The sequence below is a fragment of the Myxine glutinosa genome, chromosome 8, assembly GCF_964187855.1.
Source record: "Myxine glutinosa chromosome 8, kmMyxGlut1.1, whole genome shotgun sequence".
Taxonomy (NCBI): domain Eukaryota; kingdom Metazoa; phylum Chordata; class Myxini; order Myxiniformes; family Myxinidae; genus Myxine; species Myxine glutinosa.
In genome coordinates, this window is record NC_136268.1 from 75904920 (window position 1) to 76364919 (window position 460000).

General features: G+C 44.3%; 4 protein-coding genes across 5 annotated transcripts in view; all 4 read right to left on the reverse strand.

Annotated features, from left to right (window-relative positions):
- Positions 1 to 104574: 104574 nt before the first annotated feature.
- On the reverse strand, positions 104575 to 333821 carry LOC137432600 (phosphatidylinositol 3,4,5-trisphosphate-dependent Rac exchanger 2 protein). Of its 2 annotated transcripts, none has more exons than XM_068124662.2 (40): positions 333400 to 333821; positions 301357 to 301428; positions 297572 to 297694; positions 292798 to 292902; positions 292435 to 292536; positions 286302 to 286463; positions 263350 to 263483; positions 263096 to 263244; positions 262851 to 263000; positions 260164 to 260308; positions 258543 to 258643; positions 255884 to 255987; positions 254445 to 254494; positions 252478 to 252553; positions 249993 to 250065; positions 249368 to 249525; positions 248762 to 248854; positions 248424 to 248572; positions 242438 to 242523; positions 214085 to 214221; positions 206647 to 206824; positions 195143 to 195393; positions 188103 to 188264; positions 186783 to 187005; positions 184935 to 185148; positions 184382 to 184618; positions 179694 to 179788; positions 174208 to 174290; positions 172802 to 172892; positions 170548 to 170661; positions 168107 to 168148; positions 167177 to 167394; positions 164441 to 164543; positions 150797 to 150940; positions 140000 to 140114; positions 131496 to 131562; positions 130484 to 130704; positions 127231 to 127333; positions 110044 to 110111; positions 104575 to 105634 (listed from the first exon to the last, which is right to left on the reverse strand). In XM_068124662.2, the coding sequence occupies exons 1-40, from the start codon at positions 333541 to 333543 to the stop codon at positions 105595 to 105597; spliced, it is 5082 nt and encodes a 1693-aa protein (XP_067980763.2). In that variant the 5' UTR covers positions 333544 to 333821; the 3' UTR covers positions 104575 to 105594. The 2 variants fall into 2 exon arrangements, with proteins under 2 accessions (XP_067980763.2, XP_067980762.2); XM_068124661.2 differs by having other exon boundaries at positions 130484 to 130707.
- Positions 333822 to 339066: 5245 nt separating this feature from the next.
- LOC137432599 (uncharacterized) lies at positions 339067 to 380008 on the reverse strand. The gene is made up of 5 exons (XM_068124660.2): positions 379977 to 380008; positions 359828 to 359955; positions 347650 to 347761; positions 345156 to 345285; positions 339067 to 342134 (listed from the first exon to the last, which is right to left on the reverse strand). Exons 2-5 carry the CDS (start codon positions 359948 to 359950, stop codon positions 342086 to 342088), a joined length of 414 nt encoding a protein of 137 aa, XP_067980761.1. The 5' UTR covers positions 359951 to 359955; positions 379977 to 380008; the 3' UTR covers positions 339067 to 342085.
- Positions 380009 to 415146: 35138 nt separating this feature from the next.
- LOC144893382 (neuron navigator 2-like) lies at positions 415147 to 424068 on the reverse strand. Its single transcript, XM_078783967.1, has 7 exons — positions 424005 to 424068; positions 418533 to 418701; positions 418055 to 418290; positions 417521 to 417675; positions 417283 to 417351; positions 415614 to 415810; positions 415147 to 415166 (listed from the first exon to the last, which is right to left on the reverse strand). The coding sequence occupies exons 2-7, from the start codon at positions 418690 to 418692 to the stop codon at positions 415147 to 415149; spliced, it is 837 nt and encodes a 278-aa protein (XP_078640093.1). The 5' UTR covers positions 418693 to 418701; positions 424005 to 424068.
- A 1202-nt stretch (positions 424069 to 425270) lies between these two features.
- Positions 425271 to 460000, reverse strand: part of LOC137433141 (neuron navigator 2-like) — a 121508-nt gene continuing 86778 nt past the window's right edge. The window contains exons 13-17 of the mRNA XM_078783968.1: positions 458946 to 459029; positions 447168 to 447273; positions 442975 to 443126; positions 427820 to 427840; positions 425271 to 425411 (exon numbers count right to left, since the gene is read on the reverse strand). Of these exons, the coding sequence (XP_078640094.1) occupies positions 425271 to 425411; positions 427820 to 427840; positions 442975 to 443126; positions 447168 to 447273; positions 458946 to 459029 (504 nt within the window). The remainder of the gene's footprint in view (positions 425412 to 427819; positions 427841 to 442974; positions 443127 to 447167; positions 447274 to 458945; positions 459030 to 460000) is intronic.

Genomic DNA, 460000 nt, shown 5'->3' on the forward strand with positions numbered 1-460000 from the left:
AATGGTGCTCTCGCGCACGAGGTTACGGGCGCGCAAAATGGCGCCTCGCACATGGCCACGGCGACTGCGCCCGCGACCGTAGCAGCGCCACCGGTGGATTTGAACCTTTTTTTTTATACAAATGAAGGCCCTTATGGACAAGAATAATGAAGAAATGGAAAACAGAATGATGGGGGCCCTTATGGGACATATGGGAGACCAAATTGGAGGTTTGAAAAACAGTATGGGGGCAATGAGGGACGAATTGGGGGGCAAAATGGGGGTAATGGGGGGCAAAATGGGAGAAATGGGGGAACGGCTAGAAGCTAAATTTGAGGGGTTAGACAATAATCTTAAGGGATTAGACAAGAAATTTGAGGGATTAGACAATGGGATAGAAGGGGTGAAACATGGGTTAACGGGGGTGGAAAATAGAATGGCTGCCCAGGAGAATCAGTTAGAGGGGGTGAAAAACGGGTTAATGGGGTTAGAAAATAGGATGGAAGACAAATTGCGGGAAATAGGGGAGCAATCCGCCCGGGAAATCAAACAGATGGGGAACCAGATAGAGGAGGTGAAAATCGGGTTAGAAAGTAAACTGGATGCTCAGAGGGATGAATTGGGACAGATGAGGGTGGCATCTACAAAAGAGATGGAGGAGATGAAAGAGGAGATACGACGAGGTGTAAGTGAGGAGGTTTCGGGGCTACGCGAGGAGGTAAAGCGAGGTGAGAAGCGTATGGAGAAAGAGGTGAGGAATAATACGGCTAGGTTACAGGGGGGCATAGAGGGTCTGACGAAGGGAGTAGAACAGCTGACAGTGGGACAAAAGGAACTAGTGGACCAAGTGGAAAAGAACACGGCAATAATCGGGGGGTTAAAAGCGACACAAAAAGACATTAAGAACGAATTGATAGCGACACAGAAGGAATGTCAGATGGTACATGAGGGGTTGACGAAGAAGTTGGAGGAGGTGACAGAAGTAATGGAGACGAAGGACCGAGAGGTGAGGACGCACATAGAAACGGTTAAAGTGGCGTTAGAGGAAGAGATAGAGGGGGCGCACAGGGAGATGAAGGAGGTAAAGGAAAAATTAGAGGAGGTGGAAGAAGGGGTGAGTGAAATTAAGAAGAGACGAAGGGAAACTAAAAAGGAAATAAAGGAGGAGGTGATGGAATTGGTACAAGGTCTGTGCTCGAATCATGATGTGCCGCTCACTAACCAAATCAAGAGTTTGCAGGTGGCAGAGGAGGTGCGGAGACGAGGTGTCAAGGTGAGTGGCGATATATTCGGAAATGTACATGATGTGAGGGGAGCTTCAGTCGGCTTGGGGGTTGATGTGGACCCGGGTGTTCGTGAGAGGCCATTGGTGAAGTGTGCGACAGGTCTGGTGTGCGAAAAAAGAGGTGTGCGAGAATGTCCGACCATGGGGTGTGTGAGGAAAAAGTGCGCGCCGACCAGTGAGTGTGCTGTCGAGAGTGAGTCGGTAGTAGCGCGTGTGTGAGTGGGCACATGGAAGCGCGGTGTGGTGAGTGTTACAAAGGATGTAACGGAAGCATGTACACCTGTGGTGAGGGTTACGGAGGAAGTAACGAGAGAGTGTGCGCAAGAGGATGTGCGAGAAAGGTGTGTAACGGACAGGTGCATGGGGAAAGAGTGCGCTGTCAAGAGTGAGGGAGAATGCACACCTGTGGTGAGTGTTACAGAGGGTGTAACGGAAGAGTGTGCGCGAGAAAGGTGTGTAACGGACAGGTGCATGAGGAAAGAGTGCGCTGTCAAGGGTGGTGGTGAAAGTAGTGAGAGTGACACGGAGCGTGAGTTGGTTGTGACAGGTGAGCGAGGATGTACACCTGGAATGGAAGGAAGCACACCTGGAATGGTAGAGCGTGTGTGGGAATGCACACTGGAATTGGTCGTGAGGCACGTGGTTGGGTGTGCGAGTGAGAGCACACCTGTGATAGTCACAGAGGAGGTGACCGAGAAGGGGGCGCGAAGAGGTGTGTTGGTGAGGTGTGCGAGCGACGAGTGTGTGCAAAGGTGTTCGGTGGTCAGGTGTGTGACCAAGTCTGTGAGTGGAATGAGTGTACCTGGGTGTGTAAGAGAAGGTGCAATGACCAAGAGCAGGGAAACGGCTGGATGTATGAGCAAGAAAGGGGTAGCGTATGCGTGTAAGCATGCAGGTGAGGCATCGACGGTAACCGGGTTAGCGGTTAGAGCGACTTATAGCCGAATCGGGCCCTCGGTGCGTGCCGGGCTTCGCGTGCCGCAAGAACCAGCGGGGATCCGAGCCACGGCGGGTTCGAAAGGACCGCCGTACGCGATCCACGCTGGGCCGCGTTTCGAACGGCCGCGTCCGTGCTCCACTAGGCGGAGCGGGCCCTCGGTGCGTGCCGGGCTTCGCGTGCCGCGAGAACCAGCGGGGATCCGAGCCACGGCGGGTTCGAAAGGACCGCCGTACGCGATCCACGCTGGGCCTCGCTTGGAACGGCCGCGTCCGTGCTCCACTAGGCGGAGCGGGCAGCCCGATAGGAAGGGTCGTCATGGCGACCACTTTTTATTGAGACGTTCCGGCAGGTCGAGATCGGGCAATTGGATGGCTCCGCGCCGAGGTGGTGCGTGGGATCTCGGCACGGGTAAGCCCCCGTCCCTGCACCGAGTGCCGGACGCATCCAGCCGCCGGCACCAAAGAACCCGCATTCATTGCTCAGCTGTACGAAGCCGAGCTTTAAAAGGGAATTGGCGCACCGAGAGGATCTAATAAGTAGACGGGTGATGAGGTTAGTGTTCTGGACCCGAAATTAGGAAAACGAAAGTTGATGATTGGCAAAGGATTGGCAAAGTGATTGGTAATGGTACGGTGATTGGCAGATGATTGGCAAAATTTTTGATTTGTTGAATTTGGTGAGCAAAATTGATAGTAGGACCTCCCCGATGTGGTGGGATTGGCAATCCACCATCCCTCACAGCGGGGGGGCAAAGGAGCACTAGCTTATGGGGTTTATGGCAGTGAAAACTAGCCCGGGTGGGTTAGGATATTGTGTGTAGGGACCTAGAAGATGACATTAGGTAACGTTAAGGTTTAGTTAGTGACTGATACCTGTAGTGGGGACGCAGGTAGTTTAGTGTGGATGATAATGACGTGGGAGCGCAATAGTTTAAAGGGACGACTGGGAAGCGCAAGTTTCAGAGGGGAGTAGTTAGATGAGATGATGCCGTGTGTTTGAGGATTGAACAGGTGAGATTGCACAGGTGTGCAACTGGACAGGTGTGTGGAGCAGTGTATGAGTGAGTGAAGGTAATTGTGTATTGTGCTGACCAAATGGTCCAGGAAGAGGAGGAGGGTGCAGGTGGCACCAGGTGTGAGTGCACAGGTGTGCAACAACAGGTATGGAGAATGGTTGTGTGGAATAAATGGTAGTGTGGAATATCTGGAGTATTGGAATGGATGGTTGTGGAGTGAGTATGGTGGAAGTTGTGGAGTGGAGTGGATGGTGCGAAGGTGTGAATGGGGGAAGAGTGGACCCCCATCACGAATACCTGGGGCGGGTAGTGTAAGTGTTAGGTAGAGGGTACAGGTAAATTGTGGTTGGATATTGGCATCTGTGGTGCGAGGTGAAAGAATGGTATTTAGATGGGTGCATTAGTGTTGTGGAAATGGCTGGGCGTGTAGCCTGTTAGTGTGTGTAGTTGGTTTGGGCACTCCACCACTGTGAGGATGTCGGCCAGGTGAGGCCGCAGGTGGGCTCTGGGAGCCGGTAGTTGTGGATGGGGCCCGAGGATCCGGAGGACGGACCCGGGTAGCCCAGTGCCAGAGGGCACCAAGGGGTGACAGAGCCAGGAGGGGCCTTCCCCAGTGTGGAAGTGTAATTCAGTGTAACTTATTAATTGGCACTGGTAACTTATTGGTTGACCTAGTAACAAAGCAGATGCATTTTACATGCAAACTCTGTGGGGGACGGGTTTGTAAATGAGTTAGGAATGTGCACGAACATGATGGTCTCTTGAAACACCTGGTCACAGCCCCAGGCTGGAGCACCCCCCTATTGTTTGATAAATGGAACTCACAGCAGGGGGGGCTAGCTGGCGCCAGGAAGGCGACCGGTGACGTCGGCGGAGAGGAGATTACGAGTTCAGCGGACAGAGGATTAAGTCGAGTTGGTCCATATAAGCGGGAGCTGCGGCTGGAGTCGAGAGTACTTGCTACGTGAAGCGCTGACCGAACGGGAGTGTCGGATGGAGAGAAGGACCAGCGAAAAGAGTTAACCTGATCCATTATATTATGCGGTATCATTTTGGTAATTGGATGAAGTGAATACAGTTTAATAAACGAGACCTTTTGTAACCTGTGTCCGGTCTTTGGAGTCCTGTGAGTCCCCCAGTAAATTCCCTGACAATCTTGGAGGCACCGCTGGGATCAATTGTACAAGCAAGTCTTCTTTAAAAGGTGAGTGTGTCTTGACTTGTCCAATATGATTTACGAACTTGGAAGTTATGGGTACATACATGGGGGAGCAGGTGATCTGGGGCTTCTTTGCGCACCGATGCCGCGATATAGGTGGCGTGAGCCATCACGAATGGGAATTCGATAAACGACTGTAGCAATTTATTCGTTTTTTTTCTAAATGATTTCTGTAAATACGTATTTTTGCGCTGGTTATTAAAGGGCCTTACTGTGACCTGGAAGCAAGTGTGCACCTTGCGACCGCTTGCTTCCAGGACGTGTAAGGCCGGTACACTCGTTTACCCACCAGCACACGGATAAAGTACTACTTTTTTTTTTGCACTTGTTCGAAGCACTTGACTTGATCGGCGCTTGGCGAGCGACAGGGAACCGGGAAACGGAATTATACTTATATATATATATATTTCCAATATGGTACACCGGCCACAACGATTTTAGCGATTATCCGAGTTTTTTTTAAACGATTTCTGTAAATACGTATTTTTCCTGCGCTGTGTAATTCTTCTGACACGCGCCACGAAGAAACGCACCACTGATGTGCATGAAGCGACTTGTTTGCCGGTTCGGTATGGTCCTTCCGTACACGTGTACAATCGTGTACACCCGTTTTAAATAAATAATTTTTTTCAGTTTTCCCGCCATGCCTATAAATTCATGACAGACAACCCCCCTCATGCCGGTCCAGAATTATGATGAAAGATGGCGATTGAGAAAAAAAATTGCATCAAATTTTGTCCAGGTCCATCAAGAAGCCTTTGAGACATGCTTCACGGTTGAATAAAAAACCACCGTTTAGAGTACTTCTTTTTTTTTGTTCAAAGCACTCGACTTGGAGCCAGCGACTTGCTCGGCGGGGGATATAATTTTAGATATATATATAGTACGGGCATGCCCTAGTGAGAGATAATTACAGGAAATGGTGTTTGTGAGTAACAACCACCCTCTGGTCGAGGCTCATAGAAGGGGTGATGCTTACTGATTCGGCACGCTCACAAAATATGGGATTTTAAATGGCAGAGATGCCACGAAAGATCAGGAAGGGAAGGAATGGAAAATTTGTCAAGGTTTGAAATTAATCGGACAAGGGGGTCCCAAGGTATGGTCACCGTACTCGCAGGTCGTTCGTTTTGGCTTTGCGAATGGACCGAACCATTGCATGTAAATAGGAGGGTGGTTCTGTGGTCGTTCGTTTTGGCTTTGCGAATGGACCGAACCATTGCATGTAAATAGGAGGGTGGTTCTGTGGTCGTTCGTTTTGGCTTTGCGAATGGACCAAACCATTCCATGCAAATAGGAGGGTGGTTCTGTGGTCGTTACTGCCACGTGGTTTCAAAGTTTTGTTGTTGGAACTTGTTGTTGGAACTTGCTGTTGGAACTTGTTGTTGGAACTTGTTGGAACTTGTTGTTGGAACTTGTTGTTGGAACTTGTTGGAACTTGCTGTTGGAACTTGTTGTTGGAACTTGTTGTTGGAACTTGTTGTTGGAACTTGCTGTTGGAACTTGTTGTTGGAACTTGTTGGAACTTGTTGTTGGAACTTGTTGTTGGAACTTGTTGTTGGAACTTGTTGTTGGAACTTGTTGTTGGAACTTGCTGTTGGAACTTGTTGTTGGAACTTGTTGGAACTTGCTGTTGGAACTTGTTGTTGGAACTTGTTGTTGGAACTTGCTGTTGGAACTTGTTGTTGGAACTTGTTGGAACTTGCTGTTGGAACTTGCTGTTGGAACTTGTTGGAACTTGTTGTTGGAACTTGCTGTTGGAACTTGTTGGAACTTGTTGTTGGAACTTGTTGTTGGAACTTGCTGTTGGCACTTGTTGGAACTTGTTGGAACTTGTTGTTGGAACTTGTTGTTGGAACTTGCTGTTGGCACTTGTTGGAACTTGTTGGAACTTGTTGTTGGAACTTGCTGTTGGAACTTGCTGTTGGAACTTGTTGTTGGAACTTGTTGTTGGAACTTGTTGTTGGAACTTGCTGTTGGAACTTGTTGTTGGAACTTGTTGGAACTTGTTGTTGGAACTTGTTGTTGGAACTTGTTGTTGGAACTTGTTGTTGGAACTTGTTGTTGGAACTTGCTGTTGGAACTTGTTGTTGGAACTTGTTGGAACTTGCTGTTGGAACTTGTTGTTGGAACTTGTTGTTGGAACTTGCTGTTGGAACTTGTTGTTGGAACTTGTTGGAACTTGCTGTTGGAACTTGTTGTTGGAACTTGTTGTTGGAACTTGTTGTTGGAACTTGCTGTTGGAACTTGTTGTTGGAACTTGTTGGAACTTGTTGTTGGAACTTGTTGTTGGAACTTGCTGTTGGAACTTGCTGTTGGAACTTGTTGGAACTTGTTGTTGGAACTTGCTGTTGGAACTTGCTGTTGGAACTTGTTGGAACTTGTTGTTGGAACTTGCTGTTGGAACTTGTTGGAACTTGTTGTTGGAACTTGTTGTTGGAACTTGCTGTTGGCACTTGTTGTTGGAACTTGTTGTTGGAACTTGTTGTTGGAACTTGCTGTTGGAACTTGTTGTTGGAACTTGTTGGAACTTGTTGTTGGAACTTGTTGTTGGAACTTGTTGTTGGAACTTGCTGTTGGAACTTGTTGTTGGAACTTGTTGGAACTTGCTGTTGGAACTTGTTGTTGGAACTTGTTGTTGGAACTTGTTGTTGGAACTTGCTGTTGGAACTTGTTGTTGGAACTTGTTGGAACTTGTTGTTGGAACTTGCTGTTGGAACTTGCTGTTGGAACTTGTTGGAACTTGTTGTTGGAACTTGCTATTGGAACTTGTTGGAACTTGCTGTTGGAACTTGCTGTTGGAACTTGTTGGAACTTGTTGGAACTTGCTGTTGGAACTTGTTGGAACTTGTTGTTGGAACTTGCTGTTGGAACTTGTTGGAACTTGTTGTTGGAACTTGTTGTTGGAACTTGCTGTTGGCACTTGTTGGAACTTGTTGGAACTTGTTGTTGGAACTTGTTGTTGGAACTTGCTGTTGGCACTTGTTGGAACTTGTTGGAACTTGTTGTTGGAACTTGCTGTTGGAACTTGCTGTTGGAACTTGCTGTTGGAACTTGTTGTTGGAACTTGTTGTTGGAACTTGCTGTTGGAACTTGTTGTTGGAACTTGTTGGAACTTGTTGTTGGAACTTGTTGTTGGAACTTGTTGTTGGAACTTGTTGTTGGAACTTGCTGTTGGAACTTGTTGTTGGAACTTGTTGGAACTTGCTGTTGGAACTTGTTGTTGGAACTTGTTGTTGGAACTTGCTGTTGGAACTTGTTGTTGGAACTTGTTGGAACTTGCTGTTGGAACTTGTTGTTGGAACTTGTTGTTGGAACTTGCTGTTGGAACTTGTTGTTGGAACTTGTTGGAACTTGTTGTTGGAACTTGTTGTTGGAACTTGCTGTTGGAACTTGCTGTTGGAACTTGTTGGAACTTGTTGTTGGAACTTGCTGTTGGAACTTGTTGGAACTTGTTGTTGGAACTTGTTGTTGGAACTTGCTGTTGGCACTTGTTGGAACTTGTTGTTGGAACTTGTTGTTGGAACTTGCTGTTGGCACTTGTTGGAACTTGTTGGAACTTGCTGTTGGAACTTGCTGTTGGAACTTGTTGGAACTTGTTGTTGGAACTTGCTGTTGGAACTTGTTGGAACTTGTTGTTGGAACTTGTTGTTGGAACTTGCTGTTGGCACTTGTTGGAACTTGTTGGAACTTGTTGTTGGAACTTGCTGTTGGAACTTGCTGTTGGAACTTGTTGGAACTTGTTGTTGGAACTTGCTGTTGGAACTTGTTGGAACTTGTTGTTGGAACTTGTTGTTGGAACTTGCTGTTGGCACTTGTTGGAACTTGTTGGAACTTGTTGTTGGAACTTGCTGTTGGAACTTGCTGTTGGAACTTGTTGGAACTTGTTGTTGGAACTTGCTGTTGGAACTTGTTGGAACTTGTTGTTGGAACTTGTTGTTGGAACTTGCTGTTGGCACTTGTTGGAACTTGTTGGAACTTGTTGTTGGAACTTGTTGTTGGAACTTGCTGTTGGAACTTGCTGTTGGAACTTGTTGGAACTTGTTGTTGGAACTTGCTGTTGGAACTTGTTGGAACTTGTTGTTGGAACTTGCTGTTGGCACTTGTTGGAACTTGTTGGAACTTGTTGTTGGAACTTGTTGTTGGAACTTGCTGTTGGCACTTGTTGGAACTTGTTGGAACTTGTTGTTGGAACTTGTTGTTGGAACTTGCTGTTGGAACTTGCTGTTGGAACTTGTTGTTGGAACTTGCTGTTGGAACTTGTTGTTGGAACTTGTTGGAACTTGTTGTTGGAACTTGCTGTTGGAACTTGCTGTTGGAACTTGTTGGAACTTGTTGTTGGAACTTGCTGTTGGAACTTGTTGTTGGAACTTGTTGTTGGAACTTGTTGTTGGAACCCGTACTTATTTAATTAATTACATTTCTTATTACATTACAGTAATTACATTACAGTAATTACCTGAGGTAATTACAGTAATTACAGTTCCGGTAATTACAGTAATTACAGTAATCATTACAGTAATTGCAGTAATCTTATTACAGTAATTACATTACATTAACTCAGGCACCTTTTGAGTAAGGAAGCTGATATTTGGACATGACACTGACCGAGTGATATGGCTGTCAAGGAAAAATTTGATTTATTGATTAATCATTTAATAAATTAACTCGTTGATTTATAAATGACTTATTTAATTAAAATTCCTGAGAGATACATCTTCGGATGAAATACTTGCAGATTGGTTATGCTATGAGCCAATTGATTAAGGAAAATATTTTGTGATGGCCATATTGGCAATTTCGTGGCCATATTCGTGGCAACTCAGTTAGTGCCACTGCACCTTTAAAATGCATCCCTGCGTTCATTTTTCGATCGATTGAGTTGAAATTTTGAACAATCGGATCTGGACTGTCGTTGTTAACGACTCTAGCACGCACTCGTCCAATCAGGATGGAGCGGTATGGTCCCCGGATCATCACTGCCCGCAGTTTTAATTAATTTTACTTTTCTCTTGGTCATATAATTTTGAAGACATGCGTGTCATGATAGAGGAAATGTTTGTTCTGTTGAACGGAATAAATGTTGTTTATTTGTGTGGGAGTGTATTTTTGTGTATTTCTTGTGTATTTTGGATATATTTTCACGACTAATTCCAGTTAACATCCTGCAAAATTTGCTCGTTTGCTGGCCGAGTCGAAATTGCGTTGAGTTTCTATGGCATGCGCCATTAAAAGCGCTGTGTAATGGTTGAGCTCCTTTTATTTCGGTTTGGTCATGCGGATGAGCAAACAAAGTGACAAATGCTGCGGCTGGAGCAGTAGAAGCGATGTTTTTTTTAATGGAAACGATGTAATGAGTAATTAAAAGTGGGAGGGGGCAACACCACGCATACCTCTTTTAAGGTGTGTATAAACCCTGGAATATTTCAGCAATCAATACAATGCTGAAACTATGTAAGTTAAGTTAATGAGTAATTTACTGAGTAATTTAATGAGTAATTTAATGAGTAATTTAATGAGTAATTTAACGAATAAGTTAATGAGTAATTTAATGAGTAATTTAATGAGTAATTTAACGAATAATTTAATGAGTAATTTAATGAGTAATTTAATGAGTAATTTAATAAGTAATTTAATAAGTAATTTAATGAGGAATTAAAAGTGGGAGGGGGCAACACCACGCATACCTCTTTTAAGGTGTGTATAAACCCTGGAATAAACGTGGGAGGGGGCAACACCACGCATACCTCTTTTAAGGTATGTATAAACCCTGGAATATTTCAGCAATCAATACGATGCTGAAATGATGTAATTTACTGTGTAAGAGGGTCGACCTTGGGTTTGTTTGGGTTTGTTGTTTATTTTGTGGATGTGTATTTTTTGTGTATTTTGGATATATTTTCACGACTAATTCCAGTTAACATCCTGCAAAATTTGCTCGTTTCTGGCTGAGTCGAAATTGCGTTGAGTTTCTATGGCATGCGCCATTAAAAGCGTTGTGTAATGGTTGAGCTCCCTTTATTTCGTTTTGGTCATGCGGATGAGCAAACAAAATGACGAATGCTGCGGCTGGAGCAGTGGAAGCGATTTTTGAATTGTTCAATGATTATTCGATATTGTTATGACTTATTGTCAATAGGTATACTGAGTGGCCATGAGGTAGCCTGTTGCTATGTACAGTTTTATTCTATTGTTGATTATACCACATAATTGTGGTGATAAAGGAAATGTTCGTTTTAAATAGATGATTATGATATGACCATGACTATAAAATCATGATGATTATTATGAATGATATCATAGGGTTCAAATGCAGAATGATTGCATGAACTTGGGAAAGAACTTTCAAGCCCTATGGGATAAATTGGGTGTTACAAGCAATGGAGCTTCAAAATTTAGCATGATTGAAGGAATTTTACAGTCTTATTTCAGTAGTTTTACGAAATTTAAATTGCCAAGAGATTTTGGGTACTATTAAAGAAAAAAAATGATGAGATATTTTTTCCAATGAACTTTAATATCTGCCATCCATTTTGGCTGTCTCACGAATGAAGGATGAGTTGCCTTTAGTGGTTGCAAAGAAAATTTGTGGAGACCAGGCAAAATGGGGAAATATGTCAGATATGACCCTAGGACAGGACGGTGATTCATCAATTGACATGAGGTACGAACCAGAGGTGACGACCGATGAGTCGATCTCAGTCAATGGATGGACCTGTCCTGACATCATTGGGGAAAGGGCTTATGCAAGGAGTCATTCAAAATGTTTAATTTGATTTATTGATGAATATTGATGAATTAATTGAAATTGAATAATTGATTGAATTGTTAATTGATTGAATCTAATTGATTGAATTTAATTGCATAAATTGAACTGAATAAATTGAATTGAATATATTGATTGTTTGATTGATGAAAATGCGGTCTCAAGAAAGAAGCTTTGATATCTTTGCGAGATATTATCAATGTGGAGACAACCTGGGAAAATTGAGCAAGGTGGTGAGTTTATATACAGATATATATGTGCGGTTACCATTGTGTGATTTCCCCGTCAAACAGAGCGGACACCTGAGGATTCACCCACTTCATACTGACCCTCCGGCTCATCTGCAAATACTGATCTGTGAGATTGGATTGTGCAAAAGCCACAGCTGAGGGAGATTCTCTGGAAATCACCGTGCGAACAGGTGGAGAGATCCTTCCTGGAGGTACGAGTGAAGCTTTAGAGGAACCTGGAACAAGCTACAACACATCCAACGCTACTTTGATAAAAGGCAGAATGGGAAATGAAGCCTGCAAGAACACACAAGGACAACCAGAGATTCCACAAAAAGGTACTTGTACACATCATATGTACGACCGTTATGGTGCCGAAGCTATAAGGCAGGTCGAGAATTGGTATTTGTGGACAAAGGGACATGATGAGGAGTTTCCAAGAGATGGTACATTTGAGCGAAGTCGATTGGAAAGATTGGAACAAAGATTGAAAGCCAGGAAGAGACAGAATCTAACGGTAGACTGGCTTGCATTCCATCTTTGGGATGGTGAATCCAGACAACGGGAACAGCAAGAACGGATAACGGAACTAGAACTTAAAATAAAAAGGATACAGGATACAGTGGAGGAGACAAATGCACAACTGCCCTCGAAATTAGGAATGAAAGTCACAGTTGTCCCATCTGATTTCCAGTTGTCTCCCCAAAAAGGACGGTACAGAGAATTTTTTCGTGTTTCAGGAGATAACGAGAGATTGCAGTGGCAACTCAGGGATGTAGAGATGCAGCCCAGCAATACAAGTGCACAGGCGCACAGATCAGACAACGACAGAAACAGGTGTTTCGAGTGTGGAAAGATGGGACATTGGAGAAGAAGATGTCCGTATGTCAACAGGAAGACAAGGTCATGGGGCAAACCAAGATCAAGCGTACCAGTGCTTACCGGTACCTCAGACAATGATTAGGCCTTCATTGCTGCAAATCCCAAATGATGATTGGCCTCAACAGATTCGATTACTGGACAAACATGAACAACTGTCAATGATTCTTGTGTCTGAAAAGTTTTCAGAGCAAGAATGATTCATTTTTCTTTTTGCTTGTTAACAAATTAATAATTAATTGATCAAATGCCAAAATTGGATCTTCTATTTTGGGCACAGCAATTTTAAATTTACAAAGTTTGGAACAATTGCGTTGCAATTGTTGGCAAACCAAGTAACAAGAGTCACATGATGATCAGGTGGGAATTTCGGACTATTGTTCCGCACGATTGATAGGTCAATGGTCGACTGACATGCAAATGGGTGTGTAGTCAAAATTTGGATAGATTATTGTGAAGGCAGAAAGGGTAATTTCAATTTGACATCATAAGGGTTTTCTAAGAATGGACTTTTGGTTTATTTGTCTATAAGCATTTTGAATTTGATTGACAAATTTTATGAAATTGAAATAAAATTGACACCCATCTGATCTGTAAATAATGGTTCCAACGCAAACAAATATGCATAATGCATGTGTGTGTGTGTTTTTGTGTATCAATCTTACAAGATTGTTGACACCGACAGTGTGCCTGTCTGGAAATGGATAGTTATATGTGGATGGGATTGGGATATGTGGATGGGATTGAATATCCAGAGAATCCGTAAAATAAAATAGAAATATAATTTGATTATGAACATTATCTCTTTTGTCAAGGGAAATGGAATATAAAAAAATTTGATGTGCTGGGTTATGAGCAGCCATTAATTAATAGTAAAATTGTGAGTAATTTTGGGATTCCATTTTTGATAGAATGTATATGAGAATAACATCTATTTATGGATATGAGCTTCATAAAAGGAAATGAGGAAGTACAAAATCATCCAAATTTGGGAGAGGTCTTACACTGACTTCCCAGAATACTCTGCTCATGGATTTTATATATATAAACTTGAATTTTATCAGCATATAAATTGTGCTGTATGTATGGATGTGTTTTAGGCATAGATGATATGGGAAAAGAGGAAAGAAAATTTTGCTGGTTTGAACTATTGTGGGTTTTTCAGTTCTGGAGTTTAAACAAAGTCACTGGTTAACAGATGAGAAAGGATAGTAAATAAATTATTCTCTGCTGGGCAAATTAAGTACGATATTACTAAGACTTATGAGAGCTATTGTTCCGCCTTACAGCAGTGGAAAATTATTGGAAAAAATTAGATCCAACATAATGAATCTATAAAAGAATGTGATAGGGATAATATCCTCAATTTGTACTAATTATTTGATTGTGGGTAAAGGAATTAAGTCATCGTAGTGGATTGTTAACAGCAGCCTGAAAATGTCCTGAGAGTGTGCATCCATGTAATCAGAAATCCCAGATTTGTTTTTACAAACAACATTTTGGTAGAGGTCTTGTGTGGAACACTTCCTTGGTAGATAAAAACGGTACTGCATGCTGGCAGCCACTTTTGCGGCCAGTTAGGCCAAACAAATTGAGAGGAAATTGTAGTTAAATACGTAAGTTACACATGGCTATTTGTAAAAAAGGAAATTTGTTGAGATGGGAAACATTTTTTCGAAGGTTTATTAAGGTGTTATAATATGACATGTGGCAAGGCAAACTATTGGATGGGAAAATTAGATCTGGCTATAGAATAAATTTATTGACCCCTTGAAGTTAATCCTTCGAATCATTGTTTCACTGGCATTTTTGTTCAAATTGGAAATAGTTTGGTAGAGCTTTGGTTAAAACCTTTGGTTGCGGTATCTTGGAACGAATTGATAAACCATAGGAGATTGATAAGAATAGAAACAAATATGGACCCAAAATAGAAAGTTGGATTCATGCCTCTCATTGCAAGCAAGCACATGGGGCTAAGGTGGACGATCCCACAGAAAATGAGGCTGCACCTAGCAGCCCAGCAGAACATTCAGTGGTAGAAAAATGATAGTCATGATTTACAGTCATTTGAATTACATTTTAACACCCCTTGCATTGATAAACATTACATTTTCAACATGTGATATTCCTACTTGGAATAGTGACATTTATTTGCCTACATGACATACAATTACCTGCTGATATTAATACAGCATGAGTGAAAAAATGTATCACAACTACACTCATGACCAGGGGATTGAGTTCAACCCCGGGAGATAGGGGGATCAGGGTAAGACAAATAATCTGATTATGTTACATATTAAGGGATTTTCTTTATTTACCTTTTAGGAAGCTTGTTAGTTTGGTATATAATGTTAAATGTCATCGACATATAACTATGTCATAGATATGAATATATACAAGGAGTAGCAGACTTGTTTGTTGGTTTAGTAGTTATATTGGCAATTGTTTTAGTGGTGGCTTGCTTGAAAGCCTTAGTGACGGTGTGTTTGAATAAGGTAACCAACAACACGATGATAACACATGAAGTGACAAATGAGGAAAGAAATGTGGAACCAGAAAAGGAAGACTTTTATGGCGACATAAACAGTAGAATTAAGATAATGGCATAACGACAATGTTATGAGTTGTGTCAATTACAATATCAATGAACTCATATCACCACGAGTGACACACTGTTAGGAAAAAGAGGGAAAAGAAAAAGTGGAGAGGAATTATGGTAATAATACATTATGCTTAATTTGTTGGTTTGGGAAAATTGTTGTTGGGAATTAGGTATTCCCGTTTGTGATTGTAATCATATACAATGCTATTCTTAGTTTAGTAATAAAATACATACCTGATTGAATATTATTTGTGTGACGCATATAAATGAATATAACTTTTTGAGTTAAGGAAAAACAACAAATTGTTGAATGTGAAACTGTCGGAAGATATACATGATTATGCTGATTTCATGGTAAGATGTACCCTATCTGATTCAGTGTGTGCGGAAAGCAGATTCAGATATGACTGAGCATAAGGATAAGACGAGATCACATTTTGGAGGGATTGCTAACGGAATTGGGAAGAAGAAAGAAAGAAAATTTGTGGCTAAAAAATGAAGTTAATCGTGGCATACACCCTCTTTCTCAAAGAATGATGAAGACATTCTCCCGTGTAACTTGGAGATGAATGCTTACCTTCACCAAGGAAATTTATGTGACCATTTGCCTGGATCACACTGCAACATATGAAAGAAAGGCGATCACTTACTCTTGTTCGAAGACTTCGAACATTCACCACATCAGAAGTTGCAGGACAACGACATTTTACCTGCAACCTCTGTGAAATGCGGGGACATATGTTATTACTTCACCAACGTCCGGGGAACCAGCATGGAGCTGTAAAAAACGGCTGTGCCCTTGTCACAACAGCTGTGCACGATTCTGCTGGATTGCTCCTGGTAAGGACCATGAATGACCTGAACACCATGGTCCCAACATCATTGTGGATGCATCCGGCATCCCTGTTCCACATCTTGCTGGCCAATCAATGTCACACCAATACTTGCTGCCCACTCACAATAAGGGAGGAGGCAAGTCGACTACAACTGGGTGAAGGCCTTGTTCAGGAATTACTATGGTTTACAGCAAAAAGTGGCAAGAATGCTACAAGGAGAGCAGGGTCAGTCTATGACTCCGCAATGTTACCACAACAGCGAAATCCTACACGAAGTAGTGCAGGTGTTCATAAAGACAGAAGAAAATGTTTCATACCTGAATTCAAACACAAGTGATCAGCCCTTCCTTTCAAACAAAGTCAACATTTGTGTGGAGGCAAACGTTTTTGCCAGATGGTGCAGATGCTTTACAAAACTTGAAAATGAAGTGAAATTGTTGTATCTTGGTGATGGTGAAGTGTTGTTTTGAAAATATATTTGTGATGCAAATGCAATAGATTGAACAATATGGAAGGAGTCAATGACCAACGAAATGTTTTGTGATTCTTGCAGGATGACGGTGTATGCCTAAGGGAATTTGATTACCAAAGTTATGATTATTTACTTATACTTGTAATGATGTTTACTTGTAGTGATTGATTGTTTACTTATATTGATGTTTAGATTAATGGTTAATATAAACAAAAACAAAAAGATGAGGGAATTGTGGAAGTGTAATTCAGTGTAACTTATTAATTGGCACTGGTAACTTATTGGTTGACCTAGTAACAAAGCAGATGCATTTTACATGCAAACTCTGTGGGGGACGGGTTTGTAAATGAGTTAGGAATGTGCACGAACATGATGGTCTCTTGAAACACCTGGTCACAGCCCCAGGCTGGAGCACCCCCCTATTGTTTGATAAATGGAACTCACAGCAGGGGGGGCTAGCTGGCGCCAGGAAGGCGACCGGTGACGTCGGCGGAGAGGAGATTACGAGTTCAGCGGACAGAGGATTAAGTCGAGTTGGTCCATATAAGCGGGAGCTGCGGCTGGAGTCGAGAGTACTTGCTACGTGAAGCGCTGACCGAACGGGAGTGTCGGATGGAGAGAAGGACCAGCGAAAAGAGTTAACCTGATCCATTATATTATGCGGTATCATTTTGGTAATTGGATGAAGTGAATACAGTTTAATAAACGAGACCTTTTGTAACCTGTGTCCGGTCTTTGGAGTCCTGTGAGTCCCCCAGTAAATTCCCTGACACCAGTTAGATAGGTTAGGGTGAGGAGCTAGGTAAGCTCGGGTGGCAACTGCAGTGGTGGAGGTGTGCAGGTGGGTAGACCTGCTGGGAGAGCTACACGTCACAGCCCAGAAATTGTGCAAGGGCACCGGGAGATGAATCGGGGGAGTGAGACCCCAAATTGAGAAGCACCACAGTTTGGTCAATGGGAATTTGGTTTTTAGAACCCAAAGTGTAAGTTGGCCAATGGATTGGCAGGGAGAGACCCCGGGTAGTGTAAAGTGTGTTAATGTCATTTAGAGGATAGTTAGGATTAGGAAGTCTCCTCGCACCATCTGCATCCACTCACCTGAGGTGACAGGTACTCCACACCATGCCATGTTTTGATTATTTTTTACTGTGCAAATGTTTGGAATGTGAGACACATCATGACGTGGGTGTGACATTGTGCTTGATGTTCCATCTCTTCCTCCTTATGAGGATTGATGATGAATTGGGTGATGGCAAATTTTGGTTAGAGGGATTGTGGTGACGAATTTGGTATAGAGGAAATATGGGGAGACGTGACAGTAGCGACGGATTGGTAATGTGTAGATTTTGTACATATGGGGTAAGGGCAAGGGTAGTGTAGGTGACAGGGGGGTGACGTACGGTAGGGACGAGCTTTCTCACTTCGCTCTCCGTACGCATTTCGCCTTGCATTGCCTTATTGATGTGTACCCTTGTGACCTTACCCCTCGCTCATTTGTCTCTTTTGTCTCCCACATGACCTGTGCGCCATTGGGCGCCGAGGGGAGCGTGCGTGAGTCGGCCATTGTGCGCCCGGCACTCTCAGAACCAGCTGTCTGCATCGATGCACCACATTATGGACCACATGTCTGTGGCCGAGCACCACTTATGGACCCCATGGGTTGGGGCATGGCCCCTCTGCTGGAACCGGCCATGAGGGCCCGAAATCTTGCTGGCGGACCTTGGCCACAGGGCACCGATGCCCCACAGGTGAACCACACGTAGTCGGCCCTGTGGGCCATAAATAAAGAAAATAAAATGGACACGTTGGGCACACTTTATTGCAAATAGGCCGCCAGTAAGAAAATGAGAGAGAATGACAACAACTGGAAGACATAATAATAGCCAGCAGAGGGAGCCGAAGAGCAAGAGATCACCTGCAGGGTTAGGGGTTGTTGGTTTTATTTTCTTGAACAATGGTGACTGCACCGATTGGTGCTTGGGTGTGTATTGGTGCGTTTTTGGGTGCTTTAATGGTGCATTGATGCAGAGCAGACTGTCTCCCCCCCAGAAAGAACAATTACAGGTCCTGGGTTAGTCTTGTAAATAAAAGCAGAGTCATTGTAAATAATGCTCCCCACCGTCAATGTATAGTTTGAAGACCATTCCGCAATTCAGTTAACTGTGGGCGTAGGTCTGTTAGGCAGGGTGCAATGGAGCAGCGGGACACATTTATTTCTGTTTTAAAAACTGTCGCACTCAGGGTCAGGTTAAAAGTAGAGGGAACTACACCTACGTGTCACACTAAGTAAAAGTTGTAGGCCCAGGACGTGCCTAAGAGGAGGAGGGTGCAGTGTTGCGGATATGAGGACTGTATTTTTTTTTGATTGTGTGCTTTATTATTATTATTATTGTTATTCTGTGCCTCCTGCCTCCGGAGCTGTGTAAAGGTCAAAGGGCGTCCCATAATTAGTCCACAAGCATACACGTCAGCCAATCATAGAATACCCCTGTTCGATAGTTAGATCTTATTCTGTGTTTTAGGGTAAGGCTGTGTCTCCCATTAATAGAAGTACTCCATTGCACCAAGTGAAAGAGATAGATTCCCTTCATTCCCATTCCCAAAACCTCCATTCCCCCTTTTCGTCGATTGGAAACTACCTCCGCTCCAATTGCCGCCATTGACCACGAGGCAGGGTTGGGGAAGAAAGGCGGGTCCCCACCTCGTCATAGAGGGGAGGAGTGAGTCAGCCCCACTCAACCAACCACGAACAAGGGGTTGGACTTGGAGAGGGTGTGGAAAGAAACATCGAGGAGGTTCGCGAAGGTTGAGGGGTGGGGCCTATATAACCCAAGGCAGGGCGTTCCCAAAACAGACGGGAGATGAACCATTACAGGGCAGAGAAGGGAGATGAGCTTTGACGACAGAGAGACGAGAAGAAGTCCAGGGTTGAACTGCAGCTCGAGCCACCGAAACTGCACTCACTGCAGCTCGAGCCACCGAAACTGCACTTGCTGCAGCTCGAGCCACTGAAACTGCATTTGCTGCAGCTGGAGCCACCGAAACTGCAGCCACAGCAGCGTGAGGCCCGGACGGCAGTTTGGAGCAGGGCCGCGAAGGAGCGGCGGCTGCCCATGAGTCGATCAGCTGCAGAACTAGTTGGACCTCCCTATCCCGCCAGCCATCCACCAGCCACCCACCTGCCATCCCTATCATCATTCCCCGTGCAAGTGTGCTCGTAGTCTGTCTTTTGTCTTGTCCCTGGGTAGTAACAATAAGTCTGTATAAGCTAGTATTTTCACTGTGTCACCTGCGTCTCATGTGCTTGTAAATAAACGTGACTGCTGTCTTTTTGCTTATGTGTGTGAATAGTAAATAAATTTAGTAGTATTTCCAAACCTTTCTTTGCCTTCGTTTTCCTCTTTGCATTCGGTCGCTTTAGAGTTTTCCCGATTGAATAGCGGTGGCGCGATCCGGCCAAAGTTTGGGGCAAATCGGGTATTAGTCGGGGAATAACTGTTCGGTCGTGGTAATACCAACCGCTCGGTAAATAACATCTTTAACCGCGTCCGTAACAATTGGAGTCAGGAGTTGGGATTCGAACCTGGGACTAAATTTATTTAGCCCAAATTTCGGACACCAATTGTGTTATTAACGTAACAATATATATATATATATATATATATATATATATATATATATATATATATATATATATATATTGTTGCGGATCTCAAACGTCGGCCGCCCCCTTATCAAGGTGGGATTAATCCCCTTGTCTTTTTACTGGCTGACGCGATCCGGGGCTATCACGTTCCTTCTGGTCGGTGTTAAATAGGGTTGTAAGCCGAATTCTTATTACCTAAGTACTAACACCGGCCGTGAAGCAAGGAAGTAACCCCACCTGAACCACAGTTTCAGTGGACATGCCGAGCGACAGCGAGCCGCGATTCGGGCCGTTAACGGGGAACTAACCCGATTGGAGCGGTTCCTAATCGTGCCACGCTTACCCAATGGAGAAATCACTACGACGGTCGAATTAAGAGGAAACAGGAAGAACAAGGAATTTATTACACACTTTGTACAATGGAGAGGAAGAAGAAGAAGAAGAAGCAATGTACAGTGAAGAGGAAGAAGCAGATACACAGGGCAGCTTTATACAGTCTTATACTTATCCCCTGGACTCGGGCCCATTCACACTCAGTCACACTCTCCGACTCACTCACACGGGGTTTGTAGATGGTCAGGCGATGGTCCCAAGGATCTCGTTCCCAGCTCACTCCAGTCCCCGACTTGTTCCGTGAAGACCATGGTAGATGGCAGGCAAGCTCTCCGCGTGGTGATGGCGTGAAGCGGACGACTATATCGGGGAAAGGTAGGCTGGCTAACGGTTACGTTGTGGCTCACGGCTGTGTATGTAATAGAAGGACCGGCGCTTGATGTGTGCTCCCCGCAAGCCCATAGCCAAATTCCCACCGAGCCCTTGCAATCGATCAGGATAGCGCGTCTCTCCCAATAGTTCACAATGGCGCTTTCCCCAGCGAGTCCTTGTAACCAACAATGCAATGCGCTCCAACCAAGACCTCAAGTCCTTTGCCACTGCCGTATGCACGCGAGTCCTTGTAACCAACAATGCAATGCACTCCAACCAAGTCCTCAAGTCCTTTGCCACTGCCGTATGCACGCGAGTCCTTCGGAAGGGCTTTGTGCTCGCGCTTATATAGCGCCACTTCAGCCAACCCTCTCGAAACTCCAGCCACGCCCTTACCACGCCCTATCAGGCCATCTCACCCAAGCCCTGGTTGGTTGTTGGGGTCTTACCGGCTCCGCCCTTGATGTCTGCTTGACATGGCCACACACCCGACCTCGCACTCCGCCCCATTTTCGGGCCTTACCTCGTGGTATTTGGGCTGGTTCGAGTGAAAGCCCAAGGGCAGCGAACGCTACTGGCAAGCAAGGTGCAACAAACTGCGAGCATCCTAATGCGAGGGGCAATGGGGTGCAGACTGGATGGTGTGCAATGGAGTTGATTGGAGGGAGGGCTGCAGAATGAACGGGGCCTACTCTTATTTGTTTTACACAACGCAGATGATAACGATTGAAAATGGCCTTATCTCACATATACTAAGAAATAACTAACGTTCTAAGGTGACCTACGTGTTGCATGTGGCCTAACTATGGGGGCAGAAACTTTAACCTTTATTAATCAAATACAGACTTGGCATTTAATATGGAATATTTTTTTTTCTTGACTTGGGTTTACTTTCTGAACTCAGTATATCAATCTGGTGAGTTTCTTTTACGCTTTGGTGATTTCTTTGTTAAAAGAACCATGTCACTGATTGTCTTTCGCAGCAAGAAGTCAATAACAGGATAATATCACAGGTGGTGTGACAAAATGTAAGGACAGGTACATTTGACGATTGGCTTCACAATCGTGTATATAAGGGTTGTTGCGTTCTGTATTATTGGAAAAGAACTGCTGCACATCTACAAAAGTTATTGCCGCTTCCTCTGGAGATGGTCCGTCAACTCGACAATGCTGTTTGTCATGGAGTGGTGGCTTTACGAAATTCTGGCATGAAACAGCGTGCTATTGCTCGGCAGTATGCATCACTCAAGGTCAGGTATCAAAGATCCTGAAACGAAATGCTCAGAGGGGTGTCCCTACTCCAATACCGAGGCCAGGACGTCCCCGCAGAACCACAAGGAGAGATGATCGCCAGCTGCACCGGTTAGTCTGCAATGGCCGTACCAAGTCAGCTAAGCGGCTTCGGGCTGGGTGGCAGCAACTGACAAATGTGCCTGTATCCAGAAGGCTAGTCAACCAACGACTGGTTCAAGCAGGCTATCGTGCCAGGCATCGCCTGAGAAAGCCACGCCTGACCAGACAACACCGCCAGTGTCGATTGCAGTGGGCCAGAGAGCACCGTCAATGGCAGCCAGGACACTGGAATCACATGACCTTCAGTGACGAGTCTAGATTTCTGGTCTATCGTCAAGGTGGCCGCAACCGAGTGTGCAGACAAGTGCATGAAGCCTACAACGAAGATCGTATTGTGCCAAGAGTCCAAGCTGGAGGTGGTGGGGTGACCGTTTGGGCTGCTTTTCATGCAGGGGACAAAACTGACCTGGTTGTTCTGAATGGAAACCGGAACCAGTTCAAGTACAGGGCCATTCTGGAAGAAATATTGCTTCCATTTGCTCGTGCAGCCTTTCGAGGAAACTTTGTCTTCCAAGATGACAATGCATGGCCTCATCGTGCTCGCATGATCCAACATTTTCTTGCTGACCGTGGTGTCGAGCATATGGAGTGGCCTGCCATGTCCCCGGATATGAATCCAATAGAGAACTTGTGGGCCGAATTAACGCGTCAAATCGACAACTTGGACCAGCAGCCGACCTCTGTGCGTGAATTGCAGCAGGCTATTTTCACTGCATGGCAAGCGATTCCTGTCCAAACCTTGGCAAATCTCGTGAAGAGCATGCCTCGATGTGTACGTGCTCTCCTGAATGCTCGTGGGGGTTACATGAAGTACTGAACTGTAATTTTACTGTCCGTAATCCCAGTCATAATTTAACTTTTGTTTTTGTTGAGAAAAAATTTGGCTAATGTGCAAAATAAAGAGATACTTCTGGAAAACGTACAGAAGTTTAACACAGTACTGTCCATGAATTGAGTTCGATATCAGTTTACATCACTTTCAAGGATCAATTTATTTACTTCAAAATGTCAAATGTGGTTTTTGTTTCTTTTAAAGGTCACGTTAACAAAATCTAGAATAATTTCAACATAATTCCAATGAACTTTTGGTTCGAAGTCATCTTGAAAAGTAAGTTCACCCCCACAAAAAAAATATTCCATATGAAATGCCAAGTCTGTATGTACACTTTCAGAACCGCAACAATATATATATATATATATATATATATATATATATATATATATATATATATATATATATATATATATATATATATATATATATATATATATATATATATATATATATAGTTACAGATCGCGGTTTAAGATGTTAGTTACCGAGCGGTTTGGTATTGCCGCGACCTAACAGGATCCCTGACTCACCCGATTCACCCAGGACTTTGGCCGGATCGCACCACAGCTAGTCAATAGGGAAAAGACACAGGCGACACGGATGTGAAGAAGAAGAAGCAGAAGACAAAAAGGTTGGAAATACCACTAAATTTATTCCTACTATTTACATGCTCAAAGTAACCAAGGAGAAGGAAAGATAATAAAATAATATACAGAAGGATTAGAGACACAGTGCAATTATTAACTTATACAGCTTAATTAACCCAGGACAGAACAAACAAAAGACACTGACTCACGCGGGGAATTTGCAGGAATGGCAGGATGTGGATGGCTGGAGGGAGAGGGAGGTCCAAGGGGGTCCCGCAGCGCAACCGGCGCGTTTAGCAGCCGCCGTTCAGGCCAGGCCCCACGCTGCTGTTTTGGCTGCTGTTTACGTCGCGTGCTTTGCCAGGCCTTGTCCCACTCGTCTGGTCCAAACCCTCAACTCTTTCTTGTTTCTCTCACTCCTCACCACCGACTCCTCACCGCAACCAACTGACCACTGACCCTCCTCTGGCAACCGACTCAGACCAACTCCTTGCGACCAACTCAAAGTGCATCTCTGACCAACTCACTGTGACCACTTCCGTTTGCGCCTTTTATAGCGCCTCCAGCGATTACGCCGCCGGCGTTTTGGACACGCCCATCGGGGTGCTCACCTCGGCCCTGGTTGGTCGCGCGACCCTCGGGCTCCGCCCTGGATGACGACGGGCGGGCGCGCCCCTCCTCCCCTCTGACGAGGTGGAGACACGCCTTTCTTCTCCGACTCAAAGCACATGGTCAATGGCGGTTATTGGAGGGGAGGTGATTGGGAATCGAGGGCTCAGCAGTGACGAGAGGGGATGTAATATGGAAATGGAGGTTTTGGGGATGGGAAGGAAAGGGAGATTTTGGGGATGGGAAGGAAAGGGGATCTATTCTCTTTCACTGGTGCAATGGAGTATTTCAATTAATGGAAGACACAGCCTTACACTAATACACATAATAAAGATATAACTGTCAAAAAAGATATATCGTGTCCTGCATGTATGTTTTATGGACTAACTACGGGAACGCCCTTTGACCTTTATACAACCACAAACGGAGGGAGGAGGGGTGATATTTTACAACAACCTTTTACAACAACATTTTACCACAACAATAAAATTAAAAAAACATTCTCATATCCACAACACTGCACCCTCCTCCCCTTAGGCACGTCCCGGGCCTACAACTTTTACCTTAGTGTGGCACGTAGGTGTAGTTCCCTCTACTTTTAACCTGACCCTGAGTGCGACAGTTTTAAAACATAAATAAATGTGTCCCGCTGCTCCATTGCACCCTGCCTAACAGACTTACGCCCACAGTTAACCGAATTGCGGAATGGTCTTCAAACTACACACTGACGGTGGGAAGCATTATTTACACTTGACGCTACTTTTATTTACAAAACTAACCCAGGACCTGTAATTGTTCTTTCTGGGGGGGAGACAGTCTGCTCTGCATCAATGCACCATTAAAGCACCCAAAAACGCACCAAAGCACCCTCAAGCACCAATCGGTGCAGTCATCACTGTTCAACAATGTTCAATAAAAATAAAATCAACAACCCCTAACCCTGCAGGTGGTCTCTTGCTCTTCGGCTCCCTCTGCTGGTTATTATTATTTCTTCCAGTTGTCATTCTTTTGCTTTGCTTACTGGCGGCCTATTTGCAATAAAGTGTGCCCAATGTGTCCTTTTTATTTTCTTTATTTATGGCCCACAGGGCCGACTACGTGTGGTTCACCTGTGGGGCATCGGTGCCCTGTGGCCAAGGTCCGCCAGCAAGATTTCGGGCCCTCATGGCCGGTTCCAGCAGAGGGGCCATGCCCCAACCCATGGGGTCCATAAGTGGTGCTCGGCCACAGGCATGTGGTCCATAATGTGGTGCATCGATGCAGACAGCTGGTTCTGGGAATTTCGGGCGCACAATGGCCGACCCACGCACGCTCCCCTCGGCGCCCAACGGCGCACAGGTCATGTGGGAGACAAAAGAAAGACAATTGAGCGAGGGGTAAGGTCACAAGGGTACACATCAATAAGGCAATGCAAGGCGAAATGTGTACGGAGGGCGAAGTGAGAAAGCTCGTCCCTACCGTACGTCACCCCCCTGTCACCTACACTACCCTTGCCCTTACCCCATATGTACAAAAATCTACACATTTACAAATTCGTCACTACTGTCACGTCTTCCCCATATTTCCCCTATACCAAATTCGTCTCTACAATCCCCCTACTTCAAAATTTGCCATCACCAATTCATCATCAATCCTCATAAGGAGGGAGAGATGGAATTACGCACAATGTCACACCCACGTCATGATGCGTCTCACAATCCAAACATTTGCATCATAAAAAATAATCAAAACATGGCATGGTGTGGAGTACCTGTCACCTCAGGTGAGTGGATGCAGATGGCGCGAGGAGATCCTTCATCCTAACTATCCTCTAAATGATTTTAACACACTTTACACTACCCGGGGTCTTCCCCTGCCAATCCATTGGCCAACTTACACTATGGGTTCTAAAAACCAATTCCCATTGACCAAACTGTGGTGCTTCTCAATTTGGGGTCTCACTCCCCCGATTCATCTCCCGGTGCCTCGCACAATTTCTGGGCTGTGACGTGTCGCTCTCCCAGCAGGTCTACCCACCTGCACACCTCCACCACTGTAGTTGCCACCCGAGCTTACCTAGCTCCTCACCCTAACCTAACTAACTGGGGCAGGCCCTCTCCTGGCTCCGCCACCCCACGGTGCCCTCTGGCACCGGGCCACCCGGGTCCGTCCTCCGGATCCTCGGGCCCCATCCACAACAACTACTACCGGCTCCCAGAGCCCACCTGCGGCCCCACCTGGCCGACATCCTTACAGTGGTGGAGCACCCAACCAACTACACACACCAACAGGCTACACGCCCAGCCATCTCCACAACACTAATGCACCCATCCAAATACCATTCTGTCACCCGCACCACAGATGCCAATATCCAACCACAATTTACCTATTCCCTCTACCTAACACTTACACTACCCGCCCCGGGTATTCGTGATGGGGTCCACTCTTCCCCCATCCACACCTTCGCACCATCCACTCCACTCCACAATTTCCACCATACTCACTCCACGACCATCCATTCCAATACTCCATACCATTTATTCCATACACCTGTCCTTCATTCACCTGTCGTTGCACACCTGTGCAATCCTACCTGGTGCCACCTGCACCCTCCTCCTCTTCCTGGACCATTTGGTCAACACAACACGCAATCACCACTACTCCCTCATACACTGCTCCACACACCTGTTCAGTTGCACACCTGTGCAATCACACCTGTTCAATTCTCACCTGTTCAATCTTCACACACACGGCATCATCTCAGCTAACTACTCCCTTCTGAAACTTGCGCTTCCCAGTCGTCCCTTTAAACTATTGCGCTCCCACGTCATTATTATCCACACTAATCTACCTGCGTCCCCACTACAGGTATCAGTCACTAACTAACCTTAACGTTACCTAATGTCAATCTCTTCTAGATCCCTATCATTATCCAAGCCCTCCCTGGCTCGGTTGTCATAGCCACCCCATAAACTATTGCGCATTTGCCCCCACTTGTGAGGGATGGTGGATTTGCCATCCCACCACATCGGGGGTCTCTCTCTATAAATTTTGCTCGTCCAAATTCCAACCAATTCAAAAATTTTCCATTTACTGCCAATTCTACCCATACCGTCATCAAATTTTGCTTTTTTCTAATTTCGGGGCCAAAACACTATCCTCATCACCCGTCTACTTATTACATCCTCTCGGTGCGCCAATTCACGTCTACAGCCCGGCTTCGTACAGCCGAGCAATGAACGCGGATTCTTTTGTGCCGGCGGCTGGATGCGTCCCGCATTCGGGGCAGGGGCGGGGGCTTACCCGGGCCGAGATCCCACGCACCACCTCGGCGTGGAGCCATCCAATGTCCCGATCTCGACCTGCCGGCACGTCTTAACAAAACGTGGTCGCCATGACGACCCTTCCTATCCAGTTGCCCGCTCCGCCTAGTGGAGCACGGACGCGGCCGTTCAAAGCGAGGCCCGGCACGCACCGAGGGCCCGATTCGGCTAAAAGTCGACCTAACCGCTGCTCCGTTTAACGTCGATGCTTCACCTGCATGCTTACACTCCGCAGCCCGTTCCTTGCTCACACATCCAGCCGTCTCCATGCTCCTCGTACCTTTCCTTACACACCTCGGTACACTCATTCCACTCCCAGCCTTGGTCACACACCTGACCACCGAACACTTTGGCACACATTCGTTGGTCGCACACCTCACCAACACACCTCTTCGCGCCCCCTCCTCGGTCACTTCCTCTGTGACAATCACAGGTGTGCTCTCATTCGCACACCCAACCACGTGCCTCACTACCAACTCCAGCGTGCATTCCCACTCACGCTCTACCATTCCAGGTGTGCATTCTTCCATTCCAGGTGTACATCCTCGCTCCCCTGCCACAACCAACTCACGCTCCGTGTCACTCTCACTACTCTCACCTCCACTCTCGGTCGCGCACTCACCCTTACTCTCGACAGCGCACTCTTTCCTCATGCACCTGTCCGTTACACACCTTTCTCGCGCATCCTCTCGCGCACACTCTTTCGTTACATCCTCCGTAACACTTACCACACCGCGCTTCCTTGTACCCTCTCGCACACGTGCTACGACTGACTCACTCTTGACGGCACACTCACTCCTCGGCGTGCACTTTTTCCTCACACACCCCATGGTCGGACATTCTCGCACACCTCTTTCTTCGCACACCAGACCTGTCGCACACTTCACCAACGGCCTCTCACGAACACCCGGATCCAAACCAATCCCCAAGCCGACTGAAGCTTTCCTCACATCATATACATTGCCACTCACCTCCGTACCTCGTCTCCGCACCTCCTTTGCCACCTGCAAACTCTTTATTTGGTTAGTGAGCATCACATCATGAGTTGAGCACCGACCTTGCACATATTCCATCACCTCCTCCTGGATTTCTCTTTTAGTTTCTGTTCGTCCCTTCTTAATTTCACTCACCTCTTCTTCCACTTCCTCTAATTTTTGTTTAACCTTTTTTATTTATCGGTGCGTCTCCTCAAGTTCGTCCTCTAAGGCTACCGTGACCGTCTCTATGTGCATCCTCACCTGCCGGTCCTTTGTCTCCATTATCTCTGTCACCTCGTCCACCCTCATTGTCAGTTCCTCCCGTACCATCTGACATTGCCTCTGCGTCGCTATTAATTCGTTTTTAATTTATTTTTGTGTCGCCTTTAACCCTCCTAGTACCGCAGTGTTCTTTTGAACCTGCTCCACTAGTTCTTTTTGTCCCTCCGTCAGCTGTTCCACCTCCTCCGTCAGATCTTCTATTCCCCCTTGTAACTTTGCCGTATTATTCCTCACTTCTTTCTCCATACGCTTCTCACCTCGCTTTACCTCCTCGCGTAGCCCTGAAACCTCCTCACCCACACCTCGTCGTATCTCCTCCTTCATCTCCCCCATCTCTTTTGTAGATGCCACCCTCATCTGTCCCAATTCATCCCTCTGAGCATCCAGTTTACTTTCTAACCCGATTTGCACCTCCTCTATCTGGTTTCCCATTTGTTTAATTTCTCGGGCGGATTGCTCCCCTATCTCCCGCAATTTGCCTTCCATCCTATTTTCTAACCCCATTAACCCATTTTTCACCTCTTTTATCCCATTGTCTAACCCCTCAAATTTCGTGTCTAATCCCTCACCGGTACCCCTCGCTTCGTCCCTCATTACCCCCATTTGGCCCTCCAATCGCTCACCCAATCGCTCACTATCAGCCCTCATTTGCTCACTATCAGCCCTCATTTGCTCACTCTGAGCATCCATCCGATTCCCCATTTGTCCCATTCGCTCACCCTGAGCATCCATTTTTGCTTCTAGCCCCATATTTGCCATTAGTATGGTTGCATTAATCTGCGCCATGAGGTCCCGCACATCAATTCCCGCTATTTGCGCAGCGGGCGCGGCTACCCCGCGCTCGTGCGAGCCGCCACTTTGTGCGTCTGATACCACGTGCGCGAGAGCGCCATTTTGTGCACCTGATACCCCCTCAACCACACCTTCTTTACTCTCCTCCACCCTTTCCTCCACATACATTTCCCCGAGGTCCTGGGTCGATTCTACCCCGTCTATCTCTCCCACCGGCATCCCGTCGCCTTGACCAGCCATGGCGCGATTTCAAAATTCGGGTTTTGTAAAACAAAACAAATTTCGGCCGCTCCAAATTTTGACCAAATTTTTTCCTAGATGTTTTAAAAATTTGGTTCGGGCCCCGAATTCCACTCCCAGACACCAATTGTTACAGATCGCGGTTTAAGATGTTAGTTACCGAGCGGTTTGGTATTGCCGCGACCTAACAGGATCCCTGACTCACCCGATTCACCCAGGACTTTGGCCGGATCGCACCACAGCTAGTCAATAGGGAAAAGACAAAGGCGACACGGATGTGAAGAAGAAGAAGCAGAAGACAAAAAGGTTGGAAATACCACTAAATTTATTCCTACTATTTACATGCTCAAAGTAACCAAGGAGAAGGAAAGATAATAAAATAATATACAGAAGGATTAGAGACACAGTGCAATTATTAACTTATACAGCTTAATTAACCCAGGACAGAACAAACAAAAGACACTGACTCACGCGGGGAATTTGCAGGAATGGCAGGATGTGGATGGCTGGAGGGAGAGGGAGGTCCAAGGGGGTCCCGCAGCGCAACCGGCGCGTTTAGCAGCCGCCGTTCAGGCCAGGCCCCACGCTGCTGTTTTGGCTGCTGTTTACGTCGCGTGCTTTGCCAGGCCTTGTCCCACTCGTCTGGTCCAAACCCTCAACTCTTTCTTGTTTCTCTCACTCCTCACCACCGACTCCTCACTGCAACCAACTGACCACTGACCCTCCTCTGGCAACCGACTCAGACCAACTCAGACCAACTCCTTGCGACCAACTCAAAGTGCATCTCCGACCAACTCACTGTGACCACTTCCGTTTGCGCCTTTTATAGCGCCTCCAGCGATTACGCCGCCGGCGTTTTGGACACGCCCATCGGGGTGCTCACCTCGGCCCTGGTTGTTCGCGCGACCCTCGGGCTCCGCCCTGGATGACGACGGGCGGGCGCGCCCCTCCTCCCCTCTGACGAGGTGGAGACACGCCTTTCTTCTCCGACTCAAAGCACATGGTCAATGGCGGTTATTGGAGGGGAGGTGATTGGGAATCGAGGGCTCAGCAGTGACGAGAGGGGATGTAATATGGAAATGGAGGTTTTGGGGATGGGAAGGAAAGGGAGATTTTGGGGATGGGAAGGAAAGGGGATCTATTCTCTTTCACTGGTGCAATGGAGTATTTCAATTAATGGAAGACACAGCCTTACACTAATACACATAATAAGGATATAACTGTCAAAAAAGATATATCGTGTCCTGCATGTATGTTTTATGGACTAACTACGGGAACGCCCTTTGACCTTTATACAACCACAAACGGAGGGAGGAGGGGTGATATTTTACAACAACCTTTTACAACAACATTTTACCACAACAATAAAATTAAAAAAACATTCTCATATCCACAACAATATATATATATGTATCTATCTATCTATATATATATATATATATATATATATATATATATATTGTTGCGGTTTTGAGTTTGTACAGTGAGTTTAATGAAGGTTAAAATTTCCCCCTCATAGTTAGTTACAAAAGCAACATGTAGCCTCACGATAGTATAGTTATTTCTTAGTATTTGTGAGCTTAGTCCATTTCCATTGTTAGTTCTGCATTGAGTGGAGTCAGGAGAATAGGCCCTACTTCTACTGACTTTCCAGCTTCCCTAAGCCTCATGCCCCTTTGCGCTAACTTTGGTTCATTTTTGGCGAATTAACACGAGGCAGGCTAGGAGGGTCGGGGCGGAGCCGAAGGCGGAGCGGCAGAAGCGCTGACCGTAAGCACAAGCCGCCAATCAGGGCTCAGAGGTGGTGGCGGCGGCGTTGCATCACAGGGTGTGGTAAGAAGGTTCGAGAGGGTGCCAGAACGTTCGGGGGCGTAGCTATATAACCCGCTGCACAAAGCCCCCGAGAAGGACTAGCACGAGAGGACTCACTGATGAGAGAAGAACTAGCACAGAGGGACTTGCACCAAGGGACTCGTTGAACAGGACTGCTGCTTGAAAGGACCCTCGCTGATGAACAAAGGACTTGCCCAGGGGAGAACTCACGCACACTAACCAACTTAGAGGATCGAGGAAGAGGAGTTGTGAGCGTCAGAGAACTGTGAAAGATACGCGGGCGAAGCCAGACGCGCATGAACCGAAATACGTGCTTTTATAAGTGACGCTTGGTTGAGTTTGAGACTTTTTTTTTTTGTATACTGAATCGAGGCTCGTGAAAGAGCTAAAATGGCTGATCTATAGGAGGCTGATCCATATACGGTGCATTAAGCCGTGCGAGTGAGAACGGCTGTGTAATCGCCAGCCGCGCTGAAAGTCCTGCATTTGCCGTTCCACCTCATCATCTGCCTTTGTTTGGGAGACATGCTATGAGGTTCCTTCCATCGCCTGCTGCCATCTTCGCGGGACGTGCTGGGACCGTGGAGAGCTGGACGGGGCCATCCCTGGACGACCACGTCGACGCGTTTGGCTGAACATCAACCCATCTGCAATTCCCTGTGTGAGTGTGACCGGCCCAAGTCCGGGGGATAAGATAAGATTGACTAAGTGCTGCTCTGTGTCTCTGCGTCCCTAATCATTGTACATACATGTGGGAATAATTAAACCTGTGTTCTTCCTTTCTTCCATTCGATCGTTCCTGTGGTTTCTTCATTGGCTAAGCGTGGTACGAATAGAACCGCACGAATCGGGTTCCACTAACTAAGACTGCAAGGACCACGTGGTACTCAATCTGCTCGGTGTACTCAAACCACACGTGGCTCGTGCGACGCTTGCTTCCTCGCTTCCGTGGCGGCGCAGGTATTTAGGTACATGCGAGACTTGGTCCCGAAACCCTACCTTGCGTTTGCCAGGAAGGGACGTCTCAAGTCTCGGTTCCGTCAAGCCCAGAAAGAACAAGGGGATTAACCCCCCCTTGGTAAGGGGAAGAAGGGCGGCGAACAACCGTAACAATTGGTGTCAGGAGTGGGATTGGACCTGGAGTGCGCTTCACGCACTTGAAATTGCGAGTGGACGAAATTTAGTTTTTAAAACCAAATTTTAAATTCGTACCATGGCTAGTTAAGATGGTCAAATGCTGGTGGGGGTAGAAGATGAGGTAGATGAGGAGGAATTAATGATCCAGGACCCATGGGAAGAATTAGTAGAAGAGGAGGAAGCAGAAGAAGGGCCGGTAGCAGGGGTAGAAAATGGCGGTGCCTCGCACATGGCGGCGAGGGCCGAGCCCGCAGTGCCAACGGTTTCGGACATGCAATTCTTCATGGCGCAATTCATGGCAGAAATAAAAGAAATGGGGGACACAACCTGGGAAATGAAAGAAATGATGGGCGCCCAAAAGAATGACATAAATAAAATACATGGGAAAATGGACATCCAAGAGAAAAAGATGGATACCCAGAGTGACAAATCCACCCGGGAAAGGAAAGAATTGGGGGACAAATCCACCCGGGAATTGGAAGAGGTGAAAAAGAGGCTGGAAAACAAAATGGACACCCATAGAAACGAACTGGAAAAAATGAGGGTGGCGTCAAAGAAAGAAATAAAAGAAATGGGGAAGGACTTAAGGCGCACGCTGAGCGAAGAGGTCGCATTGGGACGCAATGAGGTAACGTGGTGTGAGGAACGTGTGGAGAGCTTGGTAGAGCAGAGCGCGGCTAAATTGACAGAGGGAATATAAATCGCGACTCGGGGTGTAAAAGAGCCGACGGCCGCCGAATTGGACAAGGAAATTTTATGCGCGCCAGTGGTCGTCGAAGAAATGATTATAGTTGAAATTGGGGCCGAAGAGACGGCAGAGTTAGAAAATGAATCACGGGAGAAGGAAATGGACTGCAATCAAAGTCTGTGTTTGCACAGTGATGTCGGGCTTGCTAACCCCAATAAAAGTTTGCAGGTGCTGTTGCCGGAGAAGAAGGTCCCCAAGGTGAGTATGAGTGTGTTTGGCGGGAAAAGGGTTTTGGCGCGCTTGGAATCGAGACGAAACCGGGCGGTCGTGGAAGGTCCAGTGTGCGGTGTGCGAGGGCGACTGGTACGCGTGTGCAAGAAAAGTGTGCACCGGAGCACGAGTGTGTAACAGGAGAGTGTGTTACAGAGTGTGTGATGGCCGAGGAGAGTGAGAGAGAATGCACACCGGAATGTGTGTGGGAAGAGTGTGTCGGAGGAGAGTGTGTTACAGGAGAGTGTGCGAAGGAGTGCACACCAGAGCGTGTTATTGGGTGTGTACCAGGAGAGTGCACACCCGTGGACGTTACGGAGTATGTAACGAGAGAGTGTGTAACAGAAAAGTGTGCGGTAAAAGTGTGTGTGGAGGAAAAGTGTGTAATGAAGTGTGTGAGGGGTGTGAGTGTGCCTGGGTGGTGTGCACCTGAGTGTGTAAGAGAAGAGTGTGCACAGGAGAGAGCTGTAACAGAATGCATGGAGTGAATGGGAGGCACAGGGATGCCTATGTGTGGGAGTGAGGGGTGGGTCTTGTGTGGTCAGAACGCGGCTCGAGCATCGACACAGAACGGGGTAGCATCTAGCACGATGGATAGCCGACGTGAGCCCTCGGTGAGTTGTGTGCTGCGGGGACCGCAGGGATCGATGCCGCGGCGGTTTCACAAGGACCGCCATGCACGATTCGTGCCTGGCCCCGCCCTGTATGGTTGGTGCCGCGCCGTGGCAGGAAAGGTGATCGGCGAGGTTCCAGGAGAGGTAGGAAAGTGCAGAGCCGCGTCCCCTGGCAGGTGCGGTGCTCCGACCGTGGGCGGTTGGGCCATCGTGCGTGGGACCGTGAGGCCCCGCGCAGAGATGGGGCCCTGAACCTTGGCCTTTCCATGCCTCCTCCCCTGGATCGAAAATGCCGGAGGGACCCAACCTACAGTAGACCAACCACCCGCACGGATCGCTCGGCCTCTCGAGATCGAGCCGCAATGGCGATGTATTTCCACATGAAGAGGCTCCAGTGTAGTGGACGAATAGCAATAGTGTTGGGGAATGGTACCCTGCGTGGAGGAATGGTAGTTTGACCATTCCTCACACCGGGCTCATGAGCATTAGATTAGGGGGATGGCAGTGTTAGGCACATGGAGGTACCAGCAATGGTTACCTCCATGGGGCACCGAAGCTAGCCGAGGGCGGGCCAGGATAATTGTTAGGGAATTAGATGACGGTAGAGGACATGAGATTTAAGTAGTGACTTTTGTACTGTAGAGGGGACGTAGAGAGATTAGCTGGATGATAATGACGAGGGAGTGCTTAGTGTAATGGGATGACGGGTAAGCACGAGTATTAGGGGAAAAGCAGTTAGTTAGATGATGCTGTGTGTGTGAGGAAATGTATTGAGACAAATGGAGTTGTGTTGGAGTGTATGGTCAGGTAGAGGGCTCAGGTAAATTGTTTGGATATTGACACCTGTGGTGCAGGTAGTGGCAAGTAGAGCTTTGGTTGGGTGCATGAGTCAGTGAAATGGCTGGGCGTGTGGCTTAATTGGTGAGTATGGTTATTGGGGCACTCCGTCACTGGTAGTTTGTCGGCCAGGTGAGGCCGCAGGTAGGCTCTGGGAGCCAGTTAGGATAGTTGTGAGTTGTTCAGTGGGCCCCGAGGATCCAAGGGAAGGTCCCGGGTAGCCCAATGCCAAGGAGGGCATCAGGGGGTAAAGAGCCAGGAGGGGCCTTCCCCAGTTTAGGTAGTCGCAGGAGCAGGTAAGCTCGGGTGGCGACTTCTGTGGCGGAGGTGTGCAGGTAGGTAGACCTGCTAGTGGAGCCACACGACCCAGCCCCAAAATTGTGCAAGGGCACAGTGTGAAAAATTGGGGAGTGAGACCCAAATTTGTAGGGCACCGCAGTGTGGGCAATGGGGATTCGGTTTTTCGAACCACATAGTTTAAAGAGGCAAATTGGCAGGGTATGACCCCAGGTAGTTTAAATGCGTTAATGTCAGTAGAGTAGTTAGGATGAGAGAAATTCCCTTCACGCCATCCACATCCATTCACCGAGGATGACGAAGCTCCACGCCAAGACCAAGTGCAATGTTTGAGTGTAAGACGCATCATGACGTAATGGGACATTGTGTTTGTTCCATTCCTTCCTTCCTGGGAGGGATTGGGAGAGGAATTTGGTTTAGAGGGGGATATGGGAGACAAGACGTAGAGACGAGTTTGAATTTGTAAATACAAGGAAGGGCTAGGGTAATGTAAGCTGACGTTGGGGGGTACGGACGGTTAGGGACGAGCTTGCTCTGCTCGCTCTTCCGCGCCCCTCATGCTGCATTACCTTGTATTGCTGTGTACCTTTGTGCCCTTTCCGCTTTGCTGGTCATGCTTTGTCTCTCCCCCCACCCCAGGACCATTTTGGAGGTGGAACTGTGCAGCACCATCGACTGTGCAGCATCCCTGCTGTACTTTGCTACATCTGTGCAGCTGAACTGCGTGGCACTTTGCTGCCGTATCCTTTTCATTTGTTGTGACTTTGCTGCACCTGTGCAGCACATTGCTGCCACAAGACTTTGCTGCACATGTTGCACTTATGGACCACAGGTTTTGTGGCCTTGCACCTCACCTGTGTAGCACTTTGCTGCAAACTCACCTTGCATCTTCGGACCACTTGTTTTGAGTGGCATCAATGTCACACAGTCGGACCACATAGGGTTGGCCCTGCTGGCAGAATAAAAGGAACACACTTGTTGTGCTTTTTTTTTTAATTGTGTGCTCGGGCCGAGAAGAATTGTAAGTTTATTTAGCCCCGAAGAGCAGGAATGGCCTGTATGCTGGTCAGGGGGCTTGCCGGTTTGATATGCGCACACAGAAGATACAAGATGCAAGACACCAGCAGCAAATGAAATGTGAATTTTTGAGTGTTTTTGTGCTTTGCTGTGCTTTCTCTCCCCTCCAATCTTCTTTCCAAAAAGGACAGGTCCTGGGTCATAGAACTGTAAATAAGAGTAGGGTTTTGTGCTTGTATATAAAATGCTGCCCACTTGCTTTATGTTTAGTTTGAAAACAATTCCGCAATTCGGTTAATTGTGGGCGTGATTCTGTTAGTTAGCTACTCAACGCAGTAGGTGGGACATATTTAGTGTTTTAAAACTGTCACATAGACGGGTTAGAGTAAATGTTAGGGGGAACCACATCTATATGTCACATGTAAGTAAAAGTTAGTCCCAGATCTTTCTCAAAACAGGTCGTTCCAGTTTTTGTAGGTTCGACTCGGGGACGAGTCTGACGAGGGAGAGGGGTAGTGTTGTGGTTTTGAGTTTGTACAGTGAGTTTAATAAAGGTTAAAATTTCCCCCTCATAGTTAGTCACACAAGCAACATGTAGCCTCGCGATAGTATAGTTATTTCTTAGTATTTGTGAGCTCAGTCCATTTCCATTGTTAGTTCTGCGTTGAATAGAGTCAGGAGAATAGGCCCTACTTCTACCGACTTTCCAGCTTCCCTAAGCCTCATGCCCCTTTGCGCTAACTTTGGTTCATTTTGGGCGAATTAACACGAGGCAGGCTAGGAGGGTCGGGGCGGAGCCGAAGGCGGAGCGGCAGAAGCGCTGACGGTAAGCACGAGCCGCCAATCAGGGCTAAGAGGTGGTGGCGGTGGCGTTGCGTCGCAGGGCGTGGTAAGAAGGTTCGAGAGGGTGCCAGAAGGTTCGGGGGCGTAGCTATATTACTTAGGCAGTTAAGACCGAAAAATAGGGCGCATCGTTCATTTTTTCAGGAAAGCACCAAATTTGGCACAGATGTAGTATGGACCTATACAATTGTTTTCCTGAGGGGCGCCCAAAAATTCCGAACCCCTGGTGGCCGCCATATTGAATTTCAACATGACCGCCCTCTGTGACCTAATTCCCTCAATAACTTCTATACTATGAGCGATAACACCACAGTTCCAGTGTCTTACCTCATGTTTTCATGGTCTCTGAATCCATTGGGATCAATTGCATAAAGATTGGCATCCATCATCTTTAATTTCAAGATGGCCGCCATGGTGTTTCCATTTTCCTTGAATCTCTCATAGTATTTTAGGTAAAATTTCAATTCCAAGTGATACACATTGTTTTATTGGTCTCTGATAACAATGGAATGGTATTAATTAATCAAAGTTACACACAGTTGCAGTTTTAACTTAAAATATTGTGGGCACATGAAAGGTGGAGGCTCTCGCACAGACGCGTAGTACTACGAGCACTGTCCATTGCAGTCACACAGTGATGTGCAGGGCAGATTTGCCATGGAGCATTTACAGTTGCCTTTACAGGCCGACTTACAATGGCAGCTTGTAAGCTCTGAACTTGCCTCCTGTATCAGTGGTATTGTGGTCCAAATTGGTGTCCAAGAAGTCCCTGTTTTCATCCAGCCCCAATCAGCTGGTGATGGAAGTTCTGGGTAGGGCACAAGTGCCTGACTCCATACGTGTCCAACCTGAAAACATGCACGTTTTAGGTGTTGTTCGAAGGCGTCTGCTGTTGGGGGAATGTGATCAATTGTTCTTGCCTTCTTCGTGAACAAGTGTCGGCGCATGTCATTCACTGTCTTTATCTCGGTAGTCCGGTCATAGAGGATGGCAACATATCTTTGTATGCTCTGTAGTTCCATAGTAATAGCGTCCACAGATGGCCTATAAGCGAGAGCATGAAAGGTCTGCGTGATGCTGGGGTATGCCTCCCAAGCCTTCCAGGCTGTCTTTTTCCCAATTTGGGCAAAAAATGACACTGTGTCCCAGCCAGTGAAGGCATGAAATAATGGCAAAGACTCGGACTTCCTGCGGCCAAGGCCAGTGGCAATTTTATGGATGGCAAGGTGGCGGGAGCTTTTACCAGTGCCAATGGCAATCCAGAGTTCCTCCACACCGTGTGACTGGTAGGTAAAGTAGTGTGCTATTGCCAAGACCACAATATCAGAATCTACAGTTCGAATCAATACCCATTTCTCCCCTTTTTCACGGCATCCATGACATTTTTTGGGATTTTTTAAATTTTCTGAATTTTTGGGTGCCCCTCAGGAAAACAATTGTATAGGTCCATACTACATCTGTGCCAAATTTGCCGCTTTCCTGAAAAAATGAACGATGCTTCCTCTTAACTGCCTAACTATATAACCCACTGCACTAAGCCCCCGGGAAGGACTAGCGCTAGAGGACTTGATGACGAGAGAAGGACTAGCATGGAGGGACTTGCACCAAGGGACTCGTTGAACAAGACTGCTGCCTGAAAGGACCCTCGCTGATGAACAAAGGACTTGCCCAGGGTAGAAATCGCGCGCACTAACGCACTTAGAGGATCGAGGAAGAGGAGTTGTGAGCGTCAGAGAACTGTGAAGGATATGCGGGCGAAGCCAGACGCGCATGAACCAAAATATGCGCTTTTATAAGTGATGCTCGGTTGAGTTTGAGGCCGATCCATATATGGTGCATTAAGCTGCGCGAGTGAGAACGGCTGTGTAATCGCCAGCCACGCTGAAAGTCCCGCATTTGCCGTTCCACCTCATCATCTGCCTTTGTTTGGGAGACACGCTACGAGGTTCCTTCCATCGCCTGCTGCCATCTTCGTGGGACGTGCTGGGACCGTGGAGAGCCGGATGGGGCCAACCATGTTGACGCGTTTGGCTGAACATCAACCCATCTGCAATTCCCTGTGTGAGAGTGGCGGGCCCAAGTCCGGGGGATAAGATAAGATTGACGAAGTGCTGCTCTGAGTCTCTTCGTCCCCGATCATTGTACATACGTGTGGGAATAATTAAACCTGTGTTCTTCCTTTCTTCCATTCGATCAGTCCTGTGGTTTCTTCATTGGCTAAGCGTGGTACGAATAGAACCGCTCGAATCGGGTTCCACTAACTAAGACTGCACGGACCACGTGGTACTCAATCCGCTCGGCATACTCAAACCACACATGGCTCGTACGAGGCTTGCTTCCTCGCTTCCATGGTGGCGCAGGTGTTTAGGTACGTGCAAGACTTGGTCCCGAAACCCGCTGCGTTTGCCAGGAAGGGACGTCTCAAGTCTCGGTTTCGTCAAGCCCAGAAAGAACAAGGGGATTAACCCCCCCTTGGTAAGGGGAAGAAGGGTGGCGAAGAACCGTAACAATATATATATATATGTATATGTATATGTATGTATATATATATATATATATATATATATATATATATATATATATATATATATATATATATATATATATATATATATATATATATTGTTGCGGAGATGAGGACTGTATATTTTTTGATTGTGTGCTGTACTATTATTATTATTGTTTATTCTGCGCCCCCCTACCTCCGGAGCTGTGTAAAGGTGAAAGGGCATCCCATAATTAGTCCACAAGCATACACATCAGCCAAATAATAGAATACCCCTGTTGATAGTTATCTCTTATTCTGTGTTTTAGGGTAAGGCTGTGTCTCCCATTAATTGAAGTACTCCATTGCACCAGTGAAAGAGAATAGATCCCCTTTCCTTCCCATCCCCAAAATCTCCCTTTCCTTCCCATCCCCAAAATCTCCCTTTCCTTCCCATCCCCAAAATCTCCCTTTCCTTCCCATCCCCAAAATCTCCATTCCCTTTTACATCCCCTCTCGTGATTGCCAACCCTCGATTACCATATTACATCCCCTCTCGTCATTGCTGAGCCCTCGATTCTCAATAACCTCCCCTCCAATAACCGCCATTGACCACGAGGCTCGAGTCGGGGAAGAAAGGCGTGTCTCCACCTCGTCATAGAGGGGAGGAGGGGCGTACCCGCCCGTCGTCATCGAGGGCGGAGCCCGAGGGTCGCGCGACCAACCAGGGCCGAGGTGAGCACCCCGATGGGCGTGTCCAAAACGCCGGCGGCGTAATCGCTGGAGGCGCTATAAAAGGCGCGAACGGAAGTGAGTGAAGGGTTGGTCTGAATTGGTTGAGAGTCGGTCGTCAAGTGGAGAGTGGTGAAGAGTCAGTCAGTAGAGGTGGTGGTCAAGTGGTTGCGTTGGTTGCGGTGAGGAGTCGGTGATAAAGAGTGAGGGACCAAGAAAGAGTTGAGGGGTTGGACCAACGAGTCAGACAAGTCCTGGGAACGGGGGGCGGAGGCCGCAGCAGCAAGAACACCAACAGCCAAAGGGGGCCTGAACGGCGGTTTGGAGCAGGACTGTAAAGGAACGGCGGCTGCTAAACGCGCCGGTTGAGCTGCAGGACCCCCTTGGACCTTTCCTCTCCCTCCAGCCACCCACCTCCTGCCTTTCCACCCTTCTTGTATACGTGAGTTTGTTTTGTTTGTTCTGTCCCTGGGTATTTAATTAAGTCTGTAGGTAAGCTAAAATTTGCACTGTGTCACCTGCGTCTTGTGTTGTAAATAAAACTTGATTGTTCCTTTTTGCTTGTGTGTGTAAATAATAAACCCCATTACTCGTCTGTACGTCTTCTCGTTTTATTCCTTTTCCTCTTGCATTGCGTCGTTTTTGTCTTTTCCCTCATTGAGCAGCTGCGGTGCGATACGGCCAAAGTTCTGGGTGAATCGGGTGAGTCAGGGATCCTGTAACGGTCGTGGCAATACCAAACCGCTCGGTAACTAACATCTTAAACCGCGATCGGTAACAATTGGTGTCTGGGAGTGGGATTCGAGGCCCGAACCAAATTTTTAAAACGAATAGAGAAAAAAAATTTTGGTCAAAATTACGAGCTGCCGAAATTTGTTTTTTTTTAAAGAAAAACCCGAATTTTGAAATCGCGCCATGGCTGGTCAAGGCGACGGGATGCCGCTGGGAGAGATAGAGGGTTAGGAGTAACCCAGGATCAAATGGAGAGCAATGAGGAGGCGGTTGAGGGAGTATCAGGCGCGCAAAATGGCGTCCTCGCGCACGTGGGTGTAGCGGCACCAAATTTTGCCACGCCCGTGACCGTGGCAGCACCGCCGATGGATTGGGGCCTTTTTATGATCCAAATGAAGGTCCTTATGGATGCTCAGAGTGAGCAAATTAAGGCTCAGGGTGAGCGAATGGGGGTAATGGGAAACCAAATGGGGGCAATGAGGGACGAAGCGAGGGGTACCGGTGAGGGATTAGACAAGAAATTTGAGGGGTTAGACAATGGGATAAAAGAGGTGAAAAATGGGTTAATGGGGTTAGAAAATAGGATGGAAGGCAAATTGCGGGAGATAGGGGAGCAATCCGCCCGAGAAATTAAACAAATGGGAGAGCAGATAGAGGAGGTAAAAATCGGGGTAGAAACCAAACTGGATGCTCAGAGGGATGAATTGGGACAGATGAGGGCGGCATCTACAAAAGAAAGGGAGGAGATGAAGGAGGAGATACGACGAGGTGTGGGTGAGGAGGTTTCGGGGCTACGCGAGGAGGTAAAGCGAGGTGAGAAGCGTATGGAGAAAGAAGTGAGGAATAATACGGCTAAGTTACAAGGGGGAATAGAAGATCTGACGGAGGAGGTGGAACAGCTGACGGAGGGACAAAAAGAACTAGTGGAGCAGGTTCAAAAGAACACTGCGGTACTAGGAGGGTTAAAGGCGACACAAAAAGAAATTAAAAACGAATTAATAGCGACACAGAGGCAATGTCAGATGGTACGTGAGGAACTGACAATGAGGGTGGACGAGGTGACAGAGGTAATGGAGACAAAGGACCGGCAGGTGAGGATGCACATAGAGACGGTCACGGTAGCCTTAGAGGACGAACTTGAGGAGACGCACCGAGAAATAAAAGAGGTTAAACAAAAATTAGAGGAAGTGGAAGAAGAGGTGAGTGAAATTAAGAAGAGACGGAGGGAAACTAAAAGAGAAATCCAGGAGGAGGTGATGGAATATGTGCAAGGTCGGTGCTCAACTCATGATGTGATGCTCACTAACCAAATAAAGAGTTTGCAGGTGGCAAAGGAGGTGCGGAGACGAGGTACGGAGGTGAGTGGCAATGTATATGATGTGAGGAAAGCTTCAGTCGGCTTGGGGATTGGTTTGGATCCGGGTGTTCGTGAGAGGCCGTTGGTGAAGTGTGCGACAGGTCTGGTGTGCGAAAAAAGAGGTGTGCGAGAATGTCCGACCATGGGGTGTGTGAGGAAAAAGTGCACGCCAAGGAGGGAGTGTGCCGTCAAGAGTGAGTTGGTCGAAGCGCGTGTGCGAGGGGGTACATGGAAGCGCGGTGTGGTGAGTGTTACGGAGGAAGTAACGAGAGAATGCACGCCTGTGGTCAGTGTTACAGAGGGTGTAACGAAAGAGTGTGCGCGAGAAAGGTGTGTAACAGACGGGTGCATGAGGAAAGAGTGTGCTGTCGAGAGTAAGGGTGAGTGCGCGACCGAGAGTGGAGGTGAGAGTAGTGAGAGTGACACAGAGCGTGAGTTGGTTGTGGCAGGTGAGCGAGGATGTACACCTGGAATGGAAGGATGCACACCTGGAATGGTAGAGCGTGAGTGGGAATGCACGCTGGAATTGGTAGTGAGGCACGTGGTTGGGTGTGCGGGTGAGAGCACACCTGTGATTGTCACAAAGGAGGTGACCGAGAAAGGGGCGCGAAGAGGTGTGTTGGTGAGGTGTGCGACCAACGAATGTGTGCCAAAGTGTTCGGTGGTCAGGTGTGTGACCAAGGCTGGGAGTGGAATGAGTGTACCTGGGTGTGTAAGAGAAGGTACGACGAGGAGCATGGAAACAGCTGGAGGTATGAGCAAGAAAGGGGTAGCGTATGCATGTAAGCATCCAGGTGAGGCATCGATGGTAACCAGGTTAGAAGTTAGAACGACTTATAGCCGAATCGGGCCCTCGGTGCGCGTCGGGCAGCTTCGCGTGCCGCGAGGACCAGCGGGGATCCGAACCACGGCGGTTTCGAAAGAACCGCCGTACGCGATCCACGCTGTGCCTCGCTTGGAACGGCCGCGTCCGGGCTCCACTAGCCGGGGCGGGCAGCCCGATAGGAAGGGTCGTCATGGCGACCACTTTCTATTGAGACGTGCCGGCAGGTCGAGATCGGGACATTGGATGGCTCCACGCCGAGGTGGTGCGTGGGATCTCGGCACGGGTAAGCCCCCGTCCCTGCACCGAATGCGGGACGTATCCAGCCGCTGGCACAAAAGAACCCGCATTCATTGCTCGGCTGTACGAAGCCGGGCTGTGGAAGTGAATTGGCGCACCGAGAGGACATAATAAGTAGACGGGTGATGAGGATAGTGATTTGGACCCAAAAATTAGAAAAAAGCAAAATTTGATGATTGGTACAGTGATTGGCAGATGATTGGCAGAATTTTTGATTGGTTGGATTTAGGTGTGCGAAATTGATAGTAGGACCTCCCCAATGTGGTGGGATGGCAAATCCACCATCCCTCACAGAGTGGGGCAAATGCGCTATAGTTTATGGGGTGATGGCAGTGAAAACTAGCCCGGGTGGGTTAGGTTGTATTGTTAGGGATCTAGCAAAGATGACATTAGGTGACGTTAAGGTTAGTTAGTGACAAGGATACCTGTAGTGGGGACGCAGGTAGATTAGCGTGGATGATTAATGACGTGGGAGCGCAATAGTTTAAAGGGACGACTGGGAAGCGCAAGTTTCAGAGGGGGGTAGTTAGCTGAGATGATGCCGTGTGTGTGAGGATTGAACAGGTGAGAATTGAACAGGTGTGATTGCACAGGTGTGCAACTGAACAGGTGTGTGGAGCAGTGTATGAGTGAGTGATGGGGATGTGTGTTGTGTTGACCAACTGGTCCAGGAAGAGGAGGAGGGTGCAGGTGGCACCAGGTGAGATTGCACAGGTGTGCAACGACAGGTGAATGGAGGACAGGTGTATGGAATAAATGATAGTGTGGAATAAATGGAGTATTGGAATGGATGGTCGTGGAGTGAGTATGGTGGAAATTGTGGAGTGGAGTGGATGGTGCGAAGGTATGAATGGGGGAAGAGTGGACCCCCATCACGGATACCCGGGGCGGGTAGTGTAAGTGTTAGGTAGAGGGTACAGGTAAATTGTGGTTGGATATTGGCATCTGTGGTGCGGGTGAAAGAATGGTCTTTGGATGGGTGCATTAGTGTCGTGGAAATGGCTGGGCGTGTAGCCTGTTAGTGTGTGTAGTTGGTTGGGCGCTCCACCACTGTGAGGATGTCGGCCAGGTGAGGCCGCAGGTGGGCTCTGGGAGCCGGTAGTAGTTGTTGTGGATGGGGCCCGAGGATCCGGAGGACGGACCCGGGTAGCCCAGTGCCAGAGGGCACCGAGTGGGGTGACAGAGCCAGGAGGGGCTGTCCCCAGTTAGTTAGGTTAGGGTGAGGAGCTAGGTAAGCTCGGGTGGCAACTGCAGTGGTGGAGGTGTGCAGGTGGGTAGACCTGCTGGGAGAGCTACACGTCGCAGCCCAGAAATTGTGCGAGGGCACCGGAGATGAATCGGGGGAGTGAGACCCCAAATTGAGAAGCACCACAGTTTGGGCAATGGGAATTGGTTCTTAGAACCCATAGTGTAAGTGGCCAATGGATTGGCAGGGAAAGACCCCGGGTAGTGTAAAGTGTGTTAAAATCATTTAGAGGATAGTTAGGATGAAGGATCTCCTCGCACCATCTGCATCCACTCACCTGAGGTGACAGGTACTCCACACCATGCCAGGTTGTTTGATTATTTTTTACTGTGCAAATGTTTGGATTGTGAGACGCATCATGACGTGGGTGTGACATTGTGCTTTGATGTTCCATCTCTGCCTCCTTATGAGGATTGAGGATGAATTTGGTGATGGCAAATTTTGAAGTAGAGGGATTGTGGAGACGAATTTGGTATAGGGGAAATATGGGGAAGACGTGACAGTAGTGACGAATTTGTAAATGTGTAGATTTTGTACATATGGGGTAAGGGCAAGGGTAGGGTAGGTGACAGGGGGGTGCCGTACGGTAGGGACGAGCTTTCTCACTTCGCCCTCCGTACGCATTTCGCCTTGCATTGCCTTATTGATGTGTACCCTTGTGACCTTACCCCTCGCTCAATTGTCTTTCCCCTTTTGTCTCCCACATGACCTGTGCGCCATTGGGTGCCGAGGGGAGCGTGCGTGGGTCGGCCATTGTGCGCCCGAGATTCCCAGAACCAGCTGTCTGCATCGATGCACCACATTATGGACCACAGGTCTGTGGCCAAGCACCACTTATGAACCCCATGGGTTGGGGCATGGCCCCTCTGCTGGAACCGGCCATGAGGGCCCGAAATCTTGCTGGCGGACCTTGGCCACAGGGCACCGATGCCCCACAGGTGAACCACACATAGTCGGCCCTGTGGGCCATAAATAAAGAAAAATAAAAAGGACACATTGGGCACACTTTATTGCAAATAGGCCGCCAGTAAGAAAATGAAAATGACAACATCTGGAAGAACAAATAATAATCACCAGCAGAGGGAGCCGAAGAGCAAGAGATCACCTGCAGGGTTAGGGGTTGTTGATTTTATTTTTATGGAACACTGATAAACATTGATGAACTATGGTGACTGCACCGATTGGTGCTTGGGTGTGTATTGGTGCGTTTTTGGGTGCTTTAATGGTGCGTCGATGCAGAGCAGACTGTCTCCCCCCCCAGAAAGAACAATTACAGGTCCTGGGTTAGTTTTGTAAATAAAAATAGCGTCATTGTAAATAATGCTTCCCACCGTCAGTGTATAGTTTGAAGACCATTCCGCAATTCGGTTAACTGTGGGCGTAAGTCTGTTAGGCAGGGTGCAATGGAGCAGCGGGACACATTTATTTATGTTTTAAAACTGTCGCACTCAGGGTCAGGTTAAAAGTAGAGGGAACTACACCTACGTGTCACACTAAAAGTAAAAGTTGTAGGCCTGGGACGTGCCTAAGAGGAGGAGGGTGCAGTGTTACGGAGATGAGGACTGTATATTTTTTGATTGTGTGCTGTACTATTATTATTATTGTTTATTCTGCGCCCCCCTACCTCCGGAGCTGTGTAAAGGTGAAAGGGCATCCCATAATTAGTCCACAAGCATACACATCAGCCAAATAATAGAATACCCCTGTTGATAGTTATCTCTTATTCTGTGTTTTAGGGTAAGGCTGTGTCTCCCATTAATTGAAGTACTCCATTGCACCAGTGAAAGAGAATAGATCCCCTTTCCTTCCCATCCCCAAAATCTCCCTTTCCTTCCCATCCCCAAAATCTCCCTTTCCTTCCCATCCCCAAAATCTCCCTTTCCTTCCCATCCCCAAAATCTCCATTCCCTTTTACATCCCCTCTCGTGATTGCCAACCCTCGATTACCATATTACATCCCCTCTCGTCATTGCTGAGCCCTCGATTCGCAATAACCTCCCCTCCAATAACCGCCATTGACCACGAGGCTCGAGTCGGGGAAGAAAGGCGTGTCTCCACCTCGTCATAGAGGGGAGGAGGGGCGTACCCACCCGTCGTCATCGAGGGCGGAGCCCGAGGGTCGCGCGACCAACCAGGGCCGAGGTGAGCACCCCGATGGGCGTGTCCAAAACGCCGGCGGCGCAATCGCTGGAGGCGCTATAAAAGGCGCGAACGGAAGTGAGTGAAGGGTTGGTCTGAGTTGGTTGAGAGTCGGTCGTCAAGTGGAGAGTGGTGACGAGTCAGTCAGTAGAGGTGGTGGTCAAGTGGTTGCGTTGGTTGCGGTGAGGAGTCGGTGATAAAGAGTGAGGGACCAAGAAAGAGTTGAGGGGTTGGACCAACGAGTCAGACAAGTCCTGGGAACGGGGGGCGGAGGCCGCAGCAGCAAGAACACCAACAGCCAAAGGGGGCCTGAACGGCGGTTTGGAGCAGGACCGTAAAGGAACGGCGGCTGCTAAACGCGCCGGTTGAGCTGCAGGACCCCCTTGGACCTTTCCTCTCCCTCCAGCCATCCACCTCCTGCCTTTCCACCCTTCTTGTATACGTGAGTTTGTTTTGTTTGTTCTGTCCCTGGGTATTTAATTAAGTCTGTAGGTAAGCTAAAATTTGCACTGTGTCACCTGCGTCTTGTGTTGTAAATAAAACTTGATTGTTCCTTTTTGCTTGTGTGTGTAAATAATAAACCCCATTACTCGTCTGTACGTCTTCTCGTTTTATTCCTTTTCCTCTTGCATTGCGTCGTTTTTGTCTTTTCCCTCATTGAGCAGCTGCGGTGCGATACGGCCAAAGTTCTGGGTGAATCGGGTGAGTCAGGGATCCTGTAACGGTCGCGGCAATACCAAACCGCTCGGTAACTAACATCTTAAACCGCGATCGGTAACAATATATATATATATATATATATATATATATACATATATATATATATATATATATATATATATATATATATATATATATATATATATATATATATATATATATATATATATATATACAATATATATATATTTATATATATATATATATATATATATATATATATATATATATATATATATATATATATACATATATACTAGCTTGGCTCGGCCCGCTACGCTCGCCTCACCACACGTCGTTACAGAGGAAAAGGGTTATTTTAGCTGAGGATTAATGACTGTACCTGAATTAGTGTGTTGTCATGATTTATACCAATCATAATACAAACAATTATTTTGCACAAATGTATTCGTAGTGTTTGTGATATTACATTTTAATAAGCAATTTTGCTTGAAGATTTTGATTTAAAAAAAACAACAATTAAACAAAAATCCCCTCAGCACATACTACATAGGGGAGGGGTAGGTGCAGACTGGAAGTTTTGGCCGATTACACCACACTACCACGTAATTTCAAACACCTCACCCCCACATAATTTAAAACACCTCATCACCAACTAATTCAAAACTCCTCACCACCACATAATTAAAAACACCTCACCATCACGTAATTCCAAACACCTCACCACCAAGTAATTCAAAACACCTCACCATCACGTAATTTAAAACACCTCAGCACCACGTGATTTAAAAACACCTCACCATCACGTAATTCAAAACACCTCACCATCACGTAATTCAAAACACCTCACCACCAAGCAATTCCAAACACCTCACCATCACGTAATTCAAAACACCTCACCACCACGTGATTTAAAAACACACCACCACGTGATTTAAAAACACCTCACCACCACGTCATTTAAAAACACCTCACCACCACATAATTCAAAACACCCCACCACCACGTGATTCAAAACCACCACCACGTTATTAAAAACATTTCACAACCACGGAAACAAAAGTTTCAGGGAGTAGTTCAGTGACAACAGACACTGCCCAGATGTGTCGATATATAGATAAATGACTGTCGCTGAGTGTTTTGTCATGGTTTACACCAATCATAATTCAAGCAATCATAATGCACAAATGTATTTGTAATATACGTGATATTGCATTTTATAAACAGTTGAAGTTGAAAACTTAAATTGAAAAAAAAAAAATTGTTCCCAAAAAAAATCCAAAAAAAACATTGGAATTTTTTTTTTAATAAAATACCCTTAGGACATACCGACGGGAGAGATAGGTGCATACCAGAAGTTTGGTACGATTTCACAAAAGTATGCGGGAGTAGTTCAGTGACATGACATGACAAGACAGACACTGCACAGATATATATATATATACAGTCATGCGACTTCATACCATCAGTGGGGAACTGCCAGTAAGGTGTCCCATAAAGCTACTGCAGCACCTTACTGGGAGCGATAAGCACCGCCTGCCACACGGTAACATTATCTCTGGTATGCCCCTCACTATATGGAGTCGACCTGGATGCGGTTAGTCGACCTAACCCTAATTACCCTGCGCTCGCGAAGTGAAGAGCGGGGTTAAGCATTTGAGTGCGTACGTGTGCCGTGTCTGCATTTTTAAAATTCATTTTATCGGCAACCGTTGGTCCAATTGACACGAAATTTTACCATAGGAGCACCTCCGCCTGTATACATTTTTTATTCATAATTATGACGTCATAGGTCACGTGGTACGGACGCCATCTTGGAAAAACGTTACGCCTCTATATCTCCCAATCCGCTCAAAACTCAAACCGCTCTGGGCCGGTGCTTCTGCCTCACACCTAGCTCGGCTTCACGCTGTTGAAACCAAAGCTTTCAGAGTCATTGGAATCTCCTGCGATGAAGCTAACTCCGAGGGCCTTTCACTCACTCACCGCAAGTAGGTTGGTGGTCTTCCTGTCTTCCACCGACTCCTCTCCGGCCTTGCTCCCCCAGCTCTCTCTGTGCTCTGTCCCCCCAATATTCCTTCAGGTCGCACAAGATCTGCCTGCAACCCTCTTATTGTTAAACTGCCAAAATCTCGGCTCTCTGCTCACCTTCACTCTTTCATTCCCCTTTTCTCCCGCCTCTGGAACAAACTCCCCCACTCCCTTCAATCCCACTCCTCCCTCCAGGTCTTTAAAACAGCTGTTCACCACCATCTCTTATCTTCCCCCATCCAAAACCTTGATCTTTTCTACCCCCGCTAATTCACCCCAGATACACTTTTTTTGAAATTCCGACTTCTTTCCTGGAAGTCCTTGCAGTGTCATATGTTTTATACCTCTCCCACCTCCCCCAAGCCTTCTCCCTCCCACATTTCTCCCGATGTCCCTGCTCTCAAATGTTGTGTTTGTGCTTCCCCCTCTCTCCCCATCTTGTCTACCGCTCCCCTTATTTTTTGTGTTTTATGTGTCGGTTTGACTTTTTATGTGATTAATGTTAGCTCTATCAGGAGCCGCGATGTTGTATACAAAATAAAAAAAATGAAAAAAAAAATGGAAAAAATGGAAACATGGCTCATTGTCAAGTACTCCCCATGGGGAATAAACTATGTTGATGATGATGTCATCTGTGCCTTAATTATGACGTCATAATTCGACAAGTACAACGCTTAATCTGTTCAGTATTTTTTAAAAAATTCCTCTGCAACTGTTAGTCCGATTGGCACGAAATTTTCAGAATATGAGCGGCTCCTCCTGTGGAATTTAAAAAATGATAATTATGATGTCATAGGTCACATTGTACAGGCGACATCTTGGAAAAATCGAAAAAAAGTTGCACCTCTATATCTCCGAAACCGCTCCATGGAAACGAAATTGAAACATGGCTCATTGTGAAGTACTCCGCTTGGGGAATAAGATATGTTAATGATGATGTCATCGGTGCCTTAATTATGATGTCATAATTCGACAAGTACAACGCTTGATTCGATCAGTGTGAATTTTGTTCTCTGCAATTCTTGGTCCGATTGACACAAAATTTTCACCATAGGAGGGTCTCCTCATGTAGAATATTTTAATGATTATTATGACGTCATAGGTCACGTGGTACAGGCGCCATCTTGGAAAAACTTCGCACCTCTATATCTCTGAAACCACTCCATAGAGAAAATTGAGACCTGCCTCATTGTCACCTACTCCGGATGGGGAATAAGATATGTTAATGATGATGTCATCTGTGCCTTCATGATGACATCATAATTCGACAAATACAACACTTATCCATGCAATCATTGTTAATTTCTTTTCAGCAACTGTTGGTCTGATGGACACGAAATTTTTACCATAGGAGCGACTCCTTCAGAATATTTTAATGATAATGATGACGTCATAGGTCATGTGTTACAGGCGCCATCTTGGAAAAACCGAAAAAGGTTGCACCTCTATATCTCCAAAACCGCTCTATGGAAAAAATTGAAACGTGGCTCAGTGTAAATAACTCCGTATGGGGAACAGGTGTTGTTAATGATGATGTCATTTGTGCCATAATCATGACGTCATAATTTGACAGGGACAACACTTAGTCTGATCAGTTTGAAATTTATTGAGCATGATCTATGCAACAATTATATTCGAGAATATCAATTTATGATGTCATCGCTCACATGGTCTGGCAGCCATGTTGGATCCCCAAAAAAAGAAACGTTCAAAAACAGAAGAGTTGGGTCACACCAAGTTGACTGTGCAGGGTAAGTATTCTGTGAATACCATCTAGTTAGTATCTGTAATTTGGTGCTCCAACCTAATGAGCGAGCGTCATGACGTCATCGCCACGCATGTCAGCATTGCATGCCAAGCGCCGAAGGAGCCATCTAGCAGTGCGTCATTAATGGATTTTAAATTCAGATACTGTCACAAGTGTATGCAAAACTCACAGTTACCGTAACAATATATATATATATATATATATATATATATATATATATATATACATAATTATATACATGTATATATATATATAATATATATATATATATATATATATATATATATATATATATAGATATATAGATACACTGTATATATATATACATTATATTGAAGCGCGGTGCTACGCGCACTACTTGTTTAGCAAGGAGGAAGCGGACAACGCGGTAAGTTCAAAGAGTCTTTGTTACAAGAGCTCCACTGTAGCACTGGAGCGCTCCGGGCTGCGCGCCCGGTGTATATCCCGCGGCCACGCCTACCCCTCGGGCGTGGCCGCCGCCCACTTGGTGCGCGGAATGATGCCATCACGCCAGTGAGCTTTCGTGTCCGTCACACGCGCCACCCCAGAATTCCCGCGCACCTGGAGGGCCAGTTTGCGGGGCAAACGGATCACCCGGCCAAAGCGCCCTCTGGCGACTGGCGGCGTCCGGGGTGCAGGGATGCCAGCTGGGATGCCTCCGGCTGCACCCGGGATGGGTGCCGGACTGGGGGGCGGCGTGCCGGCGGGGCTGGGTGGTGCCAGGGGTCCGCCCGCAGGGGGGCGGCCTCAACGTGGGGGCCAAGCCACCGGCGGTGGGTGGTCCACGTCGAGGTGGGCCGGCTTGAGGCGATCCACTGAGACGCGGTCGGGAGTACCGCCGATGTCCAAGGTGAAATGTTTCACCCCGGTCTCCAGCACGTGGAAAGGCCCATCGTACGGGGGCCGCAGTGGTGTCCGGTGGGCGTCGTGCTGGACAAAGACGTACTCCGCGGTGCGAAGCTCTGGGGCGACGTGCGTAGGTGGGTGCCCGTGGTGCGCCATCGGCACAGGGGCGAACCTCCGGGCGGTCTCCTGAAGCGCGGAGCACTCCTGCGCCACGGACCATGGTGCCGTGGGGTCGGGGAGGAACTCGCCCGGCACCCGCAGCAGTTGTCTGAAGACCCACTCCGCCGCGGATGCGCGCAGGTCGTCCTTGGGCGCCGTCCGGAGGCCCAGCAGGACGCAGGGGAGCCTGTCGACCCAGCCGCCGTCACGGAGGGTGGCCCGGAGCGCGGCCTTCAATGAGCGGTGGAACCGCTCACGCAGGCCGTTGGCCTGGGGGTGGTAGGCCGTGGTTCGGTGCAGCTGGACCCCGAGCCCCCGCGCGACCGCCCCCCAGAGCTCCGAGGTCAACTGGGGGCCGCGGTCGGACGAGATGTCCGAGGGGGCGCCGAACCGTGCGACCCAGGTGGCGATGAACGCCTGCGCGACGTCCGCCGCCGTCGTCGCCGCCAAAGGCACGGCCTCCCGCCACCGGGTGGTGCGGTCCACCATGCCCGCGACATGGGTGAAACCCCGCGAGGGGGGCAGAGGTCCCACCAGGTCCACGTGAACGTGGTCGAACCTACGTTCCGGCACCATAAACGGGGCCAATGGGGCCTGGGTGTTTCGGTGCACCTTCGCGCGCTGGCACGTGAGGCACGTCCTGGTCCAGCCACGGACGGCCTTCCGGAGGCCATGCCAGACAAACTTGTCGGCGACCAACCTCTGGGAAGCCTTCGTGCCTGGGTGGGACAGGCCGTGGATGGCGTCAAAAACCTGGCGCTGCCAGCCCGCGGGCACGATGGGGCAAGGCCGCCCGAGGGAGACGTCACACAAGAGGGCCGTGCCCGCGCCGTCGAACGGCACCTCGGTGACATGGAGGCCCGTGACGGTGGTCCGCAAGGCCTGGACGCCGGGGTCGGCGGCCTGGTCCGCCGCCATCTGGGCATAGTTGATGCCAAGGTGGACTGCGTGGGCGACGGACCGGGAAAGGCAATCCGCCACCGGGTTGTCCTTCCCCGCGACGTGCCGGATGTCCGTCGTATATTCGGACACGGCCGAGAGGTGACGCTGCTGCCGGGCCGACCACGGCTCAGCGACCTTGCCCATTGTGAAGACCAGTGGCTTGTTGTCGACGAAGGCCGTGAATGCGAGGCCCTCGAGCAGATGGCAGAAGTGCCTGACCGCCAGGTGAAGCCCGAGCAACTCGCGGTTGAAGGTACTATAACGGCGTTCGGGGGGGCGAAGCTGCCGGCTGAAGAACGCCAGCGGTTGCCAGGCACCACGCACCCATTGCTCGTGCACCGCGCCCCCCGCGTAGTCTGAGGCGTCAGTGGTGAGGGCGATCGGTGCATCGGGCGCCGGATGCGCGAGCATGGTGGCGTTAGCCAAGGCGAGCTTCGCACCCGCGAATGCCGCGTCCATCTGCTCGGTCCAGGTAACGTCACCTTTGCCCGGCTTCCCTCGGAGGGCCTCATGCAAGGGGCGCAGGAGCTGGGCGATGCGGGGCAGGAACCGATGGTAAAAGTTTACCATGCCCAGGAACTCCTGGAGCCCCTTGATCATGCGGGGGCGCGGAAACCCCTTCACCGCCTCCACCTTGGCCGGTAGGGGGATGGCCCCGTGCCTGGTGACGTGGTGCCCCAAAAAGTCGATGTCGGCGACGCCGAATCGGCACTTGACGGGGTTCACGATGAGGCCATGCTGGCCCAGGCATTCGAAAAGCGTGCGGAGATGGTGAAGATGCTCTTCGCGGGACACGCTGGCGACGAGGATGTCGTCCAGGTAGACGTACACAAAATCCAAGTCGCGCAAGATGCTGTCCATTAGTCGCTGGAACGCCTGAGCCGCATTCTTCAAACCGAAGGGCATCCAAAGAAATTCGAAAAGTCTGAATGGCGTGATGACCGCCGTCTTCGGGATGTCCTCCGGCCTGACGGGGACCTGATGGTAGCCGCGTATGAGGTCCACTGTGATGCCTCGAAGTCGGAACTGGGCTTCTGTCTGCAGGAACCAAACTTCAGCTTGAGCCTCCCAGAACTTGGGGAGTTTGATTGTGACCGCGTTGGTTGCCATTGCTGTGGCGGGTTGGGTGGTCAGCGACGGCTGACCAGAACGTCGGAGGGTCACCAATCAAGCGCAGTGCTACGCGCGCTACTTGTTTAGCAAGGAGGAAGCGGACAATGCGGTAAGTTCAAAGAGTCTTTATTACAAGAGCTCCACTGTAGCACTGGAGCGCTCCGGGCTGCGCGCCCGGTGTATATCCCGCGGCCACGCCTACCCCTCGGGCGTGGCCGCCGCCCACTTGGTGTGCGGAATGATGCCATCACGCCAGTGAGCTTTTGTGTCCGCCACAATATACTGTATATTGTTACGTTTGTGGGAATGTCAATCGTTTAGGAGTGTCGGTTAGGGTGTATTTCGTAGAAATGCCAGTTCAGCTGTGGATCCACAAATATAACCTTTTTTATTTGTTTTTCCTTTTTCTTTACGTTTAAAAAATATGTTTTGTTTTGCACCAAAGAACAATTACAAACTTAGTTGTTTGTTCCACGTATCGTTCTTCAAAATGTGCCCAGGGTTTCTGGACCACCCTGTATATGTGTGTGTGTGTGTATATATTGTTACAGACGTGGCTTGGATGTTATTTACCGAGCGGTTTTATGGTATGACCACGTCTGCACAAGTTACCCGATTGTGCCCGAACGTTGACTAGTCGCGCGATGCTGGCTCAATAAGAAAAAGAAGACACCCGGCTGGATTACAATAACACAATACGACACCAATGTTTCAATTCTCAAGACCTCCGGAGGAGATTATATTCGTACGGAAAGGTCAGATTACAGGGGCTAGAGGTATAATCACAGAAAGACAGGCACTTAGACACACTCTTATATTAACCCCGGACAGACGACAGACAAACGGGACAACGGCTGACTCACACGGGGGTTGATGACAGGAAAGCGGGTATCGATGGCTCCAGGTCCTCCTGGGCTCGGGGCAGGGTACAGTACGGTCCGGTCCGGTCCAAAGATGCGGGGAGGTATCGTCGCGCTGGGGGTGGCGGTGGCTTCTCTCTCCAAGCTGAGGCGCATCTGTCGTCACGTCCGGCGCGGGGCCGCGTATATCCGGCGGGGAGTGACACGCCCTCGGCTCGTTAGCTCCGCCCCAGATGGAATCGGCACGTTGCTTCTCATTGGGTGCGTGGGGGGGTTACTGGCTCCGCCCCTGACGAGGAGCTGACAGCCAGCCCCTTCGGGGTAACGCCGTGGAGCGCATGGTCATGGCGGGTAACCGAGCCGGTGTGAGGACACACACTCCCCGCCCCTCTGTTGTTGTAGTCGTAGTTGTAGTTGTAATTGTTGTTGTAGTTGTTGTTATTGTTGTTGTTTGGGGAAGAAGATGGGAGGAGGTATGGGAAAGGTCCTAAACTCACTACTGATGCCATATAATCACATTCTGGTGCAACGAAGAGTCATAATTAATGGAGACGAGGCCTTAACTGACATAGAATAAGAATAGCTAGGAAGATGTCCGAAAGTTGTCTACGTGTGGTGCGGTGGACCTGGGCACGACATTTAATGGGGGAATAAGGGGAAGGTCGGCTCTACTGATTGTTATTTACATGCAATGGGACTAGGGAATGGGGGATTGGGGAAAGTTGGGGAGTATTGGAGAAAATAGGGGAATATTTACAAGCGGATATGGAGGCCAAATTCCATATTCGCAACATTGCACCCTTCTCTACCCTCGGGGCGTCCCGACCCGATAAATTTTTACCTACTTTAGTGTGGCACGCAATGTAGTTCCCTCTACTATTAACTCTACCCTGAGTGCGACAGTTTTACAGATATTCACAAATGAGTAAATATGTCCCCCTGCGACGTTGCACCCTTCTCCTCACAGAAACACACCCACAGGATAACCGAATCCGGAAAGAATTCGCAAACTACACATACAGCCGGTAGGGAGCATTATTTACACGACTACGCTGCTATTTACACTACGATCCAGGACCTGTTTTTTTTTTTTTGGAGGAACACATGCAGATGTTATGCATAGAGAGAGCGCGCTTGCCAGCATCGATACACCAACCCACGAGTGCTCTGTGGCCAACGGCCTTTAATAACGTGCAGAGCACCCCGTCCCAGCATCAAAAGCACCACCCCACCGCCAATCGGTGCAGTCACCATTGTTCATTGGAATAAAAATAAATTCGACAACCCCTAACCCTGCAGGTGTCTCTTGCTCTTCGTGTGGCCTTCAGTGGTGTTAATTAACAGTGGTTCACCTTTATGGCATAGGTGCCACGTTGACCCATAGGTCCATCCCCGGGTGGTGCTTGGCCGCAAACGAACTGCGGTCCATTGTGGGTGGCCACAAACATTGCGGTCCATATGGTGTATCGATCCCGGCAGCAAACAGCGAAAGTGCAGGCCCACAACTGCGCAGCCAGCACCTCTCTCTCCTCTCTCTCTACCCCAAAGCCAGATCCTCGGAGGTGGGAGACAAAAGAAGCAGACAAGTGAGTAAGGTGGTAAGGGCGCAAAAGTGCACGCAATGTAAGGTGATGCACACTGGGGGCACATGGGAACCAGGTGAGACAGGTACGTTCCTATCGTACGCCCCCCCCCCCACCAGGTAACCTACATGGCCCCTCCCTTACCCCTTACTGCATCCACAAAACACAACACTACCCATAAACATCTACTTTACAAATCAACAAACATCCCTACTGTCTTCCCCGTTCCTCCCATAAACCAAATTCGTCTTCTCTCCCTCCTAACCAATCAAATTTGCCATTTTCAACTCTCATCAAAATTTGCCATTTTCAACTCAACATCAAAATTTGCCATTACCAATTCATCATCAGTCCCTCCTAGGGAGGGAGAGATGGAATCACCCCAATGTCTCATCCACGTCGTGATGCGTCTCACAAATCCACAGCAATCTCATTTCCTGCTACAAAGAACAAAGAAAACACAGGTGTGGAGTCATCATCATCACCACAGGTAAGTGGCTGCGTATGGTGCGACAGGTTCATCAATCCTATCTATCTCCTAAATGACTTTAACAACTTTACACTACCCGGGGTCTTTCTCCGGCCAAACCATTGGCCCTCTTACACTATGGGTTCTAAAAACCAATTCCCATTGGCCAAACTGTGGTGCTCTTCAATTTGGGGTCTCACTCCCCCGATTCATCTCCCGGTGCCCTCGCACAATTTCTGGGCTGTGGCGTGTACCTCTCCCAGTGGGCCTACCCACCTGCACACCTCCACCACTGCAGTTGCCTCCGAGCTTACCTAGCTCCTCACCCTAACCTAACTAACTGGGGCAGGCCCTCTGACGCTCTCCCCACTCGGTGCCCTCTCTGGCACTGGGCTACCCGGGTCCGTCCTCCGGATCCTCGGGCCCCATCCACAACTCTACCGGCTCCCAGAGCCCACCTGCGGCCTCACCTGGCCGACATCCTCACAGTGGTGGAGTGCCCAACCAACTACACACACTAACAGGCTACACGCCCAGCCATTTCCACAACACTAATGCACCCATCCACAATACCATTCTGCAACCGCACCACAAATGCCAATATCCAACCACAATTTACCTGCACCCTCTACCTAACACTTACACTACCCGCCCCGGGTACTCGTGAAAGGGGTCCACTCTTCCCCCATCCACACCTTCGCACCATGCACACCACTCCGTACCACTCACTCCAACTCTCTCCACACACCTGTACCTGCACACCTGTGTTCTCACACCTGGTGCCACCTGCACCCTTCTCTCCCCAAGCGCATTCGCGCTGATCCACACACTCACTACTCATACACTGCTCCACACACCTGTCCAGTTGCACACCTGTGCAATCACACCTGTTCCATCCTCACACACACACGGCATCATCTCATCTAACTACTCCCTTCTGAAACTTGCGCTTCCCAGTCGTCCCTTTAAACTATTGCGCTCCCTCGTCATTATCATCCATACTAATCTACCTGCGTCCCCACTACAGGTATCAGTCACTAACTAATCTTAACGTCACCTAATGTCATCTTCTAGGGCCCTACACACAATATCCTAACCCACCCGGGCTAGTTTTCACTGCCATACACCCCATAAGCTATTGCTCCTTTGCCCCCATATGGGAAAGGGTGGCAGATTTGCCATCCCACCCCATCGGGGGTCTCTCACTACCAATTTTGCACATCAAATTGCAACAAATTAAAAATTTGCCAATCACTACCCATCATCTGCCAATCACTACTGCCAATCCCTTGCCAATCATCAAATTTTGTTTTTCTCTAATTTTGGGTCCAATACACTAACCTCATCACCCAGTCGACTCACTACTGCCTCTCGGTGCGCCAATTCCTGTCCAAAGCCCGGCTTCGTAAAGCCAAGCAATGGATGCTGGTTGTTTTGTGCCAGCGGCTGGATGCGTCCGGCACTCGGTGCAGGGACGGGGGCTTACCCGGGCCGAGATCCCACGCACCCCCTCGGCGTGGAGCCATCCAATGTCCCGATCTCGACCTGCCGGCACGTCTCCACAAAACGTGGTCGCCATGACGACCCTTCCTATCCAGCTGCCCGCTCCACCTAGTGGAGCCTGGACGCGGCCGTTCAAAGCGAGGCCCGGCACGCACCGAGGGCCCGCTTCGGCTATAAGTCGTTCTCAACTCTACCCCATCTAACGTCGATGCTTCACCTGGACGCTTACACCCCGCAGCCCGTTCCTTGCTCACACATCCAGCCGTTTCCATGCCCCTCGTACCTTTCCTTACACACCTCGGTACACCCATTCCACTCACAGCCTTGGTCACACACCTGACCACCGAACACTTTGGCACACATTCGTTGCTCGCACACCTCACCAATACACCGCTTCGCGCCCCCTCCTCTGTCACCTCCTCTGTGACAATCACAGGTGTGCCCTCATTCGCACACCCAACCACGTGCCTCACCACCAACTCCAGCGTGCATTCCCACTCACGCTCTACCATTCCAGGTGTGCATCCTTCCATCCCAGGTGTACATCCTCGCTCACCTGTCACAACTAACTCACGCTCCATGTCACTCTCACTACTTTCACCTCCATTCCTGACAGCGCACTCACCCTTACTCTTGACAGCGCACTCTTTCCCCATGCACCTGTCCGTTACACACCTTTCTCGCGCACACTCTCCCGTTACACCCTCTGTAACACTCACCACAGGTGTGCATTCTTCCTTGCCTTTGACAGCGCACTCTTTCCCCATGCACCTGTCCGTCACACACCTTTCTCGCGTACACTCTCCCGTTACACCCTCTGTAACACTCACCACAGGTGTGCATTCTTCCTTGCCTTTGACAGCGCACTCTTTCCCCATGCACCTGTCCGTCACACACCTTTCTCGCGCACTCTCTTGCGTTACACCCTCTGTAACACTCACCACACCGCGCTTCCATGTGCCCCCTCGCACACGCGCTACGACCGACTCATTCTCGCCAGCACCCTCACTCCTTGGCACACACTTTTTCCTCACACACCCCAGAGTCGGACTTTCTCGCACACCTCCTCTTTCGCACACCAGACCTGTCGCACACTTCACCAACGGCCTCTCACGAACACCCGGGTCTATCTCGACCCCCAAGCTTCTTAAATCCCCTGGCGCATCATACGCACGACCATATTGGTCACCACTTACACCGGGTCCTCTTCCTCTTCGCTTCTCCTCCATCACCTGCGAATCCCTCATCCGGTTAATGAGCACATCATCACGATCCAAACACAGACTTTGGACCAATTCTTTTATCTCCTCTTTTATCTCTTTCTTATCCCCTCTCCGTCGCTTCTTAATTTCGCTCATCCCTTCTTCCACTTCTTCTAATTTGTGCTTCACCTCTTTTATTCCCCGGTACGTCTCCTCAAGCTCATCCTCTAAGGCTACCTTGACCGTTTCCAGGTGCGTCCTCACCTGCCGGTCCTTCGTCTCCATTACCTCTATCACCTCGTCCAACCTCGTTGTCAGTCCCTCACGTACCATCTGACATTCCCTCTTTGTCGCTATTAAGTCGTTTTTTATGTCGTTTTGTGTCGCTTTTAACCCTCCTAATACCGCAGTGTTCCTTTGAACCTGCTCCACTAACTCCGTTTGTCCCACCGTCAGCTGCTCCACCTCCTGCGTCAGGTCCTCTATGCCCCCTTGTAACTTTACAGTCCCCTTTCTCACCTCTTTCTCCATGCGCTCCTTACAGTGCCTCACCTCCTCGCGCACTCCTCCGACCTCCTCACCCACTCCTCTTCTGATCTCCTCTCCCATCACTTGCATCTCCTGCCCAGATGCCACCCTCATCTGCTCCATTTCCTCCCTGTGAGCATCCAGTTTGGTTTCTACCCCCATTCTGACCCCCTCTATCTGCTGCTCCATTTGTTTAACTTCCCTTTCCGCTTGGTCCCTCATGTCCCTCAATTTGCCTTCCATACTGTTTTCTAACCCCTCTAACCCATTTTTCACTCCCTCTATCTGATTCTCCTGGGCAGCCATTCTATTTTCTACCCCCATTAACCCATTTTTCACTTCTTTTATCCCGTTGTCTAACCCCTCAAAATTTTTGTCTACCTTCTCACCAGTACCCCTCGCTTCGTCCCTCATTACCCCCATTTGGTTTCCCATTACCCCCATTTGGCCCTCCATTCGCCCACTATCAACCCTCATTTGCTCACTCTGAGCATCCATCCGGTTCCCCAATTGGTTACTCTGCAGTTTGAGGGACGCCTGCATTTGCGCCATAAATTGCTCCATGAGGACCTGCATCTGGGCCATCCCTCCCACTTGTGCAGCGGGTGCGGCCGCCGTAGCTATGTGCGAGGCGCCATTTCGCGCGTCTGCTACCCCCGCTGTTTCGCTCTCCTCATGTCCCTCATGTCCCTCAATTTGGTCCTGGACCGACCCTGCTTCACTCTCCCCTACCGGACCCCAGCCGTCTTGATCCGCCATAGCGCGACTTTCAAAATTCGGGTTTTGTAAAACAAAGCAAATTTCGGCCGCTCCAAATTTTGACCAAATTTTTTTTTTTCCTCTATTCGTTTTTTTTTTTTTTCAAAATTTGGTCGGGCCTCGAATCCCACTCCTGACACCAATTGTTACAGACGTGGCTTGGATGTTATTTACCGAGCGGTTTTATGGTATGACCACGTCTGCACAAGTTACCCGATTGTGCCCGAACGTTGACTAGTCGCGCGATGCTGGCTCAATAAGAAAAAGAAGACACCCGGCTGGATTACAATAACACAATACGACACCAATGTTTCAATTCTCAAGACCTCCGGAGGAGATTATATTCGTACGGAAAGGTCAGATTACAGGGGCTAGAGGTATAATCACAGAAAGACAGGCACTTAGACACACTCTTATATTAACCCCGGACAGACGACAGACAAACGGGACAACGGCTGACTCACACGGGGGTTGATGACAGGAAAGCGGGTATCGATGGCTCCAGGTCCTCCTGGGCTCGGGGCAGGGTACAGTACGGTCCGGTCCGGTCCAAAGATGCGGGGAGGTATCGTCGCGCTGGGGGTGGCGGTGGCTTCTCTCTCCAAGCTGAGGCGCATCTGTCGTCACGTCCGGCGCGGGGCCGCGTATATCCGGCGGGGAGTGACACGCCCTCGGCTCGTTAGCTCCGCCCCAGATGGAATCGGCACGTTGCTTCTCATTGGGTGCGTGGGGGGGTTACTGGCTCCGCCCCTGACGAGGAGCTGACAGCCAGCCCCTTCGGGGTAACGCCGTGGAGCGCATGGTCATGGCGGGTAACCGAGCCGGTGTGAGGACGCACACTCCCCGCCCCTCTGTTGTTGTAGTCGTAGTTGTAGTTGTAATTGTTGTTGTAGTTGTTGTTATTGTTGTTGTTTGGGGAAGAAGATGGGAGGAGGTATGGGAAAGGTCCTAAACTCACTACTGATGCCATATAATCACATTCTGGTGCAACGAAGAGTCATAATTAATGGAGACGAGGCCTTAACTGACATAGAATAAGAATAGCTAGGAAGATGTCCGAAAGTTGTCTACGTGTGGTGCGGTGGACCTGGGCACGACATTTAATGGGGGAATAAGGGGAAGGTCGGCTCTACTGATTGTTATTTACATGCAATGGGACTAGGGAATGGGGGATTGGGGAAAGTTGGGGAGTATTGGAGAAAATAGGGGAATGTTTACAAGCGGATATGGAGGCCAAATTCCATATTCGCAACAATATATATATATATACTAGCTGAAAGCACCCGGCGTTGCCCGGGTTATTTTTGAATGAATTTACTACTATAGTTCAGCTTTTACTCGCGGCCGTAGACGATTGACTACTATAATTCAGCTCAGCTTTTAATTGCGAAATGGGCCCGTCCCGGCCGAAGCGGCCTCGCCACTCAGACTATAACATTCCCGGGGCCCGTCTCGACATTTTTTGTATTTGAGGTTTCCTCCTATCTTTCACCGTTCAGGCGATTAGCTTGCGCAGACAAACAAACAAAAACTTTCTTTTATTATATATATATATATACAGTATATATACAACAAAGATGTGAAAGGAAGGGGGGGCATGTAAGGGGAAAGAGCTGAATGTCGGAAAAGTAAATGAGCACATGGTGTTGGAATTAAAGTTTGGCTTCATCTGGATGGCTGGCCCCCATGGGAGTGACTAACTCTAAGGATATTCCCAAGTTGCTATAATCTCTTGCAGTTCCAATCAGTGGAGTTTGAAATGCAAAGTGCCTTTTTTATTATTTTTACTACGATATGCCAAATGGGTTACAGACCTTGCACCAAGACAGAAAGTGAACGCATGAACGTACTCTTCGTACATCCTTACGTAAGTGGATTAAATGCAGCTCGAGTGAAAACTCAGGAAGAAAGAGAAGTTTGCAATCCATAATCAAAGTGCTATGCTGACATCAGTTTATAAAATCTGTACCAAGGAATAAAACATTGAGATGCTTCAATTAAAATATTGGCTTTAGAAATGTTTTAACAAGGTAATAAGGTACTTGTAAGGAACTATCAAACATGCAATTTGGAAAGAAAACAAACTTGAAGAAACACTTTAGAAATATGTGGGAAACGGATGTCAGAAAGGATTGCAAGTCTTGTGATTTGGTTGGGATTGGTGGGGATGGAGAGGGTAAGTTGAAGGGGAGGAGGAGCAGGAAGGGGAGGGATGAACTGAAGCTAAGACTTCCTACAGCTGTAACTTGCATTTCAAGCACCAGATTTTGTTCATTGCTCTTCTCCTCCATTATTCCTTCAACCTCCCCTCACACCTAACTCATTCCATCCACTCTCCATTTTCATGTTTTGCATCAAATAAAAATCCTCGTTATTTTTACCATTGAGGAACAATCATCAGGTTCAAGAGTGGAGGACTCGAGTCAGCAATGAGTGTTTGGGTCAGACTGGAGTTGACTTCTTAGTGACTTAAGATTGAAATTATTGGGACTATATAATTCCCGATAATTAAGTACTTTTATAATTGCTTATAATATAAAATTGCTAATAATATATAATATATTTTCATTATAATTAAATACAATAATAATTGGGACGATATAAGTCCCAATAATTAAATACTTTTGGAAGTGCGAATAATATAAAATTGCTAATATATAATATAAAAATAATTCTTAATAATTTAATACTTATAAAATTAAATACAATAATAATTGGGACGATATAAGTCCCAATAATTAAATACTTTTGGAAGTGCGAATAATATAAAATTGTTAATAATATAAAAATAATTCTTAATAATTAAATACTTATAAAATTAAATACAATAATAATTGGGACTATATAAGCCCCGATAATTAAATACTTTTGGAATTGCTAATAAAAAAAAGACTTTTATAATAATTAAATACTTATATAATTAAATACAATAATAGTTGGGACTACACAAATTCCAATAATTAAATACTTTTATAATTGCTAAAAATATAAAATTCCTAATAAAATAAAAAATACTTTTTAATAATTAAATACTTATATAATTAAATACAATAATTGGGACTATACAAGTCCCAATTATTAAATACTTTTATCATTGATAATAATGTAAAAAATACCTTTATAATAATTAAATACTTATATAATTAAATACAATAATAATTGGGACTAAATAAGTCCCGATAATTAAATACTATTGGAATTGATAATAATATAAAATTGCTAATAATATAAAAGATACTTTTATAATAATTAAATACTTGTATAATTAAATACAATAATAATTGGGACTATAGAAGTCCCGATAATTATAATTAAATACTTTTCATAATAATAAAATAATTATATAATTCAAAACAATAATATAATTGGGACGATATACAGTAAGTCCCAATGATTTTAATTATTGGGACCTGTCGACTATAAGCCTATGAGGGAGAAAGTCCATAAGAAGTCATGGTTCTTGATGAATTCTGGCCCCGGTGAAAAGGCAAATTATTGCATCGTGAATGTTGAAGTATCACTATGCACTACTGATACACCAAATTGATCTTGTGATTGCGTTTTCATCGCCATTGTTTTCTCACATGTTTAGTATCGCTCATGGAGCTTTACACGTGGATTTTAATCAAGCGAGAAGAAATGTTGAAGTTTCTACACAGCAGAAAACAAGTAGCATTTCATGGACATCACTGTTATCTGCAGGACTAACCTTGCATGCCTGCAAAGAGCCTGGTAACCTGACCTGCTCAGCTATGCTGCACTGGAAGAAAGAAAATGAACTTTTTCTAATGAAAAAAAAAAATGAACATGAAAAATGAACAAAAAAAACAAACAAACAAAAAACTTATGCTCGACCTATAATATGTTCAAGCATGAATTTTCTTTACAACCTTTTCCAAATTTTGTCAGAAATCAAATACACACTTGACAGCTTCAGAGGTGAGCTTTTCACCTTGAATCATGCTCCCCCTTTTTGCCAACTAAGGCATACTTTTCCTAGTATATTCCCAGTTCTGCTTTTCCATGGGCTTTAGAAGCTTTGCCCACTGTCTGTGTCCTTTCAAATTTTCCCAGTTTTTATTGTCATCGCAACAACACATCTGAAGATAAATGTACTGATCACGAGATGGCCAGCTTATTGTATTTCAGAAATAATGGTCGACTTCACTTTCCGACACATGGCCTCCTAACTGCCAGGATGATGGTTTATAGTCAGATTTTATTTCCTTGGAAATGAGTTGTCGCATAGCACTACCCGGTTGCCGCCTGTGCTCTAATATTTGCAAATGACATGGACATGGGAAGGAATATAGGTAAGGAAGAATATGAGTTTAGCTGAATATGTTTATTTTTGGTAAAGGAAAGTAAAATGAGATTCCATTATAAATAGGAAGGATTGTGCATCACACAAGAGAAGGATTTAGAAGTGATATGAGGATGAGTATCTGAAATACCTGGCACTCAGGAAATATTGAAGAAAGCAAAAGGACCATTGCTTGACAAAGAGTGAGTTTTGTACCTTCGGCTACATTGTTACATCCCCCCAACCCCATGCATCCACAACACTCGACTTATGAAAACAAGGTGAAGAAGCATTTTTCTTTCCAAGTTGTGAATTGTTTCATCTGAATTATTTAGAAATGTGTGGCTTCACAAACCTCGAAAACCTGTGCAAATTGTACATCCATTACCATGGAATTGGCAAAGTGAGAGATGGGGTGACAATTTTAGAAAAGTGGTATCAGAAAATGTTACAGCGAAATCAGTCCTTATAGCATACTGATTGATACGTGATAATCAGTCAATAATAGAGGAAGAACTAGAACGACACTCCGTAGAGCGCTTACCTCCACTAGGCTGAACAGTTTCATGTTTTGTATCTCACCGATATGCCGGATCTGGATTCGGACCATTCATCATTGGTCCTTGTCACACCAAAATCCAATTGGCTTGTTCCTGTTGCTTACTCAACTCATCCACCAAGTTTTGTCATAACTCATCCACAACGTTTTGAAATATCATGCTACTGTATATTAGTCAGGGCCCTTTGGGATATTTTGGGGCCGTTTGGTTCAAATTCTTCCAAAAGCACCAAATTTGGCCCAGATGTTGCCCATGCCATACTCTTTCGATTTTTGACGGGCGCCAAGACGCCCCTCCCCCCCCCCCCCCCCGGGGGCCCCATATTGGCGAAATACTAAATGGGCGCCACCCGGATTAGAGGAAAATCAGTTAAATAACCAAAAGGGTTGGAATCATGTATGATACCACTTTTCAGGGGTTTTCGAGGTCGAGGAATCCAATTATGATGTTATTTTGATGATTCGAGGTCAAGGTCAACCCTCAAGGTCATCTTAATGGTCATTTTTGAGTAAAACATGTCGGTTTTTGAGTTTTTTGTCAAGATTTACGCGAGGTTCACCATTTTATGTTTCTGGGTTGGGTAATCGAACTCTGACCTTATTTTTGACAATTAGAGGAAATATTTACATGTCTATTTCCTAATTTTCAGGCATATGCAGTTCATCAGTCTAATTACAAAGGTACGGATTTTGATGTTTTATGAACTGTATGCCATATCCTTGTGTTTAATTTTTGTGCGATCATGATCCGGGTTCATGTATACATGATTGTATACATGTCATAAATATGACGTCATAGGTCATGTGACCTGGCGGCCATATTGGATTTTATGAAAACCTTAAAAATGGATCCCTGCCTTCATTTTTCGATCGATTCATTTTGAACTTTGACCACTTATAGTACGCCATGTGATTGGATGCATATCCTAATTATGACGTCATAGGTCAGGTGACATGGCGGGATGGACCGGTATGGTCCCCGGATCATACCGCCCTTGGCACCCGTCAAAAATCGAAAGAGTATGGCATGGGCAACATCTGCGCCAAATTTGATGCTTTTGGAAGAATTTGAATCAAAATATCCCTAAGGGCCCTGACTATATGTCGTGTTTGGTCCCATCTCTCAATGCTGATGAATCACTTAGAAATAGAAAATAATTCTCATATCCGGATCCGAATCTTCACCAAAATGTAATCATTTCGTCCTTGTCGCACACACAACCTCTCCACCAAATTTCGTCCGAATCTGTCCATAATCTTTTGAGATGTCCTTTTTGGTCCTCTCTCAATGGTGAAGAATCACTTAAGGCAATAAATTATAGTATCCGGATACACATCTCCACCAAATTCTAATCAATTCGGCCGTTTCATATATCTATAATTCCACTAATCTCTGTGTGTGTGTGTGTGTGTGTGTATGTCTGTGTGTGTGTTTGTTTGTCTGTGACCGCTGTTTCTCGACAACCACGGGTCCGATATACTTGAAACTTGCCAGGTATATTGCTGGGGACCCGAGGATGTGCCTTTTCAAGGTTTGAAATTAATCGGACAAGTAGTTACCGAGCTATGTCCAAAAAACGATTCAACCAATCAGAGAGCAGCGAGCTATCACGTGTGCCGAACGTGGCGAACAGACTCTGCCTCGGACGGCACATTTGAGAGCGTATTCATTTATTTCACGTTGGCAAACTATGTTGCCGTTAAACTATGTTTTAAAACTAATTAAAACTAATTTGCGATTCATCGTAACTGCGATTTGCGACCTTCCGGACAGTGAAGACTTCACTTCCGCAGCCAATCACAGAACGCGTTGTTGCGTAGGCGTGGCCGATGTGAGAGCGAGCCGAGCGCGTGCGCCATTACGGTTCGTAATTCGATTTCTTCCGGAGAAAATAATAATTTCTCGATTTCTTATGCGCATTATTTCTCCCAATTCAGTCAGAGCGAAGGGCGGAAGCGAAGAGCGTTGTTTTTTTTGTTTACGGGCGTACGGGCGTACGGGCGGGGTAGAGCGTACGGGTAGCGTTTTTGTTTTTTTTTGGCAAGGAACGGGCACCCACGTACGGGCATGCCCTAGTATACCTAAACGGCCCACCAAGTTTCGTCCGAATCTGTCCATAATTTTTTGAGATATCCTGCTCACAGACAGATAGACAGACAAGAGTGAAAACATAACCTTTGGTGGCATCAATGGAGACAGACAGACAGGGGTGAAAAAGTAACTTCCGTTCACGTTTGGTAGCATCATTAGAGACAGACAGACAGGGGTGAATATACAACTTCCGTCCAACTTTTGGTGTCATCAATAGAGATAACTAGACAGACAGACAGGGGTGAAAACTCAACTTCCGTCCACTTTGGTATCACCAAAAGAGACAGACAAACAGAGAGACAGAGACAGACAGGGGTGAAAACATAACCTGCATCCACCTTTGCATCCATCATAACCTGCATCCATCATTAGAGACAGACAGACAGGGGTGAAAACTCAACTTCCGTCCACTTTTGGTGTTATCAACAGAGACAGACAAACAGAGAGACAGAGACAGACAGGGGTGAAAACATAACCTGCACCCACCTTTGCATCCATCATTAGAGACAGACAGGGGTGAAAACTCAGCTTCCGTCCACCTTTGGTGTCATCAACAGAGACAGACAAACAGAGAGACAGAGACAGACAGAGGTGAAAACATAACCTGCATCCACCTTTGCATCCATCATTAGAGACAGACAGACAGGGATGAAAACTCAACTTCCGTCCACCTTTGTTGTTATCAACAGAGACATATAAACAGAGAGACAGAGACAGACAGGGGTGAAAACATAACCTGTACCCACCTTTGGTGGGAATAAAGAGTCAATATTGAGGGTTTGATGGAAAGCAATGTGAATGGTCCCATCTGCCGATCATGTATATCAGTGGACGGGTCCTTTGGTCTTCATATATCCACCCAATGGAGATCACATGGGGTGGACAAGGAGGGGCTAAAGCTACGCACACTCACCTCGAAGCTGTGTATCCCGGGTTAGAATCCCGATCCAGCTATAATCTGTCATCCCAGTGTTTCGCAGGGAGGGCGATTCATCAATGTGTGTGATGGACGCTGAAGATCCCATGGTTAGACAGGTCAAATGTGAGTGACAGCAGATGTTATTTCATGAATCCTTTTACCTGGCCAATGCTACGTGCGCCCAACCACGCAGCACTTATAAACACCGGCCCTCCTTGCCCCCTGGGTTGTCTGTGGTCACACTCACTCATCATTCCTTGTGTCTCCAGAGCTCACTAACGTCATTATAACCTGGGTCGTCAGGTACTTGATCTTATCGCTTTTTCTCATCCTCTAGGAATATACGGTACGTAGAACTCTATCTGACATGACATAAATCACTTCCTTCTTCCCTTCCCATAATTTATCTTTCTCGCAAGACACAATTCCCTGACGTGTCGAGTTGGAAAAGCCCCTGGAGCATCTGGCCTTGATTGGCTGTGAAAAATCACTTGTGATGACACACATGTGTCTGTGCGTACGCATTGGCTGTGACTGTGTGAGGCATGAACACCGATGCGAGTTTGGGCCGGGCCGGGCCCAGAATTGAAGGCCTCAACAGGAAATTCAACGAAATCACTTGTTTCTGATCTAATCGATCGAAGCAGAGTGAAGAAGAAGATTACGGTATCTGATCTCATCGATCGAAGCAGAGTGAGATGACAGAAGACCAGCATCGTGATATGGAAAAACAGGCTTGGTAAGCGATGTTGCTCAGCAAATAATCGGACAGGTTTCCAAAGAGAATGACCAAAAATACCAGAAATTGCCTCAAACCCCCAATTATAGGTTCCATCCGAGTTTCACGATCCTGTGCAGGTGTTCTCACACTCATCTTGAGATACCTACCAGCACCAGGCTCAGCCGTGTTGCCATCAGGTTGATTAATGTTTGGAAGTTTCCAGGAGACGAGCAGCAGTTGCTTGTTGATGGAAATCCAAGATGGCGGCTCAGATTTCACAAACGCCATTATGTTCTCATCACTGGCAATTCTTTCCTTCTTTTTATTTTATTTTTTATTATTATCCCAGAGACCTTTTAACAAAGGCCAGCGGAGATGAAAGTCTGATGGAAAGACATGAAAACACAGATATCTCTGTTAAGGAAGAAACGAGCGTGGCCATCATTGAATTCCTGTCTAAAATGTTTCAGTTCACCCACCCATGGGCCTTGCCTTGGCCTTGGCAGTGGAAAATGCATTCAGCTGTGTCTGTTCATCGTGGATCGTGGACAGTTTTCCAAAGCGACATCGCAACTCCTTCTTTCTCATCATCACCATGGGAAGGGGAACGTCTTCGTTGAGGGTCTCTCACTGCCTGCACCACGTGGTGCCGTGTTTGGGTCACACACCCAAAACATTATTGAATCAATTAATTTATCTCTCGTGAGGGAATGTTGTAATTATCATGCGGAGTCATATGAAGTCCCTCTTCAGGTGCTGTGGGCGTCACTTGAGGGCTGTGAGTGTCTAAGTGCTCGTGGCCAATGTTATGTTATTAGAGAGCCGTGTTGATGTGGCGAATTTAAAAATATAAAGAATGAAATAATTATAACAGTTTCAAGCTGACGTGGCCATGTTATATGTGATTACGTGGAATGACGTGTTTCAATTAGCCACGTCCGATTTGAATTAAAACGGTACTCGTCAAGGGAAGATGATTGATTATCTTGGAAAACTAGCAAATAAAAGTGGATAATCTATTAATTTGTTCTGCAGGCTTTGGGTTTTTTTGAATAATTTTGAAAATGTCTCTGCCCTCGAAATACGGACAAACACCACACACACACACGCACACACTGACATACACACACGCAAACTGACATACACACACACACGCACACACACTGACATACACACGCACACACACTGACAAACACAGACACGCACACACACACACTGACAAACACAGACACACGCACACACTGACATACACACACACACTGACAAACACAGACACGCACACACACACACACACTGACAAACACAGACACACGCACACACTGACATACACACACACACATGAACACAGACACAAACACACACACACACACACACACACTGACATACACACACACAAACTGACATACACACACACACACATGAACACAGACACAAACACACACACACACACACACTGACATACACACACACAAACTGACATACACACACACACACGCACACACACTTACAAACACAGGCACGCACACACACACACACTGACATACACACGCACACACACTGACAAACACAGACACACACACACACACACACTCACTGACAAACACAGACACGCACACACACACACACACTGACAAACACAGACACACGCACACACTGACATACACACACACACACATGAACACAGACACAAACACACACACACACACACACACACACAGACTGACATACATACACACACATGCACACACTGACAGACACACACACACACACACTGACACACAGACACACACACATACACACACACATACACACACACATACACACACAAATACACACACACAAACACAGCCACACACTGACCAATACAGACACACACACACACACACACTGACACACACACATACATGCACACACTGACAAACACATACACACGCACACACACACACACACACTGACACACACACACACACACACACACTGACACACACACACAGACAAACACAGACACACACACACACACACACACAGACACACACACAGACAAACACTGACACACACACACACACACACACTGAGACACACACACATGCACACACTGACACACACATACACATACACACACAGGCACAGACACACACACACTGATACAAACACACACACCGACACACATAAACACACACATGCACACACTGACACACACAAACACACACACACACACACACACACATTGACACACACTGATGCACACACACTGACACACACACACAAACACACACACACATTGACACACACTGACGCACACACATTGACACATGCACACACACTGACACACACACACACACTTTCCTCCTTTCAGCAATGTACCTCCATGCAATGTTTTCGTTCTCGCTAGCATCAGTTCACTATCTTAACTTTTCCATTTTACTATAAGTCACCAAATGTCTGTCTGTCTGTCCGTCTGTTCCCAGGTACCGCAAAAACGGCTGAACCGATCGCAACAAAATTATGGGTGGGTAATCCTGGGACCCCCAGGAGTAAAATAGGCTATATTGTTTTTCCAATTTTCCAAACTTCCAGTTTTTCCAAACACGATGGAGTAATATTTACCGATATGAACAGTGATGTGGCTATTATTGAAATTCCATAAATACTGTTTAGATTTTGATGATTTGCGTGTGATGTGATTTAACGGATGTTTATATGAATCGTTTAAAATAAAAAAAGCCTTCAATTTCTAAAATTTTGCCTTTTTATTTGGGCCTCCCAATTGAAGCCCCGCCCTTAGTAGTCGAGGACCTGGCTAAGATGTGTGTGCACATAATTTAGGAGAGGATAACTCAACTGTTATAGGCTAATATGACCCAAAGGAACAACCTGGGATCTGTGCCAAAATCTCCATCCGGGGCGAAAAGCCCGAAAATGACCACGCCCTTTTTCATAGGAAGTGCTACTTCCGACATAGCTGTATCTTCTAAACCGTTGGAGGTACAGATTTTCTGAGGTGCTTAAAATGTTCAGAATGGCCATGTTTAGGGGGTCATATAGAAGAGTGAAAAATTTCCAATTTGGTTTTCTACGAGAAAATGACTAAAAGCGTTTGGTCAACTTATTACCATACAACTACCTACATACTGGAATTGCCATATAATATTAAAAAAGCGAGCATTTGATTAATATAAAGAAATTTTATTTTCAATCATACTATTAATCAATGGAATGTTAACTTAAAATGAAAAATAAAAAACAAAACTTATTACTTTAGTAGGCAGCAGTATCTAGAGGGCTTAATGTTTCAAAGATCAGCAGGGAAATTGCCCAACAGCGAACAATACAACTTTTAACACCACAATAGTACTGTTTGTGTGTCACATAAACCAGGGTCGGGGACAGGAACATGAAGAGTAACACAACAGAGTCCAGGTATGAGGATGATGAGCAGCGTTCATTCAGTGATCGGGTTTTTACAACAATCACCTCCCTTGCATTTGCACTACTTGCAACACTTGATCCCGGCTACCCTGCAGGGACACCCATTCTTGCGAGTACATTTGCCACACGTGCAGGGATCTGGCAGGCCTTCGGGTTTTGAGATCACAATCTCAGGGACTAATAAACTGCCCCTTCTTACAAAACCATAAGACTTGGCATTCATAATCAAGGTGGCGTCTCCAAATGGGGCTTGGACCCACAGCTGCTGTTGGTGATGGCCTCGACGGATATGTTTCCTTGCATTAGTTGAGGTGCAAGCGGTTCTCCCAAAGTCCATCTTGAGGGCATTGCTATCAAATGCAGCGACACTCAGGTCGTCAAATATCTCCAGGTCTGTTGATGGTTTGAGACACTTGACCAAGAATGTCTCTGCCATCTGTATTGCGCTTTCTGTGAGCTGTGTACAGTCAAAATTCAGGATCAGAGAGGAATTTCCTGGTTTGCGGACAGCGTTCAGTGCTGCAAGTTTAGTTGATATCTTGCTGGTTGTATCACACCCAGTCAGCGCATGGAGTGCTGGGAGACACTTTGTGAGCTCGTCTCCCAGCGCTATGCAGATATCATGGAGTGGTAATATTGATCTTTTCACTCCTGAGTTGCGGACAAGCCAGAGCTCTTGGAGGCCAAGATCTCTCCAATTGACTGTGATGTGGTATAACAGGCACACAAAGACATCTGTGTCACCTGAGCGTCAAGGATGCAGGTCCTGACCGGTGACTTAGAACGTCCTGCACATGGAACATCATCCTGTCATCAGCTTCCTCGTGTGTGCAGTTGAGCCGAGGGAATGGAGAAGCACACGCAGCTGACACCATCCATGACTGTGGTGATATACCAAGGTACAGTGGTTTGGTGCTTTGGTAATTGGTGGTGAGCCACTCAACATAGAATGCCTGGAAAGCAGTTTTGCTGATGGAAGACGACCAAAAGTTCTCTAATACCACTGGAACATTTTGGTTCGGTGATATCACATCAAGGACAACCATTTATTTTGACTTTCCTCTTCTCCCCCTCTCTCCATTCTTGATGCTGTCCTCTCTGTAAGCGTCGAAAACGATGTGGATCTCATCACAGTTGTGTCCAGCTTTGCTGACCATAGATGTCAAGGCAATAGCAAAGTCATGGAATGTCTTGACGGGTGGATCAAGCTTCTTTAAGGGGACTTTTCTCACCAAGGTCATGAAGTCCATAACTATGGCGTGGGTTTGTGGGGAGGTTTCTGGCCCTTTTTAAAAATCTATTAGTGGGCACAACTTCAGCAGCTCAGTCCCAAGTTGTGATTTGGGACTCTTCCTCAAGTAACCATCTTTGTCAACCAAGAAAAACGCAGAGTTGGTGATCTCATGCTGGAGTAGCTCCTCAACAGTGAACCCCCGGTGGTGCCCATACTCAATAAACATGAGAGCTTTGATTGTCTCATCTTTGATGTCTGCTTTGGGAGCCAAATTTAAGGTGGTCTTAGGGGATGTAAACTTGATTTTGGGTCATTCCATGTCAAATCATCAAAGAATCTGCCGTCATCTCTCAGATTTTTGTAAAACTTTGGGAACCAATTGGGACCCATGAAAAACAGCTAGAACTCAAATATTTTTGCTAACAGCCTCTTAATTAGTGAGATACAGGTTAACGAACTTTGGACTAATTAGCGCGATGTCGCGAATTCAAATGGCCATATCTCTAAAAGTATAACACCTAGAGAGCTGGTTTTGGTGTCATTTTAAAGGTATTTTCATGCCCTATAAATTTGTCTGGGCAACATTTTCCTACCTCCAATCACAAAAAGTTATCACAAAATATAAACTTCAATCGTGAATCCAAAAAAAATGTATCCTTCAAATTTCCTCAAATTCATCCCAGATGTACCTTATGATGTCAAGAAGCTTCCACATAAGTTTTGTGATGGGCACTCCAATAGTTTCTGAGATATGAGCAATAATGTACATGTACGTATGGCATATAGGTTCGAAAATCAGCATTTGTAATGTATTATACAATCATTCTAACCTAGCCATGACAGGGAACACAGGGAACAACCATCAATTGCTTTGAAGTATCATATACTTTCATTTTCAACTGGGCCTGAGGGGAATTCTCATCTGGGGAATTCCAACTGGGATTTCCCATGTGGGTAATTCGAGGTTATGCAACTTTCACAGTCTAAGATCCCCAGGGAAAGTCCAAGTTGGCTTAGTGTAATGCTTAGGCCTGCCACCAACAGAAATTGGCAGTTCACTTCTGAAGGAGCTGCAGAAAAATGACGACTGCCAAGGAAAAGTTCATCTTGAAGCAGAAATCCTGCTGCAATCCCTTTGGAGCTCATGAAAAACCAAAGTCGTCTGGCTTGAGAGCTGTTAGCCAAAAAGCCATAGCCGCTCATCCAAGCCTCAAACTGCAAAGTGCACAGAAAATCTGTACCCAGTGTCGTAAGAAACTGGCAAAAAGACAACCAGGTGTGGTAGAGACTCAGAGTGAAATACCATTACCAGTGACCAGCAGCGCTATTAGCAGTAGTGAGGACAATGATGGTGGAGGTGAATCACCAATACCAGGCAGTTCAGGGGAGTTTGAATTTCATTCTCCTGAAATGGAACTGAATACACTGAATGAGTCTTTGGGATTGATTGGAGAATCACCTATTCCAAAAAAGAGACTTGCTGCAGATAAATATGTGAAATCCAAAACCAAGAAAATCGGTGACACTGTGAAGAAAAAATTGGAAATCGCGACAGGATTGCCATCTAACAAACTCCAGGATGCAGGACAGGAGATGATAGAACAACTCAAGCACAAGTTTGAATCAAGTTTGAATCAAGTTTGAAACTTACACCTGGGATGATCGATCACAATGTCTCAGCCATAACTGGTTATGTTACAGTGGATTATGATGGTCACTGGTGGGTTGCATGTGTCATCGAACATACCCCAGAGAGGCATGAGGTGGATGTTAAGTTCCAACATCCACATGGACCATCCCCATCATATACATTTCCGGAACCAGCAGACCCTCTCACTATTGACTACCAGGATGTGCTTACTACTGTTGAACCAACCACTGCAACTGGAAGGACATATTGTATTTCCAAGAAAGAAACAAGTGCTGCTGTTGCTGCATTGAAGAGGAAATTGAAAGCCTAAGTCAGGTTAGTGAACACTGTGTACTTGAACTCACTTATTGATTGTATAATACATTACAAATGCTGATTTTCGAACCTATATGCCATACGTACATGTACATTATTGCTCATATCTCAGAAACTATTGGAGTGCCCATCACAAAATTTATGTGGAAGCTTCTTGACATCATAAGGTACCTCTGGGATGAATTTGAGGAAATTTGAAGGATACATGTTTTGGGGACTCACAATTGAAGTTTATATTTTGTGATAACTTTTTTGTGGTTGGAGATAGGAAAATGTTGCCCAGACTAATTCATAGGGCATGAAAATACCTTTAAAATGACACCAAAACCAGCTCTCTAGGTGTTATACTTTTAGAGATATGGCCATTTGAATTCGCGACGTCGCGCTAATTAGTCCAAAGTTCGTTAGTCTGTATCTCACTAATTAAGAGGCTGTTAGCAAAAAATATTTGAGTTCTTGCCGTTTTTCATGGGTCCCAATTGGTTCCCAAAGTTTTACAAAAATCTGAGAGATGACGGCAGATTCTTTGATGATTTGACATGGAATGACCCTTTTGCTAATAGTTGAGTGTATCGATATCGACCTATTTCTGAATCGATCATCGATAAATTTAGCACAAGCAGCGCTGCCCTCCTTGATACAGCACAACAACTTGTCTACGATTACGTTGGTCACAATTTCTCCAGTGAGAACATTATTTAGCGCTACCTGGTCTTGTAGAGGACTGCATACCTTCAGGAGATAATCCTCTATGTCTTGCACCATCCCAACTATCTTAGTTGCGGTACTTGGGTTGAAGTCGTGGTGAAGTGAGAGTTCTCCTTCGACATCATCCTGCATCCTTCGACATCATCCTTCATCTTTAGGAGGTCAACGTACTGGTCTTCTTTTATGCTTGATGATTCCCCACAGAGCTACTGCTTCCTTCTTCCTGGTGACACCAATTATCCCTCCACTTATTTTGGCAGGCCGGTTGTAGCACTGTTCTCGCGCCTGGTCAAAGGGCACTCCACTACCTTTCTTGGTGGTGTTCACGACAAACCTCACTATTGTATAATTATAGACAAACTATCAGCCATTCAGGGAGCTCAAAATCATAAAATGTATGGAGGCTCATAGTGGCCTTTGTACATCATGAATATGCCTGATATTAGTAGGAAATCGTTTTAAAGATGGCTGTATTTTCGGGCTTTTCGCCCCGGATAGAGATTTTGGCACACATCCCAGGTTCTTCCTTGGGGTCATATTAGCCTATAACAGTTGAGTTATCCTCTCCTAAATTATGTGCAACATGTCTTAGCCAGGTCCTGGACTATAGGATGTGTGTCGTTGCTCGTCTTCTAAATTCAGAACCGTTTTATGCCTATGCAATAAATAGATGGTCCTTTAGCAAATACTGCACTGTATTCACATTTACTTTTGTTTCACTTGCAGATATACGATTATAGAAAGAGGCTTATGTTTGGCAACGATACAATATAATACAATGCAATGAGAGAATATTAATTTAATAACCTCACTCCAGCATTTCTGCACACCAGGAACATCAGCTGAGGCCTCAATGCATACATTGGGCAACCGAAAAGAAGGTCGGGCTTGCAAATTCCACACTGTAGCTGTAGGACTATGTAGGTCGTAGAGGGTCCCACATAAAAAACAGAAGAATATTAATGTGGAACCTCCATTATTGATTGTGGAAACTACAAAATATGCATCAATTCATCAGGAAAGTACAAAATATAGGTCCCAAAATCCTGCTCTGCCGCTCTATCTCAACCTCTCTCTATTCTCTTCACCCTCTCTTTTGCTCAAGGTCATCTGCCATCTGCTTGGAAATGAGCCAACATTACCGCTTTACACAAAAAAGGTACAAAAACAGATCCTTGCAACTACAGACCAATCAGCAAAGTCATGGAATCCATCATTGCTTCGGACATCAAATCTTTCCTCTTCTCCAATGACTTGATCTCTGCTCACCAAAGGCAACCATCCTTTGGATTCAGACCAGGTCATTCAACTCTGGACATGTTGCTTCGGCTGTCTCAACAATGGATGGAGGTCCTCAATTCCAAACAGGAAATTAGAGCTGTCTCCCTTGACATATCACATGCCTTCGATACGGTCTGGCACCCTGCTCTGCTCACCAAACTATCCTCCTATGGTATCCATGGAAATCTCCATGCATGGCTGGATGACTTCCTCTCTGGTCGTGGTCAACGTGTGGCCCTGAATGGATTTCTCTAATCTCCCCTTCCTGTTCAGGCTGGAGTTCCCCAAGGCAGTGTTCTGGGCCCTGTGCTTTTTCTGATCTTCCTCAATGATCTCTCCAACTCTCTGGAAAATCCTTTGCTAATGACTCCACTCAGCTGCTCCATACCTCATCCCTCAGATCGGCAGTCTGCAGCCTCCTCACTCTCTGCAGACCTGGACAAAATCACACACTGGTCAAACAAGTGGAACATTTCTTTCAATCCTGACAATCTCACACTCTCACTTTGTCTCTCCGAAAAGGCCGTCTGGACAACCCTCCCATATACTTTCTCAACAATCCTCTCCAATAAGTTCTGTCACGCAATCTCTTGGGTCTCACGATTGTGTGCCATGATCTTTCCTGGGAAAAACACATTTCCAAGCTGGCCTCCAAAGCCAGTCGCCGACTGGGCATCCTCCGTCATGCAAAGTCCTTTCTTGGCACACCTGAGCTCCTCACCACATACAAGGCTTTCCTCCGCAGCTCAATGGAATACTGTTCCCCCCTCTGGGTCGGTGCTCTTGCCTCACAACTAGCTCGGCTTCACGCTGTGAAAACCAAAGCTTTCAGAATCATTGGAATCTTCCATGATGAAACTAACTCTGGAGGCCTTTCACTCACTTACCGCAGGCAGGTTGGTGGTCTTTCTGTCTTCTTCCGACTCTTCTCCGGCCTTGCTCCCCCAGCTCTCTCTGTGCTCTGTCCCCCAAATATTCCTACAGGTCGCACAAGATCTGCCAGCAACACTCTTTTGGTGAAACTGCCAAAATCAAGACTCTCTGCTCACCTTCACTCTTTCATTCCTCTTTTCTCCCGCCTATGGAACAAACTCCATCACGCTCTTCAATCCCACTCCTCCCTCCAGGTCTTCAAAACAGCTGTTCAACACCATCTCTTATCTTCCCCCATCCAAAACCTTGATCTTTTCTACCCCTGTTAATTCACCCCAGATCCACTTTTTTGAAATGCCGACTATTTTCCTGGAAGTCCTAGCAGTGAACATGTGTTTTATACCTCTCCCACCCCCCTTCCCCCCCCCCAATTCCCCTGACCCTGCCCCTCCCCCCAACCCCTCTCCCTCCCACAGATCTCCCGATGTCCCTGTTCTCTACTGCTGTACTTGTGTGCTTCCCTCTCTCTTCCAATATTGTCTCCCGCTCCCTTTATTATATGTTTTATGTGTCCGTTTGTTTTTTTGTGATTAATTTTAGCTCTTACACGAGCCTCGATCTTGTATACAAAAAAAACAAAACAAAAAAAAACAAGCGACCACTCGATAGAGGAGCAACCATTGTTAATCATCTGCACAGCCACACCCTCAGCTGCACAGCCACACCCTCAGCTGCACAGCCACATCCTCAGCTGCACAGCCACATCCTCAGCTGCACAGCCACAAGCGAACAAGTGATCATATTATTATCCTTCTTATTGTTACCTCCACCACCAATAGGTCATGGGCACGACATGCTCACCGTGCACCCCCCCCCCCCCCCCCCTTAACAGTATGGGATAGGTATTTTTTTGTTCCTTGAGATAGTATGATTGAAATAAAAGACGTTAACAGCAAAAATATATGGTTGAACGTACCGTTTTGACCCAATAGTCATAGGTACCCCCTATATCGCTTGGGTGGGGTTGCTTAACAGACTGCCACCACCTACATTATGCACGTATGAACGAAAGTTGTATATCATATGAAAGGTATTTGAATTACCTATCCAGCAAGGTATCCTTTGTGCTATTCTGATTAATATTCTCACTTCCAGGGTGATTTATCTTCAATTTCAGCACTGGGCCGTTCGACGGAAATCACTTCATTTCGCGTATGAACTGATTCGATCACCATGTTACCTCGAGTTGCAACCTAAAGCTGCTTTTTCGTCATCGAACTCCTACTGCCACAACACTTAGATGCGACAAGATAGTTAAGATTACCATTTTAATATTGTAGATATCAGTGTAATATTCAACAACAGCTGTCAACTTATTTTATTAAGCACATTTTCCGCAAACTTATTTTATACTTTCTATGTATCGATGTGCTGTTATGACGTACGTTCTCATTTCAGGTGATGATCTGAAGTGACCTGTACGTGCATGCATCATGATGAAGGCTGCAGAAAGACGCAAACAAGACAAAACGGATCCTGGTGACGATCCCGGAGACGATCCTGATCACGGACCTGGCGAGAAAGAACATTGTGTAATACATTATGGAGAGTCTAACTCAGATAACTTTACCGTACTCACTGCAGACAAACTTTGTAAGTTGCAGGAGATCTGCAAACAGAGACTTAAAGCCCCTTCAAGCTCCAAGTACCGAATGGCTGACATATGTGCTCAGGTGCCATTGGTATTTTCACAGCAGGGCTTCCAGGGATACCATCGTGACTGTTACCAGCACTTCACGATGAATTTGAGCCGATTACCTACCTGCAAAGATGATTCCTCGGCTCAACCAAGTACGTCCAGACCAACCAGACGATCATCTGCTGACAGTGGCAAACGCCTCTTCAAACCAGACTGCATTTTTTGCAACAAGACCGGAGGGAAGAAGGTAAAACTTCGAGGTAGTTGGACCACTGAAGGAACATGCAAGTTTGTGTTTGGGGGCGGCGACAGCGTGGTTCGGGCTGCAAAGGCACATGAAGATCGCGAGTTGTTGAGAAGAATTGAGGGTTTGGACCTCTTTGCCAGTGAAGCGCATATATCACCGTTCATGTCGAGCAAAATACACCGTAGATCGTTCCAGCTGCCGTCGTGATAATCCAGAAGCGAGAGAACAACAAGCTAATATGGAAGTTGCTCATAGAAAAGCTTTCACAAAAGTTTGTGAAATCGTCGACATCCAGGTGATGAACAAATGTGGCGTTCTGAAGTTGGACTGCTTGAGAGAGGCGTACGTATATATCCAGCCTGGAGAAATCCCAGTTCACCAATGCGAATTATAGAGGAGAGAATCTCAAAGTCAAACTATCAAAGACGTACGGCAGTGAACTATCATTCGTATTGCTGGACAACTTGAGTGGTCAGTTTGGGACTTACCTTGTGTACAGTACTACTATGCAGAAAGGTGATGTCGTGAAGTAGTCATACATACTTGGTAAAGCCGATAAGACCAAGGATGTAGCACTCCAGTTGAGAGCAGACCATCGCTGACCTCGACCCAGGAAGAGACAGATACACACATCATTCTCTATTGTATGTATGCCCAACAACGGGGCTATGAAGCCGTGAGGATATGAAGTCCTGATAGCGATGTGTTTCTCATTGCACTTCACCACGCTTTGTCTATCGGGATAACACTGCTGTTTGACCCTGGGACAGGAAACAAGAAGAGATTGGTGAACGTCACAGAAATCGCCAATGGCTATGGACAGGAGTATTGTACTGCACTGACGGCTCTACATGCCTTCACACAATGTGACACGACGAGTGTGCCTTCAAGGGCATTGGCAAAGTACGTCCAATGAAATTAGTCCAGAAGATGCCTGCATTCAAATCTCTGCTGGCTAGCCTCGGAGATACGTGGACGATTCCTGACGACTTGATGAGCGGTATCGAAGCCTTCACCTGTACCTTGTATGGGAAACCCAGACACAAGAACATCGATGAGACGCCGTTCTTGACATTGAAGGAGAAGTGTGGTGGAACCGATGGCTATGTCAACCTTACACGGAACATTGATCTCAGCATGATGCCACCTTGTAGGAGAGTGTTAGCACAACACATCAGAAGAATCAACTACCAGGTGGCGATCTGGAAGCTCGCGAACATTGCACAACCAGATGTACCAAGTCCGAGAGATGGTCATGGATGGAAGCTGAACGGAAGCCAGCTTGAACCTTTCTGGTTTGATGGAGACGTCCTACCACGGGGCAGTGCTGAGGTGGAACCTGACAGCGACATCGACACTGATGATTCCGAATCGACGGATGATGAGGTGGCTGGACCAGATCACGGTTTCTTCCTAGATGACACGCTCAGTGATGATGATGATTAAAGTAGGATCAATCATCAAAGGAGATGAATCGTTCACCTGTCTCGGATGATGAGGCAACCGACCATTTGAGAGGAATCTGTATCTGGATGAACACATGCATCCCTTTTGAACACTGTGAACAGTATATTTGTGTTCTGTAATATGGACAAAGTACAACCGTGTATAAAAATGTAAATAGTACTGTGTTATTGATTACATTAGCATAAATTGTTGGGCTGTAAAATGCGTTCTAGTGTCAACATGACTTCATTGTAAATGACTTCGTGCCAATATATATGTCGAATTGTTTTAACTGAATAAAATGTATGTTTACACACTGTTGGCTATGTGTGAATTTGTTCATTCTCAGTATGTGTTTACTGTGTATATCTCGTAGCAGCAGTTTATGAACTATACAATTACACATTCAGCAAAAGACGTCATAATCCATTGGAAATTTTCCACAATATACCACGAGGAATACGAGTTTTCCACAATGTTATGTATGGTGGTCATCTTGGATTTCTCAATCCCAGTGATATGAATGATGTGTAGTTTGCTGGATACATATGTAATTGGTGTATGTTCCATGGTATAACGAAAAAGCAGCTTTAGGTTGCAACTCGAGGTAACATGGTGATCGAATCAGTTCACACGCGAAATGATGTGAATTCCGTCGCACGGCCCAGTCCTGAAATTGAACATAAATCACCCTGGAAGTGAGAATATTAATCAGAATAGCATAAACGATACCTTTCTGGATAGGTAATTCAAATACCTTTCATATGATATACAACTTTCGTTCATACACGCATTATGTACAGTCACGTGAAAAAGTAAGTACACCCCATGTAAAGTTTTGACTTTTTCAACATATTTCAACATACAGCTATTTGATCTTCATTTCAACAATATTGATAGATAAAGGTGATATAATATAACAAATATCATGAAACATTTACATTTTGTAGTCCATTGTATAATTTAAATAAACATAAATGCAAATTTCGCATGTGGAAAAAGTAAGTACACCTCGACATTTATCACTACTTCAAATACCTAAAATTTGAATCAGGCGCACCAGCTCAGGTGCAAATGATTAGAACATCGTTAGAGAGGATCTTGGAGAAACCTGTCTTATTTAAACCTCAGACATTTAGTTTGGTTTGCTCTTTGTTGTTGAAGTGTGGGGCGTCACCATGTCTAGATCAAAAGAGCTATCTGAGGCCTTCAGAAAGAAGGTTATGGATGCCTACGAGTCTGGGAAGGGATTTAAAAAGATCTCCAAACAATTTGAAATCAATCATTCGACTGTCCGGAAGATCATCTACAAGTGGAGAAGATTCCAAACAATTGCCAACTTGTTCAGGCCAGGCCGCCCCAGCAAGTTCAGCCCGAGAGCAGACCGCAAGATGCTGAAAGAAGTCTCTCAGAACCCCAGAATGTCATCATGGGACCTACAGGTAGCTCTTGCCACTGTTGATGTCAAAGTGCACGAGTCTACCATTAGAAAGAGGCTGCACAAATTTGATCTACATGGGAGGTGTGCCAGGAGGAAACCTTTTCTGTCCAGAAAGAACATCAGGGCAAGACTAAAGTTTGCCAATGAACACCCAGGCAAAGACCAGCACTTCTGGAACAATGTGCTCTGGACAGATGAGTCAAAGGTAGAGCTATTTGGCCACAGTACCAGAAGACATGTTTGGTGAAAACCAAAGACAGCATTTGACCACAATAACCTGATACCAACTTGTAAAGCATGGTTGTGGAAATATTATGGTTTGGGGCAGCATTGCTGCATCAGGGCCTGGGCAGCTGACCATCATAGAATCCACTATGAATTCTTCATTGTACCAGAGGGTGCTTGAGGATAATGTGAGGCCATCTGTCGGAAAGTTGAAGCTCAACCGAAGGTGGACCTTGCAACATGACAATGACCCTAAATATACCTGTAAATCTACCAAGGAATGGCTGAAAAGAAAGAAATGGAGGGTTCTGGAATGGCCAAGTCAAAGCCCGGATCTAAATCCCATCGAGATGTTGTGGGGGATTTGAAACGAGCTGTACATGCAAGAAACCCTTCAAACATCGCACAGCTGAAAGAATTCTGCATGGAGGAGTGGGCAAAAATTTCTCCCAGTCGATGTCAGAGACTGGTAGACAGTTATAAGAAACGCCGACTTGAGTTGTTTCTGCCAAAGGGGGCAATACCACCTATTAGAGCCAAGGGTGTACTTACTTTTTCCACATGCGAAATTTGCATTTATGTTTATTTAAATTATACAATGGACTACAAAATGTAAATGTTTCATGATATTTGTTATATTATATCACCTTTACCTATCAATATTGTTGAAATGAAGATCAAATAGCTGTATGTTGAAATATGTTGAAAAAGTCAAAACCTTACATGGGGTGTACTTACTTTTTCACAGGACTGTAGGTGGTGGCAGTCTGTTAAGCAACCCCACCCAAGCGATATAGGGGGTACCTATGAATATTGGGTCAAAAGGGTATGTTCATCCCTATATTTTTGCTGTTAACATCTTTTATTTCTATCATACTATGTCAAGGAACAAAAAAATACCTATCCCATAATGTTATGTGGGGGGGGGGGGGGGGGGGTGCACAGTGGGCATATTGTGCCCATGACATACAAATGTTGTGCTTGCACCCCTGTCTGTCCGTTTGTGAACAAAATATCTCAAAAAGTTGTGGACGGACTCGGACGAAATTTGGCAGAGATGTAGCGTATGTGACAAGGACAAAATGATTCGATTTTGGTGAAGATCCGGATCCTGATACAGCTACTAGAATTTTTAAAGTGATTTTTCACCATTGGGAGATCGGGCCAAAAACGATGCAGAGCAGGATATCTCAAAAGGTGGTCGACGGATTTGGACAAAACTTGTTGGACCGATTGTGTGTGACAAGGAAGAATCAATTCAATTTTTTTGAAGATCCGGATCCGGCTAGTATAACTTTTTCAGTGATTCTTCACCATTGAGTGATATGGCCAACCAGGCCGAGGTACACTCTACTGAGTTCCGTTCGAGTTTCCAATTATTACCCTGTGCGCGCACGTGTCTGTCTGTGAGCAGGATATCTCAAAAAGTTGCAGACGGACTCTAACGAAACTTGCTAGACTTGTTAGGTTAGGTGTGTACAACAACAACACAACAACAGGAATTTTAAGGCCATTTTCTCTGCAAGAGCGGGGGTTAGCCTTGCGGTCCCCATGACAATCTTCTCCATTTTGCCCTATTTTCTGCATCTCTCCTTGTTAACCCCCTTGCCCGCATTTCTTCTTCCACCATCTTTAGCCAAGTCTTTCTCGGTCTTCCCCGTCCTCTACTTCCTTCTACATTCATTTCCATCACTCTTCTCAACCAGTCACTTTCATCCTTCCTCAACACATGACCAAACCATCTCAACCTGTTTGGGTCGGTTACAGGAAGGACCGGTTTTAGGTGTGTGACAAGGACAAATTGATTCGATTTTGGTGAAGATCCATGACTGTTTTGAAGTGATTCTTCATCAGTGTGTGTGAGGGCCAAAGCAATGTATAACACGATATTTCAAAAAGGTATGGACGGATTCAGCCAAAATATGGTGGACAGGTTGGGTCGGTTACAGGAACGAATGGATTCAATTTTGTTTACGATCTGGATCCGGATACGAGAGTTTTTTTTAGTTTTATTGATTCTCGCCATTGAGAGATGGGGCCAAACATGATATTAGTTACAGCATGTTATCTCAAAAAGTTATGGAGGGATTATGACAAAACGTGGTGGATGAGTTTGGTAGGTGACAAGAAAAATTTGATTAGATTTTGATTCAGCCCCAGATGCAGATCCGACCTCTGCTGCTCTTAGACATCCTCTCTCTGCCATTTTCACCTTATTATTTGCACTTTGACATCTTCCATCTGCTTGAAAATCTGTCAACATCACTAGATAACATAAAAGGTGCAAAAACGGATCCACTTAAACTAGAGACCTGTGATCTTACTGCCAATCATCAGCAAGGTCATGGAATCCATCATCGCAGTTGAGATGACATCTTTCCTTTTCTCCAACAACCTCATCTCAGATCACCTATTTGGTTTGAAACCATTTCACTCCACCTTGGACATGCTGCTTCTACTCACCCAACAATGGATGGAGGCCATTAATGTCAGACATGAGATCAGGGCCGTCTCTCTGGACACAACTCGTGTTTTTGATCCAGTCTGGCATCTTGCCTTGCTCTCCAGACTCTCTGCCTATCCCTATGGCATCCGAGGCCGATTCCACACATGGCTTCCTGACTTCCTCTACTCTTGTAGCCAACATGTGGCTCTCAACGGAATCATTTAATCTTCTCTCCCTGTCAACGCTGAAGTAGCCTAACGCAGTGTTCTAGGCCCAGTTCTATTCCTGATCTTCATCAATGATCTTTCTAACTCTCTGGAAAATCCTTTATCTATTTGCTGATGACTCCACCCTCTGCCGTGACATCCCTCATCCTTCAGAGAGGCAGGCTGCAGTCTCTTCCCTTTCTTCAGACCTTGAAAAAAAATCACAAGCTTGTCAAACACTTGGAATATGTCTTTCAATCCAGACAAATCTCACACTCTCACCATCTCTGTCCGAAAAGACCATCTGGAGAACCCGCTGATCGACTTTCTTAACAATCCTCTTGAGGAGGTTCAGTCAATCAAACTACTGGATCTCACTATCTGCCATGATCTGTCTTGTCTTGACCAAACCACATTTCAATTTGGCCTCCAAAGTCAGCTGCCTACTGGGTATCATCTGTCCTTGGCACACCTGAACTCCTACCTAACTACAGTACAAGGCTGTCATTTGCAGCTTAATGGAGTACTGCTCTCCCTTCTCAGATGGCTCCCCTGCCTCACATATTGCTCAGCTTGACACCATGGAAACCAAGACTTACAAGATCATTGGAATCAACCGCGATGAAGCTGTGTCCATGGGCCTATCACGACACCATCACAGGCAGTTGACCATCACAGGCTGTTTCTTACACCAACATATACAGACAGAGTGGTTTCTCTGTCTTCCGCCGCCTCCTTTCTGGTCTGGTAACCTCTGCTCTTTCCATGCCCCCCCTCTCATCCCCACCCTCCCAGGTCTCTGCAGGGCTCACACAGTTCACCATCAACCCTCTTCTGGTGAAACTACATAAATCTCCGATCACTGCTCGCATTCACTCATTTGTTCCTCTTTTCCCCCACATGTGGAACCAAATTCCACATTCTCTTCATTCTCATTCTTCCATACAGGTTGTAAAGACAGCTGTTCCCTACCATCTCAGATCGTCCCCAATCAAAAACCATGATCTTTTCTACCCTCGTTAACCCATCCCTCCCCCCACCCTCCAACTCCACTGCAATCCCTCCTTCCAAATTTTCAGTTTTCCTCCCTGAGAGTTTCCTTCTACTGTATATCCATCTTGTCAATGCCATGCATCCTTCACCACCTCATTCCTCCCCAAACCCATTGTTTGTCGAAGTCTGCCTCTATCTTGTAATGTTTGTGCGTCCCCCTCTCTCTCTACTATTCCTTTTGTCCTTTTGAAAATATAGATTAGCTTGACATAATACTCAGGTGAGGTTAATAACATATTTTAATAGTACACGACTCGGGGTGAAATTGCGCAGGTGTTCACTGCAAGAGGAAGAAGGTGGTGCTACTATAACAGTTTCCAAAGTAACTGTAACCATTTGACAGCTCCTTGAACTTTATCTTACAGGTACGTGGGAGAGATGTGGAATCACCGCTGTGCCAGTATTACTTTCACTATGATTGGTAAGATAACTTTTCAAAGGTAATTATAAAAATTCCTGCGAGAATTACAATATAAATAGTTTCGAATCTTAAAAAAAAAAAATTGTTTTGAAATGTTTGCATTGAACTGTCATCGAACATTCGAAGTAGCGCCAGTTTGAAAAAAAAACCCAACACACCCAACACGTAATGTCGGCCTGACGTCGGTAAATAAATAAAATATATGAGGTTTTATCCATTGCACGAAATTGAATAATTATCCCTCTGAAGGATGTTAAGCTGGTCGTCCTGTCTGCGAGCATTGGTTGGTGGATGTTAAAGATCTCACGGTGTCCTTAATCGTGAAGAGTAGGCAAGTTATCGCCGGCACCATAAACACACGTGATAAAAAACATGACCGAAACTCCAACAGCGGCGTAGCCGGGCTTGTAAAATATTATAAACCACAAACACACAAGATTAGCTTTTTAAACAGTCGCTAATGCTGTTTATAACATTAAACAAAGAAATTTGGAGGAATCCCGAGATCCGTGAGGTACGTTTACTTTCAGAACTGAGGGAAGATCTACTATAATCTATATACCCCACAAGGTTTGGGTACGTACCGTTTTGTTGGAAGATCCGTAACGTCTATGCTTTCAATATTTGATGGTCATTTTAACAATGTTTGTTTGTTTTTCACACTGAATGAAAGACGTAAAGATAGAGATGGTGATTGTGATATATGACAGGTTCAACGATATGTTCAGTCTGAACGACATATAAATCAAAATGGCGGAGTGTGGAGAGTCAGCCGCGTACGCCGTCATGACATCAAACGTAATCACATCACCCTGTCATGTGACCATATCCTCAGCTATGATTGGTATACGTTTGAGGGGGACATACATAAGGACGGACAAACACTGTTCTGGACGGCTATGTCAGATGGGCTACGCCATAAAAATTATACAGGCGGAGGTGCTCCAATGGTAAAATTTAGTGTCAATTGGACAAACGGTTGCCGAGAAAATTATTTTTTAAATTGAAGATACGTACACCAAATGTACTGTAATGAATTATGGATAGAGGAATATTTAGAGCCAGGTAGATCTGCATAGGTAGGTGCTCGACTGTCGTGATAGGGAATCTACCTGTAATAAGTTCTGTGTAGCCCGAATGTCGGCTTAAGTTCTATCTGTGTCCCCGCCATGAGGGGGCGGGGCATGCTAATTAGTGCAGGGATTATGGGTAAAATTCCCTCATGTGTCGTTCCCTCTGTGAGCAACCCAGTGTCCCTTATGGCAACGCACTCATATACATTAGATAGATCCATTAGTGCACACATTAAGTAATTCACTTCCGTCACAATAAGACTTACAGGAAGACCAGGCAGGAAGCCAGATCGGGGCACCGCCGATGGGGCCGCAGCCAGCCACATCACCAGCTGGCATAGCAACAAACATCGTGCAACAGGCTGGAGCCACGCCCAGGGAACGTGTGAATGGCTGGGGTAAGAGGCTGGCACTGATTGGTGAAAGCAAGGGGGAAGGAAGCAGCACACTGATTGGCCACTGACCGTTGACACCTCGGCCAATCAGTGCGGAAGGTGCGAACACTCAGCCAATCAGTGCGGAAGGCGCAAAACCACTACTTAAAAGCAGGTCGCTGATTAGAGGGCAAGGGGTGGTGACGTCAGAAGGCGGGAAAGACCACAAAGAAGTGAGGGACTGGTTGGTGGAGGAAGAGAGCTGACGTCACACCGCGGGTGACAAAACGACTCGCTCGCGGGCATTCTAGGTCGTCTTCCCTGGGCGGGCTCTTGGTGCTTGGGCTTGGTCTTGTCTTGGTGCTCTTGGTCTTGGTGCTCTTGGTCTTGGTGCTCTTGGTGCTTGGAGCGAGGCTTGGTGCTACGAGCAAACGGGACCTCGCGTGCGACCGACGAGCAGACGAGCGAGGCATGCCGCTGAGCAGACGAGACCGGGGCGAGCGGGTGGCTCGGGCCTGGCAGCGGGTGAGCGGTGGCACATCGAGGCTTTTCTTCGCGCCAACCAGAGCTGCGTCGGACGACGTGCTCGAACATCGACCCGACGCTACACTGCCAGACAGATAAGCTCACATTCACAAATACATGACGGGACATTTATTTTATTCATTCTCCATTTGTCTCGTATTTGAAATCTGTGTTGGGGACGTCCCAATTTAGAATTAGTTCTTCCGTCGCATTTCGTTATATCGGGTTCCGTAATAAATCTTTCTTTCTTGTACATTTTACCTCCCGTGTTCGTGAGAGATTAATTTGCAGGGTTGAAGACTGCCGGTGAGATCGCTACAGGTTCGCCGCTTCTTCCTCTTCCTTCTTCCTCCCGTGCTTGCATAGTCAAAATCCGTAATTGATCGTCGCCTCCATTAAAGTTTGTTTGGCCATCCGTGAGCCCACAGTATTAACCGAGGGCATTCGCGCGATAGTACATAAGTGAATGCCTAACCCTGCTTTTCGCTTCGCGAACGAAGGGTAATAAACCAGTGTCTCAATGCAATCACTTCACTTCCATTCAATCCATGTCCGATAACACCTGTCATTCAAACAAATTACCAGAATTCTTCTTCGTTCGTATACAGCACAAGGCTATGGGCTGAGAGCGTGACTGCGGCTGATGCAATCAATGCCTCTACTGGTTGGAGCAGCAATTTGTAATTTGTTCAGGGTGCCGGCTATAGCTCGCCTACTCTTCGCGAAGGACACTGTGGGACCTTTAACGTCCACGAACAGATACCGATAGATGGCACGTCCGTTTTACGTCCATTTGATGGATGGCACACACACAATGATCAATCACCCTGCCTCTGAAACACCGGGACGACAGTTAAAGCTCGGTCGGGATTCGAACCCAGGCTGAGCTTAAGGCCCCCAGCTTGCTATATCTCAAGTCGGGAATTTGGCGAGTTTGGCCCACAATGACCAACTCTTTACAGCATGCTCCGAGATGCAGCACCCCTCCACCCCCCCCCCCCCCCCCCCCCCCACCTCTGCCTGGCACTGCAGTGGAACAGGAATCTTAGTCGGATCCGATTCCATGTGGGACGAAATTCAGGACAGGATAGATCAGATGGGAGCGATGGGCCATGTGATCTCCAACGTAGTAGATTTGTCATTGTCACGGGAATTAACGTTGTGGATGGGGTTGCGGACTGCAGGGTAACAGGTCAGAAAAACAGGTAAGGACACAGGTAAGATCTTTGTGCTGCAGGGAGAGCATTTCCAGGCCTGATTGTGAAAGTTCCATGATCAAGCATCAAGCAAAGCGGGGTGAAGGTGGGGAAAAAGGGGGCAACGGGTGGAGAATTAAGGATGGGCAAAGGGGGAATGGGGAAGAAGAAGGGGGAATGGGGGAGAGGAGGGAAGGGGAACATCAAAATGGTCTGGGAAACGGAAAGCGCTGGTGTTACTTCAGCTGGTTCTCGTTATCAAGACCTCTGACGCCTCACAAAAGAACTTGATGCGACAGGAACTTCCTGCTTCCAGCAAAGGGAAACGTTTTCTGGGAAATCCCGAAAGACAAGACATCCTCCCTAAGGTGCCGTACGATCTGCTTTATGGATTTCAGATGTGATTCCTGCTTCCTGCGCAGCAAAACTTGCATCATGGAATAGACATTCTCGAGAGAGCCGTCATTTTAAAGAATGACTCTTCTGTGGAGGCTCCCACAGGAAATAAATACATTACGTGACGTGATGACGTCACACGTAATTGATGCGGCGTGTCATCACACGTCATACAATTCATGACGTGCCTGAACTCAGAGGCCTGGGTTTTTACTTTGCATTTTCAAAGGGATAAATTTTATGACTTGGGATACTTTGTACATTATTTAAATGGTTAAACAATTTTTCTACATTTTCTTACGGTGATAAAATGCGGTTATGTGATGTTTGGGCCAGGACACCTTGGTACATGTCTGCATTACTCCGTCATGGTGTGATCGACGTGTTCAAACATCGACACTCACATGTACTTCCTATCCAAACCCGCAGTGAGAGTCCAGTGGCGCGCTCACCACTCATCAGTGTCTTTTCTGAGTCCATACAGTTATAGTGTATATTTGTTTAATTTTCACCTTTACAATGCGAAAACGAAAGTGTAAATTCACTGCGGAACGAAAGACGAAATTCCCGTGTTTGCGAGGTGGTCGAGAAGAATGGGAAGGGGAACGCTTTGCATGTAGCTGGTAGTGGTACGTAAGTCTCTGTGGCAAATAAAGATGCTTTTGATTTTTGCTTTTGCAATCTCATGTGGAGTCAGATAAGCACAGGGAAGTAGTTTGAGGAGAGAGCTTATCATCCTCATTCACAAAAATCTGAAGGACTGGTGAAAGGAAAGGTGTCACTACATCTAAAGGTAAATTGAAATTTAATTAATTATAGTCCGTGGGCTGAGTAGGGTTTACATTCACCCCCCCCCCCCCCCCCCCCACAACTTAACTTCCCGGGTATGTCCATGTACCCCCCACCCTAGGGGTTAGGAAAAACCATGTTAACAGAAAAAAAACTCATTCCCTCATAGTTTGACATCTGGTGACCTCATTAGTGATCTCATTTGCATATAACACATATCATTGTAAAGAGTGTCCCAGGACAAACATTTTGAGGGGTCATATGCAACCATAGGATGACGAAGTAAAAGGTTATGGCCATTTGAATTTCGCCTACCCCTAATTTTCGGAAATCACTGACACAGGGGGGGGGGGGGGGTAACATCAAAATATGCGTGGGAGGTACCTTGGGAATGAGTTTTTTTCTGTTAACATGGTTTTTCCTAACCCCTAAGGTGGGGGGTACATGGACATACCCGGGAAGTTAAGTTGTGGGGGGGGGGGGGGGGGTGCATGTAAACTCTACTCAGCCCACGGACTATTATAACATTGATTTTTGAGGCCATAACACATTAATACAACATGAGTTGGTTGGGTTGCCTGCGGGAATTAATTGCAATATGTATTGAATTAAAGTTAAGTCGATGTCAGGCCGACACCGTTCCACTTCATACTGTAGTCAGGTTCACTATGTTAACAAATATAATTTCGTTAAAAATTTTGGTAGATTAGCAAAACTATACATTTTTGGAATATTCAGAGCATGAGGAATCCAAAAATTAATGTTTACATTTGCGTAGACACCTTTGCGAAAATGACACTCAAGACAGTGATGAAGATCATCAGGTTCACTATGTTAACAAATAGAATTTCGTTCAAAATTTTGGGATTAGCAAACCTGTACATTTTTGGAATCTTCAGAGCATGGAGAATCTGAAAATCAATGTTGGCATTTGCACAGACACCTGCATGGCCGCCATTTTGGATTTTGAAAATGGCCGCCATAAAATACATATTTTGCGCGATCTCGGCTTCTAGTCAACCTAGAGACTTAATTAAATATGCTAATCCTATGTTTTCTGGGTCAAGGAATCCAATAAAGGCCTCAAAATAGTGCTCAGGGTTATAGAAAAGCAACAAACAAAGGTAATTGAAAACCATTGTCTTTATATTTGTGATATAACTGTATTACATAATACATGATATTGCAAGTCCTTTGAAGTTATAGGTTGTTATAGGAAGTTATAGGTAGTATCAGATTGAACTATAAGTCCTATACACAGGATCTACGAGGTCTATACCGTTCAGGAATATGCTTTTACAGATCTTCATCACTGTCCTGAGTGTCATTTTCGCAAAGGTGTCTACGCAAATGTAAACATTAATTTTTGGATTCCTCATGCTCTGGATATTCCAAAAATGTATAGTTTTGCTAATCTACCAAAATTTTGAACGAAAAAACATAGTGAACCTGACTACTGTGTATGTTCGTGAATATACGGCGAGCGGTTCGAGTTACACTTTCCATGTATATACATTATACAGGGAGAGACAGAAATAGTTCTTTTTAACACTCGTGTAAAGGTAATAAAATGTTGTATTTCAAAACAAATTTTTACAAGAAAGTGAAGTACATAACATACTATTTATTTGTGGAAAAGAACATCTAGGCTAGGAGATGCGCACCATTTCGTCTGACACATTCCTCCAATCTTAGTCGCCAATTATTCATGACGTTCTGCAACATGGCCACGTCAACATCATTGATTTCGCATCTGATGTTTTCCTTAAGTTCATGAAGAGTTTGTGGACGGTTAACATATGCTTTGTCCTTCAGATATGACCACAATAAATAATCACATGCAGTTAAATCGGGTGACCTCGCTGGCCATGGAATATCGCCGTTTCTGGAAATGAAATGCTTTGTAAAGAGCGCCCTTACAATAGTCATGGACACTCTGGCGGCGTGGGAGGTTGCACCATCTTGCTGAAACCACGTCATTGGGCTCACTTCTGCAAATCTGTTTAATACTTTGGAGAGAAAGTTAGAAACCATATCGGTATATCGAGCTGCAGTAACAGTGACGGCATTTCCGTTATCGTTCTCAAAGAAGTAAAGCCCTATGATGCCGAACGACGAAAGTGCACACTACACTGTGACTTTGGGACTGTATAATGGTTTCGTGTGCATTTCTCTTGGGTTTTCGGCTGCCCAAAAACGAGTATTTTGCTTGTTGACATAGCCACACAGATGAAAATGTGCTTCATCAGACATGAACAAATTGTTAGCAATGTTTTGGTTTTCATTTCCATCCATAAATGAAAGCATTCCCTCACAAAAGTTATTGCAGGCAATCTCATCATCTTGGCTTAATTCCTGGACAGTTTGAATTTTATAGGGATAAAAGTTTCAATCCTTATTTAATATGTGGTGAAGTGACGTGTGAGAAATTATTGTTATTAATTTTGGGTAGGGGGATATATAGATCCAGGTAGATCTGCATAGGTATCATGCTCCGACTGTCGTGAAGAAGAAGAACCATCTCGATGTAAATAAGTCAGGGACCTGTCCAGCCCGAATGTCAGATTAAGCTTGTGTCAGTCCCTGCCACGAGGGGGCGTGGCTTGTTAACTAGAATTAGGGTATAAGGATAAGATTCCATTGTACGTCAGCCCCTCTGTGATCATTCTGGTGTCCCGTATGGCAATGCATTCATATACATTAGTTAGGTCCATTAGCGCAAAAACACGAATTAACTTCCCTCTCATAATAAAACCTGACTGGAGGAACAGACAGGAAGCGACCGCGCACTACTGCGGCATGGAAGACAGACATCGCACAGGTATGTCAAAACCACGCCCAGGAAGGCTCGTGACTGGCCGGGGGGGGGGGGGGGGGGTAGGGAGGGAGCAACAACCAGGTCGCCGATTGGAAAGTAAGGAAGGGGAAGGACATGCCACACCGATTGGCCACCGACCGATGACACCAACACCAAAGGCGTGAGGCGCTCGGCCAATCAGTGAGGAGGGTGCGAAAGAACCACAAGAAGCAACGCGCTGATTGGAGAAGAGCCGGCGACGTGCAGAGGGCGCGAAAGACGTCCAAGAAGTGTGGCACTGATTGAAAGGGAAGCGTGAGTGACGTCAGACAAGGTCTGAAAAAAGTAAGCGGCGACGGACATTTTCACTCTTCCTTCGTCTCTCTTCGCCCCTTCGCCTCTTTCCCATGTGGATCTTTGCCTGTTGAGCGCCGACGATCATCCTCCCCTGTTGTTCTGGCTCCTAGTGCCTGTTAACGAGTGCTGTGGCGTGGGACGGACCGTGCAGAGAGACCGGTGTTTGCGCCAACGACCGAGCGGTTCGTGCCGACCGAAGCTGCATCGGGCGACGCGCTCGGAGCCTGACCATCCTTGACGAAGACACGCACATCCAGACACATAAGACGCATCACACCAACACAACAATTTATTTTATTACCCTTCCCATTTGTCCTGTTGTTGAAGTCTGTGAGTGGGATCCCAACCTAGGTTTAGTTTTTACTGTTGCGTTCTTTGTTATCGGGTTCTGAATAATAAATCGTTTCTTTTTGTACATAATTCCGTTTTCCTTCGTGAGTTACCTCTCGCCGCTTCTTCTTTCCTTCTTCCTCCCGTGCATAGAGTGAAATCCGCCATTGAACCGAATGCCTCAAGTAAGCTCGATTGCTATCCGTGATTTCCCGGTCTTAACCGGGAGGGAGTTGCGCGACATTATTAAGGCTGACGCATGCTTTCGGCTGGAGCGATGCGGACTTCTCAAAACCGACTCCTTTACTGTATATCCCCTTGTGCCGTTCTTACAGATTTGGGTGCTCCTGGTGGTTTCTCTTTTAAAGTTGAACCGGTCCTCTCAAACTTCTGAACTCATAACTTGATAGCACGAACAGACGGCACATTTCCATGACATTGAACATTGAAATGGAGTTTGAATTGACGTTGTGCAGCAGTCGCACGATCATTACCCTCGCCAGAGGAGAGGGTATTGCATTTGAGTCCATTTGTTTGTTTGTCGGTTTGTCCGCACGGAATAAATATGATTTTCTCTGCAACCGTTGGTCCGATTGAGAGGAAATTTTCACAATAGGTGCAACTGCACATGTAGAATTTTTTAATGATAAGTATGACGTCATAGGTCACGTGGTTCGGCCGCCATCTTGGAAAAATCGAAAAACTTTGCTCCTCTCTATCTCGGAAAGCGCTGAATAGAAAAAATTGAGACATGGCTCATTGTAAAGAACTCTCCATGGGGAATAAAATATGTTAATGATGATGTCATAGGTGCCTCCATTATGACGTCATAATTCGACGAGTACAAAACTTCATCCAATCAAGATGAAATTTCTTGAGCGCCATGTCGGCATAAACTGGTGGAGAAAAACAAAAAGATGACGTCATCGACCACGTGGTTCGGCCACCATCTTGGAAAAACCGAAAAACTTTGCACCTCGATATCTCCGAAAGCGCTGAATAGAAAAAAAATGAGATGGCTTATTGTGAGGAACTCTCCTTGGGGAATAAAATATGTTAATGATGATGTCATAAGTGCCTCCATGATGACGTCATAATTCTATAAGTACAAAACTTCGTCCAATCAAGATGAAATTTCTTGAGCATAATCTAGGAATAAATTAGTTTAGAAAAAAAAATGATGACGTCATCGGTCACGTGGTTCGGCCGCCATATTTGTTTTAACACAAAAGCCTTAAAAACCACTGAAAATACATCCTGGCGAGGGTTTGCAATCTCTTATTGCTCTTTTTCTTGTTATTCTTGTAAAAAGCTTTGATCGCGAAAGTGCGTTCGCACCGGACCAGTTCTACATGGTCACTCAAGTGTTCTGCCTGCAAAAAATAAAACTAAAGCAGTAAAAATTAAAAAGAATAAAAATGCATGTTATGTACTTCAATATCATGAATTAATTTATTTTGAAATACAATTTTTTATTTCCTTCAAACAAATTTCAAAAAGGACCATATTTCTGGCTCACCCTCCATTTATTTTTGACACACTACGGAGTACGGAAGAACCTGGTCCGAGCTTCTGCCCAAGCCTAAGATTTGATCTGTTCTTAAGCGCCATAATGGCACATGTCGTGGCAGTGCAAGGGAGAGGATTTTTTTTTCTTTACCAGCAAGAAGTACGACGATGAGTTTTTCAAGTCATCAGGCACTTCATGTGTACTTGCAGAAGGGCGACATCAGAGGCAGCTAAACGAGGCAATTATTTAAATAAAAAAATTCCTGTAAAAAGTTATTAGATATGTATGATGTGCTGAAGTATAGACAGTAAAGACCATTAATTACACATGGTTCCCAAATGGTGGGCCATGGTCATTCAGGAAAAAATGAGACCGAAAGTCTAAGAGCGGCATAGCCGGGCTTGTAAAATATTATAAACCAAAAACACACATGATTAGCTTGTTAAACAGTCGCTAATGCTGTTTATAACATTGAACAAATAAATTTGGAGGAATCCAGACATCCGTGAGGTAAGTTTTACTTGCAGAAGTGAGCGAAGATCTACTGTAATCTATGTACCCCACAGCGTTGGGTACGTACCTTATTGTTGGAAGATCCGTAACGCCGATGCTTTCGATATTTGAAGGTCATTCTAACAATTGGTTTGTTTGTGTTTCACACTGAATGAAATACGTAAAGGTAGAGCATAGCGATTGTGATATATGACAGGTTTGACGATATGTTCGGACTGAACGGCATATAAATCAAAATGGCGGAGTGTGGCGTCAGCCGTTGTGCGCCGTAATGACATCAGACGTAATCACATCACCCTGTCATGTGACCAGATTCTCAGCTCTGATTGGTATACGTTTGAGGAGACATACATACAGACGGACAAACATTGTTCTGGACGGCTTTGCCCTATGAGCTACGCAGTGAAAAGATGTCGCCCTTTCTTGGACCTTTCTGAGTATCTAGGTCTGAGAACATTGTCCCAAAAGGCTAAATAAAGTCCATATCGTGACCTCTCACAATTCCAAGACGTCTATTGTGTCCTCCGACTGGGGATCAATTAAATGCATCGTTATTCAGAGGTTCCTTTCGTCAAGCAGCGGCTCCTGTGAACTTTTCAAAGCGTTCTTTAACCCATTAGTGATGACGTAGTATGACGTAATGAAGTAACCACGCTGCCGCGCTGCGTCGCAATTCGCACAATGAGTGGAGCGTTCTCACATGAGAAGCAGACAGAAAGCATCAAAGATTTAAAGATTTAAAGCCATTTAGGTCGCAGTTTAAATCCGACAATAGACGTAATATTCGCCATGACGTCATCTAAGTGAAGCTTTCAGCAAACGCACGCATCAGATGGGGCTTTGAAGTTTTAAAAGAGTGCTGGCTTTGTCAAGATGATGATAAATGACTCATTTCATTACTGCCAATGGCATGAAGAAACATAATTGGTTTCAAAGCACAGATTGATTAAAAAAAAAATCTTTAAAAGTTTACCGAATCATCACATTTCAGGGAAACTTTACATTTCCTGAACTCACAATCCCCTTAATTACAAAAACATCACGGGGTTGTAAATAGGTACGGAGTTTGATGGATACATTGAATTGATGATGACATCATGCTTGCAGTTATTATATTGTTCATTTATATTTATGTTGGAAGCAACCTTTGAGGTTGGTGATCAAAAGCCATTGCCGATACCTATGTGGTTCCAGTATAGGATTCTTTGCTCTTTCAGGTAATTCATATTTTCAACTTTTCTATTTGTCTACGTTGTATCGGACTCAGAGGTGAATGTAAAAATAACATGGGGATCACAAAAACTCTATAAAATCGATGTTACACACACACACACACACACACACACACACACACACACACACACACACACACACACACACACACACACACACACACACACACACACACACACACACACACGTGTGAACATGCAACACGTCACAGACACTTCCCAGGACCCTGTGAACACATAGTCACGTGAGGCCTTCCAGGTACTGGAAGGCACGTACATGGCCAAACATAAACTAAATGACGCCCCAGGGAAAGGTCGTCATCGGCGGCGCCTCTCCGATTGTTCAATTATTGATAACGTTATGAAGGGGTAGCGAGGACATGCAGTGGTGAGGGGTAGCGAGGGCATGCAGTGGTGAGGGGTAGCGAGGCAATGCAGTGGTGAGGGGTAGCGAGGAAATGCAATGGTGAGGGGTAGCGAGGGCATGCAGTGGTGAGGGGTAGCGAGGAAATGCAGTGGTGAGGGGTAGCGAGGGCATGCAGTGGTGAGGAGTAGCGAGGGCATGCAGTGGTGAGGAGTAGCGAGGGCATGCAGTGGTGAGGGGTAGCGAGGGCATGCAGTGGTGAGGGGTAACGAGGAAATGCAATGGTGAGGGGTAGCGAGGGCATGCAGTGGTGAGGGGTAGCGAGGACATGCAGTGGTGAGGGGTAGCGAGGAAATGCAGTGGTGAGGAGTATCGAGGGCATGCAGTGGTGAGGGGTAGCGAGGGCATGCAGTGGTGAGGGGTAGCGAGGAAATGCAGTGGTGAGGGGGTAGCAAGGCCAGTCAGTGGTAAGGGGATAGTGAGAGCAGGCAGTGGTGAGGGGGTAGTGAGAGCAGGCAGTGGTGAGGAGCAGTTGGGGCAGACTGTGATGAAGAGGTAGTGAAGGCATGCAGTGATTGGGTCCAGATGTTTAAGATAATGAAGGATATAGTTCAATAGACAAAATAAGTTCGGAAGAGTTCTTCAGCAGATTAGAAAGCGAAAGGACCAGAGGCCAGAGCCTGAGAGTAAAGAAGAGGTGAGTTAGGATGATATTAAGGTCTTTCACTCAGAGAGTAGTTAAAGTGTGGAACGGTCTCCTTAGAAAGGTAGTGGCAGCAGAAACAGGAGATAGGTTCAAATTGGAAGTAAATAGGTACCTAGAAGCATTGGAGATAGAGGGGTACAGGGATATTGTCAGGACTTGTAGGTAGCTCGAGTGTGGATGGGTGATGTACACCTGTGCTGAGTGTGATGTCTTTGAGAGGGTCTCGTTACTCTCGCCAAGGGATAGTGCTAGTGCATGCTTGGTGTTGTGTATTATTCACCCTAAAAACACCTTAACCTCCCTCCCCATGCCCAAAAAAATGTTTTAATATTTATCTTAGCTACATTCCCCTCACCAGCATCTCCCATAATAAAAATTGAGTTTGTAGCTTGACGGATTTATTTAATTAGTACACCTGTTACCAACGGGGGTGGCAGGAAGGGTCGTTCCTCTTTGGGGTATATAAATTACAGTAGATCTACGGTCGGGCATCATGACCTTCGGGTGTGTGTTCAGTTACCAAGTTTCTTGTGGAGCACTTGCCAAGTGGCTTAACCATTCGAGCAAGCACTCCATTCAAAACCGTTGATAAGGAACGGCTGGCTTGGCAAGCGCTAGTTAGCTGCTTGGTAACTGAACACACCCAAGGTTTCTTACCTTTTAGTTTAGTGCTAAATACCAGTAGCGACTGTTTCAAAAAAGGCCACCACGAAAAACGCCACATTAGCGGCAGGAAGGGTCATGTTGTTAACCCTTGCGGGGGATATAGATTACAGTAGATTTTTGTACTGTTCCATAAATAAAAGTTGCCTCACGGATGTCATGTCAGGATTCCTCCAAATTCCTTTCAGTTTAGTGTTAAACAGCATTAGTGACTGTTTAGGTAAACATAGTTGTTAGTGGTTTATAATATTTTTCCTTCTGGTAGAGGGTTGAGGAGATATTACTTGTATTAATTTTGTTTTGCAATAACATTAGTATTGTTGCGGAAATGAGGACTGTATTTTTTTTTGATTGTGTGTATTATTATTATTGTTTATTCTGCGCCTCCTGCCTCCGGAGCTGTGTAAAGGTCAAAGGGCGTCCCATAATTAGTCCATAAAGCATCCACACAACAGCTAATCATAGAATACCCCTGTTCGATAGCTTATATCTTATTATGTGTTTTAGGGTAAGGCTGTGTCTCCCATTAATTGAAATACTCCATTGCACCAGTGAAAGAGAAAGATTCCCTTCATTCCCACTCCCAAAACTTCCATTCCCCCTTTTCGTCAATTGCCAACTGCATTTTGGGTGGTTTTCTCTTCATCCGCCATTGACCACGAGGCAGGGTTGGGGAAGAAAGGCGGGTCCCCACCTCGTCATAGAGGGGAGGAGTGAGTCAGCCCCACTCAACCAACCACGAACAAGGGGTTGGACTTGGAGAGGGTGTGGAAAGAAAGATCGAGGAGATTCGCGAAGGTTGAGGGGTGGGGCCTATATAACCTGCAGGCAGGGCGTTCCCAAGGCAGAAGAGAGATGAGCCTTTACCGAGAGACGAGAGGGAGTCCAAGGAGTTGAGTCCAACCAAGAAGTCCAGAGTTGAACTGCAGCTCGAGCCACCGCAACTGCATTTGCTGCAGCTGGAGCCACCGAAACTGCAGCCACAGCAGCGTGAGGCCTGGACGGCAGTTTGGAGCAGGGCCGCGGAGGAGCGGCGGCTGCCCAACGAGTCAATCGTGCTGAAGGACCAGTGGACCTCCCTATCCCGCCAGCCATCCATCTCCCGCCAGTCCTATCATCATTCCCCGAGTGAGTCTGTCCTTGTTTGTTCTGTCCCTGGGTTAATTAAGACTGTAGGTAAGCTAGCGTTGCACTGTGTATCTAATCTCGTCTGTAAATAAACGTGACTGCTTTCTTCCTACTTATATGTGTAAATAATAAATCCAATTCCTCTTCTGTACGTCTTCTTCCTCTTTGTATTCGGTCGCTTTAGAGTTTTCCCGATTGAATAGCGGTGGCGCGATCCGGCCAAAGTTTGGGGCAAATCGGGTATTAGTCGGGGATTAACTGTTCGGTCGCGGTTACACCACCGCTCGGTCAAAATAACATCTTTAACCGCGTCCGTAACAGTATAATACTTTTGTTATTAGAAGCATCCTTGGAAAAACTCCACGATAAAACTATCTTAACACTGATATACACCTCAACACACAACCCCATTAGTGGGGAAACCCCCTTGGGATGTGGGGCAAAGGAATTCGCTACAACCTTCATTGTGTGACCCTTAGTCCTCCTGTCAAGTTCGGTTGAGATTGGATAAGTAACGACCGAATGTATTGTGGTCAAAAATCATCAGGCAGATAGACAGACACAGACAGACAGAAGCCAAATTGTGCATTTTAGTATGATCTGGTGTTGGTGTAGCGCAGGCATGGTGGACCAAATGTCCACATCCTGCATCAAATTTCCTTGTTAAATCTTCGTGGCATGTACACCTTAAACCCGGCGCTCACCCTCCCCCGGAGCTTGAGGCATACACATTGGTCGCCTGCCCCTAAATCCGGTGCTTGGCACTACATGACGTCACATGTGCTTCAGGCACTTGTAGACACACATATAATGTCGTTTGCGCTTCACAGACAGACAGACCTGTGCATGTATATGACGTCACATGCAGTTTTACAGACACTCGTGGGCATGTAAAAGACATGAAATGCGTTTCACAGGCACTTGTGGGCACGTATACGACGACGTCACATCACTATATGACGTCACAATCCGCCATTAAATTATCAGATCTTGCAATCCATCGCGATCCACCAACTTCTAAAATATTGTTTCTTGTGCTTTAAAGTTTGGAAGTTAATTTTTTGAAATAATCTAATTTATTGTCTCGAAACAAAAATTGTGGAATGTAAAAATCATTTTAAAATGTTAGTCAGAGAGTTACGCTATTGTTAGGAATCTGTGTCTATGGTGCTCTGTCTGAATGAAGACGTTTGGTTTTGCCAAAGCAAAAGGTGGTTTACCATTGCCTTCCCAGTGATTGGGCAGGAATTTGTAATTTACTCGGTGCCGGCGATAACTCACCTACTCTTCACTAAAGACATCAATGCATCGTTAACGTCCACCACCATCCAGTGCTGGCAGACCGGTCCTCCGGCTTAATGGTCATCTGAAGGACAGCCCACTTTGTGACGAAACCAATCCGGCAGTTTATAGTCGGGTCGGGAATCGAACCCAGACTGGACACTCGAAAGGTTAATGTGTTACCTCTGCGCCATCCTGTCAAATGAATGTTGGTACCACCAATTCGAAAATTGGAAGCATATTGAATGTGAAGCGACTTGAGAACAAATGGTGTTACGACCAAAGGTCTTACCACAAAAATCCACTCCAGAGCGCCCCCTGGTGATGTAAAGTCATCATTATGTCCATCTCAGGTCCCAAATGAATCCTAACCCTAACAACCCTAACCCTAACCCTACCCGTAACAACCCTAACCCTAACCCTAACCCTAACAGCCATAACCCTAAGCCTAACCCTAACAACCCTAACCCTAACCCTAACCCTAACAACCCTAACCCTAAGCCTAACCCTAACCCTAACCCTAACCCTAACAACCCTAACCCTAACCCTAACCCTAACCCTAACCCTAACAACCCTAACCCTAACAACCCTAACCTCCACATATCTGGACGGAGACACATCATGACTACAAAAAGTAATGTCGTTTCAATCATCATCACTCTGCGGACACATTCAGCAAATCATGATGGGTAGGCGTTCATAATAAGTGCAAATGCAGTTTATTGCAATGTTTGCACATAGCAAGGAATGTACACAAATTAAGGCCTGACGTCCAGGGGACGTCTGCAGGCCAACATGACCGGATGCGTACAAAAATTAGACGTACCATTCATGAAGTGGTCGAGGCAAAACAGGCTCTTACACAATAAATAATTAGCTAAAGAAATACAATTATTTAACAAAGCTCGTGGGGCAAATGGCTGACTGCTTCGAACGGAGAAAAGAGGTTTCACGGTGCTTTCTCAAGGAGGCAGTCCTTGAGCGTGTGATATAAAAAGGTCAGTTGTTCCCTTATGGCTTTTTCATTTCAACACAGCTGAGGTTTACGAAGCATCCGTTGGCATTGCAGTTTCTTACAAAGCAAGCGTGGCTGCTGTTTGTTTGTTGTTTTTAAAAACGAGGTGATATGAAGAATAAAACAAAAACACCAGAGCACCGATGTAAAAGAAAATATACACTGTCGGGAATGGACTAAGGAAGTCTGACACACATCGACACTGGTGTACACATCTTAAAGAGTATGCACCACGTTGAATGGAAAAGGCTCAGGGCGAGTTCATCTGGTGTTTGTATATATGTGCATGTATGTATGTATATATGAACATATATATATACATATGTATGTTCATATGTATGTACATACACACACACACACACACACATATATATGTATATATATATATATATATATATATATATATACCAATACCACCCGGAGCATAAATATTTTCTTTCAAAATCTACGTTGAGAAGTCATGTCAGTTAAAAGAATGGTATAATGAAACCATCTGGTGCTTTGCTTGAAAGTAGCTGCACCATAAAAACTACAGTATACATATTACATATATGTCTGCAAGTCGTAGTGGGCAAACTCTGTCCAGAAGATTTCCCAAAAACCTCAATCTTGTTCCGTGTGTTCAGGAGTTTCACGACTCAAATATTTGAGGAATTGACATGTGTTCTTGCTGTACAAGGTGTTGCAAGTTGAATCCAATAAATTGTTTACTCAGCATCCATGTCTGGCCTGCAGAGCTTGTACAACCTGTGCAAAGTGCCAGGAAAGGACAAGAGGGGGTGGAGATGAAAAGCAGTTAGAGTAGAGTTAAATAAATGCTATTGTATCTCAAACCAATAATCAATAACTAGCTGCTAAGTGATAATATACTGTTGCAGCTGAAAAATAAACCAAACAAAAGATTTGCCAATCCAAATTCTAGAGAAAAAGAAAAATGAAATCACTAATCACTCAATCACTCAGCCTGGTGTTGGCTTAGCGGTTAGGGTGCCGGCTTGGGATCCTAGGATCCTGGGTTCGAATCCCGGTCGATCGCTGAATTAACGCCAGGGGGGTTGACTCAGCCTGTCATCCTTCCGAGGTCGGCAAATTGAGTACTAGCTTGCTGGGATGAATGATCACGGTGTGTACCCCGATTTAGAATAGGTACACCGTATCCCTGCGCATCGTAAGAGGCGACCAAGGGTTGGCGTCAGGAAGGGCATTCGGCCATAAAACACTGCCACAAACAGGGAACCATGATTGTCATGGGGCCCGCAAGGCTAACCCCCGCTCTAGCGGGGAAAATGGTCTTAAAACGATCATTCATTCATTTCATTTCACTCATAGAGCGGCACTTGGCAAAACAGAACAAAGTAGAATGGCACTCAGTCGATCATCATTTTGACCTCAAAAATAATTAGTGTTTGAATTCATTGACCTAATATGCAAATCGTCTTCAAAGTTTAAGTTAATCGGATGAAAATTGACAATTTTAGAAATTTGGCCTATGTTGACCTTTTGGCATCTGTTGACCTAAAAAAAAGTTGGTGGTTGAATTCAGTTTGCTGATATGAAAATCCCATTCAAATTCAAAGTCAATCGGATGAAAATTGAGGATTTTAGAAATTTTAAATTGTTGTTGACCTTTGGCCTATGTTGACCTTTTGGCCGATGCTGATCTCAAAAATAGTTGGTGGTTGAATTCAGTTCGCTGATATGAAAATCCCATTCAAATTCAAAGTCAATCAGATGAAAATTGAGGATTTTAGAAATTTGAAATTGTTGTTGACCTTTGGCCTATGCTGATCTCAAAAATAGTTGGTGGTTGAATTCAGTTAGCTGCTATGAAAATCCGAATCAAATTTCAAGTCAATTGGAAGAAAATTGAGGATTTTAGAAAGTCAAAAAAAGTTGTTGACCTTTGGCCTATGTTGACCTTTTGGCATAAGCTGATTTCAAAAATAGTTGGTGGTTGAACTAATTAAGCTGATATGTAAATCTTATTCAAATTTCAAGTCAATCGGATGTAAATTGAGGATTTTAGAAAAGAAAACAAAAAGTGGTGCACCTTTGGCATATGTTGACCTTTTGGCCTAGGGTGATCTCAAAAATAGTGGGTGGTTGAATTCATTAAGCTGATATGTAAATCCTATTCAAATTTCAAGTCAATCAGATGAAAATTGAGGATTTTAGAAATTTGAAAAAAAGTGGTTGACCTTTGGCCTATGTTGACCTTAAAAATATATAGGAATTTGTCAGACCATGAACTCCACCATTTGGTGAAGTTTTGTGAAGATCGGTTTAAAATTGTGACCTGTAGGCAAGTAAAAGTGAGTGGACAGACAAACACACAAACACACAAACCAGAGTGATCACAGATCAGCAAGAGGGGTACATTTTGTCAGCCCAATTGTGCATAATCACAGGCCTCATTGCCAATTTGTCAACACTCAATATACATCAACATGTCATTGGAAACCAATAAGTCTGCACAAGCACAAGATCTGCCAGCAACCCTCTCCTGGTGAAACTACCAAAATCAAGACTCTCTGCTCACCTTCACTCTTTTATTCCTCTTTTTTCCCGCCTCTGGAACAAACTCCCTCACCCTCTTCAATCCCACTCCTCCCTCCAGGTCTTTAAAACAGTTGTTCACCACTATCTCTTATTTTCCCCATCAAAAAACCTTGATATTTTCCACTCCCACTAATCCACCCCAAATCCATCACCTTCAAATTCCGTTTTTCTTTCCTCGGAAAGTCCTTGTTGTGTCCATATTGTTTATCCCGTGTACCCCGCCCCAGTAGGGCGGGTCATACTCAGGTGCCAAAATGAATCTGAAGGAAATCCTAACATGAGGGGTGTCTATAGTATGTGTTTTTTTTATGGGGAATTCAAATATGAGTTTATTATTTTTTGGATAGGATAACTCTAACCTACATCAATTTGTATTTCTAAATTGCCAATTTTACCCTTTCGAACCCCTTTATAAGATATTAAAAGATATAAGGGAAATCATTCATATTGACACAGCCAAATCAAATGTACATATTTATTAACAGGTGAACTGCATGGATATCACTGGTTACAATTACAAAGATCAATCTCCTTACTTCTTGAACTTTACCAGGTTGCACAAGTCCTGCTTTGACTCATTCTTGGACATCAGCCTCCTGCTGGTCTCCTGAGCCCTGATGCCTCCATCCCTCTTTTGCTGTGAGAAGTACTTAGCAGAAGCCTCAGTCACCATTTTAACAACCCTCTCAATGCTTTGTGTGTGGCAAGGCCAGTTGAGCACCTCCATGGGGGTGTTGATGAAGTTCTTCACCTCCGAGGTGCTTAGGGAGCAGGTGAGAGGTGGCTCTGACACACCTTCTGACCAGCTGATCAAGTTACCAATGCTGGAAGCATCACAGTTGATGTCAGGTGTCTTTCTGGTCCTGACAGAGGAATCCCCCAGCTGAGTGTCTGGGTCCCCCTCTCCCCTGATGGCCACGATTCTCTCCACCCCTCAGTCCTCTCCTTCTGATCCTCAGAGCATAGCAGTGTTTGGAGGATGGCTTCACTGTGGGCATACCAAGCAGATCTTCTCACAGTCGGCATCACAAGGTCCAGCACCTCCTTCCTCTGGGACTTGAGGCAGTCCAGCTGAAACAAGATGTGCCTAGGGGCTTCGATCCAGGAGTGCTTGACTTTCACGTTGAACCAACATGGATAATACACTCCAATGATGAATTCCACAATGAATTGCAGATTCTTCCGGTTCTTTCCTTTCAGTCCATGCTTTGACACCCAGAGCCTGAGAAGTCTGTTCGCTGTGGTGAGCCAGCGGCTGTGGTTTACTGGTCCAATCTCCACTAGAGCCAGCCTTGCAGGAAGCACTCCATCCCTGATTGCACAGACAATTTTATAGCCATAGTGTTGATCAGTTGAGAGATCTTCAATGGCCTTGTCAGACAGCTTGATCAGTGGAGGGCCAACAAAGATCCGGGTGAAGTTTGGATTGATATCCAAGTCTGTAGCAGAAGCAAGGAGCTTTCCTATTGGCCTGGAAAATGTGTTGTCTGACAGAGTAGGGCGATCAAGGTGAACAATGAGATGGCGCAGGGGAAGTTCACCAATGTGCAGGTTGCACACCAACCAGACCAGCTTTCTCCCCAGGTGCAGCTCCAGCTTCCGCATTACTCCAGCTTTCACACCAGTGTTGACATTTGTTGAGTCTCCTCCAATGGCCCACAGGGTCTTATCAAAACCCCTCTCTTTCAGCCAGGCAAACAGGACCTTAGCAATCTGCTCCGCATGTGACTCCTCTTTAGTTGCTTTCTCTTGGGTAAAGTGGAACAGATAGTAGCTACCAGGCTCACTAACAACACTATAGTGTTCTTCCTTGATCTTTGCAGGAAAAGATTGGTCACTGCCCTCAGCTTCCATCATCACATTGGTCAGGTCAATCCGCCCATCAAAGAGGATGCAGGAGATCCCCCCCCTTCCTCCCTGCACTTCTCATCAAACTCTTCCCCCAGCTCTGTCATCAACTTCTCCTGTGCTCTATTGACCTTGTTCTTATCAATAACTTTACTTGTATTGTCTTCTGTGATGATTCCTGCATCAATCAGAGCTGCAGTTGCTATCGCTGCAGTTGGCCTCAGCCCTATGCCATACCTTACACGAACGAGCAAGGGCAATGTTTGGAATCTCATCATAGTTTTTCTGGACCTTTGCTGAAGCTGCAGGCTCAGTGTCAGTTCCAGGGAAGAGCTCAAATTCAGTGACAAACTCATCTTCAGCACCACTTCTCTCCAATTCCAGATCCTCATCACCATCTGACAAAAAATATGAACACCCCTCTCGATTGATTTACAAAAAAAAAGAAGTATGGCCCGCCCTACCGCCCCAGCCCTCTCCCTTCTACAGATCTTCCGATGTCCCTGTTCTTTACTGTTGTGCTTCCCTCTGTTTCCCCCTCTTGTCTCCCGCTCCCTTTATTATATGCTCTATGTGTTAGCTCTTACACGAGCGTCGACTTCGTATACAAAAAAGTAACTGTGAATTACGAAATATGCATACATGAGAATGCATCTGAAGGTCTTAGCCACCACAAATGTGCATCAAATGAAAGGTACCCAGGTTCCCATGTTACGCCAAACTCTTTCCATCTTTATCAGCACGCTTACCGAGGCACAACAAGCGGTGTGCTGTCTGGCACACCGAGGTTCTTTGCTGTGTTCTGCACCCGAGCACCCTGTTGGAACAGCATGGAAGGAACATTACTGTCCATTACTTCACTTCATGGACCAAACTAACTAATCATCATGATTAGGTATGTCACGTTTACAATGTAGCTGCAGACATGAGAGGTCTCCAAACTCTCCTGTACAAGGCCATTAATACAGCCTCATCCCACGTCAGACACAAAGCAGTAATGCAATGATGTGAGGGCAACCAACCTGTTGTTTCATAATATACTAGCGAGATGTATATCACCTCAGGTGATACGTGGTTGTCCGAGACTTCCGATGTCTCGGAAGAGACATCCGAGAGACATCTCGGAAAACCGAAGAGACATCGGTGTAATAAAGTATTTAATACTTTATTTCTCGTAAAGTAAACAACGAGTTACTTCCTGAAGGGAATATGATATACGCAATCTGGGTCCATCATCTCGAGGGAATTTGAAAAACAGATCGCAATTACAGTGGAGCAGTGGCGTATCGAGGAAACGTAGCGGCAATACCCCTGGCGCTCACCTGGTAGAATAAACAGTATCGTGTGCAGGTTCTGAGAAAAAAGCAAATACCTATTTTGGTGGGAAAGCCCCCCCCCCCCCCTCATAAACCACCTTAGCTCCCGATTTTTTTAAATGCCAGGTACAAACTTTCGTACAACACGGGTGATTAAGGTTGTGGTCAAGTTTCATCAGAATTGCATGTGGAGTTTCCAAAAAGAATGGAAATACCTATTTGGGGGTGCAACTCCCTCCCAACCCTCCCCCCCATAGATCCCCAAAGGGCCAGATTATTTTTAATGCCGTGAACAAACGTTGGTACAGCACAAGTGGTGAAATTTGTGGTGAAGTTTCATCGAAATAGTGTGTGTAGTTTCAGAGAAGAAAGCAAATATCTATTTTGGGGGGTCAAACCTGGACCCACTTTGACCACCCCGTTCCCCCTTCAGACTTCGATTTTCTTAGTGCCGTGAACAATCTTCGTTACATCACAAGTGATGAAGGTTGTGGTCAAGTTTAATCGAAAGTGTGTTTGGGATTGATTCTTGTCCCAACCAGCTCCCGGCTGATTCATGGAGCGACAACATGAAAGAATGGCCTCGTAAAGTAAACCACAAGAAGAGACATCTCGTAAAGTAAACCACATGAAGAAACACTTTGTAAAGTAAACCACAAGAAGAGACATCTCGTAAAGTAAACCACATGAAGAGACATCTCGTAAAGTAAACCACATGAAGAGACATCTCGTAAAGTAAACCACATGAAGAAACACTTTGTAAAGTAAACCACAAGAAGAGACATCTCGTAAAGTAAACCACATGAAGAGACATCTCGTAAAGTAAACCACATGAAGAGACATCTCGTAAAGTAAACCACATGTAGAGACATCTCGTAGAGTAAACCACATGAAGAAACACTTTGTAAAGTAAACCACAAGAAGAGACATCTCGTAAAGTAAACCACATGAAGAGACATCTCGTAAAGTAAACCACATGAAGAGACATCTCGTAAAGTAAACCACATGAAGAGACATCTCGTAGAGTAAACCACATGAAGAAACACTTTGTAAAGTAAACCACATGAAGAGACATCTCGTAAAGTAAACCACATGAAGAGACATCTCGTAGAGTAAACCACATGAAGAAACACTTTGTAAAGTAAACCACATGAAGAGACATCTCGTAGAGTAAACCACATGAAGAAACACTTTGTAAAGTAAACCACAAGAAGAGACATCTCATAAAGTAAACCACATGAAGAGACACCTCATAAAGTAAACCACATGAAGAGACATCTCGTAAAGTAAACCACATGAAGAGACATCTCGTAGAGTAAACCACATGAAGAGACATCTCGTAAAGTAAACCACATGAAGAGACACCTCATAAAGTAAACCACATGAAGAAACACTTTGTAAAGTAAACCACATGAAGAGACATCTCGTAAAGTAAACCACATGAAGAGACATCTCGTAAAGTAAACCACATGAAGAGACATCTCGTAAAGTAAACCACATGAAGAGACATCTCGTAGAGTAAACCACATGAAGAGTCACCTCATAAAGTAAACCACATGAAGAGACATCTCGTAGAGTACACCACATGAAGGGACACCTCTTAAAGTAAACCACATGCAGAGACACCTCATAAAGTAAACCAGATGCAGAGACACCTCATAAAGTAAACCAGATGAAGAGACACCTCGTAAAGTAAACCAGATGAAGAGACATCTCGTAAAGTAAACCACATGAAGAGATATCTCGTAAAGTAAACCACATGAAGAGATATCTCGTAAAGTAAACCACATGAAGAGACATCTCGTAAAGTAAACCACATGAAGAGACATCTCGTAAAGTAAACCACATGAAGAGACATCTCGTAAAGTAACCCACAAGAAGCGACACCTCATAAAGTAAACCACATGAAGAGACATCTCATAAAGTAAACCACATGAAGAGACATCTCGTAAAGTAAACCAAATGAAGAGACATCTCGTAAAGTAAACCACATGAAGAGACATGTCGTAAAGTAAACCACATGAAGAGACATCTCGTAAAGTAAACCACATGAAGAGACATCTCGTAAAGAAAACCACTTGAAGAGACACCTCATAAAGTAAACCACATGAAGAGACATCTCGTAAAGTAACCCACAAGAAGCGACACCTCATAAAGTAAACCACATGAAGAGACATCTCGTAAAGTAAACCACATGAAGAGACATCTCGTAAAGTAAACCACAAGAAGAGACATCTCGTAAAGTAAACCACATGAAGAGACATCTCGTAAAGTAAACCACATGAAGAGACATCTCGTAAAGTAAACCACATGAAGAGACATCTCGTAAAGTAAACCAGATGAAGAGACACCTCATAAAGTAAACCAGATGAAGAGACACCTCATAAAGTAAACCAGATGAAGAGACATCTCGTAAAGTAAACCACATGAAGAGACATCTCGTAAAGTAAACCACATGAAGAGACATCTCGTAAAGTAAACCACATGAAGAGACATCTCATAAAGTAAACCACATGAAGAGACATCTCGTAAAGTAAACCACATGAAGAGACATCTCGTAAAGTAAACCACATGAAGAGACATCTCGTAAAGTAAACCACATGAAGAGACATCTCGTAAAGTAAACCACATGAAGAGACATCTCGTAAAGTAAACCACATGAAGGGACATCTCGTAAAGAAAACCACTTGAAGAGACACCTCATAAAGTAAACCACATGAAGAGACATCTCGTAAAGTAACCCACAAGAAGCGACACCTCATAAAGTAAACCACATGAAGAGACATCTCGTAAAGTAAACCACATGAAGAGACATCTCGTAAAGTAAACCACAAGCAGCGACACCTCATAAAGTAAACCACATGAAGAGACATCTCGTAAAGTAAACCACATGAAGAGACATCTCGTAAAGTAAACCACAAGAAGAGACACCTCATAAAGTAAACCACATGAAGAGACATCTCGTAAAGTAAACCACAAGCAGTGACACCTCATAAAGTAAACCACATGAAGAGACATCTCGTAAAGTAAACCACATGAAGAGACATCTCGTAAAGTAAACCACAAGAAGAGACACCTTGTAAAGTAAACCACAAGCAGCGACACCTCGTAAAGTAAACCACATGAAGAGATACCTCGTAATATGGGGGTAGTGTAATGGATTCACCTGTTTTTATCGAAACTGAACGAATTTTCTTTTTATAAAAAACAAAGGAATACGTGTCACAAGTTTTTCGGAGTATACAGGCAAGGTCATGAAAATCGACGTTTTTATAATAAAGTTATTCAAAAACGGAAAGGTTCCGGGGCCTCCCAGACCCGTATGTGCACAGTCGGGCTTAGCTTAGCAGTGTTAATTTGTTTTCCGGGTGAACAGCACTATTAATACAATGTAAGTAGATCGCACAAAAATGTGGGATCTATCGACTGTAACGCCATGGCTTGCAAAAGCAGTGTTCACCAATCGCTAGATATAGTAAATTTTGTCAGATTTCACTCCATATTTGGAGATTTGTAGAGTCTACACTCTACAGCATCCAATCCTCATATCCAAATCCAGATTTTGATGATATGCTTCAATTATGTAATGATAAAAATCGATCGTGTTTCCAAGGTAAGGCACATTTTAGTAGGCCGAAACAAAATAGTGGCTTAAGAACCCAGCAAGGTGCAGTGGGCTGGTCAAGTTGGCGGGCCGCCATATTGTTAAAACCACCACATTGGGTTTTTTTATTATGAGCACCTCGTTAATCATCTTCAAAAAGGATGTTATAACACACCCAAACACCAAGTTGAAGGTGTATACATGCAAAGTTTGGGGCGGATAGGTTTCATGGTTTTGGAGTTATGGATGAGAAAGACGGACGGCCAAACAGACAAATGGATGGACGGACAATGCCTTTTATTATTATAGATAGCCTACACAAAAAAGCTCTAATTACATAACATGCATTATTATCAACAATAATAATGTAAAATCCCTCAAAGAGCGACACTTGGCAAAACAGAACAAAGTAGAATGGCACTCACAGCAGCCTTTTGACCTCAAAAATAATTAGTGATTCAATTCAGTGACCTGATATGCAAATCGTCTTCAAATTTTAAGTTAATCGGATGAAAATTGACAATTTTAGAATTTTGGCCTATGTTGACCTTTTGGCCTATGTTGACCTCAAAAATAATTGATGGTTTGTTTCAGTAAGCTGATATGCAAATCCTATTCAGATTCCAAGTCAATCTGATGAAAATTGAGGATTTTAGAATCTTGAAGAAAAATGGTTGACGTTTGGCCTATGTTGACCCTGTGATCTATGATGACCTCAAAAATAGTCGTTGGTTCACTTCCGTTAACTGATATGAAAATCCTATTCAAATTTGAAGTCAATTGGATGAAAATTTAGGATTTTCTAAATATAAAATTGTTGACCTTTGGCCTATCTTGACCCTGTGATCTATGATGACCTCAAAAATAGTCGTTGGTTCACTTCAGTTAACTGATATGAAAATCCTATTCAAATTTGAAGTCAATTGGATGAAAATTTAGGATTTTCTAAATATAAAATTGTTGACCTTTGGCCTATGTTGACCTCGTGACTTATGTTGATCTCAAAAATAGTTGGTGGTTGATTTCAGTCAGCTGATATGTAAATACTATTCAAATTTCATGTCAATCGGATGAAAATCGAGGGTTTTAGAAATTTGAAAGATGTGGTTGACCTTTGGCCTATGTTGACCTTTTGGCCGATGTTGATCTCAAAAATATTTGGTGGTTGAATTCAGTTAGGTGATATAAAAATCCACATCAAATTTCAAGTCAATCGGATGAAAACTGAGGATTTTAGAAATTTGAAAAAAGTAGTTGACATTTGGCCTATGTTGACCTTTTGCCAACGCTGATCTCAAAAATAGTTGTTGGGTTAATAACAATAGGGTTGGGTTAATAACATGACACTTTCTGCCGCTAACAAGGCGTTTTTTGTTTGGCCTTTTGAAACAGTCGCTAGTGCTGTTTAACACTAAACTGTCACTTCCGTTTCCGGTCCCTGGAGCAAGGAAGCGTCTTCGACCTCTGCACGGCAGCAAAAGTTAAAGTATTTTTTCCATTCGTGTCTTCGTCAATTTCTACTCGCTTTTTATTGTGCATGTGTTGCAGTGTGTTTTCCAGTTGGTGTTGATTTGCAATTCTTGCAAACTTTTGTATAATTTAATCGTTTTCTGTCCCACCGCGTGCGCGGCCTGGTTTCTCTCGGCTTCCCTACCCCATAGGTGTTCTGTGAATTTAAGTTCTTTCCTTCGCTGTATTGCTTATTTCTTAGATTTTCTCTTCTCCCCCTAACTTCCCCGAACATCGACCACTTGTCTAACGTTTTAAATCTCTTCAAAGTCTCTTCACGTCTCTTCTCATCACGTCACGTCACGTCTCTTCAAAGCTGTCCATGGGCGCACGCTTTCGAAGTTAAGTAACCTTTCACAATTGTGTTTTTGTCGAAACTGTATCTTTCCTTCGGTGTGTGTAACTATTGGTGTGTCTTTAATAGTATTCTTGGTGTTGGTTTTTCATACCTGTGTACAGAATCGTCGGTTAGTTCGTGTCACGTATTCTGAGGCCTAGTGTAGTACTAGTAGGCTACCGTGTCTGACCTTGGCTTGAGGCTTTGTTTCTGTCTCAGCGGTTCTTCGATTGTGCTCGCAATTACTTTCGTTCTCTATTTTTCACTTTCACGTTCGGTCTCTGTCTCTGTTTTCATCTCAACTCAAAAAAATAAAATAAAAATAAAAAAGAAATTCCCTTCTCTGTTCTTATCCGTTGTTCGTTCTCATTTGTTGTTCGTTCTTCGACCACGTTGTTCGTGATCACGTGTTCAGTGTTCACGTCGTTAAAAAATGTTTCAACTGTCCCCTGAAGAACTGTATTTTGTCATATACTATAACACCTTTTTCTTCTTCTTCTATAAAAGGATGCTTTCGACTTGCTCACCAAATCTATTCATTCCAAAAAAAAAATTCCATCTCTTACAGTAACAGTGCCTCTTTTATACATTCTGTTACATAATTATGTGAATGTATGTGAATTACCATTCAGGTCTTTGCTTATCCATGTGGAGTAGATTAAGGGTTGTTGTGGTTGGAGGGTCAGGAGCCCTTCTGAAAAAGTGTCCGGAAACGGAAGTGACCGGAAACGGGAGAGAAAAAGACACGAGGAAGAAAAGCGACGAGTATTCTTTTTCTTCCTCGCCCCGCTCCGACGAAAGGTGGGATCGACCTTGCGCTGCGTGGAAAAGTGGCGTTCCGAAGCCCGTCTGGCGAGAGGAGTTACCGGGACGTGTACCTGCCCGGTGGAGACGTCAAGTTGACGTGGGGCCGTGCATCGACCCCGCGTCTGGCACCGTTCGCGGCACCGTCTAAACAGACGCGTACGGGTCGCGCGTTGGGGCCTAACACGCCTTGCAAGCGGCGTGGGGCTTTTGGCTTGCTTTACCGTACCCGCTTCGCGTGGCCACGAGGGGCTGCAGCCGCGGTGCCTGGTACGATACCTGCCCGGTGGAAACACGTCCACCCTGGGTTCGTTCAACCGCCCGAGTGCGGCGACGTCGACCAGCATCTCGGTCAGGAAGGGCCCAGAGACATTGTGAGGGGCAGAGACCAAAAGGGGGTCGTGAGTACAGAAGTGGACACACCTATATAAGATGGCCATCTTAATCATATAGGGAATTGATTGTGGATTGGGAATGGTTGATGGTTGTTTGTTGTTGATTGCTCGGGGAATATCCGTGATTGTATCAGTGAAATCGTATGCTATCCTTACCCTGGAAATATATCATTGCACATCAGTTTCTCTTGGGTGGAATTCATAGGGATTGCGTTGCGAAAGCGCATATATATAATACTACTTGCTGGCGAAGGTCCTCTCACGGTCCGGGGGTCACCGAGACCAGGTAGTCACCGAGGGGACCACGTAACAGAATTGGGGGCTCGTCCGGGATATAAAAGTGTATTTGTATAAAATAATAAAATAATATTTTTATTAATTAAAATTTATTAATTAAGTATTAATTGGAAAATTTTTGGGGAAATTGGGGTAAAGTCTTGGGTGAAGGTTAACAGGTGTTAACGATAGTCACCATGGCATTTGTGGCACAGAACTTTGCGGTAACACCGAGTGAGGCACAGTTCCGAGCGTTACTAAAGTCGGACCTCTTGAAATTGGCCAAACATTTTAACTTGGAGGTCCGAACTAATTTGAGGAAGGCAGAGTTGCAGGCCACGGTGATACAATCTATGGTGGGATTAGGAACATGGGACGAGTTAGCCTGGGAGTGGCTACCCGAAGAACCAGAAGACGTTGAGCTCCGGAAACTGGAGTTGCAATTACGGAGCCAGGAACGGATTAAAGAAGAAGAAAGGAAAGCAGAAGAGAGGAGAGAAGAGAAACAAGCAGAGGAAAGGAGAGTGGAACGAGAACTCCAGGAAAGGTTAGCAGAAGAAGAAAGGAAAGCGGAAAAGGAAAGAGCAGAAGAAGAAAGGAAAGCAGAAAAGGAAAGAGCAGAAGAAGAAAGGAAAGCAGAAGAGAGGAGAGAAGAGAAACAAGCAGAGGAAAGGAGAGTGGAACAAGAACTCCAGGAAAGGTTAAAAGAAGAGGAAAGGAAAGCAGAAGCGAGGAGAGAAGAGAAACAAGCAGAGGAAAGGAGAGTGGAAAGAGAACTCCAGGAAAGGTTAGAAGGGAGAAAAGCAGAGGAGAGGAGAGCTGCAAGGGACCTCGAAGCAGAGGAGAGAAAAGCGGAAAGGGAATTAAAGGAACGTGACATGGAGCTTCAGCAAGAAATCAAATTCAAGGAGCTGGAGTTAATGAGAGAACGGGGAGAGGCACCACCCTTGCTGACGGGGTCGACACCTAACCAGAAAACCTGGGATGTGGGCAGACATGTGAGGCTGGTTCCACCGTTCAGTGAAAAGGAAGTCGCGAAATTTTTTCCACACTTTGAGAAAGTGGCTCGACAATTAAACTGGCCGGAGGAGGCCTGGACCATACTCGTGCAAAGTGTGCTGGTGGGGAAAGCTCAGGAAATTTATTCGGCGCTACCAATGGACCAATGTGCAGATTATGAGGTACTGAAGAAGCACATCCTCAAAGCCTATAAGTTGGTTCCGGAAGCTTACAGGCAAAAATTCAGGAATGCCAGGAAGAGGGAGAGTGAGACCCATGTGGAGTTTGCCAGAGTGAAAGAAAACATGTTTGATCGGTGGTGTGAGTCAAAAGGAGTCGGGAAAGACTTCGAAACATTGCGTGACTTGATCCTGGTGGAGGAATTCCAGCAGTGTGTCCACGAGGACATCAAAGTGTACCTGCAGGAAAAGAAAGTACCAAAGTTGTGGGACGCAGCCACCATGGCAGATGATTACGCCTTAACCCACCGAATAGGGGTCCACAAACCTAACTCCTCGCCTAGACTTCAGCAGGGGAGTTATGGAACACCCGGGGCGGAGAACGACCTTACATGGCGGCGGCCTCGAGATGATTATGGGGACAACTATGATACCCCACCTGTTCGAAATCAGAGGGATGCGGGCCCAAGACAAACTTATAGTTCGGGGGGCCCGAGGCAGACCACGAGTTTTTCCTCCGGGCCTACTTGCGCTTTTTGCAAGAAACCTGGACACTTGATGTCCAGTTGTTACCGCATGAACAGGGAAGACCCAGAGCGGAGTGCGACTATTACGACTCCAAATGCAATGGCCATTGTGAGAAATCGCCATCAAAAGGGTTACCAACCATTTATTTCAGAGGGGTTTGTGTCACGGGATGGAGCCTCGACTAACCGGAAACCGGTTAGGATATTGAGGGACACAGGGGCACATCAATCTTTAATGCTTGAAGGCATTTTGCCATGGTCCGAGGAGACGGCAACGGGGGATAGTGTTCGTTTACAGGGGATCGGGGGCGGTGTTAGTGCTCCCCTTCATGTCATCCATTTGGAGTCCGATTTGGTGTCAGGACCGGTCACCGTCGGTTTACAAGCCACGCTTCCTGTAGAGGGTGTATCTGTGGTTATCGGGAATGATTTGGCCGGGGGTCAAGTTTATGGTAACCTGAGGGTTGGTAAAGAGCCCAGCAGGGAAAATAACACCACACCAGCTCGGGATGGCGACAAAAGTGCCAAGTTATTTGTAGGGGGACTGAACTTCAAAACAGAGGAAGAAGTTCTGACCTCTGTCTTCAACAGATATGGGCCGCTGGTGGAAGTGCGGTTGGTAAGAGACTGGGAAACGCAACAGTCAAGAGGGTTCGGCTTTGTCACGTTTGCCAGCACAAAAGACGCCAGAGAGGCAGAGAAGAATTGGAATGGCAAGGATTTGGAGGGTCGGACCATAACAGTAGGGAAGGCATTTCGTAGGCGTCGAGAGGTCTACAGGAGAGGACAACTGGGCGGTAGTTTTGGTGGTGGCCGCAATCAAAATTATTATGGAGGCTCCCTGAGTTACGGCCGCTCCCGAAGGAAGGATTGGCAAAGTAGTGGCCGAGAAGGAGACCGCTATTCATGGGACTACAGGGACAAGGGGTCCCACCCTAATTATTAGGGAAGTTCTGAGAAGTTGAAGCACTGAATGCGGCGGAGTCGCCGAGCCAAGATTCCTACACGGATTAACCGTGAACGCCGTTCCTAAAGGCGTCCATGTAGTGAACTTTCATGCACGGACTAACCGTGAACTCCACGTTCCTCAAGGCGCCCATGTAGAGAACTTTCCTGCACGGACTAACCGTGAACTCCACGTTCCTAAAGGCATCCATGTAGTGAATACTCGGCTTGGCCTCCCGGAAAAAGTGCTATCGAGTTGCGTAACTTTGGATCTTTGATCAACCCCTTAACCTTCATTCACAAGAAACTGACAGTCAAAGTCATAGGGTCATGAGATGGAGTTTGGCTTGGTAGGAGTCCAACGGGAAATTGACCATGTAAAGGGCAGGGACAATGTCGTTGCTGGTGCTTTGTCCAGAGTGAATTACCTTTGAAAATCTGGGGGGTTTTGTGAATTTTGTTGCTTTATTTTGGGAGTTGTGATAATTGTTGCCCAGGGGAACTGATGATTTGGGGGGTTGAGTTATCTGGTTGGTTTCTCCAAATTGGCCGGCAAAGAAAGTTTTCGCTGGGTTCAAACTTTCTTTCTTGAAGGGGGGAGTGTGACATATTTATGTGAATGTATGTGAATTACCATTCAGGTCTTTGCTTATCCATGTGGAGTAGATTAAGGGTTGTTGTGGTTGGAGGGTCAGGAGCCCTTCTGAAAAAGTGTCCGGAAACGGAAGTGACCGGAAACGGGAGAGAAAAAGACACGAGGAAGAAAAGCGACGAGTATTCTTTTTCTTCCTCGCCCCGCTCCGACGAAAGGTGGGATCGACCTTGCGCTGCGTGGAAAAGCGGCGTTCCGAAGCCCGTCTGGCGAGAGGAGTTACCGGGACGTGTACCTGCCCGGTGGAGACGTCAAGTTGACGTGGGGCCGTGCATCGACCCCGCGTCTGGCACCGTTCGCGGCACCGTCTAAACAGACGCGTACGGGTCGCGCGTTGGGGCCTAACACGCCTTGCAAGCGGCGTGGGGCTTTTGGCTTGCTTTACCGTACCCGCTTCGCGTGGCCACGAGGGGCTGCAGCCGCGGTGCCTGGTACGATACCTGCCCGGTGGAAACACGTCCACCCGGGGTTCGTTCAACCGCCCGAGTGCGGCGACGCCGACCAGCATCTCGGTCAGGAAGGGCCCAGAGACATTGTGAGGGGCAGAGACCAAAAGGGGGTCGTGAGTACAGAAGTGGACACACCTATATAAGATGGCCATCTTAATCATATAGGGAATTGATTGTGGATTGGGAATGGTTGATGGTTGTTTGTTGTTGATTGCTCGGGGAATATCCGTGATTGTATCAGTGAAATCGTATGCTATCCTTACCCTGGAAATATATCATTGCACATCAGTTTCTCTTGGGTGGAATTCATAGGGATTGCGTTGCGAAAGCGCATATATATAATACTACTTGCTGGCGAAGGTCCTCTCACGGTCCGGGGGTCACCGAGACCAGGTAGTCACCGAGGGGACCACGTAACAATTCCCTAAACTCTCCAGAACTCCACCCATCTTTCAGCGTCCTCAAACGTATTTTTGACTCGAAGGTCTCAAGAAACTCATTTTGCAAGAAATGTTCGTTTCCCATTAATCGTACATTTTTCAAAATCCAATCTCACCCCTCCCCTCCAAATCTTCCCCATCACCCCTTCCCTCCAAAACTTCCCCATCACCCCTTCCCTCAAAAACTTCCCCATCACCCCTTCCATCAAAAACTTCCCCATCACCCCTTCCATCAAAAACTTCCCCATCACCCCTCCCCTTCAAAACTTGCCCATCACCCCTCCCCTCCAAATCCACCCTCTTGCCCCTCCCCTCCAAATCTTCCCCATCACCCATCTCTTTCAAATATTCCCCCTTGCCCCTCCCCTCCAAATCTTCCCCATCACCCATCCCTTTCAAATCTTCCCCCTTGCCCCTCCCCTCCAAATCTTCCCTATCACCCATCCCTTTCAGATCTCCCCCCTTGCCCCTTCCCTCCTAAACTCCCCCCACACCCCTCCCCTCCGAGACCCTCCCTCACTCCTCCCCTCCTAGACTCCCCTCTCACCCCTCCTCCTCAAAGCGTCCTCCCCGCTTCTACCCACTTCCAATTTTCACGTTCATCTCCCTCAACCTTCTGCCTCACTCTTCCCCCTCCTCAAATAACACCTCACTGCGCCTCACCCAATCACCATCAAACCTTTTTCCCGCCCCATTCTTCCCTTTCTCCAAGCTATTCTGAAATCTCTGACACACCTTCAACAGCTCTCCCTACCTCTTCCTCCTCTTCCACATCTTACCCTACCGCCCCCTCCCCCCCCCCCCCCCCGTTCGGTATCCGATGCTCCCCCTTACTCTTCTTTAACAGTATGGACCTCAAACATCCGGGGCCTTCGCTCAAATGTGACTGATCTCTCCATACAGGTTGCTTCTGACAAACCAGACGTGATCTGCTCAACAGAAACTTTCCTCCTTCATGATGTCTCTGATTCCTTGGTATCTCTCCCAGGTTACTCCCTCCTCCGGTTACTAAGGGTTACTCCCTTACTCCCTCCAGACCTGAGCCTCGTCCTGGAAGGGGGGTTGCTATCTTTATAAAAAACTCTCTTCCTCACTCGCCCTGCACTGCCCTCTCTCCACCTCACCCCCAGGAATACCTTTGGCTATGGCTTCCCCTTCGCTCCCACCTCTTGTTCATATGTGTGTTGTACCGTCCACCAAACAGTGATGACTCCATCTACATCTCTCGCTGTCTGATAATATGGACCAACTTCTATCTACCCATCCCAACTCTCTCTTCCTCATAAGTGGTGATTTCAATTGTCATCATGCCAGTTGGCTGGGTGTGGGTACGTCTGTGGGTACGTCTCACCAGCCATGGCTCTTCAGCAAAGGACTTCTGTGACTCACTGGGACTGACACAATCTGTCAATTTCCCGACCCGGATCTCAGTCAACGGAGCATCTTCTCTTCTGGACTTGGTTATGACTAACTTCCCTGAAAATGTCTGCTGCTCTTCTTCTGCTCCAATCGGCTCATCTGATCATGTACTTGTTAAAGTGGACATCTCTCTGACCATTCTCAGAGAGCCTACTCAGCGTCGACGAGTCTGGCATTTCACTCAGGCCAACTGGCATGGTCTTCAAGCAGCCATCAATCATCTGGACTGGTCTCCCATCTCTACCGCCTCTGACATCAACTCATCCTGGGAATTCTAACAAAGTAAACTGCTCTCTCTCATGCACAGATTTATCCCATCTTGTCTTCAGTTGTCATACCCTTCCTCCCGTCCATGGTACACGGAATCTTGTGGTGAGGCTATTGCCCAGAAACAACTTGCTTTCGTCTCCTGGAAAGCAAATCCAACGGAAGGAAATCTCATTTCCTTTCACAAAGCCCGAAACAAGTGTGTGTCCACCCTCAGGAGAGCCAGGAAACAAGATCTCTCCGTTCTCAGGACAGAACTCTCTTATCTGTCTCCCTCTTCCAAATCCTGGTGGTGTCTGGTCAAATCTGTTTCTGGTGTTTGTTCCCCCTCCATCCCCTCCCTCACCTCAAACGGCCACACGGCTGACTCCGCACGTGAAAAAGCTGAATGCCTCAACTCTGTGTTTGCCTCTAAATCTTGTGTCCCAAACCCATCCCTCTCTGTACCCACCGTACCCAGTCGTACCCAGCTGCTCCTGGACTCTGTGTCCTTCCCTCCTGACAAGGTGGAAAAGTTTCTGTCAACCCTCGACTCTGATTCTGCAACTGGACCTGACGGCATCAGCCCACGGGTCCTAAAATCCTGTTCTTCCGCTCTTTCACTCCCTCTCTCTGTTCTCTTGACCCTCTCTTTTGCTCAAGGTCATCTGCCATCTGCTTGGAAATGTGCCAACATCACCGCTTTGCACAAAAAAGATGCAAAAACAGATCCCAGCAACTACAGACCAATCAGCCTTCTCCCAATTATCAGCAAAGTCATGGAATCCATCATTGCTTCAGATATGAAATCTTTCCTCTTCTCCAATAGCTTGATCTCTGATCATCAATTTGGTTTCAGACCTGGTCACTCTACTCTGGACATGCTGCTTCTGCTTTCTCAACAATGGATGGAGGTCCTCAATGCCAAACAGGAAATTAGAGCTGTCTCCCTTGACATATCACGTGCCTTCGATATGGTCTGGCACCCCGCTCTGCTCACCAAACTCTCCTCTTTTGGTATCCATGGAAATCTCCACGCATGGCTGGCGGACTTCCTCTCTAGTCGTAGTCAACGTGTGGCCCTGAATGGGTTTCTCTCATCTCCTCTCCCTGTTCAGACTGGAGTTCCCCAAGGCAGTGTTCTGGGCCCCGCGGTTTTTCTGGTCTTCATCAATGATCTCTCTGGCTCTCTTGAAAATCCTCTCTATCTCTTTGCTGATGACTCTACTCTCTGTCGCTCCATTCTTCATCCCTCAGATCGGCAGTCTGCAGCCTCCTCACTCTCTGCAGACCTGGCCAAAATCACAGACTGGGCAAACAAGTGGAACATGTCTTTCAATCCTGACAAATCCCAAACTCTTACGATGTCTCTCCGAAAAGACCGACTGGACAACCCTCCCATCCACTTTCTGAATAATCCTCTCCAAGAAGTTCTGTCACTCAAGCTTTTGGGTCTCACTATCTGCCATGATCTTTCCTGAGAAAACCACATTTCAAATCTGGCCTCCAAAGCCAGTCGCCGACTGGGCATCCTCCGTCGTGCGAAGTCCTTCCTTGGCACACCTGAGCTCCTCACCACATACAAGGCTTTCATCCGCAGCTCAATGGAATACTGCTCTCCCCTCTGGGCTGGTGCTCCTGCCTCACACCTAGCTCGTCTTCACGCTGTTGAAACCAAAGCATTCAGAATCATTGGAATCTCCCGCGATGAAGCTAACTCCAAGGGCCTCTCACTCACTCACCGCAGGCAGGTTGGTGGTCTTTCCATCTTCTACCGACTCCTCTCTGGCCTTGCCCCCCCAGCTCTCTCTGGGCTCTGTCCCACAAATATTCCTACAGGTCGCACAAGATCTGCCTGCAACCCTCTTATGGTTAAACTGCCAAAATCAAGACTCTCTGCTTACCTTCACTCCTTCATTCCTCTTTTCTCCCGCGTCTGGAACAAACTCCCTCACTCTCTTCAATCCCACTCCACCCTCCAGGTCTTTAAAACAGCTGTTCACCACCATCTCTTATCTTCCCCCATCCAAAACCTTGATCTTTTCTATCCCCACTAATTTCACCCCAACTCCACTTTTTTGAAATACCAACTTCTGTCCTGGAAGTCCTTGGTGTCCTTGTGTTTTATCCTTCTCCCACCCCCCCCCCCTTCCCACGCCTCCTCCCCCCAAGCCCTCTCCCTCCCACACATCTCCCTGCTCTTAAATGTTGTGTGCTCTCAAGTGTTTGTGTGCTTCCCCTTCTCTTGTCTTCCGCTCCCTCTTTTTATATATTTTGTTTGTCTGGTTGATTTGTTTGTGAAGTAAATGTCAGCTCTTTCACGAGCCTCGATTCAGTATACAAAAAAAAAAAAAAAAAAAACTGAAAGGGAGGAACCCTGAGGTATGTTCAGCTACCAAGCAGCTAGCTTGTGCTTGCCAAGCCAGCCGTTCCTTAACGGTTTTTTAATGGAGTGCCTGCTCGAATGCTTAAGCCACTTGGGGATCACTCCACAAGAAACTTGGTAAATGAACACAGCCCCCCCCCCCCACCCCCCACGCCCCATGTTCTTGAAGCCAGACTGTAGACCTACTGTAATCCATATATCCCAGAGAAGAATTATTCTTCCTGCCGCCCCCGGAACGGGTGTACGAGTTTGCGAAAATCGATAAAGGAAACATGGCATAAGCATTTTTTGTTTCCTTTACATAGCTTTGGTTTTCCATGTCACCACATTGGATATTTGAATAGGAAGGAAGTTTACAGCTAAATCTCATAGGTCATTCCAACAAGATGCCCCTTAAGCCACGTTATTTAGAAACAAAGTGATTTCTGAAGCCCAATGATAAATCTGCCTTAGTCGTAGCAGAGGCCCGAGAAAGGGAGGTCAAAAGCCCTCTGGAAATCGGTCCACCTGGGGCGGTGTCACTTGCATAGACTAAAGACCATCTGTCCAAATCTCCCTCCTTCACCAGGATGTTGGCACTCTTAGGGCTGGTGACACCAAAGGCTCATTAAAGTTAAATCAGTGGAATTTGTTGATTAATTTGACGTTTGAATGCTATTCTTGATGAAGCAATTATTTCGCATCAATCTTCAATTGGACTTATCGGCCAGAGCATTAGATAGAATAGATGAATCCGCATTCAGCCTGAGTGAAGCAAATCACGCACGGTTGCTCATTGTCAAAGGAAATGCACATCACAGCTGCAGACGAAAGAATGCCCGTATCAGTTCGTGTTTGATGCAACAATGTCACACTATATGCAGGTACACAGAATATAAAAGCCTTCTGATGATATTTCATACAACGTTCCTGTAACACAAGACTCGTTATGGTCTTCGATTGAATACAAGGTAAGGGCAAAAAATACACGAATCGAGGATAATAACTAAAGGACCATGATCGTTTTTGCAGAGGGAAAAGGACATGTCATCAAATCATCATCATCATCAAAACCTTGATCTTTTCTACCCCCATTAATTCATCCCAGATCCACTTTTTTGAAATACCGACTTCTTTCCTGGGAGTCCTAGCAGTGTCCATGTATTTTTTTTTACCTCCTCCTCCCCCCAAAAGCCCTCTCCCTCCCACAGATCTCCCGATGTCCCTGCTCTCGATCTTGTTCTCCCGCTCCCTTTATCATATGTTTTTTACGTGTCAGTTTGTCTTTTTGTGATCAATGTTAGCTCTTACATGAGCCTCGATCTTGTATACAAAAAAAAACAAAAAAAACTCACTTTTTATGTCGAAAACGTGCGATGCTTCACCGACGTGACTAACTTGCGTCCATTAGTGTGAGACACGGACACGAGGATGCAATTCAAGACGGGGGCAGTAAGATGATGATGAAACTCACCTGCTTGCGCATAACATCCGCTGCTTGCATCATAGAGCGAGGCGGCAGGCCGTGGCATCTCGTCAACCACATTACCTGCTCCATTGTTACCTGCAGGGTACACCTGCAGTGCGAGAAGCACGTGATGTATCATTAAGTACAACATCTGAGTACGGTTTCATAAAATTGCTTCTCTTCTTCCATCAACACAATACTTGCAATGCATCCCTTTGCATTGGCATAACCCAAAGAGCTATTTGTAGTACACCAATCATTTCCACAAAGTTATTATCGGAATATTGTCCGATTATCATAATTAAGCAACGGAAGTGTTTCACAATTCAATGCAAAAATATTTGGTCAGTCTGGTTTATTGTTGGGAATTATTTTTATCCTGAATGGTTTTGGAAATGAATGTGCACATTATAATTTGCCAACAGCTTTGCCGGGATAATTTTGTGTGCTCTCACTGACATCCAATTAACATGCGCGTTTTTGTGGTTGATATGTGCCTTGTCCACTTTTGTGGTTGATGTGGGCTTTGTGCGCTTTTGTGGTTGATGTGTGCCTTGTGCACTTTTGTGGTTGATGTGGGCTTTGTGCGCTTTTGTGGTTGATGTGTGCCTTGTGCAGTTTTGTGGTTGTTGTATGCCTTGTGCAGTTTTGTGGTTGTGTTCCTTGTGCACTTTTGTGAATGTTGTGTGCCTTGGGCACTTTTTGTGGTTGATGTGGGCTTTGTGCGCTTTTATGGTTGATGTGTGCCTTGTGCACTTTCGTGGTTGATGTGTGCCTTGTGCACTTTTGTGGTTGATGTGTGCCTTGTGCACTTTTGTAGTTGATGTGTGCCTTGTGCACTTTTGTGGTTGATGTGGGCTTTGTGCGCTTTTGTGGTTGATGTGGGCATTGTGCGCTTTTGTGGTTGTTGTAGGCCTTCTGCAGTTTTGTGGTTGTTGTGTTCCTTGTGCGCTTTTGTAAATGTTGTGTGCCTTGGGCACTTTTTGTGGTTGTTGTATGCTTTGTGCGCTTTTATGGTTGTTGTGTGCCTTGTGCACTTTTGCAGTTGATGTGTGCCTTGGACACTTTTGTGGTTGACGTGTGCCTTAAACACTTTTGTGGTTGATGTGGGCTTTGTGCACATTTGTGGTTGATGTATGCATTGTGCACTTTTGTGGTTGATGTGTGCATTATGCACTTTTGTGGTTGATGTGTGCATTGTGCACTTTTGTGGTTGATGTGTGCATTGTGCATTTTTGTGGATGATGTGTGCATTGTGCACTTTTGTGGTTGATGTGTGCCTTGGACACTTTTTGTGGTTGATGTGTGCCTTGGGCACTTTTTGTGGTTGATGTGGGCTTTGTGCACTTTTAGGGTTGTTGTTTGCCTTGTGCACTTCTGTGGTTAATGTGTGTCTTGGGCACTTTTGTGGTTGTTGAGTGCCTTGGGCACTGTTGTGGGCTTTGTGCGCTTTTGTGGTTGTTGTGTGCCTTGTGCACTTTTGTGGTTGATGTGGGCTTTGTGCACTTTTGTGGTTGATGTGGGCTTTGTGCACTTTTGTGGGTGTTGTGTGTCTTGGGCACTTTTGTGGTTGTCGTGTGCCTTGGGCACTTTGTGTGGTTGATGTGTGCCTTGTGCACTTTGTGTGGTTGATGTGTGCCTTGTGCACTTTTGTGGGTGTTGTGTGCCTTGGGAACTTTTGTGGTTGATGTGGGTGGGCTTTGTGCACGTTTGTGGTTGTTGTGTGCCTTGGGCACTTTTGTGGTTGATGTGGCTGGGCTTTGTGCACGTTTATGGTTGTTGTGTGCCTTGGGCACTTTTGTGGTTGATGTGGCTGGGCTTTGTGCACGTTTATGGTTGTTGTGTGCCTTGGGCACTTTTGTGGTTGATGTGGCTGGGCTTTGTGCACTTTTGCGGTTGTTGTGTGCCTTGGGCACTTTTTGTGGTTGATGTGGCTGGGCTTTGTGCACGTTTATGGTTGTTGTGTGCCTTGGGCACTTTTTGTGGTTGATGTGGGTGGGCTTTGTGCACGTTTGTGGTTGTTGTGTGCCTTGGGCACTTTTTGTGGTTGATGTGGGTGGGCTTTGTGCACGTTTGTGGTTGTTGTGTGCCTTGGGCACTTTTTGTGGTTGTTGTGGGTGGGCTTTGTGCACGTTTATGGTTGTTGTGTGCCTTGGGCACTTTTTGTGGTTGATGTGGCTGGGCTTTGTGCACGTTTATGGTTTTTGTGTGCCTTGGGCACTTTTTGTGGTTGATGTGGGTGGGCTTTGTGCACGTTTGTGGTTGTTGTGTGCCTTGGGCACTTTTTGTGGTTGATGTGGGTGGGCCTTGTGCACGTTTATGGTTGTTGTGTGCCTTGGGCACTTTTTGTGGTTGATGTGGCTGGGCTTTGTGCACGTTTATGGTTGTTGTGTGCCTTGGGCACTTTTTGTGGTTGATGTGGGTGGGCTTTGTGCACGTTTGTGGTTGTTGTGTGCCTTGGGCACTTTTTGTGGTTGATGTGGGTGGGCTTTGTGCACGTTTATGGTTGTTGTGTGCCTTGGGCACTTTTTGTGGTTGATGTGGGTGGGCTTTGTGCACTTTTGTGGGTGTTGTGTGTCTTGGGCACTTTTGTGGTTGTCGTGTGCCTTGGGCACTTTGTGTGGTTGATGTGTGCCTTATGCACTTTTTGTGGTTGATGTGTGCTTTGTGCACTTTTGTGGGTGTTGTGTGCCTTGGGCACTTTTGTGGGTGTTGTGTGTCTTGGGCACTTTTGTGGTTGTCGTGTGCCTTATGCACTTTGTGTGGTTGATGTGTGCCTTGTGCACTTTTGTGGGTGTTGTGTACCTTGGGCACTTTTGTGGTTGATGTGGGTGGGCTTTGTGCACGTTTGTGGTTGTTGTGTGCCTTGGGCACTTTTGTGGTTGATGTGGCTGGGCTTTGTGCACGTTTGTGGTTGTTGTGTGCCTTGGGCACTTTTGTGGTTGATGTGCGTGGGCTTTGTGCACGTTTGTGGTTGATGTGTCTTGTACACTCTTGTCGATACAATGCATTTTGTGGCCGTGGTGCATTTTATGTGCTTTTACCATTGAGGACCTTTTTGTGTGCTTCAATGGCCGAAGTGCAAATTTCTCCTTATTTGCTCAAGGTGCGTTTTGTGGTCAAGATGGTTTTTATTGTCAAGATCGATTTGGAGGTTGAGGTGCATTTTGTGCAATTATGTGGTTGAGGTAGGAAAAATCAGAAATCTGAGAAAACATTTCAGGTTGTGCAGTTGACGAGTCCTGTATTCCCATCATACCTGTGCACTCCGCTGTTACAAACGATCACATGGCAAGCCCCAAGGCGGTCACACAGCTCTGCGGTCACGGAGAGAAGACCGGCCCCCGAGTTCGTCGTACCAGTCGTAGCATTCCCTGGTGAAGAGGTCCCCTCAGGCCAATGCGTGTGCTGGTCTTTACGATCTAAGAGCACCTCTGTGATGTGACTCAGCTCATCCAAGGCACCGAGTGGCCGTAACAACTGCTTGAAGAAAGGATCATCACAAACTTGATATTGGAATTGCGACCAAAGTACCAGCATTCAACATTAAAATGAAATAGCTGTACTTGCTAGGGTGTCCCACAATTCTCTTTATCTCCATGGTAATAAATTTATATTTTTTGTTCCGGGTGAATTGGGGTAAGGGTTTTGAAGATGACGTAATATATGAGTGAGCAGAGCCCCTTTACTTTACCCCTTCACAATTTTTCCCCGCCAATGGAAACAAAGTTCCACATTCTCTTCAATCCCATTCTTCCCTCCAGGTCTTCAAGATATCTGTTCACCACCGTCTCAAGTCACCCCCATCCACAACCACAAGCATGATCTTTTCTACACCCGTTTAACCCCTGGCGTTTCCCCTTACCCCTCATCTTTACCAGCATCCCTTGTTTGTCCGTCCCCATCAATTTTCCCCCTTCTCCTGCTGTTCCTTTTGTTATGTTGCGTCCTGATCCTTTCTGTGTTCTAGCTCTCCCACAATGACTATGTATCCAAAAAAAAAGAAAAAAAGCATTTTGTGATGAGTATTTCGGTAGATGAAAGTAATCAGACTGGCAAACACCATGAGCAAATTATTTGACATTTTTAAAGCCAGATTTCACAATAAATCTACAAAAAGATGTAAAAAATAAGCGTAAAGCTCATAATGAAGTCCGTGCATTTGTTTTATTCTGCTCACATTATTCTAGCACAAGGTTCAGGGGTACAGAGACTTATGGGATACCATGTATTCAAATTAAATTGTTTATTTATTTGACACTTATACTCACTTTATCAACCATGACCACTTCTGCTGTTGGTTCCGAAGGCAGTTTCGCTTTATCCAGGTAGAAAGACCTGAATGGAATGAAAGAGCCAAAATGAATCATACATCGCTGCACGCTGACCCTCGACCCATCAGGTGTGCCACCTTGCACCATTGCGACACCCACAAAAACCACTACCGATTCTTAAATGACATGATGGTTTACGTACGGGCTTTTCTTGTTCTCCTAAGACCCAAGTGATATATATATATATATATAATCCTCTCTCACTTCTGGTTAAAGTCAGGGTATTTATCACAAGTTTTATTTTGACCATTTTATCCTGCTGACAAGGCCATGAACAAACTTTTCACCCAGAGATTGTGTTTATGTGAAATTATGAAAACGTGACCGTTGCGCGTTGCATACGACCTCTTTTGGGTGGTGGTCCATGGTAATGTCCTGTGGAGATCTCTCTCCATCCCTGTTACTTTACATTTTCTCCCCTGTCCTCACATGTTCTGCTCCACCTTATCTCACCTCCTTTTCTCTCTCTCACTCTCCTTTTGAGTCAATGAATGACTGAATGAATGAATCAATGATTCAATTTGAATCAATGAATGATGACTGATTTGATTTTTTTTTTTTCTATTTTTTTTTGATTGATTTTTTAAAAATTGTTTTTGATTTTTGATTTTGATTTTTTGGATTTTGATATTCAATTAATGATTTGAGTCAATGAATGAATGAGTCAATGAATGGCTTGTGAGTCAAAGGCCCGGAATGACAATCGAGGTGCTGGTGATACATGAATGAGCAAATATGGTATGCTATTGATGTACATCTTATTAAATATGAAGACAATTAACTGATATGCAACTTCCCTATCAAAAAGGAAAAGTTAAATTTCTTCACCTATGACGTAACACGAGTGAAATAACCCACAGAACCCTATAAAATATTTACCATTTCCAGAGTTGAACTCTCCATTTAAAGTTTTTCACAAAGCACCAACATGAAGTTATTACCCTCGACAGAGGAGAGGGTATTGCATTTGAGTCCGTTTGTCTGTCTGTCTGTTTCTTTGTTTGTTTGTTTGTCTGTTTGTTTGTCCACACAGAATAAATATGATTTTCTCTGCAACCATTGGTCAGATTGACAGGACATTTTCACCATAGGTGCACCTCCACCTGTAGAATTTTTAATGATAATTATGACGTCATACGTCACGTGGTTCGTCCGCCATCTTGGAAAAACCGAAAAAGTTGCACCTCTATATCTCCAAAAGCGCTGAATAGAAAAAAATTGAGACATGGCTCATTGTAAAGAACTCTCCATGGGGAATAAAATAGGTTAATGATGATGTCATTGGTGCCTCCATTATGACGTCATAATTCGATAAGTACAAAACTTCATCCTATCAAGATGAAATTTCTTGAGCGTCATGTAGGCATAAATTGGTGGAGAAATAAAATAATGATGACGTCATCCATCACGTGGTTCGGCCGCCATATCTTACTATAATTCACTAAATGTCCTTCCGTCTGTCTGTCTGTCTGTCTGTCTGTCCGTCCGTCCATCCGTTCGAAGGTACCACAAAAACGACTGAATCGATTGCAACGATATTTTGGGTGGCTAATCCTGGGATCCCCTGGAGTAAAATAGGCTATATTGTTTTTTGAATTTCAGCTTTAGTCTCCAGCATTCTCAAGTTTGGATTCCCGCATATCATTCGCGTTCGCATGACGTTCATTGTGACGATGTTTTCATTGTGACGATTTTGTTTTCCCGGGTGCCGCACAAATGGCTGCACGGTTGCACCGATCGGACTCGGTGACCTCGGACAAAGACCTTTTATAAGGACATGGGTTGAATCCCTGCTTGAGAGAATTCCATCCCCCTCCCCGCCATCACGGCCATCTCTCCAACTCACAATCCCACGAGATATGTGGAAAGGACGACCCAAAACCAATATAAACATCATTAAACATCATTCGTATGTAAACATCATTAAAAGTAAATAATGACCTCGGCCAAAGTTCAAACGACGTTTAATCTCTACATGAGAGAATTCCACATAGCTATTTGGGCGGTGTATACGCTAACAGTCTCCATCGATCTTTCCAAGGCCGTAACACCTATCGGCTCAAAATCCTTTTAATTGTTGATTTGGTAGTTTCTACAATCATTTGGTAGTTTTACGCTTTGGTAGTTCACAAACTCTGCCTCAAGAAGGGAGCTCCGATCATGCTGCTGTGAAACTTTGACCCTAAAAATGGCCAATGCAATGGGAGTCGTTACATCGTGGACAACCTGATGCCGAATCTCATCGATGCGTCACTAGCTACTGGGCCTCATGCTGGAAACAAGATCTTCATACCGAGGATTCCAATCATTCCATCCGAAAACCTGTTCCCCTTCCAGATGCAGCGAAAACAATTCCCTGTCCGACTCTGCTTTGCAATGACCAGTAACAAGGCTCAAGGTCAGACATTATAAAAGGTAGGCATGTACCTAAAGCCAGATTTCTTCAGCCATGGACAGCCTTATGTCGCCATGAGTCGGGTTGGCAGCAGCGACAATATAAAAATGTTTGCCAAGAACTTCAAAGGGAGAAAAGGAACTTTTATCAGCAATGTCGTCTATCCTGAAGTTCTAAGTTGAAGAAGAGGTACAAAATCATTCCATTTTTTTCCCTAAAGAAAGGCCTACGGTTGATATCACGATTTGAAACACGATGGAATAATTTTTACCGATATGAACAGTGATGTGGCTTTTATTGAAATTCTAAAGATACTGTTTAGATTTTGATGATTTACGTGTGATATGATTTAACGGATGTTTATATGAATCGTTTAAAATAAAAAAAAGCCTTCAATTTCTGATATTTTACCTTTTCGGTTGGGCCTCCCAATTGAAGCTCTCCCATAGGCCGGGTACCATTGCTAGTTTGTTTTAACACAAAAGCCAAAAAAACCACTGAAAATACATCCTGGCGAGGGTTTGCAATCTCTGATTACTCTTTTTCTTGTTATTATTGCATTCCATAAATAAACAAACAAAAATTAAAACACCAGAATGTGCACACATCTGCAGAGCCGGTACGTGGATGTTTCAAAGCTCTGATTGTTATCGAAACTTGCAGTGTTACCTCGCACAATACATATGTACACTCTCCACCATAAAAACCGAACACGGGATTGTTGTTAATGCGACTTATTTATGTGACGTCATGGGACACAGATGAGGTACGAACCTCTGACAGAGATAAATGCTGAATAATTACACGTCCACGTTGTGGGGAATGTTTTCACATACGGATCCAATGTGGAAGTAGTAATCTCAAAACCGGGTACGTCCACCTCCGGTAACAATGACTGCATTGGACCCTCGGCACATTGATCATGTGAGCACTCCAATCTGAGCCTGGAGAATGCCATTCCACACCCGAATCAGCTCCTGTTTCACCTCATTGAGGATCTGGGGCTATCTTGGCAAGGTTTGAAAGTGCCGATCAATGATATCCCAGAATTATTTAATTGGATTTAAATCTGGCGAATGGCAGGCCACAGTGTCATGGCATTAACCTTGGCATTGATAAGAACGTTCCTTGTTCTTATGGCCTTGTGAGCAGGAGCATTATCATATCTAAAGATGATTCCTAGACCATGCTGTTGAATGGTAGGCAAACACTTGGTGCTGTAAGATCTCGTTGATGTATCAATTTCCCGTTAGCTTGCCATTGATATATGGATCAAGTTGGTGGAAAATGTTTCTGCAATATTACCCACATCATGACACTTCCGCGTCCAAAACTTGCAGCTTCCTGGACACCGACCGGGGCTTATCGCTCATTGCGGCTTCACGGCCATCATGCCTTTCAAGGAGAAACCTGGATTCATCTCTGAAAATAACAGTCGCCCCATTGCCTCTGGGTCCATCAGGCATGTTGACTTGATCACTGCAAGCCTGCTTGGATGTATCACGGTGTAAGTCTTAGAAGCTGAATAGGATGATGGGCATGGATCCCTGCATCACAGAGATGCCTCACACGGTGTTGACACTTATACTGCGAGGTCCATGGGGTGTGTTGTTAGTACTCTGGAAAGATTGAAACCAACTGCGTGGATGACTCATGTAAATGTGCCACTCCTGAGCCGGAGTCGATATCCTGGGACATGCACTTCTTAGCACATCTCTTGTTGCTTCAGTGACTGATAACATCGTCTGAGGTCATAAACATTTCCTCTCCTCACATCAAAGATTCATGCAACATGGCTAATGAAAGACACTGCTCGACTGTGTCCAATGATATGATTCCTCTAAATTTCTGACATACTTGGCATTTTTATGGATTGCTAAGGAATGTAATCAGTGTGGTTTGAATGATCCACAGGCTGGTGTCAAGGAAAGATTGTTGGATTTTGGTCAGAATGTCTTGTGTGGCCTGAAAAACATAAGGGTGCATGGGTTCCATGTGCTTAATGATTATTGCATGAGGCATGCATGGAAATATAACCTCCGTCCACTTCCGGTGGTGGAGCAAACTAGAACAGCACTCGGAAGAGCGTATATCTCCGCCAGGCTGAAGAGTTTACATTTTGCATCCCACTGATAGGCCGGATCTACATCTGGACCTGAACCAAAATCAAATCGGCTTGTTCTTTTCACCAAACCAACTCATCCACCCAGTTTTGTCATAACCTGTCCACACATTTTTTGAGATATCATGCTCTCCATCATTTTTGGCCCTATCTCTCAATGATGAAGTATCATTAAAAAATTTATAGTATTCGGATCCGGATCTTCACCAAAATTCTAATCATTTTGTCATTGTCGCACACCCAACCTCTCTACCAAATTTCAACCACAACTTTTTGTGTTATCCTGTTTACAGTCAGACAAACAGACAGACAGGAGTGAAAATATAACTTCCATCCACCTTCGGTGGCGGAGGTAACAAGATCGGCAGTCGGTAGAGCGCATACATCTGACGGGATGAACAGTTTACATTTTGTATCCCACAATAGGCTGGATCTGGATCCGGACCTCCATAATCAAATCGGCTTATTCTTGTCACCTAACTCATCCATCTAGTTTTGTCATAACCCATACACAACTTTTTGAAATATGCTATATATCGTTTTGGCCCCATCTCTCAATGGTGAAGAATCACTTTTAAAAAACAAACTCTCGTGTCCTGATCCAGATCCAGATCTTCACCAAAATCGAATCATTTTGGCCGAGTCACACAACCAACCTGTCCACTAAATTTCGTCTGAATCAGACCAAAACTTTTTGAGATATCATGTTCACAGACAAACAGACAACCAAACAAACAGACGGACAGATAAACAGACAGACAAACAGACAGGGGTGAAAACATAACCTCCTTCCACATCACATTGGCAGAGGTAATTACGTTATGTGGAAACTTGAAATTAAGAATTCTGTATATTCCTTGTATGCTGTAAGTTTTTCAACAATTACATTATCAATTCTTCATGTTTGGTTATTCCATTGTGGGAGTGTATTACTCTCACCTTGTGCATACAAATAAGCTTCTGAATGCTTGCTTGAGAAATGAGCCAAGCTTACTGAAATGGGGCTGAGCTTTCCAGGCTAAGTACATTTGTTTTTCATGCAAACAGGCGGAGAGAATCAGATTTCAAATTTTAGAAGTACTGTACATGAAGATACAGTGCCTTCAGAAAGTATTCACACCCCTTTACTTTTTTCACATTTTGCTGTGATTGCCTGAGTTGTTTCAAATTTTGCATGAATTTCAAATGGATTAAATTGAGATTTTTTTTTTTGTCAATGACATACATGTCCCATAATATAATGGCAAAGTGGAATTTTTTTAGAGAATTTATTTTTACAAAATAATTAAAAAAGAAAAGCTGAAATGTCTTCAGCTCAGGTGCATCCAATTTACTTTGATCATCCTGAGATGTTTCTACAACTTGATGGCCAATTCAATTGTGAAAAGCCCACCTGTGGCCAATTCAATTGATTGTACATGATTTAGAAAGAAACACACCTTTCTATATAAGGTCCCAGAGTTGACAGAACATGTCAGAGCAGAAACTCTATCATGAAGTCCAAGGAACTGTCTGTAGAAATCCGAGATAGAATTGTGAGGAGGGATAGATCTGGGGAAGGGTATAAAACAATTTCTAGAGTGGTGAGAGTTCCCAAGAGCACAGTGAGCTCAATTATTAGGAAATGGAAAGAATATGGAACTATCCAGACTCTTCCCAGAGCTGGCCATCCCACCAAAGTGAGCAAACGGGCAAGAAGGACCTTGGTCATGGAAGGGACGAAGAACCCAATGACCACTATGACAGAACTACGGAGTTCCCTGGCTAAGAGGGGAGAACCTACCGGAAGGACAACAGTCTCTGCAGCACTTCACAAATGTTGTCTTTATTGGAGAGTGGCCAGATGGAATATGGAAGCCACTCCTGAGAAAAATGCACATGACATAATGCCTGGAGTTTGGAAAAAGGCACGTGAAAAACTCTGATATCACGAGGCAAAAGATTCTCTGGTCTGGTGAGACGAAAATTTAACTCTTTGGCCTAAATGCAAAGCGCTACATCTGGCAGAAACTGAGCATAGCTCCTCACCCATCTAACACCATCTCTACCGTGAAACATGGTGGTGGTGACATCATGCTATTGGGATGCTTTTCAATGGCAGGGACTGGGAGACTTGTGGAGGGAGACTTCAGCAGCAGTGAATGTGTGTATAACGCGGTAAAATGAATGGAGCCAAATACAGGCAAATCGCTGAGGAGAACCTGCTTCAGAGTGCAAAAGACCTTAGACTGCGGTGAAGATTTACGTCCCACCAGGACAACGACCCCAAGAATACGGCCAAAGCAACACTGGAATAACTTCAGAACAAGAACGTGTGGAAGTCCTTGAGTTGCCCAGCCAAAGCCCAGACTTGAATCCCATTGAGAATCTGTGGAAAGACTTGAAGATTGCTGTTCGCCGATACTCCCCACCCAACTTGACAGAGCTTGAGCAAATCTGCAAGGAAGAATAGGAGAAACTCTCCAAATCTAGATGTGGAAAGTCGATACAGACATACCCAAGAAGACACGAAGCTCTCATCACTGCCAAAGGTACTTCTACGAAGTATTGACTCAGGGGGTTGCATACTTATGTAAATTAGATCTTCCTGTCTCTCATTTTAAATTATTTTGTAAAAAGTTTAAAAAAAAAAATCAACTTTGACATTATGGGATATTATGTGTAGTGACAGTGACAAAATAATCTTAATTTAATTCATTTTAAATTCAGGCTGTAACACAACAAAATGTGAATAAGTCAAGGGGTGTGAGTACTTTCTGAAGGCACTGTGCATCACATGATTGGTATGTTTTAATCTCCTCTTTACCTTTTTCAGTATTGACATGAAAGGGGATGGCAGGATAGTTCAGGGCTAGCATGCTTACTTCTGAATCTGTCTAGTCCAGTTATGTCTTTCTGAAGGAATCGGGCCCGACTAAATTATGTCAGCCTGGTGTATTGCAGACGTATGTGTAGTGTTGCCTTAATAGTTAAGGTGGCTGGCTTAAAATGTTAGTGTCTTGAGTGCAAGCCCCTGTCGTGCTGTTAAATAACATTAAGTGGGTTGACACAGCCTGTCATCTTTCTGAGGTCGACAAAATGAGTACCTGCTTACTGGAAACAGGGGACATTGCATCAGCAGCAGCACAGCCGTGCTTCCAGCAATGATGAAACCACAGGCTGCATTCAAAATAATAATAATTGCAGGCATGGTGGTGTTAAGTATCCAATATGCTCGCTAGTGGACCTTAAAAACCCCATGGTATGTTTTGTAAAGAGTAGGCTATTGTGTGCAGGTGTCTGATCCAAAGTTCAAATTATTACTCAAAAGTCTAAACTATGGCGATAATGCATTATCAGCATAGCTACAGTACAGGCAGCCATGCACAATAACATATTATGACATTGCATAACATTTTTACGATTTAATCTTTTGTCATGAAATTTTCAACAAACCTTTATTATGAGAATATGGAGAGGACAAATTAAAAAATTCGAATAAAAAATTTTAAGCTGTTTTCGTCAAGATTAGTTTGAGTACAAAGCGTGCACTGACGGGCTTTGCATTTTGCTTTCGAGTTATTTCCTGCATTTGTTTTTGGTATACAAGATCGAGGCTCATAAAAGAGCTAAAAATGAAAAAAAGATTTCAAATGAGTGGTTCAATTTAATCTGCACTAAATGCAGAGTAATGTATATGGATGAGTTCATGCTAAATTATCAATGCAAGGTCGCTCTTTGAAACAATCTCACTCAAAATTAATGACTGCGCTACATTTTATGCAGTAGCAGGCAGACTGTGTCAATAGTTTTCAAGCATTTCAAATATAACTGTTAAATGTGAAAGTGCAGGTTAATTTGATGCGTCACATCATTGGCACAAAATCCGTGAGGACAAACGACAGCACCAGTGGTTCACTGTCCTCGTGTAAAATCCCACCTTACCTGAGACTGTGATAAAAGGCCCGCACTTTGTCATAAGAACACGAGTTTATGTTGTGCTGGATTTCAATTGGAGAGAGGCTGCCATGACAGCTCGGTACACTCGTCTGTTCGAGGGCTGTGCACGACAAAACAAATGATGGATTGAGCATGTGGGTTATATAACGAGGCAAATGTGGGTATGTCCTGTATTAACATGCACAAGTGCACACAATTGCACACAATTGCACAGACACACACATGCATACGCACGCACATGCACAATATACAGTGCCTTCAGAAAGTATTCACACCCCTTGACTTTTTCACATTTTGTTGTGTTAAAGCCTTAAAGTTAAAGTGTTGTGTTAAAGTTCTTTGTTTGTTTAAATGGTCTAAATTAAGAATTTTTGTTACTGATCTACAAATAATACAGCAAAATGTCAAAGCAGAATTTTTTCGACAATTTTTTTACAAATTAATTTAAAAGGAAAAGCTAAAATATCTTGAGTCAACAGGTGTTCAACCTCTTTGCTATGACACTCAAAATTGAGCTCAGGTGCATCCAATTTCCTTTGATCATCCTTGATTGTCTCTACAACTTGATTGGAGTCCACTTGTGGCCAATTCAATCAATGAAAATGCCTGCTTCAGAGTGAAAAAGGCCTTAGGCTGCGGAGAAGATTTATGTTCCGACAGGACAATGATCCCAAGTATAAAGCCAAAGCAACACTGGAATGGCTTCAGAACAATAACGTCCTTGAGTGGCCCAGCCAAAGCCCAGACTTGAATCCCATTGAGAATCTGTGGAAAGACTTGAAGATTTCTGTTCACCGATGCTCCCCATGTTTTAAACGCTTCCCAGTGTGTACCCTGGATAATAATAGGTACGCCGTATCCCTGCGTGTCGTAGGAGGCGACTAAGAGGGTTGGCGTCAGGAAGGGCATCCGGCCATGGAAAAAACATTGCCTCAAAAAGAGAACCATGACAATTACAACTACATGTGGGCAGGGTACAGCCCGAAGTGGAGATCGGTTTCTGAGGTTTGGGACATGGAATGTAGGGACAATGACAGGGAGATCAGGAGAAGTGGTGGAAGTATTGGTCAGAAGAAGAGTGGACATATGTTGTGTGCAAGAGACGAGATGGAAGGGAAGTGGTGTGAGAATGGTGAAGGGTAGGCAGGGACAGAAATACAAGTTTGTGTGGCAAGGGTGCCTGGAGGGCATGAATGGTGTTGGTGTCCTGTTTTCTGAGGAGTTTGTAGACAGTGTGGTGAGTGTGACTAGAGTGAGTGATAGGTTGATGATGGTGAAAATGATGATTGGAAAGCTCTTGGTGAACGTCATCTCGGGATATGCTCCACAGGTTGGTCGGAGCGATGAAGAGAAGGACAAGTTCTGGTGTGCGATAGAGAAGCTGATGGAAAACGTGAAAGATGAGGAAGTTGTTGTGGTAGGAGGAGACCTAAATGGACATGTGGGAAGGAGTATGGATGGTTTTGACGGAGTTCATGGGGGTTACGGATATGGTGTGAGAAATGGAGAAGGTGAAAGGATTTTGGAGTTTGCTGATGGAGCTGATTTGTTGATTTGTAATACTCAGTTCCAGAAAGAGGATAATAAGCTTGTTACATACACGTCAGGTGGGTCGACGACAACCGTTGACTACCTGATGGTGCATAGGCGAGATAGGGGGCACCTCCGAGACACAAAGGTGATCCCGGGGGAGGAGGCTGTTTCACAGCACCACTTGGTTGTCTGCGACGTAAGGGTGAAAGGTGCGAGGAGAGCTCGGCGGGTGAAGTACCAACCGAGAATGAAGGTGTGGAGGTTGAAAGAGGTGACAGTAAGGGAGGCATTAAAAGAGAGGCTGAGTAGGGTCGAGGATGATGTGGTTGAGCTTGAAAGTGGTTGGATGTCAATGAAAGCTAGTCTGTTGGGAGCCGTTGGTGAGGTATGTGGATGGACAAAAGGACCACCGAGGCACTCGGAAACATGGTGGTGGGATGATGAAGTTGGAAAGAGGATTGACGAGAAGAGGAAGAAGTTCAAGGAGTGGCAGAAGGCGAAGGGTACGGGAGCAGAAACAGCAGAGCATGAAAGTTATAAGGCAGCCAGGAAGGCTGCAAAGAAAGAGGTAGCAAAGGCGCAGGAGGCATGTAGGAAAATGTTCGGAGAACGCTTGGATTCGGAAGAGGGTCAGAGAGCGGTATTCAGGATTGCAAAGCAGATAGCGAAAGAGAGGTGTGATGTGATGGGGGTGAGCTGCTTGAAGGATGAAGTGGGACAAATCGTTGTCGACCCAGATGGAATTAAAGGAAGATGGAAAAGATATATGGAAATGCTGTTGAATACAGAGAATGAATGGGATGGCAACATAGAGAGTAACCCAGTTTTAGGACCGGCAGAGAAGATAACTGAGAAGGAAGTTGAGGAAGCGATAAAAGCAATGAAGGGTAGAAAAGCGGGAGGGCCGACGGGAGTTGTGGGAGATATGTTGAAGGCAGCAGGAAGTTGGGGTGTGAAGAGAATGACAGAGATCTGTAATCTGGTGGTGAAAGAAGGCCGCATTCCAGTGTATTGGGAACTGAGTACCCTCGTCCCTCTATACAAGGGGAAAGGTGACCCTCTGGAGTGTGGCTCGTACCGAGCGATAAAGTTATTGGAGCATGGAATGAAGGTATTGGAAAGGGTGTTGGAGAGGAGGATAAGGAAGAAAGTGAAGATCGACGAAATGCAGTTTGGATTTATGCCAGGAAGAGGAACGACAGATGCGCTTTTCATTGTGAGGCAGTTGCAGGAGAAGTACATGGAGAAGAGGAAGAAGTTGTTTCTTGGGTTTGTTGATCTGGAGAAAGCATTCGATCGGGTTCCACGCAAAGTATTGACATGGGCATTGAGGAAGTTAGGAGTGGAGGAATGGTTGATCAGAGTAGTGATGGCAATGTACAAAAGAGCGCGCACATCTGTAAGGACGAAGGACGGGAACAGTGGTGAGTTTGAGGTGAAGGTGGGAGTGCATCAGGGGTCGGTACTAAGTCCACTACTATTTGTAGCTGTGATGGAGGTGCTGGCTAAGAACGTAAAGGAGGGTTTACCGTGGGAGTTGTTGTATGCAGATGATCTGGTGTTGATTGCGGAAAGTATGGATGGACTGAAGGAAAAGATGAACACGTGGAAGGAATGTATGGAGACAAAAGGTCTGAAGGTGAATATTGGAAAGACGAAGGTGATGGCAAGTGGTAAAGCATGTGGGGAGGTGGAAAGAACTGGGAAGTGGCCCTGTGCTGTGTGTAGGAAGGGTGTCGGAGTGAACTCCATTCAGTGTACAATGTGCGCTGAGTGGGTTCATCAAAAATGTAGTGGTCTGAGAGGGTCATTAACCAGTGTGGCAGCTACATTCAAATGTAAGGTGTGCACAGAGGGAGCTGCAGATGGAGGAAATGTTGAGTTGGATCTTGGAGACGGTGTGAAGCTGGAAGGTGTGAAAACATTTTGCTACCTCGGAGACATGCTGAATGGAGAAGGTGGATCAGACTCGGCAACGGTTGCTCGAGTGAGATGTGCATGGAAGAAGTTTCGGGAATTGAGTGGCGTGCTGATGATGAGGGGAGTGTCGTTGAAGCTGAAGGGAAAGGTGTATGCTGCATGTGTGAGAAGTGTTATGATTTATGGGAGCGAGACATGGGTAATGAACGTAGAGCAGCAACGAAGGTTGGAAAGGGTGGAAATGCGAATGGTTCGACGGATGTGCGGAGTATCGTTGAGAGAGAGGAAGACAAATGATGAATTGCGAAAGATGATGGGAATAGAGCCTGTGATTGATGCTGTGAAGAGGAACAGGTTGAGATGGTTTGGTCATGTGTTGAGGAAGGATGAAAGTGACTGGTTGAGAAGAGTGATGGAAATGAATGTAGAAGGAAGTAGAAGACGGGGAAGACCGAGAAAGACTTGGCTAAAGATGGTGGAAGAAGAAATGCGGGCAAGGGGGTTAAACAAGGAGAGATGCAGAAAATAGGGCAAAATGGAGAATATTGTCATGGGGACCGCAAGGCTAACCCCCGCTCTAGCAGGGAAAATGGCCTTTTAAAATGCATGTTGTTGTTGTTGTTGTGATGCTCCCCATCCAACTTGACAGAGCTTGAGCAAATCTGCAAGGAAGAATGGGAGAAACTCCCCAAATCCAGATGTGCAAAGCTGATACAGACATACCAAGAAGACTCAAAGCTGTAATCACTGTCAAAGGCGCTTCTATAAACTAATGACTCAGGGGGTTGAATACTTATGTAATTTAGATATTTTGGAATTAAATTTTTTTTTTTTTTGAAAGAATTCGAAAAAAACATTCCGCTTTGACATTATGGAATATTATGTGTACATCAGTGACAAAAAAATTTCAATATAATCTATTTTAAATTCAGGCTGTAACACAACAAAATGTGAAAAAGTCAAGGGGTGTGAATACTTTCTGAAGGCACTAATAATAATGGACACCCATACACTTGGAGCTTCACGGCGTTCACTACAACTCAATAAACGTTTCAAGGCTAGAAACATTTGTAAAACGAGAAACGTTTGTAGTTTGTTCATGGTGTCATTGATAACTCGACTCATCTTTGACGAAGACACTGTGAGATCTAAAATTCCACCAGCTAATGCGAGCAGATGGGACACCCAGTTTAACTCCATCCGTGGGTGGAGGTTAGTTCAGAGGTATTGACATTGACATCTCATCCTGCATGTGAATCATCAGGATGACAGTTTATAGCTGGGCAGAGTCTAACCCAGGCTTGACAGCTCAGAGGTGAGTGGGCACGCCTCTAGGCTATCGTAGCTGCCACACATTCAATAAGTCATGAGAATCATTATACTTTTGCAATGCTAGCCTCTATACATGTAAAAGCCAAAATAATTAAGTATAAGCTCATTAGCTATAAATGGCAATGCAAAATATAAAGAGGTAATATGAGATGTTTAGGGATCAATTGGTCAATGGACACATTTTTGTCGAAAGTAAGATCAGAACTAGACTCCAAAATGAAAATAAAATAATTCATTTTATCATTTCTAAAAACATGGGTAATGATTTATGGGAGCGAGACACAGGTAATGAACGTAGAGCAGCAACGAAGGCTGGAAAGGGTGGAAATGTGAATGGTTCGGTGGATGTGCGGAGTATCGTTGAGAGAGAGGAAGACAAATGATGAATTGCGAATGAGAAGAGTGATGGAAATGAATGTGGAAGGAAGTAGAGGACGGGGAAGACCGAGAAAGACTTGGCTGAAGATGGTCGAAGAAGAAATGCGGGCAAGGGGGGTAAACAAGGAGAGATGCAGAAAATAGGGCAAAATGGAGAAGATTGTCATGGGGACCGCAAGGCTAACCCCCGCTCTAGCAGGGAAAATGGCCTTAAAATGTCTGTTGTGTGTGTGTTGTATTTCTAAAAACAATTTGATGGACTGCTTTCCAATAAGCCAGCATTGGAAGTGCTTCATTCCCAGGTTCTTTCCAATTTTTGCTCATTGGAGAATTCATTACACTTTGTTCCCCTCTGGTTCCCACAGTTCTTTAGATGTCACAGTGCGGTAAATCCCAGCCTGATGAGCTTTCAATGTAGAGAAAGGAGAGGCTTCAAGAATATTAACAGCGGGACACAAGCAGCTGTATCGATCAATGTCATTTCAGGTTTGGAAAGCTCATGATCTATTACGAGTTCATATTCCCAAATAGAACGCTAGAGGGCATCAGCATTCTCCTCAATCCATGGCCTACTCAAGCAAGTGTTCAAGAGACAGAGGTTTGAATCCAAACTTCAATCAAAATAATTAAATGTTTGAATCCGACTACTTTGCACTACCTTGTGCAAAACTGTCTCTGGTTTTGCTCAATGCACATTGAATTTTAGGAGACTTTCAACAATGTGTGACAATGTCAGCCAGGAAATTGAACAAAAATCCTGAAGTCTGTCCATCATTCCACGATGCGTTGACAGAACAAAGTATTAACTCGGCCTCAAAACACAAACCTTCCTGAATGCACTCCATTGACTTGTCAAAAACCTTCCCCACATGCTGTCCAGGATAAACATACCTCACTGTTTTCAGGCTAATGCAGACAAAACAACTGCAGAAACTCCAGTTACAACAGCCAACCAAGTGATTTATGCCAAACTAATGGACTGCAGCTCAGCCAGGATATGTTAAGGTTGGACAAATCAGCATTGACCGAGTAGGCAATGCCATCGAGATGGCCTCCTAACCGCAAACCACATATAAATAACATTGCAGTTGAAGTTCACGATAAAACAAATATGCTGGAAAAAACAATGCGGTAAGATCTTTTGTTTCTCAAAGGACAAAGCTACTCAAATAGATGGCATGTTTTGAACATTCACATGTGACCTTCTATAATCATGGTCCCAATGACACAAACACAAAACCTTCATGATTATGGTACCAGGAACCATGCAGTGCATGCCGGTTAAAACCGCATGGATCTGATCAACTCGATGGGCCTGCCCTGCCACACACCATCCTGTCTTTGGTCCACCAACAGATCTGGATTCGTAGGCAGAAAAATTACAACTAAAATAAGGAGAAAGTGGCAGGATTTCACTTTGTGCAATCTGAGCAGGACTGAAGGTTTGTTCCTACTTTTATTCCCAATGATTGTTCGAATGATTTTCTTTTCCTTTCAGTTGTCGGTCACAGTCTTCAGTCTTCTTTGGTATGCAGTTTGTCATTTAACAATCACTATGAAAGAGCCCATCCTTACGGGTGGAGAGGAAGAGGGAGCAGGAATTGGAGTAAGTGTAGCCGAGTTATTGTTGTAATAAGTGTAGCCGAGCCGAGTTATTGCAAAATGGAGAAGATTGTCATGGGGCCCACAAGCCTAACCCCCGCTCTAGCAGGGAAAATGGCCTTAAAATGCCTGTTGTTGTTGTTGTTGTTGTTGTTGTAGCGCTACTTTGAAACACACGAATAATCAAACAACAACTTCTGTCTCAGGAATTTGTTAGGGGTTAAAAGGGGTAGGTAAAAAAAGAAGGTAAGATTTGGGATAGAAAGGGTTTAAGGACAGGTTAAAGAAACAGAAGCTCGTATTTTTTAGTAAAGCCAATTGTACAGAGCCATCATGTGCAATCCAGGCTGGAGAAACATCCAGTAGATATTAAAAACGTGAGATTCACAATCACCATTTACAATGAAGTGAACTGTTGTTGTCGTCATCGCTGTCGAAATTGTTGTTGTCATCATCGCTGTTATTGTTGTTTGAGTGCTCCTTCCATATACTTTTATAATGTTTAATATTCCTTTGTTTATCATTCCATATACAAGTTGCAAAGTGTCTGTGTGTTTGTAGATTTGTGTGTTTTACAGCGGCACTCAAAGTCCTGCTTCCTCTTTCTCCCATTCTGCTTCTTGACTGAGGGGTTAAAGTTGCTGACTCGTCGGCTAGTGGATGCGGTGTGATCCCAGATAAAGCCAAAAACCAAACTTTATTTTTCTTGGGTGCGAAAAAGTGTTACACATGCCTGGACACAGCTCATTTAATATATGTGTAGAAATATATACATATGTACATACATACATACATATACATATATACACATACATACATACATACATATATATATATATGTGTGTATGTGTATGTGTATGTGTGTGTGTGTGTGTGTGTGTGTGTGTGTGTGTGTGTGTGTGTGTGTGTGTGTGTGTGTGTGTGTAGCCTGGTGTTGGCTTAGCGGTTAGGGCGCAGGCTTGGGATCTTGAGTTCGAATCCCGGTCGATCGCTGAATTAACGCCAAGGGGTTGACTCAGACTGTCATCCTTCCGTGGTCGACAAATTGAGTACCAGCTTGCTGGGATGGATGATCACGGTGTGTACCCCGATTTAGAATAGGTACACCGTATCCATGCGCATCTTAAGAGGCAACTAAGGGTTGGCGTCAGGAAGGGCATCCGGCCATAAAAACATTGCCTCAAACAGGGAACCATGATTGTCATGGGGCCCGCAAGGCTAACCACTGCTCTAGTGGGGAAAAATGGCCTCAAAACTATCATATATATATATATATATATATATATATATATATATATATATATATATATATATATATATATATACATACACACACACAGTCACGTGAAAAAGTAAGTACACCCATGTAAGGTTTTGACTTTTTCAACATATTTCAACATACAGCTATTTGATCTTCTTTTCAACAATATTGATAGGTAAAGGTGATATAATACAACAAACATCATGAAACATTTACATTTTGTAGTCCATTGTATAATTTAAATAAACATAAATGCAAATTTCGCAGATGGAAAAAGTAAGTACACCCTTGGCTCTATTAGGTGGTATTGTCCCCTTTGGCAGAAACAACCTCAAGTAGGCGTTTCTTATAACTGTCTACGAGTCTCTGACATCGACTGGGAGAAATTTTTGCCCACTCCTCCATGCAGAATTCTTTCAGCTGTGCGATGTTTGAGGGGTTTCTTGCATGCACAGCTCGTTTCAAATCCCCCCACAACATCTCGATGGGATTTAGATCCGGGCTTTGACTTGGCCATTCCAGAACCCTCCATTTCTTTATTTTCAGCCACTCCTTGGTGGATTTACTGGTATGTTTAGGGTCATCGTCATGTTGCAAGGTCCACCTTCGGTTGAGCTTCAACTTACCGACAGATGGCCTCACATTATCCTCAAGCACCCTCTGGTACAATGAAGAATTCATAGTGGATTATATGATGGTGAGCTGCCCAGGCCCTGATGCAGCAAAGCTGCCACAAACCATAATATTTCCACCACCATGCTTTACAGTTGGTATCAGGTTCTTGTAGTCAAATGCTGTCTTTGGTTTTCGCCAAACATGTCTTCTGGTACTGTGGCCAAATAGCTCTACCTTTGACTCATCTGTCCAGAGCACATTGTTCCAGAAGTGCTGGTCTTTGCCGAGGTGTTCATTGGCAAACTTTAGTCTTGCCCTGATGTTCTTTCTGGACAGCAAAGGTTTCCTCCTGGCACACCTCCCATGTAGATCAAATTTGTGCAGCCTCTTTCTAATGGTAGACCCGTGAACTTTGACATCAACAGTGGCAAGAGCTACCTGTAGGTCCCGTGATGACATTCTGGGGTTCTTCGAAACTTCTTTCAGCATCTTGCGTTCTGCTCTCGGGCTGAACTTGCTGGGGAGGCCTGGCCTGAACAAGTTGGCAGTTGTTTGGAATCTTCTCCACTTGTATATGATCTGCCAGACAGTCGAATGATTGATTTCAAATTGTTTGGAGATCTTTTTCAATCCCTTCCCAGACTCGTAGGCATCTATAACCTTCTTTCTGAAGGCCTCGGAGAGCTCTTTTGATGTAGGCATGGTGACGCCACGCACTTCAACAACAAAGAGCAAACCAAAGTAAATGTCTGTGGTTTAAAAAAGACAGGTTCCTCCAAGATCCTCTCTGACGATGTTCTAATCATTTGCACCTGAGCTGGTGCACCTGATTCTAATTTTAGGTATTTGAAGTAGTGATAAATGTAGGGGTGTACTAACTTTTTCCACATGCGAAATTTGCATTTATGTTTATTTAAATTATACAATGGAGTACAAAATGTAAATATTTCATGATATTTGTTATATTATATCACCTTTATCTATCAATATTGTTGAAATGAAGATCAAATAGCTGTATGTTGATATATGTTGAAAAAGTCAAAACTTTACATGGGGTGTACTTACTTTTTCATGTGACTGTGTGTGTGTGTGTGTATATATCTATCTATAATTCCAGTAATCTCTGTGTGTTTGTTTGTACGTTTGTACGTTTGTACGTTTGTACGTTTGTACGTTTGTTTGTCTGTGACCGCTGTTTCTCGACAACCACGGGTCCGATATACTTTAAACTTGCCAGGTATATTGCTGGGGACCCGAGGATGTGCCTTTTCAAGGTTTCATATTAATCGGACAATTACTTACCGAGCTATGTCCAAAAAACGATTCAACCAATCAGAGAGCAGCGAGCTATCGCGTGTGCCGAACGTGGCGGACACACTCTGCCTCGGATGGCACATTTGAGAGCGTATTCATTTATTTCACGTTTGCAAACTATGTTGGCGCTATGTTGGCGTTAAACTATGTTTTAAAACTAATAAAAACACCGGGGGGATTGTCACTGTACTCGCAAGCCGTTCGCCGTTCGCTTTGGCGTTGCGAATGGACCAAAACATTTCATGCACCAAACCATTTCATGTAAAGCGTTCGCCGTTCGCTTTGGCGTTGCGAATTTACCAAACCATTTCATGTAAATAGAGGGGGGGATATAATTTTAGATATAGATATAGTACGGGCATGCCCTAGTATATATAAAGATGATTACCTTGCAGTGGAAAGATGCCAAGATGAAATGCTGTCACAAAGCAGATGAAAAGTGAAGTTTCAAACTAGTTTTATCCTTTTTGGGGCTTGTCAGGGCAACACGCCAATGCCACATACACCAAGTGACTTTGAAGCCTTACGGCTTTATACAGGTTAATGACGCACCCCTAACTGTGATTGGTTAGCACGCCACATAGAGTCCCATTACATACACTTCATATTATTCAACTTGTCCTCGAAGTAAAAGATCACTGGGAGACTTGTTCTTCAAGCTCTTCCATCTTCTTCTTTCGTACGCAGCACATGGCTGCAAGTAGGACCATTTGCTGGGGACTCATCCGTGAGCCCTCTGTCATAAAAAGCGTCTGAAAGCTGTTGTTAAGTGTAATGTAAATTATTCCCTTCGCAAATGAGAAGTGTAACTAATGATGTCACAAAACCTTGGGAGAAGAACACGGGGTGCAGGGGTACTCTTTGTCCGGCTTGCAGTCTTGGAGGCAGCCGTGTGAAGAGTGAGGCTGGTAGAGAAATGATGACTTGCACAGCTTGCCGGCTCCCTTCCACTTGATAAGTCATTGGAACATCTATGAGAAAGAAAGATCACTTAGGTAAGCACCATGGTAAGGTAGATGTAAAAAAGAGGAGAGGTAAGAGAAGAAGAGCAAGAGAGTTTGTAGAAAAAATGAGGAGAAACAAGTAGCATGAAGAGGGGAAAGAAAGGATGAGGATAAAGGAGGAAAGCACGACTTAAGATATGAGGTGAGAAAAGGGGGAGGGGGAGGAAGGCCAATAAAGCAAGAAATGGAAATTCAGAGGAAGCAATAAAGGTGTGGAGGAATACAGGTGTAGGAGAAGACAAAATGTGAAGATGATCACAAGGTAATTAAGGCACAGTTAAAGGCTAGTTGGCCCATGCTGCTTGTGCTATATCCAAGCATATCGACCTCATGCAGCCTATACAGCTTTGCCATGGCAAGGAATTTGGATGGAATATCAGAATCTAAGCTTTGCAAAAAATTACCTTGAGATGATTAAAGCCACAATCTAAATGCAAACAACATGGGTGACTTTACACCACTGTCCGAAGAAGGCCACGATCCATGATGCAGTGCCTTCTTTGCCATTGCATCACATTGGAAATTTTGAATTGAATCAAACTCAATTGGGAGTCCGAAGCATGCTAGATCACCACAACAGAGCTATCCGACTACTTCAAAGGCAAAACTGAGGTGGGAGAAAGTGGAAGGAGGTTGGGAAGGTGAATGTAAGAAGAAGATGGAAATAGAAGAAAATGTAATAAATTTAGAGAAACAAGGAATAAATAAAGAAGGTAAAATTTAGAAGTAAAATTAAAGAAAAGAAGGCAAGGAGGAATAAGGTGAGGAGGGTGTAAAAGACCATGGATGTAGAAACAGGCAGTGAGAGGAAAGAGCATGGGGCAAAGTGAAAACAAACAGCCCAAAACAGATTACTTGGCCACCTAACCAGCCTGTGGGCTCAGTACTCTGGGCTCAGGGCCAGTGTTCACCCACAAGGGAGTTGAGTGTTGCAAAGGCCTGAATTTAAAACACGGGGTCAATGGTGCTCTGGGCCTCCACATATCACAGGGACTCACTGAAATTTTGTTCAGAAAAAAAGCTTACAATCACTTTGGAATTCACTGGAGGCTCAGCCTGAATCAAAGCCGAGACCTGCAAGATTTGTACATGGAACTACAATTGTGTCAGACACAGCACATAAAGCACAGAAAATAATGCTGTGTTATGCACCGGAGGAAAGTGTCATCTCGTGTACTATGCCAACCTACCTGAAACTGGACTAGGAAGTAAAATGCGGTCAATTATTTATGATGAATGCAAAAAGAGGCAGAATTATTGACACCTCTCTCATGCACCTCCAGCAAAAGAAAGCTGAAAAAAGCAACCAAGAAACGCTACACAAGGTCAAGCTTACCTTATGTAGCTTTCTTTAGCTGGAAGAGCATGGGAGTTTATATATATATATATATATATATATATATTAGGAGGCTTGGGCGATAATGGAAAAACCTACAATCCTACATCACAATAATGGACATCATTATCACGATTATCGCAATAATATCATGATAATATAAACAAGAAGAAAAAGGCATAAAATGTCATAGCCCCTACTGTGGTTTGAGTAATTTTGCTGTACAGAGTTAAAGGCCATCATTGGTCAAATTACAAAAGAAAATCTGCATATGTATATTCATGTATTGTCTTTGTGGCAAGTTTGAAAAAAATTGAACCATGCATGTCCGAGAAATTGTTGGAGACACGTGTAAAAACATTAACAAAATGGCTGCCAGTCAGCCATCTTTGTTCTGATCTCGATAAAATGACCATCTTAAATGCAGCATATGTAAGCCATCATTTATTATCTGTGTGCCAAGTTTGAACGACATCGGCAAATGCATGTCCAATAAATGGTTGAGGACGTGTTCAACATCGGGTTTTTTTTACGACTACAATGGCCGCCAGTCACCCACCTTTGATCGCATTGCGAAACAAAATGATGTGCATATGTATACCGTCATGTATTGTCTGTGTGCCTAGTATGAAGAAAATCGGTCCACACACAATCTCCCAGATATGGTTGCAGACACACGGACGCACGAGACCAAAACCATAAGCCCAATTTCCATAAGCCCAATATATATATATATTGGTGTTGCGGAGAGAGAGAAGAGTGGAGAAGGAGACTGATGGGGGAGAGGTGTGGTTTGTCAAAGAGGGCCAAGTGGTAAGAGGTGGAAAGAGGAGGAGGTGGAAAGCAAGAGGGCTGTCAGATGCTTGTGATTGGCAGGTGGTGGCAGACCTAAAGCCACAATTGGTATTCCCAGAGGAGATCTGTGTGACAAGGTTGCGGCCTGACATTGTCATTTGGTCAAGTGCAACAAGACAGGTCATCTTAGGGGAGTTGTCGGTACCTCGGGAAGAGAACATGGAGGAGGTGCACGAGAGGAAGAGAGGAAAGTACAGTGAGCTGGAGGCAGAGTGCTGGGAGAAGGGTTGGCGAGTTTCATGTCAGCCATTTGAGGTGGGGTGTAGAGGGTATATTGGCAATTCCTTTTTCTGCATTTCTTGCGAGGCTGGGAGTGTGTGGGACAGAAAGAAGGAGGATGTGTGACAAGGTGGCCCAGGTTGCCTTGAAAGGCTCATTTTGGATATGGAGGAAGTTTATGGAGGCACATCGAACAGTGTAGGTTGGTTGTGTGTGTGTGTGTGTTTTTTTTTGTTTGTTTGTTTTTTTGTTACCATTATTATTTCTTATTTTGTGTATATGAGTGAGTGGGTGAGGGTGTGTGTTTTTGCATCAATTAATTTTTGCATGAATGTGTGTTTTTGTGTGTTGAGTGGTGTATGATGTAAGGGTAGGTGGTTGGTTGGTTGGTGTTCTGTGTGTATGTGTGTGTATGTGTGTGTATGTGTGTGTATGTGTGTGTATGTGTGTGTGTGTGTGTGTGTGTGTGTGTATGTGTGTGTGTGTGTATAAATGATCTGGTGTGTTTTGTTGGTGAGTGGTGAATGGTATAAAGGTGGGTGTTTGAGTGTTCCACCATGTTTGTTTGGTGCTATGGATTTTGGATGTGGAGGTGTTGTTGTTGTTGTTGTTGTTCGCACTGGCTGGGGGTGGGGGTATGTACGCATCCAGGTGCAGTTGCTGCATGTGGATGTGGATGTGCCCCTGCTGGCCCACCTTAGCTGACCATATCAAGGTTGAAGGGCCGAAACGGGTTGATGCTGAGGACCTCGACTGAGGACCCGGTCAGTGCGGCACACTTGTGACCAGGTGTGTATTGAACTTGTGTGTATATATATATATATATATATATATATATATATATATATATATATATGTATATATATATATATATATATATATATATATATATACGTGTATACATATATATATATATATATATATATATATATATAATATATACACGTGTATACATATATATATATATATATATATATATATATATATATATATATATATATATATATATATATATATATATATATATATATATATATATATATATGGTCAAGTGCAACCTTTGGGCTTCTGGAAAAGCGCTATACAAAATAAATGAATTATTATTATTATATATATATATATATATATATATATATATATATATATATATAATATATATATATATAGTTGTGGTTTTGGGAAAACACTAAAAAGTAATGGCAATCACGATACAGGTCCCTTAGAATAGTTATTTCATAGCAGACCATTATCTTAGCCCCTTCCCCTTATTTCGGGTTAGTATGTCTTTATGCATTGGGGAAAGGAAAGATAGATCCTCCTCTCATAAGGGATAATTTACCAGGCAATGCACCAGGCAGCACACCGTGGTGTCCAGGCTCAGAAACCCACCAATCAGAGCCTGAATCACTTTGAGGGAGCTTGTGGGGCAGAGTATCGGGCTCCACCAATAGGGAGTGTGAACAAAGGGAGATTAAAAGATATTGATTCTCTCTCTGGCCGCTCTCTCTCAGCCCACTCAGCACGTGGACATTTTGCTCTTGGCTGGTCTCCCTCTTGCAGGCCTCTACACCTGCATTGTTCGACTCTGGGCCTGTCTCTTGTGCACTTACCACGCGTCTGCAGGATTGCTACACTCTGGGCCTGTCTCTTTGTCGACTCTGGGCCTCTCACTCTGCTGGGTTCACTGAGCATGTGTGCTCCTCTCTTGGTGCCAGGATTGATGACCTAGCACGTGTGCTCCTCCCTTGGGGCCTGGGTCACTCTGCCGTGCTGACGATCGACCTCACTCTGCCTGTCCGTGCTGGGATCGTCATTACCTGTTCGTGCTGCTCAGTGGCGACACTGAGACGGGGGACGTCGCAAGGAGAGGCATCCGGAGCATTTGTGCTATCAGGTTTCCAACGTTCGTCCGTTCCCCTCCCCTGTGAAAGTGTGCTGGGCCCATGTAATGTTCATTTTATTGTAATCGTAATAAGGCGTAGAATAAACTAAGTTCCTGCTTCTCGCCCGTTTTTCTTTCCTATTGAAATAATTACATTGTAAATATTTGAAAATAAATCAAATCGTTAAAACGTTTCCTTTCTCTCTGTCCGTGGAAGTCTTTTCCTCCATTGATCTGCCATTGCCTGCGGATCTGCAACCATTGATAAAATGTGACCTGTTTCTCTATTCGTGGAAGTGTCTCACAAATTCGCGGTTTTTCAGCGGCGCAAAAAAGAATAATAATAATATAAAACTTCACGAGCCGCGAGCTTGACACATTTATAAAACCAATCTTTCCCCAGCCATGCATAAAGCAGCTGGACATACACAAAAACATCTTATAAAAGCCATGAGCATGACCTGCTTCTGCGTTCACTGCCGTATGTTTCACGTTTTCATGGCTCTTGTGGGATATCCTGCCATTCACACTGTGAACAGCTCCATGCGATATCCCGCCGCCATTCACAGGTAAACAATGTTTCACGGGATATCCCATCAGCTGCATAACACGTCATCCCTGCGAGGTACTGTTCAGGATGAAAACACTCCACAGTATCTATTAGTGCTATTAGCTGTCTCCCTTTTCCTCATTGCAACAGCATTCACAGATTTTCAGTGACATTCGTGGATTATTGCCAACATTCTCGGGATTTGCCTCACCATTTGGGGATTTTGCCTCATCATTTGGGGATTTTGCCTCGCCACTCGTGGTTTAATTCGTCACTATTTGCAGATTTTCACGATTCGGGAACTGATCCCCCCCTTTTTCAATTGAAACAATGCCCTCTTATTCGCGGTTTCGCAATTCACGGGATTTTCAAGGAACGTATCCCCCGCGAATAGCGGGGTTCGATAGTATGTATGTATGTATGTATGTATATATATATATATATATATATATATATATATATATATATATATATATATATATATATATATATATATATATATCAGTTGTGATGCGACTCCATACTGTGAGTGGAGAACCACCAGTAAGGTGTCCCATACAGCCAGTGCTGCACCTTACTGGGAGCGATAAGCACCACCTGCCACACGGTACATTACCTCTTGTTTCCATCCACTACATGGAGTCGACCTGGGTTGGAAGTAGTGAAATTACTATATATCATTTTGTTCGCCAACCGAATGATACATATAGTTATATATAGTTTACAAAGATATATATATATATAGTTTACAAGTCCTCTTCTGAAACTCCTTCCTCTTTCCAGCTAGCAATTATGATTCGCTCCATAGCATGAATTACCAGTGATGCCTTGACCGTGAAGCGCTGCTGTAATCTATTGATGGCAACATCAATCACTTGGCAGTAACTTTAACGATAGTATTCATAGTTGTGAATGTAGGATGTATGAAACTGCCAGGGTGCTCTCGTCTTCCAGTAATTTTTGGTTCATCTGCTTTGTATTTTGAAGTGAGTATTTGTGCAGATTTGTTTGTGCAGGCAATAGAGATTTTCCTTACCCATAAGCATGGTTACTTTTCATCATCGTGCACGTGGAAGTGATCTCAGCCAAGAGAATGTAACTTCCGGTTGTACTTCACAGATAATAAAAAAAAGATTACATCAACTATGGAGGGTGTTCAGTCATGTCAGCAACTTGTGCGCACAAACGATCCCGTGCCACAAACCATATAATAAACGAGGAACGTCCATTCACGATCGGTGAAGTAGAAAATTTGTGTTATTGTGCTTTGATATGGCTAAACAATGAGAGTCAAAGCTTGTCCCGAAGCATGGGTATGTCGATATGTTCGACATTTTGTCTCGGGAGCGATATTGTAATAGTGCAGATTATAGGCAACAGAGACCCGTAAGAATTGCGAAATACAGCATGGTCCAGAAGTTATCTGTGGTGTAGCTGTTTGTATGAAGAAGGGCTATCACGTTGTACGAGAAAAGCTAGGCCTGTAATACATTAATGACATGGACTCATGTTGACAGAGCAGATAAAGATGATGTTATATATGTTACCATCATGTTTATCATGCTATCTGCTTTGCCACCTCCCTCTCTTGGATGTTTATCCGGCCCCAACCCGTTATCTTTTCTCACCAACTCTTCCAAAAAAAAAAACCAACTAATGTGAAAGATACCAACAAAACAAATAATTATAGCAGACAGGTCACCCAGCTTAACATCTATCCGAGGATTGGCCCAAGCTATGATGCAACATGCTGTCTTTAAAGCAACACCCAGTCTGTGAAGGAACTGAACCCGGACACTGACAGTGACACGGACACGGACACGGACACACACACACACACACCTTACGTCATGTACATAATTTGAATTACAGTGTTGGTGCTGCCAGAGCAGTTTCTTGGCCAATATCATGCTGGTGGTTTGCCATTGACTTCCCAGCAATATTTGATCTTGTTCCATCCTTTTACATGCTGAGTGTTAAGCAAGGACGCAGCATGTACCTTTAAAAAAAATAAAGTGTTTGGTATGACAAAGCAGAGGTTTGAATCCCCACCTCCCACATTCAGATCAGACGCTCTTAACCATTACACTAGTTTTACACCATTACACCGAGTCTAGTTTGACGTAATTCAATATTGAGAAATCAAACACAAATTTGCCATTTTTTGGCCCACTGTGAGTGACTCATTCTGAATCCCTCCGAAACACCCCTCATAAATCTTTATATTGTTGAAATCTTTATTGTTAAACTAGAAATATATATATTGTTGCTTATACAAAGTCTATGATACTACAACCAATCATCCCTATCGGCACGATTGCAACAAAATACAGCACGAAAATCCAGTTTAAACTCCGATTATAACAAATGTAAAGACAACAAGAAAGAGCAATCAGAGATTGCAGACCCTCACCAGGATGTGTTTTCAGTGGTTTTTATGGCTTTTGTGTTAAAAACAAATATGGCGGCTGAACCACGTGACCGATGACGTCATAATTATTTTTTTCTCCACCAATTTATCCCCAGATGATGCTCAAGAAATTTCATCTTGATCGGATGAAGTTTTTTTACTTGTCGAATTATGACGTCATAATGGAGGCACCTATGACATCATCATTAACATATTTTATTCCCCATGGAGAGTTCTTTACAATGAGCCATGTCTCAATTTTTTCTATGCCGCGCTTTCAGAGATAGAGGTGCAAAAATTTTCGGTTTTTCTAAGATGGCGCCCGTACCACGTGGCGTATGACGTCATAATTAGAATTTAAAAATTATACAGGTGGAGTTGCATCGATGGTGAAAATTTCCTGTCAATCGGACAAATGGTTGCAGAGAAAATAATATTTATTCTGTGCGCACAAACAAACAAACAAACAACGGCCTCAAATGCAATACCCACAACTCAGGCGAGGGGAATGATGCAGTCTACATGCAGTTTTGCTTTGTTTGTTTGTAATTTAAGGTGGCAGATCACAAATGTGGTGACATCACACACACACTGTCTATACTGAACCGTCACAAAAGTCTTTCCTCAAAACATATTGCCATCAGAGTTGCTCAATTTGTGTTTTCAATGTGGAAATCATGCATTATTCAAAGTTTTTTTTGAATCAATAAATTTTGGGGGGAGGGGGTAGGCGGGGGTAGGAGGGATGAAATGACATCTTCACCCCAACCTTTTATGATGGGTGGTGTCCAAACACGCCCCCTCCCCTTGCCTCTGCCAGGATTGACGCCTTTGCATATACCATATACTGTATATATACAGTCGTGGCCAAAAATATTTGCACACTTGCACTTTTTTCAAATAATGCACCATTTCTTCCAGAAAATTGTTGAAATAAAAAAATATTTTGGTATCCACATATGTATTTCATTTGTTTGCAGTGGAGCAAAAAAAAAAAAGATTAAAAAGTTACTAAATCTTCGCTTATTCCACACAGAAATCCTAAAATGGGCCAGACAATATTATTGGCACCTTTTAGAAGTTGTTAGAAATAATTAGATTTCAAGCAGGTGATTCTCATTTACTTTGGAATTGACCTCACCTATGGTATGTTGCAGGTGCCTGCAACATAAAAATCACTCAATCAACCAGTTTGAAAAAAGAAAATGAGTCATTCTGCTGTTTTGTGTCACTGTGTGTACTGCAAAGAGGATGAAGAAAAGAAAGAAAACCAGATAATTGTCTGAGGAGGTCAGCCACAAGATTGTAGCCAGGCGTGGACAATCTCAAGGCTACAAGTCCATCTCCAGAGACCTTGATTTTCATGTGTCCACCGTATGCAATGTTATCAGGAAGTTTAAGGCCCATGGCACTGCAGCCAACCTCTCTGGACGTGGCCGCAAGAGAAAACGTGATCAAAGATTGCAGCGAAGGATTGTTCGAATGGTGGAGAAAGCACCTCGATCAACTGCCAAACAGATTCAAGCTGACCTTCAGACACAAGGTACGACATTTTCAACTCGCACCATCCGTCACCAACTCAATGAAAGGGGATGGTAGGAGACCCAGGAGGACCCCACTGCTGAGAGAGACAGACATAAGAAAGCCCGACTGGAGCTTGCCAAAACATACCTGAACAAGCCTAAATCCTTCTGGGAGAATGTGCTGTGGCCAGATGAGACCAAATTTGAGCTTTTTTGGTAAAGCACATCAACACTATGTTTACAGAAAACAAAATGAAGCCTTCAAATAAAAGAACACCTTCCCTACAGTCAAACATGGAGGAGGTTGAGTGATGTTTTGGGGTTGCTGTGCTGCCTCTGGCACTGGGTGCCTTGAATGTGTGCATGGCATCATGAAATCAGGAGATTACCAAGGCATTTTGGAGCGCAATGTTCAACATAGTGTCAGAAAGCTGGGTGTCCATCAAAGTTTATGGGTCTTGCAGCAGGACAATGATCCCAAACACACATCAAAAAGCACCCAGGAATGGTTCAAGACAAAACGCTGGACTGTTCGGAAGTGGTCAGCAATGAGTCCAGATCTAAATCCCATTGATATCCTGTGGGGAGATCTGAAAACAGCAGTTGGGAGAAGACACCCTTCAAATCTGGGAGAACTGGAGCAGTTTGCACAAGAAGAGTGGGCCAAACTGCCAGTCGAGAGTTGTAGGAAGCTCATTCATGGCTATGGGAAGCGCTTGACTGGTGTTATTTTGTCCAAAGGCCGTGCTACCAAATATTAAGTCATGGGTGTCAATAATTTTGTCAATGCAATTTCTTTTTATTTTCTGATTTAAAAGGATATATTAATTTCTGAATCAAAAACAAACGTTCTGTTATATTTACAGTAAAATAAAGAATTGTGGAGACCAAATACCTTTGAAAATTTCAACTTATTTTTCAGAGAAAATGGAGTTATTTGAAAAAGGTGCAAGGGTGCCAATATTTTTGTCCACGACTGCATATATATATATATATATATATATATATATATATATATATATATATATATATATATATATATATATATATATATATATTGGATAAAGAGTCCTTTCTAACCACTCACAAACACTGAATGGTTTATAGGTGTGCGAGAATGCTGAAATTGATGCAACTCACAGACTACATCCCAGAAAAAGAACCCCAGAGAGGGAATGGAGTGAACTGGTCTATAAAATTGAGATTTAAATTATCCTCTCGGTATTGGCTGCAGTATAATCATACGGAGATGTAGTGGGATGTAGCTCAGCTAAGGGCATGCCGAATAGGCAGAGCCCATGCAACTGTTTAGCCAGAAGAGCCATTTTAAATTTAAACTGTTCCTGGCTGCTCCCAGACATGTTCTGTGTGCTACAGACAGGTTAATGTGTGGCAGGCATTTCCGTTTGGGCAGGATGCATGCAGGTATAGCTGGAGTGGCACTTGCTTTTCCTGGTACTCACTGCAGTGATGGGGCTTGAGCTCGATATATATATGTATATATATATATATATATATATATATATATATATATATATATATATATAATTATATATATATATATATATATATATATATATATATATATATATATATATATATATATATATATATACAGTCACGTGAAAAAGCAAGAACACCCCATGTAAAGTTTTGACTTTTTCAACATATTTCAACATACAGCTATTTGATCTTCATTTCAACAATATTGATAGATAAAGGTGATATAACATAACAAATATCATGAAACATTTACATTTTGTTGTCCATTGTATAATTTAAATAAACATGAATGCAAATTTCACATGTGGAAAAAGTAAGTACACCCCTACATTTATCACTACTTCAAATACCTAAAATTAGAATCAGGTACACCAGCTCAGGTGGCTCAGACACCAAGAACCTGTCTTATTTAAACCTCAGACATTTCGTTTAGTTTGCTCTTTGTTGTTGAAGTGTGCAGCGTCACCATGCCTAGATCAAAAGAGCTCTCTGAGGCCTTCAGAAAGAAGGTTATAGATGCCTACGAGTCTGGGAAGGGTTTTAAAAAGATCTCCAAACAATTTGAAATCAATCATTCGACTGTCCGGAAGATCATCTACAAGTGGAGAAGATTCCAAACAACTGCCAACTTGTTCAGGCCGGGCCTCCCCAGCAAGTTCAGCCAGAGAGCAGAACGCAAGATGCTGAAAGAAGTCTCGAAGAACCCCAGAATGTCATCACGGGACCTACAGGTAGCTCTTGCCACTGTTGATGTCAAAGTGCACGAGTCCACCATAAGAAAGAGCTGCACAAATTTGATCTACATGGGAGGTGCGCCAGGAGGAAACCTTTGCTGTCCAGAAAGAACATCAGGGCAAGACTAAAGTTTGCCAATGAACACCTAGGCAAAGACCAGCACTTCTGGAACAATGTGCTCTGGACAGATGAGTCAAAGGTAGAGCTATTTGGCCACAGTACCAGAAGACATGTTTGGCAAAAACCAAAGACAGCATTTGATCACAAGAACCTGATACCAACTGTAAAGCATGGTGGTGGAAATATTATGGTTTGTGGCAACTTTGCTGCATCAGGGCCTGGGCAGCTGACCATCATAGAATCCACTATGAATTCTTCATTGTACCAGAGGGTGCTTGAGGATAATGTGAGGCCATCTGTCGGAAAGTTGAAGCTCAACTGAAGGTGGACCTTGCAACATGACAATGACTGTAAACATACCAGTAAATCCACCAAGGAATGGCTGAAAAGAAAGAAATGGAGGGTTCTGGAATGGCCAAGTCAAAGCCCGGATCTAAATCCCATCGAGATGTTGTGGGGGGATTTGAAACGAGCTGTGCATGCAAGAAACTCCTCAAACATCGCACAGCTGTAAGAATTCTGCATGGAGGAGTGGGCAAAAATTTCTCCCAGTCGATGACAGAGACTGGTAGACAGTTATAAGAAACACCTACTTGAGGTTGTTTCTGCCAAAGGGGGCAATACCACCTATTGGAGCCAGGGGTGCACTTACTTTTTCCACAGAAGGAAATGGCATCTGTTAATTTTTTGTTGAATAAATTATTGCAAAGCCAATTTTTCATTGTTTTTTGTTCAATTAGATCACCTTTATCTCTCGATACTGTTTAAATGAAGATCAAATATTGATATGTCCACATATGTTAAAAAGATTTAAAAAACATTTCATGGGGTGTACTTACTTTTTCCACATGCAAAATTTGCATTTATGTTTATTTAAATTATACAATGGACTACAAAATGTAAATGTTTCATGATATTTGTTATATTATATCACCTTTATCTTTCAATATTGTTGAAATGAAGATCAAATCGCTGCATGTTGAAATATGTTGAAAAAGTCAAAACTTTACATGGGGTGTTCTTGCTTTTTCACGTGACTGTATATATATATATATATATTATATATATATATATATATATATATATATATATATATATATATATATATATATATATATACACACACACACGCGCACACACACACACACACACACACACACACACACACACACACACACACACACACACACACACACACACACACACACACACACACACACACACACACACACATCTTTTCATCCCTGCCTCATCCCTCGTGTGCTAGCTGTCACTCTACTGAAGGCATAGAAAGAGTGTTCATTAAAAAGAAAAACCAGGAGAAGGCTTTGCCATCCAAAAGATTCAAAGTGAAAGGAGACTGGTTGGAAAGAGGGGTCTCTCTGAAAAACGTTTCCATCTGTCATTCGTTCCTCATTTCCTCTCTGTTCCTGCAATCAGGGCCAGCCTTAGGCAGCCTGGGGAGCCTTTTGAAAGCTGAGATGGCTCTTCACAAGCAGTGATTCGAAAAAAGCACCAATGGCTACTTATTCTTTTTTATTTTAAATACCCTCCACTACCAAACACAGTCAATGGCCTCACGAGCTGAAATTGAAGCCAGGAAATGAATTTTCGAGATGTATTATATTTGCACTGATATTTAGCGAAGTGGAATGAAATTATGATGATATTATAATTTATATCGACTCATTTGCTTCTTGCGTGATATCCATCTTGTTATTCTTTCGTACTTTTGAAAACGTGCAGTAATTGCATCGAGTGGATTCAAACGCACTATGTATGATTGTGGCTTTCCTTGCCCATTAGTTGACTTGCATTACCAAGGAATTATATCTATGTATATATATATATATAGGAGCGTAGGCTGGATCAGAACGTCGCTGCGTCCTTGGACGACTCCTCAGCACCATCCTGACACACACTACTGTGTGCTGCAGGATGAGGCGTTTTTACAGCAGCTGGAGTGCAAATCGTGCCACCAACCTCCTTGAGAGGACCCAGTGAGTTGGTACTCATTTTGTGTCAGAAGGATGACGGGCTGAGTCAAGCCCACCTGGTATTAATTCAACAGCTGAACAGGATTCGAAACTCAGGACCTTAGGATCCCAAGCCTTCCGCCCTAACCATTAGGCCAACACCAGGTATACCAAGCAATTCGTTATGGGTATCTCCATTTCTTAGCCCGTTCTTGCTTGCTTTTCTCAAAGTTACACGACAAAGCCGACACATTTTCAATGAGCAACGATGACACCCTGGAAAACTGTGGGTGAAATGATTTAAACGATTAACAGAATCGGAAGTGTTTGTCGCTGCAGTATGCAGAAGGTGACGTACTTGCAACGAGAAGCTGCTTCTCTTCCTGGTGAAAAACGAGGGAAACCTTCTCGAGGTCTTTGATCGCCAGAGCAGTGTCTTGCAGCATGCTGCACTCTTCCACCTGCAAGAAATGAAAAAAAGTTTTTGGAAGCCTGATTAAAGAAAGGCCGAAAACAGGAAAACAAAATGTGGTGAAGAATTTAACCAGCAGGAAGGAAAGATTAAAGACAAAAAACAAGAATTCAATCTTTTTTATTTATTTATTTACAAAACTGGTCATTGGTGTTGTTGTTGTTGTTGTTATTGTTGCAATCAAAATGTTTCCGAAATCAAACTCAGAGCTACGGAGTATTGTGGTTCGATTATGAACCAACTGGACACCGCATCGAAAACCGTCAATTGTAAGGCGATGCTCTTGTTTTGATGCGCAAGAAAGTTTGTTTACGAAAGAAAAGCTGCACATGTTACAATGATCGTGGCCAGAATAAAAACTCCGTTTTAAAACGACATTTATTTTAACAGATGCCGCAAACACTAAAATCGAGTCAGAATTCCTCTCAGTAGAAGGACTAATGACAAGCAGGCGGTCGCACTCTGTGGGGCCGCCGTGACCCGTGGACAATCTGGCAGGACGTTTATAACTGCCTGCGGCTCAGCCACACCGCCGGACACTACCGGCTCGACACTTTGCTGCTAGGGATTCTGTAGATCCAAGCCCATGTTCGTTTTTCATCTTGATGAGCGGAAACAACCCCAAATTGTGTCGTTAAACTAATACGACTGCCACTCTTGTGTTCTTTTGTTGAAAATAGTGCCATGGAATTACTTTAGAGGAATACCTTGGTACATATGTGTGAGTTTATGATGCTTTGCTTGGAGATATGCCATTAAATCTCATGGCACCCAATCTATATCTGCTTTGATCTGATCTTGAGTTGGAAGCTCAGTGCATGGAGGGCTCATTGGCCATCATAGTGGTTGTAGACCAGGAAGCATCGTAACGAGGTGACATAACCAACCCTGCACGTAACAAATTCAGGGAATTTTCAATTTGGTGAGAGTTGCAGCCAAAGCTTGTCTGTGACCTATTGGCTTGAATACTCCCGATCCCCTCTAATACTGGAAGCTAGGCAGGGGGTAAGCCCAATTCGTATTTGGATGAGAGTCCTCCAATATAGGCTGGGTGGTGTTGTAGGCTGAGGGGTGGCAAGGTAGATCAATTGGTAGCATGCTTGCATCTGACCTGTCTAATTAGACTGCATAGAGGATAAAATCTAGTACCAAACTAAAATGTGCAATGGACGAAGTGGAGACTGCGTCTGAGTCAAATGTCAGTGCAACGTCATTTGCATGTGCACATACAGCGAGCTGTCTGTACTTTTCTTTTTTTTGTGTGTACAAGATTGAGGCTCATGTAAGAGCTAACATTAATCACAAAAAAACAAACGGACACATAAAACATATAATGAAGGGAGCGTGAGACAAGATGGGGAGAGAGAGGGAAGCACACAAGTACAGCAGTAGAGAACAGGGACAGTGGGAGGTCTGTGGGAGGGAAAGGGCTTGGGGGCAGGAGGCATGGGAAGGGGAGAGGGGGTGGGAGAAGTATAAAACACATGGACACTGCTAGGACTTCCAGGAAAGAAGTCGGTATTTCCAAAAAAGTGGATCTGGGGTGAATTAACGGAGGTAGAAAAGATCAACGTTTTGGATGGGGGAAGATAAGAGATGGTGGTGAACACCTGTTTTAAAGACCTGGAGGGAGGAGTGGGATTGAAGAGAGTGAGGGAGTTTGTTCCAGAGGTGGGAGTAAAGAGGAATGAAAGAGTGAAGGTAAGTAGAGAGTCTTGATTTTGGCAGTTTCACCAGAAGAGGGTTGCTGGCAGATCTTGTGCGACCTGTAGGAATATTTGGGGGACAGAACACAGACAGAGCTGTGGGAGCAAGGCTGGAGAGGAGTCGATAGAAGACAAAAAGACCACCAACCTGCCTGCGGTGAGTGAGACAAAGGGCCTCGGAGTTAGCTTCATTGCGGGAGATTCCAATGAACCTGAAAGCTTTGGTTTCAACAGCGTGAAGCCGAGCTAGGTGTGAGGCAGGAGCACCGGCCCGGAGGGGAGAACAGTATTCCATTGAGCTGCGGATGAAAGCCTTGTATGTGGTGAGGAGCTCAGGTGTGCCAAGGAAGGACTTCGCAATACGGAGGATGCCTAGTCGGCGACTGGCTTTGGAGTGGCTTTTTTAAAATCTCATCTTCAGACTGGCTTTTTTTCTTTCACTTTCACTTAGGGGTCTCGTATGTATGCTTGTATGATAACTATTGCAATATAAATTATTCCGAATAAGCCATGCCTAAAATGTGGTATTTCAAAACCATATCTATGAACAACCTAATCATATATTTCCCTTTAACTTGCATCCAAGTTCTGCAATTTGTATCATGGCCTATGTGTTGCCTAGCAATATTCCAAGAGCTTTCTTGTAATTCCATGCTAAGCAGTGAGTGAAAGCATGTTTCAGGATTGTTGTGCTCTCCTGAGACTAGCCAAAAGATTTAAAAAAAAAAAAGTTTATACATAATCTGCATGTGCATCGATAAACGACCAATGGCAGGCTTTAATTGCACAATAAGATTGGGTGTCTGTTTGGTGGCACGCCCAAGGAAATGGTGCTGAATACCAAAACCATTTTCAGCCAAGTGTTTGTGTCAAGCTCAATGGGAATTTACTTGTCACTACAAAAGTTATAATCGACCTGTGAAGGTGACAACAGAGAGCGAAAGCACACAAGGAGTCCCAGCATTCCGAGCTGCTCCAGCCAGGCCCGACTCAGGTCTGAGCCCTCTCCTCGGCCTTCACGGTCTGCCCTGTAGGCCCCAGACAATGCGGCTTGAAGCTGCTCTGTGAACACAGCAATCGTCGATCCTAGAGCCTGACAAAAGGCCGTGTCCCTCCAGGCCTGCTGTCTTACGTCTGTGGGAGCATTAACAAACACGGTACACATGCAGTCGCTCAATTGTACAGTCCGATTCGTTCAAAACAACACTTCATTGCTGTATACAATCGGTGTTCATGTTTGCAAAATCTCATCGGTGATGAAACGAAAACGCCCCATTCCTCACCCCCAAGCTCAAACATATGGATTTCACCAAAAAAATCCTAAATAATTTTTCATATACCAATTTCCCTTTCTCCACCCCAGCCAATAAACATGCACATAGTAAATGTTTAGGGAGCACCGAACTGAATGAAATATCAAACAGACAACTAAAAACCATGAATGGCCTCATAAAAATCTATCCTAAAACAGGAATGACAAAGCACGTGTGGTGACGTTTGAGGAAAAGACAAGGGGTCGCATAGAGCAGGGTTGCTTTAATCATTTGCAGATGGACCGCAGCACCAAGTGAGCACACTTATAGGAAGGATCCACATGAAGTGTGCGGAATGACCTAAAGAGTACGAGAGCAAAGAGAAGGAGCTCGCGGGAGGAAATGGAGGTGATGGAGGTTAGGAAGCTCTGCTAAGAGATGAGAACGGATGAGGTGGGTGGTCTGAGGTTAGAAAAAAAATCCCTGTCCAAGGACTGTTTGTTTGAAGCCGCCTTTGAAAATTCAAATCACCTTTTCATGCCAACTTTTGATTAAAGTATTTTTTTTCAATGTCCCCAATTCTAAATTCGTACCTGTGTTTTCCAGCAGGGCCAGAGTTAATTGCTTTTTCACACCTGGAGATACAAAGATGAGAATAAGTGAAAGCAGCACTTTCAAAAAAATAATAAAAGAATACTTCAGAGGTACATTCACATGCAGTTTAATTTCTAGAACAGGAGACAAATTTCAGCAAAGGTTGTTGACACATTTATCATTTTGTGGTTGTTTTCCACGCACAAAGCAAATCGAGATTAGATTTCATCAGGAGACCTGAAAATCCACACCACAAACCCCAAAAGGTCAGTGCCTCCTAACCGCTGTTCTGTGTTTATGCCACACGGTCGTGGATTTTCCTTTTCTTTTTTTCCGCATGACTTTTTCAATACACAACTCAAATTCCTTCTGCCACTTTGTTATCCTCTTGGGGAGAAGGGAGTGAGGGCAGGGGAGATTTGGAATAAAAGTTATTGACTATTTGGTGATGATTTCCAGAGGCATTTTTCAGAATTATTTTTGCTTCAGGTAAACAGGTAAACAGATTGCTTATGCATTGCATGAGCCATGCAGTCGTAACCGTTCCGGTGCGTAATCCCACCGTTACGTGCATGGCCCATCTCTTCCGCCTTAGCGATATACACATTTCCCTCATAGGCAAAACACTCCTTGTGTGTGCAGGCACGAGATGTTATTTTCCTCTTCTCAGTGCTCAGATGGGTAGAAACAAGGCAGAAAATCAAAAATGTGATGGCAAGCCATGTTTTGATAATTTCCTTTATTTCATTTTTTAATTCTGCTTTGTATCCGAGCGGAGGCGTGTGGGTGCATGTTCATGTGTGGTTTTCCATGTGGGTGTACATGCGATTGTCTAAACTCATTGTGTATGAGGCTGTGCATGGCACGTAGATTGCGTATCTAGGATCTGGCCTACATATATACCCCAGGGCCACCTAAAACTGCAGCGATGAATTTACTTTTTGAAATCTAGTAGTTTAAACTGGAATGTCAGGAGTTTTCAGTTACCCCTGGAGCATAGTCGGTTGATCTATAAAGGATATGACGCCACTAAAAAAAACAACTTTAAGGAAGTAAAACTATTCCTGATACATTAATTAATTCAAATTGGATTAATTGCACAACTTTCTTTCACTGCACAGTGAGAATGAAGTAAAAATGATGTTGCAAAGAAAAGAGATACAAACATCTGAATGATTTGATATGTGTAAGAGCGATCGCCCAGTTGTAAAGGTTTTAAAAGTGCACAACTCTCTCATGCCATCCCCTATGCTAATCAATAATCTTTATTACCCCAGGAACCCTCCAAAATCCAACCCCTTACTTGATGGGTTCAGTGTTCCTTCTCTCTTCTCTTCTCATTTCCTGTTCGTTCACTCTTTTGCTTGTGTCCAGCTGTTTCCCCAATTCATTCACCCACTTACTGTCTCCACTAATTGCCCCATTGTCCAACCATGAGCATTGCCCTACTAAATAAAACTGTTGCCCCACTAATCAGCTCTTTTCCTTTTTACTTTGTCACCTCGCTCTTCCATGAGCCCCAGTCTTCTATAATATAAGAGAGCCGCTCGTCTGTCTGTATGTCGCCATTTTCCTCAGATGGCTGAACAGATCTTCGTCAAACTTCCAGAGGTTCATCAGTGAGTGTCGGGGAGTGTTTTGGGCAATAATCTTTTTGAAAATTTTCGAAAAAATAAATGGTTCATTTTTTTGGAATAAATAAAAAAAACAAGAAACCAAACAAAAAAAAAAAACATCGCTCGATGGTGCCTGAGTCTTTGTAGCTATGTGAAAAGTATTGTGTAAGTGAAAGGTATTAAATTATCCCCAAGTAGTGTGTGTGTATGTAATATTATAACATTAAATATAAATTTTCCTTAGTTGGTGCAGGGAAGTGTTTTAGGCACCCACAAAAATTAGAAAATAAAAATGGATTTCTTCAAAATACCAACATGATTAGAACATCACCGGGCAATGCCGGATACACCTGCTAGTCTTGTATACAAGAAAAAGTTAAAGACATGAAAGAAAACGATGCAATGTCAGACAAGGTAATCTAGGATCCCTTATTCTAAGCAAAGAAAAGTCTGGAAACATACTTCAGGTTGCAGAGCTTAAACAATGCCTGAATCAGCAACAAACATGAATCCAAGACTCTAATAATAACAGACACATCTTGACTATAAAAGCTGCTTCCTGCCCATTCATTGTGCACAAAAATTACAGAATAATCCCCATTTCTCTGCACTGCTGGAATTCCAAACACCCTTATTTGGCAAATTCACAGGCTGTCGAATGCAGCAGAAGGAGGTTTATGATGCACAAGAGACCAGCAATAAGCACAGAAATGCAAACATCATCAGCCAGATTAGAATGATGATGAACCAGGAAGAGCGAAATGGTATGGAGCATGTGAGAGTGGTTTGGGGAAACATAATTAAAATGAGTCCAGAGGACAGACCTTCGACAAGCACCTCAAGACTCTGAAAAGCTGCACCAAGTCCAACGGAATCCTGTGCCACCTGCATGTCCATCCTGGTACATCCTGAACTTTGATCCAACTCTTCGAGCAAGTCTGCGTGGAAAAAAGGAGATAAGGAACTAAAAATAAAATATGTGATGAAAATAATAAGGGAGAAGAAAATTGAGAAAAAGAGCAGGCATAAGGATGGGAAATTAAAAAATAAAATGAAAGAGAGCAGGAGAGTGAAAAGGACATTATAATGAAGAACAAAGAAAGGGAGAAAATAAAAGTGTAGGAATAAAATGGGGAGAATGAAAATACAACGGGGGTTAAAAGCAGCAAAAGCAAATGACATGTTCAGAAGAAAAACTTTACATGTTACTTTTAACAAGCATTGCAGTCAGTGCGCCAAGTGCACGTTTGCTTTGTGAGCAGGTGCGCCTCGCACCTGCACCGTCGTCTCTGTACACAATGTATTTTAAAAACGATAGGAAAGGCAGGTGCAAAAAAGAACAAAGTGACAAAGGAATAATAACAAAGTACTAAAATTATACTGACAACAGGAGGAAAATCTCGAGAAAAGAAAACACAAAGGGCAAATCAAATCAAAAAGGAAAAAAGATAAATGCCATGATGTGATGGTGAGCGGGGTAAATGTGAACAATTCAAGTGAATGTTTTAAACATGCAGTTGAAGTTGAAGGAGTCAGCAGTCTGTTATTCAAACGACTTTGCTGCCTCCCCATTGACTCCTCACTAACATCCCACAACTCCCCTTCTCTCACCACCTGAACCCACCATTTCCCTTCCCCAAACGTAATACTACCTACATCCTACTCAGCTCCTCCACTTTCCTTCCCTTCGTCTACCACTCCCCTACATCACATCCCACCATTTCCCTTGTCCTTCAAAAAGAACCTAAATGCAGATAATTCAGCCAAACCGGTTTCCTTTCCTCCGGTGTGCCCTGTGGATGTACATAATTGCTTGCCCGTCAGGTGTCAGAGAGAGCACCTAACCATGTGGTACAAGGCCTGAGGCAAAAAGATTCGCAGTGTAGTACATGCGTCAAGCTGTGGCAAATTTGGTTTCAGCCTCAACGATGCTCTAAAGGCCCCTCGGTTAGCACAGCAAATATATAGGAGGTAAATTACAGCATTTGACATAATGTGCACAGGTTTGAGTCCTGGGTTGGATCTTCCTTACACATTCACCATTTAGCACTGGTGCTGTAAATTATGTTTTCAAGTATATTCAAATTGTGGTTTTTTTAAAGGAATGACACATTTAAACAAAAAATAATGAATTGACAAATGAATAAAAGAGGAAATGCTTTTGCTTATAATCACTTTGGATAAATTCTTTATTAACTATTTTCTTTTTAGACATCTCTTTATAGCCTGTGCTTACTAAGTGTCTCAAGGATTCTACCACAAATAGAAAAATGTAACTTAAATAAATAATTACAAAAAAATAACTGTTAATACATCACAGGATGTTGAAGTATAAATCTGAAAAATAATGGATTAAATGTTATGAATGAGAATTGATTTGTGTGACGGGAGAAAACAAAAAAGAGGAAGGGAAAATAAACTGAAAAAGGAAAAGGTAAGGAGGTGGCAAAATAGGCAGAGGAAGAGAGGTTGAGATGGGAGGAAGAAAGACAGAATGATTGTGAAAAAAAGAAGTTAAATCTAAGTAAGGTATAGCAAATTTGAGAGTAATTGAAAGAAATAAAGGGATAATGGGAAGAAGAACACAGTTGAAGGATTGAAGAGGATCGCAACGGCCCAAATCATTCCCATCACCTTGTGGGGTCGGCCATGGAAAGATTTTGGCCCAACCCTTTCATGAACCTGCTGGTAAGGTACGACATTTGATTGAGGGAGATTTGGACAGGAATTTGTAACTTGTTGGGAATCAAACCCAGGCAAGACAACTCAAAGATAAGATAGGACAAAGAGAGGACAAAGCGAGGAAGAGAGATATCTAAGTGCAAGGTGGGCAAATACAGAGAAGGAATATCGTAAATGAATGGCACAAGAAAAAGAGGAGGATGAACAAGGAGAGTTATGCTGACAGGATGGAAAGAAGAAAAAAAAATAGTCAACATAAAGATCGTAAGACAGAACACAAGAAAATCGACAAAACATAAAGGTTACTTAAATAATTAAAGACACAAGAGTCAAAGGAATTGAAAAGGTTGAAGGAAATGCAGGAGAGCCAAGCAGAGAATGACAGGAGTGAAATACCTTGGAAGGTAAAATTAGGTGTGAACCTTTCAGTTCTATCAAATGCCTTTCCTGCAATCGGGCCTTTGAGCAGCTGACAAATGAAATCCATCTGAGTGAAGAAAAAGGCACCAGCAATGTCATTACAACCCTTTATTAAGAGCACTCTTTGCATAACAGACTTGTTTACAGGCAGTGGGAAAAGCCAACATGGCAGACAAGGGACAATGTCGGGTTAAGGGTGTCGATGGGCTGGATCCCCGCAGATTGTCGCTTCTTCATTTTGATCAACCTCGAAACAATTGTGAAAATGGAGAAATAGATACATATCGCAGAAGGCATCAAACACACACGTCCTCTGTGGTGTTGGGATGTTAATCAGAGAGCACATTTGAAACCAAAATGCGAGCTGGAGTAGGAAAGCAAAACAACGTGGCAGTGTAACCAAATCCTTGAGAAAGTCGGGACAATTTACCCTGGACTGCAGGTTTTTCTCATCTAAACCCTTGAGGCCTTGTGAGTTTTTAGGAGAAACTTTGTTTGAAACGACTGTGGCTGGATCACTCCTGCCCATGGAGTGCCAATCACATGTTTATATTTCTGATATATCTTACCTGTGTTTGTCCTGGACTCCAGGTATGTGCGCATGTGCATGTAATTATGCTCAGTTGCATACACATGTGCTGGGATGCGATGGGTGCTGCACTCTTGTGCAAGTGCTGGGATGGCTGCATGTGCATATGCTGGGATGTGTTTGGATGTTTTGGGATGTGCATGCCAGGCTATGTGTGCATGTGTATGCATGCTGAACTGCGTGTGCATGAGCCAGTCTATGTGTGCCTACGTGGGGATATTGTGAGCATGTGTTGGTGTCTGCGTGTGTTTATACGCGTGCATGTGCTAGGATGTGTGTGCCGAGCTGTATGTGTATGTGCTAGGCTACATGTGGTGGGCTGCATGTATATGTGTGTGTTTGCTGGGCTGCATGTGCATGTGCCAGGATATGTGTACCTGTATTGGGATATTGTGTACAGGTGCGTGTGTGTGTATCCATGTGTGTGTATCCATGTGTGTGCATGTTCGCTGGGATGTGTGTGCTGAGCTGCATGTGTATGTGCTGGGCTATGTGTGGTGGGCTGCATGTGGTGGGTTGCCTGTATGTCTGGTCAGATGCATGTGAATGTGCCTGGGTATGTGTGAATGTGCCAAGATGCATACAACTGTGGAGGATACATATGCAGGATGCGTGTGTGTAACCACCATCCCAACGTTTCTCCTAATCCCTTACCAATGCCTAGTCTCCTTCCATTTTTGTTGTCATGCACACCTTTTTTTATCAGTCCTCCTCCTCTCCCCATTCTATATTCAAGACATTCCTCCGCAAGAAACAGCACAGATTATCAAGAAAAAGGATCCTTGATACCCACCTGGTTAGAAAGCTGTTCTCGGTAGCCCTGGATCTTGTCTTGTTTATCATTCTCCAAACTCATGTTATCTGCAGAATCCTCACCTGGAATAAAGGAAAAACAAGGCTTTTATCAATAACAGTAGATGTTCAGCATTGTTCATTGCATCAGAGTAAGCTAGATGGGACTTTGAAGTTGAAACTCTGAAAATTTTGAAACCTCCAATTTGTAACTTTGCATGGGACTTACGATATGAGTGATTAAGACCTCATTGAATAAAGACCTCAGTGGATAAATATTTCAGCAAATAAAGACCTCAGTAAAGTAAGATATTTTAGAATAAAGATCTCAGTAAGTAAGGTCCTCTTTGAATAAAGAGATAGGTGAATAAGGGCCTCGGGGAATAAAGATCAATTGGTGAATAAAATATCTCCAAGTGTCTTACCAAGAAAGGAACTCTTAACATAACAAGTACAAAAAGTTTTAATTAAAACAAAAGCCGCGTCGATGTTACACAATGCCTAGATGCAGCGTTGCCTATAACGTCGATGTTATAGGCACAGGACATTCCTATTGATTCGATTACTTGATGTTATTTTTGTGCAAAGTGAAAATATATCTCGGCAATTTCCCGTGTGTGGCGACGAATTTTTAATATATCTCGGCATTTTCCCGTCTGTTATTTCAGGCGGTGTATGACTGACCATGCCGCGATTTTAAAAAAATATATCTCGGCAATTTCCCGTGTGTGGCGACACGTGAACTAAGCTATGCTCCTCTCTCCACATTATTGTGACGACGTATAAATTAAATATTTCATCGTGACGATTGTCATCAAATGGACGAATTTTTAATATATCTCGGCATTTTCCCATCTGTTATTTCAGGCGGTGTATGACTGACAATGCCGCGATTAAAAAAAAAAAAATCTCGGCAATTTCCCGTATGTGGCGACACGTGAACGAAGCTATGCTCCTCTCTCCACATTATTGTGACGACGTATAAATTAAATATTTTATCGTGACGATTGTCATCAAATGGACGAATTTTTAATATATCTCGGCATTTCCCGTCTGTTATTTCGGGCGGTGTATGACTGACCATGCCGCGATTTAAACAAAATATATATATCTCGGCATTTTCCCGTCTGTTATTTCAGGCGGTGTATGACTGACCATGCCGCGATTTAAAAAATATATATCTCAATGGACTTGAAGTTACAGGCCTTTGAGAATTCATTTCGGTCTATAAAGGGCAACTTTCATTCGGATTTTCTTCCCGTATTTTTTCAACCGAGTCTAAAACTATGTTAGCGACTGTGAAAAATGAAATGATATATCGAATTTGATTTGAAAAAAACTGTGTGAGAGAGGAAGACACCACGGGCCTACAAAACAGGCCTCAAAGCTATGCGAGTTAATAAAATGGTGGATATTTGTTTATATGAAGCCTCTCCCACAATGGGTGGAGCTATGGTTCCCAGAATGGGTGGAGCTTTGAGGTTTTGTCTTCTCTGCAAGAACAAGAACAAGAAGAAGAACAACAACAACAGCAGAGTGCACTCTATGAGCAGCGTCTGCGACGCGGCTAAAAATCTAAATTGGGAATCAGTGAATAAGAAACTTAGCTGTAACTCAGAGACAGAACTTCAACTGGAACTTAACAAGTCAGGACCGCAGCTGGACCTTAGAAGATTTGTAAACCATTTTGGAATTTTTGCATGGACATAGAATTCTGCATAAATTATATCATGTGGCCACAAGGCGATTTGTGTTCTACTGTGTTCAAGTATATAATTCAATTTAAAAAAAAAAAAAAAACGTTTTAAAGGCTATAGGGGAAAAAAACTTTTTTCTGAAGTTTACCGCCGTTGATGCACCATCTTTTACACCACCTTATTTAACATGTTAAATTAGTTATTCATGCCTGTTGTTTGTCTCCTTTATGACATCCCCAAAACAGTAAATTTCCCATTTGGAATGGTTTTCAATTCTGTTTGACTGCCAGACAGGCAGACAGACAAAGAAAAATTACCTTACTCCTCTCTGCGAAATGCATGATCGGGACAAGATTCCGAACAAGTTGCCAAATTCAGAGCCAAAGTACTGCTAAACTGCAGGTTCATGTTCCGAGTCATGCTCAAAATAAAACATTCAATGGAAATTAAGTTGTTCTTCGATCACAGACTGATATCAGACACAATGGTTAGCATTATATAATAGATAAGGCCTTCAACTACTTGCAATGAATGATCAAACAGTTTGGTTGCTTTGTATAACTAGCGTGGCTCGGATCGCTCTGCTCACCTCACCGCATGTTGCTACAGAGGCACGGTTTGTATTAACTAAGGATAATGACCTGACTGAACTTGAGGTGCTGTGTTGTCTTGATTTACACCAATCATAATACAAATATTTATTTTGTACAAATTTATTTGCAATATTGGTGATATTATTTATTTGTAATTTATTTGTAATCAAAAAAGGTCCAAGTGGTCTAAAGCTGTAAATGGTCAAGGCTCCAAGCTGGTCTAATGGCTCCAAAGCATTTTACGTGTCTTTGGGGTCTTCATGGTCTTTGTGCCTTTTGGGTATTTTAGGGTCTCTGAGGTCTTGAGGTTATTTTTGGTCTTCAGTGTATTTAAGGGTATTTGGGGTCTTTTGGAGTGTTTAGGTGTTTGGGTTTTTTTTTGGGTTTTTTTGTATACAGAATTGAGGCTCGTGAAAGAGCTAACATTTATTTCACAAACAAATCAAACAGACAAACAAAATATATAAAAAGAGGGAGTGGTAGACAAGATGGGGAGAGAAGGGGAAGCACACAAACACAACATTTGAGAGCGGGGACATCGGGAGATGTGTGGGGAGGGAGAGGGCTTGGGGGGAGGAGGCGTGGGAAGGGGGAGGGGGGGGGTGGGAGAAGTATAAAACACAAGGACACCAAGGACTTCCAGGACAGAAGTTGGTATTTCAAAAATGTGGATTTGGGGTGAAATTAGCGGGGGTAGAAAAGATCAAGGTTTTGGATGGGGGAAGATAAGAGATGGTGGTGAACAGCTGTTTTAAAGACCTGGAGGGAGGAGTGAGATTGAAGAGAGTGAGGGAGTTTGTTCCAGGGTAGTGGGAGAAAAGAGGAATGAAGGAGTGAAGGTGAGCAGAGAGTCTTGATTTTGGCAGTTTAACCATAAGAGGGTTGCATGCAGATCTTGTGCGACCTGTAGGAATATTTGGGGGACAGAGCCCAGAGAGAGCTGGGGGGGCAAGGCCGGAGAGGAGTCGGTAGAAGACGGAAAGACCACCAACCTGCCTGCGGTGAGTGAGTGAAAGGCCCTTGGAGTTAGCTTCATCGTGGGAGATTCCAATGATTCTGAACACTTTGGTTTCAACAGCATGAAGACGAGATAGGTGTGAGGCAGGAGCACCAGCCCAGAGGGGAGAGCAGTATTCCATTGAGTTGTTATTTTGGGTCTTCAGGATCTTTGGGGTCTTCAGGGTCTCTGGGGTCTTTTGGTTCCTCTGGGTCTTTTGGGGGTATTGGTAGTTTTAAGGGTCTTGGAGAACTTAAAGGGTCTTCAAAGGTCTAAGGGTCTCAGCAGTGTAAAGGGTCTAAAGGTGTATTCCAAAAGTACGCAATTAATATACTGTTACGTGCTCCTCCCTGACCTCCTGGTCTCGGTATGCCTCCGAACCCCGGGAGGAGCCCCGGCAGAAAAATATATATTATTCCGTGTTGAAATCAAAAAGGAAACCACACCAATGGTTATAAACAAACCAATAATATATTAAAAGTCACACAGGAATAACATCACCAATAACGATAGCAAATCCAGACAATCAAAATCTCTTAAGATGGTACCATCTTATCTAGTATTTATCTCAAACTCACGGCACTCCTCAATGTCTCTATAACTCTCCAAGGCGAAGTTGATTCGCTCCAGCGATCGTTGGAACAATGTCCGATCCAGATCAATCGAGGCGTAGGCAGTCGAAGCGGCACAGAAGTCACGTGTTCCAATACCCAGCAACCTCGTGGTAGAATGGAAAATCCCCAAAGATGCGTGTCGACGTACACGTTCGCCGTTCAATCAGCGAACCGCCGTGTAACCTTCAAATGCCACTTTCGCACACACGCATCCCCGGCAGACGGCCGGAGGATGAGAAAAGTTGCCGTGTACCAAAACCTTCTTCGGTGGACGCAGCGTGCGGGGCAGAATGGCGGACAGCAAGGATTCTCTAGGCAAGGATTCTCTGGAACCTCAATGCCGATACCTGACTATGCAGGTTCCTCAATATTCCGGCGATAACACCTATCGCATGATATTCCTTTCAAGGACTCAAAGTTCACTCGCGATGTACGCTCGACCACGCTAGGTACGGAGCTTCGACACGCCTTTCCCCGACCTTTGCCTCACGACCTCTTCTTCTTCGCTCCACGTCTTCCGGTGCACGATCCGATTTCCTGTTTCATTTTTACCATGAGCGCTTTTAACCTTTTAATCACAATAACCATTTCCTTTAAACAACAATAACCATAATACTTAGAACCAACAATAATAATAATAACAATAATAATCGCCGTTTCCTTCCAACCCCGATAAGAATAATAATACATAACCAGCAATGTTACAAGTGGATGAAAACCACAACCACGGAAGGGCCGAATCCGTAACAATACGTACGTAATTAAAAGACAGGATGCAACAAACATTCAAATAGTACGCAATTATAGCTATATAGTCACGGGGCTTCACTGCCTCACCCCTCACAGCTTCATGGTCCTCAGCATAGATGGACTGTCCTATAAACTAACTTACAAGGTTTGGAAAACTCTTTTGTGACTACTTGGTAGAATGAACCTTTCCCCATACAATCCCGAAAAAAATCTCAAAATGACCCATAAATCCTTTAACGAGATCAAAATCCGGTTCCAAGTTTCAGACTCCACCTTTTCTGCTCTGAGAGTCTGTCTTAAAAAGCTGAGGATACTTATTCCCGAATAGTCTTGTTTAACAGTTTTTGTTAATTGTTGGTGTTCATTTGGTGATGTAATGTATATTTACATATCTTGTTCTGTGCTTTCTTGTGTTTAATGCTGGTTTTGTATGTCTTTGCCTGGGCCATATGCTCTTGTTGGCCTTGTTGCTACATTTCCTCCTCTTACTCTTTTCCTGTTTGTTCATTCCCCTGCTTGTAGTCCAGCTGCCCACTGTCAATATGTTGTCTTATTCCCCCCATGTCTCCTCACTCTTCCAAGAGCCTCAATTTTGTCGTATATATAGTATATACTGTATATGTCATACAACTATTTGATGGTGATTATACCAAATTTGTATCCTTTAAGTGACAGCCACAATTCCTCATCATACAAATCATAAAATATTATTATGGACCTAATTACGCTCTTTGCCTCTGTACCTTACTTCTCCCACTAGCTTGCCGTTAAAAACACGTTTCCAAAAACTCTACTCAGTGTGTAGAATTCTTCAATTAAATATACCTCTAACATACCAGAGTCTACGTCGTCGCTGAGGATGGAAGAGCACCGGTGGCTGCTGCAAAGGCTCGAAAAAGACATGACCGAGTTGCGGTTGCTGCAGCAATCACTGGCATGGTGAGAGCAGCCATAAGTCACATTTAGAGCAAAGCACATTCACTTAAACTCGGGAAGCTTCAAAATAAAAAACTGGAGAAGATTAAAAATAGAAAATTCAGGAAGGCACTATTAACTCATATCATCACTCAGGACTGCAAGAAAATGTGTGAAGATTTTTGGATGTGACCGAAATACGTTTCACAGCCAATCAGAGGCCAATAAGGGTAAGACGTGGTAAGATGACGAATAAGTTACTGGTGATTTACAAAGGTCAGCCCTCTGTGTCTACTTGCTCCCCTGTGTTACTCTGCCAGGCTGAGAAGGCCTCCCCTTCCACCTCCCTCTGTTTTTCAGCTCATCCATGAGCCTTTCCATCTGAATAGAATAAAATCACCAAAGTTGTATTTGTTGATCATTGGTACAGTTTACTAATACTCCCATATGAGATTGTTCAGTGAAACGTTTGATAAAATACAAATCTTATTGACCCTTGTGATGTCTCTCCAGTCTCGTCTTTCCCTCCTTACTCCTTTCTGCGCCCGCCCTCCCAATGCCTCCCCCCTCACCATATGTGGATTCTCTACTTTTGTTATAGGATGTGTACACAGTGTGCCATGTTGTTTTAAACACAGTAACTCACGCTTGTAAAAAAAAGTTTTACATTTTGCACATTGTCGAAAGTATTTGTATGTCTTCGATCAAATCAACAGCACAACACATGCAGTGGCATATCTTGGCAAAGATAAAGTAATTATTAAAACAAAAATGTTTCATGAAGTAATGCCATGAAGACAAACCTTACAAAGAATAAAAGGTTTGCAATGAGCAAAAGGATTATTCAATAGCGCCCTTTCTGAGATTCAAATTCTCTGAAGACAGGGCTATTACACAATTACACACAAATTACAAAGCTCTCTAAAGTTTAACATAACACCAACATGCAAAGCAACGGAATTCGAATTCTGATCAGGACTAAAACTTTTATATAAATAATGAAATTTTTGGGGTGTTTTTCATCATATCTGTTATCATTCCTTTATAACTGAATGGTCGTTATTCTGACCACAAAAACCCCATGCATTGCAATCTTTGGCTCTATCATAAGGCTTCAGAACAACTGCTGAGAAAATTCTGCCCTAAAATTTGACTTAATCAGTCACCCCAATCTCACACTGCCGGCAAAATATCCCTCAATCGGTTTTATACACCTCCCCTCTCTCAACTGCCCTTACACCTCCAAACCGTCTTATACCTATCCACTGGCCATATACATCCCAAAACGGCCTTATACCTCTCAACAGGCCATATACATCCGAAACCGACCTTATACCTCTCAACTAGCCATATACATCCCAAACCGGCCTTATACTTCTCAACCCGGCCAGATACATCCCAAACCGGCCTTATACCTCTGAACTGGTCATATACATCCCAAACCAGCCTTATACTTCTCAACCGGCCAGATACATCCCAAACCAGCCTTATACGGTCATGTGAAAAAGTAAGTACATCCCATGTAAAGTTTTGACTTTTTCAACATATTTCAACATCCAGCTATTTCATCTTCATTTCAACAATATTGATAGATAAAGGTGATATAATATAACAAATATCATGAAACATTTACATTTGTTGTCCATTGTATAATTTAAATAAACATAAATGCAAATTCCGCATGTGGAAAAAGTAAGTACACCCCTACATTTATCACTACTTCAAATACCTAATATTAGAATCAGGTGCACCAGCTCAGGTGCAAATGATTAGAACATTGTTAGAGAGGATCTTGGAGGAACCTGTCTTATTTGAACTTCAGACATTTAGTTTGGTTTGCTCTTTGTTGTTGAAATGTGCGGCATCACCATGCCTAGATCAAAAGAGCTCTCTGACGCCTTCAGAAAGAAGGTTATAGGTGCCTACGAGTCTGGGAAGGGATTTAAAAAGATCTCCAGACTATTTGAAATCAATCATTCGACTGTCCGGAAGATCATCTACAAGTGGAGAATATTCCAAAAAACTGCCAACTTGTTCAGGCCAGGCCGCCCCAGCAAGTTCAGCCCGACGGGAGACCGCAAGATGCTGAAAGAAGTCTCCAAGAACCCCAGAATGTCATTACGGGACCTAAAGGTAGCTCTTGCCACTGTTGATGTCAAAGTGCATGAGTCTACCATTAGAAAGAGGCTGCACAAATTAGGTGTGCCAGGAGAAAACCTTTGCTGTCCAGAAAGAACATCAGGGCAAGACTAAAGTTTGCCAATGAACACCTAGGTAAAGACCAGCACTTCTGGAACAATGTGCTCTGGACAGGTGAGTCAAAGGTAGAGCTATTTGGCCACAGTACCAGAAGACATGTTTGGCGAAAACCAAAGACAGCATTTGGCTACAAGAACCTGATACCAACTGTAAAGCATGGTGGTGGAAATATTATGGTTTGGGGCAGCTTTGCTGTATCAGGGCCTGGGCAGCTCACCATCATAGAATCCACTATGAATTCTTCATTGTACCAGAGGGTGTTTGAGGATAATGTGAGGCCATCTGTCGGAAAGTTGAAGCTCAACCGAAGGTGGACCTTGCAACATGACAATGACCCTAAACATACCAGTAAATCCACCAAGGAATGGCTGAAAAGAAAGAAATGGAGGGTTCTGGAATGGCCAAGTCAAAGCCCGGATCTAAAACCCATCGAGATGTTGTGGGGGGATTTGAAACGAGCTGTGCATGCAAGAAACCCCTCAAACATCGCACAACTGAAAGAATTCTGCATGGAGGAGTGGGCAAAAATTTCTCCAAGTCGATGTCAGAGACTGGTAGACAGTTATAAGAAACGCCTACTTGAGGTTGTTTCTGCCAAAGGGGCAATACCACCTATTAGAGCCAAGGGTGTACTTACTTTTTCCACATGCGAAATTTGCATTTATGTTTATTTAAATTATACAATGGACTACAAAATGTAAATGTTTCATGATATTTTTTATATCATATCACCTTTATCTATTGTTACGAATTCCGGATTTATGTGAATTACGATTCAGGCCATTTCTTATTAATGTATATTATATTAAAGGTTGTTGTGGTTAAAGGGTCAGGGGCCCTTCTGGTAAAACAACGAGACCGGAAACGGGATCGTGAACCGGAAAGAAAAATGGAGAAGAGGTCCGGGAGAAAGCGGCCATCTTCTTCTCCTCGCCCAGCTCCGACACGAGCGGCGTCGATATTGATCAGCGTTGGGAACGCTGAGTGTGAAAAGCCCGTCTGGCGAGAGGAGTTACCTGCGCGGGGTAATTACCGGTTACGCGTCAAGTTGCCGTGGGTTCCTGCATGGAACCAAGCGTCCGGCACCGTTCACTTCATCGTCTACAAGGACGCGTACGGCAGGCGCCTGGGGCCTCGCACGCTTTGCGAGCCCCGGAGCCGCGATCACGAGCACCGCCCTCGGTGGGCTGCCGAGGAGGTGTCCGCTGCAGTAGACGTGCACGGTTGAAGCACGTCAGGGAGGGTCCGTTCCACCGCCCGCGTGCGGAGATCGAACTACAGGGGCCCCGAGACATTGTGAGAGACATTGACCATGGAGGGAGCCGTGAGTGGGGCTCAAGGGAGGAATATATAAGATGGCCATCTTAGAGCTATTGTTGATGAGTCTACATCTTAGTAATATTGTTGATTGAGGGTTGATGGTTGTTGATTGATTGGGAATATATTATCCATTAATCCGGATCCTTGGTGTGGGGGTTTCTTATTGACTTGAATTGTTGTGTCTTTCATATTGATTGCGTTACGAAAGCGTATAAATCATATATCTTTCTGGCGGGGTTCCTCCCACGGTCCGGGGGTCACCAAGACCAGGTAGTTACCGGGAGGACCACGTAACACTATCAATATTGTTGGAATGAAGATCAAATAGCTGTATGTTGAAATATGTTGAAATATGTTGAAAAAGTCAAAACTTTACATGGGGTGTACTTACTTTTTCACGTGACTGTATCTCTCAACCGGCCATATATATCCCACACCGGCTTTATACCTCTCAACCGGCCATATACATCCCAAACTGGCCTTATACCTCTCAACTGGCCTTATACCTCTCAACCGGCCATATACATCTCAAACCGGCCATATACATCTCAAACCGGCCATATACATCTCAAACCGGCCATATACATCTCAAACCGGCCATATACATCTCAAACCGGCCATATACCTCTCAACCGGCCATATACATCTCAAACCGGCCATTTTCATTTCAAACCGGCCTTATACCTCTCAACCAGCCATGTACATCCAAACTGGCCTTATACCTCTCAACCGGCCATATACATCCCAAACCGGCCTTATGCCTCTCAACTGGCCATATACATCCCAAACCGGCCTTATACCTTCCAACTCACCCCTTCTAAACACTCCTCCACCAAAAAGAATCCAAATGGCAACAACAAATATCGCATCAACCTCACAAGTTACCCCCCCCCCCCCCCCCCCCCACTGCAACTGACTATGGCTCTGGATTGGAGCAAAACTGAAAACACAGGCCATTGGTAATTGCCAGTTTCTGCATGTCCTGCAAACCGCATGAAGAAAATTGAAATGATTCATGCAAACAACAAACCTGTAAGAGTCCCGGTTGCTTGTGGCTGTATCATGCCCCGAGTCTTCCTGTTCCTCCTTCAGTACCTCAAAGCTGACTTTCCGTGGTCGTTCCAACTTCTCTGGCTCGAGCAGGTCTCCGTTATGCATTCTATCAGCCTTCTCCATGGTGTCTCCGTCTTTCACAATCCTGCTTTGTGCCTCCGCTTTCCCAACGAGTTCTTCACCAGGTTGACCTTCACAAGGCGTTGAAAGAAGACTGCAAAGGCAATACGATTGGTGCTGTTGTTATTCCTCCATCAGAAAGGGTCAAAAGTAAATATCATGTTCAGCAAGGCCAAGAAAGGCTGAAGTACGAGAGAGAATAATGTCTTAATGTCATTAATAAATAATATCATTATTAATTCACAATCCTGTTTGATTTCTAATCGGATGTACATGTCACTCACACCTTGCATCTCTCCACACTACCCCAGCTTCCTTAATTCCCCAATTTAGTCAGCCCTTGTGCTCAGGTGTTTTGGTAGAAAGAAGGAGCAAAGAAGGGATGAGCAAATGTAATTAAAAATTCCCACCTTTCTAGGCGTTGCACACTTTGCTTCAGAAACTGCATCTCATCTTCCAGTCTTGCATTGAGCTGCACAAATGCAGCGCGCTCCTCTCTGCTGCCCTCACGTAGCAGTCGTCCCTCTGTAGTTTTACCCAGACTGCCAATTGATGGAGAAGCACACGGTGCTGCCATGCTGCACAAGCAGTGATGCGTGTACACCATTGCATTGGGCTTTCGACCTGCAAAAATAGTTTATTACTCGTAGCTCAATCGTCATCTGCAATGCATGTAATACACATTGTAAAAAGCAAAGGGAATTAAACTTATTGCAGCATTATACCACGCTTATCAGCTGTTCTGGAGTGATGAACTCGAAAATGTCTGTAAATCTTGTACATGTTGCTGCGTTTGAGCCATGGGAGTAACTGTGGAAATCTATCTAAATGGATCCTTCCCTTAATTCCTGTTCTTTTTCACATCTCTTCAGTCATTCACATTCTCTCATTCTCCCTCTTTCTCTCTATAGTCTATATACATCTCTCTCACATTCTCTCCCTCTTTCTCTCTATTATACATCTATATCTCTCTGTCTCTCTTTTCCCCTCTACCATCTCCCATCTCCCCTCACCCCTCACCCCTCTCCCCTCTCCCCTTTTCCCAGTCCTCTCCCCTATTCCTATATATATATTTTTTTTACATCCCTCTTCATTCATTCTAATTCTTGCTTTTTCTTTTCTTTTTGTTCATTTTCCTCTGTTTCATCTCCCTTTCACTCTTAATTTCTCTCTTGATCTATCAGTCAAAGGAGAAGTCAATTCTTACAAAAAAAAATCTGAAAGGCTCACTTGCCTGCAACTGGATGGGTTTGAGGATATAGGAGGAGCAGCTGAAACCCGAATCTTATCCAGGTTCCTCCTGTTGACTCTATCTTAGCTCTTTCCTTATTCGGGTTCTTTCTGATGACTCCAATGCAGCATTTTGTCTCTTCTGATGACACCAATGCGGTATTTGGTCTTTCATTTGTTAATAGACCAAACATGCAGGATTCCTACATTCTATATTGAAGCCTGCTGTGCTGCCTGCAGAAAATCTGCTGAAAAACAGCTTGGTTACACTGGTTTTATTGAACCAAATAGTTTACTTTGGGAAGATAACTCCACGTTTACAACACCACACGGTTGATCTACGATCGATGTTTATATGATTTCGGGCTCATAGTGGTATTCACCAAACCTGCCATGTTTAAACGAGGTAATCTCAAAAGGTTAAAAGTTCATGACAGGAATGATCGGGGAGGCCGGTTAGAAATCTCAAGTACTTTCCAAGTATTTTCAGCTTATTTTAGAAGCTTTGTGATCCATTTTGGGTAACAATTCTTATCTGGCATGTATGATATACATTCCCTGCCCCAATGACAGTTGTTGCAAAGGATTTCTGTGCATGCATGCCGAGCATTCTGGGGCGGAATATGTCATTTTCAAAGTCGTGCATTTAATAAACATAGCAATACGCAAATGGGAATTACTCCCGAGTACCACATACTACTCAGAGTGTGACTCCAAAAAGAATTTTATTTTCTGATCCTGAAAACACTGCCCCATCCAGTAACCTATGACTGACTGTCCATTAGTACTATCCATAATGAAATCTACCTTGAGTTTTCTCCGTGATACAGAAGTTATAAACTGTCTAATGGAAACAATGCATTATTTAGGAGAGCAAGTTAGGTAAATGTAGCCATTACCTCACCCTGGTGGATACATAGAAAAATGATTAGCTATGTAGTGTAGTTTAGATTCTTAGAAAATTTAAGGATTGCAAGAAATAATTAAAAAGTCACTTATCCAAACCACTTTGTAAGAATTCCATTCACCATGGTCTGGTGCATCTGTGGATCCGAGACCAGGAAGGCTGCGTGGTCGCTCTGTCCGTACACCCAGAGATGAGCCCAGAGATGTGGAGTGCTGAGGATAGGAAATCTCAAGAACGTTGAGGTGGCAGTTGGTGGCGCAAAAATCACTGGCATGCAGCGAGCCACTCTTTGGCTTGTAGGCCTTAAAGGTGGGCCAGGCCCTGGTCCTGAGAGTTCTTGCAAACTGTAGAGAGGTAAACATTGGTCAGGTGAAAGGGCAGCAGCAGTAGTTGAAGACAACAATAACCACATGGGGATATTAAAATTGGCATGCCATGGCTAGGTGGATGTGTATGGGTGGTCTACCTAGTTGATACATTTCATACTTGCTGTGTTTGTGGAATTGCATTACACTAAACCTTTATGCTGCTTTAATGTGGGATAACTTCCTTCATGGTTCAATACTCAAACCCAGCAAAACATTACACGCAACTCAACATTGTAAGAGAGAGCAGAGGATAGCAATGTGCTTTGTGTTATCCGGCATATTTTGGGATGCAATCGAACAGGAGTGAGCTTGAGGGCAGACTCTGCTGAGCATGGGAACTCGGCAGCCTTGTTTTTACTGGCTCAAACTCACGCAGCCCACAAAACAGCCATGTAAGCTACATCCAAACACCCACCCGCTTTTTCTTCCACCATCGGAACAAAAATTGTACGTGCTCTACAAATGATTTTGATGGTGGCCCAGCCAACGAAGCCAGGAATTTGTGTCAGAAACTTCATTCAAGTCTTCTGCTGACCCTGTGTCCCGCTCCTCACCCCCACACACAACCCCTCCCCAGCCACCCAATTCTGGTGATGGATGTCCCAAAAGCATGCCCAGTGGTTGAATAGCAGGAACGATGCGGTACTGAGGGCAGAATGCCAGAAAAACCAAAAAAAATGTTCCTCATTGCTATTCCACCGTGGCACCAAACTTACAGTTTCAATATTTACTATTACTATATCCTGTGAGATATCCACATTTAGAATGAATTGTGGTCCAAAAATTCTCAGTAGGATAGGAATAAATTTAGAACAAATTCTGGTCTGCTGACAACTTTTATGGCACAAATATTTCAAAGCGGAAGCAAAGAACATGGAAGATTGGCAGGTTTTCAGTGAATACGATGAACATAGATCAACAGCGATAACCATTGCAATTACAATAATCCGCTTTTACTTTCCTCCCCATTGGCTTTCACTAAATAAACTAGCACTAAATAATGGCCATGTCACTCTAAAACAGAAATTAATCATGGGCGTCATCACGGCTGCATCACCGGTCCACAATCTCACCTTACGGTAGGTGGCAATGCGGCGAACAAGTTGCTGCAGCTGGGAATTCAAAAAACGTGTGAGGGGCCCGCAAGCCCCTTCACCCCATTCCTCAGCACTCTGTCGTATCCGTGCCGCGCTTCGTTCGAGCCGTTCATCATCGCGTGCCAGTGCCTCGAGAATCTGCGAGCATTGTGTGGATGCACACAAGTACGTTAACTTAAAATCAGTCGTGAAAAAAAATTACATTCCACTATTTATCTCATCTCTTTGTCACTTGCCAACACACATGTCTTAGCCTTTCCAAACGTTACATATGTAAATGAAGGGGAAGAAATTTCTCCATAAAATGAACACCAAAAACAATCCCTATGGAAGTGTTCAAGCCAGCATTGGAAAACTTCAGTCTTGGAGTGTAGTCCTCTACTGAGAAACCCTTTTTTTAGATTGAAAGAGTAAAAACAGATCAAAACATTCTGATAAAGTTTAACATGTGCAATCAAACCCAAAGATCAAAGTGCACATGTTGATGTGAAAGCGTTCAAAGCTTTGCACCTCAGCATTCAAATAACACATGCATCTTCACCAGCAAAGCCAAAAAGCATGGCCATACAAGGAACACTTACTGTTTTCTTGTGTTGAGAAACATACTTTTATATAAATAAGATACAAAGAAACCCAAACATTAGGACTGAGATGAACACGTGCACTTTAGTCCGAAGACCAAAGAGATGGCAAAGCTCATGCAAACAATGCGCATGCCCAATGATGCTCAGTCCAAAATGCACGGTCAAACAAGCTTGGCTCGATCATCACCGAGACTAAAACACAAGTTATGCTTTAAAATGCAAGCTAGGCTTTTGATGCGGCCGGAACATACTGTTTCACTCCATAATGCATGAACGGTACTTTTAACAAATGTGTGATTTGCATAAACCACTGACATCAAAAAAACATTTAAAAAGAGAGGTCATATAACTCCTTACCCCATGTAGTCTTGAGAAAAAGGACAAGGGAAGGGTCTTCTAAAGTCTTGTTTTACGATTTGTACTAAACAAAGCACTATGTGCTACCATATTTGTCTGAGTGCTGAATCCCACAGTAACTCTGCTCTCAGGGCATGAGACAGCATAAATGTTTTGTCCAAGTACTACTGAACTGGTGGTTTTTGAAAGTGACAACAAGGCAATTTATATTCTACAGTGTTCAAGTATATAACGCAATTTAAATAATATAAAGGATTAAAGGCTGCCAAAAAAATATATATCTTTTTTCCCCCTGAAGTTTACCGCATTACACCGCCTTATCTAACACGTACATTAGTTATTCGTGCCTGTTGTTTGTGTCCTTTATAACATCCTTAAAAACAGGAAGTTTACTGTTTGGAATGATTTTCTATTTTGTTTGACTGCCAGCCAGGCAGAGCAAAGCAATTACCTAACTCTGCGCGTACACACTCGGGACGAGAATATGTACAATTTGCCAAATTCGGAGTGAACGTACTGCTAAACTCCAGGTTCGTGTTCAGATTCAGGTTCTGATTCATGTTCTACCAGCATTCAATTGAAATTAAGTAGTTCCTCGATCAGAGACATCTGTAGACAGGCAGACAGGCAGACAGACAGAAAGTAAATCAATTGCTTAACCTTGCTTTCCGCTTCACGCGCGCAAGGTAAAAATTAACGGAAAGGAGTTTTGGGAATGTGATTTTTAAAAAGACAGGAAGGGTACTTTAAAACCCACCGATTTGTTTAAATAACATGTATATTGTCTCTTACTTTTAAAAAAGTCATAAAACTTTCTGAAAAACTGCAAATGTAATACCGCACTGCAAAGGAGCAAGAGGAAAACACCATTTTGGGCACATAGATGCCAAATTTACAACACGCTAGTGTGAAGTGACAGACTAATGACAAACACGGTCAAAATACGAGTGGGGTAACGAGGTGTTTATATGAAGGAAAGGGATCTGATTTACGCACATGCACGGGGTTGAGCTAATAGATCAATGTAAAGAATATATCAAATGGCAAATAAGGAACCCGCTTACTCAGCTCGCTGCTAAACATTGTGGAAATGATCTGTCGATCCGAGTGAAAGAACCTGACGAAGGGAAACCATTTCACGAAGGTTGCAAACTCAATGACTGCTAATCAATGTCAAGAATCTCTAAAATCAGCCTCTATAGCATTGCTTCCATGGAATTCTTCATTGTCTCCATTGGAGGGCGTTGGATGGGTGAGTTCCTCAAACACACCGAGATCCCTTTTATCTTCATTTCTCATGGCATACAGTCACGTGAAAAAGTAAGTACACCCCATGTAAAGTTTTGACTTTTTCAATATATTTCAACATACAGCTATTTGATCTTCATTTCAACAATATTGACAGATAAAGGTGATATAATATAACAAATATCATGAAACATTTACATTTTGTAGTCCATTGTATAATTTAAATAAACATAAATGCAAATTTTGCATGTGGAAAAAGTAAGTACACCCTTGGCTCTAATAAGTGGTATTGCCCCCTTTGGCCGAAACAACCTCAAGTAGGCGTTTCTTATAACTGTCTACCAGTCTCTGACATCGACTGGGAGAAATTTTTGCCCATTCCTCCATGCAGAATTCTTTCAGCTGTGCGATGTTTGAGGGGTTTCTTGCATGCACAGCTCGTTTCAAATCCCCCCACTACATCTCGATGGGATTTAGATCCGGGCTTTCACTTGGCCATTCCAGAACCCTCCATTTCTTTCTTTTCAGCCATTCCTTGGTGGATTTACTGGTATGTTTAGGGTCATTGTCATGTTGCAAGGTCCACCTTCGGTTGAGCTTCAACACTCTGACAGATGGCCTCACATTATCCTCAAGCACCCTCTGGTACAATGAATAATTCATAGTGGATTCTATGATGGTGAGCTGCCCAGGCCCTGATGCAGCAAAGCTGCCCCAAACCATAATATTTCCACCACCATGCTTTACAGTTGGTATCAGGTTCTTGTGGTCAAATGCTGTCTTTGGTTTTCGCCAAACATGTCTTCTGGTACTGTGGCCAAATAGCTCTACCTTTGACTCATCTGTCCAGAGCACATTGCTCCAGAAGTGCTGGTCTTTGACTAGGTGTTCATTGGCAAACTTTAGTCTTGCCCTGATGTTCTTTCTGGACAGAAAAGGTTTCCTCCTGGCACACCTCCCATGTAGATCAAATTTGTGCAGCCTCGTTCTAATGGTGGACTCGTGCACTTTGACATCAACAGTGGCAAGAGCTACCTGTAGGTCCCGTGATGACATTCTGGGGTTCTTAGAGACTTCTTTCAGCATCTTGCGGCCTGCTCTCGGGCTGAACTTGCTGGGGAGGCCTGGCCTGAACAAGTTGGCAGTTGTTTGGAATCTTCTCCACTTGTAGATGATCTTCCGGACAGTCGAATGATTGATTTCAAATTGTTTGGAGATCTTTTTAAATCCCTTCCCAAACCCGTAGGCATCTATAACCTTCTTTCTGAAGGCATCAGAGAGCTCATTTGATCTAGGCATGGTGACGCCACACACTTCAACAACAAAGAGCAAACCAAACTAAATGTCTGAGGTTTAAATATGACAGGTTCCTCCAAGATCCTCTCTAATGATGTTCTAATCATTTGCACCTGAGCTGGTGCACCTGATTCTAATTTTAGGTATTTGAAGTAGTGATAAATACTTCACTTCACTTCACTACTACAAAAATAAATATTAGCTGAAGCTGAAGGGAAAGGTGTATGCTGCATGTGTGAGAAGTGTTATGATTTATGGGAGCGAGACATGGGTAATGAACGTAGAGCAGCAACGAAGGCTGGAAAGGGTGGAAATGCGAATGGTTCGATGGATGTGCGGAGTATCGTTGAGAGAGAGGAAGACAAATGATGAATTGCGAAAGATGATGGGAATATTGCCTGTGATTGATGCTGTGAAGAGGAACAGGTTGAGATGGTTTGGTCATGTGTTGAGGAAGGATGAAAGTGACTGGTTGAGAAGAGTGATGGAAGTTAATGTAGAAGGAAGTAGAGGACGGGGAAGACCGAGAAAGACTTGGCTAAAGATGGTGGAAGAAGAAATGCGGGCAAGGGGGTTAACAAGGAGAGATGCAGAAAATAGGGCAAAATGGAGAAGATTGTCATGGGGACCGCAAGGCTAACCCCCGCTCTAGCAGGGAAAATGGCCTTAAAATGCATGTTGTTGTTGTTGTTGAAGAAGTGATAAATGTAGTGGTGTACTTACTTTTTCCACATGCGAAATTTGCATTTATGTTTATTTAAATTATACAATGGACTACAAAATGTAAATGTTTCATGATATTTGTTATATTATATCACCTTTATCTGTGAATATTGTTGAAATGAAGATCAAATAGCTGTATGTTGAAATATGTTGAAAAAGTCAAACCTTTACATGGGGTGTACTTACCTTTTCACGTGACTGTAGATGACTACAAAGACCAGATATGGTATATGGTACTTCACATGTAATTAAAAGTCCGTCCATAAACACACCGCTTTTGGCATGCAATGCTATTATTATATGTTAATTAATGTTCTTTTCTCATCTGAAAAAGCCACAAAAATGCCACGAAAGGCCCGACGCCACAAATCCGAGTGCACAAACAGGCGTGTGCACACAAACCAGATGCGAGAGAGCATCAGGAACATTCCAATGGTCACGAAAACCAGTCGCACGATCAAACGACCGCAATGCACGAAAACGCAGACTCTTACATCGGCTACGTTCCACAACAGGCCATCCGTGCAGGACGAAAAAAGCCGGAAAAAGAAGGCAACGTGCGTCAGAGAGGGACAGCCATGCCTGGGAATGGAGCAGTCGTGTGTGACAATAACCTTATGAGATTCAAGCTCAGGGATAAATAAAAAACGCTCGAACGTTTCAACCAGCAAGAATAATGTACATTTAAATTCCTGCTGTTCGGCGGAAGGAACGCTTCCACGATGCAATGGCACAAGTTTAGTCAATGTAGCGGAGGAGCTGCCAAAGTGTGCGAGTTCACGGAAGGCCAAAGTCACCGTTGTGCCTCGCAAAATGTGGTCCCACCTTGCACGTCACACAGCATGCTTTCAGTTTGAACACAGCATGTTATTGTAATCAAAACATTTATTTTTTCCTTTCATCCAATCCCTAAAGCATTCACCTGGGTACCTTGGAGCAAACGCCTATTACAAAGCTGCATGTTTTGTGTTGGAGTTGGTGGGAAGAGAAGTGAAAATAGGTTGGAAGAGGATAAGTGCACAGGAGGGATGGTTGGGGGAGGAGAGGATGTATGTAGCAACGAGAAAGTGGTGGGTGCTTGAGAGGTGAAAGGTGTCAAAAGGCCATTTTGCAAATGTATTAAATAATAAATGGCCAGCCATTTGTGCAGCAAATATACTTCGTTGTAAATTGCGTTTGAAATCGATTCTTTTTCATGGAATGCCAGAGAGGCAAAACGGACCCAACAAGTTTTCTCACTTGTCCAGCACTACAACATCAGCTCTTTCTAGCTCTTCCATGAGCCTCGACTTTGTGCACGAAAACAAATAACTCACGAACACCAGAAGAGTACCCCTTCCTCCAGATATCGTGCAACCCCAAGCTGGAGCAAATCATCTCCCCAGATGGTACATGATAAGGCCAGTTGGAACTGTTCCCCAAATTCAACTAAAATCAATCCACCAACCAAGAATTTGTGCAAAACAGTTCAATCTCATAGTTACAACAAACCAGGTGCATGCTGCAACGCACAGAAAATAACAATGCATTGGATCTAACGCAGTGTTATCATTTGGGGTCGAGAGCATCGAACCGGAGGATGAGGTTACGTTATAATGATATTTGCCACGCTCGTCTTTCCCAATAAAGAACAAAGTCAGAACGGACTTGAACCTCCGGCATCGGGTTCCGGAGGGATCGTTTCAGTGATTATGGTATCCGTACACCCTATCTAGCATGTAAAAATAACGAGCACGCCAATCGCCTTCGAAGGTGGACACTTTAACCCCATTCTCAGTGCAGGGTATGGCTCTTCTAACCCTTGGCCCCGGCTGGTACGAGTTAACCTCGGCGCATTGTGCCCTTTCGTAACTCACATTTCAAACGCCGTCTCCGCACTCGGTCAATCGTGCTTCTTTGTAAGAAAAACCGAATCTGGCACCTCCTTGCCTCGCTTGCCTACATTCCATCTCAAATGCGATTCTATTACTCTCATCTCCTCTGCGAGCAGTGTGAGATGCCAATGTTAAAACTAGGTCAATATCACAACACTTTAAAAAATTTCCCATGATATTATCATAATATAATGTCTTAGAAATTATCCGAGAATAAATGTGAACTCATAGTAATGAGATACGTGCTCATAGAGATTGTATTTGAGGATTACGATACAATTGTTGATAAAAAGGGGATGACACCATGGGATTACATGAAATGATGCCATGACATGACATGACAATGATGATGACATGACAATAACGTCATGTCATGGTGATGATGTCATGACAATGACATGACATGAAAAGGGGATGACACACCATGGGATGACATGAAATGATGACATGACATGACAATGATGATGACATGATGACATAACAATGATGTCATGTCATGATGATGATGTCATGGTGATGACATGACAATGATGACATGACATGAAAAGGGGATGACACACCATGCGATGACATGAAATGATGACATGATATGATATGACAATGATGATGACATGACAATGATGTCATGTCATGATGATGATGATGGACATGATGACATGACAATGATGACATGACAATGATGACATGACAATGATGACATGGCATGAAAAGGGGATGACACACCATGGGATGACATGAAATTATGACATGACATGATATGACAATGATGATGACATGACAATGATGTCATGTCATGATGATGATGATGATGATGGACATGATGACATGACAATGATGACATGACAATGATGACATGAGAATGATGACATGACAATGATGACATGACAATGATGACATGACATGAAAAGGGGATGACAGTGACGAGCGCACCCACCTTGGCTGTGAATAGAAACAGCATGGACGGTTCGACCATCTTCTCCATAACATGGCAGCGTGTGCCCGCCGTGCTTTCAAACTCGTATGCAACACCATACTCCACGTGGGGGTTATCCACCGTCAGGGTCACGCTCTCCGATGGTCCAGCTGGAACTCCTAGGGTCCCGTTGGTCTCTTTGTTCGAGTGCCGCTTGGGACGAACGGGAGTAGAATCGCCAAACTCTCCGTCGCTCTCCTCCATCACCTCCACTGCAAGGACAAAGCCAAATGGTGATTGTGAGAGTTGTCAAAGATAAAAGCTTATTTTAACCTTCCCACCATTTGAATTCCAGTCTACGTGCTTCTAATTACGGAATGCAGGCCTGTCGTCACAGGTCTCACTATATTTTATGGCATGTCCTTAAGGCTGAGCTTACACAATTTAAAATTCAGAGGAAGTATACTCACCTAATCCCGGTTTGAACCCGATTCGACTATAAACTGTCAATCCTGTACTTCAAAGGCAGACGTTAACATTAAGGATCCAATTACGGTGTCTTTCCCGAACAGGTGAGTTATGACAGGCACCCTGAATAAATAACAAATTCATGCCTTAATGTGCACGGAAAATGCATCAAATGGCAAGTCAAAGCCGATGCAAACAGGTGTTGCACAAGAATGAATGAGCATAGAATTTTGTTGTGTGTGTGTGTGTATATATATATATATATATATATATGTGTGTGTGTGTGTGTGTGTGTGTTGTACACAATTGTACACACCAGTGTACAATTCCACAGTTGTGTTCCATGTCCTTTGAGCCAGGTGTCCTTCAAGCCCACTTTTTCTTTGACCATACAAAGTAAAATATATCACTGATAAGCTTACAGTGAAATGATAAGAACACAACAATTCCAACCAGGCTATTTGAGTCCACTGCAGAACATGCTGCGGGGTGTTTGGCAGACCCCCTACACTTGCCAAAAGTGGGCTGGCAAGAGCAAGCGGCGATGGAATTGAACAAACACCATTTAGTGCAGAAAGAAACAGGCCTTAAACTTCCTGGCCAAACACCACTCGGTGATAAAGATAAATATATTATATATACAAAAAAACATCCTTCATTATCTCCACCACCAAAGATGGGTGCAAGTTATATTTCACCCCTGTCTGTCTGTCTGTCTGTCTGTCGGTCTGTCTGTCGGTCTGTCTGTCTGTCGGTCTGTTTGTCGGTATGTTTGTCTGTCTGTTTGTCTGTCTGCCGGTCTGTTTGTCAGTCTGTTTGTCTGTCTGTTTTTTCTGTCTGTCTGTCTGTCGGTCTGTCTGTCTGTCTGTCTGTCTGTTTGTCTGTCGGTCTGTCTGTCGGTCTGTCTGTCGGTCTGTCTGTCGGTCTGTCTGTCGGTCTGTTTGTCGGTCTGTTTGTCGGTCTGTTTGTCGGTCTGTTTGTCGGTCTGTTTGTCGGTCTGCTTGTCTTTCTGTCTGTTTGTCTGTGTGTTCGTCTGTGTGTTCGTCTGTCTGTTCGTCTGTCTGTTTGTCTGTCTGTTTGTCTGTCTGTTTGTCTGTTTGTCTGTCGGTCTGTCTGTCGGTCTGTCTGTCGGTCTGTCTGTCTGTCGGTCTGTCTGTCTGTCGGTCTGTTTGTCGGTCTGTTTGTCGGTCTGCTTGTCTTTCTGTCTGTTTGTCTGTGTGTTCGTCTGTGTGTTTGTCTGTCTGTTTGTCTGTCTGTTTGTCTGTCTGTTTGTCTGTCTGTTTGTCTGTCTGTCTGTTTGCCTGTCTGTTTGTCTGTCTGTTTGTCTGTTTGTCTGTTTGTCTTTCTGTTTGTCTGCCTGTTTGTCTGCCTGTTTGTCTGTCTGTTTGTGAACAGGATATCTCAAAAAGTTGTGGTTGGATTCGGACGAAATTTGGAGAAGTTGGGTGTCTGACAAGGAAGAAATGATTAGATTTTGGTGAAGTTCCGGATCCGGATACAATACTTCTTTAAGTGATTCTTCACCATTGAGAGATGGGGGCAAAAACGATATAGAACACGATATTTCAAAAAGTTAAGGTTCGGATGATTCGGATGAAACTTGGTGGACGAGTTGGGTGTGTGACAAGAAAGAATTGGTACAATTTTCGTGCAGATCCGAATCCAAATGCGGATCTGAGTGTTTTTTAAAATGTTCAAACAGATTCTTCACGATTGAGAGATTGGGCTAAAAACGATATATAACATGATATGTCAAAAAGTTATGGACGAGTTATGACAAAACTTGGTGGATGTGTTTGTTAGGCGACAAGAACAGCCGATTCGATTTTGGTTCAGATCCGAATCCAGATCTGGCCTATCAGTGGGATACAAAACATAAACTGTTCAGCCTGGCGGAGGAATGCTCTCTACTGAATGTCAATCTAGTTTTGTATTGTGACAGTAAAGTTACATGGAGGAATGAAAAATTAGAAGTAAACACATAATTATGAGTAATGTTTTTTTGAAGGGCAGTATAAGAAAGGGAAAATGCAGAAACAATGGAATATTTACTGAGATGAGGCTAAAAAGAAGGCAAAATGGGAAGGGAGAAGAGGGGGTGGAGAGGTGCGGATGGGGGTGGAGGAGGGAGTGGGGGAGTTGAGGGGGGAGAGATAGACAAGTACATGGCATTTAAATCTGGTTCTCTCAGATGAGTTATTCGGGTTTTAGGCACAGAGAAGATCAATACCCTTCCATGAATAAACTGAACAATTTAATGTTCAACAGAAATGGAGCTTCACAAGCACGCTTCACCCAATATAATCAACCACAGATAGCATGAAACCATGAGGAAAAACTCCATTCCACCCACCTTAGAACAGAATCAGACCCCTGAGGCCTGGCCAAGCAGCTGGAATTACTAAAATGCACACAGACGGTGAAAACGCGCTTCACCAGCAAGTCATCTTATTTTGCTTTCAGTTGCTCAGATTAGCCTCCCTAAAACTGTGAAGAACGTTTTTACGTTTTTTGGAGGATGTGCTGCCATGCGCCTCTATCTCTTACACAGCTCTTTAACGAGCCTCAATCTTACTCAGCTCTTCCATGACCCTCAATCTCTCACTGAGCTCTTCCATGACCCTCAGTCTCAACCTTAGCTCTTCTTTGTCCCTCAATCTCTTACTCAGCTCTTCCATGATCCTCAATCTTTCACTGAGCTCTTCCATGATCCCCATTCGCTTACTCAGCTCTTCCATGATCCCCAATTGCTTACTTTATCTCTTCCGTGACCCTCAATCTCTCACTCAGCTCTTCCATGATCCTCAATCTCTCACTCAGCTCTTCCATGACCCTCAGTCTCAACCTTAGCTCTTCTTTGTCCTTCAATCTCTTACTCAGCTCTTCCATGATCCTCAATCTCTCACTGAGCTCTTCCATGATCCCCATTCGCTTACTCAGCTCTTCCATGATCCCCAATTGCTTACTTTATCTCTTCCGTGACCCTCAATCTCTCACACAGCTCGTCCATGACCCTCAATCTCTCACACAGCTCGTCCATGACCCTCAATCTTTCACACAGCTCTTCCATGACCTCAATCTCTCACAGAGCTCTTCCATGACCCTCAATCTCTCACACGTCATCCGTGGATACAACAACAACAACATGCATTTGTAGGCCATTTTCCCTGAAAGAGCGGGGATTAGCCTTGCGGTCCCCATGACAATCTTCTCCATTTGACCTATTTTCTGCATCGCCCCTTGTTAACCCCCTTGCCCACATTTCTTCTTCCACCATCTTCACCCAAGTCTTTCTCGGTCTTCCCGGTCCACTATCTCCTTCTACATTCATTTCCAGCACTCTTCTCAACCAGTCACTTTCATCCTTCCTCAACACATGACCAAACCATCTCAAACTGTTTCTCTTCACAACATCAATCACAGGCTCTATTCCCATCATCTTTCGCAATTCATCATTTGTCTTCCTCTCTCTCAACGATACTCCACACATCCACCGAACCATTCGCATTTCCACCCTTCGTTGCTGCTCTCCGTTCATTATCCATGTCTCGCTCCCATAAATCATAACACTTCTCACACATGCAGCATACACCTTTCCCTTCAGCTTCAACGACACTCCCCTCCTCGTCAGCACGTCACTCAGTTCCTGAAACTTCTTCCATGCACATCTCACTCTAGCAACCGTTGCCGAGTCTGATCCACCTTCTCCATTCAGCATGTCTCCTAGGTAACAAAATGTTTTCACACCTTCCAGCTTCACGCCGTCTCCAAGATACAACTCAACATTTCCTCCATCTGCAACTCCCTCTGTGCACACCTTACACTTGAATGTAGCTGCCACACTGGTTAATGACCCTCTCAAACCACTACATTTTTGATGAACCCACTCAGCGCACATTGTACATTGAATGGAGTTCACTCCGACACCCTTCCTGCACACAGCACACGGCCACTTCCCAGTTCTTTCCACCTCACCACATGCTTTACCACTTGCCATCACCTTCGTTTTTCTGATATTCACCTTCAGACCTTTTGTCTCCATACATTCCTTCCACTTGTCCATCTTCTTCTTCAGTCCATCCATACTTTCTGCAATCAACACCAGATCATCTGCATACAACAACTCCCACGGTAAACCCTCCTTTACGTTCCGAGCCAGCAACTCCATCACAGCTACAAATAGTAGTGGACTTAGGACCGACCCCTGATGCACTCCCACCTTCTCCTCAAACTCACCACTGTTCCCGTCTTTCATCTTTACAGCTGTGCGTGCCCCCTTTTGTACATTGCCATCACTACTCTGATCAACCATTCCTCCACTCCTAACTTCCTCAATGCCCATGTCACTACTTCACGTGGAACCCTATCGAATGCTTTCTCCAGATCAACAAACCCAAGAAACAACTTCTTCCTCTTCTCCATGTACTTCTCCTGCAACTGCCTCACAATAAAAAGCACGTCTGTCGTTCCTCTTCCTGGCATAAATCCAAACTGCATTTCGTCGATCTTCACTTTCTTCCTTATCCTCCTCTCCAAAACCCTTTCCAATACCTTCATTCCATGCTCCAATAACTTTATCGCTCGGCACGAGCCACACTCCAGAGGGTCACCTTTCCCCTTGTATAGAGGGACGAGGGTAATTAGTTCCCAATCCACTGGAATGCGGCCTTCTTTCACCACCAGATTACAGATCTCTGTCATTCTCTTCACACCTCAATTTCCCGCTGCCTTCAACATATCTCCCACAACTCCCGTCGGCCCTCCCGCTTTTCTACTCTTCATTGCTTTTATCGCTTCCTCAACTTCCTTCTCGGTTATCTTCTCTGCCGGTCCTAAAACTGTGTTACTCTCTATGTTGCCATTCCATTTATTCTCTGCATTCAACAGTATTTCCATATACAACAGTATTTCCATTCTCGTATCTCTTCCATCTTCCTTTAATTCCATCTGGGTCCACAACGATTTGTCCCACTTCATCCTTCAAGCAACTCACCCCAATCACATCACATCTCTCTTTCGCTATCTGCTTTGCAATACTGAATACCGCTCTCTGACCCTCTTCCAAATAAAAATTACATCCGTGGATGTAACACTCTATCTACACTCTGCTATGACCCTCAATCTTTTATGCAACTCTCACTTGAGCCTTGATGTCTTACTCAGCTCTTTCCCAAGATTTGATTGAGATTTGATGTCTCCCTCAACTCATCCATGATATTTGATCTCTTATTCAGCTCTTCCATGACCCTTCATTTTTTACTCAACTTTTCAATGAATATTGGTCTCTTAATCAGCTCTTCCATGAGCCCTAATCTTTAACTTTGGTCTTCTATAAGATTTTATCTTTTACACAATGCTTTCATAACCCTCCATCTCTTATTCAGTTCTTCTTTAAACTTCACTCTCTTACTGGGCTCGCAGGATGGCCTAGACTCACTAGAGGTACACACACTCGCTTTAAAGCTGTCTAGTCTGGGTTTGAATCCCGACCCAGCTATAAACTGTCATCCCAGTGTTCCGTAACCAGCAGATGGCATTGCATAACGGCACAGTGGTGATCATTTGAGGCCTTGCATAAACGCCTGACTCTTGAAAAGTCCCCAGAGAAAAATAATCACATGGATTACAATTGGCGCTCCATGTCATTCCACATTGGTGTCTGTCTGGAAGTTGAGATAAAACAAAATCAAGTGGACCTCTTGCAGTTATGCATCACCCTGCAGGAATCATTATGTGTCAAAGTTTAAGCGCTTATTCAACACAAGGATATTTGAGCATGACAAGATACTGGGTAGAACTAATTGGCTCTCATTGGCGCACCGTTAGCCAATAATGCTACCCCACAGCCTTCTGCTGCATATGAACGAAGAAGAAGACTTTCTTACTCAGCTCTTTCATGAGCCTCAGTCGTTTATCCACCTTTTCCATGAGCCTCAATGTTTTGCTCAGATCTTCCCTGAGGCTCCATTCTCTTACACAACCTCTTCTTTGAGCCACAATCTCTGAAGATGAAAAGATGGTAATTGCTCACAAAAATAGCATTATAATAAGGAAATGTAACATTTGTGGAGTTATACTATGAAAACGTATTGGTTGCACCATTATTCAATTGTGTTGTCATTTCGTATGCAGCCTATGGCTGCTGGCTGCATTATTTTCTGGAAGCACGGCTATGCCACTGATGCAGTGTCCCTATTACCAGTAAGCCAATGTACTCATTTTGCAGACCTCGAAGGATGAAAGAAAGGGAGAGGGAAAGTGGGGTGTGGGGGAGACAGGAGAGGGATAGGGGAGTTGAGACAGAGGGGAGGGAGGAGAAAGAGAGAGGGGAGGGAGGAGAAAGAGAGAGGGGAGGGAGTGGAGAGTGGGGGAGGAAGAGGGAATTGAGGGGATTGTGGGGGAGACAGAGGAGGAGGAAGGAGAGAGAGAGAGAGGGGAGGGAGTGGGAAGTGGGGGAGGGAGAGGGAAATAGGGGAGTGGGGGAGACAGGGGAGGAAGAAGGGGATGGGGGAGGGAGAGGGGTGTGGGGGAGGGATAAGGGAGTGGGGGAGGGAGAGGGGTGTGGGGGAGATAGGGGAGGAAGACAGGAGTGAAGAAGGGTGAGGGGAGTGACGGAAAGAGGGGAGGGAGTGAGAAGTGGGGGAGAGAGGGGAGGGAGGGGAAAGTGAGGGAGGGAGAGAGGGTGAGAGGGAAGTGGGGATGAGAGAGGGGAGGGAGTGGATGGGGGGGAGACAGCAGAGTTGTAGAGAGAGAGAGAGAGAGTGGGGAAGGGAGGACAGAGAAAGAGAGGGGAAGAGGATAAGGGGAGGGAAAGAGGGAGGAGGGGATACCTTCGCTAGCTTTTCTCCACTTGAGACGGGTACTCTTCCTAGTACATGATAAGCCCATGCTCAATAGGAAGAGCCTATGCAACTGTTTATCCACAAGAGCATTTTTTTTTAAATTTAAGCTGTTCCAAGCTGCTCCCAAAATGGTTTTGTGTTCCACAGACAGGTTAATGTGTGGCAGGCATTTCCTGTTAGTCAAGATTGATGTGGCAATAATGGATGTGGCACTGGCTTCCTGGTATCCTCCACAGTAATGGGGTCTGATCTCAACTTAATGTCCTGTGGGGATTGAGCATGTCATTCTGGGGAAGAGCTTCTGCTCCACGGATGATGAGGGCCAACAACCGCGAAACATGTGTCAATGAATGTTCCCTCTCGAGAGTGGACTGGTCTGTAACATTAAGAATTCAATTCTCTTCCCAGTATTGGCTGCAGCATAATCCTATGGAAATGTAGAGGGCTGTAGCTCTGCTAAGCTCATGCCGAAGTGGCAGAGCCTGTGCAACTGTGGGCTGCAGGAAATATATATATAGTTATGTTTATGGGGGGGAAGGCAATGGAATATAGTAGGCCAGGTAGGATTGCATAGGAAAGTGTGCACCGAATGTCGCGATGAAGAAGAATAACCCCCATGTTCATAAGTAGGGAATCCGTTAGACCAGACGTCGCGTAAGTGTATCTTTGTCCCCATGATGAGGGGTGGGCTTATGTTAATTAGTTAGGGATGAATGGTAAATCCCCGGTATGTAAATCGCCTCTGTAATTTTCCCTTTGTTCCTTATAACAATGCACTCCACACCTAAAATAAACACTAAATAAAAGTACCGGAACCAAGACATAGAACAATACCGCTGGCGCTGCGAGCCGCCACATCGCAACATCAAGCAGGCAGGTCCATGAGGCCATGCCCCAAAGAGCAGTGATTAGTCCGGTACCATGGAGAGATGAGATGGGGCATGCGTAAGTCATCTCGCATGAGCATGCGCGGATGCAGTCGAATGACATAAGAGCCTTGAGAACAAAAGACTGTGTTCTGACATTTTCTGCCTCTAGGGTCCTGGCTTTGGTGACGAACGGTCACAGCCACAGTCTCTTGCGATGGGATTTCATCATGAGCAGTCAGATTCATTATCGCTCTTGCGCTGGGGCAGTCTTCACGAACGGCCGCATATACATCTCTCTCGGCATCTGGATTTCATCACGGACATTTGTGTCCCAACATTTTGTCTCGTGGTCCCTGGTTTTCATCGGTTTGAGTGACCGCATTGTCCTTTCCTTGGCTCGTCGGTGCTGGCTGTGCGTCATCGGTGCGCTGAGGGACGTCTGTGTGTGAGAAGCGGATGACGGGCGCGAGCGTGGCTGGAGTGGACGAACGGCGCACCAAGGCCTGTTTTCCCGCTCATGAACTTTGTGCCAGGTCGTGTATTTCCCGCGTAGGGACACGGGACCTTCGATGGCCCCGGACGGTCATGGTCTCCATGCGGAGTGCAGGAAAACGCACCTCACAAACACTACACATTATTTTCACCTTTATTTTTCCCCTTGTGTTGTATACGAGTCCGTATGGAGGGTCCCTCGATTAGGAATATTAGTTTACCATGCATTATTTTGTTACCGGCATTCCTTTCAATAAAGCCGGTATTTGTACATTTTAATTCAGTGTCGGTTTGAATTGATTAACAGGGTCGAAGACATTCGGTGGAGTGTAAAGCTCGTTCGGCTATCCCTCCCCAGGGGTGTTCACCCCGGGAACGCGACAATATGTACACATATATACAGTATATGCGAGTATACATACACATACACACCACACATGGAAGGAAGGGATTGGTAATTGAGATTTCAGTATACAGCGATTTTGGTCTAAATAATGTGGAAATCAAGCAAATGACCAAATACCAAGATCTCAAGAATGAAGTGAAAAGATCCTGGAAGTTGAAGAGTCCTGAAATTGTACCAGTGATAATTGGAGCAACGGGAATGATCCCTTACTGAGATCCTACAAACCATCCCTGGGACCATTACCACAAACAAACTAAAGTTGGAGGCTGTCTGGGGCTCAGTGACGATCCTGAAAAGAGCCCTCGGAACACAACTCAGAGAACAAGAAAACTTCACAAACTTAGGCCGAGAACCACGATCCTTCACTGAAACGAAGGTGGATATTTTGAGTCCCAGAAGGACTCAATTCCACCTTTTGAAACCCGCATATGGAGATAACAATCAACGACACACACACACACACACACACACACACACACACACACACACACACACACACACACACACACACACACACACACACACACACACACACACACACAGTGATATGTGTAGACAACAATGAACCGTGCCCTTTCCCTTAAAGTGACCAAGCAAACGTGTACATGATTAAACATATTTACAGTTTTACTTATTACTTAGACTCAACGTTTACTTATCTTCTACTGAGCCAGCAAAGTTCTGTTTGTACATATTATTATAATATTATGTATTATTACCTCCGCCACCAAAGGTGGATGGATGTTATGTTTTCACCCCCCTCTGTCTGTTTGTCTGTCAGTTTGTGAACAAGATCTCAAAAAATTGTGGACGGATTCGGACGAAACTTGGCAGACAGGTATCATGCATGACAAGAACGAAATGATTACATTTTGGAGAAGATCCGGATTCGGACCTGGCTACAATTTTTTAAAAAGTGATTCTTCACCATTGGGAGATAGGGCCAAAAACGATACATAGCAGGATATCTCAAAAAGTTGTGGACAGATTTGGACGAAACTTAGTGGACAGGTTCTGTGTCGGACAAGGACGATTCGATTCGATTTTGGTGAAGATCTGAATATGGATTCGGATATGAGAATTATTTAATTTTGAAGTGATTCTTCACCATTCGGAGATAGGGCTAAAACCAACATATAGCAGGATATCTCAAAGAGTTATGGATGCATTTGGACGAAACTTGTTGGACAGGTTGTGTGTGTGACAAGGAAGAATCGATTCAATTTTGGTCAAGATCCGGATCCGGATCCGGATCCAGCCAGCAGAATTTTTAAAGTGATTCTTCACTATTGAGTGATATGGCCAAAAATGATATATAGCAGGATATCTCAAAAAGTTGTGGACTGATTTGGATGAAACTTGGTGGACCGTTTGGGTGTCTGACAAGGACAAATAGGTTCGATTTTGGTGAAGATCTGAACATGGATTCGGATATGGGAGTTATTTAATTTTTAAGTGATTCTTCACCATTCAGAGATAGGGCTAAAACCAACAGTCCAACATGTACCAGATATCTCAAAACCAACATGTGCCAAAACCAACATGTGCCAGATATCTCAAAAAGTTATGGATGGATTTGGACGAAAGTTGTTGGACAGGTTGTGTGTGTGACAAGGAAGAATCACTTCAATTTTGGTGAAGATCTGGATCCAGATCCAGCTAGCAGAATTTTTAAAGTGATTCTTCACTATTGAGTGATATGGCCAAAAATGATATATAGGAAGGATATCTCAAAAGGTTGTGGACGAATTTGGACGAAATTTGATGGATCAGTTGGGTGTGTGAAAAGGACTAATTGTTTTGATTTTGGTGAAGATCTGAATATGGATTCGGCTACAATAATTATTTGATTATTAAGTTATTCTTCACCATTGAGAGATCGGGTGAAAAGCAATATATAACATGATATTTAAAAAAGTTATGGACGAGTTATGTCTAAACTTGGTGGACGAGTTGGTTGGGTGACAAGAACAAGCGGATTATATTTTGGTGATTCGACGAGTCTATCAGTGGGATACAAAACGTGAACTGTTCACCAGGCGGAGGTATTCTCTCGACTGAGTGCTGTTCTAGTTAAAGATGTGTCTCATATTTGCGCAGCTTTCAACAGTAATTAAGCCATGTCTAAAGATGGCGCACTCAACACTGCACTAAGCCCGAGAAATGCTGCATGTACAAAAGCATCTGATTTTTTATAACACAAGCAGAAATAATAATGGCTCGATAGAGCATTATAGTGGCCCCTGGGCTCTCCTGTGCCAGAGAAGCAAAAATGCGCTTGCAGTTGCTGGCTCAGCGTTGTGAAAGAAGCCTTAGAATGCAAGGCCTCACAACTGACATCACAGACACAGACCTGATTAGTGCTGCAAGACATTTTCTTGAGCACTATAGCCGAGCCTCATGCTGCACTTGATAAATCCGTTTGCATATTGCACGTCTTGTCCTCACTTTCTTCCAGTCGGCTTTCGGCCAGCTCCGAGATGAGGTCTGTGCCTCCGAGAAGGTGCTGCTGAGGAGAGCATGGTGCATCCAGCGAGTTATGGATGACCAACTGGCCTCCTCGTTCGTGTTCTCGCTCTGCTTCAGAGCAGCTCTCAGCTGAGCCGTAAACCCAATCTGGCTCTTCCTGTAAAAGGACGGAGAGCAAAGTAGAGGACAAAAAAGAGACAAACCACGCGTTGAGTGAAAGTTGCTTTACATGTGAGGATAAGAGCTTGTATGCGACCAAACTAGCACCCATGAGGGCTAGAACAGAGATAGGGTATATAAAGTCAACATTTACTGCAGAGAAAAGTTTCTATTTTTTCTCCTCAAAAGCACTTTCTTGGGTACCTTGAGATTCATTTGCTGTATAATCAGAAATGGTTCATTTGATAATGACCACGAAAAGAGGCAATTATGTCCTTGACCCCATAAATGTGACCTTTTACTCAACATCTCAAGAGAAACATTGTCTTTCATGAATGATCCTCATGAGACTATTAATTATAATCATAAGCACAAGCTTTTCTTGGCAAAGAAAATACAAAAGTGCACAATGTATTGTGCGCTATGTGTGATGCTGTGCCAAAGGAAACAATTCCTTTATGGTAACAAAGCTGCACAAAAGCAACGCTTCAATCTTCTCTTGGAGCAGTGGACAACCCTTACGGAGTAAAGGTGTGCACGAAATATTCCAAGAAATTTTGTTCAAGATGTATCAAACAAAATAAAACATTAGCCGTGCATGGATTGAGCATGTATGATATTCGTATATGACGTCCGAAAAAGGAATACATTCATACAGTTTGTAAAACAGGTAAAATAAGTGGTTCCACAACCCACAATAATCCATCATGGAACAATAGGGTTCATAGATTTTGCTTCCAATTTACATTCTTGTTCCTCATCCTGTTCATTGCTGTTTTTGAACTGAAAGACAATGGCAGCAGAAACAGTAGACATATTTCCACTGAAATTAGGTACCTAGAATCATTGGGGATAGATCTGTACATGAACAATGGCAAGACAAGCAGGTAGTAAATTAGGCATGGGTGTTGTATACATGTACATACGTAGTGTGTTCAAAAAGTATCCGACCTTTATTTTTCGTGCGTAAAAAAAAAGAAGCTATGGAGGGGTTGATTGGTGCACGTATGTAGGCGATCCTAATGCGCACGCGTGAATTTTTCCCCACCTGCAGAAGCTGTCATTCGACGGCAGACCGCCGATGAGTGAGGACATGTAAGTGAGCGCCATCGTATAGTCATTATGATGGCTGTGATATGGCGTCCTCAAAGAGTCAATGACATGTCAGTGTTTGTTTATTCCTCAGCTACAACTATCTTCAACCTCAACCCCACCTCCATCCTCTCCTCAAAATGTTATTATTTAATGAAAATAATCTTTCTGTATGCATGCATGTATGTATGTATGTATGCATGTATGCATGTATGCATGTATGTATGTATATATGTATATATATACATATATATATAATATATATATATATATATAAGTTCAAAACACAGCTGGTCACAAGTGTGCCGCACTGACCGGGTCCTCAGTCGAGGTCGTCAGCGTCATCCCGTTTCGGCCCTTCAACCTCGATATGGTCAGCTCAGGTGGGCCAGCAGGGGCACATCCACATCCACATGCAGCAACTACACCTGGATGCGTACATACCCTCACCCCCAGCCAGTGCGAATGCAGACTACAACAACAACAACAACAACAACAACAACAACAACAACAACACCTCCGCATCCAGAATCCACAGCACCAAACAAACATGGTGGAACACTCAAACACCCACCTTTATACTTCCCTTTCTCCCATACCTGGCCATTTCACTCTCCTCCTCACATCCTTTCCCTGCTGAAGTACAACCCCAAGACATACATCACTGTGGCTTGCTACCTGGCTGTTTTTCCCGGCCGTCTTACATATATATATACATATACACACACACTAGCAGGAGTACCCCGTGTTGCCCGGTGATGTTCTAATACTGTTGGCATTTTGAAGAAATCAATTTGGTTTTTTTTCTGTATTTTTTGTAGGTGGCTAAAACACTCCCATACCTACGCCCAAAAAGGAGAAATTTAATATGATAATATCACACACACACACACTGACATACATACACACACATGCACACACTGACAGACACACACACACACACACACACACACACACACACACACACACACACACACACACACAGACACACAGACACACATACACACACACACACACACACACACAAACACACACACACACACACACACACACACACGGCCCTCTTATGGTACAGATATTATGGATACACTGTATATACATGTAGATATACATTATACATATATATACACACACACACAAGATTGGGGCAGTTGGGATGATTATACATATTTTTAAAGAATAAAGCCCAGTTCAACCAAAAAAGTAGCTCGTTCTACTCTGCTAATTCAAGTAATAAGTAAGATCACACATCATCTCAGGCGACGTTTCACCTGATTCCCAGTGAGCTTACTCAGGCCAATAGACCCAAAACATCAGCACGTGTCCGCTTTTATTCACGAGGTGCCCACTAATTTCTGGTGATGTGCCGGTGCACGAGGTCATTGGAGGAGTGTTTTTATTTTTGCCAAACCTTAAACAATTAACGTCAAATCATCTGTAATGTAATTTCAAAACTAAACGACACAATATCAACTGGTGATAAATCCAGAGTAGTTTATCATTTGTCCTGCAGAGACCGTGACCAATTCTACATTGGTGAAAAATGGAAGGAATTTGAAACAAAGGCAAGATAAACATGACGGATCAGTTAAGCTTGGGAAGGTGAGACAAGTCAGCCACAGCATGTCATTGCCTGCTATCTGGAAACAAATTTGACTTTGATGTGACCCGTGTCCTAGACACAATGTCCAACAAATGACACAGATGGATACTGGAAGCATGGCACGTCAAGAGCTGAGAGGGTGGTGTATAACTGAGAAAACTGTAGACATACCCACACAATACACACCTCCAATACGAATGGCAAACACTGGATGAAGCAAGCAACTGGATAAGGTGAGCAAGAAACACTCGATCCCGAACACCACATCCACGTGTGTTCAACACCCAACGGAAACTCCACCACCCATGCAACCCGCACATCACCACATCCAACCTGGACACGAACCAAGCCATGTTCATTCCCCAGAAGCACAGAAATAACAACAAGCACACACATCCACTCACACCCACTCATGCAATACCAGATCAGGATATACACGTATAACGAAAAGCGCAGAGCGTACCATCAATAATGCAATTTGACATTTGTTGCTTAAGGTTCGGAAAAATAAAAACATTCCTCCATGGACCTCGTGCACCAGCACATGACATTAAATGAATTGTCACCGCGGGAATAAAAGCGGACACGTGCCAAGACTCGGGGTCTATTGGCCTGAGGAAGCTCAGTGGGAAGAGAGTGAAACATTGCCTGAGAGTGGGTCTGCTCTTACATATCACTTAAATTAGCAAAGTACATCTAGTTACTTTTCGTAGAGGCACATGCCAAGCTCCTCCCCTCTCCCTGCTGATGGGGACACCTGACACATGAGGGTCGATTGGCCAAAATGACATTATTTCAGGTTTTAACTTCAATTTGCTTAAGGACTGAAGGTTTTTATTGTGACATTGACTTTCTGCGTGTGAAAACAATAGGGTACCAATAAACTAGATATCAAATTGCTAATTGAGGTGTCAGTACACAGTGTTTTTGGCCTAAATAACGCAGAAATCAAGAAAATGACCAAATACCAAGACCTCAAAATTAAAGTCAAAATGTCCTGAAAGCTGAAGAGTGCCGAAATTGCACAAGTGATAATTACAACAATGGGAATGATAAAGAAGAACCTTACGGAGATCTTAATAACCATCCCTGGGAATAGGACTACAAACGAACTGCAGTTGGAAGTTGTCAGGCTCTCAGTGACGATCTTTTAAAGAACCCTCAGAACAAAACTTTGAGAACAAGAAAATTTAAATGCTTGCGACATGAATCATGATCCCTTAATGAAATGGAGGTGGATACTTCGAGACGTGCGAGAGCCGGAGGGCTCCGTTCCAGCTTTTTAACCCCACATATGGAGTTAACAACCAATGAGACACATTTTTTAATTGACTGTGCAGTATCGGGTGTTTTTAAAATCTATAATAATAAAAGAGAAAGTGTGTGTGTGTGTGTGTGTGTTTGTGTGTGTATGTGTCAGTTTGTCTCCTCCGTAACTCCAAAAACATGATACATAGCGGCCCGAAGCTTTGCAGGCATACTAAGGGAATTCCAAATGAGTGCACGAATGAAAACTGTGTATTTGCGTAAACTTAAACACTCCTTTTGAAAATAATAAACAAGGTGCTCTTCATTAAAAAAATAAAAAAAGACTTACCAAGATGGGGGCGAGCCATCTTGGTCAGCCAGCTGTCACCTCACAGGCATCTCAAGTGGCCATTTTGTTTCAGCCTGCTGAACAATGCCTTAGAGATTCCTTTTGACGCTTTAGATAATTTAGACTCCCTAGACTCCTTAGATTGCTTCACCCTTTCGGCCTTTAGACCCCTTATATCCCTTAGATCCTTTCGACCCCTTAAGATTATTTAGAGCCATGAGACCCCATATACCCTAACTACCAATGCGACACACCCTTTCATCATTTAGACCACTTAATCCCATTATACCCTTTAGATATGTAGACCTTTAGGCAATTAGACACCATCAGATGCACACCATACAAACATCTATAGAGTCTTCTTACAATATACAGACTATACTTTTCACCAAGTAATGCACAATCTCCATCCATCCGGAGGGTTAGGGTACTCTGCTTATTATATATATATATATATATATACACACACACATATATAAAAGCAACCTTGTAGCTGCCAGACATAGTGTTTCCGAAAATTCCCCAACACAGAGATCATTCACAGAGACAAATAAGTGCAGAGAACAACCTGTGGTGAGTGAAGAGGGCCTTTTATGTCACTCATAAGAAGAATGACAAGTCAAGCTTTGACCGGCACTATTTAAAAGAAAGAGCATGTGTGTGCAAAGATTACTCTGACGTTTCGGTTTTCAGGCATCCAATGCTGAGTCAGTTGAAGGATGTTTAAAGTGTAATAACTTGGACGAAGACCAAATAAATAATGATTGATTGAAGAGCTGAATGAACATTATGAATGACTTCATATCATCTGTAAATATTTACTCCAGTCAGGATCAGCAAGGTGATTGTTCAGGCACATGGTTGTGGGAATCAGATGTGGGACAGGTGACATCCTTATAAAAATGTGCTTTCCATTCATCATGGGATTTTATTAGATTTGACGAGAAAAGCAGAAAAAGATGGCAAACTCGAGCACAATATTGTCAAAAATGACAAAAGCTCAGTTTCAGTCAGAGGGTGCCCATCATGATCAAAGGACTATGTTGATTATGCGTACCAGATCTTGCTACGACCTTTCCAAAGAGGTAGGGATAAGATGAAACATGTATGGCCTCACACACAGAAAGGCTACATTTTGATTTTCTAGCAATAAAGCAAAGTAGGGTAGCTCCCAAATGTCTTCGCCTGGGCTATATTCCTCATATAATATGTTACCACTACAACAACTACGACTACTACTACTACTACTACTACTACTACTACTACTACTACTACTACTACTACTATGATGGCCCCAATTATTCCCTTTTTATTGGACCAGGAATGTTTTTGACCCAAGTCTTTCACGAACCAGCAGGCCAGGCCTGACATTTGACTTAAGGCTGTAGTACTGGTGAAAAATTGAGAAAACTACATAGGTACCTTTGAGAGGCCTTTACACAAAAACAAAGTCAAGTTAATATCTAATTTTCAGTTTTTCTTGAAAGATATAATCTTGGCTTTAACTCAGACCAGTTGCAACGCTTCTTTGTCATATTACATGCATATAATTTGCATAAATTAGACCGTCAATAAAAAACAAGGAAAAACAAAGAACACATTTCTACTTCTATCTTCTATGTCACCTATCATTCTTTTCACACAAAACTTGCTACATGTATTATACATGTGTTACTCTACTACCTGATGAGAGGATTTTGTGAAATTATGTCAAATGTTCACTAATTAGCTAATTATGCCAATTACCAGATAAAACTTGGTTGTCCTTCAATAAATCCACAATGGCTACTCCTATAAACAAAAGCCTTCATCATTTTAAAGTGATATTCTGAATATCCTGTCCAAATTTCAGCCCAAAAGAATGATGCATTTCCCAAGTTATAACAAATTTCATGCAAAATATTATATTGAATTGAATTGAAATTTGAATTTTTCAATAATTAGGGGTACTTCTATGACCTCTAATAGCATGATTCTTGTTTATAAGACTATAAGGAAACTGTTCAGCTAAAAAAAAAAAAAAAAAATCACCTGTTCACCAGTACTACACCCTTAAGCTTTGTCCTACCTCTTTTTTGTCAGAGACATCCCATTAAAGCTTTCATATAAGATTGGGTCATCGAGCCGGTGCCATGCCTACTTAACCCATTCAGTAAATTATGATGATGTTTGTAGGTTAAGCACAATATAATATCGCTGTGCTTGAATGGCCGATCACTTCCCTAATTCTTAACTATTCCCATGTCTGGTTCACCAGGCCACAGATGTTAATTTACTCCGTTCTTCATTCAGGGAGACAAGGCCATTTACTCTTGGCACTGATTTGTGAAACAAATTAACCAACCAACCAAATTATCCCTTTCCACATCTACAATCTTTGTGTTTCTTTTAGTTTCATCTATTACTAGAACATACGACCCGTCGCTTCGCTGACGGAAATACCAATCTTTGCTGTGATGGCTAATCTATAGGGGAAGAAAAAAAAGGATTCCTGGGAGATCCTGCTCTCCGTGCAGGGATAACCAACGTCACGTGTTGGCATTTGCAGTTTTGACACGCGTTTCCATGAACCCATAAAAAATAAATAATAAATAAATAAAAATTTGGTCACAAACACTCCCGGGAGTTACCCGAATCCACCGTAGTTGGATTTATTGAAATCCGTTAATCCGTTCTCAAGTTATAACACGACAAACAGATAAACAGACAGACACGGCTCCTTTTATAATATAGATGTCATTTTGTGACCTCCTCCACCTTTTTGGTTTCTGGCCTTATGGAAAGGCCTAGTAAATAAAAGTTTTTACATTATGTCAAATTCAACCAAAATCTGTTTGTTTGCTGCCCTACATTTTTGTCATATTTTCATTTTAGCTTCAACATGGGTATTGATCAATACAAAACAAAAACAAACAGAAAAGGCATGTTTTGTTAGAGTTGTGAGTCCAGTAAATGACAGAGCTTGCCTGCATGCTGTGCCTGCGTTGGCGAAACGACGTCAGATGGCCCACCACCGTTGCCTGGCCTGCCTTGGCAACGTTGCAACCATTCACCTTGATGATGCACTGCCCAGGTTGCAGCCCCGCGCTGGCTGCCGCACTCCCTGCGGGTCCACAAGGGGAACAGATCCTTTGGTTCCACAAATTGCAAATTAATAACAACTGATTTGATTAGAGGATGTGAACATACAGCAAGAGCAAACCTAATCTAAGTTATAACAAATAAGGTACCAGAAAAAAAAAAAAAAATATATATATATATATATATATTGTTACGGACGCGGTTAAGATGTTATTTTGACCGAGCGGTGGTGTATTACCGCGACCGAACAGTTATTCCCCGACTAATACCCGATTTGCCCCAAACTTTGGCCGGATCGCGCCACCGCTATTCAATCGGGAAAACTCTAAAGCGACCGAATGCAAAGAGGAAAACGAAGGCAAAGAAAGGTTTGGAAATACTACTAAATTTATTTACTATTTACACACATAAGCAAAAAGACAGCAGTCACGTTTATTTACAAGCACATGAGACGCAGGTGACACAGTGAAAATACTAGCTTATACAGACTTATTGTTACTACCCAGGGACAAGACAAAAGACAGACTACGAGCACACTTACACGGGGAATGATGATAGGACGGGCGGGAGATGGATGGCTGGCGGGATAGGGAGGTCCAACTGGTCCTGCCCCGATCGACTCGTTGGGCCGCCGCCGCCCCTTCGCGGCCCTGCTCCAAACTTCCGTCCAGGCCTCACGCTGCTGTGGCTGCAGTTGCGGTGGCTCCAGCTGCAGTAAAATGCAGTTGCTGTGGCTCGATCTGCAGCTCAACTCTGGACTTCTCTCACAGTTTCGGTAAAAGCTCATCTCATCTCATCTCCTTTTGGAAACGCCCTGCCGTGGGTTATATAGGCCCCACCCCTCAACCTTCGCGAACCTCCTCGATGCTTCTTTCCACACCCTTTCCAAGTCCAACCCCTTGTTCGTGGTTGGTTGAGTGGGGCTGACTCACTCCTCCCCTCTATGACGAGGTGGGGACCCGCCTTTCTTCCCCAACCCTGCCTCGTGGCCAATGGTGGCAATTGTTGGAGCGGAGGTAGTTTCCAATCGACGAAAGGGGGAATGGAGGTTTTGGGAGTGGGAATGAAGGGAATCTATCTCTTTCACTGGTGCAATGGAGTATTTCAATTAATGGGAGACACAGCCTTACCCTAAAACACATAATAAGATATAAGCTATCGAACAGGGGTATTCTATGATTAGCTGTGGTGTGGGTGCTCTATGGACTAATTATGGGACGCCCTTTGACCTTTACACAGCTCCGGAGGCAGGAGGCGCAGAATAACCAATTTTAATAATAAAGCACAATCAAAAAAATGCAGTCCTCATATCTGCAACAATATATATATATATATATATATATATATATATATATATATATATATATATATATAAATATATAAATGTGTGTATATACATATACACACACATTTTGTTAAAGTCATTTTGTAAAATGTAACTTCAAGACGGTTTAGTGTAAATTTGTTGTGTAAAACCTCCTGTTTTCGAGTGAGACCGGTTGTGGATTTGGACATTAAGACACAGCTAGAAAGTACATTGTGCTTTAGGAGGAAACAGCACGGACTGTTTGTGCAGTGGATCACGGCAGCAAGATTGTCTGTGAAGCCTTGGAGTAAGGTGTAAGACATTTTTTATTGGGACTGCCTCGTGGGGCAGGATGGCCCAGAAGATGGCACCCGCAGAAGTGGATGGCCAAATAGCAGGATGAGCCACCCAAAAGGGCAGTGCCAACCCAATTGCCTGGCTCGGTTTCCTGGATGCCTAGCTCGAGCACACCAACGATTGGTCCGATTTAAATTGAGAAGAGCAAGGTTTGGTTTGAGTGTCGTTGGTTGGGAGGTTGGTGAGCAGAAAGGGAAAATGGTATTAATCAAATAAATAAATGAGAAAAAACACATTTAACAGAGTAAAATACAAGGAGATCGAGGGGAGAGAAGGCCCTGCTGAACTCTGTCTTTGCAGCCCTAACCTGGAGTTTAAATTACATCCACTCCAATCATGCAGATTAGGATATAACGAATCAGCTCATTGCATATGTTTTTTATCTATGCTGACATTTTTTTACATCATTCAGTTTTCCATTTCCATCTGGTGACTTCTCACCTTACCAAGCCTTCTTCCTGTTCATTCATCACGTGACTGGCATTAGCACTCAAGTTGTAAAGCAAGTACTGCCGGCATACCCACCTGTCAGCCAAACAAAATGCACCAACGTGGCCCACACGCAATTAAATTCCAAATTCCCAGGCTGCCACGATGAGGCAAGAAATGATGGTGGACGGAGCGTGCCAGAAGAGCACCTGCTATTTACCGGGGTCTTACCGTTTGGGACTCAAAGTGCGCAGAAAGCCGTGCATTGTGCGGAAAAAGGGGTCCGATGACGTGCCACAGACGGCCTGCCAGACGCTTACTCTGCCTGGAAGCGGCGCCCGACCTCCCACCCATCGACCCCCCTGTATACCACGTCCCATGAGGTCCCTTCTCAAAGGCCGTCTGTTTTGGGGCAGACCATGCCACGTATGGCCATGTGAGCAACAGCTGCTTTGCGCGCGCTGCTCAGAAGATCCTTCGACCGCTTATCCGACTCCTTCTGCCTTTCCTTAACCCTACATTGTGTTTTCATATTCATAACTAATGTTCTTTGCGTCACACTTTCATCAACACTCTGAAATGTAAAAAACCCAGTAATCTTACCTCTGCCCACAAATAATAAAACTGCAACAAGGTATTTCTGCACGACTCTCCAGGTACATATATAAATTCAGCATTATGACTTTCAAAAGGAAATATAGATCTAATAAGTAATAAGAGTATTTTGAAAATGGCCCACATCCTGTGGAAGACATGCAGGCCATGATGGTTTGATTTGCTTTGAGCAATAACTGAATAATCATCATTTGGTTGGAATAAACGAGAAAAGCTAAAAACAACCGGAAGGCAACAAAGTAAAATTCCCCGCCGTCCACAACTCATTCCAGCAACCGCTGACTGTTTCCGTTACGATTCCGAGCAGACACATTGGACAATCGGGATAAACAGCACGTGCTGTGCCCAGATAAAACAGTGGCGTTCAATTGGGCGGCGACAACACTTCAGTTTCTGACCGTCGACTGGCTCAAGCAATGAAGTGTATTCGACGCGTCTGTAGCAGGATTTCATGGGTTCTGTAATTGGGGGCGATGAGGAGACATTTTGGCCCCAGATGATCAGGCCAGCAGGTTCATACATCAACTACTTTTCACCAATGAAGGCACTTATTACCTCTGGCACCCATGGTGGATGGACGTTATGTATTCACCTTGTTTGTTTGTCTGTGAGCAGGACATCGCTAAAAGTTATGGGTGGATTCTGACTTGGTGGGCAGGTTGCGTGCGTGCCAAAGACGAATTGATTCGATTTTGGTGACGATCCAGAACCAGATACCAATTTTTTTTAAAGTGGTTCTTCACCATTGAGAACCCAAAAATTGAGACCTCCTCCGCCCCCGCCCCCCGCCCCCCAAAAATATTTTTCAAAATTAAATGAGGACCAAAAACGATATACAGTATAGCACAATATCTCAAAAAGTTGTGGACAGGTTATGACCAAACTTGGTGGATGAGTTGGGTAGGTGACAAGAACAAGCTGATTCAGGTCCAAATCCAGATCTGACCTATCAGTGGGATACAAAACCAAAACAGTTCAGCCTGGCAGAGGTACACGTTCGACTGAGTGTTGTTCTAGTCTCTCTTGTTATCATCATAAAACCCATTATAATAATAGCAATAGATATAATGCCTTCATGGGAAAAGAGATAAAATAGGAGTTTATGGAGAATTTGTCAGTATATTTTATTACTAGTCAGGTTCACTATGTTTTTTTGTTCAAAATCATGGTAGATTAGCAAACCTATACATTTTTGGAAACGTTATTACATGGAAAATCTGAAAATCAATGTTTACATTTGCCAATTCCGACCAATTCGATTCGACCAATTCGACCAATTCGACCAATCGACCAATTCCATTCGACCAATTCGACCATTCGACCATTCGACCAATCGCTTCGATCGACCATTCGAACATTCGACCAATTCGATCGATTCGATTCATCGAATTCGATCGACCATTCGACCAATTCGATTTGCCAATCAATTTGACCGACCAGGGGGGTTGACTCAGCCTGTCATCCTTCCGAGGTCGGCAATTTGAGTACCAGTTCACTGGTAATTCCCTGCTTGTCGTAAAAGGCGACAAAAAGGGTTGGCGGCAGGAAGGGCATCCGGCCATAAAACATTGCTTCAAAAAGGGGACCGAAAAACAACAACAACCACGGTCCCCGAAAAAGGCCAACCCCCGCTTTGCGGGGAAAAATGGCCTCTAAAGGTGGGTTTTTTTTAAAAATCAATTTGACCGACCTTTGCTTGTGTGGAACGGACTGTGAAAACGATGCGGACTATATTGTCGGATACGACACACAGGACAGTGATGACGAACTCTAAATGGCATATTCTGTAATCGTGTATGTTCGATGCCATTGACTGCCTGTGTATATTTTGTCATTGACTGCCTGTGTAGATGTGAAGTTATACTGACTGCATGTGTATATATGATTTTGCTGACTGCCTGTGTATGTTTGGTGATATGAATTATTGTGACACATTTTGATGTTATTAACTGCCTGTACAAAATGATAACAAGTATTTGATTATGCAACTTATCGCGAATATAAAGACAGTATTTTGCAATTCAAAACCTTTGATTCGTGTCTTACCATTCCCCATAGCACTAATTTGATACTTTCATTGGATTCCTTGTCCCTGAAAATATAGGTTTAGTATATTTTAAAAAGTTTTTAGGGTAATTAGAGGCAGAAATAGAACAAAATATGTATTTTACAGTGGCCATTTTGAAAATCCGAAATGGCCGCCATACAGGTATCTCTCCAAATGTAAACATTGATTTTTAGTTTCCTTATGCTAAAACCTTTCCAAAAATGTATATGTTTGCTAATCTACCATGATTTTGAACGAAATATAATTTATTGACATAGTGAACCTGACTATACCTAGCAAATTTAAATTCTTATATGTGTCGATATAAAAATATTTGCTTTGTCAAGACAAGGATGGACAAGTAAGCGTACTCGTCTCTGAAATCTCAAGCCTGGGGCACTGCTCAGATAGACATGAAGGTGATGATGATGTACACTGTTCAGATAGACATGAAGGTGAATGCAGATGTACACTGTTCAGATAGACATGAAGGTGATGATGATGTGCACTGCTCAGATAGACATGAAGGTGATGCTGATGTCCACTGTTCAGATAGACATGAAGGTGATGATGATGTGCACTGCTCAGATAGACATGAAGGTGATGCTGATGTGCACTGGTCAGATAGACATGAAGGTGATGATGATGTGCACTGCTCAGATAGACATGAAGGTGATGCTGATGTACACTGCTCAGATAGACATGAAGGTGATGATGATGTGCACTGCTCAGATAGACATGAAGGTGATGATGATGTGCACTGCTCAGATAGACATGAAGGTGATGATGATGTACACTGTTCAGATAGACATGAAGGTGAATGCAGATGTACACTGTTCAGATAGACATGAAGGTGATGATGATGTGCACTGCTCAGATAGACATGAAGGTGATGCTGATGTACACTGTTCAGATAGACATGAAGGTGATGATGATGTGCACTGCTCAGATAGACATGAAGGTGATGATGATGTGCACTGCTCAGATAGACATGAAGGTGATGCTGATGTACACTGCTCAGATAGACATGAAGGTGATGATGATGTGCACTGGTCAGATAGACATGAAGGTGATGCTGATGTGCACTGCTCAGATAGACATGAAGGTGACGACGATGTACACTGCTCAGATAGACATGAAGGTGATGACGATGTGCACTGCTCAGAAAGACATGAAACTGGGACTCCCATGTGTTGCCAGTTGAAGACACCACCTTGTCTTTAGCAAAGAGTAGGTGAGTTACCACCGGCACCTTGAACAAATTCCAAATTCCTGCCACCTTCAATTGAGTATCCGGTGTCGGAGTAGCAACTGGACCAGGATTTTAATGCTTGCCAAGAGAGACTGTTTTGGCAGAACCACCGCTCCATATAGACGATGTTACATTGTTTATGATTAATGGATGAGTCACCATTGTTCAAGCTTGCCTGGCTTTACAGTTCATCACACTTTGTTTTTACTTGCACTTCATTTGAAAGCACTTTTTTTTAAAAGCCCCAATTGATGTTGTCATGGCGTCAGTGGAACATGATAATAATAATAGGTTTTTTAATTCAATCAAACAAAGTTTGAGGCAGGGAAAACTAAATAAAATAAATCAGCCAATTGGTAGAAATCTCACAAGTCTGCTTTGGAAAACCTGAGCTGAATGTTTCAGCAAACCACTGCAATAATATTGATTATGCACCCAGTAGAACATCAAGTTTGTAAATTGGGAAATATTGCAGCATGTGAATTATTTATTCAAGATTAATTCAACAAACAAAATGAGAAGATTGATGGATGATTAAAAGATTGAATAGATAAAAATATTGGAACATACAGTCACGTGAAAAAGTAAGTACACCCCATGTAAAGTTTTGACTTTTTCAACATATTTCAACATACAGCTATTTGATCTTCATTTCAACAATATTGATAGATAAAGGTGATATAATATAACAAATATCATGAAACATTTACATTTTGTAGTCCATTGTATAATTTAAATAAACATAAATGCAAATTTCGCATGTGGAAAAAGTAAGTACACCCCTACATTTATCACTACTTCAAATACCTAAAATTAGAATCAGGGGCACCAGCTCAGGTGCGAATGATTAGAACATCGTTAGAGAGGATCTTGGAGGAACCTGTCTTATTTAAACCTCAGACATTTAGTTTGGTTTGCTCTTTGTTGTTGAAATGTGCGGCGTCACCATGCCGAGATCAAAAGAGCTCTCTGAGGCCTTCAGAAAGAAGGTCATAGATGCCTACGAGTCTGGGAAGGGATTTAAAAAGATCTCCAAACAATTTGAAATCAATCATTCGACTGTCCGGAAGATCATCTACAAGTGGAGAAGATTCCAAACAACTGCCAACTTGTTCAGGCCAGGCCTCCCCAGCAAGTTCAGCCCGAGAACAAACCGGAAGATGCTGAAAGAAGTCTCTAAGAACCCCAGAATGCCATCATGGGACATACCGGTAGCTCTTGCCACTGTTGATGTCAAAGTGCACGGGTCTACCATTAGAAAGAGGCTGCACAAATTTGATCTACATGGGAGGTGTGCCAGGAGGAAACCTTTGCTGTCCAGAAAGAACATCAGGGCAAGACTAAAGTTTGCCAATGAACACCCAGGCAAAGACCAGCACTTCTGGAGCAATGTGCTCTGGACAGATGAGTCAAAGGTAGAGCTATTTGGCCACAGTACCAGAAGACATGTTTGGCGAAAACCAAAGACAGCATTTGACCACAAGAACCTGATACCAACTGTAAAGCATGGTGGTGGAAATATTATGGTTTGGGGCAGCTTTGCTGCATCAGGGCCTGGGCAGCTCACCATCATATAATCCACTATGAATTCTTCATTGTACCAGAGGGTGCTTGAGGATAATGTGAGGCCATCTGTCGGAAAGTTGAAGCTCAACCGAAGGTGGACCTTGCAACATGACAATGACCCTAAACATACCAGTAAATCCACCAAGGAATAGCTGAAAAGAAAGAAATGGAGGGTTCTGGAATGGCCAAGTCAAAGCCCGGATCTAAATCCCATCGAGATGTTGTGGTGGGATTTGAAACGAGCTGTGCATGCAAGAAACCCTCAAACATCGCACAACTGAAAGAATTCTGCATGGAGGAGTGGGCAAAAATTTCTCCCAGTCGATGTCAGAGACTGGTAGAGAGTTATAAGAAACGCCGACTTGAGGTTGTTTCTGCCAAAGGGGACAATACCACCTATTAGAGCCAAGGGTGTACTTACTTTTTCCACATGCGAAATTTGCATTTATGTTTATTTAAATTATACAATGGACTACAAAATGTAAATGTTTCATGATATTTGTTATATTATATCACCTTTATCTATCAATATTGTTGAAATGAAGATCAAATCGCTGTATGTTGAAATATGTTGAAAAAGTCAAAACTTTACATGGGGTGTACTTACTTTTTCACGTGACTGTAGATGGCTAAAGGGAAGAGATCATTTTTCCCACCTCACCCCTTCACTTCGCTTCTGCCACCTCCTCCCACCTCCTCCCACCCCAACCACTCTCCCTTCAGGCTCCCACCCCTTCCCCTCCATCCTCCCACCTCAACTCCTCTCTCTGCTCCCCCCAAGAGTGGGGAGCACAGAGAAAGAGGTGGGAGACAGAGGAATGGGACAAAGAGAAAGGAGGGAGGTGAGAGAGAGAGAAAGGAGGAATCACGTGGTCTGGCAGCCATATTGGATCAAAGAGAAAAAAAAACCTTCAAAAACAGAACAGCTGGCTCGCACCAAATTGACAGCACAGGATAAGTATTCTATGAATACCATCTAGTTGGTAATGGATCACCCCTGCTCCCTCCTCCTGCTCTGCCACCTCCTCCTCATGCCCCTCCCCCCTCCCCATGCACACAGCTCAGCCCTCCTCCTGATCTCCGCTCACCCCTCCTCCAGATCCCCACTCACCCCTCCTCCAGATACCCGCTCAACCCTCATCCTGCTCCCCTCTCACTCTCCTCCTGCTCCCCACTCACCGATCCTCCTGCTCCCTGCTCACCCATCCTCCTCCTGATCCCGGCTCACCCATCCTCCTGATCCTCACTCTCCCCTTTTCTTGCTCCCCACTCTCCTCTCCTCCTGCTCCCCACTCATGCCTCCTCCTGCTCTCATCTCACCCCTCCTCCTGATTCCCAATAACCCTCCTCTTGCTCCCCTCTCATCGTCCCAGTGCTCTCCCTCCTCCCCATCCCCTGCTCTCCCCCATCCCATCCTCCTGGTCCAACCTCCCCTCTTCCCTCGCCCCTCCTCCCCTTCCCCTCCAACCCTTCCCCTCCTACTCTCCCTTCAACCACCACTTCCCCACCTCTCCTCTCCTCTACTCTACTCTACTCTACTCTCCCCCTCCCGTCCTCTCTCTCCCCCTCCCGTCCTCTCTCTCTCCCGTTCCCCTCACCTCTCTTCCCTTCCCCTCCCACCCCCCTCTCTTAATATTTCCAACAGCGAAGTGACCCAGCATTGCTCGGCAATGCCAGCTACCTTTGCTAATCTTCAATGAAGTTGTAATTGAATAAAGGCACATTTTAGTTCTACGTAATTAAAATAAAGCCATATTCTATGGCGTTGCCTTCCTGTCCCCTCCCCTCACAAACCACTGCCCTCTCCCTCCCCCCCCCCCCCCCCCACAAAACTTTTGTTTCTGGGCAGCGTTTGTGTCTATTTAATTACAACTAAAATGCTATAAGCTTTAGAATCTCTTAAACTGAACCGGATTTCAAAAATTAAACTGCAGAATTGGGCTCAGCAGCAGTTCTGACTGCTAGAAAAGTGTTTGTTTGTTTAAAAACGGGTTTTTTAACATTTGCTTAAAGCATCTCTGGATGTCTCCAGGTCGTATTTCGTACGACTGCGCATATCTTAAACGCCATTTCAGCCACGCGATTACTTTAAAAGCACAGAAGATACAAACACAGCACTTACCTCAATTTTCTCAGGAAACACTCTCCAGCCGACGTAGACAAACTGTCTAAACCCAGTTTACATTCCCTGTTAGTGGGCGAACAATCCAACGCTTGGCGAATACACTTAGTTATAAGAATCGGTCGTTTTCTAAAAAAATTCAGATTTCACTGCAGATTTCGACAATTAGTGTCCACGAGATTCGATCCTCAACTCGAACACATAATTTGATTATATAATTTAAGTAGTCTGCGAGAGTACATCATGTTTTCAAGGCAAGGCACATTTAAATATGCCGAAACAAAAAGGTGGCCACGACCCCTGTGAGGTGAAGTTGGGCTGACCAAGAATATAGCATTTCATGAAGATACGCCGTTAATTATCTTCAGTTTTCATTCATGCACTCCCTTAGAGTTCCCTTAGGATGAATGCAAAGTTTTGGGCCACTAGGTTTCATGGTTTTGGAGTTATGGAGCAGACACACAGACACACACACACACACACACACACACACACACACACACACACACACACACACACACACACACACACACACTGACTGACTGACTGACATTCTCAATTTTTATTATTATTATACAGGTGGGGTCACCCGTGGGAATCCCACGGCCATGGACGTGTGTGACATTTGGACATATTCATTTAGATACTGCACATTCAGTTTTACAAAATGGTTACTGGCAATTTATCAGATCTACAAATTATGTAATCTACATAATATGTTACCCCTCACTTATCTCCTCTCCCCCTCATTCATCTCTCCCCCTCACCTACCCCCATCACTCCACTTCTCTCCTCCTCATTCCTCTCCAACTCCTCCTCACCCCTCTCTTCCCTTTACTCCACTCCCTTCACTCCTTTACAACTCTCCCTCACCACTCTCTTCCCCTTACACCTCTCCCCTCACTCCTTTCCAACTCTTCCTCACTCCTATCTTCCCTCTACTCCTCTCCATAGGCGTAGTTTGGCTTCTCTATTTGGGGGGGGGGGGGGGGGGGGGGGTGCAGGCGATTAATATTAATATTAATGGTTCTGACTTCCAAAATTAACATTTGTTGGTGTAGTTACAGTAAACGTGAAATCACAAATACAGTTTATGTTCATTATTTAATCATATCCTTGGTTTTTGTTTTAGCCTAATTTTAGCTCGTCCCCTGCACAGCATGTGTGTCTATATGTGTATGTGTATATGCATGTGCATGTGCATGTGCGTGTGTGTGTGTGTGTGTGTGTGTGTATGTGTATGTGTGTATATGTGTGTGTATGTGTGTGTGTATATGTGTGTGTATGTGTGTGTGTATGTGTAGTTGTGTGTGTGTCCGGGCCGTTACTTTTTTTTATACCATTTAAGTTTTGGCATCAAATTTTCAACAAAGCTTTATTATGAGAATATGGAGAAGGCAAATTAATAATTTTGGTCAAAACGTCAAAGGTCAGTATCACATAAAATTGTCAATTTTCATCTGATCAACCTGAAATTTTAATAATTTGCATATTGGGTAACAGAATTGGTTCACCAATTGAAAGCTAGAAACTGATTATTTTTTAGATGTAAAGATGAAAGGTCCAGGCTGCATAAATCATCAATTTTCATTTTGTATTGTTTTTTTTAACTTCATTACTTTGAGCAGGTGTAAGAAGAAGAGGAAGATGCCTGAATACAAACGGATGCGGATGGGCTTTGCATTTTCAGATGCTTTCTAGTTTGATATTGTTGCAGTTTTGTGTTTTTACAAATAAAGGTTTTGCCCTCATAGTTTAGTCACACTACAACACGTAGCCTCGCGATAGTTGTTATTTCATAGTAAATGTAAGCATAGTCTTTTCCTGTGTTAGTTTTGCGTTGAGTAGAAAAATGAGAGTTAGGTTTCCCTCCAATGCCTTATGCCGCCTCGATACTTTGGCTTTTGGCGCGAAATAACACGAGGTCGGGCCTGGCAAGTCGATCCAGGCCGAAGGAAGGTTGAGCAGGGAGAGTGGGAGTGACGGTAAGCACGAGCCGCCAATCAGGGCTCAAGGGAGTGGCTTAGCACTGCGTCCGAAGGCGTGTTTTGGAACATTCGAGCGAGCTAAAGGGGTTGGCAATATAACCCGTTGCACGAAGCCCCCCACCACATTTCTGCGGAGAGGTGAGCTGAACCAAGTTCTGAGGGAGGTGCGCTGAACCAAAGAGAAGAGAAAGAGGGTTCAAGAGTTGAGAGAGTTCAAAGAGAAACAGAAGACGCACATGAACCAAGTTATAAGGCGCTCTTACAAATTAAATGCTCGGTTGAGCTTGAGGCAGAACCTATATCGAGTTACGCGAGAGAGAGCGAGCCATTATTCAATCGCGCTGTGAGAAACCACCAAGCCTGGCGAGAGACGCGGACATTTTCCCGCCTGCCTGCTCTGCCCTTTGTTCGAGAGACGCACTGCAAGGATCCCTCCCGCCGCCTGCTTACCTTCATCGAGGGACGTGCTGTGACCGGGGAGAGCCACGCCAGGCGAAGCCGTTCCTGGACGACCAAGTCGGCGCGCTCAGCGCGTGAACATCATCCTTCCTTCATTTCCCCCCTGTGAGTGTGATCGGGCCCGTGTCTGGGAATTAAGATACGACTGTATAAGACTGCTCTGTGTCTCTGCTTTCTACCGATCCTTGTACATAATAGTGTGAATAATTATTAAACCTGTGTTCTTCCTTTTATTCGACCGTCTCATCCCTTCCATCTATTGACTAGGCGTGGTACGAATAACACCGCTCGAATCGGGTTCCAATACCAGATAACTGCACGGATCACGTGGTACGCCATCCGCTTGGACGTACTCAAATTATGCGTGGTTCGTGCGAGGCTTGATCCCCGCTTCCGTGGCGGAGTAGGTATTTAGGTACGTGCGAGAATTGTCCCGGAACCCTACCCTGCATCTGCCCGGGAGGGGCGATTCAAGTCTCTTGGTTGCGACGTCCCAAAGAGGGCAAGGGGCTTAATCTCCCCTTGGTAAGGGCAGGAGGGTCGCGAGTAAACCGTAACAATATGTTTACCAGCTACGACCAATATTACTATTTAGTGTAGCAGCATAGCAAACCTGTTGTGCATTTTGTGATACAAGCACCAAATTTGGCACAAATGTACATTAATATGTTGCGAACATTTTCAGATATTGGGCCACTTGAAATTCCGTAATTTTTTTTTTCAATTTTTTTCAAATTTCGTAATTTCAAATTTTTCGGGTGACACCGTCACAATTTCGGTCTTCGAGGCCGGCCGATATAGTAGGGCGGCTTAGCCCAAATATTCAAAAGAATTGTGCATTTTGTGATACAAGCACCAAATTTGGCACAAATGTACATTAATATGTTGCGAACATTGTGTGGTCAGCAATGAAGACGAGAGTCTGAATTACATGTATGCAAAAGACCTTGTGAACCAGTGAAGCAAATACACGGGTAAGCATGAATTAAATCTAGGGCATGATATAATTTCCATGATGTTTACCTCTACACTCAATGGTGGAAGGAGGTAATGTTTTGATCCCAGCTTGTCTGTATGTCTGTTTGTCTGTTAGTCCACAAAATTCCAGACAAAGCTTGTAGTAGTGGTAGTTGTAGTGGTAGTGGTGATAACAGGAATTGTTATATACAGACTTGGCATTTAATATGGAATATTTTTTTTGTGGGGGTGAACTTACTTTTCAAGATGTCTTAGAACCAAAAGTTCATTTGAATTATGTTGAAATTATTCTAGATTTTGTTAAAGTGACCTTTAAAAGAAACAAAAACCACATTTGACATTTCGAAACAAATAAATTGATCCTTGAAAGTGATGTAAACTGATATCGAACTCAATTCATGGACAGTACTGTGTTAAACTTCTGTACGCTTTCCAGAAGTATCTCTTCATTTTGCAAATTAGCCAAAAAAAATTTGAACAAAAAACAAAAGTTAAATTACGACTGGGATTATGGACAGTAAAATTACAGTTCAGTACTTCGTGTAACCCCCACGAGCATTCAGGAGAGCACGTACACGTTGAGGCATGCTGTTCACGAGATTTGCCAAGGTTTGGACAGGAATCGCTTGCCATGCAGTGACAATAGCCTGCTGCAATTCACGCACAGAGGTCGGCTGCTGGTCCAAGTGGTCGATTTGACGCGTTAATTCTGCCCACAAGTTCTCTATCGGATTCATATCCGGGGACATGACAGGCCACTCCATATGCTCTACACCACAGTCAGCAAGAAAGTGTTGGATCATGCGAGCACGATGAGGCCGTGCATTGTCATCTTGGAAGACAAAGTTTCCTCGAAAGGCTGCACGAGCAAATGGAAGCAATGTTTCTTCCAGAATGGCCCTGTTCTTGAACTGGTTCAGGTTTCCATTCAGAACAACCAGGTCAGTTTTGCCGCCTGCATGAAAAGGAGCCCAGTCACCCCACCACCTCCAACTTGGACTCTTGGCACTATACAATCTTTGTTGTAGGCTTCATGCACTTGTCTGCGCACTCGGACGTGGCCATCTTGACGATAGACCAGAAATCTAGACTTGTCACTGAAGATCACGTGATTCCAGTGTCCTGGCTGCCATTGACGGTGCTCTCTGGCCCACTGCAATCGGCGCTGGCGGTGTTGTCTGGTCAGGCGTGGCTTTCTCAGGGGACGCCTGGCACGATAGCCTGCTTGAACCAGTCGTTGGTTGACTAGCCTTCTGAATACATGCACATTTGTCAGTTGCTGCCACTCAGACCTAAGCCGATTAGCTGACTTGGTACGGCCATTGCGGACTAACCGGTGCAGCTGGCGATCATCCCTCCTTGTGGTTCTGCGGGGACATCCTGGCCTCGGTATTGGAGTAGGGACACCCTTCTGAGCATTTCGTTTCAGGATCTTTGACACCTGACCTTGAGTGATGCCATACTGCCGAGCAATAGCACGCTCTTTCATGCCGTAATTTCGTAAAGCCACCACTCCATGACAAACAGCATTGTCGAGTTGACGGACCATCTCCAGAGGAAGCGGCAATAACCTTTGGAGACGTGCAGCAGTTGTTTTCCACTAATACAGAACGCAACAACCCTTGTACACCCGACTGTGAAGCCAATCGTCAAATGCACCTGTCCGTACATTTTGCCACACCACCTGTGATATAATCCTGTTGTTGACTTCTTGCTGTGACAGACAATCAGTGACAAGGTTCTTTTAACAAATAAATCACCAAAGTGAAAAAGAAACTCACCAGATTGATATACTGAGTTAAAAAGTAAACCCAAGTCAAGAAAAAAAAAATATTCCATATTAAATGCCAAGTCTGTAGAACTGAACTTATATTATTATTATATGCAGAAAATAACTTCATTTCTATATGCCCTGCAGTGGACAGGTTAATTGGTTTATGCACTGAAGGGGTCACCCTGGTGTGCACTGCTGTGTTCTGCCTCACTGAGTTGTTCAGGTATGATGTACTCAGCACAAGCTTCCGGTCGGCCCGGAGGTGGGGGTGCGGGGCCTGTCACGGAACGTCAAAACAAACGGCCTGCCGGGGCCGCCCAAAAGTCGGGCGTGAGGGGCGCGTCCACTAATGGAACGCCTCTCGCTTCCCAGATCGAGGGCCACGTGGTCAGGAGAACCTCGTCCCTTCCGGTCACACTTTGCCTATCGGCCGGCCTCGAAGACCGAAATTGTGACGGTGTCACCCGAAAAATTTGAAATTACGAAATTTGAAAAAATTTGAAAAAAAAAATTACGGAATTTCAAGTGGCCCAATATCTGAAAATGTTCGCAACATATTAATGTACATTTGTGCCAAATTTGGTGCTTGTATCACAAAATGCACAATTCTTTTGAATATTTGGGCTAAGCCGCCCCACTAATTAGCATAACAACAAATTATTGAATTAAAAAAAAAATCGAGTCCTTTATGAATCACTAGCTGAGGTACCCGGGTTCGCCCGGGTTGAATAAGAATAAGACAAATATATGATGAAAAGAACATGTATATTTTAGAGCAATATCACAGTACATTGCCTACATGACGTTTTGTCTCGCGCCTGATTTCGCATCGCTCCAGGTTCTTCACCTCGCTTCAACCATTTTCACAACCATCCAGACGTTAATCTGGTGTGTGTGTGTAACGTGGATTTTGAGTGGGAATTTGCGGTTCGTCGATTGGGAGCCGTTGAACGTCCATACCCGAAGGTGTGATTTCCCAGCCGCCTCTTGAGGACACTTTTGCCTATCTTTGGCAGTGTGACTGTCAACCGAGCGGGATTCTGGTCTCGATACAAATCGTTCTGACGATCGCTTCAACATCACCCGTCCCACAATACCCGACCTGTCCCACAGTACCCGAGCCGTCCCACAGTACCCGAGCCGTCCCACAGTACCCGACCCGTCCCACAGTACCCGACCCGTCCCACAGTACCCGACCCGTCCCACAGTACCCGACCCGTCCCACAGTACCCGACCCGTCCCACAGTACCCGACCCGTCCCACAGTACCCGACCCGTCCCACAGTACCCGACCCGTCCCACAGTACCCGACCAGTCCCACAATACCCGACCAGTCCCACAACACCCGACCCGTCCCACAACACCCGACCCGTCCCACAACACCCGACCAGTCCCACAACACCCGACCCGTCCCACAACACCCGACCCGTCCCACAACACCCGACCCGTCCCACAACACCCGACCCGTCCCACAGTACCCGAGCCGTCCCACAGTACCCGACCCGTCCCACAGTACCCGACCCGTCCCACAGTACCCGACCCGTCCCACAGTACCCGACCCGTCCCACAGTACCCGACCCGTCCCACAACACCCGACCCGTCCCACAACACCCGACCCGTCCCACAGTACCCGACCCGTCCCACAGTACCCGACCCGTCCCACAGTACCCGACCCGTCCCACAGTACCCGACCCGTCCCACAGTACCCGACCCGTCCCACAGTACCCGACCCGTCCCACAACACCCGACCCGTCCCACAGTACCCGACCCGTCCCACAGTACCCGACCCGTCCCACAGTACCCGACCCGTCCCACAACACCCGACCCGTCCCACAACACCCGACCCGTCCCACGTACCCGACCCGTCCCACAGTACCCGACCCGTCCCACAGTACCCGACCCGTCCCACAATACCCGACCCGTCCCACAATACCCGACCCGTCCCACAATACCCGACCCGTCCCACAATACCCGACCCGTCCCACAATACCCGACCAGTCCCACAACACCCGACCAGTCCCACAACACCCGACCCATCCCACAACACCCGACCAGTCCCACAACACCCGACCCGTCCCACAACACCTGACCCGTCCCACAACGATTGAAATGGCAGACTTTGCAGCACCGAGTCAGCTCTGACTGGAGCTAAAAAGCTTTGGACTCTCACAATCGGCAAAGCCAGAGGAGCCCAGGGCCTGGAAGCAGGATGAGGGGAGGTCGGAGGGTACGTTAGTCATTACCGTGTCTGGGAGAGAAGGACTTGCACGGATATGGGTTTGGGAGATTGTGGCTTGGGTCAGATTCCCAGAAGGAATTCGTAGCAATGCCGTTAACCATGATGCCGTTAACCACGATGCCGTTAACCACGATGCCGTTAACCACGATGCCGTTAACCACGATGCCGTCCATGGGCATTTCCACTGTGAACACCAACGTGCATTTCCTGGGTTTCACCTGCGCTCCTGCAGCGCCGCACTCTTCCGCATTTGGGGAAGGTCGAGATTAAATCGACCGTCGTTGGTTAACCAAAAAAATATTTCCAACAGTTGAAATAATTATTGTTTCCAACAGTTGGAATTTAATGAAATTTGAATTCGAATAAAATCTCAACTAAAAAAAAAACCGTTTATTCGTTCTTGGCGCGAAAAAATGGCGCGCATTTTGTCATTATGTGCGACTTTACGTCACTCCTACGGACGTGAAAACATTTGTTTTCCTTAAAAATATATTTAAAATAAATAAAATAGTACATAAATTAACAATAAACGAAGCTAAAAAACAATTTAAAATACAATAAAAAGCACATTAAAAATATATAAATATGTACGTACAGTATACTGTACGTACGCGCAACCGCTGCTTCGCATTCACAACAGAGGCGACGTACAGTATTCCTTTACTCTGTCTGTGTTACTGTTAGCCATGGGTCCGAAGAAGGATAATGCTTGTGTTTCCAAGCGTAATGTGGTTACGATGGACGATAGGGTAAATCTGATTAAAAGGTATGGAAAAGGTGGAAAAGTGTCGGTGATAGCGCATAGACCTCATCGCGAATCGGAACTGCAATGCATCATGGGATCGGAAAGGAGCAATAGCGCCGCCACAAACTACACCACGGAATTGCAGCTGGCGCGGTTTTTTGCACCATTGATATTAAAATAAAAAGTCGCCTATAACCACTGGGATTTTATGCTGATTCCGAATCTGTGTCTAAAACTTTTCTCCGATGTGTAGTTCTTGAGTTATAAGCGGACATCAGACAGACAGACAGACACTCCTCCTTTATATATAGAGATGTCTCCCCAGTGATTCACATACATCATACATGAACATTGTCTTAATATAAATACTGATCTTACCTTAATGATGAAAGTAGGTGCAATCGTTTTTCCCTTCAGTTGGCGTAAACGTCCACAATGTCCTTTGGAATCAGCTTCACAGTTAAATTGTCTTCTATGTGAAGAAGATTCGGTGAAGAGAATCTTTCTTCTTCCATGGTTGAGCACAAACAGTATCTAATCCGTCTCATTGCAGAAAAGCTTCATTCCAAAGTGGCTTAATTTGTGAAAATCCTTCATTTGTGAAAAATCACAAATATCAAAGTTGTTAATCTGATTTGAAAAAGGATGCAGCCAATCACGTCACTCTATGCAAATGCCGCAATATCTGCAGTGGTTGGGGGAAGAAATCCACGCACTTGTGTTCCGTTTCCCTTTGTTACTCACATTGAAATACGGGATGTTTTTATCTTCATTGTAAACTACTGAAAAAAATAGAGGTGGGGGTATTTGCCCCCCCCCCTGCCTCTCCCCCGAACTCCGCTGATGCTCCTCTCCCCTCACTCCTTTCCAACTCCTCCTCACCCCTCTCTTCCCTTTACTCCTCTCTCCTCACTCCCTTCCAACTCATCCTCACCCCTCCCTTCTCCTTACTCCTCTCCCCTCACTCCTTTCCAACTCCTCCTCACTCCTCTCTTCCCTTTACTGCTCTCCCCTCACTCCTTTCCAACTCCTCCTCACTCCTCTCTTCCATTTCTGTTACGTGCCCCTCCCCACCCCCGGTCACGGTGTACCTCCGAGCCCCGAAAGGAGTCGCGGCAGAAAAATGTGTTATTCTGTATGTCAAAGATCAATGGTGAAACCACACCAATTGTTACCAACAAACAAGTATTGTATTAAGGTCACACAAGAATAACAGTACAATGACAATAGTAATCAATGGTACAACCAATATATCATTTTCCTATGATGGTACCATCAGTTCGTACAAGGTAACTCACTGTGCTCCAAGTGAGTGAAACAAGAACATTCCCAATGTCTCTTTCCTGGCTTCAAGCCAAAGTCGATCCGCTCCAGTGATCGTCAGAACGATGTCTAATCGAGACCAGAATCCCGTTCGGTTGAGTGACAGTCACGCTGCCAAAGATGCGTAAAGGTGCCCTCCGGGCGACTGGGAAATCACACCTTCGGGTATGGACGTTCCACGGCTCCCAATCGGCGAACCGCAGATTTCCCACTCAAAAGCCACATTACACACACACACCAGATTAACGTCTGGGTGCGGTGAAAATGGTTAAAGCGAGGTGAAAAACCTTGAGCGAAGCGCAAATCCTGCGCGAGGTAAAAATGGCCGACGGCCCGTTCTCGGGGCGTAACGGCACTCCGATGATTCTCTTTGGTATCAACCGCAAAACATGTCACGCAGCTTTATCTGTCACAGCGATAACAACTCTGTCGCAGGAATCCCTTTCCCAGGAAACCCAAAGTTCACACGTAACCCTCGTTTGCCAACTTTCGCTCAGGACCTTGAAGCAGCTCGGCTTCTTGTCCTACTCACTCGCTCCGCCTTCTCTTCCTCCTCTTCCTCGTCGTCGTCGTCCGTCGTCCGTCCAGTCCATTTAAAACATTAACTTTTTTACCTTTTGAAAATAGTAATCTCTATTTCCCTTAAACGACAACACTAATAGTACATGGAATCAAAAATGGTTACAGTGGATGAAAACCACAACAACAGAAGTGACGAATCCGTAACACTCCCCCCCCACCCCTGCTCCCCCCCCCCCCCCCCCTCAAGAAAGAAAGTTTGAACATAGTGAAAACTTTCTTTGCAGGCAAAAACTCTTTTAACAAACAAAAGTAAAACTCACACCCAAATGATCAATTCAAGTGAACAACAATAATTAATATTCCCCAAAATAAAGCAACAAAACTTCCAACAACCTACAGAAATTTCCAAAGTTAGTTCACTCTGGACAAAGCATCAGCAACGACATTGTCCCTGCCCTTTACATGCTCAATTTCCAAGTTGAACTCCTGCAAAGCCAAACTCCATCTCATCAACCTCTGATTTTTATTTTTCATTTTTTGAATGAAGGTTAAGGGGTTGTGATCAAAAATCCAAAGCAAAGCAAATCTATAGCACTTTTTGAAGGAGGCCGAGCTGAGAGCCAGGTTTCATGGTGGTTGGGCGGTGAGGCCTGGAAGTATTCACTGCATGGACGCATTTAGGAACGTGGAGTTCACGGGTTAATCCTTGTAGGAATCTTGGCTCGGATGCTCCTGAGCACTCAGTGCTTCCAACTCTTCTCTTGATCATAAAAATCATAATCACGGTTGTAGAGTCGGGTGCTGTAGTCACGTGAGTAGCAGTCCCCATCTCGGCTACCACCGTAATAGTCATCCCGTCGAGAGTTGCCAAAACTGCGCTGCTGCTGCTGGGAGCCTCCGTAGTTATCACGACTGCGGCCACCACCAAAACTACTACTCCCACCTCGGGAGCCAAAGCCACCACTGAAACTACCTCCACGTTTTCCTCCTCTGTAGCTCCCTCGACGCCCATGGCCTGCCTTATCTACTGTTATGGTCCGACCATCCAAATCCTTGCCATTCAAATCCTTTTCTGCATCTCTGGCGTCCTTTGTGTTTTCAAAGGTGACAAAGCCAAACCCTCTCGACTTTTGCGTCTCCCTGTCTTTTATCAGCAGCACTTCCAAGAGTGGTCCATATTTGCCAAAGATAGAGTTCAGAACATCTTCACTTGTGTCAAAGTTCAGTCCACCTACAACGAGCTTGCCAACATTGCCTCCTTCCATGACTTGTGTGTGCTGACACTTAGTTTCAGGGTACTCGACAAGAAGTGCCTGTGCAAAGCGTGGTCAGTACCTTCACCTTCTCTTCAGAGCGCTTCCTACCCATAGCATGAGTCGTGGCACAGGATGTAAAGATACCCGGAATCTCCTGCTCTAACTGTGCGGTGTTATTTTCGATACTAGGCTTTTCAACAAACATCGGATTACCAGAAATTCGACCACCAGCCAAATCATTCCCGATAACAAAAGAGATTCCCCTTACAGGAAGAGTGGCTTGTAAACCTACGGTGACCGGTCCTGACACCAGATCAGACTTTAAATGGATGACATGAAGTGGAGCTTTATCATAGCCACCAACCCGCTGCAAAAGAACACTAACACAAGTTGCCGTCTTCTCTGACAATGGCAAAATGCCCTCAAGCATCAAAGATTGATGTGCTCTGTGTCCCTCAATACCCTAACAGGTCTCTGGTTCGTTAAGTCTCCATCCAGTGACACAAACCCCTCTGAAATAAAAGGTTTGTAACCCTCTCTAACAAGGTCGTTCTGTGACGCCGTAACTTTGGCATGGGAACCTTCACAAGGCACTGTCCTCCAAGGACGATTTCTCGCATTGGCCAATGCATTCGGAGTTGTACTAGTCTGACTCCGCTCCTGACTTTTCCTTTTCAGGGCATAACATTGGGACATCAAATGCCCAGGTTTCTTGCAAAAAGCGCAAGTAGGCCCGGAGGAAAAACTCGTGGTCTGCCTCGGGCCCCCCGGAAGATAAGTCTGTCTTGGAACTGTAGTCTTCTGATCCCTAAAGGTCGCGGTATCAGATTTGTCTCCATAGTCATCTCTAGGCCGCCTCCATGAATATTTGTTCTCCGCCCCTGATTTACCATAACTCCCCTGGCTAACTCTAGGCGGGAAGTTAGGTTTGTGTAACCCCATCCTGTGAGTCATCTGCCACTGTTGCTGCCTCATACAACTCTGGTACTTTCTTTTCATCCAGATGTACTTTAATGTCCGCGTGGACACACTGTTTGAATTCCTCCACCAAGATCAATTGTCGCAACAGATTGAAGTCTTTCCCAATCCCCTTCGAGTCACACCACCGATCAAACATGGTTTCCTTCATTCTGGCAAACTCCACATGGGTCTCACTCTCCCTCTTCCTGGCATTCCGGAATTTTTGCCAGTAAGCTTCAGGGACCAATTCGTAGGCTTTGAGAATGGTTTTCTTCACTATCTCATAATCTGCACATTGGTCAATCGGAAGAGCCGAAAATATATCTTGAGCTTTACCCACCAGAACACTTTGCACTGATATGGTCCAGGACCCCACAGGCCATTTTAGCATTTGAACCACTTTCTCAAAGTGTAAAAAAAACTTGGCTACCTCCTTTTCATTGAAGGGTGGAACCAGCCTCACATGCCTACCAACATCCCAAGTGTTCTGACTAGTTGTCGAACTAGCCGGCATGGATACTACTTCTCTCCGTTCTCCCAGTAATTCCAGCTCCTTGAGTTTAAGTTCCTTCTGATACTCCATGTCACGTTCCTTTAACTCCCTTTCGGCTCTCCTTTCCTCTGCTCTTTCCTCTTCTCTTCTCTCCTCGAGTTCTCGTTCCTGCTCTGCTCTTCTTTCCTCGAGTTCCTTTTCAGCTCTCTTTTCCTCTGCTCTTTCCTCTGCTCTTCTTTCCTCGAGTTCTCGTTCCTGTTCTGCTCTTTCCTTTTCTGCTCTCCTTTCCTCTGCTTTTAACCTTTCCTGGCTCTGCAGTTGCATCTCCATTTACCGGAGCTCCACATTTTCTTTTTCCTCGGGTAACCAATCCCAGGCTACCTCTTTCCATGTTCCTTGTCCCACCAGAGATTCTACCACCAATGTCTGCATCTCTGCTTTCTTCATATTAACTCGGACCTCCAAGTTAAAATATTTGGCCAATGTCAAGAGTTCCAATCTTTTTAACGCTTGGAACTGTGCCTCATTAGGGGACGCCGCAAACATTTCTGCGTCAAACACCATGGTGACTATTAGTTAGCACCTGTTAACCTTCACACAAAAAAATTCAAATTTTTTTTGAAAAATTTGGGAATGAATTAATGAATGAATGATCGTTTTAAGGCCATTTTCCCCGCTAAAGCGGGGGTTAGCCTTGCGGGCCCCATGACAATCATGGTTCCCTGTTTGAGGCAATGTTTTTTTGGCCAGATGCCCATCCTGACACCAACCCTTGGTCACGCTCTTACGATGCGCAGGGATATGGTGTACCTATTCTAAACCGGGGTACACACCGTGATCATTCATCCCAGCAAGCTGGTACTCAATTTCCCGACCTCGGAAGGATGACAGGCTGAGTCAACCCCCCTGGCGTTAATTCAGCGATCGACCGGGATTCAAACCCAGGATCCTAGGATCCCAAGCCTGCGTCCTAACCGCGAAGCCAACACCAGGCAACACCAACCTGGGAATGTTAGAAAAATTCCAAATTTGGGAATTTGGGGAATGTTAGGGAATTATATCCCGGACGAGCCCCCAATTTCTGTTACGTGCCCCTCCCCAAACCCCGGTCACGGTGTACCTCCGAGCCCCGAGAGGAGTCACGGAAGAAAAATGTGTTATTCTGTATGTCAAAGATCAATGGTGAAACCACACCAATTGTTACCAACAAACAAGTATTGTATTAAGGTCACACAAGAATAACAGTACAATAACAATAGTAATCAATTGTACAACCAATATATCATTTTCCTATGATGGTACCATCAGTTCGTACAAGGTAACTCACTGTGCTCCAAGTGAGTGAAACAAGAACATTCCCAATGTCTCTTTCCCGGCTTCAAGCCAAAGTCGATCCGCTCCAGTGATCGTCAGAACGATGTCTAATCGAGACCAGAATCCCATTCGTTTGAGTGACAGTCACGCTGCCAAAGATGAGCAAAGGCGCCCACCAGGCGACTGGGAAATTACACCTACGGGTATGGACGTTCCACGGCTCCCAATCGGCAAACCGCAGATTTCCCACTCAAAAGCCACGTTACACACACACACCAGATTAACGTCTGGATGCGGTGAAAATGGTTAAAGCAAGGTGAAAAACCTTGAGCGAAGCGCAAATCCTGCTCGAGGTAAAAATGGCCGACGGCCTGTTCTCGTGGCGTAACGGCACTCCGATGATTCTCTTCCGAATCAACCGCAAAACCTGTCACGCAGGTTTATCTGTCACAGCGATAACAACTCTGTCGCAGGAATCCCTTTCCCAGGAAACCCAAAGTTCACACGTGACCCTCGTCCGCCAACGTTCGCTCAGGACCTTGAAGCAGCTCGGCTTCTTGTCCGACTCACTCACTCCGCCTTCTCTTCCCCCTCTTCCTCTTCGCCGTCGTCCAGTTCCGGTTTCATTTAAAACATTAACTTTTTCACCTTTTGAAAATAGTAATCTCTATTTCCCTTAAACGACAACAATAATAGTACATGGAATCAAAAATGTTTACAGTGGATGAAAACCACAACAATGGAAGTGACGAATCCATAACACTTTACTCCTCTCCCCTCACTCCCTTCCAACTCCTCCTCACTCCTCTCTTCCCTTTACTCCTCTCCCCTCACTCCTTTCCAACTCCTCCTCACTCCTCTCTTCCCTTTACTCCTCTCTCCTCACTCTCCTTCCAACTCCTCCTCACTCCTTTCTTCTTCCCTTTATTCCTCTCCCCCTCCCAAATTCTCCTCTCCTACCCCCCCCCCCCCCCCCCCCCCCACTCCGGCAGTTGTTCCAATCTGGCAGGTACGCCAAATATTAGAGAAAATTGAACTTTTCTCTTGGAGTAACACAGTATAAACCGCCCCCTTGTCCTGTTCATTCTTTAGTGAAATGTTTCGCAGAACAGAGCACGCATGGTGACGTCATTGGACTCGCACTGCAATTCTCCCCAAGTTCAGAGTATTTAAGAATTGCAATTTTTATTGAGACGACTATCTGAAGAGTACAGCTCAAATGGAAAAGTCCCTGGGAAAATTATTGTGCCATAAAATCCCATAAGTTATGGGCGGTGTTATAAGGGCATTACGTTACACCCTTCTGTGCGGCGAAAACAAAAAATATTACTCTTTTCGTTACAGCATAAAAAATGACATTTTTAAACATAAGATTTCAAATAAACTTCTTCAAAGTGTACGTGCACATAACTTATAAAACAAGCATTCTGAGTATTGCGCTGCAATACATGTCCCCTACCGGCAGTCTGTCGTCAGGAAAACTGTTGGGGAACAGACGAATCTCATTAAATATGCAAATTTATGCACGGTAAGAATGTGGGCGTGGATGATGTGAGACCGGGTTATCCTGACCGTGTTATCCTGACCGTGTTATCCGCGGACCGTGGAAGCTAGGTTACTTCTGACGCATACTGTGTATAGTGCTAAGAGGGCAGAGTATCAGATACATATTTAAAGAAGTATTCACGCAGATTATACGCACAGAAGCATATGGTAAAGTGACACTCCACCCTCCCTAGATGTATTGTTGATTTATTGGTAAACTATGTGAATTCAATGTATTCTTGCCTGATATGAAGAATTGTGTCAATGGAAACAAAATTCAGTGAAAACGTGTTTGACTTGATGCTTATTCTAGGAAAGCATTTTAAAGAACAGTCCACGATTACAGCATATTGTACACAAGGAATATTAACAGCTTTGACTTACCGCACTCCAAATTATAGTCCGGAAAACTGTTGGGGAAATTACCAAAGTTCAAAGTGCCATAACTTTGTCAAAAATGATCGAAACGTCGTGAAGTTCGAACTTGATCTGTAACTTATCATGAGGAAACCATGAACCAAGTTTGAAATCATTAGCATTAAGAGTTTAGAAAAAAAAATCCGGAAAACTGTTCTTTGTGTGACGGACTGACAGACGGACAGACTGACAGACGGAGGGACGGAGTGCAAACCTATAGTCCCCTCCTGTGTACACCGGTAGGGGACTAATAAGAACGAAGAAATATCTCTCGGCAATTTCCCGTCAAGGAAGTAATGCTCACGTACAACCTGATCATCCCATCGAGCATGACCATAGAAAACAAAGAATTGCAAACAGACATAGTATTCAGGTACGAAAAGGAAAAAGACAGCATTGCTGATCGAAGTATCAGTGCACAGCTATTTTGGCTTAAATAACACAGAAATTAGAAAATGACCAAATAGCAGAACTTCGAAATGAGTTCAAGAGATCTTGGAAGTTGAAAAACGTCAAAATTGTACCAGTGATTAGTAGAGCAACAAGAATGGTAAAGAAGAAACTCACCGATATAAAAAAAAAAACATCTCCAGGAATATTGCCACAAGCAAACTACAATTGGAGGCAGTTTGTGGATGGGTGACGATGCTGAAAGAGCCCTCGGAACAAATCTCCGAGAAGAACAAAAATTCAACAGCTAGGTCCATGAACCATGATCTCTTGTCGAAGTGGAGGTGGATACTTCGAGTCCTGGGGGAACTCAGTTCCACCTCATGAAACCCGCAAATTGAGATAACAACTGATTACACATGCACACTCATACATACAAACACAAATATATACAAACACACACACACACACACACACACACACACACACACACACACACACACACACACACACACACACAAACACAAACACGTTCTGGATGTTCCATTATGGTGTTGGGCACATTTTCTTGGCATGACCTGGGTCCAATCGTTCCATAGAAGGCAAGGTGGGAGGATGGTTGGGAGGGGGGGGGGGGAGGGTGGGGGGAGGAGAGGAGGAACAGCGCTCTACGTTGGCACCCTGAGCGGTCAACTAGCTGCATTCATTCTATGATGAAGCATTTCTTCCCTTGTGGGAGGGGTGTTGTGGCTTCTGGAAGGCACGTGTTATCAGCGGGTGGTTTGAGGAGCACGAGGACAAAGTTACCCATCTTCCATGGCCCTCCCAATAGCCAGACGTCAATCCCAAAGAGCATTTGTGGGGCTGTCAAGAGAGGTGCCTAAGATAGCGGTTTTTGCCTCCATCAAACCGACGCAGGTTGAACAACTTCCTTGTGGAAGAATGGTGCCACATTCATGCAGAGCAGTTCGAGACCTTTGTTGACTACATGCCACATCATATCCATACTATCCTGGATGCATATGGTAGCCCAATAACATACTAAGTGACATTCTATTGGTCTTTCCATTGATTTTGTCCACTTCCTGTACGTACACACACACACACACACACACACACACACACACACACACACACACACACACACACACACACACACACACACACACACACACACACACACACACACACACATATATATATACACACACATACATGAGATAATGGCATTTTGGCTCATTGGCAAGGAGAGAGGTGCAGCTTGGCTTCGGCGTCAGCACATCTTCATTGCATTTGAAGGTGAATTATGCAGTATGAAAATTAATATACAAAGGTTTCCACAGTAATCAAATCGATGTAAAATCGAAAAGTAATGCCCCTTTGGCAAATCAGACATCATACATCGGGTGCGTCTGAGGAGAGGACCTTGGCTTACACTTTGACCCTTCCGCATCTATTTGAAAGTGAATTCTAGTGAAAGCTTCGTCGTCCTCAATTATTTTTCAGAAACAAATGTTGTGAGAGAAGAGACGTTTACTTGGTAGATACAGTATACATCTCAATCCAAACAAATAAAGAAAGTACTACGTATTGAAGAAACAAAGACATCAGACATCAGTGTACTTTTACATGGATTACAAGGGCGTTTGTAAACCATGGACAAACACATGATATATGGCATTTAATCCTTGGTTCACTGTATGAACAAAGATTTCAGATGGGAACACGATCAGGCCAACACAAACCATTTTAATTTTTGATACTATTTACTCCCAACCCAAATATTTGATACCATTAACACTTTCACTGCAAACATTGAACAATCTCAAGGCCTGACAATGCAACGGATGTCATTTGATTAAAAATATTGCATCTCTTTATGTAAACTTTGCAGCAAAACAATGAAAAAGTTACCACTTCCCTCCTTCACAACAGCTGTATCATTACTCAAATAATAAGTTATTTTCAAAGTGGGAAAACAAAGAACCAATAAAAGAATATCCCGGCAGAACAAAGTGTTGACCTCAATCAAGACAGCAGTCTCCAAAAAGAATCCCAAACAGATGGCACCATGCAGAGGAACAGGTGATGAAACAGCTGTGATGTGGTGCGTTTACAGGGGGTCGTCAATTCTGTGCTTACCTCTACCAACAGCATGTACGACAGATGGAGCACAGCTCCGAATCTGGAAACCCAGACTTTCTCCTGACTCCAGCACGCTGATGTTCCTGCCAGGAGAGACACATGACTGGGGGAAGGTCTGGCTTGTGGAATCGAGAGTAGACAAGTCAAATGCAATAATATTTTCTCAATCAATTGCTCAGAATAGGTTTTGTTTACTTTCTGAATTAATATTTTGAACATCAAAAAATTTGCCTCCACATCACCCCAACCCCCATGGCCCCACCCACCATCTTACTATAATTCACCAAATGTCCGTCCGTCTGTTCCCAGGTACCGCAAAAACGGCTGAACCGATCGCAACGAATTTTTGGGTGGGTAATCCTGGGACACCCTGGAGTAAAATAGGCTATATTGTTTTTCCAATTTTTTCCTAATTTTCCAATTTTCCCAATTTCCAATTTTTCCAATTTGACAGTTTTTCCAAACACGATGGAATAATATTTACCGATATGAACAGTGATTTTGGCTTTTATTGAAATTCTACAAATACTGTTTAGATTTTGATGATTTGCGTGTGATATGATTTAACGGATGTTTACATAAATCGTTTAAAATAAAAAAAAGCCTTCAATTTCTGATATTTTGCCTTTTCATTTGGGCCTCCCAATTGAAGCCCCGCCCATAGGGCGGGTACCGTTGCTAGTCTCAATAAGACACAGATACCCTTTTTAACAGTGAATTAGATAGAAGGCTCACAGGGAAGCTTGTACATACATCACATGCAGGACAAGGACGTAAGAGTACTTTTACATGAATCACAATGGAAACAGTGCAGTCTATATTGATTTGAACCTGAGATCCTGACATCACAAACGACTTACACGCAATGTGCTCATTTGGGAACACCAAACAGGCCAACCTTATGAAGCAAGCATGAAAAATAAAAAATAATGCATTTTCCTTTCTAATATTTCAAATATATCACATTTACTTAAGCTACGCTGCAGCTGGCCCACGAAGCAGGCCTTTGGGTCATGAAAAACAGAGCAACCGATTGTGTGCCAAAGGAGGTTTGAACCCAGTACAGTTTGGATGCAGAAGAAAGCATCAATGATTCAGGCGGCTACGAGGCCAATATGTTTAACTACAGCTTAGTGTGAAAGCGCTCATGAATTAAAAGAATTAAAAGGTCGTTCAAACTTACTTAGAAAGTGTATGCAGTTAATTAAAGATATTTCATGAAGAAATAAAGCTGAGTGTTGAAAAATGCTTGGACAATAAAGCGCCCATGTCCACAACAGGGAAAATGCTCCAATTCAAAAGTCTTACTTGGTAAAACTTTGACTTTTTGGTCTTTGTGTTGACAAAGAAACAAACATCCCTTTATGGAACTCATCAGACTTCTATCACATGGCGATAACGCAAGCAATGTGTGGCCTGAGATGCAAGAGATGGCCTAGAGGTACGCACACTCGCCTATCCAAGCAGTCTAGCCTGGGTTCGAATCCCGACCCAACTATTCATCAATGTGTGTTCCATCCCTCGGATGGAAATTAAACTGGATTCTGCTGTCATTTGTTGGTGGACGGTAAAGATCCCACCGTGTCCTTCTTGAAGAGTAGGCAGCTATCGTCGGCACCATGAACAAATTACAAATGTAAAAAAATTTAATTACAAATTCCCAAAAAAAAGTATTACAAATTTTAAAAAAATTAATTACAAATTTCAAAAAAAATTAATTACAAATTTTAAATTTTTCAATTACAAATGTAAAAAAATTTTATTACAAATTCTTGCCCTGACTACTGCTGGGAGATGGATGGCAAACTGCACAGCATGCCCACGGGCCGAGAAACTGCTTCAGCAGCACTGGCTCTCTCTAATACAGAGTATGGTACATCAGGTCGGGAGATGCAAGAGAAACTTCTCGCTTTACAGGACAATGTTCACTGACGGTAATATAGTATAGCCATGGGAAATACCTTTTGCACATGAGATAGACGCTGGAAATCACTTAACACAGTTTGGGACAAACCATTATTTAAATTTGCATCAGGATTAAATATGGCAATTCTATTACTGTTTGTAACTGGCTGTAGATGTGATTTTTACCTCTGCCACCAAAGGTGGATGGAGGTTATGTTTTCACCCCTGTCTGTCTGTTTGTTTGTTTGTGAACAAGATATCTCAAAAAGTTGTGGACGGACTCAGACGAAATTTGGCAGAGATGTAGCTTATGCTTATGTGATGAGGATGAAATAATTAGAATTTGGTGAAGATCCGGATTCGGATCCGGCCAGTAAAAAAATTTAAGTGATTCTTCACCATTGGGAAATAGGGCCAAAAACGATTCATAGCAAAACACCTCAAAAAGCGGTGGATGGATTTGGACGAAACTTGGTGGACCGGTTGGGTGTCTGACAAGGACGATTCTCGATTCGATTTCGGTGAAGATCTGAATATGGATTCGGACATGAGAATTATTTCATTTTAAGTGATTCTTCGCCATTGGGAGATAGAGCCAAAAACGATACATAGCAGGATATCTCAAAAAGTTATGGATGGATTTAGACGAAATTTGGCAGAGAGGTAGTGTATGTGACAAGGACGACATGATTCGATTTTGGTGAAGATCCGGACCCGATCTAGCCACTATAATTTTTTAAGTGATTCTTCACCATTGGGTGATAGGGCCAAAACCGACATATAGCAGGATATCTCAGAACGTTGTGGACGGATTTCGACGAAAATTGGTGGAGAGGTTGGATGGGAAGGACAAATAGATTCGATTTTGGTGAAGATCTGAAAATGGAGTCGAGAAATATTTGATTTTTAAGTGATTCTTCACCATATAGTGATATATGGTGAAGTATATGGTGATATATTCTTCACCGGCGAAAGCGATATATAACATGACATTTAAAAAAGTTATGGACGAGTTATGAATAAACTTGGTGGACGAGTTGGTTAGGTGACAAGAACAAGCCGATTACATTTTGGTTCAGGTCTGAATCCAGATCCGGCCTATCAGCGGGATACAAAACATAAACTTCAGCCTGGCGGGGGTATGCGCTCTACCGAGTGCCGTTCTAGTTTTACAAGTACACTACTCACAATAAGTTAGGGATATTGTGGGAGTGAGTTTTTTTTTTTATAGGGGTTAGGGTTAGGGTATTGAAATCAAGAATGCTGTGTTTTTTCACACTCATTAATAACCATAGAATTAGGACCAACAACTTTTTTCAACATAATTAATACACAAAATCAACCACACCGAAGAACCTGCCAATATCCCTAACTTATGGTGAGTAGTGTATTGTTTTTAAACATGAAAATTTAAAATAAAATACAAGGGTGGCAATGACCGATGATCAAATTTGGTGGGAGGCGGGAAGGACCGATGATCAAAATTATTGAGGCTGTGATTCTTTAAACAAGACACATTTCAGGGAAATGTGCTCCATGGGCATGGAGATCGATTCAAACAAATCAAGTATATGACATCCGTGGAGTGTTGCCACTGTGTGCAAACTTTAAACATTCCAAGGCTCAGCTAGACAAGAAAAACACGAGAAATTGTGACATCAAGAGAAAGCTCTGAAATCGTATATCGCAGGCTAACCACAGGGCAGTACAAGTGCCGGACCCGTAAATCAGCCAGAAGCATGGCAATTCTCTAGCCTACTACACACGCGGCTCTGGCTATGGGTAATTCCCTGCCGACCCTATAACAGCCCTCTTGTCTGTAACCAATTTGGGTGCCATGGGACCCTGCCTTCACCCAACTTTAACCGATTTATAGCTATGCTACAATAAGGAATGTGAAGATCAAACAAATATGGTTTCAATATGAAACTATTGTATACATACATGGGACTTTCACTATAGAACGCTATTCCAGAGAACTGAACCAAGAGCAGTAGGAAGATGAAAGTCTATATAGGGATATGAAAGGATTCATAAATGTAAGAGGAATGAAAGAAATATTAAATATATGATGATGACAAAGCAATGCAAATTAAAGTTGGGAAAAAACAATACAAAGACTGAAAAGAAGAACAAAATGGGCAAACAGATAATAATAGTTGCAATAGAATAAACCAAGGATGGTGAAATAAACAAGACCGAAAGTCTAACAGCAGAGTTGTCGGGCTTGTTTGATACTTTAGTTGAAGAGGATAGTATGACATGGGTGGAGATATCAGTTAGCAAATAATGTAAGTTTTAAATTTTTTTTGAAGTACTGTACGTCTCAAAGCTGTCTGTCACCATGGAAGTGAAGAGATTGCATTGAGACACTGGTTTATTCTATATGTTGGTCAGTTAGTCAACACAATCAAAGCACCAACCCTGAATGAGGTGTTTTACAGCAGACGGAGTGTAAATCCTGCCACCAACCTCCTTGAGAGAGGACCCAGTGAGTTGGTACTCATTTTGGTGACCTCAGAAGGATGACAGGCTGAGTCAACCCCACCTGGTGTTATTTCAACAGCTGACTGGGATTCAAACTCAGGACCCTCGGATCCCAAGCCCTCCACCCTAAGATGTCGAGTCTCGTCGGGCAATGATGGCATTGCCTTTCTATGGCTGGTACACACGGCTAAGTGTGTGGTATAGACGGGGGTCGCTACTCCTCTCCGTCAAACCAGTTATCTGGTACTCATTTTGCCAACCTACCTCGGAAGGATGACAGGCTGAGTCAACCCCACCTGGCGTTAATTCAACAGCTGAGTGCATTCAAACTCAGGACCCTCTGATCCCAAACCCTCCACCCTAACCGTTAACACCAGGCTTAGAGTGGTTGGAGGCAGTCATGTCATAAGAAATGCTTCAATGTTTGAAGAGCTCTTAATCAAACTTTTAATTATATATAATCTGGGGAGCACCCCCCCTCCCCCCCCCCCCACCCCGCATCCCATCATATATCATCAACCTGTCATAATTTCAGTTCCCCCAATCATCAAGTGCGATAATTTGCCCCAACCAGGTATATAATGTAATTTATGAACGTTCCCTAAAGGGTGTTGAAAGAAACATAACTGGCAAAGCCAAATGGCATTACATTCTACCTTTCAGAAGCATAATCGTCGGCTATAAAACTCACCCAATATGTCGGATAAATATGTGAGGGACATACATACATACGGAGACAAACGCTGTAAATACAGGAACCAAACATTTACACCATAAATATCGTTTGTTTAATCACGAATTTGCCAGTTCGAAAAGCCTCTTTGCGAGTTTGAAGAAGAGGAAGAAGTTCTAATGTATGGTTTATTCACACAGCAGTTTGAATGAAACATTTTTTTATTCGATGACAGGAGAAACCCTCTAGAAGGACACGGAACGAGCATACAAAATTATATATACAGTAGTGATATTTTGTGAAGCAATATAAAATATAACAGAAAAATATGCCCACAAACAACAACAACCACAGCCACGATAACAATCGAGTGTTATAAAAGATCCTTATTTTCACGTGTTTTACTTCATGTGTTTCACAATGAATGAAAAACGTAAAGGTAGAGCATGCAGTTTATGATACATGACAGGTTCAACGATATGTCCAGCCTGAATGGCATAGGAATCAAAATGGGGGTGCGTGTGGAGCCAGCCGTCGTCCCGCCGTGATGACATCACATCACCCCTGTCATGTGACCAGATCCTCAGCTCTGATTGGTGTACGTTTGAGGGGACATACATACATACATACAAACATACAGACAGACAGACAAACACTGTTCAAGACGGCTTTGCCCTTTGGGCTACACTGTAAAAATTAGAAAAAGAAACCATGGACGCCAGAGCAAAAGGAACAATGTTGTATGGAAGGTTGCTGAGAAATAAGGATAGAGGAATAAAATGCGAAATGAAGAATGTGGAGAGGGAAGTTGAGCGGGATGGGTTGACAAAGAAGTTTAAAAGCAGTCGAGAGAGATTGAGAAGACGAAAAACAAGTCGATTCAGGAAGAGCTCAGGAGAGAATCAGTGGAAAGCTTACTCTCTCGGTTTGATAGCTGTGAGGACACGAAGAAGCAAATGTGCCCGAAAGCACTGCTGCAGGAAGGCCTGAGCCTCACCACTGGGCCTCTGGAAGAATGCGTCTCCTTGTATAAGGTAGAGCTTCTTCCCTGCTCTTAGGCCAGCCATCTGAAAGAAGAATTCTGATTGGCTGTTTGCCACTCCCATCTGAGCATTTTGCCATGATTCTATGACCGCGGGGTTAATTGTCAGATACTGTGTGTTGATTTGTCCATTATGTCCCAATGGGAAAATAGAGGGATATGTACGTATCAAGGTAATACAATGTAAATGAAAAACCTCTGTCTAAAACTTCACCTCAGCATGAGAGGTCTTCTCTACACACTTCACCAACACTTGGCTACCCCGTTCTTCAATGTCAAATCCGTAGCCATTCGGTCCTGGTTTGATCTATGGTGAGAGGTGCATGTAGGGAGACATTATGACATGTGGAGTAAATGGTAAAAACAATTTACAGAATTGGACAGCTTACTGTCAAACAAATACTCCCAAAGGTTGCTCCTTCTCTCCAGTATTCCAAGCTCCAAAATATGACATTTTTAAAAATGTAACTGTGAGTGAACCGCCAACTCGTAGGAGTTCGCCAATTCATAGTCCACATGATATCAGAAGATCTACTTAATCCTGAGCACTCCAAGTTCAGGATAAAAAAAGGAAATTAAAGTTATTGAGCAAGTGCCAAAAAGCCTCCTGTGTAGAGAGTACGAGCAGCATGGCCTGCATTTTCCTTGCAGATCAAAAAAGGATCAAAACAATACACTTGTTACAAACACAAACATTTTTTAGAAAGAACAATGTCTGCGATATTATGTTCCACTGGGAAAAACAAAATCGCTTTTATAAACAAAACGTCTGCAGGAAGGGTGTGTTTCATCATGCAGGGGGCTTTGCCGTAACACGCACCATAAGAGTTTTCGCTATGACGTTTTCCACCACTTTGAAATCAACGCGCTGGCTGGCCGGACGTGACAGCTTGCGAGGCGTACCCAGCAGGTCGCTCTCCTCGTCGGCGTAGAAGCGAAAGAGTAGTGGTTCATCTTTAAACTCGCTCTTTTCCAGAACTGTGGGTTTGGAATAAAGTGGGTGTTCTTCAAAAGTGTGGCAAGGCCCTCTGCACACTTCCTGTTTAGAAAAGTATGGAGCAGCAGAACCCATAGGTAGAGAAGCATGTGGTGCCCCATTTTGTCAAACCCAGAGCATCTGTGAGCAACGTTTCTTGTTGAAGAACAATTGCATGTCAATGAACAGCATGTGAAGGAGTTTAAAGCACACAAAACTAGAGCAAAAGGAATACACTTTGATAATGGAGTTGGAAATAAAGGAGATAATTAAATATTTTATTTGGTGATTGGAAAATTGCAACTTTAACGGTCTTTTTACGCAATAGGAACAAAACACGCTCAAACTTTTGAAAGAGCTTTCACGCAGCAACCCCTGGTAACGGCAAAATAACAGATGTTAGACAATTGATCGTAAGTGTGAAAAGCTATGTCGAAAGGTTGTCCAGCTGTTTATTGTACATCCTCACCATGATGCATGAACCCGTTGTTGCAGAGGCCTGCACCGAGCACGACAGCTTCCTCTCGGCTCCGACAGTCACCCTGCATACGAGTGCGCGTGTGTACGCAAACACAAACACAGACACAGACACACCGTTCCACAATTACCTGAAGCATTCTCCTTTTAGCTCCCTCATAAAAGCACTCATTGCACGACCTCAATTAATTGTTAGAACATCATCGAAATGTCTTTCTTTCAGTAAACCTTTTCTCTTAGGGAATAGTAAACAAGAAAATGCATGGCATAAGATCTGATGAGTAATGTTGGTCAACAACAAAGGGAAAACCAAGCCTTATGAGGAAATACTGCACAGACCTTTATTTATGACCAAATAATTATTTTTTAATTTAGCTTTATTTAATTTTAATTAATTATTGAAATTATTAAATTCATTATTTTTATCCCTAAGTTATTATATTATTATATTATGAATGAATGAATGAATGAATGATCGTTTTAAGGCCATTTTCCCCGCTCGAGCAGGGGTTAGCCTTGCGAGCCCCATGACAATCATGGTTCCCTGTTTGAGGCAATGTTTTTATGGCCGGATGCCCTTCCTGACGCCAACCCTTAGTTGATAATATTATGATAATATTATTATATCATTAAATTTTAATTATATATTTCATTATATAATTATATCATATATTAAATTATATTATAATTTTTTAATTTATAATCTATATTTATTATTATAATAGAATTATTATAATTTAAAAATTTAATTATATTATAATTAAATTATATTTAATATTTAATTTTTATATTTCATTATTTAATTTATTATTAAAATGAGGAATTTTGAAATTTAGCTTTATTTTATGAGACACATTTATTTATTTATTTATGAGCACAGTGTGCACCAAAATATTGCAATGATGCCAGACCAGTTGTTTGGTTGATTAATATTTGCCTGGGATATTCTGATACAAGTTCCCTTACAAGGAACTTCAACACAGGAGGAGCCCATTAGGTAGAACAATCCTGTGCAATGGATGACAACCATTTGTTGGTCATCCATGCTCTATCCTTTACAAATGCTGAGCGTCAAACAAGGAAGTCGCATGCACCATTTTAAAAGTCTTTGGTGTGACTGTGACTGGCCGGGGTCACATTCGAACCGCTGACCTTCCAGACTCAGCGCGGTAGCTCTAAACATTATGCCACCAAGTCTGGTAAATTGCATGTTGTATACATTTCAAAACAATAATACAGAATATGTGGCTCCTTGTCAATCAGGGAAAAAAATATATTGGTCCCTTATTTATAGTTGCAAAAGTTCATAGTACAATTGTCAGGTACAACCTCACTCTTCGTTCTTGTTGAAGGTGATTGTTTAAAAGCCAAATGCTTGAGAAACCTGCGAACCGTTCTAGGAGCGTGATAAGCATCGTTTCAGCGTCTCGTATTTCTGTAGCTCTCATTTTTATGTCCAAAAAGAAAATCAGACTACGGTATTTACTAATTACCCAACAACTCAAAGAGGTCATAATTTAGCTCACCATACAATATGACCACGGCTAAATGTGAAATCACATGGTGTTATATCATAACAATAAGAGTGGTCTGAGGGCATTGATCGGACCTCTAAGTCCCTTTCACAAACTTTCTGGATAAGCCGAATAGCCTGGGTCCCATCTTGACCGTTTATTACTCTAACGACTTTTAACACACAACCTCCACTAGCTGGAGGTTTATGCAGCTGTGCTGTGACTGTTACACGCATGCTCCGATAAAGGTGAATCGAAATGGCAATCTGGACAGGGCAATAATGCAAGCGGAGCAGCTGCTGGAGTGTGTGTGGGAATTGGTGTGTGAAAAGCAGCGTGAGAGTTTAGAAGTGCGAACGCATTGATTAAGAAATCAATTAAAGAAGTGTCCGATTCCACTTGAAACGTGCAAAAAAATCCGACATCCAATGGGGTCAAGTTCCCTATTTCCAAAAATAAGAAAGCATGATATAAAAAAAACGGGGTTTCCTTTGTCGTCAAAACAATGGAACGTCTCACACACGAGGGGAACATGGGAACAATCTCCAAACGGGCAGTTAGTTATTGTCATCATCAATGCAATGCAAACATCATTGGAGATCAGCTATCAAGGGACCTCGTAATCCCATGATCCCCGGGGAACTGTTGAACTCAGTTGGAAAGGAAAGTTTCTTTACTCAAATTCCATTTAACAAAAGAACCCGCCAATCACAGGTGTGGCACAACATCAGTGCCGTGACGTGTTTTTTTAATCCAAACTCGCAGCAGAGGTGGAATTGGAAAGGCAAAGAAACCTGGTTTGCTCAATCGCTATGAAACGTAACACCGTAGAAAGTGTTAATAAGTGTAGAAAATTTGCTCTGGGGGGAAAAGCATTACGATCGGTTTAAGGGTCAGACATCTTGGCTGCAAAGTCAACGGGGAAATCTTCCAAAGGCAAGGTGCACATGTTAACTAACGCACCTGTGAAACGAGCCACTCCACCAGCCTGTTTGCCATTATCACAGACTTGTGAGTCTTGAGGTGATAATCCTTATCCCTGAGAAAGAGACGACCGGCATGGTCAAATTTCACCGGCCGAACTTGGGAAATGCATTCAAACCTGTACAAGAAACTCTGAATGCAAAACTTGTTTATAACTTGAATCCTATTTCGATTTCATGCAGTCGCAGGGTTCCTGGGAATTTGTTGGATTAGACTTGGAGGCATGCGGCATGCGTAACGGGACAGGAATTTATTTTAACTCGACTGCTGCCCATGCGCACCACGCGTGCTTCGGCCAGCCTTATCGCTGCCGATTTTAAAGTCATTTGCTATCCATAATGGTTAAACGCTAACCTTATGGCAGATCAAACCAAATGATGTGAGGGGAGGCTCTAGATTGAGAGATAATTGTGAAGACTGAAAATTAAAGTGAGATTTTACACAAATCCTCCTGGGCTGTCATGAAAACAAATAATCTATCCTCAACCAGGGCCCGCAACCTCTCACATCGGCTGCGCTGTCGAGATCATGAATTGTGGCCTCGTCAGCAATGCCATGAAATTGTAATGCTACACAATCGATGGAACAACTTACTGAGTGCACATAAACTATACATTGGAATGATAATCATCAGAATTAGAAGATACTAGGAGCTCCTGCTCTCTATGGGAGCTGCCGGGGAGGGGTGGAGGGATGGGGAGTTATGTTATTATCCTTATTCAAATGTGTAATTCAAAAGACCTCTCCGAAATAGCTCTCGCTGTGTGATTTAAAACACCCAGCTGCAATGAAAAACGTAAGGATATGAGTACTGTACTGTAAAAGGTGGGGACTTGTAGTACCCTCTTCCACCTGGAGCGGTGCTACACAATATACATTTACATAGAGAATTTGCATCCCTCTACCATCCCCTGTCCCCCAAGACCAATGGTAAAGATAAAACACCCCGATGCACTAATTGGGGTCATGCTCATCCTATGTAGCAAGTCTTGATGTAATCAGCCCAGAACTGTAGGAGGAGTTGTGTGACAAACAAACAAACAAGAAAGATGTTGTGTTTTACTTGCAAAATACTTGCAAAATCCACCGACAACGCCAACCCCCCCACCCCACCCCCAACCAAAAATAAATTGCCATGGATACATTAAATTGTCCATTTCATCAAGATTAAAATTGATGATATTAATCAAAGCTCAGATCAATCGGATGAATTTTTTTTTTCCAGATGAAAATTTGATTCTAGAAGTTTGACCTTGAGTTGACCTTTGTCCTTTTGACCCCCACAAAAAAGAGTTAATTTCCTAATTCAGTGATGCACTATGCAATTGTTGTTTAATTTCCAAGTTAATCGGATGAAAATTGACAATTTTCCAGACGGAAATAGATGATTTTAGATGTTTGACCTTTGACCTTTTGACCTCAAAAATGATTGCTTTCCCAATTCAGTGACCTGGTATGCAAATCCTGTCAACCTTAAAGCCAATCTGATGAAAAAAATGACGATTTTAGAAATGTGACCTCAAAATGACCTTTGACCTCAAAATCAATAGCCTTCTCAGTTGTGACTACCTGTACAACTTGGTAAAGTTCCATGACGATCGGTTTCGAATTGTGACCCGTAGGCAATTCGCAGACAAACAAACAGAGAGACAAACAGAGAGACAAACAGACAGACAGAATAACAAAGGCGACTGACCAATATACTTTACTTGAAAAATCTTTGATTTTGCAAGTAACAAACACACACACACCGGCCCATGAATTATAGTAAGGATTCTTGCACAGTCAGGAAGTTGGTCCCATCCTAATGCGAGCATGGCCCAAGTACGAGTAAAATGACTTAACATTTGTGGAATGAAAATGCTTTATTTGACTGCCTTCCCATTGTGATGTCTCATTTCAGACTCTTTGGACCCCCTTAAACATCTGTGATGGCACATACTCACTTGATGACAGGCATGAATATACTGTGCAGGCGGCAGTAGACACGCACACCCTGTTTGAGACACAAAAACAGCTCTCAGTTTAAAATGCTCAAACAATCCACCGGGTTATTCTCGTTCATATAACCATCCAAAACCCGACTCCGCCAACAAACAAGAGCAAACAAGAACAAGAGCATGCTTGTCGGGGTGGCAGGTTTCTGGATGGTATACCTTCAGGCATGCCAAGCGGAGGAGATTTTCACCAGTACACACGATGGACCACCATGGACCCACCGTCGAGGTTTCATATTGACAAAACAAAGCGTGCATGAAAATAAAGCTTTTCAATTTGTTTCTGTCTGGAAATGCACTGCTGCTTGCAGTCATTTGCAGGAGGAATGTGTTGAGAAAACATGGCTAAGTGTCTCATTGTGCTGGGCTTACTCTCAAAGCCTGGAGTGGGCACTTTCAAATCAAAACAGTCAAATGAGATGCTCCAGGTTGTGTGGGTTGAGGGCTTTTAAGATGAAGGCAGAAAGGACCGACTTGGATTGCATTTTTTTTCAGCACATTAATACGAGGAACTTGTATGCAAATCACATGTATAACAAGGACATGATTAAACATAAGTATACCCTCACGGCTTACACCAATTCCAATGACATTAGTAGACAAAGTATAAATAAACGGGTTTTGGGGATTTCAACCTGGGATCACAGCATCATTAGCCGGGGGTTCAGATGGGAACACAAGTAGGCTGACAATATCTCTTGCCAACACAACAACTTCTTGCTTTGCAGGAAAGAAGCTCTCATTTGGCAAAAAGCTGAGTCAAGGAATTATAATTCCTGGGAGACAGAGCCGGCCACTGCCCATCAACCTGGCAGGCCCATCGACGCTGCTTGGCGCTCCCTATGGAGCTCAGCTCGAGGGGGGCATGTATGCATGTTATAAACGAGACAAAACTTTTTAATGATGGACATAAGTAAATATTTAACAAATTGCTTTGCTGCTTTCATAAAGCCGCTGTCACACCTTGACGATTTAGCCAGCGTATGCCGACGTATGAAAAATTTGGCGAATACGCTGGCACACGTCGAATACGTTATGGGTAAGTTTTGTATACGTTAAGAGCACGCTGAAGCATGCTGGCATACGTCGTAGTACGCCGAGCACGTCGACAAATTTTGTGCATGCACAAAATTTGTCGACGTATGCCAGCGTATGACTCACACCAGCACTCAATTTTGATACGTCGGCATACGCTGGCTAAATCGTCAAGGTGTGACAGGGGCTTTAGGAGCTTTTAGCAATATAAGTATTTCTTACTCCGGCAGCTCAACTGAGAAGCTGAGATGTACAAGCTGAGCTAAATGACTGGATCCACTACTCAGAACGTATGGAACCAAAGTGACACCGATATTATGGACCCTGCGAAGAGCTCTTTGTGAAAGATGTACCTTCGCGATCATGTCTTGCATCTCATTGCGAGGCTTAAAAGTGCCATCATCGTAGCGAAACCTGTAGAGCAAAGGCTCATTCTTGAACTGGTGCTTGTCCGACACTGTGGGATGAAATGTGAAAGACTCAGCACCAGATTTACCAATTCAGGGATATCGGAACTCAGAAGGGACTAGCACAGCATAACAAAAGGAAAGAGATGTGTATATATATATATATATATACATATGTGTGTGTAGAGCAAAGGAACTCAGAAGGGACTAGTTTATATGTTTAAACTGAGTTTATACTCAGTTTATATATATATATACTGTATATATACTTTTCATATATATATATATATATATATATATATGTGTGTGTGTGTGTGTGTGTGTGTGTGTGTGTGTGTGTGTGTGTGTGTGTGTGTGTGTGTGTGTGTGTGTGTGTGTGTGTATATATATATTGCATCACATTTGCAAACACAATAAATAGATGATCCCTTATACGCAAAATCATACAGGTAATATTTGTTCTATTGTTTCAAAAAAAATCATATTCAGCACAAGTGTTTGTACTTCACATGGGAGATCAAAAATTGTGTTAGTTTCTCTCAAGAGTTTTATGGAAGATTTTAATGGTTAACAACATCTGCACAAAGGAAACATTTTCACATCAAATGAAGGAAAAGTTGAAAACACAACCCTCAATTCTATCCTCCAGATGTCACATACTTCCCCCTTCCCTTCATTCCTCTTCTGGCAAGAATACCACACACAGGCTTTTCCACACTCCTCCCCAATAATCCTTCCTCTTATATTACAACCTGCACCCCCTCCCCCACCCAATTCCCTGCAAACTCCACCTCAACTCTGCATGCACATACAGTGCCTTCAGAAAGTATTCACACCCCTTTACTTTTTTCACATTTTGTTGTTATAGACTGAATTTAAAATGGATTAAATTGAGATGTTTTGTCACTGATCTACACATAATACCCCTTAATGTCAAAGTGGAATTATATTTTTACAAATTAATTAATATTGATAAGCTGAAATGTCTTGAGTCAATAAGTAGTCCACCCCTTTGCTATGACACTCCAAAGTGAGCTCTATCATGAGTGAAATGGAAAGAATATGGAACTACCCAGACTCTTCCGAGAGCTGGCAGTCCGACCAAACTGAGCAACTGGTCAAGAATGACCTTGGTCAGGGAGGTGACCAAGGACCCAATGACCACTCTGACAAAACTACAGAGTTCCTTGGCTGAGATGGGAGAACCTGCCGGAAGGACAATGGTCTTCACAAATCGAGGCTTTATGGGAGAGTGGCCAGACAGAAGCCACTTTTGAGAAAAGGGCACATGACAGCACACCTGGACTTTGCAAAAAGGCACGTGAAAGACTCAGATGATGATGCAAATGATTATGTGATCTGATGAGACTAAAATTTAACTCTTTGGCCTGAATGCAAAGCGCTGCGTCTGTTAATGCAAAGAACTCTCTGTGTGGCGGAAACCGAGCACAGCTCATCACCCATCTAAGACCATCGCTACCGTGAAGCATGTTGGTGGCAGCATCATGCTACGGGGATGCTTTTCAGTGGCAGGGACTGAGAGACTTGTAAGGACAGAGAGAACAATGAATGGAGCCAATTACAGGCAAATCCTTGAGGAAAACCTGCTTCAGAGTACAAAAGACCTTGGACTGTGGTGAAGATTTATGTTCCAACAGGACAATGACCCCAAGCATACAGCCAAAGCAACAAGCCATCTTTAGAACAAGAATGTGAAAGTCCTTGAGTGGCCCAGTCAAAGCCCAGACTTTAATCCAATTGAGAATCTGTGGAAAGACTTCGAGATTGCTGTTCAATGACATTCCCTGTCCAACTTGACAGAGCTGGAGCAAATCTGCAAGGAAGAATGGGTGAAACTCCTCAAATCCAGATGTACAAAGCTGAAAGAGACATGCACAAGAAGATTCGAAGCTGTAATCGCTGCCAAGGGTGCTTATACGAAGTATTGACTTCGGGGGTTGAATACTTATGTAAATTAGATATTTCTGTGTTTCATTTTAAATTATTTTGTAAAATTATATTTAAAAAAAATTCCACTTTGACATTATGTGATATTTTGTGCAGATCATTGACAATTTTTTTTAAATTTAATCCATTTTTAATTCAGGCTGCAACACAACAATATGTAAAAAAAACTCAAGGAGTGTGAATACTTTCTGAAGGCACTGTAAAATATGTAGATAGGCCTTAACATCAATGCGGCAAGCATTTTCATGAGTGTAACACTGATTACAGTCCTTAAATATATTGATTGTTTCTCACACAAGGGCATCTAAAGACACGATGGACAACGCCATTGGCGGCAGTACGACAGTGTTGCCAAATTTAGTACAATCTTCAAAATAACGAGAATAAGGCTTTGTTTAAATGATTAGTAATCACAGATTATACCAGATAACTGATAACACTCCACCTGGGAAAGAGGATTGCAACTTTTTAAAACCAACAGAATTTTCTGCCATTTGACAGCATGTGGCAGGTAATCATGTTCTGTTTTTCTGGATGCTGGATAAATGACTAAGAGGCCCGAGCAAATGTCAGCACCATGTGATTGTGCATCTGTGGTGTATCACACACCAGAACCATGGTGTGAGGCATTACAAACCATGGTGTATAATCCCGTTCTCCAGCAGGGCCTGTCCCAAATTCACGCCTTCATCTTCATTGCCAATCTCGCCAACCTCATGCAGCCACGTCACAAAGTCACTACATCCGGGATGGCCACACAGGAAAGATATAGATAATGACGTGAACATGCGTGGCAATACTGTGACGCTATAATCTGCGACTGATCATCAATTTGAGACGTCTCAATCTTCAAACTTCGAGGTGTATTGGTCAATACAATAAAAAAAAGATTGATTTTCTTACCTTCCATCACTCATCCATTTTATAGAACATAAACCATAAAATTTATCAAGCGAGCTCCCTTTTGTACAGGCCATTTGCCTGCGGCCGTTAAGCTTAAATTACGCGTCCACATTACCGCTCTGACAAGTGTAAAAAATGAAAATGCACAGGCAGCTGAGTGGAACAGCTGGCACGACATCAAGCAATTTGGCAAACAAATTCGGTGCAGATGGAGAGAGTGCAAAGGAGAAGTTTTGCATTTTCTCAACAGAGGCTCGACAGACGTTACGGTGACGTCGGTGCAACTTTGTGAGTCTAAAACGAGGAGAGGACAATAATCCAGCCAGAAAAGACAAAATGCCATCAATGCCATTTAAACGATCATCGTGTGTTTCCATTGCATGGTGTTGAGTTTCCGGTGCCGAAGGCGATGCATCCAAATGCAGTGGTGAATGATCCTTTAAATGTCAGTAACAGCAACAGGGAATATTAAGAGAGGAAAAGTGCACCGCAAATCAAATTGTTCATGATAGAGAAAATCCCAGATGCGGCACTTTCGGAAACCCCCATCCACCAACCCCCCACACACCCACCCACCCCTACGACACCCACAACTCCCTTGTCGAGGCCTATAAAACTATCAATACTGCAGCTGCTCAAAAATGGCTAATGAGCTCAGAGGCACCAACAGGATTGCCTGTCGACTAGCAAGGGCCGATAACACCAGATGCACTTTTTAATAACACGAGCCTTAAAGTTTCTCCTAATTTAAGGGCAAGGGCATATAGGTTCGGTGTATGGGATATGCAGCATATTGGACAAAAAGATGTTAACACTCCGACTCCTTTGGCAAAATTGAACTCTTAGATTCCACTCCTGAGATGAAGAACCACCTTTAGAGGCCATTTTTCCCCGCAGAGCAGGGGTTGGCCATTTTCGGGCACCGTGATCCCCTTTTGGATGGGCCCAAAAAATTAAAATACCGCATTAATTTGGGCTCAGATTTTATTTTACATCTTCAATGAAACACTCAAACCTCGTCGAGCGCCGCTTAAAACGTCACCGTTCAAGATTATAGAGCAGGAATGTAGGGATAACGGTGTGTGCACAGCAAGATGTTTGCCACGGATGGCACATCCGATTGCCCACACGCTGGCAATCCACCAAGCAGCATGAGAACACTGCTACCTAATTTCAGGACTCCCGCCGAGTGTCTTCCTCAAACCGCTTACACTGGATCGTAAAAAATTCCCTTATCTGAAATTATTACAGATTAAAGTGAAAAAGGGCGGCTCGTAATGAATTTATCAATCAGGAACATTAATTTTATTTATGAAGAAAAATTAATTTAAAAAAAAATTCATTAATTGACCAACCTGCCCAGGAAGCACTTGGGGAATGTGCTCATTTTCTTCTTGCGATCGCGAATGAGACCTGGGCGCAGGCCCGTCATGTGGTAAAGCTTTTCTCCCTTTTCTGTGATGAGCATCCAGGCATCACGCTCCATGCCAAGCTTCAGGCCTACAGACACAGTAATCCCAGCAGGGTTCGCACCAAAGTAATCCCAGTTGCATTGTAATCATCACGTCATCAGATAGTTCTTGATCATTGACAATTGCACAGTTTCAGGAAGAAAAATAATAATAATGATAATACAATGGCCCCAATTATTTCACCCTTATTGGGAGTCAGCCAGAGAATGACTGTTGTGCCAGTCTTTCACACGCCGGCTGGCAAAGCCCGAAATTTGACTTAAGGTGACAGGAATTTGTAATTTGTTTAGGGTGCCGGCGATAATGCACCTACTCTACAAGCAAGACACTGGGGGTCTTTGAAGTCCACGAATTAATATTGGCAGACAATGCACCTAGTTTAAAGTCCATCCGTGGGCCGGCACACACATTGATGAATCACCCTTGCAGTGAAACACTGGGATGAGTTTATAGCTGGGCGGAGATTGAAACCCAGGCTAGACAGCTTCAAGGCGAGTGGGCCTACCTCTAGTCTATCTTGTCAGCCCACAGTTATATAGAGTGCTTGGGATATATATTTTACTCTAAATAATCTATATGTTCATGCCTTTTGTCCTGGGCTCTATGTCATGCACACTCCCAGCCATTCATAGGGACATTCATGATGAGTGAATGCACCTCACTTTTTAAAAAGCAATCAAAATGCGCTGTTTGCACCAGCGTGACTACTTATCGTGGAAAAACGCACATTAAAAGAACATTCCATAATTCACATGTGTGTCCTCATGATATCTCCCAGATGACACACCAAGCCTGCATTTTAAGGGTTATAAAATATTCACCACCTTATATTGGCTCAAAGTTTTGCGAGAAAGACAAACCTACCTTTCACCGTAACTCCAGTGTAGGAGGGACTCTTTATGATGTCACTCCATAGCTGCTGACTGAACCACAATCCATTTCGAGCTGTTTCATCATTCGGGCCAATATACTTATTCTGTGTGCACATGTGTGACCCTCCTCTCCTCCCACAGGTACCTCCATTATCCACAACGCCGTTAGATATCCCCTTCCCATACTTTTTTTTCATGCCATCTACAAATATAATACACTCTTCTACATTTTTTTTTCTCTCTTCAATCCTGTCACCTTTTTCTTATATATTTTTTTCAATTTAACCCACCACCTCCCCCCAACCCAAACACCCCACATGCACACATTATACATTTTTTTTTTTTTTTTTTCTTGTATACAAGATCGAGGCTCGTGAAAGAGCGAACATTAATCACACAGAAAGACAAACCGACACATAAAACATATAACATCGGGAGCGGTAGACAAGATGGGGAGAGAGGGGGAAGGACACAAACACAACATTTGAGAGCAGGGACCGAGACACATGGAGACATCGAGAGATCTGAGAGAGGGCGAGGGCTTTTGGGGGGGGCGTGGGAAGGGGGCGGTGGGAGAGGTATAAAACATATGGACACTGCCAGGACTTCCAGGAAAGAAGTTGGAATTTCAAACAAGGTGGATCTGGGGTGAATTAGCGGGGGTAGAAAAGCTCAAGGTTTTGGATGGGGGAAGATAAGAGATGGTGGTGAACAGACTCATATCTACACACATTTCACAAATGCCAATATTTAAATCACCTCATACACTGATATATTTTGGAGCTGCAGGCTAAACAGCAAGCAAATCCGTCTTAATCAAGAACGTTTGCTTAAATTATCTCCAAAATGTGTTCCATTTCTGCAGAAACATATAACAGAAAACTTGTAAACCAGTTGTTGTTGTTGTTGTTGTTGTTTAACGGCCACTATTATCCCAATTTGTGGGGTCAGCCAGAGCGAATCTTCGTCCAAGTCTTTCACGAAGTGGCCTGGTCAGGCCTGACATTTGCCTGGTTATGGCAGGAATTTGGAATTTGTCCATGGTGTTGGCGATACTCAGCTACTCTTTGCGAAGGACACCATGGGATCTTTAACGTCCACCAACCCATGCTGGCAGACGGGACTCCCAGTTTAACGCCCATCCGAGGGACGGCACACACATTGACGAATCGCCCTGCCTGTGAAACACCGAACTGACAGTTTATAGCTGAGTCGGGATTCGAACCCAGGCTAGAGCAGCTTAGAGGCAAGTATGCGTACCTCTAGGCCATCCTGCCAGCCCAACTTGTAAACCAGTATTATATCACTAAAGCCACAAAACAACAAACTAACAAGGATTACTTTTTTTTTACTTGAGCACCAAACTTCCCAACAGTTTCCATCCGCACACCATGGTCGAGTAGTGGAGGAGATCAAACCACAAAGCGTCAGTTCCAGCTGACTGCGACTTATAAGCAGATCTCTATCTTAGTTTTCTTCCTTTCCAAAGGTGATATTATCTGGAATGGAAAGTGGTAAAAACTAGGAAGTTTGAGTTGAGATAATGAATCGTGTTAGCAGCTGAGCTCGAGTTTGATAATCCAGCGCACCAGTTTCGTTCTTACATATGTTTGCCAAAGTTCGAACACAGTTTATCCCACAAGTGTTTCCAATGGTAACTTTCGAAATGAAACATATCAACAAAGGAAAACAACTTACTTCTCCTTCGTTCACGTTCACAGACGATGGCGTCTAACCACTCTTGCTTCTCTTCGGGACTCTTCGCCATGCACACAAACCACTTGTTCTTCGCGGTGTTATGGATCTTCCAGCCATTCGTTACAGTGTGCCCACTGCTGTGGAAGTCAGCTGAGGGTAGGAGGACATTCATTTTTTGTGAGGTTGAAACCTTGACCAATTTGGACGAAAAATGAAATCCACTAAACATTGTATTACGTAGTCACCTGTTCCATCCTCGACATTCTCCACTTCCATGACTTCCGTGTTTATCCGGCCACGAAAGGCGTACTGACAATCATTGCTGCCAGCCATACTGATCAGGGATGGCCGCCTACCCACGCTGCTCTTCCTGCGACCTTTTCCGGCTCCAACTCTGCAATAAATTCAAAGATCGTTATTGAGATATTTTATCAATTATACTATCTTCATCCTCAACACAATATTCTCGCAGCAAAATATGAATTTGAGTGTGCCTTGCCTAAGTTTGCGCTTGCAGTAAACCAGCAAGTTGTCGAACAGGAAGAAGACACGTTCCTGGATATTTCCTGCAGATATCTTCAGTAGCGTTCCTTGTTTCAGCATCTCTGTACAAGTGTCGGTGATACTGGAGCCCTGACCAGGCCGAGAAATGCAAAAGTCATCTCCCGACCACCATGTAAGGGAGGCAGATAGACATGAAATATCCTGATACTGCCCAAAACACACAAATTTCCCACAAATGTATATTCGGTGTATTTTGCATCTTGTTCCGTGGCCGAAACAACCTCAGGGAGATGGATCGTCTCTGCTTTCCTTATAGACCTGACCAGTGAGATGGATCATGCTTGCTTTGCCACCCCCAGAATACTCGGAAACCCAACCACACTTGTAAAGGCACCATGCAGAGTTGAGCACTTTCCTTCCTCAAGCAACCACAGTTTACCCAGAAATTATTTTGTTATCAAAAAGAAAAAGAGGTCAACAATAGCGAGTTCTGCAAATTCAGTCACTCTTGGTACAATGGGAATAAAAAAATGGATGCACAAAAACAAAAATAAATAAAAGTCAAGCCCAAAAAGAAACTGTCGGTTCAAATTTTTGTCTCATTTTGAAGGGAACATCTTGTTTATCCCGTGTCTTGTATCTTGTATATCTTTATCTTGTACCCCACTCCAGCCCTCTCCTTTCCACACATCTCCCGATGACCCTGTTCCCCACTGTTGCTGGGCTTCCCTCTCTCTCCCCCTCTTGTCTCCTGCTCCATTTATTTTATGTTATATGTGTTAGTTCTTATACGAGCCTCAATTTAGTATACAAAAAAAAAACACATTGACAAGGTGTAAAATTTAAGCAAGCACAAAAAGCAAATCAATGAATGAGATGCAACCACAAGAAACAATTCCTCATACCTAGCTATAAATTCTCCAGACAAAGGTAAAAATATGGCCAAAGGATTCTCCTCATTCCAATTGATGATGTGCAAAACATTTTTGGGTCGATACTCTCCACAGGTTCACATTATCCTGATTTGGTCTTCAATTTGCTTCACGTTGTTCTTGGATGGTTTGTTTGTACATTCGCCATCACACGATCTTCATCCTAAAACTATATTCATGATGGATCGTTTGGTTGATGAGAAAGTTGCCTGTGCCACACGGGATTCTGAACGGAGTGAGGATGGAGCTGGCAAAAATGTAAATGGCGTCTTCTGTCATCGAGCCGGCAAGCTAGGAACAAGAATTCACATTTATTGTCACATCTGATGTAATTTAAATGCTCTAATGAAGGCGAGGTGCTCCGTTTGATATCGTTTGTTCGATATACAGTCACGTGAAAAAGTAAGTACACCCCATGTAAAATTTTGACTTTTTGAACACATTTCAACTTACAGCTATTTGATCTTCATTTCAACAATATTGATAGATAAAGGTGAAATAATATAACAAATATCATGAAACATTTACATTTTGTAGTCCATTGTATAATTTAAATAAACATAAATGCAAATTTCGCATGTGGAAAAAGTAAGTACACCCTTGGCTCTAATAGGTGGTATTGCCCCCTTTGGTAGAAACAAACTCAAGTAGGCGTTTCTGATAACTGTCTACCAGTCTCTGACATCGACTGGGAGAAATTTTTTGCCCACTCCTCCATGCAGAATTCTTTCAGCTGTGCTATGTTTGAGGGGTTTCTTGCATGCACAGCTCGTTTCAAATCCCCCCACAACATCTCGATGGGATTTAGATCCGGGCTTTGACTTGGCCATTCCAGAACCCTCCATTTCTTTCTTTTCAGCCATTTCTTGGTTGATTTACTAGTATGTTTAGGGTCATTGTCATGTTGCAAGGGCCACCTTCGGTTGAGCTTCAACTATCCAACAGATGGCCTCACATTATCCTCAAGCACCCTCTGGTACAATGAAGAATTCATCGTGGATTCTATGATGGTGAGCTGCCCAGGCCCTGATGCAGCAAAGCTGGCCCAAACCATGATATTTCCACCACCATGCTTTAAAGTTGGTATCAGGTTCTTGTGGTCAAATGCTGTCTATGGTTTTCGCCAAACATGTCTTCTGGTACTGTGGCCAAATGGGTCTACCTTTGACTCATCTGTCCAGAGCGCATTGTTCCAGAAGTGCTGGTCTTTGCTTAGGTGTTCATTGGCAAACTTTAGTCTTGCCATGATGTTCTTGATGGGCAGCAAAGGTTTCCTTCTGGCACACCTCCCATGTAGATCAAATTTGTGCAGCCTCTTTCTAATGGTCGACTCATGCACTTTGACATCAACAGTGGCAAGAGCTACCTGTAGGTCCGGTGATGACATTCTGGGGTTCTTCGAGACTTCTTTCAGCATCTTGCGGTCTGCTCTCGGGTTGAACTTGCTGGGGCGGCCTGGCCTGAACAAGTTGGCAGTTGTTTGGAAACTTCTCCACTTGTAGATGATCTTCCGGACATTCGAATGATTGATTTCAAATTGTTTGGAGATCTTTTTACATCCCTTCCCAGACTCGTAGGCATCTATAACCTTCTTTCTGAAGGCCTCAGAGAGCTCTTTTGATCTAGACATGGTGACGCCGCACACTTCAACAACAAAGAGCAAACCAAACGAAATGTCTGAGGTTTAAATAAGACAGGTTCCTCCAAGATCTTCTCTAACGATGTTCTAATCATTTGCACCTGAGCTGGTGCACCTGATTCTAATTTTAGGTATTTGTAGTAGTGATAAATTTAGGGGTGTACTTACTTTTTCCACATGCGAAATTTGCATTTATGTTTATTTAAATTATACAATGGACTACAAAATGTAAATGTTTCATGATATTTGTTATATTATATCACCTTTATCTATCAATATTGTTGAAATGAAGATCAAATAGCTGTATGTTGAAATATGTTGAAAAAGTCAAAACTTTACATGGGGTGTACTTACTTTTTCATTTGACTGCATGTAGTTTGTTGATGCCAAGGGTCTGTAATAAAGATTTGTATTGGTGTCAAAGCCAGTGACTAATTGCAAATGAATGGTATTTAGGATGATTTTCAAAGACATTTGAATAGTATTATTTTTAAATGGACTACTAAAGTAAAACGTCTAATTAAACCTCTCCAACCAGAGAAAGGTCAATGGTCTCTCTGTCTTCTACTTCCTGTCAGGTGCTCTCCACCTCCCTCCTTTTGAGCCATCACCTTCTCGACAGCTTCACGAGGTTGCACAGTTCTTAAAGTAATCCACTCCTTGATTGCCTCCCCAAGTGAAGCTCTCTCCATAATATCACTCCTTTGTCCCGAATCTTGTCTGTCCAATTACTTTTTTTGCTTCAGTCTTTCAATTGACACCTAAAATCGTCTGTGCGTCCCATTCCAGCTGTTTTTGTTCATTTCATTGTCGGCACACAAATCAATAATCCATCTTTTCTACAAGCCACAAACCCTGCTTAGAAACAATAAATAACTTTTATAAAACCTGACCATATCCAACCACAAAGCATAAATACTCAAAAGTGGTACGATGAAAAAATACCCCAAAAGGTTATGTCTCCTTTTCCACCGAAGAGGCATGTGTTGTCAGATTGATAAATAATGCAATATACAGTACGTACGAATGTGACAATGCCACAGTAAACATAAATTAATATCAAATACAGCATCAAAAATAAATCAGAATCACAAATCATTATGGCAATTGTATTTGTCATGATACGAGGGACGTTCAATATGTTCTCAAAACGAAATACAATAGTCCAAGAACCTCCGACCTTTTCTTTTTCCTCAGTGCATATATATATATATATATATATATATATATATATATATATATATATATATATATATATACAATATATACATGTATATATATTGTTACGTTTGAGGGGGTAGGCAATGGATTACCTTAAGCCCAGGTAGGATTGTATAGGTAGTGTGGTCCGACTGTCATGAAGAAGAAGAAACATCCATGTACTTAAGTAGGAATCCGTTAGACCAGATGTCGTGTAAGGTCGTATATTTGTGCCCATGACGAGGGGACCCATATATATATATATATATATATATATATATATATATATATATATATATATACAGTCACATGAAAAAGCAGAAACCACCGGTGAAACCACCTGTTCTCACGACCGATTTGGTGCCCCGCCCACCGCGTGACGTGGCATCCTTGGAGCCTCACGCGATCGGGGGGGAATTCGGCACGTGATTGGTGGAGGGGTCAGAGAGCGCGGTCGCCATCTTATGGACGCACACGGCTCGAAGGCTCCGAGTGGGAAATATCATAAAGGGCTTTCCTTGAAGCCTCACGCCAGCCGAGTTGGGCTGGTCGATTACCGTTCTGTACTTTACGAGCGAGTAACTCCAGAAGAGAACGAGTGATTCCCGGCTTCGTGTTGGAGCTACTGGCCGACCGTTCCTGCCGGCCTTGTGCGGTATTCCATCCTGTTATCCTCCGAGTCCCGGAGGTCGTCGATTGGAACCGCGAGAGATATTACCTGCGTCCTGGTTGGGGCTCCTGGTGCCGACCGTTCCTGCAGGCTTTGTGCGGTATTCCATCCTGTTATCCTCCGAGTCCCGGAGGTCGTCGATTGGAACCGCGAGAGATATTACCTGCGTCCTGGTTGGGGCTCCTGGTGCCGACCGTTCCTGCAGGCTTTGTGCAGTATTCCATCCTGTTACCATTTATGGTTTTTGTGATCGAGCCAATAAATAATCGTGCCTTACCCCTAGAAGGCCGATTAAAACACAATTGTGTTTATTGCGTCTCTTTTGGTTCACTACGTGGATTACTTGAAGCCCGGACATTTACGTCCGTATTCCGTGCTGGGATACATTCCACAGACGGGATCGCGACAAATGGGTTGCTCGTCCTAGGATCATTCAAGTAAGAGCCATTCGATTGAGACGGGAATTCTGCAGTGGACGACATCTTCTGGCATCTGTTCATCGCCTTCTCACCAGCGGACGCCGTCTCGGAGGAACTTTCTCGCCGTAGGACGCTGTCTTGGGCAGAGAAGTGAATAGCCTCGGATCCCTCCAAACAACCGACAAAGGATAAGCGAATAGCCTCGGATCCCTCCAAACAACCGAAAAAAAAAAAAAAACGTGAGTATTTGTACGTGGTATTTTTCTCATTGGCAATTTGATGTGCGGGTGATATTGCGTAGTTGTGTCGTATTTCCCCAACAGAGCGTTGTGTTTGAGCGTTGTGTTTGAGGTTGTGTTTTGTGCCTGGTCGTATGATAACTCGTAGCCAAGCTATGTCGACCAGGGAAGTGAGAGTTCAACCTGATCATGTTGACAGTCACGTGGGTGGCGAGGTGAGCGACGCAAGCAGCCTTGACCCGGGCACTCAACCCGAGATGTTAGGAAGCGATCCCATCATGACTAAATGCATGCGTTCGCCCTTCTGGACCGGGCTGACTCCGGTTCAACAACTTGACATGTATAACAGGGAGAATGACAGGGCAGAGGCAGAGCGTGCGGCAGCAGCAGAGAGAGAGCGTGCAGCAGCAGAGAGAGAGCATGCGGCAGCAGAGGGAGAGCGTGCGGCAGCAGCAGAGAGAGAGCGTGCAGCAGCAGAGGGAGAGCGTGCGGCAGCAGAGAGAGAGCATGCGGCAGCAGAAGCTGAACGCGTCAGAGAGCATGAGTTGCGAATGTTGACTGAACGACTGCGGGCAGAGGGGTCTGCTGCAAGAGTCCCGGAAACTGTTCATGTTCGTTTGCCGGACTGGACGGGAGACACGAAGCCAGAAGCGTATCTGGAGATGGCGGAGAAGTTGTTGGCTGCCGGTGGCATTGATGAGAGCTTGTGGGTCGGCCATCTTGTGAGCCATCTATCTGAGAAGGCGAGGGAGGTATATGCGAGGATGGCAACCGAGGACGCAAACAGATACAGGGCATTGAAGGCCGAGATTTTGAACGCCTATGCGGTGTCCGTATGTATTTATAGGAGAAATTTTTTCAGCTGGACTCGTGAGTCCAGTCAAACCTATGAGGAACATTCGCGGGCCTTGTTGGAACAGCTGCAGAGATGGTTCAAGGGGAGCAAGGTTGAGTTACCTCAAGCGGTGGCGGAACTCCTGGTGCGTTACCGTATCGATCAACAGCTTCCGCCTGACTTAGCATTGTTTCTTGTCGACAAAGACACTGCTTCCTTGGCAGACTGCGTCAACCTTATTGATAAACATGTTTTGGCGTGCAAAATGCTGCAAGTCACGCAGTCGCGTCGTAAGACGGAGGAGTCTGCGATCAAGACCGCCCCCCGTCTGCCCGGCGGCTGGATCGAGGGGAGGGGTTCTCCGATGCCCTCCACTGGTGGCGGTCGCGAGCCGCAGACCAGGGCAGGGCCCTGGTGCGATTTCTGCAAACGCGTGGGGCACGGTGAAAACCGCTGCTTCTCTAATCCCGCTAGTCCGGCCTACCGAGGCAACCCTCCTGTTAAGTCGGAGGGAGATCAGTGGAGCTCATCCGCCGGGCCCTCGCACACGACGGTGGCATCGGTGACCGAGGTCACTGCCACCGAGGCTAATTCCATTCATCCACTGTACCAGGATTATTCAGGGACAGCCTTAGTGGGTGGCCCTGATTCGATGCTGAAGTTTGAGGCCCAATACCTTCGGGATACTGGGGCGACACGGTGTGTTCTCCGGGCGGGGGTAGTTCCGGCCTCTCAGATGCGTTATACCGGCGAGTATACCCTCCTTCGGGGCATTGACCGGGTTCTTGGCCGGTATCCCCTTGCCCTCCTCGAGGTCCGGAGTGACATTTTTAAGGGTCCAGTGATCTGTGTGGTGGTACCCTACTACCCGATACCCGGGGTCTCCTTGCTGATTGGCAATGATGCCATGGCCAGGGAGGAGTCATTGACTCTGACCTGTGGGGGGGTCACTAGATCCCAGAGTAAACAGGCGGAGAGAGTGGCGGAGTCAGACATATCTTCACTCTGGCCCGAGGAGCCTAGCGCCTCGACTCCAGTTCCCGACGGTGACGTTGCGTCAGCTGAAGTCCACCCGAGCCTCCCGTCCAGCCACCCTCAGGTGCCGTGCTCCTCAGGGACCGCTCCCGCCATGTCGCGATTCAGCAGGAACGCTAATGCTAAGGTATATGTGGGAAACCTGGGCAATGGAGCAGCGAAGGCCGAGCTAGGGAGGGTCTTCGAACATTACGGACCACTCCGCAACGTATGGGTGGCTCGAAACCCACCTGGATTTGCAGTTGTTGAGTTTGAAGAGCCACGAGATGCTGAAGATTCGGTCAGAGCCCTTGATGGAAGGTTAATTTGCGGATCGCGTGTGTGCGTCGAGATGTCGAATGGCATGTCGCGGCGGCCTCGTTTCAGACGCCCTTTGGTCCGCAGGCCTTTCGACCCGAACGATCGATGTTACCAGTGCGGTGAAAGGGGTCATTACGCATATGACTGTTGTTCTCGACACCGGAGGAGTACCCGCCGCTCTAGGTCTCGGCCCGTTCCCTTCCTGTCAACGCTTTCCCCAACTTGAGTTTGGCCCCCTTGCCTCTCTATTGTGCTTGTGTGAAGTGTAACTCTGGTAGGGTAGATATTAATGTGGTGTATGGTGTTAACTATTGTGTGTGGAAAAAAAAACCAAACTGGTTCATTGTTAACCTGTTAATGCCTGTTAATGGCCTGTGCGTTAATAATTGCGTTATTGTTGCGCTATTGTGTGGCGTTGTTGCGTTATTGTTGTTAATAAGTGTTAATACTTGTTAATGGCGTTAATTGCCTGTTAGCGATTACCGCCATCATCTTGCCATGTGATTTGCACCTACTACAAATACTGGTTTTTTAAAAAAAACGCCGTCTATTCGACGGGGTTTTTACTTAGGGGGGGAGGACTGTGAGAAACCACCGGTGAAACCACCTGTTCTCACGACCGATTTGGTGCCCCGCCCACCGCGTGACGTGGCATCCTTGGAGCCTCACGCGATCGGGGGGGAATTCGGCACGTGATTGGTGGAGGGGTCAGAGAGCGCGGTCGCCATCTTATGGACGCACACGGCTCGAAGGCTCCGAGTGGGAAATATCATAAAGGGCTTTCCTTGAAGCCTCACGCCAGCCGAGTTGGGCTGGTCGATTACCGTTCTGTACTTTACGAGCGAGTAACTCCAGAAGAGAACGAGTGATTCCCGGCTTCGTGTTGGAGCTACTGGCCGACCGTTCCTGCCGGCCTTGTGCGGTATTCCATCCTGTTATCCTCCGAGTCCCGGAGGTCGTCGATTGGAACCGCGAGAGATATTACCTGCGTCCTGGTTGGGGCTCCTGGTGCCGACCGTTCCTGCAGGCTTTGTGCGGTATTCCATCCTGTTATCCTCCGAGTCCCGGAGGTCGTCGATTGGAACCGCGAGAGATATTACCTGCGTCCTGGTTGGGGCTCCTGGTGCCGACCGTTCCTGCAGGCTTTGTGCAGTATTCCATCCTGTTACCATTTATGGTTTTTGTGATCGAGCCAATAAATAATCGTGCCTTACCCCTAGAAGGCCGATTAAAACACAATTGTGTTTATTGCGTCTCTTTTGGTTCACTACGTGGATTACTTGAAGCCCGGACATTTACGTCCGTATTCCGTGCTGGGATACATTCCACAGACGGGATCGCGACAATATATATATATATATATATATATATATATATATACAATATATACATGTATATATATTGTTACGTTTGAGGGGGTAGGCAATGGATTACCTTAAGCCCAGGTAGGATTGTATAGGTAGTGTGGTCCGACTGTCATGAAGAAGAAGAAACATCCATGTACTTAAGTAGGAATCCGTTAGACCAGATGTCGTGTAAGGTCGTATATTTGTGCCCATGACGAGGGGACCCATATATATATATATATATATATATATATATATATATATATATACAGTCACATGAAAAAGCAAGTACACCCCACATAAATTTTTGACTTTTTCAACATATTCCAACATACAGCTATTTGATCTTCATCTCAACAATATTGAGAGATAAAGGTGATATAATATAACAAATATCATGAAACATTTACATTTTGTAGTCCATTGTATAATTTAAATAAACATAAATGCAAATTTCGCATGTGGAAAAAGTAAATACACCCCTACATTTATCACTACTTCAAATACCTAAAATTAGAATCAGGTGCACCAGCTCAGGTGCAAATGATTAGAACATCGTTAGAGAGGATCTTGGAGGAACCAGTCTTATTTAAACCACAGACATTTAGTTTGGTTTGCTATTTGTTGTTGAAGTGTGCAGCGTCACCATGCCTCAATCAAAATAGCTCTCTGAGGCCTTCAGAAAGAAGGTTATCGATGCCTACGAGTCTGAGAAGGGATTTAAAAAGATCTCCAAACAATTTGAAATCAATCATTCGACTGTCCGGAAGATCATCTACAAGTGGAAAAGATTCCAAACAACTGCCAACTTGTTCAGGCCAGGCCGCCCCAGCAAGTTCAGCCCGAGAGCAGACCGCAAGATGCTGAAATAAATCTCTAAGAACCCCAGAATGTCATCATGGGACCTACATGTTGCTCTTGCCACTGTTGATGTCAAAGTGCACGAGTCTACCATTAGAAAGAGGCTGCACAAATTTGATCTACATAGAAGGTGAGCCAGGAGGAAACCTTTGCTGTCCAGAAAGAACATCAGGGCAAGACTAAAGTTTGCCAATGAACACCGAGGCAAAGACCAGCACTTCTGGAACAATGTGCTCTGGACAGATGAGTCAAAGGTAGAGCTATTTGGCCACAGTACCAGAAGACATGTTTGGCGAAAACCAAAGACAGCATTTGACCACAAGAACCTGATACCAACTGTAAAGCATGGTGGTAGAAATATTATGGTTTGTAGTCTAGTAGGAAGACTAGGTCCCCCTGCACCCCCCGGAGATATACTTCTAATCAGTGTTTCTAGATTGTAAAAAATGTGTAGAAAATGACTAGCTATGGCCCCAAGCTGAAAAAATGTCCCACATACCATTTTTATGCAAATTACTGCTGCAAATTTTATGCAAAATTATGCAAATTTTATGCAAATTTTTGATGAGGAGTAGAGTTGAGGGGTCTTTGAGGGCTTCATCGAGGTGCTCTCGGTTGCAAGACTGGGTCATTCTGAGAAGCACAGCAGGGTCAGAGATCATGATGTTCTCCTCCTCAGTGAATCTCTCCATCAACAGCCTCTCCATTGCCTCACACACTGTTTTGAGGCAAAAGAGGGACTTTGCGTAGGCCTTTCCACTGAGAACACCTTTGAGAGATCCACTTGTTACTAGTTGTGCCTCAAAGAGAATCTCTGCATATCCAGAACCACGCATCTTGTGTCCAGTGAGCATCCCGATGTAGTTCATGGATGTGTGGAAGGGTCCAATCGTTACTACATGACTAGCAAATTCATTTGGCCAGCGCCAGATGATGGGAAGGGCTTTCATGCAGACACCCAGATCAAATGTATTCAGGACCCATCTCTGACCCACCTCAGCAGTTGCTGCCTCGGAACGCTTCAGTAGCTCACGAACAACTGCGTTGTCTGTGATCGGTCTGTGCCTGGTGCCTGCATGGCATGGCAATGGCCTGCAGCCTGTGCCTGGGCTAGGGGGTTTCACCTCTGCAACTGGTTCTCCCCCACCCAGCAAATCAACAGTCGACTACTGCACGCCTATCCACCAACCGATCACAGACAACGCAGTTGTTCGTGAGCTACTGAAGCGTTCCGAGGCAGCAACTGCTGAGGTGGGTCAGAGATGGGTCCTGAATACATTTGATCTGGGTGTCTGCATGAAAGCCCTTCCCATCATCTGGCGCTGGCCAAATGAATTTGCTAGTCATGTAGTAACGATTGGACCCTTCCACACATCCATGAACTACATCGGGATGCTCACTGGACACAAGATGCGTGGTTCTGGATATGCAGAGATTCTCTTTGAGGCACAACTAGTAACAAGTGGATCTCTCAAAGGTGTTCTCAGTGGAAAGGCCTACGCAAAGTCCCTCTTTTGCCTCAAAACAGTGTGTGAGGCAATGGAGAGGCTGTTGATGGAGAGATTCACTGAGGAGGAGAACATCATGATCTCTGACCCTGCTGTGCTTCTCAGAATGACCCAGTCTTGCAACCGAGAGCACCTCGATGAAGCCCTCAAAGACCCCTCAACTCTACTCCTCATCAAAAATTTGCATAAAATTTGCATAATTTTGCATAAAATTTGCAGCAGCAATTTGCATAAAAATGGTATGTGGGACATTTTTTCAGCTTGGGGCCATAGCTAGTCATTTTCTACACATTTTTTACAATCTAGAAACACTGATTAGAAGTATATCTCCGGGGGGTGCAGGGGGACCTAGTCTTCCTACTAGACTATTGGGGGCAGCTTTGCTGCATCAGGGCCTGGGCAGCTCACCATCATAGAATCCACTATGAATTCTTCATTGTACCAGAGGGGTGCTTGAGGATAATCTGAGGCCATCTGTCGGAAAGTTGAAGCTCAACCGAAGGTGGACCTTGCAACATGACAATGACCCTAAACATACCAGTAAATCCACCAAGGAATGGCTGAAAAGAAAGAAATGGAGGTTCCTGGAATGGCCAAGTCAAAGCTTGGATCTAAATCCCATCCAGATGTTGTGGGGGGATTTGAAACGAGTTGTGCATGCAAGAACCCCCTCAAACATCGCACAGCTGAAATAATTCTGCATGGAGGAGTGGGCAAAAAGTTCGCCCAGTCGATGTCAGAGACTGGTAGACAGTTATAAGAAATGCCTACTTGGTTGTTTCTGCCAAAGGGGGCAATACCAAGGGTGTACTTACTTTTAGAGGCAAAAGTGTACTTACTTTTTCCACATGCGAAATTTGCATTTATGTTTATTTAAATTATACAATGGACTACAAAATGTAAATGTTTCATGGTATTTGTTATATTATATCACCTTTATCTGTCAATATTGTTGAAATGAAGATCAAATATATGTATGTTGAAATATGTAGAAAAAGTCAAACCTTTACATGGGGTGTACTTACTTTTTCACGTGACTGTGTATGTATGTATATATATATATATATATTGTTGCGGATATGGGATTTACATCCATCCATATCCGCTTGTAAATATTCCCCTATTTCCTCAATACTTCCCAACTATCCCCAATTCCCCCATTCCCTAGTCCCATTTTCTGTAAACAACACTCTGTAGACCCGACCTCCCCCTATTTCCCCCATTAAATGTCGCATCCAGGTCCACCGCATCTCACGTAGACAACTATAGGACATCTTGCTAGTTATTCTTAGTCTATGTCAGCTAAGGACTCGTTTCCATTAATTCTGACTCTTCGTTGCACCAGAATGTGATTGTATGGCACCGTTAGGAAGTTTAGGACCTCCCAATACCTCCCCGCAGCTCTTCCTCACGGTTCAACAACAACAACAACAACAACGGCGGCGGCGCGGGGAGTGCGCGTCCTCACTCCGGCTTGGTTGGTGGGGGGTGTTGGGAGGGCGCCAGGCCTTTCCAACGAGCCGCCATCGCACATGTGCTCGACGGGGTTACCAAGTAGGGGCTCGCTGTCAGCTCCTCGTCAAGGGCGGAGCCCGGTAACCCCCGCACCCAATAGAAGCGGCGGACCGGTCCCATCTGGGGCGGAGTCAACCAGCCGAGGGTGTGTGACTCCCCGCTGAGCATGCGCAGGAAGAGGGAGGTGACGTCAGATGCGCGCTGAGCTTGGAGAGAGAAGGACGCCACCTCCGAGCGCTGTGACACCTCCCCGCATCTCTGGACTGGACCGTGCTTTATCCTGTCCCTGAGCCAAGGTGCACCTTGTGCTATCGACTGCCTGTCCTTCCCTGCCATCAATCCCTGTGTAAGTCAGCCTTGTTCCGTTTGTCTGTGGTCTGTCTGGGATAGATAAGATTGTATCTAAGTGCCTATCTCTTCTGTGTCTTTTACCTCACTCCACCTTGTAATCTACCCCTTTTCTCCCCCACTGTAATTATATCCTCCTCCGGAGGTCTTGAGAACTGTACCCCTTGCGTCGTTTCATCTATCCCAGTCGTTGTGTCCTTTCCATCATTGATTTAGCATAGCGCGATTTGGCCAACGTTCGAGTGGAATCGGGTGAGTTGGGGGTAATCGGGTAAACTGTGCGAACACGGCGGCCATTCCGCTCGGTCAAGCAACATCTTTAGCCGTGTTCGTAACAATTGGTGTCAGGAAGTGAGATTGGAACCGAAGCGCGCTTAACGCGCTCAAAATTACAAGCAATGTGAAATTTGTTTTGTTTTAAAATAAAAACCCGAATTTTGAAAGTCGCGCTATGGCAGATCAAGACGGCTGGGTTCCGGTAGAGGAGAGTGAGGCAGGGTCGATCCAGGACCAAATTGAGGGACAAGAGGAGAGCGAAGCAGTGAGGGCGGCAGGTTCGCAAAATGGCGTCCTCGCGCACGAGGTTTCGGGCACACAAGATGGCGTCCTCGCGCACATGGTTGTTGCGGCACCAAATTTAGCCGCGCCCATGGTCGCGGTAGCCGAACCCGAGATGCCAATGAATTGGAACCTGTTTATGAAACAGATGATGGCCTTTATGGTAAAAACAGACGATAATTTCAAAGGGATGGATGCTCAGGGTGAGCGAATGGGAGACCAAATTGGAGGTTTGAAAAACAGTATAGAGGCTCAGAGTGAGCAAATGGGGGTAATGGGGTCCAATAGCGAGAAATTGAGGGAGGACATGGGGGCCCAGATCGGAGGGTTAGGGAGTAGAATAGAGGGATTAGACAATAGATTAGGGGAAATACAGGAGGGGTTAACGGGGGTGGAAAATAGAATGGCTGCCCAGGAGAATCAGATAGAGGGAGTGAAAAATGGGTTAGAGGGGTTAGAAAACAGTATGGAAGGCAAATTGAGGGACATGAGGAACCAAGCGGAAAGGGAAGTTAAAAAAACGGGGCAGCAGATAGAGGGGGTCAGAATGGGGGTAGAAACTAAATTGGATGCTCACAGGGAGGAAATGGAGCAGATGAGGGTGGCATCTGGGCAGGAGATGCAAGTGATGGGAGAGGAGATCAGAAGAGGTGTGAGTGAGGAGGTCGGAGGAGTGCGCGAGGAGGTGAGGCACTGTAAGGAGCGCATGGAGAAGGAGGTGAGAAAGGGGACTGTAAAATTGCAAGGTGGTATAGAGGAGTTGACGCTGGGAGTAGAACAACTGACAGTGGGACAAAAGGAGTTGGGGGACCAGGTAAAGAAGAACACAGCGGTAATAGAGGGTTTAAAATCGACACAGAAGGAGATGAAAAAGGACGTAGGGGTAATTAAAAAAGAGTGTCAGACGGTACATGAGGACCTGACGAGGAAAATGAACAAGGTGGTAGAGGTGATGGAGGTTAAAGAGCGGGAGGTGCGGGAGCACATAGAAAAAAATAAGGTGGAGTTAGAGGAAGAACTTAAGGGGGCGCACGAGGAGATGAAGGAGGTGAAGCAGAAATTAGAAGAAGTGGAAGAAGGGGTGAGCGAAATTAAGAAGCGACAGAGAGAGGATAAGAAAGAGATAAAGGAGGAAGTAAAAGAATTGGTCCAAAGTCTGTGTTCGGATCATGATGATGTGCTCATTAACCGGATGAGGGATTCGCAGGTGATGGAGGAGAAGCGAAGAGAAAGAGGACCCGGTGTAAGTGGTGACCAATATGGTCGTGCGTATGATGCGCCAGGTGATTTAATGAGCTTGGGGGTCGAGATGGACCCGTGTGTTCGTGAGAGGCCGTTGGTGAAGTGTGCGACAGGTCTGGTGTGTGAAAAAGGAGGTGTGCGAGAAAGTCCGACTCTGGGGTGTGTGAGGAAAAAGTGCGTGCCAAGGAGTGAGGGTGCTGTCGAGAGTGAGTCGGTCGTAGCGCGTGTGCGAGGGAGCACATGGAAGCGCGTAGTGAGGAGTGTTACGGAGGGTGTAAAGGGAGAATGCACGCCTGTGGTGAGTGTTACAGAGGATGTAACGGGAGAGGGTGTGCGAGAAAGATGTGTGACGGACAGGTGCATGGGGAAAGAGTGCGCTGTCAAAAGTAAGGAAGAGTGTACACCTGTGGTGAGTGTTACAGAGGGTGTAACGGGAGAGTGTGCGCGAGAAAGGTGTGTAACGGACGGGTGCATGAGGAAAGAGTGCGCTGTCGAGAGTAAGGGTGAGTGCGCTGTCAAGAGTGGAGGTGAGAGTAGTAAGAGTGACACGGAGCGTGAGTTGGTTGTGACAGGTGAGAAAGGAAGCACACCTGGAATGGTAGAGCGTGTGTGGGAATGCACACTTGAGTTGGTCGTGAGGCACGTGGTTGGGTGTGCGAGTGAAAGCACACCTGTGATCGTCACAGAGGAGGTGACCGAGGAGGGGGCGCGAAGAGGTGTGTTGGTGAGGTGTGCGACCAACGAATGTGTGCCAAGGTGTTCGGTGGTCAGGTGTGTGACCAAGTCTGTGAGAGGAATGAGTGTACCTGGGTGTGTTAGAGAAGGTACGACGAGGAGCATGGGAACAGCTGGATGTATGGGCAAGAAAGGGGTAGCGTATGCGTGTAAGCATGCAGGTGAGGCATCGACGGTAACCGGGTTAGCGGTTAGAGCGACTTATAGCCGAATCGGGCCCTCAGTGCGTGCCGGGCTTCGCGTGCCGCGAGAACCAGCGGGGATCCGAGCCACGGCGGGTTCGAAAGGACCGCCGTACGCGATCCACGCTGGGCCTCGCTTTGAACGGCCGCGTCCGTGCTCCACGAGGCGGAGCAGGCAGCCCGATAGGAAGGGTCGTCATGGCGACCACTTTTTGTTGAGACGTGCCGGCAGGTCGAGATCGGGACATTGGATGGCTCCATGCCGAGATGGTGCGTGGGACCTCGGCCCGGGTAAACCTCCTTCCCTGCACCGAATGCGGGACGTATCCAGCCGCTGGCACCAAACAACCCGCATTCATGGCTTGGCTGTACGAAGCCGAACTTTAGAAGTGAATTGGCGCACCGAGAGGCATTAGTAAGTAGACTGTAATGACGAGGATAGTGTTTTGGCCCCGAAATTAGAAAAACAAAATTTGATGATTGGCAAAGGATTGGCAGTAATGATTGGCAGATGATGGGTAGTGATTGGCAAATTTTTGATTTGTTGAAATTTGATGTGCAAAATTGGTAGTGGGAGATGCCCGATGTGGTGGGATGGCAACTCTGTCATCCCTCACAAAAAGGGGGCAGATGCGCTATAGATTATGGGGTGTATGGCAGTGGAAACTAGCCCGGGTGGGTTAGGATATTGTGTGTAGGGATCTAGCGAAGATGACATTAGGTAACGTTAAGGTTTAGATAGTGACTGATACCTGTAGTGGGGACGCAGGTAGATTAGAGTGGATGATAATGACGAGGGAGCGCAATAGTTTAAAGGGACGACTGGGAAGCGCAAGTTTCAGAGGGGAGTAGTTAGATGAGATGATGCGGTGTGAGAACTGGACAGGTGTGTGGAGCAGTGTATGAGTAGTGAGTGTTGTGGATCAGCGCAAATGCGCTTGGGGGAGAGAAGGGTGCAGGCGGCACCAAGTATGAGAGCACAGGTGTGCAAGTACAGGTGTGTGGAATACATGGAGCAGAGAATGAGTGGTGTGGAGAGAGTTGGAGTAAGTGGTACGGAGTGGTGTGCATGGTGCGAAGGTGTGGATGGGGGAAGAGTGGACCCCTTTTCACGAGTACCCGGGGAGGGTAGTTTAAAGAATAGTTAGAAGGTATAGGTAAATTGTGGTTGGATATTGGCATTTGTGGTGCGGATGCAGAATGGTATTGTGGATGGGTGCATTGGTGTGGTGAAATTGGCTGGTCGTGTGGCCTGTTAGTATGAGTGTGAATGGTTGGGCACTCCGCCACTGTTAGATGTCGGCCAGGTGAGGCCGCAGGTGGGCTCTGGGAGCCGTTAGTGTCAGTGGGTGCCTGAGGATCCCGGGTGTGGATCGGGCAGCCCGTGCCAGAGAGGGCACTGAGGGGGTGAGAGTGCGAGAGGGCCTTCCCCAGTTAGTTAGGTTAGGGTGAGGAGCAGGTGAGCTCGGTAGGCAACAACAGTGGTGGAGGTGTGCAGGTGGGCGGACCAGCTGGGAGCGTCACACGACCCAGCCACCGAAATTGTGCGGGGGCACCGAGTGATGAATCGGGGGAGTGAGACCCCAACTTGAGAAGCACCACAGTTTGGTCAATGGGAATTGGTTTTTAGAACCCATAGTGTAAGTTGGCCAATGGATTGGCAGGGAAAGACCGCGGGTAATGTAAAGTTGTTAAAGTCATTTAGGAAATAGTTAGGATTGATGAACCTGTCGCACCATACGCAGCCACTTACCTGAGGTGGTGATGATGACTCCACACCTGTGTTCCTTTGTTCTGTGTTGCAGGAAAGGAGAATTGCTGTGTGGATTTGTGAGACGCATCACGACGTGGATGAGACGTTGGGGTGATTCCATCTCTCCCTCCTTAGGAGGGACTGATGATGAATTGGTGATGGCAAATTTTGATGTTGAGTTGGAGATGGCAAATTTTGATGAGAGTTGGAAATGGCAAATTTGATTGGTTAGGAGGGAGAGAAGACGAATTTGGTTTATGGGAGGAACGGGGAAGACAGTAGGGACGTTTGTTGATGTGTAAAGTAGATGTTTATGGGTAGTGTTGTGTTTTGTGGATACAGTAAGGGGTAAGGGAGGGGCAATGTAGGTTACCTGATGGGGGGGGGGGCGTACGGTAGGAACGTACCTGTCTCACCTGGTTCCCATGTGCCCCCAGTGTGCATTACCTTATATTGCGTGCACTTTTGCGCCCTTACCACCTTACTCACTTGTCTTCTTTTGTCTCCCACCTCCGAGGATCTGGCTTTGGGGCAGAGAGAGAGGAGAGAGAGGTGCTGGCTCCGCAGTTGTGGGCCTGTACTTCCGCTGCTTGCTGCCTGGATCGATACACCATATGGACCGCAATTTTTGTGGCCGCCCACAATGGACCGCAGTTCTTTTGCGGGCAAGCACCACCCGTGGATGGACCTCTGGGTCAACGTGGCACCTATGCCATACAGGTGAACCACTTTTAGTTGGCCCCCCTGACGGCCACAATTTAGAAATGGACGCGGTTGGCGCCTTTCTTTATTCCTAAAGAAGCCAGAAGGCCAAGTGCACTCCATGAAGGCAAGACCAGCGGCAGAACATCGGCCGGCTGCGACACCACCGGTGACCATGGACACTTGATTGTGCATTGTTACTGAACACTTTATTGGTGCACCGGATGGTGCTGACTGTGCGTATGGGGTGGTGCTTTTGGTGCTTGGACGGGGTGCTCTGCACATTATTAAAGGCCGTAGGGCCACAGGGCACTCGTGGGTTGGTGTATCGATGCTGGCATGCGTGCTCTCTCTATGCATAACATCTGCATGTGTTCCTCAAAGAACAGGTCCTGGATCATAGTGTAAATATCAGTCTTGTATAAATGATGCTCCCTACCGGCTGTATGTTTAGTTTGAGGATGCTTTCCGCGATTCGGTTATCCTGTGGGTGTGTTTCTGTTAGGAGAAGGGTGCAACGTCGCAGGGGGACATATTTACTCATTTGTGAACATCTGTAAAACTGTCGCACTCAGGGTTGAGTTAATAGTAGAGGGAACCACATCTGAGTGCCACACTAAAGTAGGTAAAAATTTATCGGGTCGGGACGCCCAGAGGTAGAGAAGGGTGCAATGTTGCGGATATGGGATTTACATCCATCCATATCCGCTTGTAAATATTCCCCTATTTCCTCAATACTTCCCAACTATCCCCAATCCCCCCATTCCCTAGTCCCACCTTCTGTAAACAACACTCTGTAGACCCGACCTCCCCCTATTTCCCCCATTAAATGTCGCATCCAGGTCCACCGCATCTCACGTAGACAACTATAGGACATCTTGCTAGTTATTCTTAGTCTATGTCAGTTAAGGACTCGTTTCCATTAATTCTGACTCTTCGTTGCACCAGAATGTGATTGTATGGCACCGTTAGGAAGTTTAGGACCTCCCAATACCTCCCCGCAGCTCTTCCTCACGGTTCAACAACAACAACAACAACAACGGCGGCGGCGCGGGGAATGCGCGTCCTCACTCCGGCTTGGTTGGTGGGGGGTGTTGGGAGGGCGCCAGGCCTTTCCAACGAGCCGCCATCACACATGTGATCGACGGGGTTACCAAGTAGGGGCTCGCTGTCAGCTCCTCGTCAAGGGCGGAGCCCGGTAACCCCCGCACCCAATAGAAGCGGCGGACCGGTCCCATCTGGGGCGGAGTCAACCAGCCGAGGGTGTGTGACTCCCCGCTGAGCATGCGCAGGAAGAGGGAGGTGACGTCAGATGCGCGCTGAGCTTGGAGAGAGAAGGACGCCACCTCCGAGCGCTGTGACACCTCCCCGCATCTCTGGACTGGACTGTGCTTTATCCTGTCCCTGAGCCAAGGTGCACCTTGTGCTATCGACTGCCTGTCCTTCCCTGCCATCAATCCCTGTGTAAGTCAGCCTTGTTCCGTTTGTCTGTGGTCTGTCTGGGATAGATAAGATTGTATCTAAGTGCCTATCTCTTCTGTGTCTTTTACCTCACTCCACCTTGTAATCTACCCCTTTTCTCCCCCACTGTAATTATATCCTCCTCCGGAGGTCTTGAGAAGTGTACCCCTTGCGTCGTTTCATCTATCCCAGTCGTTGTGTCCTTTCCATCATTGATTTAGCGTAGCGCGATTTGGCCAACGTTCGAGTGGAATCGGGTGAGTTGGGGGTAATCGGGTAAACTGTGCGAACACGGCGGCCATTCCGCTCGGTCAAGCAACATCTTTAGCCGTGTCCGTAACAATATATATATATATATATATATATATATATATATATATATATGCTAGCTTGGCTCGGCTCGCTGAGCTCGCCTCACCACGCGTCATTACTGAGGAACGGGCATATTTTAGCTGAGGATAATGACTGTACCTGAGGTGCTGTGTTGTCATGATTTACACAAATCATAATACAAACAATTATTTTGCACAAATTTATTTGTAGTGTTTGTGATATTACATTTTTATAAGCAATTTAGGTTGAAGATTTAGGTTGAAAAAATTTGTAAAATTCAAAAAAGAACCCCTCAGGACATACATACGGGAGGGGTAGGTGCAGACTGGACGATTGGGACGATTACACCTCACCACCACGTAATTTAAAACACCTCACCACCATGTAATTCAAAACACCTCACCCCCATGTAATTTAAAAGACCTCACCCCCACGTAAATTAAAACACCTCACCCCCACCAAATTCAAAAGACCTTACCACCATGTAATTCCAAACACCTCACCACCACGTAATTTAAAACACCTCACCACCAAGTCATTCAAAACACCTCATCACCACGTAATTTAAAACACCTCACCACCAAGTCATTCAAAACACCTCATCACCAACTAATTCAAAACACCTCACCACCATATAATTAAAAACACCTCACCACCACATAATTAAAAACACCTCTCCACCACGTAATTCAAAACACCTCACCACCACGTGATTTAAAAACACCTCACCACCACATCATTTGAAAACACCTCACCACCACATAATTCAAAATACCTCACCACCACGTTATTAAAAACACTTCACAACCACGGAAACAAAAGTTTCAGGGAGTAGTTCAGTGACAACAGACACTGCCCAGATATGTAGATATACTGTATAGATAAATGACTGTACCTGAGTTGTTGTTTTGTCATGGTTTACACCAATCATAATTCAAACAATCATAATGCACAAATGTATTTGTAATATACGTGATATTACATTTTATAAACAATTGAAGTTGAAAAAAACAAATCCCCCCCCCCAAAAAAAAAAATGGAACATTTTTCAAAACAAATACCCTTAGGACATTCCGACAGCAGAGGTAGGTGCATACCAGAAGTTTGGTAGGATTTCACAAAAGTTTGAGGAAGTAGTTCAGTGACGAGACAAGACAACACAACACAGACACTGCACAGATATATATATTCCCATTGACCACCTTACTTGATGCACAATGGAGGACCAATAAAGGAGACGGTTCAAAATGAAACTGATCTGAGCTAACATCACATTCGAGACTCGATCTTTACCCCTCTTGGGGTCAGCATGATAGTTATGGAGCAGAAGAGTCGAAATGAGGAAAGGTGGTCACCTCAATATTTCACCATATTGTGGTGAATTTGTAATTTGCCCAAAGTTGCTGGCCCAAAACATTAATTGCTGTGAAAGACATTTTAAGATTATTTATTGATGTCCACAAATTAAAGGAAGAAGACAAACAGTCAGCTGATCATCCATCAAGATAAAATAATAAAATGTAAGTTTCAAAAGCTTCTCGTTAATCATTTTTATCTTGCCAAAACGAAGTTTTTGCAAGATGTATTAGTCAGCTTGTATGTTTGTTTGTTTGTGGTTAATCATTTTTTTTTCACGTTTAGATCACTCTGTAGACCACAGTTATTATTGGAAACTCCTGTAACTTCGCATATCAGAGTCCTATAGAGATACCCTTCAGCACACAAAATTTTGAAGGTCAAGGTCAAAGGTCAAGGTCACTTTGCGGTCAATCATGGAGGTCAACGAAACCCTTATTTTTTGAGTAACTTTGATCTTATGATCTCCAAACTTGGTGGGTATATAGGGTGTGGTATGGCGCTCAGCTGATTAGTTTTTGGTGTCGATCGGCCTTGACCTTCAAGGTCATTTTGAAGGTCATTCAATTTTGACCAAAAGGTAAAATTTTCAAGTTTCAGTTACCATATCGAGTAGTACCTCAAATTGAAGCCCTTGTTGAGTGCTTTCCAAACATATAACTAGTTTGACAATGTGACGTCATTTGACGGCGTTATGACGAAAAAACTGCACTTTTCATGTATATTGTATTGCTTTAGTTCGCATTGTTTAGGTCACTCTGTAGAGCACAGTTCCCTTTGGAAACTCTTGTAAGTTCGCATATCAGAGTCTTTTAGAGATACCCTTTAGCACACAAAATTATGAAGGTCAAGGTCAAAGGTCAAGGTCACTTTGCGGCCAATCATGGAGGTCGACGAAACACTAATTTTTTGAGTAACTTTGATCGGATCGTCTCCAAACTTCATGGGAATCTAGTATATGGTCCGGCGCTCAGCTGATTAGTTTTTCGTGGCGATCGGCCTTGACCTTCATGGTTAGCGCTGGAGGTCGAAAATTATTGACCCCAAGGTCAAATTTTGAAATCGTAGGTACCATATCGAGTAATACCTCATATGAATGCCCTTGATGAGTGCTTCCCAGATCTGTAAACAGTTTGACGCTATGACGTCATTTGATGACGTCATGACGAAAAAACGGAATTTTCATGAAAAAATTATTTCCTCAGTTCTCATCAAAATCTTTCAATATTTCATGTGCGTTGGTCATGAAGACATACTATTCACCATACGAAATTATTAAGGTCAAGGTCAAATGGCAAGATACGGTTCACCCTGTGGGTGACATATGTTCATTTATTTATTCATCAATCTTCAGGTAAACCAAACCCTAAACACACGGCCCTTGGTATTCTTGGAAAACCTCATCAATGCAGAATTAGTGAATGCATATTCCTTGATTAATGGGAAAAGGGGGTTGTGTTCCTGGGACAGACTCAATATAGGAGGGTGGAGAAGCGGGCGAATGGTAAATGTTTATGAGCAGTGATCAAAAGAAATGACAGGAGGGTGGTTGGGGGGAGGGGGAAGGTATGGTTATGGGGTGGGGTTGGGGAGAGTTTAGGGTGATGGGTGCTAACAAACTCGTGACTATTGGAGGTCGATGGCTCGTTAATTAGGAATCCGTATACAATTCGCAAATACGTGGAACTCACGAGTGCAGAAATCACAATACAGAGGGTTGACTGTATTTTCTTCTTTCAATAAGATGTCTTCCACAAAACTTACTTCATGGGCCTTACCTCCCAGCCTTCGATGGTTTGCTGCAAGTCCTGCAGAACCTCCAACTTTTCCATCCTCCTCTTCGTCTCATTGATGCCGGAACAGACGGCCTTCATGCAGGCAAGTGCCTTGCGGGATGCTGGCCCGTCCTCGTGACCCGCTGGCGTTCTTTTCACTAGCTCCTAGGTAAGTGATGGGAAGAATGTTCAGTTCACTACAAAATCCATTTGTAAATACCTGTCCCTCAACGACTCAGCCTTTGTATCCATCTATCGCGTTTGTGCATTTGCTTTTTGCAAGAATTCCAGGTGTCTTACCAAACAGCATCTTTTAAGATAAATTGTGGGTTGCGAAAGCCCTCTCACTGGAGGAGGAATCTCATCTGCATTTTCAAACCTCTCCACATCAATTTCTCCCAAATACTTTTGTTCTGTGATGAGGTTGTTGACTGTAGGTGAAGCTGTGAAGAGGTTGTGCTCATACCACCATATCTTGGGGGTTTTGAGGTTTTACAACTTTTAATGGTGAATGTCCACCATAGGGTGGCCTTTCCTGCAGTTGGATACGAGAACGTTAATGATCTGGTAAGAGTTTCTATCTTGTGCGCAGCAGATGTGTCCACAGGTTAAATAATGGCATGTACATGCACACATGCATGCATGCGCAAACACACACACACACACACACACACACACACACACACACACACACACACACACACACACACACACACACACACACACACACACACACCTTTGCACAGGAGAAGACAATATGGCCCATCATGCCTGCACTACAACAACCATGGAAACCATATAACCCATCCACACACAATTTTCTACATGCCTTGTCAATATCCCCATACCACTCTTTCTCCAATACATCTATGTACCTGTCTAATTCAGATTTAAACCTATCTACCTCATCCGCTGTTGGGTGTTGGGCTAGCGGCTAGGGTGCCAGCTTAGGATCCCAGGCTCCTGGGTTCGAATCCCGGTCGATCGCTGAATTAACGCCAGGGGGGTTGACTCAGCCTGTCATCCTTCCGAGGTCGGCAAATTGAGTACCAGTTCACTGGTAATTCCCTGTTTGTCGTAAAAAGGCAACAAAAAGGGTTGGCGGCAGGAAGGGCATCCGGCCATAAAACATTGCTTCAAAAAGGGGACCAAAAAACAACAACAACCATGGTCCCCGAAAAGGCCAACCCCCGCTTGCGGGGGAAAAATGGCCTCTGAAGGTGTTTTTTTTTTTTTTTTTACCTCATCCGCTGCTATTGCCTTTATGGCAGCGGGAGACCATTCCATGCTTTAACTACCCTCCAACTGAAAGGCCTCTACCTTAATACTGTCCGAACTCTCATCTTCTTTACCCTCAGGCCTAACACTGTCCATTCTGCTGAAAACCCCCTCTGCATCTATTTTGTCCACACCCTTCATTATCTTAAACTTCTAAACCAAATCCATTTTGATTTATATTCTGGTTTAATATGGTTTATAATCTCCATTTTCATTATTCTAACCATCCCAAGCACCTTACATGTTTTATGTTAAACTACATCTGCCAATATTTTGCCCAATCAATTGAAGTGTCTAGAATTTCCTGAATCTGCTCAACACCCTCTCTACAATCCACCTTACCTCCAAGCTTTTTCATGTGCAAATTCACAAACCTATATCGTAACCCCACTGTCCAAATTGTTGATGTAAATTATGAACAATAATGGTTCAAGTACTAAAGCACCTTGACGTACATCACTACTTACATCTTCCAGACGAGACATCCTCACACTCACAGCTTCTCTTTGCTTCCTATCACTAAGCCAGTTTCCAGTCCAGTTAGCTACCCGACCTGCCACTCCGTAAGCCTTCACCCTAGCTAACAACCTCTGATGTGGTGTGTTACCTTATCAAATGCCTTCTCAATGTCTAGATACACTACATCCACTGCATTTCCCTCATCCACCCAATGAAACACTGCCTCAGACAACTCAAAGGGATTTGTAAAACATGACCTCTCATTAGCAGATTCGTGCTGACTACCTTTAATTGGTTTGTATTTATTTAAATAGTTCCATATCCGTTCCTCAGTTAACGGCCCAAACACCTTCCCCACAACTTAGGTAAAGCTAACATGTCTATAGTTCCCCAATTGTTCTCTGTAACATTTCTTAAATAGTGATGTTACATTTTCTACCTTGGAAAGGCAACAGCAAACTACCCATTATAACCCTCGCCAAGAAACAGGTTTGGCAGTACTGAACCTACCTTCGGGCTGAACACCAGAATGAGAATAATACATTTCTACTCTTCAATCCTCTGGTGCCTCTGTTGACTCGATAAAGCTGTTAAAGGTATCCACCAATGCCACGCTCATCTGCTCTGCCACCTCCTTCAATACTCTTGGATGCATATTATCCAGCTTTGGAGATTTATCATTCCTTAATTTTTACCTCCGCCACCGAAAACTGGGTTAATAAATAGCACAGCAAAGCGGGCATAACCCCTCAGCCCATGCATTGTGGAAACCAATTTCAAGATGGCTGCCGTGGCGGCCATATTGAAAATCGCAGCGCACCCATGAACCTTCCTCTGCTCAACCCCAACACACATGGCAAAAATGGATTTAATCGGACAAGCCATTCTGCTCGAAATTGACGGAAACCAATTTCAAGATGGCTGCCGTGGCGGCCATATTGAAAATGGCAGCGCACCCATGAACCTTCCTCTGCTCAACCCCAACACACACTGCAAAAATGGATTTAATCGGACAAGCCGTTCTGCTCAAAATTGACGGAAACTAATTTCAAGATGGCTGCTGTGGCGGCCATATTGAAAATTGCAGCGCGCCCATTTTCGAAAGGAACCTTCCCCTACCCAACCCCAACACACACTGCATAAATTAATTTAATCGGACAAGCCATTCTGCTTGAAATTGACGGAAACCAATTTCAAGATGGCTACCGTGGCGGCCATATTGAAACGCGCAGCGCGCCCATTTTCGAAAGGAACCTTCCTCTACTCAACCGCAACTCACACTGCAAAAATGGATTTAATCGGACAAGCCGTTCTGCTCGAAATTGACGGAAACCAAAAGTTGACGGACGCCCAGATGGCTGCCGTGGCGGCCATATTGAAAATCGCAGCGCGCCCATTTTCGAAAGGAACTTTCCTCTACTCAACCCCAACACACACTGCAAAAATGGATTTAATCGGACAAGCCGTTCTCCTTGAAATTGACGGAAACCAAAAGTTGATGGACACCCGGACGCCCGGACGCCCGGACGCCCAATGGGCTGAGGGATGATAAGCAATCGTGGACAAGAGATAGAGAATCCTCACTCGCTGTGTCTTTTCCCTGTTCCTGGACCCAATCAATCAGTGGCAAATTATAATCCCCCATAATCAATAATCTTCCCTTATTACACGTCTTTCCGAATTCTTCAATTACCCATCGTTCCTAATGTTTCGTCACCCTAAGAGTCCTTTCAAAGCATCTTACTTATTTTTCTTGCAATCTCTAATCTCTATCCATTCATTCATTCATTCATTCATTCATTCATTCTCTAATCTCTATTCACACATAATCCTCTACATTAATTCCCTCCTTGGTGTTATGCCTTTCCCAAGATACAATACTCAGATTGCCACACCTCCCCACTTTTCTCTTTCCTATCACACCAATAAACCCTGTAGCCTTAAATTAGTGTCCTCCAGTTGGATTGCACAATAAACCATGTCAAACCATGTCTCACTTACTGCAATTATGCCGTATCACTCGCCATCTACCATAACTTCCAGCCCTATCATCTTTCCATTCATGCTCCTGGCATTCGTCCCCTGCTGCTTCAAACCCGCCAACCACATCCTCAGTATTTTACCTCTAGTCTTACACGAAATAAACCTGGTGTTGGCTTAATGGCCAAGGTGGCTGGCTTGAGATCTTAGGGTCTTGAGTTTGAGCTCCTGTCATGCCAATAAATAACACCAGGTGGGTGGACTCAGCCTGTCATCCTTCCGAGGTCAGCAGAATGAGTACCAGCTTACTGGGATGAATGAGCCATTCGAGTATCCTGTGTCGGAGTGGCGACCCATCCAGAATTCTGCCCAATAGCCTAGAAACTGCTTCGGCAGCCCTATGCATCTGGAGATGCGAAAAGGAGAGGTCTTCTTACATTAAGTGGTCTTTCTCCTTCTTTTTTTTTGGAGAAATACAAACCATTCAGGCTGTTTTAGGTCTTAAGGACAATTGAAGAGAAATGTATTTGTTCAACGACAGTGTATAAAGCACATGGAGGAACATGTGCACATAGCATATGAAATACAAGAATATTAGGAAACAGACCAAACACCATGGTATGTGTATGACAAGCAAATCTAGTATAACGACTTCTGAGGAAAGTGCAAAGAGAGGATCACTAAATTGGCCTCTCAATAAAATAAAAATGGTAGTTGGTGAGTTCAATCCCACTCTTCCCTTCAGTACTTCCAGCAAGCAGTGCACCTCTATCTCATGCCACCCCATCTCTATCCATTATCTTTTCTACCTCCATTAACCATACCTAACCCAATCTTCTTGCTTGCAGGTTATTTTTCTGTTCATTCACTTCCTTACTTACTGTTTATTATTAGGTTTCCCCACCGTCAGTAGGTTGCCTTTTTACCCTATGCCTCCTCCCTCCTCCATGAGCCTAAATTTTGTATTTAAAATGTCAATGCAATATGGCGGCAGGAAATAGTGCCAATGCATCCAGACTGAGGGCTGACATTCGCATCAGTATAGGCAGTGGGAGAGGGTCAAAGTACCAAGAGGGGAACTGGAACATTCCAACAACAACCAAAAAAAAAATTCCAAATGTGAAAGGGTAGTCGTCATAAACTCCCCTCCCCCGCACCCCCGCTCAAAACACACTAATTTTGTGGGTTTTGTGCCTCGGGTTGTGACTGGGGCCATACGTGGGTAGAATCCTGGGGCGCCTTTTGAAGGGGGACGTGAACTTGCACATAAAGGGTGAAATTAAAGGGAAGAAAATTGGTTTTAAAGAAGGGGTGGTTGGAAAATTGATAGCATATGGGGTCTGGGGACGGGGAATAAATTGCTCGGGAGTAACAAAATCAAGCTGAAACCTGTCCGACATCAGCGCACGTATAATAATAACCATCAGGACGACAGCAGTTATCTCAGCTGCTCATTTTAGCAGCAACTCTGCTGCAGGGGCTACTTTTCAACAATAAAAAAGGGAATATCAAAGGAAGAAAAGGAAATGGCATAACAAAACAAGCTAATAATCCACATTTTCAAATAGCTGAAAGCATATGATCATTACAAGCAAGCGGGCATGACATGAAGTGAGGGTCATCGATGGGCCTAAGGTTTGATGCATACGATGCACGTTGTGGAGCGAGGTGCTGGAATGGAGGGAACTCTATCAACAAAAACACGGACATGCAGAAGATCCAGACGACCACCAAACGGGTTGGGATGAAACTTTCAATTAGGTGTGGGTGTAACTAGCTTCGCGTTTGTTTCCACATCTTACAACGATCTTCTGTGACTTATCACGATACCTGATCGAAATGTGATGATGATCTCATCAGATGTTGGGACGGATTTCTGTAAGGGAACATCCTTTAAAATTTACTGTTTTGGTGGAATATCCAAGAAGGCAAGGAGTAGGAAAATAAAATGAATTTGAACGGTCGTGAATACCTGAGTCGATATTTCATAAGCAGAAAAGAAATAAGAGAAAGATGTAATTAGCAGGAAATAAAATATTTTGTGAAGATGGAAATGCAAGACAGAAATGCCGCTGGTTAAAGATTCCGGGCATTTGAGGGTTCATGGCGTTCTCGACAGGAATTCGCGTTGGAGACGGGATGGGATCAAACGGGACAGAGGCTTAATGAGGTTGTTCGGGGTCTAACACAGGGTACAGAGGGCAGGCTGCATCAGCATTACAAGCGAAATAAAACAACAGCTTTACGGGTTATGAGAAAGCAACCCAAAGTCAAATGGGATTAAACAATTCCACCTGATCATTCACATGCATTTACAAATTCACTGACAAATTCCCAACCACATAAGACCCCATTGCTATCAATTTGGGAGGTTGGATGGGACCAGCGGTCTAGGCATGTGAAACAATAAATGGGTTACCTTGAGAAGTAGGGGGTATTTGCAGATTCGCTGGATTGGAGACAGCAGGTAACCTTCAAGAGGTATATCGTTAACTCTCCTCCCACCAAGCAGCATGCAACCCTAATAGAAACAAGCACAGACCAACGTCAGCTCATCCACAGGCCTAGGCGTGTCTGCGTATGTGTATGTATATGTATATGTGCAAGCGCATGCAATTAGATGTAATCCATCAAACAGGTTTCCCTTAGACATCTTTAAAGATGATTCATACAGACCTTAACTAGTGGCTTGTTAAAGAGGAAGGTACCTGCTTTCAGTTAACACGGAAGGTATGCAAGAACTTTAGAGATGGTTATTTCCGGATGCCGGGAAACACCTTACCAGGAAAAAGGCATGGACTGGCGCCACCTTGTTGAGGTCCACACACAGGCGCTGTGCTTTTTCGTGATTGCTGCAATATTCTTCGTAGATCCTGAAGTGGTCTTTCTGAGGCACACATTTCACATGCAGCGCATTGTACCTGGTGGTTTACTATATTTTTAAAACTTACCTAGTGTTGTGCAGTTGTGGTGAAAGTTTTATTCTGGATATTCAGTTTCATCAATGATTAATGGAATCTAGAAAGTGTGTATAGCAAGTGAGAATGCTCATTTCCTGATGATCTCAAAGGAAGAAATAAGTGGGAAAAGTATGCTTGGATGGTTAGGTTAGGAGGAAGGGGGTTTTAAAACTACCACTTTGCATATGTAATATGTAGATGTTACTTTACAAGGGCGAGTCAAAATCCTAAGTATTCTTTTTCAATTACAGCAATTGTAGATACAAAGAAATTGTAAATACAATTGAAAAAAAATCATCAAACGCGTCTTTGTGAGACGAGAGGGCTGGGTTTACACCCCACGGCCTCAGTGAGCGAACGTGCCCATTCTTTCTCTGATCTGAAACGTGCCTCAATGGGCTTTTCTTAACCCGAAGTGTTCTCATGTCAAACTCCTCAACTTCATATTTAATTTCCCACTCTTCGCTTTAAAAATGCAACAACAACAAAAAAAAACAAACAAAAAAAAAAAAAAACATTCTGCCCGTTATTTCCTTCCTTGATTTTTTATCCCTTCCAATCTCAATACCTCCTAATTTAACATATATTCTTCCTAATTGAACTAACTTTCTTCTTACGTTAAAAAGATTTAGTAATATTATTAAAATGCTTCAATTTGCCATATCTCTGCGTCAGGAACACCCGACATGTTGTTCTTCATCTTAAGTCACGTTCCTCTTCTTCACAATGTGGCTTTCTCAAACCTATTGGACTCACAGACACTCTGTCCGTCGACCGTCCCTCCGTATTTACCGCAGGACTTTCCTCTGAGCATTCAGCAATCCCTCGTTTCACCCTTCTCATGATATCTGTCTTAGTGTATTTAAATTGGGGATTACGGGAAGTCCCGTCTGCAAAGTGCAAAGTTTCTGCCTGGCGCACGTGAAATTTTATCTACTATTAAGTTACAAGGCCTTCATGTGCAACTTTATAGAACACTGATCTCGCCTCTGGATTCCCTCATACCTTACTCAGCTTGACGCTATGAAAACCAAGGCCTTCAAAATCATTGTTATCTCCCATGATGAAGCTGAATAGCTGGGCCTATCTCCTTCATATCACAGACAGGTGTATGGTCTCTCCATCTTAAACCACTTCCTTTCTGGTCTTACAACATTTGCTCTTTCCGTGCTCTGTCCTACACCCCTTGCCTCCAACCTCCCTCCCCCCCCCCCCCCCCCCCCCACCCAACCCCTAGATTTCAAGAACCAACGAACACCACCATCGTAGATCATCCCACATCCACAACCATGATCTTTTCTATGCCCATTAACCCTTCCCAAGCCCAACTCTTTCCGAGTTTCCAGTGTTTCCTTGCAGTTCTGCGATTGAGAATTTGCGGCGGTACCCATTTTGCTCACACGCTGTGTCCTCCCCTTGCTCTCATTCGTGCTCACGTTCCTTATCCCTCCAGGTCTCCCTCTATTTTGTCACTCAACCCCACTGTGGGAATGTTCCCCCACCCACCCTTCCTGCTGTTCTTTTTGTTCTGTTACATGCTGTTTCTGCTGTGTTATCTACAGAGCCTATATGCAAAAACTCATAGATTATTGAAAACAATATAACTAAATAAATAATACAGCCATTACGGCCGCCAACGACACTGAAGAATCAAAGCTCCAAAAACATGCCAGCCTCAGCCAAACTTACATATTCGAGCTCATCGCCATTGAAACAACTGGAGTTTATTGCAAATCTACGTCCCGTATCATTAGGGATATCGGCGGTAGGCCTGCTGCAACCAATGGTGACAAAAGACAACTGGCATGGTTTAAGCAAAGACTGTGCTTGGCCGTCCAGTGGGGAAACGCCATCAGCATTCTGGCTTCAGCCCGGGAAGCACAATCACCGTTGCTATTCACACATACGTGATTTCTGGTTTATTTTAAATAAAAGTTCCTTTTAAATTTAAATATTGTGTAAAATCAAATCAAATTTCCCCACATAATAAATTGATGGTACATTTTTATTTGGTGTGGAGCAAATACATCAAACAAAATCAAGTATCACAAATTATTATTATTCCTAAGAATCCTGTCTGATTCACATTAATGAGTCCAATTTATTCGACGATAGTTAATGTTCTCCGATATGTTTAGAGAGTGAACGGCGATGTAGAAGTTGGATAATCAGAATCAGCTTGGCACAATGGCATGATTCAACGATCGAAGGCTTTCCAAAAATCTCACCGGAAAACCCTCCCAAACAAATGCTCCCAAGATACAAGGAGCAATCGGAATCCTGATTTTGACTCTGAAAGACACGGTTACAATACTCAATGCCAAACCCATCTGTTGAGTCGAGATCAGAACAAACCCTTCAAAGTTAGAGGACAGGACAGCAGCCAGGAGGCCTGCTGAGCGTATTTATCCTGCACGCCGGCTTTCCATATGCGTCATCCGCTCTCCTTTCTTTTTATTGGAATGCCGACACTCGGCCAGAAATTGCACAGCCAGTGGAGCACAGTCCGCAGACGACTGCCGTATACACTAACATTTTGGCCTTTCCTGTGCGACTGGATTCTGTATTTTTAAAAACTCGCGGAGAGCAATTTGAGTCTAAGAAGCAAAGCACATGCAGTCAATTACAGCATGGCAACCGCCAGTAACCCCAAGGTCTGCGCCGGACCTAGGGTAGATGATCTCCAGATGACGACCCCTACCTTTTGTATGGCCGACGTTGCCATCGATCACTTAACGTAAAGGGCGAGTGGTTTGTCATTACCCCAGAACTCAAAGTTTAAAGATTTATTTATTTATTACCCAAATATTTAATTATGTCTCTATATATTTTAATTATCTAAATTATATCTCTAAAATCTTAAAATCTCCCAAATTTCATTGTCTGCATGTTCGTGCTGCATGTAGCCTTTATTGTTGTGTTCTGGCATCATTCTCATCCATTACAGCAGACTTTGACCAGAGAATCACAAGACAGAAGTTTATGATTTGGCCAGAGTACTGGCACACACTGGACCTACTCTATTTAAAAGGTCTTGATCTTCCACATCCACACAGTGGGTGAAGCACCAGGAGTGCAGTTTATAGTCGGATCATCTTCCATTGTCAAGCTAACCCAGACCATGTTGTGATATACTGCTTTGGTGGAGACGAGAATGGAAGCCGGATGGACAAAACTGCCAAATTTTTTCCCATTCTACATCTGCATTATCCAACAGCATTTCATTGCAAAGTCTAAATGAGAATCATCAAAGTTCTTCCAAAAAAAAAAAACCGCAGCTCGGTGGGGAACTTGGAAGAGAGCTGTGGAACAAGGGAGAAAAACACGAGGAGACAATGGCAGACGTAAATGAGGTTTGAGAATTTAAAAAAACATCAGGAGGATTTTAAAGATCACCGCAATTACACATATCAGTGCAGAACGTGCTCTCAGCTAATGCGGGAGTACGCACAGACCTTAGAGACCAAGAGGTTGTTTTTTTTCCAGGCGCGGGAAGACCAGCGATTTGTTACAAGTATTGCAAGAAGCACAAGGGGAGTGAAGTTTGTTCTGCTTTCAAAAGCCACACTCGACTGAACTGTGCCAAGGCCAGCAGAATGGTGAAATGCCACAAAAACGCCATTGCCTCGCAGTTCAACACACAACGGTCTTTGTACCTCCCACTCATTGAGCACAAAGATCGGCTTCAAAAGCCCTCCCTTTAGTTACTCAATGTTTCATCTTGATCTGCAGAAAGAAAACATCGTCCGGATGTAACACTGTTGCATTTTTCTCTCAACCCCGTCTTCTTCTAATAGTTTGTTCGCTATTTGGCTTCAGCGCGTTTTGTTTCTGCTTCAATGGAAATCCATTGTGGTGTTTTCATTCTTAAACGGTTATCACTTTTGGAGAGGACAGGACAGCGTCCAGGAGAGGGTGCAGTTCTCTCTTTTTTTGACAGAACTCCAGTGAAGCATAGATTACGTCATCATCCACTAATTCCATCCCTTGAGATCATAATTCCTCCTCAACACAGTCAGATGCACCTCAATTGCTTGAGGACTAATTCATTGATATCAATAAATCGAGTGACGTGGCACAAGTTTTCACATTTCAAAGTTAGTTAAACAAAGTTAATTTTGTTTCAGCCGCTTGTACAGAATCAAATTAAAATAACTATCATACCATAAAAGGCAATACATGACATTGGCAGTGCCTCCATTGTCAGCAAATTTGAAAACGAAAGTGTATCAAGCCTGGAAATTTGTTACAACATCTATCCAACAAGTCTAAATAAGACAAGCAGGTTGCCATAACAGAGAGAAGTGGATACAAGCTGATGGCTTACATCTATTTTCAGTTTTGGACACATATGATGTCATCACCAAAAATACAGTGGTTCGGAAGAATTTTTCTGGAAGAATTGTTAAGAGAATCACATTTACATCAGTTTATGTAGTGGAGATAATGCTTGAATTATGACATCACAGCACCCCTTCAAGAGTGTGCAGAAAGTAATTTCATGATCATTGTAAAGTTTTCTCGAAAGTCTGGGCTGAGTGGTCCAAAGCACACGAGCATGTAAATATAACAGACATCAAGAAGCATCAAACTTACAAACATCAGGAAACAGTTTCCCAGCCGGTGGCTCGGGTCAGGTGAGGGATGGAGACACCGCTCAATGTTGTGAAGGAAATCTTGGTGGAGGCGCAACAGATTATCCACATTGCAGAACAGTGTCTGTACAATGGTAGACACCCGGAAGAAGGGGTTGGTGGTTAAGAAAGAAAGGCAAAGAGATTGACGAACAGGCCTGAAACACGAACAAGCAGATAAAAAGTGCAATGCATGATGGGTGAATTTGACTAAAAAGGCAAATAGAAACAACCATACAAGCAAGATTGAAATAAGATTAGCTTGGTGATGCTAGTGACAATGGTGTAAATTACATTCCTGGTAAGCAATCAAATAGTGATTATATTATCCAGTTCCGTCACACATTGTCTGACTTCTGGTAACAATTGTGACCAGATGTCTCCAAGTATCCCAATCTGCATGGCTTCCTGAAGCTCTGGAAAAGGCAGTTTGGTTGCAGTCTTTACCCCATCCATCCAGCACATACAAGGTCTGCTTCTTCCTCTTCTTCCCTCAACCATTCACAGCATGGTTGACTTCTCCAGACTTTCATTTTCTGCACCCATTATGTGCCCAAAGTATGACAGTTTCTGTTTTAGCATCAGTGCTTCTAATGTACATGGCAGTCTAATTTTTTTCAAGCACTGATTTGTTTGTTCGCCTTGCAGTCCATGGAATATTTAACATTCGTCTTTAACCCCACTTTTCAAAACGGTCAATTTTTTCTTCCTTTTTTTTACTTTTTCACTGTCCACGACTCACATTCATACATTACAACTGGAAATACCAGAGAATTCACCAGCCTCCTTGTTTGTATTGTTACATCTTCTTCTTCATCTTCCCAGAGCTTTGTCAATCCTGACATTGCTGTTCTCCACAATGCTAACCGTCTATTAATTTCTCCTCAACATTCTTCATTCACTTCAATCTTAGAACATAGGAAGATGAGACTTTCCACTATTTCCACGTGATGGTCTCCCAATCTGAACATGTCCATCTTCTCAGCTCACAAGATCTAGTATTTTTTAGTTTAAATAAAGACCAGCTTTTCACTTCCCTTCTTCACTGTCTGAAGCAGTTTCATCAAGTCCTCTTTACTTTCTACCAACAGAGTGAAATCGTCAGTATACCTTAGATTATTATTGATACGTCTTCCTCCAATCCTAACTCCAGCCGCCATGTCAACCAAGTTAGATTTCCTCATGATGTACTCAACATCGGGATTGAACAAACAAGAGGAGAGAATGTACCTATGTCTGGCCCCTTTTCCAATTCCAAACCATTCTTTCTCTTCATACTCTGTTCTTATGGTAACTTATTGATTAGTGTACAGGGTACTTATCAGACATATCAGGTGAGGTGGAAAAAAAAGAACACAAACAATAAATGAACCTGAAAAAGGGTGCAGGTTTGAAACAATAAATGCAAACAGCTATAATGATAATTGAAAGATGCACTGCAACCTCATGGTCGGTATTTCATTTTCCTCAATGTATGAATGAAATGAATGAATGTAAAGAACGAAAATCAAATACAATACCATTGTAGCTTAACATGTAGTCCAACATAGGGAGGTGGTCTCACATAAGGTGGCCATCTAACTTGTCATTTAATGTAGGGTAAGAGTCTAAAATGATGTGTAACATATGCTTGTAGTCTAACACGTCATCAAAGAAAGGGTTGTGGTCTAACTAGGAGTTTAACACAGGGTTAGAGTCCAGCATGAAGGAAAATGAAACAGTGATTCTTCATTTTGATGTTTTTTCCCCATGGAATTTTTAAATTTTCTGTCACCTACATACACTGTCACCTACACTAGCAAAAGTATCTGTCACCAGTGATGGGAAAGGTTTATTTAAATCTATCAATTTAAATAATTTCATGGCTGTCATACATTATTTCATAACTAAAACGACACTCTTCGACGTCACGACGTCGACCGATATGCCTCCACCCACATTATTATATCATTATAATACTTGTACCAAGTTTGCATCAAATGCATTCAGCTGTTATCAAGTTATCACAATTTTACCTGACATGACCTGACCTTTGACCTCTTGACCCCCAAATTTAATCAGTTCGTGTTTCCATCATTATACATACCTGTACCAAGTTTTAATTTCAATCCCGTCAACTGTTCACAAGTTATCATATTTCTAAATGACATGACCTCTGACATTTGACCTCGGGACCCCAAAATCTAATCAGTTAATATTTACATCATTATACATATCTGTACAAAGTTTGAATTAGATCACTTCAGCCGTTCTCAAGTTATAGACCTATAACAGACTTTGATCTTTGACCTGTTGCCACCAAATTCTAATCTGTCTATCTTTACATCATTATACATACCTGTACCAAATTTGAATTGGATAACTTCAGCCGTTCTCAAGTTATAGACCTATTACGGACTTTGATATTTGACCTTTACCCCCAAAATATAATCAGTTAATCTTTACATCATTATACATAACTGTATCAAGTTTGAATTCGATCACTTCAGCCGTTCTCAAGTTATAGACATATTACAGACTTTGACCTTTGACCTCTTAACCTCTTGACCCCAATAAATAATCAGTTCATCCTTACATCATTCTGCATAAGTGTACCAAATTTGGTCAGAATCCCATCACTGGTTCACAAGTTTTCGTGGTAACAGGATTTTTACCTAACATGACCTTTGGCCTTTGACCTCCTGACCTCAAAATCGAATCAGTTCATCTTTACCTCATTATCCTTACATGCACCAAGTTTGATTAAGATCCCTTCAGCTGTTCTCAAGTTATCGCGGTAACGAAAATCTATAATGGACGGATGGACGGACAACCGGACGGACAACCTGAAAACATGCCTCCGGCGAAGAAAAGGTTAATTGTGTCGCATTCTTGGTTTCACTCAGAGCCAAAGCTCTGAGATACTTATACCGCCCACATTATTGAAATGGTGGTGCAACATTGGGCGGTGGAGGTTGGATTTGTCAAAAAAAAAAAAATTAATAAATTAATAAAAGACGGCAAAATATTCTGCTCACGAAATACAATTTGGCATCAACATTATTTATGCCTGTTCTCTCATCATTTCAAAAGTGAATGTTGAGCTTTGCCGGCATTGAACTTTGAATGTTGAAGCGGTCGATGCAAACGGGAGACAGACAAATGCATGGACAGAGATCACGGTTCGCAATATTGACAAGATTTAAACAGACAATAACATTAAATGACAATGAACACATTAAAGCAGTTTATGGGATTTAAACTTGGCATTGTCAATAACTGTAAGCTGTGTGGGCAGATGAGAATAACAACAAGACAAAAAAGAAATTTATGTAAAATATATACACCTTGTAGAAAAACATTTGTTTACGCCATTAGTAAACTTTATATGACAGTTTATGGAAAATACGATCAACCCTCAGAAATCAGTTAATGTACAATTACCTAAAAATTTACCAACATTTACAGTTTTAGGCACTGATGTCATCGCACATAAAAACAATCTTCGATAGGCCCTTCTCATTACTGGAGGGGTGTGTGTGTGATGGGGGGAGGTGGAGGTGAGTCCGATTTATCTAATTCTGCATTATCTTGAAACTGTTTCGTCAGGAAAATAACTGCAGTCGATGAAATACTGGAACATAAATCACAACACATTAGCATTGTGACAAAAACAATGATATGAACAGCAAGCACATCATCATTATTTGAATGAGCACAGTGCATATTAATGTCATTTTTTAATCGTGAAAATGTGCAGGTAATTACCGCAATCGTCTCCTCCGTTATATGCTTGTCAGTTTTTGATGCAGCATATTGTCTCATACGGTGTAGAAAGGCCTGAAAGAGTAGAAAAGACCACAGCTGCGATTACACACTGTTATCTTAAGAAAGACCAACAGTATTACGAGGGATGTTTAAAAATGTATATGAAACAGACTAACAATAGTCCAAAAAGGATTAACCAATGTATGTATGACGTATGTATATACGTATATATACACATGTATGTATACATACATACTGTACATAAATTTAACCAGGATCGGTAGTATAATGGTTAGAGCTTCCGCTTTGATTTTGGGAGGTCAATGGTTCAAACCCAGTCCGAGTCATGTCAAAGACTTTAAAAATGGTACGTGCTGCTTGCTTGCTTGGTGCTCAGCATTTAAACGGATAGAGCACGGACAAACAATGCTGGAAAGGCAATGGCAAACCACCCAGTACAACTCCAGCCAAGAAACCGCTTCAGCAGCACAAACGCTCTGTAAAGAGTATAGTTCATGAAAATGAACAAATATTATTAAATGTCATATACGTATATATATATATATATATATATATATATATACATACATATACAGTGCGTATCAAAAAAAAGGTAATCCGAATTCAAGGGGTTCATATGCAAAGGTTATTTAGTTTGACAGTTTACATGTGGTTTACCAATTCTTTGTTTTCTTGTGACGTCATCGGAGCACGCGCGCAGGGCACCCTGGGACACCTCGGCCATTTTGATACCCTCTCGAACAACGTCGTCAGCGGATTCACATTAAATAGTTTTTGTTCACGACCAGTCATGCCAATTTGCGGCGTATTTCGTTGTTCAAACAGGCCAGGCGTTAGGCCAGGAGTTAAGTTTTACAAAACGCCCAAACTTCTACTGAATCAGGGTGAGGAAACAAGAAATTTAAGTGAAGAGAGGCGGCGTTTGTGGAAGGCTGCCATCAATCGCAGTGACATCCAAACAGAATCACAGTGGGATCGCACACCTGTCTGCTCCGAGCATTTTGTTAACAGTAAGTAAGAACATGTTTCATTGTATAACCATACAATTACTATAATCATTAATGATATTGAATACAATATTTGGTTTTTATGATATCAGTGATATTGGAGTGATAGTGAATTTTATTAATACCTTGGATCGAATCAAGTGGACGTCATTCAGTTCTTTGTGTAGGATTTGTCGCACCCATCCATCTTGGTACAACCTGTATGCCTCGAGGGATTTATACTTCTTCAACTCATCTTTGGTATAGGCCGATTTGCTGAACAACAGGTAGTTGATCACGTCGATGTGGGTCACCTGAGGCCACTTGCTCACATTCTTCTCAAATTGATCATTTGATAGACCATAAGGGTCACACCCAATGACAGAAATCTTCTCTTTGTAACGAACAAGAACGTCCGGGGGGGGCGTCTCTTGGTAGCCAAGGTTGGCACTCGCACTGCTAGCCATACTCAAGCCTGGATCTACCGTATCCTTACGTACACTCCAAGTCTATTCTACAGGTAGTTGGTTGCAGGTTGACCCACTGCCCAGGTGTTCACCAGTTCACTGGTCCAAGGCAAACTTAAACCGAATGTTCTGTGTTTGTTGGGCAACAATACGTAATATAAACTAGATGGCACCACACTCCACATGAACGTGACAAAACAAACAAAATTACTTTATAAAACAGACTTTTTGCGTTCCGCATTCACCATAAACCAACGCAACAAATCAATATCAGCGCACACGGACAGATTAGCTTGGGTATCAAAATGGCCGCCGCGCAATGCGAGATGGGTAAACTGTGACATCAGTGAAAACAAAGGATTATAAGGAGATCCTCAGCTTTCCATTGATGCCTTTCATGCATCACTGCGGTCACACGTGACCGAGTACATGTTCATTGAAAATGACAAGTTCAAATCGCATTTTTACAAGTTTGGCTAATCGGTGCATGACAGTTTGAAATGGACGCATTACTTGTCGACTGCCAAGTTGATATTTGTAAAATTGTTAAGCTGGTCTGGTAATCGTCGGTTGCGTCATCCTATGTTTAAGATGGGTATTTAAGATGGGCCTATAGTGTATGGGTTTAGAGACAGTCTGAGTCATTGAAAAGATGGTTCAACTTACGACTGAACAGCGGACCTTCATGGTTACAACCTTTCACCAAACTGGAAGTTTGCAGCGAACTCGTGATGCGTTCAGGGAACGTTTCCCAGAACGGAAGCCTCCAGCAGCCAAAACCATCTGGGCGAATGTTAGAAAATACCAAGAGCATGGCACTAGCCTCAACCGCAGCAAGGGGAACTCTGGTAGGAGGCGCACTGGGCGATCGGAAATGAACATTGCAGCAGTAAGGCAGCAAGTTTTGGAGCATCCTCGGGATACCAGCACAAGACAAAATGGGACGGGATTGCCTTCGGCAACATTCAACTGAATCACAAGACTGGATCTCCACCAACATCCATATCGGATTCACATCCGGCATCAACTTACGCCAGGGGATTTTGCCAGGAGGCTGGTGCTTGCTGGATTGTTGATAGTGTTATGGATTCGGCCCTAATGATTGTTGTTATGATTATTGTTGTTGGTTCGAAGTATTCTGGTGATTGTGGTTGAAGGGAAAGGGTTATTATAGTTAAAAGATTTAAAAGCGCTCCTGGTAAAATGTGGCCGGAAATACGGATTGTGACGGGAAGAGGTGGAGCGAGGAAGGAGAGGCGGTAGGACATCGTGAAGAGACGTGGTTGTTGAAGCTCCGGACCGAGCGGTCGACGTACAGTGCGAGTGAACTTTGCGTCCTTGAAGGGAGGTTTGGGCGATAAGAGATATCGCCGGAGTGCGTGGAGCCTGTGTCGTCGGGTATCCTCATTGAGGTTCCGGAGGATCCTGGCCTCAAAGCCCGGGTTCGAGTGAAAGCCGTCCGCCATCTTCGCCACGCGAGCAACCTGCAGTGAACTGCGTTTGGTCGTGTCGGCTGCGCATTATTCCCCGGTGGTTTGCCGGGGACGGCTGTGCCAGAAAGGGCACTTGAGAATTATACGGAGGCTCGCGGATTGAACCGCAAACGTGTACGTCGGAGCGCGTCTTTGTGAGGTTCCTTTCCACCGCTGTATTGCTGGGTGCGGAACAACGTGACCTCGGGGTCGCCTCGATCGCCTACGCCTCAATTGACTTTGATCGGGCCTTGACTCCCCGATCGCGGGAGCGCACAGAGACATTGGGACTTCGCTTTGGAGGGGTGCAGAGACATTGGGGAGGTGCCGTGAGTTTGGGGTTGAGGGGCTTGATAAGGTTACCACCGTAAGATTTGATAGTAGGGGTGATTGCCCCCATTGTTGTATGGCTCTTTTTGTGTGATTTCTAATATACTATTGTTTGTTCATAACCTGGTGTGGTTGCATTATTGATTTGACTGTTTCATTTGCTGATTCCATTGAGGGTTTCATTATTTCCTTGATTTAAACCAAGGATAACACATCTTTCTGCCAGGGACCCTCTCGGGGTTCGGAGGTCTACCGAGACCAGAGGTAAGGGGGGGACCCCGTAACAATAGCACGTTGCGAAGCAGATGTCAATTTTCTGCGGTATCTCGTTGTTGGCGACGAAGCTGCTTTCGCCATGGACGGCAAGGTCAATACCCATAATGTTCTTGAATATGCACCGACAGGACAACCCCCGGAATTTATTTTTGACACCAACATGAATCGACAAAAGTGGACTGTTTGGTTGGGACTTTGTGGAAGTCGTCAGGTGATCGGACCATTTTTCTTTCAAAGGAATGTCAATGGTAACAGGTATCTGCAGATGATCAATGATGAAGTTTTACCGCAGCTGGAGGAGAACTTTGAGCGACAGGTTCGTGGTGTCTTCAGATATATCTGGTGGGCCCAAGACTGCGCCCCAGCACATCGTCTTATCGCTGTCCGAGATCGACTGAGGGAACTCTTTGGAGACCGAGTCATCGCCCTCAACCATGCAGTGGAATGGCCGCCAAGATCATCTGACCTCACACCATGTGATTATTTCCTTTGGGGACATTTAAAGAACAAGGTGTTCGTAACTCCTTCCCGTGATCTTGACGAATTGCAGGGCCGTATTCGACATGAAGTGGATGCTTTGCCCAATGACCCGGCTATGGTGAGACGAGCAGTTCAGGGCATGCTCCGCTGCTGTGAGCTTTGTGTTGAAAGGGGAGGTGGACATGTTGAAGGTGTGGCTGCATAAAGGCCAATCATTCCTGAGAAAAGTTCACATCTGACGTTCATTTTCCACCAATTATCCTGACTTGCATCGATTTGCCAAACTTGTAAAAAATGCGATTTGAACTTGTCATTTTCAATGAACATGTACTCGGTCATGTGTGACAGCAATGATGCATGGAAGGTATCAATGGAAAGCTGAGGATCTCCTCTTAATTAGTAAACCACATGTAAATTGTCAAAATAAATAACCTTTGCATATTAACCCCTTGAATTCGGATTACCTTTTTTTGATACGCACTGTATATATACAAACTTGGCATTTAATATGGAATATTTTTTTTTTCTTGACTTGGGTTTACTCTCTTAACTCAGTATATCAATCTGGTGAGTTTCTTTTACACTTTGGTGATTTATTTGTTAAAAGAACCATGTCACTGATTGTCTGTCGCAGCAAGAAGTCAACAACAGGATTATATCACAGGTGGCGTGGCAAAATGTACGGAGAGGTGCATTTGATGATTGGCTTTACAGTCGGGTATACAAGGGTTGTTGCGTTCTGTATTAGTGGAAAACAACTGCTGCACATCTCGAAAAGTTATTGCCGCTTCCTCTGGAGATGGTCCGTCAACTCGACAATGCTGTTTGTCATGGAGTGGTGGCTTTACGAAATTACGGCATGAAACAGCGTGCTATTGCTCGGCAGTATGGCATCACTCAAGGTCAGGTGTCAAAGATCCTGAAACTAAATGCTCAGAGGGGTGTCCCTACTCCAATATCGAGGCCAGGATGTCCCCGCAGAACCACAAGGAGGGATTATCGCCAGCTGCACCAGTAAGTCCGCAATGGCCGTACCAAGTCAGCTAATCGGCTTAGGGCTGAGTGGCAGCAACTGACAAATGTGCCTGTATCCAGAAGGCTAGTCAACCAACGACTGGTTCAAGCAGGCTATCATGCCAGGCGTCCCCTGACAAAGCCACGACTGACCAGACAACACCACCAGCGCCGATTGCAGTGGGCCAGAGAGCACCGTCAATGGCAGCCAGGACACTGGAATCACGTGATCTTCAGTGACGAGTCTAGATTTCTGGTCTATCGTCAAGATGGCCACATCCGAGTGCGCAGACAAGTGCATGAAGCCTACAACAAAGATTGTATAGTGCCAAGAGTCCAAGCTGGAGGTGGTGGGGTGACCGTTTGTGCTGCTTTTCATGCAGGGGGCAAAACTGACCTGGTTGTTCTGAATGGAAACCTGAACCAGTTCAAGTACAGGGCCATTCTGGAAGAAACATTGCTTCCATTTGCTCGTGCAGCCTTTTGAGAAAACTTTATCTTCCAAGATGACAATGCACGGCCTCATCGTGCTCGCATGATCCATCACTTTCTTGCTGACCGTGGTGGAGAGCATATGGAGTGGCCTGCCATGTCCCCGGATATGAATCCGATAGAGAACGTGTGGGCAGAATTAATGCGTCAAATCGACCACTTGGACCAGCAGCCGACCTCTGTGCGTGAATTGCAGCAGGCTATTGTCACTGCATGGCAAGGGATTCCTGTCCAAACCTTGGCAAATCTTGTGAACAGCATGCCTCAACGTGTACGTTCTCTCCTGAATGCTCGTGGGGGTTACACGAAGTACTGAACTGTAATTTTACTGTCCTTAATCCCATTCGTAATTCAACTTTTGTTTTTGCTAAAAAAATTTTTGGCTAATGTGCAAAATAAAGAGATACTTCTGGAAATCGTACAGAAGTTTAACACAGTACTGTCCATGAATTGAGTGCGATATCAGTTTACATCACTTTCAAGGATCAATTTATTTGTTTCGAAATGTCAAATGTGGTTTTTGTTTATTTTGAAGGTCACATCAACAAAATCTAGAATAATTTCAACATAATTCCAATGAACTTTTGATTCTTAGACATCTTGAAAAGTAAGTTCACCCCCACAAAAAAAAATTCCATATTAAATGCCAAGTCTGTATGTATATATATATATATATATTATATATATATATATATATATATATATATATATATATATATATATATATATAATATACTAGCTTGGTGAGGCTCGCTGCCCTCGCCTCACCAAGCGTCGATACTGAGGAACGGGCTTAATTTAGCTGAGGCTAATGACTGTACCTGAGTTGCTGTGTTGTCATGATTTTCACCAATCATAATACAAACAATTACTTTGCACAAATGTATTTGTTGTGTTTGTGATATTACATTTTCATAGGCAATTTAGGTTGAAGATTTAGGTTGAATGTTTTTTTTTCAAGAAAGAACCCCTCACATAGGGGAGGGGTAGGTGCAGATTGGAAGTTTGGGACGATTGCACCTCACCACCATGTAATTCAAAACACCTCACCACCAAGTAATTCAAAACACCGCACCACCACGTAATTCAAAACACCTCCCCACCACGTAATTAAAAATACCTCACCACCAAGTAATTCAAAACACCTCACCACCATAAAACACATAATAAAAACACCTCACCACCACGAAATTAAAAACACCTCACCACCACGAAATTGAAAACACCTCAAAGCCATCAAGCACGTAATAAAAACACCTCACAGCCATAAAACACATAATAAAAACACCTCACCACAACGAAATTAAAAATACCTCACAGTCATCAAACACGTAATAAAAACACCTCACAACCACGAAAATAAAAACACCTCACAGCCATAAAACACGTAATAAAAACACCTCACAGCCATAAAACACGTAATAAAAACACCTCACCACCACAAAATTAAAAACACCTCACAGCCATAAAACACGTAATAAAAACACCTCACAGCCATAAAACACGTAATAAAAACACCTCACAGCCATAAAACCCATAATAAAAACACCTCACAGCCACAAAATTAAAAACACCTCACCACCACGTCATTTAAAAACACCTCACCACCAAGTAATTCAAAACACCTCACCACCACATCATTCATAACACCTCATCACCAATGAATTCAAAACACCTCACCACCACATAATTAAAAACACCTCACCCCATGTAATTATAAATACCTCACCACCACATAATTCAAAACACCTCACCACCATGTGATTTAAAAACACCTCACCACCATGTGATATTAAAACACCTCACCACCACGTCATTTAAAAACACCTCACCACCACATAATTCAAAATACCTCACCACCACGTGATTCAAAACCACCACAACATTATTAAAAACACTTCACAACCACGGAAACAAAAGTTTGTGGGAGTCGTTAAGTGACAACACAGACACTGCCCAGATGTGTCGATATATAGATAAATGACTGTACCCGAGTTGCCGTTTTGTCATGGTTTAAACCAATCATAATTCAAACAATCATTTTGCACAAATGTATTTGTAATATACGTGATATCACATTTTATAAACAATTGAAGTTGAAAACTTTAGTTGAAAAAAATAAAAATCCCAAAATAATTCCCCCCCAAAAAAATAAAATTGGAAAAAAATAAATAAAAATACCCTTAGGACATACTGACGGGAGAGATATGTGCATACAGAAGTTTGGTACGATTTCACAAAAGTTTGAGAAAGTAGTTCAGTAACAACACAACACAGGACAGGACAGATGCTGCACAAAAATATATATAGATATATATATATATATATATACCTAGTTATGTTTATGGGGGGTAGGCAATGCAGTACCTTAGTCCAGGTAGAATTGTATGGGATAGTGTTCTCCAAATGCCACGATGAAGAAGAAGAAGAAACCCCCCATGTACATAGGTAGGGAATCCGTTAGACCGGATGTCGTGTAAGTGTATGATTGCCCCATGACGATGGGTAGGGTTATGTTAATTAGTTAGGGATTAATGGTAAATTCCCTGAATGTAAATAGCCTGTGATTTTCCCTTTGTTCCTGATAACAATGCACTACACACACATAGCCAAGACATTGAACAATACCGCTGGTGCTGCCAGCCAACACATCCCAACATCAAGCAGGCAGGTCCATGAGGCCACGCCCTGAAGAGCAGTGAACGGTCCGGTATGATTGAGCAATGAAATGGGACTCGCTGATTGGAGCATGGCGTGACGTCGTTGAATGACGTAAGAGCCCTGGGTACAAAAGACTTGGGTCCCGACATTTTTCGGCTCTCAGCCCTGGGTTTCACCATCAAAGGCCGCATTGCTTTCCCGCGCAGGGACGCGGGGGGCCTGTGACGATCCTGGACGATCAAGGGGACCAGAGCCGAGTACACATACACACATTTATTTTCCATTTATTTTTCCCTTTGTGTTGTATACGAGTCCGTGTGGAGGGTCCCTTGATTAGGAATTTTAGTTTACCTTGCATTATTTTGTTACCGGCATTTCTTAAAATAAAGCTGGTATTTTTGCATTTTAATTCCGTGTCGGTTTGAATTGATTACCAGGGTCGAGGATGTCCGGTGGGATCCGTGCAGGTAAGAGCTTTGCTGCCCTCATCCCCCGCGCATATTCACACCGCATTTGATAGAATGCCTTGGAGTGAAAAGCTCGATCGGCTATCCGTCCCCAGGGGCGTTCACTCCACGGGCATGGTGTGTGACATTTGGACATCTTCATTTAGATGCTGCACATTCAGCTTTACAAAATGGTTACTGGCAATTTATCAGATGCACTGGGTCACACACGGGGTAGTGGGTTCACACACGGGGGAGTGGGTCACGCACGGGGAGTGAGTCATGCACGGGGGAGTGGGTCATGCACGGGGGAGTGGGTCATGCACGGGGGAGTGGGTCACGCACGGGGGAGTGGGTCACACACGGGGGTGTGGGTCACACACAATGGAGTGGGTCACACACAATGGAGTGGGTCACACACAATGGAGTGGGTCACACACAATGGAGTGGGTCACACACAAAGGAGTGGGTCACACACGGGGGAGTGGGTCACACACGGGGGAGTGGGTCACACACGGGGGAGTGGGTCACACACGGGGGAGTGGGTCACACACGGGGGAGTGGGTCACACACGTGGGAGTGGGTCGCACACATGGAAGTGGGTCACGCACGGGGAGTGGGTCACGCACGGGGGAGTGGGTCACGCAGGAGGGAGTGGGTCACGCACGGGGGTGTGGGTCACACACGTGGGAGTGGGTCATGCACGGGGGAGTGGGTCACGCACGGGGGAGTGGGTCACGCACAGGGGAGTGGGTCACGCACGGGGGTATGGGTCACACACGGGGGAGTGGGTCACACACGGGGGAGTGGGTCACACACGGGGGAGTGGGTCACACACGGGGGAGTGGGTCACACACGGGGGAGTGGGTCACACGGGGGAGTGGGTCACACACGGGGGAGTGGGTCACGCACGGGGGAGTGGGTCACGCACGGGGGAGTGGGTCACACACGGGGGAGTGGGTCACACACAGGGGAGTGGGTCACACACAGGGGAGTGGGTCACACACAATGGAGTGGGTCACACACAATGGAGTGGGTCACACACAATGGAGTGGGTCACACACAATGGAGTGGGTCACACACAATGGAGTGGGTCACACACAATGGAGTGGGTCACACACGGGGGAGTGGGTCACACACGGGGGAGTGGGTCACACACAATGGAGTGGGTCACACACAATGGAGTGGGTCACACACAATGGAGTGGGTCACACACAATGGAGTGGGTCACACACAATGGAGTGGGTCACACACAATGGAGTGGGTCACACAATTGAGTGGGTCACACACAATGGAGTGGGTCACACACGGGGGAGTGGGTCACACACGGGGGAGTGGGTCACACACGGGGGAGTGGGTCACACACGGCGGAGTGGGTCACACACGGGGGAGTGGGTCACACACGTGGGAGTGGGTCGCACACATGGGAGTGGGTCACGCACGGGGAGTGGGTCATGCACGGGGGAGTGGGTCACACACGGGGGAGTGGGTCACACACGGGGGAGTGGGTCACACACGGGGGAGTGGGCCACACACGGGGGAGTGGGTCAGACATGGGGGAGTGGCTCACACACATGGGAGTGGGTCGCACACGGGGGAGTTGGTCACACACGGGGGAGTGGGTCACGCACGGGGGAGTGGGTCACACATGGGGGAGTAGGTCACGCACGGGGGAGTGGGTCACACACAGGGGAGTGGGTCACACACAATGGAGTGGGTCACACACAATGGAGTGGGTCACACACAATGGAGTGGGTCACACACAATGGAGTGGGTCACACACAATGGAGTGGGTCACACACAATTGAGTGGGTCACACACAATGGAGTGGGTCACACACGGGGGAGTGGGTCACACACGGGGGAGTGGGTCACACACGGGGGAGTGGGTCACACACGGGGGAGTGGGTCACACACGGGGGAGTGGGTCACACACTGGGGAGTGGGTCACACACGTGGGAGTGGGTCGCACACATGGGAGTGGGTCACGCACGGGGGAGTGGGTCACGCATGAGGGAGTGGTTCACGCACGGGGGTGTGGGTCACACACGTGGGAGTGGGTCGCGCACAGGGGAGTGGGTCACGCACGGGGGAGTGGGTCACGCACGGGGGAGTGGGTCACGCACGGGGGAGTGGGTCACGCACGGGGGAGTGGGTCACGCACAGGGGAGTGGGTCACGCATGGGGGAGTGGGTCACGCACGGGGGAGTGGGTCACGCACGGGGGAGTGGGTCACGCACGGGGGAGTGGGTCACGCACGGGGGTATGGGTCACACACGGGGGAGTGGGTCACACACGGGGGAGTGGGTCACACACGGGGGAGTGGGTCACACACGGGGGAGTGGGTCACACACAGGGGAGTGGGTCACACACGGGGGAGTGGGCCACACATGGGGGAGTGGGCCAGACATGGGGGAGTGGCTCACACACGTGGGAGTGGGTCGTGCACGGGGGAGTGCGTCACGCACGGGGGAGTGGGTCACGCACGGGGGAGTGGGTCATGCATGGGGGAGTGGGTCACACACAGGGGAGTGGGTCACACACAATGGAGTGGGTCACACACAATGGAGTGGGTCACACACAATGGAGTGCGTCACACACAATTGAGTGGGTCACACACAATGGAGTGGGTCACACACAATTGAGTGTGTCGCACACCGGGGAGTGAGTCGCACACGGGGGAGTGAGTCGCACACGGGGGAGTGGGTCGCACACGGGGGAGTGGGTCGCACACGGGGGAGTGGGAGAGGATCACGACGTTCATTGGTGGTCTCGTCCTGTTCCATCATTATTTTATTCATTTTGAAAATGGCAGTTACAAATGACCCTCATACAACTCATTGAGACAGCGCTGACATAAAGAAGCAGGAATGCAGGAATTATGTAAACTTGAGCTAAAGACAGCTCGGATGCATGCGACGCATATGGAACATATTCTGACGTCGAGCGCAACTCGCACCAATAACTTGACAAAACAACGTCCGCAACACGTGACAGCATGGGATCACGACGATTGGCAGCAGCCACTTCCGTAGCGATTATCTATCTATAATTACAGTAATCTCTGTGTGTGTGTGTGTCTGTGTGTGTGTGTGTGTGTGTGTGTGTGTGTGTTTGTCTGTGACCGCTGTTTCTCGACAACCACGGGTCCGATATACTTGAAACTTGCCAGGTATATTGCTGGGGACCTGAGGATGTGCCTTTTCAAGGTTTCATATTAATCGGAGAAGTAGTTACCGAGCTATGGCGATTTAGCCGTTCGCCGTTCGCTTTGGCTTTGCGAATGGACCAAACCATTCATGTAAATAGAGGGGGGGGGTTCTGTGGTCGTTCGCTTTGGCTTTGCGAATGGACCAAACCATTTCATGTAAATAGAGGGTGGGGTTCTGTGGTCGTTACTGCCACGCGGTTTGGAATGTTTTTCCGAACGGGCACCCACGTACGGGCACGTCCTAGTTATCGTAATTACCGGACCAGATTCTTTCCCGTCTGTGTTTATTTATTTTTTCACATCTGTGAATTGCATGTCCATGCATACGTGAAATGCAGTTTGTTTATTAATCCTGGATGTGAACACGATTCAGCCTTGAAAACTCGTGCGAAAACAAAAAAAGTTTTTTATTAAAGATATCACGAATTTATCTCCTTTGGCTATTAAACGCATCTTCTTTGGGCGGTGTATAATCCCTCAGAACGAAACAGGCATTACCTGGTTTCCTTTGCTTCAGTTGTAATCAAAATGTACCTTTGTTTCTTCAAAAAGTAATTTATGATCGAAGACGTGTTGACTCAGTCTTAAAATGCACATCAGAGGCTTGTCAGAGGCCTATGGAACCCATGACTCTTCTTCATTTTTAAACTTGAAAGTATCGAAAACTTTTCACTTTATAAAAAAAAAATAGATTAAAACCAAACGTTATTAATAAATATTGCATTGCATAGTTAGTTTACATTATTATGTACATTTTTGAAGTACTGTATTGACTATTGTGAAGTGCGGTGCTATGCGCACGACTTGTCTTGCCAATAAGGGAAGCAACAACGCATGTAACCAAAAGCGTCTTTATTTGAAAGCTCAAACTATAGCACTGCCGTGCTCGGGGCTTTGAGCCCCGTGTATATCCCGAGGCCACGCCTACCCCTCGGGCGTGGCCGACACCCTCTTGGTGCGCGGAATGATGTCATCGCGTCAGCGAGCCATCGTGTCCGCCACACGCGCCCCCCCCAGAATTCCTGCGCTCCTGAAGGGTCAGTTTGCGGGGCAAATGGATGACCCGGCCGAAGCGCCTTCTGGCGGCTGGCGGCGTCTGGGCTGCCGGGATGCCACCGGCTGCCCCTGGGATGGGGGCGGGACCGGGGGGCGGTGTGCCGGCGGGGTTGGGCGGTGCGGGGGTCCGCCGCCGGGGGGCGGCCCCGACGCGGGGGCTGAGCCACTGGCTGGGGGTAGTCCACGTCGAGGTGGGCCGGTTTGAGGCGGTCCACGGAAACGCGGTCAGGAGTACCGCTGATCTCCAGGGTGAAGTGCTTCGCCCCAGTCTCCAGCACGCGGAAGGGCCCGTCGTACGGGGGCCGCAGCGGTGTCCGGTGGGCGTCCTGTTGGACGAACACGTACTCCGCCGTGCGAAGCTCCGGGGCGACGTGCGTTGGTGGGCGCCCGTGGTGCGCCGTCGGTACCAGGGCGAACCTCTGGGCGGTATGCTGCAGCGCGGACCATGGTGCCGTGGAGTCGGGGAGGAACTCGCCCGGCACCCGCTGCGGTTGCCCGAAGACCAACTCCGCCGCGGATGCACGCAGGTCGTCCTTGGGCGCCGTCCGGAGGCCCAGCAGGACCCAGGGGAGCCTGTCGACCCAGCCGCCGTCGCGGAGGGTGGCCCGGAGCGCGGCCTTCAAGGAGCGGTGGAAACGCTCGTACAGGCCGTTGGCCTGGGGGTGATAGGCTGTGGTATGGTACAGCTGGACACCGAGCCCCCGCCCCCCATAGCTCTGAGGTGAACTGGGGGCCGCGGTCGGACAAGATGTCCGAGGGGGCGCCGAACCGGGCAACCCAGGTGGCGATGAACGCCTGCGCGATGTCCGCCGCCGTCGTCGCCGCCAAAGGCACGGCCTCCGGCCACCGGGTGGTGCGGTCCACCATGGTGAGGACGTGGGTGAAACCCCGCGAGGGGGGCAGAGGTCCCACCAAGTCCACGTGAACGTGGTCGAACCGACGTTCGGGCACCGTAAATGGGGCCAACGGGGCCTGGGTGTGGCGGTGCACCTTCACAGGCTGGCACGCGAGGCACGTCCTGGTCCAATCGCGGACGACCTTCCGGAGGCCATGCCAGATGAACTTGTCGGCGATCAGCCTCTGGGAGGCCTTCGTGCCCGGGTGGGACAGGCCGTGGATGGTGTCAAAAATCCGGCGCTGCCAGCCCGCGGGCACGATGGGGCGAGGCCGCCCGAGGGAGACGTCACACAAGAGGGCCGTGCCCGCGCCGTCGAATGGCACCTCGGTGACGCGGAGGCCCGTGACGGCGGTCCGCAAGGCCTGGACGTCGGGGTCGGTGGTCTGGTCCACTGCCATCCGGGCATAGTCGATGCCGAGGTGGACCGCGTGGGCGACGGACCGGGAAAGGCAATCCGCCACCGGGTTGTCCTTTCCCGCGACATGCCGGATGTCCGTTGTGTACTCGGACACGGCCGAGAGGTGACGCTGCTGCCAGGCCGACCACGGCTCGGCGACCTTGGCCATCGCAAAGACCAGGGGCTTGTGGTCGACGAAGGCCGTGAACAAACGGCCCTCGAGCAGATGGCGAAAGTGCCTGAACGCCAGGTGAAGCCCGAGCAACTCGCGGTCGAAGGTACTGTACCGGCGTTCGTGCGGGCGAAGCTGCCGGCTGAAAAGCGCCAGCGGCTACCAAGCTCCACGCACCCATTGCTCGTGCACCGCACCGACCGCGTAGTCCGACGCGTCGGTGGTGAGGGCGATCGGTGAATCGGGCGCCGGGTGCGCGAGCATGGTGGCGTTAACCAAGGCGAGCTTCGCGCCCGCGAACGCCGCGTCCATCTGCTCGGTCCAAACAACGTCACCTTTGCCCAGCTTCCCCCGGAGGGCCTCGTGCAGGGGGCGCAGGAGCTGGGCGACGCGGGGCAGGTACCGATGGTAAAAGTTCACCATGCCCAGGAACTCCTGGAGCCCCCTGATCGTGCGGGGGTGCGGAAACCCCTTGACCACCTCCACCTTTGCTGGTAAGGGGATGGCCCCGTGCCTGGTGACGCGGTGCCCCAAAAAGTCGATCTCGGCGATACCAAACCGGCACTTGGCGGGGTTCACGATCAGGCCATGCTGGCCCAGGGGTTCGAAGAGCGTGCGGAGATGGCGGAGGTGCTCTTCCCGGGACGCGCTTGCGACGAGGATGTCGTCCAGGTAAACATAGACGAAATCCAGGTCGTGCAAGACGCTGTCCATCAGACGTTGGAACGCCTGAGCCGCATTCTTCAAACCGAAGGGCATCCGAAGGAACTCGAAGAGGCCGAATGGCGTAATGACGGCCGTCTTCGGGATGTCCTCCGGCCTGACGGGGACCTGGTGGTAGCCGCGTATGAGGTCGACCTTAGAAAAGCAGGACATTTTCGCCAACCTGGCGGAAAAGTCTTGGATGTGAGGGACCGGGTAACGGTCGGGGGTGGTGGCATCGTTGAGGCGGCGGTAGTCTCCACACGGCCGCCATCCCCCGCCAGGCTTCGGCACGATGTGTAGCGGCGACGCCCAAGCACTCTTGGAGCGCCGCACGATGCCCAGCCGCTCCAGCGTAGCAAACTCCGCTCTCGCCACCGCAAGCTTTGTCGGTTCGAGGCGGCAGGCCCGGGTGTAGACCGGTGACCCGACGGTGGGTATGTGATGTTCCACACCATGCTTTATGGCCACCGCCGAGAGGGTGGGCCGCGTGAGGGCCAGGAAACTGGCGAGGAGGCGGGTGAACTCGTCCGCTGCCGGAAGCGTACAAACCAACCTCGCCGGGACCGAACTGCTCAGCAAGCCGCTTGGCGAGCCGCTCGGTGAGCCGCTCAGTGAGCCGCTCAGTGAGCCGCTCAACGAGCTGCTCAGCGCGCAAGCAAGCGAGCTGAACGTTTCAGCCTGGACGAGACGTCTCTGCTTTACGTCCACCAACAACCCGTTTGCACAGAGGAAGTCCGCACCGAGCAATGCCATGGGCACTCTGGCGGTTACGAACGACCACTTGAAGCATTGCCCTCCGAACCGCAGGGAGAGGCATCGCTTCCCGAATGTGCATATGGGTGTTCTGTTGGCCGCAAGCAACGCGGGGCCCCGGCCCGTGGTTCGCTTGTCGGACGTAGAGGCAGGGATAACGCTCACCTGTTTCGCATAGGAAGCGGCACCCGGACAAGGTGTCCATTATAAAAAGAAGGCTGCCGGAAAGGCCGATGCTCAAAGCCGCTATCGAGCGTCGGCCCGGGCGTTTCCCGACTTGCCAAACGAGCACGGCGGGCAACACTTCTTTGCCTTGTGGCCGAACCTGGCGTGGAAATGGCACCAGGCTTGTGGCGGGTGTGGCGGAGGCCGCGGCTTTCGCGGTGGTGGTGGGCGGGCCGTGGCAGCGGCCACGAGGTGTGCATCAGCCTCGGGATCCACGAGGTGTGCAGCAGCATCAGCATCAGCCCCGGGATCCGCGAAGGCCACACCGAAACTCGCCCGCATGTCACACGCCGCGAAAAACTTGTCGGCCTCAACGGCCAGCGCACGGGGTTCCTTTATTTTGGAACCGGCCAACGCGAGGCGTACCTGGGCCGGTAGCTGGCGTAGAAAGAGCACCCGGAATAAAAAATCCGGTGCTTTGTCCCTCAGTAGCGACAGCATGTAGTCCATTCGGACCGATGGTCGCGTGTCGCCGAGTTCGGGAAGGTCCAGGAGACGGTCGGCCCGTTCGTCCTCTGTGAGGCCGAACGTGGCGATGAGGCGACGCTTGAGTGCCTCGTACCTGTGGTCGGCCGGTGGGTTCCGCCAGACGGACACGACTCGGGCGGCTGTGCCGGGCCCGAGGGCGGCGATGACGTGGAAATAGCGCGGCTCATCCGCCGTAATGCCTCGAAGCTGGAACTGGGCCTCGGCCTTCATGAACCATACCTCGGCCTGAGCCTCCCAAAACTCAGGGAGTTTCACCGCTACCGCGTTGCTACTTGTCATGGCGCGTTCTGTTGGTCAGCGCCGGCCGAACCAGTCGGAGGTCACCAGTGAAGTGCGGTGCTATGCGCACGACTTGTCTTGCCAATAAGGGAAGCAACAACGCATGTAACCAAAAGCGTCTTTATTTGAAAGCTCAAACTATAGCACTGCCGTGCTCTGGGCTGTGAGCCCCGTGTATATCCCGAGGCCACGCCTACCCCTCGGGCGTGGCCGACACCCTCTTGGTGCGCGGAATGATGTCATCGTGCCAGCGAGCCATCTTGTCCACCACAATTGTTTAATTCCATGGTTGGAAAAAGCGAGTCGACTCGCTTTAAACTCTGTGTATACACCCCAGGAAGAAGAAGAAGAAGAAGAAGAAACACCTTTAGAGGCCATTTTTCCCCACAGAGCAGGGGTTGGCCTTTGTTGGCCTTTTTCGGGCACCTTGGTCCCCTTTTTTGAAGCAATGTTTTGCAGCCGGATGCTCTTCCTGTCGCCAACCCTGTTAGTCACCTCTTGCAACACACAGGGAATTACCAGTGAACTGGTACTCAATTTGCCGACCTCAGAAGGATGACAGGCTGAGTAAACCCCCCTGGCATTAATTCAGCGATCGACCGGGATTCGAGCCCAGGATCCTAGAATCCCAAGCCGGCACCCTAACCGCTAAGCCAACACCAGGCTTGTATACACCCCAGGAATATGGAAAATATAATCTGACTTCGGTTCGATCCGGAACTTCAGTATTTAGTCGCTGTACTTTTACTAAGCAATAAAATAAATAACGACGTCCTGGGAACATTCTCTCCTCTCCTTCCCCTCTCTCCTTCCCCTCTCTCATTCCCCTCTCTCATTCCCCTCTCTCATTCCTCTCTATCATTCCCCTCACTGCTTCTCCTCTCTGCTTCCCCATGCCCATATCTCGTCCGACCAGACACATTCAAAACGGCTGTTGGAATACATTTCGCCGATTTTCTCAACTTTAGCTGAAACTGAGACTTGAACTATCCCAGCGACTGTGATGGTGAATTAGAGTCGAGATGAAGCCGTGAGGGAGTCTCAATGAATGGACTTTATGTTACAGGCCTTTTAAAATGCATTTTGTTCTATAAACATTAACTTTCATCGAATTTCCTTCCCGTTTTTTGCAACCGAGTCGAAAACCATGTTAGCGACTGTGAAAAATGAAATGAGATATAGAATTAGAGTTTAAATAAAACTGTGAGAGAAAGCAAGACACTACGGGCCGAACAAAAGAGGCCTCAAAGCTATGCGAGTAAACAAAATGGTGGTGATTTGTTTTTTAAGCCCCTCCCAGACCGGGTGTAGCCACACCCCTTGCCAGCCAGACAGACAGGTCACAGAGAGACAGAATCACCTATGGAGACTATTATATACTAATGGGGTCACCCGTGGGAATCCCATGGACATGGACGTGTGTGACATTTGGACATCTTCATTTAGTTGCTGCACATTCAATTTTACAAAATGGTTACTGGCGATTTATCAGATCCACAAATGATGTAATCTACACAATATATTTACTTTTGATTACATTCGAATGAGTGTGTGTGCACATGGGAAATACAGTTTGAAATGTGTCATTACATCTCATGTAAAATGTGACTTCAAGAGCTCAAATCCTCTCCCTCCCCACCCCCATCCCTCCCACATCAAACACACTGCACCAGGGAGTGGGTCACACACGCGCACACACACACACACACACACACACACACACACACACACACACACACACACGGGGGGGGGGGGGGATGTGGGTGGAGGGATGATGAGGGGGAGTGGGTCACTTTACACCTCCCCCCTCATTCCTTTCCAACTCCTCCTCTCCTCTCCCCCCCCCCCCTAGTCTCCTCTACCCCCACCCCCACCCAGTCTCTCCCCTTCCCCCCCTATCCAGTCTCCTCTCCACCCCCCCAGTCTCCCCTTCTCCCCCACACAGGTCTCCTCTCCCCCCCCCAGTCTCCCCTCCCTCCTCAAGTCTCCTCTCCCCCCCCCCCCAGTCTCCCCTCCCTCCCCAGGCCTCCTCTCCTCCCCCCCCCCCAGTCTCCCCTTCTCCCTCACACAGGTCTCCTCTCCCCCCCCCCCAGTCTCCTCTCCCTCCCACAGGTCTCCTCTCCCCCCCAGTCTCCCCTCCCTCCTCAAGTCTCCTCTCCCCCCCCCCCCCAGTCTCCCCTCCCTCCCCCAGCCTCCTCTCCTCCCCCCCCCCCAGTCTCCCCTTCTCCCTCACACAGGTCTCCTCTCCCCCCCCCATCTCCCCTCCCTCCCACAGGTCTCCTCTCCCCCCCCAGTCTCCTCTCCCCCCCCCCCCCCAGTCTCCACTCCCTCCCCCAGCCTCCTCTCCCCCCTCCCCCAGTCTCCCCCCCCCCCCCAGGTCTCCTCTCCCCCCCCCCAGGTCTCCTCTCCCCCACCCCCCAGTCTCCCCCCCCCAGTATCCTCTCCTCCCCCAGTCTCCTCCCACCCTCCCCCCCCCCCAGGTCTCCTCTCTAAACCCCCCCCCCCCCCCTCACTCCGGCAATTGTTCCAATCGAGCAGGTACGGCAAATATTAGAGGTAATTGAACTTTTCTCTTGAAGCAACACAGTGTAAATCCATCCCCTTGTCCTGTTCATTCATTAGTGAAATGTTTCCCAGAACAGAACATGCATGGTGACGTCATCCATCGGACTCGCACCGCAATGATGATCTTCAACAATAATATATTATCCGATACTTCATCCGGATTCATTACAGCTGCTCTTGTATATGTTTGCTGAGCACACATTACCTTCCAATGTCTTTGTTGCTCAGCATCCGTCTGTGTTAACGTTCATTGGCGGTCTCGTTCTGTTCCCTCATTATTTTATTCATTTTGGAGATAGCATTTACAAACGCGAGTGGGGACACGTAAACGATGCTCCGCCCCTCTCCCCACGTGCAGAGTACCTAATTGCAACTTTTTATTGTGACTACGTCTGAAGAATGAAACATTCCGACTATATGAAGAATACAGCTCAAATGGAAAGGTCCCTGAGGAGAATATAATATTGGTTCAGGATGTGTGCGTCTGTCTGTGTGTGTGTGTGTGTGTGTCTGTCTGTCTGTCTGTCCGCAGCATAACTACCCGATGATATCATCCGATCTTGATGAAACTTGGGTGGGAGGTTGATATCATGATCTAGTTGTGTCCTGCCTAGAGTGGGCGTATTGCGCCCATTGTGGGCGGAGCCACGCCCGAAAAAGATGTCTTTTTAGGGGGTAATCGAGTTCAAGCTACATCTTCTCCGATGGAGTCGGTGTAATCTGACAGGGGTTTCGGTATTTGTTTAGGCCAATGTCATGTGTCTAGCCCCACGGAGCTCGATTTTTCATTTTCGCCCCAAGGTCAAGGTCACAAGGTCACAAAATTTAGAAAAGTCGATTTTTGATAGTTTTATTACATTGTTCGCTTCCTGATCGGGTGAAATGTCGTACATGATCTTGTATTATCACATACATCATGAAATACAAGTTTTCCAACAAATTTCAGAATCTTCGACCTTTGAAGGTCACAAAGGTCAAATTTTCAAAGTTGTCGGAATCGAACCGAATTTTCAGTATTGTGTCGCAAACTAGTCTCATAACAGATAATACATTCCTATTTATATATTTTCAATGTCGGTTTTGACCTTTGTCATTGAATACAACTCGCTCTTGAACCATTGTCGTCTCCTGACTTGTAATATATATAAATATATATAAAATCAGTGCCTATAGAAAGTCTACAGCTACAACCCCTTTCAAAAAATTTCACCTTTTGTTGCTTTATAGCCTGGAATTAAATTACATTAAATCAGGCTTTTTCCCACCTTTATTTACACATCGTAGCGCACACCTTACAAGTGAAAAACAAATTCTACACATTTCAGAAAATGAATTAAAAATACAAAACTAGCTTATCTTGGTTGGATGTGTGTGTGTGTGTGTGTGTGTGTGTTTTATAGAATTGAAAACTGCGTGTCCAAAATATTTGTTTGAATGCTTGTTTATTGGCATTAATAGTATTGTTTTCTTTGCCTTCAGATTGATCCACGGCTAAGAGACTAACTGTTGCTCAAAGAGTGTGAATTGCTGCACAGTAAGAGGTTCATCTGTCTGCAATTGCAGTCCAAAGATGTTCGAAGCAGGAAATGGGAAGACAGGCCACTTTGGATCCCAAAACGATGAAAAACCGTCACCAAAAGCTTATAACAACTGGTTGAGTCAAGAACGCAAGAAGACCAGGAATACATACAACAGCGAGATCGCCAAACAATATTGTTTCACGAAAATGTCGAACGATTGGAAAAAAACAAGTGCTGAGAACGAAGAAGCTCAAGTTTAAATTTGAAGATCAAAAATTAAAACGGCAATAAATGGTCTTTCAGGAAAAAATTTGGTGTTGTATTTAAATTAACACTCCAACGTGGTCTGTGCCAAATTCTGTATTTAAAATAGGAACTTTATTATGGCTCACCCTGTATATGGACATTACTGATTATGTACTGCATCTCTGTATAAAGGTTCCGTGTCCGTCTGTGCCACGTAAGTCCTCCTAATGCTATCGCCTGGTTCGAGAGGTTTGCAAAGGTGCAAAATCTTTCAACCTACCCCCCAAAGGTAGGGAATTTTTCCCAAAACCCCATTTGCAACTGTTGCCATGGCAATATTCTGCATTGTGTTCCATTTTCGCCTCAGCAGAGCTAGGTGGTGTATTTCCCCACAAAAGGGACGCAAAGGCATTACTGTTTATTTTGACGTTTTGAAAAATCAACTATAAAACCATATGATCTCTATTTCGAAGACGATCAAACGCAGGGCCTTGTAAGCAATGCAAAGTGATAATTTGTCATTACCGAGTTCATTTCCAGCTTTGTGCATCGTGATTGCAGCAATTGAGTCGCTGTCAACGTGAGCAGATGGGTCAGGGTCGCATGTTTTACAAACTTTAAATGAATAGCTTTACCGTGTTATTTTGAGGGAAAAGGGAGTTGGTGGATATCACGGAGGAGGTGTGCAGACAGCATTGAAGAGGATGAAGAAGGGAAGAGTGCCAGGCATTGATGAGGTGTGTGCAGAGATGATCATTCCAGTGGGAGAAGTCGGAGTCATTTGGACAAAGAGGTTGTTAAATGTATATTTTGAGAGAAGGTTTGATTCCAGAGGAATGGAGGACAGGGTTAATTGTGCCGATATGGAAGGGGAAGTGGAAGGGAAGGGGAAGGGAAAGGGGAGGGGGGGGGTTGCGGGTTGAAGATCTGGGGAAGCACAGGGGTGCTCCTAAGTAATGTCATGAAGGTGCTGGAGAAGATTCTGGGTGGGAAGATAAGGAAGACTGTATGGATGGAGATTGGAGAAGAGCAGCAGGGGGTTAGAAAGTGTAGAGGAATGACAGATGGATGTTCAAACTAAGACAGTGGTGGAGAAGAGGTTGGAGGTGCAAGGTGAAATGGCATTGCGATTTGTGGAACTCAAGAAGGCCTACAACACTGTCTCAAGAGAGACGGTGATGGCGACACTGAGATGGATTGGAGTGCCAGAAGCAGAGGTTAGGATGGTGGACAGGATGTACAAGGGAATGAAGGGAAGAGTTTTGGTTGGTCCTGGGGTGTCTGAGGCGTTCAGTGTGAACATCGGTTTGAGGCAGGGAAGTGCTCTCAGCCCACTGATGTTTATCATGGTGATGGAGCTGGTAAGTAGAAAGGTAAACATGAGGGGTATTCTGGGGAGGATGTTGTATGCAGACGATTTGACTGTTGTGGTGGAGGGTAGGTGGTAGATGCAGGAAGTACTGGGGAGTGGAAGGAGGCATTTGAGAAACGTGGGCTAAAATGAGCATGGAGAAGACAGAGGTGATGTGGGTTGGGCAGTGGAGAAAATAAATGAATATCAGGTTGCAGGGGAAGGAGATCAGACAAGGAAAGAGGTTTGAGTATCTGGGGAAAACATTGAATGTTGATGGTAAGTTGGAGACAGAAGGGCAGAGTACGATTCAGGTGGATGGGAATGTGTGGAAGAGGGTGGAGGTAGTAATGGCAGACAGAGAGATATCAAGGAAATTTAAAGAGAAGGTTCTGATGTTGTGTGTAACGCTGGCCTACCTTTATGGTCTGGAGATGGTGGCACTGACAGAGAAACAACAACAGAGGCTGCTGGTTTGCAAGAACAACTGGCTCAGGAGGATTGTGGGAGTGAAGAGGGTGGATAGAACGAGAATGGATGAACTGAGGAAGGAGAGTGATGTGGAGATAAGTTTGACTGGGAGATTGGTGAAATGCCGGCTGAGATGGGCTGGACATTTGGTGCAGATGGGAGAAGATAGAATGGCAAAGAGAGTGGATAGGTTGAGGGAGCAAGGTAGGAGGAAAAGAGGTAGAACGTGGTTGAGATGGGAGGATTGTGTGAGGAGAGATATCAGTGAAGTGCGGGTGGTTGGAGGGTGGAGAGAGTTGGCTGAGGACAGAGCGAAGTGGAGGAAGATCATGGTCAAGGCAGGGCAGATACTTGGTGCCATTGGACCTCATCCCTTATAAAGAGAAGAGAATGCTAATTAGTAGTAGAAGAAGCTTCTTCTGCTTAAAAGGCTACTTAATGAATCTCACAAGACCAGTCTTGGCATGAGGCTAAAATGTCCTTTACCAAACATAACACTACCATGTGAAAGTGGGCCTGATGTCCACAGGTTTGCTATCACTTTATAAAGTTGTCTTGCTTTCCTTGGTATTTGTACGTGTTGGGGTCTGAGTCATCGTGATTGGTATTGTGACCGAACCTGTAAACGCCCCTTGCAATACTGGTTATCCCTGCCCAACCAGCATAAGATTCAAGTCTGTCTGTCTGTGTGTCATGTAACTCCTCCTCAGCTGCTAGTTGCCCCCCATACAGGATGCCACCAAATTAGTTGTCTGAATCGAGAGGTTTGCACAGGGGCAAAATTTTTACCTCACACCTTAGGGCTAACCCCCGCTCTAGCAGGGAAAATGGCCTGAAAATGCCTGTTGTGTCTTAGGGGGTGGGGCATTTCCCCCAAAACCCTACTTGCTACAACTGCCTTGGCAATGTTCTGCATTGTGTTCCATTTTTGCCCCAGCAGAGCTGGACACAGTATTTTCCCCACAAAAGTAATGCAAAAACATTAGTTTCTTTTGATGTTTTTGAAAAATCAATTAAAATAATCTAATCTCAATTTCCAAAAAAATTCAAATGTAGGGCCCAGTATACAATGGAAACAACGTGCACTGAAAAGTGATAATTTGTCATTACCGAGGTCATTTCCGGTTTTGTGCATCGTGTGTTGCAGCAACTGACTCGCCATGAGAATAGTGGGTCACGCAAATGCAGCATTATTAATTGTACAATTTATTTAACTAGCAACGGTACCCGCCCTATGGGCGGGGCTTCAATTGGGAGGCCCAAATGAAAAGGCAAAATATCAGAAATTGAAGGCTTTTTTATTTTAAATGATTCATATAAACATCCGTTGAATCATATCACATGCAAATAATCAAAATCTAAACAGTACATGGCGCCCATTTTGAAAAAAGATTGAATTCTGCAAAACGGAAGCGGCCGCTACACGTCTTTCTCAGTCGCACGTTTATGTGTGAAGAGTGCACGCCGAATCTGTAACACAGAAGCGGCCACTACACCTGTTTCTCGGTCGCTTTGCACACGCTGCCGTGTTACTTCGGAGCCGCACGTTTCTATCGGAAGAGTTTGTCAGTTGATCTGCTCTCTCCTGGTACGTAGAATTTCAACAAAAGCCACATCACTGTTCATATCGCTAAATATTATTCCATCGTGTTTGGAAAAACTGGAAAATTTGGAAAAACAATATAGCCATTTTACTCCCAGGAGTCCCAGGAATACCCACCCAAAATATCGTTGCGATCGGTTCAGCCGTTTTTGCAGTACCTTCGAACAGGTGGACGGACATTTGGTGAATTATAGTAAGATTGCAGCTAAGATAAAGGTATTTTGTTTATGAATAAAACATGCCGAAGCGCAAAAGAAAGCTTCTGTCAGCAAGAAAAGAGGAACGTTCGTGACAGTACAGTATAAGAAACACAGAAACTGAAGAACAGGTACGAATGAGGCCGGAAACTAATACAAAGCATCGGAGATTGACACAATCTACAGAAACCAAAGAACAATCGAGAAGGAGGGATACTGGATCCAAACGCCGCAGAAGAACAATACCTGCAGAAACTGAACAACAACCACGTCAACGGCAAGAAATTGATTCCGAGTGTCACAAATTGGCAAGATCTGCAGAAACCGAAAAAAAAAATGCATGGGAAGAAGCTTGGCCCAAGTCTTTCACGAACCAGCTGGCCAGGTGTGACGTTCAACCAAGTGGTTAGAGCAGGAATTTGTAACTTGGCCAACTTTGTCAGCCCTTCATGCTTGGCTACCATCATGCTTCTATAACGTTTCTATTTCACATCTGTTAATAATGGACTGTGGAACCCTCAATCACTGATTATTCAGGGAAAGGAGCTTGCCTGTAGCCCGATGCGCAGACAAAGCAGATGTAAGTATAATTCTAAAGTGATCACATTACCCTCTCGTGGGAATTTTCTTTTCTTCATGCCATCATATCTTTATTCTCCTGGATATGATGTAATTGTCCGTAATCCTTCAAGTAATGTAGATGCAATTCATGCAATGGAATTATAACATTAAAATATTAAATAAATAATCATCGCGATACCAATTTTCCAATGGTGACAACAAACAGTGCGTTCTAAAGCAAAGCAAACATTTTTCCTACCTTTCCTTCTTGCAAGCTTCACCATGTGCACATTAACATTACTATGGTATTGGTAGATTTAACTCACAATCAAGGTGGAGTATTTTTGCCCTATAAGTTAAAAAGAGAACAATCTGTTCTGTTCCCACATCTTGAAGGTTCTCTTTCATAGGGTGTGGTTTTAATTCCATGCCACATGGTAACGATTACTGTTACTACTATTTATTCTTCTTCTTCTTCTTCTTTACCAGCCCCAATCATCCCACCTCCTTATGGGGGTTGACTGAGGGGGAAAGGTTTCGGTCCAAATCGGCTGGCCAGGCCTGATGTTTGACTGGAGCTGGTTTGGCCAGGAATTTGCAATTTGTTCAAGGCACCGGCGACAATCCACATACTCTTTGCAAAAGAAACCGTGGAATATTTAAAGTTCACCAACTGTTGCTAGCAGTCGGGACACCCAGTTTAACGCCATTCTAAAGGATGGCGCAATTTGTGATGCAAGGGCCTTCCCGCAAAGGACCAATCCAAAAGTTTGTAGCCGGGTCAGGATTCAAACCCAGGCTAGACAGCTCTGCTCCAACCCTTGTCAAATAAATATACAACCTACAGTATGAGTCTAGGTACAAATTCTAACAGGTAAAGGTGAATGGTGGTAGAAGAGAAATTCTACAATAAAATAAAAGAAGAAAGTTAGCACAAAAAGAGGTGAATAAAGGAAGGAATAAAAATAACAAAATAGTCCAGAAAGGAATTAAATCAAGGAAAAGAAGGAATGGGAATCGTATTTTAAAGAACAGACACTGTCAGACAACAGAACAGCGGGATGTAATGGAAAATCCAGGGAGGAGATAAATAATGGAATCAGGAAAAAAGAAAAAAAAAACTAGAGGTTCCAGAGAATCTGAACTCAACTGGTCTATATCAATATGGTTAGAATATGCATAATAGAACCACAAACTATATAGTTTATATGTGCTAAAAATATATGACAAAAATAGATTTTCAATATGGCCGCCCTGCCACGCCCATTTTTGGGCGTGCAACGCCAAAATGCAATCCCAAACTAGTTTATGTCTTAAAGATGCAGCATAACAAGTTTCATCAAATTTCATCAATATATTTGTGACTTTTAGAGCGTAGACGTCGAATTGTTTACAGACGACAGACAGACAGACAGACAGACGGACGGTGGACGACGGACACTGGGTGTCGACAAAAACTCAGCTGGACATAGTCCAGTTGAGTTTATAAACCGGAAACAACCCAGAGGAGATGAGTAACATAAAGAGGAAGACACGCAGACGAACTCTTGGGATTTAATCCATCCGGTACTAACTGCTCTTTAATCCACCAATGAGATTGCCACTGTGACAGCACCACTAGGGTACAACTACCAAGCAGATTCTCCAGCTGTTCATTCACAGCAGCTGTGCCTCTTGCATCGATCAACAATTCCCAGTTTTATTCCTCTGGCCTGAAATGGCTGTCGAGGCAGTACGAAATTCCCAAATCGAGAGAAACACTGTTATCCTAAAAAATTGCAGCAATTACTTTTAGGAAGAAATAGAACGAGACCATCCCTCCCCCTCCTCTAAACCCCAAACCCCTATCCCCTCTGCAACCACCACCATACCCCAGCTTCCCATCCCCCTCCAGCCAAGATGCTTGTTGCTCAGCATTTCAAATAAAATGTCTCCAACAAAAGTAAATTTGAACCAAATCTCTGAAATGATCAGTTATTTATATCCTTTTATCGCGATGAGATGGAACATGAGATCCCAAATAATCGGAGGTTACAGGAACCTTCACACCCGAATACTAACTTACTATTCATACTCACCCACATGAATGAGCAGCCACAGTCTGCGGTACAAAAGGAGAAAGGACAATTTACACCACTCTTGGCTCTCTTTGTTGGTGCACGTGCGACGCGTTTGCTGACAGGTCTCGCATCAGGCAAAGCTTCCTTTGTTGGAACACCAACACTCCATTTTTCTGTTTCAAGTCTGTCCGTCCGCTCCCGTATCTTATACATTTTGATAACGGAACGTTGTAGGGCCACCAAACTTGGCACCCAATGTGGAGTGCCATGAGATAGAGGGTTCATTTGGGAAGGGGGTGATCTTTGTAATGGCTTCCGTTGATCACAACCAAATTTAGCTCACATAATGGGGTAGAGGGGGAGAAATTGGGAGTAAAATAGGGGGTAGTAATCTTAGAGGTACCGGTAGTAGTAATTTGGGAAATTGGGAGTAAAAGAAAAAAAATTGAAATTGGGAGTTGGGAATTGAAATTGAAATTGGGAGAAATTGTGAGTAAAATAGGGAGTAGTAATTTTCGAGGTGTTGATTCTCCATGCCAGGGTCCAGCTATTCATGTCAGCCCTATGAGCCCCAGTGCTATCAAACGTGGCTTGCATAATGGGAGCCCAATAGGGGATTTGTGGTATTTAAAAAAAAAAAAAAAGGTCATTGGCTTAGATAGATTTTTCAATTTAGGGGTGATTTGGAATAGAGGGGGTGGATGGGATCTCTGAAACGTCTTGAGTGATCACCACCAAACTTGGTAGGGATCGTGTAAGGCCCATGGGGAGTAGAATAGGGGGAGGGTAGACGTTTTGGGAAGGGGGTAGGGGTTTGTTGTGTTTGTTGTCTTGAGAACAGTGGGAGACGTAGCATGTAGACCCCCTTGCTTTGGCATTTTTTTTTTTCTTAAACCCACCCAACTCCTTTTCTCAAGGGTCCATCCACAAATTACGTATGCAAATGGTGGAGCTATTGACCGCTTCCCCTCATGTACCAAACATTGTCATTTCATTTGTATATAGTCACTAGCTCTTTTCCTTTACTACTCTCTCCTTCCTTCTCAACTACCCCTTCCCTTCCTTTTCTCCTCTGTCTTTCATATGCTTAATCTTCTCAGTGTCGACCTCTTCCTCTTCCCCTTCTAAGTCGCTTGTGTATGCAATAGGTGGATGGCTCTCAACCAAACCTTACAGTCTACGTATTTCTTTCATACGATGTTTTGCTTTGTTCTGATTACAATATTAATATTATCAACACGACATGAGTTATAACTGCCGTTCGGGTGCTGCACAGGTGAAGCAACAATCCTTGGATACGACAAACCCTCAACTCGAACAGAGAGGTCGAGGAAAACAGTCACACATCTACTGGTGCACACAGACCTGCAAACTTGGACTTACTTAAACACCTTAATACGTCCTTAAAACTAAATTACGATATGAATGCATTCACATTGCATCCTCTTATCTACAAATTTGCATTATCATTATCAATTTGGAATGTCTATTTATTACGTACGCCAACATGATGGACATGTTTGCGCTCATCCCTTACACCTTCCCCCCCATGCTCCATACACTGTATATGCCTCTTCCTTTCCCTCTCCAGATCCCCTCTCCTTTCGGCACTTCCAATGCATACCCTCCTTTCACTCTTCCTTCACTCCCTTTTCTCCATTTAGCTCAACCAACACCACCACCACTTTACCTCTGCATATATTATAGAGGACCCAGTGCCACCACCTCTCAACCCCATGCCAAAGTACATTATGAGGGCAATTCTGTGGCAGCAAGATGTGCAGAAACTTCATCCCCACAACACCGATATTGAGCTCCGACACCATGGCCAAATAGATGATCCTGCCTCAAGATCAGAGAGCCATTTGGATAAGCTTGGTCTGTGTGGTTTATCATATATCCGAGTATGTCAGAGACCTGCCCAAAAAAACTCAACAAATCAGGACACAAGAGAACAAACTAGGACAGCAAAACAACTGCACACGCTTCGGTACTTTTACCCTTGTCCACTGTTTCTTATAATGTGAAAGCACAAGCATGATCAATGCGCCCCAGATGCTACACCGCACAGAAAAATGTCTGTGAGCAGCACAGTCATGGGAGCCCGTGGTTGCAATTTATCGCTCCGGCAGTCCTGCTCCGGTTTGGTGCGAAAAGCCTTCCGGTCTCCTTCTGGCACTTCTTTCGGCCCCAGCCAGACTTCCACCCCAAGCTGCATGCATGGAGCATCACTCGGGGATAACAAGCCAAAAAACAAACAATGGACATGTGCCACTGCCCCTTTAACATAACAAAGCATGCGGCTGGTACTGACCGACCAGAGACTTTTTGTGAATGTTTTTGGACTTTATTTTTTAACAATCAAATGTGTCGTATGCCAGACAAAGTGAGATCCACCAGGCTGGTAAACATAAGTGTGAACAAATACCGTAGTAAAAGCGACCAGAAAACGACCTCGTGCATCTTCTTCTTCCAATAAAGTGCAGAGACCTCCAAAGAGTATCATCATACTGAAGATCATGTGCAAGATTGCAATAAAAAATAAAATGGGGAAGCATAAGGGATCATAAATCTCATAAAAGCAATCACAATGGTGTTTTGGACACAAACGCACCGCTTTCGATGACTTATACACATTTATTTTAACCGTTAGATCACAAGGCAGACTGATAAGGGACTTGTCGCTCTATGACCAATATAATGGACCACTGGACCAGCTACGGAGCACACCGTGAAGATGGTGCGTCTATCAAAAGGATGTCAAATGCCTAAAGGTCCCTATCCCGTTAAGATGTTCACGTCGTTTAGAACAAAATAACATTGCATAGAACATTCCCTCGAGGACAGACGTCTTCCCATGATAAGGTCAGGACAACGTCGTGGATACGGCGGGGGATAGTACTGACTGAGCGCACCATTCTTAGCAAGTCGCAAATCACGCAAAGACTAACATGGCGATTAAAGACTGTGCAACGAGAGTGAAGAAGCGAACAATGCGAACAGAGATTCAAGAAACAAGCAATAAACACGTGAAATAAGGGTAGCTCGAAGAAAAGTTTGTTTCTTTCGCTTCGATACGAAGGCCCTCACCACGTATCCTCCCACCAGGTCCCTATGATGACGTTTCCCCATGGTATATTTACTACCCAAGAGGATGTATCATTGGTATTCCATTAAAAGATTGGCTGGGGATTGTCTCCTTGAACGGAAAGCAAATTGTATAAGAACCTGCGAAACGTATGGACAAATGTGGCTTCAGAACGCCCGTCCTGAATAATCCGATAGTGAGGCGTCAGTTGAGGGTCGGAATCTACTTTGGCTTCTCAACCGACCTTATCGCCAACCTTCTGGTCCCTTATCTTGTGCTTGCGTCCAGGCGGTTTATTTACCGATATATCGCAGGTCGCTGTGTGGTCGTTGTAGGTAGTCAATGGAATGTTGGCCTCAATCCTCAATGTTGGCCTCAATGTTGTCTCAAACTTATTTGATACAAAACTGGTGTCTCGAATGGTATGGATCTTGTTTCTTTTATTTATTTATTTTAACCAGTGATCGAAGGCTCATGGTGGAGCTTGCATGATGTATCACATGCTGGACAAGGACATTGGGAGATAGCCACGTACTTTGGCATGAAATACAAGGATGCGAGTAAGAACGCAGAGAAATGTGGGGGTTTGAACTCGGGACCCCATCATCATGAGTTACGTGCTCCCATGGGACTCCAACACCACCACATCCCCAATCTCACACCCCTTACCCTCCCCATCTTCCACCCAACAATCAACATGTCCCGCACCACCTCGACCCGGAGCGATAAGCCATGGATTCATGTTAAATATTCCAAGGCAGATGTTCAAATGGTCTCCTGGAATAATTTTTGCGGTCCAAAATATTTCCGAGGTCAGTCCGAGGTGACGACAAAAATACCCGAGGGAGTTGATTTATTTATTTTCCCCATTAGACCGCCTGCCAGAGTCCCAATCCGAGTGAGCATGAGCTCTGCGTCGATCCTCGCTTTAGGAACCTGTCGTCCCGCCTGGGAAGTCCGAGTAGCTCCACGGGGTGAATGGCTTCCTTTCGGGTGCATAAATGAATACGATCCTTTTAACCCCCACTGGGTCCCGACATGAAGCGAAACAAGGCTCTTTTTATCCATCCATTGAGGTCACGCTCCTCGACCTGTGCTCCAAATGAATAATCACACGATTTAATCATATCATGGAGTGAAGAGAACTTTATAGGGAACGTCTATTTAATACGTATGCACAGACGTTTGGTGTTGGGAGCTAAAGGGAGAATTATATTTGAGAAGAAAGAGGGATTTGAGTGTGGGAAGAATGGGGACATATGGGAAGGTTGGGGTGGAGGGGATAGAAGTAAGGGGAGGTTATGGAGGGTTCAGGAGGGGTGTGCGGGAGGGGCGAGAGGAGGCAGGGTCAAAATACCCATAATATCTGCGTACGTAATTAATATGTTGCCTCTTAACCGCATCCTTCTACGTCATACAATTTCCGCCCCCCCCCCCCACGTTTTTTTTTAACCCAAACAAGACAAATCGGCCCCACCACTCATCAGCAATCATTGCCCGACCGATTGGCAAAAGGCCACCTTCGGTGACCCCGGAGACCCCGCAGACTTACTGAGACCAAGAACTCCAGCGCTCCCACGTAATCCCGCTCCGTGCTCAGAATCTCGCTCATGACGCACACCCGCAGGCGCTGCTGCTTCTCGCTGAGCTCCTCTCCCTCGGCGCTCTCGGACGCCTTCTCGTACTCTCGAGACATGTCCCTCTCGTGTGCTCAACACCCTTATCGGTCAACTCGCGGAGATCACACCGACCGCCTCTGGGGTCCGCTCAGGCAAGCGAGCCCGAGCCGCAAGCCGATCGCATCCCGCTGCAAATAAGCGCGCTCGGAGCCCGGATGGCGCACGTGGAGCGAGGCACGGATCCTTACGATGCACGGCAATGCCCCGAGTGATGATGTAACTCCACCGTGCGGCGCGCAGACCCGAACCCGCCTGGACAAGTGTGGCACAAACGAGACCGAGGAGAGCAAACTGCAAGGATCGTAAATTAGCCCCTCCCCTTACTCCTCCCATTCCCGACTTGCTCCTCCCATTCCCGTACTGATATTTCCTTCATCTTCATTCCTCCTTTACGCGACAAGTTCAGGACCTTTACGTTCATCAAGGTAATGTTGTCTACCTGACTACCTGTACTTCAGTGTTCCAGGCAGGAAGATCGGGTCATCCCGTCGGGGATCGAAGTCAACTGTTCCGCCTGCTAAAAACAACACCCCGTTCCGCCGCCACCACCACGTACATAATAAATAGATGGCCACCGATTAGAATCCTTATTTTAACTTTCCTGTAAATTAGGAGTCTACTTATTACGTAGGCACGAGAAGAGGCGGCGAAATTGTGAAAATTAGCATTGACAAAAAGGATGACCTGTGTACCGCTGTACGTAATAAATAGAACAGCACTTCATGCTAATTTCATTAAACTTTGAAAGAATACAATATATTCTCCAGGCCGGATCAGATCCTCCTGCTGTTCTCTTTTTGCACAATGCTGGAGAAATAGCAATGATTGTGGGTTTCACTCCCAAAAGATAAAGGATGTGCAAACTTTCGCCCTGGCGATGCTCAGGGAAGGAGGGAGATCATGGAGGAGGGACCGTGAGCCACCTGTGCCTGCGGACGTTAACGAATCTCGTGGTATATCTCGAAAGGGAAGGCTATTGTGTGGCGGTGCCCTGGGCAAAATCAGGGCAATCCTGCCATGATTACCGCAGGGAATGCAATGGCAAACCACCCAGTGCATTCCATGTGATGAGACTGCTCAGGGGAATGAGTTTTGGATTTGGCAATAACACACGAAAAATAACACACAACAATAACACAAAAAAGTGTCAAAAAAGGCAGCCAAAGACAAGAGGGAAGAGTAAACGTTCGTTAGCTGTTGAAAACAAAATACTTTTCATATTGTCAATCAGGTTTTTTTTTTTTTTTTTTTTTTTTTTTTTTTGTATACTGAATCGAGGCTCGTGAAAGAGCTAACATTTACTTCACAAACAAATCAACCAGACAAACAAAATATATAAAAAGCGGGAGCGGAAAACAAGATGGGGAGAGAAGGTGAAGCACACAAACACAACATTTGAGAGCAGGGAGATGTGTGGGAGGGAGAGGGCTTGGGGGGAGGAGGCATGGGAAGGGGGGGGGGGGGTGGAGGGAGAAGTATAAAACACAAGGACACCAATGACTTCCAGGACAGAAGTTGGTATTTCAAAAAAGTGGAATTGGGGTGAAATTAGCGGGGGTAGAAAAGATCAAGGTTTTGGATGGGGGAAGATAAGAGATGGTGGTGAACAGCTGTTTTAAAGACCTGGAGGGTGGAGTGGGATTGAAGAGAGTGAGGGAGTTTGTTCCAGAGGCGGGAGAAAAGAGGAATGAAGGAGTGAAGGTGAGCAGAGAGTCTTGATTTTGGCAGTTTGACCATAAGAGGGTTGCAGGCAGATCTTGTGCGACCTGTAGGAATATTTGCGGGACAGAGCCCAGAGAGAGCTGGGGGGGCAAGGCCAGAGAGGAGTCGGTAGAAGATGGAAAGACCACCAACCTGCCTGCGGTGAGTGAGTGAGAGGCCCTTGGAGTTAGCTTCATCGCGGGAGATTCCAATGATTCTGAATGCTTTGGTTTCAACAGCGTGAAGACGAGCTAGGTGTGAGGCAGGAGCACCAGCCCAGAGGGGAGAGCAGTATTCCATTGAGCTGCGGATGAAAGCCTTGTATGTGGTGAGGAGCTCAGGTGTGCCAAGGAAGGACTTCGCACGACGGAGGATGCCCAGTCGGCGACTGGCTTTGGAGGCCAGATTTGAAATGTGGTTTTCCCAGGAAAGATCATGGCAGATAGTGAGACCCAAAAGCTTGAGTGACAGAACTTCTTGGAGAGGATTATTCAGAAAGTGGATGGGAGGGTTGTCCAGTCGGTCTTTTCGGAGAGACATCGTAAGAGTGTGAGATTTGTCAGGATTGAAAGACATGTTCCACTTGTTTGCCCAGTCTGTGATTTTGTCCAGGTCTGCAGAGAGTGAGGAGGCAGCAGACTGCCGATCTGAGGGATGAAGAATGGAGCGACAGAGAGTAGAGTCATCAGCAAAGAGATACAGAGGATTTTCAAGAGAGTCAGAGAGATCATTGATGAAGACCAGAAAAAGCACAGGGCCTAGAACACTGCCTTGTGGAACTCCAGCCTGAACAGGAAGAGGAGATGAGAGAAACCCATTCAGGGCCACACGTTGACTACGACTAGAGAGGAAGTCCCCGCCAGCCATGCGTGGAGATTTCCATGGATACCAAAAGAGGAGAGTTTGGTGAGCAGAGCGGGGTGCCAGACCGTATCGAAGGCACGTGATATGTCAAGGGAGACTGCTCTAATGTGATAAAATCACTTAAGGTGATGGATTTGTGAATCAGGTGAACTTAAACCTAATTAGATTTATTTAGGGTGTTGTAGGAAACGATTTTCTAGCATTTTCTGGGAAGGGTGAAGTTGAGGAGGTGGTGGGAAGGGTGGATTGGAGGTGGTGGTGGGAAGGGTGAAGTTGAGGAGGTGGTGTGAAAGGTGGATTGGAGGAGGTGGTGGGAAGGGTGGAGTGGAAGAGGTGGTGGGAAGGGTGGAGCGGAAGAGGTGGTGGGAAGGGTGGAGTGGAAGAGGTGGTGGAAAGGGTGGAGTGGAAGAGGTGGTGGGAAGGGTGAAGTTGAGGAGGTGGTGTGAAAGGTGGATTGGAGGAGGTGGTGGGAAGGGTGGAGTTGAAGAGGTGGTGGGAAGGGTGGAGTGGAAGAGGTGGTGGGAAGGGTGGAGCGGAAGAGGTGGTGGGAAGGGTGGAGTGGAAGAGGTGGTGGGAAGGGTGGAGTGGAAGAGGTAGTGGGAAGGGTGGGGTGGAAGAGGTGGTGGGAAGGGTGAAGTGGAAGAGGTGGTGGGAAGGGTGAATTGGACGAGGTGGTGGGAAGGGTGGAGTGGAAGAGGTGGTGGGAAGGGTGGATTGGAGGAGGTGGTGCGAAGGGTGGAGTGGAAGAGGTGGTGGGTAGGGTGGAGTGGAAGAGGTGGTGGGAAGGGTGGAGTGGAAGAGGTGGTGGGAAGGGTGGAGTGGAAGAGGTGGTGGGAAGGGTGGAGTGGAAGAGGTGGTGGAAAGGGTGGATTGGAGGAGGTGGTGGGAATGATGGAGTAACGCCAAACAAATTATGACGTCACAATTCCATCACCATTTGATAAAATCACCTAAGGCCAAGATGCTGAATTTATTCTCTTAATAACCAATGTGTCTTTGGGGGTCTTCTGATGTTTTACTTACACACGCAAGGGGGAGCAGGGGTGGGGGGTGGTTAAAATGATAAAATTTAAATAGGGAAAAGGGAGGATGATACGAGAGAGAAAGGGGGGGTGCAGGAAGTGGACAGAAAAAGAGGATAAATGTTTGGGAGGATATGGAAGTAAGGGGAGGTAGTGGACATGTGAGGAGCATACGGAGTGGGGGTGAGGATGAAATTCTGCCATATTTGCTTGCATCATAATTGAATAGCCTCTGTTGCAATCTAAATGTTGAGAGTGTGATTGTACCCAGGAGGGTAGTAAAAATTGTTTCGAGAACCTGCACTCCAGTGTGCTGGCATTCACTTGGAGACATTTAACGACCTTGCAGTGCCTTTCGAGAAGGGAAGGCCACTGTGTGAGGATGTTCTAACTGAAACATTCCGCAGACCCTTCCAATCAATGTGAACAATGTGTCCGGACTAGTAACTCCACAAGAGCTATTTACACATTTGCACTACCGAAGATGCTTTTTGCTTGCTTCATGACCTGTGACCCAATGCATTGACGACCACCACTACAACGACCCAAATTATCAGCCAGGGAAAGTTTTTGGCTTCCACGAAGCCGACGTTGATTTTGGCAGGAATTTGAGATTTCTTCATAGTCCCGTCAATAACTTGCTCACTCTGTGGGAAAAACACCTTGTGATCTTTATAATGTCCATCAAATCTTGCTCGGAAACGGTACACTTGCTCGCACTTCGTGATGCAACTCCCTACCTGTGAAGCACCAATCAGATAGGGAATCAAACGCAGGATAGGTAGCTGAAAGGTGAGTTCCCACTGCGCAACTTATTGTGCCATCTTTCTCAGAAAAGGTTCTGAACAGTGTTGTGGTGTAAAAACGTGCCATCTGCCGTTCATAATAAGAACTGTGCAAAATAAGAACTAACATTGATGCCACCAGACCCTGTGCAGGTGTACCAATTAGAGTGTCTGCTCTGAGTCTGGGAGGTCGGTGGTTCAAACCCCGGGCCAGTCATACAAAGACCTAAAAAAAAAGATCCATGCACTTCTTTGCTTGATGCTCAGCATTTTAAAAGGATAGAGCACGGACAAACAACAATACGTTCGTCGATGAGCCAAGACCTCCTGTGTTCGCCGCTGCTTGGTTTTCTCTCACTCATGAACCACCAACACTACAGTCTCCTCACAAGCCTCATATTTTGACCTATTTTCATGAACCCAACATTACCGCTTTACACAAAAAGGTGCAAAAACAGATTCTTGCAACTATAAACCAATCAGCCTGCTCCCAATAATCAGCAAGGTCATGGAATCCATCATCGCTTATGACATAAAATCCTTCCTCTTCTCCAATGGCTTAATCTAGGATCATCAATTTGGATTCAGACCAGGTCACTCTACTCTGGACATGCTACTTCTGCTGTCTCAACAATGGATGGAGGTCCTCAATGCCAAACAGGAAATCAGAGCTGTCTCCCTTGACATATCTCGTGCCTTCGCTACGGTCTGGCACCCCACCCTGCTCACCAAACTCTCCTCCTATGGTATCCATGGAAAGTCCGCAAGCATGGCTTGCGGACTTCCTCTCTGGTCGTAGTCAACGTGTGGCCCTGAATGGATTTCTCTGATCTCCCCTTCCTGTTCAGGCTGGAGTTCCTCAAGGCAGAGTTTTGCACCCTGTGCTTTTTCTGGTCTCCATTAATTATCTCTCCGACTCTGGAAAATCCTTTCTATTTCTTTGCTAATGACTCCACTCTCTGCCGCTCCATATCTCAACCCTCAGATCGGTAGGCAGCAGCCTCTTCACTCTCTGCAGACCTGAACAATATCACAAACTGGTCAAACAAATGGAACATGTCTTTCAATCCTGACAAATCTCACACTCTCACTTTGCTTTTGTTCCCCATTGTAACTACTTGACAATGTGCCAAGTTAAAAAAAATTCCACTCAGCGGTTTCTGAGAAATAACTTTTTCATTATTTGCTTTTAATCCAAGATGGCTGCCATACCGCATGACCTATGATGTCACAATTATCATAAAAACATTCTGCATATGTGTCACTCATACCCTGAAAAGTTTCATCTCAATCGGACATATGGTTGCTGGGAAAAACGAGGTTTAGCCCGTCCGGACGGATGGAGATGAAAAAGGATATTCTTATCGAGCAAAAAGATGGAAAAAAAAGGTATTCGTAAAGAGGAAAGATGAAAAAGGATATTCGTAAAGAGCAAGAAGATGAAAAAGGATATTTAGAAAGAGCAAAAAGATGACAAAAGGTATTCGTAAAGAGCAAAAAGATGAAAAAAGTGTGTTCGTAAAGAGCAAAATGATGAAAAAGGAAATTCATAAAGAGCAAAAAGATGAAAAAAGATATTCGTAAAGAGCAAAAAGATGAAAAAAGGATTTTCATGAAGAGCAAAAAGATGACAAAGGGTATTCGTAAAGAGCAAAAAGATGAAAAGAGATGTTCGTAAAGAGCAAAAAGATGAAAAAAATGTGTTCGTAAAGAGCAAAAAGATGAAAAAGGAAATTCATAAAGAGCAAAAAGATGAAAAAGGATATTCATAAAGAGCAAAAAGATGACAAAGGGTATTCTTAAAGAGCATAAAGATGAAAAAAGATATTCATAAGGAGCAAAAACATGAAAACATGTATTTGTAAAGAGCAAAAAGATGAAGAAAGATATTCGTAAAGAGCAAAAAATGAAAAAGGATATTCATAAAGAGCAAAAAGATGACAGGGTATTCGGAAAGAGCAAAAAGATGAAAAGAGATTTTCATAAGGAGCAAAAAGATGAAAAAGGAAATTCATAAAGAGCAAAAAGATGAAAAAGGATATTCATAAAGAGCAAAAAGATGACAGGGTATTCGGAAAGAGCAAAAAGATGAAAAGAGATTTTCATAAGGAGCAAAAAGATGAAAAAGGAAATTCATAAAGAGCAAAAAGATGAAAAAGGATATTCATAAAGAGCAAAAAGATGACAAAGGGTATTCGTAAAGAGCAAAAAGATGAAAAGAGATGTTCGTAAAGAGCAAAAAGATGAAAAAAGGATTTTCATGAAGAGCAAAAAGGTGACAAAGGGTATTCGTAAAGAGCAAAAAGATGAAAAGAGATGTTCGTAAAGAGCAAAAAGATGAAAAAAGATATTCGTAAAGAGCAAAAAGATTTTTAAAAAAGGTATTTGTAAAGAGCAAAAAGATGAAAAAAGATATTCATAAAGAGCAAAAAGATGAAAAAAGGATTTTCATAAAGAGCAAAAAGATGACAAAGGGTATTCGTAAAGAGCAAAAAGATGAAAAAAGATATTCGTAAAGAGCAAAAAGATGAAAAAAGATATTCGTAAAGAGCAAAAAGATGAAAAAAGGTATTCGTAAAGAGGCAAAAGATAAAAAAAGTTATTGCTATAGAGCAAAAAGATGAAGAAAGTTATTGTTATAGAGCAAAAAGATGAAAAAAGTTATTGTTATAGAGCAAAAAGATGAAAAAGTTATTGTTATAGAGCAAAAAGATGAAAAAAGGTATTCGTAAAGAGGCAAAAGATAAAAAAAAGTTATTGCTATAGAGCAAAAAGATGAAGAAAGTTATTGTTATAGAGCAAAAAGATGAAAAAAGTTATTGTTATAGAGCAAAAAGATGAAAAAGTTATTGCTATAGAGCAAAAAGATGAAAAAAGATATTCGTAAAGAGCAAAAAGATGAAAAAAGATATTCGTAAAGAGCAAAAAGATGAAAAAAGGTATCCGTAAAGAGGCAAAAGATAAAAAAAGTTATTGCTATAGAGCAAAAAGATGAAAAAAGTTATTGCTATAGAGCAAAAAGATGAAAAAAGTTATTGCTATAGAGCAAAAAGATGAAAAAAGTTATTGTTATAGAGCAAAAAGATGAAAAAAGTTATTGTTATAGAGCAAAAAGATGAAAAAAGTTATTGTTATAGAGCAAAAAGATGAAAAAAGTTATTGCTATAGAGCAAAAAGATGAAAAAAGTTATTGTTATAGAGCAAAAAGATGAAAAAAGTTATTGTTATAGAGCAAAAAGATGAAAAAAGTTATTGTTATAGAGCAAAAAGATGAAAAAAGTTATTGCTATAGAGCAAAAAGATGAAAAAAGTTATTGCTATAGAGCAAAAAGATGAAAAAAGTTATTGTTATAGAGCAAAAAGATGAAAAAAGTTATTGCTATAGAGCAAAAAGATGAAAAAAGTTATTGCTATAGAGCAAAAAGATGAAAAAAGTTATTGTTATAGAGCAAAAAGATGAAAAAAGTTATTGCTATAGAGCAAAAAGATGAAAAAAGTTATTGTTATAGAGCAAAAAGATGAAAAAAGTTATTGTTATAGAGCAAAAAGATGAAAAAAGTTATTCGTCGAGTAAAAAAGAGATAGCTTCAGAGGTTGCAAAAGCTCATACATGAAATTCCTCCATCCATTGTGGGTTATCACCAAATATATCATCGTGGTATTCTGTTTTGGAAATTTCATGCAATTTTATTTCCCACAGCAGCCAAACATTTAAGAATTAAGCAAAACATCTTAACTGGTTAAAGTAATTTCCTCTTGAACACACCTGAGCATGTTTGTAGCCATTAGCATGTTATTCTTGAAAGGTGCATGAATAATAATTAGTTTCACATACATGGTCAGCAGACGTAACCGTTTGTTCTCATCAACCGGCCAGGCAATTATTCCCAGCAAAGATGGCTTCCCCCGTCCCACCAACTGGTCTATATGCATGATCTCTCAGCTCATGACTAAGGTTTCTGCTTTTCGTTTCCCTCGAAGTTCGAAGCACCTTTACCTTAATCCAGTTCATGGTGTGTGAAATAAAAGTCATTTGCCCTACAACGACATTTTAGAACTATAATTTGCATGTTATAATCAACCAGCGAAGACCCCACCAGTTACGGACAGGATAGATGTCCCAGGAATTGAGGTATTCTAGTATGACTTATAATATCCACCCTCCTGCACAAACTCGATGAGATCAATTAAAAACTCAATCCATCTGGTTCCTTTTGGATGTCCATTTGAAGCATTCTGGGGAAGGGTGAGAGGAGGGGAAACACAAGGAAGTTTAAATTTGATGTGAGAAAAGTTTTGCTGTTTTTTTGTTGTTTCGTTCTCCTTTTCCATAAACAATAAATCATAATTAAATCTACACCAAAAACAGATTTTCATTTCAAGAAACTAAAGTGACGCTCGCGTCTCTCAGCCATGATGGCAGCCGCAGCCGATAAGTCTCACTTATTGACCACGGCTGTTTGCAACTGGGAATACAAATATACAGTTACCCTGCTGGGTTGGAGCAGGCCTCACGCCAAGCATCCTGGACTGAATGAATGGCCTCAGAGCTGCGCTACCAGGGGCACCTTTAACAGCTAAAAACAAATTATTATTTAAGGTATCGACGCATACACCGCGTGACCTATCAGATCAGGTAAGGCAAGCATCAGGAGCGGAAGGAATCAGCTGAACCTTTCTATATCATTTTTAATATTTAATACTTCAAAATAAGAGATGGGATGAAACACATAAGTAAACAGAGCTGCATGCCACTTGCATGATGGGTGTGAGGGCTTGAAAAACAAGATCGTATGATGCACACAATGAGTGTCAATGTAAACTAAACAGAAAATGTATACATTGTTGGTCTCAATATCTACCAAGATTTTTAAAATTGTTATTTTATTGACTGTGTTTTTTAACAATCTGGATTTGTTTGACCTGATATGAGGTCAAACAGTTTGACCAGATATGTTTGACCTGATATGAGCCAAGCAAGTGTTATGGATCTGGTCTGGGGGTAAAATGGGTAACATGTTAGAATAGTTATTTCATCGCATGTGAATAAACGTTTGGTGGAACAAAATTGAAAAAGAACAGAAAGAAGTATAGGCGTAGTTGAAGCTTTTCATCTTGCAGCTCATTGCCGAACGGTTCCAGATTGTGGCACATGCACGTACCGAAGCACATTCACGTGTTCTTGAAGCGACGTTTATACACACACGAGCTCCTGGTCTTTACCAACAAAAAGAGTTTGTGCAGACGCTCCATTTGTTCCGACCGGATTCCATTCTAATGCGAGGATTCGGGTTTGTTCTGTGCCTCGCAGCCATGATGTGCATGTTCGTGTCAGTATAACAGTCCTAATAGCCAATCCCCATTTGTCTGAGCAAATAAATTGTTTTATTTCACGTCTGCATTTCCGGTATTCTTTTGTGTGTTTCCTGACGAGATGCAAGAGGAAAAGTTTTGACTATGTCTGTTCTTTATGTTATTTTTAAATTCATAGTATGTGTTAGGACAATTATGATGTAATTCCTAAAGATGGTAAAATGTATCGAGCACATGTTTAGAAAGATCTAGTCCCGCCCCCACCCCCTGCCAAAGTGTCTGTATCCAATGGTCACAGTCCTCGCGCAATCATGTGGTCAGTGAAAGCCCACGAGACAGGCCAAGGATATGCCTGTATAGGAGCATTCGTTTGGCACACTATCCACTGAATGCACCCATCAGGCCCTTCAATGGGAACCATGGAAACCAAGGGATTTATAAAGGTGTGGACAGCATCTGTGTTCAGTCGTTCACCGCCTGTTGGCCGCGCTGCTGAGTCCAGTGAATGGTTCATGCAGTGCAGTGTCGTTGGCCCAGTCCAGTGGTTTGTGCAGTCCAGTGCAGTGGTTGGTGGTTTGTCAGCTGAACGAACCATTTTTTGGTGTCTAATTCAATCCTTCCATGATTGTATGACTACTCAGGGTTTTGGGAATGAAGAGTCCGCAGATGCCTTTTCGATTAATAAATGGGACCCAGCAGGGATGTGCAATAGCTCACACCCTATTCAACATCTTCTTCTCGGCAATGATCTCCGACGTCTTCCAGTCCCGAGACAAGGGTGCGTTGATTTGATTCAGGACAGATGGAAAGCTGCTCAATGTGAGAAGCCTTTGGGCCCTCACCAAAGTGTCTGAGCTTTGTGTGGGGGAACTCATTTTTGCTGATGACTGCGCTTTAGTGGCCGACACCTTGGAGGATATTCAAATCACAGTGGACAATTTCTCAAATGCCACCAAATTATTTGGTCTCCAGATCAGTCTGAAGAAAGGTGAAGTACTAGACCAACCTTCTCCCACCAATACATATGTCACCTTGTCAGCATGGTTGATGATACATCACTCGAGATAGTGAAGACGTTCTGCTCTCTCGGAAGTGTGCCATCAAACAATGAAATTATTGATGATGAAATTGTCTTATGAATAGGTAAAGCAAGTGCTGCCTTCAACAGACTCACACACAGGCTATGGAAGGAACAGGGCATGTGTCTCAGCATGAACATAAAGGTGTCACTGACATCCATCACTGCCATCGCTGTAGGATTATGAGATATGGACTCTGCATCGTCACCACTTAAGACAGCTACAATGGTTTCACCAGCGTTATACCCGGTCCATCTGCATAATCAAGTGGCAGGACAGAATACCCAATACTGAAGTCCTTCACATGTGCCAAGTGTCCAGCAACGAAAGCATGATCATCCATGAGCAACTCCGATGGACTGGACATGTTAGCTGAATGAAAGATATTCGAATACCCAAGGCTCTATTCTACGGACAATTAAAACAGAGGACATGTTCAGTATGCCGGCCTCATTTTCGCCACAAGGACAACCTGAAGACTTGAGACACTACAGCATTGATCTGACATGTTGGGAAGATACCGCTGTGAATGTCGTTCACTGGAGGTCTGCTTGCTCCACAGGTGTCAGGCTATTTAAATAAAACAAGCTTGGCCCTTAAACAGGAATGCCAGCAGACTAAAGTTGCAACCCTGCAGTCTCCCTTCCAGGTACGCAAGTGCAGTACCTAAGGACGTGGCTGCAGGTCCAGGATTGGTCTCCTTTCCCACCTGCAGACCCACCTGTCCAGTTCCAGATGAGCCATTCTTTGATGCTCATTCGTCATAACCCAAGCAAGGCTCCATCATTACGATCAACTGTATATACAATTGTGTGTTGATGTGGTTGCGAAATATTTGATGTCCCTGCCAATTGCAAAACTTTACCGGTCTGTTTTGCGAGTGCTTGCTTTTCTTCGATTGTATGCCGTGTATAGAAGAAGCAGCAGGAAAACCAGGACGGTAAACACAAATATAGCCGTAAGAGCTCTGACGGTGGGCATCAGCCAATGTATTTCTGAAGTGAAACACAACAACGTGGTAAGGAGCCAAAGTCCACATGGAATGCCATTAACAATAAATAAAAAAAAATGAATGAGTCATACGATTTCATTTATAAACTTTTATACTAAAAATTAAACTTTAGAAAGTTTTTACTTGTATACAAAAGTTTTACTTCAAACAAGAAAGCAAGGTGACCAGCGGACTGGTCGATCTGGAATAAATAATTGAATGTCTGACAATCAAAGTGCAACAAAACTGTACGTCAGTTTAAAACTCTAGGAGTGATCCTTGTACCACACACACCATAAGCAGATTATTAAATGTGATACTTTTTCACTGTTTTCTTCTACCAATTGGATCATTATTCCACTAGTTCTGAATGTTCATAAAATTTAGATTCAGGTTTTTTCATTCTTTCTTTCTTTAGAATGAAACGATTTTGAGCACAAACTTATTTTAAGAGCAACGACGAGCTGTAATTCTTGTATATTTTTGCCAACTCCACGCGCTTTTCTGTGTGATCATGTTTGTTTGTATCTTGTATTGTTCCATGTTATTTCCCCTTACACTGTATTACTTCTCTTCTTTCACTTTTTCTTCCCTTGTTTGGGGCCTCCAAATACTGCCAATCTTCATTACAATATTTAAATACATTTCATATTTATAAATGATTAGTTCGGTCAAGTATTATTGATATCTTCCCTTTCAGTTTTTTGGAATCTGACAAGTTTCAAATTTGTGATGCAAAATATAATTAATTGTCCTGAATTAATGATTAATTAAATATAATTAACCTTGGATGTAATTAATATGTCAATTGAAAATTGTAAATTTGATGGATGAATTCACTGCATCTTTTAATAATAATCAGGCTGAATTTGATTATTTCTTTGATTGCAATGATACAGTATCAAATACATCCATCAAATGTCATATGGAGAATCAGTCCTCGAAATATTTATATCAAAAAAACGAAATGTTTTCTCTTTATTACATCTAAACATAAGAAGTATAGTAAAAAAAAAAAGAGAATACCCCTGGGCGCTCATCAAGTAAAATAAAGCAATAAACTACACCGACTGAAGGTATTTTAAAAGAATTTCAATGGTTGCAAGAAGACAGGACAGCATATGGAATCATACTAACGTAATCATAAGACCACCTTTAGAGGCCATTTAGAGGCGCAGGGCGGAGATTGGCCTTTTTCGGGCACCGTGGTCCCCTTTTTGAAGCAATGTTTTATGGCTGGATGCCCTTCCTGCCACCAACCCTGTTCTTGCGACACACAGGGAATTACCAGTGAACTGGTACTCAATTTGCCGTCCTCGGAAGGATGACAGGCTGAGTCAGCCCCCCTGGTGTTAATTCAGCGATCGGCCAGGATTCGAACCCAGGATCCTAGGTATCCCAAGCCGGCACCCTAATCGCTAAGCCAACGCCAGGCTCTAATCATAAAACCAAATAAACATAACAAATTATGTAACACATAATTATGTAACATAACAAATTATAACAAATAAACAAACATAACAAATAAACAACAAAAATACCTATTTTGGGGGTATTTTGGGGGGCAACCCTCTCTACCATCCCCCCCCCCCCCCACCTCCGTAAACCTCCTTAGATCCCGATGTTTCAAATACCATGAACAAACGTCGGTACATCACAGGTGATGAACGGAACATTGTTATCAATTTTCATCGGAATTGTATGTGTCGGTTCTGAGAATAAAGCTCCAAAATTCCACACACCCCCCCCACCCCCTCCCCACCCCACCCCCCCCCCATAGACACACTTGGATCCTGAATTTCTCAATGCAGTGACCAAACTTTGGTACATTCAGGTGATGAAGGTTGTGATCAAGTTTCATCGAAATCATCTGTGTGGTTCTATTCTACAGGGGCAAATCTGGATCCACTTTGACCCTTGGTCGACCCCCTTAGACTCTCATTTTTTTTTAATGTTGTGAACAAACTTGAGTTCCAACATACCAAATTTTACTTTAGCGAAGTTTGGTCGCAATCCCATCAGCAGTTTTGGAGAAGAAGTTGCAAGTGCTTACGGACGGCCAGACTGACGGAGATGACGCGCCATCCCATAAACTCCCCAGTACTACGTTCCAGGTGGGATAAAAACTGAGTCGACCCAGGACTCAAATCAAGGCCTCTCACCAACAAGGGAAAGCTCTTCTGCCCAGCTCTCAAGTCATTGATTTATTGCAGAGTATGATCTTACCATCCATCAACATGTACTGATATTATCATAAAATATTGAATATGCTGCAATTAATCAAAAACACTTATGGCGATGAAATTGTTTAACTGGAATTGCAATCTTGTTTCCATCATCATATCGAGTGTTCCCGGATTAATCTTACCTGTCACAATGGTGACGTTATCTGTTGGTGGAAGGTTAACATGTGGAGCAACTAAATACTTGGCCTTCACCCCATGCTGTACCTGGTGGTCCAAGTTTCGTGTGTGGACGTCCTGCAAATGAAAATAAGGAATCCATCATTTCACTCGTGATGGTTTGAGTTGATGATAATGACGAAGGTAAAATAGTCTGTATAAGGACTAGAGTTGGTCTAGCTCTAGACAGTGGAAAAATAGAGGAGTCACTCAATACATAAATTATCCCTAGTTTAGTTTAGACTCAATACATAACTAAGTTACCTCTTCCCCTCATGTCAGTGGACAGGGAAATGTGTTGTGTGTATAGCAGGTTCGATCCCCCTTTTTAAAATCCCTCTCCATCAATCTCTTCTAATCCCTCTCCCCATCCCTCTTAAAAATGCCAACATGGTTTGTTCAACTTTGTGATAATGTTCAGGTCGTATCTTAATGCACTGTTAAACAAACAGATCCCATGTTGTATTTATATGTTTAAAATGTATCTCGTTTGGCATCATGTTTCTCATGCTTCTTATTCTGGTTAATGTTGAGCTTTGCCTGCGATGATGCAACAACAACAACAACAACATGCATTTTAAGGCCATGTTCCCTGCTAGAGCGGGGGTTAGCCTTGCGGTCCCCATGACAATCTTCTCCATTTTGCCCTATTTTCTGCATCTCTCCTTGTTAACCCCCTTGCCCGCATTTCTTCTTCCACCATCTTTAGCCAAGTCTTTCTCGGTCTTCCCCGTCCTCTACTTCCTTCTACATTAACTTCCATCACTCTTCTCAACCAGTCACTTTCATCCTTCCTCAATACATGACCAAACCATCTCAACCTGTTCCTCTTCACAGCATCAATCACAGGCAATATTCCCATCATCTTTCGCAATTCATCATTTGTCTTCCTCTCCCTCAACGACACTCCGCACATCCATCGAACCACCCGCATTTCCACCCTTTCCAGCCCTCGCCGCCACCCTACGTTCACTACCCATGTCTCGCTCCCATAAATCATAACACTTCTCACACATGCAGCACACCCCCCCCCCCCCCCTTCAGCTTCAGCGACACTCCCCTCCCCATCAGCACGCCACTCAGTTCCCGAAACTTCTTCCATGCACATCCCACTCGAGCAACCGTTGCCGAGTCTGATCCACCCTCTCCACCCAGCATGTCCCCGAGGTAGCAAAATGCCCTCACACCTTCCAGCTTCACGCCGTCCCCAAGATCCAACTCAACATCTCCTCCATCTGCAGCTCCCTCTGTGCACACCCTACACCTGAATGTAGCTGCCACACTGGTTAAGGACCCTCTCAGACCACTACATTTTTGATGAACCCACTCAGCACACATTGTACATTGAATGGAGTTCACTCCGACACCCTTCCTGCACACAGCACACGGCCACTTCCCAGTTCTTTCCACCTCACCACATGCTTTACCAATTGCCATCACCTTTGTCTTTCCGATATTCACCTTCAGACCTTTTGTCTCCATACATTCCTTCCACTTGTTCATCTTTTCCTTCAGTCCATCCATACTTTCCGCAATCAACACCAGATCATCTGCATACAACAACTCCCACGGTAAACCCTCCTTTACGGTCTGAGCCAGCACCTCCATCACAGCTACAAATAGTAGTGGACTTAGTACCGACCCCTGATGCACTCCCACCTTCACCTCAAACTCACCACTGTTCCCGTCCTTCGTCCTTACAGCTGTGCGTGCTCTTTTGTACATTGCCATCACTACTCTGATCAACCATTCCTCCACTCCTAACTTCCTCAATGCCCATGTCAATACTTTGCGTGGAACCCTATCGAATGCTTTCTCCAGATCAACAAACCCAAAAAACAACTTCTTCCTCTTATCCATGTACTTCTCCTGCAACTGCCTCACAATGAAAAGCGCATCTGTCGTTCCTCTTCCTGGCATAAATCCAAACTGCATTTCGTCGATCTTCACTTTCTTCCTTATCCTCCTCTCCAACACCCTTTCCAATACCTTCATTCCATGCTCCAATAACTTTATCGCTCGGTACGAGCCACACTCCAGAGGGTCACCTTTCCCCTTGTATAGAGGGACGAGGGTACTCAGTTCCCAATCCACTGGAATGCGGCCTTCTTTCACCACCAGATTACAGATCTCTGTCATTCTCTTCACACCCCAACTTCCTGCTGCCTTCAACATATCTCCCACAACTCCCGTCGGCCCTCCCGCTTTTCCACTCTTCATTGCTTTTATCGCTTCCTCAACTTCCTTCTCAGTTATCTTCTCTGCCGGTCCTAAAACTGGGTTACTCTCTATGTTGCCATCCCATTCATTCTCTGTATTCAACAGCATTTCCATATATCTTTTCCATCTTCCTTTAATTCCATCTGGGTCGACAACGATTTGTCCCACTTCATCCTTCAAGCAACTCACCCCCATCACATCACACCTCTCTTTCACTATCTGCTTTGCAATCCAGAATACTGCTTTCTGACCCTCTTCCGAATCCAAGCGTTCTCCGAACATTTTCCTACATGCCTCCTGCGCCTTTGCTACCTCTTTCTTTGCAGCCTTCCTGGCTGCCTTATAACTTTCATGCTCTGCTGTTTCTGCTACCGTACCCTTCGCCTTCTGCCACTCTTTGAACTTCTTCCTCTTCTCGTCAATCCTCTTTCCAACCTCAACATCCCACCACCATGTTTCCGAGTGCCTCGGTGGTCCTTTTGTCCATCCACATACCTCACCAACGGCTCCCAACAGACTAGCTTTCATTGACATCCAACCACTTTCAAGCTCAACCACATCATCCTCTACCCTACTCAACCTCTCTTTTAATGCCTCCCTTACTGTCACCTCTTTCAACCTCCACACCTTCATTCTCGGTTGGTACTTCACCCGCCGAGCTCTCCTCGCACCTTTCACCCTTATGTCGCAGACAACCAAGTGGTGCTGTGAAACAGCCTCCTCCCCCGGGATCACCTTTGTGTCCCGGAGGTGCCCCCTATCTCGCCGACACACCATCAGGTAGTCAACGGTTGTCGTCGACCCACCTGACGTGTATGTAACAAGCTTATTGTCCTCTTTCTGGAACTGAGTATTACAAATCAACAAATCAGCTCTATCAGCAAACTCCAAAATCCTTTCACCTTCTCCATTTCTCACACCATATCCGTAACCCCCATGAACTCCCTCAAAACCATCCATACTCCTTCCCACATGACCATTCAGGTCTCCTCCCACCACAACAACTTCCTCATCTTTCACGTTTTCCATCAGCTTCTCTATCGCACACCAGAACTTGTCCTTCTCTTCATCGCTTCGACCAACCTGTGGAGCATATCCCGAGATGACGTTCACCAAGAGCTTTCCAATCATCATTTTCACCATCATCAACCTATCACTCACTCTAGTCACACTCACCACACTGTCTACAAACTCCTCAGAAAACAGGACACCAACACCATTCACGCCCTCCGGGCACCCTTGCCACACAAACTTGTATTTCTGTCCCTGCCTACCCTTCACCATTCTCACACCACTTCCCTTCCATCTCGTCTCTTGCACACAACATATGTCCACTCTTCTTCTGACCAATACTTCCACCACTTCTCCTGATCTCCCTGTCATTGTCCCCACATTCTATGTCCCAAACCTCAGAAACCGATCTCCACTTCGGGCTGCACCCTGCCCATATGTACTTGTGATTGTCATGGTTCTCTTTTTGAGGCAATGTTTTTATGGCCGGATGCCATTCCTGACGCCAACCCTCTTAGTCGTCTCTTACGACACGCAGGGATTACGACACGCAGGGATCCTACACGACACACTTCACCAATGTGTTTGTAAAGGTGTGTAATAACATGTGTTAAAATGTTGAAGGTCAACTCCCGTGGGAAACCCAGAAAAAACGCTGTTGAATTCGGGTACCGAAAAATTATTTTCGAGAATTTTTATTTTTTAAATCGGCCCTTAAGTAACTTATGAGGGGTCAAATAAGGGTTTTTCATGATTCTGAGTTGATTGTTAACATTTATATTTCACCACAGACACTCCTTTGTGGAAAAATAATTTCTAAATATATCTCATTTTCTACTTTGCAGGACATGGAGTCTAGCAATATGGATGAAGACGTTACTCCACCTGTGCTCAATTGCTTCATCTGTGCACGCTCGGATACACCAGCTGAAAGGCTCATACAGGCAACTCCAAAGGGATACTCAACTTTATTGAAACAAGCAGAAACTGTCGAAAATGTTACTGTTGTGGAACGTATGAAGGAGGCTCAAAAGGAAGGAAAACTGAGGTACCACCAGAAGTGTAAAAATGATCTGTACAACAACTTTGTTGCAACCACCAAGAAGTCAGCTCAAGCATCAAAGGCAGAGAAAGAGTCATCAAAGTTGAAGAGAAGACGCACTACTTGTGAGTTCAGTTCATCAACTGGCTGCAGTTCTAGAAGATCACAGTCAGTTGACCTCCTGTATAAGGATGTATGCATTCTTTGCAACCAACCAGCCCAGCTCTACAAAAATAATCCAGCACAAGCTAGAAAGAAATACAGAGTGCCAGATAATTTGACTGCAGATACACTGAAGGCAAGCTTGCTGAAGACAGCACGGAGTCGCGGGGATGACTGGGGCACTGAAGTCACTGGACGCCTGGAAGGGATCAACGACTTGGTAGCAGAAGAAACACTGTACCATTTGCGATGCAAACTTATGTTTGCGAGAGGTGACAGTTTGTCCAAGACTGATGAGGAAGGAAAAAGGAAGAGAGGACAGAGGAGTATTGATGAGGAGCGAGAAGCAGTTTTTATTGAATTCTGCGAATGGTTAGACTCAGAATTAGAGCATGGGGTAATGAACATGGACCAAGTCCATGAAAAGCTGCAGGAGTTTGATCAGTCACCAGAGAAGAGCCTTTCTTATTCAAAGCATTGGCTAAAGATAAAACTTCTAGAGAAATACGAAGACACCTTGTATTTCACAACACAGGAAAGAAGGGCAGATGTACTCTGTCTCAAAGATGGCACCGACAATATTCTGCGAGAGCATGATGCTAATCTTGACCATGGAGATGAGAAGACTCAGATCATAAAGACGGCACTCAAGTTCATATCCAATGATATTGCCTTGATTGATTTAGGTCCAAAGTCATACCCCACCACACACAGTATGACTGACATCGATAGTCAGCTGACACTTGTTCCTGCAAGCCTTCAGATGTTCTTGAGACCGATTGTCAAGACAGACGAAAGAGTTGCCGTTTGGGGGCAGAATTTTATTAAGGCCTGTCGACCTCGGTCTGGAGTATTGCCACACCAAATGGGGCTTGCCATACAACTTGATCATATATTTGGGTCAAAATGGATGCTCAACAAGTTCCACCGGCTGGGATACACTGAGTCTTACACGGAGACACAAAACTACAAATACTGCTTCCTTAATAGTAGGAGTGGAGATGATGTTCCAGATACTTCTGGCACTCTTGACACCATTGTGGAGGAACCGATGAACAGATCAATGATGAGGTTGCGGTTGATGTTGCGCTTGAGGATCCAATCAGTGATGACAGCCAAAGTGCCAGCCAGTGAAAGTGAATTGTCAAGTAATGATCAGGTGGTCTTTATGGAGGTTGGGGAAACAAACAATGCAGTCACTCAGTTTGTTGGAGACAATATAGATTTAAACATTGTCTCGATTCACGGAAACACTCCCTTTCACTCAATGGGTTGGATCGAAGTCACCTCTCTGGCACCACCTTTGCCAGATCCACAGACAACAGCAGCTTTCCCCCGGGTGAAGTTGAAGGCACTCGACAAAGCTAAGATCCTGAGAGGAACTGAAGTAAAGATTATTCCATTTACGAACAGGAAACAGATAGGAACGAACGCGATCATGTTTCTCCCCCTCGCTGAGCTTTCCTCCTCCCTGGCTCATGATCAGCCACTCCTCACTCCAGGTGACACACTCTGGGCAGCGGGGTGGGTGATCAAAGCCAACGATCCTGAGTTCCCACACTCCAACTGGAATGGCTGGATGAAGAGAATCCATGCTAATGATGCAAAGCAGAGCACACAGATCGAGTTCCTCCCAGTTATTGAAGGAGACCCTAATGACCTCAACACCATCTTCACCACTCTGAAAGAGTGCATACGGCGCGCTGGGGTCGCTATAGTGACCTTTGATCTTCCGATTTGGCTGAAGGCTGTGAATATAATAAAGCAGGCAAATCTACCCGTCATTCCAAGGTTGGGTGGTTTTCACCTGCTGAAGTCTTATCTTGGATCAATGGGTAACATCATGGAAGATTCTGGACTACTAGATGTGATCCAGTTGATCTATCCTGGAAGTACGACAGCCAACCACATCATGGATGGAGGATGTTTTGACAAGGCAATCCGTGTTCACCTCCTCATCGATGCAGCCATCTATCAACACATCATGAAACTTGCCTTCACTGAGGAGGAGCGTGGTGACATGAAGACCTTCATGGAGAAGGTGGCTGATGGGAAGATGGGAGCCAGACACTCAGACCCAGTAGTGCCAGTGTTTGAGCAAAGGTTTGAAGAAACCTTCAAACGACTCGCAAAAGGAGGAAGAACACCTGCACTCTGGGTGGAGTACCACCACATGGTAGATGTACCACCCCAGTGACTATGGATGGACAATAGGTGTGCATGGGTATGAGCCAGTTCCAACACTGGACCCCACAGCTCCTGAGGAGCTATTGCAGTTCACGAGCTGTAATTGTCATGGAGATTGCAGCAACCGGCGATGCAGCTGCAAGAAGAATGGGGTCACGTGCATCTCGGCCTGTGGAGTCTGTAATGGCATTACATGCAGAAACTGCAGTCATGATGTTGTTGAGTCTGAAGAAGACATAGACAATGACTGTTGAAACTTCTGACATTGTGAATGAGAAATAACTCTTGAGTATTATATATGTATGTGAAATAAAAGCTACTTTGTGTGTAAATGTAAAAGTGAAAATATAAATGTTAACAATCAACTCAGAATCATGAAAAACCCTTATTTGACCCCTCATAAGTTACTTAAGGGCCGATTAAAAAAAATAAAAATTCTCGAAAATAATTTTTCGGTACCCGAATTCAACAGCATTTTTTCTGGGTTTCCCACGGGAGTTGAACTTCAACATTTTAACACATGTTATTACACACCTTTACAAACATATTGGTGAAGAAATTTTTTGGTAACAATTTAGTTAACAGATTTGTGAAATATCTCATAAAATGCCCTTACTAACAAGGGTTGTTGCGTTCTGTATTAGTGGAAAACAACTGCTGCACATCTCCAAAAGTTATTGCCGCTTCCTCTGGAGATGGTCCGTCAACTCGACAATGCTGTTTGTCATGGAGTGGTGGCTTTACGAAATTACGGCATGAAACAGCGTGCTATTCCTCGGCAGTATGGCATCACTCAAGGTCAGGTGTCAAAGATCCTGAAACGAAATGCTCAGAGGGGTGTCCCTACTCCAATACCGAGGCCAGGACGTCCCCGCAGAACCACAAGGAGGGATGATCGCCAGCTGCACCGGTTAGTCCGCAATGGCCGTACCAAGTCAGCTAATCGGCTGAGGGCTGAGTGGCAGCAACAGACAAATGTGCCTGTATCCAGAAGGCCAGTCAACCAACGACTGGTTCAAGCAGGCTATCGTGCCAGGCGTCCCCTGAGAAAGCCAGCGCCGATTGCAGTGGGCCAGAGAGCCCCATCAATGGCAGCCAGGACACTGGAATCACATGATCTTCAGTGACGAGTCTAGATTTCTGGTCTATCGTCAAGATGGCCATGTCCGAGTGTGCAGACAAGTGCATGAAGCCTACAACAAAGATTGTATAGTGCCAAGAGTCCAAGCTGGAGGTGGTGGGGTTACCATTTGGGCTGCTTTTCATGCAGGGGGCAAAAGTGACCTGGTTGTTCTGAATGGAAACCTGAACCAGTTCAAGTACAGGGCCATTCTGGAAGAAACATTGCTTCCATTTGCTCGTGCAGCCTTTTGAGGAAACTTTGTCTTCCAAGATGACAATGCACAGCCTCATCGTGCTCGCCTGATCCAACACTTTCTTGCTGACCGTGGTGTAGAGCATATGGAGTGGCCTGCCATGTCCCCGGATATGAATCCGATAGAGAACTTGTGGGCAGAATTAACGCGTCAAATCGACCACTTGGACCAGCAGCCGACCTCTGTGCGTGAATTGCAGCAGGCTATTGTCACTGCATGGCAAGCGATTCCTGTCCAAACCTTGGCACATCTCGTGAACAGCATGCCTCAACGTGTACGTGCTCTCCTGAATGCTCGTGGGGGTTACACGAAGTACTGAACTGTAATTTTACTGTCCGTAATCCCAGTCGTAATTTAACTTTTGTTTTTTGTTAAAAAAAAAATTGGCTAATGTGTAAAATAAAGAGATACTTCTGGAAAACGTACAGACGTTTAACACAGTACTGTCCATGAATTGAGTGCGATATCAGTTTACATCACTTTCAAGGATCAATTTATTTGTTTCGAAATGTCAAATGTGGTTTTTGTTTCTTTTAAAGGTCACATTAACAAAATGTAGAATAATTTCAACATAATTCCAATGAACTTTTGGTTCCAAGACATCTTGAAAAGTAAGTTCACCCCCACAAAAAAAATTCCATATTAAATTACATTTACATTACAGGACGGTAAAATTACATTTCAGTACTTCGTGTAACCCCCACGAGCATTCAGGAGAGCACGTACACGTCGAGGCATGCTGCTCACGAGATTTGCCAAGGTTTGGACATGAATCGCTTGCCATGCAGTGACAATCGTCTGCTGCAATTCACGCACAGAGGTAGGCTGCTGGTCCAAGTTTTCGATTTGACGCGTTAATTCTGCCCACAAGTTCTCTATCGGATTCATATCTGGGGACATGGCAGGCCACTCCATATGCTCTACACCACGGTCAGCAAGAAAGTGTTGGATCATGCGAGCATGATGGGGCCGTGCATTGTCATCTTGGAAGACAAAGTTTCCTCGAAAGGCTGCACGAGCAAATGGAAGCAATGTTTCTTCCAGAATGACCCTGTACTTGAACTGGTTCAGGTTTCCATTCAGAACAACCAGGTCAGTTTTGCCCCTTGCATGAAAAGCAGCCCAAATGGTCACCCCACCACCTCCAGCTTGGACTCTTGGCACTATACAATCTTCGTTGTGGGCTTCATGCACTTGTCTGCGCACTCGGACGCGGCCATCTTGACGATAGACCAGAAATCTAGACTCATCACTGAAGGTCACGTGATTCCAGTGTCCTGACTGCCATTGACGGTGCTCTCTGGCCCACTGCAATTGGCGCTGGCTGTGTTGTCTGGTCAGGCGTGGCTTTCTCAGGGGACGCCTGGCACGATAGCCTGCTTGAACCAGTCGTTGGTTGACTAGCCTTCTGGATACAGTCACATTTGTCAGTTGCTGCCACTCAGCCCGAAGCCGATTAGCTGACTTGGTACGGCCATTGCAGACTAACCGGTGCAGCTGGCGATCATCTCTCCTTGTGGTTCTGCGTGGACGTCCTGGCCTCGTTATTGGAGTAGGGACACCCCTCTAAGCATTTCGTTTCAGGATCTTTGACACCTGACCTTGAGTGATGCCATACTGCCAAGCAATAGCACGCTGTTTCATGCCAGAATTTCGTAAAGCCACCACTCCATGACAAACAGCATTGTCAAGTTGACGGACCATCTCCAGAGGAAGCGGCAATAACTTTTGTAGACGTGCAGCAGTTGTTTTCCACAAATACAGAACGCAACAACCCTTATGTACCCGATTGTGAAGCCAATCGTCAAATGTACCTGTCCTTACATTTTGTCACGCCACCTGTGATATAATCCTGTTATTGACTTCTTGCTGCGAAAGACAATCAGTGACATGGATCTTTCAACAAGGACATCACCGAAGGGTAAAATAAACTCACCAGATTGATATACTGAGTTCAGAAAGTAAACCCAAGTCAAGAAAAAAAATATATTCCATATTAAATGCCAAGTCTGTAGGTGGTATTGCCCCCTTTGGCAGAAACAACCTCAAGTAGGCGTTTCTTATATCTGTCTGCCAGTCTCTGACATCGACTGGGAGAAATTTTTGCCCACTCCTCCATGCAGAATTATTTCAGCTGTGCGATGTTTGAGGGGTTTCTTGCATGCACAGCTCATTTCAAATCCCCCCACAACATATCGATGGGATTTAGATCCGGGCTTTGACTTCGCCATTCCAGATCCCTCCATTTCTTTCTTTTCATCCATTCCTTGGTGGATTTACTGGTATGTTTAGGGTCATTGTCATGTTGCAAGGTCCACCTTCGGTTGAGCTTCAACTTTCCGACAGATGGCCTCACATTATCCTCAAGCACCCTCTGGTAAAATGAAGAATTCATAGTGGATTCTATGATGGTGAGCTGCCCAGGCCCTGATGCAGCAAAGCTGCCCCAAACCATAATAATTCCACCACCATGCTTTACAGTTGGTATCAGGTTCTTGTCATCAAATGCTGTCTTTGGTTTTCGCCAAACATGTCTTATGGTACTGTGGCCATATAGCTCTACCTTTGACTCATCTGTCCAGAGCACATTGTTCCAGAAGTGCTGGTCTTTGCCTAGGTGTTCATTGGCAAACTTTAGTCTTGCCCCGATGTTCTTTCTGGACAGCAAAGGTTTCCTCCTGGCACACCTCCCATGTAGATCAAATTTATACAGCATCTTTCTAATGGTAGACTCGTGCACTTTGACATCAACAGTGGCAAGAGCTACCTGTAGGTCCCGTGATGACATTCTGGGGTTCTTGGAGACTTCTTTCAGCATCTTGCGGTCTGCTCTCGGGCTGAACTTGCTGGGGCGGCCTGGCCTGAACAAGTTGGCAGTTGTTTGGAATCTTCTCCACTTGTAGATGATCTTCCGGACAGTCAAATGATTGATTTCAAATTGTTTGGAGATCTTTTTAAATCCCTTCCCAGACTCGTAGGCATCTATAACCTTCTTTCTGAAGGCCTCAGATAGCTCTTTTGATCCCGGCATGGTGACACCACACACTTCAACAACAAAGAGCAAACCAAACTAAATGTCTGAGGTTTAAATAAGACAGGTTCCTCCAAGATCCTCTCCAACGATGTGCTTATCATTTGCACCTGAGCTGGTGCACCTGATTCTAATTTTAAGTATTTGAAGTAGTGATAAATATAGTGGCGTACTTACTTTTTCCACATGCGAAATTGGCATTTATGTTTATATAAATTGTACAATGGACTACAAAATGTAAATGTTTCATGATATTTGTTGTATTATATCAAATTTATCTGTCAATATTGTTGAAATGAAGATCAAATAGCTGCATGTTGAAATATGTTGAAAAAGTCAAAACTTTACATGGGGTGTACTTACTTTTTCACGTGACTGTATATATATACACACACTAGTGGGGTATGCTTACACATTGTAAGCAATAAGAAACCGTGCTTCGTACGTCGGTACATAATAAATATAAGCTTTATGATTTATAGGCAAACATCACCGACATGCTGCTGGATACCAATTTAGGTTTGTTTGTTTTTTGTTTTTAAGGACACATTTAAGGTTTTTAATGTAAATTTTACAGACGTTTTTATTTCACAGTTTACAGTTTTAGAAATTACAATTTTCAAATGCTAGATATAAATTGAGGTTTCTTTTTGATGGACAAGTTTAGGGTTTTTAACGTAAATTTTCACTTACGGCACTTTCTCTTTTTCATTTACAGACATTATTGTCATGTTTATTTCACCGTTTACAGCTATAGAAATTACAATTTCAAATGTGAGATATAGATCGAGTATTTTTTTTGCTTTTTAAATTTATTTTATGTGCACTTTTAGGGGTTTTTTAAATGTAAATTTTCATTTACAGACGCTTTCCAATGATTCTGTTATTTTTCCTGGTGTACCGGCTTAGATGTCTGTCGGCACGCCAAATTTCACCTTTCTACGACACCTGAAAGGTACTGAACATTAATATCAGTCAGTCAATCATTGAGTGAGCCAGACAGTCAGTTAGTCAGTGAGTCAGTGAGTCAGTGAGTCAGTCAGTGGTTAGAGTGAGCTTTATATATTAAATACTTTGATGGTTCGCCAAGCATAATCATTGTATGAACTACTTACCTTGTCATAATCCCATTGGAAGCCATCAAATGTGGGTAACAGTTTTCTTTTCATACCCAAAGGCATGGCTGTCAGTGGTGTGATAATCAGAAAACGTACAAGAATCAACTTCAAATCCACCATTGTTCCTGCACACAACACAATAATCATCCAGCACACACACACACACACACACACACACACACACACACACACACACACACACACACACACACACACACACACACACACACACACACACACACACACACACACACACACACACCTAAGATTAGCTCTCGGCTGGTCAACATTCAACAATTAAGACGTCCACCTTCATAGGGGAAAACGTTGTTATATATGAAGTTTGAAAAGGTTATATGAACGAGACATGCACAATTGTCCAAAACAAAGAAAAATTTACATCGAGCATGAATATGGGAAAAAACTGAAAAATACGTTAATATATTTTATACCTAGAACGGCACTCGGTAGAGCGCATACCTCCGCCAAGCTGAGCAGTTTACGTTTTGTATCCCGCTGATAGGCCGGATCTGGATTCGGACCGGAACCAAAATCTCAATTGTGAAGAATCACTTAGAAAATGTAAAAAAAAATTATCCTATCCGGATCCGGATATTCACCAAAATCGAATCGATTTGTCCTTGTCACACTGCCAAGCTGTCCACAAATTTTCAGCCGGATCAGTCCGCGACTTTTTGAGATATCCTGCTCACAGACAGACAAACAAGAGACAGGGTTGAAAACAACCTGCGTCCGCCTTCGGAGGTGGAGGTAATTACAAGGACCACACTACTTAGATGTTTAAAATATATAATTAAACCCCATTGCCGTTTCCTCGTACAACTCGTCTTCTACTACACTATCTCGTTTGTGGAACCATTTTGAATGGTCATCGTAAGTTACATTCGACTGTAATTGTCGCCAATCATGGGTACAGTAACTGTCGTTCATGGAGGACGAGAAGGCCAAACTGGAGCTTGGACGTGAAACGTCGTGAACGGTATATAATTTGGAATACTTTGTCCCGGCCGGACGAAAGAATTCCCTGTATGAGTCGAGAGTCGGTTTGGCCATGCTATTCCATCATTCATATTACTCCATGGTCTATAAACGCTGCGTCAATCCCGTCCTACCATTAATTTGCAATTGGTCACTGGCTTTGACACCAATACAAATTTTAATTACTGATCCTAGGCCTCAAAAAGATACATATATCGAACAAACTATTTCAAATGGAGCTTTTGAATTGCATCAGATGTGGCAAGAAATGTGAATTGCTGCTCCCAGCTTGATTTACTGTATTATATAATCTGGTTGAAGGTACAATGAGAAGTTCAATCAACATTAAAGTTTAAAAAAGAAAAAAAACACAGAAATCCTTACCTGCTGTGTAAGCCCAGGGAAGTTTCCTGCAAAAACTTTTCAACTGAGTTATAGGATACCTGCTTGATTACACAGCGATTCTTTCATGGCAGATTACAGCACCATGCGGAACCTTGGACCTGACGTCCTAATTGCTCCAACTCAGGTCCAAAGTTTGTTATTGTGGGCTGCCAGGATAGCTTGGAGGAATGTGCACTCACCTTAGCTGTCTAGCTTGGCTTCGGTTCCAGACCACGCCACAAACTGTCACCCTGGTGTTTCGCCTGCAGGGTGAGGCATTCATCCATCTCCCAACGGAAGGATGTGCAGCAGGAGCACCTGCCAGCTAGCAGAGGTTGCCGGTGGACGTTAAAGATCCCACTGTCGTATTTCGCCAAGAGCGCACGACTTATCGCCGGAACCCTGACCAAATTCCAAATTCCTCGCCAAATCAGTTCCAGTCGAACGTCCCGCTGTCCGCGAAGGACTTGGGCCAAAAGCGTACACCCCGGCCAACCGCGCAACATGTGGGAATCATTGGGGCATTAAATTGGAGAAAGATTCATGTGGGAAATTGGAGAAAGATTCATGTGGGAAATTGGAGAAAGATTCATATGGGAAATAGGAGAAAGATTCATGTGGGAAATTGGAGAAAGTCTGTTGCTTGTGTTTGTGGGATGGAGCAATCCCTTACAACAACACACAAAATAACATCACTGCAATACTCTTCTTAAATTGATAATAGTAATGTATTTGTATTGTACAAATTCAATGTGATTTATGAACTAAACGAGAGTCCTTTAGCTTAAGGAGCAATGCAATATCAATTAGAAAGAGCAATCAGAGATTGCAGACCCTCGCCAAGACGTGTTTTCAGTGTTTTTTAAGGCTTTTGTGTTAAAGCAAATATGGCGGCCGAACCACATGACCGATGACAAAATCATTTTTGTTTCTCCACCAATTTATCCCGAGATGATGCTCAAGAAATTTCATCTTGGTCGGATGAAGTTTTGTACTTGTCGAATTATGACGTCATAATTCAAGCACGTATGACATCATCATTAACATATTATATTCCCCATGGAGAGTTCTTTACAATGAGCCATGTCTCATTTTTTAAAATTCAGCACTTTCGGAGATAGAGAGGTGCAACGTTTTTAGGTTTTTCCAAGAAGGCGCCCATACCACGTGATATATGACGTCATAATTATAATTACAACGTTCTACAGGTGGAGGTGCACATATGGTGAAAATTTCCTTTTAATCAGACCAACTGATGCAGACAAAATCATATTTATTCTGTGTGGAGAAACAAACAGACAGACAGACAAATGAAAAATCGGTCAGAGACCGAGGACTTGCCGGAATTTACTTTTTTATCGGTCATTTAGGACAAATGTGGGGGCCGAACCACGTGACCGATGATGTCATCATTAACATATTTTATTCCCCATGGAGAGTTGTTTACAATGAGCGATGTCTCAATTTTTTCTATTCAGCACTTTTGGAGATATAGAGGTGCTAAGTTTTTCGTTTTTTCCAAAATGGCGGCCGAACCACGTGACCTATGACGTCATCATTAACAAATTTAATTCCCCATGGAGAGTTCTTTACAATGAGCCATGTCTCAATTTTTTCTATTCAGCACTTTCGGAGATATGGAGGTGCAAAATTTTTAGGTTTTTCCAAGATGGCGGCCGAACCACGTGACAGATGACGTCATCATTAACATATTTTATTCCCCATGGAGAGTTCTTTAGAATGAGCCATGTCTCAATTTTTTCTATTCAGCACTTTTGGAGGTCTGGAGGTGCTATGTTTTTTGTTTTTTCCAAGATGGCGGCCAAACCACGAGACCTATGACATCATCGTTAACATATTTTATTCCTCATGGAGAGTTCTTTACAATGAGCCATGTCTCAATTCTTTACATTCAGCACTTTTGGAGATATAGAGGTGCAAAGTTTTTCGGTTTTTCCAAGATGGCGGGCGAACCACGTGACCGATGACGTCATCAATTGGACACAGTCTATTCCAGGGCAAGACAAATACGTGTGCAAAGTTTGGCGATTCTATGTGCAACGGTGTAGACCTAGTGCTGCAAACAGACAGACAGACAGACAGACAGATGAAAAATCGGTCAGAGACCGAGGACTTGCCGGAATGTACTTTTTTATCGGCCGTTTAGGACAAATATGGCGGCCGAACCACGTGACCGATGACGTCATCATTAACATATTTTATTCCTCATGGAGAGTTCTTTACAATGAGCCATGTCTCATTTTTTTCTATTCAGCACTTTTGAAGATATAGAGGTGCAAAGCTTTTCGGTTTTTCCAAGATGGCGGCCGAACCACGTGACCGATGACGTCATCAATTGGGCACAGTATATTAGAGTGCAAGACAAATACGTTTGCAAAGTTTGGTGATTCTACATGCAACGGTGTAGACGTAGTGTTGCAAACAGACAGACAAACGAACAGATCAACATACTTGCCGGAATCTTTTCCGACAAGTAACAAACAGACAAACAGACAAACAGACAGACAGACAAACGAACAGATCAACATACTTGCCGGAATCTTTTCCGACAAGTAACAAACAGACAAACAGACAAACAGACAGACAGACAAACGAACAGATCAACATACTTGCCGGAATCTTTTCTGGCAAGTAACAAACAGACAAATGAAAAATCACTCATCGAGCGACATTTGGCAAAAGAGAACAAAATAGAATGGCACTCGGTAGAGCATCCTTTTGACCTAAAAAATAATTAGTGATTGAATTCAGTGACCTGGTACGCAAATAGTCTTCAAAGTTTAAGTTAATTGGATTAAAATTGTTAATTTAATAAATTTGGCTTATGTTGACCTTTTGGCCTATGTTGACCTAAAAAATAGTTGGTGGTTGGTTTCAGTAAGCTGATATGCAAATCCTATTCAGATTTCAAGTCAATTGGATGAAAATTGAGGATTTTAGAAATGTGAAAAAGTGCTTGACCTTTGGCCTATGTTGACCTTATGACTTATGTTGATCAAAAAAATAGTTGGTGATTGAATTCAGTTCGCTGATATGACAATCCTTTTCAAATTTCAAGTCAATCGGATGAAAATAGAGGATTTTAGAAATCTGGCCTATGTTGACTTTTTGGTCAATGGTGATCTAAAAAATAGTTGGTGGTTCAATTCACTTAGCTGATATGAAAATCCCATTCAAATTTCAAGTTAATCTGTTGAAAATTGAGGATTTTAGAAATTCGAAATTGTTGTTCACCTTTTGGCCTATGCTGATCTCAAAAATAGTTGGTGGTTGAATTCAGTCAGCTGCAATGAAAATCCTTTTATATTTTCAAGTGAATCAGATGAAAATTGAGGATTTTAGAAATTTGAAATTGTTGTTGACCTTTGGCCTATGTTGACCTTTTGGCCTACGCTGATCTCAAAAATAGTTGGTGGTTGAATTCAATAAGCTGATATGTAAATCCTCTTCAAATTTCAAATCAATCGGATGAAAATTGAGGATGTTAGAAATTCAAAAAAAAGTGGTTGACCATTGGCCTCTGTTGACCTTTTGGCTGATCTTAAAAATAGTTGGTGGTTGAATTCAGTTCGCAGATATGAAAATACCATTCAAATTTCAAGTCAATCGGATGAAAATAGAGGATTTTAGAAATTTGAAAAAAGTGGTTGACCTTTGGCCTATGTTGACCTTTTGGCCTATGTTGATCTCAAAAATAGTTGGTGGTTGAATTCAGTTCGCAGATATGAAAATCCTATTCAAATTTCAAGTCAATCGGATGAAAATTGAGGATTTTAGAAATTTGAAAAAAGTGGTTGACCTTTGTCCTATGTTGACCTTTTGACCCCAAAAATATATAGGATTTTGTCGGACCACGAACGCTACCGTTTGGTAAAGTTTTGTGACGATCGGTTTAAAATTGTGACCTGTAGGCAAATATAAGTGAGCGGACAGACAAACAAACACACACAAACAAACACACAAACCGGAGTGATCAACATACTTGCAAAAATTTTTTTTTTTTTTTTACCAAGTAACAAACACTGAAACCGGAGTGAAGTGATCAACATACTTGTCCAAAAAAATTTTTTTTTTGCCAAGTAACAAACAAACGGACTCAAATGCAATACCCTCTCTTCTGGCCGGGGTAACGAGAATGGCACTCAGTGGAGCACATACCTTCGCCAGGTTGAACAGTTTATGTTTTGTATCCCACTGATAGGCCAGATCTGGATTCAGACCTGAACCAAAATCTAATCGGCTTGTTCTTGTCATCAAACCAACTCATCCACCTGGTTTCGTTATAACTCCTCCATAACTTTTAAAAATATCATGTTACAGTTTGTATCGCTTTTGGACCCATCTCTAAATAGTGAAGAATCACTTTTAAAAAATCTTTTTTAATCTCGTACCCGGATCCATAACTTCACCAAAGTCGAATCAATTCGTCCTTGTGACATACCAATCTGTCCAGCAAATTTAGTGCGAATCCATCCACAACCTTTCACAGACAGACAGAGGTGAAAACATAATCTTCCAGACTCTCAAGTCACTACAAACGAGAGCTCATGGGACACCTTACAACGTGCATTCGTGTGAAAAAGGACATGGAAAGGATCCTTTCAACTCTTGCTTTGCGTTTTTGAGCACAATCTATATTTCCTATGAGCCGCCATTTTGTCGGAATCTCGATATCCCCCAAAGCTGAGAGCACGAGAGTCAAATTTGATTGGTCTTGTCGACGTAAAATGCCCTAATATTTTGTCCAAGTACTGCAAAACTGAAGGTTTTTGGAAAGGCAAAGAAGGCTATTTGTGTTTTAGTGTTCCAGTATATAATTCAGTTGAAATTAAAAAAATAATTTAAAGGCTGGAGAAAATAAAACCTTTTTTTGGAAGTTTACCACTGTTGATGCAGAGTATTTTACAGCACCTTATTTAACACATTACATTCGTTATTTGTGCCTGTTGTTTGTGTCCTTTATGACATCCATAAAAGTGTTTCCTGTTTGGAATGATTTTCAATTCTGTTTCATGCCCAGACAGGCAGAAAAAGTAAAAACAAGACCGAAAGTTTAACATCGGCGTAGCCAGGCTTGTTTGATACTTTAGTATGACCTGGGTGAGGATACCAGTTTGAAAATAATGTAAGTATTGTTACGTTTGTGGGAGTAGCTAATGAAATACCTTAGTCCAGATAGGATTGTATAGTGTAGTGTGCTCCGAATGTCGTGAAGAAGAAACCTTCCTGTAATTAAGTCAGGTCCGGATGTCCATGTAAGTGTTATATGTCTCCATGTGAGGGGTGGTACTATGCTAATTAGTTAGGGTATGAGGGTAGAGTTCCTGTGTGTAGTCGCCTCTGTATTTTTCCCTTCGTTCTTATAACACTTAAACCACCAGCCATGCGATCAGCGCCTAAATTAAATAAAGCGATCGCCGACCGGATCCGGACACTACTACTGACACCACCCAGCTCGAATCATCTCAATGGGCACGAAGAGTGGCCGAGAGGCCACGCCCCGAAGGAGGATTGGTTGGGGTGAGCGGGTGGCACTCGGTGATTGGAGCGAGTGTGATGTCCGAGTGAACATTCAAGACTGAGGAGTAAAAAGGACACGTTCCGCCATTTTCTCTCTCTCGATCCTGGGGTTTAATTGCGAGCGGAGGCACTTCCCTCTCTCGCTCTGTTCCGGCATTCGTGGCAGGCAGTTAGAGTTGCCTTGTCTCTCGTGCTGGGCAGTCGCATTTTCGCTCTCCCTGTTCCAGGCTGCGGAAAAGGTGGACGCATCCCTCACACTCTCCTTGGTGCTGGCTTCCTGACAGCTGCACTTGGTGTTGTGTGCGATTGAGAAACAGCAGAGCTTTGGGAGTATGGGACGCTCTAAGGAGGAGAGATTCAGCTGCCTCGTGCAGACCAGCTCGTGGCGGCGCGACTTCGCACTATTGCGCGTTTTCCCGCGCAGGGAAATTGGTTCCACCTGTGACGGACCCGAACCGTCGTGGAGACCGGAGCTGAGTATCAGCCAACGCACCACATTACGCATTTATTTTCATTCATCATCCCCTTGTGTTGTATATGAGTCCATATGGAGGGTTGGGTGGTCCAAAAAACATCGATCTCTCCGATTTTGATGCTCTACTGGATTATTGTTAGAAATGGTCTAAAACATTCACCCACCAAATATTTTAGCTCAATTCCATCTAGAAACTCATACACACTTCAATTGAAATATGGCGTTTTTCACCAAATTTGGCTAAATAAGAACAATCCAATAGCAACCTAGGTGGAAAAAGTACATGCACTATTGTACTAAGCCATTTTGTGGTTCATGACTTTTTGCATGCGCTTGTACCTGTGAATGTGAAATCATCATGGTCGAAACATGTTTGACAATGCTTGAAACATGTTTGAAACATGTTCATACATGTCTGACTCATGTTTCGACCATGAGGACTTCACAGGGGTATGTACCATCAATGACATTATTTAGGAAAAAAATATTTCTAAAGTCTTTGTAAGCCTCTCAACATGGACGATTTTCATTAAAATTGACCAAAATGACAAATTTATATGTTGAGTGTGTATGAGTTTATAGATGACTCAGATGCAAAATATTTTTTGGGTGAATGATTTAGACAATTTCTAACAATAATCCAATAGAGCATCAAAATCCAGATAAAAAAGTGATTTTTTTGCATTCTTGGACCACCCTAATGGAGGGTCCCTCAATTTAGGACTTTAGTGTTACCTTTTTATTGTATTGCATTTATTTTCATAAAATTCTTTATTTATTGCATTTCTTTGTCGTGCCTGTATTGTACGTTTATTTGCTGTGGGGATCGGATAACCCCCGTGCCACATCCGTCCGTGCAGGTTAGCCCTCGCTGCCCTCCATTACACCCCACGCGTGCACATGGTACCGTTATAGTTGGGTATATGCCTAGGAGTTAAAGCTCGTTTCTGCCACCCTGACGTCTTCACTACAGGGTAGACACACAACAACAACAACAACAACAACAGGCATTTTAAGGCCATTTTCCCTGCAAGAGCGGGGGTTAGCCTTGCGGTCCCCATGACAATCTTCTCCATTTTGCCCTATTTTCTGCATCTCCCCTTGTTAACCCCCTTGCCCGCATTTCTTCTTCGACCATCTTTAGCCAAGTCTTTCTCGGTCTTCCCCATCCTCTACTTCCTTCTACATTCATTTCCATCACTCTTCTCAACCAGTCACTTTCATCCTTCCTCAACACATGACCAAACCATCTCAAACTGTTTCTCTTCACAGCATCCATCACACGGTAGACAGGGTAGACACACGATAGTATTAAATTATTTTTGCATTGAGAAATGTTTGAAATTGAGAAAATTGAGAAACTTAAGAAATTGAGAAAATTGAGAAACTTGAGAAAATTGAAACACTGGTTTATTCTATGTTTCGAGTCAACAATGAACCAACCATACACCGCTTCAATCTAGAAACTTTGCAATAACAACAAAGGGATTGCAGCGTTACAATTATATTTACTATTTTATTATTATATAAACATTGTTATTATTATTATTACGAAAACAATACGACTATTAATAAACCTGGGCTAATTTGTCTGAAGCGCCCGGAAGGGGAGCCATGAAGGCATGAAGCCTAAGGCCTATAAGTACTGTGTCTTTGGAAGACCCGTAACGTCTATGCTTTCGATATTTGATGATATTTTTTACCAATCGTTTTGTTTGTGTTTCACACTGAATGAAAAACGTTAAGGTTCGATAAGGTCTTGATTTTAGATGGCAATTGTGATACATGACAGGTTCGACGATATGTCCGGCCTGAATGAAATTGGAATCAAAATGGCGGTGTGCTGTAGCGCCGTATTGACATCACATCACCCCTGTCATGAGACCAGATCCTCAGCTCTGATTGGTGTACGTTTGATGGGACATACATACATACATACATACATACAAACAAACGCTGTTCTCGACAGCTTTGCCCTATGGGCTACGCCATAAAAAGAAAAAGGAGCATTCCTCTCTGCACATGTGCAATCACAACGAATTCGAAACCAAAGAACTGCTAAACTACAAGTTCGTTTTCTGATTCGTGTTCAAAATACAACATTCAATTGAGATGAAGTTGCTCCTCGATCATAAACTGACATCTGTAGACAGACAGACAGACAACGTGATGATTCCTTAACCCCACCTTTTGCTTCGCACATGCAGGCACTGCATGAGTCGGATTGCTTTTGCAAAGTTTCCCAAGTTGAAACGCAAATGGTGTCCTTTTGTAACATATAAACAAAACAAAGCACAGTTTAAGGAGGGCAAACAAAAGGGTAGGCTACGAAAAACAAGGTTGAAAAGCTCGATTCCAGAAACCCAAGTCACAAATGGATGTAAAATTCCAAAACACAAAACAACACAAAAAATTCCAAAAGCTATTCCTTTCTTTCCGTCTTAGAGTGATGAAAACCATTCCTCCCTGAACTGGAATTTGGGACAACCGTTGATTGATCGAGTTCCGTAGTTTAACTTTTAAAAAAGTTTTCTACAAACAATTTTTAATTCTTAAACTAAACAATAACCCTTACTTTATTTATTCCCCTCCCATGGCTGAACCATGATCTTGCTGATGAACTCAGTTTTCAAGTTTGTTGGGTCACTGTGCGTTGCTGTATTGGATTGCTGTATCATTTTCATCACCCCTCGGGCAATGTTGAGGGAGTTTGTATTTACCAGCTGTTGGCTGCCACCATGGAGCAAATTTTGCAAGCTGTATCAAGTAGCAACTGTAATAAATCCTTCGCTTCTACAACCTGGATTTGAACCAACTTGCACTAAAATTCATCCCAAACTAACATCACTGTGGATGCGTTAGGTTCCCCCACACCTCAGGTGCTTGGATGTGCTGACCCCCTGATGAAGCTGGCTGCTCCATTTGACATTAAATATGAATGGGATCCCATGATATGATTTTAAGCCTGGTGTTGGCTTAGCGGTTATGGTGCTGGCTTGGGATGCTAGGATCCTGGGTTCGAATCCTGGCCGATCGTTGAATTAACATCAGGGGGGTTGACTCAGCCCGTCATCCTTCTGAGGTCGGCAAATTAGGTACCAGCTCACTGGTAATTCCCTGTGTCGCAAGAGGTGACTAACAGGGTTGGCGGCAGGAAGGACATCTGGCCATAAAACATTGCTTCAAAAAGGGGACCACGGTGCCCAAAAACGCCAACCCCCGCTCTGCAAGGAACATGGCCTCTAAAGGTGGTTCTTCTTCTTCATTATCCCATGATATGCTTTTGAAAAGAGTTGGGACATTGCGTGCTGATCCCTCTGGCTAACCTCACTGCCTCCATTTCCTGCTTTAATCTGTGGTGGCACAACAGTAGTGCCACTGCCACCCAATCATCAATGATAACCAATCATATCTCCTTGAAAATGGATGGTGCTCGAATGTGAGTCTGAGATTCAACCATCGGTGGCAATTGATAACTACAAGCTGCGATGGGTATGAGGGTGTCGTGGTGGCAGAGAAGCGTGACAGAAATGTTGTGTGGATCCGCCACAGGTAGTGGAAGTAGGAAATATTCATGAAACGTGATACGTTGTTGGCCAGATGACTATGACTATTATTGACTATGACCACATTATTGACTTTTCGCGAAGACTATGCAAGGGCAAGTGGAGAAGGGTTCCGTGTGAACGCTGCACAACCATAGGTCAATTGGTGCAATGTGAAGAGCAATGGCCTTTCTGAAAGGGTTGATAATAGCCAATGACTGGAGAGCGAAAGGGAATCTGGTTAAACTCCAGAATCCAATAGCAAGATAATGCTTGGAGATGCCCAGCATCTATGAATTAAGTTGTGGGTACGGCGACCAAATGCCAACTTGTTTCAGATCGGTCTTTTCTTCAGGGGGATTACATTCATCCAGCTATTTGGGACAAGGGTCTCCATAGGCTGTTTGACGAGGCTCTTGTCAGTCGCCTGTCTCGTCTTCCTTTTGATGCACTCTCAGCTACTCCCAGGAATTGTTCCCTCCAGTGCTTCTTTCCCGATTTACACTGATCCCACACCAATTTAGTTTCCTGTCGAGCTATATCAAATGCCTCGTCATGCCAATTCGGTTTTACCTTGATGGGGACATTATCCACGTGGAGAGTGATGGGCCGAACGTCCATGCACCCCCATTCCCTAAACGAGAAGACATATGCTGCTTATCCTAAAAAGCAAGAAAGAAATCCTATATCCCATATCCGTCTTCCTCGTCGTGTTTTTTTCCTGACACACATGGGGTATGGTGTGCTAAACCGGCTGGGATCCGCATGGCATTTTTCCAGGCTCACTGTGCGGCCCCACTGCCATTTCACCTCCTGTCATGGGGATCGCTACTTGCTGATGCACTCACCGATCCTAGTCTTTCTGCATCACTGGACCGATAAACATCTCACTGGAGTTTTCATTTCCGGCCTTCCAAACCCATCACCACTGTCTTTGTATTTCTGTTGTCAATTCCATCTTCGTTCATCTGATCTGTTTTTAACTCAACTGTTTGGAAATCCTAATCTTACTATAATTCACCAAATGTCTGTCTGTTTGTTCCCAGGTACCGCAAAAACGGCTGAACCGATCGCAACGATATTTTGGGTGGGCAATGCTGGGACCCCCTGGAGGGAAATAGGCGAAATTGTTTTTCCATTTCTTTTTCAATTTTTCCAATTTTCCAGTTTTTCCAAACACGGTGGAATAATATTTACCGATATGAACAGTGATTTTGGCTTTTATTGAAATTCTACAAACACTGTTTAGATTTTGATGATTTGCGTGATATGATTTAACGGATGTTTACATAAATCGTTTAAAATAAAAAAAGCCTTCAATTTCTGATATTTTGCCTTTTCATTTGGGCCTCCCAATTGAAGCCCCGCCCGTAGGGCGGGTACCGTTGCTAGTTATAATAACTTGCTTTGGCTTCCTTAGGATAGAACCATGATTTTTTTTTATTTTACCAATGGCATTTAACTGATCTGACTTCCTGTTGGAGGCCCACCATTCATAAAACCTCATGACAGAGTGCTAGCCAACAGAAGAAGGCACTGCACCCATTACAGAGGTTGCGGTTTCAAATCTTTGTGAATGCCATATACAGACTTGGCATTTAATATGGAATATCTTTTTTGTGGGGGTGAACTTACTTTTCAAGATGTCTTGGAACCAAAAGTTCATTGGAATTATGTTGAAATTATTCTAGATTTTGTTAATGTGACCTTTAAAAGAAACAAAAACCACATTTGACATTTCGAAGCAAATAAATAGATCCTTGAAAGTGATGTAAACTGATATCGAACTCAATTCATGGACAGTACTGTGTTAAACTTCTGTACGTTTTCCAGAAGTATCTCTTTATTTTGCACATTAGCCAAAATTTTTTTTTAACAAAAACAAAAATTAAATTACGACTGGGATTACGGACAGTAAAATTACAGTTCAGTACTTCGTGTAACCCCCACGAGCATTCAGGAGAGCACGTACACGTTGAGGCATGCTGTTCACGAGATTTGCCAAGGTTTGGACAGGAATAGCTTGCCATGCAGTGACAATAGCCTGCTGCAATTCACGCACAGAGGCAGGCGGCTGGTCCAAGTGGTCGATTTGACGCGTTAATTCTGCCCACAAGTTCTCTATCGGATTCATATCCGGGGACATGGCAGGCCACTCCATATGCTCTACACCATGGTCAGCAAGAAATGTTGGATCATGCGAGCATGATGAGGCCGTGCATCGTCATCTTGAAAGACAAAGTTTCCTCGAAAGGCTGCACGAGCAAATGGAAGCAATGTTTCTTCCAGAATGGCCCTGTACTTGAACTGGTTCAGGTTTCCATTCAGAACAACCAGGTCAGTTTTGCCCCCTGCATGAAAAGCAGCCCAAACGGTCACCCCACCACCTCCAGCTTGGACTCTTGGCACTATACAATCTTTGTTGTAGGCTTCATGCACTTGTCTGCACACTCGGACGCGGCTATCTTGACGATAGACCAGAAATCTAGACTCGTCAGTGAAGATCACGTGATTCCAGTGTCCTGGCTGCCATTGTCGGTGCTCTCTGGCCCACTGCAATCGGCGCTGGCGGTGTTGTCTGGTCAGGCGTGGCTTTCTCCGGGGACGCCTGGCACGATAGCCTGCTTGAACCAGTCGTTGGTTGACAAGCCTTCTGGATACAGGCACATTTGTCAGTTGCTGCCACTCAGCCCTAAGCCGATTAGCTGACTTGGTACGGCCATTGTGGACTAACCGGTGCAGCTGGCGATCATCCCTCCTTGTGGTTCTGCGGGGACGTCCTGGCCTCCGTATTGGAGTAGGGACACCCCTCTGAGCATTTCGTTTCAGGATCTTTGACACCTGACCTTGAGTGATGCCATACTGCCGAGCAATAGCACGCTGTTTCATGCCGTAATTTCGTAAAGCCACCACTCCATGACAAACAGCATTGCCGAGTTGACGGACCATCTCCAGAGGAAGCGGCAATAACTTTTGGAGACGTGCAGCAGTTGTTTTCCACTAATACAGAACGCAACAACCCTAGTATACCCGACTGTGAAGCCAATCATCAAATGCACCTGTCCGTACATTTTGCCACGCCACCTGTGATATAATCCTGTTGTTGACTTCTTGCTGCGACAGACAATCAGTGACATGGTTCTTTTAACAAATAAATCACCAAAGTGTAAAAGAAACTCACCAGATTGATATACTGAGTTAGGAAAGTAAACAAACCCAAGTCAAGAAAAAAAATAATTCCATATTAAATGCCAAGTCTGTAATTGAGGATCTAGATTCTAGATTTCAGGAGCCCTTATCTCAAGAGAGTTACAGTAGTAGGTTGTTGGGTTGGCAGGATGGCCTCGAGGCATGTGCACTCGCCTTTGAGTCATCTAACCTGGGTTTGATTCTTGACCCAGCTGTAAACTATGATCTTGGTGCTTCCTAGACGGGTTGAGGCATCAATGGGTGCGCCATCCCGAGGATGGATGTTAATCTGAATGTCCCGTCTGCTAACATCAGTTGATGTACATTATACATCACATGGTTTCTTTCGGGAAGAGTAGACAAGTTATCGCTAACACCCTGAACAAATTCCAAACTCCTGCCTAAACTATGCTATCAAGTGTTCTTGTCTTCTCGCTGCTTACTATTTCTGAGCGTTGTTGTTGTGTGTGGGTTGCATTTCCCACAATATAATCAAATACACGCTCCCAGGTGTTAATGTGTCACATCTGAACAGCTATTATCATCTCGTATGAAGGGTAAACAATTAATAGTATGTGGTTATCGAATTGGCAATATAAATCGCACCTGTGCCCGAAGGAAGTGGTTCACTTTGGCATTTTTAACATGAAATAAGCAAAGCCTAAAAACGAACGAAACCCTATATAACGAGATAGTATTCATCGAATACTTACCCTGCGCTTGTTGCGAGCCACCTCTTCTGTTTTTGAAGGTTTTTTTTTGATGCAATATGGCTGCCAAACTACGTGAGTCATGACATCATAAATTTATATTCTCTAATATCATTGTTGTGTAGATCACACTCAAGAAATTTCAAACTGATCAGACCTAGCATTGTCCCTGTCGAATTATGACGTCAAAATTAAGGCACCAATGACGTCATCGTTAACAACACTTATTCCCCATGGGGAGTACTTGACAATGCACCATGTTTCAATTTTTTCCATGGAGCGGTTTCGGAGATATAGAGGTGCAACGTTTTTCAGTTTTTCCAAGATGGCACCCATACCACGTGACCTATGACGTCATAATTATCATTAAATTATACTGGCAGAGGCGCTCCTACGGTGAAACTTTCGTGTCAATCGGACCAACAACTGCAGAGAAAGAAATTAATACTGATTGGATCAAGCGTTGTACTTGTCGAATTATGACGTCATAATTAAGCTACAGATGACATTATTAAACATATCTTATTCCCCATGGGGAGAACTTGACAACGCACCATGTTTCAATTTTTTCCATGGAGCGGTTTCGGAGACATAGAGGCACAAGGTTTTTGCTTTTTATAAAATGGCGCCTGTACCACATGATTCATGACGTCATAATTACCATTAAAAAATTATACAGGAGGAGGCGCTCCTATGGTCAAGATTTCGTGTCGATCGATTAACAGTTGCAGATAAAAAAAATTTCATACTTATCACATCAAGCGTTGTACTTGTCGAATTATGACGTTTTAATGAAGGCACCGATGACACCATCATCATCAACACATCTTATTCCCCATGGTGAGTACTTCACAATGAGCCATGTTTCAATTTTTTCCATTGAGTTGTTTCGGAGATAGAGGTGCAACGTTTTTCCAAGATGGCGTCCATACCACATGAGCTATGATGTCATAATTATGAAAAAACAAATTATACATGCGGAGGCGCTTCCATAGTAAAATTTCGTGTCAATCGGACCAACGGTTGCCAAGAAAATTAATTTTTAAAATGCAGACGCACGCACGCCGCAAGTACGCAAACCGAATGCCTAACCATGCTTTTCGCTTCGCGAGCGCAGTGTAATGACCCTATAGAACCCATTCGAATTATCCTTTGCAACTGATTAGAATTACCCTTTAGAACCCATTATAATTACCCTTTACAACTGATTAGAATTACCCTTTAGAACCCATTATAATTACCCTTTACAACTGATTAGAATTTCCCTTATGAACTCATGAGAACCCATTAGAATTACCCTTTAGAACCCTATTGAATTACCCTTCAGAACTACCCTGTATAACCCTTTAGAATTAAAGACGATGGTTTATATAGATTCTTCTTCTTCGTTTTTGACGGACCGATGGAAGGAAGAACATGGAAGGATTGAAGGCTTCATCGCTTAAACATCTAGGTTGTTCATTATCGACCTACAAGGAGGAAGGAATCTATCTGCCCTGCTTTGGTCTGGAGCTAAATGCAAACTAGGCCATACTTTGTGGTTGGCTCGCAAACTTTTTGCCAGAGCCGCCCCAAATTCCCATAAACCAATTCAAAAAGTCCAAGCATCTTACTTATGTGATTGCATTATGAAAACTAGGCCTTGTATTCAGCCAGCAACAGGAGTTCCTGAAGTTCGAGCCATTACAGATCTTTACGATAGTACAGCAATGAGAAACAATTGTCTGACACTAAAGGGAGACAGTTGGATATGTTGTCCGGACGAATCCATGTGTAAGAAAGTTTATTGAAATTGCAGTCATAGATTATCAGCTTGGTGCAAACAGTTAAATTACCATGATACGACACACGGCACAAAACTCACAGGTTAATCATGCCAGTAGGTAAATACAAAAAAATTTGTAAACTGAGGTTTGCTCTGCATATATAACTCAAAAGGCACAAATAAATCAAGATTACACAAAAACAAAGGCATTATCTGATGTGTTTAGCACAATTATAATATAACAATAAAAGTTGATTTATAAACAGGTGTTTGTACTCAAGTAAACCTGACACTTTGAATTCAGAATAAAAGTAGAAACGGTAGTTGTTAAACACAATACAAAACAGGACGGAGCATTCAACAATGCAGAGCCTTGCCAGGGGTGTATATAGATTACAGTAGATCTGAGAAACTAATGATCCATGTGAAAGTAGATCGAGAGACACACACACACACACACACACACACACACACACACACACACACACACACACACACACACACACACACGCACACACAATTTCAATAGCATCCATCATCCTATCAGGAAGGTGCTAAGCTAATGATATTTTCTGTTACGATTCAAATACCCCATGAACATCTGAAAAAGTATGGACAGGGTTTGACTCGATTTCAAAGGTACTTTCCCACAGCTTGTATTATTTACATCCGATGGTTCGAAAAGCAGTTTAAATATACACTAGCTTGGCTAAGTAGATATACTTGTGTGCTGCACCAGGTATTAACACATCGTCGTCGCTTAAGTTTAAAATAAATTTTAAAAGGTAATAAAACGTTCAATTCTTCAGCCAAAAACTTTCACCAAAATACTCAAAATCAACAAACTCTATTCTATCCCCAAAAGGCGGCATTGTTCAAATTGAACACACAACACGTTTGGGGTGTTGAAAAAAAATACTTAATGCCTTCCTTAGTGCAAAGGTATTAGGAAAAACATTGGGAACATTTCAGTGGATAACAGGGAAGTTCCTGTACCTGGGGAAAAAAATCTCGGAATGTTGACTACATTAGCTCTTAGCCTCTTATCTAGCAAAGGTGACGAGTGTAGAATGTAAACAAGAAAGCACCTCGCTGTTAACGTGGAGGAGGATGAGTGGGGGAGAGGCGGGGAGTGGGGGGTTGGGAGGAGAGACAAATGAAGTTGTGAACAGTGAGAGAGGGACCTGGGGGTTATATAGGTCAGTGGTGTTGGATAACTATGGTCCAGGTATTTATAGGACAAGGCTTTCCTTGCTGATGCAAATGGCTCCAAATTGTGGATTGGATTTGTTTCATCAGTTAACTGATCGCCCCCTTAATCCGGTCTTTTACCGCACTCTTTTTATCCCACTTTATCCTAATCTGGTACCTCGCCAACTTTTTGGAGGTTGAATCGTTCACAGCTTCTCTGGCTTGTGATTTTCCTGCTTCTGCCTTATGTCTGTCCTCTGTCGCTCTATCAGTGAGATAACCACCAAAATGGCAAGACTACCAAACACGTAACCTCAGCTATGCTGTTACCTCCTCCATACCCTGCCAGACAAATGTCACAGCTACGTCTGCATATCGCAGATCAAGATCCATCAAAGGTAAGACAGAAACTCCAAGGTGGAGAACTGTAACAGAACTTCACTATTGGTTTGCAGATTGTCAATGTTAACAAGTATCACAAACAATAAACACTGATTTTGTATTAACACTGATGTTTTTTCTTGACTGCTTCTGCCCCCCATTCTCCCTTCCTCTGTATGTAAACCTCTTCAGTCCACGTCAATTTGACAGCTCTCTTCCATGTCTACCTTAATTCCCTGATACCTGTGAGCAAAAGACTATAAGGTGCCAATCGACCTCGATTGTTCCGCAGACCTTAGCCAAGCCAAACAGCTCTACCCCCCACCGCATGAGCATTGCACAACATGTAATCATATCGCAAGCAAGATGCATGTGATGTGTGTTTCAAGTAACATTACCCTCATAGTGAAACAACATGAATGATATGTTGTGATGCTTTCCACATAAATTTGACGTTGTGCCAGCGCAACACATGCAAATGAAGTCCTCAATCCAATAAATTTCAAGTTTTGCTGCTTAGAAGAAGTATCAACAAGTATTTTGAGGTTGATGTAGGATAGGAAGATAGGAAGAAACAAGTCTAAAAACTGCAGAATTCTGGATCAACTTCAACTACAACATCTTCAACTGTAATGGAAAGTGAAATTGTCAATGAGTGTATGCAGCTGTGTGCAGGGCTGGATAAAGGCAGAGGAGCCAGTTAGGCCATGACCTAAGGCCCCACATTTGAAGAGGCCCCACACTTGCGGCTTCGGGATGAAGCCTTTGCCAATCTCTACATAACTTAATTTGAATAGACAAATAGATCATTGTGTATAGCCCTGCAAACTCTTAATCCGGCTCGGGCTGTGTGGCATTAGAGATCGACAGAATACGGAATGACGAGGCGTGGTATTACAAGAGGGAGATGTCAGCAACCTGCGTGCAGCAAAATAAATGAATAAAAGGTACCTTTGTTGTGCTGGGACGTACCAACGCTGCTGACAGGACAAGTGATACTAGGGAAAGTGTTGTTTGAATGCCAAGATGAAATTGGTGAAAGCATTTCCATAAACATCAAGTGATGTGAACACTGAGTATGCTTTCGAGTTTTTCTCTTTTAATCGTATTCCCAGCACCTAAAATGTGCTACAATCTCAGAATAAATTGGATGGACAGAATGCATTTAACAAATCTTTTCTCTGCATGAAAGAAAAAAAGTATTCTGCAAAAGTAAAAAAGCATCGTGAAGTCACTCCACAAACCAAAATATCAAAGGTCAAAATTAATATTGCCATACGCAACGTGAAGATACAAAGCGGTTGTAAACCCTTGTAGAGACCATGAAGTACAACTGTTGTCTCCTCCCCAAAAGGATGTTTGGGAGCAGCACAAGAAGGTTCAGGTGGGTGGTGAATTGTATTTTTTTTTTCCAGGAATTGTTCTGCCCCATCTGATGGGCACTGTTAACTTTTCAATGTGAGTCACTAAATCGTAGGTATGGATGAAATTTAATGGATGATATTGTGATGAAAGGCCTCTCATCTGCTGCCGCTCAATTGGGGGCAGTGTACCAGGATACGCAAGGAACTTTGGCGCAGGAGGAGGCCATTCGGCCCATCATTCGGATACACAAGGAACTTAGGCGCAACCATTAAAGATCCAACCGTGCCTCTCGAAAAGAGCAGGTCATTGCAAGAACTCTGACCAAATTCAAAATTTCCACATGCCTTTGGCTACTGCAGCAGGGAAATGTGTGAGGCAAGGGGTAGCTGTGTTCCAATAATGATGGCATCACCAGACGGCATTTGTAATACCAATCAGATGTGCATTCTTGAATCAATAATATTAATAATAATAATAATAATAATAAATAATTATTCCAGAACAGGCCTGGATTACTTAGAGGTGCCAATGAAATTATGTGTTGGTAAAATGAGTCAAAGGTTAACATGGTATTGATATAATAATTATCATCATCACGTACCATGCTCTATGGTGCTGCTGAAGTAGTTACGAGGTTACAATCTTGGTCGCGTTGCCACTTTGACTCAGGAAGTCATGGCAGGAATTTTAATTTGTTAATGTTGTTGGTGATAGCTCACCTATTCTTCGCAAAGGACATCATGGGATCTTTAACATTCACCAACTAATGCCGAGATTGGATGTTAATAGAACACACTGTTCAATGTGGTGATGGTACCGTGTATGCAGCTAAGATCTAGTACGGTGATTTCATTTCCTTGTATGATAAAAATGAGGGAAAAACTGATCTGGGAAAAACCAGGAGAAATTACAATCTATTTTAAGCTTACAGTACTATAAATAACTACATCGTTTTAAATTGCTAATTTGTTTATATTTACTTTGATGAATTCATAGTGAGATTTTAAACAAGCTCCTGGAAAAAGAAATTCCACTTTGTTCAACTCAGCAGCACCAATGGTAATGAAAGAAAACGAGTGCAGTGAAAGTTTAACATGAAGTGAACTAGGCAAGCACAAGCCTTCCATAACACAGTCTGGTAGGCCTCAGGCTTTATTACTGAGGCCTACACCAACGTGGAAGTGAAAGGTAAAGGTGGGGAGCAGGTGCACTATCTCTCTTCCCTAAACCCCAAAACAGAGCAATCAAGTTAGTTATATGTTTACATTATTGTTCAAGTTTCTAATTCAATTTTAAAAACAACTAATAAGAAGACAGAGAAGCGGAAAAGATGAAATTAAAAGAGAAGAATTAAAGATGGAGTACAGGGTATTTATTAAACGACCAACTTCAAACACCAAAAAAATCTCAGAATTTGAGCAAATAAAATAATCCAGTTAAAATAATAAATATATGGTACTAATATCATCAAAATAAAATAAAACACAGAATAAGCTCAGCATTTGAACAAAATAACCAGTGTGATTGATTTAACTCTTAACAAGCAGGAAAAAAATCACTATACATCGTAATAACAATAATACAAGTTAAAAAAGGGGAGGAGAGCGTAACCTGCACCTTGTGCTGCAGAGCAGAGGGTAAGAAGAACACACAAGAAGGAAAGAAACAAAAAGAGGAGGAAAAAGATGTAAAGGAGAATAATTGAATGGAGCATTTTCCATATCAAATGTCCTAAAGCATTTCTTAGAAAGTCTTTCTTTCCTTGCTTTACTCGTTTCTGGAGCTGATCCTCTCCCACCCGAGTCTGTCGTCTCAAGCTCTTCCCGGCAGGATTTAAAATCTACTGCCCACCACCACCTCATGGTCTCTTCCATTTCTACGACTGAGCTTTACTACACCCATTAAGACCCGACTCCCATCCTTCTCCTACACTGTTTCTCCTTGTGTTTTGATGGATACCTTTCTTGTCGTCGCACTGTTTTCCCTTTGTTCCATTTTGTCTGATCCATTTCCCCTGGAAATTTTGTTGAGCTCTTCCATGAGTCTCGATACCTGTACATTAAAAAAGTTAAAATGAAAAGGAAAATACATTAAGGATCCTTAGAGTATGTTCAAAAATTAAGAACAACTACAACAGCACTCGGTAGGGAGCACACCTCCACCAGGCTGGACAGCTTACGTTTTGCATCCCACTGATAGGCCGGGACTGGATCCGGATCTGAACCAAAATATAATTGGCTTTGTTCTTGTCACCTAACCAACTCATCCATCCATTAAGTTTTTGTCCATCAAGTTTAGTCCAAATCCATCCATAACCTTTTTGAGATATTGTACTACATATCATTTTGGCCCTATCTGTCGGTAGTGAAGAATCATTAAAATAATTCAATAGTATCCGGATCCAGATTCGAATATTCACCAAAATCGAATGAATTCGTCATTGTCACACATCCAACCTGTCCACCAAGTTTAGTCCAAATCCGTCCATAACATTTTTGGGATATCAGGCTCACAAACAAAGTTTTCATTAGGCCACAGTCTTAATCCTCATACAAGCATTCGTCAAAATTCACGGATTGATTGCAAATTAAAAAATTAAGGGATAAATAAGAGACCCAGAATGAAACACCCTTTTTGTTTTGCTTTGCCTTTGCACCATGACCATTAAGCACTTCGTCGAAAGGTTCTACAGGACAGGACATCACAGGTAGCCATACATCAGGTGTACATTTATGTTAGTGTTCAGCCTGTGCTGAGAAACATCATACAAACTACAAACACTGAGCAGGTCTGACGCAGACTGTTTAAAAGCCCGCTGTACAAAGTACGACAGTAAAGTCAACGATTAATATTTGCCTCACATTTTATTATATACCACTCTCTGTGTTTAATTAGCAGCGGGAGTGATGTTGGTTGGCCATTTTGGCCAATCTATTTACTGGATATGCAAAAATGGCTGATTTTTTAAAACCCGCCTACAGGTGCACCTGCTCGTTTCCACCTCTAACCCTTTCACATAGGTCACCTCTCAATCTTCTTTGCCTCTTCCTACTCCTCTCTTATCTTACACTCATTCACTTTCTTCCTCCCCTCCAATTAGAATACTCTCAATTGAGCTCCACTCCCACACCCAACCACAACTCCTGCATACGCAATAGATAGCCCCTTATAATAAGTAGCACTAGTCACCTTTGGACAACGTCAGACGTTTTTCAAAATCCAAAGTTTTGTTTCTTAGATATCGTATATTTTCTCTTTTACTTGCATCCATCTCGTTTTCTTCTGCACATTACAATGTACGAGTATAATCGTGTTAGCACAGAAGACTAAAGAATCCCACCAGGAAGGTTTACATTCATATTCATCCCATTCAGTGTTTTATCACTGCTTACATTCCCAAATGCCTATTTTAGACAAATTTCAGTGTAAGTTAACGAATTCTCTCATTGCACAATTTTTTCATTATTAGTGTTATCATTAAAGGCGTCCAGCAGCTAAAAGCAGTGTTACGAATAATACGAATTACTATTCATCACTGATTTAAAAAAATACTGTAATCAACATTGTAAGCACTTAACACATGTAGCTCACAATTCCTGTAATTTCAAATTACCCAGTAAGCAGCAGTCCAGAAAGTCGAGTCCAAAACTCCAAGTTTAAAAGTATCAAATCAAACTCTGTATCATATTTAGCAAAACGTAAAGAAGGTATTTATACAGAGAGTTGCCTGGATGGTTGTAGACACTGACACAACATATAGTTATAAAGATGTAGGAGCGGCACAACTTCAAACATGCTTAAAACTGCAAAACCTGGAAGCATTACTGATATAGGGATGCATGGACATTATTGGATTGGACAGAAGCAGGACTGGTGTAGGTAGTCTTAAGTTAAGATGGGTGATTATAAACATATGTAGTGATTATGATGTATGTGAAAAGGTCTCGTGCAAAGGGTGAATGTGCTTCATTCCTCACCTGACAACCGCACTCTTGATCCCAAATGATCAAAACAAAAGATAAAAAATATAAAACGAGAGAGTGCATATAACACCTTGACAAAGAGGACATGTGAAGGGTCTTTTAAGGTCTCTTGTTTTACATTTTCGAACATAATCTATATTTCCTACAAGCAGGATTTTTTTTCTGAATCTCGATATTCCCCAACTCTGAGAGTGCGAGCGACATATTCGATTGGTCGAAATGGCGGAAAATTTTGTCCAAGTACTGTACTGCTAAATGGAAGTTTTTTGGAATTGCCAACAAGGCAGTTTGTGCTCTAGTCTTCCTAGTATATATGTATTTAAATTAAAATTTTAAAGGTTGTACAAAAAAATTTTTTCGGAAGTTTACCGCCGTTGATGCACCCTCTTTTACACCACCATATTTGACATGACATTAGTTATTTTGTGTCTTTTATGACGTCCCTAAAAACAGTAAGCTTCCTGTTTGAATGATTTAAAAATTTATTTGACAGCTAGCCAGGTAGGCAGAGTAAAAAATAAATACCTTACTCCTCTGTGCGCATGAGTGCTCGGGACGAGACTCATAGAATATGCCAAATTCAGAGCCAAAGTACAATACTGCTTAACTGCAGGTTTGTGTTCCGATTCATGTTCTTCAGTGCTCAAAATATAACATTCGATTGAAATTAAGTTGTTCATCGATCATAAATTCACGTCTGTAGACAACAGACAGACAAAGTGAACCAATTGCTTAACGTCACTTTTTGCTTCACATGCGGAGTAAATATATATATATATATATATATATATATATATATATATATATATATATATATATATATATATATATACCCCTTTATACCCAATGCTTCTAGGTACCTATCAAACTCAAATTTATACCTGTGTACTGTTTCTGCTGCCATGACCTTTCATGGGAGACTTCCATACATTAACTACTCTCCGAGTGAAAGACGCCTGCATTACTACCATCCTAACTCTCCTCTTCTTTACTCTAAGACTGGTCCTGTTATTGTCCATTCTGCTGAAAAAATCTCTTTTGCACTTGTTTTGTCTATCTATAACCCTCATTACCTTAAATATCTCGAACAGATTCCCCTGTAATCACCTCCTTGATTATGTATAAAGTCCTGTCTCCTTCAGCTACTGTTCATTGCTTAGTCTAACAGCTTAATCCTGGTAGATTACTTAGTCTCATGTTTAATATGTTATTTTTACAGCAAAGAAACCTTGCAGGTCCGATGAGATCTCCCACTGTAGAAAATTTTGATGCGACAAACATATGCATTTATGTTTCCATTAAATAATCACAAGGTATATAGAAAGTATGGTATTGATAAACTTTTGAAACACTACATTTCATATATCTTGACTCAAAAGGTCTAAACCTCAATCAAAGTCCAAGTCCTTTATGTCCCATATCTGTGTCCAGCAAAGAGATATCCTAATCTGAATTGACTCAGGTGTTGTTGCATCACTGCCTAGTAAGCACAGATTTTTATTTCTTTAAATTGAATTCATAACATTCACACCTTTTGAAAGTCTAAAGAATAATGTAATTATCAAATCATGAATTTTACTACTTATACTGACACAATCGGCTCCAATACAGCACCAGGCTGTTATTCACAAGCCAATTGATAATAAAGCTAAATTTCAATTGCACATATTATAAAATAAGTTAGGCTGTCCGTTAAACAAAGCCTTCCAAAAGGCTAAGTGTGTTTACATTTGTGGGATCAAGATCCAATATCTTGCAGAACAATGACACCTGTGGAATCATTAAACAAACTGCTTTTAGGCTAAAGATGAACTTACTTTTGGAGGGAGAAGCGAGCAGAAAAGTTTGAGAATGCGACAATTAAGAGATGAAATTTGAAGAGATCTTAACATGCGGTTCAAATCAAAACCACCATGGATAAGGGACTTTCCAATTGCATATCCCTGAGGATGAAATAAAACAGAGGCCATCTATATATTCTGAACACCCCAAGGAGAACAGGATGCAGGCTGAATAAAACAAAAAACAAATCGATGATAAAAAAGAGGGGGGCGGGGGAGAAGGAAAAAAAAAGTGTGTAGGTTAGTTGTGTGTCGGACTTGGATGAGAAGGGAAATAAGTCTTGGAGAGAGACATAATGGCAGGGAAAGAGAGCAAACAGGAGAGGGGGTGGGAGTCAAAATATATCTGCCATATTTGTGTACGTAATAAATATATGGCCCAACAAGTGCCAGAAGGCATATTTCATTTCGGCTTTCTTTAGTTGGAGAATTGTTTCACTTTTTTGAATTTCTTCAAAGCGCATCGGTTCGCACAGCTGAATCCCAATAAATGATCACACATATTCTCTCTGATCCTAAACCTTCCTTGCTTTACTACATTGCAACAATAAATCGTGTCACAAATTCATCGAAACTCTCAAGTTTCAAAGTCAAAGTGACAAGTTACAAGTGAACTAAACGCATGCACTGCTGCGATTGGTATAAAGAGTAAAGAAAAAGAATGAACACAGAGCACAAAATAAAACGAAGACAGCCAAGAAAAGGAATTAAAAGGGTGAAGAACCGATTAACAAAAGGTTATTCCGGAAGATACTTCAGCTGCACACAGCACCTGGGCGAAAATAAACAATGCAATACAAGAAGAGGTGGAAACCAAAACAGGTCATGCGATAGGATACCTGGATAGAATAGCGTGAGAGGCAAACACACAGAAAGGTTTGTTTGAAAGCTAAAGAGTTTGTTGCCTCTAAATACCAGTAACATATATCCCTTACTGTCATCACCAAAGCCAAAGGAAGTGACACTAAGCTGCCGGAATCACAAAATCTTCGACTAACTTGCGCTAATGACTCGCCAATTGAGAGACGTCTGCTAGAGATCTCTCTACCGGATTCTCAGTTATGGCCATGGCCCTTGAGAGCAGCCAGCAGGGTAGTCCAATTTTGTCAGAAACGTGTAATGGCTCATCAGCATTCGCATCTAAACACCTGCTTTATGATGTGTAACTAATGTCCTTATAACACATGTAAAAAACTGCACCGATGTCTACTGGTGTATTTGGCCTGCCTGTGATGTGTGTACAAGCTCTTCCATGAGCCTAGGGTCACAGTAAAAAAAGATATACAGTAGTTACAAAAAACACACGTCACGACGATAAGGCCATGTGAAGGCGTGCAGAAATTAATTAATCACAATCGGGTGTCCATCGTGTCATGTACTGAGTGTGTTGTTGCTCAGTTGTCATCGTGGTACCATTTTATGGTTCTTGTCCAAGAACCCGTTTTATTTCTGAGTCAAATACATTCCAAGACCCACAGGTTTTGATGCAGACAAAGTCGATACGTCTGGTAATTCAATGGTGCTTTCGGTTATTTGTTGCTCTTATTCGTGAAAATGACATCTCCAGTATAAAAACCAAATTGCCAATGCGTCTGCCACCAACCTAAGAAATTACTGTAAAAGAGTAGGCCCTAAATGTTTGCATCAATCGAGGAAGCTACAAACGCGCGAATAGAAACACCGCCAGTTGAACGGGTTAACAGGGTATAAATGTCAATAAGTTATACACAGCTGCGTGGAAACATCCTCCAGTGAAATTGGACTCTGATTGGCATTCCACGACACCTTCCGACCGTGGAAATCTGCCTTTTCATGGTACCTATTGATTGGGTTCGGCCATCATCACACAATTGTCCTAAATGTATGAGCGGCTATTATCTTGAGGTCTGACTGATGCTCAAAAATATATTTCTTCCACACTGGATTCAAAATGGACTTCAAGTTCCTTCATCATCTGTACTGCTTTAAAGGTGTATTCATGGCATGGGTAGGAAAATGCTATTTTCAAGAAGTTTTGGTGAAATGTACTGGAGTAAAAAAAAGAAGTTTTATGTAAAAAATAAGATAAGACAAAATCTGCAATTTGGTCCTCATTTCTGCTTGGACCATGTCTTCTGAACCCAGCATGTTAAACTAAATAATTAACACCACTAATAGACGAGTGCACAGAATGTCAGGATAGATTAGAAGTGTGCATGAGCACTCGCCTATCAGCTATATAGCCTGGGTTCGAATCCTGACCCAGCTACAAACTGTCACAATGGTGTTTTGCATGTTGGGTGATGCATCAACGTGTGCACCGTCCATCGGAAGAATGTTTGTTTATCTGGAGGACCAATCTGCCAGCATTGATAATTGGTGGACAATAACGATCCTACCCTGTCTTCCGAGAAGAGAAATCGAGTTGTCGGCGGCACCTTCAGTCGATCATCAGGCCTGACGGGTTGGTTATTGAAAGATTTGAAGCAGATACTTTCCCCGACTGACCCCACAAGAAGGTGGGAGAAATTGGGGCCATTAAATAATTAGTAGAAAGAGAGAACGATTGCAAACAGCTCCCAAAGAAAGTGCAATTGCAGTTAATGATAACCAGTGAAAACATTCGTATACTTGGAGAGGCTGGGGCGATGGAAAAGCCAATAAACACAGATGGTTTCTGGTCCATGATATCCCCTAAATAGAATCATTCCAAAAGATAGGCAGCTTCGATCTCTCACATGCAAAGTTGATCTGGTTTGATTAATATGTATACAACATGCAGAAACCAGGTACAGTGCCTTGAGAAAGTATTCATGCCAATTGACTTTTTCACATTTTGCTGCATTACAGCCTGAATTTAAAATGGATTAATTTGACATTTTATTTGTCACTGATCTAGACATAATACCCCATAATATCAAAGTGGATTATTTTGCAGAAAACAAAATAATTAAAAATGAAATACAGATATATCGAATTTGCATAAGTATTCAACACCCTGAGTCAATTTATCATAAAAGCACCTTTGGCAGCGATTACAGCTTCGGGTCTATGTGTGTATGTCTGTATGAGCTTTGTACATTTGGATATGGGGAGTTTCTCCCATTCTTCTTTGCTCAAGCTCTATCAAGTTGGATGGGGAGCATCGGTGAACAGCAACCTTCAAGTTTTTCCACAGATTCTCAATGGGATTCAAGTCTGGGATTTGGCCACTCTAGGACTTTCACATTTTTGTTCTGAAGCCATTCCAGTGTTGCTTTGGTTGTGTGTTTGAGGTCATTGTCCCGCTGAAACGTAAATCTTCGCCGCAGTCTAAGGACTTTTGCACTGTAAAGCAGGTTCTCCTCAAGGATTTGCCTCGATTTGGCTCCATTTATTGTTCCCTTATCCCTACAAGTCTCCCAGTCCCTGGCACTGAAAAGCAACCCCATAGCCTGATGCTGCCATCACTATAGGGATGGTGATAGATGGGTGATTAGCTGTGCTTGGTTTCCACGAGACGTGGCACTTTGAATTCAGGCCGAAGAGTTCAATTTTCGTCAAACCTCAGAATATTTTGCTTCATGCTCTCAAAGTCTTTCACGTGCCTTTTGGCAAACTCCAGGCATGCCGTCATGTGCCTTTTCTTAGGAGTGACTTCCGTCTGGCCATTCTCCCATAAAACCTAGATTTCTGAAGTGCTGCAGGGACTGTTGTCCTTCTGGCAGGTTCTCCCATCTCAGCCAAGGAAATCTGTACTTCTGTCAGAGTTGGTCATTGGGTTATTGATCACCTCACTAATCAAGGTCCTTCTTGCCCGGTTGCCCAGTTTGGTCGGACGGACAGCTCTAGGAAGAGTCTGGGTAATTCCATACTCTTTCCATTTCCGAATGATGGAGCTCACTGTGCTCTTGGGAACTTTCAACACTCGAAATTAATTTATTCCCTTCCCCAGATTTATGCATCCTCACAATTCTATTTCGGATTTCTACGCACAGTTCCTTGGACTTTGAGGCAGGGTTTCAGCTCAGATATGCACTGTCAACAGTGGGACCTGAAATAGAAAAATGTGTTTCTTTCTAAATCATGTCCAATTAATTAAATTGGCCACAGGTGGATTCCATTCAAGTCAGAGCTGTCTCCCTTGACATATCACGTGCCTTCGATATGGTCTGACACCCAGGTCTGCTCACCAAACTCTCCTCCGATGGTATCCATGGAAATCTCCACACATGGCTTGCGGACTTCCTCTCTGGTCGTAGTCAATGTGTGGCCCTGAATGGATTTCTCTCATCTCCCCTTCCTGTTCTGGCTGGAGTTCCCCAAGGCAGTGTTCTGGGCCCTGTGCTTTTTCTGGTCTTCATCAATGATCTCCCCGACTCTCTGCAAAATCTTCTCTATCTCTTTGCTGATGACTCCACTCTCTGCCGTTCCATTCCTCACCCCTCAGATCAGCAGTCTGCAGCCTCCTCACTCTCTGCAGACCTGGACAAAATCACAGACTGGTCAAACAAGTGGAACATGTCTTTCAATCCTGACAAATCTCACACTCTTACTGTCTCTCCGAAAAGACCGACTGGAAAACCCTCCCATCGACTTTCTCAACAATCCTCTCCAAGAAGTTCTGTCACTAAAGCTTTTGGGTCTCACTATCTGCCATGATCTTTCTTGGGAAAACCACATTTCCAACCTGGCCTCCAAAGCCAGTCACCGACTGGGCATCCTCCCTCGTGCGAAGTCCTTCCTTGGCACACCTGAGCTCCTCACCACATACAAGGCTTTCATCCACAGCTCAAAGGAATACTGTTCCCCCCCTCTGGGCCGGTGCTACTGCCTCACACCTAGCTCGGCTTCACGCTGTTGAAACCAAAGCATTCAGAATCATTGGAATCTCCTGCGATGAAGCTAACTCCGAGGGCCTTCCACTCACTCACCGCAGGCAGGTTGGTGGTCTTTCTGTCTTCTACCGACTCCTCTCCGGCCTTCCCCCAGCTCTCTCTGTGCTCTGTCCCCCAAATATTCCTACAGGTCGCACAAAATCTGCCAGCAACCCTCTTATGATTAAACTGCCAAAATCTAGGCTCTCTGCTCACCTTCACTCATTCATTCCCCTTTTCTCCTGAATCTGGAACAGACTCCCCCACTCCCTTCAATCCCACTCCTCCCTCCAGGTCTTTAAAGCAGCTGTTCACCACCATCTCTTATCTTCCCCCATCCAAAACCTTGATATTTTCTACCCACGCTAATTCACTCCAGATCCACTTTTTTGAAATTCCAACTTCTTTCCTGGAAGTATTTGCAGTGTCCATATGTTTTATACCTCTCCCACCTCCCCCCAAGCCCTCTCCCTCCCACAGTTCTCTCGATGTCCCTGCTCTCAAATGTTGTGTTTGTGTCCTTCCCCCTCTCTCCCCATCTTGTCTGCCGCTCCCATTGTTTTATGTTTTGTGTGTCGGTTTGACTTTTTGTGTGATTGGTGTTAGCTCTTTCACAAGCCTCGATCTTGTAAAAAAAAAAGAAAAAGAAAAAAAAAAGTTGCAGAGACATCTCAAGGATGATCAAAGAAAATTGGATACACCTGAGTTCAATTTGGAGTGTCATAGCAAAGGGGGTTGAATACTTATTGACTCAACATTTCAGCTTTTCATTTTTAATTATTTTGTAAGAATTCGGAGAAAAATAAATAAATCCACTTTGACATTATGGGAGATTATGTGTACATCAGTGACAAAACATTTCATTTTAATCCATTTTCAATTCAGGCTGTAACACAACAAAATGTGAAAAAGTCAAGGGGTGTGAATACTTCCTGAAGGCACTGTAAGAATCAAAATGTAAGAAAGCTGTTAAATAAGGATCAAAACAAACAATACGATTGCCTGAAATTCACAAGTTTGCTCACGATGCTAGCATAAAATTATGAAGGTGGACATGTATGTATATATATATATATATATATATATATATATATGTATATATATATATATATATATATATATATATATATATATATATATATATATATATATATGTATATATATATATATATATATATATATAATATATATATATATATAATATATATATATATATATACAGTATATAAATATAATATATATATATATATATATATATATATATATATATATATATATATATATATATATATATATATATATATATATATATATATCCTAAGCTGCAACAAGTGCAAGTGATGTATTCTTGCCTGCACATTAAAGTTCATATTAAAAGAAAATGTTCTATATTGTGCTCATAATTGCAAACTGCATAGAAAAATGTAAGAACTCTTTTGTCCAACCTTTGGTCCCACCTCTTGCTCTTTTGTCCAACTGGTTAATGTGCTGGGGCTATCTGCTTATGAAGTACACAAATATGGTGCCCCGGTGATCTCCGTACATGCTGTTCCCCTTTCTCTTTCCTAACCTCCTTCCTTTCTCTCCATTCCTTCAACACTCCCCTATATCCGCACAACCTTTTTTGTTCCCAGCATCCTTGTGTTAATGGTCTCCTTTGGTTTTAAGTTAGGATGTATTTTTCAAATTTTTCACACTGACAATTTTCTCCTGCCAATTAAATCAATTAAGGCCAGAAATGGCACTGTCTGGGTCTGTCGTCAATGTGAACTATTACATACTCCCCCTTTTTATGGGTGGTGGTCCATCGTAATGTTCTGCGAGAGATCCCTTCCTTTTCTCAAATAATGTATAATTGCCTCAATTCCCTTCCCTCCCTTCTTGTCCCCCCTCCCCACCCCCTGTCCTTTACACCCCCACTCCGGTGTATACATAATAAACAGGTGTACCCATATAGCTTCTGCAATACCTGGCTCTTTTGCAACGATATATACATTATACCAAACAAAAAATGTTTTAACTATTTAAGACTAAATCGTTAAATTGCTAAAAGTGGCTCTTCAAAATGTCAAGCAATAATACTGTGTCCATGTGTGGGGATATCAAGCCCACCTGCTTTCGTACCTCTCCATTCTACCAAGCATTAATTGCGTATGCTGGTCTCTGGTAAACAGCTTATGTTTTACTGAAACACTGTTCCCAACTCATGTGCTAAGTATTTCCATAAGAATAGTGCAATTTCTTGCGTGTTGTCAATGTCACCCTGTCATTTCCCTTATAAAGTCCCAATAATATCAGTGGATAATGCAATTAGGGTCGTTATGAATCTAATGTAGAGTCCAAGCACACAGATGATGTCTCAGGTGGTATGCAAGCCTCATTAGGCAACAAAACAAATGTGGAGAGAGAGAGAGAGAGAGACAGACAGACAGACAGAGATACAGAGAGAGAGACGGAGAGAGAGACGGAGAGAGAGACGGAGAGAGAGACAGAGAGAGAGAGAGAGAGAGAGAGAGAGAGAGAGAGAGAGAGAGAGAGAGAGAGAGAGAGTGAGCTATTCCATAAGTGATCGATATAGATGCTACGAGACATTTTACAGGTTAAAGGATGCAGAATGGCAATGAATGACTTTCCTGGTGACATGACCCTGTTATATGACACCCTGTCAATCCCTTTACGATCACAGTTGCCAACCAGTACACACGTGCCAACACTCATACATCTCCTTCAAGCACGTGACTACAACACACAGCAATGTATGCAGAAAGGATTTTAAAAAACACTGCACAAATGTGGGAATTGAACCAAAACCTTACGATGATCATGCACAGCTAATCAAAGGGGTCATACCTACCAATATACACGGCTCTTCATTGAAAGAAACAGGAGCCAGGGAGTAAAAAAGGGAGGGGTGCTTCAAAAGTAATTAAATCGTAATGAATTTGATAGCAGAGATAGCACATTCTTCAAATTGGCCTCATTCCAAATCATGGGAAACACTACCCATTCACCTGCACAAAAGCACAGCAGCTCTTCATCACACACTCTTCCTCCTTGAGACCACATCTGACAATCTGAAATGATCCCTCCATAACCTTTTATTTGTATAACTGTCTTTTCTTTCCTGTCCAAACCTCATTCCCTGGAATCCATACAGCACGACTGCCTTTTATATTTTCTGCAATCATACAATAACTGATCTTTTTCTTGAGCTGTAACTAAAATATAAGAGAAGTAAAGCACCATATTGCCATTCTAATTAGACCTTAAAGTATGGATGGATACACAGTCAATGTGACCCATTTTGTTTTACAAACGCTTAACTCGGTGTGGGAATGCCTGCTTTTTTCAACCACAGAAGCATCTCTGTCTGCAAGACACAAACAAACAGCACAGTATTACTTTAAAGGCATTCCAAACTCTTACGATGAAAGCGATTATAAATCAAAGCAACCGAAAATGCAAAGCTCGTCCGCTTTGTACGCACAGTAAACTTGAAGAAAACAGATTTAAAATATTTTAACGTAAAATTTAATTAGCGCTCTCCATATTCTGATATTAAAGGTTGGTTGATAATTTTCTGACAAAAGCTTAAATGGTAAACGAGAAAGCATCTCAAAATGTAAGGACACAAGAGAGAAGCGATTTTAAAAACCTGGCCTTGTCATGCTGTGCAGCAGCGGACTGGTTAATTTGCTATTGGTATTTACTGCAACTTTGCCCTTTGACATTTTTACATAATTATAAAATGTTAGTGAATTTTCTTGAAAGGAAACTCATATTTATCCTATCCTCTTGTGTGCAAGGGCAGACAGAGTTTTGCAATTGTGTGTGTTTGTGTGTGTTTCCATGTAAGTTGTATTTGCCTGCTATCCTCACATGTGGTTGGGCCTCAGGAGATGGAACGTATCAGGTCTCAAAGTATCCATCTCTGTTAGTGTGTGTGTGTGTGTGTGTGTGTGTGTGTGTGTGTGTGTGTGTGTGTGTGCGTGTGTGTGCGTGCGTGTGTGTCTGTGTACAAAATTTGTGCAATATATCACGCACAAGATGCGTGTACACAGCATGTTACATATAACGTGTATATACAATACAGCATGGGCACAATATGTATATATATTGTCACATTTGTGGGGGTAGATGATGGAATCTCAAAGAAAATATAGGATTGTATAGGTATAGTATGGACCGTGGATGCGTAGGAGACATCTCGATGTATTTAAGAAGGGAAACTGGAGCTTAAGATTGTTTATGTGTCTTCACACGGGGGGTGAAGCTGTGTTAACTAGTTAGGGATTAAGGTTAGTTTTCCCCCAGTATGTGGTTGCCTCCTGTGGCTTTTCCATACGTTTTTACAACTACAACAAGGCTGGCCGTAAAAAAAACCTCCGTTTAAACAATCACTGGAACCGCTGACAGTACCCGGACATTGCTGACCGGCAAGTAAGCCATGCCCTTAATGATGCTCACGCCAAGCAAAGCCGGCAGGCCGCGTTCCTGAAGTTCGTCAATGGTCGAGCACAACCATGGGGTGACTCAATGGGGCTTGGCGATTGGCCAGTGTGACGTCATAGCGAGAAAGTTCCAAGGGAAAAAGGACAGTTGAAAGAAGAATCGTTCTCTTGGAGTTTTGATGCTCGAGGAGGAGGGGATGCCATCTTTCTCTGTCCGTGTGCTGAGGTAGTTTTTGGTGTGTGCTTTTGAGATCCAGGAGCTCTTAGCTGCGGTGCCGTCTATTGAAGGAGGTTTTGGAGACTGCTGGGCTCGTGGTGGACTGAAGTTCATTCCGTTCGGGGGAGGAACGGAGAGAGCGCAAAAGAGGGCCGTTTTCATAACTCGCTCGACGGCTCTGTGCGCGTCGCCATCGTCGGCCGGCGACATTTTGAGCGCTCTGGTGCAGGAGGCATTGGGACCGGATCATTGCCGTAACATTTACTGACAAAATAACTCGTTGGGACCAGCTAAGTGGCTGCACGACATAAAAAAGAACATTTATTTTACTCTATCATTCCCCTGTGTTCGTATTCGTGTCTGATGGAGGATCCTCAAAGTAGGAATTGCAATTAGGATACGTCAACATTTAATTCCTCTTGCATATATTTTTATTAAATAGTTATTGTCGCATTTTTCATTTGTTGTGTTGTTTATTCATTGTGGGTTCGGGAATAAACCCGTGTGCTTCCGTTCAGGTAAGCCCCTTAGCTGCCTTCCGTCCCGCACGCACCATAAAAATAACCGCCAAGATTTCGGGAGTTCGCCTCGGGAGTAAAAACGATTGGTCATTCATCACTCAGTGGTCTTAATCGCTGGGCGACATGACAATATATACAGTCACGTGAAAAAGTAAGTGCACCCCATGTAAAGTTTTGACTTTTTCAACATATTTCAACATACAGCTATTTGATCTTCATTTCAACAATCTGGAAAGATAAAGGTGATATAATAAAACAAATATCATGAAACATTTACATTTTGTCGTCCATTGTATAATTTTAAAAAACATAAATGCAAATTTCACATGTGGAAAAAGTAAGTACACCCTTGCCTCTAATAGGTGGTATTGCCCCCCTTTGGCAGAAACAACCTCAAGTCGGCATTTCTTTTAACTGTCTACCAGTCTCTGACATCGACTGGGAGAAATTTTTGCCCACTCCTCCATGCAGAATTCTTTCAGCTGTGCGATGTTTGAGGGGTTTCTTGCATGCACAGCTCGTTTCAAATCCCCCCACAACATCTCGATGGGATTTAGATCCGGGCTTTGACTTGGCCATTCCAGAATCTTCCATTTCTTTATTTTCAGCCATTCCTTGGTGGATATACTGGTATGTTTAGGGTCATTGTCATGTTGCAAGGTCCACCTTCGGTGGAGCTTCAACTTTCCGACAGGTGGCCTCACATTATCCTCAAACACTCTCTGGTACAATGAAGAATTAATAGTGGATTCTATGATGGTGAGCTGCCCAGGCCCTGATGCAGCAAAGCTGCCCCAAACCATAATATTTCCACCACCATGCTTTACAGTTGGTATCAGGTTCTTGTGGTCAAATGCTGTCTTTGGTTTTCGCAAAACATGTCTTCTGGTACTGTGGCCAAATAGCTCTACCTTTGACTCATCTGTCCAGAGCACATTGTTCCAGAAGTGCTGGTCTTTGCGCCAAGTTGTTCTTTGGCAAACTTGAGTCTTGCCCTGATGTTCTTTCTGGACAGCAAAGGTTTCCTCCTGGCACACCTCCCATGTAGATCAAATTTGTGCAGCCTCTTTCTAATGGTAGACTCGTGCACTTTGACATCAACAGTGGCAAGAGCTACCTGTAGGTCCCGTGATGACATTCTGGGGTTCTTCGAGATTTCTTTCAGCATCTTGCGGTCTGCTCTTGGGCTGAACTTGCTGGGGCGGCCTGGCCTGAACAAGTTGGCAGTTGTTTGGAATCTTCTCCACTTGTAGATGATCTTCCGGACAGTCGAATGATTGGTTTTTAAATTGTTTGGAGATCTTTTTAAATCCCTTCCCAGACTCGTAGGCATCTATAACCTTCTTTCTGAAGGCCTCAGAGAGCTCTTTTGATCTAGGCATGGTGACGCCGCACACTTCAACAACAAAGAGCAAACCAAACTAAATGTCTGAGGTTTAAATAAGACAGGTTCCTCCAAGATACTCTCTAACGATGTTCTAATCATTTGCACCTGAGATGGTGCACCTGATTCTAATTTTAGGTATTTGAAGTTGTGATAAATGGAAGGGTGTACTTACTTTTTCCACATGCGAAATTTGCATTTATGTTTATTTAAATGATACAATGGACTACAAAATGTAAATGTTTCATGATATTTGTTGTATTATATCACCTTTATCTATCAATATTGTTGAAATGAAGATCAAATAGCTGTATGTTGAAATATGTTGAAAAAGTCAAAACTTTACATGGGGTGTACTTACTTTATCACGTGACTGTGTGTATATATATATATATATATATATATGTGTATATATATATATATATATATATATATATATATATATATACATATATACATATATATATATATATATATATATATATATATATATATATATATATATATATACATATATATATATATATATATACATATATATATATATATATATACATACATATATATATATATACATACATATATATATATATATATACATATATATATATATATATATATATATATATATATATATATATATAATTATTTATATATATATATATATATATATATATATATATATATATATATATATATATATATATATATATATATATATATATACATATATACATATATACATATATACATATATACATACATACATACATACAATACACATACATATATATATGTATGTATATATATATATATATGTATGTATATATATATATATATACAGACTTGGCATTTAATATGGAATTTTTTTTTTGTGGGGGTGAACTTACTTTTCAAGATGTCTTAGAACCAAAAGTTCATTGGAATTATGTTGAAATTATTCTAGATTTTGTTAATGTGACCTTTAAAAGAAACAAAAACCACATTTGACATTTCGAAACAAATAAATTGATCCTTGAAAGTGATGTAAACTGATATCGAACTCAATTCATGGACAGTACTGTGTTAAACTTCTGTACGTTTTCCAGAAGTATCTTTTTATTTTGCACATTAGCCAAAATTTTTTAAAGAAAAACAAAAGTTAAATTACGACTGGGATTACGGACAGTAAAATTACAGTTCAGTACTTCGTGTAACCCCCCCCCCCCCCCCCCCCCGAGCATTCAGGAGAGCACGTACACGTTGAGGCATGCTGTTCACGAGATTTGCCAAGTTTTGGACAGGAATCGCTTGCCATGCAGTGACAATAGCCTGCTGCAATTCACGCACAGAGGTCGGCTGCTGGTCCAAGTGGTCGATTTGACGCGTTAATTCTACCCACAAGTTCTCTATCGGATTCATATACGGGGACATGGCAGGCCACTCCATATGCTCTACACCACGGTCAGCAAGGAAGTGTTGGATCATGCGAGCACGATGAGGCCGTGCATTGTCATCGTGGAAGACAAAGTTTCCTCGAAAGGCTGCACGAGCAAATGGAAGCAATGTTTCTTCCAAAATGGCCCTGTACTTGAACTGGTTCAGGTTTCCATTCAGAACAACCAGGTCAGTTTTGCCCCCTGCATGAAAAGCAGCCCAAACGGTCACCCCACCACCTCCAGCTTGGACTCTTGGCACTATACAATCTTTGTTGTAGGCTTCATGCGCTTGTCTGCGCACTCGGACGCGGCCATCTTGACGATAGACCATAAATCTAGACTCGTCACTGAAGATCACGTGATTCCAGTGTCCTGGCTGCCATTGACGGTGCTCTCTGGCCCACTGCAATCGGCGCTGGCGGTGTTGTCTGGTCAGGCGTGGCTTTCTCAGGGGACGCCTGGAACGATAGCCTGCTTGAACCAGTCGTTGGTTGACTAGCCTTCTGAATGCAGGCACATTTGTCAGTTGCTGCCACTCAGCCCTAATCCGATTAGCTGATTTGGTACGGCCATTGCGGACTAACCGGTGCAGCTGGCGATCATCCCTCCTTGTGGTTCTGCGGGGACGTCCTGGCCTCGGTATTGGAGTAGGGACACCCCTCTGAGCATTTCGTTTCAGGATCTTTGACACCTGACCTTGAGTGATGCCATACTGCCGAGCAACAGCATGCTGTTTCATGCCATAATTTCGTAAAGCCACCACTCCATGACAAACAGCATTGTCGAGTTGACGGACCATCTCCAGAGGAAGCGGCAATAACTTTTGGAGACGTGCAGCAGTTGATTTTCCACTAATACAGAACGCAACAACCCTTGTATACCCGACTGTGAAGCCAATCATCAAATGCACCTGTCCGTACATTTTGCCACGCCACCTGTGATATAATCCTGTTGTTGACTTCTTGCTGCGACAGACAATCAGTGACATGGTTCTTTTAAGAAATAAATCACCAAAGTGTAAAAGAAACTCACCAGATTGATATACTGAGTTAAGAAAGTAAACCCAAGTCAAGAAAAAAAAAATTCCATATTAAATGCCAAGTCTGTATATACACACACACTGCATTGAGGTTATGTGACATTATTATGACACATAAAATAACAGCATAAAAATAATATTTATTATGACAAAATATGACATAAAATAATGTGTGCATGCAATACACAGCATATGATGTCATGCAAAACAAAGCAAAACATGTCAAATCAAGAATAAAACCAAAGCCAAACATGTATAAACCACAATTGTGCATGTGTACGTGCAAATCACGACCCATGCACGTGTGTGTGCGCGTGCATGTGTTAGTCATCGCCACCAGTCATCATCTTTCTCAGGCTTTCCTTTCACTCGGGTCCACCGCATCTCAGATCCCCATTCCACTTGGGTCCACCAAATCTCCACCCACCCCCCTTCCACTCGGGTCCACCTAGTCTCAGTCCCCCCTTCCACTCGGGTCTGCCAAATATCAGGCCCCCCTTTCCACTCAGGTCCGCCAAATCTCAGGTCCCCCCTTCCACTATGGTCCGCCAAATCTCAGGCCACTCTTCCACTCGGGTCCACCAAATCTCAGCCCACCTCCCTGTGTGAGCGTGCGTGTCCTCCTCAACAGGCCACAGCCAGCAAAACCCATCAAGCCATGGGCACCTCCCCCTCCCCCACTAAAGCCGTCCATTAAGCTGTTACGGCACGTTACTAGCTCTCACAGAGCTCAGTTCCCTGCAGGAATAACATGGTTTTAAAAGGGAGACACTAAATGCCGGGCTCTCGCTCCCAGCACGACGAAGTTGGAGAAACCCAACAAGCTGCTAGGCTCGGCATTGTTCCAGATTATCCATGCAATCTCGAGTGCCACATGCATGGCCCTCCGTTCCATCAAAGCTGCAGTGCACTCCGAAGTTGCCTCACACGGCACGAATCCTCACTCTCTCACATCCACATCAGATGGAGCTCTGCAGGAGGAGGTCTATCAAAGCTTGGGCCTTCCCACCCGGCAGCACGGGATTAACCCTCCTGTGGATTTTAAAAAATGATAATTATGAAGTCAAAGGTCACGTGGTATGGGCACCATCTTGGAAAAAAAACGAAAAACTTTGCACCTCTATATCTCCGAAACCGCTCCATGGAAAAAAAATGAAAGGTGGCTTATTGTAAAGTAATGAAGATGCCATAGGTGCCTTCAGTATGACGTCATAAATCAACAAGTAGAATGCTTGATCCAATCAGCATTACATTTTGTGTGCGTGATCTAGGGATAAATTGGTTAAGAATTTTTTTTTATGATGGCATCGGTCACATGGTTCAGCAGCCATATTTTTACAGAGTAGCCCATGGGGTAATGCCGTCTGGAACAGCGTTTGTCTGTCTGTCCGGTGTATGTATGTCCCTCACAAATGTCCACCATTCAGAGCTGGAGATCTGATCACATGACGAGGACAACAGATCCTCCACTCAGCAAACCCAAGCCTGGCTACGCAGTTGTTAGACTATCGGTCTTGTTATATGAGTCCATCGATAAAACCCAACACCATGGAAATTTTGGAAGAAAATTATTATTAAAAGTTAGGATCAAAAAAGTGTTTTTTTGTGAATTAAGTCACAAATCGAAAACTCTAGGTCAAGGACACTAATCAAATATCAGGTGCACAACTTACATACAGGTACACCATTATGATGCAAAGAACATCTTGGAAGGCCAAGCAGTCTGAGATTCAGCATTGGCAAAAAAATTGAGCGATGACAAAAAATACATTTTTTTTTTTCAGACCACGCTTTGACCTTGACCACATAATTTTTTTCAGACCACCACTTGACCATGACCTTTATATCGGAAGGGTATGATTTAACTTAAGTATAAATGTGCCGTGCTCTAGGTTATCTAGAGAGGGAAATTTCGTTCAGATCGGCCAAATCTGAGTCGGGTTATGGTGAAAATTGTTGATATGTCTATAATTGGATCATGACCTTAAAAATAGGTCAGGGTCAAAAAATATGTCAACCCTGAAAACGACTGAGCATGTTCATGCTCAACATGAGCGTGTTCGACTTATCAAAGTTACTATTGTCAAGTGCAGAACACCTTCATACCAAAAAAAGACAAAAAACTGTCTGTAGGCTATGAGCCAGACCCCCCAAATTGACTGGTCGGTACCATACAGATGGAGTAAGGCTCATTGTGATTTTTAGCAAGATATATGTCCCTAGATATGAAAAAAAAGTGATAGCAGTGTATAACTCTCGGCCATCTCTGTGTTATCACCCGAAATATTATTATACGCCTGCTTCGCTTCGCCAAAAAATGTGATATTTGCTAAAATTGGAATAAATATGTTTTTAAGGACCACAGAGTGCCGAGATCGAGATCGAGATCGTATTTGTTCGAGAGATCATGATAAACCTAGAGTGTGGAGCAAGTTTGCATGCATTGTGAAATATAATGTAGCTGATGTTACAAACCTACTTTAGGATACTAGCTAATACCAAAAATTACACTGAGATACCAAAAGTAGTAGACGAATAAACCTAAAATGTTCAAAAGCTATTAGTCTAGTAGGAAGACTAGGTCCCCCTGCACCCCCCGGAGATATACTTCTAATCAGTGTTTCTAGATTGGAAAAAATGTGTAGAAAATGACTAGCTATGGCCCCAAGCTGAAAAAATGTCCCACATACCATTTTTATGCAAATTACTGCTGCCATTATCAAAAAAACGATTTTTGACATATCTCAGCCAATATTGCAGATAATTGAAAAATGAAGGTGTCTAGACCCATGTTTTGAAGGGCATAGATCATGATAGAACTATTCATAACATGATTACATGTGTCTATGGTATACTAGTATGCATATTAATGCTGTAATTACAAAATAATCAGTTTTACAAATGATAAGGATACGTTAATACTGCAGATAACTTAACATGGTACATAAGGGGTCTAAACCCAGGTATTTTCAAGGTTAAATGTCAACAAGATGCTCCTGAGTCTTGCATAGGGGCGGGACATTGGCAGTAACATTGGTACCACTCAACTTTTCTTCCCACCATTGACTTTGTATTGCGAGAGATTTTCACTTGCTTATTTAAAGGTTTCTCACCCAGCCCACGTAAAATCTACCAACTCCTGCTGTTAACTCCCAAACATATTTTTTTATGTTATCCAATCATAGTGCAGAAATGACAGACTAGAGATCCAAATTAGTGCTGCTATAGCTGCCATTTTACATTTCCATCCATGTAACATGCGCGCTCGCGCGCTCGTATCAATTGGTAATGTCGCGCGCTCGTATCAATTGGTAACGTTGATGTTATTGAATACCTCAGTTGAAAGTTCAGTCTTCCATTCCATCTGTGTGTTGTTCTTGGTATTCATCCTCCAATCTAGCCAGGTAAGATGCTAACTATAATGTTACTCACACTCTTGACTTCAGTTTCTGCATGAAATCATAAACAGGCAGAATAACAGCTGAGCCAGCTAGCACCATGTTAGCTAACGTTAAAGCTAGCCTCATCTATGTACAGTATGTTCCTAATGTCGGTGTAACTTAAACTTTTGTTAATGCCAAACATGAGACTTATCTGTTGACTTCTGTATATGAATTGAACCAGAAAGAGGCACGACAGCTGAGCTAGCTACAGTAACTTAGCACAATGTTTCATTGGCCTAGATAGCTAACGTTAGTGTGGAAGAATTTAGATGTTTTAGCTATTAGCACTTTTGATGCCACTAAACATGGTTTAGTCAGCTAAAAAGTACCCTAGTGTAGAACATGACTCAGAACCTCTGTTACCTCACTGAAAACTCAGAGCCTCCTTTCACAGGCACTTTTAACATCATTCGTGATTTCTTATTTGTCATTTAACAGTGATGGTAGACATCGACAGCAAGCATGCCCAAAAGAAAACGGAGTGTAGAACCTGCAGCCCAAAGCTCTCCTCCTACATGCATCCTTCATGTACCATCCATGTCTGATCATGGGGATTTCACGCCCCTCCGTAAAATTAAAGGATCTGCTTCAGAAAAACTGCAACTGCTTCAAAAGATCCGGGATAGACGTCTCAACCAACCGCATGACTCCCCATGTCGTATGCAATCAGTATGTGATCAGATCCCGGCAACTCTTCCTGATGACCTAGAAAGAGTAGGATATCACAGCAAGTGTTATAAGCACTTTGTCCGCCACTTTCATCGTCTGGGAGATGATACAGAACCAGGGCCATCAACCTCATCATGGCATCACTCTCCTCGTAAACCAGGAGGTTCTGCTGAACCCATCTTCCCGCCAGAGTGTATATTTTGTGAGAAAGTTGAGACCAAAGATGCTCATCGCAATACTGAGAGGCCTACAACCTTCCCATCCTTTAAAAACAAAGAAAATGCATGGGAGCAAATCGAAACACGGGCTGAGAAAATGGGTCTCTATCGACTCCATCGAAAGGTGAAAAACAAAGACCTCTTTGCATGTGAGGCCAAACACCATCCGTCATGTTTTAAAGCTTTCCGCACAGCATTCTACAACTATGAGCGTGCGATTCACAGAGCCGAAGCACCAAAGGAGCAGGCTTGCATGTCAGCCGCCCATGAAAAGGCATTCAACTCAGTACTGGAACACATTCAAACCCAGGTCATCCAGCAGAATAAAGTTCTACAGCTTTCTTCCTTGCGCTTGCTCTATGTCGAGGAACTGAAACTGAATGGATATGAGAACTCAAATTATCGGTCAGAGAAACTACTGAAACGCCTACAGAATGACCCAATCAAGGAGCATATCCACTTCACGAAGGTTGATCATGACAAATGTGATGTCATTTCTTTCTGGCTTGTGCACAGCTCAAACATAACAGTTTCCAATGCTCTCGCACGAGCATTCACACTCGGAAGCACAAACAAGAACCAAAATGTTGCCCTCCAACTTCGCCAGGGTATTCTACAGGCTTTCAGAGAGTGTAAAGACCAACCATGGCCACCAACAGCTGAAGACATGGAGCTCAATCCTGAAGACATCCTACCTCCAGACCTTGTCCGCTTTCTCAGCGTGCTAATGACTGGCAAGGAGGGCATCGAGACAGAAAAGGTGAAGCGTCTGGTCTTCTCCATTGGACAAGATCTGTGCCGTGCAGTGTCAGATGGAAAATGGAAGTTACCAAAGCACATTCTCCTCTGTGTGACTGTAAGGCACCTGTTCCGAAGCAAACAGCTCACCACAATACTACACAGGCTTGGACACTCTGAGAGCTACGATTTCGCCTTGGAGTTGGAAACTGCTCTCGCCAAGGTCCTGGATGAAGTCTCAACTTATCGTACACCACAAATTGTGACAGGAGAGGGCAACCTTGTATTCCACTGTGAGTGGGACAACTTGAATAAAACCACTACCAGTGTGCACGGCAGCAACATTGTAAACAGTGCTGGAGGAATCATGGTGCAGGAGGTCAAGCCCGGGTTCGAGAGCAGCAAGGACCGAATGCTACCTACCATCAATAGGTCACAACAGCGTAGCCTGAAGGTCGACACACCAAAAACTCTCCCACCCTTGCACTTTACTCGCGTTGGCCCGAAGTTCCCTGAAGGCTCATCATTCACACCGCCAGCAGAGAATGACACAGTCTATGCCACTACGATGCAAGAGTACTACATCTGGCTCTTCATCAGATACATCGGAAGCTGTGGCCTGCAGCCTGTGCCTGGGCTAGGGGGTTTCACCTCTGCAACTGGTTCTCCCCCACCCAGCAAATCAACAGTCGACTACTGCACGCCTATCCACCAACCGATCACAGACAACGCAGTTGTTCGTGAGCTACTGAAGCGTTCCGAGGCAGCAACTGCTGAGGTGGGTCAGAGATGGGTCCTGAATACATTTGATCTGGGTGTCTGCATGAAGTCCAAGGTTGATCTGGCTCGCCTTCCTCCATGCCAGTCTGCCCTGAAGCCGCACATCCAGCGTGTGAACCACCGCGTAGCATTGTACAAAAGAGCCGATCAACCTATCATCGAAAAGCCAAAACCTTATGAGGAGCAAGGATGGATAAGGACTGATGAAGGACTGTTGAAACCAATGTGGTCCAGTGGTCCCATCCTACCAACCTCACTGGTGGATCTTCTGAACACAGGAGAGCACGAAGAGGAGGAGGAAGAGGAGGAGAAGAAGAGTTTGACTCTGACGATTTCGATGAAAATGATGATGACTGACTCAGTGTAGAATCACTAATGCTAATGATGTTTATCTAAAACAAGCAAGAGAAGAGTGGTCACATTGAGTGCTAGGACTATTTTGACAGTTGTAATATTTAGAAAAATAAAACTTTGTGTTAACGTCTGTGTAGACGGACCTTAATATGAGTCTATTATTTCGTAAAACTGTGATTATTTTGTAAATAAAGCACTAATTAGCATACTAGTATACCATAGACACATGTAATCATGTTATGAATAGTTCTATCATGATCTATGCCCTTCAAAACATGGGTCTAGACACCTTCATTTTTCAATTATCTGCAATATTGGCTGAGATATGTCAAAAATCGTTTTTTTGATAATGGCAGCAGTAATTTGCATAAAAATGGTATGTGGGACATTTTTTCAGCTTGGGGCCATAGCTAGTCATTTTCTACACATTTTTTCCAATCTAGAAACACTGATTAGAAGTATATCTCCGGGGGGTGCAGGGGGACCTAGTCTTCCTACTAGACTATATGTTTCGTTCCAAAATATCAAAATTAGGGGGTATGGTTGAACATATTTTGAACTTTGCCAAAATATGTGCCCCAAACAACCACCATATTACAAAGTAATGATATATTCCAATGCAGTGGTTCCTTGCGAAGATTTTGAGGGGTCAAATGTTACTCTGGGAGTTTTCATTTTTGAAATATTGACAGAAATGTACAATGTGAATTCTGAACTCGAAGCGATTTCGACCACTTTTTCACTAAATTTAACATATTTTTTGTCATTATATCAATATTTTGATAAATAACCCCCATAAATGTTCTATATTTCTATTACTATATTAGTTGGCATCCAGTATGCAAATTATTGGCACTCTGTGGTCCTTAAAAACATATTTATTCCAATTTTAGCAAATATCACATTTTTTGGCGAAGCGAAGCAGGGGTATAATAATATTTCGGGTGATAGCAGTGTATAACTCTCGGCCATCTCTGTGTTATCACTTTTTTTTCATATCTAGGGACATATATCTTGCTAAAAATCACAATGAGCCTTACTTCATCTGTATGGTACCGACCAACCCCCTTGGCTCATAGCCTATAATAATATTTCGGGTGATAACAGAGATGGCCGAGAGTTATACACTGCTATCACTTTTTTGTCATATCTAGGGACATATATCTTGCTAAAAATCACAATGAGCCTTACTCCATCTGTATGGTACCGACCAACCCCCTTGGCTCATAGCCTATAATAATATTTCGGGTGATAACACAGAGATGGCCGAGAGTTATACACTGCTATCACTTTTTTGTCATATCTAGGGACATATATCTTGCTAAAAATCACAATGAGCCTTACTCCATCTGTATGGTACCGACCAACCCCCTTGGCTCATAGCCTACTTTAGATATCCTTTGTCTGCAGCTAAAATCCTCAGTTATAAATGTTTGGTCTGTAATTCATTACACCTGCTTAACTTGGGCTGTATTGGTCAAATGTGGTAGATATAGTGAACAGCATACAGGAATAACGTGTTTCCTGGAATTTACCAGTGAATCATTTTTTGGAGAGGATGGACTACTGGGCATTGCCAGTGGATTGACATTGTCATCACAGGCTGTTCCATCATCATGCTGCAGCCGCTGCCAGCCAGGTGTGCCCGGACCACTCGGCCATGGACAAGAATCAAGAAGCCATTGTGTTGGGTCTTCCCAACTTGCCACCATGCTTTCCTGATAAAGAGAAAAGGATGTAGGAATTGTGAAGCTGTGCCATGGACTCCCGAATAATGAAGATTATCATCCAGAGATGTTCATCTAAGTAAGGTATCAGACCTTACTTAAGGTATCCCCCCCTCCCCCAAGTTTCTGCAGGTCCCACGCAATTTGTCAGTAACCCCCTTCTGGTGAATCTCCAAAATCCAGAATCACTGCTCACCGACACTTAGTTGTTCCTCTTTTTTTCCTCAACCTGTGGAACCCACTTCTTCAGTCATTCTTTCCTCCAGGGCTTCAAGACAGCTGTTTTCCACCATCTCAGGCCTTCCACAACCATGATCTACCCCCATTAACCCTCCCCAAGCCCACCTCTTCCAATTTTCCATTTTCTCATTCCACTGAACTGCAAATTGAAAGTTTGTGCCTGTATCCATCTTGTTCACCCCCGTGTCCTCCCATTGCCGTAATTATACCCCACATCCCTTCCAAGTCTCCCATGATTTTGTCCCTCAACCCTGCTACTGTTGCCCCAAACCCCCCACCATCCTCTTTCTACTGTTCCTTTGTTTCATTGCATCCTGAGTGATTCTGTGTTCTAGGTCATCCACGAGCATCGACATTGTATGCAAAAAAGTAGGAAAATAGACACCTATGCAGAAAAAATTAAAACGTGTAGCGGTAGCCATAGATGTGATAAACAATTGGAGCAGAAATGGATACAAAGTAAAATGTCTTCACAAGGCTCACCTGCTTCCCAGTGCAAACGGCTCCACGTATAAATGGCGCCAGATAATTATTCCAAAGATGGCAAAACCAGCCCCGTGAAGCGGTCACGTCCATTGGACAGCTCATGAAAACCTGTGGGCCTTTTCAAGGCAAGGGAAATGTTTAATTTTTTTTTATCATAACAATCCTCCTTCACATGCAGTCATAAAGTTGCGTGTATTCTTTTCGCAGAGCCTCAAGTTGCAGTTCTCAATCATTATCATATATATATATATATATATATATACATACATACCAACTTGGTGAGGCGAGCGCGCGTCGTTACTGAGGAACGGGCTTATTTTAGCTGAGGCTAATGACTGTACCTGAGTTGCTGTGTTGTCATGATTTTCACCAATCATAATACAAACAATTACTTTGCACAAATGTATTTGTTGTGTTTGTGATATTACATTTTTATAGGCAATTTAGGTTTAAGATTTAGGTTGAATTTTTTTTTTCAAGAAAGAACCCCTCAGCACATACATAGGGGAGAGGTAGGTGCAGACTGGAAGTTTGGGACGTTTACACCTCACCACCACATAATTCAAAACGGCTCACCACCAAGTAATTTAAAACACCTCACCACCACGTAATTCAAAACACCTCACCACCAAGTAATTAAAAACACCTCAACACCACGAAATTAAAAACACCTCACCACCACGTCATTTAAAAACACCTCACCACCACATAATTCAAAATACCTCACCACCATGTGATTCAAAACCACCACAACGTTATTAAAAACACTTCACAACCACGGAAACAAAAGTTTGAGGGAGTCGTTAAGTGACAATACAGACACTGCCCAGATGTGTATATACAATATATATAGATAAATGACTGTACCCGAGTTACCGTTTTGTCATGGTTTGAACCAATCATAATTCAAACAATTATTTTGCACAAATGTGTTTGTAATATACGTGATATCACATTTTATAAACAATTGAAGTTGAAAAAAAAAAAATTCCCCAAAAAATTCCAAAAAAAGACATAATAATATTTGGAAAAATTTCCAAAAAAAATACCCTTAGGACATACCGATGGGAGAGATATGTGCACACCAGAAGTTTGGTACGATTTCACAATAGTTTGAGAAAGTAGTTCAGTGACAACACAACACAACACAAGACAACACAACACAACACAGGACAGACGCTGCACAGATATATATATATAGATATATACATACAGTCACGTGAAAAAGTAAGTACACCCCATGTAAAGTTTTGACTTTTTCAACATATTTAATCATACAGCTATTTGATCTTCATTTCAACAATATTGATAGATAAAGGTGATATAATATAACAAATATCATGAAACATTTACATTTTGTAGTCCATTGTATAATTTAAATAAACATAAATGCAAATTTCGCATGTGGAAAAAGTAAGTACACCCCAAAATTTATCACTACTTCAAATACCTAAAATTAGAAGAATCAGGTGACCAGCTAAGGTGCAGATGATTAGAACATCGTTAGAGAAGATCTTGGAGGAACCTGTCTTATTTAAACCTCAGACATTTAGTTTGGTTTGCTCTTTGTTGTTGAAGTGTGCGGCGTCACCATGTCTAGATCAAAAGAGCTCTCTGAGGCCTTCAGAAAGAAGGTTATAGATGCCTACAAGTCTGGGAAGGGATTTAAAAAGATCTCCAAACAATTTGAAATCAATCATTCGACTGTCCGGGAGATCATCTACAAGTGGAGAAGATTCAAAACAACTGCCAACTTGTTCAGGCCAGGCCGCCCCAGCAAGTTCAACCCGAGAGCAAACCGCAATATGCTGAAAGAAGTCTCGAAGAACCCCAGAATGTCATCACGGGACCTACAGGTAGCTCTTGCCACTGTTGATGCCAAAGTGCATGGGTCGACCATTAGAAAGAGGCTGCACAAATTTGATCTACATGGGAGGTGTGCCAGGAGGAAACCTTTGCTGTCCAGAAAGAACATCAGGGCAAGACTAAAGTTTGCCAATGAACACCGAGGCAAAGACCAGCACTTCTGGAACAATGTGCTCTGGACAGATCAGTCAAAGGTAGAGCTATTTTGCCACAGTACCAGAAGACATGTTTGGTGAAACCAAAGACAGCATTTGACCACAATAACCTGATACCAACTGTAAAGCATGGTGGTGGAAATATTACGGTTTGGGGCAGCTTTGCTGCATCAGGGCCTGGGCAGGTCACCATCATAGATTCCACTATGAATTCTTAATTGTACCAGAGGGTGCTTGAGGATAATGTGAGGCTATCTGTCGGAAAGTTGAAGCTCACGTATAAATTTAAATAAACCGAAGGTGTACCTTGCAACATGACAATGACCCTAAACATACCAGTATATCCACCAAGGAATGGCAGAAAATAAAGAAATGGAGGGTTCTGGAATGGACAAGTCAAAGCCCGGATCTAAATCCCATCGAGATGTGGGGGGATTTGTAACGAGCTGTGCATGCAAGAAACCTCTCAAACATCGCACAGCTGAAATAATTCTGCATCGGCAAAAAAAGTGGGCAAAAATTTCTCCCAGTCAATGTCAGAGACTGGTAGACATTTATAAGAAACGCCTACTTGAGGTTGTTTCTGCCAAAGGGGGCAATACCACCTATTAGAGCCAAGGGTGTACTTACTTTTTCCACATGCGAAATTTGCATTTATGTTTATTTAAATTATACAATGGACTACAAAATGTAAATGTTTCATGATATTTGTTATGTCATATCACCTTTATCGATCAATTTTGTTGAAATGAAGACCAAATAGCTGTATGTTGAAATATGTTGAAAAAGTCAAAACTTTACGTGGAGTGTACTTACTTTTTCACGTGACTGTATGTACAGACTTAGCATTTAATATGGAATATTTTTTTTGTGGGGGTGAACTTACTTTTCAAGTTGACTTAGAACCAAAAGTTTATCGGAATTATGTTGAAATTATTCTAGATTTTGTTTATGTGACCTTTAAAAGAAACAAAAACCACATTTGACATTTCGAAGCAAATAAATTGATCCTTGAAAGTGATGGAAACTGATATTGAACTCAATTCACGGACAGTACTGTGTTAAACTTCTGGACGTTTTCTAGAAGTATTTCTTTATTTGGCACATTAGCCACAAATTGTTTTAACAAAAACAAAAGTTAAATTACGACTGGGACCATGGACAGTAAAATTACAGTTCAGTACGTCGTGTAACCCCCACGAGCATTCAGGAGAGCACGTACACGTCGAGGCATGCTGTTCACGAGATTTGCCAAGGTTTGGACAGGAATCGCTTGCCATGCAGTGACAATAGCCTGCTGCAATTCACGCACAGAGGTAGGCTGCTGGACCAAGTTGTCGATTTGACGCGTTAATTCTGCCCACAGGTTCTCCATCGGATTCATATCTGGGGACATGGCAGGCCACTCCATATGCTCTACACCACGGTCAGCAAGAAAGTGTTGGATCATGCGAGCACGATGAGGCCATGCATTGTCATGTTGGAAGACAAAGTTTCCTCGAAAGGCTGCACGAGCAAATGGAAGCAATGTTTCTTCCAGAATGGCCCTGTACTTGAACTGGTTCAGGTTTCCATTCAGAACAACCAGGTCAGTTTTGCCCCCTGCATGAAAAGCAGCCCAAACGGTCACCCCACCACCTCCAGCTTGGACTCTTGGCACTATACAATCTTCGTTGTAGGCTTCATGCACTTGTCTGCGCACTCGGACATGGCCATCTTGATGATAGACCAGAAATCAAGACTCGTCACTGAAGATCACGTGATTCCAGTGTCCTGGCTGCCATTGACGGTGCTCTCTGGCCCACTGCAATCGGCGCTGGCGGTGTTGTCTTGTCAGGCGTGGCTTTCTCAGGGGATGCCTGGCACGATAGCCTGCTTGAACCAGTCGTTGGTTGACTAGCCTTCTGGATACAGGCACATTTGTCAGTTGCTGCCACTCAGCCCTAAGCCGATTAGCTGACTTGGTATGGCCATTGCGGACTAACCGGTGCAGCTGGCGATCACGCCTTGTGGTTCTGCGGGGACGTCCTGGCCTCGATATTGGAGTAGGGACACCCCTCTGAGCATTTCGTTTCGGGATCTTTGACACCCCACCTTGAGTGATGCCATACTGCCGAGCAATAGCTCGCTGTTTCATGCCGGAATTTCGTAAAGCCACCACTCCATGACAAACAGCATTGTCGAGTTGACGGACCATCTCCAGAGGAAGCGGCATTAACTTTTGTTGACGTGCGGGAGTTGTTTTCCACTAATACAGAACGCAACAACCCTTATATACCCGATTGTGAAGCCAATCATCAAATGTACCTGTCCGTACACTTTGTCACGCCACCTGTGATATAATCCTGTTATTGACTTCTTGCTGCGACAGACAATCAGTGACATAATTCTTTTAACAAAGAAATCACCGAAGCGTAAAAGAAACTCACCAGATTGATATACTGAGTTCAGAAAGGAAACCCAAGTCAAGAAAAAAAAAAATTCCATATTAAATGCCAAGTCTGTATATATACACACACATATATATATATATGCATATACTGTATATACACACACACACACACATATATATATATATATATATATATATATATATATATATATATATATATATATATATATATAATATAATAATAGCCGTAGATGATTCTGTCTGTCTGTCTGTCTATCTGTTGGGTGTCTGTCCGGGGTGTGGCTTACTCGGTTTGCAGAGTAGCTCCACCCATAGCTCCACCCATTCTGGGAGAGGCTTCATATAAACAAATATCCACCATTTTATTAACTCGCATAGCTTTGAGTCCTGTTTTGTAGGCCCGTGGTGTCTTCCTCTCTCTCCCAGTTTTATTTCAAATCAAATTCGATAAATCATTTCATTTTTCACAGTCGCTAACATAGTTTTAGACTCGGTTGAAAAAAAACGGGAAGAAAATCCGATGAAAGTTGCCGTTTATAGAACGAAATGAATTCTCAAAGGCCTGTAACTTCAAGGCCATTGAGTCTCTCTCACGCCTTTATCTCCAATCTAACTCACCATATGATTTCATTTTTATCGATGGTTTTACTTTTAGACTCGGTGTCAGCAATAATTGAGAACAATCCACACACGCGGGAAAATGCAGAGATATATTTTTTAAAATCGCGTCATGGTGTATCATACACCGCCCAACATGACACCGCCGGCAATGTGTCGATATATATTAAAAATTCGCTTTTGCTTTTCCGTTATGATATATTACTATTTCGTTTGATGATAGTCGTCACAAAAACGTCAACAATGATGCCGACATATATTTCTTCGTTTTTATTTCATTCAACATATTAGCCGGAAGTAAAATATGTTTCAGGAAATTACCGAGAGATATTTCTTCGTTTTTTTTATTAGTTATGTGCGCATACACTTTAAATAGGTTTATTTGAAATCTTTAATTTTCCACAAACATTCCACACACGCGGGAAAATGCAGAGATATATTTTTTAAAATCGCGTCATGGTGTATCATACACCGCCCAACATGACACCGACGGCAATGTGTCGATATCTATTTTAAATTCGATATATCATTTCATTTTTCACAGTCGCTAACATAGTTTTAGACTCGGTTGAAAAAAAAAGAGAAGAAAATCCGATGAAAGTTGCCGTTTATAGAACGAAATGAATTCTCAAATGCCTGTAACTTCAAGGCCATTGAGTCTCTCTCACGCCTTTATCTCCAATATAACTCACCATCATGGTTTTAGACTCGGTGTCAGCAACGCGGGAAAACGCAGAGATATATTTTTAAAAATACACCATATCACCGCCCAACAGCCAACAAGTATCATACACCGCCCAACATGACACAGACGTCAACATTTCGACATTATCGCTTTTTCTTTAAACCGAGCCGAACCGAATAAACCGAGTGAATTCACCGTTTACCTTTGATGACAGTCGTCACAAAACGACATATATTTCTTCGTTTTTATTTCATTCAACATTTTTAGCCGGAAGTAAAATTACCGAGAAATTACCGAGTTCAGGAAATTACCGAGACATATTTCTTCGTTTTTTTATTTATTAGTTATTTGCGCATACACTTTAAATAGGTCTATTTGAAATATTAAATTTTCACAATGCAATTTACTTGCCATTTATCATTTGATGATTACGAGACAAATTCCTCTTGAGGATCGTGACAATTCATGCGCTGCGTGGAAACTTATATTTCCAAAATGAATGAGACGATCGATGAAGAACGCAGACTTGAACAGGATGTAGCAAGAAAACGAATGAGACGGGCGAACGAGTCCATCGACGAACGTCAATGCAAACTTGCGGGGTCACCCGTGGGAATCCCACGGGCATGGATGTGTGTGACATTTCGACATATTGAGTTAGATGCTGCACATTCATTTTTACAAAATGGTTACTGGCAAGTCATCAGATCCAGAAATGGTGTCATGAACACAATTTATTTACGTGCAAGCACGAAAGCAAGACGGGCCGATTTCCGATTCCGACGGGCCGACGGGCGAGATGGGCCGATTTGGAGCAAGAAAAAGAACGAGACGGGAGAAAAACGAGAGAAACGAGACGGGGAAAGCCGATTGGAGAGGCGAGTGAGGCGTGATTGGAGAGGAGTGTGAGGCGCGATTGGAGAGGAGTGTGAGGCGCGATTGGAGAGGAGTGTGAGGCGCGATTGGAGAGGAGTGTGAGGCACGATTGGAGAGGAGTGATTGGAGGGGAGTGTGAGGCGCGATTGGAGAGGAGTGTGAGGTGCGATTGGAGAGGAGTGTGAGGCGTGATTGGAGAGGAGTGTGAGGCGCGATTGGAGAGGAGTGTGAGGCGCGATTGGAGAGGCGTGTGAGGGATTGGAGAGGAGAGGAGTGTGAGGGATTGGAGAGGTGAGGGATTGGAAAGGAGAGGGATGTGAGGGTTTGGAGAGGAGAGGAGTGCTAGGTGGAGACAGGAGAGTGTCAGGTGGAGAGGAGTGAGGGGTCACATATTATGTGAAATAAATAAAGTGTTCATCACACCATTTCTGGATCTGATGACTTGCCAGTAACCATTTTGTAAAAATGAATGTGCAGCATCTAACTCAATATGTCGAAATGTCACACACATCCATGCCCGTGGGATTCCCACGGGTGACCCCGCTAGTATATATATATTAGGCCAATCTATTTCTGTGTGTCTGTCTGGTCTGCCCCATACTGAAGCACGGAAACACTCCTCGGAGAGAAAAAAATATTAAGTAAAAGTTGCTTCAAATCAATCAAACCTTCCAGGCAAATTATAATTTTTCCAATCAGACAAAAACGGGACCCCGGGCTACAGCGCAATTGTATCCGGGGCCATTGTAGGCAACAGGGTGGGGTATCGCAAGCCTGGTCTGCCTCGATCCTCCCTATTTTTTTTCCTTTACTCTTAAGACGTGTTCGATGTCACTAAAGGTGCACATGTTGAGGTGTATTGAAAAACACAAGAAACTTTATGAATTTTGGGACAAAATGCAAAAAACCACATCATTGTATCTCTTTTGGTTTGGTTGTAATATAAATTTTTAAACTGAAACAAGATTTTGTGGACAGCCTTACTTTGTTCACAAGTCTCAAACTATCTTCATATAATCCGGGGTAAGTTTATTCAATCAAATGTTTTAAATAAATCAATAAGTTGTTCAGCTCATTTCACTCTCTTCTTTTCTTTATGTAGCAGGTGCATGCAACCACTCAAGACATTCTTCCCAGTTTTGAACTCTTACATTCAACCAGTGCAAGATTAAAAGGCCTCCTTTTTTATATTGTGGTATTTTTACCACAGGTTTCTGCAAGTACTCAATGAATCACTGAAAACAGTGAACACTGTACAACATTCCCAGAAGGATTGATTACCTATATAAAGACCCGGTGGTCCGTGCACCTCAAGATGACGGTTGAGGTGTCTCCACACTTTCGGCAACCATTCAATGACCTTGCACAGACTTGAATTCCGACAATTTCCCTCGACTTCCACGTCAATGAGGTATCGACGCAGGAACCGGCCTAGCAGGCCTTTGATTGGTTCAGTTTCAATTCCTAGCACCACACACCTGCGAAAAAGGACATTGATATAGACCTGAACTGTTTGTCTGAGTTTTCTTTAACTCATTCCAAAACTTCAGCTTAAAAAAGAAAATACCTTCATAATGTTCCATTGGAGGCTGTCCACATATTATCTAAAGCCATTTTTATGCCTCCGCCGACGAAGTCGCCAGAGGCATTATGTTTTCAGGTTGTCCGTCCGGCTGTCCGTCCGTGATAGGTTTTCATCACCGTGATAACTTGAGAACGGCTAAAGGGATCTTAGTCAAACTGGGTGCAGATATGTATAATGAGGAAAAGATGAACCGATTAGATTTTGGGGTCACAAGGTCAAAGGCCAAAGGTCATGTTAGGTAAACATCCTGTTACTGCAATAACTTGTGAACCAGTGATGGGATTCTGACCAAATTTGGTACACTTATGTAGAATGGTGTAAATATGAACTGATTAGATTTTGGGGTCAAAGGTTAAAGGTCAAATCTGTAATAAATCTGTTTGAAAGATATTGAAATATTGAAAAGATAAAGTGATTAGATTTTTGGGTCAAGGTCAAAGGTGAAATCTGTAATAGGTCTATAACTTGAGAATGGCTGAAGTGATCCAATTCAAATTTTGTACAGGTATGTATAATATTGTAAAGATTAAGTGGTTAGATTTTGGGGTCAAAGGTCAAATCTGTAATAGGTCTATAACTTGAGAACAGCTGAAGTGATCTAATTCAAATTTGGCACAGGTATGTATAATGATGTAAAGATTAAATTTGAATTTAGGGTCAAGAGGTCAAAGATCTAAGTCTGTAATAGGTCTATAACTCAAGAATGGCTGAAGTGATATAATTTAAACTTGGTACAGGTATGTATAATGATATAAAGATTAACTGATTAGATTTTGGGGGTCCCGAGGTCTAAGGCCAAAGGTCATGTCAGGTAAAAATGTGAGAACCTGTGAACAGCTGAAGGGATTTAATTTAAAACTTGGTACAGGTATGTATAATGATGTAAACATCAACTGATTACATTTTGGGGTCAATAGGTCAAAGGTCAGAAGTCATGTCAGGTAAAAATGTGCTAACTTGGGCACAGCTATGGCCCACCTCCGCCCTGGCCCCACCAACATCTTGGCCCCATCTTGCACTCTGCCCCCAACTCTGCCCCCACCTCAAGAAATTACATAATGAAGTTCTATCACAAAATGTTAATTCTTGAATTATAGCAGTTGTTCTTGTACTTTAGTTGCCACGTTTAAGATTATGAAATATTTCCAGCACTGGTCACATTCTTCCCAGTGGTAGTAGGTGAGCTCACTGATGCCAGAGAAACAAACATCATGTTTTTCACTCAGAAGTTTTTATTTTATTTTTACACAGGGAAAAAATATTTCACTCATAATGTATTTCACACACCTATATTGCACATAATGTATTATTCTGGTTCCTCTCCGCTCACCTTTCGCCTAATCGGACAATGAAAACACAAAGTACCTGATATCAGAATGCAGGTTGAGGTCTTTAGTAGAGGCAACTTGGTCACATGTTCCAATTAAATATGGGCTGCAATGCACATGAACACACCCACACCATACTAAATAAAACCTCACAACCAAGACAAATAATTATAATATTGTCTCACCTCATAATAATAATAACAAGCTGTATCTATTGAAAGTAGTATGGTGACATTGTGAGTGTTTTTTAAAGTGGTGATGGTCATTTCACTCACAACAAGGGGTGTGTGCACCGCAGTGCTTGCATCAGGAGTAGGCCCAGCGTCACGCCTGCTTGCTGGCTCTGCAGGATTAGCACCTTCGGGATCTGGCTCGGCTGCAGGCGACTCTTGCATAGCTTGCTTATCTCTGACAGATAATGACCAATCTCCTGAAATATAGTGATACACTATAATTGTCGAGATCATTTCCATATTATAAATACAACAATGATTGATTTTCTCTCTTTCATCTCTACTTTCCCCACAAGTATGTCTCAAAGTCTCCCTTGCTCTCCTCTTAGTCCCTCTCAACATCCTTCACATTTTCTCATTGCCTCCTCTCCTCTTCAATCACCCTCCATTTTCTCCCTAACCACCAACCCTTTGTTCAAAGTTACTGGTACAAGCATCTTTGCTAAACGTAGTTTTCAAGTGGATATAATATTAGTCATTCAAAAACTCAAAGGTCATTTTTAAAGAGGTATTTATTGATGCTCAACATATTTTTCTGAGAATACAGTAACAATCGAGGCACATTCTGAAGCTCACTGGTGCAGACTTGTTGTCAACGATGAAGTTAGCGACAGTGTCACTGCTGCAGGGTTGTCCTTCAGCCAGCAATGTATACCGTGCTAACAGGTCGGCTAGCTGGGCTTTTCCTGTGCCTGGTGGTCCTGCCAGGAGCAGGTGTCGCTTTTCTTTGAGTTGAGAAAGTAAACGCTGCAGGCAAGGCTTTGGAAGCAGAGACTCAAAAGCAGCGGCTTCCAGGCTACCTTCTGCTGGACCTGCACACCGCGTAGATGACTAAGTGAATGACATTCTCCAAATAATTAGGATGGAATAGGCGGGCTCAATCAAGGACATTTCATGTGGTATTATTGCAATAAAGCACAACAAAATGCATTTATTTTTCACCATTAATAACATCGGAAGAGAACTGTCAAGGCTGAAGTGTCAAGGCAAGTTTTCATATATGAAGCTTCAACTCACCCCTCCCCTCCTCTTTAACAAAATAAAAAGTCTCCACCTTTGAGGATGATGTATAGTTTGGTTTCGCCTAGATTCTGGTAGTTCCAGGGCAGACCTTGCGGTTCAACCGCTCCTCGTAGGCGTAAAGTGCTTCCAAGGGTATATCCCAACAAGCTATCCATGCACAGGCCAAGACTGGTGATAGGATCTACTCGCATAATGTAGGACTGAAAACACCAAACAACATTAGGCAATAAATATACGGCAACTTTTACAGCCATTCAGAAACTGCTAGAATATCCTTATGTAGTTCTAGTAATCCAACTTGAAGTGAAAATGTATCAAAGTTGAACCCAGGTGTGATGCTCACTTAAACCGCTGAGAGGCGTCTATAAGACCTCGGACGTCTGCGACTCTGGGCCACTCCTGCGACATTATACTATGACATGTAGACTTGAATGGTACGTACCCGCTCATATTCTAGGCTTGCTTGCATTGACTAATATTATCGATCCTTCCTATATGATGCCAAGATCCTGATATATATTGCATGATTGTATTTTACAGGATGATGCCAGAGATCTGATTGTTATTAAACCTACCTATGGGACAAAGTTGTGGACTTGATTGATTTCACAACACTTAATAACAATCAGTCTTGCCGTCCACTCGAGGACAAGAGGCGAACATGGCGGGACACAAGATGATCCAGGTACCGATATTCGGCGCTGACCCACAAGCAGTGGATTCGGGCTCGGAGCTGACGCATTGGCTCAAGACACTGGATAATCAGTTCAAAGCCCAGGATGCCGTTGTCACTGATGAAACGAAACTGGACGTGCTGCAGACTAAAGTACACCATAACGTCTACAGGAGCATCGAACAGTGTACGACGTACAATGCTGCTGTGACAGAGCTAAAACGAATTTACATGAAGAAACGGAGTGTGGTGTATTCCAGGCATCTGCTCGCAACGCGGAGTCAACAGCCCGCTGAGACGATAGATCACTTCGCCCAAAAGCTGCGACGTCTACTTGCAGACAGTACTCCCGAGGTACGCACTCATGAGCAAGTCCAAGATGATCTTGTCCGAGATTATTTTGTCTCTGGGATCAGCTCGTCAACTATCAGACAAAGACTTTTGGAAACAGCGGACCTGACGTTCACGGAAGCTCTACGGCTGGCACACGTATATGATGAGGCCATGGAGCAATCTAATGCCTATGATGACACACGTGTCGTTGCGGGGGCTTCTCAACACGCGTGACCGGAGAGAGCTACCGCCGAGGATACGGGAGCGGACTCGACCACACTAGCGGAACCCCTGGCCGCTCCCGAGGAGGACCCGGATTCCGGCTTGGCGGCAGCTGCGGCGGCTAGACCAAAGCCTGTACGAAACGCTACGTGTTACTTCTGCGGGAATCGACAACATCCCAGGTCTGCGTGTCCGGCTCGGGAAGCGATATGCCATTTGTGTTCGACAAAAGTACATTTTGCAAAAGTTTGCCGAAAGGCTGCGCGGGGCACACGAACTCGCGCGACCCTGAATGGGCGTATCGCCGAGCCAACGGGCCGAGCACAGAGCGGGGCGCCTCACCCGGCTTTGATGAGCGGCGCTCCTCCTCGTGGGCCCCTGGCTGCACGCTCGACCTTGGTGAGATACATCGGGCCGCCAAAACAAGTGGCGCTAACACGACCGAACGCGGAGCGACCGTCCTTGGCTGGTATCCGAACGTCTCATGATGGCTTTGAGACTCATCGCGCGACTAGTGCCATCCGAAGGCTGCTCGTACGAACTACAAGCTCTTGCTTCAGCACGTGAAACTACAGTTGGCTTCGACCCTTCTCGCGTGACACGAGCGCCATCCGATGGCTGCTCGTACGAACTACAAGCTCCTGCTTTGGCACAGCAAACTACGCGCTTGGCACGAGCGCCTTCCGGAGGCTGCTCGAACGGCCGGAAAACTGTAGCCGGCTTTGGATCTACACGCGAGGCGCGATCATCTCGCTCGGATGGCTCAATACCTGCCGGTCCACCCGGCCTTGCTCAGGCCATTATTCCACTTATGATCGAAGGCATTTTTGCGCGGGCTTTAATCGATACGGGGTCCACAGATAGTTTTATTGATCATCGACTGGTGCGTAAACATGGATGGCCGGTCCTTGGGACAACACGACGGATCTTTATGGCCTCCCAAGGGCTTAGGCTCAACACAAAAGGGGAATGTCGATTGAAGCTTGTGGTAAAGGGACGCATGTTTCCAGATGTACATCTCATGGTCTTACCTGCTTTATGTGCTGATATTCTGTTAGGACATGATTTTCTTAACCGACATGGACGTTTGGAAATGGAATTTGGTGGGACTGACATGCTTGCTGTGTGTGCACTCGCAGGACTGGAAATTGAGCCTCTTTCGCTGTTCCCCGACATAACCACGGACTGCACGCCTGTAGCGGTAAAATCACGGCGCTACTCACGGGCAGACGCGCAATTAATTGCGGAAGAAACAGCCCAGCTCTTAAAGGAAGGTATCATAGAACCTAGCCGGTCACCGTGGCGGGCCCAGGTCTTAGTGGTGCGAAGTGAAGCGCATCGCAAACGAATGGTAATCGACTATTCACAGACGATTAATTGCTTTACACAGCTGGATGCCTACCCCCTACCGGGGATGGACGCACTGGTTCGACAGGTGGCCCAGTACTCAATCTATAGCACTCTCGATCTGCGTAGTGCGTATGATCATATCCCCATCTCCGGGGCCGATCGCATCTATACCGCTTTTGAATCAGGTCAACGGTTATACCAGTTCACACGACTACCTTTTGGGGTGACGAACGGGGTCGCCTGTTTTCAGAGGGCTATGGACGACCTCATTGCTAAGGAGAACTTGACAGATGTCTTTGTATATCTGGACAATCTTACGGTTTGTGGGCATGACCAGGGGCATCATGATGCTAATCTGAAGCGCTTCCTCGAGGTCGCGCAGAGGTATCACCTAACCATAAATGAGGCTAAGTGTCGTTACTCCATGTGCACGATAGATCTTCTGGGGTACACCGTGACGCACGGCTCTGTCGCTCCAGATAAGGAGCGTCTGCGACCTTTGCTCGATATGGCCCTGCCCTGCGATCGAGCTTCGCTGAAGCGTGCTCTCGGGCTGTTCGCCCATTATTCTAAGTGGGTGCAAAATTTCTCCGCGAAACTCCACCCACTTGTGGCCTGCGACGCGTTTCCCCTGGGCCCAGCCGCCTTGGCTACCTTTAGGGGCCTTAAGTCCGACATCGCTGGCGCCGCTGTGGCGACGATCGACGAGAGCGAATCTTTCGTCTTGGAAAGTGATGCCTCGGATCATGCGATAGCGGCGACTCTCTCCCAGGGGGGGCGCCGTGTGGCTTTCTTTTTGCGGACTCTCACCTCCGCTGAGCGGAGGCATTCGTCTGTCGAAAAGGAAGCGTACGCGATCGTCGAGTCGATTCGGCGATGGCGTCCGTACTTGCTTGGGCGATGCTTCCAAATCATCACGGACCAACAAAGCGTGGCGTTTATGTACGACACCTTACATGCTCAACGCATTAAGAATGAGAAAATCACTCGCTGGCGTATCGAACTCGCCGACTTCTGCTACACCATCAAATATCGCCCGGGGAAGGATAACCTGGTCGCCGACGCCTTATCGAGGCCGGCTACGTGCGCGGGTCTCATAACTTTGGAGGGTATGCGCGCTTTGCATGACACTATGTGTCATCCTGGGGTGATGCGTTTCGCTAATTTTGTGCGTCGTGGTAATCAGCCGTACTCAGTTGAGGACATCCGCCGGGTCTGCCGTGACTGCGCTGTATGTGCGGAACTCAAACCGCGTTTTTACAACCCTCCCATGGGGACGCTGGTCAGGGCTACTAGACCGTGGGAGAGATTGCCGATGGATTTCAAAGGACCGCTGCCGGTGTCGAGTAACTCTCGTTATCTGCTCACTATCGTTGATGAGTACTCGCGATTCCCTTTCGCTTATACGTGCGCAGATATGACGGCTGTCACAGTCATACGATGCCTGCAGAATTTTTTTTCTATGTTTGGGTATCCGGCCTCAGTGCATACAGATCGGGGAGCGGTGTTCCTGTCCCAGTAAGTGAGGTGCTTCTTGCTCCAAAATAATGTCGCTTCGAGTTACACCACTCCGTACAGACCACAGGCGAATGGGCAGGTCGAACGCTTCAATGGGATCATATGGAGGGCCGTCATGCTAAGCCTCAGGACCCTCGGCCAGGGCCTAGATAAATGGGCTTGGTCGCTACCTGCAGCGCTGAACTCAATCAGGGCTCTACTATGTACGGCCACCAACCAGACTCCTCACGAAAGACTGTTCCACCACCCTAGAAGCTCGGGTAGTATCCGATCTTTACCCAGTTGGCTCGCTGAGCCGGGGCCAGCCTATCTCAAATGTGCGGTTCGCACGAGCAAGTACGATCCCTTAGTGGATATGGTGCAGGTACTCCAGGCTAATCCCGAGCATGCTCGTGTGATGACGGCAGATGGACGTGAGTCCACTGTCTCCGTACGCCATCTCGCCCCTTGTGGGGTCATTGACGCTTATGGGGATATCGACGAACCGATCTACAAGTCTATGGACTCTCCCGAAGCTCCCTCTATGGAGCATCTGCCGTCCCTCCCTTCGCCAGATACACCCCTGCCTGAAGGCTCTGAGGTGCCCCCTCCGACACCTGCCTCCAGCGGCTACTCCGATGCAGGGGACTCCGGGCTTGGGGATGTCGTACCCGGTAGTTTCCGGACCCGTGCTGGCAGGGTAATTCGCCGCCCTGACCGCTACGGATGGACCGACTGACATGGATTGACATCACCGATCAATTAATGCTGACGCACGCTTGATTCCTGCCTAGCGGCAGTGTAGTTCTAACAGCGGGGAGAATGTAGTGAAAATGTATCAAAGTTGAACACAGGTGTGATGCTCACTTAAACCGCTGAGAGGCGTCTATAAGACCTCGGACGTCCGCGACTCTGGGCCACTCCTGCGACATTATACTATGACATGTAGACTTGAATGGTGCGTACCCGCTCATATTCTAGGCTTGCTTGCATTGACTAATATTATCGATCCTTCCTATATGATGCCAAGATCCTGATATATATTGCATGATTGTATTTTACAGGATGATGCCAGAGATCTGATTGTTATTAGACCTACCTATGGGACAAAGTTGTGGACTTGATTGATTTCACAACACAACTATCTCAGGCCCTGTCTGTTTCTCCCTGGCATTCTCTTGTGCAGAGTCTGTGATGTTACATATCTCTATCAAACTCCCTGTAGCAGAGTATTCAGATACAGCAATGATGTCAGAAGGTAAGTGGGGAACACATTGAGCAGGCCATAAGATTCAGTGCTAATGCCGCATGTCAAGAACAGGAATAATTGATCTGGAATAACCAGTACAATGTAAAGGATGAAATACAAACTCGTTTATGATCTGGAGTCTTTAGAGAAATAAAGAGTGAAGTATTCAAATTATGGACCTTGAACAGGTGCTTGACAGTTCCATCAAGCTCCTCCCATCTCGTGCCTTCATGAATGTATGTTCGTCCAATCATACACTCACTTTTGGATGAACCCTGCAAAGGTAAAAAGTACAAACATAGAATCTCACTCTGCATCCTATTGTATGAGCATCCATTCTAAAGCCTGGTATACATTCGACAACGAGTCGATCTGCCGTGAAATTTTGCAAGTCTCCGATAAACCATGATTGCTGCCAAAATCCTGAAGTTGATACCCCACAGAAGTTGATGAGTATGTAGATTTATCCAGTAAAGTATTGGTAAATTCAACTATTACTGTACCTTGTTTGCTGACCAACAGTCCCTCACAGAAATGACCAATAGAATGCTTTGTGGTTGTGTCTTTTCAACGACTGACAATGCAATGGTGCTTTCAGTGGATTCGCCAAACAGTGAATCTGTTTGGACAACATGAGAAGAACGTGAAGTCTTTTATATCTTCAGAAAATATGCAGAGAAATAAAATTGAGGGAGGGGATTGAAACAAAGCCCAAATTCAATGACAATGGATATGAGAAGAGGAATAGGGGAGAGAAGGGTATGATGATGATGTTGATGATGACAAAAATGAACGCAGTTGAGGAGGCAAAATGGTTAATACCAAGGTGAGAGGCACTGGGTGTGCTGTGACTGTGATGCAGACTGGCTTGTGGAAGGCGTGGAGAGTCAACTGCTGCGATAGGGGTGTGTGTACCGCTGCCTGGTGTTTCTGAACGCAGTAGGTCATTCTCTACCTTTAGGTTCTCTATTTGCATCTACAAAGGGGAGGCAATAGGTTAGCATTGAGTGTTCAAAGAGAGAACTGATTCGTTAAATTACCAAAGCCAACAACCCATTGGAGGAAGTGTGCAAGCCTGCATTTTTAAACATCAAGCCCGCAGAGTGCAGATATGTTTTTGCATCCAGGTTTTGTCTGCAAGACAAAAATGCAGGACCTTTTGTTTTGTGTTTTGCAAATTGACAGCTTCTGGCTCACCTGTAGGTCCACCATGGAGTCCTGCAGTTGTTCAAGCTGTTGTGCTGAACAGAGTGCATCGAGCTGCACGTCGGTTAGCTTCAGCTCCTTTTGGCGGAGCTCTCGGCGCAGCTGATCCATAACGAGATCCGAAGACTCACCAGAACTCACTATTCTGCTTTCAACCGACACAATCAGTAAAACGGCAATTGCCCAGAAAAGAATATTGCAATACAGTAACAGCATAACATAACTTCTTGTGTTTAGTCTTACTCTGAGGAATTTGAGGATTTCATTTCAGGGTTCCAAGGCTCTGATCCTTCAGTGCTCTCAACAGCACCATCTGGTTGATCTCCTGGACCACGGCCTGGCTTTTTACGTGCAAACACATGTTTGAACGACGTTTTCAGCTGCAGAGACGCAGACATGACCACAACCTGAATGAATTTTCACAAGGAGACTGAATTCATTTTTATGAATGTTTATAGTTATAATGGGGTATGGATAAAGCACAAATATGATGGGTCAAATGTCCTCTTCCTGCATTGTACTATATGTCTTTGCATATCCTTATAATGGTATTATCTACAATGAGCTGTCTGACAAAAATGATAGTATTTATCCACCAATTGTGAATCGTTGGTGGCAGATGCCACAGTCAAATCCTTTTCATTACCCAAAATGAAGGAAAAAAAGAATAAGAAGAAGAACCACTCCTTTCACATTGAGCTGCCGAGGCAGTTTTCCTTGGCTAGAGCCACAATGCTGCATGGGTCGCAACTCCGACAAATGATACTAGAATGTCTCATTCAATTACAAGTAAGCTGGTACTCGTTTTGCTGACCCCGGAAGGATGCCAGGCTGAGTGTACCCACTTGGTGTGATTTTATTAGCATGACACGGGCTCAAAATCAGGACCATAAGACCTTAAGCCAGTGAAGTGAAGCCAATGAAAGAAAGCTTAGTTCAAATATGATGTAATGCACATGTAAACCTTATTTTAAGCCATAGTATTGTTAAATTTGAAGTTTGTTTTTAAAGTACATGTCATTATTTTTATATCCTGCCCCTAACTGGCTGCTGACTGTATTATTCCTCAATTTGCAGTGTGTAATCCCTCACCTTATGCCCTAAGCTCACAACTGATCCTCAATCACTCACACCATTCTCTCATTTGACAATGATGTTTCGCTGCTCGAGCTGCTCTGCCGTCGTTTGGTTGCATTTGAATGTTGCAATGATATGGGACAACGACATGATGAAAAGTAGGGGATGGGGGCTGGGGATTGGGTCATGTGTTTATTTTCCCTTTTTTCCTTCTTTTTTCAGATGCAAAGTTGAGGCTCATGGAGGAGCTAGAACACAAAACGGATCAGTACATAACAGAACAATAGGGACAGTATAAATAGGGGGAAAACACACCAATAGCAAGATTTATAGGACAAAATAGAGGGAGACTTGGACAAATAATGGATCGGGGAAGAATGAGAGGTAGGGGAGGATGCATACAGAAGGAAATTCTTAGGAAAGAAAAACTGGAAATTTGGAGAAAGAGGTGGGCTTGCAGGGAGTTAATGGGGGTAGAAAAGACCCCTGTTAGAAAACAGCAGAGGACATCATAAACCAAATTACACTGATATGACCTGCAACGCTATCACTACCACTTACCTCATAAACCTAGGATCCATGAACCGGAAGCAAAAAAGAGAGAGAGAGAGAGAGAGAGAGAGAGAGAGAGAGAGGGAGAGGGAGAGAGCGAGAGAGAGGGAGAGGGAGAGAGGGAGAGGGAGAGAGCGAGAGAGAGGGAGAGGGAGAGAGCGAGGGAGAGGGAGAGAGAGAGAGAGAGAGAGGGAGAGGGAGAGGGAGAGCGAGGGAGAGGGAGAGGGAGAGGGAGAGAGAGAGGGAGAGGGAGAGAGAGAGCGAGAGGGAGAGGGAAAGAGCGAGAGGGAGAGAGGGAGAGGGAGAGGGAGAAAGCGAGAGGGAGAGGGAGAGGGAGAGGGAGAGAGCGAGGGAGAGGGAGAGGGGGAGAGGGAGAGAGCGAGAGCGAGGGAGAGGGAGAGAGAGAGAGGGAGAGAGAGAGCGATAGCGAGAGAGAGAGCGAGAGAGAGAGAGAGAGAGAGAGGGGGAGAGAGAGAGAGAGAGAGAGAGAGAGAGTGAGAGTGAGAGAGAGAGAGAGAGAGAGGGAGAGAGAGAGCGATAGCGAGAGCGAAAGAGAGAGCGAGAGAGAGAGAGAGAGAGAGCGATAGCGAGAGAGAGAGCGAGAGAGAGAGAGAGAGAGAGAGAGGGGGAGAGAGAGAGAGAGAGAGAGAGAGAGAGAGAGAGTGAGAGAGAGAGAGAGAGAGAGAGAGAGAGAGTGAGTGAGAGAGAAAGAGAGAGAGAGAAGACAAACAATATTATAACAAAGCAAAGCATTAAATATCTGATTTTGCCAGATTTACTCTGCCACACCAGGGAAGAGCTATTGGCTTTGCCTGAAACCATGCGATAGTTTGATACCAAAAGGCATCCTAGAAACTCCTCTTTGGTTATCTACAACTGATGGCATATTATGTAATTGATAGGCCTAGTGAACGAACGTTAAAAGGGTCTATCAATTTCAAATAACATTTTTCACAATAAGAGGTGCAAATAAGGGATTATTGGTGCATGCACAAATACACGTTCTTGCATGCAATCAGTGTCCAGGCCAAACTTTTGGAAGATGGCAAAGCATTTGGGAAGAAAGCAGGTTTGCAAAGGAATATATACATTTGAACCAGCAAAGGTATGTATTCCAAAAAGGTTGCGGTGGTGCCCGGACATGCATATTATATATCACCTTTTCACCTCTGATGGGCAGCTAGAATGGGTGTTTGGAGAGATAAAAATTGATAGTTTTTAATTAAAAATTGTACCAATGCACATCCAACTATAATTACCGACTTTGCATTGAGAAGTCGGTTAGAAGACAACCTTGAGGACATTTAGCTTTGGTGATACTTAGCATGCCGATAAAACATGAGGGAAAGTTTTTGCTTCGGTATGTTTAAGTTGAAATGATTAAAACAATTAGTCATTATGGTAACAATATCCCTTCACTCCAGTAGGTACTTTGAATGATGGAACTACAGCTATATGGTGGATTGGTGGCGAGCACATTTCCGAGTATTAGATTTTGCTTCAAGTCACACGTGACACAAGTTGATGCTCGATGTGACTAAGTACCACGTTAATCTCCCTCTTTTTGTTTTACAGTGGACAACATCATAACATATCCACAAGAAAGATATGCCAAGTATTAGATGCCATCAAAGTTGATAGAAGGGTTTCCCTTTGTAGGCTCCTAATGTTAGAGAAAACTGAATATGCTTCCTGGAGTCATGATGCTGGGCTAATTAAATAAAATCCCATATTTTACCTTTGAGTCCAGTGTTTCTGTGCCGGGAATGCCGGACTAATGAAATAAAGATATGTGATTAAATAAAATCAATCCCAGATCACACTATTTGTAACAGATATACTGTACGTACACTGTAATACCACGAGTATTGGAACTATGCAGGGTGATTTGTTTTCAGCAACTTATTCTATTGCTAATAGGGTGTCCCTGTCACTGAAAGTTTGTACCAAATTTTGGGAGATATCAGGTTTACCCCAACTTTATATAGGGTGTTGCAAAATAAACGATACTTTTTCCCCCCAGATTGTATTGACCACATGTTGCAAAATAAACGATACTTTTTCCCCCCAGATTGTATTGACCACAAGTCCGCGAATTTTCCATTCAAATTTCGCGTGCGTCATCATGACGTGTCGCGCACGTTGCCTGCGTGTTGTCCGTCATATTTGCGACTAATGTTCGTGTCTTTGCTGAAATCTTTTAAAAGTCGACTTCAAATGGTTTCTGAAGCTAATGGTGGACATATTTACGTGTATTAAACGTGAGTTTTTAATTTTTGAATGAAATAAAGCCTTTGGTTGGATTTTCATTCGATTGAAACTTCATTTCATCTTTGGGGAAAAAAGTATCACTTATTTTGCAACACCCCTTAGCAAGTAGAAGATCAGTGAATTGTGCTACATTGACTGTATATCAGATGGTGTTCCAAGACGTTCCAGATTTGCGTTTAAGTTGGGCCTTTGCATTGGCCACTGGAGATTTTCAATGTCATTGTCTTCAAACTAATTCCAAACAGAATCAGCAGTGTGGAAAGGTGTTTTCGTCATGCCGGTATATGCAGGCGTGCTTGAGGTACTGTTTCATCAAAGCCGTTGGTGCACCACTCTCCAAAGCATCACAATAAGACACCTTTACAAAAGCACAAAAATATGCACATGAAAGTTGGGGGAAGTTTTTCTTTCAAGCTTGTGTATGCTGTCCCAATATTTATGGCAACCTTGTGAAAATGTGTTATGCAAGATAGGATGCCAAATTAATTAGGCCAACATTTCAGGCCTCATGCAAGTAAAGAAAGAGTTTCAGGAAAAGTTCAACCAGTACGTTTTATTAAGTGCAGTGTTCCAAAAGTCCCGTGTCATTCAATAAATACTCATATGTATCGATCTTGGGTAACCAAGGTTTAATTATTTTACATCTGTAATCATATCCATGCTATATAGACTGAGTGAATGTTAAACTCACTCAGCAAAGAATGAAAAGCCAACTTGTAACTTGCGGTGACTTCACAGATATGCTAGTTATCTCTGACGCTCCATTCACCAAGGATACTGCACAAACGACTTCACAATACATTTAACTTTTGGAAAATTTGTAGTTGGATGTGCAATTGGTACAAAACGCATGTTAAAGCCCAGCTACCAGAAAGCTTCATGATGAGGTAAGTTAACACAATGAAAAGTCATTTGCTATAGAAAAAAAAGACTGATGGAGTGAGATCAGAACAAGAAGAAACAAAAGTAAGCAGTTGAAAGTCTTCAAATGAAGAATCACTTTCAAAATTAATACAGTTAATTTGTGTTGAGGAGGTCCTCATAAAGAGGCTGAATCTATTTGCGAAGTGCAAAGAAATGAAATTCATCACTCGCTTGTTCCTCATTTGCACATAGATTCAATGTTATCTCACCGGTCAGTAGCTGCACCCGATAGCTTGTAGCATTAACACAAAGCTGTATATTATATGCCTAATCTAACTTGAGCACAATACCTCTCACAAATTCTTAACGTGTCTGTTAGGCGGTGTATTAGTACAGTGCAGTGCTAACACTTGATGGCCTATGATTCAATATGGAACAAATTGTTTGTTATATATGATCGTGTAATGTTTGTTGCATGAGATGAGATGTTTATTCTAAAAATTTAGTGTAAAAAGTTAATGAAATAATTATTTTTATAGTTAGATGACCTTATGCTGCATGGAAGGAACGTAAGAGAATGGGAAATGTATCGGCACTTCTGGATCTAGAACCATCTGGCAATTGTGAGCGGAGGGATGTTCACGAATATTCTATCTTCGAGTGTACAGTAATACCTCGCTTGGTGCTCAGGATGCGTTCATGAAGAAGAGAGCGCTAATTGAAATTGCGCCAAAAAGAGATCATTATACCATTGTTTATATGGAGATGCATTCATGGCAGTGATATTTGGTACGCTTGAGCAGTGTATGGAGGCATATTTGGGGTGTCGGTAATAACACTAATAACAACACAGATGGTGAAACATATTAGTGTTATAAATTGTTACGGATTCGTCACTTCCGCTGTTGTGGTTTTCACCCACTTGACATGTTTCTGATATCATGTATTATTATTATTCTCAAAAGGTTTAGTATTCAGGAACAGCTATCTAAAGTTAAACAAAGGTTAACATAAAATGATACAGGAAACCGAGCCGGAAGAAACTACGAGGGAGGCAGAAGAAGTCGTGAGGAAAAGGTGGAAGTCGTGAGGAAAAGGTGGAAGACGAAACGTGTCTTGACGCTCCGTTGCGAGCGTGGTTGAGCGAACGTCGCGAGTGGACTTTGAGTCCTTGAAAGGAAGTTCGTGCGATAGGTGATATCGCCGGAGTATTGTGGAGCTTGCGTAGTCGGGTATCGGCATTGAGATTCCGGAGAATCCTTGCCTAGAAGCTCTGGCTCGGGTGAGAGCCGTCCGCCATTTCGCCCCACACGCTACCTTCACCGGAAAAGGTTTTTGACGCATCGGTTGGGCTTATCCTCCGGTGGTTGGCCGGGGACGGCTGTGCAATAAAGCGGCCTTTGAGGAGTACACGGCGATTCGCTGATTGAACGGCAAACGTGTACGTCGGCGCGCGTCTTTGGAGATTTTCCATTCTACCGCGTGTTTTCTGGGTGTTGGACCACGTGACTTCGGTGTCGCGTCGACCGCCTACGCCTCACTTGATCTGGATCGGACATGGTTCCAACGATCGCTGGAGCGAATCAACTTCGCCTTGGAGGGTTATAGAGACATTGAGGAGGGCTCGGTTCCATTTCCTGGGAGTGTCGTGAGTTTGGGGTTAAGTTACAAGATAAGGTGGTACCATCTTAAGATAATGATTGTAGGGTTGATTACTATTATTGTTGTATCGTGATTCTTGTGTGCTCTTTAATATATTCTTTGGTGGTGGATAACTCATGGTGTGGTTTCCCTATTGATTTGGACACGGAATAACATATATATCTTTCTGCCGGGGTTCCTCTCGGGGTTCGGAGGTTACCGAGACCAGGAGATTGTAGAGGACTCCGTAACAAAAAATTTATTTATTTATTTATTACAACATGAATAAATATGAACAAAAACATAAAATACGTACAAACATCAATAAAAATAATAATTGCCACCACTCTTACTCTACTCCATCGCCTATAACCAACTCATCCACCTAATTTTATAATGACCGGATCCGGATCTTCACCAAAATCGAATAAACGTACCCTTCTCACACACACAACCTGTCCACCAAGTTTTGGCCGAATTGGTCCATTACTTTTTAAAATATCATGTTATATGTCGTTTTAGCCCTGCCACTCAATGGTGAAGAATTACTTAAATAAATAGCCCTGAATTGGCGGACGGTCATCTCTTCAGATTGTAGTTCAGACCACCACAGATTTTTGGGGACCCCGATGTGAGGAACCCACCCCCCGCGCCCCCCATCCCCTCCTTGATCTGCTTGGCAGTCCCTTATACGAAATCGAAATATCTGAGACTGAGCGTTCCTGCTGACCATCAAGTAGAAGGGCTGTATCAGGTTTCAGTGCAATCAGTTATTAAATAAGGGATTGGTAGGGATCTGAAGTTTCAGGTGGTAATCCCCCATGGGAGCCCCCATGAACCAAAATCGAAAAATCAAAACCCGTGATTGTGCCTTCTAATGTGTCGTATTCAAGTGTCAAGTTTCAGAACAATGAGCCAGGTGATAAGGGAGGAGTAGCAAAAATAACAAAGTTAACGGACGAACGGACATACATACTGTATGGACAGGACATCTATTTTATACGTTCATCTGTTCTCGAATCGACATGAGATGACCTAAAGATTAAAGTAGCCGATTCCGGATCTTTACCAAAATCTCATCATTTTGTCCTTGTCACACACCCAACCTCTCCACCAAATTTCGTCTGAATCTAAATACAACTTTTTGAGATATCCTGTTTACAGATAAACAGACAGACAAACAGACAGGAATGAAAACAAAACCTGCCACCTTTGGTGGCATAGATAATTAGAGAGGCTAGGTTTCCATGGTTTGGGCATGTGATGAGAAGGATGAAGAATGAATGAAGAAAGTATGGAATGAGCCAATTAGAGAGAAAAGAGGAATACAGGGTTATGAAGTAGGTATGTAGTGGTAAAATATTTGAAGAACAATGGATTGAGATAAGACGATATAAGAAGACAGAGGAGAATGGAGAAGGTGGATCTGATCAGCATCTGACTCCGACCCATTAGGATTAAGGCTTCAGAAAGAAGAATAAGTTCATTCCCAGATCTTTATACTGTCATCTACACACCACAGTGAGGCTCTGCATTGTTAGATTCTCAGTCTTGTTGAGCATGGTTTTAGTTTCACTTACAAAATAATTCCTTTGATTTATCATGAGATCTCATAAAATTTATGAGCTTCTCTTGGAGGAAAGGGGGGGAGGGAGAGGGGGAAATATGTACATTTTCATCAGTCTCATGAGAAATCTTTGACGCACAAACATCGTACGTTTATGAGGTTTAAGTTTCCATCTAAGGTACGATATTATTATTTGGGGAATCAGAAATGTTTTAAGTGTTAAACCATTTAACTATCGATCATTAAAATACATTTACCGTAAAGGCACAATTTTGGGCCGTTAAGTGTTTAGCAAAATTTCAAGTCACACCACCAGAGCAGAAGAAGAAGCTTGGGGACATGCATATCTATACTATAAGAGAGATGTTTGTCTGTCTGTCTCTGTTGCCATTTTTCTCAGAGATGGCTGAACGGATCTTCGTCAAACTTTCAGTTTAATCAGTGGCTGTCTGGATTATAGTAGCCAGTGTTTTGGGGATGTGTTTTAGGCAAAAGTGTTTTAGGCAAAAGTGTTTTAGGCAAAAGTGTTTTAGGCAAAAGTGTTTTAGGCAAAAGTGTTTTGGGGATAAGTGTTTTAGGCAAAAGTGTTTTAGGCAAAAGTGTTTTAGGCAAAAGTGTTTTAGGCAAAAGTGTTTTAGGCAAAAGTGTTTTAGGCAAAAGTGTTTTAGGCAAAAGTGTTTTAGGCAAAAGTGTTTTAGGCAAAAGTGTTTTAGGCAAAAGTGTTTTAGGCAAAAGTGTTTTAGGCAAAAGTGTTTTAGGCAAAAGTGTTTTAGGCAAAAGTGTTTTAGGCAAAAGTGTTTTAGGCAAAAGTGTTTTAGGCAAAAGTGTTTTAGGCAAAAGTGTTTTAGGCAAAAGTGTTTTAGGCAAAAGTGTTTTAGGCAAAAGTGTTTTAGGCAAAAGTGTTTTAGGCAAAAGTGTTTTAGGCAAAAGTGTTTTAGGCAAAAGTGTTTTAGGCAAAAGTGTTTTAGGCAAAAGTGTTTTAGGCAAAAGTGTTTTAGGCAAAAGTGTTTTAGGCAAAAGTGTTTTAGGCAAAAGTGTTTTAGGCAAAAGTGTTTTAGGCAAAAGTGTTTTAGGCAAAAGTGTTTTAGGCAAAAGTGTTTTAGGCAAAAGTGTTTTAGGCAAAAGTGTTTTAGGCAAAAGTGTTTTAGGCAAAAGTGTTTTAGGCAAAAGTGTTTTAGGCAAAAGTGTTTTAGGCAAAAGTGTTTTAGGCAAAAGTGTTTTAGGCAAAAGTGTTTTAGGCAAAAGTGTTTTAGGCAAAAGTGTTTTAGGCAAAAGTGTTTTAGGCAAAAGTGTTTTAGGCAAAAGTGTTTTAGGCAAAAGTGTTTTAGGCAAAAGTGTTTTAGGCAAAAGTGTTTTAGGCAAAAGTGTTTTAGGCAAAAGTGTTTTAGGCAAAAGTGTTTTAGGCAAAAGTGTTTTAGGCAAAAGTGTTTTAGGCAAAAGTGTTTTAGGCAAAAGTGTTTTAGGCAAAAGTGTTTTAGGCAAAAGTGTTTTAGGCAAAAGTGTTTTAGGCAAAAGTGTTTTAGGCAAAAGTGTTTTAGGCAAAAGTGTTTTAGGCAAAAGTGTTTTAGGCAAAAGTGTTTTAGGCAAAAGTGTTTTAGGCAAAAGTGTTTTAGGCAAACAAATTGCAAATTTTGAAAAAGAAGTTGGATTATTTTTTAATCACTCTGTCATGCCTAAGCCTTTGTAGCTGTGTGAAAGATCATATTAAATTATCCCTGACTGCATTCCTTAGTTGGTGCAGAGAAGTGTTTTAGGCCCCCACAAAAAAAAAAAAATTTGATTTCTTCAAAAATGCCAACAGGATTAGAACAGCACCGGGCAACACCAGGTATCCCTGCTAGTTATCAATAAAGGACTAGTGTATTTGCATTCCACTTGATTTCAACAATTTAAAATCACAGTTGACCACCGAAATGCAATTGATATTATTTTGGTTCCGTTTTAAATGAAAACGACAGGAGTTGCAGGAACAATGCAATACGTGTACCAATTTAAGGAAGAGAAAGCAGTGCGCATCCATTAAGTGTTGCTCTGCTGAGAAAATTAAATCACTCAAGGAACTTTTTGTTTATCCCTCAGATACAAATACTGCAGCAAGCAGTTGAGTCTTAACAAGAAGGAAGTCTTTATCAGGGCTAGAGTCGGTCTGCATCGGCAGAAAAGTAAGAATATGCAACAAATTTTCTCAACCAAATGTTGACAGATATGCTAACTGCCATGGGAAGCCACATTTTTGGGTGAACGTTTCTTCAAAAAAAGACAGCAGGTTTCACCCCCAAAATGTAGCTTCACCTCCTTTCCCATGGCGGTTTGACATATCTCTCTCAACATTTGGTTGAGAAAATCATTGATGTCTCCGCTCCTTCTTGTGATGTCTCCGGATGTCTCCGAACAGTTTCAAGGGGGTAACCACTCCCTCCTTCCCCCCCACCACCACTCCGGAAGCCTCCATGATCTGAAGTCGAAAAATTTAAGACAGAGTGATCCTGTGGACCATCGAGTAGAAGGGGATGTATCGTGTTTCAGAGCAAAACAACGTTTATAGAAAAAGTTTGCAAGGAGGAAAAAGTTGACAAGGTTTACAAAGTTTAAAACAAACTTTGTACCCGAAACACAAAGGTAAAGTAAACTACAAAGAGCAATCAATGATTTCAGACCATCACCAGGATTTGTTTCGTGAGGTTTTATCGTAAATATTTTATTGGACGTTCTCACATTCTAATTGTAGCATACATCTATATGTATAAAACACAGTTTGTGTGTGTGTGTGTAATGTTACCGATAGACTCCGAAACGGAGAGGCTCATGTGCTTGATAGTTGGCATAGACATGGCCATTGAGCCTGGGACGAACATGGCTGAGACCATATTTGACGAGATCCATATTTTTTATTCATATTTACCTCAGCGCATTTCAGCGAAGTACCCGCTAATCTCAGCCAGTGCCAGAACAGCTCGCTGATTCGCTCAGAGCGATCACGTGATGTTCCATCCTGTCACACGTCACACGTTTGCACGTAATTCAGGGCGAAAAGCCATTGCGTTTTTTCACCTTTATGCGACCGTGTTTTGTGTCGATTTTGTGCGATATGAATTAAATTTTAATTCATATTTCGTGTTTACGAATTCGAATACGAAGGATTTCCCCTTTCGATTTCGAATACGAATCGAATACGAGCTTGTCGAGAGGGCGAATGTACGGGTTGGGAATGTGCGGGTCTCCCTTCCCCCGCCCGGCAACGCCGGTACTGGAGGACGTGGGTCACAGGATCGGTGAGTCTCCAAAATCTGCTTCATGCTCTTTCGAAGATGCAGGACGATGTCGCGATTGTTGTGCTGCTCTCCGACCATGAGAACTGCAACGTCATTGTTGACTGGCCCTCCCCCTTCCTCCCCCTCCCTTCCCCCTCCGTCCTCCCTCTCCCTCCCCCCTACCCCTTCTCCCCTCCCCCTCCCTTTCCCCCCTCCCCCTTCCCCCTTCCCCCCTCCCCTCCCTCTCGCCCCTCCCCCTCCCCTCCCTCTCGCCCCTCCCCCATCCCTCCTCCCCCCTGCCCCTCCTCCCCCCTGCCCCTCCTCCCCCTCCCATCCCTCACCCTCCCCCTCCCATCCCTCATCCTCCCCCCTCCCATCCCTCACCCTCCCCCTCCCATCCCTCATCCTCCCCCCTCCCATCCCTCGCCCTCCCCCCGCCCCCTCCACCTCCCATCCCTCACCCTCCCCCCACCCCCTCTCCCCTCCCATCCCTCCCTTTCCCCCTTCCCCCTCCCCCTTACCCCTCCCCCCTTCCCCCTCCCCCTCCCCACTCCCCACCTCCCCCCTCCCTTTCCCCCCTCCCCTTTCCCCCTTCCCCCTCCCCTTTCCCCCTCCCCCCTGCCCCCTCCTCCCCCCGCCCCTCCCCCTCCCACCCCCCTCACCCTCCCCCCTCCCCCTCCCATCCCTCACCCAACCCCTCTCCCCCCTCCCACCCCTCCCCCTCCCACCCCTCCCCTTCCCCCTCCCCCCTCTTCTCCCCTCTCCCCCTCCCCCTCTTCTCCACCCCTCCCCCTCTTCTCCCCTCCCCCCCTCTTCTCCCCCTCTTCTCCCCTCCCCCCCTCTTCTCCCCTCCCATCCCCGCCCGGCAATGCCGGGTACTTCTGCTAGTACTTTATAGGCATACTCACATTCTAATTGCACAAACCTTACAGACATACTCGGTTTAAAAAAAAGACAACGTGTAAAAATTGTTGTCTACGTTGGCACATTATGTGCAGACAAACAAACTGACAGACAGACAGACAAACAGACGCAAATGTAACATTCTCTCCTCTGGGGAGGGTAATGGTGTGACTAAAGGAACATTTCCAATTTTGAAGTGTCACTATCACATGAGAAAATACAGTTCAGTGCGTAATGTAAAAAAATGTCATAATAATTTTGGTTTCTATTAATTTGTCATTATTAAGAATTGTTTAATAATAATAATAATCCATATATAATGGGGCAAATGTTTGTATGCCTCCTCCATACCCATTGGTTGGACAGCTGCCCTGACACCACCCACAATTGTAACCTGAAAAACATCATACGTCCCCCATTTTGGTGCTATTGTAAGCCTAATAAATCTTCGGAAGTGTCATATTTATAACTTGCCATGCCCTCATTACAAGTTTTCCGTTCAGTAAAACAACCTAAGCGACTGTTAAAATAATCATGAAACATTGAAAGGTTGTATTCAATGGGCATCATGGGCCTTGAGAAGGCGACTTCAGGCCTCTGGTGTCAGCCTATGGGCTAGTGCAATTAGAATTATCTAAGCTATATAACCACGATGTATTACACATGCACATAAGCAGTTCACATGTTTTTGCTTCATGTACGTAACCCGGGTTCTTCTTATTTTGGGAGCGATCGAGGCAGCAGTATGTTGCCTATACACTGCCCAAATAAAGGGATGTGTCAGAAGAACGTGTTTCACGCTTAATGAACAAGATCGCCCATAGAGCGGGTACTCTGCTAATAATAATAAGAGTTCCCTTACAAGGAATATTTCAACAAAGGAGGAAGCCATTAGGCCCATCATAGCCTGCGCTAATATTACCAACCCATGGTTGTTTGGCCGTGTTCTCATTCTTTTTAAATACTAAACGTCAAGCAAGGAATCAGCAGCAAGTACCATTTATAAAGCACGGAGGTATATAATATGGAGAGCCAATTGGCCACCTCGCAGCATTAGCCGCCGTGAAGCCACCGGAAATAGTCTGGCGGCCATATTGGGAAGCCGATCGTAAGCCTGTCAAAGCAAAGGCGTGGCGCACTGATGATGCAGCTGGAGCGAATTTTAGGACCGCCGACTATTTAATTAATATAGAATACTAATATTTGAACTGATATTCGGGCTCAGAATCCCGTTCTTTAAGGAAATGGTGTTCATTAAGTTTGAAGTTGGTTCTAGACGCATTTTTCCTGGGGAATCCAATGGTTTAGAGCTTGTTTGAAAAAAAAGTGCCCAAAATTACCGCTCGGTGTTCTTTATCGTTCTTCTCATGACCCAATCACCCACTAGTAGGAATAAGAATCCTGACATGTTACACCCCTGTTTAACTCCTGTCTTCACCTTGAACCATTCTGTTGTTTCACCTTGGTCGACGACCGCACATTGAAAGTCTTGGTAAAGGGCTTTTACAAGGTTCACTAATTTTCCAGGTATGCTGTATTTCTTCATTATGACCCAGACTTTCTCTGGGCAAGGAGTCGAAAGCTTTCTAGAAATCTATAAAATTGAGGTACATCGTCGTTTGCCATTCTTTGGCTTGTTCTATAATATTCCTCAATATAAAGATCTGATTTGTTGTCATGTTATATGATGTTACTTAATTCAGTCATTATATTGTAACTAAGATGTGTATGTTTCTATTACCGAGATGTTAGAAACCACGCAGATATAATGATAACCAGAGTTTATTCTACACTGACATGGGTCAGCAACACATCAACAGTGAGTCAGTCACATAAATGACATGAAACGCTGTCATGTAGTTAACCCACACAATTCACAGTTAACCCACAAAACACACCCACACCATGTAGAGATGAGGTCGCTCTTATATTTCAGCTTGCTCTGGTGTTGCCTCACTGGTGAGCAAACAGGACCAGTTTGCAATATTTTTTCCTGATGCGCTCTTCCTTCATGTCATCATCGAGTGTTCTCACAACATGATGGAAACGTATCTTGCTGTATGATTGTGATACAGAATGTATTAAAGCAAACACATGGTTGCTGTCTGCCTCACAGTCAAACATGTGCCGATCCAAGGAAGCAAATGTAGACCGACCGACCTCAGAAAGGACAGAAGTGGAAATTGCCACTCTTATCCCACTTTCACGAGGCATTTTGCCATTGCTTACAGCCAGGAGCCTCTTGACACAGCGTTCAGTCGCCTCACAGACACGAACAACACTGTGCGAGGGAACTATGAGGCCACCCCTGTTCTTGGTAACAATCAGGCCGTACATTGGTGTGGTTTGCCATTCTTCGTTGTTACTGGTCAATGCAGAAAGACATTGGCTACACTTCAGAGTCTTCCTCACCATCCTCACCACATAGCCGGCAATATAGCCAACACATGACTCTGTAAAGATGGAAAGTTGCTCAAAATTTGGAATATCCGCATAGTCGTGGTCCTCTTTTGCCGGCGATCTCAACTCCAGGTCGTATCGTCTGGCCACCAAAATGTCGTGACTCTTGTCAGGCACAGCCTGCTTTGCAACGCACTTGAAGGAAGCCGCATTCAGGATTCTGGTTGAGTCCTGTGCAGAACAGTTCCCACTTGCAGACTTGATGTCATGTCGCATCAAGAGGCGCTTATATGCGGCAACAAACTGCCGGGCCGTTGGGTTATTCCCACTTCCACATGCAATGCGGACCGCTCCAAAGAAAAGTTCAATGTGGTCTTGGCTCATTTTGTACGTGAGCAGGTATCGCAGGGGAGATGAGGCAGGTTTGACATATGTGAAATACAAAATTTTGACACTCTCTATGCAGATCATGAAACCAATGAAGGGGGTTTTCAAACGCGTATTGGTCATAACTTGACCATTCATGTTTTTGATGTTGGACAAGTAACTGTAGGCAGTATCCAGGAATGGCAGGAAAAGTCCTTCTCGTGATGTCATGAGTGGTGCCTTGTAGTTTCGTGCCAATGGATTGCGAGAATTTAGAATGTCAAACAGTTTGTCCAATGTTTCAATGTATTGGCAGGTAGCCTCACTGCCCTGAAATTCTGATAGTTGCAAAGTGTCCCTGCAAAACCGAATTGCATCTGCCACACTAGTGCTCAATGTCTGAGCAGCTGTGTCCACCTTCATGACATTGCTCTTCCACTCGATGTGTTTCCGGGAGAGCTTATTTCCCAGACGCAAGCCTTCCCTCTTCTGCAGATCAAAGAGTGCCTGGATGTATTTCCACGCGATGACTTTTTTGTTGCCATCCTCCATCATTTTCATGGATCCAAGACAGTTTCTTGCAAGTTTAAGCATGTGACATGCATCGAGTACAACACAAATTTTCTTTTCGGGATTTGCTGGGTGGGGAAATGTTGGTTTCACATTCTGCGGCGTGATGTCGGCACCTAGCTCACGTAACATTGTCAAATGAGCGGACGGTCCATCGCAAGTTAAGGAAACCACCTCTGCACCGATATCATGCAATTTTAGTAGACATTGTGTCACCAAATTCGCCTGTTCCTTCCCCGACAATCCATTTATCATAAAGTATGCTACAGGCACTTTCCAACTGTCATTCAGTGCAACCAGCATGAAAACCAGTGCGTTGCTGGCCTGGGGAGCACTGTCATCTTGGACTCCGTTTCCGATGTCGACGTACCCCAATACCTTGTCCCCTAAAAAGTCAATTGCCTTCATGATGGCCATCTCGTCTAACATCAGGCTACACAGTGTTCTCTTGCCAGTCTCCTTCTCTGCTTTAAACCGGCTCTCTAGTGCTTGGAATACAACTGCACTAAAACCAGGTGAACCATCAATTGCGCTGTACCATTTCCGGATTGTGGATGGAATTGGCAGTGCCAAGTCGAATGTCTCTCGAACATAGTCGTATCCTTTAGCAGAATAAAATTGAAGAGTGAGTGCGAAAGCTTTGATGACTGGATCGTATTCATCTCTCGAGCGCAGACACAATCGGCTTCCCAATATGGCCGCCAAGCAACTTCCGCTAGCTTCAGCCGACAGCCGTCATTGGCTCTCCAGTTTATTATATACCTCCGTGTTATAAAGTCTTTGATATGACTCGGCCGGGGTTTGACCACTTATCTCTCAGACATAGAGTGGATGCATCTAACCATTATGATATTAAAAGAATAATAAAATAATAATAATGCAATGAAAAATATTTGTGGGTACTTCAGAATCGCGTACCATCTATTTTATGGTCCCTAATACTTCCTGTATGTGTGAGGTTACGAACAACTTTACTTTACTTCCTTACTCCGTTAACTTACTAATTTCTACCAACCTAGTTCACTACACAAGTGGAAGAAATCAAGTTATACATTCCTTATTTTTTTTTTAGACTTTACTTGGTGAAGTAGCCCAGGTACTTCGCTCATGAAAAGACCAAGTTTGAATTTCAATGTCTGACACCAATGTATGTTGGGTTCTATAATGGTCTTTTTCTTTATGTACACTACATGACCAAAAGTATGTGGACACCTGAACATCACACATCTCATTCCAAAATCATGGGCAGTAAGATAGAGCTGACCCCCCCCCCCCCCCACCACCCCTCCATTGCTGCTATAACAGCCTCCACTCTTCTGGGAAGACTTTCCACTAGATGTTGGAACATTGCTGCAGGGATTTGCTTCCATTCAGCCACAAGAGCATTAGTGAGGTCGGGCACTGATGTTGGGCGATTAGGCCTGGCACGCAGTCGGCATTCCAATTCATCCCAAAGGTGTTCGATGGGGTTGAGGTCAGGGCTCTATGCAGGCCAGGCAATTTCATCCACACCGATCAGGAAAAAACGATTTCTGTATGGACCTCGCTTTGTGCACGGGGGCATTGTCATGCTGAAACAGGAAAGGGCCTTCCCCAAGCTGTTGCCACAAAGTTGGAAGCACACAATCATCTAGAATGTCATTGTATGCTGTAGCGTCGGGCAGGTAGCATTCCCCGGGCATCTGCCAAACCCAGATTAGTCTGTCGGACTGCCAGATGGTGAAGCGTGATTCATCATTCCAGAGAACGTGTTCCACTGCTCCAGAGTCCAATGGCGGCGAGCTTCACACCACTCCAGCCGACGCTTCGCATTGTGCATGGTGATCTTAGGCTTGTGAGTGGCTGCATGGAAACGCATTTCATGAAGCTCCCGACGAACAGTTGTTGTGCCGACGTTGCTTCCAGAGGCAGTTTGGAACTCGGTAGTGAGTGTTGCAACCAAGGACAGACGATTTTTACGCGCTATGCATTTCAGCACTCGGGGGTCCCATTCTGTGAGCTTGTGTGGCCTACCACTTCGCAGCTGAGCTGTTGTTGCTCTTAGACGTTTCAACTTCACAATAACAGCACTTACAGTTGACCAGGGCAGCTCTAGCAGGGCAGAAATTAGACGAACTGACTTGTTGGAAAGGTGGCTTCCTATGACGGTGCCACATTGAAAGTCACTCAGCTTTCAGTACTGCCAATATTTGTCTATGGAGATTGCATGGCTGTGTGCTTGATTATATATATATATATATATATATATGTCAGCAATGGGTGTGGCTGAAATAGCCGAATCCACTAATTAGAAGGGGTGTCCGCATACTTTTGGTCATGTAGTGTATTAACAAAGCAATAACTTTACACTCAGAGATGCAAACCTTTTTGGGGGAAATGTGATTATAGTACAATAATGCGATGCGTTGCTCACTCCAAATAATACAACATGCAAAGTGATGACAAAACTACACCGGCTATACTTTAACTCAAACTTCTCACCCAACCCTTCTTCTTCTTCTTTTTGCAGTCTGCAAGCTCTGACAGCGAAGAATCCACGTGTCTGTTTGCCAGGCCTTGAATGCTGGTCAGACTCTCTGCAGAATCCCTGCGGCTCAAGATCGTGTCGCCTCCACTTTGCAAAGGGGGCTCCTCTGAACAAACAAACACATGGACATGCTAAACACCTCATAATGTAACTAGCTTTGCATTCTAAGTGAATTGCAATCCTTCCAGGCAAAATAGATACTCCAAGTGATTCCATTACAGTGCAATAGCAGTATTATGGTAATTTTAGTGACTAAAATATTGTTACGTTTTTGGAGGCCCCATGGACACACATACCACACATACGGTATCCCTAGCATAGTTATATCTGTAGTATTTTGTCGAGTTAAATTACCTCACCTCTTAGTGAAAGGGAAGATGCATTGCGAGTGTAGTTAGAACTATCCCATTGTTCTTTTCCTCATTCTCAAACCTCATCCTTAAACAAACACTTTACAGACTCACACCACATAAAACATTCACTCCACAAACCATGCCTGAACCACATGAATCCATCCAGCAAAGTTTCAACGTTGTACATTGAACATGGCACCCTCTCTACCACCTCTGAGGCAGGACATTCCGCACCCTACCCCCGTTCCTGCAGCCAATCACAATAACTGGAGCACAGAGTGCCAGTCAGGGTGGCTGGATTGCGGCAGGTGGACATGGAAGACAGGCACCAGGGGGATAAAATGCCTGGCAGAGGTGAGACAGAGGAGTTCAGATAAGTTCGTAGGGAGAAGAGTTCAGAGTTGGTTTGAGTTCAGAGATGAGTTCAAAGTCAAGTGGTTGGTCGACTGAGCGGAGGTGGTGATTAAGTGGAGAGTTCGAGGTGAACCACACCAAGCACCTGGGGAACGTAATGGAATGAGTGCTGATAATACAGTGGAACGAGCAGAGGGAGCCAGGCAGAATGAGCACTGAGATGTGGGCTTCCCGGCATGCTTACCACCTTCTCACTGACAATACCTCCTCCTATGCTGACTTTATTAAAACCATCCACAAACTCTCAAGCATCAAGAGAATCAATGGTGATTCTCCTCAGAGCCAACTTATCTCCCTGCACGTCACACACACGCACCTCCTTGACTCGCCCTGTTTTTGCAGAGTATCAACAGAGTCTACAGCAATTCTTTTCAAGACTCGCAATACACTCACCCGCATACACCGCACGTCTCACCTGCACCTCACACACCATGTTGGTTACCATGTGAGCCGTCTAGCTCACCCCACCTACTTCACTCCTCTATCTATCACTCTTTCTTATCTCCTTTTCACAAAATGCCTGAGGCACCTGTGTGTGTAGAAATTGTGATAAGATGACTCACTAAGTGGGCTTATATGTTAGGTGTAAGAGCTTTCTCTTGAGACACTGTTTTGCCTTGTAAACGCGTGACTTTTTGCTAAATCCCTCTAAACTGCTTTCCAAACTGCCCAGTCATCTCTTTCCATTGGTTAGACATGACATGTAATTCGTGGCAGGGAGTTCTGCCCCACAGTTTCGTTATGGTTAGTCATTAGCCATCGCTCGGTATCGCTCGGCCATTTTGATTGACAGCAGTGGAGCATTGGGAAGCACAGTCCTTAGCCGGGGAGATTTATTTTGTGGGAAGGTAAAGTGGGATTTTGAAATACCAAAATTAAATGTCTCAGGCAGCCTCTGTGGTTGCTTAGCAATCCGTCATGCCACAGATTTATCTGCAGCTCATCGGCTTCAGGGTCATCAGCCAGAAAGTGGGTCCATCCAATAACTCCCTTCATGACGCACACACCCACCGAACCCGTACAATATAATAACATAAGCAAAGATAAGTGGCAGTCACTCATGACTGATTTATTTAGACAGGTCCACATGACAACGTCCTGAGTCATTTTGAGAATTCAACATGCAGACTATCACAAAAATGCAACTTAATTCCTCCAGTCCTGTCACAAAATGGCCACATAAGGTCTAGTATTATGGGGAGAAGAAGAAGCAAACTAGAACGGCACTCAGTAGTGCTTGCATGCATACCTCTGCCTCGCTAAACATTTGACATTTTGTATCGCACTGATAGGCCAGATATGCATCCGGACCATAATCAAAATTTATTTGGCTTGTTCTTGTCACCTACCAAACTCATCCAGCAAGTTTTATCATAACCTGTCCACAACGTTTTGAGATATTGTGCTATACTGTATATCATTTTTGGTTACATTTCTCATTGGTGAAGAATCACTTAAAATTTTCCTATCCGGATCTGGAACTGGACATGAATCAAAATCGAATCAGTTCGTTCTTGTCGCCTAAACAACTCATCGACCAAGTTTTGTCATAACTCGGCCACAACTTTTTGAAATATCTGATATATATCGTTTTTTGACCCAACTCTCAATGGCGAAAAATCACTGAATTTTTTTTTGTAATTCTCATATCTGGATCCGTATCCAGATCTTCACCAAAATCGAATCAATTATTCCTTGTCACACAACTAACTCATATTTGGTTTCTTGTGAAATGTGTTATTTTGCTGTGTGCAATCTAAACATACACTATTTGATGAAGCGCACACATTTCTGTACTAGAATAGTGACTTGTAACAAAAAAAAAACGTGCACTTTGGTGTCAAAACTGCTTCTATTGGGCAAACAAGATTAATTTTGGACTTAAAAGGTTTCTTGTTAAATATATGTTATTTTGCTGTGTGCAAGCTAAACACATGTATCTAAACTAAAACTAAACACACATTTCACCAAGTTTCGTCCAAATCCATCCATAATCTTTTGAGATATCGATTTTGGCCCTAACTCTCAGTGGTGAAGAATCACTTAAAAATTCTAGGATCCAGATCCGGATCTACACCAAAATCTAATCAACTCGTCCTTATCTCACAATTAACGTGTCCACCAAATTTAATACAAATCTGTTCATAACTTTTTGAGATATCCTGCTCACATACAAAGAAACAGACAAACAGACAGGGATTTAAAACATAACCCTCGTCCACCTTCGGACTAAATCCAAATAGACTAAATCTCTTCCCCGACCATGACCTTTCACAGTGCCAATAAGTATTGATAATAATCAATTTACTTGTCCAGTCAGTCAGTTTAGCACTTTCCCCCATGGACATCAAAACCCATTTTAGATTACTGAGAATTACCATATCTGCAAAGACCCTGTTTCACCCTTCTCCAACAATTTATTCTCATTTTGCTATGGTGCGGTATTCATTTGTACCACTTTTTCCCATTTCCTTCATTTTGTCTGTTGATCCATTCTGCTCACTCTTCCATGAGCCTTGCTACCTGCATAAAATGTTTTTTTTCTTTTCACCATGAACCATAATCACTGAATACATTAGAAACCCACTGTTAATTATTTTTGCAATGTTCACCCAACTACAAGCAGTTGGTTGCGGAGGTTATGTTATCACCCCTGTTTGTTTGTTGTGAGCAGGATATCTCTAAAAAGATTATGGACGGATTCAGCCGAAAATTAGTGGACACAGCTTGGGTGTGTGACATGGCCAAATTGATTCGATTTTGGTGAAGATCCAAATCAGGTCCACCTGTGAGTGGGATACAAAACGTAAATTGTTCAGCGTGGCTGAGGTTCTAGTTATGTTCATGATATGCACTCTACCGAGTGCCATTCTAGTTACCTCTGCCACTGAAGGTGGATGGATGGAAGTTATGTTTTCACCTCTGTCTGTCTGTTTGCAAACAGGGTATGTCCAAAGGTTGTGATTGGATCTGGATGAAATTTGGTGGAGAGGTTGGGTATTTGACAAGGAATAATGATTCGGTTTTGGTGAAGATTTGAATCCTGATCCGGATCAGAGAATTATTAAAGTGATTCTTCATCATTGAGTGATTGGGCCAAAACCTATACATAGCAAGATATCTCAAAAAGTTGTGGACTAATTATGCCAAAACAAGGTGGATGAGTTCGTTAGGTGACACCAACAAGCTTTTTTTTTTTTAAAGATTTTGGTTCAGGTCCAGATCCAGATCTGGCCTAATCAGTGGGATACAAAACGTAACATGTTCAGCCTGGCGGAGGTTCTAGTTTATGTTCATAATATGCACTCTACCGAGTGCCGTTCTAGTTTATGTTGTATTTCTAACTATTCTAGCTAGTATTGATAACCTGCAAGCCATACCTTTGAGATTATCATGATGTAGGGTGCTGCCAAGAACTTCCAAAGAAACCCTGTTCTCCTGCTTCAGCAAACCAATCATACCACGAAGGTCCTTTAGCTCCGAATCCTGCACAGAAGGAATCAAGGTAAGCCTCACATCACTTTCTTTTTTTTTTCTTTTTTTTTTTTTTGTATACAAGATCGAGGCTCGTGAAAGAGCGAACATTAATCACACAGAAAGACAAACCGACACATAAAACATATAACATCGGGAGCGGTAGACAAGATGGGGAGAGAGGGGGAAGGACACAAACACAACATTTGAGAGCAGGGACCGAGAGACATGGAGACATCGAGAGATCTGAGAGAGGGCGAGGGCTTTGGGGGGGGGGGGGCATGGGAAGGGGGTGGTGGGAGAGGTATAAAACATATGGACACTGCCAGGACTTCCAGGAAAGAAGTTGGAATTTCAAACAAGGTGGATCTGGGGTGAATTAGCGGGGGTAGAAAAGATCAAGGTTTTGGATGGGGGAAGATAAGAGATGGTGGTGAACAGCTGTTTTAAAGACCTGGAGGGAGGAGTGGGATTGAAGGGAGTGAGGGAGTTTGTTCCAGAGGCGGGAGAAAAGAGGAATGAAAGAGTGAAGGTGAGCAGAGAGCCGAGATTTCGGCAGTTTAACCATCAGAGGGTTGCTGGCAGATCTTGTGCGACCTGTAGGAATATTTGGGGGACAGAGCACAGAGAGAGCTGGGGGTGCAAGGCCGGAGAGGAGTCGGTAGAAGACAGAAAGACCACCTACCTGCCTGCGGTGAGTGAGTGAAAGGCCCTCAGAGATAGCTTCATCGCAGGAGATTCCAATAATTCTGAAAGCTTTGGTTTCAACAGCGTGAAGCCGAGCTAGGTGTGAGGCAGGAGCACCGGCCCATAGGGGAGAACAGTATTCCATTGAGCTGCGGATGAAAGCCTTGTATGTGGTGAGGAGCTCAGGTGTGCCGAGGAAGGACTTCGCACGACGGAGGATGCCCAGTCGGCGACTGGCTTTGGAGGCCAGCTTGGAAATGTGGTTTTCCCAAGAAAGATCATGGCAGATAGTGAGACCCAAAATCTTGAGCGACAGAACTTCTTGGAGAGGATTGTTGAGAAAGTAGATGGGAGGGTTGTCCAGTCGATCTTTTCGGAGAGACATAGTAAGAGTGTGAGATTTGTCAGGATTGAAAGACATGTTCCACTTGTTTGACCAGTCTGTGATTTTGTCCAGGTCTTCAGAGAGTGAGGAGGCAGCAGACTGCCGATCTGAGGGAAGAGGAATGGAGCGGCAGAGAGTGGAGTCATCAGCAAAGAGATAGAGAGGATTTTCGAGAGAGTCAGAGAGATCATTGATGAAGACCAGAAAAAGCACGGGGCCCAGAACACTGCCTTGGGGAACTCCAGCCTGAACAGGAAGAGGAGATGAGAGAAACCCATTCAGGGCCACACGTTGATGACGACTAGAGAGGACGTCCGCCAGCCATGCGTGGAGATTTCCATGGATACCAAAGGAGGAGAGTTTGGTGAGCAGAGCGGGGTGCCAGACCGTGTCGAAGGCACGTGATATGTCGAGGGAGACAGCTCTAATTTCCTGTTTGGCATTGAGGACCTCCATCCATTGTTGAGACAGCAGAAGCAGCATGTCCAGAGTAGAGTGACCTGGTCTGAAACCAAATTGATGATCAGAGATCAAGCCATTGGAGAAGAGGAAAGATTTCATATCCGAAGCAATGATGGATTCCATGACTTTGCTGATAATTGGGAGAAGGCTGATTGGTCTGTAGTTGCTAGGATCTGTTTTTGCACCTTTTTTGTGCAAAGCGGTGATGTTGGCTGATTTCCAAGCAGATGGCAGTTGACCTTGAGCAAAAGAGAGGGTGAAGAGAACAGAGAGAGGGTGAGATAGAGCAGCAGAGCAGGATTTTAGGACCCGTGGGCTGATGCCGTCGGGTCCAGTTGCAGAATCAGAGTCGAGGGTTGACAGAAACTTTTCCACCTTGTCAGGAGGAAAGGACACGGAGTCCAGGAGCAGCAGGGTACGACTGGGTATGGTGGGTACAGAGAGGGATGGGTTTTGGGACACAAGATTTAGAGGCAAACACAGAGTTGAGGCATTCAGCTTTTTCACGTGCGGAGTCAGCTGTGTAGCCGTTTGAGGTAAGGGAGGGGATGGAGGGGGAACAAACACCAGAAACGGATTTGACCAGACGCCACCAGGATTTGGAAGAGGGAGACAGATAAGAGAGTTCGGTCTTGAGAACGGAGAGATATTGTTTCCTGGCTCTCCTGAGGGTGGACACACACTTGTTTCGGGCTTTGTGAAAGGAAATGAGATTTCCTTCCGTTGGATTTGCTTTCCAGGAGACGAAGGCAAGTTGTTTCTGGGCAACAGCCTCACCACAAGATTCCGTGTACCATGGACGGGAGGAAGGGTATGACAACTGAAGACGAGATGGGATAAATCTGTGCATGAGAGAGAGCAATTTACTTTGGAAGAATTCCCAGGATGAGTTGATGTCAGAGGTGGTAGAGATGGGAGACCAGTCCAGATGATTGATGGCTGCTTGAAGACCGTGCCAGTTGGCCTGAGTGAAATGCCAGACTCGTCGACGCTGAGCAGGCTCCCTGAGGATGGTCAGAGAGATGTCCACTTTAACAAGGACATGATCAGATGATCCGATCGGAGCAGAAGAAGAGCAGCAGACATTTTCAGGGAAGTAAGTCATAACCAAGTCCGGAAGAGAAGATGTTCCGTTGACTGAGATCCGGGTCGGGAAATTGACAGATTGTGTCAGTCCCAGTGAGTCGCAGAAGTCCTTTGCTGAGGAGCCATGGCTGGTGAGAGAGGTACCCACACCCAGCCAACTGGCATGATGACAGTTGAAATCACCACATATGAGGAAGAGAGAGTTGGGATGAGTAGATAGAAGTTGGTCCATATCATCAGACAGCGAGATGTAGATGGAGTCATCACTGTTTGGTGGACGGTACAACACACATATGAACAAGAGGTGGGAGCGAAGGGGAAGCCGTAGCCAGAGGTATTCCTGGGGGTGAGGTGGAGAGAGTGCAGTGCAGGGCGAGTGAGGAAGATAGTTTTTGATAAAGAAAGCAACCCCGCCTCCAGGACGAGGCTCAGGTCTATCATACCGGAGGAGGGAGTAGCCCGGGAGAGATACTATGGAATCAGAGACATCATAAAGGAGGAAAGTTTCTGTTAAGCAGATCACGTCTGGTTTGACAGAAGCAACCTGTATGGAGAGATCAGTGAAGTTTGAACGAAGGCCCCGGATGTTTGAGGTCCATACCGTTAATGAAGAGGAAGGGGGAGCATCAGGTACAGAACAGGGGGGAGGAGGGGTAGGGTAAGATGTGGAAGAGGTGGAAGAGGTAGGGAGAGCTGTTGAAGGTGTGTCAGAGATTTCAGAATAGCTCGGAGAAAGGGAAGGATGGGGCGGACAAAAGGTTTGATGGTGATTGGGTGAGCCACAATGAGGTGTTATTTGAGGAGGGGGAAGAGCGAGGCAGAAGGTTGGGGGAGATGGAGGTGAGAGTTTGAAGGGGGAAGAAGCGGGGAGGACGCTTTGAGGAGGGGGAGTGAGAGGGGGGAAATTGAGAAGCAATGAGGGTGGGGAGATTTGAAGGGGAGGGGTGAGGGGGGAGTTTGGGAGGGAAGGGACAAGGGGAGGGATTTGAAAGGGATGGGATATGGGGGAGATTTGGAGGGGAGGGGTGAGGCAGGAGTCTAGGAGGGGAGGGGCGAGGGGGCGTCTTGGCGGGGAGGGGTGAGGGGGTAGTTTAGGAGGGAGGGGGCAAGGGGGGAGATTTGAAAGGGATGGGTGATGGGGAAGATTTGGAGGGGAGGGGTGATGGGGAAGATTTGGAGGGGAAGGGTTATGGGGAAGATTTGGAGGGGAGGGGTGAGATTGGATTTTTGAAAGTGTACGATTTATGGGAAACGAACATTTATTGCAAAATGAGTTTCTTGTGACCTTCGAGTTAAAAATACGTTTAAGGACGCTGGATGGAGGATGGAGTGCAGGAGAGTTTAGGGAATGTAGAAAAAAGGCACTATAGGAGATGGATATTTTTTTGGGGATGAATTGATTTGGTGAGCAAGTCGAAAGCAGCCTTTTAAAGAAGAAGAAGAAAAAGGTGTTATAAAATATGACGGAATACATAACTTGAGGGGAAAGTGTAAACATTGAAGGTTAATGAGTGAAAACTATCTGGGGAAATGGGGGAGAAACACGTGGTCGAAGAACGAACGAACGAATAAGAATGAATAAACGAATGAGAACAGAGAAGGAAACATTTTTTTTTTTTTTTTTTTGAGTTGAGATTTACACAAGGAAGTAGGCTATGGGTGAAAAGTCTGGGAATACAGAGAACGAAAGTTATTGGATCACAAAAGACGGACCGCTGAGAGAAAAACAAAGCCTCAAGGTTGTACAGTGCACACTGTACAAGGCCTCAAGACACGACACGAATTAACACGATTTTCAATACAGGTATGAAAGATTTGCACCGAAAAATCTTCGTCGGGACACAATATACATACAACACCATAAATAAATACAGTTTTAACGAAAATACAAATGGGAACAATCACTTAACTTCGATTTCAAATCGTTCGCGACGCGGCAAAGGCCTTGCTCGCGACACGGCAAACAGAGGATCAATTTATGAAAGATAAACACCGAGAAACAACCAAAGTTGCACACAATAACTTCACACACCGAAAGATAAATACAGTTTCGACAAAATACAATTGTGAACAGACTTAACTTCGAAAAACGTGGAGACCGTGTGGAGCTTCGAAAATCCCTCCCACCGTCTCCGAGATCTCGCGAGATCCAAACTTAAAACATTTATCGCACTTCAAGTAGCCCACCTTAATCAGAGCCCATTTTTATGAAAAGCTTGCTTGCTATTCGATACCTCCATCAAGGGGAAATTTATATATCCACTTCAATCTCTGAAATGAATGAATGAATGAATGATCGTTTTAAGGCCATTTTTCCCAGCTAGAGCGGGGGTTAGACTTCATTCACTCATTTATTCACTTCAATCTCTCTCCCCACCCTTCCTTTTCGAAATTTAACTCCTCATTGCGTTCTCAGGTCGAGTCAGTAACGTGGCGTTGGTATGCCAGTTCGTGTACATTCGCCTCTTCACAATTTAAGACCATTGTCTTTGGTTTGGGTTGTTATTTGGAGTGTTGGACTCAAACACAACCAAAGGACTCGTGGGAGCAGCAGGTGCATCCGATCACTTTGAGTCGATTGATTCAGAATTATTAAATTATCTCAAAGAGATCTGCAGGTGCAGAATCTGCAGAATCATTGGAATCTTCCGCGATGAAGCTAAATCCGAGGGCCTTTCACTTACTCACCGCAGGCAGGTTGGTGGGCTTTCTGTCTTCTACCGACTCCTCTCCGGTCTTGCTCCCCCAGCTCTCTCTGGGCTCTGTCACCCAAATATTCCTACAGGTCGCACAAGATCTGCCTGCAACCCTCTTATGGTTAAACTGCCAAAATCAAGACTCTCTGCTCACCTTCACTCCTTCATTCCTCTTTTCTCCCACCTCTGGAACAAGCTCCCACACTCTCTTCAATCCTACTCCTCCCTCCAGGTCTTAAAAACAGCTGTTCACCAGTTCACCAGATTCTCCTTCAGTTCACCACCATCTGTTATCTTCCCCATTCAAAACCTTGATCTTTTCTATCCCCGTTAATACACCACAAATCCACATCTTTCCATCTCCGACTTCATTGCTGAAATTCCTTGCAGTGTCAATTTGTTTTATACCGTGCACCCCTTCCCTCACCCCCCCCCCCACCACCCCACTTCCCCAGCCCTCTCCCTTCGAACAGACCTCCCGATGTCCCTGTTCTCTACTGTTGGGCTTGTTGTGTGCTTCCCTCTCTCTCCCCATCTTGTCTCCCCTTCCCTTTATTGTTTTATGTGTCCATTTATGTTTTTTGTGTTTTATGTGCTATGTGTTTAATGTGCTAGCTCTTAAACGAGTCTCGATCCTGTATGCAAAAGAAAAAGAAAAATTCAAAGTTAATAATATTTACCTGATTACTGTTCGCATTGTATTTACAGCATGTTGCTGCCCCATTTCTTATGTTGTGTTCCTTTCAAATCAAAACATTCATTAAACGATTGGAAGAAAGGCCTTGTGTTGGTGTGCAACGATTAGCAGTTACATATGTCCACAATTATCAGGAGAATCCATATTGTGATATAACCAAACAACAAAACAACAGGCATTTTAAGGCCATTTTCCCTGCTAGAGCGGAGGTTAGCCTTGCAGGCCCCATGACAATCTTCTCCATTTTGCCCTATTTTCTACATCTCCCTTTGTTAACCCCCAAGCCCGCATTTCTTCTTCCACCACCTTTAGCCAAGTCTTTCTCGGTCTTCCACGTCCTCTACTCCCTTCTACATTCATTCCATCACTCTTTTCAACGAATCACTTTCATCCTTCCTCAACACAAGACCAAACCATCTCAACCTGTTTCGCTTCACAGCATCCATCACAGGCTCTATTCCCATCATCTTTCGCAATTCATCATTTGTCTTCCTCTCTCTCAACGATACTCCGCACATCCACCAAACCAAACCATTCGCATTTCCACCCTTTTCAGCCTTCGTTGCTGCTCTACATTCATTACCCATGTCTTGCTCCCATTAATCATTCTCACACATGCAGCATACACCTTTCCCTTCAGCTTCAAAGACACTCCCCTACTCGTCAGCACACAACTCAGTTCCAGAAAATTCATCCATGCACATCTCACTCCAGCAACCGTTGCCGAGTCTGATCCACCTTCTCCATTCAGAATGTCTCCGAGGCAGCAAAATGTTTTCACACCTTCCAGCTTCACGCCGTCTCCAAGATCCAACTCAACATTTCCTCCATCTGAAGCTCCCTCTGTGCACACCTTACACTTGAATGTAGCTGCCACACTGGAGAATGTCCCTCTCAAACCACTACATTTTTGATGAACCCACTCAGCGCACATTGTACAACAACAACTCACAACAGGAATTTTAAGGCCATTTTCCCTGCAAGAGCGGGGGTTAGCCTTGCGGTCCCCATGACAATCTTCTCCATTTTGCCCTATTTTCTGCATCTCCCCTTGTTAACCCCCTTGCCCGCATTTCTTCTTCGATCATCTTTAGCCAAGTCTTTCTCGGTCTTCCCCGTCCTCTACTTCCTTCTACATTCATTTCCATCACTCTTCTCAACCAGTCACTTTCATCCTTCCTCAACACATGACCAAACCATCTCAAACTGTTTCTCTTCACAGCATCCATCACAGGCTCTATTCCCATCATCTTTCGCAATTCATCATTTGGCTTCCTCTCTCTCAACGATACTCCACACATCCACCGAACCATTCGCATTTCCACCCTTTCCAGCCTTCGTTGCTGCTCGACGTTCATTACCCATGTCTCGCTCCCATAAATCATAACACTTCTCACACATGCAGCATACACCTTTCCCTTCAGCTTCAACGACACTCCCCTCCTCGTCAGCACGCCACTCAGTTCCCGAAACGTCTTCCATGCACATCTCACTCCAGCAACCGTTGCCGAGTCTGATCCACCTTCTCCATTCAGCATGTCTCCTAGGTAACAAAATGTTTTCACACCTTCCAGCTTCACGCTGTCTCCAAGATCCAACTCAACATTTCCTCCATCTGCAGCTCCCTCTGTGCACACCTTACACTTGAATGTAGCTGCCACACTGGTTAATGACCCTCTCAAACAACTACATTTTTGATGAACCCACTCAGCGCACATTGTACATTGAATGGAGTTCACTCCGACACCCTTCCTGCACATAGCACATGGCCACTTCCCAGTTCTTTCCACCTCACCACATGCTTTAAAAATAATAATAATTCATTTATTTTGTATAGCGCTTTTCATGAAGCCCAAAGGCGCTTTTCCACTTGCCATCACCTTTGTTTTTCCGATATTCACCTTCAGACCTTTCGTCTCCATACATTCCTTCCACTTGTTCATCTTCTCCTTCAGTCCATCCATACTTTCTGCAATCAACACCAGATCATCTGCATACAACAACTCCCATGGTAAACCCTCCTTTACGTTCCGAGCCAGCACCTCCATCACAGCTACAAATAGTAGTGGACTTAGTACCGACCCCTGATGCACTCCCACCTTCACCTCAAACTCACCACTGTTCCCGTCCTTCGTCCTTAAAGCTGTGCGAGCTCTTTTGTACATTGCCATCACAACTCTGATCACCCATTCCTTCACTCTTAATCTTCCTCAATGCCCATGTCACTACTTCACGTGGAACCCTATCGAATGCTTTCACCAGATCAACAAACCCAAGAAACAACTTCTTCCTCTTCTCCATGTACTTCTCCTGCAACTGCCTCACAATAAAAAGTGCATCTGTCGTTCCTCTTCCTGGCATAAATCCAAACTGCATTTCGTCAATCTTCACTTTCTTCCTTATCCTCCTCTCCAACACCCTTTCCAATACCTTCATTCCATGCTCCAATAACTTTATCGCTCGATACGAGCCACAGTCCAGAGGGTCACCTTTCCCCTTGTATAGAGGGACGAGGGTACTCAGTTCCAAATCCACTGGAATGCAGCCTTCTTTCACCACCAGATTGCAGATCTCTGTCATTCTCTTCACACCCCAATTTCCCGCTGCCTTCAACATATCTCCTACAACTCCCGTCGGCCCTCCCTCTTTTCTACTCTTCATTGCTTTTATCGCTTCCTCAACTTCCTTCTCGGTTATCTTCTCTGCCGGTTCTAAAACTGGGTTACTCTCTATGTTGCCATCCCATTCATTCTCTGCATTCAACAGTATTTCCATATATCTCTTCCATATTCCTTTAATTTCATCTAGGTCCACAACGATTTGTCCCACTTCATCCTTCAAGCAACTCACCCCCATCACATCACACCTCTCTTTCGCTATCTGCTTTGCAATCCTGAATGCCGCTCTCTGAGCCTCTTCCAAATCCAAGCATTCTCCAAACATTTTCCTCCATGCCTCCTGCGCCTTTGCTACCTCTTCCTTTGCAGCCTTCTTGGCTGCCTTATAACTTTCATGCTCTTCCTTTTCTGCCCCCGTACCTTTCGCCTTCTGCCACTCCTTAAACTTCTTCCTCTTCTCGTCAATCTTCTTTCCAACTTCATCATCCCACTACCATGTTTCCGAGTGCCTCGGTGGTCCTTTTGTCCATCCACATACCTCACCAACGGCTCCCAACAGACTATCTTTCATTGACATCCAACCACTTTCAAGCTCAACCACATCATCCTCTGCCATACTCAGCCTCGCTTTTGATTCCCCCCTCACTGTCACCTCTTTCAACCTCCACACCTTCATTCTCGGTTGGTACTTCACCCGCCGAGCTCTCCTCGCACCTTTCAACCTTATGTCGCAGACAAGCAAGTGGTGCTGTGAAACAGCCTCCTCCCCCGGGATCACCTTTGTGTCCCGGAGGTGCCCCCTATCTCGCCTACGCACCATCAGGTAGTCAACGGTTGTCGTCGACCCACCTGACGTGTATGTAACAAGCTTATTATCCTCTTTCTGGAACTGAGTATTACAAATCAACAAATCAGCTCCATCAGCAAACTCCAAAATCCTTTCACCTCCTCCATTTCTCACACCATATCCGTAACCCCCATGAACTCCCTCGAAACCGTCCATACCCCTTCCCACATGTCCATTTAGGTCTCCTCCTACCACAACAACTTCCTTATCTTTCACGTTTTCCATCAGCTTCTCTGTTGCACACCAGCACTTGTCCTTCTCTTCATCGCTCCGACCAATCTGTGGAGCATATCCCGAGATGACGTTCACCAAGAGCTTTCCAATCATCATTTTCACCATCATCAACCTTTCACTCACTCTCGTCACACTCACCACACTGTCTACAAACTCCTCAGAAAACAGGACACCAACACCATTCACGCCTTCTGGGCACCCTTGCCACACAAACTTGTATTTCTGTCCCTGCCTACCCTTCAACATTCTCACACCACTTCCCTTCCATCTCGTCTGCTGCACACAACATATGTCCACTCTTCTTCTGACCAATACTTCCACCACTTCTCCTGATCTCCCTGTCATTGTCCCTACATTCCATGTCCCAAACCTCAGAAACCGATCTCCACGTCGGGCATCAGACGTTTCGTCGTCATAAATGGAGTGATTTCCACCCTTGCTTCGGTCGGGTTCCCCACCTTGAGTTTTGACGAGTGGGAGTGGGGTCCCCCACGGGGTACTTCGGGCTGTACCCTGCCCATATGTAGTTGTAATTGTCATGGTTCTCTTTTTGAGGCAATGTTTTTATGGCCGGATGCCCTTCCTGACGCCAACCCTTTTCGTCGCCTCTTACGTCCATACCCCTTCATACCCCTTCCCACATGGTCACGTGAGGCAGTGATGCAAATTAACTCAAACAAAGATCGGTGGAGATATAGAAGGTGGACTGTTAATCAGATGAGCGGAGGTTCGAACGACAAGGTGCAGCTGTGCCGCTGATTCAGTGCCCCTGTCATGTTGAGGCCGGTCCTTAATTTGCATCCTTCTCTTAATTTGCATCCTTAATTTGCATGGTGTTGAGGCCGGTCCTTAATAGTTAATTTGCATCTCTGCCTCACATGACACGCAGGGATACGGTGTACCTATTCTAAATCGGGGTACACACCGGGTTCAGCGCACATTGTACATTGAATGGAATTCACTCCAACACTCTTCCTGCACACAGCACACGACCACTTCCCAGTTCTTTCCACCTCACCACATGCTTTACCACTTGCCATCACCTTCGTCTTTCCGATATTCACCTTCAGACCTTTTGCCTCCATACATTCTTTCCACTTGTTCATCTTCTCCTTCAGTCCATCCATACTCTCCCCAATCAACACCAGATCATCTGCATACAACAACTCCCACAGTAAACCCTTCTTTACGTTCCGAGCCAGCACCTCCATCACAGCTACAAACAGTAGTGGACTTGGTACCGACCCCTGATGCACTCCCACCTTCACCTCAAACTCACCACTGTTCCCGTCCTTCGTCCTTACAGCTGTGCGCGCTCTCTCGTACATTGCCATCACTACTCTGATCAACCATTCCTCCACTCCTAACTTCCTCAATGCCCATGTCACTACTTCGGGTGGAACCCTATCGAATGCTTTCTCCAGATCAACAAACCCAAGAATCAACTTCAAGAAAATCACACAACTTCAAAAAACAACTTCAAAAAACAACCCTAGAAACAAACAACAATATTGTGATTATAACCATATGAATAAAACTTGAATCAACATACAGGAAATGGTTTGGTGCATCAATCCAAGTGGTTTTCCTCTCATGTAAAGAACTGTACTTAAGAAAGACAGATAGATTGGTGTTCTTGTCCGAATGACGGCACATGGCTCATGATGCTGAGATTCTACATTCAAATTTGATACACTATTGATTTGTCTAATGACCTCATAATCCGAATAAAAGTATACTTTTGTCTCTAATGTCCTTGCGCTGAATGTGATTTATTTGCAAGCAACTTCATGAGGCACAGTCACCAAAGGAAAATAACAGAGGGAGAGAGAGGGAGACAGGCAGAGGGACAGATGGAGAGAGAGAACGAGATAGAGGGAGAGAGAGAGAGAGAAAGTAACTTGTGAAAAGTAATACAGTATATGAGGTTCATATATTATATAGTATAGCAGCAAGGAAAAGTAAATGCTACCTTTTGCTCTGCGGTGAGAGTGAGGTTCTGCATGCGGCTCGTCATACCGGAAAGGGATTGTTCAAATGCAGATACCAAGTTCGCCTGGAGGTATAAAGATGATTATTGAAACGCATTTCAAATGCTGTACAACAAAATCAGAAAGACCTGGGGCTGACAGGATGACCTACACAGCACCTTCAGAAAGTATTCACACCCCTTGACTTTTCATATTTTGTTGCGTTGCAGCCTGAATTTTAAAATGATTAAATTGAGATTTTTTTTGTCACAAATCTACACATAATACCCCATAATGTCAAAGTGATTTTTTTTAAATAGAATTTTTATACAAAATAATTAAAAACGAAAAGCTGAAATGTCTTGAGTCAATACGTATTCAACCCCTTTGCTATGACATTCCAAATTGAGCTCAGGTGCATCAAATTTCCTTTGATCATCATTGCGGTGTCTCCACAACTTGATTGGAGTCCAAATGTGGCCAATTCAATTGATTGGACATGATTTAGAAAGAAACACACCTTTCTATATAAGATCCCACAGTTGACAGTCCATGTCAGAGCAGAAACTCTACCATGATGTCCAACGAGATAGAATTGTGAGGAGGCATAGATCTGGGGAAGGGTATAACACAATTTCTAGAGTGTTAAAAGTTCCCAAGAGCATCGGGAGCTCCATCATTAGGGAATGGAAGTAATATGGAACTATCCAGTCCCTTCCTAGAGCTGGCCATCCCACCAAAGTGAGCAAACGGGCAAGAAGGACCTTGGTCATGGAGGGGACGAAGAACCCAATGACCACTCTGACAGAATTAGGCAGTTCCCTGGCTAAGAGGGGAGAACCTACCGGAAGGACAAAAGTCTCTGCAGCCCTTCACAAATCGAGGTTTTATGGGAGAGTTGCCAGATAGAAGTCGCCCCTGAGAAAAAGGCACATGACAGCACACCTGGAATTTGCAAAAAGGCATGTGAAAGACTGAGAGCATGATTCAAAATATTCTATGGTCTGACGAGCCGAAAATTGAACTCTTCGGCCTGAATGCAAAGCACTGTGTCCTG

Bases quoted from the DNA above. Each gene is read 5' to 3' on its own strand.
- LOC137432600 (XM_068124661.2), bottom strand. From the start codon at position 333,543: ATGTCTCGAGAGTACGAGAAGGCGTCCGAGAGCGCCGAGGGAGAGGAG. The intron at 214,222-242,437 runs GTAAGCACAGAA...GTGGACCCGCAG, and splicing joins CGTACATGCTGTTGGTAGAG to GGAGTGCGGCAGCCAGCGCG. The intron at 179,789-184,381 runs GTTTGTTGTTTG...TCACCATGCCAG, and splicing joins AGCAACCGGGACTCTTACAG to TGATTGCTGCAGCAACCGCA.
- LOC144893382 (XM_078783967.1), bottom strand. From the start codon at position 418,692: ATGCGAGTAGATCCTATCACCAGTCTTGGCCTGTGCATGGATAGCTTG. The intron at 418,291-418,532 runs GTGGAGACTTTT...CGCGGTGTGCAG, and splicing joins ACTATACATCATCCTCAAAG to GTCCAGCAGAAGGTAGCCTG. The intron at 417,352-417,520 runs GTGAGTGAAATG...TGTGCATTGCAG, and splicing joins CGGTGCACACACCCCTTGTT to CCCATATTTAATTGGAACAT.
- LOC137432599 (XM_068124660.2), bottom strand. From the start codon at position 359,950: ATGGTGGATTTGAAGTTGATTCTTGTACGTTTTCTGATTATCACACCA. The intron at 345,286-347,649 runs GTAAGATTAATC...GTTTCACTTCAG, and splicing joins TAACGTCACCATTGTGACAG to AAATACATTGGCTGATGCCC. The intron at 342,135-345,155 runs GTAAAGTTTTGC...ACCCTTCCCCAG, and splicing joins AGCACTCGCAAAACAGACCG to AATGCTTCAAATGGACATCC.